The sequence below is a fragment of the Bos grunniens genome, chromosome X (genome assembly GCF_055505025.1).
Source record: "Bos grunniens cultivar Pamir isolate PY7600 chromosome X, Bosgru_T2T1.0, whole genome shotgun sequence".
Taxonomy (NCBI): domain Eukaryota; kingdom Metazoa; phylum Chordata; class Mammalia; order Artiodactyla; family Bovidae; genus Bos; species Bos grunniens.
Window position 1 is genome coordinate 40,206,474 of NC_141194.1, and position 576,716 is coordinate 40,783,189.

At 39.9% G+C, this 576,716-nt stretch overlaps 4 protein-coding genes, 2 long non-coding RNA genes and 2 pseudogenes across 26 annotated transcripts; 5 read left to right on the top strand and 3 right to left on the bottom strand.

Moving 5' to 3' along the window:
• Positions 1–24,258: 24,258 nt before the first annotated feature.
• NYX (nyctalopin) lies at positions 24,259–50,714 on the top strand. 3 transcript variants are annotated; one of them, XR_015159417.1, is made up of 3 exons: positions 24,259–27,295; positions 27,646–27,723; positions 28,907–29,095. XR_015159417.1 is itself a non-coding variant. In XM_086388780.1 (3 exons), the coding sequence occupies exons 2-3, from the start codon at positions 27,687–27,689 to the stop codon at positions 48,599–48,601; spliced, it is 1,452 nt and encodes a 483-aa protein (XP_086244906.1). In that variant the 5' UTR covers positions 24,272–27,295; positions 27,646–27,686; the 3' UTR covers positions 48,602–50,714. The 3 variants fall into 3 exon arrangements, 1 of the variants encoding a protein (XP_086244906.1); XR_015159416.1 differs by having other exon boundaries at positions 24,264–27,295; positions 28,925–29,095; XM_086388780.1 differs by lacking the exon at positions 28,907–29,095 and adding an exon at positions 47,187–50,714 and having other exon boundaries at positions 24,272–27,295.
• LOC147340203 (large ribosomal subunit protein eL32 pseudogene) lies at positions 38,095–38,614 on the bottom strand (annotated as a pseudogene).
• Positions 50,715–60,029: 9,315 nt separating the features above from the next.
• LOC147340204 (uncharacterized) lies at positions 60,030–99,778 on the top strand. Of its 6 annotated transcripts, none has more exons than XR_015158668.1 (4): positions 60,030–60,798; positions 97,074–97,219; positions 97,675–97,836; positions 97,923–98,061. It is a non-coding gene; the product is annotated as an uncharacterized LOC147340204 (long non-coding RNA). The 6 variants fall into 6 exon arrangements; XR_015158669.1 differs by having other exon boundaries at positions 97,079–97,219; XR_015158667.1 differs by lacking the exons at positions 97,074–97,219; positions 97,923–98,061 and adding an exon at positions 99,672–99,778 and having other exon boundaries at positions 60,068–60,798.
• Positions 78,770–84,971, top strand: LOC147340205 (uncharacterized). The gene is made up of 2 exons (XR_015158670.1): positions 78,770–82,086; positions 84,275–84,971. It is a non-coding gene; the product is annotated as an uncharacterized LOC147340205 (long non-coding RNA).
• CASK (calcium/calmodulin dependent serine protein kinase) lies at positions 80,685–458,005 on the bottom strand. 12 transcript variants are annotated; one of them, XM_086387074.1, is made up of 26 exons: positions 457,218–458,005; positions 382,426–382,538; positions 318,088–318,193; positions 274,506–274,583; positions 270,294–270,366; positions 218,061–218,163; positions 212,120–212,295; positions 207,308–207,430; positions 199,556–199,639; positions 182,875–182,974; positions 167,644–167,765; positions 150,553–150,630; positions 147,470–147,550; positions 141,913–142,101; positions 133,326–133,404; positions 125,832–125,917; positions 124,712–124,780; positions 121,812–121,880; positions 120,366–120,401; positions 118,540–118,736; positions 107,703–107,818; positions 100,951–101,031; positions 100,769–100,849; positions 97,732–97,934; positions 89,565–89,648; positions 80,685–86,075 (listed from the first exon to the last, which is right to left on the bottom strand). In XM_086387074.1, the coding sequence occupies exons 1-26, from the start codon at positions 457,274–457,276 to the stop codon at positions 85,899–85,901; spliced, it is 2,763 nt and encodes a 920-aa protein (XP_086243200.1). In that variant the 5' UTR covers positions 457,277–458,005; the 3' UTR covers positions 80,685–85,898. The 12 variants fall into 12 exon arrangements, with proteins under 12 accessions (XP_086243200.1, XP_086243199.1, XP_086243204.1 ...); XM_086387073.1 differs by having other exon boundaries at positions 382,408–382,538; positions 457,218–457,949; XM_086387078.1 differs by lacking the exon at positions 121,812–121,880.
• GPR34 (G protein-coupled receptor 34) lies at positions 225,156–234,570 on the top strand. 2 transcript variants are annotated; one of them, XM_086387086.1, is made up of 4 exons: positions 225,156–225,463; positions 226,079–226,170; positions 231,346–231,450; positions 232,855–234,570. In XM_086387086.1, exon 4 carries the CDS (start codon positions 232,935–232,937, stop codon positions 234,063–234,065), a length of 1,131 nt encoding a protein of 376 aa, XP_086243212.1. In that variant the 5' UTR covers positions 225,156–225,463; positions 226,079–226,170; positions 231,346–231,450; positions 232,855–232,934; the 3' UTR covers positions 234,066–234,570. The 2 variants fall into 2 exon arrangements, with proteins under 2 accessions (XP_086243212.1, XP_086243213.1); XM_086387087.1 differs by lacking the exon at positions 231,346–231,450 and having other exon boundaries at positions 225,323–225,463.
• Positions 254,124–267,248, top strand: GPR82 (G protein-coupled receptor 82). 2 transcript variants are annotated; one of them, XM_086387088.1, is made up of 3 exons: positions 254,124–254,876; positions 257,150–257,217; positions 257,354–267,248. In XM_086387088.1, exon 3 carries the CDS (start codon positions 257,388–257,390, stop codon positions 258,396–258,398), a length of 1,011 nt encoding a protein of 336 aa, XP_086243214.1. In that variant the 5' UTR covers positions 254,124–254,876; positions 257,150–257,217; positions 257,354–257,387; the 3' UTR covers positions 258,399–267,248. The 2 variants fall into 2 exon arrangements, with proteins under 2 accessions (XP_086243214.1, XP_086243215.1); XM_086387089.1 differs by having other exon boundaries at positions 257,150–267,248.
• On the bottom strand, positions 453,655–453,750 carry LOC147340209 (U6 spliceosomal RNA; annotated as a pseudogene).
• Positions 458,006–576,716: the final 118,711 nt, after the last annotated feature.

Consider the following 576,716-nt stretch of genomic DNA (forward strand, 5'->3'; position numbering starts at 1 on the left):
GCAGGAACAGCTCCTGCTGACTCAGGTCAATTTTTTCCAAGTGAAATATCTGTAATTAGGCCAGTAATGATATTTTCCTGGAGAAAGAATTGAGTGAATTTACGAAGAGTTTCAGAGCCCAACATGCCTGTGGGGGTAGGGGGCAGTTGAAATGCAAAATAAGTGTTCAGTACAATATTCATCCACCCACTTTTTTCAAGAAACAGATTTTTAGTAACACCAATCCTGTTATTTGAAGAGAGAGATCTCCAAGAATAAAAGAATATAAATGTTTTAGAAAGAAACATGGGTGGTTAAAACAAATATTTTCATTGGGAAAAACTTTTTAAAACAAGTTCCTAAACCCAGAATTCACAAAGCAAAAACTGGTAGTTTTGATCAATATAAAATTTTAAATGTCTCTGTAAACAAAAATACCATACCTAAAGACAAAAAATAATTTTTGAGAGTTTGATATTGAAACTGCAACTAAAAATCTTAATTTAGTTAAAAAATAATTGTAATATATAGTGGAACTATTGGTAACTTTGTTCTGTATTTTCCAACTCTCCTATAAATGTGTTATCATACTTTCATAATTTAAAAAAATGAAAAATCTTTTAAAAAGACAAAAAATAATACATACCTCCCAAAATCTTGAAATACACATGGCAGATTATAGGCATATTTCCTGAATACATAAAGAGCTCTTACTAATCAATGAGAACAAAGACTAGTAACCCAATAGAAAATGAGCAAAGGTCAAGAACGGGTAATTTACAGAAAAAGAAATATCAGTGGCTAATAGGCATGCAATAAGATGCTGAATATAAATCCTAATTAAAGAAATGCAAATTAAAATGACAATATCAGCCTATCTAATGTTCAAAGATTTAAAAGTTTGACAAAACCAGGACATGGTGGAAACAGAAATTCTCATTCTCTCTTGATCTGTGTGTAAATTGGCAACTCCTTCAGGAGATAATTTTATCAGATCTAACAATTAGGCAATATTTCTTCCCTGGTGCCTCAGTGGTAAAGAACCCACCTGCCAGTGCAGGGAGATGTGGGTTTGATCCCTGGGTCAAGAAGATGCCCTGGAATTAAAAATGGCAACCCACTCCAGTATTCTTGCCCAGGAAATCCCATGAACAGAGGAGCCTGGAGGGCTACGGTCCATGGGATCACAAAAGAGTCTGACATGACTTAGTGACTAAACAATAAGCAACAACAACAAAGTACAGTTTAAAGATAAACAAACTGTTTGAGCCAGCAATTCTCCTTCAAGGAATTTAGCCTATTGATATACTGAAACAAGTGGGTAAAGATAAAAGTGAAAGAACATTTATTGTTGAACGGCTTATATTGCCCCGTGAGAGGCATTGGTTAAGACATTTGCAGTACATGTTTACTGTGGGTGAACGAGGTAGATCTGTAGGTCCTGATGTGAAAAGATCTCCGTGGTAGTCACTAAAGATGTTCTGAGGGACTTCCCTGGCAGTCTAGTGGTTAGGTCTCCGCACTCTCACTGCCAAGGGCCTGGGTTTGATCCCTCGTTGGGAAACTGCAGTGTGGCCAAAAAAAAAAAAAGTTCCCCCCAAATTTCTCCCCCCGCTATACACAGGGTAAGATTGTGGCCAATGATATGTAAGCAAAAATGACATATGTCCCTTCTGGTGTGAACACCTTAAGTACTGGTGTATGATATCCCCTCTCCCTGCCCCAGTGATTGTGGACATGTTACTGAGTCCAAGCTCTGCTCGCCACATGACATGGTGTTTAGGCAAGGAGTCTGACTTTACTCAGAAAGCCAGCAGACCAAGAAGATGTCAGACTAATATCTTAACCATCTTATCAGGGTCTGGATGCCAGGTTCTTTATAGAACAGAGATGCGGGGATGTGAGGAAGTAAAGTAAAATGGCCATTAATGTTGCAAATATCTCCTGGAATGGCCAGCCTCAGGAAACAGATGTGTTAATTTCTTCCTTCCTGTAGCCATCCACAGGTGGACAGGGTCCTGAACAAAGGCACTTGGTTTAATATTCAGGCAGAGGGGCAGGGTTCCCCAAGGTAGGCCTTATATATGGACAGTATCCTTTTAGTGAGCAAAAGCAATGGGAAACAAATGTTAAAGTATCAGATCCAGCATGGAGTCAGAACTGACTTCCCTGTAACAGACACAAATGTTGGGATGGGGCTTGGGTCTCTGAGTGACTATGATGAGCATGAATCTCTTATTTCCCCAGCTTAGACATGTAGTAGGAGGGGGAAAATTTAAATCACCAAGATTGTGAATACTTTTCATTACTTCAGCATATTCCAGCACATCATGACTCATACAATCTCCAAGATAATTGTTCAAGAAAAAAAAAAACCCAACCCAAGTGCCAAAAGAGTGATCTCATTTGTATGCATAAGTTTTTAGATGCTCAAGATATTTCTGAAAGGAGAAACTTAATAAGGCTTACAAAAAAAGCATTGAAAGGAAGCAGAGAAGAGAAAAGCAATTTCTGCTTTTCACATTATAACCTGTACTGTTGGGTTTAAAAAAAGAAAAACATGGTAAGTTTACATTTAAAACTAGCTAATGTTTCCACAAAAAGATTCCTACAGGATTGTTCATGGGTGCCTTATTCACAGTAGCCCCAAACTGGAAATAGCCCAGATGTCCTCAGAGAATGTATAAACAATTGCAGTATAATCATACAATGGAATACTCACTATCCCGCAGTGGAAATGAATGAACTACGCTGAATGTCATAACACGGATACTTATACAGATAAGACCCTGAGCAAAAGAAACCACACACAAAAGAACAGGTACACTTGATTCTGTTTATAGAAATTGGCAAAACGAATTTATGGTGTTAGGAGAGTGGCAGGCTTCCCTGGTGGCTCGGTGGTAAAGAATCCGCCTGCCTATGCAGGAGGAGACATGGGTTTGATACCTGATCTGGGAAGATCCCACGTGCTGTGGAACAAGTAAGCCTGTGCGCCACAAGTACTGAGTCTGTGCTCTAGAGCCTGGAAGCCACAACTGCTGAAGCCTGAGCGCCCTAGAACCTGTGCGTGGTAATAGGAGAAGCCACCCCAGTGAGAAGTCTGCGCATCAAAACTAGAGAAAAGCCCTTGCAGCATGGAAGACCCAGTATACCCAAAAATAAATAAAATAAAATAAAAGCTGATTGAAAAAAAAAGAAATTAGGAAAGTAGCCATCCAGCAAGGTGTTCTGCCTGAGGATGGGCTGGGGGTGGCGGGGCCTAGGCTTCTGGGGTAAGGGCTGCAGGGCTGTGCTCAGTTTGTGGAAATGCATGAAACTGTATCTTATCATAGGTGTACTTTCCAATATCCAGGCTATACTTCAATAAAAAGTGCAAAATCACATCTACTTGATATAAAGAAGAAACCAATAGAAAGAAGGCAGCATTGGGCAGGCAGTGCTGGCCAGTGGTACCCTGTTGACAGCGTGGTGTGCAGGCCTGGGCATGCTTGTGCACTGCAGCCCTGAGACAAGGGCTCTGGTGTGAGCCCCCCCAAAAAACCTGAGCAGGCTGCACCCTTCCTCCCATGCACGACCTCGGCCCCAGCCACTTAGCATGGCATTAAAAAACCCTGCGTGGACATCTGCTGGAGCCAATGTGGTGATCAGGGTTTTCCAGCCGGGACAGCGTGTCCTTGGCAACCAGGGCAGGAGCCTCCGTTCTGTTGCAGGAGAGATGCAGAAACACAAGCTCAAACAGGAGCTGCTGGCCTCTTGGCAGCGATGCTTAATTATTAATCGCTTCCTGCAGGAGATTTTGTTTTTAACATAAAAAAATATCTAATTGAAGCAATATTATTGAACAAGGAATCTTACCATTTAATCCATTCCTATATAGCGCAGTACAGGAATCCCACCTATTTAAAGCTACTTTCATAATAATACTAAGGCATTGTTTGCATTTGTCACCGTCATTCTCTCCCTAAAGTACAGCAGCATTTTCCAAGCAATATGTTTGCTAACACAAAAGATTGAAAGGAGAAGTGCTTGGAGAATCCACTGTCCTCTTTATGCAATAGCTGAGAGATTTGCAAACATGTAAAACAATGCCATTCCTCTGGCTAATTTTGTTTTGGAAAATATAGTTTTTTTCATAAAAGAATATGATTTATGTTAATATGTAATAGGTTCTTATTCTAAATGAATTGATGAATACTTTTTTTCATGTTTATTTATTTATTTGGCTGCATCAGGTCTTAGTTGCGGCACTCAGGTCCTGCAGGATCTTTCCTTTGTGGCTGGGGTGGGATCTTAGTTCCCCCACCAGGGATCAAATCCATGTCCCCTGCATTGCAAGGCAGATTCTCAACTACTGGACCACCAGGGAAGTCCCATGAATATTTATTTTTAAATTTTCTGTTTTAATTTCTATACAGTAAATATTAATAGATATAACCCACACAAGCCACAGCTCTTTGGGGATCCTCAATAAATGTTAAGAGTGTAAAGGCATCCTGAGACCAAAACATTTGTGAACGGTTGCTGGCTCTATAGTTTTTCCAAAAACTATTTTTTTCTTTTGAGATAAATTTAGATTTACAGAAAAGTTGTAGAGCTGGTATAGAATTCCCATGTACCTCTTACCAAGTTTACCCTAATGTTAGCATCTTCCATAATGTACATGGTGCCTTAGGAACCAACAACACTGGCACGTTGCTTTTGTTTGTGTTCGTGTGGCTGTGCTAAGATGTGGCATCTTAGTTTCCTGACCAGAGATGGAACCCGCACCCACTGCAGTGGACGCACAGAGTCTTAACCTCTGGACTGTCAGGAAGTCCCAGTACATTACTATTAACTAAACTATAGATTTTGTTTGGATTTCCCCAGTTTTTTCGCTGTCATTTTTTGTTCCGGGATCCAATCTGAGATAGTACCAATACATTCAGTGCATGTAATTTATTTTTAAATGGAGGATAATTGCTTTACAATATTATGTTAGTTTCTGCCATATATCAACATGAATCAGTCATTGGAATACTGGACTGGACTGGAAAATATGTCCCCTCCCTCTTGAACCTCCCTCCCACCTCCCACCTCATCCCACCCATCTAGTTGTCACAGAGCACTGGTGTGAGCTCCCTGAGTCATACAGCAAGTTCACACTGACTCTTTTAAATATGGTAGTGAGAGTTCCAGGAAAACATCTATTTCTGCTTTATGACTATGCCAAAGCCTTTGACTGTGTGGATCACAATAAACTGTGGAAAATTCTGCAAGAGATGGGAATACCAGACCACCTGACCTGCCTCTTGAGAAACCTATATGCAGGTCAGGAGGCCACAGTTAGAACTGGACATGGAATAACAGACTGGTTCCAAATAGGAAAAGGAGTTCGTCAAGGCTGTATATTGTCACCCTGCTTATTTAACTTATATGCAGAGTACACCATGAGAAACACTGGGCTGGAAGAAGCACAAGCTGGAATCAAGATTGCCAGGAGAAATATCAATAACCTCAGATATGCAGATGACACCACCCTTATGGCAGAAAGTGAAGAGGAACTCAAAAGTCTCTTGATGAAGGTGAAAGTGGAGAGTGAAAAAGTTGGCTTAAAGCTCAACATTCAGAAAACAAAGATCATGGCATCTGGTCCCATCACTTCATGGGAAATAGATGGGGAAACAGTGGAAACAGTGTCAGACTTTATTTTTTGGGGCTCCAAAATCACTGCAGATGGTGACTGCAGCCATGAAATTAAAAGACGCTTACTCCTTGGAAGGAAAGTTATGACCAACCTAGATAGCATATTCAAAAGCAGAGACCTTACTTTGCCAACAAACGTCCGTCTAGTCAAGGCTATGGTTTTTCCAGTGGTCATGTATGGATGTGAGAGTTGGACTGTGAAGAAGGCTGAGCGCCGAAGAATCGATGCTTTTGAACTGTGGTGTTGGAGAAGACTCTTGAGGGTCCCTTGGACTGCAAGGAGATCCAACGAGTCCATTCTGAAGGAGATCAGCCCTGGGATTTCTTTGGAAGGAATGATGCTAAAGCTGAAACTCCAGTACTTTGGCCACCTCATGCAAAGAGTTGACTCATTGGAAAAGGCTCTGATGCTGGGAGGGATTGGGGGCAGGAGGAGAAGGGGACGACAGAGGATGAGATGGCTGGATGGCATCACTGACTCGATGGACGTGAATCTGAGTGAACTCCGGGAGTTGGTGATGGACAGGGAGGCCTGGCGTGCTGCGATTCACGGGGTCGCAAAGAGTCGGACACAACTGAGCGACTGAACTGAACTGAACTGAACTGAATATGTATGTTTCAGTGTTACTCTTCCAAATTGTCCTTCCCTCTCCTTCCCACACTGTGTTCACAAATCTCTTCTCTGTGTCTGCATCTCCGTTGTTGCCCTGCAGTAGGTTCATCAGTACCATCTTTCTAGATTCCGTATATATGTGTTAATATACGATGTTTGTTTTTCTCTTTCTGACTTACTTCACTCTGTATATTAGGCTCTAGGTTCGTCCACCTCATCAGAACTGACTCAAATGTGTTCCTTTCATGGCTGAGTAATATTCCATTGTGTATATGTACCACAGCTTCTTTATCCACTGATCTGCTGATGGACATGGAAACAACCTAGTGCATGTAGTTTTTCCTAAGTTTTCAAATTTCAGTAATGGTCTTTTTATACTTTTAAAATTTATGCTGGTGAATGCATAATATACACCCAGCTTTGTATTTAATGTATTATGAAAAGCTCATATATCATAAGTGCAGAGGTGGAAGAATATTCACAAACAGCATCTAGAACAAGAAACAGAACATGACCGTAGCCCCAGAAGCCCCCTTCATGCCCTATTTCAGATACTACCTCCCCAGAGATAATCACTGTCCTGATTGCTAACAGCATAAAAGAGTTTTGCCTGATTTTGTACCTTATGTAAATGGAATCAACCAACTACAGTGTGTGCTCTTTTGGGTCTTTTTTTTTTTTGCTCAAAAGTCTGTGAGATTCATTCATTGTGTGTTCTTGCAGTTCATTCCCATTGCTTTAGAGCCAAATTTTTCTGTGTAGGGGCAGAGAGTAAATAAAGATTTTAAGCCTCTGAGCCATATATTAGTTTCTATCACAACTACTCAACTCTGCTGATGAGAAAAGCCTTAGACAGAAGGTAAACAAATGAGCATGTCTGTGTCCAGGTAAAACTTTATTTACAAAAACAGGCAGCAGGCTGGATTTGACGTGCAGGTTATAGATTGCAGACTCCTACATATAGTATCCCATTGTGTGACTATCCACAACTTACGGATCCATTGTATTCCTGAGGTGTGTTCTAATAGTTTGCAGTTTGGGCTTGTTAGGAATCATGCTGCTCCGAACATCCTGCTGCTACTGCTGCTAAGTCACTTCAGTCGTGTCCGACTCTGTGTGACCCCATAGACAGCAGCCCACCAGGCTCCCCCGTCCCTGGGATTCTCCAGGCAAGAACACTAGAGTGGGTTGCCATTTCCTTCTCCAATGCATGAAAGTGAAAAGTGAAAGTGAAGTCGCTCAGTAATGTCCAACCCTCAGCGACCCCATGGACTGCAGCCTACCAGGCTCCTCCGTCCATGGGATTTTCCGAACATCCTAGTATGTGAATTTCTCTTGGCTGTACATCCAGGAGTAGAATGGATACTGCCAAACAGTTTTCCAATTCGATACACTCCCAGCAACAGTGTAGGAAAGTTCAGTTATCCTATGTCCTTACCAATGCTTGGTATTCTTTTGAGCCATTCTGGTAGGTATGAAGTGGTATGGTTTTTATTATATAATTATCAAGTCATATTATGGTTATCATTTGTAATAATTTCCTGGTAATTAATGAAGTTGAACAACTTTACATGGGCTTTTGGGAAGTGTGTATTCAAGTCTTTCATCCCTTTACACTTACCAAATATACATGCCTGCTATTTCTTTCTTTCTTTCTTTCTTTTTTTCCTTTTGGCCATACACGGTTTGTGGGATGTTAGTTTCCCGACCAGGGATTGAACCCAGGCCACCTGCGGTGGAAGTATGAAGTCCTAACCACTGTACCACCAGGGAAGTCCCATGCCTGCTGTTTTGATTGCTTTTTCCACTTCAGATTCCTTTATGTGAACATTTGCATGTTTTCACGTGGTGCACATGTCATTAAAATTTTGCTTAGTTGTCCCTCATATTGCTGTATACCGTGCTGTTTTCATAACTCACTATTACCACTTGCTTGAGAGCTTTTCTTTAAAATGGGTTGTATGTGTGTGTGTGTGTAGCAAAGGGTTCTTTGGGTTATATTCCCCAGAATAAAATTACTGTGTCAAAGAGTTTGAATACTTTTACAGTTCTTGTTATATGTGACAATTGTATATTTTGTGTTATGTTTTCATCGCTTAAAAAATATTCACTTACAGATTTGTATTAGTCAACTCTTTTGGTTAAAAGGTACAGGAATTGAACTCAAAACAGCTTAAACCTCAAAGGAAATTTATTGGGGGGTGGCAGAGAAAGGGAGTTGTTATTTAATGTTGTTATTTAATGGGTACAGAATTTCAGTTTGGGATGATGGAAAAGTTCTAGAGAAGGATAGTGCTGGATGGTTGCACAACAATGTGAGTGTACTTAATGCCACTCAACTAGTATTTTATTTATTTTCAATTAAAAAATAATTTGTTTTTAATTGAAGGATAGTTGATTTATAATATTGTGTTGGTTTCTGCCAAACATTAACATGAAATAGCCATAGGTATACATATGTCCCCTCTCTCTTTAATCTCCCTCCCACCTCCCACCCTATCCTACCTTTTTAGGTAAAATGGTAAATTTTATGTTCTATATCAGATCAGATCAGTTGCTCAGTCGTGTCCGACTCTTTGCAACCCCATGAATCACAGCACGCAGGCCTCCCTGTCCATCACCAACTCCCGGAGTTCACTCAGACTCATGTCCATCGAGTTGGTGATGCCATCCAGCCATCTCATCCTCTGTCGTCCCCTTCTCCTCTTGCCCCCAATCCCTCCCAGCATCACAGTCTTTTCCAATGAGTCAACTCTTCGCATGAGGTGGCCAAAGTATTGGAGTTTCAGCTTTAGCATCATTCCTTCCAAAGAAATCCCGGGGCTGATCTCCTTCAGAATGGACTCGTTGGATCTCCTTGCAGTCCAAGGGACTCTCAAGAGTCTTCTCCAACACCACAGTTCAAAAGCATCGATTCTTCGGCGCTCAGTCTTCTTCACAGTCCAACTCTCACATTCATACATGACCATTGTAAAAACCATAGCCTTAACTAGACGGACCTTTGTTGGCAAAGTAAGGTCTCTGCTTTTGAATATGCTATCTAGGTTGGTCATAACTTTCCTTCCAAGGAGTAAGCGTCTTTTAATTTCATGGCTGCAGTCACCATCTGCAGTGATTTTGGAGCCCAGAAAAATAAAGTCTGACACTGTTTCCACTGTTTCCCCATCTATTTCCCATGAAGTGATGGGACCGGATGCCATGATCTTCGTTTTCTGAATGTTGAGCTTTAAGCCAACTTTTTCACTCTCCATTTTTACCTTCATCAAGAGGCTTTTTAGTTCGTCTTCACTTTCTGCCATAAGGGTGGTGTCATCTGCATATCTGAGGTTATTGATATTTCTCCTGGCCATCTTGATTCCAGCTTGTGCTTCTTCCAGTCCAGCATTTCTCATGATGTACTCTGCATATAAGTTAAATAAGCAGAGTGACAATATACAGCCTTGACGAACTCCTTTTCCTATTTGAAACCAGTCTGTTGTTCCATGTCCAGTTCTAACTGTTGCTTCCTGACCTGCATACAAATTTCTCAAGAGGCAGGTCAGGTGGTCTGGTATTCCCATCTCTTTCAGAATTTTCCACAGTTTATTGTGACCCGCACAGTCAAAGGCTTTGGCATAGTCAATAAAGCAGAAATAGATGTTTTTCTGGAACTCTCTTGCTTTTTCCATGATCCAGCGGATGTTGGCAATTTGATCTCTGGTTCCTCTGCCTTTTCTAAAACCAGCTTGAACATCAGGAAGTTCACGGTTCACATATTGCTGAAGCCTGGCTTGGAGAATTTTAAGCATTACTTTACTAGCGTGTGAGATGAGTACAATTGTGCGGTAGTTTGAGCATTCTTTGGCATTGCCTTTCTTTGGGATTGGAATGAAAACTGACCTTTTCCAGTCCTGTGGCCACTGCTGAGTTTTCCAAATTTGCTGGCATATTGAGTGTGGCACTTGCACAGCATCATCTTTCAGGATTTGGAATAGCTCAACTGGAATTCCATCACCTCCACTAGCTTTGTTCGTAGTGATGCTTTCTAAGGCCCACTTGACTTCACATTCCAGGATGTCTGGCTCTAGGTCAGTGATCACACCATCGTGATTATCTGGGTCGTGAAGGTCTTTTTTGTACAGTTCTTCTGTGTATTCTTGCCACCTCTTCTTAATATCTTCTGCTTCTGTTAGGTCCATACCATTTCTATATATTATGCCACAAAATTTTTTTAAAGAGGGGGAGAATTTCTTGGCTCTAGCAACTGGACTTGCCTCAGGCATGCTGGATTCAGAGGTCCAAGCACTATCATTAGGCTTCTTGCCTTCTTGCTCCCGTATCGTTGTTTTTTTTGTGTGTGTAGATTTCAACCTCAGGTAGACTCTCTATAGAAAGCAACTGAGATGGTCACCAGCATCATAAGGTTTATGTTCTCCTTAACCCTCAGAGTTCTGGAGAATTTACCATGATTCCTTCTCCCCAGTGTCCTTATCAGTCTTTGAAAAGGGCTCTTGATTGGCCTGTGTGGATCACATGCCCATTAGGACAATCACTATTTTCAGAAGAATGAGTTACTCTGGCCACTTGGGTCACCTCCCCTTTGCGGGTCCAGGGGATTGACAGTTTCACCAAAGTCATGCAGAGTGGGGGAAGGGACGTTCCCCAGAGAAAGATATGACCTCTGTTACCAGAAGGGAGAAGAAATGGGGCAGGGCAAAAACAACAGATGTCCACTACATATGTTCTGGATTTCCTGTGTAACTCAAGCACTTCCTGAGAGAGAGCATTTAACTGTGTCAAAACATTCCTATGTGATCGGCATTTTGTTTTTGTTATTTTTAAAAACTGTAGTGCCTTGTGGTTTGACCATTTGGTGGGCAGTCTTTTCTGCCTTTTTGCAAATACCAAACCTAGTAAGTTGCATTAACTCATTAATGTGTGCTCAATCAGAGAAAGAGGCTTAGTGATCCAATATATGGTCATAGTCTTTCATATGTGTGTTTGCAAATGATATAACCTATGAACATTTGCGAGAAGACTATATGAATTTGCCCCATCTTTCATTTCCCCACGTTTGTTAAACTCATGCTGTTTATGGAATTGCCTTCTAGCACTAGCACAGAGGTCCTGGAACATAGTAAGAACCAGCACCCCGCCCCCCCACCGCCCCGGCTGCCAAGATTTTTGAATGAGTTATTCAATCACGTAGTATTTTAAAATATATTCTTTGTCTATTATTTCCTGAAATGGAATGTTGAGAGTTCCAATTAAAATAATGTTTGCTTTCTATTTTTTCTTGACTTTGTGTGCTTTTTGTCTCTCTTCTTTTCCTGACTTTTTTGCGATGGTTTCTGTAACACACACATTCAGTATTTTTCAATTTTCATAATTTAATGTATATTCGGCCATTATGTAACAACCTTACTTATTCATTGTACTGCCTTTTGCTGTTACACCTGCTTTATCTGCTACCAAAAAGTAATCCCAGCTTTTCCTCTGTTCACACAGAAATATCCTCTTACAGTGCCAGTCTGTTGATTTTTTTGGTTTGTGCTTCTCTTATAGGCAAATTGTTATATTTTGTTCTTTTAACATTCAGTGAACTGCCTTTTTAATTTTTTATTTTAATTTTTTTTTAGTTTGCTAAATTTTTATTGACTTAAGAAAAAAAAATTCCTGGCCTCAGAGAAGAGGGCAATATAATCCCTAAATATTAGCTAAGACAGTCTAGTGCTTCTAAAGCCCCAGTCTTAAGCTGGAATGCAACATTCTCAATACCTCTTATTGTTGTTCACTGAGTCATGTGTAACTCTGCAACCCCATGGACTGTAGCACACCAGGCTTCCCTGTCCTTCACTATCTCCCAGAGTTTGCTCAGACTCATGTCCATTGAGTCAGTGATGCCATCCAACCATCTCATTCTCTGCTGCTCCCTTCTCCTCCTGCCCTCAATCTTTCCCAATACATCCTTCCAATGCAGGAGACACTAGAGATGCAGGTTTGATCCCTGGGTCGGGAAGATCCCCTGGAGTAGGAAATGGAACCCACTCCAGTATTCTTGCCTGGGAAATCCCATGGACAGATGAGCCTGTCAGGCTATATAGTCCATGGGATCGCAGAAGAGTCAGACGTGACTGAGCGACTGACCATACACACAGACATGTGTATATATGTGTGAGTCTGAGGAGAATATTTCCCTTAGAAAGAGTAGAGTTGTGTAAATCATCACATTTCTATCACTGATGGGACTGCTGACAGTTGTGTCATATTTTAAAGTCACCTCTAAAAACAATATGTAACCTTATATCATGAATTTTAGGCATTAACTGTAGCTTCAGTTTATTTTTTATGTTCTCTTTTCCTTCCTGTGGAATTTTGTCACTTTGGTTAGAAAAAAATGAGGAAGAAAGATTCTCATTGTTGAAACTCAGTTTATTTTATTGTGTTGTATGCTACTAGAATGAGATGAGTTTTAAAGAAAAACAATGAATAATTTCCTTTTAAAAATTACTTATTTGGCTGTGATGGTTTTTTGTTTATGAGCTTTGTTGCTTCATGTGCCATCTACTTCCCTGACCGGGGATTGAACCTGGACCCCTGCATTTAGAACTCGGAGTCTTAGCTACTGGACCATCAGGGAAATCCCAATAATATTCTTATTTATATGTTCCAAGTCTATTTAATGGATATTTCCCAAAAGATTGGCGGAGCATCTCCAAATTTGTGGCTCATCACCTGTGGACACCCTTCAGTTAAACTTATGTGGGGCCGTAGCTTTGCTTGATAACCCACAAGTGAAAGAATGCTCTTCAGTCTTTATGCTAATCTTTAGTGTAGACTTCTGTTGTTTCCAGAAAAATCTTACCAAGGAAACCACAAGAGAACTCATTTCTGATATGATATTCATAAAATGACTTTAAAGATGGCCTTGGGTATCTATGTGATGAAGGATTTTCATGTCCAATTTAACATCCACCTTACTGTTTAAAACATAACAAAGCCTTTCTGCACTTTTGGGCTCCAAAATCACTGCAGATGGTGACTGCAGCCATGAAATTAAAAGACGCTTGCTTCTTGGAAGAAAAGCTATGACCAGCCTAGACAGCATATTAAAAAGCAGACATTACTTTGCTAACAAAGGTCCATCTAGTCAAAGCTATGGTTTTTCTGGTAGTCATGTATGGATGTGAGAGTTGGACTATAAAGAAAGCTGAGTGCCAAAGAACTGATGCTTTTGAACTATGGTGCTGGAGAAAACTCTTGAGAGTCCCTTGGACAGCAAGGACATCCAACCAGTCCATCCTAAAGGAAATCAGTCCTGAATATTCATCGGAAGGACTGATGCTGAAGCTGAAACTCCAATACTTGGTCACCTGATGCAAAGAACTGACTCATTGAAAAAGACCCTGATGCTGGAAAGATTGAAGGTGGGAGGAGAAGGGGACGACAGAGGATGAGATGGTTGAATGCCATCACTGACATGATGGACATGAGTTTGAGTAGGCTCTGGGAGTTGGTGATGGACAGGGAAGCCTGGCATGCTGCTGTCCATGGGGTTGGAAAGAGTCAGACACGACTGAGTGACTGAACTGAACTGAACTTCTGCGCCTTTACCCAATTTGGTAGCTCAAGTTAACCAGAGATTCCCATGAGACCATTTTTACTAGAACTCCAAGCCTTGTAGTTGAATCTGTCAACTGCAAGTTGGCACTTGTCATGGGTACTTGCCATCTACCTCTACAACGATTAAGTCATGTGCTGCTGCAGCTGCTGACCTTCAAAACCCCCTGAAAGTCAGAGTTCAGAATGGAAAGCAGACTTGAGGCACTCTGTGCTGGAGGAAAAAATGGCAAGACAGGTCCTCAAATAGTCAGATATTTTCAGGACTGATTTTATGAGCCCAATTCTTGTATCTCCTCATATGTAGAAAAGCACTAAAGTCCTTCATGGTGATGACTGTTTCTCATGACTAGTGAAGGTGTCATGAGACTAGTAGAAACTGTAAGGCGAGTGCAGAGAAAAAGAGAGCGAGCCGGGCAGTCAGGCAAGAAAAAGGAAATTTATTAGAGGGAAAAGAGAGGGTGACTGGCTCTTAAGGAGAACCAGCATTCTCCCTTTCTGATGGAGTCCTTTAAGAAGGACCCCATCAATGAAAAATTCTCTGAAGGGATGGTCACGTAGCTGGAGGTCTGGAATCTGGTGGTCTTGCAGCTTCGAGAAGATAAGCGCCAGCGAGATAACAGGATGCCATTTGGACAATTTGGTCAGTCTCACAGATCACTGTGATTTTAGTTTTCATTTGTAAGGTCGACATAATGAGCCATCTTATCAATGAGACCTCATGTGGGCCCTATCAGAAACCTTCTGGAAAAATATGTCCTTGGTTGCGTGTATTCCCCCTTCATCAAAATCTCTTATATATTTATCTTTCTCTCTGCCTTTTTGGAGCAGTTTCTCAGCTATCTGAGGTGCTGTGTCCCGGGCTGCAGCCCTCATTTTGCCCCAAATAAAACTTAACTTGCAACTCTCATGTTGTGCTTTTTTTTTTTTTAAGTTGACAAGTCTCTGCCAATAGTATTGGGTCCACTGCACATTTCACTTCCTTATTCCTTATAGTGGGAGAAATATCATTAGTTTAAGAGTGAGTGGTAGCACTGTTTTGTGCTTATCGTGCAGCCATTTCCCCATCTAATCGCTAACAGTACTCTGATTTTCTTTGGGGCTTCCCAGGTGGTGCTAGTGGTAAAGAACCCGTCTGCCAATGCAGGAGACATAGGATACGTGGGTTCGATCCCTGGGTTAGGAAGATCCCCTGGAGGAGGGCATGGCAACCCACTCCAGTATTCTTGCCTGGAGAATCCCATGGACAGAGGAGCCTGGCAGGCTACAGTCCATGGGGTTGCACAATGTCAGACACAAGTGAAGTGACTTAGCAAACACGCATGCACCTAGCCTCATGGGACAAGGAGTCTTGAGTTTAGCTTATCATAGCCCTCTTATGCCCTATCTCCAGAGACTCAAGTCTCCCATCTTCCTTTGCGGTTAAGAGTAGCCATGTGAAGGAGCAGTCTACTGGGCACTTTCTGGCAAAAAAATTTCTCTTGGTAAGAAATAGAGATGAGGAGAAGGTGGTGACTTCCCTGAGTGCACTGCCCTGATTCCTTCCTTTGAAAAATACATGAAGTTAATGTCTGGAGCCACAGCTGCTATCTTGCAACAAGGCTGAAGGTGACAAGCCAAGATGCAACAGTGGGGGAATGGAAGGTAGGAAGGCACCAGGGCTTTTGGTGGTGTTACCTGTTCAACCAACCCTGAGACCCACTACCTTAGATATCTTAAGTAAACAATAAAAGTCTTTACATTTTTAATACTGTGGTTCTCAAAATGTGTTCTGGGGAGCCTTAAAACCCTTTAAAAGGTCCCATGAGAACAAAATTTTAACTAAGCAGGGTCCTAAAAGGCCTTCCCGGGACAGACCCTCCCACCACCATGTCCTCTTGTTTGTAGAAAAACTTTAGCCTCCTAGACCTTCCCCAAGTTCCAAAGAAGAAATTTAACCAGAGAAATGAGATAATGCAGAAACAAAGAAAAACAGTCAAGCGAGACAAAAGAATAATAGTTTAGCCATTAAGCAAAGGCAAGGACCTCCTTAAGGGCTATAGCCAAATCCTTTGAGCCTTTTGCAGATACTGAAACACCCACCAGGTGCTTGCATGCTAGGTTGCTTCAGTCATGTCCAACTCTTTGTGACCCCGTGGATTGCAAAATGCCAGGCTCCTCTGTCCATGGGATTCTCCAGGCAAGAATACTGGAGTGGGTTGCCAAGTCCTCCTCTAGGGGATCTTCCCGACCCAGGGACCAAACCCACATCTCTTAAACATCTAACCTGCACTGGCAGGCAGGTTCTTTACCACTAGCACCACCTGGGGAGCCCAAAAGATCACAAAAAGTCCTTTGAGCTGGAACTGAACCAGCAATTTATGGATTGCCACTGCTCACTCCCTCCAGTTCTCTGCTCTACCAACTGAACTAAGACGTTAACTGTAAGCTGCCCAGAAGCTTGCAGACCCCAGACCAACCAGCTGGTCACATACCCAGCAACTGTCTCCCTCATCTTTAAAAATCTTCCCCTAAAAGCCACCAGGAGTTCAGACCTTTTGAGCATTACGTGCCTGGGCTCCTTGCTTTGCGTCTTGTGCGAAAGGCTACATTTTCCTTCATCACAACCGGGTATCAGTAACTGGCTTTACTGTGTGAGAGAGTGGAGCCAAGATGGGTTTGATAACAGTTAAGACGTTATTTACCTTTTTCACCCTCATTCTCTCATGAGCATACAGTGGGGTTTTCCAGAGGTCCATGTTGTTTAATACCAGAACAGACTGAAGGGAGAAGCTGTGAGAAAATCCAGCTGTCTTCTATTATATCAGACATGAAAGATTTGCAAAAATGTATCAGTCATTCTCACTCATTTTTTGCTTTTGTTTTGGAGAATAGAGCTATTTTTCATGAAAATGTACTATTTATGTTAACACGCAGTGGGGTTTATAACTTATTTTTTAATGAATACAAATCTTGAAAGTTTCTCAGTTTTAACTTCTAATGCAGTAAATATTGACAGATATAATCCACATGAACAAAGAAAGGCTTTTGGGGATCCTCAATAATTTAAGAGTGTAAAGGAGTCCTGAAAACCAAAAAAGTGTGAGAGCTGCTGACCAAAGGGAGTGGATTTTTTTGTTAATTGCTGCAGAAATTGTTAATTTCTGAAAAGCATTCCTGAATGATTTGGGATTGAATTCTTGGGTGAGAACTGTCTTTGTTTAGAAAAGCAAACTAATGGGCCATTGTGGTTATAGAAAGATAGCAGGGCTGGGGCCACCTGGGAATGAGACAAAGAGAAAGCCAGACTGCTCAGCATAAGAAAAGCCTGAGAACCTGGGGTGAGTTTGCTCTGGAGAGGAACAAAGAAGGGGGAGATGGCCCGCACAGTGACTGGAGGTGGAGCTAAGTGGGAGAGAGGCCCAGGGAAGGGAAAGGGCCCTTGGCGGGGAAAGGGGTGTGGGAAGGGAAGAAGTATTAGGGGAACCATTGACTAAAACCGCTGCCCTCGCCAGGGAGCATGAAAGTGAAAGGGGGCTTCCCTGTTGGCTCAGACGGTAAAGAATCTGCCTGCAATGCAGGAGACCTGGGTTTGATCCCTGGGTCGGGAAGATCCCTTGGAGAAGGGAATGGCAGCTCACTCCAATATTCTTGCCTGGAGAATTCCATGGACAGAGGAGCCTGGTGGGCTACAGTCCATCGGGTCGCAAACAGTTGACCAGGCACCATAGTAACCACTTGCATGAATTATCTTAAACTGGAGGCCCTGGTAAGGAATGCGGAACTAACAAGCTACCACCAACCGGAAGAATTTAGGAAAGGTCAAAAGGAGAGATGAGATGCTAGTCCATATGGCCTACGAATTTCCCAGAATCCTTCTTGCTGGAATCCATCTTGGCTGAGCAATGCATGCACCTGAGTCAGAATGACTGGCCAGAGACAACGCAGAAACTGACCCCATCACCATAAAACCTGAGACTGCAAGCGATAGTGGCAGAGCAGTTCTCCTGAGTTCCCTTACCCCGCTGCTCTCCACCTGGGAGCCCCTTCCCAATAAAGTCTCTTGTTTTGTCAGCACGTGTATCTCCTCAGACAATTCATTTCCGAGTGTTAGACAAGAGCCCACTCTCAGGCCCTGGAAGGGATCCCTCTTCCTTCTACAAGTGTATGAATGAGAGCCACCTACATTCTGTCTTAAACTCTCCAAGTCCTCAGCCAAAATCTGCTACACATTTACAACAGCCTTGATGAGTGGTGTTCTGGGGACATTATTCCATGTTAGGGTTGACAGGGAGTAGAGAGAAAACAAGAGGTGAAGTGTGGGTGACAGAATTCTGAGCAAATCAGAAATCAGAATCAGAAGTCACTAGGTAAAATGTACCCAACTTCACCCCACTATCCCATGAATCCCTGTAGGTATTAGAAAAGGACATGGGGCTTCCTATCACAGGGGAATTTGAGACCATTATATTAGAATTTCAAAGAGCTGCATCACTGTAGCTGGTGTCTGCATTAGCAAAGCGCTTGTCAGCTGTTTCCTAGAGGCTTTGGCATTTAATGGCTAAAAAGTTGCCCTCATCCCTTTCTAGGTGCCAAAAGACAGGACTCCGGTAGCTCCTCACCTCCTGGTGAAGACTTAAAAAAGTAGGTACAGGTCTCTGGAGATCTCTTGGGAAGCAGTCAAGTCGATTTTTCCAAACTTGCAATCTCAGCATTTGATTTTATTACTGCTGCCCTCCGGGTTTTGGCAGGCTTACCTAAAAAGATGGCTACTTTCAATGTTCATTTACTCTGTTTACAAAGAAAAAGGTTTCTGTTGCCAGCATGCTTTCGCTCAGATTTGGGGACTCTGTACTTATTTAATATGTTTTAAAAGTCTAATGAGGAGTTAGTAAGCATTTGGAAACTTTGCAGCTTTCAGGATGAAAGCAGCCATCTGTGGTTATGACATCATCGCTGTTAATTACCCCTTTGCAAAAATCTGCCTGAATGGAGAAGAGGTGGGTGTGTCTATGTGGGTATTTAACGTGATGATTAAAATATATTAATGATAGTTTTCACTTCTCAAGCACCGTACATCTTAGGATCTTTAAAAGTGCTTCCACAGGCTTTAATTAGCTCTTATAACTCTGCTAGGAAGAAGTAAAACAGCTCCATTTTACAAAAGAGGAAAGTGAAACACAAAGAGAAGGGTCCTGTTTGAGGGTAGACTAAAGCTGCTTCCTTGCAGTTGAGCAGTGAAGCTCAACCTTTCTCCTTTGCTTGACCAAGAACTTACACCCACAAACTTTAGGTAAGAAGCACAAATTGGTTCCCATCTTGACGTGCTAGACACTTGAACCAAAACAGAACATTTGGGAGTTCAATATTACTTATTATAAGTTGCTTCTTAAGGCTATCTAAACAAACAAACAAAAAACCCAAGAAAACCAAAAATCAAAGGGATTATACAGCTCAGAAGTTCTGAGTCTCAGTTTCCTCCATAGTTTAACCATTTTGAATTCTGGGTTATGTACGAAACTGTGCTAGATCAGAAAAGGAAGCCATAATTGCCAATTATTCCACGTTTTATAGATTGTTTTCATTTTCAATGAAGGAAATGTAGGAAAGTTGATAGGAGTGCATAGAAGGAAATGTAGAGAAAAATGCAAAAATTTCTTCCCACCAGATATATTTATCTGTATATCTGAAAAGGGCCAAATGAAGAGCATACTTTTTAAAAGCTATTATGAAAAAATTTCAAACACATGAGACACCCCCATGTATTCATTACTCAGTTTCCACACTTATCAACTTTCTGCTATTTTTGTTTCAATTCTCCCCTGCCACTTGTTTTGTGAGAGTATTTCAAAGCAAATCCCAGATATCCTATTTCACCATAAATACTTCTATATTTTTTCCTAATGTATAAGAATTAAAAAAAATAGAACCATAATGCCATTATCACACCCAACAGAAAAGTAATTCTTTAATATAATAGTCTATATTCAGTTTCTACTGATTGTTTCAAAATTGTCCCAAAATTACATTGACTACTATCTCCTTCTTTTCTTTTTGGCTGTACCCCGTAGCTTGGGGGATTTCAGTTCCCCAACCAGGGATTGAACCCCAGGCCATGGCAATGAAAGGCTGGAATCCTAACCACTAGACCAGCAGGGAACTCCCATTAAGTACTATCTCTTAAGTCTCTTTTACTTAACAGGTCTCCCTTCTTTTCCTTTGTTCCCCCCCTCCATTAATTTATTGGGAAAAGTGGCTCATTTCTCCTGTAGAACTTTCACAGTCTATATATTTAGCTTATTGTATCTTTGGAGTCTTTTAACATATTTCTCCATCCTTCACATTTCTTTAAATGGTAGCTAGATCTGAAGGCTTGATTAGCTTCAGGTTATTTTTTTCTGTTCCAAACTTCAGTGGTAGAGCTGTGTATTTTCTATTATATCACATCAAAAGGTACCTAATGTCTGGGGGGCATTTGGGGGAATGTTTAAGAAAGATCGGTAGGATGCATGATTTCATTGCAATATAGTGATTTCCTCCTTCTATCGCTTCTGCATTTATTAGCTGTGCTTCTTTTATAAAGAAAAAAACATTCCCCCATCAACTAGCATATTTGGTTATCCTGAAATACAGCCCATAAAAGAAAAGGCAAGATAAATGCTTGATTCTTTCCCTTTAGTTATCACCTTGGAAAAAAACGCCCTAGTAACCTCCAAAGTCATGGATTTAACAAAACTGTTTATTTCATTTTATAGTCACTATACTTATTGGCCCATCTTTGGCCAGTGGAACCACTCAACTTTCCTTCTACTCAAATATCTCTGATGCCTTGTCTTCTGAAATAATGAGATGTTCCAGGATCATGTACTTTGCCTGCCCCAGACCTGCAAACAGACTTCTTCAAGGATCTCTGGCCCCTTTTACTGGGAAATGAAGAGATCTACTTTTTGATGGCAACCCACTCCAGTACTATTGCCTGGAAAATCCCATGGACAGAGGAGCCTGATAGTCCATGGGGTCGCAGAGTTGGACACAACTGAGCGACTTCACTTTTTGATGCAATATAAAAGAGGCTCCAAGGAGGTGTATCTCTGGGCAGTGGGCAGAGTTTGCTGAGTGATACAGCAGGAAGGGATCCTGAGCCAGCTCTTATTTACAGATGAGCAAACACGGTACCAGGCACCATCAGAGTTACAAGGCGGGGTCAGGAGGGCAAGGCTCTGGTAGACCTTCCTCAGGGTGTGACCTTTGACAAGTCAAGCCCTCGCCCTGGCATCCCTTCCAGCCGGATATTCTGCGGCTCCAGGTGCGTGACTAACGTTTCCGGCACAGACGCGCCCTGGGACTTTCCCGGGCCCGGACCCCGCCTCGCCGAGCTGGTGAGAGTGGCCCGCGGGGGCGCGGGGCCGAGGAGTGGGAGCCGCCCTGCCCGGAACCGGAGCCTCAGCGCCCCCTGGTGACTGCAGTGGCTGGGGCGGGGCTTGGCGGGGGCGGGGCTCAGCGCCCGGCGGCTCCGCCTCTTCGTTCCCCGAGGGGTGGGGGTTGGGCTGGTGGTTGCGGGCGGGAGCTGTAGAGGTTTCGCAAGGACGTGACCTTAAGGGGGAAAAACCCCACCGTGTCACGAGTGGTTGCTAACCGGGGTTAGCGAGCTGAACTAGTTCTCCAACGCCCGGGGAGGGAGGGATGGAAGGAGGGACTAGGCCGAAACGTCCAGACATGTGACTCGCTGCCTACTTGCACCTCCATTAGCGCGGTGGCACGCCCTCCGCCCTGGGGAGGATGGAAAGGCGTGTGAGCACCCTGACTATGTCTGGGCCTGCAGTTGGGGCGACGTCACTCCACCGGCAGTCAGCAGAATGAAGGCAGTTTCCTCTGCCCCTCCCCTCCCCCCAGTTCCAGAACCGCGGTCCCTGAGCACAGGCTGATCTAACCAGGCCCCTAGGAGCTGAGTTTCCATTGGAAAATTGGAAGTGAGAGCAAGTAGGCTGATTTGCTCAGAGAGAACAAAGGAGTTAAATGCCGGAGCCGCAGAAAGGTTTCAGCGGAGGTAGTTTAGAGGTGCCTGGCGAGAAGGGGAGGGGCTCCCTCCTCTTTTCCCCCTTCCTCGAGCACAGGCAGCGGGAGTGGCCAGGGGGATGGGGATCCATGGTATTCCAGTCTCACTAGGGTGCCAGAATAACCCAGGGACTGGGAGGCAGGAGGACTGGGTCCTAGCTCTACCTCCACTTCACTGTCACCCCGGGGAGCAGGTCACTTAACCTTTGTGGGCCTCAGTTTCCCTACTTGAAGAATAATGGTCTGGACTAGATTATGGAATAGTTTCAAGTACTGTAAGGCATAGGAAGCGGGGGTATCTGTCCTGAGACCACAGAGTAAGTCAGAGAAAAAGCTGGGGTCAGGGGCCAAGGCTGTCGTGTGCCCCAGTCTTTTTCTATAGTTGTCGTGTTCCCCCAATTCTCACATGGGCTTTATTAGCAGACATTTGTGCACTACTACCTGGAGAAGGAAATGGCAACCCACTCCAGTATTCTTGCCTGAAGAATCCCATGGAGGAGCTTGGTAGGCTACAGTCCACGGGGTCGAAAAGAGTCAGACATGACTGAGTGACTTCACTTTCACCTGGGACGTGGTGGCAGAGAGAGTGCCCCTGCTCAAGGGCTGTGGCATGGCTTCCCTCTCTTTCTTGCCTGTGTCCATTGCACACCACAAGGGCCCTTTCTCACACATTAAGTGTCCATTAAGTGAAAGTCGCTCTTTGCAACCCCATGGACTATACAGTCCATGGAATTCTCTAGGCCAGAATACTGGAGTGGGTAGCCTTTCCCTTCTCCAGGGAATCTTCCCAACCCAGGGATCGAACCCAGGTCTCCTGAATTGCAGGCAGATTCTTTACCAACTGAGCCACAAAAGAAGCCCTATCTCACACATGCCCTCAAGTAAATGGCTGCTGTTTAAGACTACCCCCAGGAGGATAGACTAACAAAATCGGGTTCAGAATCTGTTGGGCATGGAGTCCTGCGGTCCCAGTTATCCAGAATCTTGTGCACATGTCCTTGGCACCTTGACTCCTTGTCCTTCATCTTGCCCAATCTGAGGGTGGTAACTGTCAGACGTTATGGCGGTGGGACCACACCACAGCCCTGGACCATTGAAACAGTACAAAGGTCAGGGCTGATCCCTGTGGGCAAGGAGGGAGGGTGCCAAGAGGGTCTCATCTCTTAGAGGAGGTAGTGACTTGTGCTAAGCCTATGGGAAGGCTGGAGTTTCAGCGGGTGAAGAAGTTCAGAAAGAAAGGAGCAAAGGCCTTGAGGACCGGCCATCCAGGGTCAGAATGTCTGTGAATTGTGACCATGATGTAGAAAGGTGGGGGGGAATCTGTGTTCTCAGAACAAGAGGCTTCGCCTCCAAGTATCACTGCACAGTGGAGGGTGAGGCCACCAGCTGTGGAGTCTCTGAGGGGCAGCCTCACCCATCAGAGGAGGGTGAGACCTTACAGCCTATCCTAGGGCAGCTCTGCATAGAGCAAAAGTTCCGATACCCCTCCCTGTACCATGCGTCCTTGGTCATCAGCATTTCTTTCCTTTTTTTAATTTAAAGATTTTTAAAAAATGTGGACCATTTTAAAAGTCTTTATTGAATTTGATACAATATTGCTTCTGTTTTATGGTTATTTTTGGCTGCAAGGCATGTGGGATCTTAGCTCCTGACCAGGATTGAATCTGCACCCCCAGCTTTGGAAGGCGAAGTCTTAACCACTGGACTGCCAGAGAAGTCCCAATCAGCATTTCTTTATCAATGACAAATTGGGGAAGGGATTCCAAGGTGGCTCAGTGGTCAAGAATCTGCCTGCCAACGCAGGAGACGCTGGTCTGATCCCTGGGTTGGGAAGATGCCCTGGAGGAGGAAATGGCAACCCACTCCAGTATTTTTTTTTTAAATTATTTACAGCTGGTTGGGTCTTAGTTGTGGCACTTGGGCTTCTCTCTAGTTGTGGACTTGGGCTTAATTGTTCTGCAGCATGTGGGATTTCAGTTCCCGGACCAGGGATCGAACCCGTGTCCCCTGAATTGGCAGGTGGATTCTTAAACCACTGGATCACCAGGGAAGTCCCTGCTCCAGTATTCTTGCCTGGAAAATCCCATGGACAGAGGAGCCTGGTAGGCTACAGTCCATGGGGGTCGCAGAGTTGGACAAGACTGAGCACACACAACCAACCAAATTGGGGAAGTTAGTTACTCCCCCAGTCCCCTGATTTGTTACAAGAGATAAAAGCCTGGAAAGACGTTTTCTTTAGGAATCAGTGCATCACCGTTATTTAGTCTGCTTGCCAGAGGCTGCTGGAAGAGAAGTGGCTCCCCATCTCCTCTGGGAGCACCCTCTACCAAGGGTGGGAGTGGGTGGACAAGTGCCCCAGCTCCCTGCCCCGCGGAGGAGATCGTTCTGAGACGTGTGCTCAGTCTTGTCTCGCAGCGTTTGCTTGTGTATTAGGCTCCGCATTCGACTCCGCGGAATTAGGCTCTGCTGGCTCACAGCGCCAGCCTGTTTGATAACACCATTGATTTCTACCTTCCCCAGGCTCCTGCTGGGGCTTCCACAGTCGCTTCACAAATCCAGTACTTTCATTTGTATCCTTGTCCCAGGATCTGTCTTTGGGGGATCCAAACTAAGCATAACGCCATTTCATGTTGCAGTTGGGTCCGGGGTAGCTCATTAAAAGCGTGAAAGGAAGCGATCTCTGACTTCCTTCCGGGGCTCGGCCGGGAGTTTGCCTCATCCGCCCGCCTCCTAGCAAATGCAACGGGGCACCTTGCTTTGTTTCACTCGGTGCCAGGCTGAACATGCCCGCGCGCGCTGACCCTGCACAATGGTCTCGTCTCCCTGTGGTGTGTGTGTGTACACGCGGGCCAGCAGGAGTCGGCAGCAGAGAAATGGAAGGAATCTGGTTTAGTATCCAGCACCGCCCCCTTCCTCCCCGAGGATGCCCATTTGAGGCCGCTGAAGTCTGAACCCCTGAACCCGTGGAGGAATTTTGTCTTTTCATTAGCGGCCCCGTGCTGAGTCTTGCTGGCGGCTTCCAAACCAATGCAGCAGGAATGACAAAGAAACGCTAGAGCTCCCCCCCGCCCCCACTGCTGATGGAAGCTTTTCGAGAAGGCCACCTGCAAAGGCAAAGCCCCGCATCCCGGGCGCCTCTATGTCACGTGCTCACTTAGCCCACCCCTCCTCCCTTTTCCTGCCCCTCTCATCAGCCACCAGCTGCATCAAGACCGAGAACCAAAGCCGGCAGCCCCCACCTCCGAGTTGGCGGTGTGTGTGTGTGTGTGGCGGGGCGCTGTCTTGTCTGAAGACAGGGTCCAGTCTGGTGTTTCTCCTCAGGGGCTCGGCAGTCCATCGCACTTCCTGTGACACCCCCTCCCCTCTTGCCTTTTTTTTTTTTTAAACCCCCTGGGAACTAGTCTTTGATGACTAGGCTCCTTGTTCCCCAGTCGGTCAGTGTGACTAGCTGGTGCGGTGAATGGGCCCTCCTTCGTCTCTCGCCTGACAGGCTTCTCATTGCTCCTTACTTTGCACTCAGGAGAAATGTCTGATTTCACAGGCAGAGGTAGTCTTCCTCAGGGAGACCCTTGGCCCAGAACCCCAGGCCCACAGCCTGCTGAAGACTGAAGGCAAGGTGGACCTGGAAAGCGCAGCCCATGGTCATAGGTGTTAACAGGCTGGTCTCAGGGCTGTGTTTAAGCCTGTGGCCTGCTGGTGGCACAGCAGAGGCTTCTTGGGGCCAAGGTTTGGAAAGAGGTCTGCAAGAATGCCCCCAGCATGAGTGGTCACCAGGGTAGTGCTGCCCACTGCTCCCACCTAAGCAGGGAGGGCCCACTCCTGGGAATAGGGAGTTCATTTTTGGGGGGGGGAGGGGCTCCTCCAGTATAGTTTCTTTCCTAGCAGAGGTTATGACAAGTGCAGCCATATTTTGACTTTCAAGACCCAAAGAAAACAACAATTCCCCAGGGCACAGCAGTCTCTGTTGCCTGGTTCCAGGCCAGGACAGCCAGGATGTGGCAGGTTGCCATGGATACCTGGTGAGCAGAGGAACTTGCTGAGCAGAGGATCAGACCCTACAGTCAGGCCTGGTGGATCTGATGGGGCCAGAAGAATGTAGGGACACCTAAACCGCTGTCATCACCTTGAGCAGAGCCCCTCCACCACTCCCCTGAACCAGGGCTTTCCACTTTAGGGCTCATAGTTGTTGTTGGTCAGTTGCTAAGTCGTGTCTGACTCTTTGTGACTCCATGGACTGCAGCATGCCAGGCTTTCCTGTCCATCACCAACTCCCAGAGCTTGCTCAAACTCACGTCCATTGAGTCAAAGATGCCATCCAACCATCTCATCCTCTTTTGTCTCCTCCTGTCTTCAGTCTTTCCCAGCATCAGTCTTTTCCAACAAGTCGACTCTTCTCATCAGGTGGCCAAGGTATTGGAGCTTCAGCTTCAGCATCAGTCCTTCCAATGAATATTCAGGGTTGATTTCCTTTAGGATGGATTGGTTTGATCTCCTTGGTGTCCAAGGGTCTCTCAAGAGTCTTCTCCATGCATAGGAATCTTGTTAAAATAAAGATGCTGGCTCTAGGGGCCTGGGGTGGGGATGCTGAGACTTCCCCATTCCCAACCAGTTTCCAGATGCTTCTGCTGGTCTGAGGCCACACTCTGAGTTCTGGTGGATTTGGGAAATCTCAGCCAGGTTCTGAAAATGGCCATGGACCTGCTGCCTTGGGTGGGGGAGGGCAAGCATCGCCTCGACCTCAATGTTGGGACTCTAGCCTTGGTGATAGGCCCACTCCAGTCTGTTGTTGGATCATCTGCCATCAGCTTCTCAACAGAGAAAGGAAAGCAGCAGCGTGCATTTTGAGAAAACATCATTATTTTAAGCTGTTCTGCCCCTTCCCCATCTCTCCAAGTTCTATGACACATCCTTGTTGAAAATGCTGATAATGCTATTTGGGTGGCGGGAAGCCAATTTCTGGCTGTTCATTGCTTGAGGCTGGGGCTAGGGTCAGGGCAGGAGGCGGGGTCTGTGGAGGGTTTAAGGAGAGAAAGGGGCCAGGCAGATGGAGAAGCCAAGGCCTGGGAATAAAGCTGATTGGTGTGTCAGCAAAATCTGTCTCTGGCTTTGGTGATTCGAAAGGCAGACACATTCTTTCATCTCTGTTAATCCTCATCTGATACAGGATTTCCCTGCCATTAAATCTGGAGAAAGAAAAATAGGTACTCAAACCTGCACCAGCAACTATTTCTCCTCTCCCCCTGCTCACCATCCTCCCTGCCCTCACTTTACTTCTCTGTCGAATCATTTTTAACATCTGTGGCTGCTTGATTCGGGAGACGGATGGGCTGGGGGAGCCGAAGGGCACCTCGGAGGAGGAGCGGGATCAAGCAGACCCCTAGGATGGTAAGCGATATTTGGGGACCATGTGGGAACACCAGGTTTCCTCTCTGTCCTTTCCTTGCTGGGTTGTCAGTGAGTCAGTCTGAGTTGTTGTCAGGTTTTAGCTTGACGGAAGGGTTTCCAAACAGATCCAAGCTGTCAATTTGGCGGGGTGGGGGGGGGCATGTCTGATTGGCTCTTGTTACTGGTTTCTCTTAAGGGAACATCAGGATGATGGGGAAAGAGGTGTGCGGTGAAGAAGGGGGAGAGGCAGGGCATTCATGAGGAAGTGGAGGTATAGGGAGGGGCCTGAGTGACCTGGTTCTCCAGTGACCCCTCCTGGGCACCCGGTGACCTGTGTTCTCTCCCCTCAGGTAGGGATTCCACAGCTGGGTGGTTCTAAACCAGCAGGCACATGGAAAGCTGCGGGATGCTGAGCCTGCTGCTGCATGGTGAGTTCCAGGGCCCCCTCCTTCATCCCCTAGCAGACACCTGCCAGTGGGTGCAGGGGTTGGGGAGCCAGTAGAAGATGCTCGAAGATGCGTGGAAACCGTAGGGCTTCCGCCCAAGAACCATGGGCTTCAGGTGGCTTCCATGAAAGCTGAACCTGGGCACCAATTCTTCTGAGTAGGCTTCACTGAATGTGTGACCATGGGGGAGGGGATGGAGCAGGAGAGGAAAATGCAGGTGGGTTTTTTATTTTTCATTGTTGTTTCCTGAGCCAAATATATGAAATAACCTCTTGGTGGTTTTCTTATTCTAATTTCAGATATGAATTCACTGGTGTAATCACCAAAAAACTACAGTGGTTTTCTAATCCCATTATTTTAAGCTCATTTAGTTTATATAAAAAAAAAACCTCAATTCCTTAAGAAAATCATCTTCCTAAAGGAAGAATATGACATGAAACATATCATGTTAGAATTATGTGATTAGGGATGTTTAGAATTTTTTTTCTAAGTTTTTTTGGTCCTATTGTTACATGGATTTTAATACAACAAGAAGACTCAGCCCCAATTTTTTCTCACGTCTCTACAGCTCCAGCTGTTCCAACCTAACCCAGATAGCCCAAGGAAAAATCCCTTGTTAAGTTCTGCAGCAAATGATTTAGACAAAGGATCTGTTTTCCTGACCCTCGAGTGAATGTAATTATTTGAGGTTATAACGACCCATGTAATAGGCCTCTGCCGTGCTGACAGAGAAAATGTTACCAGATAATTCTAGAATTCAATAATAGAATTTTCTCACTCTTTAATTCCACCTTTTCAAAAAGTAGAGCTTGCTCTATTCAAGGAATCAACAGGTACACACTGTACCTTGAATACACTCTAGGGATATCATGAGAGAGATAATTGCATAGCCTTTGTCCTTGAGAAATGTACATTCTTTAATGGCTGACTCAATAAGTAAATGAGAAAAAAAAATTGGAACAAGGCATAGGGAACAGTATGATAAATAGGACATGACTTCCTAGCTGGAGGAGACTCCAAAGGACAGAGGTTGACATTTATATAATTACAAACAGCCAGCTCCTTGCCATTTCTCCTACCTAGAAAGGATATGAAATTTGATTGACTCACTGGGACAGAATGTTTGCTTCTAAGAGCCAACATGATTTTCAATCTGTACCCAAAGCTCTCCTGTTCCTCACAGAAAGCAGACAGTATTCATAGCCAGTATGCTGCCAAACAGGAACTGTCCCTGCTGCAGAGACCCGAAATACAGCCAGACTTCTTGTGACAAGTTGGAGAGCTGAGCGGTGACATCATCTGCTAACAATAGACGCACTTAAAATTAATGACCGTCTTCCACATCCCCTGGCGCTTTCATTTAAAATGCACTCAGCAGCGCAGACCATATTACTCTGACTACAAGGCACAGGATTACAGATGACATGTTCCCGAAGAAGCAGGCAGGGATAGGACTCCACCTCTCCAGCTAGAGAAAAATGGCTGAATCAGCCTGACAAAACAAGGTCATGGTGGAATCAGAGGTGGCTCATAGCAGGGTAAATGTGGAGCAAAATGGAAAGAGAAATTCTCCGGACACGAGGTCTCCTGGCCTCTCCTCTCCCCCGACCCCATGGCAACCCTTGCAGGGTCTTCCTGCTGTCCGCAGCACAATATACCTCTTCCTTATCCTGCTTTACAGGGGTCTTCACCAAAGGCTTGCTTTAAACCATGAGTGTCTGTGAGGGCCAGGGTTTCTGTCTTATTTACCTCCTGTCTCCAGAGTGCTTGATAACGGTTAGGTTGTTGAATGGGTGAAGCTGCTAAGATTTGAATCATGACAATATCTGATAAAAGTCTTGCATTTGTACACACGCACACACACACACACATATATAGTGGTTTAGTCACTAAGTCATGTTCGACTCTTTGCCATCCCATAGACAGTAGCCAGCCAGGCTCCTCTGTCCATAGAATTCTCCAAGCAAGAATACTGGAGTGGGTTGCCATTTCCTTCTCAGTCTATCTTCCCAACCCAGGGATCAAACCTGGGTCTCCTGCATTGCAGGGGGACTCTTTACCAACTGAGCCACCAGGAAAGTCCATATATGTGTATGTGTGTGTATATACACACACATACACATATATATACACACACACATATATATATACACACACATATATATGAAACTCTTCAAATCAGTTAATAAGGCAACCCAATTTTTAAAAATTGGCAAATATTTTTAAATAGCTATTTCTTCAAGGAAGATATACAAAATGCTAATAAGCGTATGAAAAGATGCTTCATGTCAGTAGTCATTGGGGAAATGCAAACCCAAACCACAATGAGATGCCACCTCACACCACCAGGATGGCTGGAATCAAAAAGACTGTTGCAAGTGTTGGTGGGGATGTGGAGCAACTGGGATTCTCAAAGTCTGCTGGTGGGAATGCAAAATGGTTCAGCCACTGTGGAGAACTGTTAGGCAGTTTCTTGGGTGGTAACTCAACAATTTACCATATGGGCCGGCAATCCCACTCCTATATAAAAAGGAAATGAAAACACATATCCACAAAAAGACTTGCACCCGAGTCCGTACCTCAGCTTTAGTCACAAGAGTTGAAAACTGGAAGCAATCCAAACGTCCATCACCAGGTGACTGAATATACAAATGGCAGCACATTCATACAGTGGAACACTGCAAAGCGATAACAAAGAATCGTCAACTGGTATTTGGAACAACAGAGCTGAATTTCACAAATGTAATGTTGACTGAAAGAACCATTTGATTTTGTTTACATGAAATTCTAGAACAGGCAAGGCTGTACTTCGAAAACCATATCAGTGGTTACCTGGAACAGAGGATGGGAAGCGGACTGCTGTCAGAGGGGCCTGGGGAAACTTTCTGGGAGGCAGGAATGTTCTAAATCGTGATTAGGGTGGGGGTTACACGGGTGTCTATGTTTGTCATACTTGCTGAATTACATACACTTAAAATGGAGACATTTTATTGTAAGTAAATTATACCTGAATCAACATGACTTAAAAAAAGGAAGGTTGTATGTAGAGAGAGAGAGAGCAGCTGCACCCCAGGAGAACAAATCCTTCGTTATCAACCAGGTGCTGTGGAGAGCCGGGCAGTATGTGTGTGAGATTTGATGTCATTACATAGAGAAGTAGCTCCTTCTTTTTGATTGCCAAGTAATTTTCCCTTGTTGGGGTGTACTGGTTTATTTATCCATTGCCCTAGTGTTGAGCATTTAAGTTGTTTCCAGTTTGGGTCTGGAGGACTTTCTGAGGCCTAGTGTTTGCCTCAGATGGGACAGCTCGCCACCTCAAGATCCACAGGGCCTGTGAGGCCATCAGAAGACCATCTCTCTGAAGACCAACCAATCTACCCACCATGATTCACACTGGCCGGCAAAGCTGCAGTGTGAATCCTTGAGCCTTTCTTTTCTGTCACAATCTCTGCATGATGTGAGAAGCAAGTTATGGGGTCCCCGTGAGATGAGAGGCCATGGGATGGTCCCCCTCACTGCATTTCTGCTTCTCTCAGCCTATTTGGTTCTGAACACCCAGCACTGGGGCTTGGTCTCTGGAGTAGTTGGGATTGCATTTTCCAGGAGAGGGGAATGACTTGTAGAGCCAAAGTGGCTGAAGAGATTTTGCTGAAATCAGAAAACGGACCATATTTTCCCTTGCTATTTTGGTTTCATGAGACACAAGTTCTTTGAAAACAATGAGGATGAAGAAACACTTCAAACTCATTCTGTGGTTGGAAACTCCATGAGTAACTGTTTTCCTAGCAAACCTCAAGGGGCCAAAGCACATACTTGAAAAGCCGAGGACCTGCGGAGAAATCCCTCAGCTGGTCTGCATTAAGACATCATTCTAAAAAATTAAAAAAGAGACATCATTTTGCGGGCATCTGAGCTTGGCCATTGCCGCCCCCCTGCAGCTTGGGGGCTGGACCAGAACACTGAGGCAGAGACCCATTTCCGGTGTTTTCCCCAATTCAGGGACAGCTTATAACATTTTGTTGTTGTTGTTGTTTGAAGTAAAATTCACGTAACAGAAGATGAGCCGTTAACAAGTTGAAAGTGTAGAATTTGATGGCAGTTAGTACATTCACAGTGTTGTGAAACTCTCCTCTCTGTCCAGTTGCAAAACATTATCACATCCCGAAAGGGAACCCAGTACTTATTTAGCAGTCACTCCTCACTCTTTTCTTCCCCTAAGCCCCTGGCAACCACTAATCCACTTTCTTTCTCCATAGATTTGCTGTTCTGGATACTTCATATAAGTGAAATCATATGTGGCCTGTGTGTCTGGCTGCTTTCACTTAGCACAATATTTTTGAGGTTCAGCCATATTGTAGCATGGGTCAGTACTTCATTCCTTTTTATGGCAGATTAACATTCCACCCTGTGGCTAGACTATGTTTTATTTGTCCATTTACCTGTTGATGAACATTTGTTGCTTCCATCTTTGGGCTGCTGCTGCTAAGTCACTTCAGTCGTGTCCGACTCTGCGAGACCCCATAGACGGCCTCCTACCAGGTTCCTCCGTCCCTGGGATTCTCCAGGCAAGAATACTGGAGTGGGTTGCCATTTCCTTCTCCAGTGCATGAAAGTGAAAAGTGAAAGTGAAGTTGCTCAGTCGTGTCCGACTCTGCAACTCCATGGACTGTAGCCTATCAGGCTCCTCCACCTATGGGATTTTCCAGGCAAGAGTACTGGAGTGGGGTGCCATTGCCTTCTCTGATCTTTGGGCTATTGTGGGACATTTGTGTACAAGTATTTGTTAGAACACCTACTTTCACCGAGGAGTGAAACTGCTGGGGCATATGGTAACTTTGATGTTTAAAGTGAGTGAAAGTGTTAGTCACTCAGTTGTGTCCAACTCTGTGACCCCATGGACTGTAGCCAGCCAGGCTCCTCTGTCCATTGAATTCTCTAGGCAAGAATACTGGGGTGGGTAGCCATTCTCTTCTCCAGGGGATTTTCCCATCCCAGGGATTGAACCTGGGTCTCCTGCATTGTATGTAGATTCTTTACCGTCTGAGCCACCAGGGAAGCCCAAATTTATGTTATACCCTGTGACACTTTATACCTCAGAGGCGAATCCCATCTTTATAAAGTTGGTCCACCTAGACCCCTGGTTTTTGACTTGGGCTGTATATTGGAATTCCCTGTGGAGCTTTAAGAGTACTGATACCTGGTTCCACTCTGGAAAATTCTGATGTAATTGGTCTGGTGAGTTGGTTAAAAGCTCCGTAGGTGATTTTAATATGCAGCCCAGGTATCGAACCATTCTAAATTCTTCCTTTGCAGTCTAACTTGTAGTGACAACTTCAATATTCTCATACTTGGTATTTTGTATTCCACCCTTGGGCAGATATTCACCTGGTCCTTGAAGTACTGATCCTTTGGTGAGGTTTAATCTTGTGACAACAGTGGCTCATGGCACCTACCGTTGGCTTGCCTCAGTGCTTTCATAGCTATTTCAAGCATTACCAGTCGTCTATTCCTCACAATTGTCAACCTGTTAACAGGTGAGGAAACTGAGATATAAAACCAAAACCAAAAAAGGCAGTGTCATCAGAGTTTATGAGAGATCTAGAGTGACAGGCCGCTGCCTCAGGGTGAGTGTTTCCAGACTGAATGCTCTGGAAAACCCCCACATGGGAATACCGGAGCTATGACAGAGGCAGGCTGAGCCAAGGCTGGTTCTGCTGAATTTCTCATCTTCCTCTCCCTACCTCAGGCTGGGAATAAAAGCACTGAAGACTTTTCAGATTTCCACATGGATCCTTCCCTAAAATTCCAATGGGGGAAAATAAATTGCTAAGCAACTGCCAGTGTTTGACTTTCTCTTCTCACACACTGTGATCTTTATTTTAATTTGGCAAATGTATTTTTGGCCAAGGTATTCCCATAGAACTCAGCTCTGGACAGCCAAGGAGATTTGTCTTTGGAATGATCACTTCTGATTCCAGGAGAGACCACTTTTCATTTGAATTTCAAAAAAAATCAGGGATAGCATAAACAATTTTTGATTCCATTTTCTATATTTCCTGGTGATGAATGGCACGGAGCTTTGTTTGGGTTGACAGGCGCTGCTTGGTCTCAAGTTTGAGTTGTTTTTTCTCTTTCAAGGTGAAGAATTCAAGAGGTTCTGGGAGGGGGGGAGGGGGAGGAACCAGAAGGCGATGGTACTTGAGGGAACCTGTCTCACTTAGGATGTTGCTCAGGAATGGCATTGCAAACCTTAGAACCCACTCCAGGTCATTGAAGATGAGAAGGGGTTTATTCAGAGATGCTAGGTGTTCCCAGACTTCCTGGTTGGAGGTCCACCCCCTGAAGCAATGCCTAAATCAGGTAGGGGGGCAGTTCCAGCAAGATCCCATGGCCACCACATGCTGGGTTCTGGGTGCCAGAAATTCCACCATGGGAACCATCTTGGCCAGATAATTGTTTCCACCTGGCACCAAGTTCTGAAGTCAAGCCTTGCTGGGTGTGTGGGACTGGCAGAGCTACGTCACATGCCTGGGGCCTAACTGCAAGGGAAGTTGAGAAAAGAGAGTTTCTGGTTTCTACTTGAGGAGGCAGAACTTAAAATATAGGAAATTTCCTAAATGTACTAACAGTAGTTAGAAGGTTGTGGGTGACCAGCCAGAAAAGGGCACTGGTCCATACAGATGGGTTTGAGTAGGTTTCTGAAATGGAAACAGGGAAATGTCTCAGAAATAGCTATAGCAGGGCCTTATGCTTTCTAAAGGCTGGCCAGGAGCTTTGCACTCTCCCTGATCTCCTTTTCTGGGATCCTCGGGGCCGGTTTAGTTCTCTGCACACTAGTTTCCTCAGCTTGTCTTTGGCTCTTGCTCTGATTAACTCTACCTAGGTCAGATGTTCCGGAGAAGGCGATCGCACCCCACTCCAGTACTCTTGCCTGGAAAATCCCATGGACAGAGGAGCCTGGTAGGCTGCAGTCCATAAGGTTGCTAAGAGTCAGACACGACTGAGCGACTTCACTTTCACTTTTCACTGTCATGCATTGGAGAAGGAAATGGCAACCCACTCCAGTGTTCTTGCCTGGAGAATCCCAGGGATGGGGGAGCCTGGTGGGCTGCCGTCTCTGGGGTCGCACATGGTTGGACATGACTGAATTGACTTAGCAGCAGCAGCAGCAGCAGCAGGTCAGATGTTCACCTGCAGTCCAAACAGCTGTGACTCCGAGAAGGCTACAGAGACACACAGGACCCTTAGTGGCGTATTTTTTCTTAGATGTGTTGCTTGGCAACAGCTGTTGTCCAGCTGTGGAAATGAGAGCCAGAAGGGCCCTCCAGGGTCAGGAAGTGCAGGCTTTTCAGTTCAGTTACAGAAAGGGAAGCTCAGAAAGGTTAGGGGTGGGGGGTGAGGGATAGTACAGTACAGTGGAAAAGACAGAAATCAAAGGTTGGTGTTGTTTAATTATCCTGGACCTCAGTTTCCTTTTTTGTGAGAGGAGAATAATACTTACTTTGCAGGGTTGTCATATTAAATTAAATGATATAGCAAGCTTCAGTTCAGTTCAGTATCTCAGTCATGTCCAACTCTTTGCGACCCCATGAATCGCAGTACGCCAGGCCTCCCTGTCCATCACCAACTCCCAGAGTTCACTCAAACTCATGTCCATCAAGTTGGTGATGCCATCCAGCCATCTCATCCTCTGTCGTCCCCTTCTCCTCCTGCCCCCAATCCCTCCCAGGATCAGAGTCTTTTCCAATGAGTCAACTCTTCGCATGAGGTGGCCAAAGTATTGGAGTTTCAGCTTTAGCATCAGTCCTTCCAATGAACACCCAGGACTGATCTCCTTTAGAATGGACTGCTTGGATCTCCTTGCAGTCCAAGGGACTCTCAAGAGTCTTTTCCAACACCACACTTCAAAAGCATCAATTCTTCAGCGCTCAGCTTTCTTCACAGTCCAACTCTCACATCCATGCATGACCACAGGAAAAACCATAGCCTTGAGTAGACGGACCTTTGTTGGCAAAGTAAGGTCTCTGCTTTTCAATATGCTATCTAGGTTGGTCATAACTTTCCTTCCAAGGAGTAAGCGTCTTTTAATTTCATGGCTGCAGTCACCATCTGCAGTGATTTTGGAGCCCCCCAAAATAAAGTCTGACACTGTTTCCACTGTTTCCCCATCTATTTACCATGAAGGGATGGGACCAGATGCCATGATCTTAGTTTTCTGAATGTTGAGCTTTAAGTCAACTTTTTCACTCTCCTCTTTCACTTTCATCAAGAGGCTTTTTAGTTCGTCTTCACTTTCTGCCATAAGGGTGGTGTCATCTGCATATCTGAGGTTATTGATAATTCTCCCGGCAACCTTGATTCCAGCTTGTGCTTCTTACAGCCCAGCGTTTCTCATGATGTACTCTGCATATAAGTTAAATAAGCAGGGTGACAATATACAGCCTTGACGTACTCCTTTTCCTATTTGGAACCAGTCTGTTGTTCCATGTCCAGTTCTAACTGTTGCTTCCTGACCTGCATATAGGTTTCTCAAGAGGCAGGTCAGGTGATCTGGTATTCCCGTCTCTTTCAGAATTTTCCACAGTTTATTGTGATCCACAGAGTTAAAGGCTTTGGCATAGTCAATAAAGCAGAAATAGATGTTTTTCTGGAACTATCTTACTTTTTCCATGATCCAGCGGATGTTGACAATTTGATCTCTGGTTCCTCTGCCTTTTCTAAAACCAGCTTGAACATCTGGAAGTTCGCGGTTCACATATTGCTGAACCCTGCTTGGAGAATTTTGAGCATTACTTTACCCTGAGCAAATACTTATTAAAAGTTGGTTGTTGGAAGAGCAAAAGAAACCCATAAACTATTATTAACTTGAAAAGTAGTAGACATGTTTGTATCGCCTGGACAACATAGGGCGCCATACTTTCCAAACTGTGTCCTGTGCGTATCAGCTGTCTTTGGGGCTAGAATACATCTGCAGGCCATGTGCTGTTGAGCTCCCAGAACCACGTCAGGCAGGTCTGTTCTGGGACTGCATATGTGTGTAATCGTGTCGAATGCATTATTTCAGCCCTCTTTTGCTCACCATAATGTTTTTGTTGTGTCAGTAGTTTGTTCCTTTTTATTGCTGAGTCGTATTCCACTGAATGACTATGTTGTAATTTATTTCTCTGCTGTTGAGTAATTTCCTGTTTTGTTCTATTCTGAATAAGCCACAATGAACTTTCTTGTACAGTCTTTATGTGGACATTTTTTTTTTTCGTATCTCTTGGGTGAATACCTAGGACACAGTCATATGTTTAGCTTTAATAGATACTGTCAAAATTTTCCTAAGTCATCAAATTATATTTTCCATTCTCATCAGTGATGTAAGAGAATCCCATTGCTCTATATCCTTACCAGTATTTAGGGTTGTCACCCATTCTAGTGAGTGTGTAGGGAATCTGATTGTAATTTTAATTTGCACTTCCCTAATGGCTAATGATATACAGCACCTTTTCATGTGCTTAATGGTTACTTAATAAATTCTTTTGTAAAGTGTTCTGGTCTTTTACTCATTTTTATTTAGTTTGTCTTCTCATTCTTCATTCATAGGAGTAGTTTTTATATTCTCTATACAAGTCATACACACAAACGGTATCTTTTTTAAAAAATAGCTTTATTGAGGTATAGTTGATATATAACAAATTGAACATATTTAAGGTATATCCTTGTGAAACTATCAGCACAACTGAGACAGTGAATATATCCCATATCCATCACCCCCCAAATTCATGCCCCTTTATAATCCTTCCCTTCTGCCCCTCCGTGCCTTCCCACCCATCCCCAGGCAACCACTAATCTTTCTGTTACTATATACCAATTTGTTGTTTCTAAAATTTTTTGTAAATGGAATCATATAGTATGTACTCATTTTTGTCTGGCTTCTTTCAGCAGAATTATCTTGAGGATCATCCATGTTGCATATATCAATAATCTATTCCTTTTAATCACCGAGTAGTATCCATTGTATGCATATATCATAATTTATTTACCCATTCAACTTTTGATGGGCGTTTGTGTTGTTTCCACCTTTGGGTTATTATGCATAAAGCTGCTGTGAACATTCATGCTCTAGCCTTTTTATGAACATGTGCTTTTATTTTCCTACAAGTAGAATGAACTGATCATAAAGCAGGTATATGTTTAACTTTTAAAAAAACTGCCATGTTGTTTCCAATGTGGTTATACCATTTAACATTCCCACCAGCAGTATAAGAGAGTTATAGTTATATATGCTCTCCAACACTTTGTATGGTCAGTCTTTCTAATTTTAGTCATTCTAATAGGTAACTTTTTTTCCTGAGTTTTATGGTTTTATTAGCACAAACAAAATGTGCACACCAGCTGTCTATTCATTTCTTCACTGTGCAGGCTGGTGTTGGGACTGGTGATTCTGATGGCCAGCTGGGCTGCTCTTTTCACAATGGCCTTGAGGTTCCTGGAGGAGACACTGTGAGCAGTCTCAGCACAGTAAGATTTTTTGTCCAACAGCAGTACTTCAAGCTCCTTGACGTTGTGGATGAGGTACTTCCCAAAGCTGCTGGGCAGCATGTGCCTTGTTTTCCTGTTGCTCTAGTAACTGATGTTGGGCATCAAGATCTGGCCTTTGAATCTCCTGCGCACCCTGTTGTCAATGCCTCTCAGTTTCCACCAGTTCTGCTTAATTTTGACACATTGTTCTGACTGGTACTGGATTAACCTTTTGGTCCCCTTTCGGGTGATCTTGGGCTTCAGGAGGGGTCTGAAGGTGGCCATGATGCTGAGTAAGAGCTATCTGCCACCTCTATAGGCAGCACACTGAGGAAGAGAGAGCAATAGGTGACTATTTTAACTTGTATTTCCCTAACAACTAATGATGTTGACCATCTTTTCATGTCTTTGTCTCCTGTATATCTTTTCTTGGTAGTGTTTCTTTTAATATTTTGCCCATTTATTAATTGGGTGATTTATTTCTTATACTTTTTTATTTAATATTATTTATAAAATTATATTTATTTAGTTTAATATTATTTAATTATTATAATTTATTGCCTATTTTCTTATGAGTTTTGAGAGTTCTTTACAAATGCTGAATACAGGTCATTTATGAGATATATACAAAGGATATATATAAATATACCTTAAATATCTTTTCTCACAGTCTGCTTGTTTTTTTGTTTTCTTGACAGTGTCTTTCAAAGAGCAGAAGTTTTAAATTTTGATGTCTCTAATTTATTACTTTTTTCTTTTATGATTAATGCTTTTTTCCCCCTAATAAATCTTTACCTACGATGAGGTCACAAAGATATTCTCCTGTGTTATCTTCAAGAAGCTTTATAATTTTAGCTTTTACATTGAGATCTATGGTCCATCTAAAATGAGTTTTTGTGTATGCTGTGAGGTAGGAGTCAGTATTCTTTTTTATTTTCTAGGAGCTGCAATATGCATCTTTGATTTATCATGCTCTACTGTCCCCACCTCCCCCTGGCATGGAAAAACTCTCATCTATTTGATTAAACAAAAATAAAATAAGCTACATGGGAACAATTTTAAAGTCCAAAGAGATACCAACTTTAAGGCTGCAGTAGCTGATACAGCATCCCCTAGCTATCTTCTCCAGCTTTCTCTGTGGGCCACAGACATACATTCAGATGCCTGTGAGCTAACATGGGAGTTGCTGAACATTTTTCCATTGGTTCTTCACCAGCTCATTGCCTGTTATGCCTGAGGCCTGCAGTATATCATGTAAGATTTAAAAGTAAAACTCCAGAGCTGGGGAAAAACCCACCCCAAACAAAAACCCACATTAAAGGTTTTGGGGAAAACCTTTGCTTCTCCATTCTCCATTTAATTGATGGAATCCACACCACCGTTGCAATGCCATTTTTAAAAGTGTCAAGAGGCAGTCAGCACCCAGGTGGGCTTGCAGCATGGTTTCTGTGGCCCAGGCAGGTATTTTGGTGGTGCTGTCCCTTACATCATGTCTGTATCACTGTCAACTTTGAATAAATCTTAATACAGTTTCATGTCTAACATAAGATCCTTCGGAGAGTACAATTTAGTGTACTTCCCTTCTCATTCTTTATGCTATGGTCGGATTTTTCATTTACATATGAAACATATGTAAATGTTTCATTTTATATTTCATTACATATTATTACATTGTTGTTTTGTTTTCAACAGTCACTTGTCTGTTAAGCAATTAAGGTGAGAGGAGAGTAGTCTTTCATATTTAGTGGCACATTTGCCATTTCCATGGCTCTTCATTCCTTCCTGTGGATCTCACTTCCATCTAGTGTCATTTTCCCTCAAGCTAAAGAATGTCTTCATTTCTTGCTCGGCAGAAGATCTGCTGGAGATGCATTTTCTCAGATTTTGTTAACCTGAAGGCATCTATTTTACTTCATTTTTGAAGATATTTCCATTGGATATAGAATTCTAGGTTGCCAGATTTTGCTTTCTTTCAGCAGTTTAAAATATATTTTATGTTTGGCCACAAGAGTATATATAGCCATTTCAGAAAAGGTTTTAAGATACTCCCTTTAAGGAACATTTGTCTAGACACATCTTCATTGCCTTGTGTGAAATTAATAGCTTAAAAAGAACTCTGTGAATGGTTCTAAATGCAAACTTTGAAATTGTTGAATAACTTAATTAAGATGCATTTCATTCCTGGTTTATGAAAAAAAAGATATCATGTTATTGTTTTATGGCTCCTTTGTTGCTGATTAGCCAGACATCATTTTTAAATTGATGTTTCTCTATGTAATGTGTCTTTTTTCTCTGGATGCCTTGAAGATTTTTCTACTTTGGTTTTCAGCAGTTTGACTGTGATGTGCCTAGATAAATGTGTTTGTGTGTGTGATATTAGTTGGGAGTTTTGCCGAGCTTTGTGTTTTCAACCCAATTTTGGAAACTGTCTTCAATTATTTTTCTGCCATATTCTCTTTTCTCCTCTGGGACTCCAAATACATGCATGTTAGTCTAATTGCTTGATATTGTCCCACAGGTCATCGAGGCTGGATATTTTTTCCAATCTTTTTTTTTTTTGGTCTCTGAGTTTCATTTTGACTTCTTTCAAATTCATGAATATTCTGTCTAGTCTGCTGTTTTTCTTATTCAATGATTTAAAAAATTTTTTTAGATATGGAATTATTTCAGTACTAAGATTTCTATTAAGTTCATTTTCATAGTTTCCATACCTCTTTTTAAAATATATATATAATTGATTCATACCTCTTCTAAAATTCACATTCCTCATGTCTTCATCCATTATACCCATCTTTTCCTATAAATTCCTTAACATTTATAATAAATCCTTGTTTTGTAATTTCAGTGTCTGGGCTGTCACTGTGTCTGCTGCTGTTGACTGTATTTTTTTCTCTTGAGAAATGTCATGTTTTGCTGCTGCTTCACATCTTGTTTTAACAATCTTGTTTAGTCGGTAAGTCTTGTCCGTCTCTTTTGCAACCCCGTGGACTGTGGCCTGCCAGGCTTCTGAGAATCTAGTTTCTGTAACTACATCTACAATATCTGCTATACATCAATTACTACTAGATTTGTCCATTTTGGACAGAGGAGCTTCTTCACATATCTAGTAGTATTTCATGTATAGCAGATATTGTAGATAGTAGTTACAGAAACTCAACATTCTCTTATCTTCCTTTGAAGCATGCTGAATTTTCTTCTGGCATTTGGTTAAATTACCGGCAGATCCCCTTGATCCATGGGAAGCTTGGTTTCAGTCTTTGTTAGGGAAGGCCTAGTTTAGTTTTACCCTTTGCCCTGGGAAATGGTCTTTATTCCTAAGGTGTGACCTTTTGGGGTTTCAATGGAAAGCTGGAAGTATTTTATAAGCCCTTCTAACTTGGTGGACTTTGAACTCTTAATCTGTTTCCCATTACTGGGAAATTGCTGAAATCTCCGTTTAATGCTTTTGGCCTTCCATTCTTGGCTCCTTGGAGTCATCCCCCCCACACACTTGAAGACTCAAACGAGGATCTAAGTGAGGAGAGTTTGTGTGCCAATTTTCTGGCACCTCTTTTGTAGCTCCCTCATTCTCATGGTTTCCCTCCTCAGGCCACTGCTGCTGCTATACACTCTGACCTCTTAATTTCTCAGCCCAGTAAGACTCTTGCTTTCTGCTTGAGCTCTACTGCCAAGCAAGTAGACTTACCAAGTGGCGCTAGTGGTAAAGAACCTGCCTGCGAATGCAGGAGACATAAGAGGTGAGGGTTCGATCCCTGGGTTGGGAAGATCCCCTGGAGGAGGGCATGGCAACCCACTTTGATATTCTTGCCTGGAGAATCCATGGACAGAGGAGCCTGGTGGGTTTTCCATAGTGTCACAAAGAGTTGGACACGACTGAAGTGACTTAGCATGCATGCCCATGTGCAGGGTGGACTTGAAAATGCCCTGAGAGGAAAAGCCAGTTAGATGTGCCTCTCACCCACTTTGCTTCTCTTCATTTAAGGGTCCTATCTCCTCTGGCCACCTGTTTGTTTCCAAAAGTGCCTTCAAATGATTTTTCTTTTTCCATTCAAGTATAGTTGATTTCCATTTCAAATGATTTCTTAAAAATATTTTTCCAGAGTTGACACTAGCAATCAGCAGGAATGTTAGTCTGATACAAGTTGCTGCTGCTGCTGCTGCTAAGTCGCTTCAGTCGTGTCCAACTCTATGGGACCCCTGAGACGGCAGCCCACCAGGCTCCCCCATCCCTGGGATTCTCCAGGCAAGAACACTGGAGTGGGTTGCCATTTCCTCCTCCAATGCATGAAAGTGAAAAGTGAAAGTGAAGTTGCTCAGTCGTGTCCGTCTCTTCGAGACCCCATGGACTGCAGCCTACTAGGCTCTTCCGTCCATGGGATTTTCCAGGCAAGAGTCCTGGGTTGGGGTGCCATTGCCTACCCTGCCATTATTGCAAGCAGAATTTGCCCAACTATGTTACTATTTTTGTTGTTGTTGTTTAGTTGCTAAGTTGTTTCTGATTCTTTTGAGACCCCATGGCCTGTGGGCTGCCAGGCTCCTCTGTCCATGGGATTCTCCAGGCAAGAAAACTGGATCAGGTTGCCATTTCCTCCTCCAGGGATCTTCCCAACCTAGGGACAGAACCCACGTCTCCTGCATTGGCTATTATTTTTAATAATTAATTTATTGGCTGCACTGTGCATCATACGGGGATCTTAGTTCCCTAACCAGGGATCAAACCCAAGCCCCCAGTAGTGGAAGCATAGGGTCTTTACCATTGGACCATCAGAAGTCCCTATGTTACTATCTTATAAAGTTTTGTTTTGGTGCCTTGTTTTTCTGGATCACTAGGAATACACTTAGCCTTCATGTTGGGTAAACCCATACTGGAGTTTGGTTGTCTAAGAATTTACTTGATTTAGTTTAAACTTCACTAAATAATCCAGTAAATCAGTTATTGTTCATAATGGCTATCAAAGTTTCAGAGGTTGAAAACAGGTCTTTAATAGTGACAACATCTTGAGTGTTTAAAGTTAAAAAAATTTTTTTTTAATTTTGTGAAATAGGTAATACATTCACATGGCTCAAAATATACAAGGTAAAAAGGATATATAATAAAATGCTTCACCTCCACCTTTTGCATGTATTAAAAAAAAAAAAAAAACTGGCAGCGAAACAGCCAAAAATTTGATCTCTTGTGTTATACAAACAAATGGAATATATCCTGTCTGTCATAATCCAATGAATTCTTTGACAAAGTTTTAAAAATAAATGACATTCCCAAGCAGGAATTGTTACAGAGGAAGGCATCAATTCCATTTAATTCTGCAAATATTTACTGAGCCATACAGTGCGCTTGGAACAATATTATCTATTGTGGAGTAGAAACATGAGTCATATGGTTGAGAGTGCACTTCCCTTAATTAGAAAGGAGAAGAGAGTAGAATGAAGGACTCTTTGTAAAGAAACCTGATGCCTCTGCTTGACCCAGTTGGAAGAGTTAATAGAAAAAGGTTCGGCCTCTGTCCAGCCAACGCCTGGAGTTAGGGTTGTATTCTTGGCCCTGTCTCTCTAACAGGGTGTCTGTCCCGCCCAGCTGCTGCCCTATTTACAGCCAAGTCCAGCACAGGGTCCAAGAACCTTGCTGGAACCTTGGTGTCTAGTTCACACTTCTTTGGGAGAAGGGAAAGCGAAGTCTCTGGAACATTAGAATGTTGAACTAGCTACAGGGTACAACTCAAGGGCTGCTCAAAGGGCTGAGTGTTCTCTAGCCAAGTCTCACAGGGCTGAATCCCCTTCCTGGCAGCTGAGAAAAACATGAGTGTCCATAACAGATGTACTGAAAAGACAGCTGGAAGCTAAGCAAAGCTACAGAGGCAGCAGCAAGCATATCAACACACTCCTTCTGTGGCCACGCCTTCAGGTTCCCACAAAGGCTTGGTTAGGCAAAGCAGGGTAATGTGTACACAGTGGCAGAGACTGCGTGGTAAGTCAGGGTGTTTGCTAGGAATTGGGGAATGCTGCTGAGGACAGGTAGAAATTCTGAATAACAGTGGTCAGGTTTTACATCTGGGTACCTTTGTTCCTCTTGCAAGAATTTCAGGTGGAGCAGAGCCCACTTGCCAGCTGGTCCTGTCCAGAGAATAAAATTTGTGCATTCTCCATGCTGCCTTTTCCCCTGGAACTCAAGATGAGGCTTAGGACTTCTGGCTACCACACGGAAGCAGGCCATGCCACTCTGCTTTCCTGCAGGGGGCGAGCCACCTGCAGGGCTTTGGAAGTCTGTAGCTGATCTTCCATTCAAATGCTCAGAACAAAATTAATTTATAAGCACCAGTCCTTTCCTGTAATGTGCAAAAAAGGCTCTAGAGAACAAAGGCTGGTGAATGGAAGTTAACCACACAGTGTCCATAAGTACTTTTTGAGATGTGTGAGATGATAATTTATTTAGTGTACTGTCATTATGGCTTACGTATAGTGACCGTTAGAGAAAAAGATTGATAGGTTTTCCCAATCTATTCCCTAATTGTCCACCCCCATTTTTTGACCTTGCTGTATCACATGTGGGATCTTAGTTCCCCCAACAGGGATCAAACCCATGCCCCCTGCAGTAGGAAGACCAGTTCAGTTCAGTTCAGTCGCTCAGTTGTGTCCGACTCTTTGCGACCCCATGAATCACAGCACAGGCCTCCCTGTCCATCACCAACTCCCGGAGTTCACTCAGACTCACGTCCATTGAGTTGGTGATGCCATCCAGCCATCTCATCCTCTGTCGTCCCCTTTTCCTCCTGCCCCCAATCTCTCCCAGCATCAAGTCTTTTCCAATGAGTCAACTCTTCGCATGAGGTGGCCAAAGTACTGGAGTTTCAGTGTTAGCATCATTCCTTCCAAAGAACACCCAGGGCTGATCTCCTTTAGAATGGACTGCTTGGATCTCCTTGCAGTCCAAGGGATTCTCAAGAGCCTTCTCCAATACCACAGCTCAAAAGCATCAATTCTTCAGCACTCATCTTTCTTCACAGTCCAACTCTCACATCCATACATGACCACTGGAAAAACCATAGCCTTGACTAGACGGAGCTTTGTTGGCAAAGTAAGGTCTCTGCTTTTCAATATGCTATCTAGGTTGGTCATAACTTTCCTTCCAAGGAGTAAGCGTCTTTTAATTTCATGGCTGCAGTCACCATCTGCAGTGATTTTGGAGCCCCCCAAAATAAAGTCTGACACTGTTTCCACGGTTTCCCCATCTATTTCCCATGAAGTGATGGGACCAGATGCCATGATCTTCGTTTTCTGAATGTTGAGCTTTAAGCCAACTTTTTCACTCTCCTCTTTCACTTTCATCAAGAGGCTTTTTAGTTCCTCTTCACTTTCTGCCATAAGGGTGGTGTCATCTGCATATCTGAGGTTATTGATATTTCTCCCAGCAATCTTGATTCCAGCTTGTGCTTCTTCCAGCCCAGCATTTCTCATGATGCACAATTGTACTCATCTCACACGCTAGTAGAGTAATGCTCAAAATTCTCAAAGCCAGGCTTCAACAGTACATGAACCGTGAACTTCCAGATGTTCAAGCTGGTTTTAGAAAAGGCAGAGGAACCAGAGATCAAATTGCCAACATCCTCTGGATCATGGAAAAAGCAAGAGAGTTCCAGAAAAACATCTACTTCTGCTTTATTGACTATGCCAAAGCCTTTGACTGTGTGCGTCACAATAAACTGTGGAAAATTCTGAAAGAGTTGGGAATACCAGACCACCTGACCTGCCTCTTGAGAAACCTATATGCAGGTCATGAAGCAATAGTTAGAATTGGACATGGAACAACAGACTGGTTCTAAATAGGGAAAGGAGTATGTCAAGACTGTATACTGTCACCCTGCTTGTTTAACTTATATGCAGAGTACATCATGAGAAACACCAGGGAAGTCCCTAATTCTCCCTTCTTCATGAGGCTTAATTTACTCAGTAGGGGTTTTCAGGAATTGAATTCTTATGGTGGGAGGGACTATAGCAGCACCAATAGAAATATAATGCAAGCCACACATGTTTAAATTCTCTGAAAGTGAAAGTGAAACCGCTCAGTCGTGTCCGACTCCTTGCGATCCAGTGGACTGTAACCCACCAGGCTCCTCCACTCATGGGATTCTCCAGGCAAGAATACTGGAGTGGGTTGCCATTAATTCTCTATAAGCAGGCCAATAAAAAAGGTAAAAAGAAACCACTGCTATTGATTTTAATATTTTAGCTAAGCCAATATATCTAAAATATCATTTTAACATGTAACCAATATAAAAATTGATGAGATATTTAAAATAATTTTTTTTGGACTTCTCTAGTGGTCTAGTGGTTAAGACTCCGTGCTTCCAGTTGCAGGGAGCACAGATCAGTCCTTGGTCAGGGAACAGAGATCCTGCATGTCTCCCAGGCCAAAAAGAAAAACAAATGTTTAAAATACCTTCTTTGGCTACTAAGTCTTTGGGATCTGGTGTGTATTTTTCACTTTGAGCACACCTCAGTTCGGGCTAGTCACATTTCAAATGTTCAACAGCCAAGTGTGGCTAGGGGCTAGGGACTGTGCAGCACAAGACTAGAGCAGAGGCCACAGTGATGCTGTTCAGGTCCGTCTATGCATGCAGACAACGAGCCTTCTGGGCCTCATTCTAGGAGAGCACAAGCGATCATACAGGCAGGAGAAAGAGTAGTTAGGGTGGGGTCAGGTGCCGGATTCCAGTTGAGTTTTGCTGATGAACAGAACTGGAAAGCCAAGGGAAAGGACATGATGGGTGGGAAAACCTGAGTAAGGTCTGGAAGGTGGAACGAGTGCCGCGCGGGACGTTTGAGAACTTGGTGGATGGCTGCATCCCGCCACGCGGAGGGATAGAATCCAACCTGGGGAGATCCTGTGGCTGACAGCTGCCTTTTCTGTCTTTTCTCCTCCCTCCCCGCCCCGTCCCCATCAGCGATGGTCCTCGGCCTGCCCAGCACCCGGGCTGCCGAGGACACCTGCGTGAACGCCTGTCCGGCCGCCTGCGTCTGCAGCAGCGTGGAGCGCCGCTGCTCCGTGCGCTGTGACCGCGCGGGCCTCCTGCGGGTGCCGGCCGAGTTCCCGTGCGAGGCGGCCTCCATCGACCTGGACCGCAACGGCCTGCGCTTCCTGGGCGAGCGGGCCTTTGGCACGCTGCCATCGCTGCGCCGCCTGTCCCTGCGCCACAACAACCTGTCCTTCATCACGCCCGGCGCCTTCAAGGGCCTGCCGCGCCTGGCCGAGCTGAGCCTGGCGCACAACGGCGACCTGCGCTACCTGCACGCGCGCACCTTCACCGCTCTCGGCCGCCTGCGCCGCCTCGACCTGACAGTCTGCCGCCTCTTCAGCGTGCCCGAGCGCCTTCTGGCCGAGCTGCCCGCCCTGCGCGAGCTCGCCGCCTTCGACAACCTGTTCCGCCGCGTGCCCGGCGCGCTGCGCGGCCTGGCCAACCTGACGCATGCGCACCTGGAGCGCAGCCGCATCGAGGCCGTGGCCTCCAGCTCGCTGCTGGGCCTGCGCCGCCTGCGCTCGCTCAGCCTGCAGGGCAACCGCGTGCGCGCCGTGCACGGCGGCGCCTTCCGCGACTGCAGCGCCCTGGAACACCTGCTGCTCAACGACAACCTGCTGGCTGCGCTGCCGGCAGATGCCTTCCTCGGCCTCCGCCGCCTGCGCACGCTCAACCTGGGCGGCAACGCGCTGGGCCGCGTGGTGCGCGCCTGGTTTGCCGAGCTGGCCGAGCTCGAGCTGCTCTACCTGGACCGCAACCGCATCGCCTTCGTGGAGGAGGGCGCCTTCCAGAACCTCTCGGGCCTCCTGGCCCTGCATCTCAACGGCAATCACCTTACTGTGCTTGCCTGGGCCGCCTTCCAGCCCGGCTTCTTCCTGGGCCGTCTCTTTCTCTTCCGCAACCCGTGGCGCTGCGACTGCCGCCTGGAGTGGCTGCGGGACTGGATGGAGAGCTTTGGGCGCACCGCCGACGTGCCCTGCGCCTCTCCGGGCTCGGTGGCTGGCCTCGACCTCCGCCAGGTGGCCTTCGGGCGCTCCTCCGAAGGCTTCTGTGTGGACCCTGATGAGCTGAACCTCACGGCTTCTAGTCCCGGCCCATCCCCAGAGCCGGCGGCCACCACAGTGAGCAGGTTCAGCAGCCTCCTCTCCAAGCTGTTGGCCCCGAGGGCCCCGGTGGCGGAGGCGGCCAATACCACCAAGGAGGGGCCGGTTAACACCTCGCTGTCCGACAGCTTTCCCTCTCTCGGGGTAGGCGGCTCGGGCTACAAGACCCCGTTTCTCGTGGGCTCTGGTCTCCTGCTCAGCGTGGCTCAGCACGTGCTGTTTGTCCTCCAGAGGGACTGACTGTGCCACACCAGGGTGGCCCAGACTGCCTTGGCGGGGCAGAGGGGAGGTTGTTAACTGGGCTGGATGGTGGTTGGTGGGGAGAGGGGCACAGGATGGGGGCACGGAGTGAAAGTTTCAGCGAAGGATGGAAGGACCAGTCTGCCATCAGAGGTGACCTGGGAAGAGGAGGACCTTGGGAAATACTCTGTGCGTGAGGGTGGGGTTTATGGATTTCTGCTCTTGTCACATGAGCATCAGTTGAAAAAGAGAAGCAACAATGAACAGGTGCCCTCTGGTGAGAAGACTAGGAATTGGAAGTTTCTGTGGCTACAGAACTCCATCCCTGCCCCTCCCCACCCGCATCTTCTAGGAAACTGGGTCTGCATGCCTGAATTAGAGTTAATCCATTCAGTTCAGTTCAGTCGCTCAGTCGTGTCCGACTCTGCGACCCCATGGACTGCAGCACGCCAGTTAATCCATTCGCTAAGTACTAAAAATTGTGCCAATTCTCCTGGCGGGGCAACCATTAAGTCCAATCCCTTTGTTTTCTAGTACAACCCTCCTCCCCCTCCTCCAGGAGCCTGGGGACACTAGAGTCCAGGAAGATGGGTAGGACAGAAGGCCAGTGGGAAGGGGACTTAGACCCAAGGTAGTGGAGGTGGTTCCTGTGGTCCCAGATGTGTCAGGAGGTGTTTAAAACAAAGATTCATTTCACTTACTCTGCACTTATTCCCAGGGGTGGCCTTAGCTTCAAAAGAATTTTAGGGCAGGGTAGGGGAAAAAAGAGGAGGGGTATTGTCTGTGGACAAATATATTTATAAAATCTTAAGGTTAAAAAAAAAAAAGATTAAACAGGTTTCTCTTCTGCAGGACTTTTCAAGGGTCTTTTGTGTGCAAACATGCATTGTTACTCTCCGGAGGAGGCCACAAAGTCCTCTTTGCTTTGTGTTTTGGAAAGACACAAGAGATGCTATATTAGCGGAGCAGGGAGTCTCCAGCTTAGACGATCCCATTAGGTGTGGGAATTATCATGAACTTCGCACTTCGGGGCTAGGAGAAAAGGTGGCAGCCAGTAGCTGGGCAAGGGGTGCTGAGAGATTTTCCAGGGTGCAAGGTGGCCAACTGTAAGCTCCCAGGCCAGAATGCCAGAGCAGGGGCTGTGTGTCTCTGTGTATGTGCTCAAGTCATCCTCCACACGTGTAATGATGACTGCCTTTGTGACACTCTGGCAGTCTCTAATCTTAATGTTCTCTCTCTGTATTTGAAGGGCTGAGTTTTCAAAGCCCACGTGGATTCAGGGTGCACAGAGCTGTGTTCTTCAAGGGCATAGTGCTTCTTCTGTGTCTCCAGGTAACACTAGGTATTAGAAATGTTGCAGAAAGCACCACTGAGGGCAGGAGTGTTCCGATGGATTATGACCGTTAGCGGTCATCAGCTCAATGGGTCTCAGCTGGCATTAAAAAAAAAGGTATAACCAAAAGTCACAGAACATCATGTGTAATAAGTGTTATTTTGTGGAATTTTTAATTTAATCTGTATGCATTTGTTCAGATTTTATATATGTGTGTGTGTGTCTGGATTGCTGCATACAATTTATATTGTGGTTTATTGTTAAAAAAGTTTGAAAGTCACTAATCTGGAACATACATGGTTCTTTTAAAATGTTTTCTTTGGAAAACTCTCAAACCTACAGAAAAGTTGCAAGAATAATAGAATGAACACTTCGGCCTTTCACCTAGGTTTCTCATTTGCTAACATTGTATTGTATTTGTTTTGTCTCTTTGTTATTATCATTTCTCACAAACAGTTTGAGTTAGTTGTAAACATCATGCCTCTTTATCTATACATACGTCAATGTGTATTTCCTAAGAACAAGGACTTTCTCTTATCCACAGTGGCACTATCACAGTCACGAACTTTATCACTGGTAGAATACTATTATTTAAAATAGAAACTATATAGACATTTCAGCAGTTGTCAAAATGATTTTTTAGGCAGTCATTTTTCATGCGGGTGGAAAATGAGGTTCCTAGGTCATGGCTTGTATTCATTTGATCACAGTACTCAAAATTCTTAATTCATCAGTTGATTTTTAAGGTTTCAAAATAAATTCGTTCTCCAAATGTCTTACTTTTCGAATGTGAGAACCAGATGAGGTCAGAAATGTTGTTTGTTCAAACCGTGTGTTGTGGCCATGGTAACTGAATGAGGATCATGAGAATCCTGGAGGCGAGATCTCTGCATTGGGTAACCATGTGCATCCACAGCAGCCTGCGTTTCTGAGGAACAAGGTGCTGCCCTGGGAGGAATGTCCATCCTTTCATTTGGAGTGGGTTCTTGAGAGTCAGCTTCAAAATGCTGCTCCAATTCTGCCTGGTGGTGAGGTGGTGAGCTGTTTAATGAACATTTGTTTGGCTGAATGTTTCTAAACAAGTATAAGTGCTGAAATAGCCTCCAGGGAACAGATTTTTATAGAGCTACCCAGCCCAGTAGAATTCTGGGAACGTGGGAGTTCCTTACTGCCAAACAGATCCAGAGCTGCTTGGAATGAGTTCCCAGCGAATTGTGGCCATTATGAGCTCTCATGAGAGAAAGGAGAGTGGAGAGTTCCCAGTTTGGAGTTCAGTAAGTTTCTTACCCCATCATTGGCTAATTAGTACCTTGAGAAAAGTTAAGGTCCTGTGGGTTATGCTAAGCAAATCCATGTGCCCGTCAGGATGGACCACGTTATGCTATGGTAACAAACAACCTCCAACCTTGGTGGCTGACTGAGGGTTATTTCTTGGTCATGCTACATGTCCAACATGGACTTATTAGGGGGGCTCTGTGCCTTGTAGCCATTCAGGAACCAAGGCTGAGGAAGGATCTGCCACTCGGGCCCTGGGATTTGCTGCAATGGAGAAAGCAAGCTTGGGAGAATCATTGCTCCAAAATGCTTCCACCCAGATGTGACACCTGTTGTTTCTCACTTTTTACTGGCCAAAAATGTCACACAACTGCACTTTAGCAAGGCAGGGAAGTATGGTTTCTCCATGTGCCCAGAAGGAAGGGGAGAACTGGGAATATTGGTGAACACTGGCAATGCTCCAAAGCAGTAGAGACTCCAGGCAGCTCCCCTGATAGAATCAAGTCTGGACTGCTCAGAATTGTCAGAAGAAATAGAGGCTTGAGGGGGCAATCTGGTGAGTGAGTCACTAGCCCCAGGCTTTCTCTCCTTCCAGCACCCTCACTAGGCTTTGAAGACAGTGTTTACTTTAGCCTATAGGAATGCTGTGGCCTCACTGTATTGGTTCTTTCAAGAAAGGGGAGAGAAAATATAGACAGGAGGTTCATATTTACCCCTTAAACAAATGTTTTCCATGCCAGTATTAAAACCTCCAGAAGTTTGATCTTTGGAATTTCCAGGGGTCCATCAGAGCCAAAGGGGTCAGTCAAGTTCGATCCTCAGCCTGCCTGCCTACTTGCTGGGCAGTCCCTTCCTTATCCCAGCTCCATAGGTCCTGAAAACTGCTGCTCAGAGTTCCAAATGAACAAACGCTTCTGGGAACACCAGTTAGCCTAAACTTGCACAAAATACCGCAAGTATTTTTTCTTTCTTGGCCATGACACATGGCATGTGGGACATGAGTTTTTACTTCCCCAACCAGGAATGGAACCCATGCCTCCTGCCATGGAAGCACGGAGTCTTAACCACTGGACCACCAGGGAAGTCCCCAAAAGTTGCACAAAATAAAGTCATATTTCTCTCCAAAGAACACCAACATTGGGGAGATGGGGTGACACAGCTGAGAGAAAACTACAGAAATCGCCCTCCTTTTAAAGTGTTACATGTATAACCAAAGTTTCTTTTATCTTGAAAGATACTCCCTTTTTCTGTTGTCAAACAGGACCCTTCATTTCCTGCTCTGAGATTGTTCAGGTTTCCCCCAAGAGCAAGGAGTGCGTCCTGGCTTTCTATTTGCACTTGGCCCCATAGCTTCATAGAGCAGAGGAAGATTATCCCAGAGGCATTTTCATGTTTTAAGCATCAGTAGCAACTCGATCTCCGCTCCCTGCCCTCCACGCATGCACGCAGTCACGGGGGATGAACTGATTGGAGGAGTCAGAGGCAACCTCTCGTCTTAGAGCTCTTGGGTGTATGTCTACCTGAGGCCTGGGGTACAAAGCTGGAGTGAAACACAGCCCCTCCACAGTGAGCCTGGCCGACTTCAGTGGCTGAATGAATGTTGCTTATGTTCCTTCTATTTGTGTTCCAGGAACAGAAAATTTAGAAGCACTTAGACAAACATTTGCACTTTTCAAGGGAGTTCCCTTGAAATGTTGCTGACTTTTACTACTGTGCTCCTGAGAGGAGAAAAAGAGTTTTTGTTCACAACCAGACTGAGTGAAACACCAACCTGCAGGGAGGCCCATGGAGGGCCACCACTGTGGTTCCCAGTGGCCTAGTGGGAGTTCTGTCTGCAATATACGACCTTGAGGCCGAGGCCCACTTGTGGCTCGCTCACGATCCATTAGTGGGTCATGGCATTGGTAGCGGCAACCAGCATTAAAAATAATCGTGACATGGACCTTCCCTGTTGGTCTAGTGGTTAAGAATCTGCCTTGCAATGCAGGGGTTGTGGGAGCTAAGGGTGAGGGAACCAAGATCCCACATGCTGCAGGGCAACTACTGATCCTGAGCTCCACAACTAGAGAATCTGTGTACCACAAGGAAAGATCCCGCATTCTGTAACAAACACCCTGAGTGCAGCAACTAAGACCCAACACAGCCAAATAAGTAAATATTAGAAAAAATAATCGTGACAAGGTATTTGGGGAAATTTCAGCAAGCACCACAGATATTAAGAAAGGCATTATTTCATTAAATTTTTGCTTCAGTTATATATGTGTATGTGTATACTGGAGCCCAGTATAAAAATGTACTCTCATTGGGGGTCACAATCGTGAATATTTGAAAGCCACTGTCATAGATCACTTTGATTCCTTATATATTTGCAAAGAGCATGGGGTTGAAAGTAAAGCCCAGGACTATTTTGTTGATTAATTTTCTCAGCCAATTTATTTTCTTGTGTCATCACTAAAAAGTAGACTAGCCTTATTTATTCCCTGTTTAAAGACTTAGTTAGATCAAAAGAAGCAAGATTGGGCATTTCGAAGAGCACCTGGGCAATTAGAAGGTAGAATTGAGGTGCTCTTTGATGGACTTGAAGGGGCAGGAGGAAGTGGAATGTGCAAACCAGGTGGCTAATGGGTGTGCGGCTCCTGCAGTGAGGATCTGTAGAGGCCCACAGAGCGCTAATGGTTGTTTCATTTAATAAGTTAATAACTAATAATGTGAATGTCTTTGAAGGACCCTCTTGGTGTCTCACAGTGATATCTATTATTAAAGCATCCAATAAGATGAAAAACAACCTCAAGGGTAAAAGATTGAGATCATGATCATTTAGGGAAATCCTGCGATGTTACCTCAATGTCCTAGTCCTAATATTCTATATAACTGCCTTTATATGTTGTTTCTAATTCTATTCCAAATGCTTGTTGCTGTGGAGTTCAAATGGCTACCATTATTGACTATCTATTATGTGTCAGAGTCAGTGTCTGATCATAAAATTCTCTCATTCAGGCATTCTTATCCCCATTTTACAGATGTATTTAGAAACTAAGGTTTAGATAATGTTATAAGTAACTTGCAAAAGTTTTGAATCCAGATCTCTATGCTCCAAACGCACAGTAAACTCCCCTGCCTCTAGATTTGATGTGACATTTTTCACCTGTGGAAATTTTTCTCTTCTGGAGCTAATCATTGAAGTTCAGAGGAAATGACTTAAAAAAAAGATTCCAAAAGAATTGTATGCCATGACCAAGTGGAATTTACTCCAGGTGTGTAAGGCTGCCTGAATCTTTGAAAATCAATGTAATCTAACATATCAACAAACTGAAGAAAATCATATAATCATGCTAGTTGGTACAGAAAAAGCATTTGGCAAAAATCCAATACCCATTCATGATAAAAACCCTCAGCAAGTTAGAAATAGAGGAGAATGGTCTGAACTTGAGAAAGAAGCATTTAGAAGAAATCTGTAGCTAATATCATACTTCCTGGTGAAGGACTGAATGTTTTCCCATAAAGTCAGCAACACAGGGAGGATGTCCACTCTCACCACTTCTATTCACCATAATACTGGAAATTCTAGCTAGAGTCATGAGTTAAGAAAAAGAAATAAAAGACCTACATATTTGAAAGAAATAAAACTGGCCTTATTTGCAAATGATATAATTTTCTACATAGCAAATTCCAAATAATATATCCCAAATTCCTAGAAGTAAAAAGTATATTCAGTAAGATCACAGGGAACAAGATCAGTACACAAAAATCATTCATATTTCTTTTTCTTTTTTTTTTTTGGCCACACCGAGTGGCATGTGGGATCTTAGTTCCCCGACCAAGGATCAAACCTGTGGCCCCTGCAGTGGAAGCACAGAGTCTTAACCATTGGACTGCCAGGGAAGTCCCCATAAGCAATGAACACATAGAAACAGAAATTAAAAACAAATACCATTTACAATCACTCCAAATGCTTAACATATACGTGTAACAAAACATATACAGCCTCTCTATGAAATGCTGATGAAAGGACCAAAGATCTAAACAAGACACACTGTTCATGGATTGGAAGAGTCAACATTTAAAGGTATCAGTTCTCCAGAAAAAGAATTCAGAATAATGATAGTGAAGATGATCCAGGATCTCGGAAAAAGAATGGAGAAGATGCAAGAAATGTTTACCAAAGACCTAGAAGAACTAAAGAACAAACAAACAGAGATGAACAGTACACTAGAAATAGATTAATGGCAGAAAATCAAACAAATGTTTGGCAAACATGTATACATGGGAGAGACCCCAGAGAACTGAATAACTCACCAAAATGGCCAAAGCCCTCACCTTAAATACCATCTTCAGCTAAAGACAAAAGAGGATGTTGGTGCTGGGGGACATCAGTTGTGGAGGTGACCAGGAAAAGCACAGTGAGACAAAGGTAAAGTGGTTGTGTAGGTTTAAGTCCTTACCTTCTCCATTGATAAGAGTTTCTAGAGGTAAGGTTATCCACCTCTTCCTGGTACTGTGTAGGAGACACCCTTAAAGGAGATTTCCCTTCTACAGTAAAGGTCTCTTACAAAAATGTAACTTCTGCTTGGGTTTCAGAGTACCTCCCAGGTCTACTGTTTCTTAAAAAATAATCATCCTAAAATAATCCTTATGCCAGAGAGACACATTTTGGGGCAGCAAATTTTGCCCTCCTACAGAGTAATGAGATTTCTATCAATCTCAGCAAAGTCCTTGGTAGACTTAAGACAAGCATCTTTAAAGTTTATACAGAAAGACAGAGGCCATAGAATAGTTAAGCTAATCCTGACAGAAGATGGTAAAGGGGGAGGAATCACTCTATGTGAAGACTTAAGTCTTACTGTATAGCTACACTAATCAAGACAGTGTGATATTGTCAGAGATAGGCGCATAGAAACATTGATCAATGAACAGAACAGAGAACCCAGAAATGTACCCACACAAATAGGTTCAGCTTGTTTTTTTCCCTATTAATCCTCTTTTGATTTGGATTTTTCTCAGTTCCCCATCCTGTTTTTTCTTCTTTATTTTTGGCTACTCTGGATCTTTGTTGCTGCGTGCATGCTTTCTCTAGTTGAGGCAAGCCTACTCTTTTCTAGTTGCAGTGGCTTCTCTCATTGCAGAGCACAGACTCTAGGCTCACAGCTTTCAGTAGTTGCAGCTCAAGGGCTTTAGAGCACAGGCTCAGTAGTTGTGGCTCATGGGCTCAGTTGCTCCATGGCATGTGGAATCTCCCTGGACCAGGGATGGAACCCATGTCCCCTGCATTGGCAGGCGGATTCCTATCCACTGTACCACCAGGGAAGTCCTCAGCTCCTTTTTCACAAAAGTGCAAAAGCATTTCAATGGAGGAAGGATTGCCTTGTCAACAAATGGTGCTGGAGCAATTGAACATTCATGTGCAAAAAAATGAAACTAGACTTAAGCCTCACACCTTAATCAAACAGTAACTCAAAATGAATCTTGGAATTAAATGTAAAATCCAAAACTATAAAACTTTTAGGAAGAGAAAAATTCTTGGGATTTACAAAGCTAAGGAGTTCTTTGACTTGACATTGTCGGGGAGGAAGAAAGTCAAAAGAGGATATTAGGCGTAGTAGTTTCGGACTTCACAGGCAGTGGAGGCGGGGCAGGCAATTCACAAGAGATGGAAAAACAAATGTTTGGTAAATAAATGTTTGCTGAGCCATGCACAGACAGTGAAGACTCACTAATTTTAATAGACTTCCCTATGTTCCTGTCTACTCACTAGTTCGTACTGTAGTTATCTATGGTGCTAGCTCTTTTCCTGGAACAGGTCCTCTAACTGCCTAAATCCTTTTAGGCAGGAGGCAAGTCAAAGGTTCTTCCTGAGTCTTTGGGGCCTTAAAAATAACCTACATTAATCTTCAGGCCAAAGGGACACAATTCAGGGCAGTGTAGCTTGCTTCCCTACAACATGGTTGCATTTTTTGGTTTTCCCTGGCTCCCACCAATAAATTTCTTTGCGGACCATTTTTTGCTTTCTCTGGTTTAAAATATGTTCTTCAGCAAAACAGAACACTGTCCATTATGCAGAACATCATCAAAAAACTCCCCCTGGGGCTTTGAAGCGTCTCTGTGAAGCTGAGAAGTGGCATTGCGTGTTTCCCTGGCATGTGTTTTGGTCCTATAAACGAGCATCCTCTGGTTCGGGAGCTGGTTTCCAGACGGACGAACCCACCACAGCACATCACTAATTTCAGGTTAAGGCTGACCAAGAACAATTTGTGCTTTCTGGTTTCCCTGGCACATGGCTGATATTACAGGGCTGACTCATTGTGATTAATCCAGTGACTGCAGGCACAGCCTTGTGGAAAGACAAAGCCAGCATCACTTGTCTCACTTCACCACTGAGTGCCGAAGCTTCCATTTCCTCATCGGGAAAAAGCTTTTTACCTCAAAGAGCTATTGTGAGGCTTGGAGAGTTGAACTAGCTGTGAAACACTTGAGCCAGCCAAGGAAATGTGAGTCACCATTTTGAGTCTCAAATAGGATTGGATTCAGCTGTGAGTAACAGAAACCTCCAAATACTCGTGGCTTAAACAAGGTAGAAGTTTATGTCTCTCTCATGATCAAGATCCAGGGAAGTTGTAGGGGAGGAAAAATAATTTTTCTTCTACCCTCCTGAGTTCTTAGCTGAGACCCCTGTAATAAAAGATGGATTAACAGAGAAAAGGGACTTCCCTGATGGTCCAGGGTTAAGACTCTGCACTTCCAGTGCAGGCGATTCGGGTTCCATCCCTGGTCAGGGAAGTTCCACATACCATGCCATGCGGCCAAAAGAAAAAAAAAGCCTACAAGTTTTAATTAACATGTGTATCTCCTGTATATCTGGGAGAGATCCAGGAAAACTGACTAATTCCCTGAGGTGGCCTAACCAGTTTCTATACCATCTTCAGTTAAAGACAAGAGAAGGTGTGTGTGCTGGGCATGGGGGACAGTTCTGGGGGGTCACCAGGAAAATCATGGTAAACAAGGGTAAAGTTGTTATGTAGATTGAAGTTGGCACCTTCTTCATTGATAAGAGTTTCTTGTGATTTAGTCTTTCTTTCTGGTAAAGAGAGGGAGACACACTTACAAACGAAGATTTTCCTTGTAAGTGTAAATGCCTCTTACAAAAGAGTAGCTTCTGTTTTCAGAGCTTCTCCTACACCGCATTTCTCAAAATAATAAGCTGAAATAATCCTTAGGGCTGTTAAAAAAAAGACAATGGGCCCAAAATGGATTCACTTGGGCTAAACCCACGTCACCAAACCAAGACTTAACACCTAATTTAAATACAGTTTCAACCTCTCCCAGGAGTAGACTCTTAAGCCAATCAGTTTGGAAGGTCAGCACTAACGAGGTAATCTGCCTGATGGATTCCTGCCATCTCCCAAAGGAGCTTGACCTTGCCACAATCCTCTCTTTGCTAGTAACTTCCTTGTCCTGCCCTCTTCTGCCTATGAAAAGGCAAAATAAAAATCCTTCATTTTGTACAGCTCCTCAGAGCTCCTTTTAATCTGCTGGATGGGATGCTACCCAGTTCATAAATCACTGAATAAAGCCAATAAGATCTTTACAATTGGGAATTCCCTGGTGGTCCAGTGGCTAGGACTGATTCTGCACTTCCATTGCTGGGGGTCTGAGTTCCATCCCTGGTTGGGGAACTAAGATCCTGCAAGCTGCACAGCGTGGCCAAAAAAAAAAAAAACCCAAACAAGAAAAAGAGACCTTTATAATTTACTTAGTTGAACTTTTTTTTTTTTTTTTCTTTTGCCTTGGCAAAAAGGCATTTTTTGGAGTGGTGCTACCCTCCAAAATCTGGAGCCTGTGTGGCAGCTCTGCTCCACAAAGCTCTTAAGGACCCAGATTCTGCCTATGTTATTGGTCGTCTGTGTGTGGTTTCTCTTCTCACAGTCACCTCTTGATCCAAAAGGGCTGCAGAGCATCATCCAATTCTGTCTCCTCTACTTAATACTTCACTCTTGTCACTTCTGTTACCACATGAGTGGTAACGTTTCCCACATTAAACAATTCTGTGACACCAGCTAAATGTCCTACAATTTAACTCAATTCTGACACCGTCTACCTGGAGATAGAATCAGGCCCTTCTCTGATGTTGAAAGCTCAGCTTCTCTATACATGGGTGCCGGATCTAATCTCGGAGATAGAGTTTTGGGTGAAGTAGAAAAGAGTAGCTTTATTGCACACTTTATCCATACTTCGGGGTGTGGATGGGGAGGCATTTTTTGTTCACCAACCAGGAAGCTCTCCAAACACTGTCCTTTTGGGTTTTTGTGGAGTCATAATTGATTAAATCCTTGACCGTTGGTGATTAATTCAATTTCCAGCTGCTCCCAGGAGTTGGGGGTGGGGGGTGGGGTGGAGATGAAATTTCTAACCAGTCCCCATCCTGAGGCTAATCCAGGAGCTTGCCCCAAACACCTAATTAACATACCCACTGGTCTTGAAAGGGACTTGTTAAGAGTAACAGAAGTCACCTTCATGGCTTTTATCACTTAGGAAATTCCAAGGGTTGTAGGAGCTCTATGCTAGAAACAAGATCAAATACATATTTCTTAGTATAAATCATGGTATCGTGCCAACACATCCTCAGTCAAGCCAGAAGGAGGGAGAAAGAGGGTGAGGAAAACCACATCTTCTATCAAGAATGCTCTCTGACAGTTGCACAAACCCCTCTGCTCCCATCCTGTTGGCCAAACCCAAGTCACATGACTAAACCAAAATGCAGAGGAGGCTGGGAAACGTCATTTTCCTCCCACCCAGTTATATAGCCAGCTAAACAATGAGGATTCTATTACTGCAGATAAAGGGAAATTATATAAAAAAGGGAGACTGCCACAACTTGGTTGGTACTCTAGGAAAGTGGAGGACTGTTATCTAACTTCCCCCAGTCACCTGGGGAAAGGTTGTGTTGTCAGCAGACTTTGATTAAGGCAATCAAAATATTCACAAGTGTACTTTCACATCCAAACTTCTCCAGGGTCACATCTGGACTAAAAGTCAGAGCCCCAGCCCTCCACTCCCATCCCCATCCCTGAGAGAACTCGCCCGACTTCCCAATTTTGTAAACTCTTGTATGGTCAGGCCATTCATGATGGTTGCCATTTTTTTTTTCCTTTTTTTGCCATTTTGAATGGCTATACATCCCCAGCTGGACCAGTGCCTGCTTCACCTACACCTATTCACATGACTGACCTTCCTACATATTTGCCCCAGGCTCCAGTCAGTGGCTTGTTCTAACCTTTAGATCAGAATATCACCATAGAGCTTATCAGAGGGGCGGTGAGCGGTGTGTCCCTCTGCTGGTTTCCTTGTTAACCACTGACCAGTCCACCTGACGTCAATTTCCCCTATAATTGACAGCCTCCTCCCATCCCCAGACTGAAGACTGCCTCCACAACTTGCTGGCGAGATGTTGCTCCAGGGTTTTGCTTTAGATATGTAAACTTTCCCGTTCATTAAACTGTTGCTGGAGAGCAAATGTCTCGTCCTGGGACCCCAAAGTGAACGGCCTTCACTCTGCGCAGGAAATAATTCAAGAGCAAGTCAAAGAAAAGCCAAGGTGAGTTTATTTAGAGGGATATGTATTCCACAGGCAGAGTGCAGACTGTCTCAGAAAGTGAGAGCGGCTCTGGGGTGTGGGGTCATTGGTTTCTTTGGACTGAATCATTTTATACGCTACCCAGTGTGAGGAATGTTCTTGCTGTTTCAGGGAAGAGTGGGGTCTTGGCAGGAATTGGGCCTCTGCCCACTTTTTGGCCTTTTATGGTTGTCTTGGTACTGTCATCGTGTGAGGGGGCGTGATTTTAAGTGTTACAATGAAGGTGTGTGTGTGCTCAGTCAAGTCCGACTCTTTGCGACCACATGAACTGTAGCCTGCCAGGCTCCTATATCGAAGGAATTTTCCAGGCAAGAATACTGGAGTGGGTTGCCATTTCCTCCTTTGGGGGTTGTTCTCAACCCAGGAACTGAGCCTGTGTCTCCTGCATTGCAGACGGATTCTTTACCACTAGAGCCACCTGGGAAGCCCTGTTACAAGGAAAGTATAATGAGCTAAAAGGAAAGTATAATGAGCTAAAGGTCAATGACTGGGCTCTTCTCAAAGCCATCTTGGTTTGAGCTGGTTCCTGTCGGTCATTCTTGCATCCCAGCTGTGCTCCCTCTTCATTTATTTAGTGGTTGCGCCCTGCCCCCTTCCCTCCAGTCTCATTTTCCCCTCAGAGACTTTTCTCCCATAGTCTTCTGGGAAGCAGAAGGGTCACGGTCCTTCTGTAACTGCTTCAGAGCTGAGTAATGGCATCAACCCTGCTGGTCAGGGAGTAGAAATCTCTGGATGCCTGGTCTAGGGGTCCCCGGGGCAGGACAGCTTGTTTTAAGTTGAAGGGCAGTATGGCCTGGAATCCTTGCATAGCCATCATTTTGATGTGGAACTGTTGTAACCTGGAAAACATGAACTTTACCAAGTGTTTCAAGAGGCAGAGTCTGAAGAGGAGGATGACCACGACTAGGCCTGGGAGGGGCAGGAACCCAGTAAGGCTATGGAGGATGCTCTTAACGGAGAACCACATGGCATTAGGGTCTGACCCCTGGTTGTAGGGTGTAACCATGATGCTTGTTCATAAATCTTCTTGATGTCCATCTTGATTTGGCCCGAATTGTTGACACAAGTAGAGCAGGTTTCGTCTATGACTGCACAAACACCACCCTGCTCAGCCAGCAAGTAATCTAGGGCCTTTCTATTGTCCATAACCACACTGGCCAGTGAGTTTAAAGAAGTTGAAAGTCTGTTTAGGGCATTTCCAGTGGTCAGGGCCGGACTCTCTATAAAGTGTTGGTTACATTTTCTAGGGTTACCTCATAGTTGGCAAAGCCTCCCCATGGAGCTGCCAATCCCCCTGCCAGTCCTATTCTTGCCAGTATTAATCCAATGGCCCTCTTGGGATGGTACTGAGTGTTACTATGTAGTGTTACTAAGAATGGGACCCAATGTCCTAATGTATCGGCAGGCTCCCTTGTGCCACACACCATCAACCTAAGGATAAGCATTTACACAGGGGCCAATTTTTCTCCCGGCTGCCCTTGTCTTTGGGCCCTCTTTCTGGCGAGTGCCACATACGCAGACATATTCTGAAGCTGCAATAAGAGATCTGGGAGCAGACGAATTTAACAAGGAAGCCACCGTCTGAATCCATGGAAGGGACGAGTTTTGAACACAACTTGGGGATAAGGGCCCATTAATAAATTCAAAATAGTTAAGTTCTGGAGTATTCCATGCCCTTGGCTTAGATGAGATGGTGAAGAGGGTTTTACCTACAGCTTCTGTGAAGTCCAATTTTTAGTCCATGGCACATGGGCTTCATTCTCAGCACACAGAGTGGAGGTGTTTGTGGGAAGGCAGTTTGGGTCCAGGTTCCAAAACGCTGTGATGATGTTACCATCCGGTGGCCACGGATTGCTCCAAAGAGGCTCACCACAGCCAAGAGAACCATTAGAGGTGTAGTAGCATTGGAAGCATAACTGGTTTTCTGGATAACAAAAACAGCCATCATTAATGGAAAAGTTATGTCACCTTTTAAAGAGAGTTAAACTTGGCAAAGTATTGAGCCTGAAGGGAGTAGTGCCCAGCACGCTCAAATCTTAGGCATGGAGGGGAGTGGGCGCTGGATTTTTATGTGTGTGTGTGTTTTAATCTTATTCTGTGCTGGGTCTTTGTTGCTGCCTGGGCTTTTCTGTATTGCAGTGTGCTGGCTTCTCATCGTGGTGACTTCTCTTGTGGTGGAACACTGGCTCTAGGGTGTGAAAACTTCAGTATTTGGGGCATGTGGGCTTCAGGAGTTGCGACTCCTAGGCTCTAGAGCACAGGCTCAATAGTTTAGGCACGTGGGCTTAGTTGCCCTGCAGCATGTGGGATCTACCTGGATCAGGGAGCGAACCCATGTCTCCTGCACTGACACGTGGATTCTTTACTACTGAGCTACCAGGGAAGCCCCACCATGTTTGAATTGATAATACTCTGTTGTGTGTACCTATTTGTACCTGTAACAATTGTTGTAAGCCAGGATATTTATGGCAGACACAACATTTAACTAGTTTTTCTCCTAGGGAGACTACTTCAGATGTTGACTAAAGCATTATTTTCCCATTTTGTCTGAGCCATGACATTGTCAGAAGTCCTACTAGGAGTATCATAGCTTTTGACATCATATTACTATATTTTTGTCTCAGACCCAGTAAGGATAAAGAAGATATTTACCAGGGCGAGGGCTTTCTGAAAAGCTGCAGAGTAAGAGCATGATAGAAACACAAAGATTACTAGGCCAACCTACCACAGCCATGTGAAGTCACTTACCTGTTCTCTTGAACAGGTATCTGAGGTCTTCCACGGGCTCGCAAGAGTAGGCCGTCTCTGGTTCCTGTTAGGGCTTAAAAGATACAGGTTTTATTCTAGACAGATGTACCCAACTAGTAACTCTCTGTAGCTTGTCAGCAGTTGGGGCACTTAGTAACATTTGATATGGTCCCTTCCATTTTGGTTGTAGCTGGTACTCACGTGACTCTTCCCTTAAGTTTTTAGTAGGACAGAGTCCCCTGACTGGACTGAGACCTTGACCTTCTCTCTTGGGGGGGGGGGACAGCACTTTGTTTCTGTATTCTTGGATGGTCTTTTGAACCTGGCTCAAGTTAACAACTGGGGAAACCAGTTTATGGATTTCCTCATGGAATAAGAGATCTGAAGTTAAAAAGGGGTTTCCCATAGATCATTTCAAATGGGCTACGTTTTAAAATTCCCTTTAGGGCCATTCTAGTCCATAGAAAGGCTACAGGCAGGAGGGAGACCCAGGTTTCTGAAGTCTCTTAGCACAGTTTAGTGAGTGTTGTTTTTAGATTTGCTTTTTCTACCTTGCCTGACGGCTGGGGCCTCCAGGAAGAGTAGAAGCAGTGGTTAATACCCAGAGCTGCAGAAACCTTGTGGGTCACCTTGGTGGTGAAGGAAGGTCCTTTATTACTCTGTAGGCTTTTGGGCGACTTGAATCTCCGAATTATCTCTTAAAGTAGAAATTTGGTGACACCTTGTAGTTTTGATTTTGATTTCTCTAATAACTAGCAATGTTGAGCATCCTTTCATGTGTCTTTTGGCCATCTGTATCCATCTGTATATCTTCTTTGGAGAAGTGTCTATTTAGATATTCTGCCCATTTTTTGATTGGGTTTTTTGTTTGCTTGATATTGAGCTGTATGAGCTGTTTGTATGTTTTGGAGATTAATCCCTGGTTGGTTGCGTTGTTTGCAAACACTTTCTCCCATTCTGTAGCTCGTCTTTTTGTTTATGGTTTCCTTTGCTGTGCAAAAGCTCTTAAATTTAATTAGGTCCCATTTGTTTGTTTTTGTTTTTATTTCCACTACTCTAGGAGATGAATTCAAAAAGATATTGCTGTGATTCATGTCAAAGAGTGTTCTGCCTATGTTTTCCTCTAGGGGTTTTACAGTATCTGGTCTTAACATTTAGGTATTTAACCCATTTTTATTTTTCTGTGTGGTGTTCTAATGATCTATTTTCATTTTTTACATGTAGCTTTTACATTTACCAGTTTCCCCAGCACCACTTACTGAAGAGACTTTTCTCTGTTGTCTTTCCTCCATTGTATATTCTTGCCTCTTTTGACGTAGATTAATTGACCCTACATAGATGCTTGGATGTATTTCTAGGCTTTCTGTCCTGTTCTATTGATCTATATGTCTGTTTTTCTGCCAGTATCATACTACTTTGATTACTGTAGATTTGTAGTATAGTGTTAAGTCAGGGAGCCTGAATCCTCCAGCTCCATTTTTTTTCTCAGGATTGCTTTGGCTATTTAAAGTTTTTTGTGTTTCCATACAGATTTAAAATGTTTTTGATCTAGTTCTGTGAAAAATGCCATTGGTAATTCTTTAGGGATTGTATTGAATCTGTAGATTGCCTTGGGTGGTATAGACATTTTGATAATACTGATCCTTCAATTTAAGAACATGGTATATCTTTCCATCTGTTTGTGTCATTTTTTTTTTGCTTTTTCTGTATGCTATGTATTTTATATATTTATTGAACTTTTTATTTTGTATTGGGGTATAGCCAGTTAACAATGTTGTGGTAGTTTCAGGTGAACAGCAAAGGAACTCAGCCATACATACACATGTATCCGTTCTCCCCTCAACTCCCCTCCCATCCAGGCTGCCACATAACAGTGAGCAGAGTTCCCTGTGCTATACAGTAGGTCCTTGTTGGTTATCCATTTTAAATATAGCAGTGTGTACATGAGTTTGTGTCATCTTTGATTTCTTTCATCAGCATGTTATAGTTCTTGAAGTATAGGTTTTTGTCTCCTTAGGTAGGTTTTTTTTCCTATGTATTTTATTCTTTTTATGAGATGGTAAGTGGGATTGTTTCCTTAATTTCTCTTTCTGATCTTTTGTTGTTAGTGCAATAGATTTCTTTGTATTAATTTTGTATCCTGCACCTTTACTGAACTCATTGAGCTCTAGTATTTTTCTGGTAGCATCTTTAGGATTTTCTATGCATAGTATCATGTCTTCTGCAAACAGTGACAAATTTACTTCTTTCCCAATTTGGATTCCTTTTCTCTTTCTTCTTTGACTGCAATGGCCAGGACTTCCAAAACTATGTTGAATGAAAGTGGTGAGAGTGGATATCCTTGTCTTATTTCTGATCTTTTCTTTTTAATATATTGAAATGTAGTTGACATACAATGTTTCAGGTGCACAGCAAGGTGATTCAGTTATACAAATACACATATATTATTTTTGAAATTATTTTCCATTGTAGGTTATTACAAGATAATGATTATAGTTCCCTATCCTATATAGTAAACCTTTGTTGCTTGTTGCATATTTATTTTTTAATTAGATATCTAGCATTCTATGCTGGAGAAGGCAATGGCACCCCACTCCAGTACTCTTGCCTGGAAAATCCCATGGACGGAGGAGCCTGGTAGGCTGTAATCCATGGGGTCGATAAGAGTCGGACACAACTGAGTGACTTCACTTTCACTTTTCACTTTCATGCATTGGAGAAGGAAATGGCAACCCACTCCAGTGTTCTTGCCTGGAGAATCCCAGGGACAGGGGAGCCTGGTGTGCTGCCGTCTATGGGGTCGCACAGAGTCGGACACGACTGAAGCGACTTAGCAGCAGCAGCAGCAGCAGCAGCATTCTATTCATACTGAGTCAAATAAGTGGAATCAAAATGTCATAATTTTTTAGTTAGGCAAAAATTCATAGGTTTTCTAAAATATATATATTATACATATTTATATGTATACAAAAGCTTTTCTACTACACTTGATAAAAAGACTTGAGAAAGAACATTTAAAAAAGAGAGATGGAGAAATTGGAGAACATAAACTAAATGAAATGGAAGCACTGAATATGAAATAGAAAAAGTGAAACAAACTAGATAAAAGTAAAAGAACATCATACAGTCCAGTTGTTTTTAAACATGACTGCTCATTAGAAACATATCTGGAGCTCTGGAGAAAAAAATCAATACCTGAGCACTTGTATTTTTTGAAAAATTTCAAGATAATTCTGATATGCATCTGGATTTTAAATGATTGCAGGTTTTTCTATTAAATGGTAGTTTTAGTGATATAGAATTCTATTATTTTTCTGTTGACCAGTCAGGATACAATGGTATTAAGTGAGTAAGTTACATAATCACGAGAGTAAAAAATGTTTTATCAGTTTTCACAATCAATAGCCAGACAAAAAGTAAAAGATAATTACAATTGTGAGTCATAATGGGAACAGGATTAACTTAACAATATAAAATAATTACATACAATTTGGTGGGGGGTGGTGGTCAGGCAGAGTGATGTGGTAAGTGGAAGTTCATAATGCACATGTTTTAATCCACCCAGCCAGTCTGTGTCTTTTGGTTGGTGCATTTAATCCATTTGCATTTAAGATAGTTATTGATGTGTGTGATCCTATTACCATTTTCTTGATTGTTTTGGGTTTACTTTCTGTGGGTCTTTTCCTTCTCTTGTGTTTCCTGCCTAGAGAAGTTCCTTTAGCATTTGTTGTAAAGCCGGTTTGGTGGTGCTGAATTCTCTTAACTTTTGCTTGTCTGAAAAGCTTTTGATTTCTCCATTAAATCTGAAGGAGAATCTTGTTGGGTAGAGTATTCTTGGTTGTAGGCTCTTCCCTTTCATCACTTTAAATATATCATGCCATTCCCTTCTGGCTTGCAGAGTTTCTGTTGAGAAATCAGCTGATAGCCTGATGGGAGTTCCCTTGTATGTTATTTGTTGTTTTTCCCTTGTTGCTTTTAATATTTTATCTGTGTCTTTTTGTTTGTTTAGTTTGATTACTGTGTGTCTTGCTGTGTTCCTCCTTGGGTTTATCCTGCCTGGGACTCTCTGTGCTTCCTGGACTTGGTTGACTATTTCCTTTACTATGTTTGGGAAGTTTTCAGTTATTATCTTTTCAAGTATTTTCTCAGGTCCTTTCTCTCTCTTTTCTCCTTCTGGGACTCCTATAATATGAATGTTGGTGCATTTAATGTTGTCTAAGAGGTTTCTTAGGTTGTCTTCATTCCTTTTCATTCTTTGTTCTGTGGCAGTGATTTCCACCATTCTGTCTTCTAGGTCTTTTATCCATTCTTCTGCCTCAGTTATTCTGCTATTGATTCCTTCTAGTGTATTATTCATCTGTTAGTTCTTTAGTTCTTATAGATCTTTGGTCAACATTTCTTGCATCTTCTCAGTGTTTGCCTCCATTCTTTTCCTGAGATCCTGGATCATCTTCACTATCATTATTCTGAATTCTTTCTCTGGAATGTTGCCTGTCTCCACTTCACATATCTGTTTTTCTGGGGTTTTATCTTGTCCCTTCATCTGGGACATACCTTTCTGCTTTTTCAGCATGATTAACTTTCTGTAATATGGTTTTTGTTTTAGCTGCTGTGGGGCTGTGCTTCTTCTTGCTTCTTCTGTCTGCCCTCTGATTGATGAGGCAAAGAGGCTTGTATAAGCTTCTTGATGGGAGGGATTGATGGGTAAAACAAGGCCTTGCTCAGTAAAGCTGTAATGCAATTACCTGCTGATGGGTGGTGTTGCACTCCCCCCAAGTAGTTGTTTGGCCTGAGGCAACTCAGCCCGGGGGCCTACAGGCTCTATGGTAGGGTTAATGGTGAACTTCAGGAGGGTTTATACCAAGGGGGACCTTCCAGTGCTCCTGTCCCTGTGGTGAGCCCCTGCTGACCCACGCCTCCACAGGAGGCCCTCCAACACTGGCAGGTAGTTTTGGTTTAGTCTCCTGTGGGGTGACTGCTCTTCTCCTCTGGGTCTTGGTGGGCACAAAACTGGAGTCTCTGTTTCTACCAGTCCTCTGGAAGTCCTATAATCAAATCCTGCTGTCCCTCAAGGCCAAATTCTGTGGGGATTCCCAGTCCCTTTGTCAGATCCCCAGGTTGGAAAGCCTCATGTGGGGTTCAGAACCTTAACAACAGTGGGAGAACTTCTTTGGTATTACTGTTCTCCAGCCTGTGGGTCACCCACCTGGCAGGTATGGGGTTTGATTTTATCATGATTGTGCCCCTCCTACTGTCTTGCTGCAGCTTCTTCTTTGTCTTTGGATGTGGAGTATCTTTTTTTTTTTTGGTAGATTCCAGCGTCTTCTTGTCGATGGTTGTTCAATAGCTAATTGCAATTTTGGTGCTCTCGCAGAAGGAGATGGGCACATGTCCTTCTACTCTGCCATCTTGAACCGGAAGCCTGTTCATGATCTTAAAGGGAATGCTTTCAGCTTTTCATCATTGAATATGATATTAGCTGTGGGTTTGTCACAATGGCTTTTATTATGTTGACATATGTTCCCTGTATGCCCATTTTCTGGAGAGATTTTTTTTTTTAAAAAATCACAAACGTATGTTGAATTTTATCAAAAGATTTTTCTGCATCTATTGAGATAGTCATATGATTTTATTCTTCAGTTTGTTAGTGTAGTGTATCACTGATTAATTTGTGGATATTGAAAAATCCTTGCATCCCTGGGATAAATTCTACTTGATCATGGTGTATGATCCTTTAATGTGCTGTTGGATTCAGTTTGCTAGTATTTTGTTGAGGATTTTTTGCACCTATATTGTATCATCAGTGATACTGGCTTGTAATTTTCCTTTTTTTTTTCGTGGTATCTTTGTCTGGTTTTGGTATCAGGGTGGCCTTATAGAATGAGTGTGGAGGTGTTCCTTCCTCTGCAATTTTATGGAATAGTTTCAGAATAGGTATTAACTCTTCTCTAAATGTTTGACAGAATTTGCCTATGATGCCATCTGGTGCTGGACTTTTGTTTGTTGGGAGTTTTGAAATCATAGCTTCAAATTTCAGTACTTGTAATTGGTCTGTTTACATTTTCTATTTCTTCCTGGTTCAGTCTTGGGAGATTGTACCTTTTTAAGAATTTGTCCATTTCTTCTAGGTTTTTTATTTTATTGGCATAGTTGCTTACAGTACTCTTTTATTGGTCCTTTGTATTTCTGTGGTGTCGGTTGTAACTATTTTCATTTCTAATTTTATTGATTTGGGCCCTCTCCTTTTTTTGTGATGAGTTTGGCTAAAGGTTTAACAGTTTTGCTTATCTGTCCAAAGAACCAGCTTTTGATTTCATTGATATTTTCTACTGTTTTCTTCTCTATTTATTTCCGCTCTGATCTTTATGATTTCTTTCCTTCTGCTACCTTTGGGTTTAGTTTGTTGTTTGTCTAGTTGCTTTAGGTGTAAGATTAGGTTGTTTATTTGAGATTTTTCTTGTTTTCTGAGATTAGCTTATATCACTGTAAGATTACATCTTAGAACTGCTTTTGCTGCACCCCATAGGTTTTGGATTGTCACATTTTCATTTGTTTCTAGGTATTTTTTGATTTCCTCTTTCATTTCTTCAGTGATCCATTGGTTGTTTAGTAGCATATTGTTTAGCCTCCACGTATTTGTGTTTTTTAGAGGTTTTTCTTTCTAGTTGATTTCTAATCTCATAGCATTGTGGTTAGAAAAGATGTTTCATGTGATATAAATTTTCTTCAATTTACTGAGACTTGCTTTATGGCCCAGCATATGATCTGTCCTGGAGAATGTTCCGTGTGCACTTGAAGAATGTGTATTCTGCTCTTTTGGATGGAATGCTCTGTAATATCAATTCAGTCGATTTGGTCCAATGCAGCATTTAAGGCCTGTGTTTCCTTATTGAATTTCTGTCTGGATGATGTGTCCATTGATGTAAATGGGGTATTTTTTAAAATGCTTTTTTATTAATTTTTATTGCAGTGTAATTGCTTTATGATGTTGTTACCTTCTACTGTATAGCAAAATGAATTAGCTGTATGTATACATATATCCCTTCCCTTTTGGATTTCCCTCCCACTTAGGACATCACAGTGCATTAAGTAGAGTTCCCTGTGCTATACAGTATGTTCCCATCAGTTGTCTATTTTATATATGGTGTCAATAGTGTATATGTGTCAATCCCAATCTCCCAATTCACCCTACCCCCTCACCCACCTTGGTATCCATATATTTGGTCTCTATGTCTGTGTCTCTATTGCTCCTTTGCAAATAAAGTTATATATACCTGTTTTCTAGATTCCATATATATGCGTTAATATACAATATTTGTTTTTCTCTGACTTACTTCACTCTGTATGACACATTCTAGGTCCATCTGTGTCTCTACAGATGACCCGATTTTGCTCCTTTTTATGGCTGAGTAATATTATATTGTATATATGGACCACATCTTCCTTATCTGTTCCTCTGTTGATGGACATTTAGGTTGTTTCCATATCTTGGCTATTGTAAATAGTGCTGCTATGAAGATTGGGGTGCATGCACCTTTTAGAATTAGAGTTTTGTCTTTTCTGAATATATGCCCAGGAGTGGAATTGCTGGATCATATGGTAACTCCACTCTTAGCTTTTTTAAGGAAACTCCATACTGTTCTCCATAGTAGCTGCACCAATTTACATCCGCATTAACACTGTAGGAGAGTTGAGAGTTCCCCTTTCTCTATGCCCTCTCCAGCATTTATTGTTTGTACATTTTTTGATGATGGCCATTCTGACTGGTGTGAGGTGATACCCCATTGTAGTTTTGATTTGCATTTCTCTAATAATTAGCAACATTGAGCATCTTTTCATGTGTCTGTTGGCCATCTGTATAGCATGTATCTTTGAACACTATAGTTTTGCTTGTTTTCAATGTTTAAATGGAATCATACTCTACATATCCCTTTGTGTGTATCTTCTTTTTATTTGGCATTATGAGTTTTACTCTTGTTTTGTGTGGTATAGTTTGCCCATCTTCCTTGCTTTATGATATCTCATTGTATACTATATATACTACAGTGTATATACTTGCTCTACTGCTGCTGGATATCTGGATTATTTCCACTTTGGGGTTCTTGGGAATAATGCTACTATTAATAATCTTCTACATATTACTATTCTGTACAAGTATGTACATTTCCATTGTATATATACCAAGGAGTGGAAAAACTGGGTCATGGGTTATCCATTAGTTGATAATGCCAAATTGTTTGTCAATTACAAGTTACATTTCCTCCCATGCAGTATGAAGTCCCCATTCCTCCACATCATTACCAGTACTTGCTACTGTTTGATAACACCAGTGTGTGTTGACTGTATAGTAGTATCTTGATGTTTTAATGTACACTTCTCTGATCACTGCTGATGTTGAGAATATTTTTATGTTTCTTGGTTAGTTGGGTACCTACTTTTGTGAGGTACCTGTTGAAGTCTTGTACATTTTTCCACTGGATTGTTTGTCTTATTGATTTGTACGAAATCACCCATTGACATATTTTGTAATATTTTCTCCCATTCTATGACTTGCCTTTTCAGCTTCTTAATCATATCTTTTGATAGTGTTAAATTATTCCTAAGATCCTAAATTTAATATTCTTGTTTATCAGTCTCTTTCTTTATGGTTTATGCTTTTTGTGTCCTGTTTAAATCATCTTCTCCTACCCTACATTATGAGGATATTCTAGAATACTATTTCTGTAGAAGCTTTATTGTTTTGCCTTTCACAGTTTGGTTGCTCTGTCGTGTCCGACTCTTTGCCACCTCATGGACTGCAGCACGCCAGGCTTCCCTGTCCTTCACTATCCCCTGGAGTCTGCCCAAACTCATGTCCTTCAAGTTGGTGATGCCATCCAACCAGCTCATCCTCTGTCATCTCCTTCTCCTCCTGCCTTCAATCTTTCCCAGCATCAGGATCTTTTCCAATGAGTCAGTTCTTTACATCAGGTGGCCAAAGTATTAGAGTTTCAGCATCAGTCCTTCCAATGAATATTCAGGACTGCCTTTCACATTTAGATCTATATTCTGTGTGTCTGATGTAAAGTATGGCTCAAGAATTTTTTTTCCACATGTTTATCCAGTTGTTGTCACATATTATTTATTGAAAAGACTGTTCTTTCCCCACTGCCCACCTGTCTGCTAAGGTCCAAATATGCTGGGACTCTTTCTGGGCTATTTTATGCTAATATCGCACTTGTCTACTTACTATAGCTTCATGGTAAATCTTAAAAGTCTTTACAGTCACAGACACAGAAAATAAACTCATGGATATGAAAGAAGAGAGGGATGCAGGGAGGGACAAATTAGAAGTATGGGATTAACAGATACAAATTACTATATATAAAATAGATAAGCAACAAGTATTTATACCACAGGGAATTATACCCAATATCTTATAATAACAGATAATAGAATATAATTTGTCAAGCACAATATTGTAAATCAACTGTATTTCAGTTAAAGTCTTTAAAGGAATTTCTCATACCTTGTTCTTCTCCTTCAAGTTTGTTTGCCTTGACTATTCTAGATCCTTGGAATTCTCATGTAAATTTTATGATCAGTTTGTCAAGTTCCACAAATAAACAAAAAAAGCCCTTAAAAATTTGAATTTGATTGCATTGAATCTGTAGACTATTTTGAAGAAAATTAGTGCCTTTATGAGGTTGCATATTCCCAGTCATAACTATGGTGTATTTTTCCCTTTATTTGTCTTCTTTTAAGTTTTTCAATCACACTTTATAAACTATAACCTACATAGGAGTCTTTCATGTCTTTGGTTAGACTTATTCCTGGGTGTTTGATGTTGTTCAAATCTTCTATAGTCCTACTAATTTTTTCTCTGCTTCCCTATCATTACTGAGAGAGGGATGTTATAATAGCCCACTATTACGGTGATTTGTCTATTACTCCTTGAACTTCTGTCATTTTCTCCCTGTACTTTGAGGAGAGGTTATTAGGTGATTACCGATATAGAATTGTTATATCTTCCTAGTGATAGGATGATAAACTTTTTTATCACGATGAAATTATCTCTAGTAAATGCTTTTTGCCCGAAATCTATTTTCTTTAAAATTAATATAGCTACACTGGCTTCTTTTGGCTGTTTTCACAATATATTTTTTCTGTCCTTTTTATTTTAAACCTTTATATAATGCTAAAGATGTCTTGTAAGTCTAGAGACTAATTTTTAAAAAGTACAGTCTGATCATCTTTTTCTTTTAATTGGAATGTTTAATCTATTTCCATTTAATGAAAAATTTTAAATATATTTGGGTTTGCATTTATTTTCCAAGGACCTTCAATTTGTCCCTTCTGTTATCATTGTTTATCTTTCTTGCCTTCTTATGGACTGACTTATATTTTTATTTAGCTTGGAAGTTACACTTTTAAAATTTTTGTTTTAATGGTTACTCTAATCTTGAATCCCTGACTCACAAAAGTTTTTTTTTTTTTTAATATTAAGACTCATACCCTCTCCCTTGACAATTTAAAGAGCTTAAGACATTAACTCTTTTAAAAAAATTTAGGGTTGTGTTTTTTAAAAAAAATTTATTTTTGGTTGTGCTGGGTCTTCATTGCTGGGTGCAGCTTTCTCTAGTTGCAGCGAGTGGGGGCTATTCTTTGTTGAGGTGCGTGGGCTTCTTATTGTAGTGGTTTCTCTCGTTGCAGAGCACAGGCTCTAGAGCACACAGGCTTTGGTAGTTCTGGAGCACAGGCTCTAGAGTGTGGGCTCAGTAGTTGCAGCCCACGGGCTTAGTTGCTCTGTGGCATATGCAATCTTCCCAGATAAGGGACTGAACTTGTGTCCCCTGCATTGGCAGGCAGATTCTTAACTGTTGGACCACCAGAAAAGTCCCATGTTAATTCTTTTTACCTCTTTCCCAACTTATATGTCAGAGTATGTATTTTAATTCTGTGTATTAATTGTGTATTAATTCTGTGTATTAATTTAATTCTGTGTATTTCAATTGTTCAGTTGAAACACAACTGAACATTCAGTTCAGTTCAGTCATTCAGTTGTGTCCAACTCTTTGCAACCCCATGGACTGCAGCACTCCAGGCTTCCCTGTCCATCACCAACTCCCAGAGCTTGCTCAAACTCATGTCCATCAAGTCGGTGATGCCATCCCACCATCTCATCCTCTGTCGTCCCCTTCTCCTCCTGCCTTCAATCTTTCCCAGCATCAAGGTCTTTTCAAATGAGTCAGTTCTTCACATCAGGTGGCCAAAGTATTGGAGTTTCAGCTTCAGCATCAGTCCTTCCAATGAATATTCAGGACTGATTTTCTTTAGGATGGACTGGTTGGATCTCCTTGCAGTCCAAGGGAGTCTCAAGAGTCTTCTCCAACACCACAGTTCAAAAGCATCAATTGTTTGGCACTCAGCCTTCTTTATGGTTCAACTCTCACATCTATACATGGCTACTGGAAAAACCATAGCTTTGACTAGACAGAACTTTGTCGGCAATGGACCATTAGTGTTACTTATTTATATACATGTACCCATCTACTTACCTATTTTCTCCTCATGTGCTCAGTTATTTTTTGTTGTTCTTCAGACATTGTATCTGCTAAATATTTGCAGCAAATAGATGAGGCCGCTGCTGCTGCGTCGCTTCAGTTGTGTCCGACTCTGTGTGATCCCATAGATGGCAGCCCACCAAGCTCCTTTGTCCCTGGGATTCTCCAGGCAAGAATACTCAAGTGGGTTGCCGTTTCCTTCTCCAATGCATGCATGCATGCCAACTTGCTTCAGTTGTGTCCGACTCTGTGTGATCCCATGGACAGCAGCCCTCAAGGCTCCTCTGTGCACAGGATTCTCCAGGCAAGAATATTGGAGTGGGTTGCCATTTCCTTCTCCAGTAGGTGAGGCCTAGGATGATTATATCTTCCTTTAGAGATGAATGACGGAGAAGGCAGTGGCACCCCACTCCAGTACTCTTGCCTGGAAAATCCCATGGACAGAGGAGCCTGGTGGGCTGCAGTCCATGGGGTTGTTAGAGTCGGACATGACTGAGCGACTTCCCTTTCACTTTTCACTTTCATGCGTTGGAGAAGGAAATGGCAACCCACTCCAGTGTTCTTGCCTGGAGGATCCCAGGGACGGGGGAGCCTGGTGGGCTGCCGTCTGTGGGGTCGCATAGAGTCGGACACAACTGAAGCGACTTAACAGCAGCAACAGCAACAGAGATGAATGACATTTTTTTTCTGCAAGGCACCTGGGCACAAACCATCTGTGATTACATCTGTGATTTGAATGTCAGGGCTTGAGAAGGTTTGAATCTGAGGGGTCACCCTTACTCTTAGGAGGTAAACTCTCAGGGTCCCCACTGAAAGTGAGGGAAGTTCACTAGCTCCTCCTCAACCCCTCACCTTCCAAATATGCCCGGACTCTCATCCCTTCCCTCTACCCCTGGGAAGCTGCCCCAAGTGCTACTGGGCCCCTTGGCCCCCTCCTCTGGAATGGGCAAATGCCCCCAGAGGAAAGTGGCCTTAAATGCTCACTCACTCCCTTAGACATTCAGTTCAGTTCAGTCACTCAGTCGTGTCCGACACTTTTCGACCCCATGAATTGCAGCACGCCAGGCCTCCCTGTCCATTACCAACTCCCAGAGTTCGCTCAAACTCATGTCCATCGAGTCAGTGATGCCATCCAGCCATCTCATCCTCTGTTGTCCCCTTCTCCTCCTGCCCCCAATCCCTCCCAGGATCAGGGTCTTTTCCAATGAGTCAACTCTTCACATGAGGTGGCCAAAGTATTGGAGTTTCAGCTTTAGCATCAGTCCTTCCAAAGAACACCCAGGACTGATCTCCTTTAGGATGGACTGGCTGGATCTCCTTGCAGTCCAAGGGACTCTCAAGAGTCTTCTCCAACACCACAGTTCAAAAGCATCAATTCTTCAGCGCTCAGCTTTCTTCACAGTCCAACTCTCACATCCATACATGACCACAGGAAAAACCATAGCCTTGACTAGACGAACCTTTGTTGGCAAAGTAATGTCTCTGCTTTTGAATATGCTATCTAGGTTGGTCATAACTTTCCTTCCAAGGAGTAAGTTTCCTCCAAATCCTGGTCCTGTAATTCTTCACTATCTTGTTAGTTTACTAACATCTCTAAACAGATGTTTTAAATATTTCAATCAACTGTTTCAGTTGTCTTAAGTATGAGAATTGGTCCAAATCACATAGTCTACTATTAGTAGAATGTGAAATCTGGTGGCTCAAATGTAAAGAATCTGCCTGCTGTGCAGGAGACACAGGTGACGTGGGTTCGATCCCTGGGTCGGGAAGATCCCCTGGAGGAGGGCATGGCAACACACTCTAGTATTTTTGCCTGGAGAATCCCCTGGACAGAGGAGCCTGGTGGGCTACAGTCCATGGGGTTGCAAAGAGTTGGACATAACTGAAGCGACTTAGCATGCACGCATGTGCAAAATCTGTTATTAAGACTTTAATTTCTAATTGTCCTGATTATTTGTGAGTTTCAAGAAAGGCCATTTTGATTTTATCTTCTGTGACTTGCTTGTTTATGTATTTGCTCATTTTTTTCTCTTTTAAATTTTATAAATAATGGATGGTAATTCTTTGTCAGTTAGATGTGCTGCTAGCATTATCTCCAGGTTTGTGGCTTATCTTTTCGGTTTACTTATGGCATCTTCTATAATTTCATTTTTAATGTAAATTAATTCAGCTTTATTGATCCTTTTCTTTCATGGTTTGTACATTTGATTGTTAAATGTTCTTGTCCTTTGTTCATAGATTGGGATGTCAGTATTTTTAACCACTTTATATAAGTTCATTGTATAATAAATGTATCAACTCTTTATATATCATATTTGCTGCAAAATGTCCTTCCAAGTTTGTGGTCTGCAACTTTTCAATAGAAAAGTTTATATTTTTATGAGATCAAATCTTTTGGCTGCTTTGTGACTTTGCTTTCTTATAAACTTAAAAGTTACTCTCTTCTAGAGTTTTCCTGACTAATTCTGTGTTCTTTTCATTTTCTATCCTTTCATTAAAGAGTTCTTTGTCTAACACTAGTTTTGGTGTAGGGTGTCTTAATTGTCTTAGCTTTGGAACAGATTACAATCTGGAAGGGTTACACATCCCTCCTTGATTTTCTTTCCTAGTATTTCCTTTAATTAAAATTAGGAAAAAAACCACTGTTTATTCTTCTAGATGAATAGTCATTTTGTAAAGGTCCAACATTTTTGTTTGGATTAAAAAAATTTTTTTTGGCCATGCTGAGCAGCATGTGGGAACTTCCCTGACCAGGGGTCGAACTCTCACTCTGGAAGTGCGGTACCTTAGCCACTGGACCACCAGGGGAGTCCCTGTTTGGATTTTGGTTTGGTGCTGTATTAAACTTCGACATTAATTTGGAAAAAAATTGATGCCATTAAAATACTTAGCTTTTCCATTCAGGAACATTTCTGTTTATTCAAGTCTTTTATATTCTCAGCACAGCTTTGAGGTCTTTTCATATAAATCCCATGGATTTTGTTGGTTTTTAAAAACTTGCTGCAATGGAGAATGGCATCTGCTTTTACCATGAACATTTTCTAACTTTATGGCTAGTATATAAGGAGAGCATTGAGTTCTGAGTGATTTTGTACCTGCTTTTTATTAACTTGAACAGCTTGCCAGTTGTTCTCATGGGTATTTTAAGGTACATGATAGTATTATTAGCAAATATGCACAGTTTTGTCTCATCTTTTCCAACTTTGATACTTCTTTGCTCTGTTTTTGGTTGGTGTTTTAAAAGCAATATTAAATAATCATGGCAGGAGGATTATATTTTAGTGTGTGTGCTTAGTATGTGTTGAGTATGCCCCCACTGCATTAAAAATATAGATATATTGAGATATATTACTGTGGAAAAATACCAGCCTGGAAGAGATACAGTGTTTATAGCATTTGTCTCCAAGTGGCAGAATCTGGCTGAATGTCTCCTTTTTGTTGATCCATATTTTCTAATCATTCTAGGAAGCTCATGTGTTATTTAAGTAATTTAAAAGATTATTCCAATTGTAATGTCTTTATTGTGCCACTTTTAGGTGGATCATGTTGACTATGAGTTGAAATAGCTATTTGTCTGCTGAAGACATTTTCTATCTTATTTGTAAGAGTTTTTCTTTGTCTTTAGAAGTGCGGGCTGAATTTTGTGAAATTTTTTTTGGCAACTGTGAAGATGATCATATGATTTTTTTTCCTTTTTTTTGTAATTGAGGTCTATTTTATGTTCAGTAGAATGTGCAGATCTTAGGCATTCGGTTTGATGTGTTTGGCATATGCTGATGTAACCACCACCCCAAATGGGAAATAGAACATTTCCATCACCCTAGAAAGTTCTAGGAGAAGTCCTGTGGTAAGCTGTTGATTTGTGTGGCTGAGCCTCCACCTCCAGCCTGCGAGCGGGCTTGATTCCCCTGTCTCCAGCCTCAGTTTAACATTTCAAGGGCCTGGTGCCACATGTCACATCCCAGTAGGCTGTCCCCTCTGGTCATTCATCATACCATCCTGGGGATAGAAGGGAAAACAGATTCTTTGCCAAGCAAGTGGCCATGGGGAGGGAGAGATAAAGCTGCCTCCTGAGATGTGAAGAGGGAACTGCAGACGCTTGGAGCGTTCAGTGATCTAGCCTGAGAATGTGTCTCTGGCCAAACTGTTTCTGGGCACCACTCTCTGAAATGTGAGGATGGGGGAGGACCATGGAGAGAGGCCAGTGCATACACTACCTTGACCATGGAGTTTCACTGTAGAGCCTGTGGCCTGTGTGCTGTTCCTGGAGAAAACAGATGCCACCTTGCCTGGTCCTCTAAGGGGACTTGGTACTCTCAGGGTACTCAAGGTCACTACTCTCGGTGACCTTGAATTCCTGGTCAGTGTCTGCTACCCTGTACCAACGTAGCTGGGTTCTTGTTGCAGACCTGCAGGCTCTGCTGCAATGGGTCATGGAATGATCCCCAGTGTTGTTTTCAGCTTATCATATTATGTCAGCTGGGCAAAATATAGAAGTACATGTTTCTATTCATTCCTACCAGCTTAATACTGTTGGATGTGTCTTCAATGCCCTGAAGTGCAGAAAATGAGCTTAGTAGTAGCATTATGCTTTTGGTTACCTGTACATGTAGGGTATGAAATCTGCAGAAAGATGATTTGTGTGCATGTGTGCTAAGTCAATTCAGTTGTGTCCAACTCTGCGACCCCATGGACTGAAGCCTGCCAGGCTTCCCCGTCCATGGGATTCTCCAGGGAAGAATACTAGAGTGTGTTGCCATGCTCTCCTCCAGGGGATCTTCCTGACCCAGGGATCGAAACTGTCTCTCTTATGTCTTCTGCATTCCCACTAATGCCACCTCTGAAGCCCTGAATCAGAGGACTTGGGGACCCCTGAATCAGAAGGCCAGAGGCTCAGATTTCTTATCTGAATGTGACCCAGACTCTTCTGTGTGTTTTCCATAGGGTGAGGTTTACCTGACTGAGGTAAATAATATCTCCTGTTTATGTTTCCTTAATATGTGTCTTCTCAAAGTGAGCAGTTTAAAAAAAAAAAAAGGTGAGCCCTGGTAGTATATTCAGGCCCGGCTATTTCTAGGGGTGTTGGCGCTGGATACATGCAAGTGTGGGTTCCTGAAGCCGCCTTGGTTCTGTACTTGGGCAGAGAGCCCCGGGCCAGGAAGGCAAGGTGTGAAGTAGGTCATTGAGGCACACAAGGGGGCGTCTCAGGCCAAAAGCCCAGCTCCCAACCCCAAGGGCAGCAGGCTTCCTCCTGAGGCTTTCCATGCAAACGTCAAGCAAGGGACGGCCTTTCCATGCTGGGCGCCTGTACAGCTTGAATCAGCTTAGTCACCTCTTCCTAAGAGCTGTCGCAGCTTGGATTTTATTTTTTCTTTTTCTGTTTAAACCTGAAGCTATTTAAAGCCTGCATCCAAAGGCAAGTAGTTGAGTTGCAGGGCCAGGGGGCGCGCGCCTCTGGCGGGGGAAGGCCAGGCCTTTATGGGAAGGTCTGTAAGGCCTAACCCTCTCCCTCTGATCCTTGGGTGGTTTGTCCTGCAATCTGAGGAGACAACTACCTTTTCATGTTTTATACATTTTATTCATACATTTCTCCAACTTTGAAATGACAAAAGCCCAATTCTATGGTTTCCCATTACACAGCATCCTACAGGTATGTATATTCTACAAAGAATACTATGGAGTTTCTCTTCCTCCCCTGTCACACAAGAGACAACTGATTAGGGTTGCGTTGACTTGTCCTGTACCGACAGTGCACCAGCGTTCTGGGTGTTCTGGCGACAGGGCAAAGGGATCAGGGCAGGAGGGCGTGTGCTAAGGCATGTAAATAGATAAACACAGAGAGAAAGAAAAGCGGGACATTTACAAAGAATCCGAACCTTTCCGATGCCCTCACCTCCGGGGTGTCGGAGGACACAGACGCTCTTGCACGCTAAGGCTTGGCTGTACCCTGCAAATACTTACAATTGGATACGGTGAAATATACAACAACTGTTAACATCGCTCTCTTTTAATCACTGAGACAATACTTCAAAACCTTTTATAAAAAGGCAATTATACATACAGAAAAAAAAAAGGAACACGTTGGCAAAACTTTATGCAAAATAACCCCAGAACTGAGTTTGAATGGTGACGTGCCTGCCTGGCAATTAAACATGATGCTATGGTCTCTGCACGTGGGTATTGGGATTGTTCGGCCTTTGTGTCAGTTCCTGGGCCTGCTCCCCCACAGCTTCTCACTCCCTGCACAGGCGCCCTCTGGGGACACAGCAGAGACCAGAAATTGAGTCCCCCAATTCTTGGTTTCTTCAAAATGCAAATAATAGCCAGGGCTGCTCACGGTGGAGAAACCCCTATTTCCACCCCCGAGCAGAACTCCTTCCAAGAGACTGCACAGCCTCTGGGTCCCAAGATGGTCACCCCCAGGGCTTGATGGGTGAGACCACTGGCACGTTCCTTTGGTCACATGTGGGAGAGAAGGGAAGGAACACAGATGGGGCAGCGAAGCTCCAATGTTCTATGTGTAAAGAAATAGGGGGTTGTGCTTGGGGCCAGAAACGAGGTCTCCCGTGTGTGGTGCCAAACATCTCTTTCTGTTTTCTTTTGCTTGGTCCATTTGCACAGGGTCAAGAGAGTTGATGGTTAGGTGAGGGATGGGGGTAGCTCTGGATTTTCTATATGTCAGCCCACCTTCTGCAGCCCAAGAGAAGCAGAGAGAAGACCAGATAAAAAGGATGTGGACTGGTGGACATAAACTCTTTCTTTCTTTCTCTCACTTCCTGGATGCCTGTTACCCCTAAACTTCACTCACTAAACTGGAAGACCCAAGACTTCCAATAGCTCCAAGTTTAAGGCAAACCGATGAGTGGGTGTGGGCAAAGCCAACCAAGCGTTGAGCCTTACAGATGACGTCCTGTAACCAAAGACACCAAGTGGAGAGGAAGACCTTACTTCTAAAGGGGTAAGAAGTGGAAAAGTTCTACCAAATGAAACAATTCATGAGGAAAGCTTGTAGCCCTTCTGTAAGCTGCAGTCAGAAGCAAAAGATCTTTCTAAGAGGAGAATTAATAAGAGGCGCAGAACAAGAGAAAGAACACTTGGGGACCTTGGTATCTAAGCCCTTGGAAACAGGATGGAATTAGGAGGCTGTGTTCAGTTCTGGAAAAACAAGGCCCTCCTCCGTGTCCCCCCCACCCCCCGCCCCGCAACACACACACAAACACACACACTGGTTTGACAGGAAATAAGCAGGGGGATGAGAATCCACAGGGGCTTGTTTGGAATGCTGATTGCAAAATGCCTTCTCTTCTTTCCAAGGAGATAGCCTGGGAGGCATTAAGAATATATTAATCAAGAAATGTTCTTGCTAGCTTTAGCGGTATGTTCTCTTTGCCCTCAAGTGACTGACCTGAAATGAAGAAAAGGATATCAGGGGGAGACAAGAGCGTTTGCTTTGGGTCACCTGTCCTTAAAGGGCAGTGTCCATGCTGGACATTTCCACTGCTCAGTGTCCCCAGGGGTGGCTCAACTGATTACACTTTTTCCAGGAATGAACGCAAAGGCTTAATGAACAGATTAACTACAAGTGATTTAAAAACAAACCAAAAAAACCCTCTATAATCATGAGATCAAAGTCTTAAAAAATAATCATAACATGGAGTCCAGGCCCAGTGGGCTGGCCCCATCAGTGGGAGATGGACTGGGCCCTGGGGAAAAAGGAGCATATGCTGGTCCTTCGCGCGGTAAGGACTTTGCAGCATCTTTGGATACCCCACCGCCAACGGGACGGGCTCAGAAGATGCCTTCTGAATGCAAATTGCCAAGAAGTAGGTCACCCATTTCTGTTCCTCTCTGAGCAAATATTTTAAACCATCTCACCTAACAGGAGATATACTTAATTGCTTTTTAAAAGGCTACCATATTATCTCAACACTGGGATGCTTCCTGAATTAAACTGAGTGACATTTTCCTTTTTAGTGTTAAAATTGAACATGCTGCCTGGGCAAAGTAATTACTGTTTTATGATTAGAAAATCAGGACATTCTTTTTAACAGCTAATTTGACATATTAACCCCTATCCCCGTTTCTTGCTGTGAGGAATAGGACTGGAAAGAGAGCCCTCAGAATATGGCTGAATTGACCAGTGTTAAGATTTAATAATCTAATCATCTGCTGTTCTTTGAAAGGAAAAAAATGATTTTGTGGATGGAATGGAAACACTAAAGCAGCTTTTGAGCAATTTTCTGATTGCTCAGTGGACAATTGTAATGGAGTGGCAGCAGCAGTGTACTGTAATTACTCTGGATTCAGAAATTTAAGTCTTTTCTGCTAGGTCACAAAGACACTGCTTTAGGATAGTCGTATATCAGCAGAAGGGAACAGATGACCTCTTTGAGAAGTCAGAATGAGTTCTGGGCGCAGGAATTTTGCCACCTGCACAATGGTGAGAATGCCACCAGCCTGTGTACTTCTCAGCCCTGGGGCCACAGACTACACTGGCATTGCTTTTCTCTTCCTCTGCCTGACCTGCCTTTACCAGCATGGTGGGTGGCTCAAGACAGGCATCGTCAAGCATCCCCAGAGACTTGGTCTCAGAGGGCAAGTGGGCCATGGGGGTTCCTACCAGAGGGAGGGAGCTTCATTTCTCAGGTGTCAGTTGCATTCTTCTTTGTGCTTCATTGGAAAAGAGGTAGCGCGGGCATGCTCACACTGAGAAGAGCCCCATTGTGACCAATACCATCCTGGGAATGACTGGCTGGCCTTGGCGTTGCTCAGATTGCAGTCAGTCCCATCGCAGCCCAAACAGCTCTCGGGGTTTCTGCCTCCACCCAGGGTGTCTCTGGTTTAGTGGTTTGGTCACCCTGAGGTGGGACCCCAATGGAAGCAGTTTACTTAGCACTTTGTAAGCTGTATACTCATCGGGTCACCGACAAAGGACAACATCAGAGGAAAACCCAGCATTGTTCGGTAAGAGTAGGGGGAGGGGAGGGCGACACCGTCAAGAGTATACAAAAGCCTTCTCTGTGTGGTCCTTCAAGAGGAGCTGTTCTGCTCAGAACACATCCTGCATGTCCTGCCGAGGCACAAAGCAATGAGGCCATCTAACCTACAAGAAGGAAACTCGATGGTATTTTTTTCAACGATCTCAGGTTAATAGAACCACTGACACTCGAATGGAAAAACCTGCCACTGACCTCTGGCAAAAAGCGAGAAAACCGCCAGCCTGACTCACCTGTATTGGAAGAACGTGACCTCACAGAAGGGTGATGGGATGGTTAATGTCTCTGATGCAACAAGGACATGATTCTCCTGTGCCAAGGGATATAGCAAGAGGAAGGAGAAACCGCATGTTGCCTCCAGCACATGAGTGGCCCTCGGGTGCACTGCATTCTGGGAGCAGACGAGGTCCCAGCTGTGCTCTGGCAGAGTATTTTGTTGTCCTGCCAACTGATAGTCATTCCTAGGCCTTCGATGGTTCAATGAGCATCTAAAGGATTATAAAATCTAAAAGGTCATCACCTTGTAAACCTGAACAAATCTATGATGAAATGAAGGACCCAAAGGCATTTAATTATTGAACACATAAAAGGAAGTATATTTAAAAAAAAATTGGTCAAACTGTCCTGTTATCATTTTAAAGGAATTTACAGGGCTGTTATAGATTATTCTTTTGGAATAATTCAGTTTATAGCAAATGCCTAAACTGGTTTCTTCATTGCACAGTATATTCTCTTAAAATGGGTGCTTTAAAACAATTACATACATATTAAAAATCCTCATTTCTTTGCTTAATTAAAATGTTAATACTCTCAGACAACACAGATCTGAAATGGTGAAACCAGCAATTCCCCCTCCCACCTTACAACAAATTAAATTGAGACAAAATTACAAACACATTTCACTACATGGTTATTATTAATAAAAATCAGTTTCTTTTGTTTGTTTTTTTTATAAAGTTGCCCGAAATGCAAGGGATGTGCATAGGTTTACAACTTAGTCATAATAGCATTTTATTCTTATTCCCCTGGGTGTGCCCCGTGAACGGAATGTACTTTGTTGTAGATTACAGATTGTTTTGTCCAACACAGACACACCGACAGCATAAACGCTCGCGACTGTCCACATGCATTAAGAGTCAAGACCCAACTTCAAATCTCTAAAAGGTTTACAGGGTGCTTCAAAGAGACAGTATCACATTATCTGGATGGTACATAAAGGACTTAAAAAAAATACTATTCTAAAAAAAAAAAGAGGAAAAAAAGGCCTTTAAAAATTTATGAGTTTTGTAATCACTAGACTGATTATTTCAAATAAATAAAGGAAAGAAAGATATTCCAATCCATAAAATCAGACTCTAAAAAGAATGTAGTGTTCCAACCCCAGTCAAGGTAACAGAATCATTGTTTATTATTATTAAAATAGATTATAGAAAGCAGCATCTATTTTGTGCAGTTTTTAGGGGCCTTGGAAATAAAAAGCTATGATTTCCAAAAATATAACATTCCAAAGGATTGAATAATACATACATTTAAAGATACATTTTATTAAAGTTTAGGAGAACTGATTAAAAAAGATACTGTCTCTTTAAATTAGTGTGTAATTGTTTTTCTCCTCCTATCTATTCGGACATGACAATAATTATAAATGTAGGTCACACTACAACTAGGTAGTCTCTAGGGACCACGACCTGCTGACACAAGGCCGATAACAAAGAGGCTTTTCCATGTATGAGGTGGCTCCCAGTTATGCGGCAGATATCTGGGGGAGGGGGGCCTAATAGACCCAGGAGACGGGGACCCACTGCGGGGCTGTGCACACGTGCTCCACGGCTTCCTCCAAATGTCTGATTGTCTCGTCGATTTCATTGTTGATAATTGTGAGATCGAAGTAGTGCGCGTATGTTCTCTGTAAGATGTCAGACTCCTTCTGCAGACGCTGAAGAGATTCATCCTAAATGGTGAGGGGATGGAGGAAGGGGTGGGCGTGGGAGGAGGGAGAAGCAAAGAGGAGAGAGAAGTCAACCAAGATGGTTTTCTCGGGCTACATTTCTGTCTGTCCCGGTGTCAGAAACAGTTGAGGCCTGCCCATGATGGGACACATCTGAGTGTGAGGCCGAGGCCGCTTCGTGACAGAGGAGATGATGGCCCCCAGGATCCAGGGTCACAGAATGACGGCTTATAACCGTGACTCCTCACCATGCAACAGGGCCTCTATGCCAACCTGGATGGACCAGGACACAACACTCCTCAGCAAACACGTGACCCTGCTCTGGCGGAACTGTGCCCGTCTGGAGTCAGCCAAGACTGTCAGAGTCAGCTGCTCTGTGCTCATCCTCCTGACCCAGGCCTGCCTCATCTCAAACCACTCTCCTGTTTGGCAGAGTGGAGGGGGCTTCGGGGGCGGGGGTGAGGTCAGAGCCCTGCATCCCCTTTCCTTGGTCCTCTGCTCTTGTTTGCACCGAGCCCCGGATCCCAGCTGTGTTTGCCCCAAGAAGCCCCTGCCTCTGGACAACAAACGAAGTTGAATTTTTCTGCCATGTTCCCGGAATTCAATTACATACATAATGCATTGCCTTCACTCACTAGCAGTGGATATGCCAGAGGCAAAAGCTTTTTGGATGTTACCAGTAATGGATGAAATGAGGCCATATCCCAGATACAAAAGCAACTGACACCCGATGAATCCCTTCAAGGTGGTCTGCATTGGAAATGGCCAAACATCACTGTTTGTAGGTCCTCATATCTCTTATGGGAAAAACTCTGAAGGAGAAGCAGCTACTCAACTCTTTGCTGCAGTAAAGACTTTCCCTAAACTTCTGCCGTGAGCCCCAGACAGCCTCAGGAGGGCAGTTCTTTCAAGATGAGGATCTCTTAAGGGCCACCAGAAAGTCTGCCTCTGCATCTTCATGGTGCAGATATTGTTATTCTGAGCTTTTAATGGGGAAGTTCAAGTTTGAAACCAGGAAACTCTGTAAGTCAAATTAACTGATTAGGTAGGTGAGCTGTTGGGTGGACTCTGAAATATATATCTATCAATAGATACAATTCAATGCCTATTTGTTTGATTAGTATCTCTCTCCCCAACTATAGCACAAACTTGCCCTGCTGTGCCCAGCACTTGGCATTTGCCTTATACATAGTAAGTGCTTAATAAACCTTACCAAAAGAGCAAGCGCTTGGCTGGCTAATACTGGCCGTGATAGGATGTGAGGAGTGTTAAATTGGAAATCTACTAGGAAATGGGGGCCCATGATGACAGAGACCCATCTCTGAAAGGTGTGGTGCCATCATTTGGGAGCTGTTGGCACTCACTGCAGGCTTAGGACTCCTCTTTTCCCTGAGGCCCACCTGTTTATAAGAGACTCTTCCTGGGGGAACCTCGGTGTGTGGTGCAACCCTTTGACAAGGGGATTTGAGGTAAGATAGTAACACTCAATTCCATCACAGCACTACAGTGGGGATGACAGACACCAGACAAATTGGGAAATCAACCTTTTCTATCAGGACACTCTGAAATGAGAATGTCCTAACCTGTTTTGTCATCTACCAGAATTTCAAAGCAGGATGTGGCATGCTTTGAATGTTAGGTATTAACTACTTCAGCGTAGGTAAGACCTCAGTTAATCATTACCTTCTAAGGTTGTATCAACACACTTTCTGCTTGCACTTAAAAAGCATAATATTTTCACTGTGGCTCGACAAGAAACACAACACAAAAGCCCCATTTTAGGAAACATGCCTTCACCCAAAGACAGGAGTGCTTCCTACCAGTATGAGAAGGAGCAATTCCTATCATGTCATGCTCCAGGCTAGGGGATTCTATTGGAATGTACAGTAGTCCTGGGCTATTGTAGTCCTGGGCTAACATAAAGTCCTGGGCTTTAAGATCCACTAACAGGGCTTATAATTTGTTCAGAAAGCTGGGCTGATGAAAACATTCAAGAAAATTTATGACTGAGCGCATCACATTTTTAATGTAGTTCTCCCCCCCACCTTAAAGTTCCCTCTTAATGATCTTATAAGATGAAGTTACATTTGTCAGTTTCTTCCTCTACAACAGCTTGTTTGCAGGCTTGACTTAACATGAGCAGGGTTTAACTCAGTGAAAACAAAATGCCTTTATTCTAACAGCAAAAGCAAGGATTTGTGGGAACAAAATGTCTACATTCTAATTCTATGAAAGGAAACAAGGCTGTATTTTATCACCTCCTAGCTGGTACTTACAGGCAATTTTCTGCACCATTTTGGCAGCTATGGAAAATTAGTAAAAGGGAAGGAAAAAAGGCAAAAACAAAAACAAAGCAAAGATGGTAATTCAAGAAAAATACATGGTAACCAAAGGATAAGAGCTAACCACAACATGGAGTTTCAAACATGTTTGTGTATTAAATAAGACAGAAAAGTAGACTTTAGACTTTTTTTTCTTTTGCAAATGAAACATCAAAAAATGACTGAAAATATGAGTGACGTAGAAATCAAGATATTTAATCTTTAAACCTAGATGAATTCCCTGGTGGCTCAGATGGGAAAGAATCTGCCTGCCATGCAGGAGATGTGGGTTTGATCCCTGGGTCGGGAAGATACCCTGGAAAAGGAAATGGCAACCCACTCCAGTACTCTTGCCTGGATATTTAATTTTTTTCCTTAAGGTGAAAATCTCCAAGCTTTGATTTTACTGTCATAGACTTGGGTGAGTCTAGGCCACTGTTAACTAGACAGTGCCAAGAACATTCTGGTGGGTTCTAGACCCTGTGGAAGGGATGGTCTTCAGTATTAACTTTGTAGAGAGTTTCCTCGTATGAATGATCCTACAGCAGCAATATATTTACTGGACATGCCATAACTACCTTCTCATCAGCCTGGCAGTAGAAGGCTATGTGAGCCAGCTTGGTTCTAGATGCTACAGCTGAGCCTCACAGGCACCATCTCCATGGTGGCTGCTGACTTGAGTAGGCCTGAGAGGGGACTGAGCTCATTTCTAGGTTTGGGAGTCTCCAGGGGCCTGGGTAGAGGTCCTGCATGGGTTCTACACTGGAGGATGCTCAGGGGAGCCTGGGCAGCTCAGCCAAGGCGGTGGATGCCTCATAGTTGTCCTCAGGCAAAGCCGTCTTTGGCCCCGAGCTCTGTCAGTACAGCTGTGATCAGGAAGGCAGCCCCACAGGGCAGGAGCAGGCCCATGGAGAAGGCTGACTGTGCTGGACACTCAAGCTTGAATTTGCCTAATGACTCTGATCTCGGAAAAACCATACTTCTCTGTGGGGTGTAATTCCTCCTTCTGAAGGAGGACCTTGATCTCTGGAAATCTTAATGGCTGGCATGGAGGACAAAGCAGAGCTTCACTTAGTTGTCTTAATGAGATGGGGCTTTGGCCTTGAACGAGCAACAAAAAGGCATCCTTACTCGGGATTGCTGAGTAGAGGACAAACTGATTAATTCTTACCTCATTCAAACCTGGAGTGATAGTTGGTGCGGCAATAAAAACAACAAAAGGAGCAAACTCTGCTGTTCTCAGGACCTTCAGTGCCTGTGTAAACAAAGAGGAAAACTGAGACTTAGAAATAGCTGATGCAGTGTTCAAACAAGCCCATAGAAAATGATACAACTGGAAAAGCCCTTGATTCAAATTTTTGGCCAGATATTATTAAATTTACCACCATTATAAATAACTTATATGACTTCTTTTTGTCCAAGGGCTGGACAGTAGCCATTGGAAAATAAAAGCTGACAAACTGGACATTTTTCTTAGGAATCTCATGAATCAATCTGAACTCTTTTTCTGCAGAAAAGTAAATATTGATTATGTTTGGTTACTGTTCATTCAAACCTGGTCATTTCAGTTTTTAGGAAATGCATTTTGGGGTAGATGGGGGCCAGCAGGCTGGCTCAGAACTCATCTAGAGCCCGCCAAGCCACACTGCAAATTGCTCACAGGGAGAGCAAGTCCTGACCACTGTGACTGTGTTCACACCGACACAGGCATTCTGAGTTGTCCCAGGGGAGGCCACCCCGCCCTACTCTGGGACTCTACAGGGAAGGGAGACCCCATGTAGAGACGGAGCGTGGAGCTACTCTAGACGCCATGTGACTGTGAGTAATTTGCAGGCCTGTGATAATACCTGTGTTCAAGGGAGAGGCACCTCTGAGGCCCCTTTCAGTTCTGTTCTGAGGCATCCAAAACCTCTAACTGCAAGCTACTAGTTTGTACAGAGATACTGCAAAGTTTGCACGTCATGCTGTGGGACTTGATTCTGGTCAGGGGTTGGTGCTTCTGCCCCTCCCCTCTGAGGACAGGGCTCTCCCCTGACCCCAAGCAAGGGGTTACACGCCCACCCTGCAACAAAGTCCAACATAGGCACACAATTCACAAGTGACTGGCATATAACTAATTCGTATGCATCAGGGGTAAATATCTTGCTGTCCTTTATTTAAGAATCTAACATGTCTATTCTGTTAGCCACAGTTTGCTTTCTTTTTTTAAATTTTTTTAATTAATTTATTTTAATTAGAGGCTAATTACTTTATAATATTGTATTGGTTTTGCCATACATCAACAGTTTGCTTTCTAAACAGCCTTTCAGTTGTTTGTGTTGCCCTATCCCTACTCCCCCATCCCCACCCCCAGTGCCTGGTTTGCTGTAATAACAGTTTGGGCTGCTTTCCAATTCCCAGGTGGCTCAGTGGTAAAGAATCCGCCTGCCAATGCAGGAGACACAAGAGACGTGGGTTCAATCCCTGGGTTGGGAAGGTCCCCTGGAGAAGGACATAGCAACCCACTCCAGTATTCTTGCCTGGAGAGTCCCATGGACAGAGGAGCCTGGCAGGCTACAGTCCATGGGGTCGCCAAGAGTTGGCCACGACTGAGCATGCGTGCACAGAGCTCCTTATTAGCCACGTGATCTTGGTCTTGGTCAGAGTGAACCTTTAGCACACAGAGTGATTGTTTTAACGGGACTTTCCAGGTGGCGCTAGTGGTAAAGAACCTGCCTGCCAATGCAAGAGATGTGAGTTCGATCCCTGGGTCGGGAAGGTCCCCTAGAGCAGGGCATGGCAACGCACTCCAGTATTCTTGCCTGGAGAATCCCATGGACAGAGAAGCCTGGCGGGCTGCAGTCCATGGGGTCGCAGAGTTGGACACAACTGAAGTGACTTAGTATGGCATGGCACAACCCTACTAAGCCCTGCCATTAGAATGATCTTTGGGAACTACAAATTTCCTCATATCACCCCTCCACTCTAAACTCTGCGAGATCTCCTTCTTGGCCTTGGGATGAAATGTAGCCTGGTCCATGCTCACCTTTCTGTCCCCCTCTGTGGACAGGCCTTGCTGAACTGCTTTTAGTTCCACAAAGGGTCATCCTTTCTCTTCCTGCTCCCTCTGCCTGGATACTCATTCCATCCCCTGGCCCCCCTTCCCCACGCTCCCTGTTGCTTGGCTGAGTGTTCTTTCTTCTGCAAATCCTTTGTGGGGTGTGAGTGGAGACGGGCGCCCCTCTGGTTTGCTCCTGACACACCCACACTTAGGCACCTGTAGGGCCCGTCACCATGGAGATGCAAGTGTCTGGATGTTGCCAGCTAAGCTTCTTGAGGGCAGGGCTGTATCATTCAGTGGTTGCCCTCTTGCCCCAAATGGCACCTGGCAGAAATTGTCTTTTGATCAAGCAAAGATGTAAAAGTAGTACATACAATTCACACAAAGTCTGTTTTGCCTTTTGAGGCAGGTTTGATTAGAGGGTATTGTGTTTTCATGCCTCAAACGACTCTCTCAGCCTCTCTCAGCTTCTATGAATATCAAGGCATGGAAGAGGCAAACTGGCTGCTCAAGGTTTTGAGTTTCCTGTTCAGTGCAAGGTTCACTTTCTCCAGGATTATGTTTCTGAATTTTAGTTACAGTTTCTCCTTGTGGGGTAAGGGAGTGTGGCACATTATTTTGCCTGCCATCAAAGTGCTGTCAAAAAACAAAACAAAACAAAACAAAAAAAACGTGCTTTAATTGTGAAAGTCACAGGCTCAGATTCCCTGTGGGAGAAACCTCTTCAAACTTGCATATGTTCATTTTTGAAAGAGGTAATTGGCAGTTCTTTGCAAAGCCTTTTGTGATTGAAGATTTTCGCAAGGAACAAATACCATGAAGAAGTCCATATATAGCTCAATGGAGCTTAACAGGGATCTTCGCTTAGAATGGGCCTTTCTATCATTAATATTGGGGGCCTTTTTTCTGTCCTTCCTATGCTCATAAATCAGGTGACTCCAGGGTCAGTTGAGACATAAGTTTTCCTGGTCATTCCACACCCACCCAGAGTCACCTTCTGGGCAACTTGGATGGGGACAAACTAAGGCATAGTCCCTACCCTTGCTCCCATCCCTGAGGTGCCAGATAGATGTCCATGAGCCACAACCCTCGGATGAAGTTGAGAATACCGCCCCTGGTGTGAAACGGACTTTTCTCCACTCAGTGACCACAGCCTAAAAGCCACCTAATTGAGTATTTTCAGTTCTAGTCTGCTATCCTATTACTACACCAGAAAACTCAGCAACTGTTATCTGCGTGAGGATTACCCTGCTCTACGCAGCATTCACGGGCTTCCCAGGTGGCGCAGTGGTAAAGAATCTGCCTGCCAACGCAGGAGACATGGGTTAGATCCCTGGGTTGGGAAGATCCCCTGGAGAAGGGAATGGCAACCCACTCCAGTATTCTTGCCTGGAGAATCCCATGGACGGAGGAGCCTGGTGGGCTACGGTCCATTGGGTCACAAAGACTGGGACACGACTGAGCAACTGAGCACAACCACCCCAAGACATTCACACCCTTAGTCTTTAACCATGAAGACGGGAAGGTCGTTCAGCACCTACTGCATGAGACCGTCAATGTAGACTGTAGTCACCACATCACCAACTGCCTCTTATGTCTAAGAATCAGGTGATATATTCCGTTAGCAGTTAACTCCAAGGAAAAAACCAACATACTTTCCACTAGATGAGAATTATGTGATTCATGACATTCTCCTTTTTGTCCTGGCTGCCAGGAAGTTCCGAGCCTCATTTCATGTTTATCACAGTAACTACAGTAGCCTCTGTGGTTAGTATATTTGCTTCCTCCTTCTGCTCATGGCTTTGACTTTCTCTCCTATATTACTATAGTTTCAAAAATGCTAAGATGCCTCGAATCCTGACTGAGATCTTGCCTAGTCTCCCTCATATCTTCAGCAGTCACCATGCACATCCTCAGTTCTTGAAGGCCTCTGTCCCCAGACTCTGCTCTACTTATGGCTCTCAAGTGGGTGCCATTTTCTGGCATAGTCTTAGCTTGCCTGAAGTTCAGGAGCAGGAAATGGGATTGCTTCACCAGGATCCCCCTCTGTCAGGCCATTAGTAGGTGGCTTTAAGATGATCTCTAAACCCTCTTCCTTTTTGACTTTTAAGACGAGACACAGATTTGTTAATATTCATAGGCAAATATCTCTTTCTGAATCCCCAAGAAGGGAGAGTCTAGAAAGACCACTGAAAATATGTTGGATTCAGACAGGCAATGAAGCATTAATTTAACATTTAAAGCTAACTCTTTCTCTTTTGCAGATGAGTTGATTTAATGGCTTATCTGTGGCCAATAATTAATCTCAGGTTACTACCCTCAAGGAATAAAAACTCATTTGACCAAATATCTAAGCAGCAGCTATCTTTAAGACTTAACTAGGAGAAGGAAATGGCAATCCACTCCAGTATTCTTGCCTGGAAAATCTCATGGACAGATGAGCCTGGTGGACTAGTGTCTGGCATCCCAGAGTCGTACACAATTTAGCAACTGAACAACAACAACACACAATCAGGCAGATGGTGATTTGGGGAAATAGTTCTTGATGGAAATGTGACATGAAATGAAGAGTGAAGTGACCTAGCAATATGGAATACAGAGTTTTGTAAGAAATTAACATTTGTGTATAGAATAATAATTGCAAATATTCAAACAATAAAGTCCATGGCTAAAGAAAAAAAAAAAAAGACTTAACTGGTTTTTGCATCGAACCTTGACTGGTGATTCGTTTCACATATGATATTATACATGTTTCAATGCCACTCTCCCAAATCATCCCACCCTCGCCCTCTCCCACAGAGTCCATAAGACTGTTCTATATTAAAAAAAAAAAAAAAAAAGATCTTAATGACCCAGATAACCACACACAAAAGACTTATCTGGTTTTTGCAAAATTAAAAACCACTTAAGGGCAAGTATTGGAGTCATTTTGGAGAAAGATCTAAGGGCTTAAGAAGAACACAATGATCCCAGAAACTGACTTCACATAACAGCTCCTAGTTCAGAACCTGGCTCTTGTTTCTAAGCCCAGATCCCTAATAGGACTGTACATCCTCCTTGATGACAACCTTTCCCCCTGTGGGCGAAAGCAAAGCCACAGCAATTTTGTTACTGGCAACTCTTCAGTGCAGCAAATGGCCAAATCAGAATATAATTAAAATCTAAAAAAAAAAAAAAAAAACCCAAACAAACACCCCCCCCACCTTTTTTTAATTATATCATGTGGCATGTGGGATTTCTTAGTTCCCTGACCAGGGATCAGACCTGTGCCCTCTGCAGTGGAAGTGCAGAGTCTTAACCACTGGACCACCAGGGAAGTCCCTAAAACTGTCTTGGCTACACATTGGAGCTATGAGAGTTCTGGGATTAGGGACATAGATTATTTTCTGAGCCATGGCTTTATTTCCATGAGAAATCAGCTCTACAGCTTTCCTCAGGTTTAACTTCCTTACAGATTTTTCTAAATGTTAAAGATTTAAATTGTACTCCTATATACAAGGTGCACCAGCTTAAGGATTAATCAGGGTTAACTTTTCTAGGATGCTACAGTGAAAGGAGGCTGGGATTTTCTGTTTAAAAGAACAACCCGAATGCAAACCAAGACTGTTCAAGTGACAGTTAGGTTAAGCCTTGATTTCTTCATCTACAAAAGTGGATACAGACGTCTCGATCTCTGGTTACAAGGATTAGGTAGAAGAACTAATTGCTTGGCAAATGTAGAGGAACATAATCTATTCCTATTATTTTAAGAGAAGTCAGGTTACTCATTTTTGTCTAAAGTCTTTACCATGGTCCTTTGGGATTAAAGTAGAACTGTAGCATCTTATACAGTATTATTAGACATGTGTTCAGTTTGGCCTGAACTGTCTAAAGTCAGTTAATATGGCACAGACAACGAGCTGAACACCAGTGTGGGCTTTCTAGGGTGTCAGCAGTGGCTGAAGGGAGAGAGTTGTAAAAATGCCACCTGGCACTTCTCCCATTATAGATGGTTTTTGATGAACACTGAGGAAGGAATTTCATCCTTACCAGCTTGCCTTATTTGTATTCTTAGCTCCTGGCAGAATGCTTAGAACATACTAAGCAGTTAATACAGGCTGGTTGAGTCCAACTGTCCGTGACACACAATGGAGTGGGTAATCAGACGGCCAGGGTGGGAAAAGGGCGTGGAGAAAACGTCTTAAGGAGAGAGACTCCCCGAAGCAATGGGGCTCTGCCTGACAGCAAGTTGGTCATGGCCACGGGCATCCTGAAGGCAGGGTGCAGGCCCCGTCCAGCCGCGGGGGTGAGTGGGCTGAAGGGAGAGAAGCCTGAGGGCAAAGCCCAGGTGGTGCAGGCTCTGGGCACCTGTGGCTGGACCGCTGGATGTGACGGTCACGGTGCCTGGGACCAGAGCGGTCAACCAGACTGATGAAGGAAGTGGGATCCGTGTGATCCCCGAGCCCAGGGCCCTATCTCTCCCGAGAGACCCCAGTTCTGAGAGGAGGGGGACAAAGAAGGCAGGAGAGAAGAAAGCGGTGAGCCCCGCCAGCAGATAGGGAACAAGGAAGATGCCCAGGTCGGGCCACAGGTTGCTCTGGTGCCCAGTGCCGCACGTGGGCATCCTGGTAAGGCCGAGACAAGTGTCTCCCGCTCAGCAGTGCAGAGCAGTGCAAGGCTGGGCAGGGGAGAGGGCACAGGGAAGCTGGGTGCCAGGAAGGGAGCAGCGGTAGCAGCAACAGCAACAGCGGTGGCGGCAGCGGCAGCAGGTGAGGCAGAAAGCCCTGGAAAGTGGGCTGAGGTAACGCGGAGGGGGTCTGAGGAGCCCTGCAGCCAGCATACTGCTAGAGACATTACTACCAGCAGAAAACGACGTTCAGGTGAAGACCAGTGTGGAACCCAAGGACAGGGTGTCGAAGACCAGGACCAGGATTGAGACTTTGCCTCTAGCCACCCCTGGCCAGAAGATTTTTCCAATCCCTAGTAAGGAGGGATCAGTAGTTAAACAAAAATCAATCTACATTACACATCATATATTTAGTTCTCTAAAGGTCCAAGTTCATTGTTAAGTAGCTGTATAGCGTTCACCCTACTGTTGCTTTCCTCCCCAGCCCCTTAACCAGATTCCAAGTTCAAGAACCCCATTAGGTGCTGGGACATGGAAATGGCTGAATCCCCTGGCCCTGAGGTTAAGATCTGGGGGCCAAGTAACTGAGCCGCCAAGCCCCAGGTCACATAAACCCTGGTTAAGCTGGTTCCATTCTCTTTTTGGGGATGGTTAGGGGCCCAAGTCTCACACAGTGGCCGTTGACCAGGGATCCTCCCTGCCCCAGGGTAGCCAAGTAAGCCTTCTGGTGAGACAAAGCCTGCTGGAGGAGAGCTGGTCTACCATTTCAGCAGGTGGTACACTGATTCTACTTATAAGTGATAAGGGATTTTCCGTACAGGTTGGTCTTAGAAACAGCAGGCCGCAGAGTCACATGGGCACCCACAAGCCTCTCCTGTAACCTGCCCGGGTGTCTACAACTCCCAAATCCTTCCTACTAGGCTTTGAGTCCCACTTGTTAGTTTGTCCTCAGATGAAAAATAGCTTGTGAGCATTTCTGATGTAAGGCCTTGTGCTTTTTCCTTTGCAAGTTTAATAATTTCAATTTCTTCCAGCACAGGATGCATCTGCAGATCATCTAATCGTCTCTGAGTCCAGCTCTCTGAGCCCTCTCCAGGTTCTCCATATGCCTTCAAGTTTAAGCTCAGGGTCAGGCACTGGCCCTTAGTAAAGAGGTGGAGGAGGCTGAGAACCACCACGGGTCTGTACCCCTGCTCCACCTGGCATAACCTGGGGCTCGCTCGTGCTTGCATTCATAAAGCTAGGGCTGCACATCAGACCCAGGGCTCAGGGTCAGAATTTCTTGCTGGTGATTAACCTAAGATGCTGGCAGAGGCTCTGATGGTCTAGTGTGAGCTGTACCAAGAGAGGAAAGGTGGCTGTGGTGTTTAACCAAGTGCCAGAGTCTCATCCTGAGTCAGATTAATGGAGGGTTTCTGGAGACCTGATCAGGCGCCTTACTGAGCACCTGAGTATAATGAATCTCATAAGAGAATAGTTTCTCTTTCTTAGATACACTGTGTGCAGTCTGAGCACAACGATTAGCTTGCATTTTGGGTGGTTAACTCATGGTGCCTTCATTGCTGATACTTTCCTGTAGCTTGCTATTAGATTATTATGTGACCCATGATGTTCTGATGGCACATTTTGTTTCAGAACCTGAGCTTAGCATGCAGGCAGGATGACGGCATGCCAGGGGTGGCCGGGCATTACCTGAGGCTCCACGTCCAGTATCGCAATCAGACCTTGCTCGTGGATCTTGCGGATGGTCTCCAGTTTTGTCCCGTACATCGCATCCTCGTGGCTGCCGTACTCCAGGTACTCATTATTAGAGATGTCTTGCATCATTTGGTCATGAGATACAAAGTAATAATTCTTTCCGTTTTCTTCATCTTTCTTTGGAGGTCTGGTTGTATCTGCAAAGTCACAGGTCAAAAGAGGTTTAAGAGGCTGAGCGTATGAGCCGATGCTCCCCATGGACCTGTGCTATGCTGTGCTTAGTTGCTCAGTCACATCCGACTCTTTGTGACCCCATAGACTGTAGCCCGTCAGGCTCCTCTGTCCATTGGGATTCTCCAGGCAAGAATACTGGAGTGGACATCCTATCCTTTCTCCAGGGGATCTTCCCAACCCAGGGACTGAAGCCAGGTCTCCTGCATTGCAGGTAGATTCTGTACCATCTGAGCCACGAGAGGAGCCCCCAGTGGACTTACCCGAACTCATTCTCTCTTAAAAGCCATGGATCCTGTAGCATATGTCACCCTCTGTTCCCACCCCCAGTAGCTTTGTAGAAATCAGTTCTAGAAGTCCTATTTGTTCATGTGACACCAGAACATAGTAGTTGGTTAGTTGTTTGGTTTGGTGAACCTTTCCGTGTGTAGATGAGATCTATTTCATCCCTTCAAGGGTAATGACAGGGGAAAGACACTAAATGACCCAGGATTAACTTAACTTGCTGTATGGTTTAATGCAGTTAGGTCTTCAGAGAAGGAAAAAGGAGAATTAAACAATAGAAAACCCCAAATGGTTATTTAAGTAAATGAAAATTAAAAAAAGTTTAAAAATTCAGTTCCTCAGTTTTACTAGCCACATTTCAGAGGTTTAGTACCCACATGTGCCTAGTGGCTACTGTACTGGACAGCACAGATATAGAATGCTCTCACGAGAGAACATTCTATTGAATAGTGCTGGTTTACAGCATCATGTACAAGGAGACTATTAGAATACAGCAAAAGGGATATTGGAAACATAATGACCTTAGCCAGACATGGCCATAATAGTTAGGAAAGACCTAAACTAGGAATTGGCAAACCATGGCTTGTGGGCCAAACATGGCCTGCTGTCTGTTCTTGTGAATAAAATTCTATTGGAACACAGCCATGCTCATTTGTTTACATATTGCTTTCAAGCCACAATGGCGGAGTTGAGCAGTTGTGTCAGAGACCATATGGCCTTGAAAATCTCAAATATTTGCTGTCTAGTCCTTTACAGAAAAGGTCTGCTGACTCCTGACCTGAGTGAGTGTTTACTAAAATATCTGCCCATAAGTCCTACTTCTGTGGGATACTAACAGGACCAGCATTCTCCAAAATGCACTTTAGGAGATGTTTTTCTAGATAAGCCAGAAACAACAGTTTTAGTTTTCTTTCTCCTTTTGCTTCTTTGCTTTTTTGAGCAGGGACAAATTTATGCAACTCTTTGTGGTACATGAGTCCAAACCCAGGGGGAGTTCCCCATCTCCTGCTCCAGCTAGACTGCACAACTCCTAAGTGCTCATGGACATCAAAACGTGGATGTTTAAAGAAGAACCCTTTCTCCAGGCACACAAAAAACTGAAGAAACAGCATACTACACTGACGCTGTATTATGTGCTATATACATACCCACGGTCAAATATTATGGCAAGTAGACATGATTAGGGTCAGCAAAGCACAATTTAAAACCAAGCTAGTTCATTGGCTATTTAATAACATAGAATTTCAATTGCTTATGTGATCAAGAAGAAGGTTAGCTAAGCTTGCTCTACTCATGGTCTAGACATAAGGAGAATTAAAATAATATTTGGAAGTATTTTACTAGAAAACTCAAGTGGTACCAATTGAAAGAATATTTGGTGAATTTCTTTCTTTCTTTTTTTTTTTTGAGTAAATCAGATAGGGTTCTGGGATGAGAGTGGTCTGATGAAGCCTCACAACTCTCTGGAGTGTAGAGAAAAGTCAGTGGTGTTGACATGGCATTGGAAGGCACTGCAGGATGGAGTCAATCATCACACATTCTCCTTTAGCTCTTCTCACTCTGAACAAAGCTCTAATTGCGAGAAGGCTTTTGGGATTCAAATTTTAAACTTTGGAATAGTAATAATAAAAATAATAAAATGAGAGTAGTAAGGTGCTATTATCTATCCAGTATCTGCTAAGTACTTCACATGACCTTAAATCCTCTTCATCTTCCTGGAATTACTTCATTTTGTAATTGAGGAAGCAAAGAGGACATGAGATTAAGGATAAGATAGAGAAAATCAGGAGAATAAAAATATTATAGATTTAAAATTCTTTACAATAAGCAGTGGATAGCCCATTGTGTTTTAAAAGTGATAAAAGTCAACAATTTAGGTACTGATTAAGGAAAATATTGTTATATCAAAGAAAACTATACTATCATTAAAACCTATTTTTCTGAAGAATAATTCATCTGGGTAACATTTATGACATACTGTTGGAAAAATTAGTTTATGAACAGATTGGATGAGCCCAATTTTGTTAAACTATAACAGTGATAACACACACATACACATGATGTGTTTGTACTAAGAGAAGTCTGGAAGGATATTCAATAAAATATTGATGGCACTATTATTTGGGGGGGTGGTGGTGGTAGGACTTCCCTGGTGGCTCAGTGGTAAAGAACCTGACTGTCAATGCAGGAGACTTTGGGTTCAATCCCTGGGTCAGGAAGATCCCCTGTGGAGGAAATGGCAACCCACTCCAATATTCTTGCCTGGGAAATACCATGGACAGAGGAGCCTGGCGGGCTACACCATGGGGTCACAAAGAGTCGGACATGACTGAGTGACTAAACAACAACTATAGGGGGTGGGTGGGGTTGGGATTAACTGTTAACTCATTTTCTTCTTTGTTCTTTTCTGGATTTTCCAAATTTCCTATAATGAACAGTTCTTACTATGTTATCAGAAAAATATGTAAATTACAATATTGGAAAAATACTAGGAAAAATATACTTAATTGCTTACGTGGAATAGGGTATGCAAACCGGTCTGGGTGCTTTGTGATGAGGGTGTTCTTTATGTGTCTTCTCCCAACACCATGCGCACCTATGTCATTTTTTAAAAAGTTAAAATTGATAATCGTTAATAATAATTGTAAAATGTTTTGAAGATGAAAATAAGAAAGCCACTTATACAGTCAAACTTACCTAACAGGACTAGTGTTTTCCTTTTGAATGCTGGCAGTTTTACTACTTCTTCATATGTAACAAGATCTAATTGATCAAACACTAAAATGCAAAGATTTAGAAGGAATATAAATTTACAGAAGGAATAGTTCATGTATATAAATTATAATTTTACTGGCAAAACCAAAATTATAGTAAATCCATGTCTTAAGAAATATGAATCCAACTTATGATATATAGCTCATATGTAATTTAAGTCATATAACCTTTTGGGAGAAGAGTTCACTTTTAAGCCCATGAAAATGCACTTTAGAACCAGGGGCATCCAAAGACATGTTGGGCACATGCATATAAGTCCAATTGTGAAAGATACTGCATCTCTTTTCATGCAGTATCCAACAAATCATATGAGTTCATTCAAAACCACATGCTGTTCATATTTTTGCAATTTTAAGAAATCAGCAATACTAAAAAGAAAAAGTCTCCAGACAGTGACCAACATGAATATAGCGTGAATGCAACTAGAATTAACCAAGAAAGAGTCCAGCCAGATTATTTCTAGGGATGGATGAGAGATGCATGGACAGCTGGTCTTTAACTTGACGGTTCTTTCTTTCAGCAGAGTTGCTGAAGGTAGCATGCTAGATTCTGTCAAAGTCAAGTTCTGTAAGTGTGATTTCACAAACTTTGGAAATGAGCATCTCACAGGTTTTATTGTAACCCAGCTAGCTATCCATTCAGTGGAAAGTCTTGGGTGTGTAAGTAGGGGAACATGCTTCACTGGACCCCTAACTTTGTCAGCCTGTGTATGGTAAGTCGGGATGGATAGAACCAGAAGAAGCATGAAGCAGTCTGAACTTGGAAACCTTTGCAAAAAGGGAGTTCTCTAATCATTACAGACTGAGAAGAAAAGCTTTAAAAATAGTTTTTTGAAACCTGATTCTTAATAAAACTATTACAAAAACTTTCCCAAGAGGATGACCGTTCCTGTTGAAGTTTAAGGTAGTCCGATTCTCACATACATTTGAAAATTCTCACAAGAAGGTTAAAATCATGTATCTGTGTTCCTGTAATTTTTTTTCTATGTGGAATTACCCAAATGTTGTCAGGCACACACTGAAATTTCTTTCTTTCTTTTTTAAAGAATATTGAATAAGGTCTGGATTTTAGAGGGGTTGCAATAAATTCCATGAAACTGATTCCATGGTATAATAGAGGAATCTACAATGCTTCAGTCAATTATTAAGAGAAGCATCTATTCCCTGAAACAATATGGCCAACTGCTTTTGAATATTAGCTCAGTCCTTAACATTTGTGATTTTCCCAGTAGCAAAGAACCTTAAAATGCAAAATAGGATACTCTGGAATGCAATAGATCAGAAACAAACAAACAGAAGTATAATTCCCAAAATATTAAAAAAGAGAAATACAATATGTTAAAAATAAGGGTTAGTGCATGTTAATGGGTATTTGTGCATTTGTTTTCCTTTGATAACTTGATTGCATAAAGGTTGACTAAAAGACTTTAAAGCATATTTCTCTAGCAACAGCTAAAAAACCACAAAATGCTTTCTGTGTTTAGAATGGCAGATTCACAAAATTGAAATGAACAGGAGGTTCTCTGCATGGCAGAGCTAGCTAGTCATGCTGCAGTGGTAATGGTGACGAAGAGTTGTAAAAATAAAAGGAGAGCAGACGGCATTGTTCTTTATACCTATTGCCCTCTGAGTGCTATGTCCATCAAGAAAAGTATGCTTATGAAAGAGGTCCATCAGCAAGCTGATATACTTTAGTATCTAGAAATAATCAAGCATCTCACAAAAGAGCAAGATGTTGACACATATTTTTCTGAATGGTATGTACATCTCTTTCCCTCTATAGATTCTATTCAATCTTACTGAATTAAGTCATCTTTTTTCAACCACATAAGAATGAGTTAGATACTAACAATCAACATGACAAACAAATGAACAGATATGTTACACATCAATATCTTAATCATAAATGAGTAGCATGAAGAGGTTACTCTGGTCTAAATGAAATCATCACATGGCCACAGGATGGAGAAACAGTAAAAGAGGATATTTTCAAATATGACATACAAGGAATATAAGGAGAACACTTAGAGACTGAACTTTTAAAGGTTTTAAGTTGTTTGCTGATTAAAAGAAAGGGACTTGATGAGAGGAAATCGTCAAAAACAAAGAGGCACAGTCACTCAACAGGTTACTTACATGCACAGAGGCCATTGGGAGTAAGACAGCATGAAAAATGTACAGGGGTCATTGAAATATGGCTTTTAATATATTAGTAAAATAAAAGTATAATATGCACAAAAGAAACTTTACCATGCAATATTCTAAACACAAGGCAAATAAATCACATTAAGAAACAAACTCATTTTAATAAAAAATCCAACAATAACCTTATATATAAGTCAGTGGGTTTTATATACTAGCAAATGCATACAAATTTTGTCTGGAAATCATTACAAGAAACCTTCTTCAGGGAGTGTAGGAGTGGAAGTCTTTTGCTTTTCATTTTGTGTCTTTTCTAATCACATCTGCCTATTACTTTTACTATTAAAAAAAACTGTCAACAGGGCCACTTTCAGTTGTCTTTAGAGTTCTCGGTATTAAAGAAAACAAAAGTAATAGATTTTAAAATTCAACAGTACTAATTTGTGGTATTAAGCATAATTTAAACACACCTATGAATGGTATTGTAGAAATCCTCTATAGATTTGTTCATATTTGTATATATAAATGGGGTTTCTCAGGATATTTAAATACCACTGCTCAGGGCTTTAACATTAAAAAAAAAATGAATTAATGAAGACATTAAGAAAAAAGTTTGTATTAATAACTTGACCTAAAACTGATTTTGGAAGTCCTAGGGCTGAGGAATCTCAATGCCTCAAAGAGTATAGTTCTTCTAGAAACACGACAATGCTTTTTGTGTCAAATTTGTGACAAAATTTTTTTTATGTTTTATAGAAAATGTATATACTGTAAAACTCAAACATAATCAAATCTATTCCCAAGGCTTCAGAAATACAGTCTGGCACATTGTTCTGACTTCTCTGTAAGCTATTCAAGACACCTGTAAGTATTTAGGTAACTATTCTCTAGTAGAATCTTTTTCCATAAAAAAAACTTTAACATTTATTCCTTGTCTCAGTAGGAAAAGCCACATAGTATCTTCAAATACTAAACCTCCACTTAGGTGAGAAATTTCACACAGGTAACACTGGGCTGAGCGCACACACAAACGCCTGCAGTGGCCAGGCAGCTCATTTGTTTGAGTGAATGGGCCACATGCAAGCATGGAGCCCTGGAGACAATGGATCCTATAGAATGAGTGTCCATCAAGAGGGACCTCAACAGCCTAGAGTCGCTAAGGGAGGAAGTGGGCCCCATGTTAGCACACTCCGTTCCTTCAAGGAAAGGTAAGAAACCAAGATTTTATGTTAAATATTTGATTTTCAGATGATTATTTTAAACACTATATATGTATGGAAAAAACATTTGTTTATGGGTCACATTCAGCTGATAGATTCCCACTATATAAAGTGAGAAGTAGGCAACAGTTTGAATAGAATTATGCTTTAACTAGACATGTGGAATTTTCAGGTAACAGAAATGGAAATAATTAATTCTAGTATTTTATCATTTCTATCAGTTCTAGGTCTTAATAAAGTTCTCGTCTTTCATTTTTACTACAAATATAAACAACTTCAGAATTTAATGATGAGGTTTGGATCCTGCTATCAATAGTTGCAGAATTCTCAAAGAAAGGAAAAAAAAATATAGTCCTTATTTTTTAAAAATTATTTTTCAATGTATAAAAATCAGTGGCATTTCTTTTTTTAATTGAAGTATAGCTGACTAACAATGTTTTAGTTTCAGGTATATAGCAAAGTGATTCAGTTTATATATATATTTTCAGATTCTTTCCCCTTATAGGTTATTACAAGATATTGAGTTCCCTGTGCTATACAGTAGGTCCTTGTCGGTTACCTATTTTATATGTAGTAGTGTGTATATGTTAATCCCAATGGCCCTTATTTTATTTTACTGAGGACTATGGGAAGATCCCCTACTGTATTTTACAATCAACTCTTGAATAAAACAGAAAACCCCTTTCAGAAATATAGTTTGATTTGTGGCCTATGAACCCATTTGTCCAGTTCTTGGTATTTAAAAATATGATATTTCAAAGTACTCAAAGCATTTACTTTCCCATTGGAGGTCAACAGTATGTGTTTCTCTCTTTTAGAGCAATTCTTTATGTCAACAACACCACGTATTAGGGTAAACTTTCATCATAGCTAAAAGCAGAACAGCTGATAAAATACTTGACTTTCCTTCCTGACAGTTTCATCTCTTATAAAGTCAAGGTAATAAGCAAATGGTTCTTCTGGTCTTTATGATTAACAAAAGGTAAGAGTTGGTTTGTGATGGGGAAGAAAGCTGAAGAGAGGTGGCAGAAAGGACTTGATGAGGAAGACCACTGCTTAGGAAGATGCTACAGGTAACAAAAAGTGGTGGTGGTCTTTGCTACTCCTCTTAATTTTAAGTTTACAAGATCTTAGATACATCCATGGTTTTGGATAGGAGAGTTGTGTTAAAAGACGACAGAGAAAAAGCAATCCTATTCCATCTCTATGAGGCTCCTGCCTTCTCTATCAGGGGTGATAAAGCCTTCAATATAATGGGCAACGTTTACCAGAGCTAAACTCTCAGATAAGGGACAGCAACTGAGTACTTGGCTTCATTAAATGATACCCATTTGTCAGGCTCAGTGATGAGATAACCTGAGATCCACTGAACTTTAGAATTGGCAAAGGTACCCTTGAGGGACTAAAACCCAATTTCCTCATTTTGAGGCCCACAGGAGTCAAATGATTTGCTTGAGCTGAATGGTTACTCAGGTGTGCTAACTCCTGGTCCTCGCTCAAGCTGGCTGTTAAGCTTACAGGTGTGTTTGCAGGCTCACCAAGCACCACCTATGATGAATCAGAGAGAACGGGAACAATGGAAGGTCAGTGGTGCCCCGGTGGTCAAAGAATGGAAAAAGTGGACTGACCACCAGATGGGATACTGGTTCTCTGGTAAAATTCGTAAATGAACCATGCAATGGATTCTTTGTCAGAATTTAGAGATTCTAGTTTTTCAACTGACTTATTTTTCCTCAGAGTTGAATTAAAGAGTACTGACAAACTGAATACTCATGTCTACACGCCCTCTATCAGTACAGTATAAAAAGCTAAGGATGGATTAACAGCCTCATTGGCCATTTCTTTGCTTTTCTAGGTTTAAATTAATTTTAATCCATCTATATAAAAATTACAAGGTGATACATATATATGTAATGTCAACAGGCCTTTTGAACCTGTTAGAAGCTGATGGAAATCAAGGTGATTATGGAGACAGCAATAACCACTGACATTTTGTGTTAAATAACATTCTGCTGATACTACAGTGAATTTCTTCAAATAGTATTATGCAAGCATTTACAATTAGTTTTAACTACTTACATTTAACTAATCTACTTTAAATATTTCTTCCCTTTATAAAACCAAAAATGCCATTATTAGACTAGTGTTTTATAGTGGTGCTTAATCAGAGATGATCCATTTTATCGGAATAAAAATATCATGATGGGAAAGATTCCTTATTTAACTGAACCATTTAAAATTAAGCCATGTGGTCACTCACATTCATTCCACATTAAACAGTACTTCAAAGTATTTACTTTTACTCTCAGATCAAGAAATGAATCATTCAGAGTTTCAAAAAAATTTTTCCTGGTAAATGCTAATAAAACATTCTACAGAGGGAAAAGCATTTCATATTTGTCAGAAATATTATACCATCTAATTGGGTATGCATGATTGCATTCACTTGATTTTTTTTTCTTTTGCCATACGTTTGATGTTAGAGTTATTTCTGAAACCTTGGGAACTAGCCTAATGCCCATGTTGGGGCTTGCAATTCCTCAGAAAAAGTTCCTTATAAAAGGAGTCATATTAAGAAGGTATTAAAAGTAAGTAAATCCTACTCTATATCATCATGCAGTTTCTTTAACTTAAGTTACATCCTGTGAGTCTTCTGGGAATTTTACTGCAATGACAGAGCATGGTTTTTTTGTATTCATTTCAGTTCTTAGCAAATGAGTGACTATTTTGACTTAAGTTGAATGCAAGCTTCAAAACAGACAAACATACCATGAAGGGCAGGCCAAGATAACGTTCTTGGTCTTTTAGGAGCTAGGAAGTACCGTGAAGGGAGACTATTGACAGGAACCGATGCTATTTGTGCTCTTTCAAATCAATCACAGCTCTGTTAAGAATGCGCATTTGCCCTTAGGAATGTGTCACAGGGCTATATCCTAGGGCCAGAGAGGAGCCAGGGGTGAGGGTACTTGCTCAAAACCAATCTCAGCAAGGGGCAAGAATCCTGGTGACTTGGCAAGCCCTCAATCTCTCATTTCTCAGGGCAGGACTTAATGTACTGGGTTCTCTGAGTTCCAGAGAGTTCTGTTTCCACATAGCATTTTCTTCCTATAAAGTAGAACTCTGTAAAATATTTGGCAAATATAAGCAACATAATAATTGAAGCGAGGGGTTTCTTAAAAGTTTTGTAAGCTGATGAAAGATCGCATGTGGTGACATTTTTGGATAGAGAACTCTGAAGACGTAATTGAGGTGTGACATCTACTTTGGTCTTTGAGATGTTTAACCCATCTTAGTAAGTCGTACTTTTCCCTACCTGCATTGTGCTTTGCCAAATATTTGTCTTTGTACTGCTTCTTTTTCTTGCCAAACCAAGTGCAGCTGGCCTGCTGCTCCTGTTTGGTCTTCTCCATGGCAATGCAAGCGACTCGCCTAGCACACAAAGAAAGGGGAAAAAACCCCACAAATGTAAGTTTTATGCTGATAAGAGAGAAAAACCAGTCATTTGAAGAATGAATTGCATGAACAAACTCCTCAGAAATGCTTCAAATTATTCAGTAAAGGTTTGTTCCTTGAAAATTTCCTAGAAACGTTTAAAAAAAAATGCAGGTTTGTAACAAAATAACATTCTATCACTTGAACATATATATTTAACTGATGACACGGATGAGAAGTAAACATAATAGTCATGAAATACAGTGCAATGAGTGTGGGATTTTGAGTTGAGACAAGTCTGATTTGCATCCTGGCTCTCTCAATTATTAGCTTTTATCAATTTAGTGTTAGGTACTTTTCTGGAAAATTTATATATATTCATTCATTTAATCTTTCTAGCAACTTGTGAAATTGTGTCTGTTTTACAGATGAGGGGATCAAAGGACTGAGAGGTTAATTAATTTGTCCCATGTGTGTGCGTGTACTCAGTCGCTCAGTTGTGTCCAACTCTCTGCAACTCCATGGGCTGTAGCCTACCAGGCTCCTCTGTCCGTGGGATTCTCCAGGCAAGAATACTGGACTGGGTTGCCATTTTCCTACTCTAGGGGATCTTCCTGACCCAGAGATTGAACCCACGTCTCTTGCGTCTCTTGCATTGTCAGGCAGATTCTTTACCACTGCACCACCCGGGAAGCCCCGAATTTGTCCCGATCAAACAGCTAAATAAGTGGAGAATGAGGACAGTTTGGCACCAGAGCCCATGCACTTAGGTGGTACATTGTTTCGGTAAGTTCCTTAATCTAGAATCCTAGAAATGTTTAAAAAACACAGGTTTCTAACAAAATAACATTGTCACTTGGACATATAACTGATGACACAGAAGAGAAGTAAACATATAGTCATGAAATACAGTGCAATGAGTGTGGGATTTTGAGTTGAGACAAGTCTGATTTGAATCCTTGCTCTCTCAATTATTAGCTTTTATCAATTTAGTGTTAGGAGTTTTTCTAGGAAATTTACATATATTAATTCAGTTAATCTTTCTATCTCTTGGGTGACTGTTGCAAACAATTTTAACCAAAAATGTAAATCATTTCTCTATCACAGTAGCAGGCACAGCAGTTGCCTAATAAATGGTACTACTATTACAACATGGAGATTCTAGGTAGGGAGAAAAACTATGATTGAATTCAGTTAGGGTTACATTCAGAAAAATCATGATTTTGTTCTACATGATTACAGTATTCAACATTGGTAACATATGCATAAATGTTGTTAGTAAGTTGCTCTCTTAGGTTCAGTCTAAGCAAGTACTTACCTTTCAGGATATTGCCACAGAAGGTTTTGCTTACTTAATGACTTTGCTGTGGGCCAACGTGGGGGTCCCTGAGTGAACCACGTATAAGGAGGACTCAAAAACACTATCAGAATGCCATACAATGCCATTGAAATGATGCGTTGTTTTCTAATGAAGTTGTACTGACTTGTTATTCTCCCACTAGCAGTGTAGAGCTCCTATTGTTCCATTTCCATGTCAATACTTGGTATAATCAGTCTGTAGTTTTAGCCATCATGGTGGATAAGCAGTGAAATAACACTGTTTTTGTATTTCACTGATCATTAATGAGATCAAACATCTTTTCATATGCTTATTGGCTGTTGGATTTCTTCTTTTGTAAAGTGCCTGTTCAAAGACTACTTTCTTATCCAGTTGTCTTTTCCTCATTGATTTGTAGGAAGTGTTTATATGGCCCAAATATTACACTTTTGTTAGTTATATATGATGCAGGTATCTTCTTCCACTCTGTGGCTTGCCTTTCTAATCTTTTTATAGTATTTGATAAAGACAACTTATTAGTTTTAGTCAAATCTAGCAGTATTTTCACTTATGGGAAACATTTTTGTTATCTTTTTAAGGAAATCCTTCCTTGTCCCTAAAGATATTCTCCAGTATTACCTTCTCAAGAGTTTATAATTTTGCCTTTCATGTTTTGGTTTTTAATACACCAGAACTGGTTTTTGTATATAGTACGAAGTTAGGGGTCAATTTCTCATTTCCTGCCCCCTCAATGGATACACAATCATCCCAGAATAACTTAGGGAAAAGTCTATTCATTCCTCCCTAGTGACTATGTATGAGAGTGTTTAGGGGGTCTCTTCAGTTGGCCTATTTGAGCATCTCTAAGCCCATACCTTATTATCTTAACTACCAAAGCTTTAGAGTAAGTCCTGGTATCATTGAGGCAAGTCCTCTCTCTCTATTCTTCTAGAAGAGCATCTTGACTATTTCCAATTCTGTGCATTTCCATGAAAACTTTAAAATTAGCTTGTCAATTTCAAAACGGTTGGGAATGAATTGAATCTATTAATCAATTTGGGAGGAATATATATCTTTGTAATATTAAGTCTTCTAGTCCCTAAATACAGTATGTCTATTCATTTATTTAGGTCTTCTTTAATGTCTCAATAAGTTTTATAGTTTATCCTCTAAATGTCTTGAACAACTTTATTAGATTTGTTCCTAGGTTGTTGATTTAAAAAGATTTTATAAATGGTTTTTAAAAATTTGTAATATGGAAAAATTCAAACATATACAATAATACCGTGTAACGAACCTCAAATACCTATGACTCAGCTTCAACATTTATTAACTCATGGGTTACTTTGTGTTATTTACAACCTACCCACCCTAAGATTAGGGTTCCCAGGTGGTGCAGTGGTAAGCAATCCACCTGCCAATGCAGGAGACACAGGTTTGATCCCTGGGTCGGGAAGATCCCCTAGAGAAGGAAATGACAACACGCTCCAGGATTCTTGCCTGGAAAATCTCATGGACAGGAGCTTGGCGGGCTACAGTCCATGGGTTCACAAAGAGTTGGACATGACTCAGCGATTGAGCATGCACCCTAAGATTATTTTGGAAAAAAAAAAAATCCAACTTTGTATTATTTCCTCCTTAAATATTCTTAAATTCCCTTTAAACCTATAGGTTTCCCCTTCTTCCCCCTCCCCCTTTTCTTCTTGCAATTTATTTGTTGCAGAAACTGGTTGTCTGTCTTATAGTTTCTGATTTTACCCCTGTGGTGTCTTTAATAAGTTCCTGTCTTTTGTATTTCTTGCAAACAACTAACTAGATCTAGAGGTCTAATCAAACTTGAGCTTTATTTTTTTTTGCAAGAGTACTTTATAGTATTATGGTGTTATATAGGGTATTTTAAAAAATTACTTTCTATTTTTTTACTGGTAAATAGAAATATAATTGATTTTGTATAATGATTTTTATATCAGCCATCTTGCTAAACTCTCATATTAATTGTAATTGTTTATATATATATTAATATATTAATAGATTTCTTTGAATTTCTACACAGAATCCTATCACCTGTGATTTTTTTTCCTTTCCAATTATGTTTGCTATAGGTTTACTGTAGATGCTCTCAATCAGGTTAAGGAAGTTCCCTTCAATTTCACAGTCTGTGAGAGTTTTAATTATGAATGGATTTTGGATTTTAACAAATGCTTTTCCTGAATCTAATGATAATGACTTTGTGGATTTTTCTTCTTTAATCTGTTAATATGCTGGATCGGTTTTCAAATGTTGAACCAGCTGTGCATTCCCAGTACAAACTCTACTGGGTCAAGATGTATTATTCTTTTTGTATATTGCTAGATTCAGTTTGTTAATATTTTGCATCTGTGTTCATGAGGAATATGGGTATTTAACATATTCAAAATGTATTGAATTTTGGTATCAGGGTAACACTGGGGTCATGAAATGAGTCAGGAAGCATTCTCTTCTACTTTCTTGAAGAGTCCTTCCTCCCTGCCTCTTTCTTTCTCTTGCTCATCGAGGGCTTTATTTATTTTTGGTTCGGAGAAAGGCATTTATTGGGAAATAATGTGAACTGTCTCTCAGCAACAGTACCAACGTCAATCTCCATATATTACCTAAGTGGCATCCAGAGGAGGCTGATGAAACGTTTGGGAATTCTTCCAGTACAAGCCAATATGTGCTGTTAGTCATAACTACAGCTTCTGTGAGGCATATACTCTTTGGAAACTTAAACAGAACTGAGGCATTTTTGAAAGGTTAAGAGACCAAAATAAAAAAAATCCTGACCTTGTGAAGCTTATGTTATAGTGTACAGAGTATCTTACAAGAAATGATTTTAAGCTTAAAAAAAGTTCCCAGTAAAAATTTGTGGTGTGGTCATGTGTGGTGTAACGAGAGAGGAATGAAACTGATTTTTACCAGACACTCAGGAAATGAATGTTATTTCTTTTAGTTCTGCAAGTGCAAGAAAACTGTTAGAATTTAGGTCAACATGGAGGAAATTTCAAACACATGTTTAACATTTATTGCTGACTTGGATGAGGATCTAGTAGGCAAGGGAAGGGATGACACATTCAGGGACTCAAACCATATCCAAGGATTAGACTGATGGGCCTTGTCAAGCAAGATGAAATTTACCACGGATAAAGAAGGTAAGGTATTTGGGTTCAAAAAAATTGATTTCTCATCTGGAGAATGTGAAAAATTTGATTTGGTAGCAATACATCTAAACAAAGCTTCCGGGTTTGGCTGATCGGATTGTTTCAAATCTTTCTCATTAGCATTACCTGTCTACCATATGACATTCTAGAGACCAATTCACTTTTCCAACAAGGAATTCTTTTTCCCCTCAGCTGGGAATGTCTTCTTGTACCTCCAAAGTCCTACTCAACATCTCAAGGAACATACTGCCCAGTGGGCCTCTTCCTCATTATTCTAGTTAGAATTCCTTTCTCCCTCTATAGTCTTTGCAACTTTATTGAGCTCAGTTTTTCTGAAGTAAACTGAAAATAATATATAAAGTTTAAAATTTCAGTTTTGAAATATTATACATCCCATGAAACCATCACCATAATCAAAATAACAAATATTTTCATCATCCCAGGACTTTTCTTATGCCCTTCTGTAATTCCTCCTTCCTCCTACAGATCCCCAGGAACTAAAGGTTAGTTTTGATTTTCTAGAGTTTTATATAAGGGAATTATATAGTATGTTCTCTGTTTTGCCTGGAAACCCAGCCTAGTGATTTTGAGTTTCACTCATATTGTTGTGTGTTACCAATAGTTCCTTTCTTTTAACTGCATCCTATTGTATGGATATGCCATAATTTGTTTATCCACTGACCTGTTGATGAAAACATTAAAAATGTTTAGAAATTTAATTAAAAATTTTTTTAATTAAAAAAAATTGTAATAGGTATGTGGCCACTAAGTTTTTGTTAGTGCATTTTTTTTGTCCTTGGAAATTCCTTTAGGTTCTATTTCGAATCTGTTATGCCATTCATCCCTCCCCACATACTCTGAAGATATTTTTTAAGCATTGTTGTTCAGTCACTCATTTATGTCTGACTCTTTGCAACCCCATGGACTGCAGCATGCCAGGCTTCCCTGTCCTTCACTATCTCCTGGAGTTGGCTCAAACTCATGTCCATTGAGTAGGTGATGCCATCCAACCATCTCATCCTCTGTCATCCCTTTCTCCTCCTGCCTTCAATCCTTCCCAGCATCAGGGTCTTTTCCAATGAGTTGGCTCTTTACATTTGGTGGCCAAAGTATTGAGGCTTCAGCATCAGTCCTTCCAATGAATATTCAGGGTTGATTTCCTTTAGGATTAACTGGTTTGATCTCCTTGCTGTCCAAGGGACTCTCAGGAGTATTCTCCAGCACCACAGTTCGAAGGAATCAATTCTTCTGTGCTCAGCCTTTTTTATTGTCCAGCTCACACATCCATACACGACTACTGGAAAAACCATGCTGCTGCTGCTGCTGCTAAGTCGCTTCTGTGCGACCCAATAGACAGCAGCCCACTAGGCTCCTCTGTCCCTGGGATTCTCCAGGCAAGAATACTGGAGTGGGTTGCCATTTCCTTCTCCAATGCATGAAAGTGAAAAGTGAAAGTGAAGTCGCTCAGTTGTGCCCGACTCTTAGCGACCCCATGGTCTGGAGCCTACCAGGCTCCTCCGTCCATGGGATTTTCCAGGCAAGAGTACTGGAGTGGGGTGCCATTGCCTTCTCCGAATTAGAGAAAGGAAATGCCATAGCTTTGTCCATATGGACCTTTGTAGGCAAAGTAATGTCTCTGCTTTTTAATACACTAACTAGGTTTGTCATTGCTTTTCTTCCAAGGAGCAAGTGTCTTAATTTTCAAGGCTGCAGTCACCATCTACAGTGATTTTGGAGCCCAAGAAAATAAACTCTCTCACTGTTTCCATTGTTTCCCCATCTGCCATTAAGTGATGGGATTGGATGCCATGATCTTCGTTTTTTAATGTTGAGTTTTAAGCTAGCTTTTTCACTCTCTTCTTTCACCTTCATCAAGAGGCTCTTTAGTTCTTCTTTGCTTTCTGTCATAAGGGTGGTGTCATCTGCATATCTGAAGTTATTGATATTTCTCCCAGCAATCTTAATCCCAGTTTGTGCTTCATCCAGCCTGGTATTTAACATGATATACTTTGCATATAAGTTAAATAGCCAGGGTGACAATATATCACCTTGACGTACTCCTTTCCCGATTTGGAACCAGTCTGTTGTTCCATGTCCAGTTCTAACTGTTGCTTCCTGACCTACATATAGGTCTCTTAGGAGGCAGGTAAGGTGGTCTGGTATTCCCATTTTCCAGCTTGTTGTGATCTACACAGTCAAAGGGTTTAGCATAGTCAGTAAAGCAGAAGTTGATGTTTTTCTGGAATTCTCTTGCTTTTTCTATGATCCAATGGATGCTGGCAATTTGATCTCTGGTTCCTCTGCCTTTTCTACATCCAGCTTGTACATCTGGATGTTTTCGGTTCACATACTGTTGAAGCATAGCTTGAAGAATTTTGAGCATTACCTTGCTAGCATGTGAAATAAGTCCAAATGTGTGGTAGTTTGAGCATTCTTTGGGACTGGAATGAAAACGGACCTTTTCCAGTCCTGTGGCCACTGCTGAGTTTTCCAAATGTGCTGGCATATTGAGTGTAGCACTTTAAAAGCATCTTTTAGGATTTGAAATAACTCAGCTGGAATTCCATCACCTTCACTAGCTTTGTTTGTAGTGATGCTTCCTAAGGTCCACTTGACTTCACATTCCAGGATGTCTGGCTCTAGGTGAGTGATCACACTATTGTGATTATCTGGGTTGTGAAGATCTTTTTTGTACAGTTCTTCTGTGTATTCTTGCCACCTCTTCTTAATATCTTCTGCTTCTGTTAGGTCCTTACCATTTCTGTCCTTTATTGAGTCCATCTTTGCATGAAATGTTCCCTTGGTATCTCTAATTTTCTTGAAGAGATCTCTAGTCTTTCCCATTCTATTGTTTTCCTCTATTTCTTTGCATTGATCACTGAGGAAGGTTTTCTTATCTCTCCTTGCTATTCTTTGGAACTCTGAATTCAAATGGGTATATCTTTCCTTTTCTCCTAGCCTTTTGCTTCTCTTCTTGTCTCAACTATCTGTAAGGCCTCCTCAGACAACCTTTTTGCATTTCTTTTTCTTGGGGATGGTTTTGATCACCACCTGCTGTACCATGTTACGAACCTCTGTCCATAGTTCTTCAGGCACTCTGTCTATCAGATCTAATCCCTTGAATCTATTTGTCACTTACATGGTATAATTGTAAGGGATTTGATTTAGGTCATACCTGAATAGCCTAGTGGTTTTCCCTATGTTCTTCCATTTAAGTCTGAATTTTGCAGTAAGGAGTTCATGATCTAAGCCACAGTCAGCTCCTGGTCTTGTTTTTGCCAACTGTATAGAGCTTCTCCATCTTTGGCTGCAAAGAATATAATCAATCAATCTGATTTCTGTATTGACCATCTGGTGATGTCCATGTGTAGAGTCATCTCTTGTGTCGTAGGAAGAATGCTGTGACCAGTGCATTCTTTTGGCAAAACTCTGTTAGCCTTTGCCCTGCTTCATTTTGCACTCCAAGGCCAAACTTGCCTGTTACTCCAGGTATCTCTTGACTTCCTACTTTTGTATTCCATTCCCCTATGATGACAAGGCCATTTTTTTTTTTTTTGGTGTGAGTTCCAGAAGGTCTTGTAGGTCTTTATAGAAGCATAGTTAGTGTTAATCACTCAGTCGTGCCTGACTCTTTGGGACCCCATGGACTGCAGTCCACCAGGCTCCTCTGTCCATGAGATTTTCCAGGCAAGGATACTGGAGTGGGTTGCCATTTCCTTCTCCAGGGGATTTTCCCAACCCAGGGATCGAACCCGGGTCTCTTGCACTGCAGGCAGATTCTTTACCGACTGAGGTATAAGGGAAGCCCTTATAGAAGCCACCCCCCTTTTTTAAACAACTGTGTTTACTAGCAGGCTTTTAATAATCAGTAATATGTATATTACTTGGTCTCCTAATTCCAATATATGATGCGGGTTTGATTCTGTTTCTGGTGTCTGTTATTGCTCACTGGTTTCCATGTGCACCCGCGTATTTTGACTTGCTGGTCACTGCCCTGGAGAAAGTCCATGCTGGGGGTGGTTAGGAGGAGCCCTAGGATAAAAGTGCTCTCCTTCAGAGACTTTCATTTGTCTATAACAGATATATGGAAGTATTAGTAAACAAGAAACCTCACATCAAGTGCATAGCTGGACTTCCCCTGGCTGTCCCAGGCTATGTGTACCTGGGTGCAAATTCATTTGGGGTAGACCAGTAGCCACAATGGAGAAGGCGATGGCACCCACTCCAGTACTCTTGCCTGGAAAATCCCATGGATGGAGGAGCCTGGTGGGCCACAGTCCATGGGGTCGCGAAGAGTCGGACAAGACTCAGCAACTTCACTTTCACTTTTCACTTTCATGCATTGGAGGAGGAAATGGCAACCCACTTCAGTGTTCTTGCCTGGAGAATCCCAGGGATGGGGGAGCCTGGTGGGCTGCTGTCTATGGGGTCGCACAGAGTCGGACACGACTGAAGCGACTTAGCAGCAGCAGCAGCAGCAGAGGCCACAATGTTTTCAGGGAAACTTTGTTTTCCTTTTGCTGTGCTCACTGACAAGGCATCCTTCTCTACAGTCCCCTGGTGTGGAAGGGAAGTAAGGGAATGCTTATCAGTTTGCTCTTAACCTAGGGATATAGCTTTTTGCAGTCCTAACAGTGTGGGATGGGTCTCCTAACTGATTCTCCTACTTATACAGGCCTTACTGGGTCTTAACCTTGGTCCTCTGGCAGAGAAGTTCTTAGTAATAGAATGCCCTCATGGCAAAGTGGACCAATTTGGAACTCTCATTTTTACCGCTCTGATTAATGGCTTTCATATAAAAATTGGTCACTGAGTTCCCCAATACCTTTTAAGGTAATTTTCAAAAACATATTTTCTGCAGCACATCTCATTTTTTTCCACCAGGAGGATTGGTCCAGACAATCTAGTCTACCATTATAGGCAACAGGAAGCAAATCTGCTTTTCCACTGTCATTTCTCAGGCTTCCCCCAGGGGACTTAAGAGTTATAGGTATTGGTGAGACATAATTTATACAAATGATCTGACCAGGGAGAAGAGGTCTAGAATCTACATAAATATTTTCAAGAGACACTCATTCACATATGGCAACATTCAAGAACACATTTTGTAAAATGTAAATATCAGTGCTAACATAATAACATCACTAGCAAAAGGACTTAGACATCACTTTCCTCTCACTAATGCTTAAAGTGTTTTTTGAAGATCGGACCCAAAGATGGCATCAGAGGGAAGGCTTCTACTTCCGTTATGTGGGCCTATGTTTCCTAGTATAAAATGATGGCATCTGAAGTTCTTAGCTCCAATGTGCTAAATTTAAAAGTATTTTTGGGAACCCTGGAATTTAGCTGAAAGAAGTGATCAAGCAAAAGAGATTAACTGAAAAATCCCTTTAATTAGTAAAAAACTGGGTGGAAAAAAACTATGCGTCTATGAACTTGATGCCTTTAATCTCTTTTAGTTAGGTTCAAATAAGTATTTTGGACATGAAGATCTCTCTCTTTTGAAGATATCTCTTTGGCACTAGATTTCTGATATATATTGCCAAAGTACAGACAAAGGTAAAACTATCAGCATTTTTAAAAAAACAGCAAATTATAACATTAATAACAGAAATAGATTTTACCAAAATATACAGTAATCCCTGACTCCTCTCAGTTAAAAACATGTCTGAAAACTGCCTGATTTTAACCTGCTTTCAAAGCTTAAACTTTCTAACAGACACACATTTTAAAAGACCTGGCAGGGTAAAGAACGAAGCTTCTGTCTCCCTTCTAATAGCGAAACACTTTAAATACCTGGAGTGACCGTGAATCCTGGCATCTGAGTTTTTCACTGGTGGTGGAGCGGAATGGGGTTGGTGAGAGCATGTGGAGGGGCAAAGAGAGGGTACATTTAAAAAAAATGCAATTCTAAAAGGCTGGAAACAGCATACAGGTGTAGAGGGCTCTGCTAAGAGATCACGATGTGACTATGACCCGACTCAGCCTCTCTCTAGACCTTCCTCTCCTTCTGTGTGAAACAAAGACCTGACTCTATAAATAGGAGCTCACTTGGGGCTGACAACTGAGAATTCTCGGCAGACTCATTTGAATTGCGTTTGGCTAATAGAGCAAACAATATATTAAACAGGTTTTACCCTATAAAACAGCAAAACATAAAGGTGGAAAATGGCTCGCCAGGCTTCGTTTACATGAGAAACCAAAACAGCACAACACAGACATACCATTCCTGAAGTTCTGGAGAAGGAATGAGACCTGCCGCTCCATTTTTGGAGTTTTCCAGTTTACCCTGCCACCAATTGTGATCGTCCTTACTAATAATCTGGATGACGTCACCAACTCTGAATCGAATGCCAGCTTCTTTGCAGGGGATGAGGTCATCCTTAGCTGGATCATATTCAAATTGTGCTCTTACATAGATCTATAAAACAGGAGTTTGTAAGAAAAAACGCCACAGTGATATGAAAGAAAACAGTCAGTTCTAACTGAATAACCATGGACTAACACTACAATACGAACAGGACATTAGATGGTGAACACAAATATGATGCATGGAAATACAACACAGAAAACTGCTACCACTAGAACAATGTACTGTTTTTGATGTGTACAGTTACAAATCTCTGCTCTTTTTATTTGGATAGAACATTTAAGGTATTTGTTCAATAAAGACTTTATTTCTGCTTTTACTATAACAGAATAGGCTTAAAATTATAGTGAAATATGCTTACCGTTTGAAAATCTGCATATATGTAGTTGATATTATGGGTAAGTTGTCATGATCACGTGGCAGGCTTTAAGCCATAACCACAAGCATTCAGGGAAGGTTTTAACCCTAAAGCAGCACGATACGAAACTAGCAAGAACTCAGTGTTGGTAATGTGCTATAAAATGCCTCCATGACAACCGGCAGTGTGTCTACACACTGCTGATAAACTTAACTGTAACTCAAACATTTTAAAAAAGCACTTAAAGGTAGTTTAATTTTGCAAATAGCATTTCTACTTTATATTCGCATTTTACTCTTCTTCGAGAAGAAAAATGAATTTAAGTCCTACGTTTGCCAATGTAACACTTAAAATCTGCAGAGCTTCAGGAGATGGATAGTTCAAGGCTCTGAGTTTTATGATATGTAAATGTAACTAGTAAATATAAAAGGAAACAGATTAGCATACAAGGGGTTATCACATGGCACCATTTTATGAATTACTGGATTTCTAAATAATGTAAAACAAGGTGCTAGATATTCAGTATTGCATCATTGGAGTGATTTCTATCAGGTGCTAGTTTATGCAAATCTTAACTCCCAATCTGATTATTTTTAAGAGCACATTTCAAGAAAAATTCCATAAAATTTCTATCTTGAAATTACATTTGAATATTAATATTAAAGTCACTGTAAAACCAACCTGAAGGGTTTGGAACTATTGTGTTATTATTCTGTTTGTTTCTTTTCAGAAATCCAGCCTATAAAAGTTATAAGTCTCTGCATTTGCACCTAAAATTTAAACTCAATGTGCCAGCAAATAAAAGTTGCTTGTCTCAGGCAGCACTTAACTTTTCATGTTTGATTAGGGACATAAAGCCAGGATTTTTCTGTTGTTGTTTTTTCCCCACTGTATGTGGCTTTCAGAAATACACATGCAGATACAAATTAAAAAACCTTCAAGCTTCAGATAATTATTGCTTAAAAATGTTCATTGGAATGTACATTTTAGTTATTCTTAGAATTCAAAGTATTTTGTAGCCTTTAAAAATTTATTTCCAGCCTAGAGGCAGGCCCATAAGATCCCCAAAGGCTGAATTCTTAACCATCAACACAAAATGATCAGGTTGAAATTACAATAACCATCACAGCTACAAAGATGTTAGGGAAAAAATCCTTATAGAGAATTAGTCATGTGTAATGTGTTAAAATGAAATGGTACAAGCTCTCAATGCTCAAATGTTATGGTCCAAAATGCAGACATTATGGGATGGAAAGGGTTAATAAAGGATTGGCTATTAGCAGCTCAGTTTAGATAAATTTCTATAGAGGATATCTATTCACCTGTCGTCCTTTTGGTTGGGTAGTTGATGGCAAGTCCTGTAGAATAAAGCCAACCCAGGAGAAAAATTTTCATTTACTTTTCAAAGAGTACAAGGTAATTTGTGTGTTCTGTTACATTATGGTTAAAAAATGAGCTAGATTTAAGTTGTAAAGAGATAATATACATTATTCCATTTCTCAGAAATGTTGAGTTATCAAAAAAGAAAAATCAAACCCAGGCCATTTAGCAGCAAGCTGAAGAAAGCAGGTAAATTTAAGCAGAGAGAAATGTGTTCTTAAGAAACAACTCAGCATCTTCAACACAAAAGCCACTGCAAGTGAAACAGCCTATTTAAAAAACCCCCCCAAAACTCAAAAGAGCTATTGCCCTTTTCGACTTAGTTACTGCAACCATTTAAGATTTTGAAAAATTCAATGGTTGTATGGATTTTTTACCATCTTACAGTTGTTAAATGTTAACTGTTATAAATGAATTCCTTTGGTAGCCTATTTTGAAGTTGCAAATAAAAGTCACAGGAAATTTTCTAACATTTCTCTTACTTATATCATTCCATCTGAGGTGATCTCAAATTATTTATAAATTAGCTCAAATTATTTACAAATTTACCTCATAAAAATGATATTTTTTAAAGGGCAAGTTAAAGAGTGATACTGCTGTATCATTAGAACTCTCATTTTTAACAGCAATATCAGCAACTTAAGAGATTTTGTTATTTCAAAATATTTCAAAAATTCACACACCTGCACCTGTAAGTGCTCCCATTTGCTTACATAAATTAAAAACAATTCTTTTTACTTTCCAAAATGGATAGTTCTGACAAAAAGTGAAATTCCACGTTCAAGTCAAAATATAAAGTACTTTGTGTTAAAGATGTGATAATAGCGTGGCTTAAGTGCAGTTTGAAGCCAGTTCCTTTTGCTTTTCATATCCAGGCAAGGCTTATAATTCACAGAAGTATGTGCACGTACCACAGTAACAGAGGGCACACCAATTCGTAAACTTAGATAGCGGAAACTAAACATGTTGCTGATATCACTCAGAATAGACAACTACAAAGCCCGAGAATACCCAAATTCCTACTCTGCAAAATTCTTATATTTCTTTATCTTTCGCAAGTGAAAAAAAAATGTTTAGAAATTTCAACAAATTTCCATTTACATCCTCTGCATAACTTTGAGCAAAGTCATAGACAGCAGCTGGGTGACACAGAAATATTTTGAGAATGACCAAAGCAGTCTTGAACTACATTTCTTAAAATTTAACTAATGAAAGGTATTTTCAATGAGAAGAACAAGATTTTCCAGGAGTAAACTGCATTGTAGCTGTAGTAGCCTTGTATATCGGCAGAAGACAATATTTCCACTGAACACATGTAACTAGAACACTCATGGCAGGTGGCACCAACAAAATTGTCACACTTTGCTGTGTGGAGCTAGAGTTCTTACCGAAACAGAATTGTTAGTGCTGCTATGACCATTAGCTGGGGACTGTCTGGAAGTGGAGGGGGAATCTCTCTGAAATAAGACACAAGGTTCATTAACACAGAACACCAGCAGAGAAACAAGAGATATTCATATCAACAGTTACAACCACAGGCTGACAACCATTTCCTTTGAGGTTTTAGCTGTAAAGGTGCCATACTGACTTACTTGCATGATTTCAGAGAAGCATGAAAAAATGTTTGTGCAGTCTGAAGATTCACATGTTGTAAGTGATGACCGTGTCATTCATTAATCATTTCTTTCCTGTCTCTAACATTCTGTAACCTTTGCTTTTTTAAAATGAGAACCCGAAGGGTGACTTGATATTAAAATCCTATCAACTACTGTAAAGTGACAAAGATTACTATAACATTGTGCTAAAGATCCCAATTGCATATCTTTTTTAATTGAAAATTAGGTGTTAAAAGTATTTAATAATCTTTAGGTACCTCAGTATCAAAAATTACCGAATGACACAATTTGAAGAGAAGTGAAGTCGCTCAGTCGTGCCCGACTCTTTGCAACCCCATGGACAGTAGCCTGCACCAAGCTCCTCCGTCCATGGGATTCTCCAGGCAAGAGTACTGGAGTGGGGTGCCATTTCCTTCTCCAGGGAATCTTCCCGACCCAGGGATCGAACCCAGGTCTCCCGCATCGTAGACAGACGCTTTACCGTCTGAGCCACCAGGGAAGTGAAGTGAACCTTAAAAAAGACTTCTTACGTTGCAATCACCTTAGAATCTTTCTAGGCTAGATATTACTAATAAGGGTAAAAGATAGTTATAGACCAGAGAAGAAACCTTTATTTTTAAAGAATATTTTAGCAGATTAATTAAAACAATAATCTTGAGCCTCTACAAATATTACACTTCTGGCAAAGATTCCAGCAGCCACAGCCAACTATACTATATGACACACTCAAAATCCTTTCCAGGCTCCACTCCCTTGTTGTCCAAATCAACTATAATGTTAAAACAAGGAGAGGATGAAAGTAAGTATTTAAAATTTTAGTTGAGTTCTTGGAAATCTTTGAAATGTGCATGTCCACTCAAAAGGCATTTGCTTTTTCTAGAAGACTTAAAGAAAACTTCTGGAACCTGTTGGCCTTTAAATAATGGGATTCCTTAGATGAGGATTCTCAGATGTTAGTGAGCAGAATGTCTAGGTGCCACCCCCAGAGACTCATGTCAGTAGGGCCAGGACGTGGGGTGGAGGTCCCCGCTTTTACCAATGGCCAGGGTGATGCTGAGGTAGGTAGCCAGAGAGCCTTTCTTTAGGAAGTACTGTTGTAGCTGGGAGGAATTCAACCACAGGCTTGAACTCTGCCACAGGACAGGAGAGTCAAAGAGATTGGTGGGGGAGGTACCTTGATTCCTACTATTCAGAGGTTGAGAAGGTAAGAGGGGGCTCTTTTTACTCAAGAGCATAGCATTTATATGTGTCCTACTGGTCCTACATCAAAACCAGTTCAACCACTCAAAAACACAAGAGAAACTTATATTAATAACTAACACTATCTTCTGGCTAGTGAGCCAAAAAGACAAAAACCAATCGGACTTACTAAATTTCTTCCAAGATGTGAAATGGTATGAGGACCACTTATGATTTTTAGAATATCAGAATGCTTGACATAAAAGATGCATGTGACAGTTTTTCTTTTCCAGCAAGGTTTGTGTACTAGGTAACAAATTTCAAAACTATGAATCCTGGAACAGAAGTTCTGTATTTTGTTTTGAAATGTAATTGAAGTTCCATAAAAAGCCACCAAGAGGAGCTCAAGACTTGATATAACAGAAACCCCACTTGTCATGGCTCACTAAAAATATACTTGACGAAACTACAAATTCTTATACCTATCTTCAATAGGTTTAGGGAAAACAGGAAGCCTCTGATTTTTCTTGTGAAATTTACATCATTACTAGAGACAGGAAGAAACACTGTAATTTCTCCCTCAACTTCTCCTAAGTACAAATTCAATTTTCTAGACCGGTTCCAGTAAGTTGCCAGCCAGTCTTAAACACTCACTGGAGGAAACGTGTACTTCATACTGATGTTACACACACTTGGAAGGTGCACATCAAAGTGCGAGCTTCAGACAAAAATATTCAAACTGAAGGTGCAATGACCGAAGGATGCCCTCACTTAGGCTGGCTCATATTTCCAAATATAAAAAGAATGATTTTTGAATCTCACTTGCTAACCAATAGCAAACTGAATAATATAGGCTGGGAAAGCTACAGTTTCTCAAGGATAAGCCTACTGTAAGAAAGGAGCTTGGGGTTTGTATTACTCTAGAACACTTACTTGTTTCCAAGTCAGATAACATTCCAATTTAAACAATTTCACAGAAGGTTGTAAAAACCTCTATTCCACTAATAACATCAGTTATCAATTCCTCATAGGCTTAAAATCCATCTAGAGACCTCTCAGAATTATTTGAATACCTCTATCTTAACAAGAAATAGACCACTTTTCAGATTCTTGGAAAGAAGAACTATCTAATGTGATTTCTTAACAAGGGAAGTAAATATACTTCCTGGAAACATTATTGCAATTATCATCTTTCATCCTCCCCCAGAGACTCATTCTTTATTAAACCTCTGTCATTATTTGGAGCTTCTCTCTATGTATTTTGCTTCGCTTCCAGCCTGCAGGAAGTTTAGGTGCTGAGGAGAACCCCGTGGAAGAGGGCTGAGTAGGTGGGTGGGACCTACTCTGTTCCGTTATCTTTGTTGTAAAATTGGTGTGCAGTGATCAACAGCACAGGCAGAAACAATTTCCCAGAAGAAGCCAAAACATTCAGCCATCAGCAGACAGTTAGTTAAGAACCCAGAGGAGATGGGGTGTTTCGTTAGAGCTATTACCTCACAGGATGATGACTGAGTGCGGTAACTTGGCACGATCTTGAAGGTGATACTCCCCCGCATTTCCCGCTGGAGGAAACAGAAAGGAGAGCTCTTTGAACAAACAAATGTTGCACACAACAACACGTAAGAAACCACTGAAAACGTTTCAGGGGTATTTAGTGCAAGCCAGCCGACAGCACAGGGGCCTAAAAACGAAACCGAGTTACAAAAGCAGGAACTGCTCACAGTAACACAGGAGGCTGCTCCTGGGAACAGCCCTGCAAAGTCAAGGCTGACTGCCCTGTTCACACAGCAATGGTGCAACAGACCTCTGACGGTGATCTTTTCATAGATGCGGAGACAACTCTAAGTGACATGCCTTTCGAAAGTGAATACAAGTTGAAATGGACTACAGAACAAGTAATTATGTAAGAATTATATTTGGGAGGCTACATGATGATGGTGTACTCCATAAAATCTGCTTTTTAGTTCATAATTTAGGCCTTAGTTTTGACTGTCAGTGACTCTGTGGTGCTTACTGTACCTTCAGTAGATATAAATAGCACAGGAGGCTGCTACACTGCGGTGGGAAGAAGGTGCAGGACCAGAGGTCTAAACATCTCCCTCTGCTCGCCAGGGCCTGTCATTCTGCAGCCCCCAGCCCGCCCCAATCCAAAGCCTAATTTGAACACCAATTTTGGATATATATGGTAAAAAATGGCCTGATCTACCATGAGTTTCCTTTTCCCTGCTCTATAGAGAAATCCCATATAGCTGGCTATGACTCAGCTACACAGGAAAGAGGTTTCTGACATTGCTGATGTCAGCAGAGTTGAGGTCAGTGAGAAACTAGTTCACAAGTATGCACAACTGCAAAGGTTTTCTTTAAACATCTGCTCACTAAGAACCAGGAGACAAAGGACTGAAAGGAGAATGTTCAAGCCCACACTGCTGAAAATGGGCAAAATGTTTCTAAGCTCTGCTGCATGTAACCATTTTTCTAGTTCTCAGTTTTTATGAATGTTGCACAAGACCACACAGATGATCGTACCAGATTACAAAAGAATACCCCTTATTTAATAAACAAATTAATGAACTGAAAGTTGATTTCAGAAAAAGTGACTTTCATTTGACTCACAAGCATTTTTTGCAGCTGTTCCACTGTTTGGTTGGCTACACTGATGCCATTGATTTCTCGAATTTCATCTCCGACATGAAGTGTACCTAAGAAATTACACAAAATTATAAACATGAAATGATATATACTTTTATAATAATAAAATCCAAAGTCAGCAAGGTAAGTAATTTTTAAAAATTAAGCTAAATACTAAAGGCTAATATTTCAGAACCAGGTATGAGTTAGGCTCATATAGTAAACTCGCCAAAACAGATACACCTAACTTATGGAGGACACAGTTTTGAAAGATGACTAAAAATCTGCTTATTTTTCTGAGAGACTCCTTATGTATATAGCTGTTTAAAACTATGACTTCCAGATGCAGCCTATCTGGGTTCATATCTCTGCTTCATCATGTATTAGCTTCCAGATCTTGGGTAACTTACTGAAAATTTACCTGAAAACTCATATTTATAAAATGGAGATGAAAATAGTATCTATCTGATAGGATTGTTGTGAGGATTAAATGAGTTTATTAGATGCAGAGGACTTAGAACTGTTCTTGGTGCATAGTGCCATTTAAGTATTTGCTGATATCATCATTATTATCTACCAAATATGATACAAAGGTTGTTGATTTTTCAAAGAATTGTGGTGATAATATCTGTATATCAATAAATTTATATTAGACATACTGAAACTTTTTAATAATAATTTGGTAGGCACTTCAGGGTTCTGTCACACTTCAACTAGAAAAAGTGAGAAACAATGGTTAAATAGTGTTACGTAAATTTTTGCTTTATTTATGAATTGCACACACGTTTAGTCATTGACCTGACTTCATTATGCAAAGCTCATGGTATCTTTAAGACATACACACTAAAATGCAGATAAAAAGCCTTGTATTTGCTTCAAAGTAATCCAGGGGCAGTAGGGCAAATACAGGTGAAATCAGTATGGTCATGAATTAACAATAATTCTACCTGGGTTATGGGTACGTAGGTGATCATCGCACTATTCTTTCCACTTTTCTCTACTTGAACTCACTGCACTATTCTCTCTAACCATGTTTGAAAGTTAACATAATTAAACATAAAACAAAAATTTGGGGACTTTTGTTTTCAATATGGTAGATTGCTGCTAAGTCGCTTCAGTCGTGTCCGACTCTGTGCGACCCCATAGACGGCAGCCCACCAGGCTCCCCCGTCTCTGGGATCCTCCAGGCAAGAACACTGGAGTGGGTTGCCATTTCCTTCTCCAGTGCATGAAAGTGAGAAGTGAAAGTGAAGTCGCTCAGTCGTGTCCAACTCCTAGCAACCCCATGGACTGCAGCCTACCAGGCTCCTCTGTCCATGGGATTTTCCAGGCAAGAGTACTGGAGTGGGGTACCATTGCCTTCGCCTCAATATGGTAGATTAGGCACTCACAAACTCTCTTACAACTATATCCCATGTAGGGCTCACCCCTTGAAGTGTTACTGGTCTTACAAAATGAATGTGAATCCCCAAGAATACTTCCCATTTCCATCCCCACTCTCCCTTCCACAGTTAAGAACCCAGTGAGCTGGATCCAGAGTGGTGGCAAAATCAAGATGGAATGAAACCAGTGGGAGGGGTAGATGCCATTGCCATACTGCTTCCTGGCTGCCTTCTGAGTCTTGGGCCAATAGCAAGTTAGAGAAGCTAAGCCCAGGATTCTGCAGGGAGCCAAGACTCAGTTCAGTGGCACTCTGTGGCAGCTGGTAAAACACAGAACAGACCACTTTTGGAGGAAAGTATTCCCAGTTTAGGCTCCCACGACTTCTACTAATTTGAGCAAGCAATAAGCTTATAATCAAAGATCACCAAACATACAATAAGGCAAACTATTATGTGAGTCATCAGAAAGAGAAGAAATAGATTTAGACCCTCAAGGAGGATAGATGCTGGAATGGTCAGATATAGACTACAGGAATACCTTGTTTTCTTGTGCTTTGCTTTACTGTGCCTCAAAGATAACCACGTTTTTTATAGATTGAAGGTTTGTGGCAACCCTGTGTTGAGCAAGTATATCTGTGCCATTTTTCCAACAGTGTTTGCTCACTTCCTGTCTCTGTATCACACTTTGGTAATTCTCACACTATTTCAAACTTTTTCATTATTATTATATTCATTATGGTGATCTGTGATGAGTGATCTCTGCTGTTCTGGGAGTGTTATGAACCGTGCTTATATAAGATGGCAAACAATTGATTGCTGAAATTGCACCAAAGGATTTAGAATATTACATAAACTTAGTTAATAAAGCAGTGGCAGGGTTTGAGAGGATTTACTCCTGTTTTGAATGAGGTTCTACCATGGGTAAAATGCTATCAAGCAGCAGTGCATGCTACAAAGAAACCACTTGTGAAAGGAAGAGTGGGTCAATGAGGCAAACTTCATTGTCTTAAGAAACTGCCACAGCCAACTCAGCCTTCGGCAACCACCACCCTGACCAATCAGCAGCCATCAACATCTAGACAATACCCTCCACCAGGAGCAAAGAATATGATTTGCTGAGGCTTAGATGATGGTTAGCATTTTTTTAGTAATAAAGTAATTTTAAATTAAAGTATATACATTTTAAAAGACATAATGCTACTGTACACTTAGTAGGTGATAAGTGAAGTCTCTCAGTCGTGTCTGACTCTTTGCGACCCCACGGATTGTAGCCCACCAGGCTCCTCCATCCATGGGATTCTCCAGGCAAGAATACTGGAGTGCGTTGCCATGTCCTTCTCCAGGGGATAGCATAGTACAAACATAAATTTTATGTGCACTGGTAAACAAAAAAATTCATGTGACTCGTTTTATTGCAGTGGTCTGAAACCAAGTCTGTAGTATCTCTAAGGTATGCCTGTATAAAATAGTTATATGTTAAAGAAAAAGAAAGAAAGGGACCTTTTTTGCAAGGATGAGCATGCAACAAGAGATTATCAGATGTGAACAGACAGATCTGAAAACAAAAATAAGAACAAGTGACTAGTACTTCTAGAAAGGAAAAATATAATCAGTAGCGTAAGTCAATGAATGGATGAGTTGAACAGGAGTTCAGATATGGCTGAAGAGTTTCAGCTAATTGGAAGACATAACCAAATAAATTAACTAGAATGCAGGTAAGAGAAATAAGGAGGTAAGGAAGATAGGAAACAAGAAATAAAACATGAAAAAGATATTAAGAGATATGGAGGGAATGTCTAACACACATCTACCTAGAGTTCAGAAGGAGATGATAGAGTGAATGTAGAGGCAATATTTTAAGAAATATGGTTGCAAATTTTCTTGAATGATGCAAACATGATCACACAGCTCCAGGAAGAATAATGTATCCCAAATAGGATAAATAAAAAGAAAGCCATGCCAGGAGGTAGTAAAAGTACAGAACATCGAAGACAAAGAGCTTATAAAGTCCAGGGAGAAAGGAGAGATCATCTACAAAGCAAGGACAATTGTAGTGACACCAGATTTCTCAAGATCAAACAACAGATGCCAAAAGAAACCGGAATGGTAACCATTAACCTAAAATTGTGCTCTCAGCAAAAGTAATCAAGATTGAGGTAGAAATGAAATATTTACAGATAATACCACCTGAAGGAGTTCATCAACAAGAGACTATCACTAAAGGAACTATAAAGGATACAGTTTAGGAAGAATGAAAAATGCTCACCAAAAAAAAAAAAAAAAAAAAAGAAAAATGCTCACCAAAGGGTGGTCTGCAATGCAAAAGGAATAATAAACAAATAAAATCGTAGACATTTATGTAAATTCAAACAACAATGGTCATGTATTTTAAGATAATTTCAAATTTGTGGATTTAAAATAGGACAGAATAAAAATGCTGGGCAAGAATAATATGTAAGTCAAGTAAGAAAGTGAAGTCGCTCAGTCGTGTCCGACTCTTTGCAACCCCATGGACTGAAGCCTACCAGCCTCCTCCATCTATGGGATTTTCCAGGCAACAGTACTAGAGTGGGTTGCCATTTCCTTCTCCAGGGGATCTTCCTGATCCGGGATCAAACCCCGATCTACCGCACTGCAGGTAGATGCTTTACCGTCTGAGCCACCAGGAAAGTGCATGTAAGTCAAGAATGGGATCTAACTTGATTCCAATGTCTTTGTATTCTTTGAGAGAATGGAATTAATATACTGTTTCCCTTTAGTGTGAAAGTGAAAAGTGAAAGTCGCTCAGTTGTGTCCGACTCTTTGTGACCCCATGGACTGTGGCCTGCTAGGCTCCCCTGTTCATGGGATTCTCCAGGCCAGAATACTGGAGTGGGTGTAGCTGTTCCCTTCTCCAGGGATTGAACCCAGGTCTCCCGCATAGCAGGTGTCTGTCTGAGTCATCGTATGTCAAGTTAAATATGTATGACAAGTTTTCAAGGTAACCACCTAAAAAGAGAAATAGAATGCTGAAAGTCTAAGCTACCAGGGCGGAATGAACAAACATGAAGAAAAACATCAGTTAAAATATGGAATAAATTAAAAAAAAACCCAAGATGATAGAAATCATTACTGAAATATTAATGGACTACATTAAATATTGATGGACTATCCTTGCCCATTAAAAGATAGCAATCATCAGAAAGTGAAAGTGACTCAGTCGTGTCCAACTCTTTGCGACCCCATGGACTGTACAGTCCATGTAATTCTCCAAGCCAGAATACTGGAGTGGGTAGCTTTTCCCTTCTCCAGGGGATCTTCCCAACCCAGGGATCTAACCCAGGTCTCCTGCATTGCAGGCGGATTTTTCGCAATCATCAGAGGGCACTACAAAATGAAAACCTCAGATTTAGAAATGTTTGTAAGACACACTCTACAGCACACAGGCACAGAATGGTTAGAAATAAAAGAAGAAGACATCCTAGCAAATAACTAAAATAAAGCTGGAATAATTACATTAAAATAAAATAAGTTTTAAGTAGAAGGTATAATAAGGATAGACATGGTTACCAGGCACTTCTATGCTCCTAATAAAACAGCCTTGAATATATACATCGAGAGATCTATAGATAGAAATAGAAAAACTCAACTGTGATAATTGGAATATTTCAATAATTATTGATAGGTCAAACAGAAAAAAAAATAGTCAATATATAGAATGTTTGAACAACAATTAACCTTAAGCAATCATATAGAGAACTCTGCATGTAACAGGAACAAAACAGTCTTCTTAGGTACAACATGGGCCATTTATAAAAATGACGAAAGGTCTATGCCATAAAGCAAATCTGACCAAACCTCAACAAAATGGTGTCATATAGACCGCATTCTCTGACTCCAGTGCAATTAACTTAGAAGTAAAACACAAAAAGATAGATAGGAAACCCTCTTAAATGTGGCACATAAAAACATCTCTAAATACCTTGTAGGGCAATGAAAAATATAATAATAGAGATGTTAAAAATACTTATAACTGAATTACAATAAAAATGCTTCATCTCAAAACTGGTAAGATACAGATAAAACAGTACTTCAAGAGGTAGAGTTTAATCTTAAATACATAGAGATGAAGAAAGACTGGAATAAATGAACCAAGTGTCAGATTTTAAAAGTTAAATAAAACCAATAGAAAGTAGAAGGAAGGAGGAAATAAAAAAATAGGTCATGAAAAAATAAAATAGGTAAGTTGATCAGGAGGAAAAAGACAAGGCACATATAAATGACCTTAGGAATAAACATGGGTACATAATTACAGAGACAGTAGAAACATTAATAAAAACGTAAGAGGACACTAAGAAGAAGCTTACTAGAATAATTTTAAAAATGTAAAAAATTTCAGGAAAATGTAATTTACCAAACTCACCCAAGATATAGAAAGCCTGACCAGCCTTATGAATGTTAAAGAAACTGACAGTGGTAACAAAAAAATATTCCTTAAAACAAAACAAAACATAAAACACCAGGCCTTGATTGTTTTATAGGCAAGTTCTACTAAACTTTCAGGCTACAAATCATTCCAATGTTATACAATATTCAGAGAACTTATGAAGAGAGTTTCTCCAAGTCATCTTTGAGGCCAAGGTAACTTTGAAACTAAAATCAGATAGAGAAACGTAGGAAAGGAAAATTAACCACAGGCCAGTCTCACTCACAAATGTGATCACAAAAATCGAAAACAAAATAATAGCACATAGAATCAAGCAGTACGTACCAAAAGATAATACACAATGAATACCCTGGGCTTATCTGAGAAATGCTGGGGAGGTTATCATTAGGAAATCTTTAAAAGTCATTCACCACATTAAGAGAAAAGAAAATAAATCATCTTAGCAGATGCAGAAGAAGCATTTGATAAAATTCAAACTCAGTCATAATTTAAATGTCCAGTAACTAAGAATATAAAAGAACTTCTTCAGCTCTAATAAAAAAGTATCTACTAAAAATCTATAGTAAACATTCTTCTTCGTGGGGAAACATTGGAAAGCTACCTCTTAAAAACAAGAATAGGACAAGGATACCCACTATACCACTTCTATTAAAGACAGCAGGGGCTAGCCAGTGTGGTAATAAAAGAAAAAGAAATTAAAGAAATAATGATGTAACTTTACTGAATGTATACTAAACTGTTAAAAATAATAAGCAAAAAATTCCTACAGGATTCTAAAACCAAGTATCTTTCTGTGTGAGTGCTATCCACTCATGAAACCTATAGACTGCACTGAAGGTAGCAGTAATGCCAGGCACCATCTGTGTACATAAGCAGTCATCTCCAAAGAGGACAAGAAAGCACTAAAAGGCTGATGGTGTTACCTCTTGCTCTCCAGGGTGAAGGAAAGAGGTGTTAAGCACATATACAACACGATCTCAAAGAAAGGAAGTCTAATTTTTGGACAGGAGAATCACTTTTGGATCAGGCTCTAAATACTAATACATATAACACAGTCGCTTCAAAGAGGAACCTAAACCTGCATGTCCAAATCTTATCCACTGGAGAGTTAACAGTAGCTCCACTTTCTCAAAAAATCATTTTTTGTCTACTTCAGTCCTTAGTGAATTCCCTTCTCAACTACATTTACTGTAGCAGGTATTAAGAACTTAATTACGGATTTGATCTTTCTTATTTTACCACTGAAATATTATATTGTTATTTATCAAACTCTGATTTCCTAATTTATAAATAGTATATCTCATTCCTGAATGAATTATAGTAGTCAACTGTCATTTAACTTTGCAAATATATATACATATATCTTATATCCCATGGTAGATGTCTTCCATATATCCTGGGACCCATATGATACTTCAGTTTATCTCCCATGGCCTCTAATAAGTCACTAAAGAGTGACTCAGAGATGCTCCAGCAACAGAACTGTATAGTATAACTGAAGCATGTGGAGATGAATACAAGTGAGTGGAGGCCAACAATGATTAAAACCAAAGACAGATAAATCATTTGTATAAACCATCAATCAAACTGATTTTTTATATGGATCATAAAACACTATACTATATGAAAAAAAACTAAGATAGGAAAGAAAGAATTATATATGGAACTTACCTTGCCTGTGAATCATGCCCCCATGCATGATTCTTGCAACGATACAGTGATTTAGTTCATTCATTTTTAAAGTGATTCCCTGTAAAAAGTTAAGCAAAAATAGAATTACTATGACAGGGCATTCTTTTTATGTCTGTGATTATGCTGTAGATAACCTTAACTACAAAAGTAGGAAAACATTAAAGAAAATATGGAAAATGGAGGAAAAAACTCTACTATGCCATGACAGAAATATTAATTTTGCTATTTTGGTTACTCTCACAATAGCATACATATATTTTATATAATGCTTTTTAATCTTATAAGTATTTTCCATGTTGCTAATTCTCCACTTGGTCATGATGTATTTTTCTTTTTTGAGGTATGGATTTGTTTAGAATTTGTGCATCTAAGTACCTGGTTACTGGTCTGTAGTTTTCTTTACTTGCAAAATCAGACAATGTCTGATTTTGGTATCAGGGTAATGCTAGTAGCTATTATACCTCTTCTTCCTCCTTTTCATCAAAAATAGTAAGTTGGGAAGAATTCTTTTCTTTTCAATGTTTTGGGAGGAGTCTGTGTACAATTGGTACTGTTTCTTTATTATATGTTTGGTAGAATTTACCAGTAAAGCCACCTTGGCCTGGAGTTTTCTTTGAGGGATTTTTTAAAAGACTAACTTCAATTTTTAAATAGTATAGGGCAATTCAGTTTATTCCAAAGTGAGTTTTGGTAGTTTGTCTCCCCCAAAATGTGTCTATTTAATTTGGGTTGTTTAATTTATTGACATAAAGTTGTTTACCATATTTCCTTATTATTCTTTTTATATCTGTAGGATCTATAGTAATGTTACTTCTCTTATGCATGATATTGGTAATTAGTGTCTTCACCCCCACACCTGATTGATCTGATCTTGTCAAAGGAAAGGCTTGTTTTATTGATTTTTAAAATTGTTTCACTTTCTTAAAGTGAAACAATTGATTTTTTAAATTGTTTCCACTTTGATCTTTATTATTTCTTTTCTTTTACTCACTTTGGGTTTAATTTGCTTTTTTGGTTCTAGTTTCTTTAGGTGGAAGGTGAGGTCATTGTTTTAAGATATTTCTTTTTTTTTTTTAAGACTGGTATTTAGTGCTACACTTTTCTCCCTAAGTACTATTTTAGCATATTCTACAAGTTCTGGTGTGTTGTGATTTCATTTTCATTCACTTCAAAATACTTTAAAATTTCTCTTTTGATTTCTTCTTTCATCCATGGGTTATTTGGAATTGTATAATTTAGTTTTCAAGTGCTTGGGGATTTTTCCTGACATCTTTCTGTTATTCATTTCTAATTTAATTCCACTGTGGCCTGAGAATATACTTTGATATTAATATAGTCATTTCAGCTTCCTTTTATTAATGTCATCATAGTATATCTTTTTCCAGTCTTTTCCTTTAAAATGATTTGTTTTCATTTATAAAGCATTTCTTATGGGCAATATATAATTTGGTCTTGCTTCCCTCCTATACCCCAATCTGACAATCTCTACTTTTTAATTTGGGAGAATTTAGACAATTTATATTTCATATGATTACCGATTACTGATGAATATATCTTCTTGCTATTTGATTTTTATTTGTCCCATCTCTCCCATGCTCCCCTTTTCTGCATTCTTTTGGATTAGTTCATTTATTTTCATTCTATTTTCCCCTCCTGTTTTATTAGCTATAATTGTTCTGTTGTTTTAGTGGTTGCTTTAGGGTTTATAGCATACATCTTTAACTTACCAGTCTACCTTCAAGTGATATTATACCATGTGAAATGTATTATAAGAATCTTATAACAGTATACTTCCACTTCCTTCCTCCTGACTTTTGTGCTGTTATATATTTTACTTTTACATGTTAAAAAATCCCAAACTCATTGCTACTATTTTTGTTTAGACTTCCATTTACCTTTCAGAGAGATTTAAATGATAAGGATATCCTTTAACATTTATTACACTGTAAGTCTATCAAATTCTTTCAGTTTTGTTAAGTCTGAAAATGTCTTTATTTTGCCTTTTTTTAATTAGTGTTTTTTTAAAATACTATTTTATCTTTTGAATTAATTTTTATTAGAGTATAGTTGCTTTACAATGTTGTATTAGTTTCTTGCTGTACAACAAAGTAAATCATATATATATATATATAATATACATATCATATACATATATCCACTCTTTTTAAGACTTCCTTCCTATTTAGGTCACCACAGAGCATCAAGTAGAGTTCCTTGTGCTAAATGGTAGGTTCTCATTAATTATTTTATACATATTAGTGTACCTATGTCAGTTCCAATTTCCCAATTTGTCCCACCCCTGCTCTCCCCCTTGGTAACCATAAGTTTGTTCTCTACAAATGTGACTCTGTTTCTGCTTTGCTAGTAAGTTCATCTCTACCATTTTTCTAGACTCCACATATAAGTGATACTATATTTGTTTTTCTCTGACTTCACTCTGTATGACAATCTCTAGGTCCATCCACATCTCTGCAAATGGCACCATTTCATTCCTTTTTATGGGTGAATAATATCCCAAAATTCCAACAATATTCCACTACACACACACACACACACACTGTATATCACATCTTCTTTATCCATTCCTCTGTTGATGGACATTTACGTTGCTTCCATGACTTGGCTATTGTAAATAGTGCTACAATGAACACTGGGGTGCATGCATCTTTTCAAATTATGGTTTTCTCCAGATCTAGGAGTGGGATTGCTGGGTCATATGGTAGCTCTATATTTTAGTTTTTTTTGGAACCTCCATACTGTTCTATATAGTTTGCCTTTATTTTATGATAGATAATTATACTGGGTTTAGAATTCTAAGTTGAGAGGTTTTTTTCCCCCCAGTACTTTAAAATTATTGTTTTCTTGATTATACTTTCTCATAAGAGATCTGATACCACTCTTATCTTTGTCCCCCTGTATGTAACATTTCCTTTTTATCTCTGTTTTTAAGATCTTCCTGTTTATCACAGGTTCTAAGCAGTTTGATTATGATGTACTTTGGTGTTGTTTTCTTCATGTGTCTTGTGCTTGGGGTTCACTGTGGTTCTTGTATCTGCAGATTTATAGTTTTCATCAAATTTGGAATGTTTTCAGCCATTATTTCTTCAAAAACACTTTGTTTCTTCCTCACCCTCTTCTCCCTCATAGATTCCAATGAACCAAGTATTAGTTTGCTTGAAATTGTGCCACAGCTCAGTGATATTCTTTTCATTTCTCAAAATTCTTTTTTCTTTCTGTGTTTTGTTTTGGGTAGTTTCTATTGCTATGTCTTTTGAGTTCATGAATCTATTCTTCTGAAATGTCTAAACTGCCATTAATCCCATAGTGCAATTTTCCTGCTAATTCAAATAGTGCTGTCAGTTATTTTTTTATTTCTATATTCTTAAGCTTTGTCCTGGGATGTAGTTCAGTTATTTGGAAAGAGTGATCCTTTGGGCCTTGCTTTCAGGATTTGTTAAGGCGGGTCTGGAGCAATTCTCTGTCTAGGGCTAATAATTCCTCATTACTGAGGCAAGACCTTCCTAAGCACTCTACACAACGCCCCTTGAATTGGTTTTTCTAGTCTGGGAGGTGGGGACAGACAGTGAGTGTTGGGCACTGTTCCCTCTCATCCTTTTTGGATGGCCTTTCCTTGGCTCTGAGTAGGTTCCTGTCATAAACGTGCAGATCATTATTCAGATAAATACACGAGGGGGACCCTCTAGAGTTTTGTCTCTGTGCAGCTCTCTCCACTTCAGCACTCTGTCCTATGAATGTTATTGCTTTGGTCTTCCCAGGCCCTCAGCTCTGTGTCCTCAGGGAGTCTGATCTGCCTCAGTTCCCCTTCACCATGCTGTGGCCTGGAAACTCTCTCATGTCAGTAAGGTGGGACGATCACTGGGCTTGTTTGCTTCCTGTTTCTTAGGGATCACTGTTCTTTGCTGCCAGATGCCCAATATCTTGAAAACAGTTCTTTTATCGTTGTGTGTGTTCTTTTTGTTGTTGTTGTTGTTTCAGGTGAGAAAGTAAATCTGTTCGCTGTTATTCCACCTTGGTTGGAAGTGGAACCTCTGTATACTTAATGCCAGAATACTATTCTATGGAATAGATGACAACTTTTTGTTTTTAATTACAAGCCTTCTGGACTGGTCTTAAAAAATATTTATTTATTTCTTGGCTGTGCTGGGTCTTCATTGCCACAGGCAGGCTTTCTCTAGCTGTGGCGAGTGGGGATGAGACTTTAGATGTGGTGTGTGGGCTTCTCATTGCGGTGGCTTCTCTTATTGTGCAGCGCAGGCTTTACAGTGTGGGGCTTCAGCAGTTGTGGCTCGCGGGCTCTCGAGTGCGGGCTCAGTAGTTGGGTGCATGGACTTAGTTGCCCCATGGCGTGTGGAATATTCCTGGATCAGGGATCAAACCCATGTCCCCTGCATTGGCAGGCAGATTCCCAACCACTGGACCACTGGGGAAGTCCGATTACAACTCTTACTTTCCAGTTATTCACCATTATAAGACAAGCTTTCATAAACATATCTTTGTACTAGACTTGGTTGTTTCTAAGAATCACATGGAGACCTTTTAGATAATACTGATTTCTAATTTCACTCTTTTGATTAGTCTGGAATAGAGCCCAGATCTATATTTTTAACAAGCTCCCTCAGTGAAAACTGATCTTGAATTTGAGATGATTGGGGGTAGCAGGACTCTGTCTTATTTTCTTCACCGGAAAATAACAGTTAGAAAGTTCCATGAAAATATTTGAGACTTTATAATCTAGACCCTACCTGAATTTGTACAATTCTACAACATATAACTTTGCACAGTTCCTATTTTGTGGTTCTTAGAAATGGTAAGCAAGCAATTAAAAATAAACTGGTTTCCCAAATGTTTCTAGTCCCACATTCAACTGTACTGCTCAAGTTTCATTTCCAACTTGTACATTCAATCAGCACATATGGTTACCAAGAGAGGTGCTCCTGGAAAAATGCTGTAAATTAATGTGTAAGTCAAATCTAATTTCATAAGGGAAATGACAGTACAATGAGGATTCCATTCTTGAAATTGCCGAATTAGCATATTCATTCAACCAATATTACTGTGAACCTGTTATATGGCAGATACTCTGCTAGGCATGGAAGTGAATGAGACAGACAAAAAAAAGTAGGTAGCCCTATGGAAACTGAGCTCCAGGAAGGGGCAATGTCTTGTCCACCACTACGTCACTGGCATGCAGTCATCTGCACATCGTTGTTGTTCAGCCGCTCAGTCATCTCTGACTCTTTGCAACCTCTTTGTCTCCTCTCACGGCTAGGGAAAGTTCACCTCAAATCAACCAAAGTTAATATTTATTATTTTGTCTGCTTCAAACGTTTCTCTGCAGAGAAGAACTGACTCATGTTTTCTCTGTTCACAAGTTCCCAAATTCCAGGGAAAGGCTTGGCCCAGCTACTGCTGAACCTAGCCCAGCTTGCTATAAACTCCTGGCTTTTCCTTGTTTACATAAGCCTCTTCCCAATTGTCTACACTATTTGAAGTTCAGTGTTTAACACATGCAACTATGGGAGTTTCCCAATCAACAGAGAAATAATTCAAAGTGTGATGTTAAAAATGGGAAAACAAGGGTGTAATGTGAATATATCACCCTTGGGGGATGGACCTAGCATACCTAATTGGATATATTTTAGAAGGTCCAAAAAGCAAAAGAAATCAGACAAGTATATGCTGCATGATACTATAATGTTTTTTAACAGGACAAAGAAGCAAATGAAGTTGTATTAAATGTAAAACTATAGAAAACTATATTCCTGAAAATATATTTCAGATAAAATAATTTCCATTTTTATGGCAACCAATTAAAGGGAGAAGAACTACACACCTTCACTAGGATCATAGAAGATGGAAGAGAGAAGGGCTTCTTTAAGGAGACTTTTGGGGAAGACTCAAGGCTATTTTACGCTTGCTGAAAAGTGTAATTCAGGGGTACAGATTTATGCTTTCACTCAGTCTATGTTTCTAATGTAGTTAATCTTCATATGGAACATCAAGCAACTGTCATTGAATTGCTTTAGAACGTGACGATCACAAGACACTTCTGGGCCTCCTCCTCCTTTTTTTTTTTAAAGTCTTTATTGAATCCATTACAATATTGCTCCTGTTTTATGTTTTGTTTTTTTTGGCCATGAGGCATGTGGGATCCCAGCTCCCAGACCAGGGATCGAACCTGCACCCTTTCTATTAGAAGGCGAAGACTTAACCACTGGACCACCAGGGAAATCCCTGGGCCTTTCTTGTGGTGCCTTCCACTTTCCTATCTACTCTGATTGGCTGAACATCACCTCTTCTCGTGCTTCTCTGACACAGTCTTTCCTCCCCTATAGTTCTGTCATAATCACACCTGTTAAACAAACTGTGCTAAAGTGCATATCTACTTGTTTAATGTAGGGGGCCCTGGGACTTTCCTGGTGGTCCAGTGGTTAAGTCTCTGTGCCTCCTGGGTATGGGGGACAGGTTCTGTCCTTGGCTGGGGAACTAACAGCCTGCATGCTGCACAGTGTGGCCAAAAAAAGAGTAGGTAGCCCTATGGAAACTGAGCTCCAGGAAAGGGCAATGTCTTGTCTGCCACTACATCACTGGCATGCAGTCATCTGCACATTGTTGGTCAGCCGCTCAGTCTTCTCTGACTCTTTGCAACCCCATGGACTGCAGCACACCAGGCTTGCCTGTCCTTCACTATCTCACAGAGTTTGCTCAAACTCATGTCCATTGAATTGATGATGCCATCCAATCATCTCATTCTCTGCCACACCCTTCTCCTCCTGCTCTCAATCTTTCCCAGCACCAGGGTCTTTTCTGCACATAGTGGGTACTTAAAAACATTTGCTAAATGAGTGAATGAATATATGAAATGAATGAAGGAAGTGTTAGACTTTGAGAGCTGGGTAGGATCTGGGTAGGTAGAAATCAAGCACACTTTTGATCATACTTGCTAAGAAAAGTATGAGCAAAACGAGGTCTCCACCGACATGAAGTGATTTGCCTGAGGGACCCAAAGCTGCTACTGCCTGGGCTGTTAAGTCAAAGAGTTGCTTGGTGAGCACCAGAGGGGTGAGGTGACTTCATGTCCCATGTCTGCTGTAAGTGCTGAGATAATACAGTCTAACTGGCAAAGAACAGTAAGTGAGAATTACAACCTGAATGTCTAGGGTTGAGGGCTTTCTGGAAACTGCCATCATAGGATCACTGCTCTGTAATTCTTCCTTTAACCTGGAAAGCAACTGGGCAACATTCTTAAGTAATCTGTTTTCCTATATCCCAGGATCCCTTTTCTATGTTCTGAGGAGCAGATACGAATACATACGTTTGAATGTTTTCCTTTTTCCTAAAGAAATCATTCCTCCTAAAAACTGGAACTCTCCCAATATTCCCTGTCTCAGTGGGTAGCATCACTGTTCACCTGGCTGTGAAAAACCTAAAGCTTAAGGTCACACTAGACACTTGTGTCTGCCTCAGTCCCCATCAACAATCCATTCTCAAGGTCTCCTGAATTACTCTCTTATTGAATCTATTCCCTTCTTTCCACTCGACATCCATCCCTGTAGTTCAGAGCTCCATCATCTCTCCCATGTATTACTGCAGTTACAGTCTCTTAACTGGTCTCCCCCTAGCCACTCTTGTCCCCCTCTAATCCATCTTCCAGAGTGCTTATTTCTAAAATGAAAATCTGATTTTATCTCCCTGCTTAAAACTCTTTAATAGCCTCTCACTATTTTTAAAATAGATAACAAAATCAATACTTATGAGGCCCTCTTCTGACACACATCTTGTTTTCTACAGTCCAGCTGTGGTGCCTTCTTTCCATTTTGAAACTGGGCTAAGAGACTTTTCACTAGCAGGTTTCTGCATATGCTACTTGGTTTGGCTGGATGGTCTCCCCTCTCACTGCCCCCTCTGTGCAGTTAACATCAAGGAGCCTTTCCTTGATCTTCCCAGTCTATGAAAATTCTATGAGGATGAAGCAGGGTTTAGCATCAGTTCTATTCCAATGCTACACCTAAGAACTGAGAAGGTGAATTCATACTAAACAGGTAGGTGTTAATGGAAGGAACTTTAACAATGGCACTCGATTCTTTGAATGTCTTCCCAATTAGTCTTCCTCTAATTTTGTTGAGGGCAAAAGATCTGGACACCACTCGACTTGTAAAAGGAACTTTAGACGTTCACCTTTTCAACACCAATTCCAGTATTTCACATTGGACCCTGTCCCTGCTATCCCAGAGGTCTTTACACGCTAGACTAATATATTAGGTCTGTCTTTTCTTTGTTGATGTTGAAGAGCAACTGTGAAAGGAGAGGTGAGAAGGAAAGCCAACATACCTTAGGCACGGTGTCAGGCAGGACAATTTTAGGTGGGGGTAGTGGGGGCGGGGGTATGGTGGTGGCCTTGAAATGAGGATCTGGAAACTGATTTCTTGAAAACTCTCCACACCCTCCTTTCCTCCCCACCTCTAGTAGTATAGGTTGAAGGTAGGTGCTCGAACTCATGCTGGGATTTTATGAGAATACAGGAGATTTTTTTTCCCCTACTTACCATTGGTTCATCTGTGTTCTTTTGGAACTGGACCAGGCGAACTCTGGTCACGTTCTCCATATCCATGTCTCCGTTTGCACTTTCTGGAGAATCACCATTTAAATAGGGAGAAGTGGGAGGAGGTGTAACCCTCAATGCTTCATCACTGTAAACTTCATGAGCCACTACATCGTGAGTCTGAAGTAAGGCCTGATATTTTATGAGGGAAATAAAATATTAATAATAGAACTGTTTCAGTAGGAGTCTATTACATAAACACATAAAATTATTCTTTGCCTCTCAAAGGTATCTCTCATCTAAAGAGAATTCACAGCACATTACACCTAGATAGAGCCATGCCATAATTTCTCTCTGACACGTAATCATGACAGATGCAGCTTCCCAGGTGGCCCTAGTGGTGAAGAACCCGCTTGCCAAAGCAGGAGACATAAGAGGCAGGGATTCGTTTTCTGGATCGAGAAGATGCCCTGGAGGAGAGCATGGCAATCCGCTCTCGTATTCTTGCCTGGAGAATCCTAAAGACAGAGCAGCCTGGCGGGCCACAGTCTCTTGGGTCGTCAAGAGTTGGACATGACTGAAGCAGCTGAGCATGCACAATCATGATAGATGGAGTTTTAAAAATGAAGGAACAAATGAAAGAATGGGTGAGCCAATCAATGAATGGATGTGTTTGTTCATTATCTGGGTAAGAGGTGTTGTCTGATGCTCTAAAAAATTGTCCAACTAACTTGCTCAATTAAAGGCTGACATAACACAATTTGAAATAATTGAGCAGAAAGAATCTTTTGTACATAGAGCTGGCAAATTTGTGCTGGGGCTTAAAATGAAAACAAATTTAAAAATAAACAGTGCAATAATTGGTGCCTTGAGCAAATATCCTTTACCAGTGGTATTAACAATAACTGCTACATAATGCAAAGGATAATTTATAATGTATGACTTAGTGAAAGAAAAAAAACCACACACAAACATATCTGAAAAAATGTAATTTCCCCAAATATCACATGATATGGAGCTCAAAATCTTAAACCTAGTTACTGTTTTTGCTCATTTCTACTTTTTGGAGCACTAAACAAAAAATCAGCTGACAGTTATTATCATGACTTCTTTTTGCAAAGCCCATTAACAAAGAAAAAGTGATTTCTTTGTGTTGATATCTTCGTATGTCCTCGTGGTGAAACTGGGTAACAAATATCATTTTGTTTCCCTGAAAAGGCTATTCTTCCACTTACTGTACATTTCATGCCATCATAAGAAAGTTTTTAATAAGAATAAATATTTTAACATTTCTACTTCAAAGAGAATTTTACAGCTGAGATCAACATATTTGGCACTTTATATATTGTATTTTCTTGTGAGCTAACTATAAATTCAGTTCTTTTTTAATCTGTGATCTGTAGGGTAATGAAATATCTGAGATAATGAAACATAATTAAAATTGCCTTAACAGCATAACCTGTAACATCTCAAGTTATTTAATTAAAAGATTTACCAAAGTCATGACTCGGCTATTTTCACTTTTCAGTTATATATACGAGGCAAAAATAAGGTAACAATGTGGTAAAATCATAAAGATGATGGCGTTGATTAGTCATCAATAGAGCGTATGCTCTGTTCAATACCCATCTGAATTTATAATAGAAATGGCAGATATTTGCAAGATCTCAGAGGGCTGGTATAGGCACTGAGGGGCAGTAAGTAGCACAGCTTGAAAGCCAGCCTCCACAATGGCCCTGGGGACCTGGGCTTCCTGACCTGTGTCCTGGCTACACCCAACATGAGTACCCCTGGCCAAAGTGGTGGTGGCTGTGCTATGTGGGGAAATCCTTCTTTGGCTGGTTTAATTATAGCCTCTTTAGAGACTAAGATTTAAGGCAGAAAGCAAAAATTAATTATAGGTGAACTGAAAAACTTCGTCTGTTAAAATTAGGTTCAATGTATTAATTATGGGGCTTCCCAGGTGGCGCTTGTGGTAAAGAACCCGCCTGCCAATGTAAGAGACATAAGAGATGCGGGTTCTATCCCTGGGTTGGGAAGATCCCCTGGAGGAGGGAATGGCTACCCACTCCAGTATTCTTGCTTGGAGAATTCCATGAACAGAGGAGTATGGCGGGCTACAGTCCATAGAGTTGCAAAGAGTTGGATACGACTGAAGCAACTTAGGACGCATGCATTAATTATAGATGTGTTTTCTATAAACAGTGAATTTTTAAAAATATGCTTTGTATGACTGGAGGATATATGCCCAGGTAAACAGAGAACCAAGTTTCATTAGGAAAATGTCAATTACATGGGTTGGAGAAAGTGTTTATACTGTTTTTTGCAAATGGTTTCTATCCATCCTTTTAAATTATATAAGCAAACACTTGTATTAATGTTTTATGTATAAGGAAGGATAAGGCCACAATCACAAAAATACCAAAATTGAACCATAAGAGAAAAATCCTTAAATTATATCACCAAATGAGGTCATACTTGATACTAACTTTTATTTGCTACTATAAAAGACTGCTACCACAAAATGAAACTTTTATCCAACACATACACAAACAAAAATAAGGGGCCACTTACAGATTGTTAAAAAAGTCATTAAAAGAGTATGCCAAATAAAAAATAGAGTTTGAATATTTTTTTTCAAGTATGTTATGTGGTGATTCAACAATTGTTACTAAGCTGAAATAGCTATTATATTTAATTACATAAGAAGAATCATGAAAAAGGAAAAAAACAATTTTTTGTTTTGTATGTAAAAGGGACATGGACAAGACAACTAAGAACTTCAGACTAGAGTGGGAAAAATTCATTTAAAATTTATAGGAAAAAAGAAATTTTAGGTTTGAAAGTAGTTCTTCAGGCTTCTTAATTACAAATCATAAAATTTATCACTTAATAATGAAACTTTCAAGTCAACCTAAGGTGATTATAACCACCTTGTTTTTATTGAGAAAGTAAGATACCAATTTCAAAAAATAGGATTTAGGACAGAAAATTTTAAAGGAAAAAAATCAAAGCATAGACATTCAATTCTGTTTATTGTCTTTATCCTTAATGTTTTATATTTTACAAATGCAATAAGCAAAGGATCTGTTCTCTTAAAAGAAAAGTCTTTAAAATGGAATAACTGAAAAAGGATAGTGTGCTAATATTTTTTATCATGACCTCTAGAGTACAGAGTTTAAAAAATCATTTAAACCTATACTCTCTTCTTTTAATTACTGTAAAAAATTTAAGTATCTGTATTTTTAAATGTAAGGTAACCCAACATTAAATCCTCATGTTTTAATGATCAGAAAGCAAAGAAAAAGTCAAATAATTGAAGAAATAAGTACAAAATTATATGCTAAGAACAACTCCCAAACTTTGGTATAATAAAAATTATAAATTAAAATTTTTCCTTTATTAATATTTCTTTAACAATACCAAAAATTTGAAATCATGATCTTAAAATGTTTTTAAAATAGAAAGCTATAGCATTTAAAAGTTTAACATAGTATATACAGCTCAGAATTATACCTCCCACATAGGACATTATCCAAACATATGCTTATTTGGGAATGCCCACTGAGTTCAAATTAAGTTTATAGGAAAATCAATCCTTGTTACAAGTCATTTAAGAGCACAGCCTTTGGAGCCAGAAAGATCTGGGTTTTGAACCTCCATAAGGCCACTTACTAGGTAGGTGACCTAAAGCAAGCCTCTTAGCCTTTCTAGGATACAGTTTCCTCTCTGAACTTAAAATGGAGTTAATTACATTACCTCACATCTCAGCCATCAGCAAGTCCGTGTTCAACCACCTCTAAAGCAGAATCCCAATCTGCTCATTTTCCATCAGCCCCATCCTTCTCCAAGCCTCTACCACCTCACAGAAGCCTCCTAATTGGTCTCCCTCTCTTAAGTCTTATCCTCACCACAGTCCATTCTCTACACAAGAGCTCCAGCAATCTCTAAAAAAGTACAGGTCTAACAATATTTTCTTGCTTGCAGTCACTGTCACCTGTGCAATCAGGAGAAAATCCAGATTCCTTACCATGGCCCCAAAGGCCCTTTGTGGTCTGGCCTCTGCCACCCTTGCCAGGTCTTCTTGTTTGCCAGCTCAACTCTCCCCTTTGTTTACTATATCCCAGCCACAATGGCCTTTCTTCTGTACTCTGACTCTACGAAGCTCTTTCTTGCCTCTGGGCCTTTGCATTTGCTCGTCCCCATGGTTGAACATTCAGAAAGCTGATTCTTTCATAAAACAAGTCTCAGCCCACATGTTAACTCCTCAGAGGGCCTTTGTCCTGACCCTCTGAAATAGCTTCTCCTTTACTATCATCTCTGCCCCACTGTCCTGTCTTTTTTTCATAGTTACCACGATACGAACTTATCTTGCTTGTTTACTGGCTTACTGTCTGTCTCTAGTTCACCTATCCACGCCTCACCTAGAATGGAACTTCATTGATCCTACTCACCACTACCCTTAGTGCCCAGCATGGTGTCTGGTATACAGTAGGCATTTACATATTTGATGAGTAAATGAAAATGTCTTTTAAGCACCTAGCTGGGTGTTCAGAAATTACAAGTGAAAGTGAAAGTCGCTCAGTTGTGTCCAACTCTTTGTGACCCCATGGACTATATAGTCCATGGAATTCTCCAAGTCAGAATACTGGAGTAGGTAGCCTTTCCCTTCTCCAGGGAATCTTCCCAACCCAGGGATCGAATCCAGGTCTCCCACATTGCAGACAGATTCTTTACCAGCTGAGCCACCAGGGAAGCCCAAGAATACTGGAGTGGGTAGCTTATCCCTTCTCCAGCAGATCTTCCTGAGCCAGGAAATTACAAGAACTATTTATTATTTCTGAAAATGCTTACTAATAGCAATGCACATATTAATTTCTCTCTGATGTCAGAAAAGCAAAATAAACCAAAGCTTCGAAGTTAGGTAAGTTGTGAGAGATGGGGCTGTCTTAGCTTTAATGGTTTTGAAAAACAAACAAACAAACCTTAACCTTAAAAAAATGATTTTATTTGGGTATATATTATTTTCTTTTATTTAGCTTACTTCGAATCTGAAAGATCTACTGATCTCAATGGTCCTACATCATTCTCGGAATTGAGCTGAGGGTTACTTATCAATTAATAGATAGACCCATCTGTCCAGAATGTACAGGCTTCTATCTGCGGAAAACACACTGCACAGAACAGTCAGTTGACTAACTTATCTCCAAATGGGCAAGTTGCTAATCTATTCAGTGTTTTACTGAGTACTGTGCCCTAGACATGACAGATACTATGGAGTAACTAATAATATTCATTAGCTAACAATTATTAGGCATTAAGGATATATCAGACACTGTGCAAAGCACAGTAGATGTATCATCCACTTAATTCTTATTCCAACTCCATGAGGTTGGCAAATAGCATCTTTATAATTTGATATTATCTGGTATTATAATCTTAACACTCTGACATATGGCTGAAAGCACATTTGATGAAGATGGCTGTATTTCATAAGAATTAGTAAAACCCTCTTTTGAAAGTGAGGTTTTATTTCTACAGAAGTTTAACTGTTACTCACCATGAAATGAGGTTGTGTTAAAATACGCTTTAATTCCTTTGCATCGTTATTCTCAGGGTAACATGAAATTTCTTCCAATACCTAAAAAAACAAGCAAGATATAAAATAGTATGAAAATATAAAATTCTTTTTAAATGAAAAAGTATGAATGGATTTTTATGGCAGACAAAATAATTATTCTGGAAAAAAATTCATCATTTTATTCAAAGGTATTAATACAAAAGAACTACATTGGTGGTAATAAAAAATAAAAAAAAATTGCTGTAATAGTCTCTGCCTTCATTACCCAACTATAACTCGAAAGATTATTGAAAAATACAAAACAAAATGACAACTCTGTAATACATATTTATTACAGGCCTAGGTAACTTAATTAAACTTAATGGGAAAATGTCTCCGCAAATCTTTTTCCAAACTTACCATCAAGATGAATCTGTAGTACAAGTTGATAACAGATTTCTTTTATAATTAACAAAACTGTCCATTCCTTTCAGAAAGATTAAAATTGCAAAGGCTCAAACAAAAATAAAGAAGAGAAACACAAATATTTTCCCTTGTAGCCTGACAGAATCAATGTTATTCTCCACACTCATCTCCTCACATAGATAAAACCACGTCTTGGCAATGGTTCCCAGAATTAATTGCCAGGGCATGAAAGGGTTCCCAGTGGGCTCAGTGTTAAAGAATCAACCTGTCAATGCAGGAGACCCAGGTTTGATCCCTGGGTTGAAAAGGTCCCCTGGAGAAGGGAACAGCTACCCACTCCAGTATTCTTGCCTGGGAAATCCTATGGACAGAGAACCCTGGCAGGCTACAGTCTGTAGCGTAGCAGATTTGGATCTGACTGAACAACTAAACCACCACCACTAGTTGAAAAACAAAAGAAACAATCAAAAACTTTCCTCTTTTCACTCACATTTTCTTCACTAATTAGTTGCTAACATTTTCTCTGTACAGGTTTAAATGGTTGTTTTCAAATGAAATTGTTCTTCAAAAGTTATCCCTTACCACTAGAATGGAGTTTGTGACACGAGCCCCAGGGAAGTCCTCTGTTCCTTTTCAGAGTAAACCTATTACTGCAGTTCTAACTGTAGATAGTTGGATTCAGAGTGGTTATAATTCTGTGTACTCAATTCTAAAAGTCAAGCTGATCAAGGATTGCTTGAGCAGTATTGGCTGTCAGGGGCATGCAAGTCATGTACCCACCAGGAGTCTCTTGACTTGCCTTTGAGAATCCTACAAGTGGAGCAGGAAGGGATGTTTTGAGGTCACTTAGCCTAAAGATTGGAGAAGGCAATGGCACCCCACTCCAGTACTCTTGCCTGGAAAATCCCATGGATGGAGGAGCCTGGTAGGCTGCAGTCCATGGGGTCGCTAAGAGTTGGACACGACTGAGCGACTTCACTTTCACTTTTCACTTTCACTTTTCACTTTCATGCATTGGAGAAGGAAATGGCAACCCACTCCAGTGTTCTTGCCTGGAGAATCCCAGGGACGGCGGGGCCTGGTGGGCTGCCGTCTATGGGGTCGCACAGAGTCGGACACGACCGAAGCGACTTAGCAGTAGCAGTAGCAGCCTAAAGATTAGATGTTAGCTAGTACTACTCAATCACCTTCTTAGGTAAGAAAAAACCAACGAAAACTATGAGATTCCTTTCTTATGGAAATGTACTCTTAACTCATGCTGATTAGGCTATTAATTCATATTGTTTAATGATAATAAGCCGATTCTCCTTTGGTGTATTTTATGCTTTGCGTTTTTTACCATTGAAACAAAAGAAGAAACAATATACTCTCTCTGGTTCTCTGTTACTCTCACAGCCTATGATTTTAAGCACTGCAGTGTGGTCTCCTAATTTAGAGAGAGTCTCTTCTGACTGTTGCCACCTCTATTTCCTTGGTCTTGTTTCTCAGTGAATATATATTTTCCAGTACAGGTTTTGTGTTTAAAATCTGATTGGGAAGGAATTAGGTCTTCATATTCTTTCACATAGTAATTTCATTTTATAATAAAAGTAATTTTTTTCAAAGGAAAATATTTCTTTGGATGAAGACTTTTATGACATCAAAAAGTGAAAAGAAATCACTAGGTGTCTAACAATGGAGGCATTGTTATAATTTAGTAATAGCAAAGAAAAAACTATGCCAATATTAGAACTTATTTACAAAGACCAAGTAGAAGCATGGAAAAATGCTTATTATATTATATTAGGTTAAAAGAAAGATTGGGGCTTCCCTGGTGGGTCAGATGGTAAAGAATCTGCTTGCAATGCAGGACACTGGGGTTTGATCCCTGGGTTGGGAAGATCCCCTGGAGAAGGGAATGACTACCCTCTCCAGTATTCTTGCCTGGGAAATCCCATGGACAGAGGAGCCTGGTGGTCTACAGCCCATGGGGTCACAAAGAGTCGGACACGACTGAGTGACTAACACTTTCACTTTTCAACAGAAAGATAAATTTTGATTGTAACTACAAAAAATTTATATGCAAATGATAGTGAATGGAAAAAGGGAAGTGAAAGTGAAAATTACTGTAAGGAGATGGGATTATAGATGAATTTCTACTTTCCAAACTTTCTGCAATATTTTTCTAATGTTGAAAACATGTTAACATGTTTTCTAATGTTTCTATAATAAAAAGTTAAAAGTTTGTGAAAGATGTACATTAACTGGCAATTCATAAAAATGACTTCTCTCTGAAGTTAGCTGCTGTAAATATTTAATTAACTTTCGAATATTACCACCTTAAAAAAAGCAACCCAAATTTTCATAGCACATCTATTTCCACCAAGTGTGGTAAAATAACTTTTTCCTTCTTTTTAAAAAGAGAAGTAAAATCAATATGCTAACCTGTTCAAGTTTACATAGCAGAACCAGAACTAGAAATCTAGGCAACGTTGCTGCTAAGATTTCTTTTTTCTTTTCTGTATGTAAATGCTCAGTGATAAACTTAGAAATACTAAATCTGAGTATAATAGTCTACTGTGACTTCAAGGCAACTGCCTCTTACTGTGTGGCAGAAACATTTTCATTAGGTAGCACATATGAAACCCAAATACATTTACAAAATACTTATCACTTACCTCTTTGGCTCTCTGTACTGCATCACTCGGAGGATTCCTGATTTGCGGTGAAGACTTTGTGTTAATTTTGTCATACAGCTAAAAGCAAAGGAGAATATCCAATCAACATTCATAATTCCTGGCTAAAATTCAAAGCTTCATATTTATTATCTCACGAAACAATATTTTCCCCTTAAAAAGGCATGCTGATGACTGCAGTGGGATGTTCTTCTTAAATCTCTTATTCATTCAAATGAGACTTGTCAGGATGAGTGCTACGTCCATCTTTTAAAAAATCATCAATATTTCAGTAATCACAGCATTTTTTCCCTCTGATAGAAGCGACATTTAATAAGATGAATAGAGAGCAGAAAGAAAGAATGCTTTCTGGCCAAGAAATATCTGAAGGAATTTTCACAGAAATCTAAATCTTGGGAAAGGGCAAACCCAACTCCTTCTAGGAAGGAATGTTCTCATGAAAGGTTTATACTTATTTTACTAGGGCTGTTCATTAACAGTATCAGTGCTGGCATCCTTCAGCAAGAAATTAAGAATACAAACCTTTTTCTGTTTTAACCTGTAAATTCATAGATTACAAGAAGACATTAAAAGAATCGATAATTTAAAAACTCCACAAATCTAAATGATCCAAAATTTAACTTTCTGAAGAAATTTTTTAAGAGAAAAATGTCTATAGTGTAGAAATGCAATTAAAATATTACTTTCTGCCTCGGATGAAACATCTCATTCAACAGTCTGCTCTGAAAAGTGAAAAGCTGAAACTGATCTTGGTTAGTCTGCCACTTCTATTTCCTAACTTCTCTAAAATAGGTGGGGGGTTTTGAAGGATTGGTTTTGTTTTTTTTTTCCTCTCCTACGTGCACCAGTGCCAGTGCAGAGGTCAAATACTGTAAACATTCTCCAGATTACAGTTAGACTTGTTTATACTGATGCAAGATAAAACTTAATGACTTGTAAATATTTGAGCCATACCATACATAAAAATTCCTAATGATTGACAGGCAGATAGATAGGACAAATAAATAAAGCCTAATGATAGCACTGAAAAAGTCAGCATTAAGAAAGTACTACTAAATTAGAGCTTAAATAAATAATGTAAGAAGGCTAGTAAAATATTGGTCTATTTAAAGTATTATATTAACATTTAGAGAACTAGCAATATGTGGCTTATTTATAAAAGTTTGCTCAAATCCCTGTAGCATACATAAGCACAGTCTCTGTCCTCTGAATGACTTCCATCTCTAAAGATTGTGAATTCTGAAATTTGGAACCAGTGAATATTATTTTTCAGTAGAAATAATATTATATACTGTGTTGGTTCCCAGACTAGTCTATAGAGACAAATTAAATACTGTACATCTGCAATAAAAAGTAGGAGGGGAAAAGAACCCAACCCTCCAAAAGTAAGGAATTGTAAGTTAAAAATAAAAAACCACATTTAAAATAGCCAACACTTAAAACTATCACCTGACATGTCATCATATTAATAAGCAAACAAAATGAAAAAATATACATGAATAATGAAAAGATCTTTAAAACTCTTGAATGCTGTTTAAAAACAGACCAAATTTAATTTGAAGCTTTATAAGTTGTCGGCACTGTCATTTATAATTACAATGTCTTTATAATGCCTAATTTTACCACAAAGAGTTTTGCCATTTTCTTGACCAACTGAAAGTCGCTCAGTCGTGTCCAACTCTTTGTGACCCCATGGACTATACAGTCCATGGAATTCTCCAGGCCAGAATACTGGAGTGGGTAGCCTTTCCCTTCTCCAGGGGATCTATCGAACCCAGGTCTCCAGCATTGCGGGAGGATTCTTTACCAGCTGAGCCAGAAGGGAAGCCCAAGAATACTAGAGTGGGTAGCCTATCCCTTCTCCAGTGGATCTTCCCGACCCAGGAATCAAACTGGGGTCTCCTGCACTGCAGGCAAATTCTTTACCAACTGAGCTATCAGGGAAGCCCTGCTTGACCAAGGACTATTGCTAATGTTACTTTCAAAATTTTCAACCATGATTAATTTCTATTTACACATTTAATAAATGCACATTAGTTTTTAACTTACAAAGCAACAAAAACTCCAAGCTCCCAGAATCACTCTGTTACTGGAGGCTTTTTATTTTTGGCTTGGTCTTACAATGTGGTTCCTTAGGTGAGTGAATCTTGAGAACAAAGGCGGGCTCTCTTTGTTTATCACCCACCCTTTGTCGCCTGCCCCCATCTATCAATATACAAAGTATACTTAGAAAGATGGGGTTTGGGGACTTGGCCTGCTGTCTTAGACCTTCAGCTAAAGCCCAGAGCTAAGGCCAGTAGGAAGTAAGTGGTCTGTTAGTAAGCTGCCAGGCCATCCCTCTAGGGCTTGCTGAAATGTAGATAAATTGGTCCTTCCATACTCATCCCAGCACTGTATTTTGCCTGACATGTGGTGTTTGGGGTCCCAAGTGGAAAGAGCCTCTTTCCTGGTTGGAGGCTGCCTGGGACAGTCCTTGATGGCAGGGTGAGGTCAATAGCAGGGCAGCCTGAACTTGGAATGTATGTTGTGGCAAGAATGTGTTTCCCGTGAGTCTGGGAGCTGCCTCAGAATGTAATCTGGCTGGAGCCATCTTGGTGGAAACTCTGACCAAGAGGACCCAGAAGTGCCTGTGGGGTCATGGCTGAAGGCAGGAGCTGAGAGGGTGCTGCTGGGGCCAGCTGCAGAGTACGCCGATGACGCAGAGGCAACCTGGGACTGAGACAAGATCTGGATGCCTGCCATACCCTGGGCGCTAACAGCCAAGAGAGCACTGGCTGCCTGAGGGACATGACTGCAGGACCTGCTGTTTAAGTATTTTTTCTTTTTTCTATGATCAGACTCTTGAGTCCTTTGACATTCAGTAACAGCACCTACTCTGAGACTGTGTACATAATAGATGTTTAATAAATGTTTCTTAAACAAAAAAGGGAGTATTTAACTGGTGTATAGGAACTATAAATGGATATTTAAAAAAAAGAAACAGAGCAGGAATACTTATTTTAACTGCTTTCTTTAGGAACCAGATATCATGGATCATCTTTCTGACTACACAGTTAAAAGCCTTCCCTCAAAATTAAGAAATAAATTTTGACCACATTTAATTCTTTTAATTTTTTTGCTATGTTTCAGGCCTGACTTCAAAAATTTTTCAAGGTAAAAGAGATCTTAGATATTGACATGATTCAACTCCTCCATTTTAAAAAAGAGAGAGCTGACATCCAGTAACATAAAGTGAACACACAGCATCTGGGAGCCAGAGTAGCAGGGAAGAGACCGGCCTCCTGATGTGTGCTGTTCTTTCTCTCATACTACAGTACCATGGCTTGTATTAGAATTCAGTAACACAGTCTCATGCCAGGGAGACACCTTCAGCAAATATTTGGGGAAAGAACTGTAGAAAATGCCATTTATAGGCTGTAGGGAAAAAAAGTAACTAAATATGATTTGTGGAGAAGGCAATGGCACCCCACTCCAGTACTCTTGCCTGGAAAATCCCATGGACGGAGGAGCCTGGTAGGCTGCAGTCCATGGGGTCGCTAAGAGTCAGACACGACTGAGCGACTTCACTTTCACTCATTGGAGAAGGAAATGGCAACCCACTCCAGTGTTCTTGCCTGGAGAATCCCAGGGACGGGGGAGCCTGGTGGGCTTCCGTCTATGGGGTCCCACAGAGTTGGACACAACTGAAGTGACTTAGCAAATATGATTTGAAAGATATTAAGCAATCAACTGCAAGTCTTGCCCTATTAAAGAATGTTTAGAATCCTCATCCTTGCCCGGCCAAACGATGAACATTTCAGTTTTGTGGGCCATATGGACTCTGTCACAACCACTCAACCCTGCTGTGTGTGTGAAGGCAGCCATTAATAGTCCATAAATGAATGGGCATGGCTGGGTTCTCATAAAACTTTATTTACAAAAACAGGTGGCTGGCTGGATTTGGCCTGACAGCTGTAGTTGCCAACACGTGCTCTAGAAGCTCAAATTGAAGGTGAATTGAAATGACAAAATATATTTCTGTTGGTTGTTTGCTTCCCTGCCATCTGAAGACTTCAAGTGTGTTTATAAAGCTGAGGTGTAGAGGGTGAGGCAGAGGGAGGGAAGAATGTTTAATAAACTATTCCTAGACAGAAAACAAGAATGAATGTCTTAGGGTTTTTCTCTTTCTAATGCAATTATAGTTACGCAAGTTCAGCACTTTTTATTAAAATGCACACACGCACACACACAGCCCAAGGCAAAACGAGGAAATGTGAACAGCTGCAAGGGGAACAGACTGTTTCACACTGTGTCACTCCCAGACAGGCCTGCTCACTGCCAGTGTCTGGCACTGGGTCATACACGACCCCACATGGCTGCAAGGACACGCTTCATCTGTCTGTCTTAAGGAGTATAAAAGCACAGTTCCGTTAAGAGGCCACATTCTATATTTGAGATGGGTTGTTTTTGTATAAAAGCAGAATAAAGCTGGTGGTCATACTAAATTGAATTCTGCTGAGATTGTACTTTCAAACATAATGATGGTGAAATAAGTTAATGTCATTTTTTTAATTTACATGCAAAACACTAAATCAAGTTTCTTTTTTGTTTTTTTAACCCTACTCCATGGCACCTCACTGTCTTCTGATTTCTTTCATCAAATAGAAGCTTCTGTTTTGTTCATAGTTTGTACACAGCACTTAGCAGTATCAACATTTAAAATGGAATGGTTAGTGGAGAACCTATAAAATTACTATCACCAGGTTAGATGTCCCACTAACTTACTAGCAGAGAGAAAACCAAACCTTAAGGACCAGAATATACTTTAGATGAGAAAGATTATGACTTTTGCAACTAGGCTATAGATGTGAGCCAAATAATGAATGAATGGGTTTGTAGAGTTGATGGAACACAAAAGTTCATTAAGCTACCACCATCTTACCACCTAAATCAAAGATATCAAGGAGAGTCCCCGCTGGAAAAGAATTAAAGTTTTCAAGAGTCAAATATTTAGCTGCAAAGTATGCAAAGAAATGTGTCTGTAATGCTAGTAAAAAGATAATAACAGTGTTCACAAGTTTATACTGCACAACGATAATGGGAATTTAAATGACTTGCTCTGGAAACAGACTATCATATTAAGAATTTCTTTACAGTTGCTGTGAAGAAGCTAGGTGATTAGGAACAAAGTTCCAATGTCGCATCCTTTCAAGGAACCCAGCAGATCAGCCATTGATATCCAACAGTATTTTAAAAAATACATTTGAGAACTGGAAAAATGTTAGGGAAAGGTGATTTAATACTAAAATATAAGGAACTGATATTCAACTACTGTGCTGGAGGTGGTCTTCTGAAGCTAGAAATCAGAGAACATCTGAGCTCTAAAGAACTACTTTTCTTGCTCAAGTTTATGTATCAACTCACTGTCTTTAGGTTAAAAATATAAAAATGTCCTCTCAAAGATCTTTAATGTCATTAAACACGACACAGTCACAAAATAAAAAGACAACCTACTGAATGGGATAAAATACTTGTAAATAATATGACTGATAAGGGGCTAATATCCAACATTTATAAATAACACATATACAACTCAACATCAAAAAAAAAAAAAAAGAAATAATTATAATGTGATTAAAAAATGGGCAGAAGAACTGAATAGGCAATTTTCCAAAGAGGAAATGCAGATAACCAACAGGCACATGAAAAGACACTCAGCATTGCTAATCATCAGGGAATTGCAAATGATAACCTCAGTGAAATATCACCTCACACCTGTTAGAATGGCTATCATCAAAAAGAACACAAATAACAAATGTTGGTGAGGATGTGGAGAAAAGGGAACCTTAGTATGCTATTGGTAAGAATGTAAATTGGTACAGCCACTGTGGAAAATAGTATGGAGGTTCCTCAAAAAACTAAAAATACAACTACCATATGATCTAGCAATTCTATTCCTGGGTATGTTTCTTAAAAAAAAAAAAAACAACAACAACAACACTAATTGGAAAAGATACATGCACCCCAATGTTCACAGCAGCATTATCTACAATTGCCAAGCTATGGAAGCAACCCAAGTGTCCATCAATAGATGAATGGATAAAGAAGATGTGCACACACAGGCACGTGTGCACACACACACACAATGGAATACTACACAGTCATAAAAAGAGTGAAACCTTGCCATTTGCAGCAGGCATTATGCTAAGTGAAATAAATCAGACAGAGAAAGACAAATACTGTATGATATCACTTCTAGGTGGAATCTAAAAATAAAACAAACTGGTGAATATAACAAAAAAGAAAGAGACACATAGAGAACAAACCAGTGATTACCAGTGAGGAAGGGATTAAGAGGGACAAACAATTAGGTATAAAATAAGCTATAAGGATGTACTGTACAACATGGGAATATAGCCAGCATTTTATAATAACTATGGACTATAATCTTTAAAAATTGTGAATCACTAATTGTACTGTGCTGTGCTATGCTTAGTTGCTCAGTCATGTCTGACAATTTGCGACCCTATGGCCTATAGCCTGCCAGGCTCCTCTGTCCATGGGGATTCTCCAAGCAGGAATACTGGAGTGGGTTGTCATGCCCTCCTTCAGGGGATCTTCTCAACCCAGAGATGCAACCCAGGTCTCCTGCACTGCAGGTAAATTCTTTACTGTCTGAGCCACCAAGGAAGCCCCACTAATTGCACACCTATAACATATAATATTATATGGCAACTATACTTCAGTTTAAAACAATGACATAGTTGAAACTTGGAAAACAGCAGTATATTTAATAGTGGTATAAAGATTGTGTGATGGGAAACAATTAAGTGTGAAATAAACACACTACAAAATTTAAAATGGCATTTTCAAATACTTTAGGAGCTACAATTAAACTTTGGGAAGAACTTATATAGTCTGTCTATCTTACAAACCTAAAGATGATTATGCATCATTGGGATATTATGATTTAGAAAAGGAAATTAAATCACTGAGGCATTTTGCTCTCACAGGATTAAATAATGCCTATTCTATCAGCATAAAAAACTGCCTAACAGTTTATATTTTGTAAAATTTCTAAAAATCAATTCGATTAAAAAAACTGAAGAAAGCACTCAAAGATTAGTCATGCCGATGACTCTCCATCTGAAATGGAGATAATATATTCCATTCATTTGATGAGTGTACTTTCATTATCTGTACATGATCCTTCACAATTTGTACTATGTATTAACTTTCCCTCTAAAAGTTCAGAAAACATGCAAATAGCTAAATTTTATAAATCTTAAACTAAATTTGTTTCTCACTTGATAAAAATGTGTATCAAATCCACAAATCTAGTGATGGTAATAAACTGGCAAGAGTCGCACCTTGGAATTTAGATTTTTCCTAGAGAAAGATTCAGGGCTGCTACCAATATTATGGCCCAGTTTAATACTGGATAACTCAAGTTAGAAATGGATACCCAATGGAGTTTACTTAGTGGCCAATAAGAATGTTGCTGGAAACCCTTAAATCAAGTTTTAGAAACTCATGGTGGGGGTGTATACACTTTTGAGTCTTAGGACTGGCCTAGTGGCCTAGTGCTATACTGCTCTACCTAAATCCATTATGAAAGTTTTCTTCTGATGGCAAACAGGAAATTAAAAATCAATATATCTGGACCATTTTAAGATTTCCTGAAAGGGTTGCAAAATACACTGGATCTTGACAGCAAAATCCTACCAAGGAGGCCCCTGTTTGGTTTAGGTTTTCCTTGTCTGTGTACAGAGCTGCTTGTGTTTCAATCCTATTAGAACATTGCTCTTTCAGGGATTTATCTTTGATCCAAGAAATCAAGACTTGCTTAACCTCCTGCTGCTGCTGCTGCTGCTGCTGCTGCTGCTAAGTCACCTCAGTCTGACTCTGTGCGACCCCACAGACGGCAGCCCACCAGACTCCCCCATCCCTGGGATGCTCCAGGCAAGAACATTGGAGTGGGTTGCCATTTCCTTCTCCAATGCATGAAAGTGAAAAGTGAAAGTGAAGTCGCTCAGTGGTGTCCGACTCCCCGAGACCCCACGGACTGTGGCCCATCAGGCTCCTCGGTACAGGGGATTTTCCAGGCAAGAGTACTGGAGTGGGGTGCCACTGCCTTCTCCGCTTAACCTCCTAGTTCAATCTAAAAAGACTGTTGATGGCCTAACAACATAGGCCACTGTGGTGGATTTCTGTTCAGTTGGCTGCTTGCTCTGAGAAACTCAAACACTGGCCTCAGATGACCTAACTTGACTGACCTCACTCGGTCTTTTTCAGTTGGCCAATAACTCTAAAATGAAGCCTTGTAAGAAACAAATCATAATGCCTATTCTTGAGCAAGCAAAAGAAAGCATGAGGAAAAATAACCAGTTAGATGATACAGGCAGGCTTTATTTTACTTTTAATTAAATCTTATGAAATAGGACACTTTCAAATACTAGATCCAAGAGTTTTTCCAAATGTGAGAAATTTCACTATGATAAACATTTCTTTTCCATAAAAAACCTACTAAAATTAAAAAAAAAGTGCTAAAACCTCATTTCATAAGGTGTTCTTCTGAAACATCTACATTAGTAGTTAAATACTATTTAGGGTAACTGAATTTCCTATTATTAATTTGCTTCTTTGAAAGAAAATATTTACATTAGGTATGTCATATGATATTTCATTACTGAGGCAGTTCAGTAAGTTTTGACTTAGGATATGAATTATTTTGTATAAGGAAACACCAAGCATTGGTACAAATAGCTGTAGCAAAAATGAATTTGTTGTGGGAAGTTAAAAGAGAACAAAAAAGACAGTCTGGCAGAAGTGGTTTTATGAGATAATGTTTGAAGGACCACAAAGAGAAGAAAGCAACTATGTTCTTGGATGTGAAGGCTACAAGCCAACCACATCGAACATTCTTCAACTGAGCATGCCACATTCTTTTATGGGGGAACACCCCCCCAACCCTTCCCTTGGGAACAGCATGAAGAAGAATCAGAGCCTGTTGCACTTGGAAGGCTTTTTGAACATTCCTCTGCCTTCTGGTAAAGTGGACTACAGTGCTACAAAAATAGAAGAACACTCAGTGGGAAACACTGGTGCTGGGGACAAGCTGACTCTTGGTATTTTAGAATAAATTCTGATCACTCTTTTAGGAGGTGATTCACCTGGACAAATAAGGGAATGAGAGGGACTGCTGTAGTTAACAACAGTTTCAGTGAAACTCACACATTCCTTTCACAGAGATGTATATCAGGAGCTAACCTGGAGACCAGAGAGAGCGCAATTGCCTGGGGATGAAACTAAGGCTGAATTCCCCACTACTGGCCACTTTTACCTGGAGGATTTACCTTTTCCAAGTATATAATTATCTGCCACAAAATATTGATATTGGATGAATGGATAAACAAAATGTAGTATATACACAAGATGGAGTATTTTTCAGTCTTTAAAAGGAAGGAGATTCTGATACATACTATAACAAGGATGAACCCTGGGGCCATTATGTTTGGTGAAATAAGCTAGTCACAAAAGAACAAATAAGGTATGATTCCACTTCTCTGAGGAACCTACAGTAGTCAAATTCCTTGAGACAGAAAGTGGAATGGTGGCTGCCAGGGGCTAAGGAGAGGGGGGAATGGTTTATTTACATCTTCCTTACTTTTTTTCAACAATGGTTATAGTTTTTGGTGTATAATCTTATATCTCTTTTATTCAATTGTTTTATCCTTTACAATAGTATTGTATTTTTAAAATTTTACTTTCACTTTATTCATTGCTTTTATATAAAAGTATAGTTAATTTTTGTATGTTGATCTTGTATCCTGCAGTTTTGCTAACCTTATCTATTAGTTCTAGTAGATCTTTTGTAGTTTCCTTAGGATTTTCTATATATAAGAATATTTCTCTATGAGAATATGGCTTTACTTCTTTTCCAGGCTGCATGCTTTGAATTTCTTTCTCTTGCTTTACTGCACTGGCCAGAACCACCATAAAAATATTAAATAGAAGTGGTAATAGTGGAAAATCCTTGCTTTGTTTCTGGTTATATTAGTTTTCTATTGCTGCTTAACAAATGACCATATTCCTAGTAGCTTCCCCCCCCCTTTAAGTTTATTGATATTTACATTGAGAATGAAGAAAAACTAATTTGAAAATATTTAGGTCAGATGATAGTTCTAGTTCTCTTTATCTTAGGAATGTTGTTTCACATGACACTTCCCTATTGATACTAATATTTTGGTACGTGATGGAAACAGACATTGGAGTTTTTGCCCAATCAGTTAAAAACAGAGGAATGAGACCCCCCATGCCTAAAGCAAGCTTGGGATACTTCAATCTCCAGCCCCAGGAGGCAGGTGGCACAAGGCCACCTGTGCCCTGGCACTTACCACCCAGATGGTTTCATATTTGCTGAAGTTTACTCTTTAAGATTACATGGGACCCTGGGAAGGTACTAGTAGCTCAGCCTCTAAAGGTCCTCAGGCCTTATTTTTGCAGACATGTAAGTGCAAATCGACCAGACTACAAGTCCATGGGAAACTTAGCTTTGGTATTTCCTGACTGGTAACCTATTTAAACATCCAAACTCAACACTGTATCAACTTACTTCTCAGACCCCAGATTGCTCAAAAACATCAAATTATTGCAGAAGTTCCATGTTTTTCCCTATTAGGAAACTTCTGAGTTCTAAAAATAAGCTATTTCCAAATATGACTACCAATTTACTATCTTTAAAAAAGCAAAACAGTAAATCAAGAGTTGTAGTTTTCCAGTGTTAACTCCAGGTCAGACAGAAAAACTCTCTAACTCTCCCTAAGAAGCGAAAAAAAAAATCATAATAAAGATGTCAATAACATAAAATATGGAGGATTAAAGACATCAACTCATTTCTACACAATATTTTAAAATATTATTTTATTATAAAAATTACTTATAAAACTGCTAAATTGCTATTGTAGTTAGTCTTTGCATTATTAATCTAATCACTGGGTTTTTTTTTTAAGAACTTCTCAAGAAAATAATCTTAATTAAGTGGGGTACCACATTTACCATGGAAACAGCAGTCTGTAACAAATGTTAACAGCTGCTCAGAGGTATGACAGATGGTGGGTGAATGTTTAAAACTTAGTTGTCGAAGTTTGGCAGAGAGGAATAAATGTGTAATTTAACAATGTTTTGTAACATTATTGACTTACAAAATAAACATTAATTCTGTACTAGGAAAATTTCTACAAGAACTTAATAAGACTGAGAATCACCACCAAATAACATTTGCAAAATACTTTATATCTGGAAAAAACTCTTGATTTTTCAGCCCAATGAAAACACATCCATCATCTCACCATCCAGTGTATCATATACAAGTTCCAAAACTGATTCAAAATATTAGTAAAAGAGACAATTATACTTTAACATCAATTCCCAAGAAAGAAAGCCTAACTAATGAACAACAGGGTAACACTTCATTATTTTATATTTGATTTTTATAATCTGCACTCATACTTGAAAAATCAATTCAGGGCAAAATTAGTTTTCCATGTTGTGCTGGGCTGGAGATTCTCCCCTCAAATTCATGGTTACCTGGAATCTCAGAATGTGACTTTATTTGGAAGTCAGGTCTTTGCAGATAGTAATTAATTAGGATGAGGTCATATTGGACTAGAGTGGGCCCTAAATCCAGTGACTAGTATCCTGATAAGAAGGCCATGTGAAGACACAGAATCACACACATACAGAGAATGCCCTATGGAGATGGCAGCAGAGACTGAAGTACTGCAACTACAAGCCAAAAAACACCAAGGATTGCAGGCAACTACCAGAGCAAGGGAGGATTCTTCCCTGGAGCCTTGGAGGGAGCATGGTTCTGCTGGTACCTGACTTAAGACTTCTAGTCTCCAAAAGTGTAAGAATAATCTGTTATCTTAGTGAAAGTCGCTCAGTTGTATCTGACTCTTTGTGACCCCATGGACTATACAGTCCATGGAATTCTCCAGGCCAGAATACTGGAGTGGATAGCCTTTCCCTTCTCCAGGGGATCTTCCCAAACCAGGGATTGAACTCAGGTCTTCCGCATAGCAGGCGGATTCTTTACCAGATGAGCCACAGGGGAAGCCCAATCGGTTATCTTAAGCCACCCCATTTGTGGCAGCTTTAGCAAACACACCAAAGTGTATTTTACTAATACTGATCTATGTATTTCATATACAGAGCATCACTGTGCCAGTGCTTTAAATCTTTGAAAGCAGAAATACTGGAACAAGCTGGACCAGGCACAGTTCCTCCTCTTTATCTCTTCCTACAAAATGAGAATCAGCATATGTGTGCCAGGGTGAACTAGTTGAATAGAAAATATTTAGACATTCTGGATCTATTTCTAACTACAGATTATAATAGAATTCAAATCTAAAGTATTTCCTCCCGCAGTGGAACCCACAGTGTTTTTCCTTTTGTTTTAATGTAAATTCTTTCCATACAACAGATATTTTGTTTCCCTCAAACTAATTCTAAGAATGTTTCTTCAAATTCTGAGCTTGTTGCTATTTTAAAGGAATGGCTAGAAAAAACAGGGTGCTACACAATCTTTTATCTTCTGCAGGAACTTAACCTTGTTTCGTTTGGTCAGCTGAAAAATTATGGCTGCAGACTTAGCGATTGTGAGTGTTATTGAATTAGTAGAAATTATTTAAGTATAATAAAAATATTTCATGAAATGACTCAGTGAGATTAAAGTAGCAATCAAGACATGGTCCACAAAACAAGGCCACTAGGTGTCACTGCTTGGAATTCTTGAAAAGGAACCAACAGAGATTCTGTAACACAAAACAATCTGATTCCAAGAACACCAGAAAGAAGAATGAACGGTTAAAGTTGAAAAGCTTCTTCTCAAGTGTTGGTCTGTACAATGATCCTTTTTTTGTTATGCAGACCATAAGTTCTGAAGTACTTAAACATTTTTCAATGGCTAGACTTCTTTAAATGGCAGCCATTTGAACACTTCATGGATCTCATGATTGAAATGTTGCCTGCTAACTCTGAAACAAGAGTTTAATGAGCCATATTTAAGGGCTGTAGATCATGGGGGCATTATCTCATTCAGGATGATTGAGCTTTCGTTGAAGGATGGCTCAGTTTGGATCAAATGCATCCCAACACTGCCCAGAGCTGGCCTTATAGTCAGTCATCTCAGGAGAGTTCTGGGCTTCACATGTAGTGCTTGTCTGCAAAATTCTTAAGACGTGATATCTTTGGGGGAGCATGGCTTATTTTTAGGCCACCAGCTCCTTTTCAAATAGAGAAGCATCGATGGCGCAGATACTGATACAGACACTTCTAAGTTTATAATTAATAAAAATCCAAAGGAACTTTAAACACAGTTTTCCTCACTAAAGTCTACGAATCTCTACGTCTACCCGAGAATGCAGCAGTTATTCAAAATAAATATTTGCAGTGAGGTCTGAGAAGTTTAGCATTGGATGGTAATGGCGGCCTGGCTCAGTTCCAAAATCCAGCCTGTGTTTGGTTATCTGCCCCTCTTTGTAGAAGCTAGCAATGTTCTTGTATTTCCTCTGCAGTCTCAAGCTTGGTATGCTCAGTTACATTAAGTAAGAAGAATATAACTCTGAAAACTAATTTGGGCTTCTTTTAGCCTTTAAGTGACAAAAAGTCCTTGATCTAAAGAAGGTCAGTAAATCTTAGCACTGACTAGTACTGAAATAAACCAAATCTTCATGCTCTACTGTAGCTTCTTTCAAACATCCTACTTACTAGTTTTAGTAAAAGCTGTGACTTCTATGGAAAATTCACAACTGTCACAACTTTCTGCATCTGGGACTTCCCTGGTGGTCCAGTGGTTAAAACTCTGCACTTCCACTATAGGGGGTGTGGGTTCGATCCCTGGTTGGGAAATTCCTGTATGCCTTCGCCAAAAAAAAAACACAAAACCCAACAAAAACAGAAAACCAAAACCAAAAAGAACAAAACTTTCTGCATCATATGAAACAATGATAAAGAATAGATATTTAAATAGCCAAGTTAAAGAGGTCAAACTAATTCAAATAACACATTAACAAAAACAATGATGACAAAACAAAGGAGAAAATGGAATGCTAGGAGCTGTTCACAAAATAGAATTCATTTCAAGGGCTTTTTGGTGTCCAAAGAAAATAACAAGTTATTTAAAATAAATTTAATCTGAAATGTTCTCAAATTACTTAAGATAAATTACACTAAGGAGAAAATCCATTTCCTTATCTTCCTGAGCACATTTTTTAGCTTTACTGAAGTATAATTGACAAATAAAATTGTAATATATTTAAAGTGTACTACATGATGATTTGATAAATGTAAACATTGTGAGAGGATTCTAACAATCAAGTTAATTAATACATCCATCACTTCAAATAGTTATCATTTCTTGGGGATGAGAATACTTACGTTGTATTCTCTTAGCAAATTTCAATTATAAAATACAGCGATATCAACTATAGTCACCATTCTATACATTAGATCCTCTGACCTTGAAGGAGGAAACAGACAGAGCTGGGCTCCATCTTATGCCAGGCTGCGAACATTAGGCTACAAGCATGGTCCACCCTCCCAATGGACTCTGAACTTTGTGCCTGGAGTCTATAGAAATGGCATACCAATGGAAAACCAGACCCCGCCTGATAAAAGAGCCTCAGGACTTGTACTTGGACTCTCCACTGCCTAAAAGAATATGCTAATTATCTCTGTAACAGAACAAAGTGGTAGATTCCATTATGTTTATCGGGATATGACCACAGGCCTATTGATAAATATCTACCGTTTATCTAGTCTTGTGACACATGACTCATAAGTTAACTTTGACCCTATCTCTCTTTTACCTTGTCCAGACTAGTTTCAAGGAATTTGGGGAGGTGGGTTTGAGCAAGTACCCTTTGGGTATATAAGGTTTTCACAAAAACTGGTTGGGGTCCTTGGCTTCAAGAGGAGACTCTGCCTTGGGCCCACCCGTGTAATAAACTGCACTCCACTATCTGCATTGTCCTTCTGAGTGAGTTTGTTTCCCGGAATGCGTGGCTACAACAACCTTATTTATCTTAGAACCAAAAGTCTGTACCCTTTTACCAACTTCTCCCCATTTTCCCCACCTCCCAGCCTGGGCAACCACCATTCCACTTTGCTTCTATGAATTCGACTTTTTAAAAAATTGATACTATGCAGTATTTGTCTTTCTCTGTCTGGCTTATTTCACTTAGCACATTTAAAAACTATTTCCCTTGTATGGCTGAGTCCCTTAGCTGTTCACTTGAAACTATCACAACATTGTTAATTGGCGGTAGCCCAATCCAAAATAAAAAGTTTAAAAAAAAACAAACAACCAAAAAAAAAAAAACCAACCAAAAAAAAAAAAAAACCTATTTCCTAGCTCTCTTGCAGCTACTCAAGCATGTAACTAGTATTTGCTAATGGAACACAGACAACTCTGATACAGCCCACTTGCAACCCTCACCCTGCAAAATTTTCCATTTTCTCTCATCTGCTGGCTGGGTGCAAAGGATGCAGTGGAAGAAGCCTGGATCCCTGAATGCCTGTGTGGAAGAGACTCTTCCTGCTCCTCTCCTTCTCACCTACTGCAGTTGACTGTGATGTGAGCAAGAAATAAACTTCTATTCTGTTAAGCCACTCAAATTTTAGGATTGCATGCTGTAGCAGTTACTCAGTCCTGAATTAATACATATACTCTGTTAAAATGCGTAACTATTAAAATGGTGATTAACTTAATCAAATCTATGGATAGAAGCAACTGTGAGATACTATACTTGGTGGGAAGTTGAAACATACTGTGACACTCTTAGCTTGGCTTTTCCCAAACTGGTCCTTACCAATTTGGCAGGATTGTGAATGAAAATTCTCTGCCCAAATTAGTTTGAGAAATGCTATTAGAGTTAATTGGGTTTTTTGCTATAGGACATCTTAGAGCTGCTATATACTAGCACCTGTTGTGAATCCATATAAAGGGAATAAAGAACATAGCATTTCTCAAACTTATATAGTCAGTAAAAAAATTTAATCAATAAATTTTAGATCTACTCCTCTCTCTTGAATGGTAACACCCACAACTATCTCCCAGAACAATGCTCTGTAGAATACATTATGGGAAATTTGCATTAGTTTAATAAGTATCATATGGTTGATTAATCAGTGAGCACCACAAAGTTCTAGGCATCCCAAAGCAAATTTTATTCTTATGAAGGGAAGATTTTTCTTGTAAAAAGACTAATATGTACAAGTAGACTAATATGTGCTAAGAAAGGTATTTTACTTAAAATATGACTGAAATGAAGGCAGATGTGAACTGTCAGCTTCTGACTTGTATCTGTCAGTGCAGTCTGTCATATTTTATAATGGAATATATCCTTATGTTTTATAGAGAGACACCGAGTTTATGAAAGCCAGCAATGTTAAGTATGAGATGTGTGTGTGAATAGAGTCCACTGCACAACGTCTTGGAGAAGGCAATGGCACCCCACTCCAGTACTCTTGCCTGGAAAATCCCATGGACGGAGGAGCCTGGTAGGCTACAGTCCATGGGGTTGCAAAGAGTCAGACACGACTGAGTGACTTCACTGTCACTTTTCACTTTCATGCACTGGAGAAGGAAATGGCAACCCACTCCAGTGTTCTTGCCTGGAGAATCCCAGGGATGGGGGAGCCTGGTGGGCTGCCGTCTATGGGGTCACACAGAGTCGGACACGACTGAAGTGAGTTAGTTAGCAGTAGCAGCACAACATCTAGCTTAATTCTCTCTCTCCTATACTCATGTTTGAGGTGCAATGTTTGAAAACAATATTTAGAAGCAATGAGAGGTAATCACAGCAAAGCTCAATGGATTCTTCTAAAGATATACATATATACTTATTTTTTTCCACTGTGACTTGTTAGGCTTTATTGCATTTGTACCATATATAAGATACTTAATTTCAGTTATGAATCTATGATGGATGACTTCCTGCATTTCTCACAGACAGGCAGCAACTGAAAAAGGACTGTTATGGTAACTATTCAGTTTACCCAAAAAAATTAATAAAGAGAAAGACTTACATCTAGTAGTGTGTGAAGATGCTGATCCTGGAAAACACTGTGTAGAAAATCTAAGTCCTTTTCACTGCAGTCTGTAAGTGCATGAATCTCTTCCAGGCTGTCCAGCACCTGTGACACTGCTCCTAAGGGGAACAAACAGAAAAGAAACAGCCAGTAGAGAAAGTCAATGTCAAACTCACCTTCATAACCTAAATCTGACACTTCAGAACTGTGGACTAACACATTTCAAAGGTTCATGTCTTTACTGGAAAACAGACTTAAACGTGTTTCATATCACTTAATGATAAGAGTATTTGCAGTGAATTTATGTTTTTAACAATGTATTTGCACGTTCCTCACTTTCAAAGTAAATTGCCTCTTGTCTTACTTGGATTAGGGCAATTCATCAACCACAACTGAGCTACTAGAAGATCTGGGTGCAGAAAGTCATACATCAGAAAGAGACTGTGGGTTCCCAGGACTCCATGATGTTTTGAAATATGATAGAAATAACGGAGGTGGTCATTTCACACAGGGGCTTTCTAACAAGAACAGAAGGTGAAGCCAGATGTAGATGTGAGGGACAAACCTTCAACTGGGAGCTCCTGCTATGTAAATCCTTCTAAGGATTAAAAAAAAAAAGATTTATTTAATTATTTAATTTGGCTGTGCTGGGTATTAGTTGTGGCATGTGGGATCTAGTTCCCTGACCAAGGATCGAGCCCGGGCCCCCTGTGCTCTGAGTGTGGAGTCTTAACCACTGGACCACCACGGAAGTCCCCTTCTTAGGATTTTTAAGGCTCAAACTTAACTAGCAATAATCTCACTCCATTCTTTTTCCTCCCTTTACATACAAAGTCAAGGGAACCAAGTTGTTCTCAGTTAATTGGGCCCCCTTTAGGATAGATATACTTGACTGACACTTCAGAATACCATAGTAGATATTAGGGGAAATAATTTTTGTAGGACAGTGTGGTCACTTTAAATTTCCTCTAATAACTGGGAATCCAGAGAGGTAGTAACAAAGTCACTTAGCCTTAAAGAAATGGTTAGCCTGTTCTACTCTGCAGACAACACACACATATGCACTTCAGAGAAAGAAAAGCACCCTGAGAGCCTACACTTCAGGACATTAGTGTACACAGTGTTAGAGACATTCGAACATTAAGTGCCTCACTGCGCATGTAAATCTTAAATCTGTAGTTTTCAACCAGCAGCAATTTTGTCCCTCAGGGGGAGATTTGGCAATGTCTGGAAACACTTTTGATTGTCACAACTATGATGGTGGTCAGAGTGGGGAGATGGGGAATGGGGAAGAGTACTACTTTTCCAGAAAGCAATCTGATAATTTATATCAAAGAACCTCAAAAATGCTCATGCACTTTAATTCAGGATTTCTATTCACAAAAACTTACATTAAGGAAAAAACAGGAATTGTAGAAAGATTTATGTGTCAGGATATCTATCATATAAAATGGATAAATATCTAATAATTAGAGAATGAATATATAAACTATAGAACATCCACAAAATGGTATACACAGCTACATGAAATTTGTTTTTGAAGAATTTTAAAGACAGAAATCTGCATGATATAAAATTTCAGAGAGCAGAAGGCAAAACCACATAAACTGTGTACTCCCAATTATAACTGAAAAAAATACAAATTCAGAAAAAAACCCAACAGAATGAAGAATACCAAAAGATAATAGTAATTATATTTATTTTTCTGCTTCTATTTCATTCTGTGTTTGTCCATATGTTCTAAGGTTTCTACAATAGAAAAAAAGTTGCTATACAAGCAACTGCTTTTTGTAGTATTTAATTATGTTAAAAATGTGGGGCTTAAGACATATTAAGTGCTTATCTATGTGGAAATTACTGTAGCTAATTTTTAAAAAAATTTGACTTTTTCCTTTTCAGATAACTGTAGATCCACATGAACTCGTAAGAGAGAATACAGAAAGATATCATGTACCCTTCACCCAGTTTCCCTATTGTGGTAACATCTTGTAAACTGTCATATATTATAACCAGGAATATTGACATTGGTATAGTCAAGCAACAGAATATTTCCATCACCCCAAGGATCTTCATGTTGCCCTCTTATAACTGTAATAATTTCCCTCCTGCCCTTCCTACCTCCTAATCCCTGCCTGGAAACTACTAACCTGTTCTCCATTTCTATAATTTTGTCATTTCAAGGGATCTATATAAGTGAAACAATATGGTGTGTAACCTTTTGGGACTGGCTTTTTTGACTCAGCATAATTCTCTGGAAATTCACCCAAGTTGTTGCATGTATCAATAGTTTAATCCTTTTTATTCCTGGGTAGTAGTCTATGGCAGGGATGTGCCACAGTTTACCACTAATCTGTTGACAGGACTGTGAATACTTTTAAATTTTGAATAATTACACCTACCAGGCTATTGGTATGCCTTCACTGAAAACATTAAGTGGACACTAAGTGGAATAAAAAAGGTACAAGGCAGAAACCAGTCTTCAGTTCTCCTGCTAGTCTTAAAAGTGTATTAATCTAATCCACTTCCTTCTCCCTGCTCATCTCAGGACTTATACTTTGTTCTGAGAAGGAAAAAAAATCTGGAACTTAGTTAAAAATCAGGTCTCTTGTCATCCCTTACTAAAAGCCTTGGAAAGCAACAGGTGATGTGAAGAAATTAGTCCCAAATATTCCACTGAGTCCTTGATCCCGGTACATCATCAACAACAGAATTATATGATGCCAGGTTTATAAAGTTACTAAAGCCAGTTCTAAGCTTTTGGATTAACTCCAACAACAAAAATACTAATGAAATGTGGATTTTTTTTTTTTGTATATTAAAAAACTTAACAGAGAGCAGAGAAAGCTAATTATTATTTTCACTCAGTTATCTTAGTGGAATCTTATTTAGTTTTTATTGTCTCTATCCAGCATTGCTTATGCTGATCTATTCTATCTATATCTATTCTATTCTATGTAGTAGTTTATTAATGGAGAAGGCAATGGCACCCCACTCCAGTACTCTTGCCTGGAAAATCCCATGGATGGAGGAGCCTGGTAGGCTGCAGTCCATGGGGTTGCTAAGAGTCGGACATGACTGAGCGACTTCCTTTCACTTTTCACTTTCACACATTGGAGAAGGAAATGGCAACCCACTCCAGTGTTCTTGCCTGGAGAATCCCAAGGACAGAGGAGTCTAGTGGGCTGCCGTCTATGGGGTTGCACAGAGTTGGACACGACTGAAGTGACTTAGCAGCAGCAGTTTATTAATACTGTAAGATTAAAATAAAACAAGCTTGTATCTAGCGAATACTAAGATGGTAAGTCTAACCATTGGGAAGCAATTTTGGCTGTATCAGACCAGGGATGTATCATTTGTTGGTTTGTGAACTCCCAAAGCTCTGTGCAATCCCTGTCCTACAAGCATCTTCATGCATTACCCGACATGTGCACTTGCTTACTCTTCATTTCTGTGCTGTGAAGTCCTTAAGGCATGCCGATATTTGATTAATTTCATTATTTCTACAAAGTATGCCTTGAATGAAGTATTAAAGAAACAATGATAAGAGCAGTTCCCAATTCCTGAGTGTTTGTGATGTGCCGGGCACATCCCCAGGACAACATAGTAAGGTAAATACAGTACCCGACGTTTCTAGATAGGGAATTGAGGATCAGAGAGATCAAGGAAGGTCACAGCTAGAAGTGGTAAAGCCAGGACTCAACCCAGTGTGTCTGGATCCAAAGCGTATGCGCTTCTTGACTTTCTATGGTAACTGGCTGGATTAGGAAACGCAGGGAGACTCTTCAACAAGAAGTGACACGTGGTTTATGCATGGATATGGAGGTTAGAAAAGAATTTGAATCCTACTGGGTCAGACAATAAGCAAAACTTTTATCACATGTTCCTGCTTTCTCCCAGGTATGAGGCAGGGGTTTCAAGGAAAACAGATATGATACCCATTCTCAAGGAAAGGGCTCTCATGCAGGTGTGTGAAGTAGGCACATTATACCCTGAAGCAAATGATTTAGAGGAGGTAAAAACTAAAGTGGCACAGAAACAGGCTGCCCAGGGAGAAGCTGGGACAGTCGCAGAGAAGAGGTGAAAGTTCAAGTAACTCAATCATGTCTGACTCTTTGCAACTGAGTCAGTTCCTAGGCAGGTTGATAAGAAGTCCGGGGTCCCCGAGGAGGAGAGAGGGGTCTGGGATTCTCAAGGAGGAGGAAAGGACAAACACCTTTTTTTCCCCTCTACATTCCTTAGTCTTAGTCATATAAAACTTTTTTTTTTTTTAAGCCTGGAACTGATGATTACACACACAAAAAACAACTCAGTTTAAACGCTATACTAAGGATTATATAACAATAATGTATCCTGCTTGAGGACAATTTCTCCTTCCTGAAAACCTTCTGACTAATCCTGTTATCTTAAAATGTATATTATGGGAGTGGGTCTGGTAAGATCTTTCTATTGTTAAGTTATAATTCTGTCATCTTAAAATGTAAATTGTGGGAGTGGGTCTGAAGTGAAGAAGTGAAAGTCGCTCAGTTGTGTCCAACTCTTTGCGACCCCATGGACTATATAGTCCATGGAATTCTGCTGGGAGCCAGCACGGGAGTTCCCACCCATGACAAGGTCATGTGGGAGAGCCCTGACGGGCAAGGCGAGTCAGGGCTCAAGGGCCCCCCTGGTCTGCCTGAGCGTCTACCCCAAAACCAGAATCTGTCTGTTTTACTATTTCACGACTTTCACCAACTCTTCTGACATTAACGGGGGGCTATCCCCGACCACCTTTCTCTGAAGAAAATTAACTTAGAGCTCTAGTTAATAATTCTCCTGGGCATAATAGGAGTGTTTCAATTCAAACCCCTTTGATGGCGTTCTAGCTTGCCTGACAGGTTTGTTCGGACTCCTGCAGCTACGCATGTGATTGTTCACAGCCTCCCAACCAGGAGAGGCACGGGAAGCTTAAGATATTCTAACAATGCAGAGCTTCTCAGAGAGTTAAAATTGTTAGAATAGAACTAGTAGAGGATTTCTTTGTTGAGCTAATGCTTGCTGCCAAGTTTCCATATCCCTTACCTACTGTGTCCCTGGGAGTGTATTGATTAATATAGTTGGTGTATAGACATGTAAGTAGTAGCTTTAATGTTTGTAACCTCGGACCCTTGAGTTAATTCTTTTCTTGTTATAGCCCACCACACTTTTGCCCTATAGGAATGCAACTTTATCTAATGCTTTCAGAGGGTGGTGCCTGACTTTAGAATAATCACCTTTAGAGAAAAATAAGTTTTCTGAAGAAAGGGTCATAAAATGTTAACAGGCCTCCTGGCCAGAAGATGATGTAAATCACCTAAAGCTTTTGCATATGATAAGTTTGCAGAAAGAAAGCCTGGCTTCGATAAGGATCAAGGACTGCTGACCTTGCATGACTCTACCCCCGCCCCCCATTATCCTCTATGCACAACTTAAGGTATAAAAACTACTTTGGAAAATAGAGTGTGGGCCATGCTCATCAAGCTTGGTCTCCCCATGTCGTTATTTCTCCTTCCTTTTCAGGCTGATTCCCTGGAGTGCAGGGGCCCTCTGCGTTCACTTTCCTGCCTGGGCTTCTAAGACCCACTTGAGAAGGTGCCTAAGGTGGGGCACCTTCAGCTATTCGAGAGGGTGCCTGCGGCCTACGTGAACAGAGCAAGTCCCGTGCTGGGGATTTTTTGGCTTTCTGCATAAACCAAGGAATATCAGCCTCTTTTCTCTCCTCTATTTTCTTAACCGCAAAATTCTTTCCTTATCTCTTTCTCTATTTCTCTCAGTTGCCAACGCTGTCCTCCTGAGGGAATCCCTGGATCCAACCGGGGCAGGACCCTGGCAGAATTCTCTAGGCCAGAATACTGGAGTGAGTAGCCTTTCCCTTCTCCAGGGGATCTTCCAACCCAGGGATCGAACCCAGGTCTCCTGCTTGGCAGGCAGATTCTTTATCAGCTGAGCCACAAGGGAAGAGAGTGGGTCTAGTAAGATCTTTACAACCTTGAGACATTCTTTTGATTTATTGTAATAACCAATTAAAAAAGTATAGAACTCCCTTTTCTAAGACTAGTGAGTGGGGCACTCTTCGTCCTCCTTCTGATATCTATGTCAGAAGCTTTCTCTATTTTCATACTTTAATACAACTCTGCTATACAAAAGCTCTTGAGTGATCAAGCCTGGTCCCTGGTCCCAAAGCTAAATCTTCTTCGGAGATCACGAATCCGACATCGTTCACCTTAAGCTATCACAATCCCATCGACTATACAGTCCATGGAATTCTCCAGGCCAGAATACTGGAGTGGGTAGCCATTCCCTTCTCCAGGGGATCTTCCCAACCCGGGGATCAAACCCAGGGATCCCTGGGGGATATCCCTCACTGCAGGCAGATTCTTTACCAGTTGAGCCACCAGGGAAGCCCAAAGAAGTAGATGAGCAGGAATTCAACACCTCCACCTAGGTTTCCAATATGCTCTGACAGACCCAGTGGATGCTTTGCTGGAAAGCACAAGGGCAACCATTAACCTGTGTCTCTAGTAGGTAAGACCTACCAGGTCAACAGGTCTATTTAATTTCCTTGGATCTGTCACCTTTTCTGAACTGATTTATAGTCTGATCTTGTACCCAAATGTGATTAACTTTGTAGGTTTTCAATCATGAAAGGCAGTAGTTCCACAGGTGTGCTCAAAGTGTCCCTAATTTAAAAGTTTCTGTCATTAGCTAGGAAACTTAATAGTCCTTATTCCATCCCTCCTTTGTCTTTTCATATTTAATAAACACATATTTTTGGTCTAACCTCAAGATCTTTTTTTACCTTTGATCGTTTTAACACCTCTCCTGACACCGCTTCTAGATTCGTTTGTTCTTTCTTTGAGTATGACCAGCAGAACCACATCTCACAGATGGGTAAGCTGATATCTGCAGTTCAACACCAAGTCATGTAAAATCTCATAATTTTTCAATTCATTATAAAACATTAATATACACAAAGACATTTCTGGGGCTTCTCCATCCCTACTGTTTTACATACAGAGGCAGACGTAGTAATTAATGTAACACAAAAACACACACAGGATCTTAAGTTGTCATTAGTAGTATTTATTTTGTTGATCAATAACTGTCATATCTGAAAGACCTACTCACTTTTCTCAAAAACTGAAAAGGATGTTTTTTTCCTATAAAACCCCTGAATGAACTTGTGACCATCTTGAAACAAAAAAAATCAATAAATAGTATGTAAGTTCACCTCAGAGGGCAATTTATCTAATGGCAGGACTGTAGGTATCCCATTCACTTTTGTTTTCTAGGCTACATTTTGTAGAGTGTTTTGTACAAAAAAACACTATAAAATATGTTTGATTAAACTTATTGTTTTCTTCTGAAAGTAGCATCGACATACACACACTACCATGTATAAAACAGATGGCTGGTCAGAAGTTGCTAAATAACCCTGGGAGCCCAGCCTAGTGCTTTGTGACAACCTAGGTGTGAGATGGCAGGGGGAGGGGGGAATTTAGAGGGGTGAGACAGACTGGGGAGGAGGGGAGGGAGGGGATATATGTACTATTATGGCTGATTTGCGTTGTGGTATGGCAGAAATCATTACAACATTGTAAAGGAATTTTCCTCCAATTAAAATTAAATAAAAAATTACTGTTTTCTGAGCAAATTCTGAAGCATTGAAAATAAAATATTGTAATAAGAAATATGTAACCACAGAAAAGTTTATTTTATGGCACTGTTTCCTCAAAGTCATGATGAAAATTATTTTACTACTTATATTTGTGTAACAGTTTATAATTTCCAACAGGTTTTTTATGCTTATTATCTTATGCGATTCCACAATAACCCTGCCCTGAAGACAAGTGTTTCTACATTTGGAAAAAAAGGAGGCTCTTTCATGTTAAATGACCCTGGGGCCACAGCAGTTGAGTCGTAGAACCCAGGCCTCTAGCACCTAGTCCTTCCATTACAGACTGATCCCTCCTGAAACCATGCCCTCACCAACACACTTGAATACATCTCTTGGTCTAAACTTTCACAATGATAAATTTATTAGAAAGTAATCAAGCTCTGCCTTTGGAATAGTATTTTACTTTAGCTTCTGCCTAATTCACTTGGTCATCAAGTTTGTATCTAAACAATAGGTTAATAATCATACATTTAAACTTTGAACATTTCTACCTTTCCCAGGAATCTCATGGATACAACTTTCTCAAAAGTTTTCTGCTACTGTTATGAAATAATAATCAAGAAAGCATAAATATGTCAATTGTTTTAAAAATATGCTTTAAAAACTTTGAGTCTAGAACTGTTTTGTTAGAAGTAGAAAAGTCTCATGACAATGTTGACTGAGTAAAAATTAACCTGAAAGGAGGACAGAAAAATAAATAGTAGAATGCTTAAACTGTTCTCAGTGTTAAAGTAGGTAGAGTCTGTCTTAAAACTATTTCCCCCAGCTTTACTATGAAAAATTTCAAACATATAAAAAGTTTAAAGAATTGTATTCACTACCTAGATTCTACAATTAACAGTTTGCAATATTTGCTTTATCACATATCTATCCACACATCAATTCACCTTATTTATCATTCATCTCAAAGTAAGTGGCAGAGTGGTCAACATTAGTACACTTCACCTCTAACTAAACACATCAGCATAGATTTTAATACTCCCCTCTCTTTCTCTCTCTCAGGTAAAATTTGTATAGAGTGAAATACACAAATCTTAAATGTATCATCCAATGAGTTTTCATAAATGTATACACTGCATACATCTGATAAACAGTATACATCCATGTATGCAGTTATTTCAGTAACAAAGATTTATATATTTAAAAATTATATATATAGTTGTAAAACCCAATATCACTGAGCAAATTCAGTATCTCAATCTAGTCTAGTTTCACCTGGAGAGTTATCAATAACCTCTATTTCCTATTACATTGCTGCTAAGTCGCTTCAGTCGTGTCTGACTCTGTGTGACCCCATAGACGGCAGCCCACCAGGCTCCCCCGTCCCTGGGATTCTCCAGGCAAGAACACTGGAGTGGGTTGCCATCTCCTCCTCCAATGCAGGAAAGTGAAAAGTGAAAGGGAAGTCTCTCAGTCGTGTCCGACTCTTCGAGACCCCATGGACTGCAGCCTACCAGGCTCCTCCGTCCATGGGATTCTCCAGGCAAGAGTGCTGGAGTGGGGTGCCATTGCCCTCTCCATCCTATTACATTAGGAGTCCTATTTATATAACACTGAATCAGTATGCACACATTCATATCAACCACTCAAAGTCCTTCCCGGCAAGAACAGTAGCATTACAAAAATCTGCTTACTAAGGTAGGATTAAGTTAAAATTCATCAGTTTAGGTATACATTTTCATCACTCCACAAAAGCTCCTTCTTTGAAGTCAATCTCTTCCCCTTACCTTTACCCCTGGACAACAGCTATTAATCCCATGGTACAAACCAAATTTTGGTTATTAGTCAAGTTATAACCTATAGTGAATCCTGTAATGAAAGCTGTATTTTGGACTTAAGCATCTGTGCTATATCCAATTCAAGTTATGAAAACTTACACATGGTGATAAATGCATTAGATTCTTTATGTATGGGTTATAGTTGTTTTTGTTGTTGTTTCAACCCCATGGATTGTAGCCCACCAGGCTCTTCTGTCTGTGGGATTTCCCAGGCAAGAATACTGGAGTGGGTTGCCATTTCCTTCTCCAGGAGATCTTCCCAACCCAGGGATTGAACCTGTGTCTCCTGCACTGCAGGCAGATTCTTTACTGCTGAACCACCAGGGAAGCCCATTGATTATAGTGCAGATGACTTAAAATTTATTAGTTAAAAGAAGTAAAAACTCTGCAAATGTATTCTGTCAGAGTGCAGATACCATAATTCTAATGCCATTATACTTGTTAAAGCAATCTATATTTCTAAATAGCAACATCGTTGGGCACAAAGTTGTCAAAGTACTTGAAATAACATTCTGCTGGTTGTTAAGTGCCCATTCATATAAGGCTTTTGGAGAAGGAAATGGCAACCCAATCCAGTATTCTTGTCTGGGAAATTCCATGGACAGAGGAGCCTGGTGGGCTACAGTCCATGGGGTTGCAAGAGTCACACACGATTTAGCAACTAAACCACCACTACCACCAACATATAAGGCTTTACAACTAAGGAAAAGCACTACTTGATACCTTCAAGATGCTTTCATTCCCAAATGACACAATAGATCTACTTGATTAAAAAAAAAAAAAAAGAAGGGTACTAAATCTGGAGAAACAAAACCAGTTACAAATGGGAAGTGTCTTATATTTCAATGGTCATTAACATGTACATAGTGGGCAGCCTCTGAGATGGCCCCCAAGATCCCTGACTGTTGGTATTCATGCCCTCATATAATCAGTCTTTTCCCTGGAGTGTAGGCTGGACTTATTAACTCACTTGTAACAAATAGAATAGGGCAGAAGGGATAGAATATCATTTCTGAGATTAGGTTATAAGAATGGTGGTTTCTGTCTTGGGTACACTCTCTTACTTTTGCCCTCTCTCTGATTATCTGTGCCAGGGGAAGCAAACTTCAAGGCTGTGAGTAGAATTGAAGCCTATCAACAACCAGGTGAGTAAGTGTGGAAGAGGATTCCCTCTGCAGTTGGGCCTTCAGGTGAGATCACAGCTCTGGATGACATCTTGACTGCAGAGTCATAAGAGATCTTAAGCCAGGGGTACTCAGCTAAGCCATGCCCAGATTCTTGACCAACAGAAACTGTGAGATGATAAATGCTGCCTTGACATTATTCATTAGAGATCAACAGATAACTAACATGCTGTGAGATTTTTATATTAAATTGGCTGCAATTTGAGCTACAAGTAACTAATACAAGAAAGTGTGACAATGAATTTTGTTATTAGCACCCAGATTTTCTATTTATCTTTGTCTCTTATATACTTTCCCCCCAGTAAGCACAATGCTAAAGTAAAAATTTTTTCTACTGTTTTAACTGAAATTATTACTTAGATAATTGTAGATTTATATGCAGTTATTAAGAAATAATATAGAGATCCTGTGTATACTTTGCTCAGTTCCCCACTGGTAACTTTTTAAAAAACTACCATGTAATATCACAACCAGAATACTGACATTGATACAATCCACCCATCTCATTTAGATTGCCTTAATTTTACTAATACTCATTTGTGTGTATGTAATTTCTTACATACATTTTACTTTACTATTCTCACTTACTCAAATTATATCTTTTTATAATTAAAATCTAGCCATTATATTATTCTTATGTTCTTTCTGATGGTAGAAGTTGTTAAGAGACATAAATCCAGGAGTTTATTTCATAGCTCCATAGCAATACTGAAAATAGTAACAGAGAGTAATAAAAACTGCATATAGATTATATAACAATTAAAGGAACATTCACTTACCCTGAAAGGTTTCTTGAAAGCAAACTATAAAATAAATTGTTAGCCTTCTCCCAGAATAATGTATTTGTGCTGGAAATTAAGATGTGAAATAATATTAAGTGCGCTTAAAATTTTAACACTGCCTCTTTTTCCTCTTATGAAAGAAGTAAGAAGTTAGTAGTATTTGTGTAACAATGCTCCAGAAACTCAGTACATCCAGGTTTTTATTCTATGGCCAGGCAGTGTTAAAATTCATACATAAACATCTAAGCAGAAACAGCTGAGGATAGAGTCAAGCTGATTATGAACCATGCAAAGCCAAACACTTTTGCATAAAAGATAAACCTTAGAGGAAAACAAAGGGATACCTACTTTCTGCTGCTAGAAGTCCTAGGAGGAAGGCAGCATATGGACAAACAACAAACAGTATGATTTTAGAGCAAGCAGGTTATCAAGCCACAGTTGGGCTCAGTAGATGAGCCACAAGAAGCAGAGTCTCTTAGCTGAGCCCCAAGTGAGCCTTTGTGTTCTGAGAGCACATTTGCTGGGTTCTGAGTCTGGTTTCTTTTATTTGAAATATGAGAACAGAATATTTCCACTTGGAATTGGTAAATAACAAAGCAACAAAACACTGTTTATTTTAAGATTAAGCCTAACAATTTCTGGAGAATGTATAACTGACTTATTTCAATACTCAAAATAGGAAAAAAACCTCTTATAAAAAAATTATTTTACAATGCAAACAGCATATCTAAACATGTTAAATTCTTCTTTAGAGGACCGGTTGATTTGTTTTCAATTATTTTTTTCCACTGTTAATGAGAGGCTCTGTTAAATTTTTTTAAAATTATAATTATAATTTTGAATAGAATTTGCACTAAAAGACTATTGCCAGCTTTTAATTTGGTCAAGCAAGGTCTTTAAGAAAAAAAATTTACCAAACTACCATTCATTCTTATTTCATAGAAAGAACAGAAAAGGCATTATCTAAAGATGAAACACAGTCTATCTCAAGAAAGGACCGTTGGTGACCTTATGCTATTTTCTAACTCCTCTTTCTCCAACCCCTCACCCCTGCCCGACAAGCACATGCTTTACCATTACTTTTCTCTTTTTGAAATGGGTTTTCTGGAAGACCTCTCAGGTAATAATGCAAAGTACTTTATGTTTTGTACTGTAAAACAAACCCATGCAAATTTTGACAGAAAGACAGTGTAAAGGATAACATTGGGACCTTAAATGATGGAGAATTAAAGGACTAGAATTAAATAGAGAAGAATTTAGGCTTAAAAATTGAGAAGAATATTAAAAATAAAAATACTTTGAAAAATTAAAATATAGATGTGCTAATTATCTAGATAAAATAAAGGCTTTCTGCAACCAACCATATAACCATTACTTTTACATTACAGTTGGAGAAAAAAAATTTGCAAAGATAGATATTTGGTAAATAATGCTTCCCTTTAAATGGCTTAGTATTAAAAGTTAAAAAAAATCACAATATTGTAAAGTAATTATCCTCCAATTAAAAATTAATTAAAAAAGTTAATTTTAGGAACATATGAATAATTCCTGCTAGCCATGTGAAATTCAGGAAAACATTAGAATTTTCTTGAAAAATTTCCTTTGTTTTGACATCTGACTATATAAAAATTTTCTCTTCATTTAGGGTAGATGATCAGATACATACACTGCATAACAATTTTATCTTTTATTGTTAGCAGCTGAACAGTGCCATTTAAAAATATTTTAGAGACATTTAGCATATCAAATGGATAGACTACTTTTAGGATCCTTAAGATGCGAGAATTTTAAAAAAGATAGGATGAGATGACAGGAAGGGGAAGCAATAAGGAATGCAAAATTGTGAGTAACTAATTTGAGGGCTTGCAAGACAGTGTAAGAAATTTCTTTTTTGTTTAAAAAGCAAGTACTGTAATCAGAAACTATTTCAACAATATCATTTAGAGATTATACTGGAAAAAAAAAACAAAAAATTGAGCAATGAAAATGTGTTTAATAGAAAATAAGCATGTTTATAACTGTAGACAATTCCTTTCCCTAGAAGAAAAATCCAGCTCTTCACAGAAAGGAATACTTAAGAGCTCATTAAACTCTTGCTAAGCAAAGGTAAATATTATGGGGCAACAGTAAAGAATCAGGTCTATGAAGCTGTTGCAAGGACTGTCCTACTGTCTTCCTATTGCTAAAGATGAAAATGGTATTAGAGATCTTGGCCCCAGATCTCTAAATATATTATTCCAAGTATGTGACTATATCACATAGTCAGAGTACAACATAAAACTGTTATTAGATCCACTCCCCCTAGAAAGGGTCAACTGTAATCTAAGTGTGAAGAGGGAAGGAGGAGTTTCAAGTTAAAAACAACAAAAAGCTATGAATGGAGAGAACAAAATGGACTGGAAGAAAAAAACACAGACATGAAACAATAGGGAGCGTTGGGGAACATACCAGTAACTGAACTACAGCCTTTAATGTGGGAAGGACTCTGGATAATTACCAAGTCAGCACAAGAGGAAAAGAGCAAGTCCTCCTCCTCAGAGTCTCTTCTTTAAGATTCCCGTTTATAAATGTTTTTGGAAATCACCTTCATTCAAAAGAGGAAGAGTCACATCCCAATCGGTAAAGGTCAAAATGAGGAACTATATAGCTGTTGGAATGGGAAATTTGATCCTGTTATTTTGCACAAGGTATAAGCACATACCAACTGGTCAGAAACTGTGTGTGCACATGTGTATGTGAGCATGTATGTGTACCCATGTGTATAACAGAGGAAAGAAGAAGCATAAATATTGACAAATGCTCATGGTTCCAACATGAAAGAAGCATTAGCACATCCATTCTTCCTATACGGCTAGCTATGAAAGACAAACAACTCATGCTTTAGGAAGGGCTCTGGGTCCTGATTCCAATGGTAATGCATGAACACTGAATGAGCCAGTGCAAGAGTACAAAAACCAAATCACCAGTACAGAGTCAACCAAATGACAAACACTGAGTAATTCTAATGAAAGAAAGAAAAGCTGATTCCAGAGGACATATGATGTAGGAGTTAATAAACACACAAATAAAAATTAAAAACTAACACACATACATGCATTTGCGTATACACACAAATGGGTCCTATGTATTTTTAGCAAATAATCCTTGAGACTACCTCACAGTAGGATGGAAATCTGAGCATTTTAAAAAATAGTTTTGTGAACACTAGTGAGTTTTTTCAGGAGTACCTATAGACATTTCATCAAAATAGGTAATTCTTATATGTTGCTCCCCCTTGAATGCTTATATAGACATGCTATAGACTTCATAAAAAGAGAAGAACCTGTAAATCATTTCAAGAGATAATTCACAACACAGTTTTACATCGAAAGATTCAATTAAAAGCAGTGTTGTTCCAAAGTCTGATATGCTACAGTTGACATGGGGAAAATTTTACATCAGAAATTTGTGTTGAGGCAGAAGGTAATCACAAATATTCAAGAAGACTGACTACAAATGTTGGATTGGATGAAGTGCAATGTTGGGTCTGGAGAGAGGAAAGGGGAAGAAGTATTTCCGATGTTAAAAATAAAAAGTGAAATGTCGGCTTGGAGCAGTAGGGGAAAGCAATTTTGGTATTAAAACAAAAAAGGAATCAGATACATGGGGAAGGAATCTGGCTGCTGACAAACTTCCTTAGAATTCCTTGGAGACCAGAACTAGATTCACAGGAAAAGTTTATTCATAATGAAAAAGAAAGGATGTAGACACCACACGATTCAGTCTAGTGAATGAATGAATGATTCAATTACCTGAGGAGGTAGGGTCTTCGGAGAAATCTGGCAACTCTTCAGGGGGATCCCCATAGAATGAGTTGAATTTGTGACTTGACACAGCTGCTAGTACTGCACCCTAAAACAAAGAGATGAAAAAAATAGATATTTATATTTATATATATATATATATTTAAAATTTTTCTTTTGTTTTTGGCTGTGTCAAGAGGCTTGTGGGATTTTAATTCCCTGACCAGGGATTGAACCTGGGCCCTCAACAATGAAAGCATGAAGTCTTAACCAATGGACTGCCAGGAAATTCCTGAAAATATATATTATTAAAAGAAATACAATAAACAACAAGGTCTTATTGTATAGCACAGAGAATTACATTCAATATCCTATGATAAACCATAATTGAAAAAAAAATAAAAAAGAATGAATCACTTTGTTGTACAGCAGAAATTAATACAACATTGTAAACCAACTATACTTCAGTAAAAGCATTGATAAAAATACATAAATACAAAAAAGTTAATTATGAAATGGTTATTTAAGAAATATGGACATAGATGGACATATTCGTTCAGGCATGTCCAACTCTTTGCAACCCCATGGGCTATAGTCTGCCAGGCTCCTCTGTCCATGGGATTTTCCAGGCAAGAATACTGGAGTGGGTTGCCATGTCCTTCTCCATGGGATTTTCCCAACCCAGGGATTGAATCTGGGTCTCCCACACTGCAGGCAGACTCTTTACTGCTGAGCCACCAGGGAAGCCCATTTAAGAATTATTCAGGAGGTCAAATATATAGGAAATGAAAGCTAGAAAAGAGGTGGCTTAAAATAATTTTGAATTCTTTTAGATAAAGCACATACACATATACCTGAATAACACTGTCAGGAATTGCAGAAGTATATGAAACCATTTACATCTTGAACTTAAGCATGTACTAGACAATGAAATATTCTGCAGTCACTATAAAATGATGCAGAAGAAGAGTGTTTAATGAAATGATAAGGTGCTTGTGATGATAAGGTGCTTGTGATGAATTACACAAAAAAGTTTTTGAAAATCTATAGTATGATCTTATTTTTGAAAAAAGTTAATCAAGACATAAAAGACTGAATATATATTAAAATGTTAATAGTATTAATTATTCTTGGATAGTAAGAATGAAGTCATTTTTCTTTTCTAAAATCTTTTTTCCCTTTCTTTTTTATACTAATAATGACTATGCATTACTCTTGTACAGTAATTCTCAATTAGGCTACCCAGTAGAATCAACTACATCTTGACTATTTTAAAGCACATGATGCCTCCATTGATTCCTAGCTCAGAATCACTGTCATACCAAGTCCATGACATCTCTTAAGATTACTGGGTAGAAAAATGCTGGGAATGATTGTTTCAGTAACAAGAATGATAATGTTTGTAAGTGTCCAATCACGTGAGTGCTAGGCGTAGGTCAGAATATCCAGGTGTGTTCCTGGGTGCTGCCACTTTCCATCTGCATGACCTTACTTGAGTTAATCATTTAACCTCTTGAGGTTTTCTCATACAGTGAGGATATTAAAAGTGACGTGGCTTACCTTACATGACTGTCAAAAGTCGTAATGTTTATGAAAGTGCTTTGTGAACCATAAAGCATTTTGTAAGTGCAAATTATTACTGTGTTTAGAGAGCTAAATAAACAAAGAGTCAGACATGACTTAGCGACTTATACAACAACTACTAATATGTAGTTAGAACCTAAGCAGAGCCTTTGCTGCTCTAGGTAGAATTTCTCACTCAGGTAGCCTGAGTATCATATCACCCTTGTAGTCTAAGTGTAAAGTAGCCTAAGTCTACATTTTAAATACTGAACTCTTAGACTTTTTTGGAAAAAAATGATGAATCTTTTGTGAGTGCAGGGATTCATTAAATATCACTGATAATCACAATCTATTTGAGTGTGTGCTCAGTCGTGTCTGACTCTTTGCAACTCCATGGACTGTAGCTAGCTCATCAGACTCCTCTGTCCATGGGATTTTCCAGGCAAGAATACTGGAGTGGGTTGCCATGTCCTTCTCCAGGGAATCTTGGTGACCCAAAGGTCTAACCTGCATCTCCCTTGTCTCCTGCACTGGCAGGCAGATTCTTTACCACTAGCTCCATCTGGGAAGCCCCGATAATCACAATAATGCATAACAAAATTATTAATAATCATTAGTAATTGTAATAACATTAATAGAAACACATTCCTACAAGGTTCATTTTTAGAAGGGTGGTTATATAAGGTTTCTTTCTACAAATATAAACTGAAAAAGAGAGACAAAAGAGGGAAGGGCAAAAATAGAGAAGTGATCTTGATGATGATACCATTCCATACAACTTTCAGATTTCCAAAAGTCCAGGGTTAATGCCTGAGAGTGTCTCATGCAGAATTTTATGAAAATAATTGTACTGAATGTTGAGTTCTTCTTTCTGTAGTAGACGCTTATTCCACTTTATATATATGTTCTCTAAAAGCTGGGTGAAAATGGAATTTTTATAGATCATAGCACATGTTTCCCACACACTGAAATTAAAATCTTTGAGATGCTTAATTTTTATTTCCAAATAAAGTTCAGTTGAGTTTCTTACATTAGTTTTATGTTGTAAGGCCTGTTCTAGCTATTAAATACCACTGTAGTAAAAGATCTATAAATACTTTTACTAGGAAAGCACTATTTAAAAGAGCCCTGAGAGGTAAATTCTTTTGAAACAATAGTACCAAGTTCCTGATTTATCTGTCTTATGGTTAGCAGTTTTGTTTATTTAGCTCTCTAAACACAGAGATGGCTGTGCTTCTGCAAGCGCGGCGGCTGCGACGGACCGCGCAGAAGCGCGGCGGCTGCGACGGACCGCGCAGAAGCGCGGCGGCTGCGACGGACCGCGCAGAAGCGCGGCGGCTGCGACGGACCGCGCAGAAGCGCGGCGGCTGCGACGGACCGCGCAGAAGCGCGGCGGCTGCGACGGACCGCGCAGAAGCGCGGCGGCTGCGACGGACCGCGCAGAAGCGCGGCGGCTGCGACGGACCGCGCAGAAGCGCGGCGGCTGCGACGGACCGCGCAGAAGCGCGGCGGCTGCGACGGACCGCGCAGAAGCGCGGCGGCTGCGACGGACCGCGCAGAAGCGCGGCGGCTGCGACGGACCGCGCAGAAGCGCGGCGGCTGCGACGGACCGCGCAGAAGCGCGGCGGCTGCGACGGACCGCGCAGAAGCGCGGCCGAGAGGAGCTACCCCACGCCCAAGGTCAAGGGCAGCGACCGAGAGCGCCAGGCTGCGACGGTGCAGAAGCAGCTGAGAGGAGTTATCCCACCTCTGAGGTCAGGGGCGGCGGCCGGGAGGAGCTACCCCACATCCGGGGTCAGGGGAGGCGGCCGGGAGGAGCTACCCCACGTCCGGGGTCAGGAGCGGCGGCCAGGAGGAGCTACCCCACGTCCGGGGTCAGGGGCAGCAGGCGGGAGGAGCTACCCCACGTCCGGGGTCAGGGGCGCCGGCCGGGAGGAGCTACCCCACCTCTGAGGTCGGGGGCAGTGGCCGGGAGGAGCTACCTCACGTCCGGGATCAGGGGCAGCGGCCGGGAGGAGCTACCCCACGTCCGGGGTCAGAGGTGGCGATCAGGAGGAGCTACCCCACGTCCGGGGTCAGGGGCAACGGCCGGGAGGAGCTACCCCACCTCTGAGGTCAGGGGCGGCGGCGGGGAGGAGCTACCCCACGTCCGGGGTCAGGGGCGCCGGCCGGGAGGAGCTACCCCACGTCCGGGGTCAGGGGCGGCGGCCCGGAGGAGCTACCCCACGTCCGGGATCAGGGGCGCCGGCTGGGAGGAGCTACCCCACGTCCGGGATCAGGGGCGCCGGCCGGGAGGAGCTACCCCACGTCCGGGGTCAGGGGCGCCGGCCGGGAGGAGCTACCCCAAATCCCGGTTCAGGGGCGCCGGCTGGGAGGAGCTACCCCACGTCAGGGGTCAGGGGCAGTGGTTGGGAGGAGCTACCTGCTGCGCAGGCGCAGGAGGACCAAGAGGAACTACTCCACGTTCAAGGTCAGGAGGGGCGACCTCGTCCAAAGTAAGGAGCAGTGGCTGTGCTTTGCTGGAGCAGCTGTGAAGAGACACCCCACGTCCAAGGTAAGAGAAACCCAAGTAAGACAGTAGGTGTTGCGAGAGGGCATCAGAGGGCAGACGCACTGAAACCATAATCACAGAAAATTAGCCAATCTGATCACACGGACCAGAGCCTTGTCTAACTCAATGAAACTAAGCCATGTCCTGTGGGGCCACCCAAGACAGGAGGGTCATGGTGGAGAGGTCTGACAGAATGTGGCCCACTGGAGAACGGAACGGCAAGCCACTTCAATATCTTGCCTTGAGAACCCATAAACACTATGAAAAGGCAAAATGATAGGATACTGAAAGAGGAACTCCCCAGGTCGTTAAGTGCCCAATATGCTACTGGAGATCAGTGGAGATATACCTCCAGAAAGAATGAAAGGAAGGAGCCAAAGCAAAAACAATACCCAGTTGTGGATGTGACTGGTGATAGAAGCAAGGTCCAATGCTGTAAAGAGCAATATTGCATAGGAACCTGTAATGTTCACTTTAGTTCAGTTCAGTCGCTTAGTTGTGTCCAACTCTTTGCGACTCCATGAATTGCAGCACACCAGGCCTCCCTGTCCGTCACCAACTCCCGGAGTTCACTCACTCACGTCCATCGAGTCAGTGATGCCATCTAGCCATCTCATCCTCTGCCGTCCCCTTCTCCTCCTGCCCCCAATCCCTCCCAGCATCAGAGTCTTTTCCAATGAGTCAACTCTTCACATGAGGTGGCCAAACTACTGGAGTTTCAGCTTTAGCATCATTCCTTCCAAAGAAATCCCAGGGCTGATCTCCTTCAGAATGGACTGGTTGGATCTCCTTGCAGTCCAAGGGACTCTCAAGAGTCTTCTCCAAAACCACAGTTCAAAAGCATCAATTCTTCGGTGCTCAGCCTTCTTCACAGTCCAACGCTCACATCCATACATGGCCACTGGAAAAACCATAGCCTTGACTAGATGGACCTTTGTTGGCAAAGTAATATCTCTGCTTTTGAATGTGCTATCTAGGAACTTTCCTTCCAAGGAGTAAGCGTCTTTTAATTTCATGGCTGCAGTCACCATCTGAAGTGATTTTGGAGGCCAAAAGAATAAAGTCTGACACTGTTTCCACTGTTTCCCCATCTATTTCCCATGAAGTGATGGGACCGGATGCCATGATCTTCGTTTTCTAAATGTTGAGCTTTAAGCCAACTTTTTCACTCTCCTCTTTCACTTTCATCAAGAGGCTTTTGAGTTCCTCTTCACTTTCTGCCATAAGGGTGGTGTCATCTGCATATCTGAGGTTATTGATATTTCTCCCGGCAATCTGGATTCCAGCTTGTGTTTCTTCCAGTCCAGCATTTCTCATGATGTACTCTGGAATGTTAGGTCCATGAATCAAGGCAAATTGGAAGTGGTCAAACAGGAGATGGCAAGAGTGAATGTCGACATTCTAGGAATCAGCAAACTAAAATGGACTGGAATGAGTGAATTTAACTCAGATGACCATTATATCTACTACTGTGGGCAGGAATCCCTTAGAAGAAATGGAGTAGCCATCATGGTCAACAAAAGAATCCAAAATGCGGTACTTGGATGCAATCTCAAAAACGACAGAATGATCTCTGTTCGTTTCCAAGGCAAACCATTCAATATCACAGTAATCCAAGCCTATGCCCCAACCTGTAATGCTGAAGAAGCTGAAGTTGAACAGTCTTCTATGAAGAAGTTGTAGGTCTTCTAGGAAGACCTACAAGACCTTTTAGAACTAACACCCCAAAAAGATGTCCTTTTCATTATAGGGGACTGGAATGCAAAAGTAGGAAGTCAAGAAATACCTGGAGTAACAGGCAAATTTGGCCTTGGAGTATGGAGTGAAGCAGGGCAAAGGCTAATAGAGTTTTGCCAAGAGAACGCACTGGTCATAGCAAACACCCCCTTCCAAAAACACAAGAGAAGACTCTACATGACATCACCAGATGGTCAACACTGAAATCAGATTGATTATATTCTTTGCAGCCAAAGATGGAGAAGCTCTACACAGTCAGCAAAAACAAGACCAGGAGCTGACTGTGGCTCAGATCATAAACTCCTTATTGCCAAATTCAGACTGAAATTGAAGAAAGTAGGGAAAACCACTAGACCATTCAAGCATGACCTAAATCAAATCCCTTATGATTATACAGTGGAAGTGAGAAATAGATTTAAGGGCCTAGATCTGATAGAGTGCCTGAGGAACTATGGATGGAGGTTCGTGACATTGTACAGGAGACAGGGATCCAGACCATCCCCATGGAAAAGAAATGCAAAAGAGCAAAATGGGTGTCTGGGGAGGCCTTACAAATAGCTGTGAAAAGAAGAAAAGCAAAAAGCAAAGGAAAAAAGGAAAGACATAAGCATCTGAATGCAGAGTTCCAAAGAATAGCAAGGAGAGATAAGAAAGCCTTCCTCAGCGATCAATGCAAAGAAATAGAGGAAAACAACAGAATGGGAAAGACTAGAGATCTCTTCAAGAAAATTAGAGATACCAAGGGAACATTTCATGCAAAGATGGGCTCGATAAAGGACAGAAATGGTATGGACCTAACAGAAGCAGAAGATGTTAAGAAGAGGTGGCAAGAATACACAGAAGAACTATACAAAAAAGATCTTCATGACCAAGATAATCACGATGGTATGATCACTCACCTAGAGCCAGACATCCTGGAATGTGAAGTCAAGTGGGCCTTAGAAAGCATCACTATGAACAAAGCTAGTGGATGTGATGGAATTCCAGTGGAGCTCTTTCAAATCCTGGAAGATGATGCTGTGAAAGTGCTGCACTCAATATGCCAGCAAATTTGGAAAACTCAGCAGTGGCCACAGGACTGGAAAAGGTCAGTTTTCATTCCAGTCCCAAAGAAAGGCAATGCAAAAGAATGCTCAAACTACCGCACACTTGCACTCATCTCAGATGCCAGTAAAGTAATACTCAAAATTCTCCAAGCCAGGCTTCAGCAATATGTGAACCGTGAACTTCCAGATGTTCAAGCTGGTTTTAGAAAAGGCAGAGGAACCAGAGATCAAATTGCCAACATCCGCTGGATCATCGAAAAAGCAAGAGAGTTCCAGAAAAACATCTATTTCTGCTTTACTGACTATGCCAAAGCCTTTGACTGTGTGGATCATAATAAACTGTGGAAAATTCTGAAAGAGTTGGGAATACCAGACCACCTGACCTGCCTCTTGAGAAACCTATATGCAGGTCAGGAAGCAACAGTTAGAACTGGTCATGGAACAGCTAGCTGACTGGTTCCAAATAGGAAAAGGAGTACATCAAGGCTGTATATTGTCACCCTGCTTATTTAACTTATATGCAGAGTACATCATGAGAAACTCTGGGCTGGAAGAAGCACAAGCTGGAAATCAAGATTGACGGGAGAAATATCAGCAACCTCATATATGCAGATGATACCACCCTTATGGCAGAAAGTGAAGAGGAACTCAAAAGCCTCTTGATGAAAGTGAAAGAGGAGAGTGAAAAAGTTGGCTTAAAGCTCAACATTTAGAAAACGAAGATCATGGCATCCGGTCCCATCACTTCATGGGAAATAGATGGGGAAACAGTGGAAACAGTGTCAGACTTTATTTTCTTGGCCTCCAAAATCACTGCAGATGGTGATTGCAGCCATGAAACTAAAAGACGCTTACTCCTTGCAAGGAAAGTTATGACCAACCTAGATAGCATATTCAAAAGCAAAGACATTACTTTGCCAACAAAGGTCCGTCTAGTCAAGGCTACGGTTTTTCCAGTGGTCACGTATGGATGTGAAATTTGGACTGTGAAGAAAGCTGAGCACCGAAGAATTGATGCTTTTGAACTGCGGTGTTGGAGAAGACTCTTGAGAGTCCCTTGGACTGCAAGGAGATCCAACCAGTCCATCCTAAAGGAGATCAGTCCTAGGTGTTCATTGGAAGGACTGATGCTGAAGCTGAAACTCCAGTACTTTGGCCACCTCTTGTGAAGAGTTGACTCATTGGAAAAGACTCTGATGCTGGGAGGGATTGGGGGCAAGAGGAGAAGGGGACGACATAGGATGGGATGGCTGGATGGCATCACCGACTCGATGGACGTGAATTTGGGTAAACTCTGGGAGTTGGTGATGGACAGGGAGGCCTGGCGTGCTGCGATTCACGGAGTCTCAAAGAGTCGGACATGACTGAGCGACTGAACTGAACTGTAACACAGTGACTGCATGTGGGCTCAAAAGTTCAATGCAAAATGGGTCCAAAACAGATTATGGATTTATAGAATTTTATTAGAATTTGAGAGTCAGCTGTAAAGATGATTCATTCTAAAAAGACGTATTTAGCAGATGAGGAAAACAGGTCCAGAGGGGCTTACTAACCGCTTAAGGTTGCTGCCAACTTAAAGAGACAGATCAGGAGAATATAGAATTGAGGTCTTCTGAGTAGTTTCTTCAGTCAACGGTTTTTACTATTACAGGGGTCAAAAATACTTTCCTGTAAAGGGCTAGACGGTGAATATTTTAGGCTTGCAGAGCATATGTTCTCTGCTGCAACTATTCAACTCTGCCATTCAGCGTGAAAGCAGCTATTTCTGTGGTCCAATTAAACTTTATATATAAAAATAGAAAGATAGATGCATTAATTTATGAAAGCATAGAGCTCTTTATGGATAAGCATCTTATGGATAGCATCACTGACTCAGTGGACATGAACTTGGGCAAACTCCAGGAGATAGTGAGGGACAGGGAGGCCTGGCATGCTGCAGTGCTGCAGAGAGTCGGACATAACTGAGTGACTAAACAACAACAACAGAGAACTCTTATGTGAGTGCTTTCGTTTCCAGATTGTATATTGTCAACCTCCCTACTATGTTGTTGCTATTGAAGAGCCTGTGGGTATAACAACATAAAACCAGATCTTCTAGTAGTTCTTGAACCTTCCCACTTTTATTCAATCCTTGTTAAAGAAGCTTTTCTATCTACTTTAGAGGATATACTCCCATAAGCTTTGAGTAAAACATAACAATTTTGACTTAAGACCATTCACAATCTGATAACTAATATTAAAGATGCAATTTTCTACTAAGCAAATTAACCTAGAAATGTGAAGGAAGATTCTAAATTCAAAGAAAAAGGGAAGTACAAGTAATTAAGCACAATCATATTTGTAGTTAATATGTCAAACATGAAAATGGAATGCTCCCCCCTAGAAGATTCTGTGTCTCATTTAAGGAAGTGGGAAGCAAACAACAAAAAAAATGGTTAGCTCAGACTTCTGCTAAATTAAACTACTGTACACACTTAAGGAAGCAACAAAGTTATTGAGTAGGGAACAGGAGAGTTGAACATGGATGAATTACTGACTTGAAGACAATGTCAAAAGCCAATACTCCCTTTTTGGTGATCCATAACTGAACTCAGAAAAAAACACCATGAAGCTTGATAGGCATGAGGGCAGGGAGGTATATTTTTAAAAGTCTAAATACAAAACACACAAGCATGAGACGTAGAATAACTCACTGGCATTGTACTCAAGTGGTGAGGACACATCTACTCATTTTTTGATACACTGAGGGGGCAAAAGGCATCACAGGGAGACACAAATAAAAGTGTGACATAAGGATTTGAGAGAGGATCATCTTACTAGGATTCAGAATACTGAACTCAAAACCTTAAAAAGGGTGGAGAACCTGGAGAGGTTGAAGCTGAAGAGAGATGACCAAACGGCTAGAAAAATCAAGGCAGAAATGTTAAAGGACTGAGGCTGACTATATTTAAGAATTAGGTTCTAGATGATAATGAGGTAAGACCATTGATTAAATCAGAACCTCCCATCTCTCTCCATGCAGTCACAGCCAAAGTTATCATTCAGTTTAGTCAGCTTAGCCTACATGTATCAGTCTAAACACAACTCTAAAACCTAGAATTTCATAATTAAGTCAGGACACGTGATTAAAGGAGGTTGTGCTATCATCTCTGAAGATTAAAAATGAGTCTTGTTGGTAAAGTCAGTATGGCTATATTTAAGGGCAATTGTGGGGCTTCCCAGGTGGTGCTAGTGGTAGAGTACCTGTCTGCCAATGCAGGAGACTTAAGAAATGCAGGTTCGATCCCTGGGTGGGGAAGATCCCCTGGAGAAGGACATGACAACCCACTCCAGTATTCTTGCCTGGAGAATCCCATGGGCAAAGGAGCCTGGCAGGCTATGGTCCATAGGATCGCAAAGAGTTGGTCATGACTGAAGTGACTTAGCATAGCATAAGAGCAATTGCATGGAATAAATAACTGAGGAATCCTTTTGGGTCTGTGTAAAAGTACTTTATAAAGATGATCTTTTAATGTATATAACAACTTTCAAAAGCCAGACTAACTTTGGAAGTAATAAATTCTGCATTTCAGAATCAAAAATGCATAAATTGCTTTGCAAAATATAGGAAGATCAAACTCATGTCAGTTATTATTTATGTAACTGTTCATACCAGAATAACAGTTTTCAGTTCTCAGAATCAAAAGTGCCCTTTGGATACCAGATTTACTGCCTGAGTGTCTGGGGCCCACCATCTTTGTGCTCATGTGCTGTCCTCTCCGGTAGTGAGAGGACTGTGGGTATAAGTGCTGGTTTTCATTAGGGCACAAAGGTCCTTGATAAATCCTTAAGTAAGCTCTTGTTGAATTGACGGAAAGAGGAAGATTGACAAAAGTCAAAGTGCAGTCGCTCAGTCGTGTCCGACTCTTTGCGATCCCATGGGCTGTGGCCTACCAGGCTCCTCCGTCCATGGAATTTTCCAGGTAAGAGTACTGGAGTGGGGTGCCATTGCCTTCTCCAGGGGATTTCCTGATCCAGGGATTGAACTCGGGTCTCCTGCATTGCAGGCAGATGCTTTACCATCTGAACCACCAGGGATAGCTCAGAGTGACAAAAGGCAGCTAATTAGAGCTTCCCGGCTGGCCTCTCAAAGATGCTGCTTAGGGGTTTCAGAACTCTGGCAGGTAGTAGTGCTGTACAATAGAACTTTCCGTGATGATGGAAAGGTCTTATGCCTGTACTGCCCCAAAGTGTAGCCACCAGCCACATGTGGTATTGAGCAACTGAAATGTGGCTAGTGCAACTGAGAAATCAAATTTTACATTTTATTGGTTAAAATTAAAGTATCAGTAGCTACATATGCCTAGTGGCTATTGCACTGGACAGTGAGTACTGGAAAACAGCATTCCTCAACATTTTTTTCCAGTTCTGCAAAGTACAGGAACCCAAGAGACCAACTGGTAAGTCAGAGAAGTAACGCAGGCTATATTTTTGTAATCTGCAAAATCAATAAAGGAAAATTATAGGAAGTTATCAGAAATCTCCCTCCTTTTCTGTATATACAAGGAATAAATGGTTTTAACCTCTAAACTGAATTATGTGGATGCAGCTCACCATTTCCTGAACTGATTGCAATAAATTTACCCAAATATAGGATATTACTTCTATTTGTACAGAATATCTTTGACATACTTCACTACAGGGAAATTTGCTTTCTAATTCATGAACCAAAGAGGATGGTTTCTAGAACAGATTCCCTCCTGAGCCTCTTCCCTAGATAGACAAGCTCAGGCACCCACAGCCCTTTTGCGTCCCCTGCCCCCCCTTGCACCGTAACTCCTTCATGTAAATGGCACCCAGAGTTAGAGTACAGGAATGCCTCCTTAAGAGACACACACCCATAGAGCGCAGATTTTTCAGACAGCCTGGAGCACACAGTTTGTCCCATGCATCCTAATATTCAGTCTGAGAAAATACAATCCTCATATCTAGTACTCTTGCCTGGAAAATCCCATGGACGGAGGAGCCTGGTAGGCTGCAGTCCATGGGGTCAAGAAGAGCTGGACACTTACTGAGCGACTTCACTTTCACTTTTCACTTTCATGTATTGGAGAAGGACATGGCAACCCACTCCAGTGTTCTTGCCTGGAGAATCCCAGGGACGGCAGAGCCTGGTGGGCTGCCGTCCGTGGGGTCGCACAGAGTCGGACATGACTGAAGCGACTTAGCAGCAGCAGCAGCAGTCCCGTGCTCAGGACTATGTAGTTTATATGAGAAGCACTGCTTCTAGAGGATTTAAAAAAACTGAAGTATTAAGCTCAGTTTAATAGAGCTCAGCTGTGGTGTTCTAAATGGAAGGAAATCCAAAAAAGAAGGGATATATGTATATGTACACATGATTCACTTTGCTGTACAGTAGAAACTAACACAACTTGTAAATCAACTCTATTCCAATAAAAAAAAAAAGATTCTAGAGCTTGGTATGAAATAAAAGGAGGGGAAAAATTCAACATATGAAAGGTCTGATAACCAAAATGGGGAAAAGAGTTTTTCCATTATCATTCACAGATATAAAATAAAATAATGAAAGAAAGGAAAGTAAAAATAAATGGGTGATAATTCAAATGACATGCAGGGTTCTATAAACATTTAAAACCTACAGTTCAGACGATAGTCTGAAAATGATGTTAATGCTTTATAATTGTCCAAATAATCTTCTCATCAGGGATTTGTTGTATCCTGTAGGCTGCTGAACAGGTTAAATGCCAAAATGAATGTATAAATGTGGAAAGGAACAATTTCTGATTGCTGAGTGTTGACATTATTATAACCAATAATGAGCGATAGTCTTGAAATTTCAGTAGAGTAAAATGAATAATGTTTTACATTCTGGCATAAAACAGTTCCATAAAATTTTCAGAATGGGAAAAAGGTTTAATTGCAAATATAATAAACTCACTACCAAAAATACATTAGAATTTATTCAAACAGGTATAAGCCTTTTGGAAGGTGAATTATTTATAGAGATCAAATATCTTATTAAATACATGTACACATTCTGATGCCAACAATTTCAGTAGCAAACTTATCCTAACAATATAATCAGAAGTGTACAAAGATTTAGTAATAAAAATAGAGCCAATGCAATAGTATTTATGGCCATGGAAAACTGGAAGTAATGCCCACGTCCAATAGCTGGTTAATAAATTATGATGTGTACGTATGATGGAATTTTGTAGACCCATTACAAGTTTGTGCTTCAGAGTAATGACTCTCAATAAAGTAAACTTTTTGAGATCAGAATCACCCATGAGGCTTTTTCAAAACAACGCATGCCCCTCGAACCTCTTGCATGCCTGGGGCTGAGAGAGGGATGGTCAGTGTCTTGGGTGAGTTGAGTGGTGCAGTGAGTTACTGTTAGTATGCGAAATGTGTCACATCTCTCAAGTGTGCAAAAGTGAAAGCCAGTATTTAAGAAGAATATTTGCATAAATTCACATAACATAAAACTAACCCTTTTAAAGTGTACAATTCAGTGCCAATTAGTACAGCCACAATGTTGTGCGATGACCATTCCTGTTTCATCCTAAACCCATTAAGTAGTCTATACCCACTAAGCAGTCCATCCCATTTAGGAATTACAGCTGTTTATAGAGATCAAATCAAGCATATTAAATAAATACTAAAATAATAATGAAAATAACAATAAAATATTAATAGAAAATGGTTATCTATGGAGAACTTATGACTGACAGGTACTATTCTAACCGCTAATAATATATTAATTCATTAAATCCTTACAACCCTATGAGTTAGCTATTATCACCATCATCCCCATTTTATAGATAAGGAAACTGAGGCACAGAGAATTGAAATAACTCGTTCAAGGTTACACAGCTAGTGTCAGAGTCAGGATTCACCTCAGGCAATGTAGCTCTAGAGGCCATTCTTTCTCTGAATGCTGTACTCCTCTTTCTTCTTGCTACAAAATTTCCTACCTCTGACTTAATTACAAAATCAATTTTCTACTGCTTTCTGTGAACTTCCCTTTTAATCACTTCAAAGGGAATCATAATAATTAGGTTGTTTCCACCATTTGATGAGCTTAAAAATAGTGTCTGAGTAGAAGGATGGGTACCTAGCTGTTCACTTGTGAAAATAAATTGGGCGGTGGGCTCTGAAAGCCAGGAAAGTTGCAATCTTTGTTGTAGAAGCTCCTAGAAGTGGCAGAATGAGAAAGAGTTTTTTGAGGAGAGTAGGTATAACCAGCTTTAACCAGGGTGACTGAATCACTGAATGGGATGCAGCTTTACCAGAAGCTGAAAAAACCTCAATGACAAGTCTGCTGATGTTCCTAATTCTAGGTTGTTTGGTGGGTCTTAAAATTTTAAATAGGCCTGCAAAGGGATGTGGTAAATTCACATGACCCCTCTCTGCTGTGACAGCTTGCTCCTGTCCAAATGAATCTTAGTCACCACTTTGGCTATTTTAGGCCCAAGTCCGATTCTGTGGCACTGGGAGAAATACAGCATGTATTTCTTGTGATGAGGCAAGCCTGAGCCCTGCAGTAAAAGGCTTGTACTTGGGCAATGAGAGGTTCAGTCTCAGACAGGGTAATATCACATAGGCCAAAGCAACATCAGAGTTAAAAAGACTTCAGGAAAGACTTGAGACAGAGGTATAGTTAATAGCTTCTTTGGGAAAGAAACTAATTTAGAAAATGGCTGACCAAATTTCACTTTGGCTAAGATTTTTTTTTTCTTTTGTAGCCTGCACTGGTTCAGGTGTATAGTAAAGCAAGCAAACAAACAAAACCCCAGAGTCTTGGGAAACTTCTTTGGGCACCATCTCAATAACAGCATGTTATCAATAATTATTTTTCTGCCGAGGATTTTTAAAGTAAATAGAGAAGAGCCAGTCTGAACCTCCTGACTGCAAAATCACCTAGGAGAAAGGCTAACTGGGAATAATAAACCCCAACAGTGACATGTTAGAATTGCCCTTACTCTACAATTGTACTCTCCAGTAGAACTTTCTGCAGTGATGGAAACAGGCTATACTTGCATTATCTGATACGGCACCACTAGGCTATTGAACGCTTGGAATGTTCTAGTGTGACTGAGGAACAGATCTTTTATTTATTAATAATTTAAATAATGTAATGATTAATATCTCCCTTGGACAGCAAGGAGATTAAACCAGTCAATCCGAAATGAAACCAACCCTGAGTATTCACTGGAAGGACTGATGCTGAAGCTGAAACTCCAATACTTTGGCCACCTGATTTGAAGAGCCGCCTCACTGGAAAAGACCCTGATGCTGGGAAAGATTGAGGGCAGGAGGAGAAAGGGATTACAGAGAACAAGATAGTTGGAGAGGACGAGATGGTTGGATGGCATCACTGACTCAGTGGACATGAGTTTGAGCAAACTCTGGGAGATAGTAAAGGACAGGGAAGCCTGGCATGGGGTCACAATGAGTCAGACATGACTGAGTGACTGAACAACAAATTAATAATTTTAACTAATTTAGGGGACTTCCTTGGTGGTCTAGTGGTTAAGAAACTGCCTGCCAATTCAGGGGACGGAGGTTCAATCCACATGCTGCGGGGCAACTAAGTCTGCACGCCACAACTACTGAGCCCACGTACCACAGCTGGAGAGAAGCCTGTGTGCTGCAACCAAGACCCGATGCAGCCAAATAAAAAATAAGTATTAAAAAATAATCCTTTTACTTCACTTAGATTTTAACAATTACGTGTGGCTAGTGGCTAATATGTTGGCCAGTTCGGCTCTGTGTGATAATATTGTGGCTTACATAGTTTTCCAAAAATTCATAAAAACATTCTTATAAATCTAGAGTTGAAGGCAATCATTCACAACATATTTCAAGGGTCAACTACTAGTGAATGAATAAATATTATTGCAACTTATGATGTATCTGAAAATAGTTATGAAGAAAAGTTTTACAGCTTTCAGGAGTCACATGGCTAAGGAGGACTCTTATCTAATCAACCACTTAGAGAACAGAGTTAAGTTTTTTAATAGTAATCAAAGTAAGTCAAACCTGAGTTAATTTTAAGACCATAATATAATCGTTTCCTTTGTTGCAGGGAGGAGGGAAATGCTGTCCCTTAAGATTTTTGTCCAGTGCTGTAAAGATTCCATTATCTTATTCTGGGTCTTTTTCAAAAACCTCAAAAACCTTTTAAAGTCAAATGGGCTGTCCAAATGAAGTAATAGTGCTTTTTTTCTTTTCCAGTGGTTTGGAGGATAGGGAGTATGGTAAATGGGAGAAAGGTATCCTAGGAAGAATAAAGAAAAAGCGAGAAAAGTGATCTGGAAATATTTTCTAGTAGACCAAGGTTGTGGGGATTTTTACTGCTTTTTGATGGTTGTTCAATCCTAGTTCCAACTCTAATTTTGTGTTGTTTCCATTGAACTAAACTTATGTTTTCTGTCAAAATATTTAAGTTTGAGAAAATGTGGCCTAGATTAAAATTCAACAATAGTGGATAATAGCAAGTTCCTATTTTTAAAGTAATTATATCTCTGCTATGAATTTTTAAAGATAATATAACTCTAAAATGTGATTCATCTTCCATTTATTATAACTTATTGCTGGGATTTACTTAGATATTACCTTACATTATTTAAAAAAAACCCAAATCTTACTGAAATACTGGTAAATTTTGGCATTGAGAATTTGGCTGTAAGAAAACTACAGCCAACAGCAGTATAATATTTATGGGCACTGAAACAGAATACAAATATCAGCAAATGCCTCTGTCTGGCTTTTTGCTGATTTAATTTACCTTTAGTTTCCTCCGTGCATTGAATTTCCTCAGTTGCTCTACTGTTTCTGGAAGATGAATCTTGTAGGCATAACGATCCCGCTCCTAAAAAAATATGAAAGATAATAAACACACATAGCTCTTTAAAAAAGTGAAGAAGCTAAATTTAAAATAAACAACAAGCCCAATTGGATATGAAGGTCAAAACTGATAGTAAAATAGTATTTCATCTTCATCAATAACAAAGGGCTAAAATAATGGTCCATGTAATTTTTCAGATACATGGCTATGTGGCTAAAATAATTTATTATAATTATTATGAAGGTATGAAGTTGACACAATCTTGTCAGGTAAAACGAGCCTTTAGGAAATTAACTCACAACTAATTCAGCATTCTGAGTTGTCAAGAATAACTGGATTTTAAAAGAAAAGTCACAGTATCTTCAAACTAGGACAAACTTATCAAGCCCATTCTAATCCAACCATTTCTCCATGTGGGATCCCCTTCAATCTCTGATGGATGATCACTCTGTTTGACTTCATACAGTAGGAGAGTATTACTTTATGGCAGCCCACTACAATTTTAAGAACGTGAAAAAATTCTTATTCAGCCCACCTGTGGCTTGTCTGGACTAGCTCTTCTCTTTGGGAATCACAGAGTAAACACAATCCCTCTTCCATATAATACCCCTTTAGTAGTTATGAGGGGGTTCATGCTTCCCAGTGAATCTATTCTTCTCTGTGGTAACATCTCCAGTTGCCAACTTCTCATGTGTATTTCAAATCTCCTGTCATTCTCCTTATTGCCCTCTTTGGTTCTAATTTGTCAATGTATCTTGAAGATTTTATGCTACAGGTACTTATTTTAGAAATATTTCTCGAGTACCTACTATGTGCCAGGCATCGTTCTATGCACTTGGGATTAACAAGTAAACAAAACCTTAACAAAGATTCTGGCCCTGATGTCATTCATATTTTAATGGGAGAAGATAAGAAAATACAAAGAAGGGAAATTATAGAGTATGTTAAGAGTGCTATGGAATAAAGCAAAAGGGAAGTCAGGGTAAAGGTGCATTGCAATTTAAAGTAGGGTGGTCAGAGTATGACCCAAATGAGAACGTGACATCCAAGAGGTGAGGAGAGTGGCCTAGGCAGATAGAACAACTACGTGCAAAGGCCTTTCAAAGGAGACAGTGTGCCTGAAATTATCAATAAACAGCAAGGAGACTCGTGTGTAGAGTAAATAGTAGATCAGACTAGACAAGTGGCAAGGCTGGTGCAGGCCACCAGGGGCCTTTGGCTTTTATGTTGAGTGGGAGATGGGGCAACTGGGGGGTTTGCAGCTGGAGTGACGTGATCTGACAATGTAGAGGAATACTCTAGCTGTTGTGTTGAGACTAGATTGGAAAGGGGAGAGAGTTAAAAAAAAAAAAAAAGCATGGAGAACAGTTAGGAGGTTATTGTAGTAATCCAGGGGGGAAATGAAGATGGATAAAACCAGATGGAAACAATAAAGACAGTGAAAGGGAGATAGACTCTGAATGTAGTTTGTCTTCCTGAAGACGTTTTACTTTTTCAGGTATAATTAGCATACAATTAACTGCACATATACAATGGGATAAGTTTTGACATACGTATACAAACATAAAACCATCCCCACAACCATAATGGACACATTCAACACTCTCAAATTCTTTCTTGTGTCTCTTTTGTCACCCCCTTCCCCATCCCCAGGCAATCACTGATCTATTCTGTTACTTTAGATCAGTTTTCATTTTCTAGGATTTTACATAAATGGGATAATACAGTACATATTAATTATTATCCAGCTTTATTCACTCTGCCTAAATATTTTAGCTTCACCCACATTGTTGCCTGTATCAATAGTTCATTCTGTTTTATTGCTGGGGGTATTCCATTGAATGTGCTGCGCTTAGTCACTCAGTCGTGTCTGACTCTTTGTAACCCCATAGACTGTAGCCCGCCAGGCTCCTCTGTCCATGGGCATTCTCCAGGCAAAGATACTGGAGTGGGTTGCCATGCCCTCCTCCAGGGGATCTTCCTATCCCAGGGATCGAACCTAGGTCTCCTGCACTGCAGGCAGATTCTTTACTGTCTGAGCCACCAGCGAAGCCCATTCTATTGAATAGATGTACCATAACTTCTTTATCCATTCACCTGTTGATGCACCCTGGGCTGTTTCCAGTTTTTGCCTGTTAGGTATAAGGATGCCATGAACATTAATGTACAAATCTCTGTATGGACCTAAGTTTCATTTCTCTTAGGTAAACATGTAGGAGTAGAATGGCTAGGTCATTTTATAAGAATATGTTTAACTTTTTAAGAAACTGTGCAATAGTTTTCCAAAGTGGCTGTACCATTTTACATTCCCACAACAGGTATGAGTTCCAGTTGTTCAACATCCTCACCAACACTTGGTGAGCCCCTGGGTAGCATACAAGAAGGACAGACTAGATGAGTACTGCAAAGACATTGAAAACGAAACTGGCATTTGAATCATAGTGTGTAAAAATGGGGTAAGACGTGTGTTCTGAATCCAACTGGGTTAACTGCCTACCAAAATAGAAGATTTAAATAAGAATCATAGTCTCATAACATAATAATACTAAAAATGCCCAGCACACTATCCAAAATTACTCTTCATACTAAGAACCAGGAAAATCTCAAATAAATTAAATTTAAACACTTATACTCTACAGGCTTTAACCCTTCTGTAGGCTTCCTAATTCTGAATATCTCCAATCACTCACCAAGCCTCATCAATCTTCCTTAATCGCTCTCAGTTTGGACACTTCTTTCCCACTCCCGCTATGACTCCCCAGTTCTGGCCCCTGTCACTTCCTGACTGGACAGACCGGCTTCTATAGGACCTTTTTGCCTCTATTGCTTGTATCCTGACAGGTAACCCACCTGTGCACAGTGTCCAAAGGAATTACATGAGCATGCTGCTCATATAATTTTGCATCACTCAAAAGCTTGGAGTAGCTTTTTACTCTCTATACCCTAATATCTAAAGTACCAAATTTGGCATTCTAGATATATTCTTCCCTCAAGCCAAATTTTCAGTCTGCTGCAACCCTATTTAAATAGCTGACATTTGTATTATACCAGTGTTTCCTGACCCCTTCCCTGAATACCCTGAACACTTATAATGCTGTGCCTTCTCTGTGCCTTCCACTTTGGGTATGTGGCCCTTTTAGTCGTATTAACCTGTGCAGCCTCCCTCCCCACTAGCTAGAGGGTAGCACTGGCCGACAGTGACTTTTCACGCTCCCCGTTAGTCTTCCGGGGCCCATACTTCCGTATTCTTGTGAGATGCCTCTCATGTGTGACTTCTTTGAGGTTATCTTTCTATGTCTTTATGTTATATCAACAGCATTTGAAATTCCATTTCACAGTCTCACCATGCCTTAAGTTTAGAAGATAACAGACAGTGAAGTGAAAAGGGAGAGAATGATACAGTAAAAATTTTCTTTAAATAAAATTATGCTTAAATTATGATTCCTGATATTTTCTAAGCAGATGAAATCATAAGATTAAAAAAAAGTCTATTAACGTACCTCTTACCACAAAACAAGTAAATATTAACTCCACAGCATTATAAAACTAAGACGAAAGAATAAAAATAATATTTTCCAGATTAAATAATCCTACCTGAAACTAACAGTAATGTGATATGAATTCAGAAAAATGTTATTAGCAATGTGTCTTGCATTTAAAGAAGTGTTTGATTCACTATCCATTGTGCACACGAGATGCTAAATATACATTTAATTGATGTGTTGATTGATTATTCCAAAATTCAAATTGATTAGGCTAATATAAATACCCTTTTCATCTTTATTATGGTCAATATACTTGGAATCTACATATTAAGGCTACAAAGGGTGTGAAAAGAGCTTAATTATCTGTGAGAAAATTACAATCTTAGTTGGTCTTTTGTTGGAATGAATATTTACAGCAAACAGCACTAATTTAGATAAAAGTATTAAACAGGTATAATTTAATAACTTCAAGACATTCACATATTAATTGGTCTATTTACTCAAATTCTCATTTTATATGTCATGATTGAATAGGACTTTTTTGTGGTCTTGCCAAAGAAATAATACTTTTTTTTTGACACAAAACAGTGGTATCATGACTTTTGGTACTCCTTACTACAAGGATTTTCATCATTTTATTTCTTTACATTGCAGTTACTCAGGAGTTTTTCATATTTAAACTTTAGCTTAAATTTTAGCCATTGCTAAATTACCACCACTTCTATGCACAGCAATGATTTAAAAGTATACATGGAAAAGTACTGAAATATAACATGAGCCATAAGTCTGTTCTCATCAGCTTGATAACATTCTCATTGAATTCTTCCATCTTCAGAAAACACACTGTAGTGAACAGTCTTCAGGAATTTTTTCATTTAAGTTACTGACACTTTTGTCTTTTGTCTTTCTGGTGCCAGAAATCTGTTGTCTATTAAGCTCAGATTATTTGGCAAAAGAACTATAATCATTGCAGGGATAAGAGTTCCCAAAAATAAATATTATTAGTCAACATATGCAAGATAATGAAAGCCAAATTTTCCAAAGGATATTAAAAATGACTAATATGGCTGCCATTTTCACTGTTAGTTGGCATTTAAACTAGCTGCAAACAAAAAAAGATCCTCATGATAAGAAACTGAGAAAAGCAAAGGAAAATCAGGAGGTTCCCTGAACTGTTTATTTCTGGGAGAAAATAAGTACTAAGAAAGTATCTCACTTTCACTCTTCTCTGGAGGAAGTATTTCACTCTTTTCTGGAGGAAGTCAGGAATAACTATAGCTGGGGAACTCAAGTCGAGAATAACTAAAGCTGAGTATCAGAGGATTGAATGCTGATGTGAAAAGTAATATTCTTAAGGAGAATCAAGATCTACTGGAATCTCAACATTGTTCAATCATACTATTATCCCATGTCATCACTGCTAAGATACACTATAAACCTATATTTAAATATTATTATTTTGCATAATTTCTGGGGAGCTAGCATGGTATAGTAGTGTGAATACATTTATACATTCACTCATGAAATCATTAACTGATATTTATGAGCACCTACTAAATGTCAGGGGCTTCCCAGGTGGCGCTAGTGGTAAAGAACCCATCTGCCAATGTAGGAGATATAAGAGAGACAGGTTCGATTCCTGGGTGGGGAAGATCCCTTGGAGGAGGGTATGGCAACCCATTCCAGTATTCTTGCCTGGAGAATTCCATGGACAGAGGAGCCTGGCGGGCTATAGTCCATAGGGTCGCAAAGAGTCAGACACAACTGAAGCGACTTAGCATGCACACACTACATGTCAAACACTTTGAAAGGTTCTATACAGAAGTGAACCAAGAGACAAAAATTCCTGCTCTGTATGCAGCTTATATTTTATGGAAGTAGACAGAGAAACAAATAAGTAAAATGTAAGTATGTCTCATGGTGATCAATGCTATGGAAAAAAAGTAAGGCAGGGAAGAGGGGTAAGGCATACTGGTGGCAGGGGACATATCTTCCCTCAAATTTTAAATTGGGTGGTCAGGGAAGATCTCACTAAGAAGCTGCTATCTAAGCAAAGACTGAAGATGGTGAGGGAATAAGCCATGAAGATAGCTTGGGGAATAGTATTCTAGGGAAAGGGCACGACTAACACAGGCGCTGAGGCAAGTGTGGGCCTGCTGTCTGAGGAGCAGCGAGGAGGCCGGCATGAGGGAACAAAGTGAGAAGAGGAGAGTAGGAAGGGGTGAAGGGGTGAAGTCAGAGAGGTATGAGGGAGTGAAAATGGTAAACTAAATTAATAATACTTCAGGGGACAGGTCTAGCCTAAAGGTATAAACTCAGTTTGTACAGATAGCATTAGAACCCATTAAAACTATTAATAGATGAGGTCTTCAAGGATCTGGGGCTTCCCTGGTGGCTCAGCTGGTAAAGAATCCACCTGCAGTGCAGGAGACCTGGGTTTGGTCCCTGGGTTGGGAAGATCCCCTGGAGAAGGGAATGGCTACCCACTCCAGTATTCTGGCCTGGAGAATTCCATGGACTGTATAGTCCATGGGGTCACAAAGAGTCAGACACGACTGAACAACTTTCACTCTCACTTTCCAAGGGTCTGAGTGTAGACAGGAAGCAGAAGAGCAACGGGCTGTAGCACTCCATTGTGAAGATGGTGCAGGGAGGTGAGGAAGAATCAGCAGGATCTGGAAGGGGCTGCCACAGAGGAAGAAGGGAAACCAGGGAGAGAGGTGCCCTGAAACCAAGAGAGGACAGAGTTCCAGAAGTATGGATGTCCAAATGCTGATATGCCAAGAGGGAGAATCATGAGATCTGACCACTAGACTCAGCAACGTGAAGTTCACTGGTGCTTTGACGACTTGACGAGAGCTATTTTAGTGGAGCTGGTAGGATTGCAACCCTGACTAGGGTGGGTTCAAGAGAAAGTGATGGGAGAAACTGAGGAAAGTGAGTAGAAATAACACTTTCTAGGAGTTTCGCTGTCAAGGGGAGTAGAGAATAGGGGCAGAGGCTGGAGCGGGTTGTAGGGTTAGGAGAACATGTGTGTGTATAATGAAAATAAATGGTAGCTTGTTAGATCCCACAGAGATAGGAAGGTGCTGATGCAGGGAAGGGCATAGGATAGGGATAGGATCCTGAGTACAAGGGGAAGGGTGTAGTAGGCTGAATCCTGGTTCCAACATCAACAACTTTTGTGACTTGGGGCAAGATCTTTAACCTGAGGCTTAGCTTTCTCACTTGTAAAGTGAGAATTTCCTGGAACTGTTGAACACTGTAATGTCTTCATCAAATAGTACTATCTCACTGAAGTCCCAAGTTATAATTTTCTTTAATAGTGATACTTCATTGGCAGGTTGGGATATAAAAAGAACTTTTAAAATCTGCTTTTTCTAGAGCCTGTGAGCCACAACTACTGAAGCCCACACACCGTGGAGCTCCTGCTCCACAACATAAGACGTCCCTGTGACGAGAAGCCTGCACACCACATTAGAGAGTAGTCCCCTCTTGCTGCAACTAGAGAAAGCCAGCATGTAGCAATGGAGAGCCAAGTGAAAGTGAAGTCGCTCAGTCGTGTCTGACTCTTTGCGAGCCCATGGACTGTAGCCTACCAGGCTTCTCCATCCGTGGGATTTTCCAGGCAACAGTACTGGAGTGGTTGTCATTTCATTATCCAGGGGATCTTCCCAACCCAGAGATTGAACCCAGGTCTCCTGCATTGTAGGAAGATGCCTTACCGTCTGAGCCACCAGGGAAGCACCCAGCACAGCCATAAATAATAAAATTAAAAAATCTTTTTCTTAAGAAAATAAATCTGTATCTAGGATCTACTGAAATAAAAATAATGCTATAAAGTATACAGTCACAACCAAAGCAATGATAATCGCTTTGTAAATATCACATACTAAGTGCTCCTTCTGTTGTTCATGTTGTGCATCCTTGGAAGATGTGTTGGTAGAGAACAAACAAGCCTTCCTCTGGGATGGATTTTGCCTTAATCCTCTTTAGTACCCTCTTGTAATGAAGCTGAATGTCACTCAAATGGTACATCCTCTTAGATGTTTACAGAGAATGCACAGAAACAGTAAATAAGGTGAACAAAACTAATGAAAAATGCTCAGGAAAAAAAAGGGTGGAAAGGGGCACCTTACAGAGTAATGCATTCTTGTCACTGGACTGTCCAAACCAAGTGCAGATGGCCACCTGTGAGCTCACATACCTTAAGCCATGGGTGATTCAGTGCTTCATAAACGGTGATCCTCTCGGCGGGATCCAGCATCAGCATTCGGCGTACGAGGTCTTTGGCACTTTCAGAGATATGGCTCCACTGCCTTGGATTCATCTGAAGAGGGGGAAAGGAAGATTACACAGGTTCAGTGAGACGTTAATGTTCACTGTTAATATCCCTACATTCTTTCAATGCGAATAAGATTCAGGTAGCAAAGTAGAGAAATCGGATTCTAAAGACTTGCTTTCTAAGGAAGAAGACGACTGAGGTCATGCATTTCCTGTTGTTCAACACATGAGAATTTGCATCAGTAAATATTCTTTATACATATTCTGATTAGATATATAATAACATTTTTAATAATTAAAGAACAGAATGTTCACGATTCCAGGCTCTATCTCAGGTAAAATAAAAAGTCTAGCATCTAGACTCTAAGGAGATGAGAATACTTTGATCTAGAAAGGACTAAAATAAAATTTAAACATTTTAAAGAAGTGTTTTTAATATTTTGTTTTTAAAACTGGGAATTAGCAATAACCGTGAAGCCACACAAGCAGCTTTTATTAATAGGATACTTTGGTCACTGTATGTCATTTTCAGCATTTAGGAAAAAATATATTACTATAGGCCTTACAAAAAACCCAATTTACTTGTATATTATTCTTAGTGAAGTGACTTTTTTTCCTCTTTTAGAGATGAGACAACTAAGCTACAAGGTAAGTCGCCTAAAGCCAAACAAAAAAATAAATTATGAGTTGTTCCTAAGACACAGGACTTGTGAGCAAGGCTGTGGATCTCTGAGGAAAAGAGTTGGAAGACTCCTGGGAAAAGGGGTATGTCTGAGACCAGGAACCAGAAGAAATGGAAAGGAATGCTTGGGGTTTGGAGTTGGGAAGGCAAGTGGGGACAGGCGGGAAGAGATGGAGCAGGGTCTCACTCCCTATTTAATATCAGGAAACTGACTGACTGAGCACGTAGGAGCTGTCCGTTGCCAGAAGCTTTAAGCAATGCCATGGCTTTAACCGGCCAGAGACCCACGTCACTTTCTATGGGAGAAAGATGCAGAATAAAGTCCGTAACACTTTAAAGCCAAATAAAATCACCGCTTGTAGTACACACGAATCATTATAATCTGGCCAAGGTTTAGTGTCAGACATTTTGCTCTGGCTAATGTGAGGCTTTGTTCTAGTAGATAGAGAGTGGAAAATGTTCCATCTTCTTTGTCTTAACAGGCAGAATTCTAAGCGGTAGTCACTTCTCTTGTCAGATCCCTTAATTAAAAGTGAATGCCGTGAGACTGTTGAAATACTGTCATCCTATTGAAACTGTGATCGGTTGACAAGTTTGAAATAGGGAGGCGAGTGATTAGATGGGGCTTAGACAGCCTTGCTTCCTCTTTTCCATCTTGGAGATGATGTTCTCTTCCATGTCTGAATGATCTGTCCTCGGGAAAGGTGTTGAGAAACCATCTGAAAGTGGTCGTAAGATTTCTGAAGTGAGCAGAGGTTGAGAAGTATACTCCCTGGTCCTTTTCATGAGGGAGCCCAATCCAGGGTTTTCTCTTTGGCAGAAAAGAGTAGCTGATATTAATTTAGGAGGTCGAGTATATCTTTATCATCTGAGCCATCAGGGAAGCCCTTGAATATATAAGGGAGAACAAAACAGGGCTATAAAGCAGTCTTAATTATTTGAATATGAAAGCGAGGCAGCTGAGAACTCCTGCTGTGTAGACACCAATTGGATATCCAGAAACAAGTGATATAAGGTGACATTGTATCTTTTATACACTTTGGGAAATATATTTTTGTCCTTTATAAAAAATTAATTGAAATTAAATGTTAGCATATATTTTAGCTAAAGTATTCTCTCCTATCGACCTTAAAAGATCAAGTAAGCTAGTAAACGAGAATAAAAAGTTAAAATTATTTAAGACTAGTAGTAGTTTATAAACTCTGACATTTTAAATATATTACATTTAAAATATGTCATCAAAATTTTCTTGAAAATACTCATAGAGATCAAGGATTTTTAATTTTTGTTGTTGTTAAGAACCACCAGGGTGGTAAAATATTTTTGAGATCTGCTCCAAAATAATACAGTAGCGTGTAGAATATAGATAAAACAATATTGGCTGGATGTTGATAAATATTAAAACTGTGGGTTCATTATACTATTACCTCTACTATTTTGTTGGAAATTTTCATTAGTAAAAATTTAAAAATGAATGCTGACACAATCATAGTATTTTTTTTAAAGGCCCAATAGAGTCATCACATAGTAAAGATGGATCTGTACTTCAAACTCAGCTACTGAAAACCTGGCGCCTTTGTAAGGAAAGCCATGAGTATAAGCGAGAGGTGAGGTTAGCCAAGTAAAAGTAAATATGTTATTAACTTTAAACCCCCAGGTACAGAAATTATAGTATAGCTGCCACCATCCATCTGACTATATTATGCTGGAATACTAAGAATAGAACATTTTAAAACAGTTAAACTTTTGGACATATTTGACTAGTCCAAATTTTTTTCTAAACAAAGAAACAAAGATAACTATTCAGTGCTTTAAAAATAGACAAAATCAAATACCAAGAAGCTGTTGGAATGAAGTACATTGCCTTGGAAACCAGGAAGTTAGCAACTGAACAAATACAAAGGAAGAATTCTATTATTAGCAAATGCTTATAGCTCAAGAAGGCAGGTGGGAGATTTTATTATATGGTACCTACGTCATAAGTCACTGTGAGGATGAAAAGAGTTAATATAAGTAAAGTGCTTAGAACAGTTCCTGGAACATAGTAAGTGGTATGTATGAGTTAGCTATCATTATTGCTAGTATTATTATTACACTGATAGAATTACTGTGTTTATTTTCACGTTAGTATCTGTGATTTCACTTGGCAAAATTCAACGAGAAAGCCATAACCGTGCATTCCTGATAGCCACTCACAATTTCCAGGCATTGAAGGGAGATGATTACTTACGAGCAGTTTCCTGAGACTTTTAGTTACCTTGAAAGGATTGATTTTATTTCCAATGGTCAACTGACTCTAAGAGAAGCAGAAAAACCTATATGGAAAACGTCTTTCTCTGTTACCAGAGTTTTCCCATAGATCTTCATCTAAATAAAGACAAACCTGTGTACCTTTATATATAAGCCGATGGTACACAAGGAAAAAAAGTACAAACCATTCTCATTGACTTCCTTCCACAAGCTTCAGTTGCAGTTTAAAGAATAAGGCCACAACTCTGAAATTACTTTACCTTCATTTATTTTTTCCCCTTAAGTTTTGTCAAGTCCCATATAAAATTCTAACATTACTGAGGAACAGAGAAAAAAATACTTTAGGGGCCTCACAGTTTTGGAGTGTAGTGTTATATGAATATAAACCTATGTGTTTGGTTTTTATGTTACCAGGCGTGGCCGAAAATGAAAACAGTGATTTTGTTGAATAGAAAGTGCATGTGTTAATAATAACGGGAGGAAGGAGAACTTCCTCAAAATAAACTGCCCTGATTTGATATCCAGACACATACTCTTCTGTGCTTCCCATACAGAGTATCGTATTCCATCAGCCATACAAGGCGGCACGGGGCAATACAGTGTAAAAGCTAGGGTAGTGAGACCAACCCCAGGCTGATTTCCAAGAGCCTCCCAGGTCTTTTCAGTATAGCCACTCATGACGTCAGTAATGGCTTCTTAAATTATTTAGTAATGAAAGTAATAATGTACTAATCAGAAGTCTGGGAACAGTACATGTAGTTTCCAATTCACAATAGCCAGAGATGAATATAAATATTTAAATTACACCAAAATGGCTCTAAATTACATTATGAAATGCAGTTGTGATACTGGCATTTCAGTTTATCCTGGAAGGTAAATGGAAAATTTTTCAGCTGTGCTGGCTGACTACATAAAATGCAATAAAATAACATGCATGCTAGAGCAAAAACAAATAAAGGTTAATAGACACTAAATCTAAAAGTAAGATAAAGAATTACTAAAATTACCTGGATGAAATTTCCATTTTACTTTAGAAATGAAGTAATAAAAATAAAGCCCTTTTCTCAAATTACACAAAGAAGGGCCAAAGAAGTTTATGCTCCAGCTCAGCCTGGATAAATGGGTTCAATCACCAGACAGCTAATGGATATTTTAAAATCTGGGCTCGAGTCTGTCACAGACACCTTACCCAGGGTAAAATAAAAGCTCACATTCTCTCACAGTAAATTCCAAGGAGTATTCCAAATTCTTTCCCTGATCTAGAATTTTATTTGAAATAAGTGGGGCACAAAAAAATTATTATGAATTTGAGTTAGCTAAACAGGCAGTTTCACTAGAATGTACTTGTGGTCAAAGATTTTGACTTGTCGTGTGGCTTTGTGACTCTGAGGGCCCAGAATGTGGAGGAAAAGGGGAACATCCATCGGTTCGGGTCTCCGGTCTTTATAGTGTATCAAAGACAAGTCGGGTCCCTGTTTTCTGGACTAAACACAGAGTTGGAATCCAAATACGTGGGACAGACTAGAGGCAGCACAGAGGGAATGAGAAGGGAGGTATGAGGCAATGGTTTTTTTTAAAGCCAGTCATCTGGATGATAATTTGGCTGCGATCGACTCTGAAATTTACTTGAGAGCTTTGTTGCCTAACAAGGCTAGTGGATCAAAGATGCAAGCAAAAAACTTTTCTCTGACTGGGTAACTATGTTGACCATCAATAAACAATCCAGAGAGACAACAACTTAAAACTTTTTTTTTCAGAATAATTTAATCTCAATGGAAAAATAAAACATTCATAATATATTACCTTATATTTTCCTTTAATAATGCCTTCAAACAATCTTTCCTTGGTTCCATAAAAAGGCAAACAACCGCTTAGCAGGATAAAAAGGATCACGCCACAACCCCAGACATCTACAGGTTTTCCATAAGGCTCTCTCTTGACAACTTCTGGGGCCATAAAATGAGGTGTTCCAACGCGCCCTATATTTAAAATGACAACATCAAGGAAAAAATGTTTACATAAAATGAGCTTCCCCCTATTTGAAAACTGAAAATAACAGTGTGAATGACAAGTTTAACGATGTAAATATTACCACCTCTTCCCTCCTCTATAAAATCAAGGGAAAAAAAGGCAGAAAGAAAAAACTTATTTATCACCTCTTGAAAATACTGAGCCCAGGAGAGACAGGTACTCTGTCTTCTAACACTGCTACTTCCTACTGAATTCTGCAGGGTGCATGGTAAATATTTACCTATTTCTTACATCATGAAGAAGTTGTTTAAATTTTATTGTTTTCACATGTTTGAAAATAATTACTAAAAAATACAGAGTAGAGACAGTGGCAGGGAGAGGGGGGAACAAGTGAGAAAATATCTGTGGAGAAAAAGATTACTTTTGACTGCCAAACAAATTCTGAAATTAAACCTAATGTTGAGAACTTTTGCTTGGAATATGACTCTGAATCCGAAATCCTGTTCAGTAGATTTTAGGAATTAATTGCAGCAATTAACAGTGGTTAACGATATTTTGTTATAATAGGATTTTAGCTTCCTTCAAATATTAATATTGGAAGAGAATGAGAGCAAATATATGACATAAACCAAAGCAAAATCATGAGGCTCTTCCCATTTGATTCTCTTTGATTTCTATCTTCTTTAAAGTGTTTTTCTTTTTTCCTATCAAACTTAGGTTTCAGGAAGGAATCTGAAAGCAGTTGTTTGCACACCAGTAGCCATCTTTAATGCAGCACCCCCTTTTCTTCTGTAGAACAAAAGATTTGCATCCTAGGGAAATTCCTGTGGGAGGGGACTGCCTGCCAGATTTGACAGCTCTTCTAGCTCTAGGCGGGCCCAGTGCCCTCCTCTTCTCCCTTCCCTACACCCCCCACCTCGTCATCCTGAGTCCAAGATCATTTTTATTTCGAAGACTGCACAAAATTTTATGGAGAGCTCAGAATGGTGTTCAGAGTTTGGAAAAAGACCTCAGAGATCTTCTAATCCAGCTAGAGAGAAAGCCTGTATCATAAAGTCTTGTTGGTGATTGCCAAACCTGGTTAGGATGGAAATGGTTGGGAACAGGTCCGAGCTTGTGTACTGGGAATGTTCCTTTGCTGAAAATTGTGGGTCCCCTCCTTCCCCCATAACAGAGGAGATTATGTTCAGCATTCAGAGAGTGAAAATATTTTTATTTAAAATGTATGGTAGATCAGAGGAAACTCTGTACCAGTTAGAAGGAAAGATTTTTATTTTCATGTTGCCCCATTTAGTTTCCTCAAGTAACATAAAGAAGTGTGAAATGATGAGAACTAAGCCTCCTACTTCATGAACAGCTGGGACAGGGCAGTGCCCTTGGGGAAATGTGCCTTGGTCTGATGGACAGGAGCTGGTAAAAGTGGGGAGAAGCAGGGTAAGAGATCACAGTACTCATACCAGGGCACCAGCCAGGTACCTGCTGGTGGTTGGGATACTGCTTGGAAACGCAACTTGACTCTTACAAGCAACTCAAAATGCAGGTCTCAATCTGGGACTAGTTAAGAGCCCCCATGGCCAGCTCTGGCCAACCAGGGGGAGGTTCTCTCCGTTTATCTAGATTGAAGACTACCATGGTATTGGAGAATCAGTGTTCATCCTTGAGGAAGATACATATCTTTTGGTTAAGGAATTTGCTCATAAAAATGAAAAGGGCAAAGACCATCATGTGTGCTAGTCACTCAGTCGTGTCTGACTCTTGGTGACTCCATGGACTGTGAGCCCGCCAGGCTCCACTGTCAATGGAGTTCTCCAGGCAAGAACACTGAAGTGGGTTGCCGTTCCCTTCTCCAAGGCATCTTCCTGACCCAGGGATTGAACCTGGGTTTCCTGCATTGCAGGTGGACTCTTTACCACCTGAGCCACCAGGGAAGAGAAAGATTTTATAGGAGTGGATTTTTAAAAATTTATTTCATGCAGATTGGTAGAATGTGAAAGGACTGGAATTACCCTTTAAATATACTGACCTCCCCAATTTCCTGGTTTGTGATCACTTGACTTTTCCTTCTTTGTGGTCACTTGATTTTTTTTTTTTTTTCACTTGATTTTTATGATGCTGACCACAGAATTCTAAGAACGGGAAGCCAAATTACCAAACCAAATTAAATGTCATTGTATATGAGACACTTTCAGATGTGCATTTAAAAATTTAAATGTTAGTTTTTTTGATAATATAATAAAACCTTATTACCCAGAACCTCAGGGAAGGGGGAGTTGTTCTGAATAGGTACATATTCATTATACTTTAGGACTTGAATCTTTACACACCCACCCCTTTTTACTTTAAGAATTTTGGATGGCTCTCTTTCTATAATTTCCTGACTTCTTTTATATATGATGCTGCACATAATTCAACCTTTTCTTGATGACTCAGAATTATTATTGTGATACCAATGAAAGAAATCTGGTATAGAACCAAAAATGCATTGCATACCCCAGAGAATAAAGGTTGATTTTTTCAGTATAAAAGGCTGCTGTGCTTTCCAACTTTTGGTATCTGCTCAACATATTTTTTTTTTTTTTTGATCAGGCTTTCATTTCTTTTCTTTCACTGTGCTTACTCTAGCCTTGTCTTCTCCTCATTTGTTGCATAAAATTTGCTATAAACTGTAAACTCATTAGAAACCAGATTCTTTGACTTAGTAAAAATTTCCCAAGTGCCTGCTTGGTCCTAGACACAGTGGTCTAGGGCCACTGGGGACATACAAGGGATAAGCCATGGTCCCCCTTTGCCCTCACAAAGCTCAGTCTTTGATATAATTACAAATCCCCGCGTGAAATGCTACATGAAGGCATGTAGGCCAGACAGCTATGGGAATATGGGAGAGAACGAACAGGGTTACCTAACTTGGGATGGTGAAAATCAGCCTGCTTCTAAGAAAACTTCGTTAACTAGATACACAAAATGACAAAAGGCATTCTAACCAGAGGGAAAGGCAGGTGGAAGCTATGAAGGAATGCCAGTCCACAGAACTTTCTGAAAAATGGAAGCATGTCAGCCTCAGAATGTGTCTTCACATGTTCACTTGAGAGAACCATGAACAGCTATTAAGGGCAGAAAATGTCTTGCTGCTATTAAATTTATTTTCTAGGTTCCTAGTTATATTCTGGATAAGTGAGTTTTCCAAACAGCTGAGTTTCAGATAGGGAACATGTAAATATATGTAAATGGTTTTTATTATATAGGACATATAATGGACAGAATTACTTTTGATTTGGAGGACTCAGTGATCAAAGATTCCAATCTAACAGGAAAATAGCTTTCTTTTAGATATTAGCAAATGAGCTGATACATTTTCAGAAGTGTCTTAAACATGAAAACTTCATAAGAGAAATCATTTATCCTTTATCTACATATCTAGATTGCATTTTAAAGACACTGTAATACTTGAAGTAGTAATGCAAGCAAAGGTATGTTTAAGAAATGACAGTATTTTGACCACCACAAAGTATTTTAACTCTATAAGGACTGAGAAAAATAAATTTTGCACAACTGATACACTGTGGGTTAAAAATCAGCTTTAAAAATACAAACTTGATGGGAAAGATTCATGGACTTTAGGAAAATAGATTAACATGTAAAAAATGTCTGGATAAGTCATGAATCTGTTTTTCCCCTTCAGTCAAGGTACATAGTAAAATGAAGTCCATACCATCTTTAATGCTAACAGGATGCAAATTGAAATCAAGAGAAACAAAGTCACTCTAAATGGCCAATATATATAACAGCATATAAAAGGAATTCATTTTATATCATATCATCCCATTAACCTTGAGGATATAATTGTCAGAATTTGTTATTTAATTGTGTAGTCTTAACACGGGGGTGATCTGTACAAATAGTGGATGTGAGAGAGTTAAACAGCAATGTTTGTTTAAAAACAACTTGGGATTTGTAGTTGATTGCAAGATTAATATGAGCCACCAGCGTTACAACAGGGTTGTCCTAAAAGCTCATGCAATTTGGGGAGGCTAATAGGAATGTAAGATCCACAGCAAAAGCAGTGATAGCTTCAAGTTTCTATGTGTTGGAAGTGCCTGGAGATGTGCTCGGTTTTGGCTCCGTACTTGGTGCAGTCAGGAGACTGAAGTAGTTTACGTGAGGAATGACAGCTAAATCAACCTAGGCGAGTTAACTTGGATAAAAAGGCGGATATGATGGCAGTTTTTAAGCATCTGAATGACTATCATGTGGAACGATTAAAATTGCTCACCGTGGCTCCAAAAGCCAGAAGTAGGACTCCTGGGTGGAAGTTACAGGAAGATAGACTTCTGTTTAATGCAAGGATGGATGTTTCAATAGTTAGGGAGCTTTTAAAAAATGGAATGAACTGTCCTGGGACACAGTGAATTCTTTGCCACCTGAGGAATTAAACTAGAGCTCAGTCTTTTGCAGGGAATTTTATGAGAGAATTCAATCTTTAGTTTACAAGACTGGAGAAGTTAAGGCCTCTTCGAATTCTGATTCAGTGATTCTATGGTTAAATTGCATGTTGTTACCCTGACCCTGTGGTCAGTCTTCTGATCACAGATGATAAGTTTCAAACTTTTCATAGGTTTTGAATTCACTAGTTCATTAGAATTAGAAGAAAAAATAATCAGTTTTCAAAACAATACTCAACTTGCAATTTCTTGTATCCTTGGAAATGATTAACTAGAAGAAAACCCAAAACTAGAAGAAAATCTAAACACAATTTAATTTTGGAGGGCAATGTGGTAAAATAATGATTTAAAGACTACAACTATGACTCATAGCTCATTTTTCAGAAGATGGCCTATGTTAATACTGCTTTGATGTTTTAGTAACAGTAAATGAAATGAAGTGAAATATTCTGTGTAAAAGATTATTATTTTGATATTTATCATTTTTCAGGTATTTGAATTTAATATAAGCATTCTTGAAAGATGACAGGTTTAAAAAGGTTCTGTTGATATTTTTCCTCTTTGTGAAGGCTGGCAGTACTTGGAGATGGAAAATAGAAAGCAATGGCTAGAAGACTGGTAGTTGGTAGAATGGAGAACTAAGCAATTTGCAAAACTAAAGAACAAAACTAAAAACAGGGCAGCATTCTGAGCTGGAATCTACTGAAAGGAATAAATAAAACCAAATACTTGAATCTGTAATTAGCATCCACCTCTGCATACTGGTGAAGAAAGTTTGTTTTAACTTTTCTTCCTTTTTTATTCTGGCATGGGAATTTTCTAGTTATGTTTGCTTTGGCTAATAATAAAATTAGGCTGTGTTCATATCTGCTTGCTCTTCCCAAACACACAGACTGATGGCCTAAGTGTGACTCTTTCACAAGTGGAAAGAGGAAAGCAGTGTGAAATTAAAAATCAGCCACAGATATAACCTGAAAGAAGTGAATCCACACACTTTAGATTTGACTTCATTTGGCCAGTTCAACTTTAAAAGTCTCTTTGCCTCAAATATCACCTTCTTCCAGTACTGTTTTAATCTCTGTATGTTGGGTCTCTTCCCTGTTAAATGTTGAGGATACAAAGAGTAAAAAGATGGAGTCTATTCTTAAGAGACTAAAATTCTAATTATGATTGTAGAATTATTAAATTCAAAACTATATTATGGCACTTTTTTGGGGGTGGGGTGGAACATGGTCTGAAACACTGAGGATAGACTAATATTTAGTTTGAAAACTTTACACCAGCCTATAAAGTGATGCGGTTTTGAAGGAAATTTTTTAAAAAAGCATTCTTACCTCCAGCTACAAGTCCAGACTCCCCTAATTGAATAGCTACCCCAAAGCCCCCAAGTTTAACAGGTGCCGAATTTTCCTTTGAGGCAAGGAGAACACAGTGGGGCTGAAAAGAAAAACAAACAAACCAAAGAAAATGATTAATTGTCAATGAACAATTTGCACAAAGCCAAATAACATGACCATATTTGTTGTTCAGTCGCTAAGTCGTGTCTGACTCTTTGTGACCCCATGGACTGTAGCCTGTTAGGCTCCTCTGTCCATAGGTTTTCCCAGGCAAGAATACTAGAGTGGGTTGCCATTTCCTTCTCCAGGGGATCTTCCCGGACCAAGGATTGAACCTGTGTCTCCTGCATTGGCAGGCGGATTCTTAACCACTGAGCCATCAGGGAAGCCCATATAGTAAAATACTTTAAAAACTCCTGGAATTACTTTGGATGCTTGAATTATTTGTCTATTCTCATGTCTGGCTGATTTCTCCAAAGACTTACCTGTTTTATCCAACATTTTTCAGGAATTATTTGCTTCTAAAATTAGGGTGTGGTGCTTGGAACCACTCAGGAGGAATGGATGTTCAAGGCAGACAGACAGATGTGTTTTCTGCCTTTTCATGCAATATTTTCTCTCAATGAGTGACAGCCTACATTTGTGTAAGGAAAAGTATATTTTACACCTAAGTTTCCTGAAATCTGACTTTATCTACAGAACCACTGTATCTTGGCCCTTAGGGGATGTTGATGACCCTTTCTCTGCCCCCTCTCCCACCATCCTATTTTTCTTTATTCGTTCCACTCCCAAGTAAGATTTAATGACTCTAATTGAGCCCTTCTCTTCTGGAATTCAATGCTCTTCCTTCCTGGGGTCTCTTCTCTGGATGTGCCCTTCCTCTCTGTGGGAAGGGGAAGTGAGAAAAGAAAAGTGGGGAAGGAGACTACTGGGCTGGCCTCTAGTCCAGGGTAAAGACCCACCCCCTCCCCCACCCCGCCCTGAGGAGCAGCTGCTTGACCAGGGCTGTCTAAGAATCATATGATTTTTGGTTACAGTGAGAGTCTCTTTATAGGACCTAGTCCTCCTGCATCTGCCTTTTTCTGGGACCTTGTTGGGGCTGGTGTCAGGAAGGCATTTAATTGTAGGGAACTTTGGTCTCTGCTCAAATACTATGCTCCTCTCTGTGACTAACATTACATATGTTATGACCTTCTCTTAAAATATGGGTTTAGTGAAAAAGGCAAGCCTCTTCAGGCTTGGAAGATAAAGGTATTTTTTATTCTCTCCCACACTTGATCAGATATAAAATGACCCAGTTTTAGTTCAGGTTTAGCCTACATGATAGTGGGCATGAAGAGACCCATGCAATAAAATTCTGAGCTGGTACACCCACAGTGATGTTTGATGATAGATATACAAAAGTAGGAAGGATTCTTTTATACTTTAGAAGTTATTTTTTGTCCAAGGGTATTTAAAGACCTTTACAATAGAGTGTAGCACAAATAAAAATGAACCCTTGAGTATAAATGTGTGTATGAGTGTGTATGAGTGAGAGAAAGAGGAGAGAAAAAGCAAGTGTACATGGATGGTGAGCAAACTGCAGGAAGACACAAAGTAGCTGGTAGGGCCTATCGAAGGACAGGCAAACCTCTACAGAAACCAACTGACAGAGTGTTCTCTCTCAATGCAAACTTTCAGTTGGTTCAAACAGAGATCAATGATAAGAGGTCTAGTGTGGGGCACGGCAAATGAACAAGCCTAGAAAAGGATGGGCCTGACGCAGAAGAAGAAAATACAGACTAGACCCAGACAGGGTCTCCCGGCCAGTGTCATCATTACCTTCTTAGGAAAGAGTAGTAGAAGCTTAAATTGGAATCCCAGGGTATACACTTTATAGTTTGTTGACTATATTTACGCTTAAGTTAATGTTATACTGAGATTTATCCAACAGGGTGTGGATTCAGTCACTCTCAACAAACCCTTTAGTGAGATAAGTCATAAAATTGAAACTTAAAAAATAAAGAAACCAACATACGTAAATGAGTAGAAGACTCTAGTAACGTTAAGTAATGTTAAGTGCTAAGGAGGGAAAATTAAGCTGGTGAGGAAGTAGGTGTTACAGGTTTGGAGACCAGGGAGCTGTTATTTACTAAGACAAGGAGTGTCAGAGAAGACCTCTCTAATAGGGTAATAGGTGAACACACACCAGAATGAAGCGGCAGAAAGTCACACGGAGGTAAGATCTTGGTGTGGAGCATACTATGGAGAAAAGCTCAGAGGCACAAAGGGGGTTGCTATGTTTGGAGACGAGTGAGGAAGCCAGTGTGTTGGGAAAGGAATGAACAAAGGTAAGAGGGGTAGGAAATGAGATTCAGATGATCAACGACCCTATTGTCTAGGGTTTTGAAGTCAAGGGCAGAGCTCTGGGTTTTAGGCTGAGCAAGATGGGAAACCATTGGGAAGTTTTGAGCAGGAGAGCATGAAAATCAGTTTTAGGTTTGGAAAGGATCACTTCAGCTGCTGTGGGGAGAAGAAATGGCAAGGGCGCAAGAATAGATGAAAGGAGCCCAGGTAGGAGGCTTCTGTGGGTGTTCAGGCAAGAGAAGATGGTGATCTGGACTAGACCAGAGTGATAGAGGCTGGGAGGGTAAAAAGTCGTCACGTTCAGGATATGTCTGAAGGTAAATTTGACAAGAACTGCTGCTGGATATGAGGTGTGAAAGAGAGAGAGAGGTCAAGTATGGTAATTAGCTTTTTTGTCCTGAGCAACTGAGTGAAAATGAGGATGTCATTTACTGAATTTGGGAAATATAGGAGTAGAAATATGAAAGAGGGATCGAGAATTTGGTTTCACACAAATTGAGTGTGAAGTCATGTAAGACAGGAGAGGGAAGGCTGGGACTAATTTGGGATCAAAAGCATGTACATAATATTTATAGCCAAGATAATGAATGAAATCACTTAGGGAGTGAACTACTAATAGAGAAGATGAGGTCAGAGGATTGAGACCTGGTACACAGCAGCATTTGAGGCAAGGAAGATGAGAACAATCTAGCAAAGGAAACAAAATGTCTGGACAGTGAAGCAGGGGGAAAATCAGAAGACACTGGTGTCCTGAAAGGCTACTAAGAAGTCATTAAAGGCGAGAATTGATCATGATATTTGGCAACTTGAAATTCACTAATGACCTTGATAAGAAGGATTTTGGTGGTATGAAAGTGAAAGTGAAGTCGCTCAGTTGTGTCCGACTCTCTGTGACCCCATGGACTGCAGCCTGCCAGGCTCCTCCGTCCATGGGGTTCTACAGGCAAGAATACTGGAGTGGGTTGCCATTTGGTGGTATAACAGACAAAAATCCCCACTGAACTATGTTCAAGACAGAATAGGAAGAGATGATGTGGAAATAGTAAATTCAGATATCTTTCAAAACTTTACTGCAGTAGGGTTAGAAAATGGGATGTAGCTAGAAGAGAATGTGAAGCCAAGGAAGTTTCTTTAACTTTTTAATATTTACAACTGGAGAAACCAAATTAACAAAGCCTTCAGGTACCAATCACCCAGTTTCACAATTATTGACATTCTGTCATTACTGCTTTATCTATCTCCAACCATTTATTGTTACTATATTTTTTGCTGAAGTCTTTTAAAACAAACCACATCATTTCACCAGTAAAATGTTCACATATGGGGAATCTGAGTGAAAGGTGCCTGCGATTCCTTGTATAATACTTTACCTGTAACCCTATTTTAAAGTCACTTAAAAGAATTCTCCTTGTGGTTATACTTTCAGTTTGTTACATAGTGAGGTCAATTTGTTTTAACTAGATTTTGACTTAATTTGGTGTTCTAATTATACAAAACATGTTCATGAAGTTTCAAAGTCAACTATGTTAGTTGCTCAGTCATGTCTGAATTGACTCTGTGTGACTCCATGGACTGTAGCCCGCCAGACTCCTCTGTCCATGGGATTCTCCAGGCAAGAATACTGGAGTGGGTTGCCATTTCCTTCTCCAGGGGATCTTGGAGACCCAGGGATCAAACCTGGGTCTCCTGCATAACCGGCAGATTCTTTACTGTCTGAGCCACTAGGGAAGCCCAATCATAAACAAATACCTCTCAGAGAGGCCTACCTTTTGTTTCCTCTCCTCAAGCCCAGTCTCTCCCTCCTCATTGGCAACAGAGTGTATCAGTTTTTGGTTTATCCTTCCATTGTTTTGTTTTGAAAATGAGATAATGCATACAAATACTCAAAATTTTCACGTAACAACATATGCATTAGGTCACTCCATCAACATCTTCAGGGAAGTTTTGTTTTGTTTTTTAAAGACAGACATTTGCATGCTGGTGGGAAAGATCCTATAGAAAGGAAAAAAATGACCTCAGAAAAGAAAGGGGATGGGATGTAGTGTACAAGTGGGAAGGGGGTTGGCCCTAGTGACAGTGAGGGAGGCACCTGTAGACGCAGGCAGATGTGAATGTTAGAAGATGAGGAAGTTCTCTTCTGAGCACTTTTATTCTCCATTTACTTGAAATAAAAAGTGATCAGCAACTGACAGTGGGGAAGGAGAGGGGGCTGTTGGCGGCGTGAGAAGAGCAAAGGTGTGAAAAAGTATTTTCAAAGGATAGGAAAATGAACTAAGACAGTGGTTCTCAAACTTTAGTATCATACAGAGTTGCTGGCCTACATCGCCCCAAGTTTCTGACTCATAAGGTTTGGGATGAGGTTAAGAACATGCACTTGTAACAAGTTCCTGAGTGACGCTGATGCTACTAGTCTGGGAACCCATGCTTTGAGAAGCCCCAGACTAAGGAAATAGGGCAGGACTGCTGGCAGCATAGGAGCCCACTCAAGGCGTGTGGTCATGAGTTTAAAGCAAGACCCATCAACACTATTCTGTGTTTACACCCAGCGGTCCTCATTTTAGCTGGTGGGGTTCAGGCCTAGAATGGGAGGTCAGCTGAATTTAACCAGGGTTGGGATTTAGATAAAGAGAGGCGGGTGATATCAGTAAGAGCACGAAACCAGCATATCTGTTTATTTCTTCTTTTCTACTTTTATCTTTTGTATAAAGAGCTAAGATAGCAACAAAGTTCAAGGAAGGGGAAGGGTGAGCGGAAGAGGATGTATGGGAATAAGCTAAGAACACCGAGACAAAAAGCAGAAAGCTCAGAATGAACAGGAAAAAGGCTCATACAAAGGAAGAACTAAGAAAAGCTTATACTCAAAATTGGGTCACAGTAGGGTCATTAGGCGGAGAAGGCAATGGCACCCCACTCCAGTACTCTTGCCTGGAAAATCCCAATGACAGAGAAGCCTGGTGGGCTGCAGTCCATGGGGTCGCTAAGGGTCGGACACGACTGAGCGACTTCACTTTCACTTTTCACTTTCCTGCATTGGAGAAGGAAATGGCAACACACTTCAGTGTTCTTGCCTGGAGAATCCCAGGGACGGGGGAGCCTGGTGGGCTACCGTCTATGGGGTTGCACAGAGTTGGACACGACTGAAGCGACTTAGCAGCAATAGCAGCAGCAGGGTCATTAGGGAACTGAAGATTGAAACAGAATTAGTGTTTTGAAAAGGGGATGGCTTAGGTGTGGAAAAATAGCTACTATGATAAAAAATTTATATTAGATTTTATGAAATAGAACATATAATAAACACTAGTCATTAAAAAATTCCTGCCAGGATTCTGAAAAGCTATTTGTACACCTGTGTTTATTGCAGCATTATTCACAACAGTCAAGAGGTAGAAGCAATGCAAATGTTCACTGACAGATGAATGGATAAAGAAAATGTGGTCTGTACATACAGTGGAATATTATGTACCTTTAAAAAGTAGTCTGTCATATGGTACAACATGGGTGAACCTCAAGGATATTATGCTAAACAAAATAAGCCAGGCATAAAAAGCCAAATACTGTATGATTTGACTCAGATGAATTGTCTAGAGTATTGAAAACCACAGAAAGTAGAAAGGTAGTTGCCAAGGGTGAGGGTAGAGAGAGGAGGGGTTCTTGTTTAGTGGACACAGAATTTGTTTTGCAAGATGAAAAATTTCTAGATACAAACATAACAATAAGTATATTTAGCACCACTGAAGCATATAAATATACTTACACAATATAACTTATATACTTATATAAGTATACGTATATAAGTATATATAAGTATACTTATATACTTATAACAATATAAGTATATTTGCACAATATATTTAACACCACTAAACTATACATTTAAAAATAGTTAAGGTAGTTAATTTATGTGTTTTTTTATACCTGCCTTCCCCACATGAAATTCCTCCCAGACCAATACAGTAATGATCTGCCTTCTCAGAAGTTCTAGGGGGAAGTAAGAGCTACAAAATGTTTTTATTCTAGCAATTTAAAAATACTCCATCCTAGGTGTCAAATTTATAACAAACTAAGAGCACTGGAGAATATGATATTTAGTAGAGAGAATGTACTCCAAGATAATTAAAATTGTTAGATAAAGCCCAATGAGTTAAATATTATTTAGTGCAAAATAAACAGAGTTGCAGTGCAATAATTATGGGGAGGATAAGAACTAACTTTTCTTCATTTCAGATGACAACAACCAAAAAAAAGGGGAAATGTGATTAAACTGCAGGGCCAGCAGTTACATAGATGGACATATAGTGGTTAAACACTGGACTAGGACCAAAAACACTCCCTGCAGAGTAATTTCACTATTTTCTTTAAAATATAGGAGATATTTCAATCTACTTGGGAGAGTTTATCAAGGAGAGAATACTATTACAAATTTCATCTAATCCTAAAATTATGAGATTCTGTTAGAAAATAAATCCAAGGTCTTAATTAAGGGAATACATAAAATACACTAAGTAACACTTTAAATAATAGAACGATTCATTACTCATGTTACTATAATGCAATACAGGAATGCTATTTTATGTTGATTGCCAGTTTCTAAAATGAATCCAGAAAGAGAAATTAAATGCTTATGCTTTAAAGGTCCAGATAGCATATGACGTATCATTACTTAGGAAAAACAGAAAATGACTATTTTAGCTTAGAATTTATAGACTTCTTTATTTGGGGGGGGAGGAGGGAAAACTTTTCATAATTGTCAAGGTGGAAGGTATTCATGTAAAAGATATAAGCAATTTCCTAAAGTTAAGTGTTGATTGAGCTTAAAGATAAAAGTTTTGCATAGTGGTGAAGTTTTTAATATTTTCACAGGGAGTCTAAGGGTTGTCATATTGAAAAAAGAAAGGCGAAAAATACACCTATTACCACATTCAAATATATTAAAAAAGACTAACCCAACCAATTGCACCACAACCGGATGGAGGAACCCAGCTGACACACCAAGACAAGTCTGTGTGTAGGGAAGCTTGGGGATCAGCTCCTTTTACTTCAGGAGAGCCTGAACTGTGAGTATGCCTTGATTTCAACTGCATAAATGATCCTTTTTGAAGTTACATTTTGATGATCTGAATAATAAAAATGAAACCTGCTTCATGGGTGACTAGCAATGCTTTGCTTCCAGAACTCTGAGTAAACTGCTTGAACGATACCACTGCCTTGACTTGACTTAAAATGAGGCCGTATCTTTTTTAGGATATGCGATGTTTAGGATCATACTATCAATGTGGTCACATTGTTTGTACTATGTTTTGTATCCTGGACAAAGACTTGCAGATCTACTTGAATCAATTAAGTTATTTTCATATGCAACACACTTTATTTCCAGTGTATTATAAGTACCTTTTAAGTTATGCTGACTCTCTACTTTTAATGATAGTATTTTCTTTATTATATGGCTTCTATTTTATGGTCATTACCAGATCAATTAAAATTTAAGTTTCATGTTTCAGAGGTTGCTATGGTGAATATTAGAGAAAAGAAAAAGCAAAATACACTTTAGTCAATGCGCTTAAATTTAAAAAAATGTTTTAACCACAGTTAAATTGATAACAAAATCTTATGTACTACTAATAGTATTCTTTCCAAAATGACATGCTTTTTAATTTTCATTTTGTATGCAGCAATTAGTGCAATTTTTAAAGCATGGCCTGAGTGATTCAGTGGATATCACGTCAAACCACAAATGTGAAAGGCTGATAGCACTGCCAAATAGGTATGTATTTTCTATGTGATGTTTTCACAAACATAACCAAACTGCATTTTTATACATGAATTTATTATATGGGAATAATTTTCACTGGTATTTTGTTAGCTATAAATTCGGAAAAGCTTCAACTATCTTTTACCATTGATTTTTGGTTGTGCTGGGTCTCTGTCATTTTGCGTGGGCTTTCTCTAACTGTGGTGTGCGGGCTTCTCATTGCCGTGGCTTCTGTAGTTGCAGAGCACAGGCTGTAGGCACATGGGCTTCAGTAGCTGCAGCTCGCAGTAGCTGTGGCTTGCGGGCCCTAGAGCAGGCAGGCTTCAGTACTTGTGGCATACGGGCTCAGGAGTTGTGGCTCGGGGGCGCTAGAGTGTGGGCTCAGTAGTTGTGGGGCATGAGTTTAGTTGCCCCGTGGCATGTGGAATCCTCTTGGACTAGGAATTGAACCTATGTCCCCTGCAATGGCAGGTAGATTCTTATCCTCTGTGCTACCAGAGAAGTCCCCTCAAACTGCATTTAAAAAGCTTTTGCTCATTGGAGGCTACAGTGGAATCTTGGGTCCTGCCCCCCAGTACAGAAGTTCCTATAGCAGCCAGTTGAAAAATTACTGGCCCAGAAAGGTGGTGCTAGTGGGTACAGTGCAGCACTAATAACAGGGTTGCGAACGTCAGGATTTGTCAAGTAATACCATTAAAAACCATTAACCATCTACTATCAAAAAACCACAGTGACCGCTTCACACAAGTCACAACTCATATCCACTGGGAAACTGGTCCACTCTGTGAATGTAGTGGTTTGTTTCTTATCTTCACTGGCCATTCTTAACAAATCAAGTAAGTAGTTTTGAAAACATCATTAAATGGCCTTGGGAACAGAAAGTGACTGGCACATTGTAAAGGAGACAGAAATCAGCCATTAAGTTCAAAATGGGATCTAATCTGTTAATTCATTAATAAATGACAACACTAGCCATTCAATATAGGCTTCTAAATGATGGATATTATTATTATTAAAAAAATACATTGTTCTCTTTGAGCTTGAAAGTGCAGCAAAACAAGGAAGGTTTATTGGTGATCTTACTCAATTATTATTTATTTTATCTGCAGATTGGAGCTGAGGCAAATGGTTTCAGGCTTTGTGCTAAATGGCTTTCTAGAAACATCTTGATCATGGCTATCAGGCCTAGAAATAAGTTTGAAAGACATACTTTGGGGGAAAATCTGCTCAGCATTCTGAGAATTTCAGCAAACTCTGGATTGACTGACTTATTTTCATGAACATAGCAAACAAAAAGATTAGTACCTTTTCCAAAGAGGTAAATTTAGGTGATATAATCTTTCCTTAAAACTGCTAGTGTGAATAATGTTAAAGGAATCATATCAAAGTATTGCTGACAGAACTCATCATTAATAAAGAAAATGCTGATCATTTGGGATTAGGAGGAGCAAGGTTTGGTGAAACGGATCACTGGCTCTGAAAGTCAGATGGATTGTGTGGCCATGGGTAGCAATCATGAACATCTTTATTTTTCATTAATACCTCCCTCACAAAGTTATTATAAGGATTATGTAAATGAAATAATATAAATACTCTTATTAACACACTGCCTGATACACAGCAAATGCTAAATAAATATTACTTACCAGTTCAGTCATCTAGCTCGAGGGTTCAATTCTGACTGTACATTAGAATGCCCTGAGGAGCTTTTAGAGGAAACCATTGCTTGGAGCCCATTCCAGACCAATTAAATCAGAAGATCTAGGGAGGGGGCCAGGCATTGGTATCTTTAAAAAGCCATCAAGAGGATTCTAATACGTAGCCAGGACTGAGAGTTACTGAGTCTCTTCTACAAAGTACCCAATCATGGTAGTCTCAAAAAATCTCTGGTGGTAAGACCCTTACTACTTCCCAAGATAGACGGTTTCATTCTAAAAAAGTATTTCCTTAAAAGGAGACAACATCTGTTTTGGCATTTTCACTCACTGGTCCTTGTTCTGCTTTCGGGAGACACACAACACAAGGTGCAGTCCTTTTCCCCACGGCCTTGAACGCATTCCCATCTCCAGGTGCCCGTTTCCTTCCACTTGCTCCTTGCTCTTCCCCACCCCCACCCCCCACTGGCTCTGTGGCCTTCTGTTAGTGTGCTGCTGAGGATGAAACCCTGTACTCAGGGTCAAACCTTACCAGCTGAGGACAGAACTGGATTAGTAGGACAGTCTTCATTTAAGACACTCCATAGGCATGAAGTCAACCAAGGACAGGTTAGTTTTTGTTGCAGCCACATCACACAATGGATATGGCAACTGCAGTCAACTACAACTGTGTTTCTGTTAATGGAGCTAACGCCCTTCCTGTACTTGAACAGTCGATTTTAATATCCACATGTAGGACTTCACACACTTTTTGAGTAAATCCCTTCTTTCATTCAACAGCATTTATTGTGCTAGGCACTTGGTACACAGAGGCAAATTAAACAGACTTGTTTCCTAACTCTGTTGTTCAGTTGCTCGGTCGTGTCCGACTCTTTGCAACTCCATGGACTGCAGCACGCCAGGCTTCCCTGTCCCTCACCATCTCCCAGAGCCTGCCCAAGTTCACGGCCATTGAATGAGTGATGCCATCCAACCATCTCATCCTCTGTCGCCCTCTAATGGAGTTTAAAATACAGCAATGGAGAAAATAAAAGAAAAAAACAAAAAAACCCCTCTACAGTTTTCAAAGTTATTTCAGCTATCTTAGCTCTCAAAATCACGTCACCTGTCATACCTCAGCTCACTTTCATCAGTGGCCATGAGCTGTTTCTACCTGAGCCTCAGTCATCTCCCTATGTGACCATGTAACACAGGTCCTTCTCCAGGGGCCCTTCTCTTCCTGGTAATCTACACTGCACGCTTAGCTCCATTTTTGGCAGCCTGCCATTCTTCCTAGATTGCCTTTTCCTTTTTAGAATTTCAGATCACCAGAAACACGCCTGTACGTTTCTAACAACTTTGTGAAATCTGGCTCCCTGCAGTTGAGACACACAAAAGACTGGACTCAGTCCTCTTGCCTCCCTTCCTCTGTTATTCTGAGCCCTGCACTCTGGGGACAGGCTGTCATCGGGGATTACATAACTTCCTCTTCACCAGTCAGTTCCCCTTCTGAGGATTCAATTTCCCTCTTTACAAAAATTTAAACTGGAATTTCATGCTCTACTAAAATGGTTGCTTCTGGATGAAATTATGGGTAGAGTTTTAAGAAGGGCTAAGTTCTTTCAAATGTTTTTCTCTGTGTATAATGTCAAATCAGAAAATGAATTACAGTAATTCAAATCTACTTTACAGCATTCAAAGTCTGAATGCACACTCCTGAAAAGATATTTTCCGAGAGCAGGGTCTCTGTCATATTCACCTTCATTTTACAAGCAGTATTTAGGAGGTGCTAAATATTAGGAGAGTAAAGAAACATCAACAACCTCAGATATGTGGATGATACCATTCTAATGGCAGAAAGCGAAGAGGAACTAAAGAGTCTCTGGACGAGGGTAAAGAAGGAGAGTGAAAGAGCTGGCTTAAAACTAAATATTAAAAAAACTAAGATCACGGCATCCAGCCCCATTGCTGCTGCTGCTAAGTCGCTTCCATCGTGTCTGACTCTGTGCGACCCCATAGACGTCTGGCAGCCCACCAGGCTACCCCGTCCCTGGGATTCTCCAGGCAAGAACACTGGAGTGGGTTGCCATTTCCTTCTCCAGTGCATGAAAGTGAAAAGTGAAAGTGAAGTCGCTCAGTCATATCCGACTCTCAGCGACCCCATGGACTGCAGCCTACCAGGCTCCTCCATCCATGGGATTTTCCAGGCAAGAGTACTGGAGTGGGGTGCCATTGCCTGACAAATAGAGGGTGAAAGGTGGAAGCAGTGACAGATTTCCTGTTCTTGGGCTCTAAAATCACTGTGGATAGTGACTGCAGCCATGAAATCAGAAGACATTTGCTTCTTGGCAGGAAAGCTATGACAAACCTAGACAGTGTGTTGAAAGCAGAGACATAACTCATGACAAAGGTCCATAAAGTCAAGGCTATGGTCTTCCCACTGGTAACATACCATTGTGGGAGCTGGACCGTAAAAAAGGCAGAGCGCAAAAGAATTAATGCCTTCGAACTATGGTGCTGGAGTCCCTTGGATAGCAAGGAGATCAAACCAGTCAATCTTAAGGGAGATCAACTCTGAATACTCACTGGAAGGACTGTTGCTGAAGCTGAAACTCCAGTATTTTGGTCATCTGATGCAAATAGCTGACTTATTGGAAAAGTCCCTGATACTGGGAAAGATTGATGGCAGGAGAAGAGGGTATCGGAGGATGAGATAGCTGGATGGCATGGTGAGGGACAAAGGGGCCTGATCCATGCTGCAGTCCATGGGGTCACAAAGAGTCGGACATGACTGGGCAACTGAACAACAACAGTGGTAAACAACCCGCCTGCCAATGAAGGAGACATAAGAGATGTTCGATCCCTGGGTTGGGAAGATCCCCTGGAGAAAGTAATGGCTACCCACTCCAGTCTTCTTGCCTGGAGAAACCTATGGATGGAGGAGACTGGCAGACTACAGTCCATAGGGATGTAAAGAATCAGACATGACTGAAGCGACTTAGCACGAGATATTCACCAAAATGAAATTAATCAAAAAGTGGTGTTTTAAATCTGTCACTGAACACTTGTATATGCCAGGGTAAACAAAAGAACAGTTTTGTTGTTTGTAGAATGCATTTCTTTCATTTCTACAAACAAAAAAACTAAGGCTTAGAAAAGGTTATTTTATTGACTGAAGGTCACAGAGTTAGTTAGGTCCCATTTTGATATGAGACCCTGAATGTCTGTTACACCTGCTAAGAAGCTTCTGTAATGAAGTATGGCAGTCATTCTAAGAAAGAGATGCGATGAGACCCCCTAGAATCCTATCCTCTCATCTTCTCTTTATGATGACCTCTCAGACTGAGCTCTTCAGAGCTGCCAATGCCCAACAAAGAGCAGGTAACAAATAGCATTGCTTACATTGTCTGCTGCCACAGACAAGTGGAATTCACACACTACCAACAGTCCCAAACGCCCTAGCCCACAGACTATGTCAACTGCAGGTACTTGCTTTCAAAATCTTGGATTGCACGTCCTCTTTCCTATTTACATTGCCACTCTATGCTTCTAGGTCAGCGGACTCTCCAATCTGACTCTCTGGCGGCCATCATCACCTGTCTTGGTTTTGTTTGGTACTTTGCTCTCCTGTGCAAATGTTGCGAGTCTACCTAACCAGGCAAGTGCTGTGCTCTATTGGCCTGTTATATTAATTGCACACCCCGGTAGGCAAGTGATTTTAATACCTTCAATGAGGTGTTAGATTGAAAAAGAAATTTATGACCCTTTCCTCTATTTCTTGGAGAAGGGGATGGCAACCTACTCCAGTATTCTTGTCTGGAGAATTCCTTGGACAGAGGAGCCTGGTGGGCTACAGTCCATGGGTCACAGTCGGACATTTTTCACAATGTCTAAAAAATCAACCATCTACTATTTGTGCAAAGAGTCAGACACAACTGAGCAACTATGCTATGCTATGCTATACTAAGTCGCTTCAGTCGTGTCCGACTCTGTGCGACCCCATAGACGGCAGCCCACCAGGCTCCGCTGTCCCTGGGATTCTCCAGGCAAGAACACTGGAGTGGGTTGCCATTTCCTTCTCCAATACATGAAAGAGAAAAGTGAAAGTGAAGTTGCTCAGTCGTGTCCAACTCTTAGCGACCCATGGACTGCAGCCTACCAGGCTCCTCTGTCCATGGATTTTCCAGGCAAGAGTACTGGAGTGGGGTGCCATTGCCTTCTAATACACCTCTATTCCCACTGTGGAATGAGAGACTGCCACAGTCTGTCACATACTACATGGCTGCTAAGTCGCTTCAGTTGTGTCCAACTCTTGTGTGACCCCATAGACGGCAGCCTACCAGGCTCCCGTGTCCCTGGGATTCTCCAGGCAAGAACACTGGAGTGGGTTGCCATTTCCTTCTCCAATGCATGAAAGTGAAAAGTGAAAGTGAAGTCACTCAGTCGTGTCCGACTCTTATCGACCCCATGGACTGCAGCCTACCAGGCTCCTCCACCCACGGGATATTCCAGGCAAGAGTACTGGAGTGGGGTGCCATTGCCTTCTCCGTACTATAGGTGCAAAAATGAATGAATGAATGAATGAATGCCATCTATGAGGGACAGAGTCAAGGCAGGAAACTGGACAGGGGTCAGCAGTGGGTTCAGTTCACTCATGTCTTACTCATGTCTCACTCACGTCTTCACTTTAGGGAAATTGACAACTCATCTTTGAAAAATATAAGCTGTCATCTCTATCTCCATTTCTATTCCCATCCCAGCTTCCCCAAGAAAAGACAAGTCCATAGTTCAGTTGATTTTAATATAATAACAGACCTTGAACACGGACCATAGGATAGAAAAAGTTAGTGTAGGATGCTCCAACAGCTTCTACACTATGTGCTGCTTGGCTTGTGATACCATAATGCTCCTGCATAGATTGTGCAGATATCCACATGGGCCAAAGTAGGATAAAAGTTTCTTATAATGTCTGAAAAATCAATCATTTACTATTTGTGCTTTGAGCTAAAGTATTGTTACAAACATAACAACAACTCACTCAATGTTTGGCATTCTGTTGTAGGAAACATCTGAGGACATAAAAGCTACACTCAAGGAACATGTCCTTTTAGCACCTTCACTTTTTGATCTCTACAGAAGAGAATGAGAAGTCAGATGGTGACGATGATGACAACTTCAGTCAGCAGCTGGTCTTGCTCCTCCAAAGGAGTGCACTTTAATTATAGCGTTCAATCACCACACAACGTCTCAGGAGCATCAAATTTTACTGCCTGCTCCATGGATGAAAAATTACTCTCCAGTGTGTTAATAACATTCTACTCTGTTATTTTCATCATGGGGCTGGTTGGAAACATTATTGCCCTCTATGTATTCCTGGGTATCCACCGCAAAAGAAATTCCATTCAGATTTACCTACTCAATGTAGCCATTGCAGACCTCTTACTTATCTTCTGCCTCCCCTTCCGAATAATGTATCACATTAATCAAAACAAGTGGACACTAGGTGTGATTCTTTGCAAGGTTGTGGGAACACTATTTTATATGAACATGTATATTAGCATTATTTTGCTTGGATTCATCAGTTTGGATCGTTATATCAAAATTAATCGGTCTATCCAACAACGGAAGGCAATAACAACCAAGCAGAGTATTTATGTTTGCTGTATAGTATGGGTAATTGCTCTTGCTGGATTTTTAACTATGATTATTTTAACCCTTAAGAAAGGAGGTCATAATTCCACGATGTGCTTCCATTACAGAGATAAGGTCAATGCAAAAGGAGAAGCAATTTTTAACTATGTTCTTGTGGTAATGTTCTGGCTCATTTTCCTACTAATCATCCTTTCATATATTAAGATTGGGAAGAATCTATTGAGGATTTCTAAAAAGAGGTCAAAATTTCCAAATTCTGGTAAATATGCCACTACTGCCCGGAATTCCTTCATTGTGCTCATCATTTTTACTGTATGTTTTGTTCCCTACCACGCCTTCCGATTTGTCTATATTTCTTCACAGCTAAATGTGTCGTCTTGCTATTGGAAGGAAATCGTTCACAAAACCAATGAGATCATGCTGGTTTTCTCATCTTTTAACAGCTGTTTAGATCCAGTCATGTATTTCCTGATGTCCAGTAATATTCGCAAGATAATGTGCCAGCTTCTTTCTAGACGATTTCAAGGGGAAGCAAGCAGGAGTGAAAGTACTTCAGAATTTAAACCAGGATACTCCCTACATGATACATCTGCCGTGGCTAAAATTCAGACTACTTCTTAAAGGACTTATGATGAACATATGAAAAAGTGATAAAATGAAGCCTAATTCCCTGAAGAACAAAAAATCATGAAACAAAGCTCAGGTCTTCCTGAAGTTCTTTGCTTATCTGTGATATTTCATTTGCTTAATTGTAGTATATTTCAAGAGTAAGCTCACAGTCATCACTGGAGTACATTTGTATATAAAATCTTTTACAAATATATTGTTAGGCTAATGCTGTTAACATAGATTATAAAATTAACTGAAATTTATGGTTTTGACTATAGAATAATGAAAGAAAACGTCATAGTTTCTCAAGTCACTAAAGTAATTATTCAAAATCAAGTACCTAATACTAATTTAAAGTGTGTTTAACAGTTAACTGATTTCAGGACTGACTTACAATGTCAGAAAATATATGTTCATTGTCATTTGAAAAGCTTGTATAATTTGCCACTGTATTCATTTATGTCTAAGCCTATCAACAGATAAAATGATAATTAATAAAATTCTAACAAATCTGAAATCAACCTATTATCTATGACTTCTTAGATAAAATGGAAAGAATTTAAATACTGTACAGTAAAAATCAAACGATAGATGAGCTAAAATTCAATAGCCTAGCAATAGGACTTAAGACTGCAACTTACTTAAAACAGATTTATTAGCAATTTAGCCATCTTGGACCGCACAGTTTGGTAAAGTATAATTAAAGATGCATATACCCTATGAGCCAGCAAGTTTACTGCTAGGTATACATCTTACAGAAGCACTGAAACATATACATAAAACACATGTAAAGATGCTCACTGACCTACTGCTCATAATACTAAACAAACGGAAACAACCTAAGTATGAGTATGCATCAGCAAAGGAAAGGAGAAATAAACTACATCTGCATGCATCAACATGGAGAATTCTCAAAAATAACATTGAATAAAAACAAACAAAAACTGCAAAGGGTATCTACCATAAGAAATAATTTATGTAAAATACAAAACCATGTTCATATTCTTTACAGATCTATACATATGCAATAAAAATATAAAACATATGTGGTAGCACAAACATATACACCAATTTGAAGTTAATGGTTACATCTGGAGAGATTCGAAGCAAACATGGCAAATTATTAATAATGTTTGTTAAGCCTGTGTGGTGGTACATGAGTGTTATATTATTTCTGGTATATATCTTAGTGTTTAAAATATTTCATAACAATACAGAAAACCTGTAGAATACAATTAAAAGCAAATTCTGAAATTTTCATGTACATTAAAAAATAACTAGAGAGTAAACTAAGAGAAAGGGTCCTTATATTCTTTAAAAAAATTTTTATTTTACTGAAGTACAGTTGTACATTCTTTTTCATATTCTTTTCCATTATGGTTTATCATAGGATACTGAATATAGTTCCCAGCACTATGCAGTAAGACCTTATAAATTTTTTATTACTTTGCTTTGACAACAACAAATACCAAAATGAAATTGAGTAAGTATGACAATACTGATTTCCTCTCATGTTCTCAATTTTTTTTTACATTGTTAGTAAACATTTTATATCCCTATGTGTCTTTATTGTAAACATACAGTTTGAATGGTTAAATTACATTATCTATTATTATTAGTAGTTAAGGAACATTAAAAGTAACATACGTACTCATAATTCTAGAAGCTTTCTCATTATTTATATTAAATGTGACAGTTCCTATAAAGCCCTGCACAATGGCATTATCAAAGAATAAAAAAGTACACTAAGTCAGTTCTTGCTATAATATTTGTGTTAAAATAAATCTTGATAAAAGTCAACCTATAACAACAGATGTTATAGTAAACTGAATCCTTATAGTAACCTATACACCTCACAGTAACCTGAATCCTGTAGAATATTTCTACATTTTTAGAAAAACTTGCTAAACTTATCAAATTCGAAGCTATTTATTATATATAGTTTTCTATTTCTTATTGAAATACTGTCCCTAGCTCCCCCAAGCCAAGGTTTAGTTCTAGAAGCATACAGAAAAGGGAAATGCAAAAGTACATACGTATCCTCACCTTGCAACAGATCTTCAGAACAAGTCTCTAAATAATATCTCACATATGCAAAACCAAACAAAGGCAAAATTAACTGCCTGGTTGCAAGAGTAAAACCTAAATGCTGAGTATTGCTGTTAGTTTTGGAAAAGTTATTCTGTGCAGAGCTGGGTTTGATGGCAGTTGAATTTCTAAGATCAGGTCAATAGAAGAAGAAAATGATGTTCTAGTACAGAAGGTTTTATTTTCAACTTCTTTTTAAAATAGATTCTTTAGTCCTGCTGATATGAAAGTAGAACTAATATAATTACAGCTCTGTGAAGCAAAGCATTACTGAAAGTTATCCACAAGAGAAAAACAGCATGAAATAGAGTTTTCTCAACAGGCAGCCTGGATTCTGCAGAAACATATTAACAGGCTAATTATTTTCTAGTTTTTTGAAATATGAATGGAAACTTCTTTTAACAGATATTAAATTTTATTCTTATCCTTTACTAATGATGGCACTGCATGGAGCACATGCAAAGATAAACTTATCAGTGGAGCAGAGCTCACATCTCTATGCAGACCCTCAATGATACATGAGAAGATTACATGCCAAATTAATCTCTCAAAAGGGTAGAAGCAGAAACAAATCAGAGGGCAACCCAAGATTCTCGATGTGCAAGAATCTTGCAAAGTGGGTTTAAAACTTTTTTGGGTGACTGATACACTTTCCTCCTTCAGAGAGAATCCCTACAAATGAAGACAACATCATAAAAAGCATTGGGGAAGGAAGAAATCATAAATAGTGCTGCACTTATTGAAAATAGTGTTGTGGTTATTTAAAAGAAAATAAAAAGCCAATTTAGAGATGGTTGGATGGCATCGACAATGGACATGATTTTGAGCAAACTCATGGATGGTGATGGACAGGGTAGATGGTGATGGACAGGGAAGCCTGGCGTGCTGCAGTCCATGGGGTCGCAAAGAGTCAGACACGACTGAGCAACTGAATAACAACAACTTGTATCATACCCCTCAAAAATTCCAAGTGGATCAGAGTTAAATGTAAATAATGAATGCATTAAAACACTAACTCATCTGTGGAAGGGAGAGGACTTCCTGTTAATAAAATAGAAATAACCATAGGGAAAGATGCATAGTTTTGACTTTAAAAAGTAGACTATTTTTGGGGGGTGTCAAAAACTGTAAACAAAAATAAAAGCTAAAGCACAAAGTGGGAAAAATACTCACAACAGATATGACATTTACTGGAGAGTCTTCTATGTCAGGCACCAAAGGACACCATAAACTTCTAAAGAAACTTGTATTTTTGATCAGAACAAAGCGATTGAATCTCACTATATAATCTGAATTATGTCAACTTGGTTGAGATAGACTCTCACAATGGATGATACAGTGTCCTTTTTCATAGATACTTGACCCAGTTGAGAACACAATTCCTCTAAGTGCCTCAGTTTGGTTGTGATTTTCAAATTTAAGATGTGGAGGGCTGGTTTCATGGTGGTTTCACAATAGACCCTATGCTAAAAAGAAGTGCTAGGTTTGTCCTAAACTTCTATTTTGCCCCTTCAAGTTCACATACAAGAGAGTAGGAAGCAAGGTATTGAATAAAATATATTTGTTGATGTGCCTTTTACTGTGCTGGGTGCTTGACATGCATTAAAATCATTTAGTCCTAACTGCATTGTGATGGAAGTATCAACTGCATTTTTCATGAGGCGATGCAAGTTGGTAGACTTTTATTCCATAGGCACTATCTCTGCTAAAACACTGCTTTTCATTTTGCATTTTATTTTGTCCAAGCAAAATGGTAATTACTGAGATGTCTTCTGTTATTAAAAAAACACATCATACATGGTCATTACCATGTAGTTAGGGCAAAAAATCTGCTATTACTCATCAAAAGTATGTGATATAAAAAAAACCAACATCTTAAAAAACTAGTTTTCTAGCTATCACACATTCATACACTCTGTAAAAGCTCTGCCTGAAATATGGATGATTAAATGGTACAAAAGCAAGTTGAACAGAAGGAGAAAAAAAGAAATCAAATTAAAGCATCTCACCCTTATTAATTTTGCTTCTAGCCCAGGAAATGCACAAAGAACCATCCTAAGATAAGCTTTGGAAAGGTTTCTAATTATGGTTTGGATACAGGTATTGATGATGCACAGAATCTCTTTTTTGCTTTAGTAAGCCATACAAGCTATTCCAGGGGCAACAGTGAACTGTTATACTCTGGTTTGGAGAAGGAAATGGCAACCCACTCCAGTATTCTTGCCTGGAGAATCCCATGGATGGAGGAGCCTGGTGGGCTACAGTCCACAGGGTCACAAAGAGTTGGACACAACTGAGCGACTTCGCTTTGGTAATTCCACATATACTCTTCTTTTAGGTATAAAATAGTTCAAACATACAACAAAGCAAAAATACAAAAATACAATGTAACAGGCAGCTAAGCACCCATCAGGGAGATTGTGCAGATGTCAAATGTTTGGGCTCTATTCACTTGACTGTTTCCTTGTACCTATACATAATCTAAGAAGATATACTAGAGCTCATCTCGAGGTTGCCGCTTGCCTAAAGTTAGTGTATATTTCTCTGGTGTACATGTTTACCCTATTATAACATATGTAGGGAGAAGGTGATAGCAGCCCACTCCAGTACTCTTGCCTGGAAAATCCCATGGATGGAGGAGCCTGGTGGGCTGCAGTCATGGGGTCGCGAAGAGTCAGACACGACCGAGCGACTTCCCTTTCACTTCTCACTTTCATGCACTGGAGAAGGAAATGGCAACCGACTCCAGTGTTCTTGCCTGGAGAATCCCAGGGACGGGGAAGCCTGGTGGGCTGCCGTCTATGGGGTCGCACAGAGTCGGACACGACTGAAGCGACTTAGCAGCAACATACATAAGTGGTACGAATAACAATGTACATTAGCTTTTGTTTTAAAAATTTACACAAACAGTATCTTACTAATACACCCTTTTGTAATTTTTTTCACTCAAATTGTGTTTATGTGGATATATGAAGGTCCCCCTCATTCATCTTCACAGATGCATAGTGTTTATTGTGAGAACAAACAACCGTTTGATTCTCCGTTTCTCCTAACAATGGGCCTTTAGGTGGTTTCCACAGTTTTGTTATTAGAAACCACGTTCAAGTGAAGTCTCCTGCGCGCATGTGTGGAAGTTTTCTATGGCTGACACCGAGAAGTAGAAATGCTTGGTTGTAAAGGGTATACACATTTTCATTTTATTTCACTTGTGACGAACTGCTCTCTAAAGTGATTTTTATCAATTTATACACCTATTCCACCACTAGTAAGATGAGAGTTCCTCTACCCACATCGTCACCAACACTTTAGTTTTATCAGATTTACTAACTTTTGCCAATCTGAGAGGTGCGAAATGGCATCTCCCCAGGGTTTTAATTTGCATTTCCTTGATTACAAGTGAAAAGGAGCAGCAGCATCTCTTTGCCCATTCATGTTTCTTCTTGGGTGAATGATCTATTCATATCTAAACCTCCTTCCCTTTTCCCTATAATGAGTTGCCTGTATTGTTTTCTTCTTTCAAATCATTGACATAATTCTTTAGATATTCTGTATACTAATCTTTGGTTCTTTATATGGGTTGCAAATAACTTCTACCAGTCTGAGACGTGTCTTTTACTTTGCTTATGGTTTCTTCTGCCAGTCACCACAAGGAAAGGAAGACATTTTCTAATCAATAAATCTAGAGGAACCCTGGCCTTCTGGAATACAGACACCCTTCAAGGACCAAGCTAAAGAATTTGTAGATGAAATGATCTTATAATCAGACAGCTTAGCATTTCATTCAGTTATAGTACACAGGAGTGCAAATGAGGTGTCCTTTGAGAAGAAAAATGTTTCCTGAGTGTTAACCTACAAAATTCAAACATGTTAGTATAGACATGCAAATTATTTTAGAGGGATAGAATGTCTCCTAGACCAGGAGTAGATCTGTTAAATGTATCAACATATTTAAAGAAAGAACTGGCCATTCACTAGCAGGTGAGAGAAACTTGGAAGAAAAAGTGAGGTGGAGACTATGAAGATGTTGGTATTGCCCATCCGCACAGAGTCCAGGAGAAAACTCTTAATCAATGGACCAAGAATATTATCACCCCACTGGTAAGGCCACAGTGAGGATTATGGTGGGGCTGGATCCAATTGGTCTTCTTAGCCTAGTGACATTAAATATTAGATAATGATCTAGGAGGCAGCATAACAGGTTCATAGGGCAGCTGCTGCAACCAGACTGACTGAGTTCAATTTCTTGCTTCATCACTTACTATGTAACCTTGTACAAGCTCTCTTTCCTCTACTGAGAAAATAAGAATAATAGGAATACCTAACTCATAGTGTTGTGAAGGCTAAATGAATGAATACATGATCCTAGCCATTAAGAAACATTCAATGTATGTTACTGAAATACTCAAATGCCAAAAGAAAGACAGGGGAAATATACAAAATGGAATGGTCAGAAGCTTAAGATAAACATCAGAACTATGAAGATACACAGTGGAAGCTGACTTGGACCAAATGAGGTGGGGAAAGCACTTAGAAAGGGCAATTGAGCTTTCACCAACAACAGCAAAGTCCAGGACAAGAGCCGTGCAGACTCGTGCTATTTTGTGCTGGTCAGAACCATATTCTGAAATTTGAGCAAGTAGCAGAGCAGAGGAGAAAGGGGTGGTTTGAAAGAATGGGATTATTTAGCCTTAAAGCAGAACACTAAAGGAAAGACAGAACAAAACTGTGTGTGTGCAGGTGCGCGTGTGTGTGTGGCCTCAGCGAGCAAGCAGAAAGAGGACCAGTGAAGGACAGGAGCTGCAAAAGCAGCATGTTTCACCTGACTATAGAATAGGAAGCCAGTGAGTTATCTGCTAGCAGAACTATTTCATTATAGATGGATCCTCAGCAGGCTGGGAAGGCAGCATTTTGAGCACTTAATAAGGTTTGGGTCTGATGTTCCTAAGATCTCTTTGACAGAAGTTTTGGGTTTTGCCTTCATAATGAGTGGCAACCAGGGGCCACGGGTGATCTTTGTTGGTCCATCAGGCTGTGCCTGTATAGTCATGGCCTCGGGCTCTTCAGATTGTGCGGCTGAGGTGGGGTGGTGCAGAGGAAGGAGGCTGCTTGCTGTATGGTCAGTGGTCCCCAAGCAGTTTTCCAGAACTTTCTTTTGTAGCAGATTTGTTCATTCATTCATTAATATTCACTGCTAGAGAGACTGCTTAAACTCTACCTAAAATAAATCACTGGATTCTGGGAGTTTTGTGACATTTGTTATGTTAGGTGCTCATTGTAGGGTAAGGGAATTAGAGAAGGCGAGGTTCGGAAAAAGAACGAGACTGGCACTTAACAGGAACAGATCACCTTTAATGAGGCGAGAAGGGGCAGCAGTCAGATTAGTGAGCTGTTGCACTAACCCAAGAAAAAAATAAGTATATATAGGCATATATGTGGAAATCTACTGTCTTAAGGAGGCCTGTTCTTTTCCAAGGTTGTTCAGGTTAGTTATCTCTTAAATGGCTGGGGCAAGGAATTCTGGAGATTGGCCAGAGGCTGGGGTTGGCTGGGAGCTGGGTATAATCAACCTTAAGGTCCATTTTTTTCTTGGGGTGAGAGAGTTCTTTGTTTTGCATAGAATGGTGGGGAGGACCCAGAGGGGAGTTTCAACTCCAGGCTATTTTGAGCCGTGTAACTTTCCTTCACTCACATCTTTGTTTTGTTACTGTCACTTGGCTTTGTTATGTGTAATCAGAGTGGTTGAATAGGTTACCACCTTGGATCCTGAACTGGGAGACAAGACACCTTCACTGTACAACTGCCTCAATGGTATAAACTCAGGTGGGAATGGTAATCACTCTGATGTGTGATTATTTTCAAATGTTATCCAGTGGCAAACTTCTGGACTAAAAGATCTAGATGCCTTCCTTTAACACGGGTGGCAATGCTGTTACAGGCCCTTTCCTGTTACACACATTTCCTTTCTATGTTTCCTACCTCTTCTCATGTTCTATCCCCTACCAGGACCTTCTAGCACCCCCAATACCCTCAACTCTAATTCTTTCCTCTCCTATACTCAGCAGCACCTCTTTCTCTTCCCCAGTTGAGTTTTATCTGTTTTCTGACTTTCTCTTTGAATCGCCTTTCTCACAATGTAGTGTCCTCTTATGTGTCCCCTGATCTGTCGGAAGCAGAAATGTTTCATTATTTGGGTGGAAATTTGGTTTGTACTCAAAAGAAAAACACTGTTTCCGTTATATTAAAAACAACTTTCAGCTGGTTGCAAAGGGAACTGATGGTTTGCATGCATGTTCATATTCAGTTCCCCTTTGTGGCCAGTGAGACTTGAAAAACACTGGAACACACAGGGTCAGCTCTTGTGCAGACTGATTATAGAGTTCCAAATATATGTGGCAAGTGGTGAGAGGAGTCAGCTAAATAAGTAAATAAGGGTCTCATGCTCTGTCAGCTGGCATTTGTGATCCTGCAAATAACTAAACCTCCAGTAATAAGTACAACCTAGCATGGTGGAGGGAACGCTACTAGAGGGGCAAGCTAGAATAATCATCTTTCTATATCCTTTCAGGCTCTAGTATTGGAGATATCTGGGGCTTCCCCGATGGTTCAGATGGTAAAGAATCTGCCAGCGATGCAGGAGACAGGGGTTCGATCCCTGGGTTGGGAAAATCCCTTGGAGGAGGGTGTGGCAACCCACTCCAGTATTCTTGTCTGGAGAATCCCAAGGACAGAGGAGCCTGATGGGCTACAGTCCATAGTGTCACAAAGAGTCAGACACGGCTGAGGTGACTTAGCAAGCAGGCAGGCATTGGAGATATCATGTCCACTTTAGTGTACTGATTCCTAAGATGTTGATGCTCACTCTTGCCATCTCCTGCCTGACCATGTCTAATTTACCTTGATTAATGGACTTAACAAAAATTCCAGGTTCCTATGCAGTATTGTTGCTTACAGCATTGGACTTTACTTTCACCACCAGACACATCCACAAATGAACGTTGTTTCTGCTTTGGCCCAGCCGCTTCATTCTTTCTGGGAGCTATTAGTAATCGCCCTCCACTCTTAGGATCCACTTCTTATAATCAGGTTAGCAGAAAAAGACTTTTCCTCTAGTTTTACTGAAAAGCTAGACTAGTTCTGGAAATAGAAAGGGGCTATTTACAGAGGATAAAAAGTACAAAGGAAAGACTATGGATTCCTGATACTTTCAATACACCTCTTCATAGAAGAAATGAGCAAAAGAAAATGACAGCTCCAAGACTGAAGCGAGGCACAGTGGGTATGTCTTTGCAAAGTAAAGTTTTCTTTTTGGATGTTATCCAAGAAACAATGGACTCTGAGGCACGCATACTGTATTAATCCTTAAGGAAGAGCCACTGTATTGTACTTTGAGGGAAAAAATATAAAAATCTAGTTAGAACATTGCTGTTGCAAGTGCATTAAAGAAAAGACGGTACATTAAAATTCTCTACAGCTCTTCCCATCGAGAAGTGGAGTCTTGGCCCATCTCTTGAGTCTGAGCAGGTACTGTGACTTGCTTTGACCAATAAAACGTAGTGGACATTGTACGCCATCTGAGCAAAGCCTTAAGAGGCCTCGCAGCTTCCAGTTTTGTGCTCCTGGAACCCCAAGACCACCACAGGGTAAATAAACCCAGGATGAAAAATTACATGGCGAGAGATACTTAGCCTGTACCACCATCTCAGCTGAGGCTCCAGACATGAGCGAGGCCATCGGAGACCACTGAGGCTCAGCTGAGCTGCCCGATAATGAAGAAGCTGCATGAATGACCCCAGAACAAATTGCAGGACTGAGAATGAACCAATGGTTGTTGTCAGAAGTCACCAAGGCTAGGCGTGGTTTGGTATGCAGCAGCAGATAAATGATGCACATAACATTAAAAGTACGTATGCCATTAATTTCTAAAAGGTGACAACAAATATAGTAAGTAATTTCATTGACAAAAAAGACAATGCCTTGAATTATTTTGCTTAAAAGCTGTGTGTGTGTATCTGGGTATGAAGGAGAGAAGGGGAGAAATTTATTTTCCAAACCACTGAAGGGTGGGGAGTGGAAAGCCTATTGAAGATTTAGTAATGAACAATGTGTTGACAGAGATAAAAACAAGCATATGCTGTGTGATGAGGCAACTGGTTAGGTGATCTCTTAAGAGGGGATCTACAGAGTTTCTTAAGCAGACAGGAAGAAGTGACTACAGGGGAAGGTCAAGGTAATTTCTCCCCTGCTTTCTTCATTAGGTAAAAGACCTTTTAAATGACATCAATTAATAACATGACGCGACATGCTGTTTTCATTACAAACCTTTTAGTATTATTTGAGTTTACAAAACTATGTCCATGAATTGCTATGATTAAAAAAAAGTTAAGAAAAGCTACAGATATGAGAAAAACTTTCATATAATAAAATGTCAGACTTTCTTTTTACCACTACGGTAACCGTAGTTGTGAATGACTTTACGAAGGTAGTGCTTGTGGTAATCACTAGTATAAAGCAAAACAAAATCTCCAAAGGACATAGCCTATTAAAGACAGATGAGTGTCAATGGGTTTTCAGCTTAAGGACAGAAATCCATTGTCCATACAATGACTTTTATCTTACCACGTTTAAAGTGTTTTCCAGCTACGAAAATAAAGAAGTTTATCATTTTCTCAGAGCTTAAAAAAAAAAAAACCTAAACTTTTAAATTGTTCTAATTTTCTAGCTGGAAGATAGTGCAAAGCAGGCAGCTTATGCTTCAGCCTTTAACAGCAAAAGAGGTTTAACTAGGGCTGGTAGTAGATTGCCCTCTACTGGTCAAAGCATCACCAAAGAAATGATTCTCTACAGACTTTTTCCTGTGTTAAAATTTAACTGTGGTTGCTTCTTTTCAATTTTCTCTACCAAATACTTTTGGTGATATGGAATTCCAGAGAACTTATGTTTCCTGGGTTCAATATTTATTTGTAGGTTTATTAAAACTACATTTTAGACTGGCTTTTGATGGAGGAAGAACAAGAGACTACATGGTAATATTAGAAACTATACCACACATAGTACAATTTGAGAAATATCTAATGAAACACCAACACTTGATTAGAGTGATACCTTAAAATGACTACTTCAAGTCTAATGTGTCTCTACCAGCCAAAATATTATGAAGACACAACCACCAATATAAGAAATGATTCAGACAAGGATCACCAATGAATGCTAAAATCCACTGGGTAAAATGGAGAAAAATATATTTAGAGAGTCTCAAAATATGACACCCTCAGACTACTTATCAATTACAAAGGGCAAAAGCACTTCTCCAGTATAATGGAGAAGTGAAGTGAAGTGCAGTCGCTCAGTCATGTCCGACTCTTTGTGACCCCATGGACTGTAGCCCACCAGGCTTCTCCATCCATGGGATTTTCCAGGCATGAGTACTGGGGTGGGTTGCTATTTCCTTCTCCAGGGGATCTTCCCAACCCAGGGATTGAACCCGAGTCTCCCGCATTGCAGGCAGACGCTTTACCATCTGAGCCACCAGGGAATCTGTATAATGGAGAGTTGGCAGCAATTAATAAATGTCCAGATTGAAACATGATACAGTTTTGGTCACCAGGAATATTTGGTCACCTTTACCTAAACAGTCCAGATTCTGGTAGCAGCGAAGAATATGGGATCTGAAGTCATACTACCAGTGACTTCAGTAATAGCCATACAGTATACCAGGTGTAGTACCATCAACAAGTTATTTATCCTCTATGGACCTAAGTCTCCTCACCTAGGAAATGACTAATAATGGTACCCATCTCAGAGATATTTTAATTAAATATAGCATAAAAAATAAATGAATTAATATATATATATATATATATAAATAAAGCACTTCAGTGGTTATCATTTGTTATTATTATAAATTTCCTAAAAGTGGTTCTCAGGAAAGCTTGTTACTGCAAAACCTGGGGCTCTTAATAAGAGAAAATAAATATAGACACTAATAGGTCGAGAGGAGCTACCCCATGCCCGAGGTCAGGGGTGGCGGCCGAGAGGAGCTACCCCACATCCAAGGAGCGGTGGCTGAGCGGGCGCAGGAGGGCCTACAGGAGCTACTCCATGTTCAAGGTCAGGAGGGGCGGCGGTGAGGAGATACCCCTTGTCCAAGGTAAGGAGCAGTGGCTGCACTTTCCTGGAGCAGCTGTGAAGAGATACCCCATGTCCAAGGTAAGAGAAACCCAAGTAAGACAGTAGGTATTGCAAGAGGGCATCAGAGGGCAGACACATTGAAACCATAATCACAGAAAACTATAGTCAATCTAATCATATGGACCAGAGCCTTGTCCAACTCAATGAAACTAAGCCATGCCCTGTGGGGCCACCCAAGATGGGCGGGTCATGGTGGAGAGGTCTGACAGAATGTGGTCCACTGGAGAAGGGAATGGCAAGCCACTTCAGTATTCTTGCCTTGAGAACCCCATGAACAGTATGAAAAGGCAAAATGATACTGAAAGAGGAACTCCCCAGGTCAGTAGGGGCCCAATATGCTACTGGAGATCAGTGGAGATATAACTCTAGAAAGAATGAAGGGAAGGAGCCAAAGCAAAAACAATACCCAGTTGTGGATGTGACTGGTGATAGAAGCATGGTCTGATGCTGTAAAGAGCAATATTGCATAGGAACCTGGAATGTTAGTTCCATGAATCAAGGCAAATTGGAAGTGCTCAAACAGGAGATGTCAAGAGTGAACGTCGACATTCTAGGAATCAGCAAACTAAAATGGACTGGAATGGGTTAATTTAACTCAGATGATCATTATATCTACTACTGCGCCCAGGAATCCCTTAGAAGAAATGGAGTAGCCATCATGGTCAACAAAAGAGTCCAAAATGCAGTACTTGGATGCAATCTCAAAAATGACAGAATGATCTCTGTTCGTTTCCAAGGCAAACCATTCAATATCACAGTAATCCAAGCCTATGCCCCAACCAGTAACACTGAAGAAGCTGAAGTTGAACAGTTTTATGAAGACTTACAAAACCTTTTAGAACTAACACCCAAAAAAGATGTCCTTTTCATTATAGGGGACTGGAATGCAAAAGTAGGAAGTCAAGAAACACCTGGAGTAACAGGCAAATTTGGCCTTGGAATACGGAATGAAGCAGGGCAAGGGCTAACAGAGTTTCGACAAGAGAATGCATTGGTCATAGCAAACACCTTCTTCCAACAACACAAGAGAAGACTCTACACATAGATATCACCAGATGGTCAACACCGAAATCAGACTGATTATATTTTTTGCAGCCAAAGATGGAGAAGCTCTATACAGTCAGCAAAAACAAGACCAGGAGCTGACTGTGGCTCAGACCATGAGCTCCTTATTGCCAAATTCAGACTTAAATTGAAGAAAGTAGGGAAAACCACTAGACCATTCAGGTATGACCTAAATCAAATCCCTTATGATTATACAGTGGAAGTGAGAAATAGATTTAAGGGCCTAGATCTGATAGATAGAGTGCCTGATGAACTATGGACTGAGGTTCGTGACACTGTACAGGGGACAAGGATCAAGACCATCCCCATGGAAAAGAAATGCAAAAAAGCAAAATGGCTGTCTGGGGAGGCCTTACAAATAGCTGTGAAAAGAAGAGAAGCAAAAAGTGAAGGAGAAAGGAAAGACATAACATTTGAAGGCAGAGTTCCAAAGAATAGCAAGGAGAGATAAGAAAGCCTTCCTCAGCGATCAATGCAAAGAAATAGAGGAAAACAACAGAATGGGGAAGACTAGAGATCTCTTCAAGAAAATTAGAGATACCAAGGGAACATTTCATGCAAAGATGAACTCAATAAAGGACAGAAATGGTATGGACCTAACAGAAGCAGAAGATACTAAGAAGAGGTGGCAAGAATACACAGAAGAACTGTACAAAAAAGAGCTTCACAGCCCAGATAATCACGATGGTGTGATCACTCACCTAGAGCCAGACATCCTGGAATGTGAAGTCAAGTGGGCCTTAGAAAGGATCACTATGAACAAAACTAGTGGAGGTGATGGAATTCCAGTTGAGCTATTTCAAATCCTGGAAGATGGTGCTGTGAAAGTGCTGCACTCAATATGCCAGCAAATTTGGAAAACTCAGCAGTGGCCACAGGACTGGAAAAGGTCAGTTTTCATTCCAATCCCAAAGAAAGGCAATGCCAAAGAATGCTCAAACTACCACACACTTGCACTCATCTCACACGCTAGTAAAGTAATGCTCAAGATTCTCTAAGCCAGGCTTCAGCAATATGTGAACCGTGAACTTCCAGATGTTCAAGCTGGTTTTAGAAAAGGCAGAGGAACCAGAGATCAAATTGCCAACATATGCTGGATCATCAAAAAAGGAAGAGAGTTCCAGAAAAACATCTATTTCTGCTTTATTGACTATGCCAAAGCCTTTGACTGTGTGGATCACAATAAACTGTGGAAAATTCTGAAAGAGTTGGGACTACCAGACCACCTGACCTGCCTCTTGAGAAACCTATATGCAGGTCAGGAAGCAACAGTTAGAACTGGACATGGAACAGCTAGCTGACTGGTTCCAAATAGGAAAAGGAGTACATCAAGGCTGTATATTGTCACCCTGCTTATTTAACTTGTATGCAGAGTACATCATGAGAAATGCTGGGCTGGAAGAAGCACAAGCTGGAATCAAGATTGCCAGGAGAAATATCAATAACCTCAGATATGCAGATGATACCACCCTTATGGCAGAAAGTGAAGAGGAACTAAAAAAAAGCCTCTTGATGAAAGTGAAAGAGGAGAGTGAAAAAGTTGGCTTAAAGCTCAACATTCAGAAAACGAAGATCATGGCATCTGGTCCCATCACTTCATGGGAAATAGATGGGGAAACAGTGGAAACAGTGTCAGACTTTATTTTTTGGGCTCCAAAATCACTGCAGATGGTGATTGCAGCCATGAAATTAAAAGACGCTTACTCCTTGAAAGAAAAGTTATGACCAACCTAGATAGCATATTGAAAAGCAGAGACATTACTTTGCCAACAAAGGTCTGTCTAGTCAAGGCTATGGTTTTTCCAGTGGTCATGTATGGATGTGAGAGTTGGACTGTGAAGAAAGCTGAGCGCCGAAGAATTGATGCTTTTGAACTGTGGTGTTGGAGAAGACTCTTGAGAGTCCCTTGGACTGCAAGGAGATCCAACCAGTCCATTTTGAAGGAGATCAGCCCTGGGTGTTCTTTGGAGGGAATGATGCTAAAGCTGAAGCTCCAGTACTTTGTCCACCTCATGGGAAGAGTTGACTCATTGGAAAAGACCCTGATTCTGTGAGGGATTGGGGGCAGGAGGAAAAGGGGACGACAGAGGATGAGATGGCTGGATGGCATCACTGACTCAATGGACGTGGGTTTGAGTGAACTCCGGGAGTTGATGATGACAGGGAAGCCTGGTGTGCTACGATTCATGGGGTCACAAAGAGTCGGACACAACTGAGCGACTGAACTGAACTGAACGGAATAGGTATAGGATGTAAGACCTTAGATACTCAACTCTGTACTCATCTTCCTTTGACATCTTTTTTCCCCTTAAGTAACGATACTGACACAGAGCAGCAGACTTACCCTCCAGACAATTTTATCTAGAGATTCCAAAGAAGTGATTGGTAATAAAATGGCCAGGAAATGGTCTTTGGAAGAAAGGGGCAGTGATGAGGGTTCTGGGCACTGATACATGATGCCTTTTTAACTCCCTAAATCTCACTGCAAGTCATAATCCAAGTCACTAGGGTGTAGGTGTATGTATATATTTTATACCTGTGACAATAAAATGGCCTAAATTATTTTAAGAATTCTATCATCCAATGTTCCATTTTCAGAAATTTTAGTCTACTTTTGGCTTTTCAAAGAACTTGAAAACAAAAAGGTAGGTAGGTTCTGAAGCATGATATGAACCAAACTTGATTGACTCAAAGATGTTGAAGTTCAAAATTTGACTGTCCTCAAAAATATCTTTGCTTCATCTAATCCAATGCTGAAGTTTCCCTCTTCCTAAAATCTGCGAATTTCCCATCTGCTTTCCAACTGCCACCTCTGTGGAGATTCTAGTTCTAATGACTGCCGCCATGTTTCGATGGTGTGCATTTCTAGAAGACAATGTACCCAGTACGTTCAAGAGTATCTGGAAAGACAAAAGCCAAAGGTGAAGTATAGTGAAACTCTAACTGGCAGTTCCATTTTATGTTTTGCCATTAGACCTTTCTTACAAAAGAAAAGAAAAGAAAGAAAGAAAGAAAGAGAGGGAAGTCACTCAGTCGTGTCTGACTCTTTGCGACCCCATGGACTGTAACCTACCAGGCTCCTCCGTCCATGGGATTTTCCAGACAAGAGTACTGGAGTGGGTTGTCATTTCCTTCTCCAGAGGTAATCACTCTTCTGTGCTATTATACATTTTCACACTTTGGACTATAATTTCTGTTGGTTTTTCTTTTTTTTAAAACAGTTCTTGAGGGAAATACTCCCAAGCCAGCTTGTAGCAGCAAGTAGAGGATCTTCATACCCTGATTAAGGGTGAGACAGCCATGATTATAGTTGCTCGTGGTAGATGGTGAGGCCTGAGCACAGTGCAACTGGAGACAGAGACAGGGCTGTGGCCAGACACCACATCCTGAAGAGAGCAGGGACCTCAGAGAGCCTTGAACAAACCACAGCTTTGAGTAATAGGTCTCTGTTTCACTCCTCCTAAAGGTAACTGCTGGCTTGGGTGTGCAGTGAACTGGATAAAGGCTTCCACTGCCCCCTCATCCCACTCCCCCTTGAAGAAATAATTATCTTTTGAATGTGAAGTTCTAATGTGGACCACATAAGGCATGTCTTCTCTTACTGCACACCAGCCTCCCAATGCCCTCAGCTTCTGAGTCATCAGAGACAGGGCTTTAAAGACCCACTGTTGCCATTTTAGAAGACACTAAGCTGGTAGGTCAAAATAACTGTCTAGTTTAAGCACAATGTTACAGGTATGACTGAGCTGTTTTGTGTCCTCTGGGTTCTGGCTCTGAGGCAAGTTGAAAAGGGACTCTGTCCTAATCCCAGTGATCCACCAGGAAAGCTTTTTTTTTTTTTAGGAAAGCTCTTATATACCCCTGCTGAATACAGCTCACTGTGGATTGTCAAACTGCACTGGAGCATGCGTGCCCTTTGAACATCTAACATCTCAAAAGCAGGAAACTTCATACATGGCAGGACTTACACTCTGGGGAATTACTCTAATACCTCAAGGAGTAAATCATAAGGGTCAGAGCAGAACACTGAGGAAGCCAGTATTTGGCAGAGGCTATAGGAAGTAATTAGAATTGGTTAGGCAAGAGCATTTAGACTTGGAAACAGAAGCAGAACTTTGAAGAAGAGAAGCATGGGAAAGATGAATGAGAACCAAAGAAAACTATAGGTGACCTAAATGAGAAAAGTCCAAGGGGTCACTTTGACAGAGAACTTGCAATTCTTGACATTTCTGCCTGAGCTATATTTCTGGTAATTCTCTGACATCCACACCTTTTACCAATTGCATGAATACTGCCCAGTGTCTTAGAAAAATATAAATAAAATTTTCCTTCTATTTCAATTAGGGAACTCAAAATCACTAAAATCATAAAGACTTTATACTGATATTGACAGAATAAAAATTAGCTTAATGAAGTCCAAAGTTCTCCAAGAAAGAATAAAATTGGGCTTGAGTTCTCCCAGTCAATTCTGCTACCTCAGAGCCTAGAAACCCTGTCTATGAATAAAAGTATTGAAAACTTGACTCTAGTTTACTTATCCTTATTGACTCTAAAAAAACCAGTAATTGCTGCTAAGGGAGAGGGTGAGGTTGAAAAAAAAAAAAAAAACCCAAACATGTACCTTAAAGTAAATTTACTAGCTGTGCCACCTTGGGCATGTTATACTTCTTCAGTGACCTCCACACACTACTGGAAACACAGCAGTAACTCCAACAAACATTTGTGAAATGAACTGCACTGTTTAAGAGAACTACAGAGCATTAAAAAAAAATCAAAATAGAGGAAGAAAAGGTGAAAATTACACCTGTCCAGGCATTCTTGCCAGATAAATTATGTCATCTGACTATCATTTGAAGCAGTACTTCTGACTCTTCCTTGGTTCAATGGTTGACTGCCATCTGTGGTAGCCAGCATCCAAGATGGCTCCCAACGACCATCATCTGCTGGTATTTATACCTCCCACACTGAATCCCTGCTGGCTTTAGGAGACCAACAGAATACTGCAGAAGTGGTGGTGTTGACTTTACAGGCTAGATTTTTTAAAAAGGCATTGAAACTATGGTCTTGTTCTCTTCAATTACCTGCTCTGTGAGGACAGATGGCTACGCGAACTTGGGCAACTTACGTGACTTTTCTGAGGTTCAGTTTTCCTCACCTATAAAATGAAGATACTTATTTCACAGTATTATTTCACAGAGTATTGTGAAGACTAAATAAGACATGCATGTAAAGCATTTAACAGGATGCCTGGCACATAACAGGCTTTCATTAAATGAGGCTAATACTAGTGGTGGTGGTGACAGAAGCCGCAGTAGCAGCAATTGATTGGATGTGAGATGCAAAGGAAAGAGAGGAATCAAGGGTGATTCCTAGGTTTTTAGCTTGAATAACTGAAGAAGTGATGGTATCATCTACTGAGTTTGGGGACAATGGAAGATAAGTTGTAGAGAGTAAGGACATTCTTTTTTCTTGGGCTGAAGGTGCTTAACCCTCAAAAAGGTAATACCAAAATTATCTTTTGATCACTTATAAACAGGATTCCTTTTACATTCTTTCTTCTCTAAATTATTTCAAACTATTTTATAAAAATTTTATTAATTGGTAGAAAATTGCTTTACAATTTTGTGTTGGTTTCTGCCGTACAACAATGCAAATCAGTCTATATATATCCCTTCCCTCCCTCTCTCTATCCTACCCTTCTAGGTCATCACAGAGTGCCAGGCTGGGCTCCCTGTGTTATTTAGCAACTTCCCACTATTTCACACGTGATAGTATATGTACGTCAAAACTACTTTCTCAGTTTGTCCCACACCCTCTGTGTCTACAAGTGCATTCTCTACTCGGTTCATCAGTACCACTTTTCTAGATTTCATATATATGTGTTAATATGCGGTACTTGTTTTTCTCTTTCTGACTTACTTCACTTTGTAAAAGAGCCTCTAGGTTCATCCACCTCACTACAACTGACACAAATTCATTCCTTTTTATGGCCAAATAATATTCCATTGTATAAATTTATCACAATTTCTTTATCCATTCATCTGTTGATGGACATCTAGACTATTTTTTGTTCTAAATAATTTCTTCCTGGAACATGAAAAATTGTTGAAATAAAAATGATAGGAATTCCAGAGGCCAGACTACTTCAATCAATGGCCATGTAACCCCAGATGAGTCACTGTTCTTAATTAAATGATGGCAAGCATTGCAAAGATGAATAACAGCAGAACAAAATCCAGACACTCAGGTAGTCCTCATTATTATTTTAAAGAGAAATATTAGCAAGCATTCGGGTGAATTTATCCAATCAACAAGAAATAAGATAGCATGATGGGTTATGAGAAATGGCAAAGTATATTTCTTAATTTTAAATGAAGATTGTTACAGATAACTGAAGTGCTTGAGCCTGATGAAATTAGATTGCTGTTCCCATCCTCAGACTCCCACTGGTTTAACTATGGTACTTAGCGTTCATTTAGTTAATGGTTAATAGACTGATGAAACAATCCTGTACCTCAAATTGGTTTCACAGTTCTTTATATTGTAATATAACTATTGATTTGAGGCATATTTGGTCTTCAGTTCTGGCACTTTCCAGGATTTCCCAAATTCATAATGAAATGCTCCAATGTACTGCTTTTGAATCTGAATGGAGGCAGCAGAGGACAATCTGAAGTAGAATGGGTCAGTCTATTGGGGAAATGGCAACCTATGCAAGTATTCTTGCTGGGATGATCCCATGGACAGAGGAGCCTGGTGGGCTACAGTCCATGGGGTCGCAAAGAGTTGGACACGACAGAGCAACTGAGTGCATGTGCACACACACACCCCCCACCCCAAGATGAGACCAAAACCCTTGAGTGTAGGCTGTGCTTACAGTGTACTGCTCTGGGCCTCACTTCTTTATCCCCCAGTTCTACATTTGATTCCAGTAACCTCCTACAAGTAAAACAACTTTGAATTCTGCTTCCCTTTATTTACAATAAAGCTGAGTTGCAAATAAGCCATCCACAAATGATTTTACAAAAAAGTTTGTACCAATATTTTAGAGGGTTACTATGGAATGGTTTCCTCTACCACTGTATTTTTACAAAAGTAACTAGCCACGGGGACTAAACCTTTGAACTTAACTTCTGCCAAGCATGCTAATGAAGCTAAGTGAGGTGTAACCGGTTCATGAAATAATAATAAGGAAGCACAGTATATATATTGTCCACCAACTTCCTCCCACTATAGAAATAGAGAAATGAGTTTTTTTTTTTTTCAGAAGGTAGTTGCTACATTCACCATAACTATCGAATTTCTTCAATACTGCGTTTAATTTCCTTTCTTCCCACTGTAGTTGGTGTCATGCAAGAATCTATTTTCCTTGAGTAAAACTGAAAGATAATGGAAGACTGATGATCAGAGAATTATAAATCTGAAATTGAGCATCACCACCCTGAACAACAGAGCCTTGGCTGGCATAAACTACTGATACAGGTAAGACTGATCACTCAGTTTGAGCTTAAAAGTTAACTCTTTATATAAAAACTCTAACAGGATTAAAATGTTTACATTTTAAAACTGATCACTAAGAAAGGTCAGCATATTAATTATGTAGGTAACCGCTAGCAGCTAAAGTTAGAATTGTAGACGTCTTTCATTTGTCAAATTAGCAGAGGTACAATGTGTTACAGGACTGATTCAAGACAGGCATTCTGCTGAGCGGAACGCAGACTTGCACACATTTTCTAGAGAGCCATTCTGTATATGTAACATGTGATTGTTATTTGATTTCTTAAGCCTTATGGTTTCTGAATTTTAGAAAATAATTATCTAGCAGTTTTATAATCAAACTTTACTTTTAAAGGAGAGGTACCTAGTAGATACAAGCTTGATGTTTGGCAAGCTAAAGATGGTCAACTAGTTGTTGTCTGTTATACTGAAGGTGCCTCTAGAGTCTCAAGGTCATCCATCCGAAAAAGCTAGCCTCTGTGAAGGTCTTTTTACCTCTCCTCTGTTCTGAAGCATCTGCTAGGGTGAAACAGAAAAGCAAGGCAATGGTAATGAATAAGATGGTGACAGATGCCCTAGTGGTGGTCTAGCTTTTTTTTTTTTTTTTTTAAAGAATACTATCCATTAATACAAAAGCACCACCTTTATAGATTTTAGAACACAACGCATTTTCTATACAAGGCAGTAGCTAGTGTTTTTCTTTAACATCATCACAAAAGGAAGTTCCATTTTTTATGTAATATAAACAACCACTTTGATCAGATAATTGTTTTTCTTAAGAAATAAACTGGCTAATTTCACTGTCTGATTTTTAAATCAATTTCCATTTGCCAGGCTGTACTGGACTCAGATACAAACTCACTCTGAAGCATATGCATCATTTTCTAAATAAAAATTGCAAAGCAACAAAATAACATGATAGACACTGGTAGACATTAAGGGTCTTAGTATTTGAACCTACAGATACCCAAGCTTTCAAGCCTTTGAGTGAAGATTGGTTTAAAAAGTAATTTCAAAAATACAGTGCTATATTTTGGGAAAAATCCCTACTTTTATAATCTAAGATGCAAAAAATATAATCTGATGCTGAAGAGGGGTAAAGAGTAAAATATTCCTGAGGGGCTAGGAGCATATAAGAATCTCAGAAGGCACTGTACAGCAAAAAAATTTTGTGTTTATCAAAAGAGAGAATGAGAAGAAAAAAAACTGAGTATCCTTATTCTAGATTATAAAAGAGTGGAGAATGTGGTACTTAGAAATGTACGGTGAAAAATATGGAGAACTGAAGCACATTCTGAAAAGAGCTCATGGTTTTTATTTGACCAGAATCCAAAACCTTTTCTTATTTCCAACTAAAAGAAAAATAAAGGAATGAGAAAAATATGAAAAGGAGTCTGTATGTGTACCTTTTGAAGCAAGAGACATTTAAAAACAAGACATTAAAAAGGCCAAATCATACCTGCATTTATACTGTGGTTAAAGTATCTTCTAAAAAACAAAAAACAAAACACTTCTCTGAAAAACCAAGGTACTAAGTTACACACAAAGACACATGAGGGCGCTCTAACCAACAAGCAATAGCAACTACTGTTTGATTCAGAATCTTGAACTATATTTTTACTAAAGTATGATAGATGAGCATTAAATATCTGAAATAAGAAATTACTGATGACATCTGGTAAGGACCCTGTTATCCTGGTGTCTATCCTTGGTCACTACATTTTTCTTCTGTTTAATTCAAGATCTTGCCTGGATGTTGATACAGAATTAAGTTTACTTCTGAAATACAAAAAGAGACTCTTCTAATAGTACTGGATTAGAGAGAAGCTCTTTAACTTAGCCATGAAAAGACACCATTTTAAAAAGTACTTATGGACAATTAAGGTGGTAATTTGGAGAAGGAAATGGCAACCCACTCCAGTATTCTTGCCCAGAGAATCCCAGGGACAGAGAAGCCTGGTGGGCTGCCGTCTATGGGGTCGCCCAGAGTTGGACATGACTGAAGCAATGCAGCAGCAGGGTGGTAATTAAAAATTGGTCTTGTGTTAACATGACCGCAAAATACTTTTGCAACAGTTTACTTTGGCCAGTAAGTATTGCTTGCAAGTACCTTTAAATTCTAAAAATTACCTTCCTAGGCCAAAATCAATTGTCTTTTACAAACTACCTTAAAATCTAGTATAAGAATTACACATTTCTCTAGTATAAAAGAATAAATCTCAGGCATTTAACTATTTCTATCAAATTTTATTCTTTAGACAAAGGCACCATCCACAATAATCAACTACCTGCTTTTATTTCAATTGGACAATCGTGATTAGAAAAGGTGAGAAGGCATCTCTACTTTCCCTTTCCGTTCACTATATTTATGTTACTATTTTATTTTAGCCAATGCTTAAAAAATTATTCAGTTTAAATACCATTTGTAATTTTAATATTAAATATCTGCAACTCTGTTCTAGCTCCTGTGGCAAAATTCAAGGAAATCTGATATAAATGAGTAACAACTCAACATGTATTCAACCATCCAAGATCTCTTACATGGCTTTACCGATCATTTATACCTTCCTTTGTATCATTGGTCTGTTTGGAAATTCTCTCTCCCAGTGGATATTTTTAACAAAAATAGCTAAGAAAACATCAACACACATCTACCTAGCACATCTCGTGACTGCAAACTTACTCGTGTGCAGTGCCATGCCTTTCATGGGTATCTATTTCCTAAAAGGTTTTCAGTGGGAATATCAATCTCCACAATGCAGGGTGGTCAATTTTTTGGGAACTCTATCCATGCATGTGAGTATGTTTGTCAGCCTCTTAATTTTAAGCTGGATTGCCATAAGCCGCTATGCTACCTTAATGAAAAAGGATTCCACACAAGAGACCACTTCGTGTTACGAGAAAGTATTTTATGGCCACTTGCTGAAAAAATTTCGCCAGCCCAGCTTTGCTAGAAAACTATGTGTTTACATATGGATAGTTGTTCTAGGCATAATTATTCCAATTATCATATACTACTCGGTTGAAGAGACCACAAAAGGGGAAGAGACGAAGTGCTATAATTCACAGATGGAACTAGGAGCCGAGATCTCTCAGACTGCAGGCCTCATTGGAACCACATTTATTGGGTTTTCATTTTTAGTTGTCCTAACATCATACTACTCTTTTGTCAACCATCTGAGAAAAATAAGGACTTGTACATCCATTACAGAGAAAGATCTGACTTACAGCTCTGTGAAAAGGCACCTTTTGGTCATACAGATTCTACTAATAGTTTGCTTCCTTCCATACAGCATTTTTAAACCCATTTTTTTTGTTGTACACCGAAGACTGGACTGTCAGCAACTGAATGATTTAATTGAAATAAAAAACATCCTCACCTGCCTTGCATCAGCCAGAAGTAGCACAGACCCCATTATATTTCTTTTTTTAGATAAAACATTCAAGAAGACACTATACAATCTCTTTACAAAACCTGATGCACCCCATCTGCAACCCTCTGATTGATTTCTGAACGGAAAATATCACCAAACAGAAAACTGTTCATATGACCCTACTGGGACCCCTAAATGACGGGTTTAACAGGTCATAGCTTGGTTGAAAATAGGCACCTAGAAAGCCTCTTTGGTTTTTAAAAACAAAATCAACCAACCAACAAACATAAAACTCATTTTATGGTTCTACTTAGAGTGAAAGTTGAGAGGAGACTTACAGAGGCAAAAGACAAGCATATTGCAAGGAGCCCACCACATATGAAACCACCAGATGATTTTCTGTTTAAACTCAACCATGGATGCTTCTATGCAAAGCACAATAATTCAAAACTATAGGATAAAGCAGCAAGTGGTTTATGACTTTCCTACTTTCTAGTAATTAGACTACAAGGGTCCATGTATGGGTAATGTATTGTTGGTAACTTTTAAAACGAGTAAAATAAAAAAGTGAATAAGAAAATTCCTCATTTAAGTCTTATCTAAGTGTATGAATAATGTACTGTAAAAAATCCAAGGTTTTATAAACATATTATTTATTTGGTATTATCCGGTCCACGATCCTGGGAGAAGCAATATTCATTGATTCCAGTATTTATTAAGTAGATGTTATTTATAAATACGCTTAAATATTTGGATTAGGCTTTGTCAAAATAAAAATGTCATTATATGATCTTCACATTTTGTTGATTCTCCTCTGTATTCAATATAAATAATGTTATTAATGACAAACAGTACCTAGCATGTAAATGTGTTCAATTAATTTTTGTGAAATGAATGAATGAATGATAGGCAGTATAACAGTATCACCATTGTGAGACTGGTCTCTGGAGTTAGAGTCCCTAGATTCAGTCCTAGTTCCAACTCTTATTTAGCTGGACAATCTCAGGGAAATCACCCTCTGTAAGTGTTAATTTCTTCATTTGTAGAACAGAAAAATGCTATGTAATTCATAGGTACTATTATTAAGCCAGATGACATTACTACTATGAGTAGCTCTCATTTACTAAGCATGTGCTATGTGCTTACAGGTTTCACATGTATTATTTTAATCGTCACAACCCTGATGTATGCCAATTAACTGATGAAAACACTGAAGTGCACAGTTAAATAAGTCATCTAAAATTTTCTCTAATATCTACCTAAATATTTAAAGAGTAAGCCTTTCTTTATGGTAATTTCTTTCTTAGATGTAATCTTATAAGACAAATGATGATGGCTATATTCTGTATTATATACAATATAATTAAAAATAAAAAAGAATGTGTGTTTATCTTCCTAAAGAGACCATAAGCAACTTTGGAGCTTTAGTCTATTTTCTATTTCTGCTCCTATGGTACTTGTAATTGCTTGGATAAGAACCAAACATAAACAGCTGAACAAAACTGAAGCTGAATAAACCTGAACTGTAACCTGCTACTTCATTGCTGCTGCTACTGCTACGTCACTTCAGTCGTGTCCAACTCTGTGCGACCCCAAAAACGGCAGCCCACCAGGCTCCCCCGTCCCTGGGATTCTCCAGGCAAGAACACTGGAGTGGGTTGCCATTTCCTTTTCCAATGCATGAAAGTGAAAAGTGAAAGTGAAGTTGCTCAGTCGGAAACTGCTTAAAGACTCATCTATTCCCTACATGGCAATTTCTTCAGTGCTCAAAAGTTAGTTCACATAGCACTCTTAAGCCTTTCATCTCATAGCATGTTTTGTTGCAGAATTTAAAATGTAGAAACAATTAACATTACACAGAAACAAATCTGTGTGATTTTCATTAAGAATAGAAAACAGTAAATAATTTTTCTCCTTTTTTTACTTCAGTGTTTAAATGAGAGAAGAAAATGTTCAGAGAAATATGTGAAAAAACTCATGCTGGCTTCAAATATTTATAGTATACAATTATTCTTTTATAGCAGCAATCTTATTTCTGGCTGATTATTTTTAATTTGCAGAGACAAAGGAAGACCTGGGAACTCCAGGTGACTCCTTAAGTGTTGGCTGTAAACAAGGGTGTCTAATCTAGCAATTTCATAGACATGAGAATCACATATTAACTCAAAGTCAACCCAAACACCCAAGTTTCTCCACAGTTACAGCAATACTTTCTTCAGTTCAGTTCAGTCTCTCAGTCGTGTCCGACTCTTTGTGACCCCATGAATCGCAGCATGCCAGGCCTCCCTGTCCATCACCAACTCCCGGAGTTCAGTCAAACTCACGTCCATCGAGTCGGTGATGCCATCTAGCCATCTCATCCTCTGTCGTCCCCTTCTCCTCCTGCCCCAATCCCTCCCAGCATACTTTCTTACATAAGGTTTAAACCAAAACTCATTAGACTAAAAGGAATTGAGAAGCTGATCAATAGTTCTCACTTAACATAAGCAACGCTGAATCAAATCTCACTTTACTTAGTTTCAAAAACATATGTAACTTCTGAAAATCATTATTAAAAAAATCACTTTACACCACTATTTAAATAAAAGATACTACACCAAAGTAGACTTCTCTACATTAGAAAAAGGCAGAAAAGGAGATATGCAATTTCTCAAGTTACTCATTCTGGTAGAAACTTCCATTTTAATTCTCTGTACTGAGCTTATTAGTCACCATGTTTATCTTTACACCATAGATGCTTTCATGAATAGGTGATTGCAAATTATGTTGAATTTTTTTGTGTAATTGAGGAACTGACTATTTAATGTCATGGCAAATATTTTTTAGGAAGTATCACTTTCTAAAATTTATCCTAAATTTGGAGTGTGAATTTCAGGAAAGTGATGCTTTTAATGTGTCTGTGAGTTAACATCAAACACAATTTCAGAAACCCCAAATTTTGACTTAAAGATTGACAAGATTGTGTCTTAACAGGCATGCTGAGTCGCTTCAGTCATGTCCGACTCTGTGTGACCCCACAGATGGCAGCCCATCAGGCTCCCCCGTCCCTGGGATTCTCCAGGCAAGAACACTGCAGGCATGACAAAGGTTTATTTCCCCCTTTATCCTTTCATATATACACTCCCATCAAGGCAACCTGCAAACTATTAATCAGGAACATGAACAATTAAGACTAGAACAGCAAAATGAAGGATGGAGTACTCCTCCTGGAAGTGAGTTTCTATTCTTTGGGGAGAACAGGAAGATGCTGGGGAAGGAAAAAATTTTCCTCTACTCCTGTAGGTTCTCCTGACCTGAAATGGATTAACAGGAGAAAAAAAAAAAATTACATACCTAAGGGGAATATGGCCTCATATCCTCTGGAATATGAGGCTCAAGGATAAGCTGGGCAGTTGGAATTTATGAGCCAACTGAGAGAAGGAGAAGAGGGTAGGGGTTGGGGACCTCAAAGGGGAGGAAGGCAATTCACATGGAGATGGAGAAACAAATGTTTGGGAAACAAATGCTTGCTACCAAGACTACGGGATGCAGAGGGGACTTTGGTCTCCCTAGCCTGCTGAGTTCACCCACCACACCTAGCCCACATTCTCTGCAGACATCTCCGGTGCTAGTACTCTTCCTGGATCAGACCCTTTAAATTGTTTCAGGCGGTTAAGGGGGAGGTGTAAAGAAAGACTTCCTGAGTCTCTTGCTTCTTAAAAATAACCAGCCCCCAATAATCTTCAAGCCAAACAGACACATTGTGGGGGTGGCAAGTGTTGCTCCCCTCCAATGTCAACCCTGCTCTGATCTGGTTAAGGCTGGCTGCAGCCCACCTGGGGCTTTGCAGTCTGCAGAGAGGGAGCTGTTATGAGCGAATATGCGGAGACAAGCTGAGAGGGAATCTTGCTTGGCAAACCACAAAGGGAGCACAGCACAGAGGGGCACTGGTAGTTTGCTAAGCATTTCAATCCCACAACCTAATGCCATGAGCCTTCTTTGACTGCCTTGGGATTCAAAGTGAATTGATATCAGTGGCAAGAGTTACTACAGCCTGAAGGGTTTTTATACATGACAGTACAAATGCACTGGCTGTATGGTACATGCTTGCTACTGCTGGCTCAGAAGGGAACCAGCAGTGAAAGTACTCGCGTCTACTGAGCAAAAGAAAGTTGGAGCTGATTTTTTTTTTGAAACGGGGGATGGGTGGAAAAAGAGAAGCAAGGTCATCTTTAATATATCTTGTATTTCTAAGTATTAAAAACCCCATGATCAAGCTGAACATGTACATTACGCTCGACAATCTTACAAAAGTAACAGAGAAGGTAAGCCTGCGTGCTTATTATAATAAAGAACAGAATTTACTTTCATCTTAAGGAAACTCTCAATGTTCTATATAATATAAACATGAGGGACTTTGGGGGAGCTATAGTAAGAGATGTAAGACAAATGTCAAGAGCGATGGAAGAAGAAATACCATAAGAAATCCACAATGCCACCGCAACTAGAGTGATGTGATGAACAACCATTTATAATGAAGTCTGGCCCTCGGCTGGTGAAAGGAGAACTGATACCAGAAGGTGGCCAGAGAGCAGCCGGGCGTGTTCATGGGTTAGCGAGGAAACCATTTAAAGGAAGCACACACAGAAACGCTTGGGTGGAGGTTCCTGGCTGAGCAGCTGTGAGATTTGGGGTTTTGCAGTTCTGAGAACTAAACCAGAGCCCCCAAACCTCCTGGGCACAGGCCCTATTCAGAATAGAAAGGGACTGTGTGTCAAGCAGTTTGCTCAAAGAAGCGGCTTAACTTCAACTTGGCTTATTAAAATCAGACGTCAGTAGGTCAGTGGCGTAGAAAGGTCTGAGGCTTGGTGTTCTCGCCGCGCTCAAGTGATGCTTTGTGTGGCGTCTCTGGGAGACAGGAGAGACAATAAAACGGCGACTCTCATGGCTGAACAGAGGGAACGAAGGCCAGCAAGGAGCCAGGAGTTGCATTTACCTAAAAAACTGGACTATTTTTTTTTAAAGTACTTTTCATTTAGGGGCGAGAGGAAGAAAACACTGAAACATAATGAAAGTTTTCACATCCTTTCACAAGAAAAAAAAACAGGAATAAAAGGAAAGGTGATAGAAAAAAGAAATTTGCATACATGCCCTATTTAATGCCTGTAGGGAGGCAAAGCATGAGAAGTAGAATATTATGACTGTGGGCATCAACCAGGGGTGGTTTTTGAGGGGCATTTGGAAATGTTGGGAGTCATTTTTGAGCGTCATACAGCGGGGAAATGCTACTGGCATCTACTGGGTTGAGGCTAGGCAGAGGTAGCAACACAAAGGAGAGCCCCCCACAACAAAGAACCCGGCCCCAAACGTATACGGCTGTTGGGAGATGCTGTACTATGATGACACGTCTTCCCAAACTTACGTCAGTCAGTTCAGTGGCGCAGTCGTGTCTGACTCTTTGACCCCATGGACTGCAGCACGCCAGGCCTCCCTGTCCATCACCAACTCCTGGAGCTTACTCAAACTCATGTCCATCATGTTGATGACACCATCCAACCATCTCATCCTCTGTCGTCCCCTTCTCCTCCTGTCTTCAGTCTTTCCCAGCACCAGGGTCTTTTCCAATGAGTCAGTTCTTTGCATCATGGCCAAAGTATTGGAGCTTTAGCATTAGTCCTTCCAATGAATATTCAGGACTAATTTCCTTTAGAATTGACTGGTTTGACCTCCTTGCAGTCCAAGGGACTCTCAAGATTCTTCAAAGAATTATACAATTACATTTTACACAATTTCATATGAAACTGCTTCTTCACATGGCACCATAGACTCAAATGTAACCTGATAGAACCAAACATTTTTAGACTCAGGTATTCTGATTTCATGGAGAAGGCAATGGCACCCCACTCCAGTACTCTTGCCTGGAAAATCCCATGGATGGAGGAGCCTGGTAGGCTGCAGTCCATGAGGTTGCTAAGAGTCGGACACGACTGAGCGACTTCACTTTCACTTTTCACTTTCATGCACTGGAGAAGGAAATGGCAACCCACTCCAGTGTTCTTGCCTGGAGAATCCCAGGGACAGAGGAGCCTGGTAGGAGGCCGTCTATGGGGTCGCACAGAGTCGGACACGACTGAAGCGACTTAGCAGCAGCAGCAGCATTCTGATTTCAAAAAGAAATGCTTACTAAGTAAAGAAAAAAGTATTAATATAATTCTAGAATGTTTGAAACCCAATGCTTCTGGATCTATGCCAAGAACTTGGGGGGAGGGGAAGGAAGGAGGGAAGGAGAATGAGAACCAGAACAAGGGAGAAAATGGGAATATGCTTGGCTAGCTAAAAGGGACGATTAAATAATCGAAATTTTTCTCAAAGGAATGGACTGTTGCAATGGTCTTCTGTTTTCTTTACTGAGTAAAAAGGAAGAAAACTTTGACAAAAACTCACTATAGAAATCAAAATCTATATACAGAGGAAATCTATATCCAGACAAGTCACTGAATATCCACTATCTGAATATGAAGAAAAGCTTCTTCACAAAATTTGTTATTATTAGCAAAGAGTAAGAACACATCCAGTGAAAGTTTAAATTATTAGCCATGGGAAATGTACTGTCATTAAAGTTGCATTATTATTAAAGATCACTACATTGGAAAACCTCTATAATAAGGTCCTGAATGAAACTACTTTGGGTTATCTAAGCTACTGAAATTATATTAGCAAATCCTGTGGACATAACCTTCAAATATACCTGGAATCTACTTTTTTTTTTTTTTTAATCACTTCCTTGCTACCACTCTGGCCCTGCCAGGCAGGACCATCTCCTGTTTCCCAAGTTCCACCCTGGAGCCCCTATTCAATCTATTAGAGCAACAAAGCAATGTCGTCCTGTTACCGTGGAAAGTCAGATCACCATCTGTCTTTGTTCAAAACTCTTTGTGAATCCTCAGTTCTGTCAGAGTAAAGGTTAAAGGTTCTCCTCCCCTCCTTTCCTCTCTAACCTCATCTACTATCCACTCTCCCCTTTGGCCACTTGGCTTCAATCACACTGGCCTCCTTGTTCTTGCTCAAATAGGCCACTTATGCTCCTGCCTTTCTTTTACCCAGAATCCTCCTCCTTTGGTGTCCCCCAAAGTTAGCCCACTGTCTCTCCTTGCCAGAGGTCAACTGCTCAATGGGGCCTGCTTCATCACCCTATTTAATACTGCAACCCCTTCTCCAGCAGTCCTCATTCCTTTGGCTGTTTTTTTTTTTTCTTCCCTGTAGTCCTTTTCACATCTCTAACCTACTATACAGTTGACTTATTTATGCTCAGTGGTCAGTGTCTGTCTCCCTGAACTACAAAGTCAGCTCCACAGGGTCAGTGATTTGGTCTGTTTTGTTTGATGATGTAGCTCTGGTTCCTAGGATACTGCCAGACACACAGTAGGCACTCGATATGTATTTTTGGATGGATGTCTTAAGAAAAAAAAAAACCCAATCCCAATTTACCAATTAGCTAGATGTGAGCACTATAGTTACATGCGAAATGTATAGATTTCAGGTACTAAAATATAAAGAATATCAACAATAATGTGTGCTCTGTGTTGAGAGTCTGCTTCCCAAGTCAACAATGGTGCCTTTTCTGGTGGTTTCTTATTAACGTGCAGTTTGAGAATCAGTTCTCTCTTCCTTTCCTTAGACTGTTTCTGAATGTGTGTGTGCATGCTAAATCGCTTCAGTCATGTCCGATTCTTTGCAACCCTATGGACTGCAGCCTGTCAGGCTCCTCTGTCCATGGGATTCTCCAGGCAAGAATACTGCAGTGGGTTGCCGTGCCCTCCTCCAGGGAATCTTCCTGACCCAGGGATCAAACCTGCATCTCTTGCATTGGCAGGAAGGTTCTTTACTACCATTGCCACCTGGGAAGTTCATGTTTCTGGATGCTTCCTCAAAATTATTTGGCATGTGCCTTAGATATAATAAACTTACTAAAATTTATTACAGTAACTTTGAGCTGTTGCCTACACTATTCCTATTGCTTGAAATGTCCTCTCATCCTGTTGTAACTCCCCCATGACTCAAGACTAGGCTCAAATGCAACTTTCTCCATGAATTTTCTATGACTCTGCCCACCCCATACCTTGGATGGTAATTATTTGTTTTGCCTATCTGCGAAGATGGCCGTGAACAAGTCCTCCTATCCTTGTGCACATATGTTGCTCCTCTAAAAGGCACAACCTGTTTTTCCTCCTCTTGAATCCAGGCTACTCTTGTGACATTTTGACTAACAGAAGGCAGAAGACATGACATGGTGCCATTTCTAGGTTGAGGCTTCATTTTTGCTCCTTTGGTGCTGTGAGACACTGTCCTGCTAGAAAGGGAGGCCATGAAGAGGTGAGAGAGAGAGAGAGGTTCTGAATGAGAGACTGCAAAGAGGGCCCAGCCAGCTTCCAGCTGTTCTATTTACTTCTGCTGAGATGCCAGAAAAGTGAGTGAAGCCTTTGTGGATACTAGCCATGCCACCTTAGCCAACAGCCTGTGAGACAAAATTGAGCAGTCCTCCTCAAGCTTTGCCCAACTGCAGAACTGAAAGCAAATAAATGGTGATTGCTATAAATCACTGTGTGTTGATCTGTAGTAGCTGGTAACAGATACAGTATTTCATCTGTCTACTGAGACCATAATGCCTTTAGGACTCGAAACATAGTATACTGTGCGAAGTAGGTACTCGGATATTTGTTGAATAAATCAATCAGAATGTAAATGAAAGCTGAAGCACAGTATTCAAACATAACTACTTAGGGACTGTATTTGGTTTTGGACTGTCATTATACCATGGCCAACCAAAAAGCTGACTGACTATATTATTGAAAGTATTAGAGTGTGTTGTCCATCATTATTTCTCATATGGTGCTGATGTAATTACCTCTCAAGAACAGAATTCAAAATAAAATTGCTTCTTACAACTCAGTAACAGAATCCCAAACAATCTGATTTAAAAAGTGGGCAGAGGATCTGAACAGACATTATTCCAAATAAGACAGATGGCCAATAAGTACACGAAAAGATGCTCGAAATCAATAATCATCAGGGAAATGCAAATCCCCAAAATGAAAGATCACCCCCTAACCTGTTAGAATGACTATCATCAAAAAGGTAAGAAATAACAAGTGTTGGTGAAGATGTAGAAAGAAAGGGAACCCTCACACACTATTGGTGGAAATATAAATTGGTGCAGTCATTCTAGAAAACAGTATGGAGGTTCCTCAAAAAACTAAAAATAGAACTACCACATGGGGGCTTCCTTGACAGCTCAGTTGGTAAAGAATCTGTCTGCAATCCAGGAGACCCCAGTTCAATTCCTGGGTTGGGAAGATCCACTGAAGAAGGGATAGGCTACCCACTCCACTATTCTTGGGCTTCCCTTGTGGCTCAGCTGGTAAAGAATCTGCTTGCAATGTGGGAGACCTGGGTTTGAACCCTGGGTTCAGAAGATCCTCTGGAGAAGGGAAAGGCTACCCACTCCAGTATTCTGGCCTAGAGAATTCCATGGACTGTGTAGTCCATGGGATCACAAAGAGTTGGACACTACTGAGTGACTTTCACTTTCAACAAGAACTACCAAATGATTGAGCAATTTGACTTCTGAGTACTTATCTGAAGAAAACAAAAATACTACTTTAAAAAGATATATGCACCCTCATGCTACTGCAGCATTATTTACATTAGCCAAGATAGAAACAACCTAAGTGTCCATTGACGGGTAAATGAACAAAGATAGTGTGTGTGTGTGTACACTCACACACTCACAACAGAATACTACTCAGTCATAAAAAAGAATGAACTCTTGCCATTGTGACAAAGTGGATGGACCTTGAGGGTATTATGTTGAGTAAGTCTGATAGAGACAGACAAATAAGATTTCAGTCATACACAATCTCAAAATCAGAACAAATGAACAAACGAAACAAAACTCACAGACACAGAGACCAGAATGGTGGTTGCCAGAGAGAAAGAGGGTTGGAGGGACAAAATGGGTGAAGGGGGTAACCGGTACAGACTTCCAATCACAAAAATAAATAAGTCATGAGAAGTAATGTACAGCCTGGTGACTAGTCAATAATATTATATTGTACATTTGCATGGTGACAGAGAGTAATTAGACTTACTGTGGTGATCATTGCACAATATATACATATATCATTATGTTGTACACCTGAAACTAATATAATGCTAAATGTTAACTATATCTCAATTAAAAAAAATTACCTCTTGAGCAACAGTCCTTAACATAATGCTACTATATGAACTCAGAATTTGTTTTACATATTTCTAAACACTGTATTTATTTATTTGGGGCTGTGCTGGGTCTTCGTTGCCGCGCAGGCTTTTCTCTAGTTGCAGTGTGCAGGTGTCTCATTGCAGTGGCCTCTCTCGTAGCGCAGCACGGGCTCTAGGGCGTACGGGCTTCAGCAGTTGCAGCATGTGGGCTCGAGAGTACAGGCTCAGTAATTGTGGCGCGTGGGCTTAGTTGTATGGTGCATAGGCTCAGTTGTTGCGGCATGTGCCATCTTCCCGGACCAGGGATAGAACCCATGTCTCCTAAATTGGCAGGTGGATTCTTTACCACTGAGCTATCAGGGAAGCCCCCTGTTTTACATATTTTAAGTTTTCAAATGATCTTTTTTTGGGGGGCTTACTGTGTGGTATGCAGAATCCTAGCTCCCCAACCAGGTATCAAACCCATGCCCTCTGCAGTGGAAGTGTGGGGTCTAAACCACTGGACCACCAGGGAACTCCTGCAGATTGTCATTTATGGAGATATAGTTCATTCTGTATATATGCATTTTCTTCTATTAATTAAATGCAAAAGAATAACATGACATATTGCTATCACTGACCATTCCCCACCCCCCTTATCTTTCTACACTTCTCACTCTCTTTGTTTGCATAACTGAAGAATACTTGCTTATAAAAGTGCTATGTATCCACCGAGTTGTTTAAAATGTTGAGTGGAGATAATAACAATATCGCTTTCCTATCACTACATTTGAAAAGAATAAGATGTTTTACAACTAATTTACACTAATGTGTATTTTGTACATTTCTCCAATGATTTTTCATTGCTATTATAACATTCCACTAGATGGGTTTGGAATTGCTCATGCTTTCCCTCAGCTTTTAACCACCAGAATTTCAGTTAAAATTTCTCAGATGTTATAGAAAATTTAATTAAATTCTTTAATTTTCTTAACCATTAAAGTCTACTGAAGAAGCCAGGCCTTTGGTATTATTTCTTGAGAGAAGAAGAGCACTGTACCTATGGATGCTATGGGTTAGAGAGAAACCAGTGACAAAATAGGAGCATGTGACAGTGGACAAGAGGGCCGGAGAGATCGCAGGGGCTCTTAGCCACTCAAGGCCCTGAAAGGGGGTGGGCATGAGCAGGAGGGCCATGTCTCCCTTGCTTTCACGCTTCCTTGTTCTGCCTGACACCATAATAAGCCAGGAACTGACAGTTCTCATGAAATGATACTGGGATCAAACAGGCATAAACACTGAATAATGGTAATATTCATATTCCTAAGGGTACAAACTATTATAATTTATGATTTCAGACTATGTTTCAAAACTCTCTGCAAAGAAAATAAAATGCTGACTATTTTACATTGCAACATTACAGAAATGTAAGTGTGATGAAATATTCCTATATCAACCAAATTCTCATTTTCCCCTCAATTAACTTAGTGCAGAATATTGTTTGTTCTTCCTATCTGCTGGATTTTCACACTTCTCTTACACACACACACAAAGGCAAAGAAAGAATAATGGAATTTTAGAATGCATGTACATTTTAATAAAAATAAGGAAATGGAAATGATAAAATTGTTCCTATTAAGAATTACTACAACTCTCCAAATATAAACCACTTCAACAAATTTTTATTTGTAAGTAAAATTAACTTTAAGATGTTCTTCATAAAAACATTAAAGAAAAATTTTCATTACTATCATTGCTATAAGTCAGTATCTATTCACAAATATTAAAGTTAGTAATAAAAATGACTTACCTTCACATCCCTGTGAATTATGTTATTATCGTGACAATAGCGTAGAGCTTCCAGTATCTGTCTCATGTAATGACTGTAGAAAAACAAAAGAAATCTAGAACTGTAAAAAAAACTTTTATTTTTAAAACTTAATATACAATGTCCCTAGTTTGTAACTCCCACCTTCATACTCGCTGCCCACAGACACTTTTCATTTGAGTAGACAAGATTGGTGGAATGCACAGCTTCATAATGAAAAAGTTGGCAGACATGTAAGTTTGAGCTTTATGAAGAAATAATGTGTTCTACATTTTCTAAGATATCTAAGTCAAAGGAATTTTCACACATTCACACAGCTCCTAGGTAAAATAGCTCTTCAAACTAAAAATTCAACCTTAAAATATGAAAAAAATAAGTAACAGTTCTCTGACATTCAGTTAATTTTACTTAGTTACTCTGGATTGCTATTAAGTGAGCAGTGCTCAGAAGTACACAAAGAATTCTAACTCAAGGGGTAGGAGTCTTTCATCTGCCAGCAGAGGCTGGTTAGCTGTCTTATTTCCATTTAGCTCTAAGAACAAACAAGAGAGAACCCCCTTATGCCTACAATTTCTTTTTGCAACATAATCAAGTTTTAGATGGGGTATCCTTGAACAAAGCAGATTCCTTCTGGGCTGAAGGAAAATCAAACTCCTCACAAGGCCAGCAGGGTCCACCGAGGCTCTGAACTGGGTCCAGGAGAAGAACAGAGGAGGAGTGAGCATTTAAAAGTGCTAACAGGGTCATTAGCCACTGGGTGTGATAAGAGCAGGTCATTCAGTATTACTTGAGAACTTACTTTGATTTCCTTCTCTCAATTCTAAAGTTCTTCTTCTGCAATCCTACTGTTTGTCTTTAAGGGTCTTTTTCATCTTCTCTTCCTCTGAATTTTATTCCCTATATAGCTGTCATTTTCTTCCTACTATCTTCTTTTCTCATTTTTCCCCTTTTCCTTCCCAACCAGCCATGACACAGAAATGCAATTTACTTAGCATTATTTATTGGTTAGTATTTACTTTTGTTTTTTTCTATCCAGATCTTTCATTCTCCAAACTTTAAAATAAAGGCTGAAGAAAGCTTATCTCTGGAATTCCCTTAACAGAATGTCCCTGGCTAAGGACTGCCTATCATAAAAAGAACCCAGGATCCCTGAGGCATCAATGGCTTCGTGGAGGATGGTGTATAAGCTATACCACTCTCCAAGATACACAATGGAGATGCTTCATAATTGAAATGCTCCCCTCCGTGTGTGGAATCTCACAGACCTCATGTAGAGACCTCATCTATTCTGGGCCAGCGGTGATTTTCTGATGCAGGAAGAAGTGAAGAGCTACCCTTAAAAGGCCCAGATCTCTCTCAGCTTCAGCTAGGTCTTTTGATTGGCTGTATCCTTACAATTGTTCAGTAAAGCCTGGTGCTAGGGAAGAATATCTCTCTGATTTGTGAGAATTTGATTTGATAATCTGATCCTGTGTGTTAGTTTACTCCACAATTCATCACCTCTGAAAAACAGAGGTAATCAGTAATTGGGTCAGCCATTTCGAGAAAAACAACACTATCAGTATGATTACTTGGTCTCTGAGTCTTCTTTCACTTGCTCTCACTAGAACAACTGATACAAGCTGCATTTCCCAACAATGGAGTATAGGATCAGAGAGAAGGAAGGTAGAAGTTATCTGGTTGAATGTTCTAAACCAAAGGAAGGATCTATGTGCCCTTGGTTACATGGTCACTGGTACTCTGCAATAGGGGACATACCTAATCATACTTTCTGAGGTCCCTCCCTATTGTCATTTTTAGGAAGGGTTTTAATAAATTTTGCCAAATCCCTCTCTTTGCAGTATCATTTATTGATCCCAATATTACTCTTTTCTTTGGTCCATTCTGGTAAGTTCCTTTCATAAAATCACCATTTTAATAGCAATATAGGTGGATTTTTAAAATCAACAGACTTTCATCTTGATGTACATAAACATCTAACTTTCCTATAATCTCAAGATTGTGAGAGACCTCCAGTCATTTCACTCTATGACATCATCTCTACAACACTGGTATTCTTTATGTTCTAACACCTAGCACAGTGGCAGAGACAGGCTCAAAGTTAAAGAAAAGTAATAGGAATGAGTAGTTCAGTTCAGTCGCTCAGTAGTGTCCAACTCTGTGACCCCATGGACTGCAGCATGTCAGGCCTTCTTGTCCATCACCAACTCTCGGAGTTTACTCAAACTCATGTCCATTGAATCACTGATGCCATACAAGCATCTCATCCTCTGTCGTCCCCTTCTCCTCCTGCCCTCAATCTTTCCCAGCATCAGGGTCTTTTCAAATGAGTCAGTTCTTTGCATCAGATGGCCAAAGTACTGGAGTTTCAGTTTCAGCATCAGTCCTTCCAATGAATATTCAGGACTGATCTCCTTTAGGAAGGATTGGTTGGATCTCCTTGCGGTCCAAGGGACTCTCAAGAGTTTTCTCCAATACCACAGTTCAAAAGCAACAATTCTTCGGCTCTCAGCTTTCTTTATAGTCCAACTCTTACACCCAAACATGACTACTGGAAAAACCTTAGCTTTGACTAGATCGACCTTTGTTGGCAAAGTAATGGATGAGTATGGAACAGAGTAAAACCAGTAGTGGTTTAACATCAACTCTGATAGCCTATCTGCCAGGTATTCCAGTGTCTTTGTGGTTCAAAAAGGAAAAAGTCATCTTCCTCCATCAAGTTTCACTGTTTTATGAAATCAACGCCCAGAATATTTAGTTTTCCCTGTTTGATGCTGCTAAAGATAACAATATGGGAAAATACAAAACTCTAATTCTTTAAGAAATAAATATGAACAATGCTATGCAAAATCTGAGGGTTTCATTTAGTAGGAGAAAGTGGCATACCACTATGCCATAAGAAAAATCAAGAAAGCATTGATTATTAAAGAATGTTTTTTAATTCTAAAATGCAATACAAAATAAAAACTTTTAATTGTGATAAGAACACAAAAGCAAAATGGGATTAAAAAAAAGAACCCCCCCCCCAAAAAAGAAAACCCTAGAATATACTTTTAGTGAACAAGGCACAAAATAAAAAAGGATATTTGGCCTCAGTTCTACTATGAATAAATCAGGAGTTAAAAGAAGGAACTAAAGTTAATATATATAAACTCTCATTTGCTTCCTCTCCCTAGCTCCAGGAGTAGAAAACAGCAGCTACCTAAAATTTAGTATATTCTTTATCTTGTGTTACGGTTATGGCTGCTCCACCTCCCGAAATGGGGGCCCTTGCTGCTCAGTCAGGAGAAGAGTGTGCAAAGAATCTGAAGAAAGTCAAGTCATTCTGAGCTTAAAGTTGCATGGGGGTAGTAGTCCCTAAGCTGTTTTCAGCCATATCTGTCCATTGTGCCATAATTATAAAAAGAATGGTAGGAGGGAGAATGTTATAATCATTTAATGGTAACTGTTTCCTAAATGGTAGAAAGTTTGAATAAACACTTACAGGTTTGAACCCTTTAACATACCATGGTTAGTGACTAAGGAGGGTTGCTGTAACTCATGTATTAAAAAGGCAACTTATTGGAGTGGGTATTTATGATATGATTGTCACCAAAGCAGAAAGCTGTACTGCTCCAAATCTATAGGCAAGTGACCCAGTGCATGGCTCCTGTGATTTTTCATATTAAATCTTTATTTTGAGTAGGAACTCCTTCTCTTGGAACAATGATGACTACTTGATTGGGAGATCCAATATATTCAGCAGAAAAACTGTGCTGTTATTTCTGTTCTTCTGCTGTTCCGTGCTTTTTCTCAGATTAACTGGTCACAAAACAATCTGCTATCACTAAAAGGCAAACTGAAGAACTAAAGAGGCACATCTGCTAAAAAGCAAAAATCAAACACACACCAAAAAATCCCCAAGTTTCCTTCTACATAGTTCCTGACCTATAAAATTCCTCCTTGTATAAAAGTCATCAGAAATGGAAAAGATGGCAGTGGTGATGTTAAATTCTAAATCCATATAAATAAATCCACTGTTTAATATTTTGCATTTCCAGTCACTGTTTGGTTCCACTAAGGCACATTAAGAGATGCTCCTTGTAAGAGTGGCAGCCTGCTTGTCATTCAAAGAGCAGGATGCTTCATATGATTTCCTTGCCAGCTCCCTTTTACTTCTACCTTTACTTTGGGAAGTTGATACAAATTACATACCTGGCGACAGCTTCACTGTATACGAAACCAGCATCAGCTCGTTTTACGATTTCAAAACACAGATCTGCTCCATCCATACTGTAGAGAGATGTGAAAAAGAAGATAAGGAAAGAGAAAATTTCAGGAAGAAAACATTGAAAGCGAATACATTGTAAGTAAGTTTTTAGTTGACTTACAGCTAAAGATTATAATAAATTATTTAAGTCTCCTTCTTTTGATGAAAAATAGATACCAATTATAAAGGACATTATAACCATCTTAATATTGAAATCACTATGAACGGTGACTGCAGCCATGAAATTAAAAGACACCTGTTCCTTGGAAGGAAAGTTACGACAAACCTAGACAGTGTATTAAAAAGCAGAGACATCACTTTGCTAACAAAGGCCCGTGTAGTCAAAACTATGGTTTTTCCAGTAGTCAAGTACGGATGTGACAGTTGGACCATAAAGAAGACTGAGTGCCGAAGAATTGATGCTTTTGAATTGTGGTGCTAGGGAAGACTCTTGAGAGTCCCTTGGACAGCAAGGAGATCAAACCAGTCAATCCTAAAGGAAATCAGTCCTGAATATTCATTGGAAGGACTGATGCTGAAGCTGAAACTCCAATACTTTGGCCACCTGAGGCTAAAAGCTGATTCATTAGAAAAGACCCTGATGCTGTAAAGACTGAGGACAAGAGGAGAAGGGGGCAATAGAGGATGAGATGGTTGGGTGGCATCATTGAGTCAACGGATATGAGTTTGAGCAAATTCCAGGAGACAGTGAAGGACAGGGAAGCCTGGCTTGCTGCAGTCATGGCGTTGCAAAGAGTGCAACAGGCCTGAGGGACTGAACAACTACAACAGCCTTCTTTGTGGTCCAGCTCTCACATCTGTATATGACTACTGGACAAACCATAGCTTTGACTATACAGACCTTTGTTGGCAAAACGCTGTGGGGCATTGTGGGTCAGGGCATCTCCGACCAGGGATGGAACTCGTGTCCCCTGCATTACAAGGCAGATTCTTAACCACTGAATCACCAGGGAAATCCAATAACTAATTAATTAATAATCATTACTAATCATTACTAATATTACTATTCTTCCAGCATCATGGAAAGCATTCCTTGTTTTATCTCCCTTCATTCTTACTATCATCCCATGAGGTCAGCATCCTTCATGTTCTCAAATAATTTGTCTAAGTGAGTAGACATGTATGTGACAGGGACAGAATTCAAATCCCTACCTATATTCAATGCTCTTTCCATTATCTACAGCTACATCTACTAAGTGTGCAAGGAACAAATATACATATTCAAGCTCAACAGTTCAAACATCGGATGAAGTTCTAAAAGAACAAGTATATTTTATACTTTCAACATATTCCCACCTAAAACCTGGCAGAATACTAGGCACACAGTAAATATTTAATGATTAGTTGACCATATTACATGAAAATACTTTCACATTTATACAAAGCTTCACCAAGTTTACCTAGTTTTCATTTCACGGCCAATGAACTTTTTCCAATGTTCAATAGGATTCTTTTCTAAACTAATTTTTATGATGGCTCAGTCTACTCTGAAGTATGGCAGGGTCTATTTTGCATCATCAGAAATAAAACCCAGATGAATGTGATCATGCATCTATGTGAACAACCCTGATCACCTGCAACAGTCCTACAAGCAGAGTTGCTAGGTCAAGAGGCATAGAAAGAATGCTTTTGATACATATACTACTGGAAAACTTTCAACAATTTACTCCGCAACTACCGAGTGTGAGAGTGTTCTTTCCTACCTTGCTTGCCTCTCCTAGGATGAGTATTCTTTTTAATCTTTGCCAATCAGATAGGAGGAAAAAAAGTCACCCATAAATGCTTTCATTTACATTTCCTTGATTACTAGAGAGGCTGAATATTTTTCATTTCTTTGTGTTGTGGGGAGAAGAAAAGCACTATTTTTAAAGCTGGCTGCAGTTTAAGCTTGGATGGTTGATTTGTGAAGACTAAAAACACATAGTGAGGGAATTATAGTTTTGTTTAGCCTTTTTCCTTTTTAATTGCAAAATGTGAGGATAAGCACTATGCATCTTAGATGAGAGAAGAGTTGGGCAAAGGAGAGAGCTAAACTGATTGCATCATAAAGCAATAAGAATCCTTAGAGCCAGAGGAAGGCTTTTTGGAGGGATCTGAAAGGGGGAAAAATCCTAAGGGTGGGAGAAGGTAGTAAGATGGTGAGAGGCAAACATTTAAAGAGGGAACCAGTCAGTGGGAAATAACTGGAAATCACTTACTGCCCTGGGCTACAGTTACCAGCATGAATCGATTCATTTTCCTGGACATATGTGAAAATACTAGTAATTGAAATGACAATTTCTACATATGCATATACACATACGAGATTATTTTTAGGTTTATACTCTTTTCCACTATTTTGGTATCTAGTCTGATACCAATTTTAATTCTGCAATAGTATCCATTTTAGTATTTGGCAAAATAAGTCTCATTTAGTCATTACTCTTTGCCAACATTTTCCTATGAGATTTTCTTTTTCTCACAGCTGAAATTTAAAATCAATTTCTCAAACACTATAAAGTTTTAAAAAAATATTTTGCTGAAATAGTATTATATTTATAGATTAACAAGTAGAAATTAACATTTTCCTAACATTCTTATCTGTGAATGATATCCATCTCCATTTCCTTTTATGTCTCTGAGTTAGAATTTCAAGGTTTTCTTCATATTGGTTCCAAATATTGATTATTGGGTTCCCCACCCCAAGGCATTTTATATTTTTAGTTGCTATTATAAATGGTATCTTTTGGCTATTATACATTTTTTAATACAATGGTTCATAACCAGGGGTACCAAACAAAACCGCCTATATAATGTTTAAAACATGCATGCATGCTCTTTGAGGCTTTAGTCTGAAAGTAAGTCATTACTGTGAAAGTAATTTTTCAATTATTAAAGCTATTTGATTAGTCATTTGTAATGTTAATTGATATTAAAGTAAAAGGCAATCCATTAATTCAAAATTTCATGATATAGAAATATAAGCTAAAAATACTTTTATGCAAATTTTACTCATCATAGAAACTTTAAATATACATATTCATAAAACATACAATCCCAGTATAATAATCTTGAACAAAAAGTTCAATGTCCTAATTCTTGACAAACTTTACTTGATAATATGCTTTTAAAAACAATTATAAGGCTTCTCTTATTGGTTTTCTCTTTGGTTTCCCATCTTAGGGTGTTTCTGAGGCTGCCAAGAAGCTTCAATAAGCATGCTCTGAATTTCCTTAGTTGGTTCCATTCTGAGGGAATGAAACGAGAGAGAAGAAATCCTGCTATGGAAGAGTATGGGGAATGTTTCTATACTAAACCCAGAGAAAAACTATGGGATGTTTACTCTGAATTGTGAAAAGTGGTAGGATTATGAATGATCTTAACTGCCCCTCATTTCAACTATCTGAATTTTAAAACTTCTGTAATAAACATGCATTACTTATAAAAAATTTAAACATTATCCAAAAACAAATGCTCCAAACAAACAAAACAGATCACAGGTCTAGAGGGACAAGGTATGGCTGTAAGTATGTGGAAGGGATCAAAATATTCCAGCCCCAAATATGCCACTTTAGCAGAGGATTATTTTGAGCTGAAGGCAACTGAAAATCAGCAGATACATGAAAACACTCTACTCTCCTCCATTCTGCTTACAAATGGGACATTAATTTCCCTTTATTAAAGTGACAGAAATTTCCTTTTGTAAAGGTGTTCCCCTCTCATGTACCAGGAAGAAGAAAACCACTCTTACCTGTGTAACAAACCTTATTAAATAACTCTTTTTTACCATATATTTTCTGATTACCTTCCTACAATTTACTTCCGACCCTAGATACCCAAACTACCCTCTCCATCCTTTGTCTAGTCTCTTCACTTTACCTCTTTGTTAAAATGGTATATAAGTCTCTGTGGGTTTCACTTTTTCCTGTGCGTATGCCCGCTCCCTATTGCCCACCAAGTGTAAATGAAAATCTTCTCTCCTGTTATTTTGCCATTTGTCTGTTTAATTTGCAGGCCCCAGGTACTTAATTAAGAGTATATAGAAAGTTTTCTTTCCTCCTCTACAATGTATTCTATAAAAGCAGAGAAAGAGAAGGCTCGTAGGAGACTAGTAGCTTCTTGTATGAAGAAGCGCTTCTCAAATTAACTGTGATCATGGTGGTGGTTTAGTTGCTAAGTTGTGTCTGACTCATTTGTGACCCTACAGACCCGCCAGGCTCCTCTGTCTATGAGGTTCCCCAGGCAAGAATACTGTAGTAGGTTGCCATTTCCTTCTCTAGGGGATCTTTCTGACCCAGAGATTGAATTCGTGTCTCCTGCATTGCAAGTGGATTCTTTACCATTGAGCCATCAGGGAAGCCCAACTGTGATCAAGGACTACCTTTCACCACCCCCCCTCCCCACACACACTCTAGTATATTAAGAGCTAATACATTTTTTACAACATACAAAACCATGCTGTGATTTCACAGCAACATAAATCATTCTAACAGTTTCTAGATGTTTATACTCAGTTTCTGTTCTTATTTCATTATAAAGTGGTAAATGACTGGTAGACTAGAATTTGTCTGCAAACTATTCTTTGAGGAGCACTGTAAAGAACAGATCAAATCTGGATTTCTCTGATCAGCATTTCCCCTGAAGGTGATAAAAACAACCACAAAATCTAGATGAAATATTGGGTACGGAAAAACTCAAACTTTCTGGCCAGCCCAATAAAAATTTTTTTAAGTGTTAAAGAATTAACAGCATAAACAGTGAAAAACCACCTATGAGAACAGAGAAAGGATTAGAACTCAAAGAGGGAAGCAAGAGCTGCTTCTGCTCTGGGGATATGGAGGGGTTATGGAAAGAAGGCAGCTGTGGAGGCAAGAGGTTTCACTTCTGGGGAACTCTAGAGAAGGGATGGGCTTCCCTGGTGGCTCAGATGGTAAAGCGTCTGCCTGAAATGCGGGACACCCGGGTTCAATCCTTGGGTTGGGACGATCCCCTGGAGAAGGAAATGGCAACCCACTCCAGTACTCTTGCCTGGAAAATTCCATGGACTGAGGAGCCTGGTAGGCTACAGTCCATGGGGTCGCAGAGTCAGACACGACTGAGCAACTTCACTGATGCAGATTTACAGGGTGATCCAAGAGGAGAGAAAGTGCTCTTCTTCTCACAAACCACAAAAGAGTCCACCAAGGGGTAAGGCTCTGACAAAATATCTCATACTCCAGGGTGGAAACATAAAGAGTTGCATTTTGAAAACTGCAGTATACAATATATTCTGGTATGTCTTATCAGTAGCATAGGAAAACCCCAATGCTTACCATGGAGATAAAAACTGAATTTTAAATATTCAGTAAGAAAGAAATAATCAAAAGTGACACTATAGATTTGAAAAAGCAGCAAGAAGAAATTTAAGAACAGAAAAAAATAAAAATTAAGACTTTGAACAGATTAGATAGTCAAAGAGAAAAGTAGTGAACTAGAAAATAATCAGCTTGAAGCAAGGAGAGACAAAACATGGAAAAAATAAAAGTGAGATTAAGAAATGTAAAAGATTACTTTGAAAGTCAGCATATATTTCATTGAAGTTTAAAAAGCGAAAAGAAAATGGAGCAGAAACAATACTAAAAATATAATGACTGATAATTACCCAGAGATGACTAAAGATATCAATCCACTGATTTGAAAAGCCCATTAAACATCAAGGAAGAAAAAGAAATCTATAGTTAGCTGTATACCACTGAAAACTGCAGGAAACAAAGAAACATAGACAATCTCAAAAACAGTGAAAACAACAGACTATCAGACTGATAGCTGACTTTCAGTAGCAATAGTGGAAGCCGGAAAACAGTGGAAAAGTGTCTCAAAATAACTGCCAATATAACCTTCTCTTCTCACTTAATAAATCTTTACAGAATGATGGGGAACACATGTATACCCATGGCTGATTCATGTCAATGTGTGGCAAAAACCACTACAATATTGTAAAGTAATTAGCCTCCAATTAAATAAAAAGAAAAAAATCTTTACAGAATGAAGGTGGAAAAACAATTCAGATAAGTAAAATACTGAGATAATTTGCCACGAGCATATCTATCCCTAAAGGAAATATAAAAGAATATTCCTCGGGAAGAAGAAATATGAAGAAAAGTCAGAGATTCAGCAAGGCATGGAAAACATAAAATGTAAATATGTAGGTGAATCTAAATGAACAATGATTGTATAAAACAACTATTTTCTCAGTCTCTCTCTGGAGAGAGAGAGAAATCATATAAAACAGTTACTGTTCAGAAATAGAGAGAGGTAGGTAGTGGGGTGGGATGGGGTATGCCAGGAGGAGATTGACTGATTTTAAATATAAATACTTGACAACAATAACTTATATGTCAGGAGGTATACTTTAATTTCTAGGTCAACTATTAAGTTCTTTTTCTTTGAATAGACCTTCTACCTTTGTGTATAACTTTATAACATTATGCATTCAGTTCAGTTCAGTCACTCAGTCGTGTCCGACTCTTTGCGACCCCATGAATTGCAGCACGCCAGGCCTCCCTGTCCATCACCAACTCCCGGAGTTCACCCGCGATCCACTCACGTCCATCGAGTCGGTGATGCCATCCAGCCATCTCATCCTCTGTCGTCCCCTTTTCCTCCTGCCCCAAATCCCTCCCAGCATCAGAGTCTTTTCCAATGAGTCAACTCTCCGCATGAGGCAGTGGGTTACCATTCCCTTCTCCAGGAGATCTTTCCGACCCAGGAATTGAACCTGGGTCTCCCGCATTGTAGGCAGACGCTTTACCATCTGAGCCACCATGGAAGTCCCCCAAAACATTATGCATTAGTCATTTGAAAAACACTGGTCCACTGAGTTATGCAGAATTTCCTAATATTGACATGTTTGATTACATGATATTAAAAATCACTGCTGATTACATGAGAAACATTCTTTAAGTCCTCGGGGGCTTCCCAGGTGTCTCAGTGGTAAAGAATCCACCTGCCAATGCAGGAGATGCAGGTTCAATCCCTGGGTCAGGAAGATCCCCTGGAGGAGGAAATGGCAACCCACTGCAGTATTCTTGCCTGGAAAAACTTATAGAAAGAGGAGCCTGGTGGGCTACAGTCCACGTGGCTGCAAAGAGTTGGATATGACTGAGTGTATGCACACACGCATGCACACACACCCCTTTAAGCCCTGGGAAGCTGTTAAGCTCATTGTGGCAGATATAAGTTTTCCAAAATTCTAATTTTCACTTGAAAATTTTGAATTTCATCATCAGCAACAACTACTGTGAATTATTTCCCTGGAAGCAGCAGGCTCGCTTTGTTCATTTTTTAAATTGAATGTCTGCCACATACTCAAGTTTGGGTAACTGTGGCTTGTCTGTTAGTCATTCTTTCAAGTAAAAGTGATGTCACACACACACAAAATACTAGTTTGGATTACAACTCAAGATATTGCAGAAGTGGATTTCTAAGACCTAACAAAATTTAAAGAACTGCAAGCAGAGTATGTTTTCTAATCACAATATAGTTAAGTTAGAAATTTAAAAAATAACTAGAAAATTCCCAAATGTTTGGAAATTGAGAAATACATGCTAAATAACCTATGAATCAAAGGCGAAATCACACTGAAAATTAAAAAGCATTTCTAGTATTTCTAATAATGACAATAAAAACTACATATCAAAACTCATGCAAGATTGAGGCATTACATTTCAAGACTGGGGTGTTGCCATTATTAAACCCAGAAATATAAAAATGGCTGAAAGAAGAAGTTGGGGCATAGGTCCAATCTTCCAGTATGGAAAGCTAGCTACAGCCCCATCCCCACAACACACACTCCTCAGTGCTGGAGAAACTTATCTTGTATCAGGTAACCCACTGATGACAAATAAAATACATTAATACAACCTTTTCAGTGGACAATTTTATAATGCTAGACAAAGGTCTTAAAAATGGGCATGTCCTTTGACCCAATGATTTCATTCCAAGGGAAATAATCAGATTATTTGCTGAGTTTTAATGACAAAGGTTTATCACAGCTATTTTTAATAGGGAGAAATGGGAAAAAACCTAAATGCCCAACAAAAAGAGAATGATTAAATAAACTATGGTAAATCCACAGAGTAGGATATTATGCTGCCATTAAAATGATGCTATAGAAGTATATTTATTGATATAGAAAGATGTCCATAATAATTTAAGATGTACAAACATATATGCATTATCTATGTGCATTCAAATGTATTGAGAAATTTTTGGATATTACAACACAGTGTTAAAGAGTAAATGGGTAGGACTCTGGATTTTTTGTTTCCTTTTTACTTAAAAAAAAAAAAAAGAACAGGTATTACCATTTTGGTCATACTAAAAACAGTTCTAAATGTTAAAAAATAAAATGCAAAAATATTCCTTCAGTATGTTGTTAAAATAGTATTTATAAGGCAGTCTTAATACTTTAAAAATTATTTAAATTTAACATAAATATTACAAACACTGATGTAAAATATTAGAAAATAAAAGCTGAAGTCAGTGACATTCCACCAGGAGAAATTTTTTTAATAGAACAGCAAATTAAATCTGTTCTATTTAAAAAGGAAATGATAATGAGCAGAAATTAATGAAGAAAAAACAGGGCAAAAGGCAAAGCAAAAAAATATTCTTGGAAAAGATTTATACAAGTGAACTAGAAAAATCCCAATTTTGAGAACTGAATAATAAAAAAAAACTGAACCAATTTTATTACACAGATCTCAGAATAAAATCATTAGAAAATGAGAAAATATTTAAAACTGAATAATAAGGAAAATCAATGCATCAAAACTTATATGCTATAAATGCATATATTAATATTCTAAAAGAAGAAATGTTCAAGATTTATGATAAGCATCCATCTCCATAAGTTATATAAAATCATCAAATTAAAGTCAAACAAATTAGAGGGAAATAAAGATAGAAACCAATGACATGGAAAACAAACAGATACTGGGAGGATTAACAAAGTTAAAAGTTGTTTCTCGTGAAATGATACATTTTGGGCAAGCCTGAATTAAAAAATAGACATATACAGCAGCCCGTATGAAGAATGAAAAAGGAGAAATTCTATATCCTGCAGACATTAAAAAGATGATATCAAAACTTTATGCCAAAAATTTGAAAATTTATATGAAATGGACAAATTTCTAGAAAAATAAAACTCATTAAAACACAAAAAGAATTAGAAAACCTAAGTAATTCTTTACTAATTAAAGGAACTGAAATAGTAATTAAAAACCTTCTGGCATAGAAAACTCTAGGCCTAGATGGCATTTCTCACAAGTTCTACTGAACACTGGGAGGAGAAATAAATAAAAAGCAGGAACAGTTTCCAATTCATTTTATGAAGCTAGCGTAAACTAGATATAAAATCTGTTAAGGACAGCATGTGAAAATTAATGGCCAATCTCACTAATGAACATAGATGCAAATAAGCCAAACGAAACTATACTGAGCTATATTGAAAAACTGTAACAGGACCAAGATGGGTTTACCAAAGGAATGCAAAACTGTTTTAACATTTGGAATTCAATTAATAGAATTCTGTACACTGAGATAGATTAAGGAAGAAAAAATAGTGACCACCTCAATAAAAGGAAAAAATATTTAATAAAACTATGGATTTAAATCTTAAGAAATTCTTAAATTGAAGAAGGCAAAAATGTCTACCCCAACAATTTAACAATATTGTGAAGGTTCTAGCCAGAGCAGTAAGGGCAAGATAAAGAGATGAAATGTATAAGAATTGAAAAGGAAGAAACAAATCATCATTATTTACAGATGGTATAAGTGTATATGCAGAATATTCAAAATAATCTAAGGAAAAATGAAAATGAATCAGAATTTAGTAAAATTATTGACATAAAACAAATGAAATTAAAAAAAATTTTTTTCATTAAAGAGCATAGGAATAAATCAAATAAAAAGATGTGTAGGATCTCTAGACAGAAGAATATGATTTTTTTAAGATAAATTAAACAACTAAAATAAATGGAAAGAAAATTATCTTGTTCACAGACTGGAAGACTCAGTACTGTAAACAGCTCATCTTTCCCAAGTTAAAGCATAAATTCAATGGAATTCCAATCAACATCCCAACAGGTATCATATTAGAAACTGTTAAGCAGAATCTAAAATGTATATGGAAATGCAAAAGAACAAGAAGATCCAAGTATTTTGGGAGAACAATGGTGGGAAGATTTGCTCTACTTCAAAATTTTATAATACAAAGCTTAATAATTAAAGCTGTACGCTATTGACACTAGGATAGACAAACAGGATAGTAGAACATAAGAGCAAGCCTAGAAACACACACACACACACACACACACACACATATGGATGCTAGATATAGGACAAAAAAGTAACTGCAGAGTATTGGGCAAAGACAGTCTCTTCAAATAAATATGTGCTTTTGTGGACCTGAATGTTCATAGCAGTACTATTCACAATAGTCCCTAGATGTCAACAATCCAAATGTCCATTGGTAGTAGAATGGATAAAATATTAATATATTTACAAAATAGACTATTAAATAGTGATCAAAAGAAATTAGCTATAGGTACACAAAAATTTGGTTAAATCTTAAAACGTAAACTGCATGATTTTTTCTATATACGGTTCAAAAGCAAATAATCTTGCTTTGTTGTAATAAAGCTAGGATTTATTGAGTGCTTACTATGTGACAGGTATTTTCTAAGTGCTTTATGTGCACTAATTCATTTAACAGTTACAAGAGGTCTATGAAGTTAAGTATTTTTACCGCCCTTATTTCACTTATGAGAAAACTGAGAAACAGCAGACATTAAGTAACTTGCCTAAGACATCACATAGCTAGTAAGTGGCAGAGCCAGGATTTAAACTCAGGCAGTTTGACTTTAGAGACCATGCACCCAAATGTTCAGTTTACAAAGAGGGAAACTTCTAACTTCTGTTCAAGGTTCTGAGTCACTTAATGGAAGACAAGAGATTATAGCTAAGAAGGTCATAGTATGAAGGAGGGCTCTGAACAATCACATTTTCATGGTGTCATGGGGAACCCATGCTCTAGAACAATCTAGTGGTATCTTCGAAATGCAAAGCCTCCATTTTCATCCTTCCAGATGATACATGTAAATACTTTATTGTTGATATGGTTTAAATGAATTCTCTATACGTAAGTTTGCTGATAGATGCTTTAATCCTTGCATACACAAATCAATCTCTATTGATTAGAAATACCCACAACTTCGTTTTATTTTCTTCTAATTCAGGGCTTTTCTTGTGGTACTGTCTTGACATCTTCACAAATGTCCCATCATCTTTTCTCAATACTTTTATGCTTTATGATCTTGCTGGAAATGTCCTCTCTCCACTCTTCCACCTCTCTCTCTCCTACACTTATGTTGATGCTCTTAATCAACTTTGTACAAGCCAGCCTGCCTTTTCCAGCTCCCAAATGTTTCCCCTACTGATCTCTTGTGAAGTGAAGTCTCTCAGTCGTGTCCGACTCTTGGCGACCCCATGGACTGTAGCCTACCAGGCTCCTCCGTCCACGGGATTCTCCAGGCAAGAATACTGGAGTGGGTTGCCATTTCCTTCTCCAGGGAATCTTCCCGACCCAGGGATCGAACCCAGGTCTCCCGCATTCCTGATCTCTTAGGGCCCTAAGAATCTGTGCCTCTCTATGGTCACTTAGAACTATGTTGCCAATTATTATTATTATTTATTTCATGGATAGGCACTTGACTGGTTTGCATAGTTTGACTATAAATAACATGAAGGCATAAACAAGCCTTTTATCACTTCATAATATCCCACATATTGATGGATATTCACAAATACTTTTGCAGTGAATTCATTTCTGAAAGACAGAGGAGTCATAGACACACGATCTTTTTTTTTAAAAAACCCTTTCCCCATCTAAAATGGGCTTTCCCTGATAGCTCAGTTGGTAAAGAATCTGCCTGCAATGCAGGAGACCCTGATTTGATTCCTGGGTCAGGAAGATACGCTGGAGAATGGATAGGCTAGCCACTCCAGTATTCTTGGGCTTTCCTGGTGGCTCAGCTGGTAAGGAATCCACCTGCAGTATGGGAGACCTGAGTTTGATCCCTGGGTTGGGAAGATCCCCTGGAGAAGGTAAAGGCTACCCATTTCAGTATTCTGGCCTAGAGAATTCCATGGACTATACCCGTGGGATCACAAAGAGTCAGACACGACTGAGTGACTTTCACTTTCACCCATCTAAACTAAGTTAATTTGGGGAGGAGTTATAACAGTGCATATTAGAATTTCGATGGAAGGAAAGGGTGTGTCTTGGAGGGATTCAGACATCCTTTGTGGAGTTGGCAGCTTCTGAGATGGGTCTTGAAGAAAAGTAGAGGGGAAAGGGAAAAGTGGAGCCATGAGAATGACAGAAAGCGAGCAAGCGGGGGCGTGGTGGAGACTACGAGGTAGTTAAGAGGAGAGCAGTATTTCAAGGCATTTTCTCTGACAAGTCAACAACAATAAAGCTGGGAGCACTAAAAAAATGAGTCAACATGTTAGGTGGGTTTGGAGGAGATTGTGGAAATACTCAAGGGGTCATAATTGGAGCCAAGTGCTCCTCTCCCATCTATTTTGAAAATTAAGGTACAATATTACATTCTTTCACATGAACAGACAGGGACCAGAGAAGGTATTTATACAGGCTTATTAACTATAATATGGAAATATATAGAAATCTTCATCTCTTCAGTGGAGAAGGGAAATGTGCCCTGCAATGGGAATTCTTAATAAAGCAATTTTGATATATTATCAAGTACATTAAAATGACTGAGCACATCCCTGTATGTCTATGTACAAGCTGCATTTATTTTGGTGGGAACTGTCCCTGCCCATTTGTATGTGAAGCTTAATATCTTCCCTTCCATTGGGGTGAGCTTTCTTTATCTGTGTCCAGTAGAATATAACCCTTTTATATGCCAATATTGAAGCAAATTAATTTTCTAGTTTTTTTTCAATTTTAGCTCAATCTATTGATGTTTTCCTTTGTGAATCTCAGTCCTTTGAAGTCGTAAAAGCTTGCCAAAGATCTGTCAAATAATTTTAATTTTTTTGCTAGCTTTCCTATGACTTGTTTATATAAACTCTATTCTGTCTGTGGTTTTCTTTTTTGGTGGGAGGGGTTAGATCTAAACTGACTTCTGAATTGCTAATGCATTTTCTCAACACTATTTAAAAATCCTTCTTTTCCTATTATATTTACTGCACTTTGTATGTCCTGCTGAAAGGACTCCTTTGAAGAGAAATGCCTGGCACTGGCTGGCAAGCAGTATTTTTTGTCCTGTATCCTTCTAAGTGGATCAAATGCCAAAGGTGGTCTGAGGTATTTTGTGGGTCTGAATGTTTAGTACTGTCTAAAATCAAGCCTACCACGGCTGGGTGCTGCAGATTAGGTAACATCTGAAGGGTACTGGTTCACAGCTCTGTGAAGGAATAGATGTACCAAGAAGCTCTTCAACTGAGCATGGGTAGACACAAGGAGAGAGAGAGCATCAAAGGAAGGGAAAGGTCATGGTCATCAAGAGCGAAGACAGAGCACACTGCACACACTGTTCTACCTCACAACTTTGCCTTGGATCAGCCCTGGTGGCTCAGTCAGTAAAGAATCTGCCTGCCGTGCAGGAGACCTAGGTTCGATTCCTAGGTCGGGAAGATCCCCTGGAGAAAGGAAAGAACACCCACTCCAGTATTCTTGCCTGGAGAATCCAATGGACAGAGGAGCCTGGTGGCCTACAGTCCATAGGGTCACAAGAGTTAGACATGACTGAGTGACTAAACCACACAGCAGGGTAAAGATTCAAAGTTGTTCTGACCCACATGTGAGGCCTCCCTTAGTTTAGGCCAACCTGGAGCATTTGGAGGGCCTGAAACAAGTGTACCAATTGAAGTCCATGATGCCATATGTTTAAATATTAAAAAATTATACATGAAACTTACAAATTGCTAAATATGTTCTAACCTTTGACCATGATTCATAAGGGCCTAGAAGTTTAGGATCTATTAAATATTCTTGGGTTCCTTGGATTTCCTTACCAGAATGTGGCATCTTGGGATATCCAGCCCTTGGCCAGCCCTCAATTTTTACCCCACCCCCAGCTCCATGCCTAATCTTACAGCCTTCCTATGCTGTGCCTGATATCCTAAGGTACAAGTGGGAACAGTCCAACCACAGATTTTACAACTACTTATCAAGGCTACTGTGGAGAAGGCAATGGCACCCCACTCCAGCACTCTTGCCTGGAAAATCCCATGGACGGAGGAGCCTGGTGGGCTGCAGTCCATGGGGTCACGAAGAGTTGGACACGACTGAGCGACTTCCCTTTCACTTTTCACTTTCCTGCATTGGAGAAGGAAATGGCAACCCACTCCAGTGTTCTTGCCTGGAGAATCCCAGGGACGGTAGAGCCTGGTGGGCTGCCATCTATGGGGTCACACAGAGTCAGACACTACTGAAGCGACTTAGCAGCAGCAGCAGCAGCAGCATCAAGGCCACTGACTTCCCTTCTTGGAATGGTGTCTTCGGCCACCCCTCCTCTACTTATTCTTATTCCTTAATGCTGGGTCAATTAAGGTTGTTAGTTACAAGAAACAGAAACCAACTCTGGCTGACTTAGGCAGAAAAGGAGTTTATTAATAGGACACTGGATTGCTCAGAGTGGTAGAGATGTCTGTGAAATCAAGACTGGTGCTGTGCTGTCAGAAACAAAACCCTGAACTGATCTGACGAGGGCACCACTGCAGCTGTTCTACACCAGCTGCAGCAGCTTGCACCACTGTATCTGTTAATGCTAGGTGCTGGAGGCCTTCCAGAGTGCTACTTCAGCTATACCAGTGATTGTACCTGCTATTACCTGAGAGTTCCACATGGCCCTTGTTTTTTTGTCAGTAGCTATTACATCATGAGTGGATGTCTCTGACTCATGAAACCCGTATCATATTCTCATATCCCAACGGCCAAGGAGAGCAAACACCTGGCATTTTCAGCTTCTATAGTAGAAGTTGGGCTTTGTCCTCCATCAAGACTCATAAGATGGGATTTTCTTCAAATATCGGAAGAGGTTTCAGACACAAGACAGTCAAAATCAATGAGAAATGACCCCTTCCTGTGGGTTCTGTTCTCAAGTCTACCTTCAACTGCTTGTGGCACCTAGCTCGTGCTACTTAACCTTTCAACCTTGAGTTGACAATGACTCCTCAATAAAATGATGTGGTTCAATTTAGTAATCTCTAAAACTGCAAGGAGATCCAGCCAGTCCATTCTAAAGGAGATCAGCCCTGGGTGTTCTTTGGAAGGACTGATGCTAAAGCTGAAACTCCAGTACTTTGGCCACCTCATGTAAAGAGCTGACTCACTGGAAAAGACCCTGATGCTGGGAGGGATTGGGGGCAGGAGGAAAAGGGGACGACAGAGGATGAGATGGCTGGATGGCATCACTGACTCGATGGACGTGAGTTTGAGTGAACTCCGGGAGTTGGTGATGGACAGGGAGGCCTGGCGTGCTGTGATTCATGGGGTCGCAAAGAGTTGGACACGACTGAGCGACTGAATTGAACTGAACTGAAAGTCTCTTAATACCACCCCCCTCCCAAGAAATTCTGATTCTTTGAAAAAGGACTGGTTTGAAAGAATTTGCCACTTCTAAAATTGAAATATAGTGTAAGATATTATTTATCAAGTTTTAGAAACTGAGTGTTGTTCTAAGGCCTATCTAGATATCAAAGGTTGATTTGTCACCATTTTCCTGACTCCTTATCAATGCTGTTTGACAATGGTGCCTCCTAGTGGGTGAGGAAACTCCAGTTACAAATGACAGCAAAGGATCCTAAGACAAGAGCAGCAGACCTCTTGATTTGTCCCTCAGTTTGGTTTTCCGAAATTCTCAGAAAAGAGAGGAAGGCAGTTGTGAACACAACTTCTGTTCTGTTTACTAGGTAAGAACTTGACTGTTAGCCCTCAGTGTTCTCACCAGTCCCCTCTACCAAACACGCACCTCCCAAACCTTCAACATGCACACTCACACACACACACACTCATACACACACACACACACACACACTTCTCTTTCAGTTAAAGCTCTGAAGGAACAACCAAAAGAGGAAGAGGGGCGTCCAGCCACAAAATCATGATAAGTCATATGACAGAATTTTAGAACTGGAAGTTTAATTGGAAGATTTGCTTTAGGTCAGTAGCTAATTCATGGCAATTGGAACTAGAACCTCAGCTTCTTGATTCTCAGCTCCCTGTATAGCCCCACGCTTTTTTGAAGGAGGAGGTTCTTTTTTTTTTGAATCAAGATCGAAGGTTAGAACATATTTAGCAACTTGTAAGTTTGATATATGACCTTTTTATACATAATTTTCCCTTGCTTTAGCATAGACTTATGTGGTTTGTTGAAAGGATAGTAATAGTCTACTTCTTTAAGGGCCTTTTAAAAAAGTACTGCAAATCCTCACAGATGAAGAGATCTCATCTGTGCTTTCTTTCCCCTCTGACCAGAAGACAGACAGATGGTTTCACGGTGCTAGTGAGGAACTAAGTTTCCAAAGTACCCTTGTTTCTTCTCCCAGCATGAGGTCTACAGGGTTCATTTAAGACATTGGTTACTATATAGGGCTTCCCTGGTGGTTCAGAGAGTAAGGCGACTGCCTGCAATGTGGGAGACCCAGGTTCGATCCCTGGATCGGAAAGATCCCTTGGAGAAGGAAATGGCAACCCACTCCAGTATTCTTGCCTGGAAAATCTCATGGACAGTGGGTTACTATATGGCCCCTGGTATATGTGCACAGGGCAAAGTGTCCAAAGGCCTGGGTACTTGGAACTTCTTTCTTTTCTATCCTGCCTACTCTCCCCAGATCTTTAAACTTCATTAATTCTTAACAAAAAAAGTTAGACCTCTGATCTAGTCCTGCTTACTTGCATAGGTGAGAGTCAAGACAGACCCTCTGCCACTCAAAACAAAGTCACTCATAATCAGTGCATCATTACTTGGCACCGCTGCAGCTTACTTTCTATCCTATATACATTCCTATAACTCCAGTATGGGGAATATGTGTATGATTCTTTGTAAGTCTCTGTAGCTCTTCTTCCCACCTCTTCTCTCTAGAAATACAGTTCTGCGTCTTGCTCCTCAAAGCCCTCTCTTCATTTGCAAGCAGGTTCGTCAGTGCAGTCCCTGCCATCACTAGCAGGAAAGCTCCTGGCCTACAGGAGGGAGCACTCCTTCCAGGGATGCAGATACGAAAACCGCGACATGATTCTCCTAGCCATGTGTGGGATGCAAGGATTTGGGGCCATTCTTTGACAGTTCTACCTCTGGCACGTCCTCAGTTCATCTGTCTCAAGGAACATCTAAAGAACAGTAAATCATCAGGCCACACCCTGATGCAGTGTTGCATGTGAGAAAGATGGCCTAATTTGGAAAAAGATCCCATCTTTGGCAAACATACCAGGGATTAAAAACTCATCACACAGTTAATTATTGATTTTGTTTTCATGGTACCGCCATTTGTACTCTGAAATCAAACTGGCTGGTATAATTCTTACTTCTAGGCAGGTTCCTAGCTAACATGAAGATGCTAACGTTGGTACTTAGAAAACCAGAGATATAAACAGAGGCATAATCATAGGTATCTGCCCAAGATTAAATTGTTTCAATTTAGCAAGAAAAACAGAACCATTCCTATGCCCTCACGAGAAGATTCCACAAGCCCATGAATTATTTCCAAGTTTCAAATATGACAAAGAAAGAAATCGGAGTTCTTGAATGTTCAAATAACATCATGGCCAATTCGCAAACAGCAACAGAACTCTGTATGTGGACAAAGAAAAGTCAACAGTTAACTAGAAAGATCCTTCGAGTATTATAGGAAGGCATAGATAACTAAGTTTATTATCCTTATAGACTGATTTTCACACTAGTCACTCCTCTGGGACAAGATACTGAAGATTTCTGTTAAATGTAGATACGATAATAGCTAATAACAAAGACTGAGCATTTAACTATAAACCAAGTGCCATTTTAAGAGCTTTACATGTAATAACTTATTTAATCCTCATAACAACACAAAGAGACAGGTACAGATGAGGAAATTGAGGCTTAAGACAAATGTTATATAACTTGTCCAAGGTTACATGGTTAGAAAATAGCAGTCAGGATTTGAACCTAAGCAATCTGGTTCCAGAATCCTAGCTCTTAAACTCTCATCCTGAGACTCTGTAATAGAGTTTATGACAATGACAATGAAGGTGATGGTAAGACTATCCAGCGTTTTGCTTATCAGAATACTCCCTCATTTCCTTTCATTCTTGCAAGTACTTGGGCAGAAACTGAAGTACCAAGAGGTGAAATGGGCCCTGTTCTAATGGTTATGACTCCTAACCTTCACCTTGAGCCTGGATTCTTCTCCTGGGGGGCCAGATTCAAATGGTCGCTGTGCACCACACATCACCAGGTAGGAGTCCCACGATTGCCACACACTCGAATGAGCCAAAAGTTAATTCACAACTTTCTTCCCCAAACCGTATTTCTATCTGAAGGGGACAGTCTTTCTTCTATTGGGTAAAGTTTGGGACTATCATCTTTTCGAGTAAGGGCTCCCCTCATCATCACTCTCTCTGCATTTTACTTCTAGAATTCTGTCTGAATTCATGTATGTTGGATCTTCTCAATGTGGCTTCCATGACTCTTAGCTTCTCTTTCATACTTACTGTCTCTATCTAACTGTGCTTTGTTCTATGTTGGTTCTTCAATACTGTCTTTCAACTTGGCCAGACTGATTCCCAACATACAGTGTGTGCACACACACGTATGTGCTCTCAAGGACTTTCCAATGTTCACCAAATAGAACAGCCTCTTGTATGAATGTTACCTGTTCTCATTATCTTTTTGAGGAAGCTTAAGTCCCTTTCAGATTTTCCTATTAGTTCCATTTCCCTTAGACAAAATTTCCTATGTTGACTTTGTTTCAGGATGTTAGTTTTTCCTTGTATGCTTTGAAAATTTCATTCAAACACTAATCTTAACTGGGGATTTCTTATTTTTGTTTTTCTCTTTAGGCCCCCTGAGCTATCCTTTTATGTAGGATGGCTAGAGTTTTTCTTAGCTACTGTTTAGGCTGAGGGTGTCTGTCTCATCCCTGGATTCCATGTGGTGAGCTAGACTCCAGTTCTCTTCCTCTTACGGGCTCTCAGTTTCTGTTACAATGAAGAAGCTGAACTCTAAAATCTCATCTTGCCTGGAATTCTTTGTTGACTTTAGTTTCGACTGTCTACTACATTGTTCACATGGAGTCTAGGGGTCTCTCCCTGGTGCACAAAATCTGATTATATTATTACCTTGGTAGAATTACTTCACTGTGCTCTACCACCTACAGAATAAACTTCAAAGTCCGATCCCATGTCACCTCCTCAGAAAGGGCTATGCGAACATCGTATCTGAAGTAGCATCGTCATCACTCTTTATCCCTTATGTGGTCCTTGTTCTTGGCAGCACTTGTCATTACTGGCTATTATTACCACACATTTACTTGTTAGTTTGTCTCTTCCAGGAGAATGTAAGTTTCATGTAGGCACTGATTTTGAATTACTCACTGTTAAATCCTCAGATATGCAGATGACACCACCCTTATGGCAGAAAGTGAAGAGGAACTAAAAAGCCTCTTGATGGAAGTGAAAGAGGAGAGTGAAAAAGTTGGCTTAAAGCTCAACATTCAGAAAACGAAGATCATGGCATATGGTCCCATCACTTCATGGGAAATAGATGGGGAAACAGTGGAAACAGTGTCATACTTTATTTTTGGGGGCTCCAAAATCACTGCAGATGGTGATTGCAGCCATGAAATTAAAAGACGCTTACTCCTTGGAAGAAAAGTTATGACCAACCTAGATAGCATATTGAAAAGCAGAGACATTACTTTGCCAACAAAGGTCCATCTAGTCAAAGCTATGGTTTTTCCTGTGGTCATGTATGGATGTGAGAGTTGGACTGTGAAGAAAGCTGAGCACCGAAGAATTGATGCTTTTGAACTGTGATGTTGGAGAAGACTCTTGAGAGTCCCTTGTACTGCAAGGAGATCCAACCAGTCCATTCTGAAGGAGATCGGCCCTGGGATTTCTTTGGAAGGAATGATGCTAAAGCTGAAACTCCAATACTTTGGCCACCTCATGCGAAGAGTTGACTCATTGGAAAAGACTCTGATGCTGGGAGGGATTGGGGGCAGGAGGAGAAGGGGATGACAGAGGATGAGATGGCTGGATGGCATCACTGACTCAATGGATGTGAATGTGAGTGAATTCCGGGAGTTGGTGATGGACAGGGAGGCCTGGCGTGCTGCGATTCATGGGGTTGCAAGGAGTCAGACATGACTGAGCGACTGAACTGACCTGAAATCCTCAGAACCTAGAACAGTGCCTGGCACATTGTAGGCATTCAATAAATACATGTGAATGGATGTATTAATATTAAAATCCTTGACATGGCAGCAGTGCTTGCTTCAGCAGCACTTATACTAAAATTACTGTAGGAACACAAGCCCTAGATGTATCAGAGCAATAAAAGAGTGAGGGCTCTAGAGTCAAACTGTCAAGAATCTTGGCTGCAGCACACCAACTTTGGGACCTTGAGCAAGTCACAGCCTCCTAAGCTGCAGTCTTCTCATCTGTAAAATGGGTAGTCAACCTTAGTGGGTTCCTGAGAGGAATTCGCAGACAATAGACAAGTTAGTGTAGCATGTGCAGTCACACCCATCACCAAAGGTTTTTTACTATTATATGTCCAAGCTCATCTCCAGTCATTGTCTCATCTTCTACCACGTTCCACAGTAACAGCCCACTATGACTAATGATGCCTCAACCATATAAGCTGACTCACATTTCTCGCTATTCCACATGCTCTTGCCCATAATGGTTACCTCCTTTACCACTCATATAGTCAATCTGCTTCCCATCCAAAATTAAACTCTTCCACCTAGAACCCTAGCCCAAGCATGGAAACGAAGTGGGCTTTGATTTGCCCAGGTGGGACATGGGACAGACGCCAAATTCAAAAGGAGGTTATCCATAGGGGGTCAGGTCAATAACTTAGGATACACAGGGTTTTACAACAGAAAGAGGAAACTGAGCTAATAGATAAATTAATTCACTCATTCATTCGTATTCTCTTTCTTTCTCTGTCTGGAATGTGACATAAGAGAAGCAGAAGGAAACAGCTGGCCCTGCAGGTCATGCAGACTTGGGAACTAGGGTGCCTGTTTGGGGCTCTGGGCAAGTCCTTGAGTAAATATGGAAAGCTGGTCTTTCCAGAGCAGAGGAGATGCAAAACCCTGAGGGATGAAGGGAGTAGTAACCCAGTTCCTGAGGTTTTTCTCTCTAGTTCTTATGAGGCCTGGCTTCATTCTGTTTTCTTTCTTTACATTTCGTGAGATTTCAGTATCTTTTGTCAGCTTGGTCCCTGTCACTGCCACTTGGCCAACTCCAGGTCATCCTTCACATTTCAGTATTGCCTCCTCTATGAGGGATCTTTCTCTTCCTTCCTCTCTTTCTCCTTCTCATTATAATGTTTCCATGTCCATCTATCTCCATACTGAGCCTCCAGCTATATTTCATAGATAAAAGGCATTAAGAAACAAAATTACTAAGTTTCTGACAGACTTAGGACAATAGCACAGGCCTCTCCATTTGCCCTCTCATATTTCACTCTCTCTCTCTCACTAAGGAAATAAGTAATCAGATAGAGATACCAAATAGGAGAAAAGAGATAACAAGAGATGGCATAACGGGAGGATATCCCAGAACTGAGCTCATGCATAGCATGAGCACTGGATACTGGTTGAGGAATAAGCAAGTTTGGTGAAGGATGGAACCAAGAATTGCAAAAACCCTTCATTTCCACACAATATTGTTCTTGATACACTCTCTTTACCTGGCGTCTGTGACATCCAGCAGTCATGATTTTCTTTCCAGCTCTTGAGCTATTCCTTTGCTATCTCATTTGATAGCTATTCTTCCTATTCTATACCCAACCCTTTCAAATTTGGAAGACCCTCAGTCTTCAAGTCCTCTATTCATAACCTTCTCTATACCCTTTCTAAACCATCTAAATGGGCTTCCCCGGTGGCTCAGACAGTAAAGAATCTGCCTGCAATGTGGGAGACCTGGGTTTTATCCCTGGGTTGGGGAGATTACCTGGTCAGAGGAGGGCAAGACAACCCACTCCAGTATTCTGGCCTGGAGAATTCCATGGACAGAGGAGCCTGGCAGGCTACGGTCCATGCAGTCACAAAAAGTCAGATATGACTAAGCACAGCACATCTAAATAGCTGCTGCTGCTGCTAAGTCACTTCAGTCGTGTCCAACTCTGTGCAACCCCATAGATGGCAGCCCACCAGGCTCCCCCGTCCCTGGGATTTTCCAGGCAAGAACACTGGAGTGGGTTGCCATTTCCTTCTCCAATGCATGAAAGTGAAAAGTGAAAGTGAAGTCGCTTAGTCGTGTCCGACTCTTTGCGACCCCATGGACTGCAGCCCACCAGGCTCCTCCGTCCATGGGATTTTCCAGGCAAGAGTACTCGAGTGGGGTGTCATTGCCTTCTCTGATCTAAATAGCAACCATCCTCAAATGTCTGTATCTATCCAAGATCTCTCTATGTGCCTCATCCACATATTTAGCTTCATCTTTAGCAGTTTCATTCAGAGGTCTCACAGAAACTTCAAACTCAACACGTCCAAAATGTATTTTACCATCTATTTCCAAGTACCATTATCTTATCAGGTGCTCAAGTCAGTGATCAGAGAATCAACTTTGACTCCTACTTCCTTATTTCCTTTATCCAATCATCAAATCCTGTCCATTCTAATTCCTAAACATCTTCAGGTTCTATTCACTTCCTTTCACTGCTACTGACACTGATCTATCCTAGCCATCAACATTCATACTAAATCACTCTAATGGCTTCCTAATTCTCTCCACATTTAAATCCAATTCGCTAGCAATACTATAGCCAAAAAATGCTTTTAAAATGGAAGTCTGATCATATACCTTTGCTTATCATGGCATCTACATCTTTAAGATAAAATCCCAAATTCTTGCCATGTCTTAAAAGACTCATCAAGATTTTGCTCTTATTTCTTGTGAACCTCTTGAACCCTTGATGGTATGCAGGAGAAATATGAAGAGTATCTTTAAGCCAAATAATACTTTCTAGACTCTGGTAAAAAGGCAGAATAAATATATTTTTCATATTCCCATACTAATATTCAAAGACACTGCCTACTGACTTAAGTCAATGACCAGTAGAGGGACTAACAACCTTATCTCTACTTCTGAGTATTACAAATTCTCTTGGGCCCAGTGATCTCACAAAGATATGAAATCCACTCTAGTTAATGGCATTCTAGTCAAGTCCACAGATAAGGACTAAGGCCATAAAAACAAAACAGAATTCATCTACAACTCTCTCTGTCTAGACTTATACATGTAAGGGCAGTTTTAGAATGAAATAAAGTATTTTTCTAATTAATATGACAGAGATTAGTTCAGTTCTTTATATCACAATTTCAAGTTAAAGTCTACAACTCTTATGCAATGCTCATAGGAATGCAAAGTGGTACAACATTTGATGGAATACAAACATAGATGGAATTTGGCATTAATAATAGTATAAAATGATGTACATACAGGGTTATTAATGTAAAAGAAGAAGACTAGAAATTACCCAAATATCCATCAATAGGGACCTGACTTAATAAACAATTCGACATCCATAATGGAGTACTAAGCAGGTGTAAATAGGAATGAAGAAGATGTTTACATATTGCTATGGAAAGATTCCTGGTGTTTTCATATTGTGAAATTTAAAATAATCAAGATTTAGAAAAGAGTATATAAGAGTGTGTAAGAAGGGGGTGGTACAAAAATATATATGCATTTTCTCATATTTTCAAACAGAAATAATGAACAATAAAATTAAAACTAATTTTACAAAATAATTTTCTCTAAGGTAGGAGGTGAATGGGGACAGAGTCAAGTGAGACCTTTCTGAATGAATCTTATTCATAAGTTTGACTTTTCAATCATGTACATATATATAATAATCTAAAAACAAAATTAAGTCAAGAAGAAGTAAGAGACAGTTCCTAAAATGTAAGTGATATAGACATCTGAGTAAGCTCAGGAGACTATCAGTGCAACACCCTGGTTGTGATATCATACTAGTTTTGCAAAATGTTAACACTGGGAGAAACTGGGAAACATCTGCAATACAAGGATCTCTCTGTATTATTTCTTACGGCTGCATGGAAGTCAATAATTATCTCAATAAAAACTTTAATAAAAAAAGAAACTGAAATAAACATACCTAACTGTATGTCAAGCTTGTGGCATAGGCACAAAGAGAACAGTTATTTAAGTGACTTTAAAACCCAGTGTTTTGATTGTGCCACCCTACTGGGATATACTCAAAGGATGAACAGAGGGCAAAGAAATCCTAATCTGTATTCAGTGTCTTGCTTTTATTATATGTTTAAACTAGTAGGATGAAGCTATTAATAGTATGCTACTGTGGCAAGACATCCAGATTTCCAGACAAAAGATGTACGAATATAAAAATTTTAAAGTTAAGTAAAATTTTTACTAAATTATGTTAAATATTATAGTATAATGTATATAGTAAATAGTATTATATAGTATAATGTATACTATACACTATACTATATACTATAGTATAATGTGTAATATAATATATACTATATAGTATTATATAGTATAATGTACATAGTATAAAGTATTATAGTATAATAAATAAAATATGTAGTATAAATTATGTTAAGTATTATAGTATAATATCTAGTATGCTAAGTGAAATAAGTCAGATGAAGACAAATACTGTATGACATGACTTACATGTGGAATCTAAAAAAATAAAAACAAGTGAATACTTATTTCCAGTTACCAGTGAGGAAAAGGAGAAAGGAGGGGCAAGACAGGGGTAGAGGATTAAGAGGTACAAAATATTATGTATAAAATAAATAAGCTATAAGGATATATTATATGACACAGGGAATTTAAACAATGTTCTACAATTAATACAAATGGAGGACAACCTATAAAAGTTGTGAATCACTATATTGTATACCTGTAACATATATTAACTAATGTCAATTTTAAAAATGATTTAAAAAATTAAAATTAAAAATTAAGTAAAAAACTCTAATTTCTTTCTTGTTTTTAAAAAACTTTATCTTATGGAAAATTTCAAAAGTATAAAGTAATGAAGGCTCCTGTATTCATTACCCTACTCCAACAATTAACAACTCACTGGCTAATCCTGTTTTACCTATACTTCAGTCCCATTCTCACTGCTCACCCCCTACCTGATTCTTATGCAAACCCCAGACTTTATGTATAAATATTTCAGTACTTATCTCCAAATTGTAGGAACCCTTGTTGCAAAATAACTTTTATAAAATTATAAAATGATACATTAAAAACTAACAATTCCTTATTATATAATAAATGTCTCACTAAATAAAAATTTGTAATTGTTACTTTAAACTGGAAATAATAGTGTAAACTCAAGGTTTCATGTTTGATTGCTTAAGTCTGATTGACGAAAACTTTTTCATTTCTAATAACTTTAGATTTACATAAAAACTGCAAAGATGGTTCAGAGAGTCCTTATATACCCCTCACTCAACTCCCCTAATGTTAACATCTTAGGCAACCACAGGACATTTGTCAAAACTAAGAGAGTAACACTGGTGCATTACTATTAACTCAACTCCAGATTGTATTTGGACTTCACATGTTTGTTGACTAAAATACTTTCTTTGTTCTGATTTTTTTTTTTTTTTTTTAGATGGCAGTTGTGGGTTTGGGGGTAAGGATACCACAGAGGTGAAATGTCCTTCTGAGAACATCACCTCAGTGGGCATGTGATATCCACATGACTTACCAGTGATGTTAACTTGCTTCTTTGGTTAAAAAGGGTCAGCCAAGTTTCTCCATTGTAAAGTTACTATGTTCCCCTTTCCAACCTCTGTTCTTCGAAAATGAGTTGCTAGGTCCAGTCTACACTTAAGACGGGAGGGGATTATCTACATATATTATTTGGAACTTTTCTGTAAGGAAGGTTTTTCTCTTCTCTGTGTATATGTTCAATCATCTCTGACTCTTTGCGACCCCATGGGCTGTAGCCCACCAGGCTCCTCCGTCCATGGGATTCTCCAGGCAAGAATACTGGAGTGGGTTGCCATTTCCTCCTCAAGGGGATCTTCCCGACCCAGGAATTGAACCCATATCTCCTGTGTCTCCTGCATTGGCAGGTGGATTCTTAACCCACTGAGCTACCTGGGAAGCAGCTCTTCTCTACCATTGATTTATTCAATAATTTATTTATATTGGTATGGGCTCATATATACTTAATTCCTACCTTGGGTTATAGCCTAGTACTGGGCTTCCCAGGTGGCGCTAGTGGTAAAGAACCTGCCTGCTAATGCAGGAGATGAAAGAGATGCAGGTTCAGTCCCTGGGTTCAGAGCCTCGTGGATGACAGCCCATGGGGTTGCAAAGAGTTGGACATGACTGAGTAACTGGAGCACATAGCCTAGTGCTACACTATTTTGTTGCTCTAATCTGTTCCCGTTTTGGCCACTGGGAGCTCTTTCAGATTGGTGCTTTGTCCCTTTCACGTGCCCCCTCAACTTTCTGTTTTGTTTTTTTTTAGCATTACCTTACTTCCAGGCAGTATAAAATGCTCCAAGTTTGTGTTTTCTCTGCCTCAGTCTTAGAATAATTTTTATAAAGAGCCTTGGCTCCTTTCATGGGAGAATGTATTTAGAAATGAAGATTTGGATGTGGGTTTGCTCATTATATTGCAGTGCCACAGCTTCTAGGCCCTTTCAGTGGCAGAAATGTATGTATGTGTACTAATCCATACACATGTATTTGTATTTATTTCTGTATCTGTACTCACATGTATATGAGTACATGTATGTATACACATACAGACACACATATGTATACATTCATGTGTGTAAACATGTTAAATATGTGTACATGCTAAATATGATGTCATTCTGCCATCTCCAACTCTAATCCAGCACCACAGGCTTCACTCTAGTCTTCATTCTTATTTGTAATTTCTTTCCCTAACAGAATCTTAAACTTCTGCATATTTAAAAAGTCAATACAGAATGGAGTATTACTCAGCCATTAAAAAGAATACATTTGAATCAGCTCTAATGAGGTGGATGAAACTGGAGCCTATTATACAGAGTGAAGTAAGCCAGAAAGAAAAACACCAACACAGTATAATAACGCATATATATGGAATTTAGAAAGATGGTAACAATAGTCCTGTATGTGAGACAGCAAAAGAGACACAGATGTATAGAACAGTCTTTTGGACTCTGTGGGAGAGGGCGAGGGTGGGATGATTTGGGAGAATGGCACTGAAACATGTACATTATCATATGTGAAACAAATCACCAGTCCAGGTTTGATGCAGGATACAGGATGCTTGGGGCTGGTGCACTGGGATGACCCAGAGGGATGGGATGGGGAGGGAGGAGGGTGGGGGTTCAGGATGGGGAACACATATACACCCATGGTGGATTCATGTCAATGTATGGCAAAACCAATATAATATTGTAAAGTAATTAGCCTCCAATTAAAATAAATAAATTTATATTAAAAAAAAACACAAAAAGTCAACATACAAAAAGGTCCAGAAATGTAAAACAAAACAGGCAAATTTTGGGAAAATAGTTGCAAATGCATGAAAAAGGTAAATATCCTTAGTAAATAAGGAATTCTTACAAAATGGCAAAAAAACTAAAGAAAGTAAACATGAAAAAGAAATGGGTAAACATACTTCTAAAATATTTGACGATATTAGTAATAAAATTAATGCAAATGAAACCAAAATGTCATTGTGACCTACCAAAATGTAAACATGGTTGCTTTCATTTATCACTGGCTTGATATAAATTAGTACCATCCTTATGAGCAATAACATGACACTACGTAAAAGGAGTTTTAACTCTACTGCCTACACTTCTGATAGGTGATGTCTCTGAGTGAAGACAATAGAAAAGCTGGATCAAAAGTTCCTGAAAACATCAAAGTACTAATCAAATTGTCAGGAATAGTGGCTAAAATCTAACAGTGGGAACTAAGAGAGGAAAGCCAAGGATCAAAGTACTTCTCTTGCCCTGGGGACATTTGCTTATACAGAAGATCTCTAATGGAAAACAAGTCAGAATTCAGGGGAACATCATAAACTACTCTCCAACATCATGCGAAATGCCGGGCTAAATGAAGCACATTCTGGAATCAAGATTGCAGGGAGAAATATCAATAACCTCAGACATGCAGATGACACCACCCTTATGGCTGAAAGCGAAGAGGAACTAAAGAGCCTCTTGATGAAAGTGAAAGAAGAGAGTGAAAAAGCTGGCTTAAAACTTAACATCAAAACATTAAGATCATGGCATCTGGTCCCATTACTTCATGGGAAATAGATGGGGAAACAATGGAACAGTGAGAGACTTTATTTTTTGGGGGGCTCCAAAATCACTGCAGATGGTGACTGCAGCCATGAAATTAAAAGACGCTTGCTCCTTGGAAGAAAAGCTATGACAAACCTAGACAACATATCAAAAAGCAGAGATGTTACTTTGCTGACAAAGGTCCATCTAGTCAAAGCTATGGTTTTTATAGTAGTCATGTATGGATGTGAGTGTTGGATCATAAAGAAAGCCGAGCGCTGAAGAACTGATGCTTTTGAACTGTGGTGCTGGAGACTCTTGAGGGTCCCTTGAACTGCAAGATCATACCAGTCAATTCTAAAGGAAATCAGTCCTCAATATTCACTGGAAGGACTGATGCTGAAGCTGAAGTTCCAGTACTATGGCCACCTGATGTGATGAACTGACTCACTGGAAAAGACCCTGATGATGGGAAAGATTGAGGGCAGGAGGAGAAGGGGATGGCAGAGGATGAGATGGCTGGATGGCATCACCGACTCGATGGATATGAGTTTGAGCAAGCTCCAGGAATGGACAGGGATGGACAGGGAAGCCTGGTGTGCTGCAGTCCATGGGGTCACAAAGAGACAAACACGACTGAGCAACTGAAATGAACTCTCCAATATTGAGCTAGGACCCTAAAGAGCTAGGCATGAACTGGAAGTGATCAGTGCCTTCACATACTTGCAATCCCGCTTTACCTTTGATTGGCCCTGAAAATCTAAGCCCTGAACCTTGATTAAGGTAGTCCCAGACTGCTAGTGCTTAAACGTGCCAGTAGAAGGGAATTAAAGTTCTCTCTAGAGGAAGAAAGCATTATTCAGTGCCAAATATTTTCAAAATAATTTCTAGCCCGCAGTCAAAATGAATCAGGTATATAAAGGGGTAAGATATCTTGATCAAGAACCAGCAAAAATGACAGACAATAATGATGAATAGGGATTTTATATACAGAGATTATCCTACATAGATTATTGAATAGGGAAACCTACTATGTCTCATAATATAAAAGCTGAGCTTGAATATTTTTTTGAAAAAAAGAGAAAATATATAGATTTTAAAAAGGAAAACACAAAGTTCAGAAAAGAAGGTAGAAGATATAGAGAATACTATAAGGTATACCTATATCTATACTTAATTGGGTCACAAAGGTGATGAGAGAAAAAGGCAAAGGTAGTATTTGAAGAGATAATGGCTGAGAATATTCTCTAATCATAAACAATATCAATACACCTATTCAAGAGACCTAAAAACCTAAGGCAGGATTAAAACACATGCACACACACACCCCACATCACAGAAAAAACTATAGAAAACAAAAGATGAAGAAAACATTTTTTCAATAACCTTAAAAATAAAGAAAGACTATCCTCAGAGAGAAGTGACAGAGTGCTAGCTGAAGTCTCAATATCAATGGAAGCTAGAAAACAGTAGAATCATATATAATGGAAAGAAAACATCAACCTAGAATTCTCTACCCAGTGGCTATCCCTCAACACTAAAGGGAATCTAAAGAAATTCTGAAACTAACAGAAATGGAGTTTGCACTTAGCAGATTGACACACAAAAAAATGAATCCAGGTAAAACTTTAGAGATGCTGAAAGAATAAATAACAAAGAAAGGATTAGTGTGTAGGTAAATCTAAACAAATAACAATAATAATATAATTTGGAGTGATGTAAATACATGCAACTTACACATTTATATACACAAATATCCTATAAGTCAAGGGTTGCATTATATGGAATTAATGTGCTATACAGTGCTGATATTGTTCAGGAAGACAATAATGACATCAACATTAGGATTTGATGAATTAGGGAGGCATTTCTGGGGTATACACTCAGATAACGGCAAAGGGTACTTAAACTTCTGAATTAATAGAAGAAAAATGAAATAACAAAACGTTTTCAACTGATTCAAATAAATCAGGGAAGGTGAAGAAATACGTAATAGTTGGTATAAAGAGAAAGCACATAAGAAGACCATAATGTCAATCAAAATATACTAAAATTAAATGTAAAAGAAATAAATGCTCTAATTAAAAAATGAAGATTCAGAGTCTAGAATAAAAAAACAACTATATTCCTTTAATGAGAGACACATGTAAAACCCAAGGATACAAAAAGTTTGAAATTTTAAAAAGGAAATAAATTCTAGAAAATTAAATCCAAAGTAGAAGGACAGAAAAAACAACAAATAGAAATTACTGAAATAGAAAATAAACACACAGTAAAAAGGAATTAGAGCTAAAAGTCACTGATTAAAAGACTAATAAAATGGGTAAATATCTGGCAAGGCTGGGAAAGAAAAAGAAAAGGCGGAAATTACTTCCATTAAGAATGAAAAAGACCCTGTAGAGATATTATGAACCACTTTATGATAAAATTGTTTAAAGTTTAGATAAAATGCACTCATTCCAGCAAAATACAATTATTGAAGGGTGAAAGATTAATAAACAAAAACCCAAATATTCCTATAAATATTTAAGGAATTGAATCAGACATGAAAACCCTTCTCAAAAGAAAGTCTGGCCTGGATGGGTTTATAGGTGAGTTCTACCACTTACGTACGGAAAACAAAAAACAGAGACTACTTCTCAATTCATTTTATGAGACTACCGTAATCTAGATATAAAAATCTGATACGGATAGTACAAGAAAATTATAGTATAATCTTCCCACAAACATAGATGTAAAAAGTCTAAACAAAATACAAGCAGACCAAATCTAATAATAAAAAGGATTATATGGATTATAAATCAACACCAAGTGTGGTTAATGAAAGAATCAATGAAATTCATTGCATTAGCAGAGTAAAGAAAACCATATGATCACTTCAATATACACAGAAGAAAAAGAATTTGATAAAATTCACCATCCATTTATGCCTAGCAAACCCTAAGATCAGAAATGAATAAAGATTTGCTATCATTATTCTGGATATTTTATCCACTGCAGTAAAGGCTAGAGAAAGAATCCTCTTCATACACAGATGATCAAGTATGCAGAAAACCCACACAGTTCTATAGATAAATTATTAGAAATGATGAAGCTTGATGAATAGAAGGAATATAATGTCAATATAAGGAAGGAGAGTAAGAGAGAGAGAAAGGGGGAGGGAAGGAGAGATTGACCTACATTTAAAAGCAAATACCTAAGAATCTAACAAAAGATGTATATAACTTCTATGAAGAAAAGTATAAAACTTTATTGAAAGACATCAAGGATCTAAATAAATGGGAAGACAGACACTATATTCATAAATTGGAAGACTCAATAATAAATCTGTCAATTATTCTCAAGCTGCTATAAAGATTTGACATAATAATTTAAGGCAAAATCTCAACAGTTTTTTAAGTGTGCGTATGTATAAATTGACAACTTGATTCTAAAATGGAAATGGAAAATGCAGAGACAAGTACAGCTCTTAAGAAATGTCTAAAGAAGAACAAAGTGGAAAGCCCTGCTCTACTAGTAACCAGGACTTATTGTAAAGCTAAGACATTGTACTCGCAGCACAATGTCAGGCAAATAGGCCAAGAGACCGGAACAGAGCCTGGAACAATCGCACATATATAGATGCCTGATTTATGGCAAAAGTGGTACTACAGAGCAGTCTTTTCAGTAATTGTGCTGAGACTATTGACTATCCATATGGAAAAAATGAAACTAGACTGCTACCTTACGGTGTACCTCAAATCAGTTCCAGGTGGACAGGAAAACAACAGAATATCTTCATAATCTCAGGGGAGTAAATAATTTCTTAAACAAGATACAAAAACACTGGCCATAAAATTTTAAAATGATAAATTAGACTATATTAAAATCACAAACTTCTGTTAATCAAAAGATATCATTACAAGAATGAAGAGATAGGTGACTAAATGGCAATTAGGGAAGAATATTCAGGAAGATTACCAGTGGTCATGTATGGTTTTGAGAGCTGGACCATAAAGAAGGCAGAGCGCCCAAGAATTGATGCCTTTGAACTGTGGTGCTAAAGAAGACTCCTGAGAGTCCCTTGGACAGCAAGGCGATCAAACTAGTCAATCTTAAGGTAAATCAAACTTGAATACTTATTGGAGGGACTGATGCTGAAGCTGAAGCTCCAGTATTTTGGTCACCAGTATTTGGGATGCGAACAGCTGACTCATTGGAAAAGTCCCTGATGCTGGGAAAGATTGAGGGCAGAAGGAGAAGAGGCCGTCAGAGGATGAGGTGGCTGGATGGCATCAATGATGCAATGGACATGAACTTTGGTAAACTCTGGGAGATGGTGATGGACAGGGAGGCCTGGTGTGTTGCAGTTCATGGGGTTGCAAAGAGTCACACGACTGGGCGACTGAACAACAATCAGGAAGAACTACAAGGAGATTCTACTACACACCAATTGGCTACAATTGGGATGTATATAGAGAGTAACATGGAAACATACATTACTATATGTAAAATAGATAGCCAATGGGAATTTGCTGTTTCACTCAGGAACTCAAACCAGGGCTCAGTAACAACCTAGAGGGGTGGAATGGGGAGGTGCAGGGATGTTTAAGTGGGAGGGGACATAAGTAAACCTATGCCTGATCCATGTTGATGTTTGGCAGAGACCAACAAAACACTATAAAGCAATTATCCTTCAATTAAAAATAAATTTAAAAATTCCAACAATGCCAAGTATTAGCAAAGGTGTGTAGCATAGGTAATAATTAATCATGAGAATAAAAGGAAGGCATAAGTTAGCAAATAAGGACTAAAAACAGTATTTTAAACATGGGGCAGTGCCAAGAAAACTAGGACTTGGATCACCTTAGAGAGGCATATACCACTGGTAAAGGGTCAGTTTACACATCTACTTTAGAAAATAGCCTGATGTTATCTAGGAAAACTGAAGTTATATCAATATAAACTCTGAAACCTATTAACTCTACTCCTAGGTCTACACCCTATATGAATGTTTACTTAGGTGCACTAGGATACAGGTACAAGATTGTTTACAACATTACTGTTCAACATAGCCAAATCTGGAAACAACTCAAATACACATTAACATTTACATGAATAAATAAACGTGTGAATGTTTGTTCACTAACACTATATAGCACTATAGCAACAAAGTAATAGAGATCAAACTAACCTGGATAAATCTCACAGACTCAAAAAGAATGTATACTGTATGAGTCTATGAAAATAGATTTCAAAAGGTAGATAACACTGAATTACACTATTCAGGGATACCTATTTAGATGGTATACAAAGAAAAAACATGGAAGTTAGGTCTAGATTAGTGTTAATTGTGAGAGAGGTAGGGGGTTGCAATCAGAAAGGGGAATTTGAGGGCTGTTGAAGTGCTGGCAGTTTTAAAATTTCTTGACCTGGGTTGCAGCTACATGGTTCCTTACTTTACAGTAATTTATGCTTGTATAGTGCTGTGTATGCATTTTTCTAAATGTAATACATTCTATTAAAAAGGTTAAATCTATGTGTGATAGAGGTGTTTGTATGCATTCATATACTAATTCTAATATCTAGGAATTCAACTTCTAAAAACTCATTTTGAGGACATAAGGCAATCAGGGGGTGTGTGCAAGTAATTAAGTACAAGAATATGATTAATTATAACATTACTTCTAATACAGAAAAACAGAAAACAGTGTAAATATCCAACTTTAGAGAAAATTTAAGTGTAGCACAAGCATATATAGTTCAGACATCTTAATGTGGCCATTAAAATGTTATATCTAAAAAAGTATTTAAGCGTATTATGTGCATACATGCTCAGCTGTGTCTGACTCTTTGCGACCCCAGGGACTGTAGCCCACCAGGCTCCTCTGTCCATGGGATTTTCCAGGCAAGAATACTGGAGTGGGTTGCCATTTCCTTCTCCAGGGGATCTTCCTAACCCAGGGAGTGAACCCGCGGCTCCTGCATCTCCTGCACTGGCAGGAGGATTCTTTACCACTGGGAAGCCCCATTTACTTGTATAGCAAAATGCTTAAAATTATTAAGTTAAAAGAACCAGGATACAAAATTGTATGTATAAATGATCTCAACTTAGTGCAACTGTGATCATGGGTATACATAGAAGGAAATGTTTTTGAAATGCTCACTGTGATTACCTTTTGCAAATGCTATTATTCTTATCATTATAATTTTCCATAATCTCTAAATTTGTACAAAGGATGTGTATTATATTACACTAAAAACAACTTATAAATTTTCATTTTAAATGAACTTCTTTTAAAAAACAAAGTTATCTGAACTTTCTTATTTTATATATACACAAATTTATTCAAAGTTATTTCATACACAAAAAAATTACCAGAGTGACAATTTCAAATGCATTTCTGAGATAGTAGGCATCAGAATGAAGTTTGTTTCCTAAAGTATTCAAAGCTTAACATCTATTCTACACTGTAATATCTCAATCTAGGATTTGTTTTATACAGAAATTGGGACACCTCCATTTTTTCCCTCCAAGAGATGTCAAAATGATATACTAATTACAATTAATAGTTAAAAAAAAAAAACAACCCAAGCTTTGCAATTATCTTTATAGGTAATTATATTTTGTTTTCAGATCCAGGAGTTTATTAACTCAAATCCTTCTTATGTTGTTCTCTATTATTGTGTGGAAAAGAGTTAACATAGAAGGTCTAACTATTATCTCTCAAAAGGCTTGCAAGGCATACCTCCAAGGTCAGCTCTTGATTGGCATATGGGAACTTGGATGGGTTCCGCCCCTCCTAAATGAAAAGAGTGGCTCACTGTGTCTAAACTGCTTGTGCAAACAATATGATTTATCCTGAACACCTGCTTTCTTTCTGGGAGTCTGGAATTTGCTATGTGCCAGGCAGAGGGTGTTTACATGACAAGCCCCTGACAAAAACCCTGGATGCTGAGTCTCTAATGAGCTTCCCTGGTGGACAACATCTCACATGTGTTGTCACAGCTGCTGGCTGGCAGAAGACCCTTGAAAGCTTGTGCCTTGCTACCCCTGGACTACAATCCATGCATCTTCTCCTTTTGCCGATTGTGCTTTATACCCTTTAGCTAGTAATAAATCATAGCTGTGAATATGACTATATGCTGAGTCCTAGGAGTCCTCTTAATGTTAGTAGCTCAGTCATGTCCAACTCTTTGCAACCTCATGGACAGTTACCAGGTTCCACTGTCCATGGAATTCTTCAGGCAAGAATACTGGAGTGGGTTACCACTTCCTTCTCCAGGAAGGAGTCCTCTTAGTAGATCATCAAATTTGGGAGTGGTCTTGGGGATCCCTGACACATAGTTCTTAAAACTAAAACACAACTAAACATTTAATATAGTGGTAAACCTAAGTCAACAGAAATGTTTAACACTGAGCACTTCCCTGGTGGCTCAGATGGTAAAGAGTCCTCCTGCAGTGCAGGAGATGTGGGTTCGATCCCTGGGTTGGGAAGATCCCCTGGAGAAGGAAATGGCAACCCACTCCAGTATTATTGTCTGTGAAATCCCATGGACAGAGAAGCCTGGTGGGTGACAGTCCAGAGTGTGGTAAAGAATCGGACATGACTGAGCAACTAACACACAGAGTTGTGTGTGAGTGTGCAGTCGCTTAGTCGTGTCCGACTCTTTGCGACCCCATGGACTGTAGCCCGCCAGGCTCCTCTGTCCATGGTATTCTCCAGGCAAGAATACTGGAGTGGGTTGCCATTTCCTTCTCCAGGGGATCTTCCCAACCCAGGGATCGAACCTGAGAGTTACAGAGTTCCAAATGTTATGTGCAGCCTGGATGGGATGGGGGTCTGGGGGAGAATGGATACATGTATATGTATGGCTGAGTCCCTTTGCTGTCCACCTGAGACTATCACAACATTGTTTGCTAATCGGCTATACCTCAATACAAAATAAAAAGTTTATTTTTATCCCTGCGATAGTCCTGGCCCTGCTGAAATCACATAAATAAAAGCATATCACAGAAAAAAAAATAAAAAGTTTTAAAAATAAAAAAAATGAAGAAGCACATTATAAAAAAAGAGAGATGTTTAATTTTAAAAAGTTTATGACACAGACATTTTCTTCCTCTTCTAACTAGCATTTACCAAAGACCTATACAGTCGCCTGGGCTTCCCTGGTGGCTCAGATGGTAAAGAATCTGCCTGCAGTGCAGGAGGCCCAGGTTTGATCCCTGGGTCGGGAAGATTCCCTGGAGAAGGAAATGGCAACCCACTCCAGTACTGTTGCCTGAAGAATCCCATTGACAGAGGAGACAAGAGGGTTATAGTCCAAGGGATCGCAAAGAATCGGACATGACTGAAGTGACTCAGCAAACACATACACACACACACACACACACACACAGAGTCACCCAGCTAGGTCCTTTCATGTATCTTAGATTATTAAATTACCAGAAGTATCAAGTTTCTAATGTTTACTAGGACCAAACTATTTCCCAACCGTTTCCTATTACCCAGCACTTAAAGAGGCATTCAAGAAATATGTGCTCAATGAATGAAGAGCAATTTCTATCATTACACATAAAACCACAAAATCAAAATAGATAAAACTAGCTATAAAAATATGTACAAATTTTCATATAAATTGTTACATCCAGATTTTTCTTGCCTGATATGAAACAAGTATGTTTTCTCTTAAGTGGCAAATTTGCTGGTAAGTAGTAATCAGTTCTACTCTATCAGTATAAATGACTTCCACAAACATTCCCTTCTCTGAGCATAAACACCAGATTAAAAATAAAATTTTAACAATAAAATTAAATAAAAGGACTTTTAGTCTACCTCTTTTGTGAGCTTCAAAAATACAAACTGTTAATATTATTTTAAAAGATACAAACTATTGTCTCCATGTCAGATGTGTTTTAAATCCATTTTTAATTACTCTAAGTCTCCCTGTGGTATATGTAATCATTCTATAATAAGGTAATTAAAATTTCTTGGCCAGCCAATTTAGGATTTACAGCTTAACTCAAGTATCAGATGCTACTAAACATAAGCCCTGATGTGTGACTTAGAAATAAACATTTTTTTTTTGGAAAGGGACAAAAGGGACAATATTTATTTACTCATTTTTTAACTTTTTATTTTATATTGGGGTATAACCGACTAACAATGTTGTGATAGTTTCAGGTGAACAGCGAAGGGACTCAGCCATACATATACATTTAATTTTGAGGTGGGGGGGTGACATGACACAGCCCTATCTTCAAAACTGGACCTATGTTTTAAAATGTTTATTTTGCTGAAAACAACTGCAAACTGCTACAGGCAAGTTCTAACTTAACTGTAATCTGGAACCCATGGATATAGTGTAAACACATGCAGATTTCTAACAAACTACTGTGTGTGTTGGGGATAATGACAACATGGTCTCTGAATAGTATTACCCTTACTTTAAAAGTCAATCATCTCTTGACCTCTCGCTTCAGGACCCACATTTGTTGACACTGAATATCTAGGGGGTGGGGCCTGGTACATCCTGGTTTAACAAGTTCTACTCAGGATTTTCCATTGCCAAAGTCTGAAATCTACAGCGCTAATCTTTTCCAGCAGTAAAATTCTGGTTCTGTCTCTGTATTTGAGTATGCTTCAGGCTTATAAATAAATCATTTATATCAACTAGTTCTAAGGATTCGCTAACTTGATAAGCAACAAGATTGAGCCATGTAATGTTGTGACTTCAGTTTAGGGGAAAAAAGGGGAGAGCTGGTTATAGATAGTCTGTGGCAAAGAAAGATATGGATACCATACCCAGAAAGTCAACAGTAACCCAAATATATTTGCTTGGTCTAGCCTTTTCTCCATCAAAATTATCAGAGCTATTTCCAAGTAGTCAACAAATAACAAAGTCAACTGACCTTATTTCATTTGCTTTCTCTTTGTCTACTCTGTATCAACGTCATGTCAGAAAACTAGAAAAGATCTAGATAACCCATAACCTGAGCAAAGAGACCTGAATACTAAGGGTCATCAGATCTATTGCCAGAAAAATTCTAGTGTAGCCCTGTCTATAACACATAGTAGCTATGTGAGCAATCTCTTATCTAGCCAGTAGGTGGAGGCGCGCACAAACTTATGCTTTGCTCTTTGATCCACAGGACTTTAAATCTTATAGCAATGAATGGTTTGGGTTTGTTCATTTGTTTTAAACTGAGAGGATCAAAGGGAATGCAAAAAAAAAGGGCAAAGATGACTGTTGAGGTGAATTTATAAAAAAAGAATGATACAAAAGAACAATTTTATATTTCTGTTTTGTTTCTAGCCCTTCTGAGAAATAACTAAGTTATTTTAACTGTGAATTTACAATCTACTTCCAGATCCCTAGGGCTAAAAGAACAATTCTAAATTGAGAAACAGATCCTTTAAAAATTCATGTTCAATCAAGGAAAGCAACATTAACTGAATATGACATGATACTAAGGAGTTGTTGAGTCTGCTAGATATGATAATAGTATTTTATACATACACAGAGACACACATATGGAGTCCTTATCTATAAATACAAACAGAGTATTTATAGGTGAAATGATATTTAGAAACTGCCAAGAAAAAAAAAAAGACAACAGTGAAGGATAAACAGAATAAGAATGGCAAAATATTGATAACTACTGAAGTTCAGTGACAGGCGCACAGAGGTTCCTTATATTATTTCCTTTCTATTTGAAAACTTCCAAAATAAAAGGTTAAAAACTAGGAAGCTATGTTCTAGTTATTTGGGTTAACAGTGAGATTATGTGGCTGGTAACTATGTAACTTCAATGAGGTCTTGTTCTTAATACATAGCCATCTAATCACAACTGAATCATACAAAATTTAGCTATATAAAATCCCATATAATTCAACATTGTGAAACTAAAACTAACCTGTTAAATCCACTGGAAACAATACTTTATCACTGTAGAGCAAGTCACCATCTTATAAGGTGAATGAACACTAATCTCTCATCTAGTTTTCATAATCTTATGAAGATTTTAAAGTTAAAAGACTTGGTCAAAGTCACGTAATTAGTAAAAATGATGGCGGTGGGATATTAACCCAAGTTTTATGACACCAAGGACCATCTTCTCTGTACTATACTTTTGCTTAGACCCCTTTGAAACAGATAGCAAATGTGAAATTTAGGTGAATTTTACAATTTTGCTTTCTGTGCTTGCCACTTTATAGTAAATTGCAAAATCTGCTGTCTAGTTTTCTTAGTGAATAAAAAAGTATGGACAGAAACAAATTTCTTGAATAAAGAATAAAATAAAAAAAGAATTATAATATGTCAAAATTGGAAGGGACGTTAAAGCCCCTCTGTAGTCCAAAATTAAAACCTTTTCTTCAGGACACCTGGATGGATCCAGGTTTAGCTTGAGCATTTCTAGTGCGGAATGGCAGACTCAGTGAAATAGCCGCTTCATTCATGGAATTAGTCTAATCATCAAAGAGGGCTTCCTTGCTTACAGGTGGAATCTACCTGCCACCTGTTGATTCTAGTTACAATTCCTCACCCTACACTGAATAATCACAGAATCCTCTTATACCTGATGATCTTTCAAAGCACTAAAGACATCCATTATGATCCACTATGGGCTTATGATCTGGGGACTCTCTTAGCAGCAAAAGAAAAATGAATAGATTCCTGGGTAACTAAAATTTCCTAGTCTTTTCAATAGCTCTTCCAGGCCAAATGGCCCTCAAAGTGGGCCTTAGGTATTTCTGGGAATACTCAAAGCGTTTTCAGGGGACACACATATCAGGATATTTTTAAGGCATTTAAGCCAAATAGGAAAAAGGAGTACGTCAAGGCTGTATGTTGTCATCCTACTTATTTAACTTATATGCAGAGTACATCACGAGAAATGCTGGGCTGGAAGAAGCACAAGCTGGAATCAAGATTGCCGGGAGAAATATCAATAACCTCAGATATGCAGATGACACCACCCTTATGGCAGAAAGTGAAGAGGAACTCAAAAGCCTCTTGATGAAAGTGAAAGAGGAGAGTGAAAAAGTTGGCTTAAAGCTCAACATTCAGAAAACTAAGATCATGGCATCTGGTCCCATCACTTCATGGGAAATAGATGGGGAAACAGTGGAAACAGTGGCTGACTATTTTTTGGGGCTCCAAAATCACTGCAGATGATGATTGCAGCCATGAAATTAAAAGACACTTACTCCTTGGAAGGAAAGTTATGACCAACCTAGATAGCATATTCAAAAGCAGAGATATTACTTTGCCAACAAAGGTTCGTCTAGTCAAGGCTATGGTTTTTCCAGTGGTCATGTATGGATATGAGAGTTGGACTGTGAAGAAAGCTGAGCACCGAAGAATTGATGCTTTTGAAGTGTGGTGTTGGAGAAGACTCTTGAGAGTCCCTTGGACTGCAAGGAGATCCAGCCAGTCCATCCTAAAGGAGACCAGTCCTAGGTGTTCATTGGAAGGACTGATGCTAAAGCTGAAACTCCAATACTTTGGCCACCTGATGAGAAGAGTTGACTCATTGGAAAAGACTCTGATGCTGGGAGGGATTGGGGGCAGGAGGAGAAGGGGATGACAGAGGATGAGATGGCTGGATGGCATCACTGACTCGATGCACATGAGTTTGAGTGAACTCTGGGAGTTGGTGATGGACAGGGAGGCCTGGCGTGCTGCAATTCATGGGGTCGCAAAGAGTCGGACACGACTGAGCAACTGAACTGAACTGAAGCCATAGCTACATTTGCCATGATTGGGTCTGTCTGAAAACAAGCCTGTGGTCTGTTGATTTTCCTTTTGTATCTCCACTCAGAAGAACCCATCTCAAAAACCAACCACTTACCTAGGCTGAAAAACCTGCCTAACTTCAAAGATACAATTGGGGAATGCAAAGCTTATGATCTGTGAGAGCAAAACTGCTTTGGAAAGGACGGGGAGAGCCACCTTATTTCATTCAGACAATATATTCACGGCAAAGCCATATCTAGTTTAGAATTAGACATCAATAGTAAGATGACTGTCACAGTGATGTCTATCAATGCTTTAATTTTATTTGAAAAATGAAGTCTGATTTGTTTTTCTGAGAGAAAGTGAGCCTGATTTGGCTGATGAGTTTGACGATGATGGCTAGCTCTGCCATTTAGGTCACAGAGCAGACATTTTCCATACACTGAATGAGATAAAGGTATAGTGCTAGAGTTTTGAAGAGAATGCATTTTTAAAAACATGCAAATGACTAAGAATTGCATCCTCACAATAAAAGTTTTTAATCAACTAAAAGCTATGTCTGGAAGCACATAGTTTTCAAACATCTTTTAGCAGGTTTGCCAACAAAAACTTTGCAGGCCGTGTCACTATGATGGAATTTCTAGGCTCTTTCCCACTCAGGCGATCCCATTCCGAAAGCATGCCAGTGTCCTGCTTATTAGGAACATTCTAGGGAGAATGGGCAATATACTGATATAACACACTGGGGCTGGGGCTTGGTTCTGCACACCACACACTTCTACTTAATGTACCCGAAGGTTCCATCCAGGGCTTTTAAAGCTGTTACAACAACTAACTAAACTGCTGACATCTTTTTCACATAAGCAGTTACACCTAAATTCACAGTGATCTTGCACTTATATACGTGAATGAATGAGTTTATATTAATTGGTCTTAAATTTCACCTTCTTTGTTTTAGGTCCTTGTAAAATAGTTTAAAATTTGGTCTAGATATTCACTTGATTAGCTAGCCCCTGGAGAGGGCAGCTTCTGACAAAGCTACCACCTCCAGGTCTTCACAACCTGGTATAATCCTCTCCTGTTGGGTTTGGACTGGATCTAGTGAGTTATTTCTAACTAATAGAATATGGCAGAAGTGATGGTGTGTGATTTCAGAGAGCAGGTTACAAGACTGACTTCTGTCTGCTTCCTACTTTTGTGGTCTTGCTTGCTGACTGACCCTGATGAAGCCAGCTGCCATGGAGCCTCTCTAGGGAGAAACCCAGTGACGAGGAACCTAGGGAGGCCTTGGGCCAACAGCTCATGAAAAACTCAGGCCCTCAGTCTGATAGCATGCTTCCAACAACCATGTGAGTGAGCTTGGAAGCAAATCCATCCCCAACAGAGCCTTAAAATGACTTTGGCCCTGGAAAATGCCTGGATTACCACCTTGTGAGAGACCCTAATCAAAGTCACTGATTAAAATTTTGAATAGTATGCCACCCCATAAGGCTTGATACAGTCTCTTTGGACACAATCATCCAACCAGCTATGAAACTACCCAACTGTACTACCCTTAGGCCACATTTCTCCATCTTACTGACAAAATTTTTGTGAGAAACATGTTGAGTGGCTTCCTCAAATCAAGACTTACTGTTATCTACAGAATATTCCTTGCCAATATGGTGACTGCATTAAAGGAAGTCTGTTAGTACTTGTTTTTAGTTGCTTAAGAGAGGCTTGCTCGGGGCTTCCCTCATGGCTCAGCTGGTAAAGAATCTGCTTGCAGTGCAGCAGACCTGGGTTCAAACCCTGGGTCAGGAAGATCCCCTGGAGAAGGAAATGGCAACCCAGTCCAGTATTCTAATGCCTGGAGAATCCCATGGACAGAGGAGCCTGGTGGGTTACAGTCCATGAGGTTGCAAAGAGCTGGACATGACTGAGCGACTTAACCACCATAGACAGGCTCGTGACATGGAGGCCTCTACTCTCAACCCAATCCTTTTCACTAAGACTCCTGTAGTTGGAATCGTATCTTTTGGGACCTCCTATTCTTCTGAACTCTATCTCCTCCGTTTTCCACTTCTCTAAAGTATGCTAAAAATGTGAGGGTAACCAAACATGCCCTTAGCCACTATGAACCTTACAGTGAGAGGTTCCTTTTATTCTTATTACTTCAGGTCATTCTGAACAGATGTGTTCACAACTATTTTGAAATTTTAAAAGTGTCAGCATTATCTAAGATGAACACTGCCTAAAGCTAACACTTAAGAAAATAAAATGCACACTCACAATTCAAAAACCATGTAAAGCATTCCATCTGAGCTATATGTCTCCAATAATTCTACAATGTGGGGATGTTTCAGCATATGACAGATACTGGCTTCCCGCTTTAGATCTGAAAAACAAACACAGAACACCTTGTTAGGCAGAATTCAAAAGACAATTCGAGTGAATGATGAATGAATGGATGGGATCTATGGTAACATGAAGACTTCTCTAACTATAGAGATGAAATCCCCCATTCAAACAAAGCTTAACTTTTTGCACTTTGACATCTTTGACAATATAACTTTTTAATATTTTTGCCAGCTTAAATCAATATACAAGTCAGCTATTATTAAGAAATGTAAATAACACAACTAAATACTTAACCCAAACTCTTGTAAACAGGTTTCAAAATGTATAACCCTTTCTTGATCAGCTAATAAACAACTCAATTTGCTGTCTTGAATTTTACTTCTTTTTCTGAGGTTTCCCTAAATTGCCTAAGGATATGATGTTTATTCCTTAGTCTAAAATCTAGCATTTATAGACACACATCAGGGAAGTTACATGAATAGAAGGCAAAAAATCAAAACAAAACAGTAAAGGTAAACAGAAAAGGCACTACTCTCAACATCAAAGTTAGAACTTACTTTACATCATCTATAAAATGTGTTGGATAATTCAAGATACTATCTTCACAGTGTTATTTTAAAAAACAAATTCAGATAATGCAGGAAAGACTGCTGTGTAAGTTACATAATACTATTTGAAAAATAAAAGTGTTAATATCCTCATCGTCGTGATCATCGCCATCACACAAAAATAGTTTGGGTGTAAGTGTCACTAGTCATGTCTACATGGAACAAGATAATTAAAGCCTTCCTGTGTTAACAGTGCTGGAGTTTCACCTGCTTGGAGATGAAAAAAATCCAATGTGACATTTTTATATTTGGAAGTAGAAGGGAGACAGGTAAAAGAACCAAGGTTAAGGATATACTGCACAAAGCAGAGAGATAATATTATGTCCTCTCTGATTTGTTAACTCAACTTAGTCTTAGCAACAAGAGCAATGGCCACAGAAGGAACCTTAGAGGATTCACAGAAGGTATAAATAAGGAAGTCAGTAAAGAAGACAAAAGAGAAGCCACCAGAAAAGGAAGAATCAATAATACAATATTAAGAAAGTCAAGAAAATGGGGGAATTAAGGCAACAGTAGTAAGAGAAGGGAGTTTCCCTGGTGCCGCCTGCCAAGGCTGCAGATGTGGGTTCAATCCCTAGGTTGGGAAGATCCCCTGGAGAAGGAAATGGCAACCTACTTCAATATTCTTGCCTGGGAAATCCCATGGACAGAGGAGCCTGGCAGACTACAGTCCATGGGGTTGCAAAGAGTCAGACACAAATTACCAACTAAACAAGAACAAAATTTAAGAGAAGGCTGAGAAAAGGCTGTAAGAAAGATTCAACCAGGAAAAGGCCATAAATGTTCTAAGTAAGATCAAATTCCGTGGAGAGGTCAGATTCAAACTTAGGATGCAGACAATGATGATATAACAAATTTAGGCTGATCACCTCTCTCACTGGTCTAAGTACTCAATATGATTGTTGTCATTTAATGTCCCAACAAGCCTGCGAGATAAGTATTTTACAGATGAGGAAACTGAGACTTTGAAACCTGTTCAGGATCACATAGCGATTACAAGGGGTTGGTTTTGAGCCCTGGCCTAACTCCAAAGTCAGTCCTTCCACAATGCCAGGCTGGGTTTAGACACGATCCTGGTAGTAGGAAAGGAATAGCAGGGTCGAAGAAAGTTTGATTTTTTTTGGTCTGTTTTTGCTGTTGTTTTAAAGAGAACACTGCGTTTGTAAGTGTCAGTGATGAAAATCCCTTAGGATCTGGGGTCAGAAAACTCGGTGCCGGTCCAGCCTCTGTCATTACTATTGCTGGCTGACTGCTAACCTCTACAAATGCTTTCCTTATGGCAAATGAAATGTGGATGGTGACATGACGCAGGACCTGCATGGTCTACAACTTCAGAGGGCAGTGGCAAGATTCTAATGAGAAAACAGATGGGAAAGGACTGTGTGGATGCAACAGTGTGGGGCTGAAGGGGTTAAGGTGGTTCGGTGTTCATTGTGGAGAAAGAGATGAGATACAAATGAAACATGGTCTCTATCTCCAGGAGAGGACAGGTGTGAATAAAGTGTGGCTTTTGCGCTAGGGAGTCATAACTATGAGGAAGACTTGACAAGTGCACTAGAGGACCAGGCTGAAGCCAGACAATATAAATCAGATGTCTGCAGACTTTTTTCTCTCCCTTTAAGATTATTCTGCCTTCTGATTCTACGAAAAGTTTAGGAGTTCTAGTACTGGTTTTAATGTTTATCTCCAGCTTCTCATTTTATTAGAAGTGACCCTCTTCATACCTTCTGCTTTCACCTTAGTTTCTCTTTCCATTGCTTTCTATTCTGATCAAAGTCTGATTCTATTCAATGTTCTGACATCAGAGTCAAGAAGTAAATGGAGATTTAGTGTTTGTCACAACAAAAACGGGTCTTTTCTCCTGTTTTCCATTTACTTTAAATGTTGCCCCTTTCATGTAACTGCAATGTGTTTCAACCTCCATATTCAGCATTTGACATGTGCCACATTTTTTATACTGAAATATTATAGTAGAAACGGATGCTCTAAAGACCTCTCCATTTGACACACACGTCTCCTTGGTATATGGCTGAAAATGCTTATGGTCTAGTCTCTTCTAATCCACCCTCAAAAATAAAGGCAGGTTTGCTGGGGACCCTGCCTTCAAAGATTAAAACACTTTAAATGTCACTGGGCCTGTCAGTAAAGCATCTGCCTGCAATGTGGGAGACCTGGGTTCAGTCCCTGGGTTGGGAAGTTCCCCTGGAGAAGGAAATGGCAACCCACTCCAGTATTCTTGCCTGGAGAATCCTATGGACAGAAGAGCCTGGCAGGCTACAGTTCATGGGACTGCAAGAGTCGGACATGACTTAGTGCTATCTTCTGACATTTCAGGGACTAAAATTCAAACAATGATTGAGCAGCACAAAACTAACAACATAAAAACATATTGAAATTATAAGGGCAATGATGCAAAATATGGCTTATATCTAGGATAACTGAGGCACCATTTTCCGTAATTCAAGTATCGATTAAATGGATGTATTAAATAGCCCGAAAAGAAACATCAGAGTTTACAAAACACAAATGCACCATCTATGCATTCAAGCTATAGATTCCAAGAAGTTAAGCTCAAAATATGTGTTTAGATGTGAGTGTAAATTAAAGACTAACTGCTATTAATTCCTTGCTGATATAGCAAACTAAAAAGAGTATTTTCCTACAAATCAGCTCATGAAGTAGAGTAGGAAGGAATTTGAAAGTAGGTGATAATAATATGATTTGAAATTGTCATTATCTGACTGCTCAGAGATACTAGCTTAGAACATTCCTTTGAGTGACCCGACCCAGGGTTACCATGGTGTTTTGAAGATCTACTTTATCTTTAGTGACTGGGAACTCCTCCACTCTGCCTTGTATTTTTTCATTTTGCAGGGAAATTTTTAAAGATTTAAGGAAGAATCTACTTCTATGTTTAGTGTCCCTATATTTAATTATGTGCCTATATTTTATCAATTTATTTTCTTTTAAAAGGGGCCATTAGTAATACGGAAAGTGATATTTGATATTCTGACCAAAACTGGAGAAACACACTTAAACTGAATCAACCCACTATATGGTGTAATAAGTTCAGGCTATCCAATAACAGTAGAACAACTATGTCCTCCAGGGTCTACTTTTCAGTCTGCCCCTCAAATAAGGGAGGGTTACTTAGGAAACCTGTTTCAGGTGGTTTAAGAAGAATTTTCCTGAAAAGTATGTAGCATTCATTTTTAGAATACTATTAGTTGTTGTTGGAAAAGGAGAATTTTTCATACTACCTTTTAAAAGTCAGATGCTGCTTTTGGAGCCCCACGACTCTACAGCAAGCTAATTTGACCATGGGTCAAAAATAAGTCGGGTATTTACCAATGAGACTAAACAAAGGAATGCTCTCTGACATTCTTAGCACTGGAGTGGCGATCTCATTCTCAATGTCTGAGCTTTAAAGGTCAAATTTAAGAGTCAGCTTTCTCAGAATCGTTCAGTAAGGTTTTAGTTTAGCATCATCCAAAAGAAATACAATGCAAACTTCACACACAATTAAGATATTTTCAGTGGCCACATTAAAAAGAAGAAGGTGAAATTTAACATAGTCTATGCAATCTAATATATCCAAAGTATTATTATTGCAACATATAGTCACATTAAAAAGTATTAATGAAATATGTTACATTCTCTTTGTGTACTAAGTCTTTAAGATCCAGTGTGTTTTATTCTTATACGACATCGCAATTAGGAGCAGTCACATTTCAAGTGCTCAATAGCCGCATGTGGCTAGTGGCTAACAAACTGGAATGGTGCACCTCTGGATAGATTGACTTGATTTAATTCTTGTCCTCTCTCAACTGTGAGTTCGTCTGCATATCTTACATAGCCATTTGTAAAGTCATTCAGTCATTCCAAAAAGAATCTAAACTCAAACACATTTAAAAAAAATTGAAGTATAGTTAATTTATGTTATGTTAGAGTCATACAGCAAAGCGATTCAGTTATACATATATGTATGTGTGTGTGTGTATATATATATATATTTCTTTTTCAGATTCTTTTCTATTATAAGCTATTACAACATACTGAATATAGTTCCCTGCGCTATACAGTTGGTCCTGTTATCTATTTTATATATAGTAGTGTGTATCTGCTAATCCCAAGTGCTTAATTTATCTCTTCCCCCTGCACCCTGTTATCCCCTTTAGTAACCATAAATTTGTCTTCTATGTCTGTAAGTCTATTTCCAAACAGATGTGTTTTTAAAAAGCACTTCCACAGAAGGAAACGACAGCTTTTAGTAACCCAAATCCATCACTTAATGACTAAATCTGGAATTTCTTCCCTATTGTTAATCAAACCCTTTTCTGGTTTCAGTTCAGTTCAGTTGCTCAGTCATGTCTGACTCTTTTCAACCCCATGGATTGCAGCATGCCAGGCTTGCCTGTCCATCACCAACTTCTGGAGTTTGCTCAAACTCATGTCCATCGAGTCGGCGATGCTATCCAACCATCTCATCCTCTGTCATCCCCTTCTCTTTCTGCCTTCAATCTTTACTTGTTTAGTAGCTTTTAATTATTTTATCTTGTTTAATCTATGAAACACTCAAAGGGTAGTCAACATCTGCTGAATAGCAGCCCTGTGGACACTTCAAAATTTATTGAATGATCTTAGACCATCCAGTGCGGTATCTGGGATTTTTAAATGTTCCTCCATAATTCCTCATTTAATAGTTACAATAACCCTGTGAGGTAAATATGTCTAGTTTCACTTTACAGAGGAAAAGACTGTGCAGTGAGATACTTAGGTTGTTGAGATCACAGAAGTAGTGAGTAGAGGAAGCAGAGCTAATAACTGAAGTCCAGTGCTCTCCACATCATACCACAATGGCTCCTGCGGCTACATAGTTTTTATATGTTCCCTCAAGATCCAATCATATAACAGTTGTAATACTGACATGGGTGATCAACTATCAAGACTGCTACAGAACCAGCTTTATTTCAGCTGCACTATCACCAGTGATGATCAGAAATTAGACACTGATTTTTAACAGACAAATACATAAGTATTCTCACTTGTTTTCAAAGAATTTCCAGGCTGTGTTAGAAATTCAATAGTTAAAATTCAGAGCTGACCCAGGCTCCAACTGCACATAAAGAATGTTCTAATCTAGCCATAAAATAATTAGGACAAGGATTAATGTGTTCGTTTGAATCAATATTAATAACAAAATAACTAAATGAAAGTCATTACTGACTCAACATTTTTTCCTTGGCCAGCTGAAATTAATGATCATGTGGTATTTTAAGAAAGGGATCCAAGCAGAATCTTGGAAAGATTATAGCAGCCAAGTTAAATGCTGCTGCTGAGCTCCACCTTTATCTAATAACCAGTTTGAAGACTAAAGATCCCAGCTGCCTTTGGCAATAATATAGGTCAGGCTGGCTTTAATGAGGCCATCTTCCTATAAATCAAGAAAATTGACCTTCTCAACTAGAGGATGACCAGAGGCCTAGACAGGCCCCCACACCAATCTGAGTTAAGGGGAAACTCATTATTTCTTTGATCTTCTATACATTTTACTAGCAGATTTTATTATCTTTTTTCACATACAATGAGAAATGCAAGCAGCTTGTAATTTCTTTGAATTCTTGCCCATTTAATACAATCTTATAGCCTAACATCTCACCTGTTAGGTGCATGAAGAAAAGCAGCAGCATACCATTAATTGAGAATGTTTGACTAGTGCAAAAATTGTTCTTAAATAGGCAAATACATCAGTTAGAAATCAATATCAACTACACTGTTGTTTAGTAGCTAAGTCGTGTCCGAGTCTTTGCAACCCCATGCACTGTAGCCTGCCAGGCTCCTCTGTCCATGGGATTTCCCAGGCAAGAATACTGGAGTGGGTTGCCATTTCCTTTTCCAAGGGATTTTCCTGACCCAAAGATCAAACCTGTGCCTCTTGCATTGGCAGGCGGATACTTTACCACTGAGCCACCAGGGAAGCCCCTTAACTATGTTAAGCATTTACAAATTAATGATTTTAGTAATACATTTCCCAAAGAATTTTGAGTTCTGGAAGTATAATAAATATATTAAAGCATCCTGGCCAGTGAATACCAAATTTAAACTAAATTCAACACTATATTTGAGGTATTATCAACAACTATCAGCAGTAAATTATAATAAAGCCACTTACTGTAAGAACTACTTGTCTCCCTTCTCATTCTTCATTAGGATGAGTTTGGTAAGTATCATTTATTTCTAGGGACTTGCATTTAAAATAACTCTAGGTCATTCTTAATCAGTATTGAAAAACTATAATTCATTTAGCTTGTTAATTAGATATTAATAAAGATACAGGTGATCAGTTCAATGATCTTTATAATATTTATCTTCTGAGGTGTTCAAATGTTCTGAAAGAAGAGCAAGTGCTTAAAAACTATATATAGAGCCAACATTAGGTTCAAATGTAACTCTGAGTCATCTATTTAAGGAATTACTCAACCATGAATTTGGTGAGGATCTGTTTTGAACAAATAAAAATAGAAAGATGTTAGTTGCATGGATAAAGGAAAAAAGCAGAGGTGACTGAAATCCAAACAACATAAAGTTTCAGCATTAGAGTTTTTCTCAAATATATGAATGACCATTATTACAATCATATTTTACACATGATAAAAGTAGAAATATAATGTTCTGAACATCTCTAGAAGGTACAATTCCTCTGCTGCTTTTTATTTGGGGAAAATGTAAACCAAAAAAGCTTTAAAAAAAGAGAGAAAGATTGGGGCATTTTACTATTATAAAACCCAGACACTGGGCACTTCCCTGGCAGTCCAGTGGCTAAAGAGTTCTCCTTCCAATGCACAGGGTGCGGGTTTGGTCCCTGGTTGGGGAGCTAAGATACCACATGCCTCGGGGCCAAAAAACCGAAACATAAAACAGAAGCAATACTGTAACACACTCAATAAAGACTGAAGGGAAAAAAAAAACCTCAGACATCTATTTCAAAATGGTACTCCTTTATGAAAGAAAATTGGAGAAATATCAGTTTATGCTTCAATTACTTTTCAATATTAAAGTCTTGAAAAATATGTTAGGAGCTAAAGGAACTTTGTGGGATGACAGAGTGTACTATATTTAAACTCATCATATATACATATTAGAACTCTTTGGACTGTACACTTAGATGGATTCATTTTTTTCTGCATAAAGTTTTATTCAATAAAGTTTGAAAAAGAAAAGTGTTATTGCAATAAGACAGGAATTCAACTAATAAGTATCAAGTAAAAAAATGTTCACATACCTTGTATTTTACATTTTCCTAATTATGCCATCTATATCGTCTTCCCCCATTATCTGAAAGTAGAGTGTTTCTATGAAACCTCCTATAAGCCAAAATGGCATAAAAGGACGATGTAGTTACTTTTTTTCATAAAAGCAAAACTTATCTTCAGATTTTTTTTTCAGTTAGTGAAAACTGATACGAATGTAGGTCTTTTGTAAAAGCAAAGTGCTATGAAGAAAATTTTTTAAAAGTGGGAGATGTGTCTATTATGTTCTATTTTTATTTATTTCCAGCTGAGTTCAACAGGGATATGTGGTAGGAGATGTTGCCTCATGACCCACTCCTGCTACACCTCTTTCTTCCACGATGGGGCAAGCCCAGGAAATACTGCCACCAGGAGCAAAATTCTCCCCAGAAAGCAATCGACAGTGTCTAATATACAAAGAAAAGAATGACTGAGGCCGAAATTCTCCATGGCATAGTGGAATAACTATCATAATATTTAAAAATAACATGAGTTTCCTGTATCCAGCAGTTGGATACTTCTGTCAACAAATCTCATGATAGGGAAAAAGAAAACTTATTAGTGAAAAAATTAGTAACAATGAATGGCACTTATTTTGAAAAGGATCAAGAAAAACAACTAGCTAATTATTTTGATAAACAGCAGCTTGAAATAGGAGATTATGCATAACCCTGCAGACTCACAGCCACAACTGCCAAAATTAAATCTTTGTTTTGTTGGCCCAAATCCAGACTTATATAGATAGTTGCAAATGGCTAAGAGGTATGTGTAACTTAAATAGTTCATCTTGTTATCTTTATTTTACAAAAACTAATGAAACAGCTTCAAAGAACAGTAGTAGAATCAAGGACAGCAGCTACGGTGGCAGAGAGGAGAAGATAGTTTTTGTACAGAGTGGAACTCTGGACTAGGGAAACAAGGAATTCTGAAAAGGCCATATTTCTCCTTGTTTTAATAAAATTTTAAGTAAACAGTACACTGCTTTGCCCTTAGAATAAACTATCTTGATTTAATCCTCTCCACAAAACCAGGAGGCAGCACACGTAAGTATCTGAAAATGTGGCCACTCTCTACATTGGCAATTTTTTAACTTATTTGGGGCCAGAAGCCATTTTCTACATCTGCTATAGTGATAAAGATTTTGTAGAAAAAGAAGGAAAAAGCGCAAGGGATTGATGTAGATACTGATGTTCAAGGGCATGAGTTTGAGCAAACTCTGGGAGGACAGGGAAGCCTGGTGTGCTGTAGTCTATGGGGTGGTGAAGAGTTGGACAGGACTTACAGACTGAACAACAGCAACAAAGGATAAGATAATCATCTAACCCATCTCAAGAAGGTCACAAAAACACTGTCAAGACTGGAAAGCTACAGAAACTAGCGCCTCCTTGTACACCTGCATAATGAGCACAATTTGAGGACAATCACTACTTAGATTAAAAAAATAAGCATATACCTTATATTCTTTTACAGCTTCCCTGGTAGCTCAGATGGTAAAGAATCTGCCTGCAATGCAGGAGGCCTGGGTTCAACCCCTGGGTTGAGAAGATCCCCTGGAGAAGGGAATGGCAACCCACTCCAGTATTCTTGCCTAGAGAATCCCATGGATAGACCATGAGGTCACAAACAGTTGGACACGACTGAGTGACTAACACTTTCATGTCGTATTATTTTAGCTTCAACCCCAAACTTAGCACTTTGCTGTGTGAAATGCATGGAACTATCACAAAGTGTTTTTCTTCTTTTTTTGAAAAATTACAGAACGTTCTCTTGGGGACATTCCATGTGGTCCAATTTCTTGTTTCCTATCTTGATATCAAAATAATATAAATTGTTTACTTATTAGAGTATAATGTTTAATACATAAAATAAGTATACTTTATGCTCAGGGGTTTGCCTGTTTGTTGTGGGTTGAATGTCAGAATATGTATTTCCTTACTCTTTAAAGAATGTACATTTATAGTCAACCAGTCTTTTTTCTTGACTTTTTTCTCTATAGTTCCTTTGCCATTTCATCAGACTTGGAATGGGTAAAACATAAGTTTCCTTAAAAGTTGAGAGAGAAACAGAGGCTTCTGGCATCTGATTCTCATACAGTTTAGTGCAATCTCAGCGAGGCAGAGCCAGTGAAAACAAGGAAAGGAAGTTAGGTAGGGCCTTAATCCCTGTTCACTTGTGACCTAGGTGGTGTAGTGGTAAAGAACCCATCTGTCAATGCAGGAGATCCAAGAGATTGGGGTTTGATCCCTGGGTCAGGAAGACCCCCTGGAGGAAGGCACAGCAACCCACTCCAGTATTCTTGCCTGGAGAATCCCCATGGACAGAGGAGCCTAGCAGGCTATATAGTCCATGGGACAGCAAAACGTTGGACACAACTGAGCACACTCAAGTCTAATTCATGTCTTAGTAACATGGGAAACAAATACAAATAATACCTTATTCAGGTCATTCTGCTGCTGCTGCTACTAAGTCGCTTCAGTCGTGTCCAACTCTGTGCGAATCCATAGACGGCAGCCCACCAGGATCCCCCATCCCTGGGATTCTCCAGGCAAGAACACTGGAGTGGGTTGCCATTTCCTTCTCCAACGCATGAAAGTGAAAAGTGAAAGGGAAGTCGCTCAGACCCCATGGACTGCAGCCTACTAGGCTCCTCCGCCCATTGGATTTTCCAGGCAAGAGTACTGGAGTGGAGTGCCATTTCCTCCTCCAATGCATCAAAGTGAAAAGTGAAAGTGAAGTCACTCAGTTGTGTCCGATTCTTAGAGACCCCGTGGACTGAAGCCTACCAGGCTCCTCCATCCATGGGATTTTCCAGGCAAGAGGACTGGAGTGGGGTGCCATTTCCTTCTCCAGTGCATGAAAGTGAAAAGTGAAAGTGAAGTCGCTCAGTCGTGTCCAACTCTTCTCGACCCCATGGACTGCAGCCCACCAGGCTCCTCCACCCATGGTATTTTCCAGGCAAGAGTACTGGAGTGGGGTGCCATTGCCTTCTCCGTCAGGCCATTCTAGACAATGGCTTATTTCATATAAGTGACTTTTCCAGAAAGGGTGCCAATGTGTCCTAGTTTGCCCAGTGCTTTCTAGTTGTAGCACTGAAAGTTCTGTGTCCCAAGAACCTGCCCTCAGTCCCAGGTAAACTGGGATGGTTGGTCACTTATTTCCTCAGATCTGGCACTTATCCTTTCAAATGCTAACACTCTTCTGCTTGGAGGCAGTTATGATATAATAGAGCAACAGATTTGTAGTCAAAAGGCCTGTGTTTAAATCTTGGTGGCTGAGATGGTAAAGAATCTGACTGTGATGTGGAAGACCCAGGTTTGATCCCTGGGTCAGGAAGATCTCCTGGAGAAGGGAATGGCTACTCACTCCAGTATTCTTGCCTGGAGAATCCCATGGACAGAGGAGCCGGGCAGGCTACAAGCCCACGGGGTTGCAAAGAGTTATACATGACTGAGCAACTAACACTTACTTACTTACTTTCCATCATTTAGAAGATGTTATGACCCTGAACGTTGGTCTCATCATCTATAAAATGAAAAGACTAAGAGAATAGCTCCCATCCTGGTTGTAGTTAGCCCCGGGTGACTGTGAAAGTGCCTTCCATGGGGCATGGCACAGAGCATGTGCACCGTAAGTTGTTTCCTTTCCCTTTGACCATTTTTGGTGGAAATAATTCTCTCTTACCTTTACCAAATGTCAGTCAAACCAAGTTTGATGACAAGAAGTTGGCAACACGAACATCCAATAACTGAAACACAGTACTACATAGTTCTAAACCTACTCTTACTTTGAAATTTTTCATCTACATTTTTTTGGGAAACCACTTAAAACAATTCATAAGGAACCAAATCTGAAGTTGACCAAAGAATTATTTGTGTGTGTGTGTTGGGGGGGTGGGGGGGTGGGTAGTAAAAAGCAGGTACAGTTGAAGTGTCTAATAATGAGGACACTGGTTTTTAAAAAAAGCAAAACACAATCCACATAGCTTTGTATGTGTGGCCCACTGACTACTGGCACCATTACTCTTCTAGACAGTCCTTAGAGTCATCCTCACACCAACTACTACTTTTCTCCCACTTCCATATGCAGCTGCCAAAACCTGTCCATTCAATTTCTGTAACACCTGTCAAAACAATCTGCCCCTTCTTGCACTTAGCCTAGTTTCAGCCCTCATGGATTCTTGTCTGGATCACAGCAAAGATCTTCTAATGGGTTTCTCTGCTTCCAGTTCCTTCTTTTCACTCTACTCATTAAATTGTCATCATAGTTTTTTATTCTAAAACAAGTACTATATCACTTCAAAAACCTTCATGGCTGTCCATCCTATCTACCAAGATGTTATAATTCCTCAGCTCCACGTGGGAAGCCTTTCCAAAATGATTTTTAAGTCAAACAACTTAACTGGGGTGCACAAAGCTATTTAGCAACATATCTGGAAGAAGAACCCAGTTCTCTTATTTCTTGGGTTTCCCAGGTGGCTCAGTAGTAAAGAATTTGCCTGCCAAGCAGAAGACCTAGGTTTCATCCCTGGGTCAGGAAGATCCCCTGGAGAAGAGAATGGCAACCCACTCCAGTATTCTTGTCTGAAGAATCTCATGGAGAGAGGAGCCTGGAGGGCTACAGTCCACACACACACACACACACACATCTTCTGCTTCTTAGTCAAGTAATTTAGGTTTACTTTTTTCTTTCAATTTTGGGGTTGGGGGGATGATGTCACACACATTACATTCATTTCTAACTTCTCCCATTATCCTCCCTGACTCCTACTGTGAACTACCCACAGCTACTGCAACACCTACTCTATCCCCCATGCTCTTTGTGCTCTTGAAAATTCTGCTCCCTGTTTGATGCTCTGTGTGCTTCCTTCTCTGTTGAAAAACACCAACTCATATCCATTCAAATTCTACTCACACTTTACCGCAAAACAGTCTCCTCAGCTGAGGTAGGCACACCCTGCTGTGATCTCACAACAGCTCTCCTATACACAACTCAGTGTTTCAGTCTTTCCCAAACTGTGCTAGTGCTGGTGAGTTATATTCCGGCTAACACTGCTGGAAGGCAGCACCAAACACACATACCTCACTCAACCAATGTCTATTATGTCTTCTCTCTCACATCAAATTGTACGTGTGTGTGTATCATTGAATCAGAGAGGGTTGGAAATGGGACAGTAAGGGAGCCATCATCACATGCTCCTCTTCATCCTCACATTTTACTCCTAAGAGAAACGAGGTGAAGTCACACAGCTAGTTCATAGCACAACTAGAAAATGAATTTAGGTCTCTGATTCTCAATCTTTCCGTCACTCTATACTCTACTGGAAGAGAACTCTAAAAATCTCCAAAATTTCAGACAATCTAGTCCAGGTAGCACATACACACTGATTAAAGCATTTTCAGAGAATGGCCCAAAAATGCCATCTGTGTGAAGATAATTGACTGCTAAGGTTATTTTGTATATTGTATTATAACTTAAAATGAAAAACTTCAAGGTGCTACTGAGTGCACTGGCTTAAAGCAAAAGTAACATCTGCCTAACATTTCTATGTCACTGCAGAGTGTATGCCCTGTATTATTTAATATTATAAATCACATGGCCAAAAAAAGTCTTCTCTTGAAAGAATGAAGAAAGAAAATGAAAGTGTTGGTTGCTCAGTCATGTCCATCTCTTTGCGACCCCATGGACTGCAGCATGCCAGGCTTCCCTGTCCATTATCAACTCCCGGAGCTTGCTCAAACTCATGTCCATTGAGTCAGTGATGCCATGCAACCATCTCATCCTCTGTCGCCCCCTTCTCTTTATGCCCTCAATCTTTTCCAACATCAGGGTCTTTTCTAATGAGTCAGTCTTAAGGTGGCCAAAGTACTGGAGCTTCAGTTTGAGCATCAGTCCTTCCAATGAATATTGAGGATTAAATTCATTTAGGATTGACTGGTTTGATCTCCTTGCAGTCCAAGAAGTCTTAAGAGTCTTCTCCAACACCACAGTTCAAAAACATAATTCTTTGGTGCTCACCCTTCTTTATTAGGTTAAGTGATCACATAATTCCAAAAGAAGTATATGAAAAGAGCACATCTAATTTTCTTCCACTAGAGGACACTAAAGATCATATTATAGCTAGTTAGGCAAATAATATCACCAAGATCTCTGGCTACAGACAATAATATTATTGCTCTTGATAATATAATACACAGATGAGATGGTTATTTGCCTTTGACATGTCTAAAAGCAATAACCATTATCTAACATTTTTGGAGTCAGTCTCAGAAAATGTGTGGACTCATTTAACCCTCACAACAACCCTAAGAAGTAGATGATACTCACTTTATACATGAGGAATCTGAGGCAGAGAGCAATTAAGTCACTCACTCACAGATGCAAGTTATAAATAAGCTCTTTGTAGGGACTTCCCAGGTGGGGCTAGTCGTAAAGAACCCGCCTACAATGGAGACTTAAGAGACGTGAGTTTGATCCCTGGGTTGGGAAGATCCCCTGAAGGACATGGCAACCCACTCCAGTATTCTTGTCTGGAGAATCCATGGACAGAGGAGCCTGGTGGGCTACAGTCCATGCAGTCACAGAGACTCAGACATGATTGAAGAGACTTAGCTAGGAATATAGAAGCTGAAATATAAAGTCTTGATTAAAGTTAAATCAGAGCAAAGTTCAGTAATAAAATCCTACTATCTTTCAAAAAATTCTCAGTTTAGTCTATCCAAGCCACCTGATTATATCTTTGAAAACCCAGACTGCTGTAAGGTGCAGAATCATTAAAAATACGACTAGGTAGGGCTTCCAGAATGGCTGTGAGTACAAGGAAACCTCTCCCATAGAGAGATGAATATGAAGCAGGCTAAAATTAACAATCATTCAAAGTCTCTGGAGATTGATCAAAAGACTTACAACAAACTGAGAAGCAGTTATTCAATAACATCTACAGAAACTCGATAAGAAGAATGGGAGGCTGTGGCATTCAGGACTGGGACTGAACCTGTGTCCCCTTAGTTCTGCCTGAGGAGGACCTGTTCAAAGGGGCTCAGCAGCTGTGTGCAGATCAGCTCCATGAGGAAGAAAAGCTGTTTAGGGTGGATCTCGCAGCTGGTGAACATCAGCATATCCCACTTTCCATGGTTCCATGCTGTCGAAGGCTATCTTGAGTGGCTGGTAGAAGCTGGATGGCAGCGCCTAGTTGCCACTCCCAAGTCCAGCTAAATCCAGATTTATCCAGGCCGGGCAGCTGGTAAAGAGTAGTCAGTCCCTCTTTCCTGCAATGCTGGAGAGCCACAGAGGTGGGCCTGGCAGCCCAGTGGCAGCTGTAATCTCCTTCAACTTTCTAGGCCAAAGAACTTGTCCAAGACAGTTAGCATCTGGTGAACAATGGCAGATATCATCCTCCCTGGCTCTGATGTGGAAGATCCCTATGCAGTGGCAGTAGCAGCCAGAAGGGAGCTCCCCTCCTCTCCTCGTAACCCCCCCTCCCCAAATACAGCTTGCTCCATAGGGAAGATCTGCGTAGAGTAGCCAGTGAAGAGGAGTTTCCTTTTCCACCACGCTCTTGTTCCATAGAAGAGATTCTGCCGAGGGGAGGGTATAGCAAGCCTCATAGGCTAGCAAATCCTTCCCCTGACAAGGGGCTCAACTTTAACTGGATCAGAATATGGAGTAAGTTATACCACAAGGCATTGTCAAAAACAATAGAGCAATCACTAACAATTAGTACAGTATGATGCCAACAGAGGTAGATCATCTTAATGGGAGATCAGGGGATGAGTGGGTCGAAGGAGCCCAGTTAAAGCCAGAGTCATTCCTAATAGTCAGGAAAGTTGTGCACATTCTCAAGGCTACTCCCTCTGAAGAGACCTACCAGAGGTTGCACTGAACCAACAAGCCACTAAACAAACAAGCAAACAAGAACAACTCCTAGAGTACAGGAGGGCTGTTCGTATCCAGATCTACCATAACAAAAAGTTGAGACACACACAAGACAGGAAAGCTCTATCCTTGTACATTTTTACAGGAAAGAATGATACTTGTACATGTTTTTTTAAAAGCAGAAAATAGAAACTGCCTTAAGGAGGTCCAGATGTTGGACTTATCAAAAACCCCTCAAACTGGCTACTATAAATACATTCATAGAACTAAATGAAATTCACATTTAAAGAATTTTTAAAAGGTGTTACAACAATGTCTTATCAAATAGAGAATATCAGTAAAGAGAAATTATTTTAAAAAGAACAAAATTTATACTCTGCTGTTAAAAGTACAATAATCAAAATGAAATATTTACTAGAGAGGTTCAAAAGTAGATTTGAGCTGGCAGAAAAAAACACAAACTTCAAGACAGATTATTGATAGAGATTATGAAATCTGAAAAGTATGGAAGAGAAAAGAATGAAGAAAAAATGAACAGAGCATCAGAGAAATATTAGACACCATTAATACATTAATATATGTATAACGGGAATACCACAAAGAGAGAAGAGAAAGAGACCTGAAAAATATACTGATAAAAAGATTGAATAAATAAATTGGGGAAAACAAACCTCCTAGATAGAAGATATTCAAATACTAACCAAGTTATCTGATTCTATTCTTTAAGATTTCATGAACCTGTTTCTCTGTGTCCATTTCAACTGCCACTTGGAAGTTAGTTGAGGTCATCATTTATCTTGCCCAGATTACTGCAAATCTCATCCTTATATTATAGTCAAAGTTTTTCCTAAAACTAAAATTCAATCATACCTAACTACCAGTCCCCTACCCCACACTCAAACTCCATTCCCCTCAGATGTAGCTTGGCCCATTTAGAGCTTTTCAGAATCATCACAGTATTTATTTTAAGAAGAGGTTCCTGGCCCACATCCCATACCTACTAGATTAGACTCACTGAGGGAGGAGGCCCAAAACCAATCAGTGCTTTAAAATAAGCACCACCCTCACTCTCCTCTCCCACAATTCTTCTGAACAATGAAGAATGAAAACCATAGTGAATGGGCCACTGTTTATGTCTTTACCCTTAGCTCTCATTGCTCCCAGAAAGTTTCAAATGGTGATCATGATGTGACCACAGAGGGCTATATTGTAGGAGACAGTAACCAGACATTCATACAGTATAATAAATGAATGCATAAAATTATTTAGGGAATCATAATTCCACTGTATGAATAAATAAACCCTTAATTCCACTGAAACATGGTAGTCTAACTGTATGCATTTCTCTTTTACCTCCTGAAGCCCAATTAATATTTCAATAAACACATTAAAAAAGACATGACACACAAAGATAAAAACAACAAGAGAGGAGGCAACAGCACACTAGTTGAGTAAACAAAATCTTAGATGGTAGAAAGTGCCGGGGACCAGCCCCGGCTGATCCAGGGTATTCGAAGGACAGACGGCATAGGCGAAGATCAGGAAACAATTGCTTAATTAAATGTTAATTAAGGATATAAAGAGTAATAGAATGAGGATAGCTCAGTAAAATTCAGTGAAGAAAAGAGGCTGAAATAAGGATAGCTCAGTGAGGAAATTCAGTGGAGAAAAGAGGCTGAATAATTCAGCCAGAAGGTAAGAGAAAGAACGACATGGTGAGACCAAGTTTCGGTGAACAAGGCCCGCACTTTATTTTCCAAAGTAGTTTTTATACCATAAGTTATGCATAGAGGATAATGGGGGAAGGGGTAGAGTCAGGCAGCAAGCCAGGCTTTCTTCCTGCAAACTTATCATATGCAAAAGCTTAGGTGATTTGCATCATCTTCTGGCCCGGAGGCCTGTTAACATTTTAAGACCCTTTCTTCAGAAAACTTATTTTTCTCTAAAGGTGATTGGTCAGGAACCACCCTCCAAAAGCATTAGATAAAGTTGCGTTCCTACAGAGCAAAGGTGTGGTGGGCTATAACAAGAAAAAGAATTAACTCAAGGGTCCCAGGTTACAAACATTAAAGCTACTACTTACACCAATTATATTAATCAATACACTGCCAGGGACACAGCAGGTAAGGGATATGGAAACTTAGCAGCAAACACTGGCCCAACAAGTGAAAATCCCTTCACCAATACAATTTCTAATCAATCTTTTAACTACTCAAAAGAATCTGTGTTTAGACAGCTTAGAACATCTCCTGCCTCTCACAGTTGGGAGGCTCTGAACATGTGGCCGGAAAAACCTATTCAGGCAGGCTAGAGGATTTCCAAAGGAGTTTGTAGGCTGAAACACTGTCACACACAGGAATTATTAACTGGAGCTGTAAGCTAACTCTTTTTTCAGAGAGGTAGTGGGGGACAGCCCCCCGTAAAGTCAGAGGTGTAGGTGAAAGCACAAAGCAGAAAGTAGGCAGACTCTGGTTTTGGGGGTAGATGCTCGAGAATTTCCAGGGGGACTCCTGAAGCTCGATCCCGCCTTTGCGTATGCCGAGCCTCCTTCCTCATGACCTTTGTCATGGGTGGAGTTCCTCACTGGCTCCCAGCAGTGATAGAATTCCAGTTGAGCTATTCCAGATCCTGAAAGATGATGCTGTGGAAAGTGCTGCACTCAATATGCAATATGCAATATGCACTCAATATGCAATATGCCGGCTCCCGGCAAGAAAGTAAATGGATAAAGGTAGCAGATCAGAGAAAGCTGAAATCCCAATGTGGCCACCATTAAGATGTGACTCTCAATCTCTTACTCCAGGGATTGTGACTGACTGAGAATCCCAGGCAAAGCACTATGAATCCATCACTGTGTTCCCATCACCACCATGTATCTCACAGGTTACTCTCAGTCATGACTGGAAAGCAGCAGGACTATTAAGGCAGGCTCATTTAGCTATGGGACTCTGAAGGCCCATATTGGCTCAAGGACTCCCAACAGGCTTCACCAAAACTTTCTGGAGATGGCACCTTAGTCTAAGATTTTTCCTGCTCTTTCTCCTCCAAAGGACTCAGACCTGCATAACCTGTGATGGTTCTCTCAGTTTCCTTAGGCTCCCTCCCCTTTTTCACTTACAGGTAGTTTTCCAATTAATTTCTTGCATATCCAATCTGTTCTTGGCATATGCTTTTTGTAGAACCTGAACTAACACACCAAGCTTATACGAGGCAAGAGAGTAAGAAGTAAGCTCCAAAGTCTACCAAAATGCTCCCCAAAAGTTTAGGAAAAGGAAGCACCATGTATCTTTGAAGCCAGGAGTCTACAGAGGAGCAGACAACAGAAGGATTGGCTGAACCTTTACAGGAGTAGTTTGACCCTAGACATCCTCAACAAAGCAAATTATTCCTGTCTTACTCTTTGGAGAGTTGAGACACCAGACTCAGTTCACATCAGAATGAAGTGTTGTATCTCAATAGGAGGACTAACTGTAAAGTCTATGTGTTAAATAAATAAACATGTTAAAATAAAGACCCTTACCTCCTTCCCCAACGTGGCTCCTGGAACTACTGCAATCAGGCTTAGAAATGAATTCCTCCCCATTCTGTACACACAGCCCTAGCCCAAGATACAAGATTGAAAGATTGTTCTCTGTTAAGCCAACCTGCTTAAAAACAAAAGACCTACAGATACTGACATCCATAGGGCTCTTGAAAAATGGTTCAGTCCTTGTTAGATCACTTGTAATTAAGTTACTCATGTACATAGAGTTTCCAGGCAACTGGTTAAGACTTCTTTCTTAAAAATAAAAGAAGAGCCAAGGATCATCAGACATTTGAGGAAAGCCTCTAAAAGGTAAGAGACTAACAAACAAATGGGAAGAAAATATTTCTGAGGAAACCATTACCAGGGTAAATAAAATAAATAAAATTTCAAAAAATGTACTATTTTGAGATAAATAAGAATGATATGAAATCTATGAAACAAGAATATGAAACTATATAATACTAATAATTTAAAAGAGAAACATTCAGGGGTACAAAATAAGTTCTTAAAAATAGAAAATGAGAGCAAAAATAGGAGATTCAAATAGAAGGGCTAGAAGATCAAGTTGAATAAACATCTCAAAGTAGAACAAAACAACAGAGAAGAAAAGGTTAGAGATAAAGATCAATCCTATGAGCCCTGACTCTCATATTATTTGAATAATAGTAACTCCAAAACTGAAGAAGAGAGAAACTGGAGAGAAGGAACTTATTTAAGAGATAATACAAAAAAATTTCTCTGAAGAACCAGTTTCCAGATTTAAAAAGGTTTCTAAGAACCAAACACAATGACTTTCAAAAAGGCTGACACTAAAGCCCAGCATAGTGGTATTTCAGGATACTAAAGAAAATATCATTAGAGTTTTCAGAGAAAGAGAAAAAGGGCCAGGTACTATTCTAAGTGCTTTATTTTTGTTGCTTACCTACTCTTCTCAATAAATCTAAAGGTAGGTAAGGTTATTATGCCCGATTTTTAGATGCGGAAACAGGCACAGGGAGGTTAAGAGACATGGTTCCTAAGCTACACATCTGATAAACACCATATGAACCCAAGCTGTCTGATTGCATAGTATAAGCTTTTATCCATATGATATACTTCCTCAAAACTCTAAGAGCAAGCTACTTCCAATGTAGAATTATACATTCACCCAAACTATCAAATTGCTGAATAGAATAAAGACGTTTTCAGATATCTCAAAAAATATACCTTTCCTCCAGAAGTCACTGAAGAACATACTCAACCAAAATGAAGATGAAAACTGAAAAAGAATATAGGAGATCCAGGGAACAAGTAACATGGAAACAGCACAGATAAAGGGTGAAGATAATTCCCATGAGGAAAGTCCAAAGGCCAAAACTGCAACCAGTGAAACAGATGGAAGGACTCAGGGAAGGAGTTCTTTGTTGCCAAAAAAAAATGTGATAAATTATCTGATGGGGCTAAATGTAAAAAAAAAAAAAAGTTATATATCATTCAGTGGGATACTCTGGGGATGAATTAGCTATAATACATAGAAATTAAGTAATGATAGAAATAAGTCAACAGCTTACCCAGGGTATAACAAATTGCACAAGAAATATAATTAATGCCTTAAATATGAATAATGTCCTAAACATGGGGGAAGGCAAGGGAGGAAGCACAGGAGGGAGCAACATAAGAGAGCTATTAACACATCTTTCATAATAGTAAGTCAATAACTGATAACATCTGAAACTATAAAGTCAAGAAAAAGAAATATAAGCATATGTTGTTACAAAAGAAATAGCAACAATTGCTTACAGTGGTTGCCTTAGATAATAAGCTGGTAGTGCTGGAATGAATTAGGACAGCAATTGCCTTTTGCTGTTATTAAAAGTAGTGTGATTTAATGTTTAAAACCTATATGGGGACGTGGGTAAACCTATGGCTGATTCATGTTGATGTTTGTTAGAAACAAATGCAGTACTGTAAAGCAATTATCCTTCAATGAAAAATAAATCAATGATTTTAAAAGTAGTATGATTTAATGTTTAAAACCTATATTTGGGTAAAGAATTCGCCTGCAATGCAGGAGACACAAGAGACACGGGTTCAATCACTGGGTCAGGAAGATCCCTTGGAGGAAATGGTAACCCACTCCAGTATTCTTGCCTGAAAAATCCCATGGACAGAGGAGCATGGAGGCTGCGGTCCATAGGGTCGCAAAAGAGTTGGACACGACTTAGCAGCTAAACGACCACTACCAGGAGACATAGTAGAGACAAGATGGGTGAAATTTTGAATATTTAAAAACTAAACAAAATAAAGACTACTACAAGGAAAAAGTGCTGTTTGCTATAGTACACAAATACATTAAAGATGAGGAACAAATATAGCTATCTTTTCTTTAGAATTTTCATTTATAAAGTATATAGTGTACTTTCCTTACTGTTACCTTACCCATTTCTTGGGCTTCAAGGTGCACTTCATTTTATAGGGCATATATAAAATATATCTTAAGAAAGAAGTATAACAATGATTTTCAAGTGATTTGGGAAAATAAATATTCAATTAGCTGCATTCTCCCACAAATTCCCGATGACATACTGAATTTTAGAATTGTTGGGGCTGGGTGCAAACATTTTCTTACACAGTTGCCAATCCACCATTTGTTGAGTATTTATTTATATACATACACAGAGATCCACACATTTAAAATACAACTGGACAAAAAAAGACATAGAACAGAAAAGAGAAGGGTCCAACTGTGAACTAGGGTCCTTAGGAAGTCCGTTTTTCTAACTGAAACTACTAAGGTGACACAAGGGATCTCTAATAAACTTGTTTTGTAAGAGCTGAACACCAGTCAAGGCTCTCTTCTCTGGGGGGGATTGTTATTTTACATTTACAAATTATAAAGCTTCTTCTACAGCATAACAAAGCTGATGTGATGTGCTGGAGCTGAAAACATATCATCACCAACAAAAGGAAGCAATCTCAAGCTGCTTTGTTTTTTGTTTAAACTTCATTTATTAATCAATTTGTTGTTTGTTCTTCTCTATAATATTAACAGAAAAAAGCCTTTTGGTAAAAGAACAGAAATTTTAAAAAGCATTATCTAAATCATGGTAAGACTCATTCAGGTCTTGGATACTGTGAACTAAATGCAATGCTTGTTTTGTCTTATAGACTGACAGCTCTCCCATTTTAACATAAGCACTCATTTCATACTATCCCAACTTATATGTCATTTGCTCCATTGGTAATGGAGTACTAAAAACCACAATTAAAATCGTTTTTTTTTTCTCCCTGTTTTATTTCTTGGTTAATTGCAAGGTTCAAAGAAATCACTCGAAATAACTCCCTTTTAAAATTCTCAGTTTTGCTCATTTTTGTGCTCTCTTTAAAAAAAAATATGGCATGGGTCTTATTAATGTCATTAGTTGTGATGCCTGCTGAGAGAAAATACTCATTTCGTGAGCATGGAATCAATTTTCTGAATTAAAAAGGTTTTTGTGAGGGTACTTCTTGCATAGTGTTTATTTTTTCAGAAGCCTTCACTGTAGGAAATGCTTTAATTAATGTGGTAGGTACCAGATTACCAAATACACATTTATGTAATGAAATCATATGAAATTTCTTGAAACAAGTTCCTTCACTGCTTTCGGTTATCCAACCTTGCTGCAATCTTAAATGCACTAGGAAGTGTAAGAGGACTTTAAGAAGCTTCCTTCCCCAGGATGATTACATAGACATTTCCTAGCTTCATATTTGTGGGTTTGGGAACAAAGGTTATTCTTGAGTGAAGCAACATCTAATGAGTGAAAAGAGATTAGAAAACAGAGAGGGCAGGTGAGGAGTGGGGAGACAAGGGGAAGAGGGCATTATACACTCAACTTAGGAGCCACTAGGTTAGCAGGTCAAGGACAGAACTGGGAGGTGCCAAATAGTATTACGGTACCATGCTCTGGGGCCACTACTGAAGGATAGGTCCAAAAAAAAGTGGTGGTGGGTCAGGGAGGGGAAACCCAAACCACAATTACTATAAGGAAAGACACCAGATTCAAAGACATAAAGTTCAACCCAGAATTCTGAGATAAAGACAGTGCCCCCAGGAGCCAGCTCAGGGGTAGAAATGGTAATGCCTAACACAGATACAGCCACTGCTGTGACAAAGGAGCACAAGAGTACCCCAAAGACCACTGCCTAAGTCTTCAAAGGAAATCCTTATGATATGGGGCTTCTACAGAAACAAGGAATACTAGAGAAGAGTGCAGAAAAGTGAGGTGTAGAATGGAAACTTGGCATTACTTTTAAAAAATGGTCAGAGGAATACAGAAAAGAGGGGGATGCTGGGTTTTTTAAAGGACAGTACAATTACATTAATCCAAACTATCTGGTACATTCCGACTTTACAGGCACTGAAATTAATGGGAAATATTTAGAAATAGCACACATTCAGAGATGCATACTCCTCTTCCACACACCTTATGATCAGATATCTAAATATTTTAAATGTCGGGATGTAGTCACTATGATGCTAACAAACACTATTGAAATGACATTAAATGAAGAAACAATAGATGCCAAAAAAGCTTCTGTTCTGTGTTTCCTGAAAAGTAGATGGGTCAAAATTAAAAGTATTACTGGACCACCTATTGTATTTGAGGGTGAGGTGTACACACACACACACACACATTTTAAAGTATTTTAAAATTCTGTATTTCTTAAGGGAGAAGATTATATATTGCAAATTTCTGTTTGCTTCAAAATGCCATGTAGTATACTTGGTAGATGATATAAATAGTAGACAATAAATGTTTACTAAATAAGACTTTCAAAGAATGTGAACCTAATGGAATGAATATATATATATATATATATATTAAAAGGACAATCTGTATACAATGAATTCCAGGATATACTTTAGTGAAAAAAAAAGATGCAGTACAGGGTGTAGAATATGCCAACTTATAGGAGGAAATACACACATACATGTATTTACATGTCCTTACAAACACATGTGCATTTAGAATTTTTTGGAAAAGACAATCAAGAGTAAATAAAAAGTTAATGAAAATGATTATTTACAAAGGAAAGAGGTAACTGGGATTGAAAATACACTCATTTTTTAAAATACAGTTTGTCTTTGGACCCATGTAGATTGTTTTATAGAATTACAAAACAAAATGAAAAAATTTAAAGTACCTAGAAATTAAAATCAAAACAAAACAAAGAACCCATGAATAAGCAAGTTGGTAAGCTAAACCACAAAGAAGATATTTTAAGTAATTTAAAAATATTTAAATCATTTTATCTTGAAAAAATTTCAGATTTAGAAAATAATTGAATATTTTGCTTCTATACATAGCCACCAGTTTTCGAGTCATGTAATTCTGCTCTCATGGAGCTTTATCATTCTTAAAAAATAGTTTTATTGCAATAAAAATGATGAGGTTTCTAACCACCCAGCCTCTCCTTAAGATTTCCAACCACTCAGCCTCTCCATAGATTTCCAATCCCATGCAGACAAAAGGAAGATGCCATCAGAACTTGTCCAGAAGTGTTGCTTAAACGATGCCTGACCTGACCTTTTGAAGTAAAGCAGTGAAAATATGACCCAAGAAAGACTGCTATACAAAACCTGAAGTGGGCCCCCAAAATATCATATCCCAAACTTGCAGTGCTGGAGCTGACCCCATAATAGTCACAGTTGCCATCCACTTTTTTCAAAGGCAGCATGGCATGGTGATGATGAACAACAGGGCCTTGGGAGTTTGAAAGAACTGAGTTTAAATGTGGGCTCCATAATTTATTAATACTTCACTGATATGTGAATTTAAACAAGTCACTTAACCTCAGTTCAGCTTCAATTCCTTTATCTGTAAAAAATGGGCATAATAATTACCTGTAATAGATTGCAATGAGAACTATCGAGACATTTCTTCACAAGATACCTTGCATTACTAAAATGCTAAATATATGTTAGCCATAGCCATTTTTGGTATATAACTATATAATTAACTTTTGTCACTGTAAAACTATTTTATTTTAAACCCACAAACTTCTATTCTTAACCATATTGGAAATATAGAGATAGTCTTCCAACTAGAGCATCAATGGAAATAAGGTAAGTTCTACCCATTATATTTGACAAAATTCCATAATATTCTGTCTCTATCTCAAAGTTAAATCATTAGAATTAAAATTCTTTACTGTTTTGTTAAAAACCATGATAATAATGTCTGCTAAGTATGAAAGTTTAGTTGGAACAGAACTTTCTTTTTCCACTCAATTAGAAAACTGAAGAAATATTTTAACTCACTGGGACAACAGACAGTAAAAAAAGGACTATGATTCCTACAGAAAGGGAAATGAATGGAGTGCATGCCTAATTAGATAGGTCTGGCTATCATTTTCTACTTTTCAGAAAAAGGAGGCAAAGTTGAGTGTGGCAGTGTAACTGAGTTGAGGAGACAAGAAAACATGTTTCAGTAAGGGTGAAGGAGACGAAATGTTGAGGGCAGAGAATCAAAGAGAAGGGGGCTAAGGTATAGAAAGAGCTCCAAAACTCTGTACAAAGAACGCCATAATAATCATTTGTGCATGTATAGGTTGAAACTCCACGAGGCTGGGCAAAGAGAACAGGGAAAAATTGGAGCTCTAACTAGTCACAGCGGAGAGACCTTGCTGAACACTAAAGACAATCAGTAGAGATGTCAGAAAATTACATGTAAGTGCTGAAGCTAAAGTAAGTCTTAGAACAAAGGCTACTCTAGATCTGGACAATGAAGGAAGAGGCAAATTGTAAAGCATAATGAAAAGGAAAGCTAATCACTGCTACTGCTGCTAAGTCGATTCAGTCGTGTCCGACTCTGTGCGACCCCATAGACGGCAGCCCACCAGGCTCCCCCGTCCCTGGGATTCTCCAGGCAAGAATACTGGAGTGGGTTGCCATTTCCTTCTCCAATGCATGAAAGTGAAAAGTGAAAGTGAAGTCGCTCAGTCGTGTCCGACTCTTAGCAACCCCATGGACTGCAGCCTACCAGGCTCCTCCGTCCCTGGGATTTTCCAGGCAAGAGTACTGGAGTGGGGTGCCATTGCCTTCTCCAGCTAATCACTAAAAGAGACCTATAAATGACAGCAATGAAGGCATTACAAAGCAGGAAATCCAAACTTTTTTAGAAATATCTTCAAGGATTTAAAAGAGATTGAATACAATGAGGTGAGAAATAGAAGACATACAGACAAAAAGGAGCTTCTAGAGTTGAAAAAATACATTATCTTAAATGAGAAACTCATCGGATGAACTGGAGAAGGAAATGGCAACCCACTCCAGTATTCTTGCCTGGAGAATCCCAGGGATGGAGGAGCCTGGTAGGCTGCTGTCCATGGAGTCGCACAGAGTCAGACACGACTGAAGCGACTGAGCATGCATGCATTCATTGCAGAAGGAAATGGCAACCCACTCCAGTGTTCTTGCCTGGAGAATCCCAGGGATGGAGGAGCCTGGTGGGCTGCTGTCTATGGGGTCGCACAGAGTCAGACACGACTGAAGCGACTTAGCAGCAGCAGCACCAGATGAACAGAAGATTAGACAATGTGTGAAAAAAATCAATTAATTTGAAGACATAGCAACAGGAATTTCCCACATATAAAGCACATTTTTCAAGAGATAAAAAAGACTGAAAATAAAATAAAATATTGAAGCTCAGTGACATGTGGGACAATATTAAGGTGTCCAACACACATGTATTTAAGCCCCAAAAGTAGAGGAGGGATGGGTGAAGACAGAAAAGAATCCTGGAAAAATAATGTCCCAATTTTCCCCCAATGTTATATAAAATATAAGCCCACAGATAAAAGAAGCTCAAAGAATCTTGAGAGTAAAATGCAAAAAAAGTCACCAAAGCACACCATTAACAAATCGCATAAAACCAGTGATAAAAACAAAATTTTAAAAGCAGAGGAGAAAACACCACATAAAGGATAAACAAATATAAAACATCAGTTCATAATAATAAGGCTGTCAATTGATCAAGAAGGCAAAACAATCCTAAATGTGTATGATGTAATAACAGAACATCAAAATACATGAAAGAGGGAGAGAAGCAAGATAGGGATAGGGGGTTAAGAGGTACAACCTATTAATAAATAAGCAATAATGATATATAACACAGAGAATATATCAATATTTTAAAAATACATGAAAGACAAAAATGAAATAAACTCATGAAACAAATCCAGAATTAAAATAAGCAGAAAGATAATGAAGATATGGAAGACTTGAGCAATATTTTTAGCTAGCTTGAAATAATATTCAAAGAACACTACACACAAGGGCAGATTATGCCTTCTACTTAATTGTACATGGAACATCTGCCAAAATAGGCCATACTCTGGGCCATTAAAAGAAACGTCTCAAATGTAAAAGGATTCATGCCATACAAAGTATGTTCTCTGATCATAATGAAATGAATTTAGAACTCAATATTTGAAGCTAAATATTTGGAAAATAAATAAAAACACTTCTAAATAACCCATGGGAAACCAAAAAGGAAAAAGAGAAAATTTTCTAAACTAATAAAAACATGGAATGTCAATAAAGCAGAACTAAGGGAGATATTTATAGCATTAAACACACGTTAGAAGAGAAGAAAGCTCTCCATTGAATGATGTTAGCTTTCAACTTAAGAAACTAGAACACAGTTTCTTGAAATAGGTCAGTGAAACTGATAAACCTCTGGCCAGACTGATCAAGATAAAAAAGAGATGAGTTAATCCAAGGACAAAGACATGACATTACTGAAGATTTTACAATAATAAATGTAATGTAATAAACAACTTCATGCCAGTAAATTTCATCAACTTGGGTAAGACGGACAACTTCTAGGAAAGATATAAACCATCAAACTTTCTTCAGTTCAGTTTAGTTACTCAGTCATGTACGACTCTTTGTGACCCCATGGATTGCAGCAAACCAGGCTTCCCTGTCCATCACCAACTCCCGGAGCCTACTCAAACGCATGTCCATTGCGTTGGTGATGCCATCCAACCATCTCATCCTCTGTCGTCCCCTTCTCCTCCTGCCTTCAATCTTTCCAAGCATCAGGGTCTTTTCCAATGAGTTGGTTCTTTGCATCAGGTGGCCAAAGTATTGGAGTTTCAGCTTCAACATCAGTCCTTCCAATGAATATTCAGGACTAATTTCCTTTAGGATGGACTGGTTGGATCTCCTTGCAGTCCAAGGGATTCTCAAGAGTCTTCTCCAACACCACAGTTCAAAAGCATCAATTCTTCAGTGCTCAGCTTTCTTTATAGTCTAACTCTCACATCCATACATGACTACTGGAAAAACCACAGCTTTGATTAGATGGACCTTTGTTGGTAAAGTAATGTGTCTGCTTTTTAATATGTTGTCTAAGTTGGTCATAGCTTTTTTCCAAGGAGCAAGCGTCTTTTAATTTCATGGCTGTAGTCACCATCTGCAGTGACTTTGGAGCTCCCCCAAAATAAAGTCTGTCACTGTTTCCATTGTTTCCCCACCTATTTGCACGAAGTGATGGGACCAGATGCCATGATCTTAGTTTTCTGAATGTTGAGTTTTTTTTTTTTATTTTATTTTTAAACTTTACATAATTGTATTAGTTTTGCCAAATATCAAAATGAATCCACCACAGGTATACATGTGTTCCCCATCCTGAACCCTCCTCCCTCCTCCCTCCCCATACCATCCCTCTGGGTCGTCCCAGTGCACTAGCCCCAAGCATCCAGTATCGTGCATCGAACCTGGACTGGCATCTCGTTTCATACATGATATTTTACATGTTTAAATGCTATGAATGTTGAGCTTTAAGCCAACTTTTTCACTTTCCTCTTTCACTTTCATCAAGAGGCTCTTTAGTTCTTCTACACTTTCTGCCATAAGGGTGGTGTCATCTGCATATTTGAGGTCATTGATACTTCTTCCGGCAATCTTGACTCCAGCTGTGCTTCCTCCAGCCCGGCATTTTGCACGATGTACACTGCATATAAGTTAAATAAGCAGTGTGACAATATATAGCCTTGACATATTCCTTTCCCGATTTTGAACCAATCTGTTGTTCCATGTGCAGTTCTAACTGTTGCTTCTCGACATGCATACAGATTACTCAGGAGGCAGATCAGGTGCTCTGGTATTCCCAGCTCTTTAAGAATTTTCCAGTTTGTTGTGATTCACACAGTCAAAGGCTTTGGCATAGTCAATAAAGCATAAGTAGATGTTTTTCTGGAACTCTCTTCTTTTTTGATGATCCAGCAGATGTTGGCAATTTGATCTCTGGTTCCTCTGCCTTTTCTAAATCCAGCTTGAACATCTGGAAGTTCATGGTTCACATACTGTTGAAGCCTGGCTTGGAGAATTTTGAGCATTACTTTGATAGCATGTGAGATAGAGTGCAATTGTGTGGTAGTCTGAACATTCTGTGGCATTGCCTTTCTTTGGGATTGGAATGAAAACTGACTTTTTTCCAGTCCTGTGGTCACTGCTGAGTTCTCCAGATTTGCTGGAAACTTGCTTAAGAAGAAATAAACTGAATAGTACTATACTATATTAAAAATAGAATTTCTAGTTAAAAACCATCCTTCAAAGAAAACTTCAACCTAAACGGCTTCACTGATGAGTTCTACCAAACAATCAAGAAATAGTATCAAATTCTACACTGCTGCTGCTGCTAAGTCGCTTCAATCGTGTCCGACTCTGTGCGACCCCAGAGACGGCAGCCCACCAGGCTCCCCTGTCCCTGGGATTCTCCAGGCAAGAATGCTGGAGTGGGTTGCCATTTCCTTCTCCAATGCATGAAAGTGAAAAGTGAAAGTGAAGTCGCTCAGTCGTGTCTGACTCTTATCGACCCTATGGACTGCAGCCTACCAGGCTCCTCTGTCCATGGGATTTTCCAGGCAAGAGTACTGGAGTGGGGTGCCATTGCCTTCTCTGCAATTCTACACTAACCACTCTCAAAAATTAAAAAGGAAAGAATACTTTCCAATTCATTCCATGAGGTCAGCATTCCCTCAATATTGAAACTAGATATTACAAGAAAGACACTACAAGAAAATTATAGGTAAACATCCAATTTCCAGGAATAAAGCTTGGCTTAGCACTATAAAAATCAAACTATAATTCAACATGTTAATAAACTGAATAATTAACACATCAAATGTATTTGAGAAAATCCAACATCCATTCTTGATAAATAGTCTCAGCAAACTCAGTCTGTTAATAGAGGGGAACTTCTTCAACTTGAATATTGACAAATTCCTGAAAATAGTCAAATTACCAAAACTGACACAAGAAGAAATAGAAAAATAGTCTTGGATAGCCTTGTATAATAAGAAATTGAATATACAATTTAAAATCTCCCCGTAAAGAAAAGCCCAGGCTCAGATGGCTTCATGGATGAATTCTAACATACATTAAGAAAAATTAAGACCTCCATGGTGGTCCAGGGTTTAAGAATCTGCCTTCCAATGCAGGGGATGTGGGTTCAATCATTGGTCAGGGTACTAAGATCCCACATGCCTTGGGGCAACAAAGCCAGAGCATTCTGAAGCCTGTGTGCCACAACTAGAGAGCCTGCATTGCAACTAGAGAGCCTGCAGGCAGCAACGATTAGTCCCATGCACCGCTAGAGAAGCCTGCATCCTGCAACAAAGAATTTGTGCCACAACAAAGAAGGAATGCGGCTGCCCCCTAAAGTAAAACCAATTCAACACAACCTTTTCAAAAAGGGGAGAAAGGAGTTCATTATATGAGATTGGTATAACTAGATTCTACTGATAACATGTGCTTTGTCACTCAGTCGTGACCGACTCCTTATGACCCCAGGGACTGTAGCCCACTAGGCTCCTCTGTCCACTGGGATTCTCCAGGCAGAAATACTGGAGTGGGTTGCCATGCCCTTCTTCAGGGTATCTTCCCAACCAAGGGATCGAACCCTGGTTTCTCACACTGCAGGCAGATTCTTTACCGCCTGAGCCACCAGGGCAGATGACTCTACTGATAACAAAGCCAGTAAAAACTTTAAAGAGAAAACTGGAAAGCAATATCCTTCATAACCATTGATACAAAGATCCCTTAAAATATTGACTCTGTTGTTCAGTAGTTAAGTTGTGTCCAACTCTGCAACCCCATGGACTGCAGCAGCCAGGCTTCCCTGTCCTTTGCCATCTCCCAGAGTGTGCTCAAATTCATGTCCATTGAGTTGGTGAAGCTATCTAACCATCTCATCCTCTTCCGCCCTGCCCTCTTCTCCTTTTGCCCTTGATCTTTCCTAGGATCTTTTCCAATGAGTCAGCTCTTTACATCAGGTGGCCAAAGTACTGGAGCTTCAGCTTCATCATCAGTCCTTCCAATGAACATTCAGGGTTGATTTCCTTTAGGACTGACTGGCTTGATCTCTTTGCCTTCCAAGGGACTCTCAACAATCTTCTCCAGCACAATTTGAAAGTATCAATTCTTTGGTGCTCAACCTTCTTTATGGTCCAAATCTCACATCTGTAGAGGACTACCGGAAAAACATAGCTTTGACTAGACAGATCTTTGTGGGCAAAGTGATTCTAAAAATACCCAGTGGCAATACCACATGCTCTTCTAGAACCATGCCATTCCCCATCAAAATAGGGTGCACTTCCTATTCTCCTGAGTCTAGGTCATTAAAAATGATATGACTCAACTTAGTTCTCTGTATGTCTTTTGATTTCAACATTTACCCTTAGAACTCAGCTGTCATGCTTTGACAAAGCCTCTCAACATGGAAGGGCCATGTGAAATGTGGCCAAGAGTCCTAACTAAGCTCTTTAAGTCAATAGCCAGCATCAACTGCCAGATGTGTGAGTGCGTGAACTTGTAGATTACTACATTCCCTAGTCTTCAAAGATCATGCCTCAGACACGTGAACATACAAACTCTATTCCTGCTGCGCCCTGTCCAAATTTATGGCTCCCAGAATCTGTGAACATAGTAACATATGCCACTAGATTTTGGGGTAATCTGCTATGCAGCCATAGTACCTACAACACCAACACGGTCAGGCAAAATGTTGTGATCAGAGCTGTCTATTAAGCTGTACATGAAAATGAATTTTTGATTCTGTTTCTTTGAGCTAGAGTGACATCACTGATGGTGTCATACTGTACATTCCATTTCTTGACATAGTACCTATGTGCAAACATTTGTTGAGCATTTACATGTATAAAAATTTAAGATTGCTTAAAAGTCAGGTAACTTTCAAAAGGTCAAATCTGAACCTAAGTCTTCCTTGTACTTACTCAGGGCACTATAATTCCTATAACAGTAGACACCACAGCTATTGGTAACTAGACTGGCCAACTAGAATATTTTCGTTGTACCTCTGAAATCTTCCTTCCTCATCCAGTTCTACGGTCTTCCTTCTTACCATTACTTTCAGCTCTCTTAGTTCCGTCATCCATCATGTTTGCCTCCCACAGTGTAATACCTCCCACTATGGTGCAATCCACCCAAAGGGTTCTCATCTCCTAAATTTTAGGCTAATTACTGCTGCTGAGGGACTTATCAGCATGCTGATAAGTGCAGCTACAAACTCCTCACATCCAGGCACAGCTCAGCCCCTTAGGCAAACTAGCAATTTCTCCTCATATCTCCTTTCCATTCCTCTGAAGTGCAGTTACAAACTCTCTTATCTCTCTACTCTCTATTACCCAATTACTCTCAGTGGGTGGCTCCACTTTCTTTTTCACACACACACACACACACACACACACACACACACACACACAAATCAGGTTTATCAGCTGAGGGCTTTAATGTCCTCTGCTTTCTCCTTCTGCCTGAAGACGCAACTCTATCTGTGCCCAGTCTTCCTGTTGTCTCAGTGGAAGAGGGGCCCACTTCCCATCTATGCCTTAGACACAATTTCCAACATGTTTATCAAAGACCTCTCTCCATCAGTATATCCTTTTGCTCATTGCCCCCTAGCATAAAAAGATGCAGAAGTCCCTCCCATCTTAAACTCTACTCCTATTCCACAGGGGCCTCCACCTACCATTGTCTCTTCTGCCCAGTCTAGTCTCTTGAATATTGTTCTGTATTTACTTTCTCTACTTCCATACTTCCTTGGTGGCTCAGACAGTAAAGAATCTGCCTGCAATGCAGCAGACCCAGGTTTGATCCCTGGATTGAGAAGATCCCCTGGAGAAGGAAATGGCAACCCACTCTAGTATTCTTGCTTAGAGAATCCCATGGACAGAGGAGACTGGCACGCTACAGTCCATGGGATCACAGAGTCAGCGTGACTGAGCAACTAACACACACACACACACACACACACTTCCTTACTATCCATTCCTACCTCAGTTCAGTTCAGTTCAGTTGCTCAGTCGTGTCTGACTCTTTGCAACTCCATGGACTGCAGCATGCCAGGCTTCCCTGTCCATCACCAACTCCCAGAGCTTGCTCAAACTCATGTCCATCAAGTCGGTGATGCCATTCAACCATTTCATCCTCTGTTGTCCCCTTCTCCTGCCTTCAATCTTTTCCAGTATTCGGGTCTTTTCCAACGAGTCAGTTCTTCGCATCAGGTGGCCAAAGTATGGGAGCTTCAGCATCAGTCCTGCCAATGAATATTCAGGACTGATTTCCTTTAGGATGGACTGGTTGGATCTCCTTGTAGTCCAAGGGACTCTCAAAAGCATCAATTCTTCCGTGCTCAGCTTTCTTTATAGTCCAACTCTCACATCCATACCTGACTACTAGAAAAACCATAGCTTTGACTAGACGGATCTTTGTTGGCAAAGTAATGTCTCTGATTTTTAGTATTCCTTCCTCAACCTACTACAATCTGGCTTCCATACCCAGCACAACACTGAAACTGCTTTGGTCAAGGTTCCCACTGATTTCCATATTGCCAAATTCCATGGACATTGTAGTTATTCTCTCATTTGGTCTCTTTATAGCATGTGAAACCACAGAAAATCTCTCAGCTTCTGTGACAGCATGCTCTGTGACACACGATAATATTCCTATTTCTCTCTCCTCTTTCTGGTTCCTTTCTCTTGACCCATCCCTTCTTAAAAGGTAAGTTTTCTTCAGGATCCTAACCTTGACTGTGTTTTATTTCCACTGTGATCCTTTAATGTCTTGTCTTTGAGCAATCATCTCTATTTCCAGGATTCCATCTGTTACCTACTTGATGATGCTAAAATCTTTCCTCTGTTGCTCTGACATTGGTCCTAAGTTTTAGAGTAAAATTTCTAAGTGCCTACTCATCATCAACATTCATATTTCAAGTGTTCCTCAGACTCAACATGGTCAAAACTCATTTATTCTCCCTGATCCACTTACCATTTGATAGTGTCTCTGTTTTTATAAAATAAATAGCACTGTTATCCATTTGGTTGCATGAACCAAAAATGTGGGTGTTTCTTAGAATTTTCCTTGAACTTAAACCCAATACCAAGTTCCACTGATTGAATCTCCTGAATATTCTTCGATTTAGGCCCTCTTCTCTATCAGGGACTATTGCCAAAGCTTGGATTCAGGCGCTTGTCTCTTATGTGGACCACTGCAACTTCCTAGCTGGTTCTCCCTCCTTATCCAGCTTCTACTATGCTACTTTACCAGTCTTCCTAAAAAGCTCACTGTATGACTCTCCGACTTAAAATATACCAATGGCACCCCAGTGTCTAGAGAACACAGTTCAAACTTCTTAGCACTGCTCGCAAGACATTCATAACCTAACTGGTGTCTCTCTCACGCTTCCCTCCCTTTCAACTCCAACAAAACCAAACTACTTGACTTTCCTAAACATGCCTTGCTAATAATTCACTGCTCCACATCCTCATGCATATTTTCCCCTTACTTTTCATGGCCCACCGCCACCAAGTCCATGTATGAATTCCTTACCTTGTCACAATGGAATGTCATATACCCTCTGTTCAACAGGGAATGCTTATCTTTTTATATCTGTTCTGTTGTGTGTTAGTTTACTATGGCTGCATGAAACTACTTCAAACCTTGTGGCTTAAAACAACATCAAGTTGTTCCCACACAGTTCTGGATGTCAGAACTTCAGTGAGTCTTACAGGGTCAATATCAAGTTGCTAGCAGGGCTGGTGCCTCTGGAGGCTTAAGTGAAGAATCAGGTCCATGTCTCTTACAGTGTCTAGAGGCTGCTGACAATTCTTGGCTTGTGGCCATATCACCCCAATTTCTGCTTGCTTTGTCCAATTGCCTCTTCCTATAGCCAAGTCTCCATCTTCTTCTCACTTATAAATATCCTTGTGATTATATTGAGCCCAACTGTATGATCCAGGCTTCCCTGATAACTCAGTTGGTAAAGAATCCTCCTGCAATGCACAAGACCCCAGTTTGATTCCTGGGTTGGGAAGATCCCTTGGAGAAGGGAAAGGCTACCCACTCCAGTATTCTGGCCTGGAGTATCCCATGGACTGTACAGGCCATGGGGTTGCAAAGAGTCAGACACGACTGAGTAACTTTCACCTGTATGATCCAGGATAATCTCCCCATCCTAAAATTTTTAATTTTATCACATCTGCAAGATCCCTTTTTGAATGTACTGTAACATATTCACAAGTTCTGGATTCAGATATCAACATCTTTGGGCTGTGGGGGAGCATCATTCCACCTTGCACACCTGTAATGATAATCATTTTATATGCATGCCTCCCTGACAGCACTGTGACTTCCTTTTGGGTGGGTATGTTTTTCTCACTATCTGACATACAGTGAGAAATTAATAAAGGTCTGTTAAATAAATCTAACAAAGGATTTACATTGGGAAGTAAGAGTTGAAATAAGACTGGTCTCGTAATGTGGGTCTAGATACGGAACATCAGAAAAATCAAACATCAGAATTTTAATTCAATCCTGAAACAATAGGAAAACAGGGAGAACCACTAATAATTATATGTTTCCCAAGATTGGGAAAAATGATGAAAGTTATAATTAAGGAAGATAAAAATGGTAGTAGTTAGCAGAATAAATTAGATGGGGTGGAATTAGAGAGTATGCAGTAAGATTCCTGCAGTAGTTGGGCAATGAGAAGATTAGGGCCTGATTGAGGTATTGGTAAGTAGGAACAGAAAAGAGAGAGAAAGATGTAAGATTTATGTTGTTATTAAAAATGATTATAATAACGTTATTATAAATGATATTATTAAAAATGATAAATTAGCCTTAATAATGAGACAGCTGGTGGCACTACTCCACAATATATCTGTTAGCATTTATATAATGCACAGTACTGAAGAGATTCACCTGATCATACCGCCGTCCTTATACCTATGCTTTAAACTTTTTATTTCAAAGCCAGAAACACGCTGGCTTTTACTTTAACATACAGAGTGATAATGGTTCCAGCAAAACTCATTTGAACATTCAATATTATTCTACACCATCTGTTTAGGTAACATATGTGGAACCCTAATATCACAGGAACAAATACTCAACATGGACTAATCCAATACTCTAAATCAAACTGTGGGTCTGTTCTATTTAGATGGATGATTCTTCAGGTAGAATTTGACTTTTAAACTTTAATTTTGTGGAAGTGATAAAAATCAATGCTAAAAATTCTACTTTGGAAGAAATAATATTTAGTTACTCAACATTTCAGGGGAATAAGTGGCTCAGACGGTAAAGCATCTGCCTACAATGCAGAAGACCTGGGTTCAATCCCTGGGTCGGGAAGATCCTCTGGAGAAGGCAATGGCAACTCCAGTACTCTTGCCTGGAAAATCCCATGGACAGAGGAGCATGGTAGGCTGCTACAGTCCATGGGGTCGCAAAGAGTCGGACACGACCGAGCGACTTCACTCACTCACACATTTCAGGGGAATAAGTAATAGGAGAAAAAAAACAAAAACAAGCAAACAAAGCACTGCCAAGTATTACAGATAGGGTTGCTTGATAAGATAGCTCACCACTGTCATACACTCCATCCCCATGCCATCTACTAATCTTTCAGCTCCAAATTCACCCTTCACTGCCTGCCCTGCACTGTTGAAGCTGGATTCTAAGTATCTTTCCAGCTGGCACAAAATTAAGTTTTGTCAGTAAAGGGCACTGGAGGAGAAAGAGGTTTGCCCTCTTGGTTCCAATGTTTGTTTGTTTGTTTTTGGTCAGGCTCCTGCAGTAGGTACAGTTGTATTTGCAGCGCCCATTGCCCAGCATGCATGCAGCACCTATCCACGGGCAGGCAACAAGGCAGCAGAGCTTCCTCCAGCACACTCTGGCAGCCAGCTGAAAGTTCAAAGGAGAAACATGTCCTCCACTAAGGATGGCTTTTCCTGGACTTTGGAGGGCAAATTTCCAAGTCCCACCACCACAGTGTCTCAGTGAGCTTCTTTGTATCTGTTGACCCAGGGTCATGCCCTCTCCTACAAGGATTGGATCTCAGCCACGCCAGGAGGGAGGCTAGTCATCTTGGAGTGTTCTGTTTCAGCTCCTGGGTTTGTGGCTGCTCTCTGTCTGCTATTCTTGTATTTTTCAGAGTTCTCTAGTTCTGACTAGCCAATTCCCCACTATTCACGTCTCCTGGTAATAATTTTTTCATATTAAACTTTGCCTGTTCAAATTACTGTTTTGTTTCTGTCTCCTGACTGGACCTTGATTGATATACCACCTCCATTCAGAGGGAAAAAAAAAAAAGGCAAAAGCATTCTGACTGGGCTCTAAGAGGCCTTTGAAATGACCAGATTATCTAAAGTGATAAAATATTCCCTGTAGATATCCAAGAAATTCTTTCTGTGGGAGAAATGATTGTCTGGAATTATGGAAATTAAACGGGTCACATACAGAATCAAAGGAAAGAGAGACATCAGTTTTAGCATTATTTTAGAATCAAACATTTATAAAAATGCATTATAAAACCATCAGCAGCAACTATGTTTCATTTCCTGAATTTTTTACTTTATCTACACCTGCCTATTCTAATGAAATCAAACTAGATCTGCATTCACCTCTAAGGACCTCCCCACATGAGAATTTTATGACATGTTCAGGACTCTTGAGCTTTCTGGTGGCCACGACACAACTGGTTGACAGATGATTTGTTCTTCCAAATTGTTTTACAGACATAAAGTTTTTACTAAAAATGAAAAACACTTTATAGTTCAAAAGGTAATCAATACCTGTTTCATTATTAATATTTTGAGAAGACTGCCAAACCATATTACAAAAAAAAAAAAAAAAACAAACAGCCTGCCTAAAATAATTTCCCTATCTTTTGATTACCAAAAATATTAAAATTCAGTTTTAATAAACAGTGCCAGACTAGATTTTTAAATAGTCTCTTTCTAACTGCAGAACACAATATGTCCTTATTTTGGTCTCCTGTTTATAGTGACAAATTATGCACTGCTGTCATATGTATCCTGAATTGGTACTTGATTTGATTCTTTGGCAGAATTTTAGTACTACTTTAGAATGGAGTAGCTACCAGCTATTACAACCTCACTCAACAATGAAGGCAACGAAGTTTAACAAATAAAAATAGGAGAAGGGAAGGGCAACCCACTCCAGTATTCTTGCCTGGAGAATTCCATGTACAGAGGAGCCTGGAAGGCTATAGTCCAAGGGGTCACAAAGACTCAGACATGACTGAGTGACTTTCACTTTCAAGTTTAAAAATTATTCAATGTGGCAGATTAAAGACAGCCAGAAATTAGTCATCATCTCTCCCATTCAGAGGTGAGATCTATGTCCCCTCTCTTTCAGTCTTTAGGTGGTCTACGTGGCTTCTCTGACCAGTAAAATATATAGGAAATGAAACTATGCCAGTGAACCTGATGGAGCATTTTCATTAATATATCACCCAAGGAAAAGGTCAGTTTTCATTCCAATCCCAAAGAAGCGCAATGCCAAAGAATGTTCAAACTACCACACAATTGCACTCATTTCACGTGTTAGTAAGGTAATGTTCAAAATGCTTCAAGCTAGGCTTCAGCAGTATGTGAACCATGAACTTCCTGACGTACAAGCTAGGTTTAGAAAACGCAGAGGAACCAAAGATCAAATTGACAACATTGACTGGATCATAGAGAAAGCCAAGAGAATTCCAGAAAAACATCTATTTTTGCTTCACTGACTACGCTAAAGCTTTGACTGTGTGGATCACAACAAACTGTCAAAAATTCTTAAAAGAGATAGGAATACCAGAGCACCTCACCCATCTCCTGAGAAACCTGTATGCAGGTCAAGAAGCAACAGTTAGAACTGGATATGGAACAATGGACTGATTCCAAACTGGGAAAGGAATATGACAAGGCTGTATATTGTCACCCTGCTTATTTAACTTACAGGCAGAGCACATCATATGAAATGCTGGGCTGGATGAATAACAAGCTGGAATCAAGACTGCAGGGAGAAATATCAATAACCTCAGATATGCAGATGATATCACTCTAATGACAGAAAATGAAGAGGAACTAAAGGGCCTCTCGATGAGGGTGAAAGAGGAGAGTGAAAAAGCTGGCTTAAAACTTGACATTCAAAAAACTAAGATCATGGCATTTGGTTCCATCACTGCACAGCACATAGAAGGGGAAAAAGTGGAAGCAGTGACAGATTTTATTTTCTTGGGCTCCAAAACCACTGCAGATGGTGCCTGCAGCTATGAAATTAAAAGATGCTTGCTCCTTGGAAAGAAAGCTATGATAAACCTAGACATCATATTAAAAAGCAGAGACACCACTTTGCAAAAGACAGTATAGTCAAAACTATGCTCTTTCCAGTAGTCATGTAGAGATGTGAGAGTTGGACTATACAGAAAGCTGAGTGCGGAAGAATTGATGCTTTTGAACTGTGGTGTTGGAGAAGACTCCTGAGAATCCCTTGGATGGCAAGGAGATCAAACCAGTCAATCCTAAAGGATATCAACCCTGAATATTCATTGGAAGGACTGATGCTAAAGCTGAAGCTGCAATACTTCAGACACCTGATGCAAAAAGCTGACTCACTCATCAGGAAAAGATCCTGATGCTGAGAAAGACTGAGGGCAGGAGGAGAAGGGGGCAACAGAGGATGAGATGGTTACATAGTACCACCAACTCAATGGACATGAATATGAACAAACTCTGGGAGACAGTGGTGGATGCAGGAGCCTCGTATGCTGTAGTCCATGGGGTTGCAAAGAGTCGGACATGACTGAGTAACTGAACAAAAGCAACAAGGTCCATGTCACCATACCACTCTGGCCTTTGGTTGAGATTGGTTTTAAAATATTGGATTTTGTGGAAGGCTAGACTAATAGTTGTCAAATTTCATTTAAAAGAAGACCTAAATATCACTTTATTATAATTTTATCCCTTTTGCTATTCTTGGCTTAATTTGAATAATTAGTTAATAGGAACTCATGATAAATTTCCAATTTTTCATGTAAATTGATAAAACTGTCATTAAGTGCTCTGTGCTTAAGCATTAACAGTATATTAAGAGAAAAAAAGTTTTAAAAGATATTAGTAAGATCATGCTAAGATCATGCTTAAGACAAAACTCCAACAGAAAGTAGCCACCAGGTAAAATCTAAATGGGAAAGGTAAACACACTTGATTTCACTTAATAACCCTGAGAGTAAGTTTAAGAAAAAAATAAACCTGAAAATACCCTCAAACTAAATGTAAGTGATAGAAATATACACTAAAGAGGGATTTCAATGATGAACTAGTCAGATGTAGTCAATATACAGTAAGCCAGAAGGTAAAAGGGTCAGGCTTTAATAAACACGCCAGACTTGAGTGGAAGTTATGTTATTAGCCACTCTGGGGGCAAAGAGTTTGTAAAAAGATAATAACTTCCATTAGCATGCTTATTTTAATTTTTTTTTTTTTTTGGAAATTTGTTTTGTAACAGTATTAGAAGAAAGGGCTTCCCTGGCAGCTCAGATGGTGAAGAATTCGCCAGCAATGCAGGAGACCCAGGTTCGATCCCTGGGTCAGGAAGATCCCCTGGAGAAGGGAATGGCAATCCACTCTGGTATTCTTGCCTAGAGAATCCCATGGGCAGAGGAGCCTGGCAGGCTACCATCCATGGGGTTGCAAAGAGTTGGACATGCACACATTAAAAGAAAAAGCAACTAACGCACACATTAAAAGAAAAAAAAATCATGTCTTATCAGAGCTTAAAAAGAAATTTTTATTATTTCTATAAGAAAACCTGTAAAACCTTTAGCTATAACCCACTTAATATTTAGTAACATCAAACTTTCCATGAATTTAATAAGAACAAGATAGTATTGTTTTTAGCCTTGTGCAAGACACTGATGTTTTCACATAACATAAAGAGAGGTGATGAAATTAAAAAGATAAAGCCTAGATTCCCAAGGTCATTAAAAGAAAAAAAATTACTGAAGAAACAAATAATTAAGGTCAGGATGCAAGAAAAACTTGGTAACATTTTCATTCAGATATTAGACGTGCTAAAAATGTATACAATATAGAGACAAATTGGCAAAGCTTTTCAGAAAACCTGTATTGCTTATAAACTTTGCACTAAAAAATGAGTAATTTGGAAATCATTCCCAAACAGAGAAGGAAATGGCAACCTACTCCGGTATTCTTGCCTAGAAAATCCCACGGACCGAGGAACCTGGCGGGCTACAGTCCATGCATGGGGTTGCAAACATCAGACACAACTCAGTGAGTAAACCACCAACCACCACCCAAACAGTAGTCTTAAAATTCTCTGGCAGGTATTTCTGAAGAGTATACAGAATAGATAAACTCTACCTTGTTTATGGGGATGAAACATAAGCTAAACAAAATAAAGGTCAATATCATAGACAATGCCAAGCCAATTTAAATGTGTGTGTATGTGTGCTCAGTTGTGTCCAACTCTTTGTGACTCTTTGGACTGTTAGCTTGCCAGGCTCCTCTGTCCATGGAATCCCCGAGGCAAGAATACTGGACCAGGTGGCCATTTCTTCCTCCAAGGGATCCTCCCCATCCAGGAATGGAACCCACGTCTCCTGGGTCTCCTGCACTGCAGGTGGATTCTTTACCTGCTGAGCCATCAGGGAAGCCAATTCAAATAGACTAGTGGAATTCTTTCCAAAGCATTTCAGAAATGGCACTTCTTATGTTGAAACTTTAGATTTGCTTTGAACGAAATGCCTCGGCATTATTTCCTAAGCACCCAGTAAAAATACCAAAACAAGATCATCTGTGTCTTGAGTTGCTCTCCTTGGTTATTTACTATCAAGAATAAGGATTATCTGTCTGGATTACTAGATTTCAAGGTATCCATGTTTGATTCCTATATATATACTCACCCTGGTACTTAGCATTCTGCATAGAATAGGTACTTAATGAGCCTTTACCCACTAAGACTGATGAGTACTTCTGTGAACTAATAAACAAGATCCTCACTAGGCAAAATGCAAATATCTAAATGGTCTAGAGAGATCTTTATCTCTGACCAGAAAAGCTGACAAGATAAAATGGTTCCATTCTTTCCCCTAGGACACTGTATACCTATTACTTGTACATAAGTCGTAAATGTACAGCTAGAATTTTCAGTGAACTCACCCATGTAACCAGTACCCAGATCAAGAAACAGAAGATGACCAGCAAGCATGTCAGAAGCCCCTATATTATGCTCCTTGCCAATCACTACCACCCCCAAAAAGTAACTACTATTTTGATGTTAAATGTCATAGATTACTTATGTTGTTTTTGTACTTTAAATAAATGCAATCATAGGTAGGTAGTCTTTCATGCCTGGCTTCCTTCACTCATCATTTTGCTTATGAGATTCATCTATGTTTCATGTGTAACAAAGGTTCATTCATCCTCTTTACCTTGTAGTTGGTTGGTGCAAATATAATTGTGGTTTTGGATTGTGAATTTTAAATCATTATGACTAGGCTCAAACACATCTTTATTAATTAAAATAGGAACCATTACAATTAACACATTTTTGCCAACAAGAAATAAGTTGGTTTATTCCTGTAGCATGAAAATCTGTGCTTTGGGATTTGACAAACTCTTGGAAAGCATTTTCTGCCTCCTGCTGGTTGTGGAAGCATTTTGCATGCAAAAAGTTGTCGAGGTGCTTGAAGAAGTGAAAACTGGTTGGTGAGAGGTCAGGTGATTATGGAAGATGAGGCAAAACTTCATAGCCCAATTCGTTCAACTTTTGAAGTATTGGTTGTGCAACACGCATTGTTGTGGAGAAGAACTGGGCCCATTTTGTTGACCAATTCTGACTGAAGGCATTTGGTTTTTGGTGCATCTTAACGATCTGCTGAGCATACTTCTCAGATGTAATGGTTTTGCCAGGATTCGGAAAGCTATAGTGGATCAGACCAGCAGCAGACCACCAAACAGTGACCAAGACATTTTTTTGGTGCAAGTTAGGCTTTGGAAAGTGCTTTGGAGCTTTTTCTTGGTCCAACCACTGAGCTGGTTGTTGCTGGTTGTTGTATAAAATCCACTTTTCATCATGCAAGAAATGGTTTGTTGTTGCACAGAATAAGAGAAGACGATGTTTCAAAATGACAATTTTTCTTGATTTGCGGTCAGCTCATGAGGCATCCCAGAGAAGGCAATGGCACCCCACTCCAGTACTCTTGCCTGGAAAATCCCATGGATGGAGGAGCCTGGTAGGCTGCAGTCCATGGGGTCGTGAAGAGTCGGACAGGACTGAGTGACTTCACTTTCACTTTTCACTTTCATGCATTGGAGAAGGAAATGGCAACCCACTCCAGTGTTCTTGCCTGGAGAATCCCAGGGACGGGGGAGCCTGGTGGGCTGCCGTCTATGGGGTTGCACAGAGTCGGACATGACTGAAGTGACTTAGCAGTAGCAGCAGCAGCAGCAGCATGAGGCATCCACTTATCAAGCTTTTGCACCTTTCCAATTTGCTTCAAATGCCTAATGACAGTAGAATGGTCGATGCTGAGTTCTTTGGCAACTTCTCATGTAGTTGTAAGAGGATCAGCTTTGATGATCCTCTCACTTGATCGTTGCCAACTAATGATGGCCAGCTTTTATGCTCTTCATCTTCAAGGCTGTCTTCTCCTTTGCAAAACTTCTTAAACCACCCCTGCACTGTACGTTCGTTAGCAGTTCCTGGGCCAAATATGTTGCTGATGTTTTGCAAGTTATCTCTGCTGCTTTATAACCCATTTTGAACTCGAACAAGAAAACCACTTGAATTTGCTTTTGGTCTAACATCATTTCCCTTCCCTAGTCTAAATAAATATAAAATAAACAGCAAGTAATGTCATTAGCAAAAAAAAACAAAACAAAAGCAAGAAATGCACAGTAAAATGATATATAACATAACCAAATTTATTTAAGAATATATTCCAATATCAAACAGCAAAGTTCAACAATGCAAAATGGCAATTACTTTTGCACCAACCTAACAGCACTCCACTGTATGAATATACTACATTTATGCCATTCTACAGCTATTGGACATTTGGATTATTTCCAATTCAGGACTAGTATAATTCTGCTAAAAGCATTCTTGTACATGGTTTTTGGTGGACATATGTTGAGGAATTTCTGATGGGTATATATCTAGGAGTGAAAATGCTAGGTTATTAAAGTATAGATACATCAGTTTTGGTCTATATTCCTAAATAGCTTATCAGAGTGGTTGAACTAATTTATACTCTTATTATAGTAAGAGTTTTGGTGGTTCTATGTCTTCACCAACATTTGAAATTGTCATTTTCAGTTTTTAGTAACATGGTTGAGAAAGCAGTGGTAATACTTTGTGGTATTAATTTGCATGTCTCTGATGACTAATGAAGTTGTGTACAGTTTACCAATCATTTGAATAAATTTATTTTCCTGAAATATTTTCCAAGTCTTTTGTCCATTCCTGAGACTTCCTGATCTTTCTCTGGTATCTCTACAGAAATTACTTTGAGGATACCTAGACTCGAATTTCTCATATAAGAAGGCTACCACCCACTACCATAACTAATTATATGACCTCATTATAGCAAGCTGCCAAGCGAGCTTCCACACCAAAGTAGTCTGGATATGCTAGAGTGCTAAGTCAGGTAAGAAGGGATAGATAAGCACAGTATTAAAATCATGTGATAATCAAAGTATTAGAATTAGGGCTCCAACTTTGGAGTTGTAACCATCAAAGCGTAACAACAGCCTATTTACATTTTACAGATGTAATCTTTGCAAAAGAGCATAAACTTTCTTCTGCTCATCAACTATTACATTGTTCTTTTATTGTGTCATCCCGAGTATATGTGAGTGAGTGTGTGTGTGTGTGGGCATGCTCAGTCGTTTCTGATTCTCTGTGACCCCATGGACTACAGCCTATCAGGCTCCTCTATCTGTGGAATTTTCCAGGCAAGAATACTGTAGTGGGGTGCCATCTCCTCCAGAGGAGTTGGTATCAATATAATTTTGAGACTTGATGTTTCTTTTTTCTGTTGGAACCATATGTTATATTTTATTTATGTGCTCAGTTGTATCCAATTCTCTGCATTCCCATGGACTTGTAGTCTGCCAGGCTCTTCTGTCCATGGGATTTCCCAGGCAAGAATACTGGAGTGGGTGGTCATTTCCTGCTCTAGGGATCTTCCTGACCCAAGGATCAAACCCACGTCTCCTGCATTGACAGGTGGTTTCTTCACCACTGACCACCTGGAAAACTCATCCCTAGAATCTTCAGTAAATTCACAAAACTTACATGACATTCCTTCACTCACTCAATAAATATGTACTGAATATCTACTTTGTGTCAGATATAGGTCTAGATGTTCAGAGTAAAGTTGTGAAGAAAACAAGGAAAAATTTGTTTCCAATCCACACACACGTTTTGTTTGTGGCAGAGGAGGCATATGAACACAAAGGTAGCTACACTCTAGGATACAAAGCCTGAGGACTAACAGTCTGACATGTATGGAAAAAATGGGCACTAGAGTCCAAAAGGCAGACCAACTTGGGTTCAACTGGCTCTATCATTTCTGTTCATCAATCAAAAAGTTCTCTCACTTCTCTAATCCTCAATATCCTCATACACAAAATGTAGGTAACATATATTTTGCAGGATTTCTTGGAAGAATAGATGAGATGACATATATAAACACAATACCTAACAACAGGCCTAGCATTTTAAACAATGAAGGATCTGGACATCGCAGTGATGAAAAGGGGAATATGCCTATTTATTTGGTTACTGGTGAAGTCTTCACTACAAAGAGAAACAAAATTGATTCTGTTTATGTATACATGCTGCTTTTTTTGATGTGCTACTACCAAAATCATTTAATTATAATTATACAGTCAGTTATTCATGCTGCTGAAGAGGTGAGCAGTTAAGATTACAAAGCAAAAATTCATATGACAGAAAATTTTTTATTTTTTTTTAACCACTCAGCAAAATTTTAGTGGCTAAGTTTACTATCAAGCTAAGTAAATCTCCAAACCCAGCCATTCGCCTTGTGTAAATCAAATTTAGGCTTTAGTCAAATTACAAATTATTTCTAATCAAGGTCTTTCAAGACTCAGAAGTTGACTCCAAGCTTATCCATGAAAGGTTCTACTGTAAAAGTTTGATTTTTACTTATATAGTCCTTGGGTATATCCTCTTTCTAACTCTAAGTACCTATGATTTTCTATGAGACTAAAAATAAATGTGATCTCAAATGAAAGGTACAGTTTTTATCCAAATAATGTCCTAAGAAATAATTTCTACTGGGTTGTTTTATAAGTGATGGAACTGGTTTCTAAAAGGAGAGTAACCTAATAATAGGAACCAGCAATTCGAGACTCTCCACTGATGAAGACTGACCTAGATTTGAAGGCCCTGATTACAGATCACCATAACAAATGTAATACTGAAAAAGTCTGAAATACTGAGGGAATTACCAAATGTGACATAGGGACATAAAGTGGGCAAACACTTTGGAAAAATAGTGATAATATATAGACTTGTCCAAGGTAGGGTTGACACAAACCTTCAATTTGTAAAAAATGCAGTATCTGCAAAGTTCAATAAAGCAAAGGGCAATAAAACAAGGTATGTCTATATATACTGTTGATTCATTAATATTGAACTTCGGCCAACAGTCCTATAACTCATGCCTGACTAAGCTTATCTAACACTTGAATTTTCTCTCTAGGGCACAATGCAACCTTACTGTGCTTATGAACACTAGACAATACTTGTAGTACTATTCTTGGGGACCACTTGAAGCAGCAAACTAACACAAAGATGTAAAAAAAAAAAAAAATATATATATATATAGCACTAAATAGATCATAAAAGAACCCTTGTTTCTATCATGAAAGCCAGAACAAGAAGGCAGAGTGTAGCTTGTTCGACCTCAGCTGGGCATGTGTGCACAGAGTGATTCAAATTTTTTGCCACGTTGCACATGTCTGTGAATGACTGTGATAGTGCCAAGCATATTCATTTTGGGGTTACAAATAAATTTTAGCCAGTAAGTATATTTGCAAATACAGACTCTCTGAATTGGGATAGACTGTCCATAAACGTTCACAGCAGCATTATGCATAATAGCTAAAAAGATGATACAATGCAAATGTCATTAACTAATACATGAATATATAAAATGTGGTATATCCACACAAGGGAATGTTATTCGGCTCTATAAGGGAATGAAGTACTGGTATATGCTACAACTTGGATGAACCCCGAAGACACGTTAAGTGAAAGAAGCCAGGCACAAAGGTCACATATTGTATGATTCTATTTATATGGAATGTCCTCAATAGGCAAATCCACAAGAGACAAAGCAGATAAGTGGTTGACAGAGGCTAGGGAGGGGTTAGATAATATGTGTCTACTAATGGGAACGGGGTTTCTTTTAGGGGTGATGAAAATGGCCTGGAAATAGACAGTGATGAGGGTTGCACAAGTCTGTGAATATACTAAAAGCAAATGAATTGTATAATTTAAAGAGGTAAATTTTATGGGATATGAATTTATCAAAAAAAGCTATTATGAAAATAGACCCCACTCCAAATATGCTCAAATTTTTGTGGCTTAATTATCCATTTTGTGAATGAGCATATAGATCATGAGAAAACTTTAAGGATTTTTTTTTTCATTTTAAAATTATTGTACTTAACAGAAAGTGCAAAGATAGTACAGAGAGGTTCTTAACTCACTCTCTCCCTGATGGTAACACCTTTTGTAGCTAAGTGAAAGTGTTAGTCGCTCAGTCATGTCCGACTCTCTGTACACGGGATTCTCCAGGCAAGAATACTGGAGTGGGTTGCTATTCCCTTCTCCAGAGGGTCTCCTGACCCAGTGATCGAACCTGGGTCTCCCACATTGCCGGCTGATCCTTTACCATCTGAGCCACCAGGGAAGATCCCTTAGTACCTAACTGTAGTACAATATAAAAACCAGGAAAGTGAAATTGGTAAAAACAACAGGCCTTATTCAGATCTCACCAGTTTTACATGAACTCATGCGTATGTGTAGAGCTAATCAATTTTATCACAATGTGTAACTTCACATAGTCACCACACCAGAGACACAGAACTGTTCCACAAAGATCCCTACAACAATCCTAACATACTACCCTTTATAGTCACACCTACCCCTCTTCATGCTCCTCACACAAGCTTTGTGGTCCCCAGCACCTGACAGTCATTAATCTGTCTTCCGGTTCTATAATTTTATCACTTTGAAATGTATACAAAGAAAATAACACAGTATATGACCTTTACAAATAGCTTTTTTAAAAATACAGCATTAATTCCCTTGAGACTTTTAAATACAGCATAATTCCCCAATTCCCAAATAGCTGTATGCGTCCAAAGGTTTCTAGTCTTTTTTCTTCCTTCTGTTGAGTAGGTGTCCATGGTATGGATGTACCACAATTTGGTTAGTCATTAACCCATTGCAGGACATTTCAGTTCTTTCTAAATTTTACCTCTTTCAGATAGAACCACTATGAAAACCTGGTTGCAGGTGTTGGTGTGAAAACAGGTTTTCCTTTCTCTGGGATGTACATTTCCCTAGAGTACAATACCTAGACTGTATGGCAAATTGTTTTTCCATAGTGACTACACAACTTTAAATTCCAAACAGCAACATATGAAAGATGCAGTTTCCCTATATCCTTGCCAGATGTGGTACTATCATTTTAAAAAATTTCAGCTTTTCTGATAGTTGTGTAGTGTAACCTCACTGTGGCTTAAATTTGTACTTCTCTAATGATGTCAAACATATTTTCACGTGCTTGGGAGGAACCTGTACAATCCTTTTTGGGAAAATGCTTCTTTTACCCACTGCCTAATTAGATGATCTCTCCCTCATGCCCTACTTCCTCCTGTACATGCACATGCTCTTTGTCTATCTCCCTTCACTACTGTTGAGATTCTTTTTTTTTTTTTTTAATCTACAAACTGTGAATTTGGTATCATGTCTAAGACCTTCGTCTACCAGGTCCCAGAGATTTTCTAGTATGCCTTTAAAAAGTTCTGGAGTTTTATGTTTTACATGTAAATCTACCATTCAGTTTGAATTGATTTTTATATAAGATGTGAGGTTTATGTAGAGGTACAATTTTTGGCCTATGGATAGCTAATTGCTCTATTACTCTTAAAATATAAAACACCCTATCTGTTCTTCATTGAATAGGATTTGAACCTTTCTCAAATATCAGTTAGTTGTATCTATGTGGGGCTACTTATGGGCAATCTAATGTGTTGCAATGAACTATGTGTCTATCCCTCTGCCAGTACTACACTTAAATAACTATAGCCATATAAGTTTTAAAATGGGGTGAATGATTCGTCTCATTTCATTATCATTTTTTCAAAATTTCCTATGCTTTTGTCTTTCCATGTATATGTGAGGATAAGCTTTCTATATCCACAGCAAATCTTCCTGGGGTTTTAACTGGAACTGGAGCAAATCTAGAGAGTAATTTGGGGAGAAATGACATCTTTACTATATTGAGCCTTCCAATCCATGAACAGAGTACATTTCTCCATTTATTTAGATCTTTGATTTCTTTCATCAGAGTTCTGTAGTTTTTTAACATACACGGCTTCTACAGGTTTAGTGGGATTTATACCTAAGAATTTCATTTTGCTTTGGGTGATTGCAAATAGTATTTTGTTTTTAACTCTAGTTTCCAGGTGTTCTTTGCTAGTATATAAGGATACAGAAATATAATTTTGCTATGTTCATCTCATATTATTGATAAACTCACATTAGCTTTAAGATGTTTGTTTTTTGGTAATTGTGATTTTGTACAAAGACTTTCATGTCATTGGCAAATACGAGCAATTTCATTTCTTCCTTTCCAATCTAAATGCTTCTATTTCCTTTTCCTGTCTAACTGAGGTGGCCTTCAGCATTAGGCTTAATAAGAACAGTCACCGTACACATCCTTTGTTCCCATTCTGAGGAGAAAACCATTTTGAGTAAAATTTTCCAAAAGATGTAAGGTCTAGATTCTAGATTGTCTAGATTCTTCAATCTAGATTCAATGTCTAGATTCTTCTTTTTGGCATGTGGATATCTAGATGTTACACCAGCATTTGTTGAAAAGACTATCCTTTCTCCATTGGATTCCTTTTGCTACTTTGTTAAAGACGAGCTGACTCTATTTGTATGGAACTACTTCTGTGCTCCCTTTTATATTCCATTAATCTATTTGCTGAATTTTCACAAATTATTGAAGCTTTAAAGTAAGCACTGAAATTGAGTAGTGTCAGTGCACCAACTACGTTCTTTTCATCTTCTTTGATTTCTACCATGAGTTTTACACAGTTTTCTTTGTATAGAGCTTGTATGTTTTATTAAATTTACACATTTAAGTATTTCAGTATTTTTAGTGCTAATGTAATGGCACTGTATTTTGAATTTCAAATTCCAATTGTACATTGTTGATATACAGGAAAACAGTTGACTTCCGTATAGCAACCGTAGGACTTGAAACCCTTCTACAATCACTCATTAGTTTTAGGAGGTTCTTGTTGATTCTTTGAGATTTTCTACATAGTCATATCATCTGATGATAAAGTTTTATTTCTTCTTTCCCAAACTATATAGCATTAATTTCCTTATCCTGTCATATTGCATTAGCTAGGACTTCCACACAGGAAGCTGAATAGTTGTGGTAAGCAGGGACATCCTTGCTTTGTTCCCAATTTGAGAGAGAAAGCATCTACCTTATTACCAATAAGTATGATGTTGGCTATAGCATTGTTGTTTTTTTAAATAGCTCCTCTTTATTAGGTTGAAGAAGCTTCCTTCTATTCCTATGCTGCTGGAAGTTTTTATTCATGAATGGGTATTGGATTTGACAAATACTTTTTCTGCAACTATTGATATGATCAAGTGATTTTTCTTCTTTGTCCTATTGAGATGATAGCTTACAGTAATTGATTTTTGAATGATGAACCAGCCTACTGTACCTTCATTTCTTTTTAACATAGGAATAATATTCTACTATAAGTAATGTTTCATTTTGTTTATCTATTCATCAGTTGATAAACCTTTCATTTGTTTCCATAGTTAGGATACAGTGAATGAATAATACTGCTATAAACATTTGTGTACCAGGTTTTGCATCAACACATATTTTCAGTACTCAGGAACATACCTTGGAGCGGAATTGCTAGGTTATAGGATAAGTCTATGTTTAACTTTTGAGGAATTGCCACACTGTTTTCCACAGTAGTTCCACTATTTTATATTCCTGCCAGTAATGTATGAGGATTCCAATTTTCCACACCCTTGCCAACATATGTCACTGTCTTTTTGAGTATAGCCATCCTAGTAGGTGTATAGTGGTATCTCATTATGGTTTAGATTTCCATTTCCCCAATGACGCTGAGCATACTTTGACATGTTTATTGACAACCCTTAAATCTTTCATCCCCAAGGAAAAAAAATGCAAAAAAGCAAAATGGCTGTCTGAGGAGGCCTTAGAAATAGCTGTGAAAAGAAGAGAAGCGAAAAGCAAGGGTGAAAAGGAAAGATATACCCATTTGAAGGCAGAGCTCTAAAGAACAGCAAGGAGAGATAAGAAAGCCTTCCTCAGTGATCAGAGCAAAGAAATAGAGGAAAACAATAGAATGGGAAAGACTACAGATCTCTTCAAGAAAATTAGAGATACCAAGGGAACTTTTCATGCAAAGATGGGCTCAATAAAGGACAAAAATGGTATGGACCTAACAGAAGCAGAAGATACTAAGAAGAGATGGCAAGAATACACAGAGGAACTATACAAAAAAGACCTTCACGACCCAGATAATCACAATGGTGTGATCACTCACCTAGAGCCAGACATCCTGGAATGTGAAGTCTAGTGGGCCTTAGGAAGCATCACTATGAACAAAGCTAGTGTAGGTGATGAAATTCCAGTTGAGCTATTTCAAATCCTAAAAAATGATGCTGTGAAAGTGCTGCACTCAATATGCCAGCAAATTTGGAAAACTCAGCAGTGGCCACAGGACTGGAAAAGGTCAGTTTTCATTCCAATTCCAAAGAAAGGCAATGCCAAAGAATGCTCAAACTACTGCACAATTGCACTCATCTCACACGCCAGTAAAGTAATGCTCAAAATTCTCCAAGCCAGGCTTCAGCAATACATGAACCGTGAACTTCCAGATGTTCAACCTTGATTTAGAAAAGGCAGAGGAATCAGACATCAAATTGCCAACATCCGTCAGATCATCGAAAAAGCAAGAGAGTCCAGAAAAACATGTACTTCTGCTTTACTGACTATGCCAAAGCCTTTGACTGTGTGGATCACCACAAACTGTGGAAACTTCTTAAAGAGATGGGAATACCAGACCAGACCACCTTACCTGCCTCTTCAGAAATCTGTATGAAGGTCAGGAAGCAACAGTTAGAAGTGGACATGGAACAACAGACTGGTTCCAAATAGGAAAAGGAGTACATCAAGGCTGTATACTGTCATCCTGCTATTTTAACTTATATGCAGAGTACACCATGAGATATACTGGGCTGGATGAAGCACAAGATGGAAACAAGATTGCTGAGAGAAATATCAATAACCTCAGATATGCAGATAACACCACACTTATGGCAGAAAGCGAAGAACTAAAGAGCCTCTTGATGAAAGTGAAAGAGAGTGAAAAAGTTGGCTTAAAGCTCAACAATCAGAACACTAAGATCATGGCATCTGGTCCCATCACTTCCTGGGAAATAGATGGGGAAACAGTGGAAACAGTGACAGACTTTATTATCCTGGGCTCCAAAATCACTGCAGATGGTGATTGCAGCCATGAAATTAAAAGATGCTTACTCCTTAGAGGAAAAGTTATGACCAACCTAGACAGCATATTAAAAAGCAGAGACATTACTTTGCCAACAAAGGTCCATCTAGTCAAGGCTATGGTTTTTCCAGTAGTCATATATGGATGTGAGAGTTGAACTATAAAGAAAGCTGAGCACCAAAGTATTGATGCTTTTGAACTGTGATGTTGGAGAAGACTCTTGAGAGTCCCTTGGAATGCAAGGAGATCCAACCAGCTCATCCTAAAGGAAATCAGTCTTGAATATTCACTATAAGGGCTGATGCTAAAGCTGAAACTCCAATACTTTGGATGCCTGATGCAAAGAACTGACTCATTTGAAAAGACCTTGATGCTGGGAAAGATTGAAGGCGGGAGAAGGGGATGACAGAGGATGAGATAGTTGGATGGCATTACTGACTCAATGGACATGAGTTTGAGTAAACTCCACGAGTTGGTGATGGACAGGGAGGCCTGGCATGCTGCAGTCCACGGGGTCACAAAGAGTCGGACACGACTGAGTGACTGAACTGAAATCTTTGAAGAATGTCTATTCAAACCAATTATTGATTTTAACTGAGTGTCTTTTTATTGACTTTTCAGAGGTCTTTGTATATTTCATATAATATATCCTTCTTAGAGACATGATTTGGAAATGTTTTCTCCCATCCGGTGTCTTATCTTTTCACTTTCTTGACAGTGTCCTTTGAAGTACAAAAGTTTTCCATTTCGATGAAGTCCAAGTTATTTATGTTTTTCTTGGTTGCTTATGTTGTAGGTTTCATACCTACAAAACCATTACTTAATTCAAGGTCATAATTTATTCTCATGTTATCTCCTAAAAGTTTTATAATTTTAACTCCTACATTTAAATTTTTATTTATTTTTTTAATATAAATTTATTTATTTTAATTGGAGGTTAATTACTTTACAATATTGTATTGGTTTTGCCATACATCAACATGAATCTGCCACGGGTGTACACGTGTTCCCCATCCTGAACCCCCCTCCCTCCTCCCTCCCCGTACCCTCCCTCTGGGTCATCTCAGTGCACCAGCCCCAAGCTAGTACATGATAGGCGGCCAGCTGTGTGTTTTTGTCCCCCTTCCTAGTACCTCTGATTTGGAGAGATTATTCTTTCTTTATTGAATCACCTTGGTACTGTTGTGGAAAACAATTTGACTGTAAATGTATGGCTTATTATTAGATTCTCAATTCACTTCCATTAGTCTATATGTCAATCCTTTATGCTAGTATCACACTATATATGTATTAAAGTAGCTTTGCAGAATACTTTAAAGGGGGAAAATGTGAGTTCAACTGTGTCTTTTCCCCTCAAGATTATTATGGATATTCGGTGTTCCCTTGGCTTTTTGTGTGAATTTTATAACCAGCTTTGCAATTTCTACAAAAATGATGGCAAGGATTTTGGCAGGGATTGCATCAAATCTGTAGATCAATCTGGGAACACTATTTTCTTAATAATATTAGGTCTTCTGAATGATGAACATGGGCTGGATTTCCATTTACTATACCCTTAGTTTTTCAATAATATTTTATCTTTTTTATTAAAAAGATTGTTTTTGGCTGCACTGGGTCTTCATTGCTGTGCACACGCTTTCTCTAGTTGCAGAGAGCAGGACCTGTGTGTTGCAGTCTGTGAGCTTCTCACTGCAGTGGCTTCTCTTGTGGAGCATAGGCTCTAGGTACTTGCGCTCCAGTAGTTGCCATACATGGGCTCAGAAGGCATGGCTTGTGGGCTCCATAGTGCTAGCTCTGTAGTTGTGGCACACAGGCTTTATTGCTCCACAACATGTGCCGCTGCTGCTAAGTCGCTTCTGTCATGTCCAACTCCACGGGACCCCATAGACGGCAGCCCACCAGGCTCCCCCATCCCTGGGATTCTCCAGGCAAGAACACTGGAGTGGGTTGCCATTTCCTCCTCCAATGCATGAAAATGAAAAGTCAAAGTGAAGTCGCTCAGTCGTGTCCAACTCTTAGCAACCCCATGGACTGCAGCCCACCAGGCTCCTCCGTCCATGGGATTTTCCAGGCAAGGGTACTGGAGTGGGGTGCCATTGCCTTCTCCACCACAACATGTGGGAGATCCCCAAACCAGGGATGGAATTGTATACCATGCCTTGGCAGGCAGATTCCCCACTAGACCACTCGGGAAGCCCCTCAGCAATATTTTATTCTTTTCAGTTTACAAATATTATATTTACTATTTCCTTGGTCAAATATGATAATTATTTTATTCTCTTCAGTGCTACATTAAGTACATTTGTAGTCTTAAATTCATTTTTATATTGATCCTGTATCCTGCAACCTTCCTAAACACATTTATCAAAATAATATCAAATACACATTTTTTGGTGGATTTTTTAGAGTGCCCTACATACATGATCAAGTCTTCTGCAAACTGAAGAAGTTTTATTTCTTCCTTTCCAATCTGGATACATTTCTTTTTCTTGCATAATTTCCTGACTGAAATTTCCAGTATAATGTTGTATAACAGTACTAAGCATTGACATCTTTGGTTTATTTGCAATTTAGAGGGAAAGCATTCAGTCATACATCATCAAATATGAAGTTAGCATTATTTTTCTTAAATGCTTTTACTCACATTGAAAAAGTTCCCTTCAACTCCCAGTTTGTTGAGTGTTTTTTATCATGAAAGAGTATTGGATTTTGTTAGGTGCCTTTTCTGTATCTATTGAGATGATCATATGGATTTTGTCTTTTATTCTACTAAGATGTATCACATATTGATTATTTAAAATGTTCAACCAAGCTTGTATTTTGAGTGTAAACTCCACTTACTCATTGCATACAATGCCTTACAAAATAGCTTGAGATAATTAACATACCATACATTTTGTCTACAAAATGTACAATTTAATGGATTTTAGCATATTCAGTCATGTAATCACCACATTCAATTTTTGATTATTTAATTACCTCAGAAAGAAAACCTATACCCATTAAAAGTACTCTCTACATTCCACTTTTCTCCAGATCTTGGCAGCCACTTATCTACTTTCTTCTGTTACTATATGTTTGCCTATTCGAGACATTTTATATCAAGAGCATATATAATATGTGGTCTCTTGTGATTAACTTCTTTCATTTAGCATGATGTATTCAAGATTTATCCATGTTGTAGATTATATTAATATATGTTTCCTTTTAATTGCTGAATAACCCTCCATTTGATGGATATACCACATTTTCTCTAACCATTCATCAGCTGACATTTGGGTTCCAACTTTTAGCTATTATGAATAATGCTATTAATATTCTTATACATGGTTTTCTGTGGACATGTTTTATTTCTTCTGGGTTTATGCCTAAGAGTGAAACTGCTGGGTTATATACTAACTCAAGTTTTTAACTTTTCGAAGAACCGTAAAACATTTATTTGTTGCTGGATCAGATCAGCTAGTATTTTTTTTGAGGACAGATGTGCTAATATATTCACCATATGTGATATTTTTTCGTGTTTTCTTCTCTTGTGGTGTCTGTGTCTAGTTTTATTACTGGGGTTAACGTAGGTCTCATAGAATAAGTTGAGAAGTATTCCTACTTCTAATTTTTTAGAAGAATCTGTGAAGGAATGGTACAAATGCTTTTAAAGTGTAGTACAGTTCACCAGTGAAATCACCAAGGTCTGAAACTTATATGGGAAATTTATAACATTTTCAGTCTCTTTTCTTGTTAAAAGTCCATCCACATATTCCTTCTTGACTCAGCTTTGGTAGCTTGCCTCTTTCTAGAAACTAATCTGTTTCATCTAGCTTATCTAGTTTGTTGGTATACAATTGTTCATAGTATTCTTACTTTTTTTTTTTTTAACTTTTGCAATGTCATTCCTGATTAGTTTGAATCATCTCTCTTTTTCTTGGTCAGACTAGATAAGAACTACTCAATTTGGGGCGTCTTTTTAAAGAACTTTTAGTTTCATTGATTTTCTCTATTGTTTTCTGTTCTTTCGTTTATTTCTCCTCTAATCTCTATTATTCCCTATTTCTGCCTGTTCTGGGTCCAGATTTCTAGTTTCTTGAAGTGAAAAGTTAGGTTACTGATCTTCTGTTCAATATAGGCATTTATAAAAAAATTTCCCACAAAATTTTGCACGTTGTTTCCGTTTTCATTTACCTCAAAGTATTTCAATTTTTTCTTTGACTCATTGGCTATTTGATAGTGTGAGGTTTAATTTCCATGTAATTGTGATTTCCCCAAATTTCCTTCTGTTACTGATTTCTAATATCAGTCCTTTGTGGTCAGAGACTATATATGATTTCAATCCTTTAAATTTTATTAAGACATATTTGATGTGCTAGCATTTATACTATATAATGTTCTATGTGTACTAATGAGAATGTTTATTCTCCTGTTGTTGGTTGAAATGTTCTATAGGTATCTATCAGCTCTAGTTGGTTAGTGTTATTCAAGTCTTTTCTTTTATTGATCCTCTATCTAGTTGCTATATTGATAATTGCAAATTAGTCAATGAAGTCTCCAACTATTATTGCTAAAATTTCTATTTCTCCCTTTAATTCTGCCTGGTTTTGTTCTATATATTTTGGGGCTCTGCTGTTAGGTGCATATATGTTTATAACTATTGTATCTTCAAGATGAACAAACCATTTTATCATTATAAAATATCCTTTATCTCTAAGTAACAATTTCTGTTTTAAAGTCTATTTTATCTGATATTATTACAGCCACACCAGCTCTCTTTTGGTTACTGTTTGCATGGTATACCTTTTTCTATTCATTTACTCTCAACCTAGTGGTGCCTTTGTATCTAAAGTGCGTCTCTGTTTCTAAAGCAAAGAAAACCATAAACAAAATGAAAAGACAGCTAACAGACTGAGAGAAAATATTTGCAAACAATGCAACAGACAAGGGCTTAATTTACAAAATATACAAACAGTTGAATTATAAATTAAAAAAACAAAAAACCCAATCAAAAAATGGGCAGAAGATGTAAATGGACATTTTTTTCAGAAAAGACATACAGATGGTCAATAAACACATGAAAAGAGGTAACTCACTGCTAATTAGAGAAATCCAAATCAAAACTACAATGAGGTACCACTTCACATGAGTCATAATGGCCATCATTAAAAAGTCTACAAATAATAAATGCTGGAGAAGGTGTGCAGAAAAGGGAAGCTCTTACACTACTGGTGGGAATGTAAACAAGGTGGACCATTATGGAAAACAGTATGGAGGTTCCACAAAAAACTAAAACTATAGTTGCCATATGATCCAGGAATCCCATTCCTTGGCATATATCTAGACAAAACTAGAATTTCGAAAAATACATGCATTCCTATGTTCATAGCAGCACTATTTAAAATAACCTGGGCACGTAAGTAACCTAAATACCCACTGACAGATGAATGGATAAAGAAGATGTGATACATACATACAATGGGATATTTGCCATTTGCAGCAACATGGATGGATTTAAGAGATTATCATATTAAGTGAAGTCATTCAGAAAGAAAAAAGACAAATACCATATGTTAACATTTATATGTGGGATCTAGAATATGACTCAAATGAACTTATCTATAGAACAGTCTAACAGACATAGAGAACAGACTTGTGGTTGCCAAGGGGGAGCGAGTTGGGGAGGAAAGGATTGGGAATTAGGATTAGTAGATGCAAACTATTATATATACAAGGGATAAACAACCAAGATCCTACTGTAGAGCACAGGGACCTATATTCAATTTCCTGTGATAAACCACAATGAAAAATAATATGAAAAAGAATATGTATGTATAACTGAATCACTTTGCTGTACAGCAGAAATTAACACAACATTTAAATCAGCTATACTTCAAAAAAGTTACAAACAATAAATGCTGGAGAGGGTGTGGAGAAAAGGGAACCTTCTCGCACTGTTGCTAGGAATATAAATTGATACAGCCACTATGGAGAAGATTATGGAGGTTCCTTAAAAAACTAAAAATAGAACTACCATATGACCCAGTAATCCCACTACTGGGAATATACCCCAAGAAAACCATAATTCAAACTGACACATGTACCACAACATTCACTGCAGCACTATTTATAACAGCCAGGACACAGAAGCAACCTGGATGTCCACTGAGAGATGAGTAGATAAAGAAGTTGTACAAATACACAAAAAGTAAACTTTAAATTGGTGGATTAGCAGAGTAAGAGATAAACCATCAATTAAAATAAGTTTTAAGATAATAAACAACGGATTTCATTAATGGGGTATGTATTTAAGTAGGAAAATATCCTCCAATCCTAATATAAATTCACTCAGCTTTCATTTAATAGAAGCTTCTTTTTCATCTCATGCCCCTAAACATCAACTTCACTTTTTCATACATGTGAAATAATAAATTCTTAACCATTTAGGAATAATATGTCTTTTTAGGAATCTAATAAGAACTTAGACTTTCTAGGAAAATGAATATATATATATATGAATATATATATATATGAATATATATATATATGAATATATATAAAACCCTTACAATTTAAGGGTTTCTTGGATATTCTGCAGCCTATAAGTTAGATCGCCTATTGAAAAAAAATTATGATTTTAATGGGAAAATACAGAACAGATATTCAAATAATTACAATATCTTATCTTCAATAGAGCAATGAGTGTAAAATATTAAAACATATGTGTTGCTGCTGCTAAGTCGCTTCAGTTGTGTCCGACTCTGTGCGACCCCATAGACGGCAGCCCACCAGGCTCCCCCGTCCCTGGGATTCTCCAGGCAAGAACACTGGAGTTGGTTGCCATTTCCTTCTCCAATGCTTGAAAGGAAAAGTGAAAGTGAAGTTGCTCAGTCATGTCTGACTCTCAGCGACCCCATGGACTGCAGCCCACCAGGCTCCTCCGTCCATGGGATTTTCCAGGCAAGAGTACTGGAGTGGGGTGCCATTGCCTTCTCCATAAAACATATATAGGTGGTCTCTAATTACTATACATATTTCATTTCATATTTGTAATTTGTAAATTATATATTTAGAATTTATTACTTATTTTTCTTATAAAAATATTAGAAACAATGGTTGGGACTATTAAATTGCAAGTCTCTTAAGAATAGATGCTCTTAAGATAGAAAACTAATAAGGACCTGCTGTATATAGCACAGGAAACTCTTCTCAATACTCTGCAATGACCTGTATGGGAAAAGAATCTGAAAGAGTGGATATTTGCATATGTGTAACTGAATAGTTTGCTGTATAGCAGAAATTAACACAACATTGTGTATCAACTATACTCTAGTAATTTTTTAAAAAAAATAGGTACTAAAAAGCCTCTTGATGAAAGTGAAAGAGGAGAGTGAAAAAGTTGGCTTAAAGCTCAACATTCAGAAAATGAAGATCATGGCATCTGGTCCCATCACTTCATGGGAAATAGATGGGGAAACAGTGGAAACAGTGTCAGACTTTATTTTTCTGGGCTCCAAAATCACTGCAGATGGTGACTGCAGCCATGAAATTAAAAGACGCTTACTCCTTGGAAGGAAAGTTATGACCAACCTAGACAGAATATTCAAAAGCAGAGATATTACCTTGCCAACAAAGGTCCACCTAGTCAAGGCTATGGTTTTTCCAGTGGTCATGTATGGATGTGAGAGTTGGACTGTGAAGAAAGCTGAGCGCTGAAGAATTGATGCTTTTGAACTGTGATGTTGGAGAAGACTCTTGAGAGTCCCTTGGACTGCAAGGGGATCCAACCAGTCCATTCTGAAGATCAGCCCTGGGTGTTCTTTGGAAGGACTGATGCTAAAGCTGAAACTTCAATACTTTGGCCACCTCATGCGAAAAGTTGACTCATTGGAAAAGACTCTGATGCTGGGAGGGATTGGGGGCAGGAGGAGAAGGGGCCGACAGAGGATGAGATGGCTGGATGGCATCACCGACTCGATGGACGTGAGTTTGAGTGAACTCCGGGAGTTGGTGATGGACAGGGAGGCCTGGCGTGCTGTGATTCATGGGGTCACAAAGAGTTGGACACGACTGAGTGACTGAATTGAACTCTTTTTATTTGTCTATGTATCATAATGACCTAGGCAAATAAACAGCATACTTTTTATTCCCAGGTGACCCTTTATGAAACTTATTTTACTCAATAATGTATTTGAATACAAATGTACTAACAGGAAAAAATACTGAGGCAATGACAAAGACTAAATAAACCACAAAAAATATAATAAAAAAGAAAAGAATAAAATTGATTTTAAATTATCTGTTGCTTGAGAAACAGGCTTCATTAGAGGAGAATATAACGGTAAATATAGATATTTCTAGATATTTTTGTTTGAACATACAGGTTCCTTTTTACTGTGTTTCAGATTTCACTGCAAATATGTTTCTTCTTAATACAATATCTCCTACCCTTAGCCATAAATAAGGTCATTATTGGACAGTAACAATTTTAATGGACTGGAAGGGCAAATATGCTTTGCCTGTAGTGACTGAAGAGCGTTGAAAAAAGTAAGGGGTGGAGAATATTGTTCAAAGAGGTTTTATATAATAAAATAAATAATTATTTATTATACATCTTAAAACGTGTTCACATTAAATTTAAGTGTGTGTGTGTGTGTGCGCGCGTGTGTGTGTTAGTCGCTCATTCGTGTCCGACTCTTTGCGACCCCATGGACTGTAGCCCTCCAGGCTCCTTTGTCCATGGGATTCTCCAGGCAAGAATACTGGAGTGGGTTGCCATTTCCTTCTCCAAGCTAGTATAAAAATAACCAATAGAGGGTAAAGGAGCTCCACTGAAAAATTTTTTTAAAAGAAAAAACTTTGGAGTGGGTTGGAGATGAAATTTTTATTGTTTCTTAATCATTATGAATGTCACTGTGTTAAAGAAGATGGAAAAACTACATTTTGGTGCCATAAATATAAAGGAACAATTGCACATTTTCATTTGAATAATGTCGAACTTTTATCAAAATGAGATAAAGTCGTGCATAATATGCAGAATTCAACTGGATACCATTTAATATCTATAGGTTGTGACCCTATCATATAAGATCAATGGATTGACCCAGCCTTGTCTTCAGAAAAGGTCTCAAAGACATTTGTATACTCAAAACAATGCCAAAGCACTAACAAGTGAATGACATAAGACTTAACCTCAGAGACATGGATGATATACCAACCCTATCTTTTTAAGTTTGGTATTTGACTCCCTGGCTAGGTGACAATGAAAGAAATTCAGTCTGGCAGGCTGGGTCTATAGCTCCCTGTTAATGAAATCTGTCAATAAAGAACCTCAGCCAACTGAGAAAGTAATTAATTGTCCTCATAAAAAATGTCTTTAGACTGTAGATTCAAAATTAGGTATAATAATAAATAAAATCAACATAACATAGGCATATGGAGTGATTGATTTAGACTTATGATTTTAAACAGGAATCTTACTAAATTCATCAACACTATCAAAGCATTTAAAAGAAATAAAGATTCAACACATCTACATATTTACTGAACTAGGTTTATACAAAATTACCTAAGTATTCAGGAAGTTTTTTGTTATTAATTGATATCTAAGGTACAGAAAATCAAATACAGTATATTAAAGTGCAGTTTAAAAGTTTTAGGAAACATAGTGGTAAAACCTGATTAGAAGTAAATTTCAAATTCTGCTCAGTTTATAAAATAATTTGTATTCAAAATAGCCAGCTCCAGAATATGAAACCATAAAATGTAAAAGCCCTAAATCCAAGAATTTAAAGATTAAAGCACTAAAACACCTGTTATCCTTTGTGAATAACAACTTGTAGAATCTTCCACAAACAGTAGGAATAATTCAAAAGGTTTCAAAAAAGTATTTAAAACTAAGGATACTGAAAAAAGATCTGAAGGAATAGATTAACTTGGAGCTCATAGTATGTGGGCTTCTACTTGTTAAAGTAAGATAACTGGATAAAATATAAAAAGGCTACTCTGCTTTAGCTTTTCCAATTTAAACTATTAATTGCATTGCTCTTGAGATTAAGAAGGAAAAGACTTAAGAAGGATATGTCTTTTACTGGATTGTGAAAAAGTCTAAAGTTAGAAGACAGGGTAATTAGAAAAGTTAATAATATAATTGTGCCATCTGCTTATATATTGCTTATATATACTGCTTATATATTGTCTATAAACATTTATACATAAACATGGTTAACTATATCAATGTCTTAAAACAAAATTTTGAGTCCTGCAAGTCCAAACAGTACAGACCTTTCAAATTTTCACAGACACCATAAGTGACTTAAGCAAAATGTGAGGTATTAGTCTTTTAGTTCTGTTAGATCACAATCCTAAGGGTAATAAGTTACAGACTTTAAGGGAACTCAGATGAGTTTGTTTTGAATCTGCAATGATTATATTTGTGCCGTTATTTCTCTTTTCACCCTTCCCATTCCATGCTCCATACTATAGGACTCCAAGTTAGATTCTACAAGATATATTTTCACATTTTACTTTCTTCCTAGTAAAAAAACATAGGCCAATAGCAATCCTAGATGATTTTATAACTTTGTTAATCACTCTAGCTATCTTTCAAATACTGTGTTCTAGAACTCCAGAAAGCTACAATGGAATTTAAACTGTCTCCACCCACTTCCCACTATATTATACCCTCCACTTCCCCACCCCCAGATGAAGGTTAGGTTGATAGATGGATTGAAGATGAAATAAAGCCAGACATCAAATAACTTACTTGAAATCCATCTCTTACCTTCTGTACTTAACCCTGGACTTGATGTGAACTTGGCTACATCAACAATTTTTACAGCAAATTGTTGCCCAGTTTCTCTGTTGATGCATCGTCGTACAACACTGAAGGGACCCCTAAAATAAAAATAAATAAAAGCCAAGTTTAAGTTGCTGATTTTCTTAAGTTCCTATTACCCTTTAATATCTTATTCATATTTCATTTTCTACTATAGCCATAGTTTTCAAGATATAATTGAACACAATTTTGAAAATATTTTCCTATAATTTATGAGGTAATTATTTGAACTTACTAAGCCATAAAAATAAGAAACAAATTTACATTTCAAAACCACTTTAAAAATTTTGAGATAGAATTCTATTCAAGGGAAATAATCTTGGTAATTTTCTCTACACATTATCAACATCTTAAATAAAATAAGAAAATGTTCACAGTGGTAGTGTATGTAACTTTTACCTTTTGAACCAGATACTTAAATCATTCTCTCATCTTAGCCATCACTTATCTAATCTTCACTAACAAGTCCTACTGAGTTTATCTCAAATATCTCTTAATCCTGTCCACTTCTCTCCATGTCTCATAACCTAGTCTAAGCTACTACCAATTTCTACTGGGACCAATGAAAACTTGTTTCTCCCATGGTTATTGTGGTGATGCTTTAAAAATGAAAATCTGATGGTATGTTTCTGCTTAAAATCCCACAGAGACAAGGTATTTGCAACACATGCACTTAGTCAAGAACCAAAATAAATAATTCTTAAATAAGAAGATATGCTCCAAGGAAATCTGGGCAAAAGACTTGAATAGACACTTCATGAAGAGTAAGACCTGCATTATTCAATTTCCAGCAGCCTCTCCAGTCTCAACTGAAGTCACAGAGAAATCCTTCATCCTCCTCAAACTTCAAATTAGAATTATTCTAAGTCGCCACAGAAAGAAAGTAATTTCTACTAGCAGAACCACTGGTCCAGACATTCTTACCCAGTTCTCTCCTCAGTTGAAATTGGTGGCTTTCAATACTGGCCATATAATTGAAGCAACTGGGATGATTGATAAAATAACAATGCCCAGGCCCAGGCATTAAAAACACAAATATGCACTTGGTTCCTTATGACACATTATTGACCAGGGGATTCTGGCAGAAACTAACACCTGTAGCTGACAATTTGTTATGTAAGTTAATATTGAAACGTCTCTGGTCAATAATGTTTGGGCAACAAAAGACGAATTAATATGTCTCTGGTCAATAAATTGTTAATAGTTGAAAAATAAGTTTCTGAACTAAAGTTAATCCAACATGCTTGAATCAACTACTGATTAATATAGAGTTCAATCACAATTTACTACATTAGTTTATTTGAAGGCTAGCATAGATTTTTTTGGAGACTACATAATTTATTAAATACACACACATGTATGTGTATACATGTATGAATTTCCCTCCTTCTCAGGAAACAAAACAATGTCGCTGATTTTTACAGGTAGAAAAAAGTACACCTGGATGTGTGTGTGTGCTAAGTCACTTCAGTCCTGTCCAACTCAGTGCAACCCTATGGACTGGAGCCCCCAGGCTCTTCTGTCCATGGGGATTCTCCAGGCAAGAATGATCAGAAGACAGCAAAAAGTTCTTCATGTACAGTAGGACATTTGTGATACTGCTTGCCTTAAAGTTTGTTTGTCTTTATTCTTGCAATCAGAGAACAGGCAAAAGAATATAATCTAACCTAGATTTAAACATTTCTCTGAGATCATATGAATCAGTTATTTCATCCTGCAGTCATCAGGACATCAATTATTCCTCAGTTTCAAATCTCTCGTCCAGCAATCTAATAAAGCTAAACTGAAACAAAAAGAAATGGTAATAATGTACCTTTCAGCACCCTATACAAAAAGGACCTTTTGATAATCAAAACCGTTCAAAGATTTTCCTCTGTGAGAAGACAATATAACAATGTGAGTCTGCACTCCCACAAATGTTTTCATTCTCAAGGTGGATGTCTTACTTGTGATGACTTATCCTGACAATACCAAGCAATTTCAGGAAATGTTTAGTGTAATTGGTTTTTGTCCACACATAAACCCTTGGGACTCTATTTATATATATATTTGTATAGTATGCTTCAATTCACTACACCTTTTGGATAACTTCCAAGTTTTAAAGGACTGTGAGAATGAGAGAAAACAATAGTAATTAATAATTAAATTTTGGAAGCCAGAAAGCAGATGGAGTAATGGTAACTGGCTTAGCATTTGTAGGAAGCCTGAATTGCAAGGGGAAAATAATAGTTCAGAACCAAATTCATTTACACTACAGAATTCTCAAGAAGCATCTGAACTCTGAGAAAGAGAGGGTGGGGCTAAACTAACAAGGTTTGAATGAAATCTATTAGAGAAGTAGTTAAGAGTCTTAGATCTGGGACTTCCTTGGTGGTTCAGTGACTTCCCTGGTGGCTCAGACTGTAAAGTGTCTGCCTACAATGTGGGAGACCTGGGTTCAATCCCTGGGTCGGGAAGATCTCCTGGAGAAGGAAATGGCAACCCACTCTAGTATTCTTGCCTGGAAAATCCCATGGATGGAGGATCCTGGCAGGCTACAGTCCATGGGGTCGCAAAGAGTCAGACACGACTGAGCAACTTCACTTTCACTCTCTTTTTAGTGGCTAAGACTCCACACTCCCAATGCAGGTGCCCTGAGTTTGATCCCTGATCAGGGAACTAGATTCCACATACTGCAGCTAAGACTTGGCATAGCTAAATAAATGAATAAATTAAAAAAAAAAAAAAAGAATCTCAGATACTCCTCCTCTATTCCACGCCACTGGGTACATGCCCTACCTTAACCTCACAGAGGGCAATTCACTGAAGAGGGTAAAACATAGGGTCATATAACTGGTGACACAGGCAGCTGAGGAAGTGGACACTATATAAAAAACAAAGGGATTATGTGATCACACACAAAATGAATGTAGACAGCCCATCTTCTTTTCCCATTCACTGGGGGAGATATTAAAAGCTAGCTCTTTACCCTTCAGGCAGCAGAGAAAAGATTTTCTATTGAATATGTGACCAGGCCAGAAGGAAAGACCTAAAGATAATGACATTATGTTGCTCACCACTCAACCAGATCACATTTCTTGAAACCAAAGTCAACAAGTTCTGCCATAAGTTCACAGTTTTCAATCAACTTTCCAACCACAGCATTGATCACATTTTGGGCTAAATAGTTCTTTGCTGTGCAAGGATTTCCTGTGCATTGTAGGGGGCCTAACAGCACCTGTAGCCTCTACCTGGAAATGCCAGTAGCACCCCCTCAGCCAGTTTTGCCAATCAAAAATGTCTCTAAACATTGTCAAATGTCCCTAAAGAACCCCTGCCCTATTTCTACTCATTAATAGGCAACCAACCTCCCAAGATATCTGGAGAAGAGTCTCCAATTTGGATGACAGAGATCAAAACAGAAAAAGGAACTTAGAGGAAACAGACTAAACAAGAAAAAAATTTCCAGCTATTAATACCATTAATATCCTTGGAAACATAACTATGAAACAAAAATGGAACTTTCAGAAAACAAGAACAGGGCTCTTGAAAAATAAGCATATGAAGAAATTTAAAACTCAACAGAAGGGCTGTCAGAAAAAGTTGAGGAAATTTCCCAGAAAGTAGAGCCAAAAGAACAAAGAAAATGGAGGAGAGGAACTCAAATAAGCCAAGAAAATTTCCCAGACCTTAATCCTGAGTTGCCCAAATTGAAAGGAACCACCAAGTGGAAAAGCAAAAAATAACATACAAGGGAACTCCCATAAGGTTATCAGCTGATGTCTCAGTCAAAACTCTGTAGGTCAGAAGGAAGTGGCACAATATATTTAAAGTTATGAAAGGGAAAAACCTACAACCAAGGATACTCTACCCAGCAAAGCTTTCATTCAGACTGAATGGACAAATCCAAAGCTTTACGGACAACCAAAAGCTAAGAGAATTCAGCACCACCAGACAAGTTTTGCAACAAACACTAAAGGAAATTCTTTAAGTGTAAAAGAAAAGGCCACTACTAAAAACAAGAAAATTATGAATGGAAAAGATCCCCAGAAAAGGAAAACATAAAGTAAAGGTAGGAAATCATCTGCATACAAATAAGATATAAAACCAAGCAACAGCGAGAAGAGCATAACACAAATGCAGGATACTGGAAATACATTTGAAATTAAAAGACCAGGAACTTAAAAATAATCTAGTGTGTGTGTGTGTATGTGTGTGTATATATATATATATACGTATATATATATATATATACACGTATATATATATACAGATTATTATATATATATACACAGATTATTATATATATACAGATTATTTTATATATATATAGATTATATATATAATCTGTATATATATATACAGATTATATATATACAGATATATTATATATTATATATATGTATATTATATATATATTATATATACAGATTATTATATATACAGATATATTATATATTATATATGTATATTATATATATAGATAGATATATATATACAGATTCTTATATATATATACAGATTATATATATATCTGTATATATATATACAGATATATATATATAATCTATAGACAGATTATAGCAATATATATATATTGCTATAATCTGTCCGCAATGCAAGAGACCTGGATTAGATCCCTGGGTTGGGAAGATCCCTTGGAGAAGGGAATGGCTACCCACTACAGTTTTCTTGCCTGTAGAATCCCATGGACAGAGGCGTGTGATGGGCTACAGTCTATAGGTCGCAAAAAGTCAGACATGACTGAGCAACTAATACTTTTCAACTTACATCAAAACCTCACAGTAACAGCAAACAGAAAATCTACAATAGATATACACACAAAAAAGAAAAATGAATCTGAACATAAAACTAAAGTTAGTCAACAAACCACAAGAAGAAAGAACAAATGAGAAAGGGGAAAAAAAGACCAACAAAAATGAATCCAAAACAATTAAGACAATGTCAATAAGGACACATGCATGTATGCTCACTCAGTCATGCCTGACTCACTGTGACCCTATGGACTGTAGCTGACCAAGTTCCTGTGTCCATGAGATTTTTCAGGCAAGAATACTGGAGTGGGTTGCCATTTCCTCCTCCAGGGGATCTTTCCAACCCAGGATCAAACCCATGTCTCCTGTGGCTCCTGCATTGGCAGGCAGATTCTTTACAATTGAGGCACCTGAGAACATACTGATATCTACATTAAATGTAAATGAACTAGATGCTCCAATAAAAAGATACAGACTGGCTGAAGATACACTTTCCCAAGACTGAACCAAGAAGAAATAGAAAATGCAAACTGACCAATCAGAAGCACTGAAATTGAAACTGTGATTTTAAAGCTTCCAACAAATGTCCAGGACTGGATGGCTTCAAAGGCAAATTCTAGCAAACATTTAGAGAAGAGTTAACACCTATCCTTCAACTATTCCACAAAATTGCAGAGGAATGAATACTCTGAAACTCATTCTATGAGGCTACCATGACCTGAATACCAAAGATGACCCAAAAAAAGAAAATTAAAGGCCAATATCATTGATGATGCTTTTTAACTGTGGTGTTGGGAGAAGACTCTTGGACAGCAAGGAGATCAAACCAGTCAATCCTAAAGGAAATCGACCCTGAATATTCATTGGAAGGACTGATGCTGAAGCTGAAACACCAATACGTTGGCCACCTGATGCAAAGAGCTGACTCATTAGAAAAGACCCTGATGCTGGTAAAGATTGAAGGCAGGAGGAGAAGGGGATGACAGAGGATGAGACGGTTGGATGGCATCACCAACTCAATAGAAATGAGTTTGAGCAAGCTCCAGGAGATGGCGAAGGACAGGCAAGCCTGGCATGCTGCAGTCCTTGGAGTCGTAAAGAGCCAGACACAACTAAGTGACTGAACAACAAATCACTGATGAATATAGACATGAAAATCCTCACAAAATACTAACAATCTGAATCCAATAATACATTAAAAGGAGCATATACATGATCAAGTGGGATTTCTCCCAGGAATGAAAGGATTTTTCAGTATCCACAAATCAAACATGGGATACACCACATCAACATATTGAAGAATAAAAACCATGTGATCATCTCAATAGCTGCAGAAAAAGCTTTTGACAAAATTCAACACCCATTTATGATAAAAAAAAAAGTATGATAAAAAAGAAAGTGGGAATTGAGGGAATATATCTCAACATAATAAAGGTCATATATGACAAACCTACAGCTAACACCATACTCAAGGTGAAAATCTAAAAGCATTTCCCCTAAGATCAGGAACAAGACAAGGATGTCCATTCTTGCTACCTTTATTTACCATAGTTTTGGAAGTCCAAGCTGCAGTAATCAGAGAAGAAAAAGAAATCCAAATTGGAAAAGAAGTAGTAAAATTATCACTGCTTGCACATGATATGATACTATACATAGAAAATCCTAAAGTCACTACCAGGAAACTACTAGGGCTCATCAATGAATGTGGTAAACTTGCAGGATGCAAAATTAATACACAGAAATGTCTTGCATTCCTATACACTAACAAAGAAAGATCAGAAAGAGAAATCAAGGCAACAATCCCATTTACCATCCTATCAAAAAGAATAAAATACCTAGGAATAAACCTACCTAAGAAGACAAAAGACCTGTACTCTGAAAATTATAAGACAGTGATGAGAGCAATCAAAGATCACACAAATAGATGGAGAGACATACCATGTTCTTGGATTAGAAGAATCAATATTGTCAAAATGACTACAGTACCCAAGGCAATTTACAGATTCAATGTAATCCCTATCAAATTACCAATGGCATTTTTCACAGAACTAGAGCAAAAAGAATTGCAAAATTTGTGTGGAAACATAAACCCTAAATACCAAAAGTGATCTTGATAAAGAAAAAGGGAATCAGATTTGCTGACTGCAGACTGTACTACAAAGCTACAGTCATCAAAACAGTACAGTACTGGCACAAAAACAAAAATATAGATAAAACGGAACAGGATAGAAAGCCCAGAAATAAATCCATGTACTTATGGCCAATTAATCTACAACATGGAAGCAAAATTATACAATGCAGGAAAGACAGTTTCTTCAATAAATGGTGCTGGGAAAACTAGACAGTTACTTGTAAAAAAATGAAATCAAAACATTCTTTAGCACCATACAGAAAAATAAGCTCAAAATGGATTAAAGGCTTAAATACAAGATCAGATACTATAATACTCTTAGAGGAAAACATAGGCAGAACACTCTTTTACATTAATCGCAGCAACATTTTTTTCTGAGCTGTCTCCTAGAGTAATGGAAATAAAAGCAAAAATAAACAAATGGGACCTAATTAAACTCAAAAGCTTTTGCACAGCAAAGGAAATCATAAACAAAACAAAAGGCAGCCCACAGAATGGGAGAAAATATTTGCAAATGATGCAACTGACAAAGGATTAGTCTCCAAAATTTATAAGCTCTTATGGCTCAGTATCAAAAAAAACCAAACAACCTAATCAAAAAACAGTCAGAAGACCTAAATAGATGTTTGTTCAAAGAAGACATACAGATGGCCAAAAGAGACACATGACAAGATGCTCAACATTGCTAATTATTAGAGAAATGCAAATCAAAACTACAATGAGATATTACCTCACACCTGTCAGAATGGCTATTATCAAAAAGCCTATAAACAGTAAATGCTGGAGAGGGTGTGGAGAGAAGGGAACACTCCTGTTGGAGGGAATGTAAATTGGTACAGCTGCTATGGAGAACAGTATGGAGGTCCCTTAAGAAATTAAACTCAGAGTTACCCTATGATCCAGCAATCCCACTCGTGGGCATATAACCAGAGAAATACATGGTTCAAAAGGATACATGCACTGCTATGTTCATTGCAGTGCTATTTACAACAGCCAAGACATGGAAGCAATCTAAATGTTCATCGGCAGATGAATGGATAAAGAAGATGTGGTATATTTCTACAATGAAATACTAACTAGCTACAAAAAATGAAACAATGCTATTTTGCAGCAACATGGATGAACCTAGAGATTGTCATACTAAGACAAAACCAAATATCATATGATATTGCTTTTATGTGCAATCTAAAAAAATGATACGTGAACTTATTTACAAAACAGATATATATTCACAGACATAGAGTATGAATTTATGTTTACCAGGGGGAAGGGTAGAAGGAGGGACAGATTGGGAGTTTGGGATTGACAAGTATACACTGCTGTAATTAAAATACATAATCAACAAGGACCTATTGTATAGCACAGGGAATGCTGCACAACATTCTGTAATAATCTAAACGGGAAGATAATTTATAAAAGAATAGTTACATGTATAACTGAATCACTTTGCTGTATGCCTGAAACTAAAACAACATTGTACATCGACTATTCTCCAATATAAAATTTAAATGAAAAAAAGGATCCGCAAAGTACTCAGCAAAATAGGTAATAGATACATGTTCACACATGCCACCGTGAAATTTAGGAACCCTGTGGGCCAGAGAACATTCAGATTTCCAGAAATAGGAGTAAGGGTGCACAAGGAGGAGAGGATGATATGGTTAATACACAGGAACTGCTGTGGTTTCCCATCTCTCAATGGCAACACTAGAGGCAATAAGACAGTAGAGCACCTTCAGAACCATGAAGAAAAATTATTTCTAACCTTTAAAGTCTACATCTAGTCAGAAAAATCAATAATAGTAAAAAAGAATTTTTTTTCAGACACAAAAAACCTCAATACCTTATTTGCAATGCATACTTTCTGAAGAAATTATTGTAGGATGTGTTTGCTAGAACAAGAGAGCAGACCAGTAAAAACAGGACAATCAAGGGACAGCAAATGCCTTCAACACAGGAATGAGAGGAAGATCTCAGGCTGCCAGCTATGCACTGAGCCATCAAAGATTCCCAATGCCACCTTTTAACTTGAAAACAGAACCCCATAAGCTGGGGCCAGATTGCTCGGTTTTGCTTTTTCTGACCAGGGGCTGATGAGATTCCTGCTCCTCTCTGCTGCCCAGATCAGCAGAGGACTCTCACTTCACTCCACAGCAGTGTTCTCAGGAATAGCTGAGTGGGAGGCCGCCTCAGTGAACTGAAAAGCAGGAAATGCAGAGCAGCCCATGCCCCCTGACTGCATTCCAGCTGGATGTTCAGTACCCCGTCCTGCACTATAGCACGGATGTCCTGCCTGTGGAGAGCCCTGTGTTTGGGGATTTACTCGGGATCTTGCCAATGGATTTCTTAGCAGGGGCTCCTATATGTTCTCAGGTATGTGAAGCCAGACTGAACAAGAGGTTCTGTTTGTCTTCTCTTCCCTTCTGATTCTTCACACAATAGTGGTATTATTGCCCTTTCCTTACACAGCTAACTTTGTGCTTACTACTCATTTTTAATGAATAAACAATATACTATTTAGGGATACATACATAGATGGTAAAGCTATAAAGAAAATCAAAAGGAATCTTGAGTACAAAAGCCAGGATAATGGTTATGGGAGAAAGGGAGGTTATGATCAGAAAGGGGTACACAGGGGGCTTTTAAAGGTCTTAGTAATATTTTATTCTTAACTTGGAAAATAGATTCATGGGTTTTCAGTTCAGTTCAGTTCAGTTCAGTCGCTCAGTCGTGTCCAACTCCCTGTGACCCCCATGAATCGCAGCACACCAGGCCTCCCTGTCCATCACCATCTCCCGGAGTTTACTCAAACTCACGATGGATGTGAGTTCATTTTATTAGCATTCTTTAAAATACACATATGTGCAGGCACACAGATACACACACTATATACTCCTCCATACACATATTTCCTAGTTAAAAATAATTGTAACAGCTGAGGGATACATCCCTAAGATCTCACTAATCAAAAGAGGTCTTAATTTTTAAATATATGTACAATATAAATTATTTTATATGACTTGTGTATATATATATATATATAAATGAAGAAAAACTGTGTTTATGTCTCGAACATAATAAAGTCAACATGGATTATGTTAACCGTAATTGTACATCTAACTGAACTGAACTTAATCCATTAAGCTGTTACATGTAAACTTAAGAGTGACATCTATAATATAAAGTTTTCAGAGGTTTACAAACAAAAACTTACATATCTGAGGAGACCTTCAATGAATGGGGTGAAATTCCTGTGTCCTTCCTAGGAACTTCATTACATTTATAATGAATTGTGCAATGTACTACAATAGATGTAGGAAAAGCATGAAGAACAACCACCAATTAACCAAAGGGAAGATAAAGATGGGGGAAATGAAGCTGTTTGGTATTGCTGGCATGAAAAATTGGAGGGTGAGAAGTGGTTGGAAAAGGAGAAAGGCGTCAGAGACCACTGTGACAGAAGAAGGGAAAATAGGTTGAGGAGTGAATGGGGGCCACTCAGAAAGTTATTACATTAGCCTAAGTATAAGATGATAAAGACTTAAACCAATGCATCAGTAGATACAACTGAGAGACTTAAACTGACAAGCAACATAGTTAATTAGTGATTAGCTAGGGGATGGTTGGGGGTTGGTTGAAAGAATGACATACAGATTTCTGGCAAAACTTACAGGGTAAATAATGATACCACCAAATGAAAATGTGACTACTACAGGAGAAAGAACTGGTAGAAGGCTGAGAAAGAAAAGAGACACACAGCTGTGTTTTGAAAATACCAATTTCCAAATTATTCATTTCCATGGATCAAGGCAGAGATTTAGAGAGTGCAATTAGATAGGAGTATATAGTTTAAGGAAGGGTCAACATGTAGATGATGAAGACAACATCAACTACCATTTGCAGCATACCATGAGCCAAGCATGCTGCTGAGAACTCTATATAGATTCTCTCATTCATCATCAGATCAGATCAGATCAGTCACTCAGTCGTGTCCGACTCTTTGCGACCCCATGAATCACAGCACGCCAGGCCTCCCTGTCCATCACCAACTCCCGGAGTTCACTCAGACTCACGTCCATCAAGTCAGTGATGCCATCCAGCCATCTCATCCTCTGTTGTCCCCTTCTCCTCCTGCCCCCAATCCCTCCCAGCATCAGAGTCTTTTCCAATGAGTCAACTCTTTGCATGAGGTGGCCAAAGTACTGGCGTTGCTGTATTAGGTATTATAAATAATCTAGAGGTGATTTAAAGTATATGAGAGGATGTGTATAAGTTACAGACAAATATTATGCCATTTTATAAGGGACTTGAGCATCAGAGGAGTTTGGTACTCATGGGGTTCTGGAAGCAATCCCCCATGGATATTGAAATGACTGTACTAACATTATCACAACTGTCAAATTCTGTGTGCATAATCCAGTCTTCATAAGCTGAAACTAATAATTATAGAAGTCTGACAGTATGAAATTACATTGTAAATCCTATTCATAAAAGGAATATATTCTGTTAATATGTCACAAACATCGGTTGTTTTCCAAATGCTACATTAGCCTATAACAGTATTATTCAGTTCAGTTCAGTTGCTCAGTCGTGTCCCACTCTTTGCAACCCCATGGAAGCCTGCCATTAATTACCACTCTGCACCTAATTAATATTTGAGCACGGAAGTTGCTATCTTCATTAACATATTTTTTTCCAGTCATACTTCCATGGAGTGCTGTTAATCTCTTCCCATCCAGAGCCATGTTGCATGGATCTCCATAATACGTTAGATCTACTTCTGAATTAAATAAAATTTAAATTAGTTAGTGAAAGAAATTGCAAAGCCAGCAACACTTCTTTCTCTATTATTCATTTTAGTTGCATCAAGATTATGCAAAATTTATATAGTAGCACACAAGAAAAATGTAGTTAGCAAACACTCTAAAGGGTTTCCCAAATCAGCATCTTGTAGAATCCTGAAAGAATACAAGTTTCTCTGTCAAGTAAGTTTGGTAAACTCCATATACAATCCCTACCCTCCACCCCCATTCCATATTCACATTACACATTAGCAGCCAAGTCCTGCAGTTAGGAAATAAACATCTCTCTACCACAGTGTACCCAAATCATCCATGTAGCACTTATTAATCATTAATGTTTCTCAAAAAACACTTTGGAGATGATTATTTAAATTTTAATATTTATAACAAACAGTACAAATTATGATGTTGTAATAGCCAGGAATCACCCAGATTTTAAACAACATTTTTTCAGAAACAAATATTCTCCTCAAACATAGCACAGAAATTGCTTACATTCTTACAAGGGGGGCGGTAATCCAATTGTTTGCTTAGTAAAGGATGGAAAACATTTAACTGTGCGATTTAAATGTCGATTCATTAATAGTCCCAAAAGTAATTTACTTTTTACAAATGTTAATATAAGCATATTCAGCAGGCAATAATGCAACCTCTGGTCTTTTAACCAAAAAAAAAAAAAAAAAAAAAAAAAAACAAAAAAAAAAACAACAACAGTTAACAAAAGGCAAAGCATACAAAGGAAATAAGCATTTATACCCAATTACTCAGCTCAGTGCAGGGCAGCAGAAAATAGGTTTTGAATCATGATTGTAGTCATCAGTTTCTAGGTCTAAAGAAGTAAAGTAGATGATCTGGAAAGTAATTGCTTTAGGAGAAAGAAATAAGAGTATAAAATAAGTGGATATAACTGCTTGTGTAAGATAGTAAAATTAAATATGCAAAGAGTTGGGGAATTTTTCAAGTTAGGTAAAGAACTGAAATCCTTGCATGTCACAAAGACTACGTGAGTTAGTAACGCTCAGTGTTAACCAGTTTCCCAAGGATGGTTCAACCTTTCAGTACTCATAAAAGGACTTCCTTTTAACTAATAAGGCACACAATATATTGGGCATGGAGGATAGGAAAAGACAGGGCCATCATATCCCACAACATGTCTGAAACTGAACTCCATCTAAAGGCCAACTCCGTACTTCCTTCCAGTTGCTTAGCCAAAAATTATGGTGCCAACCTTGATCCCTTTATTCTTTTCACATTGCAAATCCAATTCATTAGGAAATGCTCTTGGCTCTACTTTGCTGAGATATTCTATCTTTCCATTTGTTTCAAGAAAAATTTGTGACCAATTCGTAGAGCAATTTTACGATAGCTGAACTAAAACCATCATGAGATAATTCCAAAATCTGATTCAACTCACTATTGACCTCCTCTCATTCAAACTGTGGTTTTTCTGGTACTTGGTATGACAAATGGTTTTCAACTGTAGCATGGATATTTTGGTCATTGTTAGGAGACCCTTGATCACAGATCTTCTATTTTAGTAGGCAGTTGCTCTATTTAGGTTTAGTGTACCAGCTCTAGACTAATTATGTGGGGTTTAGTTCCAGTGACAGTTTAGTTTTCTAAGACCTTACAATGCTATTTTGGTCTGCTTCATTCTTCTGGTGCTGCTGGGAGCTCCCAATCAATCCCTGTTGATGCAATCCTCAGGAACAAAAGGTGCTTCCCAGGCCCAGTTGCTAGCCTAGGGCAATCTTGAAGGAGAAGCTATCAGAAGCTACTGGGCCTGGGATTCTTTCTGCCCTGAGGTGGAGGGCAGCAGGGAAGAGACTAATATAGCAAGGTCTTTGCTCTTGCTGCTATTGTCAACAGGACAGATGACAGGCCTGGATTGTGGCATGGGGGCTGAAATGGCCATGTTCGCTGCTGCTGCTGGCAGGTCAGACTACATGGCAAGGCCCCAGCTGTGGAGCAAGGGCTGGGATGGCTAACGTCTTTGCTGCTCCTGTTGGGGCTGTGGGCAGATCAGATTGCCCACTAGGCCCCATATGTGGACCCAACTAGGTCTCTGTTGGGTTTCCCCTTTCCAAGTCCTCCGGTCAGTGAAAGCAGGCTTTTGTTTTTGTTTTCTATGCCCTGTGATGGGTTCTGGATAGTAGGTCTCTCTAACAGCCAGCCCAGGAATAATCAGAAGGTAAAAAGAAAACCTCATGAACTCTCCATAATGTCATTTTTAAAGTGCTGAGGTTCCTAGCTAGTCTGCCTTCTTTCCAACTTTCAGAGTTCTTTTGCTGCTGTCAGTTGAATAACTGCTCAGTTGTATTTCACGGGGAAAGGGCAGTTAAAAGTGAGTCTTACACCACCATGTCCTAAAAATGAAAGTCTGCATTTTCAACCTTTGCTAGCATTAGGAATCCATTTCATTCAAAACTGTGAGAGAAGTGAGTTCTTTTATATCCAAGTTAAAAATTTTTATCCAAGTTAAAAATAGTAGCCATTAAGCTCATCAGGTTCATAACAGAGTTTTCCATGACTGCTGGTTCAGAATTTTAGGATAAGTAACTGTAATGGGGTGTTCCTCCATGGGGCCCTTCCCCCATATCCTCTGTTTCAGCTCCTCTCAGAAGCTCCCATATAATAATATCTCATGGATATTTCTTGACTTTTCCAGATGCTAAAAACCTCCAACAAATGGAAGCAATTAATCAATTGATGATCATGAGTACATAACTCCAGACATACTGGTGACTAAAGATTAATAAAGTTAACTGCCCTGTTACCTCAACATCAACCAATGTGCAGGGAACTGCACATGAACTGATCACACACCCTACAGCCACCCTCCCTCACCTGTCCTTTAAAAATGCTCTGCTGAAACCCTTCAGGGAATTCAGGGTTGGGTGGGGGGCACGAGCTACCAGTGCCCTTACTTGGCCCCGCAAAAAACTTTTCTCTGTTTCAAATTCCTACAATTTGGTATTCTTTGATCACTGTGCATTAGACACATGAGCCTGCATTTAGTATTGGTATTCTTCAAATCCTAAAAGGCTGAGAAACACAAAACTAGCCAAAGTAGACTAGAATAGGGGTGTCTTTCCATTCTCTCAACACATCAGGTATGCACACAAGCATATGTATACACACACACACTCATACTGCCTCACAGCCTTCCTGAGTCTAAATGGAGAGCTAAGACATCAGCATCTATTTAGCATATTTCCGTTATGGCAAATTGGCTGGGAAGTGGTGTTTTTAATAACAATTTCATTATTGAGTCTTACACATTACAGAAAGTGAGAAAAGTTAGGGATTACAGTAATTTACATACGTAAGGTTATATACAACTGAAGATCAACTTTTAAAAAAGATCTATTGGTAGACTACATTAGCTCTTTGAGGGTGAGGATTTTCTCTTATCCATCCTGTATCTCTAGCATGTAGAACTATGCCTGATATTATGGTAGTAAAGAATCAGTAAGTGCTTTCTGGATAGACAAATGGACAGATAAAGCCATTTTAGAATGCATAAACATAGCTGTCATCTATAAGACAGTTGCATTATATTTCAGTTAATCTCAACTTACAGCTCTTTAATAGCTTTTATATCTCTTTAATCCCCTAGGGGAGATTTTCACTTATCTAGTAGAAATAAAAATTTTTCTTTGTCAATGTTAATTGCCAAAAGTTAGATAAAAAGTTATAAAATCATATACCAAGTTATTTAATTTTAAAATACTTCTTCAAAAATGAATTTTTTTTACTAGAGATGTTGATTGCCAATTCAAAATCCTTCTAATGTTATCATAATTAAAATTCAAAAAACACTCTTTTTTACTTCTAACATACACTAACATCTCTTCTTAAACACTTTGTTTTAATGCTTTAAAATAGGCCTTGAAAACTTGAGGCATTTTACAAAAATAGTCTGCTGTAATTGCAGAGAACCAAACACAGTTCCTAAAATTCGGAAAGCTTTTCAATCTAAAAGTTTATAAAATTAACTGTGACAAACATGAACTCAAAATTAATTAATTCAATCTTTCGTTTGACTATTTAAACAGTTTCAGTTAAGTTCAGTCAATCAGTCGCATCTGACTCTTTGCGACCCCATGGACCAAAGCACGCCAGGCCTCCCTGTCCATCACCAACTCCCGGAGTTTACTCAAACTCACATCCATTGACTTGGTGATGCCATCCAACCATCTCATCCTCTGTTGTCCCCTACTCCTCCTGCCTTCAATCTTTCCCAGCATCAGGGTCTTTTGAAATGAGTCAGCTCTTTGCATCAGGTGGTGAAAGCATCGGAGTTTCAGCTTCAACATCAGTCCTTCCAATGAACACTCAGGACTGATCTCCTTTAGAATGGACTGGTTGGATCTCCTTGCAGTCCAGGGGACTCTCAAGAGTCTTCTCCAACATCACAGTTCAAAAGCATCAATTCTTCGGCGCTCAGCTTTCTTCACAGTCCAACTCTCACATCCATACACAACCACTGGAAAAACCATAGCCTTGACTAGACAGACCTTTGTTGGCAAAGTAATGTCTCTGCTTTTCAATATGCTATCTAGGTTGGTCATAACTTTTCTTTCAAGGAGTAAGCGTCTTTTAATTTCATGGCTGCAACCACCATCTGCAGTGATTTTGGAGCCCAGAAAAATAAAGTTAGCCACTGTTTCCCCATCTATTTCCCATGAAGTGATGGGACCAGATGCCATGATCTTTGTTTTCTGAATGTTGAGCTTTAAGCCAACTTTTTCACTCTCCTGTTTCACTTTCATCAAGAGGCTCTTTAGTTCCTCTTCACTTTCTGCCATAAGGGTGGTGTCATCTGCATATCTGAGGTTATTGATATTTCTCCTGGCAATCTTGATTCCAGCTTGTGCTTCTTCCAGCCCAGCGTTTCTCATGATGCAGTCTGCATATAAGTTAAATAGGCAGTATGACAATATACAGCCTTGACGTACTCCTTCTCCTATTTGGAACCAGTCTGTTGTTCCATGTCCAGTTCTAACTGTTCGTTTCTGACCTGCATACAGATTTCTCAAGAGGCAGGTTACGTAGTCTGGTATTCCCATCTCTTTCAGAATTTTCCAGTTTGTTGTGATCTACATAGTCAAAGGCTTTGGCATAGTCAATAACCAGAAATAGATGTTTTTCTGGAACTCTCTTCCTTTTTTGATGATCCAGCAGATGTTGGCAATTTGATCTCTGATTCCTCTGCCTTTTCTAAAACCAGCTTGGACATCTGGAAGTTCACAGTTCACGTATTGCTAAAGCCTGGCTTGGAGAATTTTGAGCATTATTTATTAGCATGTGAGATGAGTGCACTTGTGTGGTAGTTTGAGTACTTGTTGGCATTTCCTTTCTTTGGGATGAATGAAAACTGACCTTTTGGAGTCCTGTGGCCACTGCTGAGTTTTCCAAATTTGCTGGCATATTGAGTGCAGCACTTTCACAGCATCATCTTTTAGGATTTGAAATAGCTCAACTGGAATTCCATCACCTCCACTAGTATGTTCATAGTGATGCTTCCTAAGGCCCACTTGACTTCACATTCCAGGATGTCTGGCTCTAGGTGTATGATCACACCATTATGATTATCTGGGTCATGAAGATCTTTTTTGTATAGTTCTTCTGTGTATTCTTGCCATCTCTTCTTAATATTTTCTGCTTCTGTTAGGTCCATACCATTTCTGTCCTTTATCGAGCCCATCTTTGCATGAAATGTTCCCTTGGGAGCTCTAATTTTCTTGAAGAAATCTCTAGTCTTTCCCATTCTATTGTTTTCCTCTATTTCTTTGCACTGATCACTGAGGAAGGCTTTTTTATCTCTCCTTGCTATTCTTTGGAACTCTGCATTCAAATGGGTATATCTTTCCTTTTCTCCTTTGCTTTTCGCTGCTCTTTTCACAGCTATTTGTAAGGCCTCCTCAGACAGCCATTTTGCTTTTTTTGCATTTCTTTTTCTTGGGCATGGTCTTGATCCCTGTCTCCTGTACAATGCCATGAACCTCCGTCCATAGTTCATCAGGCACTCTGTCTATCAGATCTAGTCCTTTAAATCTATTTCTTACTTCCACTGTATAATCGTAAGGGATTTGATTTAGGTCATACCTGAATGGTCTAGTGGTTTTCCCCACCTTCTTCAATTTACATCTGAATTTGGCAATAAGGAGTTCATGGTCTGAGCCACAGTCCACTCCTGGTCTTGTTTTTGCTGACTGTATAGAGCTTCTCCATCTTTGGCTACAAAGAATATAATCAATCTGATTTTGGTGTTGGCCATCTGGTGATGTCCACGTGTAGAGTCTTCTCTTGTGTTGTTGGAAGAGGGTGTTTGCTATGACCAGTGTGTTCTCTTGGCAGAACTCTATTAGCCTTTGCCCTGCTTCATTCTGTACTCCAAGGCCAAATTTGCCTGTTACTCCAGGTATTTCTTGACTTCTTACTTTTGCATTCTAGTCCCGTATAATGAAAAGGACATCTTTTTTGAGTGTTAGTTCTAAAAGGTCTTGTAGGTCTTCATAGAACCATTCAATTTCAGCTTCTTCAGCATTACTGGTCAGGGCATAGACTTGGATTACTGTGATATTGAATGGTTTGCCTTAGAAATGAACAGAGATCATTCTGTCATTTTTGAGATTGCACCCAAGTACTGCATTTTGGACTCTTTTGTTGACTATGATGGCTACCCCATTTCTTCTAAGGGATTCTTGCCCACAGTAGTAGATATAATGGTCATCTGAGTTAAATTCACCCATTTTAACAGTTTTAATCAGTTTACTTAAAACAAATTTCAGTTTGTATAATCTGACAAGATTAAGCCTCAATCACTATAATAGTTTATCCCCTCAGGATATAAAAAAATGGAAACAAACTACTTATTTTATCCACATGATCACCTTTTTGAGTGAAATTACAAGCAAATAAATTCAAGACTTAGAAGACAATGAAACTTCACAGTTTCTAATTAATGGTGAATTGAAGACTGAGAATTTTAAGTACAGGCTTAAATCAGTAAATAGACATTAGATCATAAAATGAGAAACATTTTAACCAGTGACTATCGTTCAATTCATTAAAAATCAATACCCATGTAGTTAGTTTCCTGTACTTTAATCAAATCCTTTATTTTATAGCAACCAATATGAAAAAAATAAGGAATGAAGCATGAAGAATAGCTAGCTAGCATAGATACAAAATAGATGGTTTGTGATCATATAAAAGAACATGTTTTTAATCATGAATTTTCAGGTAGCTCCACTGAGTGACCACTGAAATTTTTAAAGGAAAAAAAATGTATTCTACTAGCTAAGAATCCTTGCACCTTAATAATTCATAATGAATTTACAACTTCCTTTTGGTATGCCTAAGTGAAAAGAAAGTGAAGTCGCTCAGTCGTGTCCGACTCTTTGCGACCCCATGGACTGTAGCCCACCAGGCTCCTCCGTCCATGGGATTCTCCAGGCAAGAATACTGGAGTGGGTCGCCATTTCCTTCTCCAGGGTATCTTCCTGACCAAGGGATTGAACCCAGGTCTCCTGCATTGCAGGCAGACACTTTAACCTCTGAGCCACCAGGGAAGCCCAAGCAACCTGGAAATACAAACACTATAATTGCAAACATGGTTTAGAATGAAAAAGTCCCTTTAAGATAAGGTATGTTAACCCCTGAAAGACTAACTTTCTCCTCTCTGAATCAAAGCATAAATATAATAAGAGCATAAACATAATATAATCATAATATAATAAAACATAACATAATCAGAGCACAAACAGAGCAGGCTTGAGTGTTCAAAAGACTTGGGGCTAAATCTTGCATCTGCCCATTACAAACTCTGATAACATTTGGCCACTTATTCAGTCTATCTGGGCTCACTTTATTTAAACTGTGAAATGGAGATAACAGCTACTCAAAGGTTCTGAAGAGATAACAGAAGGTATAAAGGGTTGTGCCTGATACATATGCACAGAGGGGACTTCTTCAAGGGTGATCTGTTGTTGACCTCTTCTTCTCCCCTAAAAAGTAAAAAATGTATGCCATACTACAAGGGTACGATTTCACTATCAAACCCAAGGATCAGGAAAGAACCAGAAAGTTCTTTCTGCTTTCAAGAACAGTAAATAACCTGGACTAACCTTCCTACTGAAAAACAAAATAAAATCTGGATACACACACACACACACACACAAAATCTTGGAAGTATAAATATAATATCAGATCAGATCAGTCACTCAGTCGTGTCCGACTCTTTGCGACCCCATGAATCGCAGCACGCCAGGCCTCCCTGTCCAACACCAACTCCCGGAGTTCACTCAAACTCACGTCCATCAAGTCAGTGATGCCATCCAGCCATCTCATCCTCTGTCGGCCCCTTCTCCTCCTGTCCCCAATCCCTCCCAGCATCAGAGTCTTTTCCAGTGAGTCAACTCTTCGCATGAGGTGGCCAAAGTACTGGAGTTTCAGCTTTAGCATCATTTCTTCCAAAGAACACCCAGGGCTGACTTCCTTCAGAATGGACTGGTTGGATCTCCTTGCAGTCCAAGGGACTCTCAAGAGTCTTCTCCAACACCACACTTCAAAAGCATCAATTCTTTGGTGCTCAGCCTTCTTCACAGTCCAACTCTCACATCCATACATGACCACAGGAAAAACCATAGCCTTGACTAGACGAACCTTTGTTGGCAAAGTAATGTCTCTGCTTTTGAATATGCTATCTAGGTTGGTCATAACTTTCCTTCCAAGGAGTAAGCGTCTTTTAATTTCATGGCTGCAGTCACCATCTGCAGTGATTTTGGAGCCCAGAAAAATAAAGTCTGACACTGTTTCCACTGTTTCCCCATCTATTTCCCATGAAGTGATGGGACCGGATGCCATGATCTTCGTTTTCTGAATGTTGAGCTTTAAGCCAACTTTTTCAGTCTCCACCTTCACTTTCATCAAGAGGCTTTTGAGTTCCTCCTCACTTTCTGCCATAAGGGTGGTGTCATCTGCATATCTGAGGTTATTGATGTTTCTCCCGGCAATTTTGATTCCAGCTTATGTTTCTTCCAGTCCAGCGTTTCTCATGATGTACTCTGCATATAAGTTAAATAAACAGGGTGACAATATACAGCCTTGACGTACTCCTTTAAGGTACTTCAATTTTGCCAGTTAAAGATGGAGGACAACAAGAGAAGCCAGAGCAGGAAGCTCAACCACACACAGCTATTTTTGCCCATAGGGCAATTCTCCACCCTTAGGAAGCAGTTGCCTCAAAGGGCCTCATAGAACAGAAGAGTGAAGAGAAAACTTGCAATCTACTTGATAAACCAACCCTCGCTTTGTTCTTGTTTCTTCTGAAAGGCTGGATGGCAGTGAACGAAAAGCAAATCTAGTCTTGCATGGACTTGCCTGGCTCCTCATCATCTGGTAGTCTAAAATCTAGGAGCTGGATTAAGGCAGTCCTGGCCATAAGCTCTCCCCTAAAAACCCAGCACAGGCAAATCCGCTCTTAAAGATAATGTTGTCTTAGTGTGAGCAAGCATCATGATAAGAGACAAAAGAAAAATACCAAGTTTCATCCACCTCATATAAATTTAAATTAAAAAAGAAAAATACCAAGGCATGGGATATTGAAACAAAAAGATATAATAGCCCGAATTTTAAACTCAGAGGATAGATTTCAGAGCAGCTGAAAGCTGAAGAAAGAATTAGTTAAGAGGAGTATAGATCAGAAGAAATTATCCAGAATATATCATGGAGAAAAATAAAAAGAAAACAGACAAGATAACAGACTTGGATGAAATGAGAAGATTTAATGTATAATATGTTAACTGGGGTCCAAGGAGAGAAAGGAATGAGGTAGACAATATTTGAGGAAATGGCTGAGAATTTTTCACAGAACGATTTCATAGAATTTTCATCAGATTTGTCTATCCATAAATTCAAGATTCCTAGTGAATCACAACAAGATAAATAAAAATAAAACTATATGCCAAGACAAAGCATTGAAAGACAAAGAGAGAAAAAACCTTAAAATAACCAGAAATCTTAAAAACAGATTGTCTTCAAGAAGTGACAGTTTGACAGCTGACAACAGAAACCTGAAGACAATGAAATAGTGTATTCAATGATATAAAGTGCCATCCAAACTTCTATACCCAGGGATTTCAATAATGAAAGCAAACTAAAGACAAACACAAACAGAAAGAACATGTCTTGGCAGACCCACACTAAAAGTTTCCAAAGGATACTTTCGGCAGGAGGAAAATTACCCCAGACAGAAGGTCAGAGACACAGCAAAGAATGAAGAACAAAATAAGACATAAATATGTGGGTAAATATAAAAAATACTGACTGTAAAAAACAACAAATAATAATGACTTCTGGGTTTACAAATATGGATAATTTAAATGTATGACAAACATTAACATATAAATTAAGAAGGGATAAAGTAAAAACATCCTAATATTCTTGCATTGGCAGCCATAAGGGCAGTAAGACATCAATATTATACCTTGTAAGTGCACAATACATGTTGCTATTTTAAGGAAAACTACTAAAATAATTGAAGCACAGTGCTGAAGTTTCAATCTAAGTGAGGGCAGGGAGGGAATGGAGTGACCAAAAAAACACAATCACATAAGAGAGAAAAATGAAATGACAAGAAAGAAAGAAACAGGACAGGACAAAGCACAAAATAAAAAATTTAAACTCATATTACTGTTGTGTACTGGGAGTATGAAGAAATATACAAACAATAAGTATAATAAGTAAATTATTAAAAGGGGCTAAGTCTATGGAAAAAAAATAATATTGAGGAACTGGATATACAAACCAAGGTGAGTTTAGTACCAGGTTTCAGTATTAAATACAGCAGTCAAGGTGGCCTCGTTAAGAAGGTAACCTCTAAGCAAAGACTCCTTCCCTCTCCATAGCTAACTTAAAGTCACGTACCTCCACTCCATTCACAGCTCTGAGACTACCACTATGGGGACCATTATTTTTAATGTATTGTACTCCTCCCAAGTTTGTTGCTCCTCTGTTTCCTTAAGGGTTTCTGAAAGAGTTCTTTCTTCCTGGACTTTCCCTGATGATGATAATAGCAGCAGTGCTACTGTTTATTGAACACTGATTATTTGTCAAGCATTCTAATAGGTGCTTTGCAAAATGTCTCATGCAATTTTCTCAATAGCTCTAGAAGAAACAGACTATTATTCCCATTTTACAGATAAGAACATTAACTTTAAACTCTTACCCAGGGTCCCACAGTTAATACAATGCAGAGCTAGAATTTTAATGTAAAATTGGCCTGGCTATAAGGTATGAGGGCCATCCACTATCCATGCCATGTATTGTGCCATTATTGCCAAGAACAATGAAAAGTGAATTGAGAAGGACAAAGACTCAGCAAATGGTCAGTAGGTGCTATTAGACACACTGAAGATACTCAACAAGCACTTGATTCAGGATTCACAGAGGAGGTTTCATGACCAAGGATCAGCTACAGAAAAATGCTCAGAGAACTGGGTCTACAGACCACAATGGGAAGCCAGTTAAGTCACTGTCAACAGCTATTCTTCCTGTCACCTGTCTGGTCTTCCTCTTGACTTGCTTTGGTTTGTTATGGTTCTTTTCTTCTTATCGTCGGCCTGAGCATGTCCAAAAAAACTTACTGTAAGCAATACTCTATGTTTTCTGATCTCATTTCCTTTCTCTGAACTGTAATGTCTTGATTTTGCTTCTTGTATTTTATGCTGGGTTCTTTCCCCCAAACAACAAAAATTTAAAGTCTAAGAAACAGGAAAACTTGAACTTCTTCAGGCATAGTATTTTTGACAAATTCTTATTTTAATTGAAGTATAGTTGATTTAAAATGTTGCGTTAGTTTCCAGTGTACAGCAAAGTTATAAGAATTATAAAGTACTTTTAAATATTCTTTCCCATTATAGTTTATTATAGGATAGTCAATATAGTTCCTTGTGCTGTAAAGTAGGACCTCAGTGTTTATCTATTTTATATTTAATAGTTTTTAATCTGCTAATCCCAAGACCCTAATTTATTCCCCTTATCAGTCCATGGGGTCACAAAGAGTCGGACACGACTGAGTGACTGAACTGAACTGATCCCCTTTTCCCCTTTGGTAACCATAAGTTTGTTTTCTATGTCTGTGAGTCTGTTTCTGTTTGTGTCATATTTCAATTCCACATATAAGTGATACCATGTATTTGTCTTCCCTCTGTCAGATTTAACTTCACTTAGTATGGTAATTTTTAGGTCCATCCATGTAGCTACAAATGGCATTATTTCATTCTTTTTTATGATTGCGTAATATTTGTGTGTGTGTGTGTGTATTTGTTGTTGTTCACTAAGTTGTATTCAACTCTTTGTGACCCCATGGACTGCAGCAAGCCCAGCTCCCCTGTCCTACACTATCTCCTGGAGTTTGTTCAAATTCATGTCCGTTGAGTCAGTGATGCTATCTAACCATCTCATCCTCTGCTGCCCCCTTCTCCTTTTGCCTTCAATCTTTCCCAGCATCAGCATCTTTTCCAATGAGTTGGCTCTTTGCATCAGGAGGCCAAAATATTGGAGCTTCAGGGTTGATTTCCTTTAGGATTGACTGGTTTGATCTCCTGGCAGTCCAAGGGACTCTCAAGAATCTTCTCCAACACCACAATTCAAAAGCATCAATTCTTCAGTGCTCAACCTTCTTTAGGTCCAACTCTCACATCCATACATGACTAGGAAAAACCACAGATTTGACTATACAGGCCTTTGTCGGCAAAGTGTGTATACACAGCATATTTTCTTTATCCGTTCATCTGTCAGTGGACATTTAGGTTGCTTCCATGTCTTGGCTATTGTAAATAGTACCACTATGAACTTGGGGGTGCATGTATATTTTTGAATTATAGTTTTGTCCAGATATATGCCCAGGAGTAGGATTGTTGGATCATATGGCGACTCTATTTCTAGTTTTTTAAGGAAACTTCAAACTGTTTTCCATAGGGGCTGCACCAATTTACATTCCCAACAACAATGCAGGAGGGCTCCCTTTTTTGAGAATTTCTTAGGCAATACCTAATTCTGTCAAGCCATTCATGTTACACTCAGTCACTGGGAGTACCCTAAAAACCTATAATCAACCTACCAATGAGTTGGATTCTTTTTCTTTTAGGGGGAGAAGTGGTGTTGGGGAAGGGAGACACGCTGTCTCTAATAATCTGGAGAGAAATGAGAATGAAGCCTATAAGCTGTATTAGTTTTTTTTTTCTTTTTGCACAACAAATTATCACACATTTAACAGTTTAAAACAGTATCCTTCATGATATCTAAAGTTTCTGTGGGTCAGGAGTCCAGATGGCTCAGTTAGGTTCTCTGCTTAGGGTCTCGCAGGCTCAAATCCAAGTATCAGCCAGACTGTGCTCTTATCTAGAGGCTCTGGAGAAGAATCCACTTCCAAGCTCAATTCAGGTTGTTGGCAGACTTCAGTTCTTTGCAGCTGTAGTTGACTAAAGTCCATTTCCTTGCTGACTGTTAGCAAGCCTCAGAGCTCCTAGAGCCCATCTGTATTCCTTACCAGTTCCTTCCATCTTCAAGCCAGCAATGGGAAATCTCTCTCATTTCAGAGCCGTTTCACATCTCTTTCTCTTAGGCAATCTCTTTTAGATCAATCCTCTTTACTCAAATTTATTTTTTAAAAATCACATCACTTCCATGAACAGAAAAAGTTATCAGTTACCATAAATAGACCTTAAAAATAAATAGAACTAAAAAAATAACACTAAAAATTCTAAACACTAAAATTCAGATAGGCACTGCTGCCTTTATTTCCAGAGGCTGTGGGCTGGAGGAGAACTCTCACTTTCACTTGAAGGGGACAGGTGGGAGGGAAGCTACATTGGCTATTAATGTTATATTAAAACAAACCATGAACTTTCTCAAAGGTATTACAGTAATCAGAAAGCCTGAATGAAGACTACAGAGAATTCCATCTGTTTATTACTGTTTACTTAACAATTTATTGGGGTACCATCTAAAATCATACAGTGTATTGCAATACCTGTTACTCACTTCAGGAAATATTACTGTAAGCCCTGGTTAAAATCTGGACTGAAACAAAAGTGGTATAGGGTTTTTCTAAAGGATTTTGAATTCTGTATCATAATAAAATCAGTAAAATACAAATAAAAAGACCATAATCAGATTAAACCTAATAAGAGCATGGTTAATGAAATGCCCTGAATTCCGATACAAATATACATACCTTGAGGTTTGAAAGGCACAATGATGCATGGACATCTATACCTACATTGCTGCCAATGTATTCTCTTTTATAACAGATGGAAAGCAAGATTATTCTATTTTGCTCAGACTGTATTCCTTTACGAATTCTTAAAGGAGAAATTATGGTGCACCTAACAGAGCTGAGCAACAAGATCACTTAGATTAGAGGTCAGCAAACTACTGCTGCTGCTGCTGCTAAGTTGCTCAGTCATGTCCAACCCTGTGCAACCCCACAGACAGCAGCCCACCAGGCTCCCCCGTCCCTGGGATTCTCTAGGCAAGAACACTAGAGTGGGTTGCCATTTCCTTCTCCAATGCATGAAAGTGAAAAGTGAAAGTGAAGTCGCTCAGTCTGTCCGACTCTTAGCGACCCCATGGACTGCAGCCCACCAGGCTCCTCCGTCCATGGGATTTTCCAGGCAAGAGTACTGGGGTGGGGTGCCATTGTGTTCTCCCCAGGCCAAATCCAGAGTGCTGCCTGTTTCAATAAATAAGGTCTTATTGGAAGGTAGCCACGCACACTTGTTTACGTATTGTCTATGAGCATGTATTTGCTACAACAGCAGAGTCAAGTGGTTTTGACAGAAACTGGCCTGCAAAAACTAAAATATTTACTCTCTGACACGTTACAGAAAGGTTGCCCACCCTTCACTTAGAGTTTCCTGAAAAGTGTTGATCTCAATCACATGAAATGTTCCATGTGGAGGTTTCAGATTATGCTAAATGACTGTTTCTCACTCTTTCAATTCTTTTGTGGGTAAATCAGTGTGTCAGTTCTACTTAGAATAATTGTACTTGTTGAAAAATTAATACTACATTACTAGGATTATCAGCATCTAGATCTCAAGGAACATCTCAATCCATGTTCCTCTAGCCTTCCTTAAATATTTTATTCATCTCATCACCAGGAGATCATCTAAATAGAGCCAGACCACATCTTACAATACTGTTCATTTTTTAAAATAAACTTTTTTAGAATAGTTTTTGATTTTCAGAAAAATGACAAAGATAATATACAGACTTCCCATGTACCCTGTACCAGCTTCCCCATTATTAATATTTTTCATTAGAATGGTACATTTGTTACAATTAATGAACCAATACTGATACATCAGCATTAACAAAAGTCTACTCTTTACTCAGGTTTCCTCAGTTTTTAGCCTAAATGTTCTTTTTCTGTTCCAAGATTCATCCAGGATATCACATGACTTTCAGTCATGTCACATTAGACCCCTGTTGACTCCGAGAATTTCTCACTTATCTTGTTTTTGATGACCTTGACAGTGTTGACGAGTACTATTCAGGTAATTTGTAGAATTTTCCTCAACTGGGATCTTTCTGATATTTTCCCTCATGCTTAGACTGAAGTTGTACGTTTTGGGAAGGAAGACCAAAGAAGTGAAGTTCTGCTTTTATCATATCATCAAAGGCACACGGCTTCCCAGGTGGTTCAGTGGTAAAGAATCTGCCTGCCGATGCAGGAGATACGGGTTTGATCCCTGGGTTGGCAAGATCCCCTGGAGGAGGAAATGGCAATGCATTCCAGTATTCCTGCCTGGAAAACTCCATGGACAGAGGAGCCTGGCGGGCTACAGTCCATGGGGTTGCAAAGAGTCGGACACAACTGAGCATAGCACACAGCACAGCATCAAAGGTACATGCTGTTGACGTGACTTCTCACTGTTGGTGTTGACCTTGACCACCTAGTTGAGGCAGTGTTTGTCAGGTATCTCCTCTGTAAAATTATTCTTTCCATACTGTAGTCTTTGGAAGAAGTCACTATATTCAATGCACATATAGTGTTCATTTCTTAGTTATTAAAGTCACTTCAATAAATATTCATGTAAAAGTAAAAATTTAACAGCTAAAGTGTTCTACCTGCCACACAAACTGCCTTCACATATTTGGACTAAATTAACACTGTGAGAGTCTTTCTCTTTTTCATTCCCAGTACTCTGGAAATTCTTACAAAGATTCATTGTTTCTGAAGGCATGTCACAGAGAGGAAAAAATCTTATCATTTTCAAATTAAGTAAGTCAAAATCTCCACAAGTAAGTATTCCTTAAGCAAAACGTCTAACAAAATGTGACTGATTCTGGACTATTTTTCCTACCCCTTTCATCCCATTTTGTACAAGTAGATGAGTGATCACCATCTCACAACCTAATGGAGCCTTCCCTCTCCTTGAAATGCACAAAGAATTCAGATACGATTTTGTGAAGAAAACAACTAAGATTTCTTGGTTGAGTTATGTGGGATTTGATTGGTGCCCTTCCTCAGGGTGGTGATAACCAAGCCAGTACACAATGAATCACAAGGTCATTGATGGGCCTGGCTGCTGAAGCAAAATCATTACCAAAATGAACTTAGAAAGGAAGAGCCTTTTGCTAATCCTTTTCAAGCCAGAGCCTGAGCTGGTCCTAGACTAAACTAAGGCACTGGTGAAAGCTGGGCTTTGGCACTGACTGTCTTCCCATTCCAGAACCCTTCTCTGTAGTCTGTACTGGCTGCCAACTATCACTCTCAACAGAAGCAGCCTTCAAGTGAAGCTGTTAGTGGCAACTGCTCTAAGAGAAGCTCACAAAAGACTCTGCTGGCCAGTTACCTACCTTGCCATGGCCAAAAAAAAGACAGGCACTCAAGGGCCCATAAGCCTGGAGATCAGAATCCACAGGACTCAGAGTGAGGGCAGATATGCTGCTGAGGACAAATGTTACCCAGGAACTGAGAAAGTTCAAATCCACTTCATGGAACTCATCTAGAACTAATCCTGTATAAGATGTCTAACACATTAGCAGAGGACATGGGCTTACTTATTTTTTCCCTTATTTTTTCATATGATCAAATACTTTGTGGTTGAAGAATAAAATAAGCGAAAAGCTTGCAGAAAAGTGCTTTGGTCAGAAGTAATGACAAACAAAAAGAATAAAATGATGCTAGCTGAATACTATCTAAAAGATAAATTTTCATAAAACTTTTTATCTCAAAGATTTTAGTCATTCTACAAATTTTAGCAAAAAAGAAGAAAGAAATCAGTATTTCTGACCTTGACCTAACACTGACTCACTCAAGGGACAGCCTAAGAAGAAAATGCAAAGTTGATGCTGACCTTGCTTTCTGGGTCAGGGGGAAAAAATGAGAACCCAATTATGTCACCCAGAAAGTCACATTTATGTCACTTAACATCAAGTGCGTCAAACAAAAAGCTAATAACTGAAGTAAAAGGTGAAAAATGCATACCAAACCAAGACTTTAAAACAGTCCATCTGGTGTGCAGTTCACTGTAGGACTGCAGGCAATTAGGGTTTCCTCAAACAGCCTTCACAGAGCCAGCTTATTATAACAGAGGAGAAGAAATGAGTTCTATAGCACAGTGCCATTTTATTTTGGAGATACCATTATTAGTAAATCTATTAAATAACAAAGACTTTCCTATCAGTTGAAGAAATGATGGGCCAAAATTCTTTCCAGGGAACACATCAAAAAAGCCATTACCATGCCATTTTTGGAAAAATTCTGATACTTTCACAATACACAAATGCAGAGCTACTGTCCTTAATGAGACTGCAGTTTGTTACTTTCATATAACACACTGGATTTTTGAGCCTTTTTATACCTCTGATTTACCACAAACACTTAGCTGATCCATAACACAAACAATTCAGAGTGCTATTAATACATACCTGCTTTCATTTCTTGGATAAAATGGATCTCAATGCCTGCTAAGGAAACCAAATAGGTAATACACTATTGATCAAGACTAAATTCTTTTTGAAAGAGACCACTCAACTTAGGAAAAATACATCATAGTGATCTAGTAGGCAAAATACATCATAGAGATCAGAAAGTAAGACGGTTCAGTAGAATTATCACAGTCTATTTCAGTCACTGCTCAAGACACTCAGACTTGCCATAATATTGCTTTTTACAGAAGAGACAAGCATGAATAGTAACAGATGCTTACTGGTTTGGATTAGTACTTGATTCTAATATACCATGCTTAATGTCTTTCAATCTTAATAAAACATTAAATAAATTAAACTACCAACCACAGTTCATGACGCTAAAGCCATTATAGCAAATCTGTTTTTACTGCTTTATTTGAAATCTTGGAAAGAATCCTACCCTAAACCAGGAAGTCACTGCAAAGCAAGAGAATGGTTTCAACAATATGCTCTTTTAAATGTAAAATTCTGTATCTTACATATTTGCCTAGAGTAGAACTGATCAGAAACAACAGTATTTGAAAATCATAATAATCCTTTTTAGTACTTCCTTGAATTTCAGTGACTCTTCTTTATGGCCTGACTAAACACTGTGGCCTTCTTGTCCTGTTGAAGCTCCCTTTCTTCAGGAACTCAGATTCTTTAGAGCATTTGCAAAACCATTTTGGAGCCTTCTTCCTTTCCTCAGCTTTAACTCTTCACACACAACATCTTGGCTTACTCCAAGCCTCAGATGTGCTACTCTCATCATTATCAGAAATATCACTTCGAGGACACCTTCACTCCTGGTCACTTAATAAGCCACAATAGGCTCAGCTTATGCCCTCTGACTCTAGAGTTATTGAGATGTTTTCAAGAAAGTAGTGTTAACGACAATATCAACTTGAGGGGGACTTGGTGGGGAGGACGACCAGGGAAACAAGAATGCATGTTAAATGAAGCATAATAATCAAGAAGGCATAATAATGTTACCCTTAAAAAAACTATATTGGTTAGTATATTAGTATATAATGATTAAAAAATGTACTATGATTCCAGTACCAAAACAAATTTGCAAAAGTGGAAGCTGAAATAAAATATGATATTTAAAAAAGCCTGACTTTAGGATTTACACAGAAAAAAATTAATCCCAATGAAAATACTTTCAGGAAAATAAATATGAAAATAGAAAAATTACAAATGGTTTAACTGTATGATACAGAAAATTGATCAAGGAATTAAGTTGGCTTAGTGGAACCATCTGGGAAATACTTTCTCAACAAAAAATTCATTAATATTGGTTTAATTCTGATTAAAATATTTATATTTACATCCAACTAGTCAAAAGCTTCCATAGGTCAAAGGTCTTGCACTTATCAAAGAAGCCTAAAAGGATTACGCATTCACATGGGATTACCCATCACCCTAGTTTTCCAAAGAGAGCAATAATAAGAATGATAAAATCATTGGTAACAGGTACTGTATTAGTATATATTAGAAATAGTGTTAGTATATTATTAGCAGTGCACCCTTCCCAGGTGGTGCTCAGGTAAAGAATCTGCCTACCAATGCAGGAGATGCAAGAGATGCAGGTTTGATCCCTGGGCTGGGAAGATCCCCTGGAGTATGAAATGGCAACCCACTCCAGTATTCTTGCCTGGAAAATCCCATGGACAGAGGAGCCCAGTGGGCTAGTCCATGGGGTCACAAAGAGTGGGACATGACTGAGCAACTGAGCACAGCACATAATTAGTATCACGGGTACTTAGGATGCACTCACTACATGCCAGTCAATTTTCTAAGACATGATGGTGTTATTAACTCATTTAATTCTCATAACTACTCTATAAAACAGACAGTGTCTTTGTTCCTATTTTAGAGATGAGGAAATCGAGGTACATACAGTGAAGTTAAATAGCTCGGCCATAGCCCCACTGCTAGCACTACTAACTGGTTCAATCAGAATTCAAATCCAAAGATTCCAGACCCAGAGCCAATGACTTTAACCACTGTTATCCCTTCCTCACACCTGTATCACCATTAAGTCCAAGGTCCCCTGCTGAAGTTATCCAATCTTTACCCCCTTTACATAAGGGAAAACCCAACTGTTGTATTTATCAGGAAATTTTGTAGAACTCAGGTGTCTTGTGTACTTTATTTATGTTCTATAATACTTTAGATTTTCTTTATAACTATTACATAGTATGTATTCATTTATATCGGAGAAGGCAATGGCACCCCACTCCAGTACTCTTGCCTGGAAAATCCCATGGATGGAGGAGCCTGGTGGGCTGCAGTCCATGGGGTCGCGAAGAGTCAGACACGACCCAGTGACTTCACTTTCACTTTTCACTTTCGTGCATTGAAGAAGGAAATGGCAACCAACTCCAGTGTTCTTGCCTGGAGAATCCCAGGGACAGGGGAGCCTGGTGGGCTGCCATCTATGGGTCACACAGGGTCAGACATGACTGAAGCGACTTAGCAGCAGCAGCAGCAGCATTCACTTATATGATATACAAAAATACTGTATTTTGTAGACAACCTCCCTCTTCAAGTTTAAAAACAGTGTTGCTTTCTCTAGTTGCAGCAAGCAGGCACTACTCTTTGTTGTGGTACACAGGCTGTAGGATGCATGGGCTCAGTAGTTGTGGTGCATGATGCTTAGTTGCTTCAAGGCATGTGGAATCTTCCCAGACCAGGGATTGAACCCATGTCCCCTATATTGGCAGGTGGATTCTTATCCACTGCAGCACCAGGAAAGTCCTGCAACAATGGACTTCTGCGTCACAGTGACTCTATGATGGCTTCCTCACTTAACAAGAGGGTGTTAGAGGCGGATAAATACTTCGATTCTGCCAAGCTCTAAATTCTGACTTCAGAAAAAAAACCCATAAAGCACTAGAGATTTCCTCACAGGTTTTTCTATTGACCCACCCCTGTTTCATCAGCTACCACAGGACAATCATCTTCTCTGACTGTATACTGGAACACATATGTTCTAGTTTTCAATATATCACTATTAGTTCCAGCTGTCTGTAGCTTCCCTCAAATAGGGGAATTAGACTGGTTCCCAGTCTCTTTTAGGGCTTCCCAGGTAGTGCTACTGGTACAGAGCCCATGCCAATTCAGGAGACTTAGAGATTCAGGTTTGATCCTTAGATCCCCTGGAGGAAAGCATGGCAACCCACTGCAGTATTCTTGCCTGGAGAATCCCATCAACAGAGGAGATTGGAAGGCTACAGTCCATAGGGTCACAAAGAGTTGGACATGACTGAAGCAACTTAACATGAATACACCAATCTCTTTTTGTAGGTACAAGTCCCTTTATTTACCCAAAGAGTGAAGAGTAACAATCAGGAGTAAGAAGGAGAATACTCAAGAGACTCAGCATTTTCAGAGTGGAGGAAAGGTTTGTTCCTGATAGAAGTTATCAGAGTCCAGCCTCACTGCCAAATAGATATTATGAGGGCAAAACCTATAGCAGTAACCTGAGACCACCAGAAAGACCAAAGCTCAGAGGGAGAGGGTATGCCAATAAATATTAAACATATCTCTGTGCTTCTTTTGCTTGATACACTCATTATCTTAAAAGGATGCTATCTATGGCAGTGGAGTACCTGTGCCTAACAAAGGCAGCCATTCAGTAAGGTACTTGCTGATTGCAACTCTGAGCAATCAGATAAAAATTGAACGTCTACCAAAGGATTCAGTCAATCCAGATCTAGAACACCAGGCTCTTAAGAAATCATTTACCATTCTATTCCATGAGATTCTCTCCATTTCCACAGTATCTAAGTAAGGTAATAATACTTTTATAATTTAGCAGAAAGGCTTCCCTGATGACTCAGATGGTAAAGAATCTGCCTGCAATGTGGGAGACCTGGGTTCAATCCCATGGTCAGGAAGATCCTCTTGAGAAGGAAATGGCAACCCATTCCAGTATTCTTGCCTGGGAAATCCCATGGACAGAGGAGCCTGGAGAGCTATGGTCCATGGGGTCACTAAGACTTGGACACAACTGAATGACTAACATTTATCCTGGTTTAAAGTGATGTAAAATACAGCTTACCCTTGAACAACATGAGGGTTAGAGGTGCTGACCCACTGTGCAGTGGACATGAGCTGTTCAAAAGTCAACCGTACAACTAAGTCACGACAAAGCCCGACTTACCAAAAAGGATACACAGCATCTGAGACACAGTTGCACAACATTGTGAATGCAATTAAAGCCACTAAATTGTACACTTGATCACTGCCTCCTGTACAATGTCATGAACCTCCATTCACAGATCTTCAGGCACACTATCAGATCTAATCCCTTGAATCTATTTGTCACTTCCACTGTATAACTAAGGGATTTGATTTAGATCATACCTGAATGGTCTAGTGGTTTTCCATACTTTCTTCAAGTTTGATTTTGGCAATAAGGAGTTCATGATCTGAGCCACTGTCAGCTCCTGGTCTTGTTTCTGCTGACTGTATAGAGCTTCTCCATCTTTGTCTATAAAGAATATAATCTATCTGATTTTGGTATTGACCATCTGGTGATGTCCATGTGTAGAGTCTTCTTTTGTGTTGTTGGAAGGGGGTGTTTGCTATGACCAGTGTGTTCTCTTGGCAAAATACTATTAGCCTTTGCCCTGCTTCAATCTGTACCCCAAGGCCTAATATGTCTGTTACTCAGGTATTTCTTGACTTCCTACTTTTGTATTCCAGTCCCCTACAATGAAAAGAACATTTTTGGGGGGTGTTAGTTCTAAAAGGTCTTGTAGGTCTTCATAGAACCATTCAACTTCAGCTTCTTCAGCATTACTGGTCAGGGCATAGACTTGGATTACTGTGATATTGAATGGTTTGCCTTGGGAATGAACAGAGATCATTCTGTCGTTTTTGAGATTGCACCCAAGTATTGCATTTCAGACTCTTTTGTTGACTATGATGGCTACCCCATTTTCTTCTAAGGGATTCTTGCCCACAGTAGTAGATATAATGGTCATCTGAGTTAAATTCACCCATTCCAGTCCATTTTAGATCACTGATTCTTAAAATGTCAATGTTCACTCTTGCCATCTGCTGCTTGACCACTTCAAATTTACCTTGATTCATGGAACTAACATTCCACATTCCTATGTAATATTGCTCTTTACAGTATCGGACTTTACTTCCATCACCAGTCAAATCTACAACTGGGTGTTGTTTTTGCTTTGGCTCCATCTCTTTATTCTTTCTGGAGTTATTTCTCCACTGATCTCCAGTAGCATATTGGGCACCTACCGACCTGGGGAGTTCATCTTTCAGTGTCCTATCTTTTTGCCTTTTCATACTGTCCAAGGGGTTCTCAAGGCAAGAATACTGAAGTGGTTTGCCATTCCCTTCTCCAGTGGACCATGTTTTGTCAGAACTCTCCACCATTGTACAGGAGGCAGTGATCAAGACCATCCCCAAGAAAACGAAATGCAAAAAGGCAAAATGGTTGTCTGAGGAGGCCTTACAAATAGCTATGAAAAGAAGTGAAAGGCAAAGGAGAAAAGGAAAGATATACCCATTTGAATAAAGAGTTCCAAAGAACAGCAAGGAGAGATAAGAAAGCCTTCCTCAGTGATCATTGCAAAGAAATAGAGGAAAACAATAGAATGGGAAAGGCTAGAGGAGATACCAAGGGAACTTTTAATGCAAAGACAGGCATAATAAGGACAGAAATGGTATGAACTTAACAGAAGCAGAAGATACTAAGAAGAGGTATCAAGAATACACAAAAGAACTATACAAAAAAGATCTTCATGACCCAGATAATTACAATGGTGTGATCACTCACCTAGAGCCAGGCATCCCGGAATGCAAAGTCAAGTGGACCTTAGGAAGCATCACTACGAACAAAGCTAGTGGAGGTGATGGGATTCCAGTTGAGCTATTTCAAATCCTGAAAGATCACGCTGTGAAAGTGTTGCACTCAATATTCCAGCAAATTTGGAAAACAAAGCAGTGGCTACAGGACTGGAAAAGGTCAGTTTTCATTCCAATCCCAAAGAAAGGCAATGCCAAAGAATGCTCAAACTACCATACAATTGCACTCATCTCACATGCTAGCAAAGTAATGCTCAAAATTCTACAAGCCAGGCGTCAATAGTAAGTGAACCATGAACTTCCAGATGTTCAAGCTGGATTTAGAAAAGGCAGGGGAACCAGAGATCAAATTGCCAACATCTGTTGGATCATCAAAAAAGCAAGAGAGTTCCAGAAAAACATCTACTTCTCCTTTACTGACCATACCAAAGCCTTTGACTGTGTGGATCACAACAAACTGTAGAAAATTCTGAAAGAGATGGGAATACCAGACCATGTAACCTGCGTCTTGAGAAATCTGTATGCAGGTCAGGAAGCAACAGATAGAACTGGACATGGAACAACAGACTAGTTCCGAATCGGGAAAGGAGTACATCAAAGATGTGTATTGTCACCTTGCTTATTTAGCTTATATGCAGAGTACATCATGAGAAATGCTGGTCTGGATGAAGCACTAGCTGGAATCAAAATTGCCGGGAGAAATATCAATAACTTCAGATATGCAGATGACACCACCCTTATGGCAGAAAGTGAAGAAGAACTAAAGAGCCTCTTGATGAAAGTGAAAGAGGAGAGTGAAAAAGTTGGGTTCAAACTCAACATTCAGAAAATGAAGATCATGGCATCCGGTCCCATCACTTCATGGCAAGTAGATGGGGAAACAGTGGAGATAGTGACAGACTATTTTTTGGCGGCTCCAAATCACTGCAGATGGTGACTGCAGCCATGAAATCCAAAGACGCTTGCTTGTTCCTTGGAAGAAAAGTTATGACCAACCTAGACAGTATATTAAAAAGCAAAGACATTACCAGCAAAGGTCCGTCTAGTCAAAGCTATGGTTTTTCCAGTAGTCATCAATGGATGTGAGAGTTGGACTATAAAGAAAGCTGAGGGTCAAAGAACTGATACTTTTGAACTGTGGTGTTGGAGAAGACTCTTGAGAATCCCTTGGGCAGCATGCAGATCCAACCAGTACATCCTAAAGAAAATCAGTCCTGAATATTCATTGGAAGGACTGATACTGAAGCTGAAACTCCAGTACTTTGGTCACCTGATGCGAAGAACTGACTCATGTGAAAAGATCCTGATGCTGGGAAAGATTGAAGGCAGGAGGAGAAGGGATGACAGAGGATGAGATGGTTGGATGGCATCATCGACTCAAGGGACATGAGTTTGAGTAAACTCTGGGAGTTAATGATGGACAGGGAGGCATGGCATGCTGCAGTACATGGGGTCACAAAGTGTCAGACATGATTAAGTGAATGAACTGAACTGAACTGAAATTGTACCCTTAAAAATAGTGAAAATTGCAAACTCCATGTTAAAAAAATTTTTTAAATGGGTAGGAACAGAAAAACACATCCTAGAATACATTTTATTTTCATGAGGCATGAGTATGTGTTTTAGAAAATTAACTAGTACCTGTTTTAAGTGAAATAAGTACTTATGATGCTTGTGTTTTAAAGAACCAACTTTTTCACTACTAGCGCTAATCAACGGAGAAGGCAATGGCAACCCACTGCAGTACTCTTGCCTGGAAAATCCCATGGACAGAGGAGCCTGGTGGGCTGCAGTCCATGGGGTTGCTGAGGGTTGGACCCGACTGAGTGACTTCACTTTGACTTTTCACTTTCATGCATTGGAGAAGGAAATGGCAACCCACTCCAGTGTTCTTGCCTGGAGAATCCCAGGGACGGGGGAGCCTGGTGGGCTGCCATCTATGGGGTCGCACAGAGTCGGACACGACTGAAGCGACTTAGCAGCAGCAGCACTAATCAATGTCGATCACATTATGTCAAAAAAAAAACCAAAAAACCCTTAAGAACCAAAAATTAAATGCCTACAGAAATGGGTGGATTTAACTTTACACATGTCATACTTCTGAAAACTTTGTTACATGTGAGGTACATAGAAATGGATTTGAGATAGAAAAAAACAAGTGAACATGAGGAAAAACTGATTTAAAAACTCAGCTTGAAAAGGTGATTTCTCTACAATGAAGAAAATTTTTGCAAAGCAAGCAAGTGAACAATAAATCGCCTAAAATTCTGGTTTCTATACATGGTTTTGGTAGTGAGGCTCATTTAGAATTAAAAATATCGAATGTAGAGATGACTCCAGGTATCACTTGTTCTAGTCCCTCATTTTATAGATGAAGACTCTTGAGGTCTGCAAAAGGCGAGAGACAAGCACCATCTCCCACACATCTCAAAACACATGGATGCAAGAGGTGATGGTGACAGAGCTAGGATCTGAATTCTGGAGTTTAAAAATACAGCAGTCTTCATTCACTTCATACTGTTCTCTATTTCTTTTCCTTCCAAACAAAGTGGCTGAAGAATGCCAAAGACATTTTAAGATGCATAAGAAAAAAAAAAAAGATGCATAAGAAACCTTGTTTACTCATATTTTAAATCATCTTTATATATCCCTATCACATTTCCCAAGGTGTGTTCTGAGGCTCACTATTCCTACAAAATGCTCTACCACTTAGTTTCCATAAATAAATTTAGGAAACATTCTATATCAATACTTAAAAAAAAACTCAATAAATATAAGCAAATGTAAGGCCCTGAAAGGTGTAATGGAAATTGTTAGATTTCATTAAAACTTGCCTTTCCTAAACTTCTGAGCACATAATCTTTTAAAAAGAAAAATCCTTTAAGCATATTTTGGGAGATGCTATCCTATAGCCTCCTTTAAGATCTGGAGTATTAATGTACCTGTGGAATTGAATTCAACTCAGAACACATCAAGGAAAATGTCCACAAAAACCAGCTATCAATGAACTATACATTCTTTGGGGGAAGAAAATGTATTATAACATATAAGGATAATAGACCCTTCATAGTAAAAGAGTAAATTGTGGCAAATTACTTTTATTCAAAATTTGACAGTGTTTAAAGTCATTTAAATAGAAAGACCAATACACAGGTTTTGATATGGAACATGTTCTTTACCTGGATTCAAAGAAGTTTCAAATAAGACTGTGTCATACAATAGGTAGACTAGACACATGCTGCTGCTGCTGCTGCTAAGTCGCTTCAGTCGTGTCCGACTCTGTGCGACCCCGTAGACGGCAGCCCACCAGGCCCCGCCGTCCCTGGGATTCTCCAGGTAAGAACACTGGAGTGGGAGACACATGCTACACTACCCCAAAGAACAAATACTCTTTAGACTGATGTCCTCCCAATAGTTTCTGGGCAGTCTTTCTGTTGAAGTGATCATGTAAAATTGGTGGCAACATGCAACGATCATATTGGTTTTCTGCTAAACTGAAGGCAGCAGGGTTCAATGAGCCTACACTAAATGATCAGATTGCATTTTTTTTTTCAGGATAGCATTTTCTTAACTCTTTAACAAAGCACAAAATTTTGGAATCTGAAATAAAATGCAATTACATATACCTTCTATAATTTGAAATGTTCTATCTACCTGTACTAACTACAGTGTCAAATTATGGAATGTCAGTCACAAATGTTTCCAAACTTCCCGCAGCTGTGCACTAGATGGCAAATACAATGGAAATTTAAAAACCCTACCTATCCTACAGAGTAGAAGATTTAGCTTAATAATATGCCTCTGGGGCCTGAGAAAGACATGCTCTAAAGCTATGTGGGAGAGTCCTTGTTCCAATGAGGAGGGGTTTACCTTTACTCAGGGGACTGGCCATATGATCCCTGGTAGCCTTTTAATTCCGCCTAAACACCTACAAGAAATTTAAGTACTTGAGAAGGGTTATGACAGTTAATTTTCCTGGATGTGTTTAAATTACCTTATGCTGTACTCACATTTAAGATTCACAATGCAATCACAAATTAGATTCAACCTTTGAACGTTCTTTGAACGTTCTCCATGATATGGAAAAAAAAAAAAAACAAAAACACACTCTCACTCTTCAACACACCTACCTACATATCTCTTTCAGAGCGTCTACCAATGCCAAATAATCGTTGCCCAGAGATGTAGAAATAGCAGGTTTTTTGAAGGAACTGAGAGTCACATGGCAAATGAGGGAAAGCTGTATCGTGAAGCATGCACTGCCGGCAGCATTATCACAGGTGCTTGGCCGATATGGCCTCCCTCCACTTTGTCTCAGACTGCGCTTAAGACCCAGATGGAACAGACTAGAATCACTGACTACAAGGGGCCAAATGGGAAGAATTCAAATGCCCAAGCATGCCTATGAAAATATGAGTCAAATAATACTCGGTTCTAATTTTTATGCCAATTATACTTTTCAACTTCTATTATAAAATCTGGAAATCCTAGGCAACAATCAAATATTTATCATAAATAGAGCTGCTCTATTTGTTTATTCTTTAAAAACTTTATTGCCCATGTTAAGGACTTCCCAAGTAAATAGCCAAATAACTGAAGATTATTTAACTTTGGAGCTCAGCAAAGAAAATTTTAAATATCAAAAAGAAAAACATGCAAATAAAATGCCCTTACCTTACAGAAATTAAAAATCATAGTTTACTGTTTTTCATTTACAGGTAAATTTCAGAACAGTCCTTAAAGAGATCCCATGAGATGTTGTATAGGAAGATGATGGAGAATTTGGAAGCAGCAGAAAAATGCATGAATTATTGCAGTGACTAGGGCTAGTGTCATTTGTTAGAAATGGTAAGCATCAGTCTGTTATCACACTAAATAAATCTGAAATTTTTCCCAAAAAGTGCTACAAGAGTATATGATTTCATTTATGATTACTCAGCAAGAAATCAATTATTCAGTTGAGTATTAAGAACATGAAGGAGGATTTTGTGTCCTAAAAGTCCTGAATGTCATTAACATTCAGATTAATACAAAGAGATTCAACATCACAACTTTGGAAACCTAAACAGAACTATTTCGTGAATTTAAGACTTGTAGGTATTTTCAGTATGCGACTTTTATTACAGGGAAATCAATGTTTATTTACCATTCCTTGAATATTCTCAAATACCAAGAGTAGTTTCACATCTACTGAACATGTAAAAATGTGCAAGTTGCTTTACTGAATTCCAAGAATGACATCTTATAGGAACTAACATAGTAAGGCATCACAGAAATTTATACATCTTTACGATTAAGACAACTGTTCTATCCTTTGATTTGTGATTTTCATACTTTATTCACTCCCAATTTAACAGCTTTATTAACAACACTATAAGTAAGCTCTATGATATATACAACTTTGAAAACCTGTCCTACTTCCTTGGGTATAACTCACAATGCTAGAGTCATCGCATTTCACTTGCACAACACTCAGAAAAATCAAAGCACTTTTAAAATTTGTCACTTTCCAACACTCCTGAAAAATGAAGAAGACAGTATTACCCTTATTTTAAAGATAAAAATGGAAGTGCAGGAAGCACAAAGAGGATTTCTAGTAATGTCCTAGTTTCTTGAATTGGGTGGTAGTGTGTTCAGTTTGCAAAGTTCATTAAGCTACATACACTTATGATTTTTATATTCCTCTGTATGTTGTAAATACATACAGTAAATAGCTCAAAAAAGTAAAAAGCTGGAGACAGATTCCAAAACATCCAGTGACTTGCCAAAAGTCGGTGGTAGAGGCTGGCTCACATGCAAACCATATGATTCCTAGGCAGTCCTCAGTGCTCTACATCAAACTGCCCATGTTAGTCATTTCCTTTCACTCAATCTCTTATTTTTCCTTTGATTATTAACAAATAAAGCATTCTGACTCATCACTGGACTATGCCTGGAAAACATGCTTAAAAAAATCTCTTGATGTCAATGCAATCTTATACACATTAAGTAATATATATAGTCCTACAATACCCAAGCCTCATCTTAGCTAACAGATCCAAATCCATTTCACTAATCAATAACCAGGCTTTGGCTGTCTAACTGCAACCCTTATAAACAGTTACTGCATTGTGTACAATTATGTTTTAACAATAATCAATAGTTAATATAATTTATCTCCTTATCTAAACTATAATGTTCAAAATCCTTCAAGCGAAGCTTCAACAGTACATGAAACGAGAACTTCCAGATGTACAAGCAGGATTTAGAAAAGGCAGAGGAACCAGAGATCAACTGCCAACAGTCATAGGATCACAGAAAAAGTAAGGGAATTCCAGAAAAACATCTGCTTCTGCTTCACTAACTACACTAAAGCCTTTGACTGTGTGGATCACAACAATTTGTAGACACTTCTTAAAGAGATGGGAATTCCAGACCACCTCATCTGTCTCCTGAGAAACCTGTATGCAGGTCAAGAAGCAACAGTTAGACCTGGACATGGAACAGACTGGTTCCAAATTGGGAAAGGAGTATGTATATCAAGGCTGTTTTAACTTATATGCAGAGTACATCATGTAAGATGCCAGGCTGGATGAAGCACAAGCTTGGAATTGAGATTGCTGGGAGAAATACCAATAACCTCATATATGAAAATGATACCACCCTTATGGCAGAAAGCAAAGAGGAACTAAAGAGCCTCTTGACGAAGGTGAAAAAGGAGAGTGAAAAAATTGACAGAAACCTCAACATTCAAAAAACTAAGACTGTGGCATCTGGTCCCATCATCTCATGGCCAATAGATAGGGAAAAAAATGGAAACAGTGGCACATTTTATTTTCCTGGGCTCCAAAATCACTGCAGATGGTGACTGTAGCCACAAAATTAAAAGACACTTGCTCCTTGGAAGAAAAGCTATGACAAATCTAGGCAATGTATTAAAAAGTAGAGACACCACTTTGTGGACAAAGGTCTGTCTAGTCAAAGCTATGGTTTTTCAGTAGTCCTTTACAGATGTGAGAGTTGGACCACAAAGAAGGCTGAGCACTTAAGAATTGATGCTTTCAAATTGTGGTGCAAGAGAAGACTCTTGAGAGTCCCTTAGACAGCAAGGAGATCAAACCAGTCAATCCTAAAGGAAATCAACCTTGAATATTCCTTGGAAGACTGATGCTGAAGCTCCAATATTTTGGGCACCAGAAGTGAAGAGCTGACTCATTGGAAAAGACCCTGATTCTGGGAAAGATTGAGGGCAGGAGGAGAAGGGGGCGACAGAGGATGAGATGGTTGCATGGCATCACTGACTCAATGGACATGAGTTTGAGCAAACCCTGGGGATAGTGAAGGACAGGGAAGCATGGTCTGCAGCAGTCCATGGGGTTGCAGAGAGTCGGACACAACCTGGAGACTGAATAATAACCACATAGTTATTTTTAATATTTTTCCTTTACTTTTATATTAGAGTTAAGTGGTTTATGCACCTGTGTTACAGTATTAGAGTATATATTTACCATTACTACTAAGTTTATACACTTTCATATGTTTTCCTGTTGCTAACTAGTGTTTTTTCATTTCAATTTGAAAAATTCTTCTCACATTTCTTATAAGACAGGTGATGAAGAACTCACTCAGCTTTTATTTGTCCGGGAAAGTCTACCCCTCCTTCATTTCTGAAGGACAGCTTTGCTAGATACGGTATTCTTGCTTGACATTTTTTGTTTGTTTGTTTGTTTTAGCCCCTGGAACATATCATTCCACTTTCTCCTGGATTACAAAGTTTCTGGTGAGAAATTTGATTAGCCTTATGGGGAGGGGGCTAGGGGTGGAAGAGGGGGGAGTGGCAGCAGTGGCTCAAGTTGCTTTTCTCTTGCTGCTTTAAAAATTCTTTGACTTTTGACAATTTGATTATAACATGTCCTGGTGAAGACCTCTTGATGTTCAGCCTACTGAAGGTACTCTGAATATTATGGGTCATTTCTTTCTTATGATTTGGAAAGTTTTCTATCATTCTTTTAGTAAGCTTTCTGCCCCTTTCTCATTTTCTGCTTTCCATGGGACTACCACTCAGAAGGTTCTAACATTGGAGAACTTATGACAATTTTATGTTCACTTTCTACTTAACCATGGTACCTCTCTCCCAATATAGATAGGAACCAAGATCCTGGGTAAACTGCATCATCTGGTGGCAGAAATAAGAAAATAGCATTACATTTCTTCTGCTTTAATAAGATCATACAGAGAACACACTGACCATTTATCCATCAGTGATTAACTCCCTACCTGGCAATTATGTCCATGTATTTCTTCTTTCATTTTTTCCTAGTCTTTTCCAAATGTTCCTGTCCTTAGGAAAAAAGCACTCCCCAGAACTAATTTCTCTCAATTTGTGTGTCTAAAAAGCAAATGCACCCCAAGCTGCCCAGCTTCCCTGGTGGCCCAGATGGTAAAGAATCCACCAGCAATGCAAGAGACCTGGGTTCAACCCCTGGGTTGGGAAGATCCCCTGGAGGAGGGCATAGCAACCCACTCCAGTATTCTTGCCTGTCCAGTCAAAGCTATGGTTTTTCCAGTAGTCATGTATGGATGTGAGAGGTGAACCATAAAGAAAGCTGAGTGCCGAAGAATTGATGCTTTTGAACTGTGGTGTTGGAGAAGACTCCTGAGAATCCCTTGGACAGCAAGGAGATCAAACCAGTCAATCCTCAAGGAAATAAGTCCTGAATATTCACTGGAAGGACTGATGCTGAAGCTCCAATACTTTGGCCACCTGATGCAAAGAAATGACTCAGTGGAAAAGACCCTAGTGCTGGGAAAGATTGAAGGCAAGAGGAGAAGGGGATGACAGACGATGAGTTGGTTGCATGGCATCACCGACTCAATGGACATGAGTTTGAGTACGCTCCGGGAGTTGGGTGATGGACAGGGAAGCCTGGCGTGCTGCAGTCCATGGGGTCGCAAAGAATTGGACCCGACTGAGTGACTGAACTGAACTGAATGCCATTAGTCTCTAACCAATTCAAAGTTAGTGACTCTTAAAGCTGGATACTGGTTAGGTGGTGGTGAATATTTGATAAGACCATATGTCAAATGAGGCTAGAGTTCAGAGAAATAAAGGAACAGTTCAGGATATGTGTATATGATGACTTTCATTTTAACAGCTTTGGAGCCCAATCCTACAAGAGACACAATCAAACTAGAGCTAGCCATTCTCTGCCTGCAGCCTTCAATCTAGATTGAGAGTCACATAATTTGAAGCTTTTCAGGGCTGTAAATACCAACAGCCTCTGCACCTCAAATTGAGGTGATTATAAGCAGTAACTCACAGAAGTAGCTGTCTTAGCAGGAGATAAGACCACAGCCCCAAGCTGTTTTAAGAGTTCTCTTCAGGACAGGGAAGAAAACCAGCCAGCAAAAATCAGATTAAGAATGCTGCCTACCTCAAGGCTGCTGGCTATTAATTTAAAAGCTAAAAGAAAAAGGGCTGAGCACAGAGGCTGGTAAGCAGATGAATTTTCAAGCTTAGAAACTATCTCTAAATGTGGCTTCCCCCACCACGGAGCTTACTAAAAGCAAAAACAGCAAAAATCTTTTAAGTTTTTGAGGGAATAATACTATCGTAGGAACCCTCGGACTGTTCTGCAGCAGCCAGGAAGTATTAAATCTCTATAATAATTCATGGCCCCAAACCCTCATCCACAGAACATTAGCTATGAAGGCTGTGTGTTCCCCAAGAAAAGTATACTGCCCAGTAGGTACTTCAGATAGGGCCATGAAGAATGCACAATAAAGAATCTATAGAGATCAGTCAGGGGCCAGTTCTGGGGCAAAAGGAATCCCCCTGTATTATTCAGACTATTTCAGTTGCTGCTTTGACTCTGGTATCAATTTAGATAACCACAGCTGCCTTGCCTTTGGTGGCTTGAGTCCCACTTGGCCTCTGCCACCGAAGGATCCACTTGCCTTCATTGTATTTAGGTTTCCAAATTCAGTGGCAGCAGCTCTCACTGTAATTTCTGACCTATAGAGAAAAGCAATCACACAGCTCCTCAAGGATCTTGGAACTCCCCTCCCAAATTTATTTCCCAGACAAAGGAAATCCCACCCTGCCTAGTGAGCAGAACCAGGGGCTGCCAGATAGGTCATCAAAGGGACTTCACTGCCAGGGCAGGGAGTTTCTGCTCTTCCTGTCCAATATAGTATTTGATCCCTGCTATCTTTCCCATTCTTCCTCTTTTGAGAGAACTTTTACAAGATTTATCCTATTCTTTTCCTACCTATTATAACGATGAAGGAGGGAGGTAGTTTGTGGGACCCCAGACCACAGGAAGCCATACCCAGACCTATTGAGGAGGACTGCACATCACCAAGAAATTGAGGACGTAGAAACTGGATACAATAGCTAGACAAGACTTTGGAGGTGTTTCCATTGAGGAGAGGGAGAGCATGTTGTTTGTATGGAAAGAAGATTGAATGAGGATTGGATAGCTAAAGGAGTATACTGAAGGAAAGATTGCTTATCATCTACCTAATATCTGTTCTCCCTTCTTTCCTGCTATCTATCAGAAGCCCAAAGTTACTGGGCACCAATGTGCTCAAGTAAAAGTACATGTTCCAGTTTTATGGTAGATGAGGTGGCCATGTACTATAGTTTGACCAATGATATGAAAGCAGACTTCACTGTATATGGTTTACAGGAAAGTTCTTTAAAGAGGTCTTACCTGGCAGTCACCATTTTATGCCTCTCCACCTTCTAGCCTGCCCAGAACACAGATGAGATGACTCAGGAGCTACCTGGTAGCCATGAGCATACACTAATGATGCCTGGGAAGAAGGATAGAAGGCACCTAAGTCTAATGGTATCTTGGAAACACCCTACCAGCCCTGGAATTCTAAACTTTAGAATTCTCATTTAGTAAGTGAAAAATAAATTGATTTATTTAAGTCATTATTTGGGGGGTTTTCTATTCTACATAGTGAAGTTCACAGAGTTCTGTAACTCACTAAGGAATTAACCACATTTATTCTAAATTTATGTCAAAATAGAAACTGTAAAAAACAAAAAAACATTATCAAGAACCTTAGGTGTACTTAGCCTGACTGCCACATATTTGCCATCCCTAAGTTGCTCCCATGTCCATTTCAGGCACAGGTAATCAATCAATCAGGGTACTTTATCCCAATAAGCTGGAAGTACATCTACAAAACTGTTTCAGCTCCAAGTCTCAAGAGCCTGACAAACGATATAGAACCTATTTTCCACTTATATCAACTTCAGTTTCTCCCAGTTCTAGAATTCTAAGAGAAAATCAAAATAGTACAATGGAGAAAATGTGTCAAGATTTCTATACCTATCAAATAACTCAGATTAAATAATATAATCTAATTCTTTAACTCTGGATCAGTCACATTTTCTAAAAAAAAAAAATTAAACTTATTCCTTCACTTGTGAGATGGAAGAAATGGTAAAACCTACTTACACCTCATAGGACTGATGTGAAGATCATACACAAAATGAGTGTGAAAAATTTTGACCCTTAAATTATAATACTATGAACATATAAATGATTAATACATCTATAATATGTAATTTATTCTTGACAACTAGCATAATTTGCTATTAAAAATATTCAACATCTAAAACTAAATCCACTTCAAGAACATGGTTATACTGTCCTGGGTATCAGTATAGAGAACTCAAGTAAGAGTTCATTCTTCTGATTTTATACCAAAGAAGTAATGGACTGGGATGCAGGAACCGCACACAAATCAAGAATATATTCCAATCATTTTCATAATTTTAATTCCACCAGGCAGAACTAGCACTAGCATTCATGTAAGAATCCAATTTTACCCTATTGAATTAGTCTTCTTAGAAGAAAAAAGAAAAGAGGGGGAGGGAAAGTTTATCACACACAAAAAGTATTTTTTTTTAACCCAAAGTGGAGAAACCTCTTCAGATCTACAGACTAAAATTTACAATAAGGTAAAAATAACTAGGCAAGTTTAATTAAATCAGCAAGTATTTGCCTACCAAATATAATGACTCATTGCTATTACCCCCAACCTCAATAAGAGCAGTGAAATAATCCCTGAGATCCAAGTGTTAGTACCCAGGATAAAGGTAATTGAAGTTTCAATGTTCAGAAAAGCTTTAGTAATATAAAAAATGTACTCATTAACATCCCACTATCAGTGGTCTTTAAAACAGGTGCTATAGACATATTCCCAGGTGAAATTCATTAAAGTTTTCCAAAACCTATTTTCTTTGAAAGACGACCCAGAGGGAGGGTACGGGGAGGGAGGAGGGAGGGGGGTTCAGGATGGGGAACATGTGTATACCTGTGGCGGATTCATGTTGCTGTATGGCAAAACCAATACAATATTGTAAAGTAATTAACCTCCAATTAAAATAAATAAATTTATATTAAAAAACAACAACAACAACAAAAAGAGAAACACATAGAAAGTCTAGAAATGTAATTTATAGAAGCTTGGAAACTGAGCAGACTTTATCAAAGAAATAACAACAATATGGAACAAGTTATGAAGACATCTTTAAGGCCAAGTTTATTCAAGTCACTTTTGGAATACCTTACATACTGAATATATAAATATAACACAGATGTTAACTACAGAAAATAAAAGGTATATATGTGGATAGTAAAAGTGACTGTTCTACTAGTGCTATAAATTAATATGTCTGAATGTTAAAGGAACTTTATTTTAAAATGAACAACAACAAAAAAAAAACACATGCAAGCAGAGTTAGGAAACTTCAAGTTATAAATCAAAACCTTCTGGCTAGATGAGAAGATAAAAGCTTCTTTCAAAAGCACAGCTACCTGCCAAAGATAAAAGCACTAGATAGATCCTATTGTCTAATCCATCCTCCTACTTAGCTAGTATGGATGGAAAAGACTGTAACTTTCTAAAAGCCACTTTACACAATGGGTAAACCATGGTGTACCTTTGATACTGGGCATAAACACCCCCAATCAGGAGACATATGCTAGAAGCTGTGCCATTAACAGCTTTCTCCCTTGCTATTACTGTCCACAATGGGCACCATCTGGGATGGTTTACCAAATCACACAAACAAAAACACAATATATAAAATACACTGCATATTCTCCTAAACTCTACTAGAATATTCCATAGTGGAAATATTGTTTTTTGAGGAAAATGTTGAAATAAAAGTCATAGCACAACATAAAAATGAAATTTTGCATGATCTTCAAGATCACCTACATGGAAGAGAAATCAGAATGCTATAGACTGAATGTTTGTGTTCCCCTAAAATTGTTATGTTGAAACCTAATCCCCAATGTGATGACATTTGGAAGTAGAGCCTTTGGGAGGCGATTAGGTCATGAGGGGGCTTCCCTGGTGGCTCAGAGGTTAAAGCGTCTGCCTCCAACGCGGGAGACCTGGGTTCAATTCCTGGGTCGGGAAGATCCCCTGGAGAAGGAAATGGTAACCCACTCCAGTATTCTTGCCTGGAGAATCCCATGGACAGATAAGCCTGGTGGGCTACAGTCCACGGGGTTGCAAAGAGTTGGACACGACTGAGCGACTTCACCTTCACCTTCGGTCATGAGGGTGGAGTGGTCATGAATGGGATTAGTTCCCTTATAAAGAAAACCCCAGAGAGCTCTCTCCCCTGTTCTGTCATGTGAGAACACAGCAAGAAGAAGACCACAGGGAGCAGGCTCTCAATCAAACACTGAATCTGCCAGCACCTTGACCTTGAATTTCCCAGCTTCCAGAACAGTGAGAAATAAATGTCTGTTGTTTAAACCACCTAGTTTATGGTGTTTTTGTTACAGCAGCCTGAATGGATTATGGCAGAGGGCAAATTTTTCATCATAAGTATGTCCCAAACCAGGTTCTCATAAATTCCACCCCCAATCTGGCCCGGCTTCTGCCCAGGAGACCTTCATCTTTTTCTGGGCTAGCTCAGTCCATACGTTGTGTGGGTGTGTGTAAATGCCAAATTCCTAACCAAATACTCAAATATTTAATACTTCTGAAGTCTTAGTGCTATCTAAGCAAATAAAACGGGGTATGATACATCTGTACATTTCCAAGATAAGTGCATTTAAATAGTCTACACATGCCCTAAACAGACAGAGAGTGAAACATCAAAGCTTAATGTACCAAGTCGAGGAATCACCTTGGATTCAAAGGGCACAGTAAGCAATACATGGTATGTGGATACAAGGGAGTGATTGAGGTCAGGGCCATTTTATTCTTTTCAGTAAATCATAAGACTTTTTATTTTCAGGTATCAGGCACAGCAGGATCAGCAAATATTGAATTGAAAGCTTAACAACAGTCTTTTTGAGACTTACACAAAGTAGTGATATCTTTCTAATTAGTTTAAGCCATGTCTCTGAAGGCACCGAAAACGAAATCATATCTACTGAAATCATCAATTCATTACAAATACCACTTTTCCACAGCTAATCCTAGGTGAAGAAATGTAACTCAAAAGATAGAAAATCCAAAGCAGTAACATTAGTATCTAGTCATTCTTCTATCTGAAAAATGTCAGTATTTCTCAAATTCACAGAAAATATCACAATCTTCAGTGTCTTATTTCCCATTTCACTTTTCTATCCTGGAATGGAAAAATAAAACTCTGACACAATGATTCCAATTTAGCCATCTGCCAATAGATCATAAAGCCATCTGAAGTTTGAGACTACACAACAGCCACAGGTAGCTCCAGATGGTTTGAAAAACTTGGGGACACTTGCTGCATGTGCTCTGTGCTGCTTTCTAGTGAGAATTCCCATATCCTAAACTGGGAGAGGGGAAAAGAGCTTGCAGATGGTACTTCCCAGAGCAAGGGAAGGAAACAACTTAGAGAGTAAGGCCCTCCAACTGAAACACATCTCCCCTGTTGGGTGGTTGTTGGTTGGTTGGCTGCTTTAATACAATGCTGATGATTCACTCTGGAGTGACTTATAATACAAATAAATGCTGGGAAGATTAAATAGAACCTATCAAACCAAACAATAATATTTTGAAAGTAAAATTCATATAGTAAAATTCATAAAGTAAAATTCTTTAAAGAGAAAAAATTTTTAAATGTAAAACCAGCATAAACACCACTGTATAGTAAAAATTACCACTAGTAACATTTGCTTCATAACAGTTTAATATTAATCCCATATTTTCCATATAATACTTATAAACTGTTCACAGCCTTAAATTGTATTAGATGCAGTATTTCACTAACTAACCTAATGCTATGGCCCAGGAAAAAGCAATAATTGCACTGAGAGAGGTCAACTTATTCCAGAGAAAGACTTACAAGAAACAACCATAATTCAAAGGACTAAGGGATTATTATAGGGAATTTCTCCACAGAAATTGGTAAAATAGATGGGGACAAATCACAATTTTGAATTTGACAGTATCTGTAGAACTTTGCTTAATTCCGTCCTTGTGGGTATACCTTTTATTAATAAACTAGCTATTAACTGTTTATGATTATTAAGCTGCTTAATAAACTACTTTAATTCACTATTATCCAAATAGAAACCAGGTGCCCCTTCAAATCACCATTTGGGGCAGGCCCGGGGTTCTAAAAGGGGTTTCTTGGCAAATACCCATTTCTTGGTGTGTGTGTGTCTGTAAAATACCTATTCACTACATGCCCTGCTGCAACCCAAGGACTACACTGACCATCCACTCCCAAGACTAGAGCAGTTGTTAACCAGAAATGACACTTTTGATCAGTAACTTTTAAGACAGCACCTGTTATACTAGCAACACCAGCACATTACTTGAGGACTACAAAAAAAATCTATTTAGATCTTAACTTCATACCGAAAAATAAAATAAATTTCAGATACATCAAAGAGTTAAATGTAAGAGATAAATCAAAATCAAGAGAGAGATGTAGGTGAATTACCACATGACTCCCAGGAAGGGAAGGACTTTCTAAGCATCCAAACAGTTACAGAAATAACAAAGGGAAGGACTGACAGAGTTGGACTATGATTAGAAGCTCTCCTAATCAACCTCCACATGACCAATTTCACAGATTTACCCATTCCCCCATCCACCACCTGCCCCGCCCGCCAGCCCCTGTCAACCCATGTAGAAACCTAAAGAATGCCTACAGCACAGTGACGGCTCAAGGCTAACAGGCTACTGTGTGGTACACCTGCCTATGAGCTCTACAAATTGCCTACTTACCAGGAGTTATTTATGTTTGTTTCCAAATGTGTTCTTCTTTATGCTAGTTGTGTGCCTGTTACTGTAATTCTTAATTATAAGTCACATCTATCGGATGTGAGTGCAAAAGAGGGGAACTGGCTAGAAAAACCAGATAAAGGTGAAGTGAAGTCGCTCAGTTGTGTCCTACTCTTTGCGACCCCATGGACTGTAGCCCACCAGGCTCCTCCCTCCATGAGATTCTCCAGGCAAGAATACTGGAGTGGGATGCCATTTCCTCCTCCAGGGGATCTTCCCGACCCAGGGATTGAACCCAGGTCTCCCTCATTCCAGGGAGACGTTTTAACCTCTGAGCCACCAGGGAAGCCCAGATAAAGGTGATGTTGAATTTAACATGGGTGACAAGCCTGCTAAAGACCTGGGGGGAGTGGGGGGTGGGGGTGGAGGAGTGGATTTTTAAATACCTGAAAGGATTCTGCAACAATTACAGCTCATTAAGGTATCACTCCGCTTTAAAGAAACTAAAACTAGAAATCACTGATGATGAATTTTGGATGAGATGTAAAAAAAAGAAATATATAATAGCAGATTTTTAATCAATTAGACTCATATTCAAAGAAAAGCAGCCCAAGATAAAAGGATTAGCTATTTAATGTGTATTCTGAAGCTTTAATGTTGAAGATACATAAACTTTTTTTAGGATACCCCTTCCTATTAAGCAGACCAGCAATGAGAGCTAATCACACCAAATAAAGACCCCCCTTCTGTATGACTGTCAGTTTCCACAGATCGAAACGCATCAGAAACAGAGTGAAAAATAACTTGAAAAATATCTGAAAGACAATGGTAATAGGTTAACACGTTTGATAAAGTTTAGCTAAATTAGCAGGAAAAACATTAGGTAACTAATAGGAAAATGGAGAAAAAACCTAAATGGCCAATTTATAGAAAGAAAACAAAAAAATCAAGCATGAGGAAATTGAATACTTTCATTGGTTATCAAAAAGATGAAACAGTTCAATGAAATAACATTTTTGCGATGAAATGTCCTATAGATATCAATTAGGTCTAACTGGTCTATTGTATCGTTTAAAGTTTGCGTTTCCTTGTTAATTTTCTGTTTAGTTGATCTATCCATAGGTGTGAGTGGGGTATTAAAGCTTTGGCAGTAAGACACCCTTCAAAGTGTTATTTATTATAATATTTTAAAATTTGAGAAAAACCTTTCAACAAAAATTACTGTCAGGCACTGAAGATGAAATAGTCAACAAAACAGTCCCAGCCCTCTTTTGAGTTTAGAGCCCTTGGGGAAAGGGAAACAAATTAAACAAGTAATTATCTGAAGTCCAACAACAGGGGAATTATCAAATAAATTATGAGCCATCCAAACGATGAGATGATACACAGCCATCAGAAATTATTCATAATGAATTATCAAGGACATGAAGAAGTACTTATACTAAATGAAAAGCTATCAAACTATAAATGGGTATTAAAAATATATTCCGACAGCAGGTACTAACAATCCTAGGTAAGACAGGCAGTATCTCTGGCATTTTAACTGGGAGCTGCTTTCATTACCCCCACTACAATTCTGTGGCTTTATAGCTCTGTGGACACTGACACTGTGGAGTTGAGCCGATTTGGAGCTCCAAGGGAAAGCTCCAGGCCTGTAGCATTGTCGAAAACAATAGGGATTATTAGCAAACAAACATCACAGCTGCCTAAAGCTGCAATAATGGTTGGGGCAAACAAGACCTCAGTCCAAGACACAAAAGGGAGCTCAGGGGAATGAGACAGCCACAGGGGGCTTAAAGCTCTGACATATTCTTGGGGTTCTGGAAGGCTGGACAAATGTAAGGCCCTGCATTAGATGTACTGTGGATAAGGAATTCAGTTCAGCTCAGTCACTCAGTTGGGTTTGACTCTGTGACCCCATGGACTGCAGCACACCAGGCCTCTCTGTCCATCACCAACTCCCAGAGTTTACTCAAACTCATGTCCATCGAGTCAGTGATGCCATCCAACCATCTCATCCTCTGTCATCCCCTTCTCCTCCTGCCTTTAATCTTTCCCAGAATCAGGGTCTTTTCTAGTGAGTCAGTTCTTTGCATCAGGTGGCCAAAGTATTGGAGTTTCAGCTTCAGCATCCTTCCAATGAATATTCAGGACTGATTTCCTTTAGGATGGACTGGGTGGATCTCCTTGCAGTTCAAAGGACTCTCAAGAGTCTTCTCCAACACCACTGTTTAAAAGCATCAATTCTTCAGTGCTCAGCTTTCTTTATGGTCCAACTCTCACATCCATACATGACTACTGGAAAAACCACAGCTTTGACTAGACGGACCTTTGTTGGCAAAGTAATGTCTCTGCTTTTTAATATGCTGTCTAGGTTGATCATAGCTTTTCTTCCAAGGAGCAAGTGTCTTTTAATTTCATGGCTGCAGTTACCATCTGCAGTGATTTTGGAGCCCCAAAAAAAAGTCTCTCACTGTTTCCATTGTTTCCCCATCTATTTGCCATGAAGTGATTGGATAAGATGGATAAGGATAAGGAATTAGCAAGGATCAAAGAAAGATAGAACAAAGGCTTCCCTGATGGTTCAGGGGGTAAAGAATCCACCTATAGTGCAAGAGACACACAAGATTCGGGTTCAATCCCTGGGTCGGGAAGATCCCCTGGAGGAGGAAATGGCACCCCACTCCAGTATTCTTGCCTGGAGAATCCCATGGACGGAGGAGCCTGGTGGGCTACAGCCCATGGGGTCACAAAGAGTCCGACACGACTGAGCGACTTCACTTTCACTTTCTTCATTCTTGCCTGGAGAATCCCATAGACAAAGGAGCCTGGCGGGCTACAGTCCATGGGGTCACAAAAGAATTGGACACGACAGAGCAACTAACACACAACACACACACAAGGAAAAGAGGAGAGCTTCTTAACTTTTCTACCAGAAGGATTTCACTGTTTCACTTGAATTTCTATACAAGAAGAAAGTAAAACCCAAGGCAGACTGGTAAACTGCCTGAAATTTGAAGCCATGGATTGGGACACACATTCAAAGTCCATGCATTTAATAACCCTACCATACTCAAGACATTATGTAGTGCTAGAGATATAAAATCCCTGGTTTCTGCCTCGGAGAAGCTCATATTCTAATCATGGAGCCAGATAACCAAGAAGTAATTAGAAAGCTAAGAAAGAGAGTTTTGATGGAGGGAGGGGCTTTAGATTAAACACAGTTGATTGAATATAAACATTTATCAATCTCCCTTCAGAAGCCATGAAAGTGAATAATTAGGAAAGATATAAAACAAGATAAAGAAAGTGGGAGAGAATCTGACACAGAGAGAGAGGTCTACAAAATTTTAGATGAAAACAGTTTGAAAAAAGGCAACTAACTTAGCTGTATCTTTCTTCCTTCTGCCAAGTACCTCCAGTAAGGGCACCTAAACTGAAGCAAGTAAGCCAGTTCATTCCTGAGGGCCTTGGAAAAGCAGAAGGTAAAAGTTCAAGAAGTGAAGTTTCCAGGGACATCTGAAGGAAATAGGAATTTACTTTTAAGAAGGGGGGGCGGTGGTGGGGAGCGAAGAGGAAATCCTTTAAAAGAGCAGTAAGACTCTCAGATTCTTTCTCCTCAACCAGAGGATCAGGTAATTGCCTTTTCTCCACACAGCAGAAGACTTTCTGGAAAGGTTGAACTCAGGAACACCAGTCATAACTGAGAACAGAATGGGATGCTCTACCACAAACAAGGGGTAGGTAAACATCTGCACAGCCAAGGGTGAAAGATCCAGCCCTTTCCAGACTGGGCTTCTGAATACTAGATTCGACGTTATTACCCTCAAATTCCCTCCCACAAGAGATTCAAGGAGTCCTAGGAAGAAAAACTGACTGGCTTAAGGAAAAAAAAAACACCTCACAGTTAGTTCCTCATAAATATCCTGGCCTCCCCCAATCAGAGAAACCCAGTCAACAAGCCCCATTCATGTCCACTGACTTTCCAATCAAGTTTTCCATAATAGAAGCAAAACCTGCTCAACTATTTGTTGGAGGGCTACCTCTAACATGAAAGACAGATACCAAGACTAAGAAACGGGAAAAGAAAATCAGAAAAAACAGACAAGATGAGGAAGATACAATTCACATATCATAAAGTTCACCCTTTTAAAGTATACAATTCACTGTTTTCTAGTATATTCACAAAGCTATATCTCGATCAGCAAGCATGCTGCTGCTGCTGCTAAGTTGCTTCAGTCGTGTCCGACTCTGTGCGACCCCATAGATGGCAGCTCACCAGGCTTCCCTGTCCCTGGGATTCTCCAGGCAAGAACACTGGAATGGGTTGCCATTTCCTTCTCCAATGCATGAAAGTGAAAGTGAAAGTGAAGTCGCTTAGTCGTGTCCGACTTTTAGCGACCCCATGGACTACAGCCCACCAGGCTCCTCCGTCCATGGGATTTTCCAGGCAAGAGTACTGGAGTGGGATGCCATTGCCTTCTCCAGATCAGCAAGCATAGTGCTTATCTAATTATCTAATTCCAGAACATTTTAATAATCTCAGAAAGAAATTCTACCCCCATTAGCCATCACTCCCCATCCTCTCCTTCCCCCTTAGCCTCTGGCAACCACTAATCTAGTTTCTGTCTCAATAAATTTGCCTGTTCTGAACATCTCATATAAATGAAATCATACAATATGTGGTCTTTTCCATCTGGTTTCTTTCACTTAGTGTAATGTTTTCAAGGTTCATCCTCGTGGTAGCACATATTAGCACTTCATTTCTTATTTCTTTTATGGCCTAATAATACTCCACTGTGTACAAGTACATTTTGTTTATCTATTCATCAGTCAATGGCCATCTGGGTTGTTTCCACTTTTTGGCTATTACGAATAATGCTGCTATGGACATTGCTCTACAAGTGTTTTGTGTGAATATATGTTCCCAATTTTGCTGGGTATGTATCTAGGAGTGGAATTGATAGGTTGTAGAAACTATAACTCTCTGAAGAACTGCAGGGTGTTTTCCACAGTGGCTGCACCATTTTACATTTCCATCAGCAAAGTATGAAAGATCCGATTTCTACACCACCTCACCAACATTTGTTATTGTCTGTCTTTCAGACTCCAGCCATCCTGGTGTGTGTTAACTGATATCTCATTGTGGTCTTGATTTGCACTTCCCTAATGACTAATGATGCTAAGCACCTTTTCATGTTTATGGGCCATTTGTAAATCTTCTTTGGAGAAATATCTGTTTAATGAATTTTAAATTTCATTTAACATTGAATAGCCATGTCTGGTCAGTGGCTAGAGTATTAGGAAGATGGCCAGGATTACCTCTGGCCCCTTACCTTTGCTCAAGGTCAGGCGGGGATGGGCTAAGTGACTGGAAGTCCAACCCAGCTTCATACCTCACTCTGGATGCTCCAGATGGAATAAGGAGTGAGGCAGCAAGGAGAGAGGCAAAGGAAATTTGTGCAACACCTGGAAGGAGGATGTACTAGGCACAGAGCTTGGCTCTCAAAACTTTCTGTTGATGATGAAAGCAACTCATGTTTATTGAGCACTTACAAGGTGCCAGGAACCGTGCTTTATAGCCATGGTCTCATTTAGTCATTAAAACAAATCTATGAGGTAGATTCTACTGTCTCCATTTTACAAATGAGGACACCTTTTTAGACAGATCTGGTAAGACAGATCTTAGTAACTGTACTCACCATAAAATTCTCCATTCCATTTCAACCTTAGAAATGTCTTTTCTTCCTTTAGTTTAATTGTAACAATGATCTGACAGTTCTCAATAGGGATGCTAAGTGTTATTCAGGATTCCATCATTATGTTCAGCATATACTGTACAAGTCTGTATCTGCTAACCTATCTCACAGGGACATGATGAGAATTAGATGGTTTTTGAAGCAGCAAAATATTAGCACTAAATGAAAATCTGAACTCCCGACTTTATGCATTATGGGTCAGATTTTATCTTTTTTCGTGTGTTTATCTATACCCCCCCTGCTCTGAATTGGCTCAACAACTATATGATGAAAACTGACCGTGTGCCAGATGCTGTCCTAGCTGTAGAGAGACAGCAGCAGCTATAACAGCCATGAATCCTGACCTAATGAAGCTGAAAAGATATATTAAAGAAATATGTGGTTTGAAAAGTACACAAGCTCCAATAAGTTTCTGTCACATGGATGCCTTGTTGCAGTGTCTATTTCATAATGAACCTTATCTTTGCAGCAGAAGTACCCTTAAATGACACTCTCTGCCTACGAAGAAATTCTTAGTCTGAACATTATAGCTTTTCAAATGGCTTAAAATCCACGCATTTGGCAGAACTCGTCTATCGTAGCTGCTTCTAGGGAAGTAGCACCCAGCTCCCAGGCACCACCAGCTGCCGAGGAACAAAAAGGAACTATTAAAGCTTACCTCCAGCTCCACAGGGCCGTCCCAGACTCCCAGACAAAGGAGAACACAGCCAGTCACCAGAGCACTTCTCTTGCCTGAAGTGTGCCATGATTCCCCAATCTTTCACCACTACCCACCCCTGACCCCTATTTTCAGGTAGATAAAACAGAAACGATGAGGCTGTTCAGATGATTCGTGTGGGTGGCTACTGTGCTGACTGGGACAATAAGGCTGCAGAACACTGCTCCCTCTTACAGAGTTCACATTTTATTCACCACTATAAATAACAATTTAGTTCTTAAAACACTGCATTTCCACACTGTATTGTACAAAACAGTAAAGCTCAAGTTCTCCAGTACACAGGTTGCTTCTGACAATAGAACCAAGTAGCCACATTTTGAGGGCTGGCCTCTGTCTGACCTTCTCTCCCTGTACCTCACCTCCAGGATGAGTAAGCAGGGCAAATGGTATGAATTAACTTGACTGGCACAGCCTAAAATGAAAGGTCTAACTCGACCATTTCCAGTCTTAAGCTCACGATTTCCTGTGTCTTACCCAGCCTCTCCTACCAAAGTAGTCAACCCGAGTTGACTGAAAGAAATCATGGGCCCAACAAACTCACCAGTAATACAGCTCAGTATCATTTGGCCAAGTCGTGTTTCCTAATTTAAAACATCAGTCATGTACAACCAGGGAGTTACAGCTGCAAAAACGACACTTTTGCCCAATCTTACTAAGAGAACTAATGGAGACTAGGAGAAGGCCTCCCTCCACCCCTACTTCCTTCAGTGGTGTGGGTAGAGAGAAGGACTCCAAGTGCATAGATAAGAACAACACTGAAGTTCAGTTCGTGGATTTTATATGATACTGACCACCAGTTACCTTAAAGCCTGAGAGCAAGTACAAAAGATTATTGAGGGAGGGTGCAAGAATATTGAGGTGATATTCCAGCTAAGGATAGAAATAACCATCCTTGGTTATGGGAAGGCTAACAAAAACTCATCCAGTAAACATCCTAAGATTACCCACAGTATTCATTATCTGTGTGTTCATAAACATCCTTGTGAAGTACAAGTGACTAAAGCACTCCAGGCCAAGGATAAAAATTTTCCAAATGGAATGATGCTGTTTCAATGGCTTAGAGTACACCAAACAGCTCCAGTGAATTCCTAAACTTCGCAGTCACAAAGTGATTTTTTTTTTCTTGGGGTAGTAAAAAGGCAGCAAAAATTGGGAGAAATGAAGACTATAATATATAATAGATCACTAAGTTCGGTTACACTGGAGTACAGCAAAACCAAGGACACCCAGTGCAAAAATCAGTGAGGAAATGTCACAGAATTGTTAAACAGGCTACCACTATTATCAAACATAGAAGGAAAGGGCACAGTAGTATATTACTTTTATTCACAAGTCTCTAGTCACTGAGCAATAATTTGACATCAAAGAGAGCAATGGGCAGGAGTAAAGGGAAAAAATAGGTGTTTACCTATTGATTTCAGATATTTGTAGTTCAGTTATTATGGGAAAGAAATCAATACTAAGGCTTCAACTTGGGCTGGGATCAGCAAACTTTTTGTGTTAAGGGTCAGAAAGTAAATGTTTTAGGCTTTGTGGACCATATGGTCTCTGCTGCAACTACTCAACTCTGCCCTTGTAGTGTGAAAGCAGTCACAGACATTATTTAAATGAATGAGTGTGGCTGTACTCCAGAAAAACTTTATTTACAAAAACAGACAGTGGGCAGACTTGGCCCTTGGGCCATAGTTTATTGAGCTCTGATCTACAGTTCTAAATCAATGCTTCTCTAATTTTAATGGGCCTCAGCATCCCTTAAAGAACTGTTAAAAAGGAAATTGCTGGGTCCCACCCCCTAGAGCTTCTGATCTATAGGACTGGGGCCTGAGAATCTGCATTTCTAACAAATCCCCAGGTGATACTGCTCTGCTGGTGAGGATGAAGTCCACCCTGGAGAACCACTGCTCTATACTTCACTACTAAATAGGAAGTTCAACATTTTAAGTAGCTGCCAAAGTTCACACCAGATTGACTACAAAATTCTGCCACTTGTAGTGAGTTCCAAACTTCAAAGCTCAAATAAAATTCATTTAAAGAAAAGCAAGGAGAAACACACTAGGCAGGATTTTTCCTTCACTGACCTCCATGTAAATATTACCCCATCAGTGAAATACACACAAGTCTTCCTCATATCTCTTTATTCAACATTTTTCACCCAACATGTCCCCAGTCCTATAAAGCTCCAGAAATCAAATAAGAAATCAAATCAGTTTTACAGACAATGGTAAATGAATCTTGCAAAATCAAAATATACTTAACAAAGCCCACTTCTAATTAGAAGTGCTTCATTGCAAAATAATGTATTTAAGATAGTTTAAGATATTTGAAAAATTATGTCATTTTGTGTTCATAAGGATCAAATGAGGTAGTTCAAATACAGCCTTCACTATCCTTCTTTTGCTTCCCTTGGGGCTCAGATGGTAAAGAATCTGCCTGCAATGCGGGAGACCTGAGTTCGATCCCTGGGTTGGGATGATCCCCTGGAGAAGTGAAAGCTACCCACTCCAGTATTCTGGCCTGGAGAACTCCATGGACTGTACAGTCCATGGGGTCGCAAAGAGTTGGACATGACTGAGCGACTTTCGGAGAATGCAATGGCACCCCACTCCAGTACTCTTGCTTGGAAACTCCCATGGACGGAGGAGCCTGGTAGGCTGCAGTCTTTGGGGTCGCCAAGAGTCAGACACGACTGAGCGACTTCACTTTCACTTTTCACTTTTCACTTTCATGCATTGGAGAAGGAAATGGCAACCCACTCCAGCGTTCTTGCCTGGAGAATCCCAAGGACGGAGGAGCCTGGTGGGCTGTAGTCCATGGGGTCGCTAAAAGTCGGACACGACTAAGCGACTTCACTTTCACTTTCACGCATTGGAGAAGGAAATGGCAACCCATTCCAGTGTTCTTGCCTGGAGAATCCCAGGGACAGGGAAGCCTGGTGAGCTGCCATCTATGGGGTCGCACAGAGTTGGACACGACTGAAACGACTTAGCAGCAGCAGCAGCAGAGCAACTTTCACTTTCACCCCTATTTTACAAGATAATGAAACCAAATGCTGATGTGTCACAACTAAAATTCTTTCCTTAAAATAGTACTTTTCCTAGCAAGTTCTGATCTGCACTTATCAAATCCAACTTGTACATGGCTTTGCAGGACTATGTCTATGAATGTATCTTCATGGGGAAAAGGGTCACTCTAACAAGATCTTCAAGTCCATATTCACATTTATGGGGCTAATTCTGAAGCCATCCCAGCAAATCTAACCAAGAAGCCTGAACTTTAATCAGATCACAATTTAAAACATGCTTGACCTTTAGTGTAAGCAGGTCATAGATTATAGAAGTGTGGTGATCCCTTCCCAGCAGTATAAGAGAAACACTCAGCAATGGGAGAAATACTATTAATGGAGATAATAAAAAAATAGAGCAGCAAGCCTAGAATCTCCCCCTCCATATTCTATTCCCAGGCTCTTTCTGCAACAGTGATCATGTATTCATTTGAACAGATACTAACACAAATTATTTTTACATCCATTTTAAGAGGGAAATGCTTTTAAAAAGAAAACCAAGGAAAGGAATATAATCTACAATATGGATGGTCAGTAGAGGGTTTTTTTCCATTCTTATTGGCATGCTTTTAAAAGTATTGCACATGTTGATTATAATGTGAGATAATTACATTGTCACTTTAACCTGTGATCTGCATATTCCAGTAACGATTTTTTTTTAATTTACATGAAATATAATTAAAGAAAGTCCTTAGTGAAAATGCCCTCTTGTTTGTTTTACAAGTATCTAATTATTTTACAAGTGACTAAATTAAAGAAAAAATATGAAAAAGATAATCTCAAATCCAGTGCCAGATACTACTGCTGGGACAAAGATCCAGTTAAGACAATATTAAGCCTAAGGAGACCAGTAAAGGTTCAACATAAAAGCTCACCATTCTGCTTCTGAACTAATGGCTCAGATGGAATTCAGCAAAAACTTCCAGCCTGAATAATGCAATATAAGTAATACTGTCCACAAATTATCATAGGAAGAGATGCCTTTTACTGTTCTCTGAAGCCAACCTAAGAAGTATTTTCATCAAAGTAAGTGGTCTAAATAGATTTCAACATGATCATTCTTCTACTTGACAATGTTAACATGACCTAGTAGATGAAATGCTCTTCTGTAAAGGTAGGTAATTTAGATTTGGTGCCCAATCACATCAGAGAATACAGCTTCAGAAACTTTCCACCTCATTTTGTTTGTGATTAAGATGTGGACACTGCTGCCATAATAAAATCTGGGGAGGTTACATAAAAGAACACTACAATATCCATAAATCCTATATATGGCTGTTTCCTAAATATATACTCTGGGATTCTCCTTGTCTCAGTTTTGAAATTTCACATAATGAACAATTAATTCATCTGTCAAATGTCCAAATGCAAAGACAGAAGTTGCTACAAAACTCCCTCTTTTAACATAATCTTTGGAGCTTTTCTCAACACTACAAAAATTATAATCTAGAACAGTCTTGCAAACGATTGATGTAAATCTATAAGCTCAAAGAATACTATCTTTCCTATGTACCAAAGATACAATGACAGTTTTATTTTAAGCCACAAAGCACTCTAAATAGTATATGTCTACTACCTCAAAATACATTGTGCAAAATGGATTTCAGATACAAAAGAGAATTTTGAAGTTTTATTTATACTACGTAAACCTGTGGTAGATTCATGTTGATGTATGGCAAAACCAATACAATATTATAAAGTAATTAGCCTCCAATTAAAATAAATAAATTTATATTAAAAACAAACAAACAAACAATGACTCTAGCAAGGGCTCTTGGTGAAGTCATTAAATATACATCGTTGGCACATCATAACTCTCCAATTAGGGATGGAGATTTAGTGAGTGTTGTTCCCCCTAATTTTTTTAAAGCTATTTTTTTTTTTCAAATACTCCATTTCTGTCAATTTCTAGTATGTTCTCAACTCTGCTTTCATCCATGCCACGGGCAATAAGAATGAAGGAAACAAATGTTTTCAGGCACTCCACATTTATTCTGTCTCCAGTCAGACAATAAGAATGTTAATGAGTTTCTTCCCCTTTAGCTTAGGGTCAAAAAGAGAATCCAAAAGCAACAAACACACACACACACACACACACACAACCACCTAAACGTATAGTATTTCTCCATTTAACAGTGAAAATATTTCAGTGGACCAGTCTCAATATCTTTATATTTTGTAGAAACAACCTACTACTATGGGGCTATTCAGACTATTCACCAACCTTGAAGGTAAACAAGACTGGGAACTGGACAGTCAGCTCCAGCTTCATTTTTAATCTATAACAGGATCAGCAAACTAAAGCCCAGGGCCAAATCTAGCCCACCACCTATTTTTGTAAATAAAGTTTCACTGGAACACAGCCACACTAATTTGTTTTCCCATGGTTGTCTTCACATTACAATGTCAGAGTCTAAGTAGCTGTGACAGATGTGTGGCTCGTCAAGCTTAAAATATTTACTATCTGGTAGTTTACACATAGTTTGCCAACCCTTGGTCTACAAATATCTAAAATTGTTGAAGATCAGTATAAACATGTCCACGAGATAAAAGCTTGACCAACAACCCGTAAAATTTGCTTTATGTCACAGTGTCAAACAGACTCTGTAGGCAAACTCTGATAGTACTCACCTGATTAGAAAGCATTCTAACCCTCATAGACCACTGGTGGGAATGTAAAATGGTACACTTTGGAAAACAGTTTGGCATTCCTTAAAAAGTCAAAGACAGTTACCATTTGACCCAGCAATTCCACTTCTAAGTATATACCTAAGAGAAATAAAAACAAAACTTGCACATGAATGTCCATAGCAGGATTAATTATAATAGCCAAAAGATGAATACCACCCAAATGAATTAATTTGTCATTAATTGACAAAAAGATCAACAAATGTGGTCAAGCCACAGGATAGAATACTATTGGGCCTTATAAAAGGAATGAAGTGCTGATAACATCTACAACAGGGATAAACCTTGAAAACCTTATGCTTAGAAAAAGAAGCCAGTCACAAAAGGCTATAATATATTGTATGATTCCATTTGCATGAAATGTCCAGCATAAGCACATCCGTAGAGACAGAAAGCAGATTAATGATTACCTAGGGTAGGGAGGGATGAGGAGTAAGAGTTAAAGTATACAGAGTTCCTTTAGGGGGTGATGAAAATGTTCAGAAATGTATTACGGTCACCATGCACAACCCTGTGGCTACACGAAAACCCGCTGAATTGTACACCTTAAATGGGTGAACTGGATGGTATGTGAATTATACCCCTATACATCTGTTACTCAAAAAAAGGCATTCTAGTAATCTGCTAAAACACCTAAAATCAGAATATTAGAGGTTTATATTTTGGAATACCTCTTAAAAGACAACCAGTCTCTGCTTATACTAAATGAGAAGCAGTGTAACATTACTAAAGAGCAGGCACTCAGGTCGCGTATGTTGTTGTTTAGTCACTAAGTTGTGTCCGACTCTTTTGAGACCCCATGGACTGTAGCCCACCATGTTCCTCTGTCCATGGAATTTTTCCAGGCAATACTGGAGTGGGTGGCCATTTCCTTCTCCAGGGGATCTTCTTGATTCAGGGATTGAACCCGAGTCTCCTGCATTGGCAGGCAGATTCTTTACCACTGAGCCACCTGGAAAGCCCAGGTCACATATACTAAGGTGCAAATCCCCACGTTGCCACTTATTATTGCCACTTTGTCCAGGGTAAATTACTAATCTCCTTATTTCTCAGTTTCCTTATCTGTAAAATGGGGAGGAGGGGTGACTGCCTCAAAAGGAAGGGTTGTGGCCAAGGTCATATTAGAAAAATATAAAGAATTAAAGAATTTAACACCATGTCCAGCGCATAATGAGCACTCAAACCATAGGATCTGGGGACAACAACAAATTCCTGAAGTTGTCCCTGTAGAATTTAGTTTTTTACTTATTGTTTGAATATTTATGTTACCAGTGTCACTAAAATAGGAGCTGTGAACCTAAAACTGCTCTCAAAAATATAAGAAATATTAATTAAAAAATAAAACAAAGTGAACATTTTTAAGAACTTTAAAGTGAAAGTTGCTAAGTCGTGTCCAACTCTTTGTGACCCCATGGACTATACAGTCCATGGAATTCTCCAGGCCAGAATTCTGGAGTGGGTAGCCTTTCCCTTCTCCAGAGGATCGTCCCAATCCAGGGATCGAACCCAGGGCTCCCACATTTCAGGCAGATTCTTTACCAGCTGAGCCACAAGGGAAACCCAAGAGTACTGTAGTGGGTAGCCTGTCCCTTCCCCAGCAGATCTTCCCAACCCAGGAATTGAACCAGGGTCTCCTGTACTGCAGGCAGATTCTTTACCAACTGAGCTATCAGGGAAGTCCCTGATCTTAAGAACTTTAAGATTTATTTAATTTTCCCTACCTGTATTCCTCTACTCTTTTACTCAATCAGCACAACACCCCTGCAAGGTCCATGTTATCACTCTCATTTAACATATAAAGAAACTGAGGCTCAGAGAGCTTAACTAACTTGCTCAGGGTCACACAGCTAGAAATGAATGCCTAAATGAAAAAATGAACGAATGTTAGCACCACTAAATTTTACACACATGGTAGAAAAGAATGTTCATTTCACCGTATTATTTATGTAATAGAGCCTGTGTTTAGCACTGAGAAAGTGCACATTTGGAAATTGTTGAAACTTATCTACATAGCTGCCAAAAGTAATTTGAGTATCTCAGAGACATTCTAGAAATAAAAAATACTTATGCTGCACTTCACAATCACTAATCCATGCAAATGGCTCATGAAGCAGCTATCATTCCTTTATAAATAAAGGAGAAAATGGTGATAATGTATCCGAAGGTTACCAGATCAGATCTTAGGGGGCTGCCTTACAGTCTTCAAAGCACTGTTGATCCATATGTTTGGGGGAAAATAGATAAGGGTAAGCAGGAAGGATATGATGTTTCTTATCAGTTTTATAAGGTAGTAATGTTACAATGGTAATCTGCACATGATAGCCAGGGCCAGAGACCTCTGTAACTGAATTAGTAACATTGTTTTCATAAAACATTAAAATCTTCATAGGGTTAAATCCATCCTAGATTTGAATATACCAAAATACTCTGAACTCAGGGTTAGAATTAGAAGCCTGTGATACAGTCAATGTATAATATTTTGTGTTATTAAACTACACTGAGAGAGGATACAATCAGCATTCTTATCTGTAAATGATTCAAATATTCAAAACAATGGTAACAAAGTAAAAAAATGTATCAAAAGAAATAAAAAAGAAAAAGAATGTGTAACAGAATCAAGAAGTTGAATTGCAACAATATGCACTTAGATACAAAGAAACTGGATTAAGTATCATAAAGTAATCCTTTCTCGTTGTGAATGGATGTGGACAACTCAAAAAAGGCCAACAAATGAATTTAGTTGGTGGGATGGGGGTAAGAGGGGTGTAAAATGGGAGGAGAGTATTACAGTTATCCAACTGGGACCAAAAACCTTGAGGCATGGAAGAATTCAGTTCCCTATAGGTGAAGAATTTAATACGAGAACAATGGTTTGAACTTAAAGTGTCTAAAATTTACTTTGTCATTTCATTAAAAGGGGCCCATTTAATTCAAGTTAGGCACCAAGCTTGGGAATCAAAAAGACCTAACCTTAGGGAAAAAAATGGTTTTACCTAAAAGCCAGCCATCAGAATCTGCAAAACACAAGTAAAGTGAAAAAGAAATGTACTTTTTTTTTTAACCCTAACTATGTTGTGGAGAAGGCAGTGGCAGCCCACTCCAGTACTCTTGCCTGGAAAATCCCATGGACGGAGGAGCCTGGTAGGCTGCAGTCTTTGGGGTCGCTAAGAGTTGGACACGACTGAGTGACTTCACTTTCACTTTCCACTTTCATGCATTGGAGAAGGAAATGGCAACCCACTCCAGTGTTCTTGCCTGGAGAATCCCAGGGACGGGGGATTCTCGTGCCGTCTATGGGGTCGCACAGAGTCAGACACAACTGAAGCGACTTAGCAGCAGCAGCAGCAACTATGTTGTTGACATAGATTCACAGAAAGACAGTATAATGGTACCAACATCCACAGAAATGAAGTCAGAATCTTGCTTTTCAGTCACATGAGGAATGGAATATTAAGCATCATATTAATATTTATTTTGATAAATGCTTTAAATAGCCTCTGTTATAGACAAGCCTATTCTTGGTCCTCAGTCAGTGCATTGGCATTTTATATTATTGATCTGCCCCACCTTGAGACTTCTGTGATCCAGCTATCCCAATTCTTCTAATTTCATGAGTTATACTCCAAACCACAAAACCCCACTGCTAGTTCCATCAACCCCCAAGAACTCACTCATTCATAGTTTAACTTCCACAAAGTTGATTTCCAAATCTTCACTATCATTGTAGACCTCTCATTCAAACTCCACCCATGTATTTACAGCTACGATCACTTAGAAATGGCCTGCACTCAACTCAAAGTGCCATCCATATCAAGGAATACTGGGCTGCAGTTTAAGGGAAGACAGAGTTAGTTAGTTAGATAGATATATAGATGGATATGGAAAGGCCATCAGATATACTATGTACAATGTAAAGTGAATATTTCAGTAGAATGTACAAATATGAGCCCATTCTGTTTTTAAACAAAAATCTTCCAGAAGATGTACAAAAACTGGGGACTTTCTTGGAAGCCCAGTGGTTAAGACTGCTCTCTCCCAATGCAGGGAGTGCAGGTTCAATCCCTGGACAATGGTTACCTTTGGAGAATAGAGCTATGGATGGATGGTGGGAGAAAGGAGAGATATTCACTATTTACCTTTGTGTCATCTATATTTTAAAATTTTATAATTTTATAAATACTAATAAAAAGAAAGTTAACAGAATATTATTAAGTCTTAAAACTGCAAACATATATGAACTCTCTAAGTCAAACTAGCTTCAGAAGTAAAATCTTCCCAGTGTAGAAAGACAACTAAAAAATACACCCAAAATGTGAGAGCTGTGCACCCACCCCATCAGCTTGTGCCTGGGGTTAGGTACCTGCCCCGCACTTGATTACTAACTCAGTCACTTGATTACTTAGGTGCTCAGTGTTGACAGAGAGTGGAGATGCTCACCACTCAGCAGCTGTGGTTCAGTACACAGTTTTCAGAGTCAGAGAAAACAATTTCAATATTTTATCACAGGATATAGGAATAACTACCCTGTGGAAAGAACCCCACCCCACTCTCAACAAACACCTATCTCTGAAACCTCATTACTTCTGGTTTGGCAACTTAGGAGTAATCAATCAACTATTCTGTCTGTTGGGGCAGGCGAATCGGAAGGGAAAAACTGGAGAGTAAAAAGGGTGGAGAAAGTTCCGAACAAATTATATTTTGGATGGATAGTCAACATTCTATATTGCCATGGCTAAGGAATGCATAAACTTATCAGTCTGGTGGCAAACGCTGATATTTTATTAGAAAGACAAAAAGAAAAATGAAATAAGATGAGACAACGAACCTCTGGGCTTCTCATGTGGCCCAATGGTAAAGGATCTGCCTGCCAATTCAGGAGATCCCTGGGTTCAGGAAGACCCACTGGAGAAGGAAATGGCAACCCACTCCAGCATTCTTGCCTGGAGAATCCCATGAACAGAGGAGCCAGGTGGGCTACAGTCCATGGAGTCGCAGAGTTAGATACGATTAAGCGACTGAGCATGAATGCATGGAACGTCTACTGAAGAGGTAAGAAATTTAACCAAAATGTCGAACAATTAAAATTTGCAGTAAATTCTGGAAATAAAGACATATGCCTTACTTTAAGGACACCCACTGCAGTATTTTCACAGCTGGAATCAACAGCAGACTGCAGCATGAAATAAACGGGGTTTAGAACTGGTAGGATTCCCATGTGATCTTGAGCAAGTTACTGATCCCTCTGAATCTCAGTGTTTTCTGTAAAATGGGTACAATGAAAGGAGCTAACATATGTAAAATGCCTAATATTTGAAGGCATAATTGTCCCTTCATGAAAAAGACATGTTAAGTTACAAAAGATTTTTTTTAACTTGTGAACATATGTCAAAGTTCCTTTAAACCATTTCTTCCAGATTTAAAACGTGAAAACATTTACAAAATGCAATAATTCAAGCACCATCTCCAAAAGTGAGGTACGCCTGCTTCTTTAATTTACTGAGTAAAGCTATCACTGAGGATGGTGAAAGAATTTTCAATTTAAAGGAGCTATCTAGAAACACAATATAAGGGACATTAAGGAGCTATAGTTCATCAGGTGAAACCATTGCAGATACGAGGCAGAAATGGAGGGTTGGGGGGAATTGCACATGTCAAGGCCACAGAATATGTCACCATCTTGGAAGGTAAGGGAAAAACCACAGGAAACATTATGAAGACCATGTGCAAACCACACTTAAAGTCCTAAAGCAGTCTGTAGAAAGTGGACATGAAGATACTCGGAGAAGGTTGTGCACATGCACAACTGAGAAGCTCAGTTCACTCCAAAGGGGTCTTAGAATCAAACTCCGTCATCAGGGATCACCACTGCTTACCCCCTCCCGATAACACCTGCCGTCTGGAGGAATCTGCATGTAACATGCTTTTCCTCTGCAGGACTTCAGTTGATCCCCCACAGCTTGATCTTTCTGGGGCACCAGCACTCTGGTGATTGTGTTTCTTTTTCCCTTGTTAAATGATTGTCCCTCGGATCAAGCACTTCTTTCATGAAACATCTCATTTCTGGAAAATTCTTGGTTCCTTTAGGCTCTCACTTGACTTTATTTCCTAACATGAACAACTAGTTTACCTATCACGTCTTGCTAAAGTTCTTGGGAAAGATGTTCCAACATGATGTAACACTGTTCCTCCCCCCACCCCTACCCCATGGTACTAGAAACCCAAATCACTGGGCCAATCAATATATGTGAAAGCCATAGTAATTAGGACAAATTAGTAAAGCTGAATTTTCTCTATGCTAAATTATATATTCTGCATATTATTAATCTGGTTTTTACACAAACACTGCATTTAACTCAATTCTCTGACAAGCAGCATTACTGGAATTGCAAGTAGGAAATTTAAAGTATATAAGCAACTTAACCATATCCTTTTAATAGAGTGTATGTGCAAACACAATCCATACTAAACTGATAGATGCCTTGTTATTAAATTAAGTCGTCATAGTAGACAGCCATCATCAACTGTTATTGAAGCAATCCTTGTTCTATGCTGTTCCAAGCATCAGACAATCACCATGTTAGCATTAGATGAGTGTCATAAATCAATGTAAATCTTAAAAGACCCAAAGAAATCAACAGCAAACATAGGCTGAAACAAAACTGTTAATACAATAAGGCTCAAAAACACAGTGTAGAGAAAATAAAACCCATGTCTTGGTCTTTTGGCTTTGATACTCCCCCCCCAAATATTTATTCCACTTTTTAAAAACTGTGAGCCTTTGAAAAGCCAGTCCCAAAATATTACATACATAACCTAAGTTTTAAACCAGTGTCTCTCAATCATACCTGCACATTAGAATCACTTAGAGACCTTTAAAAAATACCAATGACCAGAACCCTCTCCCAGAGATTCTGAGTTCATTGCTCTGACACAAGGCCCTCTCATTGATCTTTTTTAAAAGCTCCCCTGGTGAGTCTAATATGCAGCCAGGTGGTCAACTACTACTTTAATACAGCCTTTTGGGACAATAATTGCTCTAAAGTTGATAAACATGCATTTTGCCTTTCAATGAGATTTTATTATAAAACTACTCAATTCATTCCATAGCTAATGAACAACTGTTACATTGCAGGTTTTGTGTTAATAATAAAGAAAGATATGTAAGATATATTTCCTGCCCTCAAGAAGCTCCCTGTTAGCTAGGGCGAGTGACTCATAAATAAGAAACTGTAACTAAATATGATAAGTGCTCTTGAGGTGTAAGCAAATACAGCACGCCTCACAAACTTGTATGTCATCCTTGAGCAAGGGTCAGACTGCATCATTCCAATTTTAGTTTATGTCCTACCAAAGCAGGAAAGTCAGAAGTTACAGGTTACTAAATACCCAGGCAAAAATATTCAGCCTACACAAGGTGAAAACAGTACATTTTGCTACTCTCTTTCACAGAAAACTGCTGTACCATGAAGGTAGGCATTTCTACATTTTAATTTGGATGAATCATTTTAAAATTTCCTTCATGTAATATTACTGATTGTGCACTTGCCTATAAAACCATCAATTTGCAAAAGATACAGTAAATGCTCATGACCATAAAAATTAGCTGATTACCTGTATTTGCATAATACCTTTCCCTTCCAGTAATTTGCTACATTTGCTAAGACAAGAAGTTTTGGGACAATGACAGCATAGACCGTTTGTTTCAGTCACTTGAAAGATGTTACATGGGAAAATGTCATGGAAACAATAGGCATTCAAGGACCACTTGCAAGACTTTCAAAAATAAGAAACACAGGGGAAAAGAGTTTAAATTAAAAAAAAAAGGAAGGGCATTCTCCCAATATTCATAATGAATCAGACAACTGATTCCCAGTAAAATAATGGGTGGGTGAGTGAGCAGGTAAGTAGTGAGGCAGGGGAGTTGAGTGGGTAGTCAACAGATGGGTAAAAAGGTGAAATCCATTTTAAAGCACTTCAGTGAAAATTTAAACCTGTTAAATCCTAGGGGTCAAACACAACTTGTGATGCTAATTTAGTTATAAAAGAGGAATCACAATTCCAGAGAACTTGGATAGCAATCAAGAAGGTTTTCTGTGCAAAGTGAATGTCTTCAAGGGCTTTCTGTTTAAATCCAGAGTTGAACAAATTCTGAGTTTAAATGCCTGCTGTCAGAGACCCTGCAAGAAAATCTCAAGTGAATTTCAATTTTCAGATCAATATATGCTGAGACAATTTACCAGAGAAAACCCTCCAACCTTTACACAGGGTGAGGAACACTAGCATTATGTTCTCTGCCACAAAGCCTACCTTGAATGCATTATTTCATGGAACGACATATCATAATCGGCACTGACCAAGTCAGGCTTTGTAGGATATGAACAAGGCTTCACATTCACAATAGTTAAGGTAGCCACAGAGGACCTATCACCTCAAAATTAGCTTGTTCCCCCTCCTCGTGCAGCTCTGAAGTAACAGAGGAGATGAACCTCGTTCTCCCAGAGGCATTTCCTGAAAATATTCTATCAATTATAAGTCAGCAGAATACCGATTGTGCTAATGTGATGCTGACCACTTTTCTTTTCAATATCCAAAGAGATCACATCATCACTCTTTCAGATCTCAAGGAATCAGAACTAGCTACTAACATTGATTCAATGATGCCTATATTCCATCATCACAATAGAACTAACATTTTAATCTCACATTTTCCGATTATGACTTTGCTGGCTCATTTGAATCAAATATAACTGAGACACAACAAACATCATTCCCCTTGGTACCCACTCCCGCCCCCACGCAATCATTTGGGGGCTTTTGGGAAACACCTTATTTACCTTCTTGGATGCCAAGAATGAAGAAACCAAGATTTTTTTTTTGACATATTTGTCTTTCTAGAACTGTGCTATTCACATATGGATACAAGCACTTGAAATGTGGCTAATCCAAATGAGGAGCTGAATTCTGAATTTTCTTTCTTTTTAATTAATTTACATTAAATTTAGAAAGAGATAATTCAGTTATTAGAAAACTTTTAGGTATGTTTGCAACAACTTGGGTATGTGAACCTACTTTTGCAAATGCAAATTTTATGAAACCTAAATACAGAACAAGTATGTCTGATGAAAATTCAGCTTAGTATCAGAACGGAGATGTATGGTTAGTGTAAAATACACACTGGATTTTGAAGATTATGAAAGAAAAGACGTAAAATACCTCACTAATGATTTCTATACTGATTACATGTTGACGTGATATAGTCTGGATCTACTGGGTAAGAGAAAATATTTTGTGAAAATTAATTGCACCTACTTGCTTTTAATCTTTTTAATGTGGCTATTAGAAAATTCACACATGCAAATTTTACATATATAAAATTATATACGTGGCTCGCATTAAATACTGTACAGACTGCTCTGCTCTAGAGCACTTCCACAACCACCTTAACAGAGCACATTTGGATACTGTTCTTCCAGTAGACAAGCTAGTCATGTAACAATAGGGGCAAAGAGTAACATGTCCTTGTATCAATTGGATCTGAGCAAAGTATGTAGCAAGCTCTACCCACAATCTCACCATGTGAGGCAACACTGTAATACCTCAACATGGAAGGAAATTAGTGAGTTATCCACACTTAAACAAATTGAAATTCAGTACTGCAGACAACTTAAAAAAGAGATTGAGCCAACTGCTCTAAGGTCTTGGTTTCATTTCCCAACTGCGGACCTTAAAATAGACAATAAAGCACCACTTCCAAAAAGAGGTAAAATATTTCAACGGTAGCTATCTACCAATCCTTAAAAACTAGGCAAAAAATTTCTCTTCAATTTTATCTCCTCAACTTCTAAAGCCACAGAATACACGCTGAACTAGGAAATCAACTTCAGATCGCCAGCATTTCCCTCACAAGCAAATTAGCAGGATTGTGCACTTGGAATACTGTTTGACAAGAATGAAAAGGAAACTATTCAAAACAGATTTAAGGAATGGACAATTAGATGAAGAACTGCAGATTTAATTCTCAATCAGCCCTGTGATTAATCTGATTCCCTGCTTTTCCCTAGTGTAATTATACAACACAGATGAAAGGATGAGCATTTGGACTGTCAGTTCTATATTCTGGACCAGCCCGGTGACTCAAAGCAGACGGCGCTACCACGCTAACCACCATCCCAACAGTCGAGGGAAGCCTCGAACACTGATTTAACAGTCATTGCATAACGAGGCATTAAAAATTCGGAACCCCCCAACTCTTTCCACGTTGGTCTACACCAGGTGAAGAATTTGCTGAAACCGAACGCACCCCGTCTTAAATGACCCCCTCCAATCCGGGCATGGGGTGAACACAAAGGCATGTATCTAATACCATGCACAATAGACCCACACCCCACAATTTAAGACCCTGGACGTTCTTTCTCTGTCTCTCCACGGAAGCAATGAAATGCAAGCTGCTCTTTTCTTTAATGGTCTGTGGTACACGCAAGGTAACAATAAGCCCAACTGTTCCCAGGAAGCAACTATAAAATCGGTTCTGCCACGTCCCTGTGCAACCGTCAGATAAAATGCAGACAGCAGATTTCAGCCGGCCCCACGCCTCATAAGGGGGCCGACCTCGGCTCATCGGCCTCCACGGATCGCCGAGAAGCCCCCAGACTCCCGCCCGGCTGGAGGTCCAGGTACACGTCTATAAATACTCCGGGGTGAGGAGGACAGGGGAGGAGGAGGGGAGGAAGGGCAGGGGGCAGACCCGGGTGGGTGCGGGTGCGGAAGGACCCGGGCATCACTAAATGCATTTTCCCACACTCCCGCTCCCCCGCGTGGAGACTCACTTGCCGATCACCTCGCACAGCTCGTACACATCCTCGAACAGCACGTCGTCGTCAGCCATGGTCCGGAGGGGACAGTGGCCGCAGCGTGGAGGGCTCCGAAAACGGGGGTGGGGGCGCCAAAGAGCTCAGTGCCCGGCCCCTGGCTCGCCTCCTCCCCTCAGGACCCGCGAGCCCTCGGTGCCGAGGACACTCGAGCGGGGCGGCGAGGCCCGGAGACTGCGGCGCCTTCCTCAGCTGGCGACCGCCCCGGCGCGGGCGGCGGGGCCGGGGCGCAGGAGCGAGGGCGGCCCGGGCCCGGCGCCGCCCGCCCGCCCGCTGCTCCTCGCGCTGCTCGGGCCGCGCTGCCCGGCGTGCGGATCCTCGGGGATCGCGCGGTGCCTCGCTCTCCTCTCGTCAGCCCGCGCGGGCCGCGAGGCCGCGACCGTTCCCTCTGTCGAGGCTGGCTCCGGCTCCGCGCGGGGCACCTCGGACTACAGGGGGGGCCGCGGCAGGACCGTGGAGGGAGGATGGCCGCGGAGGGAGGTGGCGGCGGCAGATCGGCGTTGGGGACCAGGAGGCGGCGGCAGAGACGCTCCCTCCTTCTTCTCCTCCTCCCGCCGCCGCCGCCGCCCGCCCGCCTGGGAGTGGGAGGGGGGCTTCGTGGGACTGGCTCTCCGTGCGGGCGGGAGCCACGGCCACCGCCTTCAACTCCTCCTCCGCCTCGGCTGCCGACCAGCTCGCGAGCCCCGCGCACCGGCCTAGAGCACACACGCGCTCCTCCCGCTCCGTCCGCGCGGCTTCCCGAACCACAGGCCCCGCCCACTCCAGCCCGTCGGGAGGCGGTGGCCCAAGGAAAGCGACCAGGCAGAGCGACGCATGCGCGCGCCGCCGGCCACGTCACGGCAAACCGGCGGGCGCCGGGAATCTACGAGGGGCGGGGGACTAGGGCGCCGGGGCGGCATCTGCTTAGGCGGGGGTGGGGCGGGGTCGTCACCCCCGCGACCAAGCCGCGGAAGGGGTCGGGGACAAAAGATCTGCACGTTCTTGACTCTCTGAGGCGTGAGGCTAGGAAGCCGGCCGCTCCCTCCTTTTGTAACCACGCGAAGCATTTCCCGGTTTTTGCTGGGGAAGGAGGCTCGGAAAGGGTCCTAATGAATGGGAAAGCAAGAACAGAGGTGGCGAGGTTCTCACTCCAGATCGTGCTAGGCGGGGGATGCTTTTAGTGCCACTGTCATTCCTTAATAAAAACGAGGGCTGTGGAAGAAGTGTTGTCCACCTACAAGAAAAGGACCAAACAAAAACTGTCCAGGAAGGCGTGCAACAGCAAATGGTAATTTGTAGAGATAGCTTATCCTGCATTCTGCCCCAAACTCAAATATCTATCCAGCGCCTGTTCTGAATAGAGACAGTCCCGAGAGAGGTCAGTAAGGCAGGGACTTTAAATTCCTTTGTATATTGCACCCCCCTCCCCAAGTCTCCAGTACCTACTCTGCTCCTTTTACTTTCTACAAATGTTAGGCATGTCAGTATAAAAATGCAACTAGAGGGAGTGGATGTACAGGGTCAGCCAGGGAGTGAGGTTATGGGTGTTGCCGCTGTGTTAGGTTGTATTCAATATGAAAATTTCTGTTCAACTGAGCATGTGCGGAATGAGCCAACGCCATCAGACAGGTATATGCCTCAGCTGAGGACCAATAAAAAAAGTCTTTGTTCCTCTGCACAGCAGAAGTGCCCAATTAGTTCATAAGTCAGCTTTGAGAAATCTGGTAAAATTCTCAGTGCAGTAGTTGAAAAAAAAAAAAGAAAAGAAAGAAAGAAAAAGATAGTATTTACTAAAGTGTGTGAGGGGGTGGAGACCCACTGCCTATTTTCTCTTCAGAAACATTTTCTACAAAACCTTAACCACTCCCTTAAGAGCCTGAGAGATTTGCCAGTGCTACAGATTTGAGTACTAGACTTTTTTTAAAATGCAAACCAGAGGGAAAAATGTAATTATGAGAGATTTTCCTCCTTTTCCAAAGAGCGTGAGCATTCTCTAGAGAAGGGAGCATCAGAACTTGGGAAACATTGCTTCCATTGAGGGTTCCGCACTTCCAAGTCACTCACTCCAAATTGGCATGTCCACTTGGTACCTACTGATTAAGATGTTACTCCATTCTGCCCTGAAGTTTACAGCAACCCTCATCTTGTCAGTTTCACTTCCTTTCCTCAGTCTAAGTCTGAGCTATGCCAAAGCTTGTCGACTTCATTCGGGGGTTTGTTATCTTCCACGGGGACCTATGCTCAGAGGTAGACAAGGACAATAATAAAAGAAATAAAGTTGAATAAAAAAGATGACCACAGGGATAGGTTTGCAGTCTGCTCATGGAATCACAATGGGTTTAGATTTGGAAAGTGCCCTAGAGGTCAGCCAGTCCCACTCTGTCATCTTTAGACATGAGGGGGTGCCACCATGATTGATCTAACTTGGCATTCCCTGGTCACTGGCCTTGAATGGTTCAAGGTCTTCCAACCAGCACAAAGCTTAGGACCTTCCCCTCACTATGGATGTGAAGCACTCTGTTTCTCCCCACCCCATTTCCCAACCATCACACTGGCTTGAATAAAGAAGTGGACACCCTCAGTTGTTGCCAGCAGACATCTCGTACCCAAAAGGCTAGTCAGACCTAAGATGAAGGTGGAACTGAGGGGCAGCAGCATAGAGATGTCGTCAATGACATTATTAATCTCTTGTTTAGCCAACTCTCTGCCCTTTCCCATCATATAAGTCAATGAATTCCCTTACTTTCTTAATCCATTTTGAGTTGGGTTTCCTGTTACTTTCAGAGGAAGCATGCTACAAATGGTACAAAAAGATGAGGAAACAAGTTCAGAGACAAATATATGTCCATGATCACGTACTTAGCTGAGTATCTAATCTGAACCTAGATCTCCCAGCTCCCAGTGTGCTATTCAGTGATACTCAAGTCCTCTGTAATACAAATCCCTCAGAACTTGTACCAGGCATTGTGGCTAGAGGTAGCTCCTCTGTTTTCTATAATTAAAATAACCAAGCCTCTTTAATGAAGTTAATTCTTCTCTAGATTTCTTCTAAAAGCCCAATACTCTTCAAACAAATAAGCACACATATAAATGATCAGCTGTCTATAATTTACTTGTTTTCATTTCCATGAAGAAAATGTTAAAGTAACTAGGTGCATCAGTTAGAGATTGTGTTTAAATGTTAATAATTGAATACTCAATAACAGCAGTTTAAACAAATAGGGGGACTTAACTTTTCCGTGGCTTCCAGGTAGCTCAGTGGTAAAGAATCTGCCTGCCAATGCAGGAAACATGGGTTCGATACCTAGGTCAGGAAGATCCCCTGGAAAAGGGAATGGCTACCCACTACAGTATTCTTACCTGGAGAATTCCATGGACAGAGGAGCCTGGCGGACTACAGTCCATAGGGTTGCATAGAGTTGGACATGACCAAGTGACTTAGCATGAATACACACAACTTTCCCCTACAGCAGTGGTACTAGAGTCTTGTGTGTTAACTGAGACTCTCAATTGATGCTTTTGAACTGTGGTGTTGGAGAAGACTCTTGAGAGTCTCTTGGACTGCAAGGGGATCCAACTAGTCAATCCTAAAGGAAATCAGTCCTGAATATTCATTGGAAGGACTGATGCTGAAACTGAAACTCCAATACTTTGGCCATCTGATGCAAAGAACTGACTCATTGGAAAAGACACTGATGCCAGGAAAGATTGAAAGCAGGAGGAGAAGGGGATGATAGAGGGTGAGATGGTTGGTTGGATGGCATCACTGACTCAATGGACATGAGTTTGAGCAAGCTTCGGGAGTTGGTGATGGACAGGGAAGCCTGGCATGCTGCAGTCCATGGGGTTGCAAAGAATAGGACATGACTGAGCAACTGAGATGGTCAAAGTCCCATGCATGAACTACTTTCAAGTAATTCTTCCTTTCTCACTTGCTGCACCCTGTCCTCTCACTTAGTTACTTTTAAAATGGAGAGCCTCCCATAGTAATTATAAAATTCCTTAAATTATTTGAGTCAACACTGTAGTTGCTCCTCTCAAATCCCCACTGCTTGCTTTAACCATTCCTGGGTTCCCCTCCCCCAGCACCAGCATGTTTTTGCTTCCAAAGGCCACACCTGTGACTTCAAAGGACATCCCTTATGGAAGTGCCTGGGAGTCTAGGTCTCTACCATCTGGCCATTAGTGCAGGAATGTGAAAGTCCAGCTGCCTTCATGGGGGTTGGGGGAGGAGGACAACTCTGAGGGGTTAGTTACAGCCTGAGCTTTCCTGTGGGGTCAGGCTGCAGCTACCGTCGGAGACTGTGCCTGGTTCCCCCCCTCCCCGTCCTTACTCCTCTCATTCTCCTGGGAGTACTTCTTTCATAAATCATTTGCTCATGAATCCCCTTATCAGGATCAGCTTTGGGAAAAGCCTAACCTAAGGCAACAGCGTTTTCCCTAAGTGACAATTGCATCTGAGTCACCTGGGACCTTATGAAAAACGTTAAAAATGTTGATTCCAGGGTCCTATCCAAGATCTCCTGAATCTGAATCTCTTGGAGCAGGTCACAGGGATCTGTGTTTTAATAAGTTCCCCCAAGTGAGTCATGAATATCTAAAAATTAAGAATCATTGCCCTAACACTGGCTGCTGAATAAGCTCTCTGAAAAAAACAAAAACAGAAAAGGACCTAGGGCTGACTTCATCACTAAGGTGGAGAAACCATAAGAAATGCAAAAGAACACTTCTGGGAGTAGAAGAGGATCTAAATACAAATGTTTCCTTCTGTAAACCACTGTCTAAAGATTCATTTTACCCTTCTTCCTTTAATATAAATGAACAAGTCACTGGAAGCTTTTGTTTTTCAGTAGAAACAAAATTGCCTTTGGACACAGCGAAGTGGTGATATACACTGAACATGTTGTAACTCAAAAGTTAACTAAAAAGATATCCCTTCATTGAGCCACTTAAGATAACAAGTGCTCGCTGGCCTCCTGGGGACCCAACACTGTGCTATATGCTAATGGGGATTGTAATAGTCAGGATTCTTTTGGTTGCAAATGACAGAAAACGCAAACCAGCTTAAACAATACAGAGAATCTATTGACTCACATAACTCAGAGGTCGGGATGCATGGTAGCTTCGTGTGACGCATGATCCACGTCACTGAAGACACACTTTCTCCCAGTCATACCATTGTGCCTTCTATGGTACTGGCTTCATTCCTAAGTCTACAAGGTGGCCCCCAGAGTTTCAAGCTCTCCTCTTGAAGTGGCAAAACAGTTGCCTCTGTTTCAAACTTTACTTCCTTTTATATCGGCATCCAGGACAAATATTGAGGTCTTACCCAGTAGGTCCTGCCCTAGATTCACTCTCTCATTGGCCAGGTAGAAGACACATGACCATCCCTGAACCAATCACTGTAGCCACGGAATGAGCGTCACTGAGTAATTTAACCAACCAGGGTTCACCCTTAAGCTGAGTGTGGGGATCAATCTCCTGGGGCTGGGAGTGGAAGGACAGGAAAAGGCCTCAAAGGGATATCAGGACACTTTGGATAAGAGAAGGGAAGAATGAATGGTGGGAGGCTTCCTGTTTTGGTCACCCAGATACTGGCTCCCGGCTTTGTCTTAGCACCCCACTTCTTTCACTGTGTTCAGCTAGTCACCGGGCCCTGTCAACTTTTCTTTCAAAATTTCTTTTAGATTCTCCCTTTCTATTCATTTCTTCAGTCTTCACCACAATCCATTCCCCCACCAACCCATACTTAATGTTGCTTCACTTCACTCACTGGACTCCTGACTCCAACTGCTTGTCCCATCCTGCTAACCACAGAGAGGCCCAGTTTAGGTCCACGAAAGAGAATTCTCAGCATCTAGAACAGTGCCTGCTGTGCAGTAGGCATTCAAAAGGTATTTGCTGAATGATGAATGAATGAATGGCTTCATAGCCCTTATCACTTCCTGGAATTCTTTTTTTTTATTATCTTTTGTTGCACTGGGTCTTTGGTTTGCTGTGTGCAGGCTTTTCTTTAGTTGCACAGAGTGGAGGCTACTCTAGTTGTGGTGCATGGGCTTCTCATTGCGATGGCTTGTCTTGCTGTAGAGCATGGGCTGTAGGCATGTAGGTTTCAATAGTTACAGAATGCGGGGCTCAGAAGTTGTGGCATGGCCTTAGTTTCTCCGTGGCATGTGGAATCTTCCCAGACAAGGGATCAAACCCATGTCCCCTGCATTGGTAGGCAGATTCTTATCCACTGTGCCACCAGGGAAGTCCTGGAATTCTTTTTGTTTGTTTTGTTTATTATAGCCTTTCCCCTTCAACCCTTGGACCTAGAAAGTATCTGAAACATAGTACACTATATGTTTATTACATACATGGCTCTTTGTTTCTTGAGTCGGGTTAGAGAATCACTCATAATTAGGAAGAGATTGAGGAGCTAATTTGGGTGACTTATATGGAGTTCAGCTCTGGCTAAGTTGCAAAGAATCATGTAAGTCACCCAAGCTTCAACAGAAAGGAATATGATTTACTATGTTAAGTGCACTGTGGAAAAGGTCAAGTGATTAATATCACCAATGTGAAATACAAGCCTATCAACACTGATAGGTTTAATCATTTACACTCTCTGGGCACAGATGTACCAGATCCTCTCTGGGGGTCTTCTATGCAGTATGAGTCTGCAAAACTCTCAAGGAAATATTTCCTTCATACCATACCTTCTCATAAAAGATACTTTTTGAAAAAATGGAGACACTTTTCTTGAAAAATATTCTCATAGTGAAAGTCACTCAGTCGTGTCTGGCTCTTTGCAACCCCATGGACTATACAATCCATGGAATTCTCCAGGCCAGAATACTGGAGTGGGTAGCCTTTCCCTTCTTCAGGGGATCTTTCCAACCCAGGGATTGAACCTAGGTCTCCCAAATTGCAGGCAGATTCTTTACCAGCTGAGCTACAAGGGAAGCCCAAGAATACTTGAGTGGGTAGCCTATCCCTTCTCCAGGGGATCTTCCTAACCCAGGAATCAAATTGGGGTCTCCTGCATTCAGGCAGATTCTTTACCAACTGAGCTATGAGAGAAGCCCTAATTATCATAGAGATAACCCATAATGTCAGGATTTGTATGAATAACATGTTTTCCATTTTGGTCAAGAGACAAAAATAACTTGGCTTTTCCACAGGCTGTGTGTGGTGGTTCCCAGATTTGACAGGAACTCTTCAATGATATTTTGCCTTTAAGTATTCTAATCAAATATTTCCCATTCAAGCTTATTTACCTTTGTTATTTATCTTAATTGTCTTGTAAATAGAGACAGTAGCTGAGAAAGCAACCTTTTAAAGTGTTAGTCGCTGAGTCCTCTTCTACTCTTTGCAACCCCATGGACTGTAGCCTCTGTCCATGGGATTCTCCAGGCAAGAATACTGGACTGAGTGGCCATTCCCTTCTCCAGGGGATCTTCCCTACCCAGGGATCGAACCTGGGTCTGCTCCATTGCAGGTAGATTCTTTACCATCTAAGCTTCCAGGGAAGTCCCAAACTTTGAAAGACAGTAGCAAAATCAAACTAAGGGGAAAAGATAGAGATTCTAATGGTCTGGAAAGAAAGAATGGATGTACCATTTATTGAGGACTTATAAATGCCAGATACTTTGTAAAGATGTTACACATATTTCATTTAATACACTTAACAACTTTATCAGGTAGATAGTATTGCCCTTATTTTACAGATGAGGAAACTGAAACTTGAAGAGAGTTGTAAACAAGGATTACACAGCTAGAAAGATCAATGTTTGAACCAAATCTGTCAGAGCCCTAAGCCTGAATCATTCTTGTGTTTCTCTGAGGCAGTAAGTTTTATTTTGACTTCTTTTCAGATTAAGCAAAGTATGCCTTGGCAAATGGTACAATGGGTTGAATAAAAAACAGTAACAATAATATTCGTTCCTGCTTACTGAAATTTTATTTAGCACCAGATAATGTGCTAAGCGTTTTTTAAGCATTTATTTCCTCATTCAATAAAACTTTATTGAGCCTTCATTACATAGTAGGCACTGAGGGTATAATAATGAGCAAAATCAACATAATTCTTACTCTCTTGGAGCTTATAAGTTAGAGAGGTGGTCATAAATCAAATAATCACAATGACAAAAGTATAATTATTTCCACAAGGGTGCCAAGACTATTCATTGGGGAAAGGACAGTCCTTTCAACAAATGATGCTGGAAAGACTGGATATCCACATCCAAAAGAGTCAAACTGGAACCTTACCTTATACCATAGAAAAAAATTAACTCAAAGTGGATTAAAGATGTAAATGTAAGACCTAAAACTATAAAACTCCTGAAAGGAAATATAGGGGGAAAGCTTTATGACATTGGATTTGGCAATCATTTTTTTGGATATGACACCAGAAGCAGAGACAAGGGAAGTAAAAATAGATTAATTGGATAATACTAAATTTTTACAAATTCTGTACATCAAAGGACACCATCAACTGTGAAAAGCTACCTATAGAATTGGAGAAATATTTGCAAATCATATATCTGATAAGGAGTTAATAGCCAGAATATATGAAGAGCTCCTACAACTCAACAATAAAAACCAAATAAAACACAGAGAAAATAAGTGTTACTGAAGATGTGGGAAAACTAGAACATTCAAATTAGAACTGTTCATGCAAATTTAAGGGAAGATCTCCTAGAAGAAGGCATGGCAACCCATTCCAGTATTCTTGCCTGGAGAATGCCCACGGACAGAGGAGCTTGGTGGGCTGCAGTCTATGGGGTTGCAAAGAGTTAGACTGAGCAACTAAGCACAGTCAGTCAGTCCAGTTGCTCAGTCATGTCCGACTCTTTGTGACCCCATGGACTACAGCACGCCAGGCTTCCCTGTCCTTCACCATCTCCTGGAGTTTGCTCAAACTCACGTTCATCGAGTTGGTGATGCCATCCAACCATCTCATCCTCTGTCATCCCCTTCACCTCCTGCCTTCAGTCCTTCCTAGCATCAGGGTCTAATGGAATGTTCAGTCACTCAGTCGTGCCCGACTCTTTGTGACCCCACAGACTACAGCACGCCAGGCCTCCCTGTCCATCACCAACTCCCACAGTTTACCCAAACTCATGTCCATTGAGTCGGTGATGCCATCCAACCATCTCATCCTCTGTTGTCCCCTTCTTCTCCTGCCTTCAATCTTTCCCAGCATCAGGGTCTTTTCAAATGAGTCAGCTCTTCACATCAGGTGGCCAAAGTGTTGGAGTTCCAGCTTCAACATCAGTCCTTCCAATGAACGCTCAGGACTGATATCCTTTAGGAATGTTATGCAACTTTAAAAAGGAAAGAGATTGCACCATATGCTACAACATGGCTGAATCTTGAGAACATCATACTAAGTGAAATAAGCTAGTCAAAAAAGACAATGCTGTATGATTTCACAAATATGAGTTATACAGTATAGTTAAACTTACAGAAACATAAAGTAAAATGGTAGTTGCCAGGGGTTCGGGAAAGAGGGAATGGGAAGCTATAGTTTAGTGGGGATAAAGTTCCAGTTTTGCAAGATGAAAAAGTTCTGGAGATGGATTGTACAACAATGTGAATATCATTAACACTGTACATTTAAAAATGATTAAGATGATGTTTTGTGTTATATGTATTTTTATCACAATTAGAAATTTAAAAATCATTCGAGTGTATAATTAAAATATTTATTTCAAAATTTTTAAACAACTCTATGAAAGAGCTTTCCGTTGTGCTCATTTTATAGAACAAATCCAGTGTTAGAGAGGCCAAGTCACTTGCCCAAAGTGATACAATTAGTCATAGGTAAAGATGGAATTTGAACCCATTTCCTGAGCCGAAAGTTCATGCTCTAAACTGTCACCTGACTTAGCTAGCCAGGTCTTCAAACAAATCAACCAAATACCGGTCACTGGGTTTGGTCACTGAGGTTGGAGAGATCATAAAGAACCTGGTTGAGAGTAGAGTGTGGGTAGCAGTGGGTGTCAAGGGTGCTGATGAAAGGCTAGTCCCTCCATAGTTATGCCAGTCCCCCCCAGCCAATGAGAACTGCAGCTAGTGTGGAATCTTAATAAGCAGTCTGGTTTCCTTTATTTCTATTCCATAAACTTTCTACGTGTTTTCTTCTACACCAAAGGTAGTACCTTAAACCCAAGTGGTGATAGAAGTTTGAAATTTTTAGTGGAGTGTGTGCATGCATGCAAACTCGATTCAGTTGTGTCTGACTCTTTGTGACCCTATGGACTGTAGACCTCCAGACTTTTCTGTCCATGGGATTCTCTAGGCAAGAGTACTGGAGTGAGTTGCTATGCCCTCCTCCAGGGGATCTTCCAGACCCAGGGATCGAACCTGCGTCTCTTGTATCCCCTGCATTGGCAGGCAGGTTCTTTACCACTAGTGCCACCTGGGAAGCCCTTTTAGTGGAGCAGCTGCCTTCAAATTCCATTGGCAGGGCAGAATGGTGACTGGGGCATAAATGTCTAAGATAAAGCCCTTGGTTACATCCTGGAATTCTAGTTAAACCACAGGTTGCTTTAGCCTAAATAAAGTAACTGGTGGCCTGTTGGACTTGGTGTAACATTAAAGAACACGCTCTAGCTACTATCTTAAGCAGACCAAGACTGATAACATTGTGAAAACTGTGGGCTAGGCCGAAGGAGAAATAGAGGCAGCAGGTAGCAAAAGTGGACCTGCGGGTAGGCTGCCTGCTACCTGCTTAAGTGGGAACGAACAGAGACAGAACTTTGGTCAAGTGAATGATGTAGCCCTATCATAAGTTCAAAAATACCCAGGTTAACGTGGATGAGGTAGACATGGTTCACAGTTGCCTAAGCAAATCATAGCTTCATCTCCAAAAGTTTTAAAGTCTCTAGAAATTATTTCCTACCATGAACTTGAGAATATAAAAATGGCTGGAAAAGGATTCTGGGTATTTTGATAATGCAGCTTCTCTACCCAACGTGACTCTTTTTGATAAGAAGAAAAACCTGGGCAAACTGTCTCTCCCCTTAATCTGTGAGCTATTTTCCTTACAGTTACTTTCTCTGAAAGCAATATAACAAACATTAAAAAGAACACTAGAGTCCAGGATGATCTGGAAAGAATATTTTAAGGAGACAAGGAACATCATTTGAGTGAATTTATCACATAAAAGACCACATAGCCCACTTAGAATAGTAAGTTGAGGCTCTCAGGCCAAACTGACGGATGCCAGTTCTCTTATGAATAGTTCAATTAAGGGAACTGAATTAGCAGTAGGCTATAGAAAACCCCACTAAACTTGAATGTTTAGCATTCAGAGAATTCTAAGACATAGGGGGTAGTCTTTAAAAAAAAAAACAAAACACCTGGGGTGCTTTGAAGTCATAAAACCCGTCATTAAAAGTTGCCACATATCAACGTACACACAAATAATTATACCACTCCGATCCCTTCTACTGACTTTTGACTGAGAGGAATAAACATTGCAGCTGGTCTCTAAGCTGAAATTTCCTGAGTCATGAATCTTTATCCTCTGTGACCTGGGAGGTAGGACAAACGCTGAGGAGGGAGGCGGGGAGAGGCTTCCAGTGAAGTCATCATTTATGTCTGGAACACTGAGGCAGTTTTATTGTACCTTACCAGGCACTTGTGGGAAGCATGGCCTCCTCTGGGAGACCAGGCACTGAGGCTGTGCTGGAGAAAACGGTTACGGGAGAATGATGGAAGGCATTATTGCTCCCAGAAATAAAGGGACAGAACACATTTGGCGAGGAAAAAATTACTTTCTTCAGTGAGATCCTATATAACTGTGTTTTAAAGTTAATTTTCTCTCCAATATCCCCTTTTGCTTCTGCTTGAATTCAAGGAAATAAACTCAATTGTCATTTGTTAATATTAGTCATTCATTCTTTCTTTGGGTGCCTGCTAGATGCCTGGCATTGTTCTCAGCATGGGAAGCACCAGGGGGAATAAAACAGAAAAAGATGGCTTCATCAGAGGATCCTATGAGATGGATATGGAATTGTAAATGAAGATAAGTGTTCTCGGGAAAGACATCAATGGGTATAGAGTGGAAATTTAACCTAGACTGCCAGGGGGCAGGGAGCAGATAAGGTTTATGCAGCAGACTCATGGATTAGGTAGGCCAAGGGTTGGGTTGGGTTGGAGGTGAAGTCCAGGCAGAAAGGCCTTGCAGCTTATTTTAGGAACCAAAAGGCCTGCGTGACAGGAATAAAGGGAACAAGGGGGAGAGGGACCTGAAATGAGGTTGGGGGCATAGTAAGAGTTTTTAATCCTCTTTGGAAGCAATTGATAGGTTTTAAGCGGGGATTGATGCTTTTGAACTGTGGTGTTGGAGAAGACTCTTGAGAGTCCCTTGGACTGCAAGGAGATCCAAGCAGTCCATCCTAAAGGAAATCAATCCTGAATATTCATTGGAAGAACTGATGCTGAAGCTCCAATACTTTGGCCACCTGATGTGAAGAGCTGACTCATTAGAAAAGACCCTGATGCTGGGAAAGATTGAAGGCGAGAGGAGAAGGGGACAACAGAGGATGAGATGGTTGGATGGCATCACTGACTCGATGGACGTGAGTCTGAGTGAACTCTGGGAGTTGGTGATGGACAGGGAGGCCTGGCGTGCTGCGATTCATGGGGTCGCAAAGAGTCGGACATGACTGAGCGACTGATCTGATCTGATCTGATCTGAAGCAGGGATTGATGCTTTTGAACTGTGGTGCTGGAGAAGACTCTTGATTAGAGTCTCTTGGACTGCAAGGAGACCAAACTAGTCCATCCTAAAGAAAATCAACCCTGAATATTCATTGGAAGGACTGATGCTGAAGTTCCAATACTTTGGCCACCTGATGCGAAGAGCTGACTCATTGGAAAAGACCCTGATGCTGGGAAAGATTGAAGGCAAAAGGAGAAGAGGGCAGCAGAGGATGAGATGGTTGGATGGTATCACCAATTCAATGGACATGAACTTGGGCAAACCCTGGGAGATGGTGAAGGACAGGGAGGCCTGGCATGCTGCAGTCCATGAGGTCACAAAGATTCAAACACGATTGGGCAACTGAACAACAACAAAGCAGGGATTTGCCATAATCAGATTTGCATGTTGAAAAAAGTCACTTCTACCTCAATTTGGAGAATATTTTGGAAGGGGTAGCAATAGTGGATGATCCGAAACTCTCCAGGCTGTATGTAGTTTAGGAGATAGATGTTGATAGATTGTATGAAGGTGGTATGCTGGATGCTCTCTATTTGCCCTTCCAAGTTTACTCTTCACCCTCTCCATCCTGCTTTAGGCTCTGAGAAGCTGAACTCTAGGAACTACATAAACAGGATCTCAGGTCCTCTGGCTTCTGGTTGAGTTTGGTCAATAGGGAGCCCCTAGAGGAGACTGGAAATTTGGAGGAGAATGAGGTCAGGGTGCCATTTTTCCAATCGCCCTCCTTCCTGGTTGCCTCTAGCTGGTTCTGTCTCTCAACAGATGATCACGTGTGCTATGCTGTGATAAGTCTCTCAGTCATGTCTGACTCTTTGCAGCAGCCTGCACTGTAGCCTGCCAGGCCCCTCTGTCCATAGGACTCTCCAGGCAAGAATACTGGAGTGGGTAGCCATTCCCTTCTCCAGGGGATCTTCCCGACCCAGGGACTGAACCTGCATCTCTTCCATCTCCTGCACTGGCAGCCAGGTTCTTTACCATCAGTGCCATCTGGGAAGCCCCAACAGAAGATCATACTCTTCTCAAAGTGACCTTGTGTACATGACTGTCTTTCTAGATAACTACTTCCCCTGGTCCCTTCAGGTCTAGAGGTGGTGTAGCTTTACTTTTATTTCTAAGGGTTTCTCTGTTTTCTATTTCACGTAGTTTCTCTGCACTCACCCCATTGTAAATAACCCCACCTCCAATTATCCCAATTTGAGTATGACATAGGTTTCCTGTTGGTACCCTCATGAACATAGGTGGTGAAGACTCTTGTAGGGAAATGAACAGGTTAGAAATGTATTTAGGAGGTTAAATTAGCAGGGTTAGTGATCATAAAAAGCATTACTTATAGACATAAAAATATTACAGCAACAGTACTTTTATTTTTACCACTAACAAAACAGATGCCATGGTCTACTAGCTGAAAACACTTACTTTTGTGTTCATTGTCATTTACAGGAATTCTGATTTTAAAAGCAGCAAGATTCCAATAGTGAAAAGTAGACAACAGTGATAAAAAAGTAATGTTTGCTAATTCCACTTTTACCCTCTTTCTCTTCTTCTGAATTTGCCTGTTTTTCCTCTTCCCTAAATTTGTTGTTCAGTATCTTAACAGGAAAGCTAGTTATATAGCTCTAGATCCAAACTCTTTGCAATAATTTTCTCCAATTATCTTATCTGGTTTTCTTTCTTTCTTCTCTATTTTAAAAACATATATTCCCCGGTAGTATGCCCTGGGCTTTGCTCCTAAACCCTTTTTAATCATAGGGAAATACAAGCACATCTATTAAAAGATTGCTTATGACTTGTGCAACTCATAAATATCCAGCATTGGCCCTGCTTTTAGTGGAACTGCACATAAACCATACCAATAAATAAATCTTCCTCCATTTTTAAGTATTCCTCTTGAGATGCCACAATCTTCTTTGATGACCAAAAACACCTAATGATGTTATAGTCTATGCTGCTTCCTGATTTCTGTGAGGATTAACACCAGCTCACCATTACACTATGAATAAAAGATGTTCATTTGCTTGGAAACTTCCCAGCATCATTTGCCCTGTTTCCCCAAGTTAACTTTTTGCTTTTGTAATAGTTTCCTATTGATGCAGTAACAAATTACCACAAACTTGGTGGCTTAAAACAATACACATTTTCCCCTTATAGTTCTGGAGGTCAGAAGTCCTAAACTAAGTTGGCAAGTCTCCATTCATTCTGGAAGCTTTAAGGGAGAATCTGTTTCCTTGCCTTTCTAACTTTATGGCTACTTACCTTTGGCTCGTGGCCCCATCCATCTTCAAAGACAGCCTAGTAGCATCTCTTCTCTTCCTTTCTTCTCCTCCTCATCCTTTTTTTTTTTCTGTCTCTCTACCTCCCCCTCTCATCTTCCACCATCATCTTCTGGGTCTGTGGCCCTCCTGCATCTCTTTTATAAAGAGGCTTGTGATTACAATGGGTCAGCCAGGATAATCTCCTCATCTCAGGATCCTTAACTTAATCACATCTGCAAGGTCCTGTTTGTCATGTGAGGTAGCATATTCATAGGTTCCTGGGATTAGAACATGGTCATCTGTGGGGTGGCACCCCACTCCAGTACTCTTGCCTGGAAAATCCCGTGGACGGAAGAGCCTGGTGGGCTGCAGTCCATGGGGTCGCTAAGAGTCAGACACGACTAAGCGACTTCACTTTCACTTTTCACTTTCATGCATTGGAGAAGGAAATGGCAACCCACTCCAGTGTTCTTGCCTGGAGAATCCCAGGGACGGGGAGCCTGGTGGGCTGCCGTCTATGGGGTCGCACAGAGTTGGACACGACTGAAGCGACTTAGCAGCAGCAGCAGCAGCATCTGTGGGGGCTTGGTGGCTCAGCTCACCACAGCTGCGTTCTTATTACTGTATTCCAAACATACCTCATCTTTCCCAGCTTCACCCTATTTGTTCCTGTTGCTTGAATGTTCTGCTATTACCTTTTCATGAGGGCTTCCCTGGTGGCTTAGCAGTAAAGAATCCACCTGCCAGTGCAGGAGACATGGGTTTGATCCCTGGATTGGGAAGATCCCCTGGAGGAGGAAATGGCAACCCACTCCAGTATTCTTGCCTGGACAATCCCATGGATAGAAGGGCCTGACAGGCTGCAGTCTAAGGTGTTGCAAAGAGCTGGACATGACTGAGTGACTAAACAACAACACTACCTTTTCATATATAAAAATCCTCCTCCAATTCAATGGCAAATGAATAAATAATTTCAGAGTATCATGCTAGACTTGGAGATACAGTGGTGAACAAGACACTGCTAACATTCCTGTTCCCTTGGAAATCTCCCCACCATGCTTACTTTTGGGGAAGGGAAGCCCCAAGGAGTGGTGGAGTTGAACTCTGCATTTTTCCTAACTGCTTGTAGCTGTCGAATTCTCATTGTCCTAATCATTTCTGTGCATAAAAACAAACAAACAAAACACATTCAACATTCCAGTGGGTCTCCTCTGTATTCTTTCCACATCCCTCATTTGCGAATCTGGTACAAAACATACTTAAATGTTTCAAATGTTACAGGAAATAAGGAGAAATGTACCAGACATTATTAATAATATCTTTGCCATCATGGGGGTGGGGCATGAGGAAGGAATGTTCCTGGGTGATTTTCTTTATACTATATTTACTAAATGTTCTACAGTGAACACATAGTTTTCTAATTAAATGAAAATACAAGATAGAAAAGCAGTTTCCAGGTCTTTAAATCCAAATTTCATAGTAACAATTAACACTGGATTTTGCATAGACCCAGAAAACAAACCTGCTTCTTAATTTAAGCAATTGCTTATAATCAGTACTGACTCCATAATTTGTGGAGCCCAATGTAAAATCAAAACACAGATCCCTTGTTCTAAAACTACTATGGATTCCAAGACAGCGACAGCAGCAGAGCATTCAATGAAGTGTGGGGCCCCTCCTAAGCGCAGCCCTGCCTGTCATTATTGTCACACACAGATACAATGGCCTTTTCATCACATTAGGCAAAAATCTGAGAACTGGAACTAGCTTCTACAAATTTCAGTGACGAGAAATGGGCTTTATGTGTGGTAACAACCACCTTTGCCACTTGGGTGTTTTATCTTTGTACAATTTTGAGATGGTCATTATTAATTTGTGCCTGATACCAAAATTCATTTTAAAAAAGTGAAAAATTAAGTTACCTAGATCTTTCCCCAGGGATACATATTACATATAATGCAACAAACAAATTGAAGTATAACCTTTGATGACAAGACTGAACCTCAGCGTGAGGCCTCCAGAACCCCTCACCCTCCCAAGCCTATCTTCAGCAGAGTGGAATATTTTACTCAAGTGACAAACCATTTGAGTCTGGCCATTGAGTTAGAGGTTAAAATACAGGCCTCCCAAACTACTGAAGTTTCTTCCTGGCTCTGTGTTGAAATTACCTAGAACAGCTTATTTCATCCTGCTGTGAATGGGAAATAATTAAATTCTTCTAAGTCCCAATCTAGAGAGGTACCAAATGAAGTTAGTGCTTGGAGAGCCTCAGATAAAATATGCTTTGAAAATGCAAATCTTCCTCTGCTTCTTCAACCCCCAGCTCCCATTTAGCTGAGGAGTTGTGCTCAGTCATGTCGTGACTCTTTGCGGCCCCATGGACTGTTGCCTGGCAGGCTCCTCTGTCCCTGGGATTCTCAGGCAAGAATACTGGTTGACACTGCCTTCCTCCAGGGGATCTTCCTGACCCAGGGACTGAACTCGTGTCTCCTGCTTTGGCAGGCAGATTCTTTACTGCCACACCAAGTGGGAAGCCCCTGGAGTTACTCTTTCTAGAAATCTTTTTTTTTGGCTATCCATCCTGTCCCATTCCCTGTTCTGTGCTTCCATAGCAACCTGGACATACATCTATCATAACTTTCCCCACATTGTGATAAATTATAATGGGGTATGTTTTTCCCACCACACTATAGCCCCCCTTCAAGGACACACTTGCTGCCCAGTCACAGGAAGTGTGGTCAGCCCCTTCAAGGTCTGCTTCCACCACAGACAGCCTCCTGGCCAGCCCACAATCAATGGCTGCTCAAGTTGGGGATTTCAAGTGCCAATCAGTTCAGCCAGGCTCAGGACAACTCTGATGGACAAGTTTTGCTCCAGAGCTCCTTGCTAGATTCAAAGAGATTCTGTGGGGCTTGCATTGCAGTTCAGTTTCTGTCTGTGCTCAATCCTGTTCCCCAAACATTCCCTTCACAGGTGTTGATCCCTAATAATCATCAGTAACCCAAACTGCATCTTGCTGTTTGCCTTTGGAGAGTCCAACCTATAGCATAGACTATGCCTTAGTTTTTTAAAATTAATTTATTTTAATTAGAGGCTAATTACTTTACAATATTGTAGTGGTTTTTGCCATATATTGACATGAATCACCCATGGGTGTACATGTGTTCCCCATCCTGAACCCCCCTCCCACCTCCCTCCCCATCCCATCCCTCAGGGTCATCCCAGTGCACCAGCCCTGAGCAAACTGTCTCATGCATCAAACCTGGACTGGTGATCTATTTCACATATGGTAATATACATGTTTCAATGCTATTCTCTTAAATCATCCCACCCTTGCCTTCTCCCACAGAGTCCAAAAGTCTGTTCTTTACATCTGTGTCTCTTTTGCTGTCTCGTATACAGGATTATCGTTACCATCTTTCCAAATTCCATATATATGTGTTAGTATACTGTATTGGTGTTTTTCTTTCTGGCTTACTTCACTCTGTATAATAGGCTCCAGTTTCATCCACCTCATTAGCACTGATTCAAATGTGTTCCTTTTTATAGCTGAGTAATACTCCATTGTGTATATGTACCACAGCTTTCTTATCCATTCATCTGCTGATGGACATCTAGGTTGCTTCCATGTCCTGGCTATTGTAAACAGTGCTGCGATGAACATTGGGGTACACATGTCTCTTTCAATTCTGGTTTCCTTGGTGTGTATGCCCAGCAGTGGGATTTCTGGGTCATAAGGCAGTTCTATTTCCAGTTTTTAAAGGAATCTCCACACTGTTCTCCATAGTGGCTGTACTAGTTTGCATTCCCACCAACAGTGTAAGAGGGTTCACTTTTCTCCACACCCTCTCCAGCATTTGTTGTTTGTAGACTTTTTGACAGCAGCCATTCTGACTGGCATGAGATGGCACCTTATGTCCAGGCAAGAGTACTGGAGTGGGGTGCCATTGCCTTCTCTGATTTATGCCTTAGTTTTTGTGAATCTTAGCACCCTGTCATAGTTCACCTCAAATCTGTGTTGGTTGAACTGGACAGTTCACTATAGACTTAAAAATACTCTTATTCTTGATTTTCTCTCTCCCTCTCATAGAGAACCATATGATGAAAATCACTGTGAAGCTTTTTAACATTGTTAAACATGTCATCAATAAAGAAAAATGTAATAAAGTGGTGCTGAAATATATTTAAACAAATTATTCAGCCAATATAATCTTTATGTGCTATCTGTATAATTTTTTAACATAATAACGTCAGCGTTTTAATATACTGTCAGATTTTGCCAGTCTCTTTATAGACTGTTAAAGTGATGTCTTTGTTTAAGCCTTGGGAAAATGTTTATTTGTTGGTAGAAATGAAGGTGATCCCCAAAGTGCTTTTTAATATGAAGAATGTAATGTGGATTCTTAGTTATGGGTTTTCCTTATAATACATTTTTGTTTGTTTTTGAACAAAGATGCCTTAGAAGAGAAATTGGGAGAACTGAAGGAAGCAATGAAGAGAAGAAATAAATGAGTTGCTAGCAATATCAAGAGGCTGTGAGTGACATTACAGCTGCTAAATCAGTTCTCCCTGCAATTAGGATAAGGAATAAAATTGGCAGAAAAATCTAAAGAAAACACAGCAAGTACCAAACAATACTCCTCCTACTACCACCCTCCTGAAGAAGCCCCCCAAAGCCACAAAAAACTTATCTAATAATCTAACATCATGCCAAGTATAGAAACTTTGATTTCCAATTAACAGGCACTAAATTAATCTAAATGCAATGGTTTTTGCAGCTCAAAAGATGCCAAAACTCAAGGGAGAGGGGTATTCAAGTGCAGGATGAGAGAAGCCAAATGGGGGTAAGACAATTTGTGAGACCACAAGGGGACTTGATATAGAAGTTGTCTATTAAAAAAAAAAACACGAGTTTATCAGTTTGTAAACTAGTATCCATGTTGTCCTCTGAAAATGATGGAAATTTTAGTTAAACTAAACAGTGTAAGTTTCAAATGCTTTGCAACTGTTTATTCAAAAGACTGTTGCAGTCAAAACCACAAAGGCAAGATTTCCCTGGTGGTCCAGTGGTTAAGGCTCAGCACTCCCAATGCAGGGACATGAGTTCAATCTCTGGTTAGGGAACTAAGGTCCCACATATTGCATAATGTGGCCTAAAAAAAAAATCCTAGTAAACTACTTTCAAATTCTGTAAAAGAAATAAATGCAAAAAAGTCCATTGAGGCAGTAAAAAGATCAGTGGTAGGGGGAGAGATGAGAGGAAAGAATGACTAGATGGAGCACAGGGGATGTTTAGAGTACTGAAATCATTTCATATGAAACTGTAATGGTGGATACATGACACTATGCATTTGGCAAAACCCATAGAACTGTACAAGGCAAAGACTGAATCCTAATATAAACCATGAAAGTGAAAGTTGCACAGTCATGTCCGACTCTTTGCGACCCCATGGACTGTTAAAGTCCATGGAATTCTCCAGGCCAGAATACTGGAGTGGGTAGCCTTTTCCTTCTCCAGGGGATCTTCCCAACCCAGGGATGGAACCCAGGTCTCCCACATTGCAGGCGGTTTCTTTACCAGCTGAGCCACAAGGGAAGCCCAAGAATACTGGAGTGGGTAGCCTATCCCTTCTCCAGTGGCTCTTCCTGACCCAGGAATCAAACCAGGTTCTCCTGCATTGTAGGTGGATTCTTTACCAACTGAGCTATGAGGGAAGCCCAATATAAACCACAGACTTTAGTAAATAATAAAGCACCACTATTGGTATGTCAGTTGTAACAAATGTACCACATTAATGCCAGATGTTAATAACTGGGGAAACTGAGGGTGGGACAGTGGGGGAGGAAGTATATAGAAACCCTCTGTACTTTCTGCTCAGTTTTTCTTTAAACCTAAAACTGCTCTGAAAATAAAAATACATTCATTAATACACACATACCCCATTTCTTTTTAAGGGATGGAATAAATCATTTGTTGATTCATTCAACCGATATGTTTTAAGAGCTACCAGGTGATAGCATTCCAAGAGCTGGAGATTAGAGGCCAGTGGTGACGTGGATAAGGATTTATAAAGACAGTTCTGCTCACTACTTCAGTGGAAACCAGCAAACAATGCGAGAGGGTAGGAGAAGGAAATGGCAACCCACTCCAGTATTCTTGCCTGGAGAATCCCATGGGTAGAGGAGCCTGGCAGGCTCCAGTCCATGGTGTCACAAGAGTCAGACATGACTTAGTGACTAAACCACCATGTAATATCTTTGTATATGATAGACCATAACTAGACTTATCATGGTGATTATTTTGAAATGTACAGAAATATTGAACCAGTATGCTGTGTAACAGGAACTAACACAGTGTTGTAGGTCAGTTATAATTCAAAAACAAAATCAGAAAATGAGACAAGATTTGTGATTATCAGGGGGAAGAAGAATTGAATGAAGACAGTCAACATGTACAAACTTCCTATTATAAAATAAATAAGTTCTAGGGATATAATGTATAACATGACAAAATTAACACTGCTGTATGTTATATATGAAAGTTGTTATCATAAGGAAGTTCTCTGAGTTCTCATCATAAGGAAATTTTTTTTTCTATTTCTTTAATTTTTTTAATCTATATAAATGGATGTTGACTTAAAAAAAAAAAAAAAAAATGAGAGAGGGTAGCAGTTGCTAATGGAGCCCTGCCCAGATTCCATCATTCTCACCACTTCTGAGCACACAGGCCTGAAGGTTTCCTCTGCCCCCCAGAGCCCGCTTTGCCATCCAAGCAGAAGGGCAGAGAAATTAATGCTCCTTTGGGAGTGCATGCTTAGCCAATAAATGACAGAAATTGGTGTATAAATACTCCAGCTCCCTGGGTGGAATAACTTTGAGGTATATGTACTCCACCAACTCCCAGAGTTCCTCAGTGGACCTGGGTTCAAGTCATAGAAACAACCTGATTATCCCAATTTTATATATGTTTCAAATTAGTTTCAGCAACATGCCAAAGTGATACTTAATCCTAACCTTTGTCTTCTGTAATCTATGCTCTTCCAAGTGAGAGGATTTCCAATGGCCCTTGCAATTTTAACAATCGAAAATTTGTAGAGCCAGGCAGTGTTGATTTCTGATTAATCAATGTTCTACTTACTTCAACTCTTATTTTATCATCTTTCTGAATATGTGCTAATATATCCATTAGGATAAATGATACAATTATGTTAAAATTTTTTGTAATTTAGATTCCTAGAAATCAAGAACTTTTTTACTTTACTTGCTTACAAAATAGTTTAAGTATGAATAATTGATATTTTTTGAGTACTTACTATGAGCCAGGCACTGTTTCAACTATTTGACACGTATTAACTCATTAAACGGGGAAGGCAATGGCACCCCACTCCAGTACTCTTGCTTGGAAAATCCCATGGACGGAGGAGCCTGGTAGGCTGCAATCCATGGGGTCGCTAAGAGTCGGACACGACTGAGCAACTTCACTTTCACTTTTCACTTTCATGCATTGGAGAAGGAAATGGCAGCCCACTCTAGTGTTCTTGCCTGGAGAATCCCAGGGACGGGGGAGCCTGATGGGCTGCCGTCTATGGGGTTGCACAGAGTCGGACACGACTGAAGTGACTTAGCAAAAAAAAACTCATTAAAATCTCCAAACGACTCTATGAAGTAGATAACTTTATGATGCCCTTCTTTCAGATAATAAAAATGAGGCACAAAGAAGTTTCACATCTTAACCAAGGTCCCATGGTGTGTTAGATTGCAGTACTTGCTTATAATTTTTCCATCTTGTCTTATCCCCTTTCCATGGAAGAAGTATACTTCCCTGTTTCAATGACATAGGCTTTGGCCAATGAAATGTTAGTCTGCATATGACACAAGTAGAGGTTTCAGATGTGCCTGCATGACTTTGACTTTCTTCCTTGCACTTCCACCATGAGGAAACATACCCTGGGGGTCTTCTCCATACCGAGGAGGTATAGGAAACAGACCTGAATCCAATCCACAGCCTGGAACCAAGCCCAGCTGACCCTCACTGAACTCTACAGCATGCATGCTCAGTTATATCTGACTTTTTGTGAACCCCTGGACTGTAGCCTGCCAGGCTCCTCTGTCCATGGGATTTTTCAGGCAAGAATACTGGATTGGGTTGCCATTTCATTTTTCAGGGGATCTTCCTGACCCAGGGATTGAACTCATGTCCCCTATGGCTCCTGCATTGGCAGGCGGACTTTTTACCACTGAGTCATCAGGAAAGCAAACCCCACAGAGCCATAGTCAACCCAGTGGCTTGCAAGTGAGAAAAATAAGGAAGATTTGATAGTTATTTACTACACAGCTTTATGTCAGCAAAATATGACTAATACACGCAGCTAAAAAGAGGAACAACCAGAATTCAAACTGCATAATCTACATTTGATTTGAACAACTTCAAATCAATTTGAACCATTGCTCTAAAAGCACTCAGTTCACAGATTTTTTGACCTGGAATGCAGGCTACCTGTGCTCCAAGTATTGTACCTCGAAAGCATGTCTAAGATATAAAGAGGATGATATTGCTACTATAAAGAGCAACTCAAGGCAGACAGCCTTACACTTATTTAGACTTGCTCTAACTCCACTAAAAATAACTCAAGATTTTGCTCCTGGGGGCCACAGAGCCCAATTCAATATATTCTGTAAACTGACTCAGACAAAGAGATGTGTAGTCAATATCTTCCCTTAGATTTACTAATGGCTTTATTTTTCTTTTGTAATGGAATCATAAACTTGGGCAAGATATCCTATTTTTATGATGCTGCACAAAGGACATATGAAGTCTGGTAATGGTTCTTTCAAGCTATTTTTTCCTCCAGTAGCACCTGAAACAATGCTATGAATTGTGTTCAATTCCACGTGGCAACCATAAAGGTCAGCACTTCCCTCTGCCCGCTAGTCCGTCATGGCTCGCCTGCATGGGGCCGGGTCTGATGGTGTCTTTACTCCCAGATGGCATGCCTGCCATGCTAACACGCCTGGCTCAACATTCTGTAAGTCTTAGGTAATCAAGAATGTAAATCTATTCATTCACTTAGTAAATATTTATTGAGCATTTGCAGGATGAGGCATTGTGCTAGACAGGCACTGAGATGCAATTTGCTATTTCTTCTACACCATAAACAGGTGACAAAAGAGGATGCAAAATTGAGATGTGGGCAGAGTGAGCCTGTGACGTTTTCCTGCCTCTTTCCTTCTTTCTAATGAGTCTTGGTGTTGTTTCCCCTAACTCCCAGTCTTTCCCTGCCCTGTCCAACCTCTGCTTACCCCATTTCACTTCCACTCCACTCGCTTCTGCCCTTTGTACAGGCAGGGGGGCTTTTACATACCTCCTTGAGTAATATCATTTCCCCCTTTACATGTGACTCAAACTGCCTTGACTCCAGTTAAGGAATCTGACATTTAGGGACAGCTGACCTTTTTGGCATATGTAGATAGGGCATCACCGTTGGTGGGGATGAAGCTACTGTTGACAATGCTCCAGAGGACAGAGGCATAGAACACAGTGTGGCTTAGGTATGTTCTGGTTGCCTTAGCCTCCATGATCCTTAATCCCCTCACTTGTAAAATGAACACACACATATGCACACACAGACACAACAATCTGAATGTCCCCCAACAAAAGACAAGTTAAAAAATAATATGAAGGGGAATTCCCTGGCAGTCCAGTGGTTAAGACTCCACACTTCCACCACACAGGGGGGTTCAATTCCTGATTGGGGAACTAAGATCTAGCATGCCCCCCCCCAAAAAAAAGAAAGAAAGAAAATATGAAATATATATACTTTGGGGTTCTATGTAGTCATTTTCAAAATGAGGTAGATTTATATGAAGTCACATGGAGAAAGAACTGTAAGTTATTATTAAAAGTAAAAAGCATGTCAGTATATGCACATTCCCATTTATAACAAGATATATATATATATGTATGTATATATATATGTATGTGTGTGTGTATATATATATACAATTAGGATTTACAATAGTCAAGACCTGTGCTAAGCACTCCTCATATGTGTTCATTATTAATTTTCATTATAACTCTGCATGTTAGATACTATCATTTTACCCCCACTCCTCACCCTCTACCCCACACATATTTCAGGTGAAGAAACAGGAGATGATAAGACCTCTAAGTAAAAGTTGGGGAAAGAATTTGAACTCCAGACCCTCTACTTCCCTTGAGGTAAAAAATGGAGGAAAAAAGAGTGAAGCACCATTCCTAGTCTTCTTCCTACTTCTAGGCCTTTAGTCTCTCCAGAACAGGGTTCTTTTTTTGTGTAGAACTTGTGCTACTGGAAGTGTGTGCATGCTAAGTCGCTTCAGTCGTGTCCAACTCTTTTTGACCCTATGGATTATAGCCCAACAGGCTCCTCTGTCCAAGGGATTCTCCAGGCAACAAGACTGAAGTGGGTTGCCATGCCCTCCTCCAGGGGATCTTCCTGACCCAGGGATTGAACCCACATTTCTCATGTCTCCTGCACTGGCAGGCGGGTTCTTTACCACTGGGCCACCTGGGAAGTGCAGAGAGAGAATTTCAGGGATGGCTTTGGCAAGCCTCATGCCCACCATTCAATAACATTAAGTCAGAATTGAGAGCACTATTCCCTGTTGAATCACTTTTAATGTACTGATTACATGACTAACAAAGTTTCAACTCAGGGCTGGTCTTTTAACACCCTATAACACTTGCTTTTTTTTTTTTTCCACGGAAAGCCACCTCAAGCTCCAGGAAGTCAAGTGTTATTTAGTTAGACTTTAGTAAAATTGTGCTGTTTTCGTTGTATTTATATCTATGGTTATCTTCTACTTAAGACAAATGATACAGAGTATTGTGATGATGAAGTGTTTTCTCTTTTAGGGAAATGTACTTAAGACTTTTCTTCATTTTAAGTGTGTTAATTTAAAGAAAAATATTAAGTGGTAGGATAAGTGGTATATAGATATAACAGAAGTCAGCACTTGTGTAACTAAAATTTTAAATACTTCACTGTGCAAATGTCCCAAATAGCCATGAAACTGACTTTACCTGTCAACACACACCAATTATTTGTCAACCAATTGATGCCAATAAGATAACACAAATAATATTTCTTTTTATAGAAGCAGAATTTGAACAATAAAATGTAATTTTAGTTTATACTGCTACTCAGTAAAGAACTCTAAGGAAAATGTAGTTAACATAATTACTGATGCTTGTTTATCACTTAATACAAGCCAGGCACTATTCCAAGTATTTTACATATATTAAGTAACAACAGCACTATGGGGACCATTATCTTTATTCTACTAATGAGGAAACTGAGATACAGAGAAGTTAAATAACTTATCCAAGGTCACATAGATTATGTCTTATCCAGAGTCTATGCTCTTAATCATTATGCTGTAATACCAGTAGTCATGTACAGACATGAGAATTGGACCATAAAGAAGGCTCAGCACCAAAGAATTAATGCTTTTGAACTGTGGTGCTAGAGAAGACTCTTGAGAGTCCCCTGGACTGCAAGGAGATCCAACCAGTCAATCCTAAAGGAAATCAACCCTGAATATTGACTGAAGGACTGATGCTGAAGCTCCAATACTTTGTCCACCTGATGGGAAGAGCCGACTCACTGGAAAAGACTGATGCTGGGAAAGATTGAAGGCAGGAGGAGAGGGAAGTGACAGAGGATGAGATGGTTAGATAGCATCCCTGACTCAATGGACATGAATTTGAGCAACCTCCAGGAGATAGGAAACAGGGGGCCTGACGTGCTGCAGTCCATGGGGTCACAAAGAGTTGGACATGACTTAGCAACTGAAAAACAAAATACAACCTCTCAATAATAAAATTATTCTAAGTGTTAATGCAAATTCTACTTCTTTTGAAATGCTCACTGGGACTGCAGAAACTGAATGCCAACTTTCAGCTAAGATACCAATCATTATCTTCCACCATAGAAGTGTGATAGCATCCCCATCCTCAGTTCAGTTCAGTTCAGTTGCTCAGTCATGTCCGACTCTTTGAGACCCCATGGACTGCAGCACACCAGGCCTCCCTGTCCATCACCAACTCCCTGAGTTTACTCAAACTCATGTCCGTTGAGTCAGTGATGCCATCCAGCCATCTCATCCTCTGTTGTCCCTTTCTCCTCCTGCCTTCAATCTTTCGCACATCAGGATCTTTTCAAATGAGTCAGTTCTTTGCATCAGATGGCCAAAGTGTTGGAGTTTAAGCTTCAACATCAGTCTTTCCAATGAACACCCAGGACTGATCTCCTTCAGAATGGACTGGCTGGATCTCCTTGCAGTCCAAGGGACTCTCAAGAGTCTTCTCCAACACTACAGTTCAAAAGCATCAATTCTTTGGTGCTCAGCTTTCTTTATAGTCCAACTCTCACATCCATACATGACAACTGGAAAAATCATAGCTTTGACTAGATGGATCTTTGATGGCAAAATAATGTCTCTACTTTTTAATATGCTGTCTAGGCTGGTCATAACTTTCCTTCCAAGGAGTAAGCATCTTTTAATTTCATGGCTACAATCACCATCTGCAGTGATTTTGGAGCTCCCCAAAATAAAGTCTGCCACTATTTCCACTGTTTTTCTATCTATTTGCCATGAAGTGATGGGACCAGATGCCATGATCTTCATTTTCTGAATGTTGAGCTTGAACCCAACTTTTTCACTCTCCTCTTTCACTTTCATCAAGAGGCTCTTTAGTTCTTATTCACTTTCTGCCATAAGGTTAGTGTCATCTGCATATCTGAGGTTATTGATATTTCTCCCGGCAATCTTGATTCCAGCTTGTGCTTCCAGCATTTCTCATGATGTACTCTGTATATAAGTTAAATAGGCAGGGTGATAATATACAGCCTTGACGTACTCCTTTTCCTATTTGGAGCCAGTCTGTTGTTCCATGTCCAGTTCTAACTGTTGCTTCCTGACCTGCATACAGATTTCTCAAGAGGCAGGTCAGGTGTTCTGGTATTCCCATCTCTTTCAGAATTTTCCACAGTTTATTGTGATCCACACAGTCAAAGGCTTTGGCATGGTCAATAAAGCAGAAATAGATGTTTTTCTGGAACTCTCTTGCTTTTTCAATAATCCAGCAGATGTTGGCAATTTGATCTCTGGTTCCTCTGCCTTTTCTAAAACCAGCTTGAACATCTGGAAGTTCACGGTTCACGTATTGCTGAAGCCTGGCTTGGAGAATTTTGAGCATTACTTTATTTACTAACATGTGCTGCTGCTGCTGCTAAGTTGCTTCAGTCATGTCTGACTCTGTGTGACCCCATAGACAGCAGCCCACCAGGCTCCTCTGTCCCTGGGATTCTCCAGGCAAGAACGATGGAGTGGGTTGCCATTTCCTTCTCCAATGCATGAAAGTGAAAAGTGAAAGTGAAAGTGAAGTCGCTCAGTCGTGTCTGACTTGTAGTGACCTCATGGACTGCAGCCTACCAGGCTCCTCTGTCCATGGGATTTTCCAGGCAAGAGTACTGGAGTGGGGTGCCATTGCCTTCTCCGACTAGCGTGTGAGATGAGTGCAATTGTGCTGTAGTTTGAGCATTCTTTGGCATTGCCTTTCTTTGGGATTGGAATGAAAACTGACCTTTTCCAGTCCTGTGGCCACTGCTGAGGTTTCCAATCCCCATCCTAGGTGCAGGTTTTTGGACCAGGAGTTTGCCCCTGACTTTCTCCTGGGAATTTAGAATTGGAACACTATGAAACTTAGTTCAGAAATGGGGACACTGAAAGCCTGAATCTTAGAAATAAAATCAAGTGGAGATAGGGCAGGAGTTAGTGCCATGGCAAGCTGATACTACATGTGAACTGAAGTTTTGGCGGTGTGAAGAAAACCAGAAAAGCTAGGATCAAGCAATCCTACCAATAGAAGAAATTGTGTTGTGGCTCTGCAAGAGTGGGAGAGACCTCTACAGTGCATGGCACTCCAGTTTCCATTTCTGTGTGGCCTGACTGTAATCCAATTCTTATCCTCGAGTGCCCATGAGATTGTAGCATTTACTGTTACAATAAATCCTGCACTTCAAGCTAGTGAGATTAGATTTCTATCACTTGCTATAAAACATGACTAAACAGGAAGCAAGTTGTATGCAGTTGATCTTGAGCAAAAATGTGGAGTGACGGTAGGATCATCCCACGGTGATGATAAGGTAGGAAAATGGCAGTCCATTCAGTAATGGCAAAGCAACCCCTTAAGTTGTAGGCAGCTGGGGACTTACTTGGTGGTCCAGTGGTTGGGACTCCACACTCCCAATGCAGGGGGCATGGGTTCAATACCTGATAGGGGAACAAGGATTCTGCATGCCATACAAAGTAACCAAAAAAAAAAAAGTTATAGACAGCTGTCTCAAGGGTCTTTGAGTGGGTGCCTACCAAGGAGGAGGATTTGCAGTACTTAGTAGCCAAATATAAGGATAGCTGAGTGAGTTGGTTATTACATCTGGTGGCTTAAGTAAAGAATATCAAGAAAGAGGTAAATTCCTTCCAGGATGCCCAGCTGAAGGAAGATAAGGAAAAGCAAGGTCCTTAAATAATTTTCATGGGCTGCTCTTCCTGTCTGTAATAATTTGTCCCAGAGCAGTACTGGCAACTCTCTAAGGTTTAAAATGGCTTTAATAGGAAACTATATCAGACTCTACTGAGTGATGCTTTGGAAAATTGTTAGTAGGTCTGACAGTCATAAATAAATCATTTTGGAGAGATTATTTAAATTATACATCATTGGTAATGATTATTCAGGTGTAATGACTTTAATTGATTACAAGAGTGTTTTTTTAAGATGATGTAATAACTGCCAGTGTTAGTTTGTTGTTTGAAGTGTTCACTAGTGGGAATGATTTAAAATTTTAAAGCATCTGATTTGCATTAGTTGTGAGAGATATTTTAAAATATGTAAACAAGATTGGTGCTCTCCCGTAGCCCTGAATCACCCTGGCACTAAAACAGAAAGCTTTGGTTAATGCTCCAGAGCTCCTATTTTGAGGCAGTTATCTCAGGCAAATCCATAAAGGCCAGTTAATTATTGGTTCTTGTCTCTCCCCAACCAAAGGGGGAAAGAAGAAGAAGAAAAGAAATCTTGCCACCAACCATACTTTTCAGCCAACTGTGGTCAAGCTGATACCCCGCTAGATGAACCATTATATGTCTGCCTTCCACATTTCTACCTCTCCAACACACTATGGACCAACTTGGAGATCCAGGGGGTGTCACAACAATATTGACATATGGGAGTCAGGCAGGTGTACTGCTCAGAGCTCCCTTCAAGGAAAAACGTGCCATCTAGCACCAAGGAGCTCTAATCAGCTGACAGCCTTCAGCTATTCTGTCTTCAGGATCTACCTCATCTTTGGAGCTGAGACCAATCTGTTCTCAGGCAGCTGCAGCCAGTGACTCAGCACACTAGCAGTTCAAGGAGTGGCCGTTTGAGTTGCTTTTTGAATTAAAAAAAAAGTTTTTAATTGGAAGATAATTGCTTCACAATGTTGTTAGTTTCTGCTGTACAACAAGGTGAATTGGCTATAAGTATACACATATACCCTCCTTCTTGTGCCTCCCTCCCCCTCCAAGACCCCCTCTAGGTCATCACAGAGCACTGAGCTGAGATCCCTGTGCCATACAGCAGGTTCAATGTGGGGCTCTTCTAATGGCAGTCTTTGCTCCAAAGCAGGCTTTTCCTGCCCAATCCTGTTTCAGCCCCCTTTTGCCTTTCATAAGCTCTATCCCCCCAATAAAGCTATTACACTTCTAATTCAAGTTCCGTGTTGGCTTCAAAGAGGACCTAACTGAACATGTGATTTCACTTTTATCTGCTGCCACCCCTAAACCAAGACCAACACTATTTTCATGAGAAGTTATTAGATTGAAAAGGAAGAACTTCAATAAAAAAGGTTCATAAAGACTTCCACTACTGATTTCAAGCCATAACCAACCCAACATGCTGGCAGTCTGAGTCTACTGGAACCCAAATGAGGAGACAGCTGTGAGCCTAGCTGAATAGCACTGTCTGGTTTCTACGTCACGCTGGGTTCCTTGGGTTAAAATTAATGCCCTAATTGGTAACGCTCTTGGTCATAGGAATGGGAATGCTATGGAGAAGCCAAAGGAAGTGAAAAACCCTGAATCTGGGACCCCTCTAAAAGCCCAAGTTCTCCAAGCTAGACAAATGTGATGATTCCTCCAAATATAAGGCCAAACCTGAGATGCAGTTGGGCTGATTACAAGCAAAGGCCAACAAAGCTCCACCTATGTGTCAAGTTCCGAGCCAGGCAGAGAAAACATAGCAAGGGAGGGAAAAAAACAACCCTGCCCTCATGGAGCATGCATTCCAGGGAAGGTGGGGAGGGGGAGATAATAAAAAGGTGAATTATTTGTTAAATGGTTATACATGCTGTGGGAAAAAAAAATGAAGCAGATAAGGAGGATGGACTGTAAGAACAAGGTTGCAATTTTAAATAGGGTGTCTGGGAAGGCCTCACCGATAAGCTGGCCTTTGAATAGGAGGTACCAAGAAGTAAGCCATGTGTATGTAAAAACGAAAAGCACTCCAGGCAGGAAGAATAGAATTTGCAAAGACCCTGAGATGGAAACCAGTTTAGCATAGTTGGCAAGCATCCAGAAGCCAGTGTGGCTGGAGAAAAGTGTCAAAGAGGGGGAGTGGTAGTGACATGAAGGCAGAGAAGTAGCCAAATCAGGTCATGTAGGGCTGGGTAGGCTACTATTGGGACTTTGACAAGAGGGAGGAGCTATTGAAGGATTTTTATCAGAGGAGTGACATGATCTGGCTTATTTTAACAAATTCACTCTGCTACGTGGATGATAGACCATAGAGAAGCTTGAATGAAAGTAGGGAGGCCAGTGAGAGGGCCCTGCACCAATTGAGGAGTGAAATGATGAAAAGATAATGGCATGGAACAAATAGGGTAGTTTGCAGCAGTGAAAAGCTATGGTGGGACTCTGGATACATTTTGATGTAGGAATCTGACTTAGAAACTAGGCTGCTCCAGTGGTCAAACTGGTCAAAGTGGGTCTAACTTAAATTGGACTAGGTTCATGGTGAGGCCTCAGATGAATTAAAATTTAAGACTGAACTAATAGGTTAAATTTACCATAGATAATCTTAGCATTAAGAATTTTTTGGAAGTACAGTTGATTTATAATGTTCTCATTTCTGGTATAAGCACAGTGATCCGGTTATACATATATATACATTAAAAAAAATATTTTCCAATATGGTTTATCCCAGGATATTGAATACGGTTTTCTGTGTTACACAGTAGGAACTTGTTGTTTATCCGTGCATGTGTGAGTCGCTCAGTTGTATCCAACTCTTTGCGACCCCATAGACCATAGCCCGCCAGGCTCCTCTGTCCACAGAATTCTCTAGGCAAGAATGTTGGAGTGGGTTGCCATGCCCTCCTCCAGGGGATCTTCCTGACCCAGGGATCAAACCCAGGTTTCCTGCATTGCAGGCAGATTCTTTACCATCTGAGCCATCAGGGAAGCCCCTGTTTATCCATCCGATATATAATAGCTTACATCTGCTAATCCCAAACTGCCAATCCATCCCTCCATCTTCAGGTCCCCTTCCCATCCCCACGTCCCCACCCACAAGTCTGTTTTCTCTGTCTGTACCACAGATAATCTTGAATTTCAGTGGCTGCAGTGGAGAAATTTGAACCATCTTACTTTTGATTTATTCTTATTCTCGATACAGCTTTGTAGCAATGCCACATACCTTCTTAAAAAACAAATGATTGGCACCCAAGTGCAGAGCGGTGAGCTGCACACACGTGCATCCCTCCTCGCTGGCTGCAGGAGCAACAGGAGGCTGTACTCTGAAGAGTCTTTTCTGGCCTCTCCGTTCACCTCCAGGCAGTGACTCAGGAACACAGAGATCTGGGCACCACTCGAACGAGGAATTCCTGGTCAGAGACAGAAACTATAGTTGGCCCAAAGGCAAGCTAAGTTTCCGGAGGAGGCCGAAGAGAAGCAGCAGTCATTGTATTCTGACCTTTACAGTTGGACCCCAGGGGTGGCTGGGGGCTTGGCTTTGACCTTTCCCTTTTTCCTGATGCTGGCCTTGACCGTCAAAAACGACCTCAGGTCTCCACCCAAGGCTTTGCTGACAACTCAGAGTTGGCAGCCATGAAGAGCCAACAACTTTCCAAAGACTTCATCAGCCCCATTCCAGCAGCGGGACCTGCTGAGTCCCTGCAAGTTCTGACACCTGTGTGACTTTCCCCCTTCTTTTTCAACACCGAGTTTTGGACCTTTATTTTTGCAGCTCTTGGCACAAATGTTTTAAAACTGTTGTTGAGGTGGGAGAGAGGCCAAGACGACAGAGGAGATGGACTTTGACCACACCTCCTTTCAGGAACACACCAAAATCACAGCTGCTGAACAAACATTTCCCAGACTAGCAGAGGTAAGTTTGATGGGTCCCTAGAGCAAAGGAGATCTGTGTCCAGCTTCTCAGCAGTGCCCCTGGGAGGGAGCAAGACCCAAGAGAGGAGTGGGTGCTACTTGGTCAGGGCCAGCATGGGTCTCAGTGTAGACCAATTACAGAGGACCACATGGACACGCCCCCCGCCCCCCCACACAGTACTTTGACCCTTCATAAGACCCCACGCATGGACGACAGCCTTTAGGGAAGGGAAACCCCCAAATGACCAAAGTGACATTTTACAAAAACATCAAGGTCATTTCCTCTTTTTTTTTTTTTTAATTGAGTATAGTTGATTCACAATGTTGCCTTAATTTCAAGTGTATAGCCAAGTGATTCAGTTATACATATCTGGATAGATAGATAGATAGATGCTTTTTCAGATTCTTTTCCCTTATAGGTTATTACAAAATATTGAGTATAGTTCCCTGTTCTATATGGTAGGTCCTTGTTGGCTATCTATTGTATATATAGTAGTGCATATATGTTAATTTCAAACTCCAAATTTACCTCTCCCCAAATGGCAACCCACTCCAGTGTTCTTGCCTGGAGAATCCCAGGGACAAGGGAGCCTGGTGGGCTGCCGTCTACGGGGTCGCACAGAGTCGGACACGACTGAAGTGACTTAGCAGCAGCAGCAGCAGCACCCCTTTCCTCTTTGGTAACCATAAGTTTATTTTCTATATCTGTGGCTTTGTTTCTGTTTTTGAAGTAAGTTCATTAGTATCTGTGTTTTTAGATTCCACCTATAAGCAATATCATATGATATTTGTCTCTCTGACTTCATTTAGTATGATAATCTCTAGGTCTATCTACGGAGAAGGCAATGGCACCCCACTCCAGTACTCTGGCCTGGAAAATCCCATGGATGGAGGAGCCTGGTAGGCTGCAGTCCATGGGGTTGCTAAGAGTCGGACACGACTGAGCGACTTCATTTTCACTTTTCACTTTCATGCATTGGAGAAGGAAATGGCAACCCACTCCAGTGTTCTTGCCTGGAGAATCCCAGGGACGGGGGAGCCTGGTGGGCTGCCGTCTGTGGGGTCGCACAGAGTCGGACATGACTGAAGCGACTTAGCAGCAGCAGGTCCATCTATGATGCTGCAAATGGCATTATTTTATTATTTTTATGGCTGAGTAATATTTCACTTTGTATATATGCACACACATGCACACCCCCCCCACATCTTCTTTACCCATTTATCTGTGAATGGACATCTAGGTCCCTTGCATGTCCTACCTACTGTAAACAGTGCTGTAATCAACATTAAACCACATGTATGTAAAGGTCATTCCTTGCACCCATGGATTTGTGAAGTGAGATTTATTAATGTCACATCCTTGCTTTATCAAAGATGTATTATATACAGTTTAGCTTTCATGTCATATGCAGTTGATTATAAACTGATAATTTAAAACTGGACCCCCCAAATATGGTGTTGACAAAACTTTATACTTTATGATCACATATATTCCTGGTAATAACCCTGTGAGATAAAAAGAATATGTATTACTCCTACCACTATCCCATTTTATAGGTGAAAAAACTAATTCAGAATGGTCAAATGAATGAACAAAAGTCACACAGCTATGCTAGACGCAGAGTTGATCTGATATGTAACTGCATAAATCCTTATGTAATATCATGCTACCTCTATTAATCAAAATGTTGATTTTTAAGAGCATTCCATTTCCTGACCACGTTAAACAAGTACACGTTTTCTGTGTTTTGGATTAGTTTTTCCCAGCAAAGTGAATTTGCATTTTTCAAAATTCAGTTTCAATTTTCAAATATCCATTATAGAACTGATGCCACATTATTTGTTAATTGTTGCCTAATTGTTGAATTTTCTTGTCTTTTGGTACAGCTAAACTTTTTTTTTTTTTTTTTGGATGAGACACATTTTGCTAAAATTACCTGCTGTTGTTTGTGATTCCGGTGGTGATGCTGCCAGCTGGAGAAAAGGGGCGGCAGCTTGACTGAAATTCTCATGTTTGATATCTTCAAAGTGGAACCCGCAATTACTTCCCTCCATTTTAAATTTTATAACACAGTGGGGCTACTTAGATTGTACAATGTAGTCCTAAGGTTTTTTGATGTTTTCCCAAATTCTGAGACTTGTTTTATAATCATGACTGCATAAAAACTCTCAGTGGCTTAGCAGACTTACATGGTTACAAAGGAAGCTCACTTCCATAAAATACTCATGTAATAAAAAAAAATCTTTTCTTTGGTATTCAGCTATGTTAGTGCCCTGGAGAAGATGAGCCCATGTTAGTCCTTCACCATAAAGTTGTATATTGTCATTATGACAGCATTCCAAAAGCATTTGTCAAAAATAAAAATAGACCACTTCATTTCTTTCTAACATCTTCACAAAGAGGAACAAAAGAGGACCCAAGTACTAGATAGGAATGATCTTGGAAATACCAGCATTGAGCAGTGACTACAATATGAAAAGAAACCAGCACGATGAAAGACCTGTTTGTCTATTTCTCCATTTTGATCCCCAAAGCAAGTGTGTGGTTTACAATGAAAACCAGCTTCACTGAGAGTGTGACTACGAAAGAGAGAAGCACAATGGTGCAGAGTAGAGAATTCTGGGTCATGAGGGCTGCCAGCCCAGTTTTGTTGCTGACTTGTCAGCAAATCATTAACCTCTTTATGTATAAGAATCTTATTTGTGAAATGAAGATCCCTCCACCTGTTCTTAATCAAGTGTTAATGGTTATTAGAAGGATTAATTGTACAATCCCTTGAGTTCCAAAGGGGAAAATGAGGTGTGGAGGCAGCAGCCATAGTCTCTGAAACAGATGCTGTTGTATAGACCACTGTAGGAGCAGGCTGGGTGGCTTCCCCGGTGGTTCAGTAGTAAAGAATCTGCCTGCCAATGCAGGAGCCATAGAAAACCCGGATTCAGTCCTTTGGTTGAGAAGATCCCCTGGAGGAGGAAGTGGCAACCAACTCCAGTACCCTTGCCTGGAAAATTCCATGGACAGAGGAGCCTGGTGGGCTACAGTCCATGGGGTTGCAAAGAGTCGAACACGACTGAGCACACACGCACAGGAGCAGGCTGCCTGTGCTTTGACACTCTCATTCCCTTATTTAGGAAAGTTAAGCTATAAAAAATGAATTTTTAAACAATCAATAATTTCCAAATAAAAACAATAAGCATAAGCACCTTTTAATCACTATATTAGAATCAATCATTTCATCAATTAATTAATCCATCAAATTAACAACCAAGAGTAGAAGCACCATCTAGAAATTTGCTCCCCCCTGTTGAACCCTTTATGGGAGGTAGATATTATCCATGGACATGTGTGCACCAAATTCTTTTTTAAGCCATACAAAGAGCTCAATGCCTAAGATCCCATGATAGCATGTAGAATCAGAATGCAAAATTATAAATATAAAATTTCAAATAAATATGTTCTAACCATCATCAGTTTTTAAAATTGGACAAGCTAAGTCTGATCATTATATTGTTCTTATTAAATGCATTTTTAATGAATAATAATTGTTTTAATTTTCAGGGCTAAAAAAACTGGACTAAGGCTATAATATAAAAAGTTCAGAAGTCTTAGCCAGCATACTTAAAACAGTTATAAGATCTATCAGTTTTATCTCTCAGATAATTGTTGCCATATAATAGCTGGTCTTATACCCCTCATAAACTTTCAAATTAAGCTTCTACATGCTCTCCTGATTCATAATTTTGTTCTCATGGACACCACTGATATCAGTTAAAATCAAGTCACCTAATGGCTTTCTCTTTAGGAAACTTGCTACTAGCCTATTATCTTACTTAGAATGAACAATTATCTTTATAAGGGATTGAAAATTCACTAAACAAACACAAAGCTGGATAATCAAGAACAATAACCAAATCAGAACATGGAATACCCAGTCTAATCTATGAGTGGGAGAGTGTTAGTTCTACCGTTTCTGAGTTATAAAATGAAACAACTGAAATGTTGATGCTTTTAAGGCCAGATTTTGTCATTCAAAACATAATACAATTAAGTTACAAATGAATCAAAAATTGTTCTAAGAAAAAGGGAGAAGGAAGCTTTTCTTAGAAGCAAGCAGTGGGCATTTAGTGAATGCAAGGCCCTAAAACAGTGAAAGGAATACTAAGGTGCCATGTTCATGCTTCTACTTAAGGCAGTCGGCACCTGGAAGGAAGATAAGCCTTGAATCAACTAGGAAACAAGTTAAATGATGCTAGTATAATATTGAAAGAGAGGAAATACTAGTGTTTGTTTTCTATGACCTCTATACAACCTCATCACTGATTTATCTCACCAGACATAGGATTCATATAGTGTGTTTTCTGTTGCTGCATAATAGGTTACCGCAAACTTAGTGGCTTACAACAACTCATTTATTATCTCACTGTAGGTTAGAGTCTGGGCATAGCATGGCTGGGTTTTCTGCTCAGAGTCTCACTGAGCTGATATCATGTAAGTTAGGACTGTGGTTCTCATCTGGGGCTTGAAGTGCTCTTCCAGGCTCTCTGGCTGTTGGCAGAATTCAGTTCCTTGGGGTTGTAGGACTTAGAGCCCCGTTTTTCCTGTTTGTTGTTGGCTGGGGACTGCTCTAAGCTTTTGGAGACGGTGCCTAGTTCCTTGCCATGCAGCTGCCATAGGCAGTTCACATGGATGTGTGCTCTTTTCTAGGCCAGCCAGTGGGTATCACTCTGCCTTTTTCTTCTGTGACTAGCTAGAGAAAGCAATTTGCTTCTAAACGGCTCACTGGATTTGGTCAGTTCCACTGAGTTGACTTAAAATCAGTTGTGCCATGCAACAAAATAATCATGGGAATGATATCCTATCATATTTTTAAGTCCTTCCCACATTTAAAGGGAAGAGATTATACAGGGATGTAAGTCACGGCAGGGGTGGGGGTGGTCATCTTTAGAATTCTGTCCACCATGTTTAATTCACAAAACATTTCCACACAGTTTATAATTCCACACTCTCTGAAACTTTATGCTCCCCCTTTTAAAAATAAGAAACCAAAATGGGACTAGGACAAAGAAGGGGAGAACCATCAATTACAGAATTCCTACTGTGTGCTGGGACAAAACTGGGTGCTTTTCATGCAGTGCCTCTTTTCATTTTCACAAAGCATTTACGATAGTAGCCTTATCCTACTTTACATATGAGAAACACTAGGCTCAGAGTAGATGAATAATTTGCGCAATGTCACAAGGCATGTAAGAAGTATAGCCAAGACTTATATCCAAGTCTTTTGATTCCAGTTTGCTTTTTTCTTTTTCTTTTTCGGTTGTTCAGAAGAAGAACAAAATACTTCATGCAGCGTATGCTTCACAAAAAGAAGACGACAGTTACAGGTTCCTGGGTACAGGCGGGTGAGTAGAATGCAGACAAACACGTCAATGGGTTTCGAATCCAGTAGGGGTGCTCAGAAGGGAATATAAGACCAGCACATTGGACTGTGTGGAGAACAATTTGACTACTCCTATCAAAATTTACAAAAAGCATATGACTTCTGATTTAGCAATTCCACTTTTAAGACTACATCCTACCATATATTTGCTCATGAGAAAAATGAAATGCATACCAAGTTATGCTTTTCAGCACTGTCTGTAATAGAAAAGAATGGAAACATCCCAATTGTCCATCCATAACGGGCTGTTTCTATAAACCATGACACATTCTTGCAATGGAATGCTGTGCAGCTAGAAAGAAAGAATGAGAAGGCTCTTTATGCATGAACATGGGGATGATTTCACTATTTTGTTAAATGAATAAAAGCAAGATGCAGAACTGTGTGCATGTGGTCACTGTTTTTATAGAAAGAGGGAAGGAAATACAGATATATCTCTCTAATGATTGTGGTATGTGTGTGTGTGTGCATGTGTATGTAACTTGTATATGCATAGACTATCTCTGGAAATACACACATGAAAACTGACAACATGATCCATCTCCAGGCAGGGAAACTAGGGTGCTGAGAATAAAAACTGAGTAGAAAATTTCACTGTAGAGACTCATGTACCTATTTGACTTTTGAAATGTGTGAAATGTGAGTATATGTTATACAAGTAGGTGGTCTGCTGGTTATGATAGATCCAAAGGGAAGGGGAAAAGGGGGCTCAAGAGACATGGAAAAAACTTGCATGTAGAACTCTGTTTATTTGGCAAGGGACATAGAGTTATTTCTGAAATTTTTGTTTGAGGAGCCAGAGTTTAAATTTATGTCACTGCTTATTAAGTCCAAAAATAATAGCAAGGAGAAATTAATAGTGAGTAGAAGCCACAGAGAGAAGTATGAGGCCCAGAACATTTAGAATCTAAATACGTAAACAATGAAGCGGTGTAAGAAGTCTGATGGAGCCAGGAATGAAAATAATAGAATATCACGTAAATGAAAGAAGTTTCTACTTTTCGTTCATGCCAAGGGAAATTTCAGTTTACTATCTAGAAACTTATTATTCTCTAAAAAACTAATGCCTGTATACTTTTTAACTAGAGCATCTTAAATAAACATCCTCTGTTTTCCTGAAAGCAACTACAAAAGTCAAATAGGGGTCTGTCTAAGTGCCAAGAAAACTAAGTGTAGCCTCAAACCTTCAAAATAAAAGTTTTCAAAGCTTGGAGCTTACAGATCTCATGTGCATTAAAGACTTCCAAGATTTACACACAGAAACCTCTCTAGGAAGCAGTGTCTTTGAACCCCTCTCCTACGAGGCTGTGTGGTGGTCTTTAGTGTTGGGTTGGGGGTGCGGTGAGGAGGAAGAAGATGCGGGAGAAACTGGAAGTATAGAAGAAAGAGCAGACCCAGAGGATCCAATGGGATGTTTCCTTTTCTCCTCCTGTTCCCTGTGTCCTTAAAGGCACCATTGCCTCCTTTGAGAGCCAAGAAACTGAGATTAGTCAGATTATGCTTTGTGTGCCTCGGCTGACACCAGAGTGTCCAGCAAGTAAAATTACGGGTTCTGTTGTGCCTGTACCATCCTCATAACCCTGCCTTTCTATTTTGCAATGGAATTGATCACCCAGTAGACCCTCTGGGGCCATCGGTAATTTTAAGCCCTATTGGGTGGACAGTCTACTCCAAAGAACACACCTCCAGCATTTCCCTGAAAAGTTCTCTCTTTTAAATTTATTTGCAAATAAAAAATTCCCCTGTAGGTGCTGTGACAGAAATGGTTCAGGTCTGTGTTTGCCCCTGAAATTGTATACATCCTTTCCACCCACACTGTTTCTAGAGAACTCAGTTTCTGAAATGTGCCCTTTATTTTTGTCCCTTCCTGTCCCTCATAACCTTCATGGGGTGGAAATTTAAGTAATTAAAATCTGAAAGAACAACTCTAATTTGCGTTCAAGTTGGAAGATGAAATTATTTTTGCTGCAGAAATTGCCACGGCACTATACCTAAAAGTCATGACATGTGAATGGGACCTGCAAAGTTTTGTTGAAACAAATTAACTCGACGTATTGTAGCCTCACAGTTCACACGACTGTAGTAGCTTTATGGAATTCCATGTTTAATCAATGCACCAGGGACAAAGAGACCCTTTCAGTTTGGTCACTGACTGCTTCTTTGATGGGTTTAAGTTTGGAGACTCCAAATTAACCCTAAATATTTGCACTCATGTTCCTTGGGCAAAATTAGGCAAAAGAAAAGAGACCATTAGGTCTTTTAAACATTGCAATCAGGTAAGGCTGTAGAGGGATGTAAAGATACAAAACTGAAGGCCATGTGGGCCAATTGTTGTGTATTTTAAAATCCCAGAGGACAAAGAGTACGTGCATCTGTCATATCTAGGATGCTAGAGGGAAAAAACCACAATAGTCAAAGGAGAACACCAGCTTCAGAGAAAGATGGCGCTATGAAAGCAGCATTGTGAGTATTCCTAAAAGTTTCCTTTAGTCGTGTGAGACTCAGCTCTCCACTGCTGATTACAAACTCTCTGAATTTGAGAGAGATTTTGAAAGTAAACTCTTCAAACTCTGCTCAACTCTGCTGACCCTTATTTCTTGGACTGCAAGTTGCCAAGATCATGAAAGCTAAGTAGAGGAGTAAGAATGACCAGAGAATTCATCAAAGTAAAATGTAGGTCAGGTGGAGGCCTTAATTTGGGCACCCCCCTCCCCCCTCCAGAAGCCAACCTGAGACAAGGACTGGTGTAAGTAGTTTATTTGGAAGGTGAATGAAACATCCAGTAGCAGGGGAAAGAAGTGAGGCAGGAAGTCAGATAATGTAAAGCACTACACAAACAGGATTGCTTTTAATCCAGTCTTGTTTTACAGTAGGCAGAATTGAGGCCCGAGAAAAGACCTAAGTTTCACAATTCATCTAATTCATTGTAGCAGAGCCAAGTCTACTGTCCACTAATTCCACTTGAACAGAATTCTCTTAGCATTTCCTGCTTCCCAGGTGGCGCGGTGGTAAAAGAATCTGCCTGCCAATACAGGAGACACAGGTTTGATCCCTGGGTTGGGAAGATCCCCTGGAGGAGGAAATTGCAACCCACTCCAGTATTCTTGCCTGGAGAATCCCATGTAAAGAGGAGCCTGGCAGGCTACAGTCGGTGGGGTCGCAAAGAGTCAGACATGACTGAGCAACTGAGCATGCATGCTTTGGGAAAAAGACAAAAGAGAAAATAATTTTGTATCAAAGATGTAAAAAAATTAAAAATTACTTTCCAGTGTATGCCCTTGGGTCCGTGAATTTTTAATCCGATTTATTGCATTTTTTTCTCTATAATGGTATACTGAGAATCTACAGTGCTACTTAGAATAATAACCTTAAGATAAAGGAAAACCCTGCATTGTCTAAGGGAGCCCTATTACTATTCTTATAAAAGCAGGAAAGTTAACTAATACATTTTTAAAGGATATTAAGAATCAAGGTTGAAAGAAAATGTTCTAGTTAACCTGCAAATTACATGTACCCTAATATTCATTCTGTAGTTCTCATTCATTCGATTTTAATAGATTTATAAAATGAGAATTTTAGTGTTGAGAAATTTTGTGTTAGAAAATGTGAGTTACTATCCGAAGTGAGACCATGAGAGGTGGCTGGATGCAGGAGACAGAGTGTAAGTGTTGGGATCAGAGAATTAAGGTCTACACTCTAGCTCTGCCACTTAATAGCTGTGTGGTCTGGGGCAGATTACTTAACTTCTCTGTACCACGCTGAATCTTGTCAAGGATTGTAAAAGAATATCAGATCCTTTCAGGCAGAAACTTTGTTTTGTTCACCGCTGTATCCTCAGTGCCTGAAACTGATTAGCAGAATAAGCATTAGAGATAAACTGTCAAGTGTCCAGTAGAGCATCTAGCATGCTGTAGGTGTCAACATAAGGTAGCCACTTTTATTACCATGAAGAGAAGGATACTGTTTTTAGGAAGAGTATATGATCTCCGTTTCTAGCCAAGCAGGAGGCACAAAGCTCAAATCCAGGGTCAGGAATTGAGGAAAGATAGCAGGGAGTCCTGGTGATATAGTGCAGGAGACATAGGTTCGATCCCTGGGTTGGGAAGATCCCTTGGAGAAGGAAATGGCAACCCACTCCGGTATTCTTGCCTGGGAAATCCCATGGACAGAGGAGTGTGGTGGGCTACAGTCCATGGGGTCACAAAAGAGTCAGACACGACTTAGTGACTAAATAACAACAAGGCATGGAGTCAGAGGCATTCAATTAAAACCATCAGATACCACTTGACACATGTAAGATTTTTTTCTTTTAAAAAAAGGGGATAAAAGTGTTAGTGAGGATGTGGAACAATTAGAGCCCTCATATGTGCTGGTAAAAATGGTGCAGTTGTTATGTAAAATAGTTTGGCCTTTTGTCAAAAAGTTAAACATAGAATTATCAGGCTGCTGCTGCTAAGTCGCTTCAGTCGTGTCTGATTCTGTGCGACCCCATAGACGGCAGCCCACCAGGCTCCCCCGTCCCTGGGATTCTCCAGGCAAGAACACTGGAGTGGGTTGCCATTTCCTTCTCCAATGCATGAAGGTGAAAAGTGAAAGTGAAGTCGCTCAGTTGTGTCGAACTCCTAGCGACCCCATGGACTGCAGCCTACCAGGCTCCTCTGTCCATGGGATTTTCCAGGCAAGAGTACTGGAGTGGGGTGCCATTGCCTTCTCCAAGAATTATCATGCGTGTGTGTGAGTGTGTGTGAAGTCGCTCAGTCGTGTTCGACTCTTTGCGACCCTGTGGACTGTAGCCCGCCAGGCTCCTCTGTCCATGGGATTCTCCAGGCAAGAGTACTGGAGTGGGGTGCCATTGCCTTCTCCAAGAATTATCATGCGTGTGTGTGAGTGTGTGTGAAGTCGCTCAGTCGTGTTCGACTCTTTGCGACCCTGTGGACTGTAGCCCGCCAGGCTCCTCTGTCCATGGGATTCTCCAGGCAAGAATACTGGAGTGGGTTGCCATTTCCTTCTCCAGGGAATCTTCCCAACCGAGGGATTGAACCCGGGTCTCCTGCATGGCAGGCAGATGCGTAATCCTCCGAGCCACCAGGGAAGCCAAGAATTATCATAAGACCCTGCAATTCCATGAGCTTCCCAGGTGGCTCAGTGGTAAAGAATCTGCCTATAATGCAGGAGACCTGGGTTTGATCCCTGGGTGTGGAAGATCCCCTAGAAAAGGAAAGGGCAACCCACTCTAGTATTCTTGCCTGGAAAATCCTATGGACAGAGAGGAGCCTGGTGGGCTACAGTCCATGGATTTGTAAAGAACTGGACAAGACTGAGTGACTTCACACACACCCATAATTCCACACCTAGGTATTTACACAAGATTATTGAAATCGGGGACTCAGATACTTGTATATTGATGTCCACAGCAGCCTTGTGCAAAATAGCCCAAAGGTGGAAACAACCTAAGTGTTAATCAACAAATGAATGGATAAGCAAAATGTGGTACTTATATGCACTAGGGTATTATTCAGCCATTAAAAGGAATGAAGTTCTCATACATGCTACAAAGTGGATGAACCTTGAAAACATTATGCTAAGTGACATAATGCAGACACAAAGGGACAGACATTGTATGATCCCACTTTTATGACATATCAAGAATAGGCAAATTCATACAGACAAAAAGTAAATTAGCAGTTACCTGGGGGATGAGGAAGCAGGGAGTTATTGCTTAATAGTTACAAAGTTTTTGTTTGAGATGATGAAAGGATTTTGGAAATGGATAGTGGTGATGGTTTTATAACATTGTGGATGTAATTAATGCCACTAAATTATACACTTAAAATGGCAAATTTTATGTCATATATATATTTATTATACATATATATATATTTACCATAATAAGAAAAATAGAGAAGCAATGTTCTCACCTAGAATCAGGATGGTAGACTGAATAATACTTTCCCTGCCTCAGGTATGCACACTCTAATCCCTGGTTTTATGCCTTTGCATGTCATATTATTTGGCAAAAGGGACTTTGCCATCAACCTCTGATGATTAAGATTACAGATCTTCAAATAAGGGAAGTATTGCAGATTATCTCTGTGGGCCTGATATAGTCATTACAGGGCCTTAAAAGTAGAAGAAGAAGGCAGAAGAGGCAGTCACAGAGATGCTATGGAAGAAGAGACAGGTGAAGTTCCAAGTATGAGAGGCTGTTGATCTATCCACCATTGCTGCCTTTGAAGATAGGGGAAGAAGGCTGTGAAACCAAGGAATTCTGGAGATGTCTGGAAGCTGGGAAATGGGACCTCAGTTCTACAGCTACAAGGAATTGAATTCTTCCAGCAACCTGAATAAACAAAGAAGCAAATTCTGCTTCACAGCCTGCAGAAGAGAACACAGCCCTGCAGACACCTTGACTTTAGCCTGGTAAAACCTGTGTTGGACTTATAGAACTGTAAAATAATAAATCTGTGTTTAAAACAACAAATAGTGATGCTATTGTGGAGGTGGCTATTACTGTGTGATTGGAAGACAGCTAAGGTCTAGATGAGGTGTTTTGCTGAGTAAGCAGAAAACAGAGCAAAAATGACCATTAAGAGTGTTGCACAGATTGTTTTTTTCAAAGATGGTTACAATAGTATCTCCCATCCTGTTCTCTTATGCAATGAGAACTTGCCACTCCTCTATCAAGAAGCCCCTCCCCTTGATTCCCCCTTTGAATCTCCCCTTTGTGACTTCCTGGTAACCAATGGAATATAATGAAAGTAATCCTGCATGATTTCTGAGTCTGTGTCCAAAGAGACCATGTAGCTTCTGCCTGGCTCCCTTAAAATACTTGTTCTCCAGGTACTACTTCTCAGGACATTATCTCTTGGAACACAGACTCCATACTGTGAGAAAGCCCAAGTCACACAGAAGGGTCATGTTTACGTGCTCCAGTCAATATTCCCAACTGAGCCCAGCCGTAGAGTCATCCCCACCCAGATGCCAGATGGGTGAAGCCCCTACATAATTCCAGCTGACAGTCGTTTGAGTCACCTGCAGCTGAATCTGAATCTATATGCCCCCCCCCAAATTGCAGTATGTAATTCCTGCCAGACTCATAGTATCTGTGAACATTAAATAGTTGTTTATGTAACTGAGTTTGGGGAGTTTTGTTACAGAGCAATAGATAACCAGAACAAGTGATAAAAGAAGAAACACAATTTAATAATGCCCACAGAGAGGCTAGGGAGTGAAGAGGCATATAGATTGTTCTGTGTCTTTTGCTTTGGGGTTAGGGGGATGATGGTCCTCATTACTCATGGAAAGCAGATTTCCAGGGGTGGAGAAGAGTCAAGGAAAAAGATCATCCTTCTATGAGCAATATGAAAATGAGGGATACCTTTGGTTTTGATGGGAGGCTTGTGATTGAGCTCCCTGGAGCTACTCTTAGCACTGTGAGGAACAGCACTGTAATTCTCAAAAATATCGAAGTTTCAGTTTATCGCAGCCTGGCTGATCCTGAGAAAGGGTTGACCAACCAGTAAGGGTTGACAAGAATTACTGTCAGTTGCCTAAAGTAGAGTAGAGATCTACATATTGAAGTGCCAATGAAGAATGCGTTCCAACATATTGAATTCTTGTGAAAAGCTGCTAAATAATGAAAACTACCCTGGATGCTTGCTGCAAGCCTTTTCAAATGACCTAAATTGTGATGGTCAATAAATACAAAACTGAAAACATTATGAGATTAAAGAATTATGTCCAGATCAAGCCATCCTGAGAGGGTCCAACAAAAATGCTCTTGTAAGAAAGCAGCCTTAGCATTCTATGAACATAACTGTACCAAGAAAACAAGCAGTGATGCAGATTAAATGCACAGAGCCTCTCTCTAGATGAGCCAGTGATTCATTACGCTTGGTACGCATTATCTTGGCTATCAGGAAAATTAAGGGGAAAAGCGGACAATCGTTAACAGTGAAGTTTAACAAAAGATTTCTCAAAAGGAACCTCACAAAAAGCAGTTTTTTTTTGTTTATTTATTTATTTTTGGTCAGTGAAGATTCCAACAGGTGGCCACATCTATGTTTGTTAGAATCCTTTGGACCCTCACTGTTCATTAGAACTTCATTACTCAAGAGCAGAAGACCAAAGGCAGTGTACTAACTCAACCTGGTTTCTTGAGTACTCGGCTGTGCTACACTAAATAAATGCATTAAATAATGGGCCTCTTAGCCCCAACTTGTGGTTTTTCATTCTGTACTTCACACCTGCAGGGAGCTTATCCACATGTACAAATTTAAATTACTCCTTCTTTAAGAACTACTTACTGATTCCTGGACTTCCTGGTGGCTCAGATGGTAAAGCGTTTGTCTACAATGAGGGAGACCTGGGTTCGATTCTTGGGTAGGGAAGATCCCCTGGAGAAGGAAATGGCAACCCACTGCAGTACTATTGCCTGGAAAATCCCATGGACAGAGGAGCCTGGTAGACTACAGTCCACGGGGTCTCCAAGAGTCAGACATGACCTAGCGACTTCACTTTCACTTTACTGATTCCTATATCTGTGTCTCCCAGTTCTTTCTCCTCACCCACTCTTCAGTTCCACCCTAAACTAAAGGGTGAAACTAAGGGAAAATATCTGCTCAGATATTTCCCCAGCTTTTTCATTTTTAAATAAGAACTCATTATCCTAAAGTGATTGGAATAGATTTTCAGTGGCAATGATCATCACACCTTTTTATTTTAATCTAATTAATTTGCTTTGTGAATTTGTTTTCAGTACTAGCACTCCAGTAAGTGCCCAGTCAACACTCTGAATTATTGTGATCCAAATTATGAGGATTTTTAAGAGAAAGCTAGCATCAGCGTTAATAAACATGGATACTATCCTGCAGACTTTAAGAGAGAAAAATCAAAATCCTCTATCCATCAACATGAGAAAGTTGATCACTGCTTTTAAAATTGGGCAGTATGAGCTTGAGGGAGTCTGTGACCTCCCTTCAGGGATGCCATTGAGATGAGCGGGCTCTCAACATGGAAAATTTCCTCTTCCCTTGCCTCCCACAAGTATAAACCAAAGCAACTCCATTTTCATTTGTTTTTCATATTGTAAGTTTTTTTTTGGTATAAATGTTTCTGAATCTGATTTTTGTTTGGAAAATTTGCAGTCTGGCTGATCTGTAAGACCTCCTATGGTGCTTATATTCAGTGGTCCTATCAAGTCATGAAAAAGAGGCTGTGGGATCAGGACGATAAACAAAGTAGTTTAAATATATCTTCATAATCTACCTTTATGCGTTAGATGAAATCAGACAGCAAGTGCAAAGGGAGCTTTACTGTATTGTGTTGTGCAGGTTGGCTGATGCTCTTGATTTGCAAGGGCAAAAGTGCTCCTGCTTCACTGCCACTCTTTAGCAGAATAAAAGGTGCTCATATTTCATCATCTTGTGGCCTCTTAAGGCATTTTGGGGCTTTGAATAACCAGAGCTTGAAAACTGAACAATGACTGTAGCAGATGCTGTTGGTGCCCACATTTATTCTTGCCCTCACCATTCCCACATATGCCCACAGTTTCTTCTTGTAAGCACCTGCAACTGCCTGAGTCCTTTCTTTGGCTGCAGGAACAAACTTGGTCTATGTACAAGGAAAACTGGAGATGCTAAGTGTTGATGTTTCCAGGACTAGCCCTCAATGAAGGACCAGAGTTGGTGGATAAATGCTCCAGCTGCAACCCCCACTTGGGTGAGACAATTATAAGACAAGTTCTGTAGTCACCAAGAGGTCCCCAGTAAGGTTAAGCCCTTATGGCCCATGGCAGTAACTTCATTAACTCACCGTGGATTGCCTTCCTTCCTTCTACTGTCTCTCCTGCTAGTTCTTCTTGGTATTGTCTCCAAAATAAACCGGTCCCAAATAAACTTTATTGTCTAATCGCTCAGTTGTGTCTGACTCTTTTGCGACCCTTGGACTGTAGGCCACCAGGCTCTTCTGTCCATGGGATTCTCCAGGCAAGAATAGTGGAGTGGGGTGCCATGCCCTCTTTTAGGGGATCTTCCTGATGCAGGGATTGAACCTGCATCTCCTCTATTGCAGGCAGATTCTCTTCTGCTGAGCCACTGGGGAAGCCCCCCCTCCCCACCCCAAATAAACTACTCACATTCATGTCCTTTTTGCAAGGTCTGCTTCTAGGGGAAACACAAGTGTATTAGTCAGAGTCCAGTCAGGAGACAGAAAGCTCACCAGTTATTTTAACAGGAGAATTTAATGTAAAAAATGTCAGCTAGGTATAAAATTAACTTGCTGTCTGCATTAGTTTCCTGGGGCCACCATAGCAAAAGACCACAAACTGGATGGCTTAAACAACAGAACTTTTTTGTCTCACAGTTCTGGAGGCCGGAAGTCTGAAATCAAGATTTTGGCAGGGAGTTTCGTCCTGAGGGCTGTGAAGGAGAATCTATTTCATGCCTCTCTCCTAGTAGCCTCAGGAGAGGCTACCTCTTCTGATTTCCTCAGGTTTTCATTGGCTTGTGGATGGTATTCTCCCTGTGTATTCACATCATCTTTCCTCTATATGGAAATGGCAACCCTCTCCAGTATTCTAGCATGGAGAATCCCCATGGACAGAGGAGCCTGGCAGGCTACAGTCCATGGGGTCGCAGAGTCAGACACGACTTAGCAACTAAACTACCACCATCCCTTTATATGTTTGTCTCTGTCCTGATTTCCTCTTTTGATAAGGACACTGATCATATTGAATTAGTTCAGTTCAGTTCAGTTCAGTCACTCAGTCATGTCCGACTCTTTGCGATCCCATGAATCACAGCACGCCAGGTCTCCCTGTCCATCACCAACTCCCGGAGTTCACTCAAACTCATGTCCATCGAGTCGGTGATGCCATCTAGCCATCTCATCCTCTGTCGTTCTCTTCTCCTCCTGCCCCCAATCCCTCCCAGCATCAGAGTCTTTTCCAATGAGTCAACTCTTTGCATGAGGTGGCCAAAGTACTGGAGTTTCAGCTTCAGCATCATTCCTTCCAAAGAACACCCAGGACTGATCTCCTTTAGAATGGACTCGTTGGATCTCCTTGCAGTCCAAGGGACTCTCAAGAGTCTTTGAATGAAGGCTCATCCTAATGACCTCTTCTTAACTTGATCATTGGCAAAGACTTTATTTCCAAGTAAAGGTACTAGGACTTCAACATCTTTTGAAGGGACACAGTTCAACCCATAAGTGCACCTGAAGAGGAAAAAAGAGATCTCTAAACTATCATGGAGGTAGCAACTTGAAGAAACTTCAAGAAACAGCTACCATCCCTAGTACTGAAGGAACAGAGAGAAGATGTCAAAATTATTCAAAGTTAGACATCTGGAGGAAGGACCACATCAGGCTGAGACACAGATGCTTGAGGAAGGGACACCAGTTGACTGGGACTGGTGTGTTTGTGCTAAAACAAGAGGCCTCATGTGGCCTGGACCCAGACCTCTAAAGGGAGAGGATGCTGGTATCTCTGGAGGGGGTACACGATGAAACTGGCTCTGCAAGTGTTGGAAAGACTGCAAACTGGATTCAGCTGCTGGTACAAGAGGAGACTGCAACTTCTGGGATTAAGAAATGAGGTTGGGGTGACTCTCATAGGAACAGGAATCTAAGTGGAAATGCCAAGAAGCAAACAGGAAGAAGCATGTCCCTTCTCCTCCTTCAGCCTTGCATCTCTTTCTAGCACTCTGTATGAACGAAGCCTAAAAGGGAACAGCTGTCAGGCAGAAATGTGGTTTGTCAGATCCCAGTCTCAGCATCATAAAGTATAGAATGCTCAGTTTGGAGCTGAGCAAGAATAGCTTAATAACTAGCACATCAACCTGAGACAATCAGGCAACTGCGAAAGGTAAGATTTTTATCTCAAGGAATGAGGAATGTAAAGATTAGGTCTAAAAACATCAATATAGATGCTTGATTAATGGCAGTTAATGAAACAGTATCTGAGTGAGAAAGAAACACCTCTACAGAGGTGTGGCTATAAAGTAGTATGATTGAATTTTTAATAACACAGTAGAACTTCAGCATACAAATAAGAGCAGTTCTTTCCAAAGTAGTTTCATGGGAATTTTTCCAACTTATTCTTTCAATATGGCCTTGGCCATGGCCAAAGATAGAACTTCTCTTTGTGAGTCCATGGATTGCATTTTGATTCAATCCATGTTGCCAATACTTTGTCTTTTGAGGGTAAGTTAACTTTTTGGAAGCAATTTAATATCATTCCAAACTAGGTGAATAAAAGTCACATGACTAGGCTTGACTCTGCTGTTTGGGGGCAGGTTGGGGAGAGAGGTTTCTGAGGGGTAGTATGTCAAAATACAGGTATAATTATTGCCTTAAGGTGATATCTGACTGGTGGTCACTGAAGCTAAAATTCTGAGTATCTTCTGGGCACTGAAAATCAGATTGACATATTTATATATGTGTATATATATTCACACACTATCATGTGTAAAATAGATGGCTAGTGGGAAGTTGCTGTATAGCACAGGGAGCCCAGCCTGGTGCTCTGTGATGACCTAGAGGGGTGGGATGGGGGCAGGGTGGGAGGGAGACTCAAGAGGTTTTATATATATATATATAGAGAGAGAGAGAGAGAGAAAGAGAGAGAGAGAAAGAGAGAGAGAGATGGGCATACCAGACCACCTGACCTGTCTCTTGAGAAACCTGTATGCAGGCCAGAAAGCAACAGTTAGAACTGGACTTGGAACAACAGACTGGTTCCAAATAGGAAAAGGAGTACGTCAAGGCTGTATATTGTCACCCTGCTTATTTAACTTATATGCAGAGTACATCATGAGAAACACTGGACTGGATGAAGCACAAGCTGGAATCAAGATTGCTGGGAGAAATATCAATAATCTCAGATATGCAGATGACACCACCCTTATGGCAGAAAGTGAAGAAGAATTAAAGAGCCTCTTGATGAAAGTGAAAGAGGAGAGTGAAAAAGTTGGCTTAAAGCTCAACATTCAGAAAATGAAGATCATGGTATCTGGTCCCATCACTTCATGGCAAATAGACGGGGAAACAGTGACACAGTGGCTGACTTTATTTTTCTGGGGGCTCCAAAATCACTGCAGATGGTGATTGCAGCCATGAAATTAAAAGACGCTTGTTCTTTGGAAGGAAAGTTATGACCAACCTAGACAGCATTCCGTCTAGTCAAGGTTATGATTTTTCCAGTGATCATGTATGGATGTGAGAGTTGGACTATAAAGAAGGCTGAGCACTGAAGAATTGATGTTTTTGAACTGTGGTGTTGGAGAAGACCCTTGAGAGTCCCTTGGACTGCAAGGAGATCCAACCAGGCCATCCTTAAGGAGATCAGTCCTGGGTGTTCATTGGAAGGACTGATGTTGAAGTTGAAACCCCAATACTTTGGCCACCTGATGAGAAGAGCTGACTCATTTGAAAAGACCCTGATGCTGGGAAAGATTGAGGGCAGGAAGAGAAGGGGACAACAGAAGATGAGATGGCTGGATGGCATCACCGACTCGATGGACATGGGTTTAGGTAGACTCTGGGAGTTGGTGGTGGACAGGGAGGCCTGGTGTGCTGTGGTTCATGGGGTTGCAAAGAGTCAGACACGACTGAGGGCTGACCTGAACTGAACTGAATAGAGAGAGAGAGAGAGAGAAGAGAGAGAGAGTCATATATATAGTCATAACTATAACTATATATAGTCATAACTATAGTATGACTATATATATGATTATATATATAGCCTCTTGAGCCTATATATTGACTATATATACTTGTGACTATATATAGTTATGACTAATTGATGCTTTTGAACTGTGGTGTTGAAGAAGACTCTTGAGAGTCCCTTGGACTGCAAGGACATCCAACCAGTCCATTGTGAAGGAGATCAGCCCTGAGATTTCTTTGGAAGGAATGATGCTAAAGCTGAAACTCCAGTACTTTGGCCACCTCATGCAAAGAGTTGATTCATTGGAAAAGACTCTGATGCTGGAAGGGATTGGGGGCAGGAGGAGAAGGGGACGACAGAGGATGAGATGGCTGGATGGCATCACTGACTCGATGGACATGAGTCTGAGTGAACTCCGGGAGTTGGTGATGGACAGGGAGGCCTGGTGTGCTGCGATTCATGGGGTCGCAAACAGTCAGACACGACTGAGCGACTGAAGTGAACTGAACTGATATATAGTTATGACTATATATATATATGACTATATATATATGACTATATATAGCTATAACTATAGATATGAGTATATATATGACTTGCCAAAAGACAGATTTTGGTTGTCCTCATTGTCCCCAGTGCATTGCAAAGAGTCGGACATGACTGACTGACTGAACTGATCTATAGTTATGACTATATATGACTATATATAGTCATGACTATATATAGCTATAACTATAGATATGAGTATATATAGTTATGAATATATATATGACTATATATATGACTATTATAGTTATGACTATATATTTGACTATATATAGTTATGACTATATGCATAGTTATATAGTTATATATATATATGACTGATTCACATTGTTGTGTGGCAGAAACCAACACAATATTGTAAAGCAATTATCCTCCAATTACAAAATAAATTGGATTGAGAGCGATGCACAACCACACAATCCAACTCTCAGACTGTTATGTGAGCAATGCACAGGGGAGAATGAGGACAACCAAAATCTGTCTTTTGGCAAGAACTGGGTCAGGCTAGATCTCTGCTCATTTTGGGGATGAGTAAATAGAAACAACTTAATAGAGGTCTGCTAAAAACATGGCAGAGCAAGAGGAACACCACCCTGAAGACTCAGGAGAAGAGTGTGTGTATGTGTGTATTCAGTCATATCCAACTCTTTGCAACCCTATGGACTGTAGGCTACTCTGTCTATGCAATTTCCCAGGCAAAAATACTGGGGTGGGTTGCCATTTCCTCCTCCAGGGGATCTTCCCAACCCAGGGATTAAACCTGCATCTCCTGCATTGGCAGGTGGATTCTTTACCACTGCGCTACTAGGAAAGCCCATAGGAGAATGCTAACTGTGAAATGATTTACTACTGAAACCAACAGAAAATTATATCTATGAGACTACAAGTGGATGTAACTTCTACAAGATAGGAGCAGTAGCAGAAATGAAATCAACTATAGAAAAATAATAGGAAAATGGTTGAAATAAGGAACAAATTTTAAAAGAAACTGTAAGAGAACTAGAATAGCAGAATCAAAAATCCTTTCTGGGAACAGAATTGACACTAAAATACTGAATTGGTAATGCAGAAAACAAACATAAAAAATTTCCCAGAATGTAGAGAAGAAGGAGAAAACAAATGAAAAGACATGATTAAACAGAAAAATGATCAAACCTAAAAATTATGGATACACAAGAGAAAGATTAGTATAACTGGAATCAAGCAATGATCAGACATAATTGAAGAAAATGTTCATAAGTCAATAAAAGATCTGATTGTGCAGTTTGGAAGTCCAGAATCTTGCAGGGACAAAAAATAGAAAGAAATTCTCATGAAGATGTATTTATGAATCATAAGAATTTAAATATATCCTACAAATATCTAGTCATTTAATTAGTTTACTTATAATGGAAGGAAAAATCAGGCTAGTCTCAGTGTTTTTAACTAAATTGAATGCTGAAAGGCTACAGAACCATGTCTAAAATATTTGGTGAGAAAAAGATTTGGTTCAAATAGCCAATATTCATTTATGAATGAAAGCAACAGAAAGGCATGAATATTATGATTAATATGCCATCCATGTTATATTTAGAAAAAAGTAACTTGATCTCTGTGTAAACATTTACTATATAGATTGAAAAAAATTTATAATGACTAAATGGAATAAACACAAAAATGCATAGACTACATGTGTCTTTAAAGGAAAAACAAGAATACCCAAAATGGCATAAAAGCAATGAGACATTAGTTATACAAATAAACAAAAGTTGTTATAACTTCTTAGTAAAATAGAAATATGAACTGTGGTGTTAAAGGAGACTCTTGAGAGTCCCTTGAACTGCAAGATCAAACCAATCAATCCTAAAGGGAATCAGTCCTGAATGTTCATTGGAAGGCCTGATGCTGAAGCTGAAGCTCCAATACTTTGGCCTCCTGATGCAAAGAACTGTCATTGGAAAAGACCCTGATACTGGGAAAGATTGAGGGCAGGAGGAGAAGGGGACAACAGAGGACAAGATGGCTGGATGGCATCACTGACTTGATGGACATGAGTTTGAGCAAGTTCCAGGAGTTGGTGATGGACAGGGAAGCCTGGTATGCTGCAGTTCATGTGGTGAAAAAGAGTCAGACACAACTGAACAAATGAACTGAACTCTCTGATTAGATTATAACATATACCTCTATATTGCTTGTGAGAGTCAAAAAGACACTGAATCTTAAAAATTAAAAATGGACCAAAATTTATATTTGTTTGCAAATGCAAATAAAAGGAAAGTAATATTAATTTCAGGCAAAGGTGACAATTTCAGGCAATGCAGAATTCAAGACAAAAAGCATTATGCAGAGCAAAAAATAACAACTATGAAACTTATATGCCAAATAACTGTGTTGGTATTTATAAAGCAGAAAGAGTCAGAAACTCTTTGACAGACACATTAATTTAATAGCTTTTTAGAGATGTTAATGCAACTGTATCAGATAAAACATAAAAATAAGAGGATATATCTAATTTGGATAATATAATTAATAAAGTTAATTTAATAAAAATATGTTGAACTTTATACCTTACAGAGAACATTTTCCTTCTAATTAGTTACACCATAATTAAAAAGCTTATTTTACTAGGTCTTAAAGAAAACACGAATGTATTTCAAACAGCAGAAATCATGCAGGCTGTGCACTTAGGCACAATGCAATAAAACTGGAAAATAATTACAGTAGTTTAAGCAACCCCCAAATTGAGTTTCACACCCTTTTGTTCAAGCCCATGTAAAGGGGTTGCAAGAGGAAAGGTGTTAAATGACATTGGTAAGCTTCGAGCTAATGGTAAAGAACCCTCCTGCCAATGCAGGGGACATAAGAGAAATGGGTTCGATTCCTCGGTTGGGAAGATCCCTTGAAGAAAGAAATGGCAACTCACTCCAGTATTCATGCCTGGAGTATCGCATGGAAAGAGGAGCCTGGTGGGCTATAGACCGTGTGCTGTGCTTAGTTGCTCCGTCGTGTCCAACTCTTTGTAACCCCGTGGACTGTAGCCTGCCAGGCTCCTCTGTCATTGGGGATTATCCAGGCAAGAACACTAGAGTGGGTCGCCATGCCCTTCTCCAGGGGATCTTCCCAACCCAGGGATTGAAGCCAGGTCTCCCACATTACAGGTGGATTCTTTACTGTCTGAGCCACCAGGGTAACACAGAGCTGGACACGACTGAAGCAACTTATGACATCACCACAGACTTGTTCAATTTCCTACCTATAGGGCTTAGGTGCTTCTGATGTCCTGTAGAGGAATCTATTTGGAAGAATTAAACACAGGGGATAGAAGATCCGCTGATATATAATACTCAAGCTTTAGAGATCCAATTCTCTTAGGATTTTGTAGCAGTTTGGGTTTCACAGACAGAAACTGCTGGCTGACTGTGGTTTCACAAACAGTCCAAATGACCAAAGCTATCTTACTGTAAAAAAAAAAAAATATATATATATATATATATATATGTGTGTGTGTGTGTGTGTGTGTATACACACATGTATTTTTTTCTGAAAAAGTAAGTGGATGGGAGTTTAATTTGTGTATACTGAATATACTAATTAGGAGTGAGTCATGATGAGTTAAAAATCTTTCATTCTCCTTGGGCCACACTCACCTAATATTCAGGCTGACGTAGGCATGAACATATTACTCCAAGCGAGATGTCTGGATGGCCTCCTCTTTCCCTTCCTGATTGCTCATCTTCCTTTTAACAGTCAGAAAGGCACTTTCTTCCTTTTCTCCCTTTCTCCTTTCTTTCACTCCCATTTTTTCTAGCTCTTTACTGGAGAGGATTAGTGTTGAAGTTAATGGTTGAAACAGTGGAGATAAGTTGTTGGATAAAAAGAATCTCAAGACAGTTCTCTGGATTGATGAGATTACTGGGATCATGTGCCCCACCCCTACTGCTAAGGGCCTTGTTCAGCATTAGTAATTACTAATGTAAGGCAGGAGGGTGGAGAGAACCTATGTTGTCTTTTATTGATACCTGAGAAACTCAGGGACTTTACAGATTAAAATTCTTTGCACAAATTTCAGTAGAAAATAGGGACTCACTTGGCAGTTCAGTGGGTAAGACTCTGCCCTTTCAACGCAGGGGGCATGAGTTCGATCCCTAGTTGGGGAACTAAGATCCCACATGCCGCATGGTGCATCCAAAAAAAAAAAAAAAATCAGTAGAAAATAAACATTGGTAAAGATGTTATTCAAAGCATTATTTCCTAGAATAGTGAACTCTAATCATAGGCAGTAGCCATGAAATGACTCAACATAAAAAAAAAGAACCCTGCATGAATACATCAAAATTTCACATCTAAGGAATGGGTTCCTCCATATAAAGATGAAGATTTAGTCAGTGAGATGATTGCTCTAGGTTAAAAGTCTACAATGACTCCTAGAATTTGGCTATGCACTTAATGCATGTCTCTCTCAAACTCAGATAAGGGCTAAGTCTGTAGCTAAATACTGTCTAAATAAATAGTAACCAAGTTAAGTATGTAATGCCCTAGTGAGCCAGCTGACAAAAAATAAGGGTGACTCACAGTCTGGTTCCAACAACATAAGGCAAGTATGTGCCAGACTCAAATGTACTTCTGTGCCATTCCAATCTCTGATTGAGCATATGGTCAACATAGGAAGAGAGCTCTGTTTTGTCAGGAACATGGAAGTAGAAGGAAAAGCACCAAAGGCTTACATCCATTCAGTTGTTCTTTCATCGAACATTTACTGAACCGCTGTTGGGAGGCAGACATTGTATTAGACTGTGGGGATAGATTCAAAACCTTGAAGGCTTCTCAGGCCAGCCACGGGAGACAGACACATGATCAAATATAATATACATGATAGATGCTGGACCAGTGCTTCTCAAACTTTAATATGTGTAAGAATCACCTGGAGAGCTTGATTAGACGATCGGATAGCATCACTGACTCCATGGACATGAGTTTGAGCAACCTCTGGGAGGTGGTAAAGGACAGGGAAGCCTGGCATGCTGCAGTCCATGGGATCCCAAAGAGTTGGACACGACTGAGCAACTGAATGACAACAACAACATGGACGCAGATGCAGGGCATGGTGTACATGAGAGGGGGTTATCTACTTTACCTAAAGGTGATGACTGAGCTGCATTTCAAAAAATAAGTAGCTATTTACTCACCAGGCAGAAAAAGGGGAAGTGTATAGAATTCAGCAACAGTTTGCTGGGGCCCAGTGTGTGACAGATAAGGATGTAGAGAAGAGCATGGAACACATCATGCAGGGTGAAAAGAGCCACATGAAGGAGTTGAGATTTAATCCTGTAGGTAGTGGAGAGTCACTGAGAGTTTTAAGTAAGAATAAGCCATGCAGGTATTTGACAAAGAACATTCCAGTAAGAGGAAACAACAAGGGTAAAGACCTTGAAGTTGGAGTGTCCTTGGTGTGTTCATGGACAAGCAGGGAAGCCAACGTGGCCGGAGTACAAGTGTTGCAGTACCAGGTGATGAGTTCAGAGAACTAGGCAGGGGACAGATCGTGTAAGGCCTTAAGGGCCATTGTAAGAACACTGAATTTTATTTTAAGGCCAGTGAGCTGAGGTATGACATGATTTAACTTAGGTTTGAAAGTGTTACTCTGACTACCATTTGCACGTGTAAGGGGATAGATGTGGAGGTAAGAAAGTAGTTTGGAGGTGATTGTAGGAGTCCAGGAGAGAGTTGATGGTGGCTTGGACCAGGGTTTTTTTGACACATTCATATATTCATGTATATCCACCACCACAGTCATGATATGGAACAGTTCCATTAATCTAAAAACTGCTTCATGCTGCCTTTTTGTAGCATACCATTCCCCTAAGCCCCAATTACTAGGGCTAAACTTACTTCTGTCCCTATCATTTTGTCTTCTCCACAATTTCACATAAATAGAATCATACAGTATAGTGGCTCAGAGATTAAAGCGTCTGCCTGGAATGCGGGAGAGCTGGGTTCGATCCCTGGGTCAGGATGATCCCCTGGAGAAGGAAATGGCAACCCACTCCAGTACTCTTGCCTGAAGAATCCCATGGAGGGAGGAGCCTGGTGGGCTACAGTCTATGGGGTCGCAGAGTCGGACACGACTGAGCGACTTCACTTCACTTCACTTCACTTGATGTTATGAGAATCAATAGTTCATCCCTTTTTATTGCTGAGTAGAATTCCATTTTATGGAGGTACTACAGTTTGTTTATTCATTTACCAGCTGAACCAAATGAAGGATATTGGGTTGTTTTTCCTGCTTTTGGTGATTATGAACAAAGTCAATATAGATATTTGTATGTAGTTTTTTGTATAATCTTATTTTTATTTCTTTTGGATAAATATCTGGGATTGTGATTGGTATATATGTAAGTGTATGTTTAACTGTATAAGCAACTGCCACACTGTTTTCCATTAAGAGTTTACCATCTTATACCATCTTGCATTCTTGCCAGTTAGAGTTCCAGTTGCTCTGCAAGTTTGTCAGTATTTGGTATTGTCATTATTTTTTATTTTAGCCATTCTAGTGGATGTGGAGTCATGTCTCATCGTGGTTTTCATTTGCAAGCTGTTGGCAAGTAATGTTGTTGTGTAGAGTAGAGTTGGAAGGATTCACTAGTAAGTGGATGTGAGACGTTAAAGAGTAAGGAGTCAAGTGTGATTTCAAGATCTTTGCCCTGATTAACACGACAGTGAAAGAAGTAGAGTATTCAGAATCAGAGCTTATGTGACATTTCAGTGGCTCTGGAAGAGTAGTCATTAGGAAAGAGAAAATGGTTATTGTTACTGGGCAAAGGAAAAGTGATAGCACACTCATATTCCCATCAGGAACTACGAATGAGATTTATTTAGAACAAATAGAACTGAAGATGATTAAAGAACTTTATTTTATGGGTGGTGTGTGGGTGGAAAATGAAAGGTGTCATCCTCAAGGAAAGACATGTCAGTCTGGGAAAAGCAGGCTCCTGTTAACATCTCAGTGATATGATTCACTGTGAAACCCCAAAACCTGTTTTATAGCTTGGGTGGGTGGTGGCTGGGGCAGAGTTGTTTTTACTAACACAAAGAACAGAGAGAAGCTGATGGATTGGATAATGGAAACTGGTACCTGGACATAATAGACCATGATGTCATCTTGAATAAGCAAATCTAAGGAAAGATACTAGTGCACACAAAGTAGAGCTGTAAGAAAGCTGACAAAATAAGAGGGCCTACCAGAAATTCTTTGTCCGGAGTTCTCCACCTGGTTTCTCAGGACCCAAGATAATTAGTGTAGATTATCAGTCATCTCTGGTTCAGATAAATGTGAGGATGATATAAGGTACACTAAAGAAGAGATTATCAGGGACCCTCCTGGTGCCACAGTGACAAGGTTCTAATCAGACAGAGATCTTCCTATCATATTTCTGGGATGCTTGATGGCTCAATTTCTAGTCCTTCTTTGGCTTCTGTATTAATTCCCTCTTTAAAACTTTCTGTCTTTATTTTTACTTATTGTTTTTAATAATTAACATAGCACTATTGTTTTTATTTTTGCTTTGTGAAAAATTCAAACAATTTAGAAACATGTAATAAAAAAAGAAAAAGTTTTCTTAAACCTTACCACCCCATATCGTTAGCATTGTTTTGGTACACCATCCTTTCTCGTTTATGCATGCATTACTCACAGCTGTACTTTTACTTAAATGATTTAATAGTACACATGCTTGTTTCTTTAACTCATGGAAACTTTTGAAAGACTGTGATTTATTTAATTTTTTTATTGATACCCCCACCTCCCACTGTAACCAGTGTAAATAACTCTGTTTTTTCTTCCAGAACTTTCTCTATAATCATAAATTTTTACACATGTACACACATACACACTGTTAATTGTTTAACAAAAACAAGATTTTTATAATGTACCTCCCTGGATCTTCCTTTCCTCACTGTATTTGCATAATTCTTTTCTATGATTATCTAATATTCTGTGCTCCAATTGGTCAACATTAATTTTGCTTCCCTTCTTTCTGCCACTACAAACATTGCTACATAGGTATCTCTATATATATCTTATATACTAGAGATTTGTTGATCATACTGCCATCTTTATTTCTATGTGAGAGAATCCAAGAAATAAGATTTCTGAGTTGAAAACTATGTGTAATTATAGCTTTAATAAATATTGCCAAATTAGCTTCCAATCAGATTGTTCATGATATCCTCATTTTAGTTTCCCATCATTATTAAAGTATAATTGGCAAAATTGTGTATATTTAACAATTATGACAATGTTTTGATTTACATATAAATTATGAAATAATCACTACAATGTAGCTAATTAATATATCTATCACCTCATATGTTTCCCATTTTTTTTGTGGTGAGAATTCTTAAGGTCTATCTTAGCAAATTTCATCTATACTATACAGTATTGTTAACTATATTCACATTGCTTTACAGTAGATCCCAAGAACTTACTCATCTTGCTTGCATAACTGAAACTTTGTACTCTTTGACCAATATCTGCCTATTTCCCCCTCCCTCAAGCCCCTGACAACTACCATTTCACTCTCTGTTTCTATGAGTTTGACTATTTTAGATTCCATATATAAGTAAAGATCATGTTTGGCCCTTTTTAAAAAAATGTATTTATTTTAATTAGAGGCTAATTACAGTATTGTGGTGGTTTTTGCCATACATCAACATGAATCAGTGTTTGGCTTTTTTCATTTAGTATAATGTCCTTTGGGCTCAGCCACATTGTTATAAATGTCAGGATTTAAAAAAAATTTCAATCAGATAATTTGTCATTCAATTGGAATATTTAGTTCATTTATATTTAATGTAATCAATTATATAGTTGATTTTTAAATCTACTATTGTACTATATATGATACATGTGTACAATCTGTCTTTTGTTTTTTTCCTACTTTGTTGCCTTTTTAATTATTATTCAAGTACTTCTTATTTCATCTTTTCCATCTGTTAACTTGTTAGTTATACAGTTTATTTTAGTAGTTTCCCTTCTAGTATGACAGTGTGATAACCACCATGATTTGTATCCAAGTAAAACTGGTGAAAATTATAAAACTAATCCAACCATTTAAAGTCTCAGGAAATGGTCCTGTGGACACAAGGCAAATGGAAGAAGCATGTATTCAAAGCAGCTTTCTAAAACTTTGTATGAATTGCAGAAGCGTATGGTACTTGAACCAAGACCTGTGCCATCCTTCCCACTTTCCCACCCTAGCAAGTTGGAACCTCCACTCCAGACTGGTAAGCCAAGAACACAAGGCTCCCTCTACCCTCAGCTCCCAGCTACAGTGCTATCTTCCAAGGAGGGGCAGGATATCAATATTTCTCTTTCTGCTCCTAGGTACTTATTGCTGAGACTAAGTTCTTCATGAATGGAGCTGAGAGGTGGAGCTACCATCTTCTGCTCAACCCCACCAGTGGGATGAAGGCTCTTCCTTGGGCATGGTACTGCTTATAATACTGGGGCCCAGATTTCCTTGCTCTGGCTTGTGGGGCAGGAGTTCCATGCTGAGAGATGCAGGCTGATACTGCCCTCTCCGATTCATTAAGTACTCAACTCCTAAAGCACCGGCATCACTGAGAAAGAATACTTTCTCTGTACTGGCATCAGACCCCTGGTTCAGAGTTTTGAGCAGGGAAGAGAAGCAGACTCCAGAACAGAGAGCTTCAAATCTTCATCCAAAGGAACTCAGTTTATTTGCAACAGATGTGAAGAAATTAGAGCCTAAGAGGCTCACAAAAATAGTGGAAGTTGTGGTAAAAGTCAATTGGAAGAAGATTCATATATTCATTGGAGATATAGGCTAAACTGTAAGCCAACTAGTTTTCCAGAGAGAAACAGAAGAGACAGCTGTTGATCCTATAGATTATAACATGCATAATTGACATATTACAGTTTAATTGAAACAAATGATTTATCACTTCCTGAACATTATAAGAACTTTATAACTTTTTTTAACAAATAAACAATACAGATATTTAATAGAGAATTAACTAGCTTACTTTCAGCATACTAACATTAAAAGAAAAGAGAAATAGAGCAGATAATGCATTACCAAATTGGGTTTTGACCAACATCCAGACTTAAACAGCACTGGGAAGTCCTGTGTCACAGCACATCTGGAGTCCCAGTTGGGAAAGCCTCCCAGGCAGCGCATCTACTCTGTGGGTGAGACTTCAAAGATTGCGATTCAGTGTTCCCGTTTATAATCCCAGGACAGACACAAACTGATATCATCATCAATCTGTGACCAAATTGCAAGCTGGGTTTCACATTAATGCTATTTGTTTTGTTGTGTAAAACTTGGAATGTTGTTAAGCCTGGGGTTTGGTTGGCCAGGCCCCTGTCAGGGGCTCAACAATCTCAAGATTTTCCCCCATCTTATCTATGGTGCTGCAAATCTTGCACTCACAGCAGGCAGTCAGTCACAGTCACTCCCAGTTAAGACAGTATCCAGGCAGGTTAGACACAAGGTCAGAGGTCTGCTGTGCTTTGCCTCTGAAGCCTAAGCAAAACTATTTATTTAATTTCCCTAACATTCAGCCCCAGGATTATTTAGGCTGAAGAGCAAAGGAACAAGGCAAAATAACATACCAGTCTTATTAATTGTGTAAGTAACAATGGAGAACATACTGTAGGTTTTAGTGAAAACAGTCCATTCACAGTAATTGATGGAGTGTTCCAATAAACAGAGCTCTCAAACTTGAGAAGTTGGTCCATACAGCAGTCCTTCCATAGCCTTGTCACAATCTGTCAGTAATGGGTGCAGTTATCAAAGTCTAGATAATTTAACCACCTTTGCAAGAGTCCATGATTTTATGTTTCTATTGGCCAACAGTAGTGCAACAGTACAGACTTCCCTCATAGCTCAGTTGGTAAAGAATCTGCCTGCAATGCAGGAGACCCTGGTTCAATTCCTGGGTTGGGAAGTCCCCTGGAGAAGGGATAGGCTACCCACTCCAGTATTGTTGGGCTTCCCCTGTGGCTCAGCTGGTAAGGAATCTGCCTGCAGTGTGGGAGACCTGGGTTTGATCCATGGGTTGGGAAGATCCCCTGGAGAAGGGAAAGACTGCCCACTCCAGTATTCTGGCCTGGAGAACTCCATGGATTGTATAGTCCATGGGGTTGCAAAGAGTCGGACATGACTGAGCAACTTTCACTTTCAGGGCAGGTGAAGAGGGTTAAAGATGCATAAAAGTAGAAGAGCTGTCAAGATACCTAGAAGAAAGGCTAGACAGGAGAATCAGGACCAGACATTGGCCCATGATGTTAGTGTTTCTCTAGGTATAAGAAGATGCAAGAATTTGGGCTCATAAAAAAGAAAAAATCTTTACCTGAAAACATCTATCTGAAGGCCTGTTTTGTCCATTTTTCCCAGAGCACAGATTGAGTACCTAATTTCTGATATCCATCCTGTATTCCTTTCAAGGGGTGTTGAAGTTCAGCAGTTGTAGTGGCCATGATTTAATCTTTGCAGAGTCTATGATTTAATCTCTGCAAATTGAATCTTTGATTTAATTTGCAGAGTCTGTAAATGCAAGTTTCCAGTTGGCAGAGCCCCTTCATAGCCACAGATTTGAACACACTTTGGGGGAATTTCATGGCAATTGTGTCCCATGGGGCTGGAAAGGCTCATTTCCAGGTCTAGCGAAGATTCCATTGATAGGCCACTCAGTGTGCTGTCATTGGACTAGGCCCTGTGAATAGCAAAATTCTCCAGACCATTCCTCTCTTACTAGCCTCTTGGTCCAGGAACATATTCCCTCTTGTTGCTTCTTCCCATATCTAGAGTTACATTATTATAATCATTGATCTCATATGGCACTACATATATCATTATTTTATCAGTGACTCAGTCACATACTTGGTAATGTAAGATACAACAATTTTCTGAAACAGGCAACATAGAACATGATTAAACTAGCAGTTATTAGTAAGGTTGCAAGCAAGAAGTTAAGTAAAGAATTTTCATTAGGTATAGCTCAATATACCCCTGGTCATCTGACTTAGTTAAATGATTATATCCAGGTGTTCATCTCCTGGTTGTACATCATGGAGCATTTGATCTTTATCTAAAGATTAACTGCTGATATAAGCTTTAGAAACAAAGTTAAAGTGTCCTTTTAACAAGTTAACTAAAATCTTAACAATACAACATAACAACAAGGAACTATTTCAGAAGTGAATAACAAAACTAGAATGTAATGTTCAGTTCAGTTCAGTCGCTCAGTCATGTCCATCTCTTTGCAACCCCATGGACTGCAGCACGCCAGGCCTCCCTGTCCATCACCAACTCCCAGAGATTACTCAAACTCATGTCCATTGAGTCGGTGATGCCATCCAACCATCTCATCCTCTGTTGTCCCCTTCTCCTCTCGCCTTCAGTCTTTCCCAGCATCAGGGTCTTTTCTAATGAGTCAGCTCTTCACATCAGGTGGCCAAAGTATTGGAGCTTCAGCATCAGTTCTTCCAATGAATATTCAGGATTGATTTCCTTTAGGATGGACTGGTTGGATCTCCTTGCAGTCCAAGGGACTCTCAAGAGTCTTCTCCAACACCACAGTTCAAAAACATCAATTCTTCGGTGCTCAGCTTTCTTTATAGTCCAACTCTCACATCCATACATGACTACTGGAAAAACCATAGCCTTGACTAGACGGACCTTTGTTGGCAAAGTAATGACTCTGCTTTTTAATATGCTGTCTAGGCTGGTCATAACTTTGCTTCCAAGGAGTAAGCATCTTTTAATTTCATGGCTACAGTCACCATCTGCAGTGATTCTGGAGCCCCCGAAAATAAAGTCTGCCACTGTTTCCACTGTTTCTCCATCTATTTGCCATGAAATGATGGGACCAGATGCCATGGTCTTTGTTTTCTGAATGTTGAGCTTGAAGCCAACTTTTTCACTCTCTTCTTTCAATTTCATCAAGAGGCTCTTTAGTTCTTCTTCACTTTCTGCTATAAGGGTGGTGTCATCTGCATATCTGAGGTTATTGATATTTCTCCCGCCAATCTTGATTCTAGCTTGTGCTTCTTCCAGCCCAGCGTTTCTCATGATGTACTCTGCATATAAGTTAAATAAGCAGGGTGACAACATACAGCCTTGATGTACTCCTTTCCTGGTTTGGAACCAGTCTCTGTTCCATGTCCAGTTCTAACTGTTGCTTCTTGACCTGCATACAGCTTTCTCCAAAGGGACGTAAGGTGGTCTGTATTCCCATCTCTTTAAGAATCTTTCACAGTTTGTTGTGATCCATGCAGTCAAAGGCTTTGGCATAGTCAATAAAGCAGAAATGGATGTTTTTCTGGAACTCTCTTGCTTTTTCCATGATCCAGCGTATGTTGGCAATTTGGTCTCTGGTTCCTCTGCCTTTTCTAAAACCAGCTTGAACATCTGGAAGTTCACGGTTCACGTATTGCTAAAGCCTGGCTTGGAGAATTTTGAGCATTATTTTGCTAGCATGTGAGATGAGTGCAATTGTGCAGTAGTTTGAACTTCTTTAGCATTGCCTTTCTTTGGGGTTTCTTTTGATTTTTTTAAGGCAGGCCTTTGTAAAAAGCTAGCTGTTTTAAACTGCATATGCAAAAAGAACCAGTTTTGCAGTTTCAAAGAATTTTCATTTTAACCAGTTTTCTCCAGATTCTAAAGAATATCACGGCCATCCTGTGTCAAAAAAGTCATTTTTTCTTTTTCTAGTCATAGTTTTATAGCTAAAATACAGACTAAAATACAAATAGTACTCAAATTGACTGTGATAACAGGGGCAGAAAGAAACTTGCTAGAGTGAGGTGAAACAGGGGGGAAGCTGGTTTCCCCCTCTCCCCTGAGAGATAGGGGAAGTTAGCTGATGGAGAGGGCTTTCCTGGTGGTTCAGCTTGTAAAGAATCTGCCTGCAATGTGGGAGATCTGGGTTCCATCCTTCTGTTGGGAAGATCCCCTGGAGAAGGAAAAGGCTATATACTCCAGTATTCTTGCCTGGAGAAGTCCATGGACTGTATAGTCCATGGGGTCACAAACAGCTGATGGAGAGTGAGACTGAGGCAGGTGGGGGTGGGGTGTAAGTCAGCAACAGGACAAAGAAAGGAGAGGGAAACTGTGGCTGGCTCAAGGGAGAGCCAACTTAACAAGTGAAGATTTGATCAACTAAAATATAATTTTGGCATTGTAACATAGTTGTACTCACAAATCACATAATTCTTTTTTCCATTTGTAACATCTCCTCAGACAATTTTAAATTAGCTTCATATACCTAACAGTAGGCAGAGAGGAGGATCCAGCCTCCCACCTAGCGAGTCACATTCTTATCCTTTTTCAACCTGTGCAAGGTGCAAACATTCAATAACTTCTAAAAGTTTGGCCCGCTTTAACTTAAGGTTCCAGTTCTCACACAATTCAGTGAATATGTCCCATTCATTAGCTAAAGAGCAATAAGGTGAATCCTCCCATCTGGGAATGAAAGCTGCTGCTGCTGCTGCTAAGTCGTGTCAGTCGTGACCGACTCTGTGCGACCCCATAGACGGCAGCCCACCAGGCTCCCCCATCCCTGGGATTCCCCAGGCAAGAACACTGGAGTGGGTTGCCATTTCCTTCTCCAATGCATGAAAGTGAAAAGTGAAAGTGAAGTCGCTCAGTTGTGTCTGACTCTTAGCGACCCCATGGACTGCAGCCTACCAGGCTCCTCCATCCATGGGATTCTCCAGGCAAGAGTACTGGAGTGGGGTGCCATTGCCTTCTCCGGGGAATAAAAGCTACATCAACCTTAATCTCTCTCTTCTTAAAGAATGGCATTTTGCCTCACAAATCCTGCTCACAGCGCCAATTAATGTTCTGCCAAAAGTTTTCACTTTTGTCTCGAGTTCAAAGAATTTGTTAACAAAATAAGCCACTCATTGTATACAAATAAATAATACAGATATTTATTAGAGAATTATCCAATCTGTATCAAGACCGTCCCCAAGAAAAAGAAATGCAAAAAGGCAAAATGGTTGTCTGAGAAGGCCTTACAAATAGCTGTGAAAAGAAGAGAAGCAAAAAGCAAAGGAGAAAAGGAAAAACATACCCATTTGAATGCAGAGTTCCAAAGAATAGCAAGGAGAGATAAGAAAGCCTTCCTCAGCGATCAATGCAAAGAAATAGAGGAAAACAATAGAATGGGAAAGACTAGAGATCTCTTCAAGGAAATTAGAGATATCAATGGAACATTTCATGCAAAGATGGGCTTGATAAAGGACAGAAATGGTATGGACCTAACAGAAGTAGAAAATATTAAGAAGAGGTGGCAAGAATATACAGAAGAACTATACAAAAAAGATCTTCATGACCCAGGTAACCATGATGGTGTGATCACTCACCTAGAGCCAGACATCCTGGAATGGGAAGTCAAGTGGCCTTAGGAAGCATCACTACAAACAAAGCTAGTGGAGGTGATGGAATTCCAGTCGAGCTATTTCAAATCCTAAAAGATGATGCTGTGAAAGTGCTGCACTCAATATGCCAGCAAGTTTGGAAAACTCAGCAGTGGCCACAGGACTGGAAAAGGTCAGTTTTCATTCCAATCTCAAAGAAAGGCAATGCCAAAGAATGCTCAAACTACTGCACAATTGCACTCATGTCTTTATGTTGGTACTTTAATTTTTAACCATTTAATATATGTTATTCCATTGAATTCTGTGTTCTATGATTTTTTTTTTGAAAAGACAGTTGTTGGTGTTATTGCTATTTTGTTGGTAATATGTCTTTTTTTTTTTTCTGTCTGGAAGCTTTTAATATTTTCCCTCTGTGTTGGGGTTTTAGAAACTTATTATAATGTTTCTTTGTATTTATGGGCTTTCCTGATAGCTCAGTTGGTAAAGAATCTGCCTGCAATGCAGGAGACCCTGGTTCAATTCCTTGGTTGGGAAAATCTGCTGGAGAAGGGATAGGCTACCCACTCTAGTATACTTGGGCTTCCTTTGTGGCTCAGCTGGTAAAGAATCTGCTTGCAGTGTGGGAGACCTGGGTTTGATCCCTGGGTTGGAAAGATCCCCTGGAGAAGGGAAATACCTACTCCAGTATTCTTGCCTAGAGAATTCCATGGATAATAACAGTATAAATTGTATTTATACTGCTAGGAGTCCATAGTGACTCTGGAATTGATATTTTCATGTATTTAGTTTTGGAAAATCTGGGCAGTATTTCTTGACACACTGTTTTTGTTTTCTCTTTTATCCTGAGACTCTAATTTGCACCTTTTAGATCCTTTAATATTACCCTATATGATTATTTTTGCATTTTTCCATCTTTTAATTTTCTCTCAATCACTGATACTTTATATTGACTTATATTCTAATTCACCAGTTTTCTCTTCTGCTTTTAAATCCTGAATTCTTAATTTCAGTGAATGTACTTTTCAGCTATAGAATTCTATTTGACCCTTAAATTATATATATATATATAAAGTTTTCTGGTAAAATTCTTCATTCTTTCTTCTACTTTCTTAAATGTATTGTTCATAGTTATTTTAAGTTCCTTTTCTGATAAGGCCAGTATTCAGATTTCCTGTTTATTTTTATTGTCTGTTCTTTCTCTTGATTTTTAGGCACTTCTTCATGTTTCTTGACATGTCAGGAAATGCTTTTTAATTGGATGCAGGACACTGTATATGAACAATTGCAGATGCTTCAGCTGATGTGAACTTTATCCTAGCATTGGAAGATCACCTTGATCCAGTTGATGGCAGGTCTTAGCCTTTGGCAGGGCTGATTTATTTCTAGTTCTTACTGGTAGAGTATCACCCTTAGTCTTAGGGCTTTTTTTTTGTTGGAGTCTTGATGTAAAGCCTTGTATATTTAAAAGGGCTATCCCACTTACTTGAGGCTGAACTCCATTCTTTGATTTATTAGCACTATTAGAATTCTGATGTCATTTATTAGCTCTTCAGCACCCCCAGAAGTTGCTTTCTTCTTGCTTTTCTTGGACTGTCATCTTTAGCATATACACAGCTTAGAAGTCAGAAATATTCAAGGTGAGATTGATTCTAGAATTTTTTTGATTCACTCCTTTCCTCCTATTTGAGTTCTGGTCTCCTTGACAACATAACACTTTTTTCTCTGAAACCCTGAGAGATTTCCACAAGCCCTGACTACTGCTTTCTGCTGGGTTTCTATTCCCAATGCAGAGACCTACCAAATGTACTAAGGGAAAAAAGTCAAAGGCAAATGAGAGAGGGGCAGGCTTACCTCAATATACTTCCTAACCATCTGAAATTTTGACCCCTAGAGTCTTGCCTATTTTATTATCCTCCAGTGGCTTCACATAGATACATTGTGCATTTGCACCAGCCTTTATGCTCTTTCTTGGCAGGAAGGTTATTTCAAGACAAGTTGTTCTTTTGTGGTTGGAAGTTGAAGTCCATTGCTTTATTTTGTAATATTTTTTTCCTTGATCTTTCAGACCATTAATATTGCTCTCAAAAGTGACCGTCTTCTCTTTCATTTCATCCATTGATTTTTAAAAGGTAAAAAAAAAAAAAAAAAAAATCCTATGTCCTGATCTCAGAAAGTCTTATTTTGAACTGTGGTTCACCATCACTAGGTGTTCCTTTATTTTCTCCATGTCATTAGCTAAATTCTTTAGTAATGCTGTTTCAGTGTTGTATCAACGGTTCCTCTCTGGCACGTGGTCTGCCCTCTATAGAGACACGAGGATGAAGCTGCCCTGCTCAGTCTCTTTTCAGACTGAAGACCAGATTCTCACAGCCTCTTAGGCAGAGAGGACTCACCTTCAGATTTAGCTATTCTACAGGTCCTTCCTGGAGCATTTCCTGTGGCTTGTACCACCCTTCCTCTGAGGTGGGATAAGTAACAAGATTTTTCAGGAGCAAACATTTCTAGTAGTTGAGAAGCTCTGGTTCTCACCTTTAGATTTTTTACCATAGGAATTTCTTAAACTTTACAAATGGAGGGAAGCGAAGTTCTGCACCAGCGCCTTCTTCAAGATGCAGAGGTGTCTAACCAGGCCTTCTTCTCCCTCTTTGGTTCCCACCTGAGCCCTGAGCCCTGTGGATGCTCCTGTTGAGGAAAAGTAAAAGGCATTTGAATTGGTGCTGTGAGGCATTGGGAAACAGGGATGCATGTTTCTGTTGACACCTTCTAGCTTTCTTTCCACCTCTCAATTAGATAGTGCCCATAGAAAACTTGGTGAAAGCCATCGGTGCATTGAAAACCAGGCAAGTTGAGAATCTGAATCAACTAAACATTGCTTAGGTTAAGACATTTAAAAATCAGTTGTTATCATTTAGCAAACAAACTATAATATACATAAATAAAATGAAAATTTGCCTTAACATTCAGAATATTATGATTCTGGCAAACCTACTTTAGTTGGCTCTGGGTCCCCATGAAGGAAGAGTAAGAAAAATGTCATAGAAGTTAGGAATGTGTCAGTATCATTTCTAGCACTTTCCAAATTGGCTTTAACTGGAAGGTTAATAAGGGTGTCATACAGGTTTTTTAAAATTCTAAAACACACAATTAAATGGGTTTCTGTTTTGCTGCTTGTCTTTTCAATGCCATTCTTATCCTGACTTGTAAATATCCAGGAAGGAGAAATCAATGGTCACAGGTAGCCTATCGCTATTTGGGGAAATATTGTTCTTTTTCAGTGATCTATGAAATAACAGTTCATTCTGTCTGTCATCAATAACATCCCCACTTGGCAAAGCTATTCTGTTTTAGTTTGGATTTCTCCAGAAGCATTTCATAAGAGTAAGTCTGAGTGGAGAATTTTATTTGGGAGGTAATGTCAAGAAGGGCTTCCCTGGAAGCTCAGCTGGTAAAGAATCCACCTGCAATGCAAGAGACCCCAGTTTGATTTCTGGGTCGGGAAGATCCGCTGGAGAAGGGATAGGCCACCCACTCCAGTATTCTTGGGCTTCCCTGATGGCTCAGACGGTAAAGAATCTACCTGCAATGCAGGAGACCTGGGTTTGATCCCTGGGTTGGGAAGATCCCCTGGGGAAGGCAACAGCTTCCCATTCCAGTATTCTGGCCTGGAGAATTCCATGAACAGAGGAACCTGGCAGGCTACAGTCTATGGGGTCGCAAAGAGTCGGACACGACTGAGAGACTTTCACATACAATGTCAGGAAGCACTACTAGGGACATGGAGAAGTGAGACAGGGAAAAGAAAATAGCCAGTGGAGAGTGTGTTGATGTGGCTAATTGGTGATCTGTTTTGTTGAGGACCTCTAGGAGAGGGTTATCGGGCTTCCCAGGTGGCTCAGTGGGTAAAGAATCTGTCTGCAATGCAGGAGATGTAGGAGACTCGGGTTTGATCCCTGGGTTGGGAAGATCCCCGGAGGACAGCATGGCAACCCATTCCAGTATTCTAGCTTGGAGAATCCCGTGGATAGAGGAACCTGGTGGGCAGAGGTTCATGGGGTTGCAGAGTCAGATATGACTGAAGCAACTGATCACGCACACACTAGAAGGTATAGAACATTGTACGTGAGATTTGAAGAAATTGAAGAACTGATCAACCAACTCTCATGCCTCTGCATCTGAGGGTAGTGTGTAGAGAATAGTGAGTTCCAAGATGATATGGGTTGGATGCCAACCGTATCTGCTAAATATTGTAAATAGTAGTGTAAAAGATTATGCATATCTCATTGACTTTGTATATTTGCTGTTTGGGGTATTTGCCCCTCATACTGCTGCTTCTTAAAATTCTCTGTCAAATATTACTCCCCTGAGAAATTGATGCTTTTTAACTGTGGTATTGGAGAAGACTCTTGAGAGTCCCTTGGACTGCAAGGAGATCCAACCAGTCCATCCTAAAGGAGATCAGTCCTGGGTGTTCATTGGAAGGACTGATGTTGAAGCTGAAACTCCAATACTTTGGCCACCTGATGCGAAGAGCTGACTCATTTGAAAAAGCTTGAGGGCAGGAGGAGAAGGGGACGACAGAGGATGAGATGGTTGGATGGCATCACTGACTCGATGGACATGGGTTTGGGTGGACTCCGGGAGTTGGTGACGGACAGGGAGGCCTGGTGTGCTGTGGTTCATGGGCTTGCAAAGAGTCGGACACGACTGAGTGACTGAACTGAACTGAGAAATTCTTCATTAATTCTTTCAGCTATAAATGATATCGTTCATTCTATTTACCATCATAACATTAGTTTTAAACTATTATGTGAATAATTTTGCTCTTCTCTTCTGCAGTTTACTGATATTGCATAATTTGTTGTTGTTCAGTCATTAAGTCATGTCCAACAGGCTTCCCTGTCCTTCACTGTCTCCTGGAGTTTGCTCAAACTCATATTCATTGAGTTGGTGATGCTATCTAACCATCTCATCCTCTGCCGCCCCTTTCTCCTTTACCTTCAATCTTTGCCATCATCAGTGTCTTGTCCAGTGAGTCGGCTCTTCGCATCAGGTACCCAAAGTATTAGAGTTTCAGCTTCAGCATCTGTCCTTCCAGTGAATATTCAGGACTGATTTCCTTTAGGATGGACTGGTTTGCTCTCTTTGCAGTCCAAGGGACTCTCAAGATTCTTCTTCAGCACTACAGTTCAATAGCATCAATTTCTCAGTGCTCAGCCTTCATTATGGTCCAACTCTCACATCCATACATGACTACTAGACAGACCTTTGTCAGCAAAGTGATGTCTCTGCTTTTTAATATGCTGCCTAAGTTGGTCATAGCTTTCCTTCCAAGGAGCAAGTGTCATTTAATTTCATGAATGCAGTCACCGTCTGCAGTGATTTTGGAGCCCAAGGAAGTAAAATCTGTTACAGCTTCCACTTTTCCCCCTTCTGTTTGCCTTGAAGTGATGGGATTGGATGCCATGATCTTAGTTTTTTTTTTTTTTTAATGTTTAGTTTCAAGCCAGCTTTCTTACTCTCCTCTTTCACCCTCATTAAGAAGCTAATTCCTCTTCAGTTTCTGCCATTACAGTGGTATCATCTGCATATCTGAGGTTGTTGATATTTCTCCTGGCAATCTTGATTCCAGCTTGTGATTCATCCAGCCCAGCATTTCTCATGATGCACTCTGCATATAAGTTAGATAAGCAGCATGACAATGTACAGCCTGGTCATACTGCTTTCCCAATTTTGAACCAGTCCATTGTTCCATGTCCAGGTCTAACTGTTTCTTCTTGACCTGCATTCAGGTTTCTCAGGAGATAGATAAGGTGGTCTGCTATCCCCATATCTTTAAGAATTTCCCACAGTTTGTTGCATTACAGTTATTCATAATAAAATTATATGTCTCTTAACAAGACACTTTACCCTTGAAAGGAAAGACATATCTTATTCATGTTTCCATACTTGCCATACTTAACACAGTGGCTTGTGCAGGACAGGATCCCAGTCAATGTTTTCTGAATGACTGAAAATGTTTGTATTGTAGAACAGAGACTACATTAGCATAGTATGAGTTAATGCACAAAGAATTCATTTGTTACTTCTACAAGTAAGAGTATGGTTTGAATCACTTATTTTTGGAACAGTCATTCTCAGTTGTTGGATGAAGTTTGTATCTGGATGGCCAAACATTTAATATGAATGCCAAGAGGGGCTGGGTAATTTCATCATTCCATCTGGACCACAAGACATGTGTCTGGGTGGATCTGTTCTGCAGGCATGCTTAGAAGTAGTTAAGTATGTCTTTGGGAATTTTCTGACTTTATCCAAACAGATGTTTTCTGTAACTTGCATTGGCCTTTGTTGAGATAAATAAAAAAGTCAAGATAGCTCCATTTTGCTTTTTTAATAGAAAAAGCTGTGTTTCTTCTGCATTCATAATGAATGTTTACAGTCATTTTACATATTAAATGCTATTAATCAAGAGAAGTAATCTGAGTTAAAAGCTATTGCCCTAAATGAGTAAAAAATGGGGGTATAATTGGAAATGGCTTCCCCTCTCCTGTATCTGTACTGTTCTACTTAATATTTGGCAGATGGGGTATGAATAGAAATGCTTAAGTTGGAATGCTTTATGGGGTTTTAGACCGTTGTTAATTAGTCATGAAATAATTTTAATTACTTAAAAACTCCATTATGATAGTGCTTCAAATGTGTGTCACATATTGGCAAAGTATTACAGACCAACGTTTGTAAATCATTTTACTTACACTTATATTTGATGGGATGAAAAATAAGGTGAATATATTTAATATATTCATAATGAAGAGATTTGACAGGGTAAGGACTGTTTACCTCAAATTAGGCTATAAAAATCCTGAAGCCTTTGGGTTTTTATCAGTGGTTCAAAGCAATTAGTTTAAAAAAAAATGGAACAGTAGTATAAAAGAAAGAAGATCAATTGAGTTTAGGTCCCTTTTCCCAAACTCCTCCTTTTACTATTTTCATTCTTTATTTTGGCTATTTGCAATTTTGTCTATAGCCCAGAAGAAGGAGGTGACAGTTATGACTATAAAAAATGGCCTTTAATATAGCTCTTGGAAAATTTGCTGAGGAAGGATGATGTTATATATACAGTGCTGGGGAGTAACGGAAGGTTCATTCCTTTGTTCATTCAATCTTTCAAATATTTGTTGAATAAATAAATCAAAAATTAGGAAGACATAGTTCTCAACGTCAAGGAATTTAAACTTTAGTAGGAGGCAGAACACATGTAGTCAATTGACTATCAAACAGTATAGACTATGGAAGTACCTGAAGACAGGTTGGAAAGTATCTAAAAAATATAAAAGAAGCAGAATCACTTCACATTTGTGTGTGGGGTGGGGCGAGGGGGATGGAGTCTGGAAAGACTTCTTTAAAGAGGTAGTCTTATCCTGAAGAATGTGTAAAAATTTAACAGGCAGGTGGAAAAATATTTACAAAAGATGCATTATCCTTTTCCCCTTCCTCTAACTGCACCCTCTCCTGTACAGCCCAGGTATGTTGGGGAAGCCTGTCCCTATTTCAAACTCCAGGGGTGGCCTTGGTTGACCTAAGCAGATCAGCATCTTCTGTCCCCTGGCCAAAGTGGAAAAGGTCCAGGGAAATCAATGGGTTAGAATCACAGGCAAGGTTTTTTTCATCAGAGACCTGGATTGGAGGAGGATCAAGATGCCAGAAGTTGAGGTGATTGGGCATTGGTGCTGTTAGAGTTTGGGGAACTTGGATTGAACATCAAATGTCCTGGATCCATTGTTTAGGTCAGGGAAATTATTTCAATTCAGAATGGTATAAGATTTGACTGAAATAAGGAAGTTATTTCCATGGCGTGTCTGGAATCCAGTGACTTTTAACACACTGGCTCTGGTTCATCTGAACATTCAGTCTGGTTTTAACATAGCATTCTGTATTTCCCCTACCACCTGGGCAACACATACACACACACACATACACACACACACACACACACAATGATTAATTCTTCAATTGTACCTTCATAAATTTTTCAGATCTCTTTAATACCTCCCCCCTTTTTTGGTTTTGTTTTTTCACTGGGCTGTGCCAGGTCTTCGTTGTTGCATACAGGATCTTAGTTCCCTGACCAGGGATCGAGCCTATGCTCCCCGCCTTGGGAGGGCAGAGTCTTAACCACTGACTACCAAGGAAGTGTTTCTCTTCACTTCTTTCTGTCCCCAAGTTGCTGTCCCAGTTTTCTTCTCACTACTTCTCATCTGGATGATTGCCATTCCCTCCTAGTTGATCTCCCTGGCACCTCTTTGGCCACTTCCCATTCTAGAATGACCTTTCCAGAACACAAATCTGACAGTAGTATTCCCAAGTCTTGTCACTCCCCAACATCCTTGTATGCCTCACTCATACTGAACATGCAGCAGCTTCCTAAATATGACAATGCCCTTTACCATTACCTATGATTCTTCTTTGCTTATAACATTGTGTCTCCTTCCCTCTGTCCCCAGCTTATACACCAGGCCTTCCTCTGAATATGAGTTTATGGGACCCCCCCCTCCTTAATTCTCAACCTGAAAGTTAAAGTGTTAGTTGCTCAGTTGTGTCCAACTCTTTGTGACCCCACGGACTGTAGCCCACCAGACTTCTCTGTTCATGGGATTTCCCAGGCACGAATACTGGAGTGGGTTGTCATTTCCTCCTCCGGGGGATCTTCCAGACCTAGGGATCAAACCCAGGTCTCCTGCATTGCAGGCAGATCCTTTAGCATCTGAGCCACCAGGGAAGCTCAGCCTGCTGAGATTCTAAGGGAGGGGGTTGATGTGTTAGTCTCCTGCTGTGACTATGGGGGTGAGCACTGGTCACCACGGTGTCAGCTTCAGTAAGATATTGTAGGAAATGTACTGAAGACTATTCTGTCTCCTGCTACAACTCTTGTGAAGCTAATAGTGAGTGAGAGCAGGGCATTGGAGAACAGACTGGCCATTAACTAAGATCAAGACAGCCAGAAGTCAGGGTCTAGAGGGACATGGACTGTAGCGAGGTCCAGGACTTTGAAACAAGACTGGGAAGGCAAAGAGGTGAAGGCCATGGACTTTCTAATGCCTCTTCTGTTCTCTGCTTTTGACTTGCCCAGCTTGGCCGCAGCACCCACCCGCACCTCCCAAAGGTGGCTGATGTAAAATTATCTTGATGTTTAGAGGAACTATTTTGCATTATTGTTGAATCTAATTTTGAATCTCATCTATTTGTGAAATCTAATAACAAATGCTTCTAGTTTCAGAAAAGTTTGTGTTTTGAAAAACTTTCCCGGCAATATTTGTTTCTAAATTAATTTTGGTCTATAGGTAGAGAAGGCTAATTAATTAATTCATAAGAATGAGCTTTTAGAATAATTCCTCTCTTGCCTCATGCTGTGTGGAATTTTAACTAAGTACCAGATAAATTAGTTCTGCCTTTGTGGCGTTTTCCATAGCTAATGTTTTACAACTGTTCAAAAACATAATCAGTCATTGTCGGACAGCAGTGTTTGCAGCTGCATTACAAAGAAAGTTGCATGGTCTGGATTTGTCATCTTCACCAATCTTAATGTTGTTGCTGTTAAATTCTTATTGAAGAAGTGAAGTGAAAGTTGCTCAATCATGTCCAACTGTTTGTGACCCCATGGACTATACCGTCTATGGAATTCTCTAGGCCAGAATACTGGAGTGGGTAGCCTTTCCCTTCTCCAGGGGATCTTCCCAACCCAGGGATTGAACCCAGGTCTCCCACATTGCAGGTGAATTCTTTACCAGCTGAGCCACCAGGGAAGCCCTAAACTCTTATCAATAAAGATTAAATAAACTCATTTACTCAACTACTGTTTATTGAGCACTTAGTGTCAATGACATATTGTGCTAGGCACTGGCAGGGATATAAGGGTATAAAAGACCCATTGTACCTGTCAGAGAGAGAATCTGGCAGGAAATATAAGATACATAGAGAAGAAGTATAGAAGAAGAAAATAGAAGGAAAGATTTAATAACATGTCTTCAGTGAGGTATATTGTGAGGTAGTTATTCTACCGAAGTGATTGAGGAAGAATTCTTGAAGTATATGTAGGAAGCAGAGGTGAGAAGAGAGGAGTGGAATGTCTAGACAGAGATAATTCTGTGAGTCAAAGTTCAATGGTAAAAAAATACAGAAGTTATTCAGAGGAGTGATGAGGGAATGCTTGGTATTTTGAAAATGTTGATTGGGGCAGATTTGCCCGGGATGTAAAACATGCTAGTCTGAATGCTTGCTTATGTATGTATGTATTTATTTGGACCTCTGGTGGCTCAGACAGTAAAGAATCTGCCTGCAATGTGGGAGACTCGGGTTTGATCTCTTGGTTGGGAAGATCCCCTGGAGAAGGGAATGGCTACTCATTCCAATATTCTTGCCTGGAGAATCCCCATAGACAGAGGAGCCTGACAGGCTACAGTCCATGGAGTCACAAAGAGTAGGACACGGCTGAGCATATGTATTTATTTTTATTTTTGGTCAGTATTTTTAAAATGACACTTGCAGGCCTACAAGATCCATGCTTTTTCTTTTAGATTATTTTTGCAACAAAGGATTATTTCTCATTCACTTTTATATCTACCTTGTGGGTTGGCTGTGGCTCTGTGACACTCTAGGACACGAGCTATTGCAACAGCGTCTCTCTGGAACATTTCTGGTTGGCGGGGCAGGGGGGGAAGAAGAATATGCAAAGTGATGCTATGTCATTTAAAGCTTTTGTTCAGAAGTAATGTGTTTCATTGGCCAAGTAAGGCCTATGAGAACCGAAACAGTTTTGTTTTTATTTAGATGGTAACCTAAAAAAATTTTTGATGCATTATGGATGACCTGCACATTCACCTTTAAACTGAGGACAACCACGGGAAGTTGTGTTAGCTTTAGTGATTGGATAGCGATGAATAGGATCCGTGGATCGTTCTATTAGCATTCCCTAGGCAATCAGAGGCAGTTGGAGAAAGTAAATGCTCCTGATGTTTTTTTCCCCAGCTGAAGTCAAATGACATCACCGGCATACAATGAAGAGATCCTAGAGCTTTGAATAGAGCAGTGGGAGGATTTAGTCATCACAGGTGCATTGTAATATAGGTGTGCCAAAAAGCAACAGCAGCGACAACAAACAAAGAAATCTGTGCCATAGCATTCAGTGCCATACTTAGGTTTGAGATGATAATTTAGTTTAAGCCAATTATTATCTGTCACATTAAATCATGTTGCTAATTTGACATTTATTGGTTTGGTAGTTTTCATTTGTTAAGTTATTTTAGTTTATGGTCATATAAGAGATCTAAACATAAAGGGTTTATGACATTTTTATATTTTCCGTAAGTAAAATGCTGATAAAAGTAATTTAACATTTTTTCCCTTTAAAGGGATATCCATATATTACTAACATTTGAGAAAAGCTGCAGTAGCTAATGAGAACTCAATGAAGAGTTTTGTGGATATGAGATATGGTTGGGGCTGTGCCTAAGAAAACTGGTCTGGTAACAATATGGAGTGTTTACTGGAAAAAGAAAAGACAGGGATAGGAGGGAAATGCAATTCAGGAATCCAGGTGTGTGGTAATAAGAGTTTATGGAAATGGAAAAGAATGGACAGATGGAAGAGATGTTGATAAAGAAGCATTAAAAGGAAGTTTTCAGGGACTATTTTGATGTCTGGAGGGAAGGAGAGGAAGGAGTCAAGGCTCTCTTGAGATTTTATTCTCTGTAAAGAAAAGAATGGGCTTTCCCGGTGGCTCAGTGGTAAAGAATTTGCCTGCAATGTAGGAGACACAGGAGACTTGGATTTGATCCCTGGGTTGGGGAAATCCCCTGGAGAAGGGACTGGAACCCACTCCAGTATTCTTGCCTGGAGAATTCCATGGACAGCAGAGCCTGGTGGGCTATGGTCCATAAGATCTCAAAGAGTTGGACACTACTGAATTGACTGAGCATACACACAGGTGGCTCAGAGGTTAAAGTATCTGCCTGCAATGTGGGAGATCTGAGTTCAATCCCTGGGTGGGGAAGATCCCCTGGAGAAGGAAATGGCAACCCACTCCAGTATTCTTGCCTGGAGAATCCCATGGATGGAGGAGCCTGCTGGGCTACAGTCCACGGGGTCGCAAAGAGTCGGACACAACCGAGCGACTTCACTTACACACAGGCAAAGGATAGAATAGGAGTACCATGAGTAGAACTGGAGAAATGGAAAAGGAATCAGCAAAGAGAGAGTTTGACTTTGTTGTGTGTGTGTTTTTAGTTAATTTTATTGGAGTATAGTTGCTTTATAATGTGGTGTTCAGAGTTTGACTTTGGACATAATTTTCACTCTGTTAATAATAGTTTTAAAAAAGTTAATGGTGCTTTTTGAATGAGGGGGTTAATAGTTTACCTACAAATAGTTCTATTTTTATATCTTTAGCACCTAGAACATTGGGTGGCACCTAGTCTTCTTTCAAAAAATGTTAGATGAATTTGTTGATATGAATTAAATAAGTACTTAAAAAGATGAATCATTTGAATTTGCATATCTGGCATTACGACTCAAAACAAATTTTGAAGAACCCTGCTGCTTCAGAACAACTGTATTCTGCATAGAACACACTTTTTGAGACGTTACCAGAGGAAGGGAATATATTCAGGAAGCTCCCCAACATATTCAATACCATGAACTGGACCTAGAGTGGCAGAGAACTGGGAATAGAGAAGTGGGCTGTAATGAGAGGCAGATTTCCCCTGAAGGTATGTGACAATCAAGGCTTACAGGTGGAATATTGAGCCTTGGGACAATAAGGAGGTAGGGAAGATGATCCAGGAACTCTTGCGCTCAGCCAAGCACTTCAAGTTGAAGTAAACCCTCGGCTCCTGGAAAAAGAAAGAGCAAATGCTCTCTAGAGGAGAGCTTCTCCAAATTTTGCCTACAAGATTCCCACTTAATTAAATGGAAATGATGATCTCACAGTCAGAGATGATGAAACCCAAGGTATAGAAATTCACAATGAGTGAAGATCATCAGAAACCACAAACAATGGATTTAGACCCTTCAAGGATACAGATATTAAAATGATCAGATATTGAACACTGAACAGTTGGGTATGATCTGTTTAATGAATTTAATAGCACAACAATGAATCTAAATATACAACAAGATACTACCAGGAATTACCAGATAGAATTGAAAAAGAAAGTTAAATCCTAAAAATGAAAACTATAACTGTTGAATTAAAAATTCAATGACAGATCAAATAACATATTAGACAAAGATTAAAAGAAAATTAGCAAATGTGGTTTAAGAAGACAGGAGATGGAAAACAGTAAAGAGAAATAGAGAATAGAATGAGAATATGATCTAACATGCATCTAATCTGAGTGCCAGAAGGAGAGACTAAAAAGGATGAGAAAAGGCAATATTAAGGGGATTTTTATTGTATAGTTGCTAAGTCGTGTCCAACTCTTTTGCAACCCCATGGCCTGTAGCCTGCCAGGCTCCCCTGTCCATGGGATTTTTCAGGCAGGAATACTTGAGTGGGTTGCCATTTTCTTCTCCAGGGTATCTTCCTGACACAGGGATCAAACCTACATCTCATGCACTGGCAGGTGAATTATTTACCACTGAACCATCTGGAAAGTCCATTAAAAGGATAATGGATGTGAATTTTCCAGACCTGATGAAAATTATTAATTCATAAACCCAGGAAGCAGGACTTGCCTGGTGGTCCAGTGGCTAAGGCTCTACACTTCCAAGGCAAGGGGCCCTGGTTCAGTTCCTAGTCAGGGAACGAGATCCCACATGTCACAACTAAGAGTTTGCATGCAAAACTAAAAAATCCCGCATACCTCAACAAAAATCAAAGATCCCTCATGCTGCAGCTAAGACCCAGCTCAGCTCCCCCCCCCAAAAAAAAAACAAAACAAAAACTGAGGAAGACCAACATATTCCAAGCAGTATAAATACAATGCAATTAGATGACATCAGATTTTCCACAGCAACCAGGGAAAGAAGCAAAACAAAAGCAACAACAATAACAACACAACACAACAAGAGTGGCGTAGTATCTTCAGAGTGTTCAAAAAATTATTGTCAACTGTGTTATTAGAAGACCACTTTTCAAAATTGAGAGTAAAATACATTTGCAGTAACAAAACCTAAGAAAGTTCACCTCCAAGATACAAGCAGTAAAATACATTCTAAATAATAATCTTTATACATTAGGAAAATTATCCCATAAGGACAGTGTAAAATACAAAAAAGAATGGTGAACAAATAAAATCATATATATATGTAAATCTAAGCAAATATTGTATCATAAACAATAATTATAGCCTTATTAAGGTTATAATTATTATATGTTGTTGTGTGGACAATAGCATATAAGTTGAAAAAGGGGTGTCAACAAAGTGTTCAAGAAGTGGGTTAAGATATTATTTATCATTACATTTTGCAAGCTAAACAGTAATGCTTAAAAATTCTAACTACTAAAAGAATAAAAAAATAGAATATACAAATTCCACATCAATAGAAAAATAAAATAGAATAAAAGATCAGCTGAACAGACTCAGTCAATCCTGAAAAGTATTAAAGGAGAAAATAGAAGTAAAAGCAAGTCACATAAAAATAAAAATATAAGATGTAGAAACATATTCATTCATACTGATGATCACAATAAACAAATATATCAACACAAAATCATAAAAGACTCAATTGACTAGGGAGAGATGAAAATTCTAAATTTGTATACATCTAGTATCATAGCCTCAAAATATATAATGTAAAAATTGATAGAACTACAAAAATTGATGAAACATCATAGTTTATATTTCAGTATATATTTCTCAATGTATAAAAAAATAAATGTATAGAAGTTTTGAACAACACAATGAAAAATCTTGATCTACTGGACATATGTAGAACTCCACACTCAATTATTAAAGAATATACATATTTCTCAATGTCATATGGAACATTTGTAAGTATTGATTATATACTGATCCATAAAGCAAGTTTTAAAACATTTCAAATAACTAATATCATATAAACTACATTCTCTTACCATATGCAGTTGACTTAGAAGTAAATAATAAAAATTTCCAAATATTTGGAAATTATCCAAAACTCGTCAATGAAGAAGAAATAATAATGGACATTTAAAAAATAGTTAGAAGTGAATGATGACAATACTATATATCATATTCCAGGCATGTAGAGAAATCAGTATTGTCAGTATTAAGATAAAACTTTACAGTCTTAAAATGTTTATATTATGAAAGAAAGGTTTTAAATTAATGAGCAAAAACTAAGAAATTAGAAAAACAGCAACATATCAAGAAAAGTAGGAGAATGGATAAAGATACAGTAGAAAAGATTAACAAAGCCTAACTTGGCTCTTAGAAAATGTTAATAAAGATAAACCTCTATTAGATCAAAAAAAGGAGAAGGCATAAATAAACAATATTAACCCCACGTCCAAGGTAAGAGAAACCCAAAGTAAGACAGTAGGCGCTGAGAGAGAGCATCAGAGGGCAGACAGACTGAAACCACAATCACAGAAAACTAGCCAATCTGATCACATGGATTACGGCCTTGTCTAACTCAATGAAACTAAGCCATGCCCGTGGGGCCACCAAAGACGGACGGGTCATGGTGGAGAGGTCTGACAGAATGTGGTCCACTGGAGAAGGGAATGGCAAACCACTTCAGTATTCTTGCCTTGAGAACCCCATGAACAGTATGAAAAGTCAAAAAGATAGGACACTGAAAGATGAACTCCCCAGGTCGGTAGGTGCCCAATATGCTACTGGAGATCAGTGGAGAAATAACTCCAGAAAGAATGAAGGGATGAAGCCAAAGCAAAAACAACACCCAGCTGTGAATGTGACTGGTGATAGAAGCAAGGTGCTATGCTGTAAAGAGCAATATTGCATAGGAACCTGGAATGTTAGGTCCATGAATCAAGGCAAATTGGAAGTGGTCAAACAGGAGATGGCAAAAGTGGACATCGACATTTTAGGAATCAGCGAACTAAAATGGACTGGAATGGGTGAATTTAACACAGATGACCATTATATCTACTAGTGTGGGCAGGAATCCCTTAGAAGAAATGGAGTAGCCATCATAGTCAACAAAGGAGTCTGAAATGTAGTACTTGGATGCAATCTCAAAAATGACAGAATGATCTCTGTTCATTTCCAAGGCAAACCATTCAGTATCACATTAATCCAAGTCTATCCCCCAACCAGTAACGCTGAAACTATAAAACTCCTAGAGGAGAACATTGGCAAAACACTCTCTGACATACATCACAGCAGGATCCTCTATGACCCACCTCCCAGAATATTAGAAATAAAAGCAAAAATAAACAAATGGGACCTAATTAACCTTAAAAGCTTCTGCACAACAAAGGAAACTAAGCAAGGTGAAAAGACAGCCTTCAGAATGGGAGAAAATAACAGCAAAGGAAGCAACTGACAAACAACTAATCTCAAAAATATACAAGCAACTACTACAGCTCAATTCCAGAAAAATAAATGACCCAATCAAAAAATGGGCCAAAGAACTAAATAGACATTTCTCCAAAGAAGACATACAGAAGGCTAACAAACACATGAAAAGATGCTCAACATCACTCATTATCAGAGAAATGCAAATCAAAACCACTATGAGGTACCATTTCATGCCAGTCAGAATGGCTGCGATCCAAAAGTCTACAAGCAATAAATGCTGGAGAGGGTGTGGAGAAAAGGGAACCCTCTGACACTGTTGGTGGGAATGCAAACTAGTACAGCCACTATGGAGAACAGTGTGGAGATTCCTTAAAAAACTGGAAATAGAACTGCCTTATGATCCAGCAATCCCACTGCTGGGCATACACACTGAGGAAACCAGAATTGAAAGAGACATGTGTACCCCAATGTTCATCGCAGCACTGTTTATAATAGCCAGGACATGGAAGCAACCTAGATGTCTATCAACAGATGAATGGATAAGAAAGCAGTGGTACATATACACAATGGAGTATTACTCAGCCATTAAAAAGAATACATTTGAATCAGTTCTAATGAGGTGGATGAAACTGGAGCCTATTATACAGAGTGAAGTAAGCCAGAAAGAAAAACACCAATACAGTATACTAATGCATATATATGGAATTTAGAAAGATGGTAACCATAACCATGTATACGAGACAGCAAAAGAGACACTGATATATAGAACAGTCTTTTGGACTCTGTGGGAGAGGGAGAGGGTGGGATGATTTGGGAGAATGGCATTGAAATACGTATAATATCATATATGGAATGAGTCGCCAGTCCAGGTTCGATGCACGATACTGGATGCTTGGGGCTGGTGCACTGGGACAACCCAGAGGGATGGTATGGGGAGGGAGGAGGGAGGAGGGTTCAGGATGGGGAGCACATGTATACCTGTGGTGGATTCATTTCGATATTTGGCAAAACCAGTACAATATTGTAAAGTTTAAAAATAAAATAAAATTAAAAAAAAAAAAGAAGCTGAAGCTGAATGGTTCTATGAAGACCTTCAAGGCCATTTAGAACTAACACCCCCAAAAGATGTCCTTTTCTTTATAGGGGACAGGAATGCAAAAGTAGGAAGTCAAGAAACACCTGAAGTAACAGGCAAATTTGGCCTTAAGACAGAATTAAGCAGGGCAAAGGCTAATAGAGTTCTGCCAAGAGAATGCACTGGTCATAGCCAACACCCTCTTCCAACAACACAAGAGAAGACTCTACACATGGACATCACCAGATGGCCAACACTGAAATCAGATTGATTATATTCTTTGTAGCCAAAGATGGAGAAGCTATATACAGTCAGCAAAAACAAGACCGGGAGCTGACTGTGGCTCAGATCATGAACTCCTTATTGCCAAATTCAGACTGAAATTGAAGAAAGTGGGGAAAACCACTGAACCATTCAGGTATGACCTAAATCAAATCCTTTATGACTATACAGTGGAAGTGAGAAATAGATTTAAGGGACTAGATCTGATAGAGTGCCTGATGAACTATGGACGGAGGTTCATGACATTGTACAGGAGAGAGGGATCAAGACCATCCCCATGGAAAAGAAATGCAAAAAAGCAAAATGGCTGTCTGAAGAGGCCTTACAAATAGCTGTGAAAAGAAGAGAAGTGAAAAGCAAAGGAGAAAAGGAAAGATATACCCATTTGAATGCAGAGTTCCAAAGAATAGCAAGGAGAGATAAGAAAGCCTTCCTCAGCGATCAATGCAAAGAAATAGAGGAAAACAACAAAATGGGAAAGACTAGACATATTCTCAAGAAAATTAGAGTTATCAAGGGAACATTTCATGCAAAGATGAACTCAATAAAGGACAGAAATGGTATGGACCTAACAGAAGCAGAAGATATTAAGAAGAGGTGGCAAGAATACACAGAAGAACTGTACAAAAAAGATCTTCACGACCCAGATAATCACAATGGTGTGATCACTCACCTAGAGCCAGACATCCTGAAATGGGAAGTCAAGTGGCCTTAGGAAGCATCACTACAAACAAAGCTAGTGGAGGTGATGGAATTCCAGTTGAGCTATTTCAAATCCTAAAAGATGATGCTGTGAAAGTGCTGCACTCAATATGCCAGCAAATTTGGAAAACTCAGCAGTGGCCACAGGACTGGAAAAGGTCAGTTTTCATTCCAATCCCAAAGAAAGGCAATGCCAAAGAATGCTCAAACTACCGCACAACTGTACTCATCTCATACATTAGTAAAGTAATGCCCAAAATTCTCCAAGCCAGGCTTTAGCAATATGTGAACTGTGAACTTCCAGATGTTCAAGCTGGTTTTAGAAAAGGCAGAGGAACCAGAGATCAAATTGCCACCAACTGCTGGATCATTCGAGAAGGCAATGGCACCCCACTCCAGTACTCTTGCCTAGAAAATCCCATGGGTGGAGGAACCTGGAAGGCTGCAGTCCATGGGGTCGCTGAGGGTCAGACACGACTGAGCAACTTCACTTTCACTTTTCACTTTCATGCATTGGAGAAGGAAATGGCAATCCACTCCAGTGTTCTTGCCTGGAGAATCCCAGGGACGGGGGAGCCTTGTAGGCTGCCATCTATGGGGTCGCACAGAGTTGGACACGACTGAAGTGACTTAGCAGCAGCTGGATCATTGAAAAAGCAAGAGAGTTCCAGAAAAACGTCTGCTTCTGCTTTATTGACTATGCCAAAGCCTTTGACTGTGTGGACCACAATAAACTGTGGGAAATTCGTCTAGAGATGGGAGTACCAGACCACCTGACCTGTCTCTTGAGAAACCTGTATGCAGGTTAGGAAGCAACAGTTAGACCTGCACATGGGAGAACAGACGGATTCCAAATAGGAAAAGGAGTACGTCAAGGCTGTATATTGTCACCCTGCGTATTTAACTTATATGCAGAGTACATCATGTAAAATGACAGGCTGCATGAAGCACAAGCTGGAATCAAGATTGCTGGGAGAAATATCAGTAACCTCAGATATGCAGATGACACCACCCTTATGGCAGAAAGTGAAGAACTGAAGAGCCTCTTGATGAAAGTGAAAGAGGAGAGTGAAAAAGTTGGCTTAAAGCTCAACATTCAGAAAACTAAGATCATGGCATCTGGTCCCATCACTTCATGGGAAATAGATGGGGAAACAGTGGAAACAGTGGCTCACTATTTTTTTGGGCTCCCAAATCACTGCAGATGGTGAATGCAGCCATGAAATTAAAAGACGCTTACTCCTTGGAAGGAAAGTTATGACCAACCTAGACAGTATATTGAAAAGCAGAGACATATGCTTTACCAACAAAGGTTTGTCTAGTCAAGGCTTTGGTTTTTCCAGTAGTCATGTATGGATGTGAGAGTTGAACTATAAAGAAAGCTGAGCACCGAAGAATTGATGCTTTTGAACTGTGGTTTTGGAGAAGACTCTTGAGAGTCCCTTGAACTGCCAAGAGATCCAATCAGTCCATCCTAAAGGAGATCAGTGCTGGGTGTTCACTGGAAGGACTGATGTTGAAGCTGAAACTCCAATATTTTGGCCACCTGATACGAAGAGCTGACTCATTTGAAAAGACCCTGATGCTGGGAAAGATTGAGGGCAGGAGGAGAAAGGAATGACAGAGGATGAGATGGTTGGATGGCATCACCGACTCAATGGACATGAGTTTATGTAGGCTCCGGGAGTTGGTGATGGACAGGGTGTCCTGGCATGCTGCAGTTTTGGGGTCACAAAGAGTCAGAGACGACTGAACAACTGAACTGAACTGAACTGAACTGAGGAATGAAAAAGATATAATTGTAGCAGAAATTGAAAATATAATAAAATATTATGAAAATATTATCAACAACGGTCTCGTATCAGGGATTTCCCTGGTGGTCCAGTGGCTAAGACTCTGTGCTCCCAATGCAGGGGGCCCAGGTTTGATCCCTGCTTGGGGAACTAGATCTCACATGCCCCAACTAAGACCTGGTGCAGCTGTCAATTAAAAAATACAGATATAATGGAAATTTTTCCAGAAAAAATAACTTATCAAAACAACTTCAAAAAGAAAGTCTTATTACCACAAAATAAATTGAATTAGTTTAATATTTTCCTACAAACATCAGCTCTACATAGTGGTACAGATGAGTTTATTAAAATTTTAATCATTAGGTTATTTTAATTTTACACAGTCACATACAAAGTTTCCTATAAAACTTAACTGGTATATCCACCTGGTTATAAGTTTAATACCAAAACTAGACAAGGATATTATAACAACAAAAACCTACAGACCAATCTCATTGCTGAATATGTGCAAAAATCCTTAATAGATTGTTGTTGAACCCCTCTATTGAAAGTTTCAGTTCAGCTATTATGTTCTACTGTCACGCTGTTTGGATAATTTCAGTTCAGTTCAGTTCAGTCGCTCAGTCATGTCAGATTCTTTGTGACCACATGGACTGCAGCATGCCAGGCTTCCCTGTCCATCACCAACTCCCAGAGCTTGCTCAGACTCATGTCCATTGAGTCGGTGATGCTATCCAACTATCTCATCCTCTGTCGTCCCCTTTTCCTCCTGCCCTCAATCTTTCCCAGCATCAGGATCTTTTCCAATGAGTCAGCTCTTCACATCAGGTGGCCAAAGTATTAGAGCTTCAGTTTCAGCATTCAGCATTGTATGCTTTACCTCTGTAATTTCTCTGTTTGGTACTTTTTGGTATTTTTGATCTCTATGCTGAATTTCTCACTGTGTTCATCCATTACTTTCCTGCTTTTGATATGTACCTTTATAACCATTATTTTGAACTCAATAAGGTAAATATTTTATCTCTAGTTTATTAAGATCTGTTTCTCAAATATTAGCTTGTTCTTGTGTTGGGAACATATTCCTCTGTTTCTTTATTTTCCTTGACTGTGTTGATTTCTGCACATTAAACAACCACCTCTCCCAATTTTGACAGAATGGTCTTATGTAGGAGATCAGTTCCTGCATCCATTAAAAAGTTGTGTTTTGATGGTGGTGTTTGCTACAGTCTTGTGGGACTTGTGAATGCAAGTCCCATTGACTGTTAGAGCCAGGTGATCCAGTGGCCTATCCCTTGGGTGGCTGCTACAAAAAGTGGGGATCTGAGGTGTGCTCACAAGTTCATTCCACAGACATACTGATGACTTGGTCTTACTGGAGTCAGCTGGAGGGAGAAGGCACGAGCAGTCATCTACTGGTTTCCCTGGTATCTGGGGAAGACTACAGCCAGCACCTACACACGTGATATATTACAAGCTGACCTTCAGGCAGCAGCTTTTAAAGTATGCAGATGTACTTCTTTCAGAAGACTAGGAGATAGGTGATTTTGCCTATTGCCTGTGTGCTGAGCCCTGAAGTGATAGCCGGTTACAAAATATGTCTCTGTTTGCTACAGTCCCGTGGAACTTTTGAACGGAAGCCCCTTTAGCTATCAGAGCCAGACAATCTGGACACGTGCCTTTCAGGCAGCAGCCATAAATGATGGGCTGCAGACACATGTACTAGCTCCTTCCAGAGAGATGTTGTTGATTTGGAGCAGGTGGGAGGGAGGAGCCTGGAGAAGTGCCCTCTGGCTTCCCCAGTCTCTGAGGAGGATTGCATCCAGCCTCTGTGTGTGTATGTGCTCAGTCATGTCCAACTCTTTGGGACCCCATGGACTATATCCCTCCAGGATCCTCTGTCCATGGACTTCTTCAGGCAAGAATACTGGAGTGGGTAGCTGTTCCCTTCTCCAAGGGATCTTCCCTATCTGGGAATTGAACCTGCGACTCCTGCATTGGCAGGCAGATTCTTTAACACTGAGCCACTTGGGAAACCCCTAGTGCCCACTAAATTAGAAACCTGGCCCTGAAGCAGCAGCTTTTAAAGTCTTCAGCTAAACCTCTTTTAGGGAAAGACTGGGAGATGGGTGATTTTGTCTGCTCTGTCTGTGATAAGCCCTGGGTGGTGGTGGGGTTGTATGCTCATTAAGAATTGCCTTTTTGTTTGCTCTAGTCTTGTGGGTCTCAGGGACACAAGCCCTGTTGGCTTTCAGAGCTAGGTGTTTTGGGAATCTGTCCCTCATGTGGGATTCTTAAAAACTGGGGTCCAAATTCTTCACTATTCAGGGAGAAGTCAGGAGTTGGTGATTCTGTCAATTTTATGGTGCTGTGCTCAGGTTTGGAGAAGGCGATGGCACCCCACTCCAGCGTTCTTGCCTGGAGAATCCCAAGGATGGAGAAGCCTGGTGGGCTGCCGTCTACAGGGTCACACAGAGTCGGACACGACTGAAGCGACTTAGCAGTATCAGTAGCAGTGCTCAGGTTGGGGTTTATGGTCAGAGTGTGTCTCTGTCTTTCCTATCCATTATAATGTAGTCATGTTCTCATTTATTTAATGTATAGAAATCATTCAGCTAGTTTCCAGATCTCTTTCAGAGGAAATGGCTCCATGTGTAGATAAACATTTGATATACCTCTGGCAAGTGCAGAGCTCAGGAGTCTCCTATATCACCATCTTGGTTGACTCTAGAAATCTATTTTCAAAAGATTCTTAGATAAATGATTATTACCATATATGTGTTTGTATGTGTTAGTCGCTCAGTTGTGTCCAACTCTTTTGTGACCCCATGGACTGTAGCTAGGCTCCTCTGTCCATAGGATTTCCCAGGCAAGAATACTGGAGTGGGTTGCCATTCCCTTCTCCAGGGGATCTTCCCAACCCAGGGATCGAACCCAGGTCTCCTGTATTGTAGGCAGATTCTTTACTCTCTGAGCCACCAAAAACATGCTAAGTGGAAGAAGTCAAATATATACTGAGCCACCAGGGAAGCCCACCATATATATATAGAGAGAAGAGAGATATAGATATGTAGAAAAAAATGAAACTTGATCCCTTCCCCACACCATACACAGAATTCAACTCTAGATGGATTAAAACAGAAATGGAAAAAGCAAAAATTAAAAGAGTTTCATAGAAAAAATGGGAGAAGATATTTCTTGCCTAGAGATGTGAAAGGATTTCTGAAACAAGATAAAAGTTCCAACTGTAAAAACAATATTGATAAATTTACTGTAGAATTAAGAACTTATGTTTATCGAATGACAGCTTAAAAGCAACCAAAAAATAAGCTACATGTTATTAAAATATATCTGCAAATATAAAACTGACAAAGAATTAGTGCCCAGAATATATGAAGAACTCCTAAACCAGTAAGAAAAGACAACCACCTATTAGGAAAATGGGCCAAAGGCACTAGTTAGCATTTTATACAGAAAAAGAAACAGTGGAAAAATGGTTACTGTGTTAATTTGGGTTCTCCAGAAGCCCAAGATAGGAGTTTTTCAGCAAGAAAATACTCTAAGGAGAAACCTTTAAGAACATGAAGTAAACAGGATGGAGCAGTGAAATGAAAGTCACTCAGTTGTGTCTGACTCTTTGTGACCCTGTGGACTATAGAGTCCATGGAATTCTCCAGGCCAGAATACTGGAGTGGGTAGCTTTTCCCTTCTCCAGGGGATCTTCCCAACCCAGGGATTGAACCCAGGTCTCCCGCATTGCAGGCAGATTCTTTACCAGCTGAGCCACAAGGGAAGCCCAAGAATACTGGTGTGGGTAGCCTATTCCTTCTCCAGCGGATCTTCCCGACCCAGGAATCGAAGCCGGGTGTCCTGCATTGCTGGTGGATTCTTTACCAACTGAGCTATCAGGGAAGCCTAGGGTATAGCAGGGGAAGAAGCTAAACAGAGATGTAGTTTCAGCCTGATCCCACGGGGGAACTCTGGGCCATGGATGGCACCACACATTTGTCTCACTCGAAGAAAAAGAACTGGACCTTTCTATTTCTTTATCAACCAGCCATTGGCTGTGGTCTGCCCAGGCTTTTCTAAGTGAGATGCCTCCCATAGGTCAAGTGAATTTATCCAGAGAAGAGTGAAGATGTGAGCCATTAGCAACCAGTCTAGCAGCATCTGGGGGAAACATGCACCGGCCCAATAAAAGGTACCTGGTTGAGTACCAATAATGTCTCTTACAATCACTGTCATTAGTAATCAAGGGAAATGGAAATTGTGACGAAAATGAAATATGATTTAGAGCATGTTGTAATGCATACAGAAGTCAAAATATAGTGTCATACACATGAAACTTATATAGTGTTATAAACCACTGCTACAACTTAAAAAAAACACAAAACATCATTTTATTGATTTATTTTTAGCTTACTGAGGTAGGTTATGAACTGGACTGTATCTCTTGAAATTCATATGTTGAAGACCTAACACCCTCTGTGACTGTATTTGGAGATAGGATCTTTAAGGAAATAATTAAGGTAAAATGAGACCCTAAGGGTAGGACCCTCAGGGATTTCCCTGGTGGTCCAGGGGCTAAGATTCCACGTTCCCACTGCAGGGGACTCCGGGTTCAATCCCTGGCCAGGGAACTAGATCCCACATGCCACAATTAAGAGTTCTCATGCCGCAAGTAAAACATCCCACATGCTACAATTAAACATCATGATACTACATGCTGCAGCTAAACACTGAAGACTGAAGATCTCGTGTGCCACAACTAAGACCCAGTTTCAGCCAAATAAATATTTTTTAAAGAGTAGGGCCCCAATCTCATAAGACTGATGTCCTTATAAGAGGAGGAGAGTGCTCTCTCTGTTTCTCATCACACATACAGAGGAAAGGCCAGAGCCCTCTACCAAGCCAGGAAAGAGAGATTTCGCCAGAAACCAACCTTGATGGCCACATTAAATTAGACTTGTAGTTTTTAGAACTGTGAGAAAATAAATTTCTGTTTGAGCCACCCAGTCTATGGCATTTTGTTTTGGCAGCCCGAGCACGCTGATACAAGTATAATTTACATACAACAGAGTTCACTCATTTTAAGGGCGCCATCTGATGAATTGTGTTCATTCATGTAACATCCACCACAACTCAGATGTAGAGCATTTCTATCACCCCCAAAAGTTTCTTCATACCCTTTTTGCAGTTGATACCCTCCCTTGTCCCCAGGCAACCACTAATCTGTTTCCTATCCCTATAGTTTTGAATCTTCTGGAGTTTCGTACAAATAGAGTCATACAGTATTCAGTCTTTTGTGTTTCATGTCTTTCACTTAGCATGTTTTTGAAATTCACCCATGGCAATGGCACCCCACTCCAGTACTCTTGCCTGGAGAATCCCATGGACGGAGGAGCCTGGTGGGCTGCCGTCTATGGGGTCGCACAGAGTTGGACACGACTGAGGTGACTTAGCAGCAGCAGCAGCATGTTATTTTGTCTCTTAATATAAAAATGACTTTATACCCACTGTATTTGTAAAAATCATGCAATTTGACAGTATCAAGTGCTGGAGAGGATTGGATTAATGTGAACTCACATATTGTTGGTGGAGTGTAAATTGTTGAAAACATTCTTGAAAACATTTTGGCATTTATATTGTAAAATTGAACAGTTGCTTACCCTGTGAGCTGGGAATTTTTTTAATGTAAATACCCTAAATAAAATCTTTTCTATGTGCTGCAGGATATATATACACACATGGGAAAATAAAACCCCCGAAATCTCCAAATGTTTATTCACAGAAGAAAGGATTAAATTTTGTTATATGTATAAAATGTAATATTATACAGCAATTAAAATGAATGAACTATATCTCCCAGCAACAATATGGATTATTCTTCGAAGCATAGTCTTAGGTTAGAAAAAAATAAACTTCCAAAAGATTATATGCAGGTATACATCCCTGTTTTTGGACTCAAAACAAGGAAACTCAATAACATAGGGTTTAAGTGTACATATAAAATTGATAAAATTATAAAGAAGAAATAGAATGATAAACACAAAATTTAGGGTAGCAAATATTTCTGGTAGGGAGGTAGGAAGATTGATTAGGAAAGAATACATAGGTAGATGCAAATTATTTACAATGGACAATTTATAGTCCTTAGGTAGTAATTTCTTTGATTTTTATTATAGTCCCTTGATTTATAGTTTATTTAAATGTTCTATGTACTCTTTCCCATGTATAAAATATATTCAAATATAAAGGAAAACAATATATTTAAAATTAACCATTTACAAATTGGAAGTCGTTTTTCCCAAGTGAGCCGTTTGATTTGATCTTATATTTTTATCTGTATTCATCGAGTAATCCACCATTTCTTCAAGTTCTTTATTAGTAGTAATTCCTGTGTTATATTCACTTTTTTTAATGGAAAAATTCCCAAAGGAAACTTTTTATCTTTTTTGCTTAACAGTTTCTCCTCAAAAAAATGTTAGTCACATGAAACTGCCAAAAGATTTAAACAGTCCCCAACAAAGCATTTTTCACCCAAATAAACTCTTTTAGATGATGTCATCTTGATATAATAGTTCATTTTAAAAATACAGCTTCATTTTATTTCCATGGGTCTGTCATGTTCTGTGAGGTATTGGTTCAAAAATCTGAGACAGGAAACTCTGAATTAAAAGATGACCCATACAGACAAGTGATGATGGCTTGGGAAGAAAAAACCTTGCATGTCCTCCTTTCCCCGCCTCTTGGATGTAGCTCACTTTTCCTCTCCAATTTGGACATTCTGGGAAATAATTTTCCAAGAGGTACCTTCTCTTATGAAAATCTATTGAGATGTTTTTGGGTTTTCCACTTGGACACCCAAGCTGCTAATCTTTGCTAAAGTAGGAGATGCAATCTTGGGGACAATGTCAAAGATAATAATGGCCTCTAACTGCAGCTAGCCTACATTGCGCATGTCCGTTCATCTACCTGAGCTCCTCCTCTACTTTTCAACAGATGAAAGGAACCTACAACTCCACAGAGAAAATAGATGCATGCTGGACATAAAGTCCCTCAAGTTTGTACTTTATTCTCTAAATTTAAGACTTTCCAGTTTTTCTCTTACTTTAGCTCTGTAGCATTTAATACTACTGACCATGCTGGACAGGCAACTTAAATAAGTGCAGTGAAAAAGTATAAGTTTATAGGGAAACATAATTTTTTTTATAGGGAAGGTAAAGACTGCATGATCTAAAGAGCTAATTTTTGCTGTGTAATCTGCATTTTCAAAAGAAACTGGAGCTACAGACTTGAACTCACCACAGAAACCCAGGAATATCTGTCCCTTGCAACTTTCCCTAGGATAGAAATTCATCTCTTTCTTCCATGTTGAATTTTGGTATCATAAGGAATCTGTTGCTGCTTCAACTGTAACTGGACTACAGTGTCTCCCCTCATTACCTGCTCTTCTCTCTGCTGCAATGCTGGGAGCAGTTTTCTAAGTTGGAGACCATATACATTTTCTTGTAGAAATGATGATGGTGCTCAGTTACAGCTGAAAAAGGATCCTGAGTACACTGCGATTCTTCAGATATATTAGGGATTAAATAGACAGCTCTGCTTTTGCTTGGGAATCTAAACAATGCTTTGTGACATTGTTTTTAAGGGAAAATGCACTCCGAGTTCCAAATAATTGACTTCTAAACAAACACATCCAGTGCCTGTGTTGGGAACTGCCTGTTCTGGAAGCTAAGATTTCATTGTGTTTTAAAAAGTGGCTTTTTGCCTTTTTTCCTTAGGTCAGCCATATTTTTTCTGATTCTTGTATCATGTATTTTACTACATCAATTAAAATAATTTTCTCTAATATTATACTGAAACATCTGTCCATCCATCCATCCGTCAATATGTCCATCCACTTCTTTGAATAATATGCTCATTTTTAATGTGCTATTGATACCATGTTTTTAAAGCATCTCTATTTTTGAACTGTTCTCCTACTTGCTAAGGACTTTTTGTCTGCATTGATTGTATGCAGTTTTAACATATGAAAGCTAAATAGAAACTTTCATTGGTCTGTAAACTTCTCTGTTGTTGATGTTCAGTTGCTCATTCATATCTGACCCTTTGTGGCCCCATGGACTGCAGCATGCCAGGCCTTCCTGTCCCTCACTATCTCCTGGAGTTTGCCAAAATTCATGTTCATGAATTGGTGATGGTATACATCCATCTCATCCTCTGCCACCATCTTCTTCTTTAGCCTTCAGTCTTTGCCAACATCAAGGTCTTTTCCATTGAGTCAGCTCTTCTCATCAGGTGGCCAAAGTATTGGAGTTTCAGCTTCAGCATCAGTCCTTCCAATGAATATTCAGGACTGATTTCCTTTAGGATTGACTGGTTTGATCTCTTTGCAGTCCAAGGGACTCTCAAGAGTCTTCTCCAGCACCAAAGTTCGAAACCATCAATTCTTCAGTGCTCAGCCATCTTTATGTTTTAACTCTCACATCCATACATGACTAATGGAAAAGCCATAGATTTGATTATACAGACCTTTACTGGCAAAGTGATATGTCTGCTTTTAATACGCTGTCTCTGTTTCTTCCTTCCAAGAAGGTTTCTTCCTTCCAAGAAGGAAGTGTATTCTAATTTCATGGCTGCAGTCACCATCTGCAGTGATTTTTATATGCAGATATTTGCAGATAATTTTTTTCTTTACACAATTCAAATTATATTGTGTATTGGGTTTGGTAATGTGTTTTTCACTTGCGTTTATTGCAAGCATTTCTTAGGTCATTCAATATTCTTTGAAAGCATCACTTTTACAGCAATAAAAAGTATATATGACCACATGATATAACTGTAGATATATCATAATTTTTATCTATTTTCCAGTGATTTGAATATTTTGGTGTTTATGTTTTTAGTGTTATAAATAATATTATGATGACCATCTTGTTACATAAATCATTATGTATATATTTGACTATTTCTTTAGCGTAGACTTTTAGATGCCCCTATTCCTTTTAAATGAAAAAATTTGATATATTTGCATTATTATCATTTTTAACAGGATTTGCATATTTATGAAGAACAATTTGGCAACAAAAAAGAAGAATGAAAATTCTGTTTATATCTTTTAACCTGGTTATCCCCTAATTGGGAAGAAATCTCAATAAAATAGAAAAAAAAAAAACAAATTTGTCCAGAGGTATTTCTAGCACTGTTTATTCATAATAATAAATCATATAAAACTATCCAAATATTTCAAACTAAACATATGAACACATGAGCATGATACATAGCTGGAAAAAATGATATGAATATTTTGCTACTTGGAAATATGTATACAAAGCAATGTTAAGTGAAAAAAAGACAAAGAATAGGATGTATATACTGGTTCATTTCAGTTCAGTCACTCAGTCATGTCCAACTCTTTGCGAGCCCATGGACTGCAGCACACCAGGCCTCCCTGTCCATCACCAACTCCTGGAGTTTACCCAAACTCATGTCCATTGAGTCGGTGATGCCATCCAAGCATCTCATCCTCTGTTGTCCCCTTCTCCTCCCACCTTTAATCTTTCCCAGCATCAGGGTCTTTTCAGATGAGTCAGTTCTTCGCATCAGGTGGCCAAAGTACTGGAGTTTCAGCTTCAACATCAGTCCTTCCAATGAACACTCAGGACTGATCTCTTTAGAATGTACTGGTTGGATCTCCTTGCAGTCCAAGGGACTCTCAAGAGTCTTCTGCAACACCACAGTTCAAAAGCATCAATTCTTCGGTACTCAGCTTTCTTTATAGTCCAACTCTCACATCCATACATGACTACTGGGAAAACCATAGCCTTGACTAGATGGACTTTTGATGGCAAAGTAATACCTCTGCTTTTTAATATGCTATCTAGGCTGGTCATAACTTTGCTTCCAAGGAGTAAGCATCTTTTAATTTCATGGTTACAGTCACCATTTGCAGTGATTTTGGAGCCCCCCAAAATAAAGTCTGCCATTGTTTCCACTGTTTCCCCATCTATTTGCCATGAAATGATGGGACCGGATGCCATGATCTTCATTTTCTGAATGTTGATCTTGAAGCCAACTTTTTCACTCTCCTCTTTCACTTTCATCAAGAGGCTCTTTAGTTCTTCACTTTCTGCCATAAGGGTGGTGTCGTCTGCATATCTGAGGTTACTGATATTTCTCCCGGCAATCATGATTCCAGCTTGTGCTTCATCCAGCCCAGTATTTCTCATGATGTACTCTGCATATAAGTTAAATAAGCAGGGTGACAATATATAGCCTAGATGTACTCCTTTTCCTGTTTGGAACCAGTCTGTTGTTCCATGTCCAATTCTAACTGTTGCTTCCTGACCTGCATACAGGTTTCTCAAGAGGCAGATCGGGTGGTCTGGTATTCCCATCTCTTTCAGAATTTTCCACAGTTTATTGTGATCCACACAGTCAAAGGCTTTGGCATAGTCAATAAAGCAGAAATAGATGTTTTTCTGGAACTCTCTTGCTTTTTCGATGATCCAGAGGATATTACTATTTACAACTAAATTAAAAAATATATTCCTGTATACTGGAATACATTGCAAAGGGATTTAGAGCAGTATCAGGATTTAAGCTTATGGGAGACTTTTCTGTAAGCTTGTTTACATGTTGTGTCAGTTTGACTTTTAAACTCACTCAGTCATGTTCCTTCAGGAAAGGGGAAATATATTGTTTGGATGTACACATACTAGAAATAAAGAGTAGAAAGACATCAGCAATTGGTGTGGTTCTGGGAATGAGCCTCTCTTCTGCTTTCAGTTCTTTTGTCTCTGTGCATCATCTTTGCTGCACATAGAGCTGCCCTATCTTGGCTGTGACCCACTCTTGCCCTCCTTTTGACTTCTGATTCTCATGATCCTGTCAGACACTCAGGGCTTTCCAAGTCACTCTATGGAGCAAGGCACTCTGATTTTTCTGTGGGACGTTTTAGCTTAAAGACTGTTAGGTTTTTAATTTTTTTTGTATTGGAATAGAATTGCTGGTTTTTTTTTTTTTTTTTTTTGAGTAGAATTGCTTTGGACTTCCCTGGTGACTCAGATGGTAAAGTGTCTGCCTACAGTGCATGAGACCCGGGTTCGATCCCTGGGTCAGGAAGATCCCCTGGAGAAGGAAATGACAACCCACTCCAGTATTCTTGCCTTGAAAATCCCATGGACGGAGGAGCCTGGTTGGCTACTGTCCATAGGGTTGCAAAGAGTTGGACACGACTGAGCGACTTCACTACCACTAGAATTGCTTTACAAAGTTATGTTAGTTCATGCTGTACAGCAAAGTGAATCAGGTATATGTATACTTATATCCTCTACCTCTTGAGCCTCCCTCCTATCCCCTCATCCCACCCTTCTCAATCATAAAACTGGGGATCTTGAATGAACTGATTCATCAGGGCTGTCTGCCTGGTCTTTCCCAAATCACTATACTGATAAACAGTGTTGTACATGGCTGCTTTGGAGCCACAGGCTATGTGGTTTTCCCAGAAGTTAGGGTAGACACATTTAAATTTAGCCTATGAAAATGTGGTGTTTGTTCTAAGTAAATGAACCTCTAGGTGCTTGAAGTTCAGATAATGTAAGGAAGGTATTTAGAATGAGACTTTCCTATGGGCCATCAAATTGTTTCATTGGCTCCATATTCTACCATGCTGCTGCTAAGTCGCTTCAGTCGTGTCCAACTCTGCGACCCCATAGACGGCAACCCACCAGGCTCCCCCGTCCCTGGGATTCTCCAGGCAAGAACACTGGAGTGGGTTGCCATTTCCTTCTCCAATGCATGAAAGTGAAAAGTGAAAGTGAAGTTGCTCAGTTGTGTCCGACTCTGTGCGATCCCATAGACGGCAACCCACCAGGCTCCTCTGTCCATGGGATTTTCCAGGCAAGAGTACTGGAGTGGGGTGCCATTGCCTTCTCTGATATTCTACCATAAATGAGTACAAATTCAATTCTCGAAATTCTACAAGGGTTTTAATGACTGAGGCATGCTGCCTCATCAGGTCCTTTTTGGGATAAGATGCTAAGGTGAGAAAGAAACACCTGGGACCAAAAAATAGGAATGTTAAGAGAGTAGCTTCCAACTTTTTTCTGTACAGAGAAACTGGCTTCCCTGCTTACATTTCATAGGCAAGAATCAATCATATGGTCCCAGTTAGATGCTTGGTGTAGGGATGCTGGTTAATATAGTCGATCTGGATGGCCACTCTGCAGCACCAACTCTATACCATAAAATACATTGATAGATTTGTATTGGTCAGAGAGTTGTCTCTGTTATACTCTTCCAACCTGTTTTCTGGTCTCTTCTATCTCCTTAATAAAATTTGCATGGGTGCATGCTAAGTCACTTCGGTTGTGTCTGACTCTTTGCCACCCCATGGACTGTAGCCCACCAGGCTGTTCTATCCATGGGATTCTCTGGGCAAGAATACTGGAGTGGGTTGTCATGCCCTCCTCTGGGGGATCTTCCCAACCTGGGGATCGAACCTGCATCTCCTGCATTGTAGGCAGATTCTTTACCACTGAGCCACCAGGTAAGCCCTAATTAAATTCAGCCCCATGCTTTAATGATTAATTAAGCAGCTCTAATTATGTTAGTTAATTGCTCAAAAACAAAGCCAAAAACCATTTATGGCTCCCCAATGTCTGTCAAATTAAGTTTGAGCTTGGTACTCAAGCCCCCAAAGAACACAATCCCATCCTAGTTTTTGGCCTCATCCTCCAATACTTTCCTACTGTTTTTTTTTTTTTTTTTTAATATTTCAGGGAGAATGGTCAACTTGCTGTTTTTAAAACAAAGGTCTTTGTTTCATCCTATGTTCCCATCTGGCATTCTATCCACCTCACCATTCTGCCAATCATGGGTCGTATACGTTTAAAATAAATTGTTTTTTCTTCTTCTTATTTTGTGTCTTTCTGAGTCCACTAGAGAGGACAGCCACTGAATTCTAAACTGTCAGTGTCAAAAATTATGTCCCTGTCGAACATTACAGCACTTGGCCACAGCAGGAGACTGAGCCCGCCAGCCTGAGGAACCAGGTCTTTCACTGACATGTTACAATTAACACCCATGGAGACAGCAGCTTACGCATATTCCACTGTGCGTAACTACTAGTTTCGAGTGTTGCCATGAAGTCATTTCCTAGAGTATAGTGCCTACCAGATAGAAGTCAGAATTTCACTGCCTTTATAAAGTGAAATGTAGGGCGTTTCCTGATGTATATAAAGATTCATGAGAATAAGAAGACAAATCAATTTGAAGGAAAACGCCATACGCAGAATGAAAATGATAATGAATGAAATAAAGCAGCAGAGCATTAGATGAGGACTCCTGAAATGATGTCTCTAAGCTTCTTAACCTAAGATTCCCAGTGCTGGGAAGGTAATCTAGCTACAGACACTTGGTTATCTTCATGCTTAGTAACCTATTTGCCAGGTTTTCCCTGAGGTTTTCAGTTTTGAGTATTCTGTAGCATTGCCTCCAGGCATACAACCCAACTCTTCAGTCTATGCACACCAGTCTTTGCTGGAGTCTCCATTTCTTTCTACTGTGATGACCTGCTCCTCTCTGAGAATCTGACTTTTTCTTACTGAAGACATAGGTGTTACCTCTGCTAGCTATCTTTTCAGCATTCACTCTGAATCCATTCTGACTTGGCTGGCTCTCAGGACCAATCCATTTTCATAACAGGTAAGATCCCTAGACCCCTGCCTAATATTTGGTTGTTTGGTTGAAATGAATGTTCAGAAAGAATATATAAAAATTACATTCTCAGTCTTCAAGACAGAAACAAGCAGAATATCCAGCCTCTCTAAACTGTTAAGTGAAAATTTCTTTGACAGAGTCCCTCCCCCATCTATTCTTCAATTATTCATCCATCCATTCATCCATCTAATATTTATCGTGTGCTTACTCTGTGTAACCATTGTACTAGATGCTTCTGCTAAAGTCCTTCAATAAAAGAAACAGGAAGTTTCCCACTCAGCATTTACTCTAACCATGTCCTTTTCCAAACTCTTGGATATTTTTTGAGCTGTCCTCTTTTGTTTTTAGGTTCGATGGGTGGTCTGCAGCTTATATGAATGGATACCCTAGAGGCGAAAGACTAGGAGAGTTAGAGAGAAATTGCTAGCCAAATGGCTGGAATAAAAGCAAAGAGTTCAGTTCCTATGCATGAATTACAAAATTGTTTATTGAATTCCTATCACGAGTAAAACAATATGGTAGACTTTTTGAGTGATATCATGAATAGATTTTTATACTTATTGAAGATTTTTGTATTTATTGAGCTTATTTTCTATAAGATAGTAGAAGATGGATATAAGTACTTAAGGTAGACTTTAGTGAACACGGAAGGAGCAGTGCAAAAGATTTGGTATTTACAGGTGAGAATGAACATCCCTGATTGGAACTAATCAGGGAAGTATCCTTGAAGGATCTTTTGAGCTTAGGATTTGAAGGATAGATATGAATTCAACATGAAAAGAGAAAATTGCCCAGGCAGGAGGACCAGCAAGAACACATGTATAGAAGCAGGGAAATAAAAGAGCAAGATAGGGGATATTTAAGGGCAAATTTTGGAAAACTGTTGTGTTTGCTTTTTCTTTGTATTATTCTCAATTTTGTCCCTTGTCTTGTTTTTGCTCTTCTCTTTCCTTCTCTGTGCCCAGGGAGACTAAACCTGAAACTTCTCTTCAAAGCTCCAGTGGGAGGCACAAGCAGGAGATTGGCAAGAGGAAATAGAGCTCGGGGTATTTTTCCCAACTCTTTTTTTTGCTTTGGTGTGATATCTGCACATCTTGTCCATCTCAGCTCCTGCCAGGCAGCTATTCTGTGGCTCCAGCTCTCAGTAGGCTCTGGAAGCACTACAACTTCCCTTTGTCCCTTCAGCCTTTGGGCTGCTAATAACTTCCCATTGTTACTATCTCTGCTTCAACATCCATTGTTAGTTCCCTTGACATTAACCACACATCTACAGATGTGTCCCTTCATTAAGCCGCTTCACTGGAATAATCTGGAGGAATTCTGCTTCCTGCTGAGACTCGGATATAACCATAAATACCAAGCTAAGGTTTGATACCTTTAGCACCTGTCTGCAGCATCCTAAATCCTGACTACATCCTGACGCTATTATCGGAATTTCCGTTCTTAAAGTCAACCTGGAATCATGCTGGACTCTTCTTTTCCATCATCTTTCACCTAGAATGATTTGTTGGGTCTTGCAGATTCACTTTCATGATGCCTCTTTCATTTTTCTTCTTTTAGTTTCCACAGCCGCTGCCCTAGCTCAAGTCTTCATTGCCCTTGATCTGTGACTATGCAAAAGCTGCCTAACTTCTTTGTTTCTAGTTTCTTCTCTCCAGACTACCCATGTACCATCATTTAGACTAATAACTTTGCCTGTGTTGTTTCCATGGTCAAAAGTCTTCAATGTCCTTAATAGCAAGCAAAATATTTCAAATGTATTAGACAATGTAGAGGAAATGAAATAAATATTTCTCAGTTTGACATTCAAAGGCCCTTTTTGAATGAGTCCTCCCAACTTTTCCCAGATCATCTTCCAGTACTTTCCTTATTCTATTTAATGTCCTAACCACAGTCTTTGCACCCCTCCAACATGCTGCCACCTCAAGATCTTTCCTAAGGTAGTCCCCTTTCCCTTAATGATCTTTTACTCAATTATACCTGTCAAAATCCTATTCATTGTTAAAGATCTTATATACATGATGAATGTCTTAGTCCATTTGGGCTACTGAAACAAATATATCATAGACTGGATGCTTTATAAACAATAAGAATTTATTTCTCACAGTTCTGGGGAGGCTGATAACGGATTTTTTCATTTGATGAGGGCCCACTTTCTGGTTCATTGATGGCTATTTTTCCACCATAACCTCACATGACAGAAGGGCAAGTGGTGTGCCTGGGGTTCCTTTCATAAGGGCACTAACCCTATTCATGAAGTCTCCACCCTCATGACCTAATCACAGTCTACTACCATCACCTTAGGGGTTAGGATCTCAACAGATGAATTTTAGGGGGAAAGAAAATTTCAGTCCATACAAATGGAGTTCTTCAAGTTTGTTTTCAAGATTTACACTTAAACCATTTATCCCTCTCTTTGAACAGTGGTAATGTTTTTTTCTGTATGTGTGTAGGTATACTTTGCAGGGTAGTTTTTAAGTACAAAAATAATGTTAATTTAAGGACAATTCATTTTTTTCACCTCAAATTAAGGGCTATCTTTCTCAGTTATTGAATTTTAGAGAATTTCTAAAATAGTGTTGTGCACAATCAGGTTTGCTGTAAATGTTTGTTGGCTTGAATTGGCAATGTTTAGTCATTTAAGGTCTGTGAGGAAGGAAGCACATAGCCAGGGAAGAAGGGAGAAGTGATAAAGGCTAACTAGGTGGCTATTGTTACAGCTGAGAGAGGAAAAAAAATTGGGCCTCAACCAGAGTGGTGGCAGTGAGAATAAAAAGGATAGGATGGATATAAACTTCCATGCAAAGTGTGAATGAGAAGGAGGAGAAAGGAGTAGAAATAACACAGAGGACTGAGGCCTGGATGACTGGAAGAATGATTACTGTGAATAAAAGTAAAGAACTCAGAGGAGGGAGTGGCTTGGGCAAAGAGGTAGGGCCAGGCAGGAGATAAGGAGTTTAGTGTTTTCCGTGCTGAGCCAAGGTATGAATGGAACCAGGAGGAAGGGCACACAGGTGGGTGGAAATCTGGCATTGTAGCCTCTGAGCGCCACCAGATTAGAGGTGGTGTTTGAAACTGAAAGAGTGAGAGAGACTTCCTCTCAAGATACCTTGTAGAGACAAAGAATGGGCCTCCCTGGGGGCTCAGATGGTAAACAATCCGTCTGCAATACAGGAGATCTGGGTCCAGTCTCTAGGTTGGGAAGATCCCCTGGAGAAGGGAATGACAACCCATTCTGATATTCTTGCCTGGAGAATTCAATGGACAAGGAGCCTGGCGGGCTTCGGTCCATGGGGTTGCAATGAGTCGGACATGACTGAGCAACTAACATTTCACTTCAGAGCCAAAGAAGAGAGTTGGGAAAGAGACCTTATGAATGCCCATACGCACAGAACGTTGTCACGTGGGGCTGTTTTTCTGACAAGATTTGCTGACATAGATAGCATCTAGCACTTAGCTATTTCATTGTAGCTGCTGTGAGTTTTCTTTGTTTCACCTAGACCTTAACTTAGAGGACAGGAAATTACTTCCAAAGCCTTGGGAGCTTGCCTTTCAGAAAGCACCAGATAAAGTAGTTACTTTTTAACCAGAGAGCAAGAGAAAATGTACAAATACTGGAGATAATGAACTGAATTCTTCTGCATATCAGGGCTAAGTGTACTTTGAACTTGGAGTGGAGAGCAAGGAGAAATCCATAATTAAGATGAGAAGTATATAACTTGGATAAGAAATGGGAAAAATATGGGACTTTAATGGTGGTTCAGTGGCTAAGACTCTGTGCTCCCAATGCAGAGGGCCCACTAGGGAACTAGATCCCACACGCTGCAATGAAAGATTCTGCATGTCACACCAAAGACCTGGCACAGCCGAAAAAGAGAGAGAGAGAGAGAGAGAGAGAAAAATGGGAATTCTTTGTTTAGATAGAGCCAACCCAGAAACTCTCAGCTTTTTTTTTGAGAAAATTGAGAAAGCCTCCTAAACAGACTCAAGAAACATTTATTAAACATTTATTATGCTCCAGACTCTGTGATCAGTTGTTTCACATTTCATTACTCTCCCAAGCCTTGTGAAATGGATATTCTCTTCATTTTCAGAAAAGTGTATCATGGGCAGTTTTTGGAGCATGAACCTGACTTACCTCTGTTGGCACTGTTGCCAGGACCACTGGATGCTGCTCTCACTGCTCCCACCAAATGGTAGGTTCCGTGACACCAGAGTCCTCAATTGCTGGCTGAGTCCAAGGAGAGACATCTGATTGACTGAGCCTGGTCATGTGTCTGTGCCCTAGCTGACAAAGCTGGGCCTTGTGGCTTTGGTAGTTGCTTCTTCCAAAGGTCCCTGCAAAGGACCCCTTGTCCCCTGCCAAAGGTAAAAGAGGATCAGATGTGGAGAAGCCTCTAAATAATCAATAAGAATCTACTACAGTGAAGAAAGTGGAGTTTGTATGTCCAAGGATACTGGTAAGCACTGGAGTTGAACTCAAACCTGGTTCTTGTGAGTCTGATTAATCTTTGTATTGCACTATAGCTGTTTTGCTGCAACTGTTTGAAAGGGATCAAAATTAGTTTCCCTCCTGTTTACAAAACCCTTTACAATTAACAAACATTTTTCCGCCCTTGGTGCTTATTATATACCAGACATGGTGCTAGGTGCTTGGCATACATTGTTTACTCTTTATGACATCCTTTGGAGACAGGTATTACTGGAATTACTTAGTATCCCTATTTTACAGATTAAGAAAATTGAGAGAGAGGTTATGTGAATTGGTCAAAGATTGTCTGTAAATTAGGGGTTCTGTCTATCAGATTACAGAGTTAATTACAAAGTGAACATCACTTTGTCATTAGAGGATGAGGCTGGGTGAGGGTTTGCATCTCATTTATCTTTGATTTTTCTCCTACTTCCAGCTCCTTAATTCAGTGGCTGGTACATAGCAAGCTCTCCATCAATGAGTATTGAATGAATGAGCAGGTATGGCAGAGCTAAGTGGAGGGAGTAGGGACAAACGCTTTAAAGAGTGATAGAGGATTAACAGGGCTTCCCAGGTAGCACCAACAGTAAAGAACCCACCTGCCAATGCAGGAAACATGAGAGACACAGCCTGGGTCAGGAAGATCCCCTGGAGGAGGGCATGGCAACCCTCTCCAGTATTCTTGCCTGGGAAATCCTGTGGACAGAGAAGCCTGGTGGGCTGCAGTCCATGGGCTCACAAAGAGTCAGACATGACTGAAGTGACTTGGCACACAGTGCACAGGGGATTAACAGTGATGATTTTGGGACTAGAGGTGAGAAGAAATCTTGCAATAAGGTAGAATTGTGTCTCGCTAAATTAAAAAAAAGAAGACAAACACATTAATAGTTGAGGCGCATTTATCTCTTCAGTATCCTGATTTCAATTCCGTTGGATACATACAAGTGAAATTACTGGATAACATGATAGTTCCATCGCTCTAAATCTTTGTTGTGACGAGACAAAGAACCATACACTCGAGTGACAGTTCTATTTTCAGTTTTTTGAGGGGAAACATTTGGAGGTGATGGATAGGTTGATAGCATAGACTGTGGTGATGGATGTATACCTATCTCCAGATTCACCAAGTTGTATATTAATTATGTACAACTTTTCATGTGTCAAGAAGTAAAGTAAAGAAAAAAGAGTTAGGATACTTTGAGAAAGCTTACACTGTGGCGGTTCCACCCAGGAATATCAGAGCCTTAGGTCTAGACATCTAGGAGGTGTAATTCACTCTCTGAGGTTCTCCTGCAGGGTCAAAATGCAGCTACTCTCTGAAGGACTTGACTAAAATCACACCCTTGCTTGTCTTTCTCGTCATTATCTGTCATGCTTCACTCCTTCCCTTCCTGGCTTTGCTGGAGAGCAAGTTCTTAATTAAATCAGTTGTGCCCAAATCATCAACTCAGGGATCTGCTTCTGGGTAACCCAACCTAAGCCCAGGGCCTATTCTAGGACAGTATGCCTAGGCCCTGGTGAACGAGCATTCAACACTTATTAAATGGGTGAATCCTGGAACTGTCCTCCCTCAGGCCAGATAATCAGGATTGCTACTGCTAAGTCGCTTCAGTTGCGTCCGACTCTGTGAGTCGTGTCCGACCCCAGAGACGGCAGCCCACCAGGCTCCCCCATCCCTGCGATTCTCCAGGCAAGAACACTGGAGTGGGTTGCCATTTCCTTCTCCAATGCATGAAAGTGAAAAGTGAAAGTGAAGTCACTCAGTTGTGTCCGACTCTTAGCAACCCCATGGACTGCAGCCTACCAGGCTCCTCCGTCCATGGGATTCTCCAGGCAAGAGTACTGGAGTGGGGTGCCATTGCCTTCTAATCATAGGATTATAAAGTCTTAAAACTTCTCTGTTCCTTATATCCTCTCTCTCTTTTCCTTGGATGAGGCCTGCCTTACTCCTCACCTCTTTTTAGGGGTTTTCCAGTCCCCTTTAGTCTACCTGCTCCGTTGCTCCATGAATTCTATACTAATTCTGAAGTTCAGAGCATCTGTCATTCATTGTCTGAAATTCCTCCAGTAATTTTCCCTAACTTATAAGGTCAAGGAAAACATTCCTTGCTAATCTGTCACTTGCTAGGGGCAACCTCTACCTCACCTCTCCCTGCTCCCTTACCTCAGGCCTGCCTTTTGCTCCAGGACCTCTGAACTACTTGTAGTTTCTGGAGCCTGCCAATCTTGATCTTACACTGTTGCATCTCTAGTTGCCCATCTATTGTTTCTTTATTTTCTTGAGATACCCTCCTTTGGGTTCTTACTTGGATGGCTCCTTTGAAAGGATATTTCTTGAGGTCAGTATTTTAGATTTGTCCTGACACCAGAAGAGCTCTTCTTAGCTATCTATTCCCTACTTCTCTCCAAACCAGTTAGCCTACAATTTAACATACATCTCCAGTAAATCTACTAATCTTCTCCCAATTGTCAACTTCCACTGCTATCGAGAGTGCCCTTAGGCTTGAACTTCTCTACTCTCTGTTCCAGATGAAATCAGTTCCTTCAGTGGAATTTGGAACTCTCTGGTCTGTGGCCTTTCCCCCCGAGGCAAAATCTCTTAGGACTCTGGTGCTGTGGTTAGGGTTAACGGCTTCCTTGTCTCTGAGTGATAACCCTCGGCTTTGGGAACTGCATGCTTGGTGGATGGAGGGATGAAAGCAATCCTGTCTCCTAGGCTTGTCTCTCTTGGTATGAAAACACTGCCCCAAGATCTGGATTAGAGACAATTAGAAACCCAGTATTCTCAGTGGCAGTGAGCCCAAGATAATACCTCTGTCCCGTGAGTGGGGCCTGGGAAGAAGGGAGCCCCCACCTCTGCCTCATTTACCTAGAAATTAGTCTCAGCAATAGGAGTTCTGTGTTCCTGAATGTACCAGTCTGGAGCAATTTCTGTCTTATTTAATTGGGAGATAGAAGGGAAGGCACATATTTTCGTTCATATACCACAGACTCTTAATATTTCTTTACCAAGTTTTAGTGGATTTTCTTGAATAAGTGTTTCTTCGTTTGCTGTATGTTCATAGAGCCATTTCTAGAGTTAGTAAATGGTTGCTTTAAAAATAATTTTCACCAGTTTACCTGGGGAGTGGGTCCATAGAGTTACTTGTGCTCTCATGACATAAGTTGAATTCCTCCAATAATTTCATTCCTGAACACAGATTATTATTTTTTCCATAATCAGATTCTGGCTATATGAATTTCAGCAATCATCTACTTTAATGGTGTCCTCTAATTAAGCACTTACAGAAAAATGTTAAATCAAACTCCTTTATTGATTAGGACTATCTGTACTTTAAAAAATGAAAAAGATTCAAATGGTTTTAAAGCACATTTCAAGATTATGAACAATTTTAGAATTTTTAGTTGCAAATGTAGTATAATGGACTTTCTGATTATTTATAAAGCCAGACTAAAATCTACATTTGCTGTCTGCCTTCCAACTTTGAGTCCATGTTTGAAATTCCCACTTCCCCCCTCTGTCACAGTGGTGATGGTCCAGATTCTCCTTGGAACTTAGTTGCTATGGGCATCATGGCTATGAGCACTGGCTGCTGAGATGTTTGCTCTGTCATCTACAGGTTGGTGCAACCTGTGGGCACACATTGTCCTGTGTAATCTGAACTAAACAGAATTGGGTTTTGCTCTGAGCTTTTGCCAGTCATGGGGTAGCAGGTGAACAGAAAAACTGCTTTCACTGCCCAAGGACTAAGTCCTGTTCTCTACTCTAGAGTTTCTAACATTAGCTTCAAGAGTTTAGTTTCAAGAGAGCTATTTCATGGGTGACTGCTTTAGTTGTCACACACATGAGTGCCTCCACATAGGCAAAGTTATTTGGCAGCAATAAACCTCTTCACAAATAAAGAACAATTGTATTCATGTCAATTCCTGATTCTGTACTAATTTAGCCTATGAAAAACACTACAGAAATGAAATTCACTTATGCCCCCCCCCCCCAAGAAAGTTAATTATTAACTTTCCCTTGCTCCTTCATTAAATCTTCTTTCTTTGGCCTACAAACTTGGATGAACAAGAGATGTTATTTTGCATTCTTTAATTTTTCCAAAATCAGTTGAAATCTGAATCTTATTTTCTGTCCTGTCTGGACTGTGGAAAATACTATCTCAGGTATGACCAGTCCTTGTCTCTCCCTCTTTTGGGCTGTGTTGAAGCCTGGCTTTTATATCACACGATAAACCTGCCTCATGTTTAAGCCCGGGCTGCTTCCAGGTCATCAGCCACTGGGGGTCTTTGCTGGGTCTTCCAGTGCTATCCTGGTAGCTCAGTTGGTAAAGAATCTGCATGCAATGCAGGAGACCACGGTTTGATTCCTGGGTCAGGAAGATCCCCTGGAGAAGGGATAGGCTACCCACTCCAGTATTCTTGGGCTTCCCTTGTTTGGCTCAGCTGATAAAGAATCTGCCTACAATGCAGGAGACCTGGGTTCAATCCCTGCATTGGGAAGATCCCCTGAAGAAGGGAAAGGCTACTCACTCCAGTATTCTGGCCTGGAGAATTCCATGGACTGTATAGTCCATGGGGTTGCAAAGAGTCGGACACAACTGAGCGACTTTCACTTTCACTTTTCCAGTGCTATGGTGTATCTGTGTGTGCTTCCCCAGCCTCCTAGAGGCTCCCTAGCTTCTCCTCATTGAGATCCTCCCCAAGTCAGGGGTCAGAGTTCCATCTCAGACTCAGAGATGTCTTTTCCATCTGTGATTTAACTGCTTTCATTCTTGGAACCCAAACCTCAACACAAGGGGAAGGGCTTTCCCTTTCTCCTCCTTTTGATGGCTTAATTGCCTGAATAATCTAAAGGCTGTGAAAACAAAACCCAAAAATTGTGTATAATTCCTACCCTGCTTTCTGCCATGTAACAGCCCTCCCCTCTCTTACCTGCACAATCTCCCCATCCCCCAGGCAAAAGAATACAAAGGCTTTTCTCCTTTCTTTGGGGAAGGGAAACATTCATTGAAAACTTACCCATAAATATTCCTTCCATGGTTCCTAATAGACTATATGCACTGCTTTCCCCTCTCTGCTTGCCTACTCTCTAGGGGAGTTTCTTAATGAGATTGTTATAGGAAGAGAGAAAGAAGTAAAGAAGATAATATAGTGCTAGGTGAATGATGGGTTTCTGATTTAGTAATTGATAGCAAACTATATGTGCAATGATATTAGGTGTGAATAACATTTGGTAATACTCAAGATGGCATCACTGACTCAATGGAGTTGAGTTTGAGCAAACTCTGAGAGACGGTGAAGGACAAGGAAGCTTGGCGTGCGTGCTGCAGTCCATGGGGTCTCAGAAGTGGACACAACTGAGAGACTGAATTATTGGGGGCTCCAAGATCACTGCAGGTGGTGACTGCAGTCATGAAATTAAAAGATGCTTATTCCTTGGAAGAAAAGTTATGACCAACCTGGACAGCATATTAAAAGGTAGAGATATTACTTTGCCAACAAATGTCAATCTAGTCAAAACTATGGTTTTTCCAGTAGTCATGTATGGATGTGAGAGTTGGGCTATAAAGAAAGCTGAGTGCCGAAGAATTGATGCTTTTGAACTGTGGTGTTGGAGAAGACTTTTGAGAGTTCCTTGGACTATGAGGAGATCAAACCAGTCCATCCTAAAGGAAATCAGTCCTGAATACTCATTGGAAGGACTGATGCTGAAGCTGAAACTCCAATACTTTGGTCATGTGATGTGAAGAACTGACTCATTTGAAAAGACCCTGATGCTGGGAAAGATTGAATGTGGGAGGAAAAGGGGATAACAGAGGATGAAATGGTTGGATGGCATCATCGACTCAATGGACATGAGTTTGAGTGAACTCCGGGAGTTGATGATGGACAGGGTGGCAGATCACAAAGATTCGGACACGGCTGAGTGACTGAACTGAATTGAACTGAATGACTGAACAACAACAACAAGATGTCCTTTTCTCCCTCTCCTTACAACTTTGAGGGCCACAGTGACCCTCCTATGTCCCTTCATATGTTTAGTTTTTGCCATAAAATACCCGATATACTTCCACTAGCTGACTGACTCCTGTGATTCTACCATTAGAGCTATACATCTTTTAAGTAGAAATAGCCTGAGAGGATTGTTAGCAGTTTCCTAGAGCTGCTATGCTAAAGTACCACAAATTCAATAACAGAAATTTATCTCTTGCAGTTTTGGAGGCTAGAATTCTGTGATCAAAGTGCCTGCAGGGCCATGCTCCCTCTCATGGCTGTAGGAAACTCTCTACTCCTTTTTCCTAGTTTCTGGTGGTTGTCCACCATCTTGGCATCCCTTGGCTTGTGGCTGCATCACGCTAATCTCTGCCTCTTCCTTCCCTGTCTGCCTCTCTCCAAATCACTCTCCTTATGAAGGTAGCAGTCATTCGATTTAGGGCCCTGCTCTAGTCCCATATGACCTCATCTTAACTAGATTACATCTGCAAGGCCTTATTTTCAAATAAGGTTATAATCACAGCTACTGAGGGTTAGGACTCAAACATATCTTTTTGGGGTGGGCTGTAGCTGAACCTGGACAAGGGTTTGCACTAAATTACTCCCAGACACGTAAAGATTTTGCTGACTGGAAAAAATGCACAACCTAAAAGTTGAGAGTTCTGTTTTATTTGGTGGACTTTCTGAGGACTCAAGCCCAGGAGGAAGCCTCTCAAATAGCTCTGAGGGACTGCTCTGTAAAGGTAAGGGAGGAACCAAGATATACAGAAGTTTTTATAACAAAAACCAGATATTCAGAGCATCAAAAGATCACTGTTGATTAAAGAAAACCAGAAGTCCCAAATTAATGAATTTAGCACTTTTCTTTGTATGGGAACATTAAGGGTCTGGGCTGATTGAAATCATTCCTTTGATATGCACCTCAGCTATCTAGGGCCAATATCTGATTCTATCCCATCTTGGATCCCCTCAGGGTGCACCATTGTGGGGGTGGGGGCGGCTACAGTGGCTGGTGGCTTGTTGGCTTGGCATCCTTTGTTTGCTGATATGGAGGGAGCATTTTTCATTCACAGTTAGTTTGAAGGAAATGTTTTTAGCAGGTTTTCTTTGAAAAGGAATTTTCATAATCTCTGGGCCTTGGTGGTGGGGGATGGGGCAGAGATAGGAAGGAGCCTGGGGGTATGGTGCTCACTGCACATTAATGCTGAGGAGTGGGTCTGCCCTGGTCCTGTGATTTCTCTGCTACTTTAATCATAACAAGCAAGAGGAGGCTGAGAAGACAAAGGAGCTGTAACTGGACAAAGAAACAGGAATTAAGTGACTTTGTTGGAATTCTAGATGCGTCCAAAGGTAAAGAAATCTTGGTATGATCCATGATTTGAGTAAAATGTTCCTCTCTAATTTGAATAGTTTTGAGAAGTGACCAAAAGCTCACATTCATAAGTTTTAAAGTTTTGCCTCATCTCTTCTTCATCTTTGGTTGTTTCATAATTGAACTATGAAACATTTGACTTTTGGTTTCCTGTAATGGGATTTGTTTTATAATCCTAAGAAACCATTGGGTTGTTACTCCTTTTCTAATGTATCTATCTTAATTATTTAAAGATTAGAAAAGCTATCAATGTCAAAGATAAAACTAAGTGTGAGGCACAATTAACAAAGGCTATTTATTCATGAACTCTCAGCAAGGGAAGACTTCTATAGGTCACTTTGGTTTCAGCAGAAGTTAAAAGGTGTAGAGAGAAGAATTTGTTTTACAGTATAAAGTTACGAAATACTGAGACAGTTTCCACTTGGCAAGCATTCTACCAAAGTGGGATTTTTGGAAGCAGAGGAGACTTTCTAATTGTCTTTATACATAACTAGCAGTCCCTAGTTGGTTGCCAGGGGGAAAACTAGCAATTTGGGGACGTTTCAAAAGAAGGATTGTTTAGTGTTGGGGTGGAGGGTTTTATGTGGCTGGCCATTTCCTGGAACAAGTGGAGGCCAATAGGATGCTTTTTTTTACAGTCAAATTGCCATTGTGGCCCTTACTGGGGGAGGGGGATCTTCCATGGCAGACAGTTTCCCAAAAGCTGTGAGAGCTTTAGATAATACATTCCATAGTAATGGGATGTAAAGGATAAGATAGACTGCTAACCACCAGCTTGGAACAAAGCTGAATTTATTTGCTTGCATGGCAACACTCAAATACTAGCTCAGCAAGACTCTCAGCAGAAGTAAAGGTCTAGATATAGATATGAAAAAGAAGAAAGTGAAGCTGAATCCAGCCTCTGTACTCGGACACCAAATTAATTCTCAGGGACAGAGTTTTAGGTGAAGTAGAAAAGAATAGCTTTATTGCTTTGCCAGGCAAAGGGGGCCACGGTGGACTAATGCCATCAAACCTATGAGTCCCCACCTGGAGGGGGTACTGAGGAGTTTTATAGTAATGGTTCAATGAGGGCGTGATCTGCTTGTGGACATTCTTTTGATTGGTTGGTGGTGAGGTAAGTGGGAGTCAGCATAATCAACCTTCTGGTTCCAAATGGTCTGAGTCTATGTGCTTATGGGCAGCATACCTTTAACACAGTCCAAAGATATTTTTAGGTTTATCGCTTGAGAGGGAACCAGGACCCTTCCCCAAGGCTGGACTATTATGTCTTTTGACTGTTCCTCCCTTATCCCTGCATCCCCTCACTTTTGTAATTGACATCTGCTTGAACCTGTCCCATTGGAACTCACAGAGAAGGCAATGGCACCCCAATTCAGTACTCTTGCCTGGAAAATCCCATGGATGGAGGAGTGAGTCCGACACGACTGAGCGACTTTACTTTCACTTTTCACATTCATGCATTGGAGAAGGAAATGGCAACCCACTCCAGTGTTCTTGCCTGGAGAATCCCAGGGATGGGGGAGCCTGGTGGGCTGCCGTCTATGGGGTCGCACAGAGTTGGACATGACTGAAGTGACTTAGCAGCAGCAGCAGGAGCATTGCAACTCAGGGAAGATCATGGAGGCTGAATGAAGTCTATTTCCTGTAATCAAGAAATGGGGGATAGAGAAAGGCTTTTGTGCCTGGGAGCCCCACAGGATCTTGCTTGGTATCAGTTCAGTTCAGTTTAGTTCAGTCGCTCAATTGTGTCCGATTCTTTGCGACCCCATGGACTGCAGCATGCCAGGCCTCCCTGTCCATCACCAACTCCTGGAATTTACTCAAACTCATGTCCACTGAGTTGGTGATGCCATCCAACCATCTCATCCTGTCATCCCCTTCTCCTCCCACTTTCAATCTTTCCCAGCATCAGGGTCTTTTCAAATGAGTCAATTCTTTGCATCACATGGCCAAAGTATTGGAGTTTCAGCTTCAGCATCAGTCCTTCCAATGAATATTCAGGACTGATTTCCTTTAGGATGAACTGGTTGGATCTCCTTGCTGTCCAAGGGACTCTCAAGAGTCTTCTCCAACACCACAGTTCAAAAGCATCAATTCTTCAGCACTCAGCTTTCTTTATAGTCCAATTCTCACATCCATACATGACTCCTGGAAAAGTCATACCTTTGACTAGACAGACCTTTGTTGGCAAAATAATGTCTCTACCTTTTAATACTCTGGCTAGGTTGGTCATAGCTTTTCTTCCAAGGAGCAAGTGTCTTTTAATTTCATTGCTGCAATCACCATCTGCAGTGATTTTGGAGCTCAAAAATATAAAGTCTCTCACTGTTTCTCCATCTATTTGTCATGAAGTGATGGGACTGCATGCCACAATCTTAGTTTTCTGAATGTTGAGTTTTAAGCCAACTCTTTCACTCTCTTCTTTCACTTTCCTCAAGAGGCTCTTTAGTTCTTCTTCACTTTCTACCGTAAATGTGGTGTCATCTGCATATCTGAGGTTACTGATATTTCTCCCGGCAATCTTGATTCCAGCTTGTGCTCCATCCAGTCCAGCATTTCTCATGATGTAATCTGCATATAAGTTAAATAAGCAGGGTGACAATATACAGCCTTGATGTACTCCTTTCTCAATTTGGAACCAGTCTGTTGTTCCATGTCCAGTTCTAACTGTTGCTTCCTGACCTGCGTACAGATTTCTCAGGAGGCAGATCAGGGGGTCTGGTATTCCCATCTCTTGAAGAATTTTCTACAGTTCGTTGTGATCCACACAGTCCAAGGCTTTGGCATAGTCAATAAAGCAGAAATAGACGTTTTTCTGGAGCTCTCTTGCTTTTTCGATGATCCAGCAGATGTTGGCAATTTGATCTCTGGTTCCTCTGCCTTTTCTAAATCCAGGTTGAATATCTGGAAGTTCACGGTTCACTGCTGTCGAAGCCTGGCTTGGAGAATTTTGAGCATTTCTTTGCTAGCATGTGAGATGAGTGCAATTGTGTGGTAGTTTGAGCATTCTTTGGGATTGCCTTTCTTTGGGATTGGAATGATTACTGACCTTTTCCAGTCCTGTGGCCACTGCTGAGTTTTCCAAATTTGCTGGCATATTGAGTGCAGAACTTTCACAGCATCATCTTTTAGAATTTGAAATAGCTCAACTGAAATTCCATCACCTGCACTAGCTCTGTTCGTAGTGATGCTTCCTAAGGCCCACTTGACTTCGCATTTCAGGATGTCTGGCTCCAGGTGAGTGATCACACCATTGTCTGGGTGAAGATCTTTTTTTTGTACAGTTCTTCTTGTATTCTTGCCACCTCTTCTTAATATCTTCTGCTTCTGTTAGGTCCATACCATTTCTGTCCTTTATTTTGCCCATCTTTGCATGAAAATTTCCCTTGGTATCTCTAATTTTCTTGAAGAGATCTCTAGTCTTTCCCATTCTATTGTTTTTCTCTATTTCTTTTCATTGATTACTGAGGAAGGCTTTCTTCTCTCTCCTTGCTATTCAAAATTATATCAAATGTACAAATGAAGCAAGTTTCTGAGTTCAGGTCTCTGGTTGTCTCATAAAGAAGTTTGTAAATACTTCTATGTGAGTGGCCACATTTATGTTTTTCATTACCAAGGGCTGGAAAACCTAGTTTCCAAAAAATCCAAGATAGGATGTGTAACATTCCAGGGTGGTTACATGCATTCAGTGGAATGCTCACATGCACATGCAGGAAACTCAACAAGTTTGTTCTTTAACAAGGAAAACTTATATCAACACTAAAGAAAATTGAAGCCGAGAAAGCATCAGTAATCTTCCAACCCTACCCTCTCATACAATGTTTTATTTTGGGGTATGGCTTTTAATTTTTTGTCCAATAAGCTCACATTTAATAGCACACATACTGTACATACTACTTTATATTTTGCTTTCTGACTTGACAATACCCTAAAATAGTTTTCCACATTACCATGTGGTCTTTATTACTAGAATTTCAATGACCATATAATCACTCAAATGTATATAATATCAGTATTTATTCACATCTCCCATTTTTGAGCATTTGATTGTTTCTAATTACCTGTGTTTATCTTTGTAGGGCAACAGTGAACATCTTTTTAATTCAGGAGTTTTTTCTTCTCTTGAATTATTTCTTTAAGATTACTTCTTCCAAAGTGAGCATCTACATCAAAGGGAAGGAACATTTTCTGACTTAGGGCCACATTTCCTCCAATTTCCAGTGAGTGTTCCCTTTACCCCCACCCCACCCTAGAGCAGTAATTGTACGCTAGGTTACTCCAACTTTGCCAGCATACATTGTTCTTGCTATCAAAAAAATCTTTTAGTTTAACAGCATAAAACAATACCTCAAAATTATTTTAAATTGTATCTCTTTATTTGGGAGGATAAGCATTTTCTCATATCTTTATTTTCCAATGTTTATTACCTTTTTTTGGTCCTTCGTTCATTTGAACAAAGATAATACACTGCCCTCTTCTTAAAGTATCCCCATGAAGAGTCCCAGAGGGATGGGATGGGGAGGGAGGTGGGAGGGGGGTTCAGGATGGGAGCACATGTACACCCATGGCTGATTCATGTCAATGTATGGCAAAACCCACTACAATATTGTAAAGTAATTATCCTCCAATTAAAACAAATAAATGTAAAAAAATAAAAAAGGAAGCAAAAAAAAATGCTTTTTTTTGTTCTTTACCTTCTACATGGGGTGGTTGCTTACAGCCAAAACAGTCTTTATTTTAAAAACTTTCCTTTTGCATTTCAGTCTCTGTAATATAAATAAGAGTTCTTTGGCATAGTTGTCCTTGATGAAAAGACAGATTTCTGCTATCAAAAGAGCCTTCCAAGAATAATGCAAATGTCTTTACCTTCTGATTTTTTTCTTAGCCAAATTAAATGACAGATTTTAACATCTATGGTCTATTTAGTCAAGATACGTCCCCTCTAGGAATGATACAAAAGAGTTCCTCCTGAATTTTCTTTGATTTGCTACCAACTGCAGCCAGTTGATCCTTTTGTATCATGGTCCTTTGTACCTCTCTACCCAATGCCCCTTCCCCACCCTGATGTTGCAACCACCAATTTTTTTTCTACATTAGAAGGGACATATCAGTGATTAATCACAAGTGCTTTTAA

Excerpts from the sequence above, each read along its gene's own strand:
- NYX (XM_086388780.1), top strand. The coding sequence starts at position 27,687 with ATGGAAAGCTGCGGGATGCTGAGCCTGCTGCTGCATG. Across the intron at positions 27,724-47,186 it reads GCTGAGCCTGCTGCTGCATG|CGATGGTCCTCGGCCTGCCC; the intron begins GTGAGTTCCAGG and ends CGTCCCCATCAG.
- GPR34 (XM_086387086.1), top strand. The coding sequence starts at position 232,935 with ATGAGAAGTCAGATGGTGACGATGATGACAACTTCAGTCAGCAGCTGG.
- GPR82 (XM_086387089.1), top strand. The coding sequence starts at position 257,388 with ATGAGTAACAACTCAACATGTATTCAACCATCCAAGATCTCTTACATG.
- CASK (XM_086387073.1), bottom strand. The coding sequence starts at position 457,276 with ATGGCTGACGACGACGTGCTGTTCGAGGATGTGTACGAGCTGTGCGAG. Across the intron at positions 142,102-147,469 it reads TAACACAACCTCATTTCATG|GCCTTACTTCAGACTCACGA; the intron begins GTGAGTAACAGT and ends ATAAAATATCAG. Across the intron at positions 86,076-89,564 it reads TCACTCCAGGTTTGAATGAG|GATGAATCTCTTCAGCGTCT; the intron begins GTAAGAATTAAT and ends CTCACCATTTAG.